The sequence below is a fragment of the Chiloscyllium plagiosum genome, unplaced genomic scaffold (genome assembly GCF_037043375.1).
Source record: "Chiloscyllium plagiosum isolate Xiang-an unplaced genomic scaffold, Cpla_swu_hap1 HiC_scaffold_4, whole genome shotgun sequence".
Taxonomy (NCBI): Eukaryota; Metazoa; Chordata; class Chondrichthyes; order Orectolobiformes; family Hemiscylliidae; genus Chiloscyllium; species Chiloscyllium plagiosum.
The window spans coordinates 133,576,135-134,147,492 of record NW_028270142.1 but is presented as its reverse complement, the minus strand read 5'-3'; the positions used below and the strand labels follow the sequence as shown (position 1 = coordinate 134,147,492).

The following is a 571,358-nucleotide window of genomic DNA, read 5'->3' as shown; positions in this document are numbered from 1 at the left end:
CAATCACTTGTTAAAGTTTTAAGCAAATCCCACAATTCCTGACTAAAGACAGCAAAAAATGCATAAAAATACAGTGACTGTGCTGATATTTTGCTTCTATCTAGATACATAAGGGACATAATCTATTAATTAATTGGCCCAGAGATCATAGCCACAAGGGAGGTGGTGACACAGCAGTAATGTCACTGGACAAGTAGTCCACAACAAACAACAGATTAATGTTTTGGGGACACAGCTCAGATACCACGGTGGCATATGGTGAAATCAGAATTAGAAAATAGACAATAGACAATAGGTGCAGGAGTAGGCCATTCAGCCCTTCGAGCCTGCACCGCCATTCAATATAATCATGGCTGATCATTCCTAATCAGTATCCTGTTCCTGCCTTATCTCCATAATCCTTGATTCCACTATCTTTGAGAGCTCTATCCAACTCCTTCTTAAATGAATCCAGAGAGTGGGCCTCCACTGCCCTCTGGGGCAGAGCATTCCACACAGCCACCACTCTCTGGGTGAAGAAGTTTCTCCTGAGCTCTGTCCTAAATGGTCTACCCCGTATTTTTAAGCTGTGTCCTCTGGTTCGGCACTCACCCATCAGTGGAAATATGTTTCCTACTGCCAGAGTGTCCAATCCTTTCATAATCTTATACGTCTCAATCAGATCCCCTCTCAATCTTCGAAACTCAAGGGTATACAAGCCCAGTCGCTTCAGTCTTTCAGTGTAAGGTAATCCTGCCATTCCAGGAATTGACCTCATGAACCTACGCTGCACTCCCTCAATAGCCAGAATGTCTTTTCTCAAATTTGGAGACCAGAACTGCACACAGTACTCCAGGTGTGGTCTCACCAGGGCCCTGTACAGCTGCAGAAGCACCTCTTTGCTTCTATACTCAATTCCTCTTGTTATGAAGACCAGCATGCTATTAGCCTTCTTCACTACCTGCTGTACCTGCATGCTTGCCTTCATTGACTGGTGTACAAGAACACCCAGATCTCTCTGTAGTGCCCCTTTACATAAATTGATTCCATTGAGGTAGTAGTCTGCCTTCCTGTTCTTGCTACCAAAGTGGATAACCATACATTTATCCACATTAAACTGCATCTGCCATGCATCTGCCCACTCACCTAACTTGTCCAGGTCACCCTGTAATCTCCTAACATCCTCATCACTTTTCACCCTGCCACCCAGCTTTGTATCATCAGCAAATTTGCTAATGTTATTGCTGATACCATCTTCTATATCATTAACATATATTGTAAAAAGCTGTGGTCCCAGCACGGATCCCTGCGGTACCCACTGGTCACTGCCTGCCATTCCAAAATGGAGCCGTTTATCACTACCCTTTGTTTCCTATTAGCCAACCAATTTTCAATCCAATCTAGTACTTTGCCCCCAATACCATGCACCCTAATTTTACTCACTAACCTCCTGTGTGGGACTTTATCAAAAGCTTTCTGAAAGTCCAGGTACACTACATCTACTGGATTTCCCTCGTCCAACTTCATAGTTACATCCTCAAAAAATTCAAGAAGATTAGTCAAGCATGATTTCACCTTCATAAATCCATGCTGACTCTGTCCTATCCTGTTACTACTATCCAGATGTGCAGTAATTTCATCCTTTATAATAGACTCCAGCATCTTTCCCACCACTGAGGTCAGACTAACTGGTCTATAATTTCCTGCTTTCTCTCGCCCACCTTTCTTAAAAAGTGGTATAACATTAGCCACCCTCCAATCCTCAGGAACCGACCCCGAATCTATTGAACTCTGGAAAATAATCACCAACGCATCCACGATTTCCCGAGCCACCTCATTCAGTACCCTGGGATGCAGACCATCAGGCCCCGGAGACTTATCAACCTTCAGACCTAACGGTCTCTCCAACACCAAATCCTGGCAAATATAAATTCCCTTAAGTTCAGGTCCTTCAGCCACTGTTACCTCAGGGAGATTGCTTGTGTCTTCCCAAGTGAACACAGATCTGAAGTACCCATTTAATTCCTCTGCCATTTCTTTGTTCCTAGTAATATATTCCCGTTTCTGTCTTCAAGGGCTCAATTTTTGTCCTAACCATTTTTTTGCCTTGCACATACCTAAAAAACCTTTTACTATCCTCCTTAATATGCTTGGCCAGTTTACCTTCGTACCTCATTTTTCCGCTGCGTATTTCCTTCTTAGTAATCCTCTGTTGCTCTTTAAAAGCTTCCCAGTCCTCAGTTTTCCCACTTATCTTAGCTATGTTATACTTTTTCTCTTTTGACTTTATATGTTTCTTTACTTCCCTCGTCAGCCACGGCCGCCCATGCCTCCTCCTGGGATCTTTCTTCCTTTTTGGAATGAACTGATCCTGCAACTTCTGCATTATACACAGAAATATCCGCCATTGTTCCTCCAATGTCATCCCTGCTAAGGTATTGCACCATTGAACTTTGGCCAGCTCCTCCCTCATAACTCCATAATTCCCTTTATTTAACAGAAGTACTGTCACTTCCGACTGTACCCTCTCCCTCTCAAATTGCAGATTGAAGCTTATTGTATTATAATTCAATTAAAAAATAATTTGGAATAAAAACCTAGCCTAATGGTGACCTCGTAACCACCATCAATTATTATTAAAAACCCATTTTGTTCACTCATGCCCGTTTAGGGAAGGAAATCTACAATCCTTAACTGGCTTGGCCTATAGGTGAAACCAGATCCACAATAATGTGGTTGACTCTTAATTTGGGATGGACAATAAATTCTAGCCCAGCATCTGATGCTCACATCATAGGAATGAAAAAGACAAATTCCAATTATAAGTGTTCAAGAAAAGACAGATAATGACTTTAAGGAGAGCATTTACCACAATGTGTCTCTGTTGACCCTTTAAAATAATTATCCAATTAGTCCTAACACCCTCCTCCTTCCCTAGAGTCCTGCAATATTTTCCCCTTCAAGTATTTATCCAATTAGAATTAGAATCCCTACAGTGTGGAAACAGGTCCTTTGGCCCAACAAGTCCACACCAACCCTCTGAAGAGTAACCCACCCAGACTCATTCCCTTATATTTAACCCCTGACTAAAGCACCCAACCTACACATCCCTGAAAACTACGGGCAATTTAGCATGGCCAATCCACCTAACTTGCATATATCTCGATTGTGGGAGGAAACAGACGATCCGGACGAAACCCTCACAGACACAGGGAGAATGTACAAATTCCACACAGACAGCCGCCCAAGGGTAGGATTGAACCACGGATTCCTGACACTGTGAGGCAGCAGTGCTAACCACTGAGTCACCATGCCACTCTAAATTCCTTCTGAATGTTGCTTTTCAATCTCGTTCCACCACCTATTTAGGCAGTACATCCTAGATCTCAATGACTTACTGCATAAATAAAAAATGCTCCATTATAAAGTTGAAAGTGGGAATGTTCATGGATAGTTGCACAACGTTCAGCACGATTCATGACTCCTTAGTAAATGAAGAAGTCCGAGTTCAAATACGGCAATAACTGGACACAATCTAGGTGTGGGCTAGGAAATACCAAGTAAACCTTGGGCTATAAAATACCAGACAATAACAACTTTTGACTCTTGCACCTCCCTGATTTTAATTATCCATCCCTGGGAGCCAAAATGTCAGCTGCCTAGGTCATAACATCAGCCTGAAATCTTTCTATCTCTCTACTTCTGTCTCGTCCTTTAAAATACTCCCTTAAAATGTTTTTTATATACAGTTCTGATCATTTCTGCCAGAATCTCCTTGGACAGCTCATTGACAAACTCAGTCTGATTACTCCCCTTTGAAGGACTTTGGGATAATTTACAATGTTCGTAAAATTTAACAATGTGATGTATAATGAGAATAAAATACCAGACCGTAAACATGATTTTACGGTCATGTGTATTTTACAGTTAAAATTACAGTGAAAAGCTTCCACTGTTGCTATGATCCAGTGTCACTTTGAACAGTTTAAGAATATTAAAAACATAAAAAAAGGCTTCTACAGGTAGAGAGTCCGTAACCCTTCCACAACTGCTTCTCTGCTGCCAGCACCAGACCCAACCAATGTCAAAGTCACCGCTCCTCAGGCTCCATCTTTGACTGTCACCTCTGCCAATGTAGCAGCCGATGTTGGGTCCCATGCTTACCCCTCTGCCAGCTGTCCCCTCGCCATCATTCGCCAGGGTTCCACTCCGTATGCCTCCATATCCCAGGCCCCAAGGTAGCTGCCTTCCTACTGCCTTCCTTGTCGATACTGTCGCCACGGATACCGCCATGACTGAGCTCTCCCCAGGAGGTAAGTAGAAGCAAAAACTAAAAGGAAAAAAAGACAAGAAGGAAAAAACAGGTAAGTGAGCTGAGTGGGTGAGCCTGGGGCTCAGGAGCCTGGTTACTGCCTTCGCAGCCACCATCTTGAATATGGAGCAGCAGAAGTAGGCCATTCAGCCTATCAATTCAGCCTGAAGAAGGCTTATGCCCGAAACGTCGATTCTCCTGTTCCTTGGATGCTGCCTGACCTGCTGCGCTTTTCCAGCAACACATTTTCAGCCCCGCATTCAGCCTATCAAGGAGGAGAAAGTGAGGACTACAGATGCTGGAGATCAGAGTCGAGCGTGTGCCTAGGGCTTATGCCCTAAACATCGATCTTCCCACTCCTTGGATGCTGCCTGATCTGTTGTGCTTTTCTAGCACCACACTCACATTCAGCCCATCAAGTCTGTTTCATTATTCAGTTATAACAAAGTTATGTTCATTTAGTTGATTTGATTTGATTTATGATTGTCACATGTGCCGAGATACTGTGAAAAGTATTGTTCTGCATGCTAACCAGACAAATTGTATCTTAAATAAGTACGTCATGGTAATAGAACAGAATGCAGACACTGTTGCAGCCACAGAGAAGGTGCAGAGAAAGATCGACTCTAATTATGAGAGGCCCATTCCTAAGTCTGATAACAGCGGGGAAGAAGCTGCTCTTAAATCTGTTGGTATGTGTTTTCAATCTTTTGATTCTTCTGCCCGATGCAAGAGAGTATAACCACAGTGGGGGAGAGTTTATTATGTTGGTTGCTATCCAAGACAGTAGGATGTAAAGACAGAGTTAATGGATAGGAGGTTAGTTTGCGTGATGGACTGGCCGCGTTCACAACTCTTGTAATTTCTTGCACTCTTGGGCAGAGCATTCCAAATTATGAAGACAGACTGGAATAGATGGTGTTGTTTTCCTTGGAGCATGGGGGACTGAGTGAGGGACATGATTGTGATGTATAAAAGTATGATAGCGTAGGCAGGGAGGAAGTGTTTCCTTTGGTAGAATCATCAATGACTGGTGGCATAAATTTAAGGTAAGTGGCAGGAAATTTAGAGAGGATGTGAGGTTGTTTTCCTCACCCAGGGAGTGATGGGAATCTGGAATTCATAGCCTGGGAGGCTGGTAGATGCACCTTGTCACCAGCTTCTCCAGGGTGATTAGGGATGGGCAATAAATACTGCTCCAGCTAGCAACATCGACATCACAGCAGTGAATTGTCAAAGACACATTAAGGGAATGGAGGAAGTGCTATCATGAGAATTAATAACAGAGTTTGACCAGTAGTTACGGCATACGGCAGACCCTTGACAAGCCAGCATGCCTCCTTCTCTGATATAATGGTGGTGGGAGAACCTGTTGATAAAGGAGGTTGTCAGTAACAAATTTTGTTTGACTCTAAGTCCTCCACAATCCTGACTAGAACCCCCATGATGCTGCAGTCTAACCCAGCCGAGAATCTGTCAAAAGTTCAAAACACCATCAAGTCTTGCCTAAAGCAAGGTGTCCTTTATAGACTTCAGACATTCAAATTAAATAGGATTGAGAAAGGAACTAAAACGTTTGGATGCTCAAACACTAAAGTTACCAATCTTTAAGCATGCATTATAATCTAGATTGGATTATCCCATTGCAGAGTGATCACACCCAAAGGCCGATTGGCCATTGGTGACCCAATGGAGCAGCTCTATAACAAAATCAAAATAATGCAGGCGTTGGAAACCTGAGAGAAAAAAAACAGTAAATGATAGCAAAGAGTGGGCCTGATTAGACATTGAAAAGGAAATTTACACACGGAGGTAGAGGTGTTAAATTAATACTTACAAAACAGGAGGATGCTGCCCAGACCATAGTGTTAAAGAAGAAAACTCTGTCATTAAAAGAGTACAAAATTAAGAAGGATAAATTCTTGGATAAGTTATTAGCATTTCCAGTCGACAAAGCGCTGAGGCCAGATGAGATGCATCCAAGGATTTTGAAGGGAGTAAGGATGAAAATTACTCTGGCCATAATCTTTCAGTCTTCCCTGCAGTAGGGGGAGGTGCCAGAAGATTAGAGAATTGCAAACATCACAGCTTTGTTCAGGAAAGGTTAGAAGGATTAACCCAGCATTTCCAGAGAGTTAGCTTAAACTCAATAGTGGAGAAAGTTTTGGGAACATTTATTCGAGATAGAATTATTTACCACATGAGAAAGATGGGATGCTTAATAAAAGTCAGTACAGGAGAAAACATGTTTAACAAACTTCCTGAATTTTTTGAGAGGTAACATTAACGTTAATCATCAACTCTACCTGGAAGACCATCAGCTTGGTGAAAGACGCTTTTTGGTCTGCCTGAAACTTGTTGGTCTTTCAGTGCAAAGAGGTGACCTTGGCTTAGTGTTTCAGACTGGCACATTCCAAGCTCCAAGGCTACGTGTGAGGGCTGCACTAAAGCTTGGGATGGCTGGCACCAAGGTGTATTGGGGAAAGACCACCATCGGAGGTTTTTCTGCTGAAGCACAATGGGATCTGTTCAGTTATCACACCCTCTTGGAGCCTCAAATGTATGTAAATATTGTTCTGCTTAAGTAAGAAATAACTTGGTGTTTTACTTTTGAAACTGCAGCCAAATTCCAACGCTTGTTCTTCATGTGAAAAGACTGTACAGAACTGCTTCTGTAACTGTGTACATAATTTTTTTATGAATGAAGTATATTTTTGTAATACAAAAAAGGAAGCAGCAATGACAGTAACATTGTTGTTTGGTGTACATGGATTGATACAATGCCAGACTTGAGAAAAAGTATAAAATGGATAGTAGCAATGTGGATACAAAATTGGCTGAGTGATAAATAACAGAGAGCAATGGTCAATGGATATTTTTCATGCTGGAGGAGGTTTGTAGTGGAGTCCTTCAAAGATTGGTATTGGGACGCTTGCTTTCCCTGATATATATATTAATGATCTGGATCTTGGTGTGCAGGGGATAACTTCAAAGTATGCAAATGACACTAAACTTGGAAAAATAGCAAGGATTTTTGTGAGGATTATGGAACTCTGCAAGGTCATTGACAAGTTAGTGAAATTGACGAATAGGTGGCAGCTGAGGTTAATTCAAAAAAGTGTTCGGTGATGCTGTTTGGTTGAAAAAACTTTGAAAGATAACAGAAAATAGGAGGTACAATTCTAAGGGTTTGCAGGAGTGGAGGGTCCTGAGTATAAGTAGAACATAGAACGTAGAACATAGAACATTACAGCGCAGTACAGGCCCTTCGGCCCTCGATGTTGCACTGAACTGTGAAACCAATCTGAAGCCCATCTAACCTACACTATTCCATTTTTGTCCATATGCCAATCCAATGACCATTTAAATGCCCTTAAAGTTGGCGAGTCTACTACTGTTGCAGGCAGTGCGTTCCATGCCCCTGCTACTCTTTGAGTAAAGAAACTATCTCTGACATCTGTCCTATATCTATCACCCCTCAATTTAAAGCTATGTCCCCTCGTGCTAGCCAGCACCATCCAAGGAAAAAGGCTCTCATTGTCCACCCTATCTAACCCTCTGATTATCTTACATGTCTCGATTAAGTCAGTTCTCAACCTTCTTCTCTCCAATAAAATCAGCCTCAAGTCCCTCAGCGGTTGCTCATAAGACTTCCCTCCATACCAGGCAACATCCTAGTAAACCTCCTCTGAACCCTTTCCAAAGTTTCCACATCCTTCCTACAATGTAGTGACCAGAACTGTACGCAGTACTCCAGATGCGGCTGCACCTGAGTCTTGTACAGTTGCAGCATGACTCATGGTTCCGAAACTCAATCCGTCTAATAAAAACCTATTAGCACAACCTATCCTTCGCAAAACTGTGTTGACTATCCCTAACCAACTTGTTCCTTTCTAGATGATTATAAATCATACCTCTTATAACCTTATCCACAACCAAAGTAAGGCTCACAGGTCTTGATCAAGGCAACAACATTTGCTATCTTCCAGTCTTCTGGCACTATTCCTGTAGACAATAATGACATAAAGATCAAAACCAAAGGCTCTGCAATCTCCTCCCTGGCTTCCCAGAGAATCCTAGGATAAAAACCATCTGGCCCGGGGGACTTAACTATTTTTACACTTTCCAGAATTGTTAACAACTCCTCCTTGTGAACCTCAATCCCATCTAGTCTAGTAGCCTCTTTCCCAGTTTTCTCCTCAACAATATTGTCTTTATCTAGTGTGAATACTGACGAAAAGTTTCATTTAGCACTTCCTCTATCTCCTCTGACTCCACGCACAACTTCCCGCTACTATCCTTTATTGACCCTAATCTTACTTTAGCCATTCTTTTATTCCTGATACACTTATAGAAAGTCTTAAGAGTTTCCTTGATCCTATCCACCAGCAACTTTTCATGTCCCCTCCTGGCTCTTCTTAACTCTTTCTTTAGGTCTTTCTTGGCTAACCTGTAACTCTCAAGAATCCTAACTGAGCCTTCATGTCTCATTCTAACATAAACCTTCTTCTTCCTCTTGACAAGAGATTCAACTTCCTTAGTAAACCATGACTCCTACACCCAACAACTTCCTCCCTGCCTGACAGGTACATACTTATCAAGGACACCCAGTAGCTGTTCCTTGCATAAGCTCTACATTTCAATTGTGCCCATCCCCTGCAGTTTCCTTCCCCATCTTATGCATCCTAAATCTTGCTTAATCGTATAGTTCACATATCATTGCAGATGGCTGGTCAAGTGAAGAAAGCATTTACTAAACCATAGAGCCTTTGGCTTTAGTAACAAGGGCATAGAGTACAAAAGCAAGAAGGTTATGTTAAACTTGCACAGATCACTTAGATGGTGCATTATGTACAGTTGTGGATGCCATATTTTAGGAAAGATGTGAAAGCATTGGAGACAGTACAGAAGCAGTTGACAAGAATGGTTTCAGAAATTAGGAACTTCAGTTACGAGAATAGATTAGAATTAGAATCCCTATAGTATGAAAACAGGGGCTTTGGCCCAACAAGTCCACACCAACCCTCCAAAGAGTAACCCACCCAGAATCATTCCCACACCCTATATTTAGCCCTGACTAATGCACCTAATACTATGGGTGACTTAGCATGGCCAATTCACCTGACCAGCACATCTTTGGATTGTGGGAGGAAACCGGAGCACCTGGAGGAAACCCATGCAGACATGGGGAAAATGTGCAAACTCCACACAGATAGTCGTCCAAGGTGGGAATCAAACCTGGGTCCCGGGCGCTGTGTGGCAGCAGTGCTTACCACTGAGCCACCTTGTTCTCGTTGGAAAGAAGGCTAAAAGGAGATTTGATTGGCGTTTTCAAAATCTCTAGCAGGAGGGGCATAGACAGTTAGAAGCTCTACTCAGTCTTCCTGGTGACAGGGGACTCTGCTCAGTCCTCCCACTGACAAGGGGGCGCTGTTTTGTCCTCCCTCTTAGGGGGAATGGAGGGAATGGAATGTTTGGTCCTCCCGCGGAGAGAGGGCGCTGTTTAATCTTCCCAGTGACAAGGGGCTCTGTGGGTCCTCCCACTGACAGGGGGAGTTGCTCGGTCCTCCTGCTGACAGGGGGCGCTGCTCAGACCTCCCGGTAACACGGGGCGCTGCTCGGTCCTCCCGGTGACAGAGGGAGCTGCTCGGACCTCCCACTGACAAGGGGCGCTGCTCGGACCTCCCGGTGACGTGGGAGCTGATCGGACCTCCCGCTGACAGGGAGAGCTGCTCGGACCTCCCGGTGACGTGGGAGCTGATCGGTCCTGAATTGCTCGTCCTCCCGCTGACAGGGGGAGCTGCTCGGACCTCCCGGTGACAGGGGGCGCTCGATGTCTGCCAACGGCGGCATTCATCTTTGAGCTTGATGATTGAGTAAGATCCGCATCTCATTGAGAGTAACGGACGGCAGTTATGGACATGCCGCCTGTACACAGGTGCATGCAAGTGAGTGAAGTCCGGGGAGTTTCCTAAACGGACAGCCGGGTCTCCGTGCCTCCCCCCCCCCCGGCGGTATGACTCTGTATTGGCCGAGGCCTGAGATCCGCTGAGTGGCCCAGGGCTATACTCCCGAAAAGGGGCCACTTGGCCTAGACCTGATGGCAACTACTGTGGAATTTTATTTTTAAAATAACGTCTTTATAAAAGTCACAGTAAGGATGTCCTAATGGCATTATCGTTTAATTATAAATCTAGAGCCCTGTTAATATTCTGGGGGGACAGTGGTTCATATCCCTCAATCTCAAATAGTGGAATTTCATTCAATAAATATCAGGAATTCCCATGAAACCAATGTCGGAAACTCCAACTACTTTGTTACTGTCCTTCAGGGAGGGCTTCGGACCCCTAGCAATGTGATTAACAGTTAACTGCCGGCTGGGTAGTTAGGGATGGCTAATAAGTACTGGCTTGGCCAGTGATGTTGACATCCTGTGAACGGATTTTACAAAAATCGGTGTGTTTTAAAAGAACTGCGGACGCTGGAAGTTAGAGACAAACACAGAAACTGCTGGAAAATTCTCAGCAGGTCTGGCAGCATCTGTGGAGAGATATCAGAGTTAACGTTTGGGTCATGTTCTGAAGAAGGATCGCTGGACCGAAAATGTTAACTTATGCTTATCAGTATATTCTTGGATTCAAAGTGGTGGACAGTACCTCAATAATTACTGCAGTTTGTTTTCTCCAGCTCCTTCTACTGTTTGTACTTGGTGTCCACATCTGCTGGAGGTGCTCAGAATAGTTGCAGATCTTTCTGTGGTTTATGTGTTCTTAGGCAGGACAGTGCTGCCTGTCTGTGGGATTATTACATTATTTTCCCAGAGTTTTCATTTGTAAATTTTAAAACTGAACCTTTTTATCTTTAGGCTTGATTAAGTGGCAGAATGTTAAAACATTACTGTTGAGAAATGGTGGTGGAGAAAGACAAAATATAAATCTTGTTGATCACTGCTGAATTGTCAACTGTAGAAGGCTTGGAAAAGTTAAGGTGTCACAGGAGCACTGCAACACATTTCCAATGTGTTGGCTCCAGGTCTCAATGATGGAGGGAGGCTAAAGATTAGACTTGTCTGTGATCTCAGAGTCAGGATGTAGCTTGGGAACAAATGTAGGTTAAGAAATAAAATAGGGTTTCATATCACCAAACAAGAAATTTGTAAGCGTATTGTTGGCAAAATCAGATTCCTTTCCCAAGTAATAGATGGGACGTTACAAAGACATCATTCAAAGGAGGTTTTAGCTGTGCTGTATGTGATTTGTACTAACCCCATTTCCATGTTTTCCTGTAGCTTTTTGCTGAAAACGAGCATATACAAAGAAAGTTGAAGAAACTTCGGCTGAAAAATGAACAATTGGAACGCGAGCTTTCAGAAGTCCAGGGAAAGCTGCAAATGCAACAGCTGATGAGGGACTTTGTAACTACCAGAGAGTAATTAGCTTTTATTGCATACTGTAGGAGTCCTTAAGCACTGCTACATTATTATATCTATCTGTGTATAAAACAACTCACAAATATTACAACAGCAAAATTCCATTCGGAGAAAGAAAGAAAATTGAAGCCTGCTGGACAAGATGCTGGCCATATTCTAAAACTCACAATTACCAAACTTGGGTGTGTGGTAGCATGATGATTATGTTACTGGACTAGTGATTCAGAGACTGGCTAATGAGCTGGGAACTTAACTTCAAATCCAACCAGTGTAGCTTCGGAATTTAAATTCAATTAATTAAATATATTTAGGAATAAAATGTGCTACCAGTAATGGTGACCAATTAAAGTTCATCTGACTCACTTATGTCTTTTAAGGAAGGAAATCTGTCATCCTGTCTGGCCTGTCCATGTGAGACTTCAGGACCATTGTACTGTAATACGGCAGACTTGTAACTGCTTTGTGAAATTGTCAATCAGATCATTCGGTTGTATTCAGCAAGGTGGCCTCTCTCCACCATGCTGTCAAGAGTAGTTTTGTTGTACATGTTGGCTTTGCCAGTGTGTCCATAGCCACTGAATAAATTTTTACAACCTCTTGAGTTGTTTGTTGGCTCGATTAACCAGCTTTTTTAATTGTATCCCATGCTTTCAAAACCTTGGTTTGTTTAAATGACATTTTGTTGACATCATCTCTAATCTAAAAGTTAAAATAATTCTATTGTTTGCAATTAATGTTGTGCAGCAACTGCCTTTTAAAATGGTTTCAACCATTTTGTGAAATTGACAAGTAGTGAAATAAAGAGTCTGCTCTCAGCATTTTATTTGCCCGATATAATAGGAATAGACTAGGAATTAATATCTGTGCAGGAATTGGAGGATATACCACTGAAGTCTGCATCTGTGCATGAGCTGTTCTTTATTTACAAAGTGTTAATGCAAAAAAGCTGCGAGCATATTAGTTCTAACCCTTGTTGGATTTAATTGGAATGATGTAGAAGATACTACAAAACAAATACTAACCATCACCGTTGTGTTTTCCAAGTGCTCAAATACAAACAGAACCACAACCATGGCACAAAGGAGGTGTTAAAGAAGGCAGTGTTTCAAAGGCAGATGAAAGGAGCAAGTAAGTATCTTCATTGCCGTTTTCAAAAATATTTGTGTATTGAGCAGAACGAGGCAACCAAACCTTGCCTTAATTTAGAGTGAATGAAGGATAAGTGATCTAAGAGGCCAGAAATAGTTTTTGCTTTAAAGAAGATAGATGCATACAGGGTTATAATAATTATTCAGGCCAGCATTTCCTTTACTTGCCCCCACCAGAACCGTTACTTTGTCCCCAGCAACCTTGGAAGAAATAGTATAAATTAAATATTTGTGTAAAATACAGTGATAATTTGTTCTGCACTGGTCTGCAAGAGACTTTTGAGGCAGACGCCAAACCTTGGAGGAATTAAAGTTGATTGTCACAAAATAAATGCAAATAATCTCGATCCATATGAAGTCCACAGTGAGTAGGTACTTAGTTTCATACAAATAGTAATTAAGAAAGGCGATGGTTACATTTAATATCTGCATAAATGTAAAGCAGGCAACATATTGGTTGGGTACTGAAAGTGAGTTGCATTTATCAAGACTGTTTGTGGATTTGGGTGTCTGAAGTCAACATTTTCTACAAATTGAAAAGTCTTCTTTAGAAATGTTTCGACAATGATGTGCAATATAATTTATGTTATAGCTTGCTAATGCAGTTTCTATGCCTTGTCAAAAATTGTCAAATAAATATGCAATCATAATCAGAGAAATTGTTGGTTAGATCTCGGAGTTATGTCTTTGAACTCAGTTCGAATATTTTTCCACCAACAAGTAAATTCTTAAGAATTCTATATGTAACCTGGCTTTTAATCTCATTTTTAAATCCAACAAGGTCACATCGGAATGGAACCTGGAAGCTCCTAGTTTCCGGTCTGTAATTCCCCCCCCCCAAACCAGTGTCTGCCCTGCCATCGTCCTGGTATTGCCCTGTCACCCCCCCCCCGATATCCGCCATCCCCTCAGTGTCCACCCTGTCAGACTCCCCAGGATCCACCCTGTAATTTCCCTCTCCCCCATGACTGTCCATCATTCTCCTAGTATCTGTTCCATGATCTGCCTGGTACCCGCCCAATGCTGCAATCACCCTGGTATCCACCCTTTCCTTCCCCCCAGTGTCCGCTCCATCATCCTCCTGGTATCCACCTTGTTATCCCCCTGCACTGCCCTGTCATTCGCCTGGCATCTGCCCTGTCAACCCCCCCCCAACCACCGGTATCCACACTGTCACCTCCCCGGTTATCCGCCCCGTCATCTTCCAAGTGTCCTCCCTGCCAGACTACCCGATATCCGCCCTGTCAGCCACCCCCAGAATCTGCCCTGTCGTAATCCCCCCCCCCTCAGTATCTGCTCTGTCGTCGTCTGCCCCCCACCCCCCAGTATCCACCCTGTCATCCCAATGGTTATTCACCCTGTCATCCACCCGGTTTCTGCCCTATCATCCCCCAGGATGAAGGGTTACTCCAGTAACCTTTGCATGAAACACCAATCAACCTTTTGCTTTCCTAATTCCTTGCTATACCTACATATAACTTTGTGATTCATGTACCAAGATCCCCAGATGTCCCTGACCCACAAGGTTTGCAAAATCTCTTTTGATTTCAGTCGTATTTTGCTTTTGTATGTTTTGTGCAAAATGGAGCAGCTCATATATTCCCATATGATTCACCATCTGTATTTTCTCCCCCACTGACTTAATCTGTCTATATCTGTTTGCAGACTCTCTACCTCCTCTGGGCTACCTATCTTGGTATTGTTGTCAAAGATACACCTTTTGGTCTGCTTTTTTTTATTCATTCACGTGATGACGGTGTTGTTGGCTAGGCCAACATTTAGTGCCCCATTCCTAACTGGCCCACATGTAGGCCAGACCAGATAAGGACAGCAGATTTCCTTCAGGGGCATGGGAACCCAGATTGTAGCTTCAGGGTGCAGGGCCTGGAGTGTAGGGAGGTTAGGAACATGGCATCAATTTCCAAGGAGGGTGTCTGTAAACAGGAAAGTGGCTTGAAGTGTGTATACTTCAATGCAAGAAGTATACGAAATAAGGTAGGTGAACTTGCAGCGTGGGTTGGTACCTGGGACTTCGATGTTGTGGCTATTACGGAGACATGGCTAGAACAGGGACAGGATTGGCTGTTGCAGGTTCCAGGATTTAAATGTTTTAGTAGGGTCAGAGGTGGGGGTAAAAGAGGGGGAGGTGTGGCATTGCTTGTCAAAGATAGTATTACAGTGGTGGAAAGGACGATGGATGAGGACTTGCCATCTGAGGTAGTTTGGGCTGAGGTTCGGAATAGGAAAGGTGAGGTCACCCTGTTAGGAGTCTTTTACAGGCCTCCCAATAGTCCTAGAAACGTAGAAGAAAGGATAGGGAAGGTGATTCAGGAGATGAGTGACAGTAATAGGGTGGTGGTTATGGGGGACTTTAACTTTCCTGATATTGATTGGGAAAGCTATAGCTCAAGTTCGTTAGATGGGTCAGTGTTTGTTCAATGTGTGCAGGAGAGTTTCCTGACACAATATGTAGACAGGCCAACAAGAGGTGAGGCCATACTGGATTTGGTTCTGGGTAACGAACCAGGCCAGGTGTTAGAATTAGAGGTAGGTGAGCACTTTGGGGATAGTGACCATAATTCGGTGATTTTTACTCTCGTGATGGAGAGGGATAAGTGTGTACTACAGGGCAAGAGTTATAGCTGGGGTCAGGGAAATTATGATGCGGTGAGGCATGACTTAGGATGTGTGGCTTGGAAAAGTAGACTCCAAGGCAAGAGTGTAAATGATATGTGGAGCTTGTTCAAGGAGCAACTATTGAGTGTCCTTGATAATTATGTACCTGTCAGGCAGGGAGGAAAGGGTCGTGCGAGGGAACCGTGGTTTAATAAGGAATTGGAATCCCTTGTTAAATGGAAGAGGGCGGCCTATCTCAAGATGAGACGTGAAGGTTCAATTGGGGCGATTGAGAGTTATAGGGTAGCCAGGAAGGACCTGAAGAGAGAGCTAAGAGCAGCAAGGAGGGGACATGAAAGGTCCTTAGTCGGTAGGATTAGGGAAAACCCTAAGGCTTTCTATAGGTATGTCAGGAATAAAAGAATGACTAGGGTAGGAATAGGTCCAGTCAAGGATAGTAGTGGGAAGTTGCGTGTGGAGGCGGAAGAGATTGGGGAGACACTGAATGAATACTTTTCTTCAGTATTTACTCAGGAACAGGGCATTGTCGTCGATGTGAATACTGAGTCACAAATAAGTAGAATGGATGGCTTTGAGGTATGTAGAGAAGAGGTGTTGGAAATCCTGGAAAAGGTGAAAATAGATAAGTCCCCTGGGCCTGATGGCATTTATCCTAGGATTCTCTGGGAAGCAAGGGAGGAGATTGCAGAGCCATTGGCCTTGATTTTTATGTCCTCTTTGTCTACAGGAGTAGTGCCAGAAGACTGGAGGATAGCAAATGTGGTTCCCTTGTTCAAAAAGGGGAGTAGGGATAACCCTAGTAACTATAGGCCGGTGAGTCTCACTTCTGTTGTGGGCAAAGTCTTAGAGAGAATTGTAAGGGATAGGATTTATGCACATCTGGATAGGAATAATGTGATCAAGGATAGTCAGCATGGTTTTGTGAAGGGCAGGTCGTGCCTCACAAACCTTATTGAATTCTTTGAAAAGGTGACGAAGGAGGTTGATGAGGGGAAAGCGGTAGATGTGGTATATATGGATTTTAGTAAGGCGTTTGATAAGGTTCCCCATGGTAGGCTACTGCAGAAAATACGGAGATATGGCATTGAGGGTGAGTTGGAGGTTTGGATTAGGAATTGGCTGGATGGAAGAAGACAGAGGGTAGTAGTTGATGGCAAAGTTTCTTCATGGAGTGCCGTCACTAGCGGTGTTCCGCAAGGATCTGTTTTGGGACCATTGCTGTTTGTCATTTTTATAAATGACCTGGAAGAGGGGTTAGAAGGTTGGGTGAGCAAGTTTGCGGATGATACGAAAGTCGGAGGAGTTGTTGACAGTGAGGAAGGATGTGGCAGGTTACAGCAGGATATAGAGAAGCTGCAGAGCTGGGCAGAAAGGTGGCAAATGGAATTCAATGTAGCTAAATGTGAGGTGATTCACTTTGGGAAGAATAACAAAAAGATGGGGTACTGGGCTAATGGTCGGATACTTGGTAGTGTGGATGAGCAGAGGGATCTTGGTGTCCATGTACACAGATCTCTGAAAGTTGCCACCCAGGTAAATAGTGCGGTGAGGAAGGCATATGGCGTACTGGCTTTTGTTGGTAGAGGAATTGAGTTCCGGAGTCCTGAGGTCATGATGCAGTTGTATAAAACTCTGGTGCGGCCGCATCTGGAATATTGTGTGCAGTTTTGGTCGCCATACTATAGGAAGGATGTGGAGGCACTGGAACGGGTGCAGAGGAGGTTTACCAGGATGTTGCCTGGTATGGAAGGAAGATCGTATGAGGATAGACTGAGACACTTGGGGCTGTTTTCATTAGAGAAAAGAAGGTTTAGGGGTGACTTGATTGAGGTGTACAAGATGATTAGGGGGTTAGATAGGGTTGACAGTGTGAACCTTTTCCCGCGTATGGAGTCGGGTATTACAAGGGGGCATAGCTTTAAATTAAGGGGGGGTAGATATAGGACTGAAGTTAGGGGTAGGTTCTTCACTCAGCGAGTCGTAAGTTCATGGAATGCCCTGCCAGCAGCAGTGGTGGACTCTCCCTCTTTATGGGCATTTAAGCGGGCATTGGATAGGTATATGGAGGATAGTGGGTTAGTATAGGTTAGGTGGGCTTGGATCGGCGCAACATCGAGGGCCAAAGGGCCTGTACTGCGCTGTATTCTTCTATGTTCTATGTTCCTTAAAGGACATTAACGATTCAGATGGGTTTTTCCAGCAATCAACAATGGATTCATGGTCATAGAGATGTACAGCATGCAATCAAACCTGTTGGTCCAACTTGTCCATGCTGATCAGATATCCTAAACTAATCTAGTCCCATTTGGCCCATATCCCTCTAACCTTTCCGATTCATATACCGATCCAGATTTCTTTCACATATTGTAATTGTCAAAAGGTGTGGTGCTGGAAAAGCACAGCCGGTCAGGCAGCATCCAAGGAGCAGGTGAGTCGATGTTTTGAGCACAGTTTATGCTCAAAACATCAACTCTCCTGCTGCTTGGATGCTGCCTGACCGCCTGTGCTTTTCCAGCACCACACGTTTCGACTCTGATCTCCAGCATCTGCATTCTTCACTTTCTCCCACAAGTTATAATTGTACCAACCTGCACCACTTCCTCCACGTGAAAGAGTTGTTCTCATCATTTGACTCTTAATTCCAGATTTTAAAAAAAATTGAATTCAAGTTTCACCATCTACTGTGGCAGGATTTGAACCCAGGTCCCTAGACATTACCTAGCTCTGTGGATTAACAGTCCAGTGATAATACCACTAGGCCATTGCCACTCCTAATCCAAGACATTGATATTGGTTGAAAGTTGTTGATACTCCATTGATCTTTATGGCATTCCATTAGTTACAGCTTGCAAAGTGAAAAAGGAAATTTCCCTCTACCGTCTGCTTCCTTTTAGCTAACCAGTCTTTGATCCATGGTGATGTCTTAGCCATTACACCATGTGATGTTGCACCTTAGCAAATACCATTTTAACATCCAAATGCACCACCTTTTCTGGTTATGTGCCTTGCTGGCTACTTTCTTAGCCACGTTTATGTTATGCCCCGATGTTTTTTCAAGTTGACTTTTTATTTTAAGCATTTTAGTATGCAGAAGTAAATTGTACTGTGTAGTCTCTAATTATTGTCCTATATATAACTGCCTTGAAGAGCACTGACTTCTTTAGGGAACTACAGCAGCAACCGTTCTATGCCATGGGCATTTCAAAAGCAGCAGCAAGGTGACGGATGAATGATTTGTTTTTTCTCCTGATGATTGAGCACGGTAGGTCAGGGTGGCCAGTAAGTTACTAACTGTATCAATGTGTCACAGCACCTTTAGGATGTCCCAAACTACGGGAGCACTCATGGTCGATTTAAATTTGTAAAATCTTTCAGTTTGTTGGGTATTCACTTCTCTCCTGTTACTCCAATCCTGTGTAACCTGTATGTGACATCAGTTTCATTTTACATGGTTCAATCTTAATGCCTCGAGGAATGTGTTATTTCAGAAATAACGATACTGGACTAAATATCATGTCTTTGTTTAAAAAGTCGACTGCTACAGATGTATAACGCTCTACAGAAACGCTATGAAAAAGAAATTAAAACCAACAAGGAGCAGAGTGAAATCATCTCTAATCTCACTGTGAGTTCTGCATTTTTGTATCACAACTGCATCATGTTTCATTCATTATCAAGTGGCTATCTGTACCTGAAATATTGACAGCTTGGGATGATATGGAATTGACAAGCCTTTACCTGTGAGAATGTTGAAGACATGCTGAATTTAGAAGTATTATGGCATAGAATGAGACCATTGCGTCTGCACCAGCTCTTCAAATGAGCATAATTTCCTATTGCCAATCTCCTGCTTTTCCCTGCATATTCTTGCATGTTATTTCTCTCCAAGTAATCATCCCGAATCCTCTTGAATGTCTCAGCTGACCTAATTTGATGTAAAATGAAACTGGAAGCTTGTTTATGTCAGCCATGTTTTATTTTAACCATACATAAAAAAGTAGTTCTGTTCAAGGAAATGTTTGCCCATTAGCCTGAATTTGGAGATATTTATTTTTCTTTATACGGTTAATGGGAGTCACATGGAAGAAGAATGGGTGGAAATCATAATTACCAAACATTTATTTGTTTACTTTGTAAGACAACATGATGGTTTATATCCATGATATATGTAAACAACAATAACAACAGCTTTCATTTCTATGCCACCTTTAACATAGTAAGATGTCCCAATGTGCTTTACACAAGTAGTATTGAACAAAGTTTGACATTGAGCCACATATGGATGGATTAGGATGATCAAAGATGTCATTTTAAGGAGTGAGTTAAACACTCGCTGTCACATCTGCTTGTTTAACTCACTCTCAGTATGATTCCTTGAATAAATTCTGCTCCTCTCTGCGACAGGATTTCCATTCTGACCTTCTTGTTCTCTGTTGTTACTTTGGTTTTCTCTCCTGGCACTTGACATAGTTTTAAAGAATGTCTTACTGGAAGAAAGTGAGCAGCAGAGGGTTAGGGCAGGGATGTGTGAACTGAGTGTCTGTTAAAGTAAATTATAAAGGATATAATAGCAGTGCATTTAAAAATACAGAATATGATCAAGCAAAGTCAGCGTGGCCTTTTGAAAGGAAATTCATACCTGACATTTACTAGAGTTCTTTGAGGGGATAATGGGATAGATAATGGGAAAGGAATGGAAGTACTACATTAGGAATTTGATAAGGTGACACACTAGCCTACTTAATAACAGGAGCCCATGGTGTTGGACAAAATATATTAACATAGAGGACTGGCTAACTACAGAAGACAGAGAGTTGAGTTAAGGGGAGCATTTTCAGGATGGCAACATGTAACTGATGGTGAGCCACAGATATCAGTGTTGCAGCCACAATTATTTACAGGATATATTAATGACTTGGATGAGAAATGAGAATGTACTATAGCCAGATTTGCAAATGACAGAAAAATAGGTGGGATGACAGTTGGTGAAGGTGCCATAATGGGTAAAGCAGACAGGTTAAGTGAGTGGGCAAGATCTTGGCAGATGGAATATAATATGGGGAAAAGTGAAGTTATGTACTTTAACAGGAGGATTAGAGGAACTGAATATTAGTTAAATAGAGAAAGACTAGAGAATGCTACAGAAAGGGATTTGGGAGTTCTCATCCATGAAACACAAAAAACTGTCATTCAAGTTCAATGGGTAATAGGGAAGGCAAATGGAAAGTTAGAGTCATGGAGATGTACAGCACGGAAACAGACCTTTCGGTCCATCTCGTCCATGCCAACATGATACCCTACATTTGCCAGCATTTGGTCCATATCCCTCTTAAACCCTTCCTATTCATATACCCATCCAGATGCCTTTTAAATGCTGTAATTGAACCAGTCTCCATTACTTTTTCTGACAGCTCATTCCATATACACGACGCTCTGCGTGAAAAAGTTGCCCCTTAGGTCCCTTTCAAATCTTTCCCCTCTCACCTCAAATCTATGCCATCTAGTTCTGGACTCCCCCATCCCAAAGAAAAGATTTTGTCTATTTACTCTATCCATGCCCCTCATGATGTTATAAACCTGCGTAAGGTCACTCTTCAGCCTGCGACGTTCCAGGGAAAACAGCCTCAGCCTATTCAGGCTCTCCTCACTGTCTCTCCTCCAGGGAATAACTGTGGTTGGGGTATTGTTTTCCCATATACTCTCTTTGTTGCACTCCCTAACTATATATCCTTCCTCAAACAGTGAATCACCGATGAGATGGAAGAGGAGTGAGATTGACTATCTCATTGCTCCTGCTGCTGTTCCATGTATTCCGACAGGGCATTCACTTTGCAGCGCAGTTGGTCTTAAATGTTCAAATTTAGATGGAATGAAAGCATTAATTACCCGGACCGTGGCCAAGATCGAAGTCTAAGGCGAGCACAGATCAGCAGCCGGTTGACACAGGGATCTGGGCGTTGACCTTTCTTTCAAAGGGAATGGAGTACAGAAGTTGGGAGGTTTTGCTAAAACTATTCAAGGCACTGGTTAGATCCCAGTTGGAATACTGTGAACAACTTGAGAACCCTTATCCGTGGAAACATTTACTGGCATTGGGGCAGTCCAGAGTAGGTTCACTTGGCTAGTACGGAAGGAATGTCTGATGAGGAGAGATTGAATAGATTGGACCAGTACTCAATGGAATGTAGAAGACTGTGAGGCGATCTTATAGAAATGTACATTTCTTGGGAGACTTCACAGACTAGGTGCGGAAAGGTTGTCTCCCCTTCTGGTAGCGTCTAGGACCAGAGGGCAACAGCCCAGAAGAAGGGGCTGCACATTTAAGATAGAAATGAGGAATTTATTTTCTCAGAGGATCGTGAACTTGCGGAATTCTTTACTGCAGAGGAGTGTTGAAGCTGGGGCATTAATTATTTTCAAGGTTGAGAGAGACAGATAGTTAATCAGTAAGGGAATAAAGGGTTAAAGGTATGAAAGTGGCATTGAGGATTGTTAGATCAGCCATGAACTTGATTGGCTGAATAGCATACATCTGGTCCTACATTTTGTGGCCTTTTAATGGTCTAATAATTAAGCATCTCAGCAGGTGAGGGTACGGTCACTTATATTGCTGCAATGAGAAAGAGGCCGGAGTTGGAAGGCCGCTGACAGCCCGAGAGGCCTGGTGCAGTACATTAAAAAGTGATAATGGAGTTTGAGGGCAATGAGAATTATAAAATGGAGACATTGGCAGGCTGGGAGCCAGTATTGATCAGGGAGCACAGAAGTGATAGGCAGTGTTCCCTGTAAGCTGTGTGTGTGGCTGCACATCATTTGAAATCCTCGTGCACGCTCCTGTCATCCTCCACTGTGTGACTTCCACTCTCTTTTAAATATATTGCGCACACTGTAAGGACGTCTGCGCAGGAACAACAAAAATTAGAGAAAACCTTAGTGCTGGGACTTATTGCAATCTAGAATATCGGCAGCAAAGTTTAGGATAACTTGGCTGGAAGAAGAGAGGTGAGTCAGGATTGCAACAGAGTCAAATCTAGACCGAACAAAAATGTGAGTGAAAATTTCAGTAGCATATAAACTAAGGCAGAGGTGAAGCTGAGAATGTTATGGAATTGGAAGAGAGTGGTAAAAATAGTCAAGCATGACACCAAGCTGTGCACGATCTAGTTCAGCCTCGGGCAGTTGCCAAAGGTGGCTTTGCTGGCAAGATAAGAGTTTGTAGTGGACACTGAAGGCAATATTTCCTTTGCTATAATCTTTCTTGTCCAAACATACAGCATGAGCAGAGATTTTCTTTAATAGATATTAGGAAGACTGATTTTGATATTTGCTGCGCATGTTCCTGTTGGTTAGTGAGTTTTTACATTTGTTTCTTTTGCTGCCAACTCAGCTAATTGTTCATTTTAAGTTTTTCCAAACCTTTAGGCATCTTTGAACAATGTTGTTTACTACCTTCTTTTACAACCTGTAACTTCTGGAATAACGTTTAGATTGTAAGTGATATTCTATCCTGACCTTTGCTTATACCACGGTTAGTTGTTCGTGTTGAAATACTATATTTAGATTCAGCAACAGATCATTTCAGTCAGCTCTCAATTAATAACAACTTCAGAAAGTTTACACTGTGATACTTGGTAGGAAAGGTCACCAAAAGCTTTATCTAAAGAGATAAGTTTTAAGGAGTATCACTAAATAAGAGAGAGAGACGTAGGAGAAGCAAAAAGATTTAGGAAGGGAATTACATAGTTTATGGCCAAAAAATTGAATCTAAGCTAAATTAACATTGTTATCAATAATTGCCAAGAAGATAAATCTCTGGACAGTTGAACATTAACTCGATAAGTTAACTGTCAATGATAAATAATGGCACATATTTTCAATCTTCCATGCAGAGATATGAAAAACCATTCTCTAGCTCTCGGTCTAAACTGTTAACAAAATCTCAGTCTCTGACTAAACCTGTGGTTTTATTGCAGACTGCACCACAGTGTCCTTGGTGAACTCTCAGTAATTTCAGAATAACTGTGATCACCTCAGACTATTGAAGTCCTTTTAAGATAAAAAGGATTTTTTATTTAAAGGGATCTGTGATTTCAAACATGGTTGCTAACCAGGCATATATTGGAAAATGCACAAAAGATGTTTATATATAAATTTAATGTGAATGTTTATGTAAAAACTTATGAAAGCAATAGGACAGGTAAATGTATACTATGTTACGATTTGTGTATGGACGTGACATTATCTGAACCTGGAAATAGTTTCCATTTATTAACCTGCATGATTTTCTTTTCTTGTGATTTTGATTCAGAATGTGCTGCAACCCCAGAAAGATTGTATGATACACAATAGACAAACACTTCTCTTTCATTGCTATTATTGTTTCACTTATTCTTGGAGTTTGCACAGTGTAAGATGTTTGGTTCCTCACTCTTGCATCTTCCAGATGAACATTCATGAGTTAGAATTGCAGCTTGTGACATCAAAACAAAGAATTCAGCAGCTGGAACACCCTCCAACAGTGAGGAGACGAAAGACACCAACACCAGAGCACGGCATTACATCTCCTAAACACCAGTCTGATGGCAAAAGATGCTGCTCACCTGACTGTATCCACACTGGTGAGGCTTTAACTGATATTTCTTTCTTCTTGTGGATGTTAACTTATATAGACATCTAGTTTCTCATACACTGGCTCAAGTGGCCTTTCATCATCTATGAGTGGACTACTGGAGAATGTTTTAACTGTGAGGGGCAGGAAGTATCATAGACAGGGCTCTCTTGCCAACTTTGTCCTAATGACATCCCTACTTTCTAGCAGACATCATTTGATAGGTAATAGGGAATGGGAATAATATCTGGGAATTGCACCTCTCCCACCCGCCCATCCAGTCTTTTGCGGCAGTGAGGTCATTTGTGACAACTCATTATTACTCAGCTTGAGATCTGCAATCTCAGTATAGGGCACAGATTGAGCCCTTAACCACTTTGAGTTATACAGTTTGGAAACAGACCAGTCAGTCCAACCCGTCCGTGCCGATTAGACATTCCAATCTGGCCTCGTCCCATTTGCCAGCACTTAGCCCAAATCCTTCTGAACCCTTCCTATTCATATACCCATCCAGATGCCTTTTAAATGTTGTAACTATATCCGCCTTCACCACTTGCGCTGGCAGCTCATTCCATATGTGCACCATGCTCTGTGCAGGAAAGGTTACCCTCTGGAGCACATTACTTTCCTGAACTAGCGTGAACCTTATAAAGGCACACTGTGCAATTTGTGCAGCCTTGCAGTTTAATTTACATTCAGTAATTGTAATTGTTTAGCCCATCTAGCCCAATCCTCAGAACATAATCATTGAGATCTACAGCACAGAATAAAGCTCTTTTGATACATTGAGTCTGGACCAGCCAGAGACAATAACTTTACTATTCTAATCCCTTTTTCCAGCACTTGGCCCATAGCTTTGTAAGCCTTAACATTGTAAATGTGTACCTAAGTACTACTAAAATGTGATAAGCGTTTCTGCCTCTACCACTCTTACAGGTAGTGAGTTCCACACTCCTAGCACCTTCTGGGTGAAAGAAAATCTTCCCTCGCATCCCTCTAATCCTCCTGCCCCATACCTTAAACCTATGGCCTCTTGTCATTATTCCCTCGTGTCTACTGTATCTATGCCCCTCATAATTTTATACATCTTAATCAAATCTCACCTCAGTCTCCTCTGCTCCAAGGAAAACAACCTCAGTCTATCTAATGTCGCCTTTATAAATAAAACTGTCCAGCCAAACAGCATCCTGAGAAATCTTTGCACCCTCTGCAATACTGTCACGTCCATGCTGTAATGTGTATTATAATACAGCCCACATTAATCTAGCTGTAGCCCAACCAACATTTTATATGGTTTCCGCATAACTTTCCTGCTCTTAAACTCTAAACTTCAGTGAGTAAAAGGCAACTATTCCATATGCTTTTTTTAACCACTTTATCTCCCTGTCCAACCACATTGAGGATGAAGGGACCAACGCACATGCACACCAAGGTCCCTCTGATCCCTGGTGCTCCCAAGGTACTATACTGTTCTTCATGCATTCCCATGCCTTGTTTGTCCTGTCCAAGTGTACCAGAGAGAAAAGTGAAAACTATTGCCATCTCCCCTGCCATTACCTCCCTTGCCCCATTCAACAGCCTCAGACACATTTAATCGGGCCCTGGATATCTGGCTATTTTATGCCTGCCAGACCACTGAGCATGGAATAAGGTGAGGATATTTGACAGGGGAGTTTACTGAGGGATGTTCAGTTCATTCTGTCTTTACCAGCTCTCCGAATGATTGTTTAGATTTAAGTAATTATCTACCACTGTAGGAGCAGCAGTAGGCCATTCAGTCCATCAAGTCTCCTCCACCATTCAGTGAGATCATGACTGACCTGGTAATCCTCAACCTTTCAACCTTTTCCCATAACCCTTGATTTCTTTGATGATTAAAAATCTGTCTCTCTCAGCTTTGCAAATGAACCAGCCTCTAAATCCCTCTGTGTGAAAGAATTCCATATATTTATTACCCTCAGAGAAGGAATTATTCCTTGAATGCCTTGATTAGGCCTGTCTCCACTATACTTCCTGGCTGTTTGTTGCAGACTCTATTTGCTGCACAAAACAATGTTTTCTCAAGTCATGTTTGCTTCTTTTGCAAATGTCCTTATATCTGTGTCCACTCATCTTCAGTCTGTTCATGAACAGGAATAATCTTTGCTTATGTACTCTATCTAGCCCCTAACTTCTTCAATCTTCGTAACTGAAGTGTATCATCCCTGGAATCACTGTAGGAAACCTCTTCTCCACACTCTGCAACATGCTCACATCCTCCTTAAGGTGAGGCACCCAGAATGTTTTTTTTTAATGTGTTCATGGGATGTGTCCGTCTCTGGCTAGGCCAGCATTTATTGCCCATCCCTAATTACCCAGAGGTCAGTTCAGGGCCATTGTCTATGCCAGGTCCACAGCAGTGCTTCAGTTGTGATCTAAATGGTTTCTTATACAGGTTCAGCATAAAGAGTACTCTATCATTTCTCACTTACCAAGCAGCTTACAAAATTCCCGAATACATATCCATTAGTATGTGTTCTTGTTTTACTTTTGAGTGGAGCATTCTATTAAAATAATGTCCACATCTCTCTGATATTAAAATTGCATTCTATCTTACAATAATCTGATAATCTTTACCTTTCATAAAAACAGTTTAGAAATTAATATGGAATACAAATGTACATTTAATTTCTGATCTGAACTAAATTTGTCCAAGCAGAGGGCCAAGGTGGTCAGATTCTGATATTCAGACAAATTACCTGAGGGAGGCTTGCTTGGGTGACACTCTTGTATTTCATAACATCAGTTCAAAGGAAATCCTGTGAAACCAATGAAATTTGAGCAAAACTATTAAAAGAGGGACTATAAAAACAGACTAATTTAACAAGTTTTACTCCCCATGTTTGCAATCCTATCATTTCCTTTTAATATTTGTGGTTTTCTGTAGAGTTGTTGCTGGAGATAGAAAGACTGCAAAAGGATAAGAACAAACTGATAAAAGAGAGACGTAATCTGAAAAATGAGCTAGCTGGACTAGACAAGGTATTGTTTTGCTCATGATTTGTTGTAAGCTTTATTTAGTTGAGCAGTCCTCTTCAACTGGTTAAGTTATTTCATTGACATCTTGTCTGATGTGGCCATCACCACATTACTTCATGGGTATACGCTATGAGGGGTTCTTGTGGCGCAGTGGTAGGGACACTACTGAGCCAGGAGCCCTGCATTCAAATCCTCCCTGCTCCGAAGGATTGTCATGACATGTCAGAGCAATCTGATTGGAAAATATCTAGATATGTTATAAGGTTCTCTTGTGGTATAGTGCTAGTGTCCCTCCCTGCTCCAGAGATGACATCTCTGAAGAGGTTAATGAAGAAAATACCTAACCTGAGGAGCTCCTGCAGTGAGACCGTTGGCTTTGAACAACCATAACCATCTTCTGCAGTAAATCAGAAATTGTTGAGCTGGTGATGATTTCACCCCAACACTCTTAAAACAAAAAATTGTCAAGAGGTATCCCTACCCCTGAGCCAAAGGCTGGTTACAAGTGCCACCTGCTCCAGGGTATGTAATACTAGCACTGGTTAAATTGTCAGAATGTCATTGCATTCAGTGGATGATATTTAGTATGGCATAAGAATATGTGCCCTAACCATTTACTGTGTAATTTATGATCAAATTCCAATGCGCAGTGATCCCAATGCTTTTTAACTTGTTTTAGAACAAAGGTTGTGTGGCTTCAACATACAGTTCAATTGAATGTTCAAAACTGAATTAGCTAGTATCAGAGGGGCTTTATTGTCACTTCAAGTTAAGTGTAATAAACATGTTAAGAATATATTTTAAATGTGACTTCTGAATTTTTACGTTGCTTAGACTAATTTGATTATTCTTTGTGTAATGCAGGGTTTCTTTGAGGAAATTGAAGATTTAAAATATGCTTTGCAAGAATCTGCTAAACTGAATAAAGAGTATGAAAAATGTCTACGGGCCATGTGTGAAAAATGTGGCCTTCCATTTCCAGAAACATTATGTCCAGTTACCACAAAATGAAAAAAGTAATGAATGAGACCAATCCTTTTTCCTTATGTACAAAAATTGTCATACTTTTAGAATGTGTCATTTTTTTTTAAAAACAAGGACCTGGAGTTGCTGTTCTCTTGCACTGTTTCCTTTTCACTCAACCGATGCATAACCCAGTGCAAAAGGTCATGAAATGTTAAGCATGAGCTGTGATCAGAAGCCAGTCCCGTTCAGAAATCTAGCAGTGCTCTTGATGAGTAAATTATCAGTGGGACTTTCCACAACTTGCACTTGTTCATAGACATTTGGGGAGATTCCAGAATTTAAGATGGCTCTTTTAGGCACAATCATTATAAATAAGTGTGTTTTAAAAATTTTAGGTTTTTAAAAACCAAATTGCTAATGAACTCATTGCCCCAATCTAACAAGGTTATTTTTTTAAAATGCGTTCATTATTTTAAGATTGAGCTATTCATGACGGTGAGCAATTTAATAATGGTAATTAATCCATGCAACTTAATTAATTCTACCTTAAGATTTTTCTTGTGATAAGCCAATATTTCAGCTGAACTAATCAAACCATACCTACTTACCATTCTTAAAATCAGCAAGGGATATATAATAATTTAAAACCCTGCCCAAATAACTGATTGGTTCATGGTGAGTTTTGCATTCAGCAATACTCAAATTAATTTGAGAAGGAACTGGGCACTATTTACCCTAGAATAAGTATTTGTGTCTAAAGTGGAGACCATTCCATAGTATTTAAGCAGCACACCATATTGTTATTTTGGGTATGTTACTTAGTATAGTGACAGTAAAACGATTTCTACCAATGGGAGTCTATTTCTTTAATCTGGGCTGCAAATGAGCTTCAAAAAAAACAAAATCTCTTTTCCACACTGGAGGGAGGAAATATTAAATGGACTATTCACCATGTTGTGGCTGGGTTCCTCTTGGAAACGTTTTCAAAAGCCCCATGACCTTTCCACCCTCTTGCAGGGAAATATGTGGAGGATCCATCCAGTGTCTATTTTATAGAAAACTACTTATTTACTTAGCAACAAAAAATCAGTACAATCCACAGTAAAATGATGACCAAAACTGCAGCAGACTTAAATGGATTATTCCAACAACAAAATGCAGAGAGTGGAGAATAGTTACATAATACTGATGGTTTGTGATCCCAAACATTTGTGCAGGGCAAGCTCCGAGAGTGATTGACTGGTAAACTACCCAATCATCCTCATTCTGAGCAGCTACTTGTCCCTATATTCAGTCCAAAGGAAATGTTTGAAAAAGTTACATTTTTTAATAAAATGGTTAAGTAATTATTTGTTAAGCAATTTTAAGTTTTGTTAGAAACACATTATTTCATCTGTTTCTGTGCAAACAGTAGTTGGAATAATCAAGTTCATACTGCAGTGTCCTCACATTCTAAGCCCAGTTTCAAAATTTTTGAAAATGGCAAACATGTCAGAATGGCCAGGGCTGTCACCTGTTAACAGGGCTTTCCTCCTTTCTATGAACAGGACAACGTTTGAATTTTTATAGCACCTTCACAACCTCAGGATGTCTATTTTGAAGTATGGTCATTGTTGTAAAATGGAGAAAACTGCAACCAATCTGTGCAACAGGATGACTGGCGTTATATAACCTAAATAAGACCTCAGTAAGAAAACTTAACAGTTCTGAAGATTTTGAAACATTAATTCTCTTTCTGTCTCCACAGATGCTACCAGATCCTGCCGAATTTCTCCGGCATTGTCTGTATAACTGACCTAATGATCTGTTTTAATATTGTGAACCTAAGAGAAGAATGTGAGTTGGAAAAGCTCCCTGATGTACTTTGAATTGTGCTACAGGAGCATTTATGTTCACGGGAGAGGAGAGAATAGACAATAACTCAGTTAATGCCTTAAAACAATGCAGTACTTACTCCAATCTGCACTGGTATAGCATGCTAGATTATATACAAATTCATCTAGTATGGGATTGAACCCACAGTCTTCTGATTCAAAGTTAAGAGTGCTCCAATAATATCTTAGTGCAATATTATCTCCAGCACTTGGCTCTCATTTCCCTTTGAAACAATCTTGTGGTTGAGTTTGACATTTTTAACCAACCTGTTTGAGGGTGTGATGACCCTTGTCTCGACCAGGTGGACTTCAACCTGCACCTCCTGGCTCAGAGGGAGGGGCACAGCCACTGCATCTCAAGAGCCTCTGGCTAAGATTGATAGATATTCTCTAAGCAACCTGTTAGTGATGTTATTATGCATCTCTGGAGCAGGTGGGACTTTAACCCAGGCCTCCTGGCCTAGAGACAGGGACTTTGTCCGTGTGCCACAAGAACCTGTGGCTAAGATTGATCACTCAAAAGAATAGAAAGTCAAACGTGCTGGCTGTCAGCCTTTGTGGTTAAACCTAGTTGTTCCAACACATCAGGTGATTTAAATGAGATTAATGAGAATTGTGTTTTTTTTTCAGAAGAAATAGTGGTATGGATTGGGAAGTTGTTTCACTTGTGTAAATAGAAAATGATTCTTAGCAGTGAGGGTTCAAAATAAGTTCTGGTAAAAGAAAACATTCTTTAGCTGTGAGTTTGTGGCTTTGTTTATTAATTTGATTCCATAACCGGTAGATATAGTGCGTTTGGATGTTCAGAAGGCACCCGATAAGATGCCACGTCAAAGATTACAAGATGAAAGTTCATGGTATTCGGGTTAATGTTTGGTGAGATGTTAAACCAAGAACATGTCTACTATCTCAGGTGGATGTAAGAAATTCCATTACTCTATTGAAGAATAGCTGCAGATTTCTCTGTGTACCATGGCCAGGATTTATCCTTCAACTAATACCTGTTTTTTTCATTGTAATCTGGCTGCTATTTCTACACTTTGTTAAGCACTTAATGAGGTGCGAAGTGTGTGTTGTGACATTGTAAATTAATGTAAGTTTAGCAAAAGGAATTCTAGAATGGTGTTTTCATAGTTGCCCATGAAAGGGAAATCATGTTTAACCAATTTATTAGTGTTTTTTATAGATTAAGAAGCAAGGTGCATTAGTAGATGCTAGTATCTGCAATGTATTTGAACTTCCAAAGGGCATTTGAGAGGTGCCATACATACAAAAGGTTACTGCACAAGATTTGAGCTCAGAGTTTTGGAGTAATACAGAGGAACCTCGATTGTCGAAATGAGATGGATGGGCACTATTTTGTTTGGATAATTGATTATTCGGTTAATTGATACAATTCCTCTCCTCTGGGGCTCAGTTTTCTGAAGTTTCCTTTTTCCTCGCTCTGCCTGTCTTGCTTCCCCTCTCTGTCTCAGGGTTGTTTCTGAGCAGACACACACTTGTGTGTAAGGGACCTGCAGCATTGCTGAACAATCCCCCCCCCCCCACGAAAAGAAATCAGTTCAATGGGATTGACACAGCGAGCACTTGCTAAGTCCACTCCCCATTCAGGAGACTAGGCAGCAGCACACTGTGCGCGATACCCTGCCCATTCAACCCTCTGCCCTCCTGTCTACCCAACCAACCCTGTCCAAACCCGCCCCACCCCACCACATCCAACACTGCCTCCTGTCCGCGCCCCCATCCCTGGCCGACCCGGCTGCCAGGCCCCACCTCGTAACCCCCCACCCCCCCCCCCCCCACAGACACCAACACCAACACAGGACAATGTTGGAGAGATTATCTGGGGAAGGGGGGGTTTAGGGTACATCCCTGGGTAGAACTACAGGGAAAGTATGGGAGAGAGAGAGGCAGGCGGTCAGTCATTTTGGAGGCGGTGCCTGGGCTCCCATCAATGTCCAGGACTGTTCTCGGCAGCATTTCAGGAAGCTGGGTTCATTTTTAATCATTGTAGACAAAAGGCGTGATCAATGTTGGAAATGCCTCTTTGATGTAATGTTTCTATTGGGACCTCAAGATCTTCGGATAATCCAGAATTCGGATAATTAATGTTCGGATAATCGAGGTTCCTCTGTATGTTAACATGGTGAGAGAATTGATCAACTAACAGGAAATAAAGGTTATGGATAATTGGATCATGTTAGGTCAGCAAGCTGTTAACTATAGCAGAGGCAAGTGGTGAGTCTTCAAATATTTTCTATCTATATTAATGGCCAACTGCATTGTTAAATTTGCTAAGAATACAAGAGGTAGGGAAACAAGTTTTAAGTCATCACAAAGAGAGACTGCAAAGGGATATAAACAAGTTTAAGTGAGTGGGCAAAATTTTGGCAGATGGTATGTGATGTGAGAAAAGTGAGATTGCCCACTTTGGCAGCAAGAATAGAAAAGCAGTATATTATTTAAATGGCAAGAAATCTGGGTATCCTTTAGATGATTCACAAGACATTAGCAAGCAGGAACTGCAAATATTTTGGAAGCTAAAATGGAATGGTAGCCTTTATTGCAAGCAGGAATGGAGCATAAAAGTAGGGAGTATTGTTATAACAGTTTAGGAAATTAGTGAGACTGCACTGAGAGTATGCTATACAGGTTTGGTCTGCTGAAGGGACATATTTGCATTATAGACAGTTCTCAGAAGGTTTGGTAGGTATGTCCTGGGACAGTGGGGGATGCTTTAGAGAAGATAATAAAGAGAGTGAGCCTGTACTCATGGGTGTATTTCCTAATGAAGGGCTCTTGACTGAAATGTTGATTCTCCTGCTCCTCGGATGCTGCCAGACCTACTGTGCTTTTCCAGCACCACACTGTCCAGGACTGTCGACTCATGGGTGTATTGTAGAGTGAAAGTGATCTCATTAAAACAGAAAAACATTCTGACAGGTTTCCACCAGAGAGTCGCTGAGAGAATGATTCCTTTTACATGTGAGCCCAGAACCAGGCAGCACTATTTCAGAACAGGGATCTCCCTTTTAATATGGAGATGAAGTGGAATTTCTTCTGAGGGCTGTTAAACTTTGTAATTCTCTACTCCAAAGAACAGTGGTGGCTGGTCATGTTTAAGACTCAGACAGAATTTTAGTCTACAAAGGAGTCGGGGTCTGGGGCAGGCAGGAAGTGCTGTTGAGGCTACAATCAGATCAGCCTTGAACTTGGGTGAAGCAGATTTGAAAGACCAAATAGTTTACATCTTCCATTTATTATGTTCTTCGTTTTGATGTAATTTTTGAAAAAAGACATGCACTTTTATAGAATGTTTCATGCCCACATCTCAAAGTGCGTTACAGCCAGTAAATTCCTTGTGAAGTGTAATCACTTCTAATGTAGATAACGTGTCCAAATTGTGCACAGCAAGATACCTCAAGCAGCATGTTATAATCAAATACAGTAATCTGTTTTTGTGATGTTGATTGAGGAATGAACTAGCCAAGACACTGAGGATAACCCCCTTGCTCTTCAGAATACTGCTGCAGGATAAGATCATAACAAGTAGGAACAGGAGGAGGCTGTTGGGCCATTCAATAGGAACATGGCTGATCCGACACTCATAGCTTCCACTTTTCTGCCTTTTCCTCAGAATCCTTGATTCCACAACTGAGCAAGAATCTATTTATCCTAACCTGAAAGAGACACAAGGATGCCTCCCACCCAAGCTCTCTGGCAAGAATAAATTCCTCCTTATCATTTTTAAATTGGCATTACTATTCTGAGGCTATACCCTCTGGTCTTCTCACCCAGGAGGGGAAACATCGTCTCAGCATTCATCCTGTCAAGCCCCTTAACAATCCTACATATCTCAGTGAGATCACCTCTCATTCTTCTAAACTCCAATGAGTAGAGTCCAACCTGATTTAGCTTTGCTCATAAGACAGTCCATCCATACCAGGGATCATCTATTATCTTTCAGATAGATCTAACAAAGCTTTTCACTGTGTCCCAGTACACGTGACAATAAATTCAACTCAATTCATAGAGTCCTAGAACTATACAGCATGGATGAAAGGTCACCATGTAGAGCCTCTTCAGTACTGCATTGGAGCATCAGATTTGGTTTTTTCATTCCAGAGCTGGACCACAACGTAAATCCAGAATCTCGTGATATAGGGCAGGAGTGCTACTAACGGAGCCACAGCTGACAATCACTACTTTCACGATTCTTAATTTTGTTCATCTTTGATCTAGTGAGCAAAATGTGAAGCTCATACAACAGGGACTGCTTGCGAATGTGCCATTTTTATAATATTGCTGACTGGAAGTCATGGAATATAGTGCTTTATTGTTAAATTACATACCCCGGTGTAATCCGATAAAGTAGAGGTGTGAGTGCTTAATACAGAAACTGATGCAGGGTGCTGGCACGTGTAGAACCAGTGTAACGTTCTAGCAAATTATTCAGACTACCTGTGTGCTTCCACCCAAAATAAAATTAGCTACCCATTTTAATCCAATTTTCTAGCACCTGGTCCATAGCCTTGCAGGTTACAACACTTCATCTTCAGATTCAGGTGCCTTTTCCATGAGTGAAGGGCTTCTGACTCGGCAACCAAATGGTGCAGTGATTCTCTTGTGTTTTGAAAGTGACAGGGAATACAGGCTGTGGCAGCATTGGGGTGCAAGGCATGGAGTATCAAGAGGAGAATCCAAAGGGTGATTACAAATATATTAAGGACAAAAGGGTAACTAGGGAGAGAATAGGGCCCCTCAAAGATCAGCAAGGCAGCCTTTGTGTGGAGCCACAGAAAATGGGGGAGATAATAAATGAATATTTTGCATCAGTATTTACTATGGAAAAGGATATGGAAGATAGAGACTGTAGGGAAATAGATGGTGACATCTTGCAAAATGTCCAGATTACAGAGGAGGAAGTGCTGGATGTATTGAACAGTTAAAAGTGGATAAATCCCCAGGACCTGATCAGGTGTACCCGAGAACTCTGTGGGAAGCTACAGTAGGGATTGCTGGGCCTCTTGCTGAGATATTTGTATCATCGATAGTCACAGGTGAAGTGTCGGAAGACTGGAGGTTGGGAAACGTGGTGCCAATGTTTAAGAAGGGCGGTAAAGACAAACCAGGGAACTATAGACCAGTCAGCCGGACGTCGGTGGTGGGCAAGTTGTTGGAGGGAATCCTGAGGGACAGGATGTACATGTATTTGGAAAGACAAGGACTGATTAGGGATAGTCAGCATGGCTTTGTGCGTGGGAAATCATGTCTCACAAACTTGATTGAGTTTTTTGAAGAAGTAACAAAGAAGATTGATGAGGGCAGAGCAGTAGAAGTGATCTATATGGACTTCAGCAAGGCATTCGACAAGGTTCCCCATGGGAGACTGATTAGCAAGGTTAGATCTCATGGAATACAAGGAGAACTAGCCATTTGGATGCAGAACTGGCTCAAAGTAGAAGACAAAGTAGGTGGTGGTGGAGGGTGGTTTTTCAGACTGGAGGCCTGTGACCAGTGGAGTGCCACAAGGATCGGTGCTGGGCTCTCTACTTTTTGTCATTTGCATAAATGATTTGGATGCGAGCATAAGAAGTACAGTTAGTAAGTTTGCAGATGACACCAAAATTGGAGGTGTACTGGACAGCGAAGAGGGTTACCTCAGATTACAACAGGATCTGGACCAGATGGGCCAATGGGCTGAGAAGTGGCAGATGGAGTTTAATTCAGATAAATGCGAGGTGCTGCATTTTGGGAAAGCCAATCTTAGCAGGACTTATACACTTAATGGTAAGGTCCTAGGGAGTGTTGCTGAACAAAGAGACCTTGGAGTGCAGGTTCATACCTCCTTGAAAGTGGAGTCGCAGGTAGATAGTATAGTGAAGGCAGCATTTTGTATGCTTTCCTTTATTGCTCAGAGTATTGAGTACAGGAGTTGGGAGGTCATGTTGCGGCTGTACAGGATATTGGTTAGGCCACTGTTGGAATATTGCACGCAATTCTGGTCTTCCTATTAGAAAGATGTTGTGAAACCTGAAAGGATTCAGAAGCGATTTACAAGGATGTTGCCAGTGTTGGAGGATCTGAGCTACAGGGAGAGGCTGAACAGGCTGGGACTGTTTTCCCTGGAGCGTCGGAAACTGAGGGGTGACCTTATAGAGGTTTACAAAATTATGAGGGACATGGATAAGATAAATAGACAAAGTCTTTTCCTAGGGTTGGGGAGTCCAGAACTAGAGGGCACAGGTTTAGGGTGAGGGGAAAGATATAAAAGAGACCTAAGGGGCAACTTTTTCACGCAGAGGGTGGTACGTGTATGGAATGAGCTGCCAGAGGATGTGGTGGAGGCTGGTACAATTGCAACATTTAAGAGGCATTTGGATGGGTATATGAATAGGAAGGGTTTGGAGGGATATGGGCCGGGTGCTGGCAGGTGGGACTAGATTGGGTTGGGATATCTGGTCAGCATGGACGAGTTGGACCAAAGGGTCTGTTTCCATGCTGTACATCTTTATGACTCTACGTGGAGGAAGGTGGTTGAAGCAGAGGGAGTTGGTGAAGGGTTGGATTCTGGCAGCAGGGATTTGGCGGGAGATGGTGAGTCGTGGGGACAGAGGGTTTATTGAGTCCCAGTGGCAAGTGAGTGGGGAGATGTGGGAATGGGGCAGCATGGGAGGGTGTGTCTTTGGGGATGGGGGTGTGACAAGTGGAGAGAGGAGGGATATTGGATCTCAGGGAAGGTGAAGGTATCTAGGCTTGGGACAAAGGGGAGATGATTGTCTCTTTCCAGGGGAAGAAGGGTGTTTGAGCAGCTGGCGTGATTTAGTTGGTTAGTTGTGGGATAGGTTGGAGGCTCTTTGCTGGGCAATTCCCTCAATGTTTGCTATGACTAGGAGTCCTGCAGTGTCCCATAGCACAAATCCGATCTGTGTTACAGAAATGATGATATAGCCATTTAAAAGCCTGTGCTCATGTGTCTCCCAACTCCTGTCAATTGGTGTCCACTTTTTCCACTGGGACCATAGATTCCTTTCTGATAGAGAGTTCTTCATTGATTGGTACAGATAATACATGCACGAATGAGGTGCCAGTGGGCCACACGGACCAGCAATTAGACATTCCTTCTCAAAAATGTGATAGTGACTGAATAGTGATAGACAATCTGCACTGACTGTGCCACTTCTTTTGTACATTGATGTTTTTATAGAACAGCTCATGTTGAGTCAGAGCTTGTGCTACTGTAATAGTGTGGGAGTTGCTGGGAGATCATGGTTCTACCCAAGTACAGTGAGTATTTGATTGCTTTCTGTAAAATAAATGGGCAGTTTGCAAATAAGCAGTTCATAGGGGACAACTAAGTCTGTTTTATAAACAGTAAGTGTAGAAATCACTTAGGTGTAATTGTTACCTCCTTCAGCTAAGTTAAAAATCGCACACCAGGTTATAGTCCAATAGGTTTATTTGGAAGTACAGGCTTTCAAAGTACAGCTCCTTAGTCAGGTAGCTACACTCCAAAAGCCTGTACTTCCAAATAAACCTGTTGGACTATAACCTGGTGTTGTGCAATTTTTAACTTTATCCATCCCATTCCAACACCAGCACCTCAACATCATGGCTGCTTCAGCTAGCACAGTGATACCTCTGCAAATAATATTAACTCAAATCCCAGATATTGCAGAGAGCTAAAGTCCTCAAGTTACTGAAAGTACAGAAATGTAACACTATTTCTGAACAATTTTCATCTTTTTTTTGTAAAAGATATCAAATTGGATTGTCTTACAGACTGTAAAGAGATGTTTCTTACAGCAGCCGCCAAAGCTGTATTTGGTCTCTGTCATGTCAAGGAGACTGCAATGCTAAATATTGTGACTGAAAGAAGTACAAATGGTTTGCTGTTTCATCTAAATGGAATATTTTGGGCCACGGAGGGTGAAGGTAAAAGAGCAGATGTTTAACCTGCACTTGCCTGTTGAGGTGATTGAGAAATGGACCAGGGAATTCAGAGGGAACAGTCCTTTCAGAATACTTAAAGAGCAAGGAACGTGAAGGTGTGTTCGCAAGAAAATGATCCACCGAACAGGAGGCTAGTGGACTTGAAGATGAAAACAAAGGGAGCCCTGTTATAGATCTGAATGGGGAGAGGGGGCTGTGTTGAGAGTGGAAGTGCAGGAAATGGAACAGTCATGACACTGTCAGTCTCAGTGGAAGAGAGACTGGTTGAAGAAAATAGAATGAATATCAAAAGCAATTGTAATGGAAGCAAGCGAAGCTCCCCAAATCCTGAAAGACTTGAACCCAGAGATTGTGATGCAGATGTACAGATGTTCCATTGTGCCGTGATGTTCAGGCAGTGATAGGAGCACTGTCTGGCACCAATGCTTTCGCATCTCAGTATTGATGCTTATCACCCTTCTCCTCCATTAAAGAATGAGCATAATCAGCAAAGCTGGTTTCTGACCTTACCCTCTGGAGAATTGGCACATAAATCCTGCTTTCTTCTTGGCTTGTCTGCTGCCCAGTAATGCCCAATGGCCGAACATGTTAATGGGTACCCTATGCAACTCGTTAAAGTTTATGTGGCACAGTATCTGAGCTAATGACTGAGTTTGCCAAGTAAAGTGATAGTGTGTGTTTATTCATGCATTCTCCATGGCTGAGCAGGCCCTGTACTTGGCTATCTGAGAGTAGAAAATGCGAAGGGAAAGGCTCGTTTGAAGGAAATGGATGAGTTGGAAAACAAGAGGTCATCTGCAGGTTTCCAGAAAGCTGGATGAAATGGGAGTTGAGATGGTGTACACTGTCATCCAAAATGTTCCTGCTGATGCTGGAAACAATTGATTCTGTTACTGCTGAAGACATAACATGGAGTGCCATCTCTTTGACAGGGCTCAGCGATTGTAGGTTCGCCTGTTCCCTAGTGTTTCTGTTTAAAGATACTCTCCCTGATCTTGACCACCTGTATAAGCTTATTGAAACTGTTGTGGTGCTGTTGGCATGTCCTTGGTACCAGCTCCTTGAAATGACCTCCTCCTGCAATTTGCTCGCATTCCCTTTGGAGGTCGTTCATTGAGGGCTTCCTGACACCCCTTCCTCCTGCATCTTTTCCTCCCAGTGCCGTGCATTTCTAAAAACCCTGGTGTTTCCTTTTACTGGGCGCCCTCATGTCTGCCCTACAGCTCAATCTCCTTTATTTACAATTGCTTTCTCTCATTCCACTCGGCAGCAACTTGCTCTGAGTCAGTGTAGCTCCCCTTTAAGAGAGGTAGGATATATCCTCGAGAAGTGGATCCCTGCATTCCCCTCGCTTTCTATGAGCCTCGCTGTTGATTCTCACTGAATGGCTGCAATCAAGGGGGAGGTGGGTGTGAAGTTTGTGAACAGTCTGCCCGGATTGGAGCACATATTAGGGGAGGGGGGTGGGGGCGAGATTGTGGGAAAACGTGTGCAGATCAATGTTCAGACCAGAGTCCGTGAGTTCGGAGAAATAAACCAAGCGTAAAGGAAATGCAGTTTCATTCTTACACCAGCCAAAATCCCTAAACGCCAAATGAACGAAAGGAGGTGACAAAATAAATCGACTGTGACTGTGAGTCTTTTGTAATATATTGGGGGTTTCTTTGCACACCGAATCTGGACGGATCACCCCAAACCTCTTCAAGTTCATTTCGTCTTTGCTTTGCTTTGTATTTTAGCAAACTTGATTCTTATCCCGTTGCAAGGGATTTGCTTTAATCCGTGTGATTTAATTTGAATTGAATGGTGCGTGGGAGAGAGAGAGAAGGGGGTGAGGAAGGCAGGCAGAGAGCGGAGCCAGCGCCGGCCTTGCTGGGTGCTCTGTCCCAGAGTGGAGTTGGTCACCGAGTGATGTTCGGGCTGTCTATCCATCCCATATGGACTCGGACATTGGTGAGGAGGTGGCTGCACCAGGAGGTGCTGCTGTGGCCCTTCCTCAAGCTGCTGGCTCTGGGGACCGTGGTGGCCTTGTTCTGTGAGCTGGGCATTTACTATGCAGTGATCCTGAGATGTGACTGGCCTCCGCTTCGAGGATCATCCGCACCAGTGCTGAAGGCTTTGTTTCTGGCGGACACACATCTCCTGGGAGCTCTGAGAGGACACTGGTTCGACAAACTGAGGAGGTGAGGCGCACACACACGCAGTGAAATCAAACGTGCCAAATTTCAATTTTATATCAAAGGCTGGCCAGAGAGGATCAAAAAGTTCAGACCTTGAGTTTGAACCCCCTTTGCTGAAGTTATGCGTTCCAATGGTCAGAAATGTGCCTGGCTTCAATCTTGATTAACAAGCTTTGTTGCCAGGGTTGGGGGATTTGAGCTATAGGGAGAGGCTGAACAGGCTGGGGCTGTTTTCCCTGGAGCGTCGGGGGCTGAGGGGTGACCTTATAGAGGTTTACAAAATTATGAGGGGCATTGATAGGATAAATAGACAAAGTCTTTTCCCTGGGGTGGGGGAGTCCAGAACTAGAGGGCATAGGTTTAGGGTGAGAGGGGAAAGATATAAAAGGGACCTAAGGGGCAACATTTTCATGTAGATGGTCGTGCATGGAATGAGCTGCCAGAGGAAGTGGTGGAGGCTGGTACAATTGCAACATTTAAGAGGTATTTGGATGGGTATAGAATAGGAAGGGTTTGGAGGGATATGGGCCAGGTGCTGGAAGATGGGACTAGATTACGTTAGGATATCTGGCTAGCATGGACAAGTTGGATCGAAGGGTCTGCTTCTGTGCTGTACATCTCTATGATCCAAAAACAGAAATTGCTGAAAACACTCAGCAGATCTGGCAGGATCTGTGAAGAGAAATCAAGGGTTCAGAATTTCTGCTTTTGTTTCTGTTTTTCACCATCTGCAGTTCTTTCTAAGCTATAGAATCAAACTAGGTAGCATTTCAGATACATCCTATTTGAGATGGTAGTGTGAGCAGTAATGCCACTAATAATCCAGGACCCCAGGTTTATGTTCTGGGGACAAGGGTTCAAATCCTCACCGCTGAAAATGTGTTGCTGGAAAAGCGCAGCAGGTCAGGCAGCATCCAAGGAACAGGAGAATCGACGTTTTGGGCATAAGCCCTTCTTCAGGAAGGCTTCCTGAAGAATGCATTTTGGTCAGAGTCAGGAAACTTTTAATGGAAGTTTACACCCAAAACTATTTGCTGCCTGGTTTCTACCATTTGACAGAACTGGTCATATTCTCAGGCTCACTTTGTGGATTTACCCTAGTTCAAATTGTGATCATTTCCTGAGACACACAGGAAGTAGTCAGCACATTTTGGAATTCATTTCATTCCCCCAAAAAAGAAACTGACTCTAAAGGAGCACTGTTTTCTCCCTCTATAACGTTGCTCAACTTTGCCTCCGTCTCAGCTCATCTGCTTCAGAAACCCTCATTGATGCCTTCAGACTTAACCGCTGGCTGGTTCACTCCATGCTTTCATTCCATAATGTATGCTGCATAACCTTGAGGTCATCCAAAACTCTGCCAATGTCCAAACTCCCAGCAAGCTCCATTTCCTTGCCATTCATGCTAATTAAGTGCTGACCTATACTGGCTCCTGATCAACAAGTCCTTTGATTTTGAAAATCTCATTTTGTTTTTGAAAAGATTTGTAATCATATAACCATTCTAGTACAGGCTAAACAGAGACCCGTGTGAGAATTCCTTGAAGCCTGGTACTCTGCACCTTGAACTGGACCCCATATACAAACCACTCAGATACAGAACAGGAAGTACCCAAAACAGAGGTGCATAAATAGCAGGCGGGGGCAGACCACCAACACCGTATCGAAGACGCACTGATGATGCCACCTAGCGAGGCGATGAAATGTCTGCAGAAAACCACACCAGCTCGGCAAACAAATCTACAACCTAATCTCATCTTGTTTGAACGATCTATGTTAACAATGCCAGCAACCACCCCCACCCTCAACCGAGGTTAATGGGGGAATAATCATACCTTGTTTCGCTAACGTGGTCATTGTTGGGCATGGATAAGGCATCTCATATCACATTCATTGATTTAGGGTTTAGCAGGTTTGATGTCTGCACCCAGAGGGCATTGCTGACAGAGATCACTGTTTGCCAGCCTATTATAGAAACAGAGTGCTATAGGCAGCTGGTGCTTCTCCACAGTGATGATTCCATAGCTCACACAGTGTGGATCTCGACACAAATCAGTCATTTAAATGCATTACTGATATTTCTTGACTATCCTATCGCTATAAATAGTTGCATGGGGTAACTTATTTAGAAAGATCCCTCTGTTTTAGAGAAAAGCTAATGTACTTTGACCAGGTACTGGACAAGATTTGAAACCCAGTTAATAGTACTCGCAGGCTATTCTTCCTTCTTCCAGTGTCGCTGGTGTCATGCTTTGAAAAGCAGCTTACATAATAAGAAATGGCTGCATTTTGACAGTTAGCTCAGAGAGAAAGCCTTGCATTTGTAAAGTGCCTTTCACAGCCTCAGTGCGCAAGCACTATATCGCTGATTAATTACTTCTGAAGTGCAGTAGCTATTGTAACGTAGGAAGCGTGGTAACCAATTTGCACATAGCAAACGGCCACTAACAGTAATCTGATAATGGCTGGATAATCTGTTTTTTATAATGACATTGACTTAAGGATAAATATTGGCTGGAATACTTATGCTATTGTGCAAATACCCCACCATGGGACTTCTTTTACATACAACTGAGAGAGCAGAAGGGATTTGTGATGCATTCCCTCGGTACTCCACAGGAGAGTGTTATGCTGAGGGGAGTGAATGTTTAAACCTTTTAATTTAATACAATCCTGCAGATAGAATCTATCAGCCCACTTCATGTTTCCCACTGTTCTGTAGGCACGCCAGTGTGCGACACTGTTGGAGCTGCTGCTAAGGTTACTAACACAATCATGTTTAAATGTAGCAAACTACAGGGTCCAGTGTGCTGCGGAAGACCACTTCTAAAGAAGGGAAGAATCTCCCAAATCTCCTGTATTTAACAAAACCTATTGTATTCTTAACAGTTAATTACAGCCTACATTAGATATTGTACCAGAGACCTCCGGCGGGCTCACCCCTTTGTGATCCTGAAATATTCTGCCCACAAATCCATACAACATCACCATCGTGGGTGGAACTTAAGGCAGTCCTCAGTATTAGACCCTTTCAGACACATACAACATCAGACCCTTAGTCCCAGCTGTTTGGAAGCTGCTAACTCTCCATTTTATTGCTGGTTTGCAGAATAATGTTTACCTTTTTAATTATTGACCTATTTTTCTAATGAACCTGTTCAGACATGTTATTATACACCTCTGGAGCCGGTGGGACTTGAACCCAGACTTCTAGGTGCAGGGGTAGGGACACTTCCACTAAGCCACAAGAGGTCCCCTCATATTTACATCGAGTCACAAAGATGTACAGCCCGGAAACAGACCCTTCGGTCCAACTCATCCATGCCAACCAGATACCCTAATCTAATCTAGTCCAATTTGCCAGCGGTTGGCCCATATCCATCTAACCCCTTCCTATTCATAAACCCATCCAGATGTGTGCAATTCTGGTTTCCCTCCTATCGGAAAGATGTTGTAAAACTTGAAAGGGTTCAGAAAAGATTTACAAGGATGTTGCCAGGGTTGGAGGATTTGAGCTATAAGAGAGACTGAATAGGCTGGGGCTGTTTTCCCTGGAGCATCAGAGGCTGAAGGGTGACCTTATAGAGGTTTATAAAATAATGAAGGGCATGGATAGGGTAAATAGACAAAGTCTTTTCCCAAGGTGGGGGAGTCCAGAACTAGAGGGCACATGTTCAGGGTGAGAGGGGAAAGATATCAAAGGGACCTAAGGGACAACTTTTCACACAGAGGGTGGTATGTGTATGGAATGAGCTGCCAGAGGAAGTGGTGGAGGCTGGTACAATTACAGCATTTAAAAAGCATCTAAATGGGTATATGAATAGGAAGGATTTGGAGGGATATGGGCTGGGTGCTGGCAAGTGGGACTAGATTGGGTTGGGATATCTGGTTGGCATGGACGAGTTGGACCGAAGGGTCTGTACATCTCTATGACTCTAAATTTTGTAATTCTACCAGCCTCCACTGCTTTCTCTGGTAGTTCATTCCATACACGTACCATCCTCTGCGAGAAAACATTGCCCCTTAGGTCTCTTCCAACTCTTTTCCCTCTCACCTTAAACCAATAGCCTCTAGTTTTGGACTCCTCTACTCTGGGGAAAAAGGACCTTAGCTATTCACCCTATCCATGCTCCTCTTGATTGTATAAACCTCTATAGGTCACCCCTCAGCATCTGACATTCCAGGCTAAATAGCGCCAGCCTATTCAGCCACTCCCTGCACGTTTAGGAAATAAACGATCAGCATTTAAAGAAAATAAATCCTACATGGTGGCATATCCTGATTTCAAAATTGTAATAGTCACCTCATGTACAAAATTTATTTGTGTTCTTAGCATTGGAGCAAATTGTCACGATGAGTTCTGATCAGAATGCAAACATGCAGTGGTGCAAAATTAAATAAATGTTATCCAATGCAGCAATGCAGGAGGTGATGAAATGCAAACAGCAAGTTCAACAGCATTTGGAAAATCAAACGTCAGGCTTATGTTTTTGTGCAGATTGCTTCCTCAGAATTTCCTGTAAACTCAAAGCTAGTTTTTCTCTTCACATCTAGTCATGCAAGTTAAGCAATTTTCACTCAGCACTAAAACTGCCACAGGGCATCAATGCCGAAATCATATGGTCAAAACTCTAGCCGTAAGTAAATCTGCAGTCTACAGATCAGTCATTTGTAAAATATGGAAAAAGACTAAATAAAATTGACATCCTGTAAAAAGGAATTTGACTAATTTCCCCTCCCTTTTAATAGCAATGGTAAATGCAAGGTTAATCTGACATCAGTGTTGTACTCGGGAGAGGATTAAATTGAATTCCTTCCTGGTGGAGTTGAACTTTTGAGAGGTTCTGGAGCAGGAATAACCTCTGTTAGTTTTCCTTCAATCCTGCAGTTCCAATAGCGGTGGCACAGTGGTTAGCACTGCTGCCTAGCAGTGCCAGAGACCCGGGTTCAGTTCTCGCCTGACCCGCCTCAGGCGACTCTGTGTGGAGTTTGCACATTCTCCCCGTGTCTGCATGGGTTTCCTTCGGGTGCTCCGGTTTCCTCCCACAGTCCAAAGATGTGCAGGTTAGGTGAATTGGCCATGCTAAATTGCCCGTAGTGTTAGATGAAGGGGTAAATGTAGGGGAATGGGTCTGGATGGGTTACGCTTCGGCGGGTTGGTGTGGACTTGTTGGGCTGAAGGGCCTGTTTCCACACTGTAAGTAATCTAATCTAATCTAATTTTGCACGTCACCAAGCATTTAAGCGTTTGACCTACTCTGAGGTTCAGTGGCTGCAGTTATGTAAGACTGGGAGGACAAGTTACAAATTTGTAACATTTCTTGCACAATGCTGCAAACAGTAATGCTAGAAATTTGTGCTGTTCTGTTCACCCCCAGGGAATGGCAAATGGAGCGGGCTTTTCAGACTGCTTCATGGTTATTTCAACCGGATGTGGTATTCGTTCTTGGTGACCTGTTTGACGAGGGGAAGTGGAGCTCACCAGAGGTACTGTGTTCTGATTTGTATGTCCCTCCACCTTTGATAAAATGCCTGAGCTATGCACAAAAAAAATGTCTTTCTCAAACCGTGGTGGCCTGAAAGCAGTACAGGTCGGTATTTGTTTCTGCAGAAATTTATGCTGAGAACAACAACCTATTTACAATGTGGAGGAGCTGGTGTTGGACTGGGGTGGACAAAGTTAAAAATCACACAACACCAGGTTATAGTCCATCAGGTTCCAAAAAACCTATTGGACTATAAGCTGGTGTTGTGTGATTTTTAATCTATTGACAGTATGTTCCCCCACTTCACTCACACACTGTTAGCAGAATATGTACCTTTTATGGCTTTGGGAGAATCTTGCGCACTACGCTTTGCTGATACTCAGTTTATTAAAACTGTATGAACATCCTGTTAACAAATCATTAAATAAAAACTGAAAGAACTGTTGGATGCTGCAAATCAGACCCAAAACAAGACAGAGATTGCTGAAAAGCTCAGCAGAGCTGAAAAACGTGGCGCTGGATAAAGCACAGTAGGTCAGGCAGCATCCGAGGAGCAGGAGACTCAATGTTTTCGGACCTAAGCCCTTCATTAGGAATGGCATCAGGAAAGGAATCAAAGTTAACGATTCCGGTCAAGTGACCCTTCATCAGAACTGAGTTTGAGTTCCGAGGAAGGGTCACTAGACTCGAAATGTTAACTCTGATTTCTCTCCACATGTGCTGCCAGACTGGCTGAGCTTTTCCAGCAAGCTCTATTTTTATAATAAATCATTGTGTGGTCTCTTTTAGAGTCATACAGCACAGAAACAGACCTTTCAGTCCAACTCGTCCGTGCCGACCAGATATCCTAAATTAATCCAGTCCCATTTGCAAGCATTTAGCCCATATTCTTCTAAACCCTTCCTATTCATCTACCCGTTCAGATGCCTTTTAAATGTTGTAATTGTACTAGCCTCCATCACTTCCTCTGGTGGAACACAGCAGGTCAGGCAGCATCCGAGGAGCAGGAGAATCGATGTTTTGGACAAAAGCCCTATCCTTGTACCAGTCTAAACATAGAGAATGATATAAACAGAAACCAAAATTGCTGCAAAGATTCAGCAGGTGTGGCAACATCTGTGGAGAGAAAGCAGAGTTAACATTTCAGATCCAGTGACCTTCTTCAGAACTAATTGTAGCTAGGAAAAGGTTGGGCTATATGCTGAAGATGGGATGGGAGAAGGAAGTGACAGGTGGAGTTAAAGCCCAAAGAGAGAGAACAGCACTGGGCAGATTGGCGTGGAAAAGTGTGGAGCTGGAAAATCACATCCAGTCAGGCAGCATCTGAGGAGCAGGAGAATCGACATTTCGGGCAAAAGCTCTTCATCGGGCATCCTATAATCCTAGCTGATTAAAACCTTACTGCGAAGCCTCTTCCAATGATACCTCAACTCTAATCCCCAGCATCTGCAGTCCTCACGTTCTCTTAGACCGAGGAATAGGTAAAGGTCAGTCTGGGAGAATTAATAGCGGCTAATGGGGACAATTAGTGACTGACAATGGGTTGTTTGTAGTAGCAGCCCATATGATGACAAGGCCTGGTGCATGGGCGTTGGGGTAAGGACATGCGAGATGCTGCTCAGGCCCTAAAAGTATTGACAAAAACAGAAATTGTTGAAAAAGCTCAGGCGTTCTGGCAGTATCTGCTGAGATTTTCCAGTAATTTCTGTTTTTGTTTCTGATTTACACCATCTGCAGGTCTTTTGGTTTTTACCTAAAACTATTGAACTCAATTATATTGAGTCCAGGAGGCTGCAGGGTCCCCAAATGGAGTACTTTCTCCCATGATTTGTTCCTCTACATCCTTTCCACTAGTTGATGATCAGTAGGCTACACCTAACAATCTAATTGCACCTTCCTTTGCTCCTTAGCTCTGTCCTCGTTAATTCTGTGTTTGAACTATCTGAGACATATTCTTTCCCCAGCACTGCAATGCTCTCCTTAACCAATATAGACACCCCTCCTCCTTCCCTTCCTTTTCTACATACCTTGTCCCCAGAAATATGTAATACCAAGTCTAGCCCTTCATTGAGTGAGGTCTCTATCACTACCACATTATAATTCCACATGACAGTCTGTGTCTGTTACACCCCAACCTTGCAAGAACTTTAACAAACACTGCATTGAACAAACAGGCAAAAAACTAGCCACCAGGATACATGAATATCAACTAGACACAAAAAGACATGACCCTCTCTCACTAGTATCCTTACATACAGATGAGGAAGGACACTACTTTGACTGGGACAGCACATGCATCCTAGGACAAGCCAAACAGAGACATGCACGACAATTCCTAGAAGTATAGCATTCCAACCGAACTCTATCAACAAACACATTGACTTGGCCATTCACTACCTCTTGAGAAAAAGAACAGGAAATGACATCACCACTGGTAATCATGTCACCACAGGAAATGATATCACTAAACCAAGGAAACCTAAATACATAAATAGAAAGTGGGTTACACCACCAATGCTTCATCTGAAGGCTCACTGAAGGTGTTACCTAGTATGGTGACGCAACATCTGAAAACGAATCTTCCAGCTCAGTGAACAAACCTACATCCAGAACCCCAACCTTATTTACTGTGTGCATTCAACTGGCTGCACTGTAGTAACCCTGATTTAGAATTCACTACTTTCTCCCATACTCTGACTATTCTCTCTGCTAGTGCTACCTATCTTTCCAAGTATTTTTTGAACCTCTTGTCCAATATTTTCTCTTGGTTCCTACACCCCTGTCAAATTAGTTTAAAATCTATCCAATGGCAGTAGCTTTCAGAAAGCCCTACAAGGAACTCAGTCCCAGGCCTGTTCAGATACAACTGGTCCCCCAGCTTCTCCAAATGCTATAGGTTAGTCCCAGGAATCTAAAACCCTCCCTTCTACTGTATCTTTTGAGCTACGCATTCATTTGCCTTATGTTTGTATAGTTACTTGCACGTGATTGGGAGTAATCCAGAGATTGTTGCATTTGAGGTACCTGCTTCCAAGTTTCTACCTAACTCCCTAAATTCGGATTGCAGCGCCCACTTCCTAACTAAGCTATTGGCAGCGATATGGACCATGACCACTGGCTGTATACCCCTGCTATCTCTTGCCAGTCTCCTGCAGCAACTTTGTCACATCCTTAATCTTGACATCAGAAATAAAACATGCCAATGTGGAGCTGTGACTGTGGTTACAGAAATGCCTATCTTTTCCCCTCACTAATGAATTCCCGATCAGTATCGCTCTTCCTCCTCTCCTGGTCGGCTGAATTGCTCATGGTGCCTGAAAGATGGCTCTGAATGCATTCCCTTGAGGAATCAGCACCTCCTCAGCTTTTAAAAACAAAAGCCGATTTGTGAGTGGAATCCCTGGGGATTCCAGCACAACCAGATTGTTTCTTGCGGCCTGCCCTTCAGCTGCAAAGTGACTACCTCTCCGAAAATGTAACCCACATAGCTCTTGGCCTTGTGGACATGCTACAGTGTGCCCTGCCACCATTTGAGCTCCAAAAACTCAGAGCTCGGGTTTCTGCACATGTGATCACCTAGAGGATCCTGGTAGGGTCCATGACTTGCCACATATCAGAGGCACATCCTTCAGGCTAGATATTCCACTTGACCAAGCTGTGCTGCCACGTCTTAACTCTCACTCTCTCAGCGGAGCAGTTAAGGGCTGTTTGGCAGTGGCTGCTTGAAGGCTCGGTGACGTTTGTTTAACGGTTTAAATTTGAAAGTTTTTTTAAAAAAAAGCGCGGAGCGGACCTGGAAGCTGGTGTGGCGCTAGCTTACCTGGATAGGTTTCTTTCCCTATAAAAGGGCGCAGGAGAGGAACCCGAGGCACTATAGAGGTAGTGCCTCCCACCTGCCCTCCTCCTCTAACCTAATAATAAGACCCGTTGTGGTAAGTAGGTAAGTGCTGCATTTTGCTTGTTCTATTCGTTAGACCTAGTTTTTTTTTTAAAAGGTTACATTTAGAGGGATGGCAGTGAAGGCAGTGCAATGTTCGTCTTGCAACATGTTTGAGGTGAGGGATGCCATGGTCATCCCTGCTGATTACACTTGCAGGAAGTGCACCCATCTCCAGCTCCTCCAAGACCGTGTTAGGGAACTGGAGCTGGAGTTGGATGAACTTAGGATCATTCGGGAGGCAGAGGGGGTCATAGATCGGAGCTTTAGGGAAGTAGTAACTCCAAAGATTGCAGACAGATGGGTAACAGTGAGGGGGACTGGGAGGAAGCAGCCAGTGCAGGGACCCCCTGTGGCCGTTCCCCTCAAGAACAAGTATACCGTTTTGGATACTTGTGGGAGGGACGACTTACCAGGGGTAAGTAATGGGGCTCAGGCCTCTGGCACAGAGCCTGTCCCCATTGCTCAGAAGGGAAGGGTGGAGAAGAGCAGAGCAATAGTTATTGGGGACTCGATAGTTCAGGGCATAGATAGGCGGTTTTGTTGGGGGCGAGAGAGACTCACGTTTGGTATGTTGCCTCCCAGGTGCAAGGGTACGTGACATCTCTGATCGTGTTTTCTGGGTCCTTAAGGGAGAGAGGGAGCAGCCCGAAGTCGTGGTCCACATTGGCACCAACGACATAGGTAGGAAGAGGGCTGAGGATGTTAGGCAGGCTTTCAGGGAGCTAGGTTGGAAGCTCAGAGTTAGAACAAACAGAGTTGTTGTCTCTGGCTTGTTACCCGTGTCATGTGATAGAGAGTCGAGGAATAGGGAGAGAGAACAGTTAAATGCGTGGCTACAGGGATGGTGCAGGAGGGAGGGATTCCGGTATCTGGATAACTGGGGTTGTTTCTGGGGAAGGTGGGACCTCTATAAACAGGATGGTCTACACCTGAACCTGAGGGGCACAGTATCCTTGGGGGGAGGTTTGCTAGTGTTCTTGGGGGGGGTTTAAACTAACTCTGCAGGGGCATGGGAACCTAGACTGTAGCTTTAGGGTGCAGGACCTGGAGTGTAGGGAGGTTAGGAACATGGCATCAATCTCAAAGGAGGGTGCCTGTAAACAGGAAAGTGGCTTGAAGTGTGTATACTTCAATGCAAGAAGTATACGAAATAAGGTAGGTGAACTTGCAGCATGGGTTGGTACCTGGGATTTCGATGTTGTGCTATTACGGAGACATGGATAGAACAGGGACAGGATTGGCTGTTGCAGGTTCCAGGGTCTAAATGTTTTAGTAGGGTCAGAGGTGGGGGTAAAAGAAGGGGAGGTGTGGCATTGCTTGTCAAAATAGTATTACAGCGGTGGAAAGGACGATGGATGAAGACTCCCCATCTGAGGTAGTTTGGGCTGAGGTTAGGAATAGGAAAGGTGAGGTCACCCTGTTAGGAGTTTTCTACAGGCCTCCTAATAGTCCTAGAGACGTAGAAGAAAGGATTGCGAGGATGATTCAGGAGAAGAGTGAAAGTAATAGGGTGGTTGTTGTGGGGGACTTTAACTTTCCAGATATTGACTGGGAAAGCTATAGCTCGAGTTCGTTAGATGGGTCGGTGTTTGTCCAATGTGTGCAGGAGGGTTTTCTGACACAATATGTGGACAGGCCAACACGAGGTGAGGCCATACTGGATTTGGTTCTGGGTAACGAACCAGGCCAGGTGTTAGAATTGGAGGTAGGTGAGCACTTTGGGGACAGTGACCACAATTTGGTGACTTTTACTCTAGTGATGGAGAGGGATAAGTGTGCACTGCAGGGCAAGAGTTATAGCTGGGGGCAGAGAAATTATGATGCGGTGAGGCACGACTTAGGATGCGTGGCTTGGAAAAGTAGGCTTCAAGGAAGGGCGCAATTGATATGTGGAGCTTGTTCAAGGAGCAACTATTGAGTGTCGTTGATAAGTATATATCTGTCAGGCAGGGAGGAAAGGGTCGTGTGAGGGAGCCGTGGTTTAATAAGGAATTGGAATCCCTTGTTAAAGGGAAGAGGGCGGCCTATGTAAAGATGAGGCGTGAAGGTTCAATTGGGGCGATTGAGAGTTATAAGGTAGCCAGGAAGGATCTGAAGAGAGAGCTAAGAGCAGCAAGGAGGGGACATGAAAAGTCCTTAGTTGGTACGATTAGGGAAAACCCAAAGGCTTTCGATAGGTATGTCAGGAATAAAAGAATGACTAGGGTAGGAATAGGTCCAGTCAAGGATAGTAGTGGGAAGTTGCGTATGGAGGCTGAGGAGATTGGGGAGACACTGAATGAATACTTTTCGTCAGTATTCACTCAGGAACAGGACATTGTTGCCGATGTGAATACTGAGTCACAATTAATTAGAATGGACGGCTTTGAGGTATTTAGGGAAGAGGTGTTGGAAATTCTGGAAAGGGTGAAAATAGATAAGTCCCCTGGGCCTGATGGCATTTATCCTAGGATTCTCTGGGAAGCAAGGGAGGAGATTGCAGAACCATTGGCCTTGATTTTTATGTCCTCGTTGTCTACAGGAATAGTGCCAGAAGACTGGAGGATAGCAAATGTGGTTCCCTTGTTCAAGAAGGGGAGTAGGGATAACCCTAGTAACTATAGGCCGGTGAGTCTCACTTCTGTTGTGGGCAAAGTCTTAGAGAGAATTGTAAGGGATAGGATTCATGAACATCTGGATAGGAATAATGTGATCAAGGATAGTCAGCATAGTTTTGTGAAGGGCAGGTCGTGCCTCACAAACCTTATTGAATTCTTTGAGAAGGTGACTAAGGAGGTGGACGAGGGTAAAGCAGTAGATGTGTATATGGATTTTAGTAAGGCGTTTGATAAGGTTCCCCATGGTAGGCTACTGCAAAAAATACGGAGGTATGGCATTGAGGGTGAGTTGGAGGTTTGGATTGGGAATTGGTTGGCTGGAAGAAGACAGAGGGTAGTAGTTGATGGTAAAGGTTCATCTTGGAGTGCAGTTACTAGCGGTGTTCCGCAAGGATCTGTTTTGGGACCATTGCTGTTTGTCATTTTTATAAATGACCTGGAGTAGGGGCTAGAAGGTTGGGTGAGCAAGTTTACGGATGATACGAAAGTCGGTGGAGTTGTTGACAGTGAGGAAGGATGTGTCAGGTTACAGCGGGATATAGATAAGCTGCAGAACTGGGCAGAAAGGTGGCAAATGGAGTTCAATGTAGGTAAGTGTGAGGTGATTCACTTTGGTAAGAGTAACAAAAGGATGGGGTACTGGGCTAATGGTCGGATACTTGGTAGTGTGGATGAGCAGAGGGATCTTGGTGTCCATGTACACAGATCCCTGAAAGTTGCCACCCAGGTAAATAGTGCGGTGAAGAAGGCATATGGCGTACTGGCTTTTATTGGTAGAGGAATTGAGTTCCGGAGTCCTGAGGTCATGTTGCAGTTGTATAAGACTCTGGTGCGGCCGCATCTGGAGTATTGTGTGCAGTTTTGGTCATCGTACTATAGGAAGGATGTGGAGGCACTGGAACGGGTACAGAGGAGGTTTACCAGGATGTTGCCTGGTATGGTAGGAAGATCGTATGAGGAAAGGCTGAGGCATTTGGGGCTGTTTTCATTGGAGAAAAGAAGGTTTAGGGGTGACTTGATAGAGGTGTACAAGATGATTAGGGGTTTAGATAGGGTTGACCGTGAGAACCTTTTTCCACGTATGGAGTCAGCTATTACGAGGGGGCATAGCTTTAAATTAAGGGGTGGTAGGTATAGGGCAGATGTTAGGGGTAGATTCTTTACTCAGCGAGTTGTGAGTTCATGGAATGCCCTGCCAGTAGCAGTGGTGGACTCTCCCTCTTTATGGGCATTTAAACGGGCATTGGATAGGCATATGGAGGATAGTGGGCTAGTGTAGGTTAGGTGGGCTTGGATCGGCGCAACATCGAGGGCCAAAGGGCCTGTCCTGCGCTGTATTTTTCTATGTTCTATGTTCTAACTTTACTTGCCTTACATTAATCTTATTCTGCTTTAGATTACTTATGTTGGGATACAACAGCAGAGACTTGTGTGAGACCAAGTTTGTGGAGAAAGTAATGACGGAGACCGGTCAGTGGAGCAGTGGGCCACTGGCTTAATGTCACTGCAGCATAGGGCTGTTGATTTGACAGGCAGTGCATTCATATGAAACAAGGCTCCAAGTCTTAAGTTGCTGATGTTCGCATCTCAGTTACATTTCCACGAGGGCGAGCTCTGCAGAGACTGGGTAGTTCGCAGTGGGAGTCCTGCCACAGTGTTCAGAAGCATCAGGAGCCACATTCCATGTAAATGAAGCAAAAGAGTTTGAGATGAATTCGGCTTCAGCACTGTCTCAGAATCCTGCTTTGATTCACTCTCCCGATGCTTCACTGGATGGCTTAGGGAACCAGTTGCTGAATAGAATGACATAAAAGAAGAAGCTGCAGCAAGTTACTGAACAGATCAGACATCATCCTCAGATTGAGAACCAGAGTTCACTTTCAGACTGACTGTGCCCAGTTGCTGCCTGCCCTCCTGCGTATTTTTAGCACCTTCCAGCATTCATAATTCTTTACCTCTTAAGTAAGAATGCTGTGGATAAATCTTTGAAATAATACAGTACCATTATGTCTTGTAGTTTTGAAATAAATATATTCTTTAAGAAATATTCAGCTGCTTAAATCCTTGTTGCCAGAATTTGTAGTAAGCATATCTTTGGCAATTCTAAACTCAATTGCATGAAATTGTTTGGAAATAGTTTTCACTTTGTCTTGTAATTCACTGCAAAGAAATCTCTGAAATTATCCAAGGTCAGTATTCTTCACCACCTCCCCCCTACCTCCCACCATCCTGGAAAAATACTGGCAAATGCGAGAGTGCAGATGTTCTGAGGAATGGTTCAACTCCTTTGAGGACGTCCTGATGGGAATTAAGGCCAAAAATGTCTCGGCAAATAGACAAGGCTGCAGGAAAAGGGAAATGGATTTAATTTTGGCAGTGTTCTTAGGGTTGTGGGTTCAAGTCCTAATTCAGGATTTGAGTGCAAAGATCAAGACTGATTTTCTGGTGCGGTATTGCGAAATGCTGCACTTTGGATGTGGTTGGCTATTCAGAGAAAATATTAAATTGAGGCCTCTCTTGTTCTCTCAAGTGGTGATAAAAGATCCCATGACACTGTTTTGAAGAAGAATGGGGAAATTATAACTGGTGTTCTGGCCAATATTGGTTCCTCAATTGACATCATAAAAACAGATTTTATGGCCTTTTGTGACATGGGAGCTTGCTTACCTACCACATTTCCAACATTACAATGCTGTCTATGCTTTGTTGTTTGTAAGGTATTTTGAGATATCCTGATTTATGAAAGGTGCTATATAAAGGCCAGTCCTCCTTTCTTTTCGGGCAATGATTGTCTTGTGAGTTATAGAAATTGTCAGGGGTATTTTTGTTGTTTAGGGGAAGGATTGTGTAGTCTGTTTCCTTTGAATAGATGGATATTCAAAGACTTAATGAGAACCAGCTAAACTATAATTCACTAATGCTGTGAATCTTTAATAGGACTTCAGAGATGATGTGAAGCGTTTTCAGATGATGTTCAGGCACTCGTCCAGCACAGAGTTGTTTGTGGTAGTTGGGAATCATGATATTGGCTTCCATCATGAGTAAGTACCCCTTCATATGATGATTCCAGCTTTGCCTGATTAAGGTGGGGCCGTCACAATCAATCATTCTGCCTGTTGATCGACTGTGTAGCAATTTGGAAATACTTCATCCAGTTATGCTAAATTTCTTAAGTTAGGTCCAAGTGGTAAATGCCTCAAACCAATCTCAAATATTGTTGATCTGAATCTAACCCCATCAGAAGATTCAGACTACCCACCACATTCTGTTTTCTCATGTCTTTCAGAAACACCTCACCCTCTGACGATGACTATCTCTTTAAGGACTTTCTCCTTAAGGAGAAACTTTATTACCTTTAAATTTCTTTAAAAGCTCTATTTTGAGAGGTTTTTAAAAGTTATTTAAGAAAAATACAGTGGAATTTCTGGAGGGAATCATCCAGGGGACGGTTGCAAGAGTGTGAGGAAGTAGAGCAGTGTATTATCTCGTGAATTCCCAAACTTTTAAACTTGTCAAGTAAAGCTCCAACCTCAGAGGGTGAGGGAACACTGACAATTGGAGGTAATTTGCTGTACGTCTTGCAAATAATACACAGACTCTCGGCTTTGGGGTGATCCAATGTGAATGACATTAATTGAGATTAAACCTTAAAAGTAACTTTATTCAGAAAGTAAAGATTTGTTTGTGATAGACATGATTGTGTCAGTTAGCAATGAGAGAACAGGAAGAGGTCATTCAGCTCCTTGAGCTTGTTTTGGTTTTAACATTTTCAGGTGACCCTCATTCTCAATAGCATTTTGAGTGAGAGAGTTCACTCAAAAACTCCATTCTTTGTATTGAAAGTTTCACTTTCTTGTTCTGGAATTGTCTCTAGAATCAGGTTATCTTTCAATAATTTGGATCTGATCCAGCAAATGAGGGATTAAATTATAATTTATTTAATTGTAGTCAGTGAAAGGTGCTGTTGTTAGGAATCAGGGTAGATAGATATAAACTATCGTATTCTTTAATTATTTTAAGACACCTCAATGTGAACGTCCTTGGTCCTCCAGCAACAGAAATGTTTGTACAACCTATCCTCACAATTTAACCCTTTAGACCCAGGTATCGCTTTGATGAATCTGAACTGCACACCTTCCGTGCCTCTACGTCCTCCCTGAGAGCTGGTGCCCGGGACTGAACGCAGTTCTCAGTCAGGCTAACATTTGAATGTTAAAACTGCAGTGTTCCTTTTTATTTACGTGTGGGACTTGGGTATCGCTGGCTGGGCCAGCATTTACTGCCCTTCCCAATTTGACCTTAAGAAAATGGTGGCGAGCTGCCTCTTGAACCGCTGCGATCCATATGCTGTAGCTAGACCCACAATGCTGATCATGATCTTGATTTGGAGATGCTGGTGTTGGACTGGGGTATACAAAGCTAAAAATCACACAACACCAGGTTATAGTCCAACAGGTTTAATTGGAAGCATTAGCTTTCGGAGCGACGCTCCTTCATCAGGTGGTCGTGGAGGGCTCAATCCTAACACACAGAATTTATAGCAAAAATTTACAGTGCGATGTAACTGAAATTATACATTGAAAAATTGATTGTCTGTTAAGCCTTTCATCTGTAACTGAAATTATACATTGAAAAATTGATTGTCTGTTAAGCCTTTCATCTGTTAGACTACCATGATAGTTTCACTTCTTTCATGTGTAAATCACAAAACCTTTTTTTTAAAAAGTTGCATTCTCAGGTTAGCTGTTAACAATGGTGATAGCTAGACAATATGTTGAAGGTATTGCCCCCCTGTGTTCTCTGTCTATGCCATGATGTTTAAATTGATTCTAATCTAAAAAGTGAGATAACAGAGTTTTACATGAATTCATGCAGTTTTTGAGCAAAGTACAAGCATAGACAGAGAACACAGGGGGCTAACACCTTCAACATATTGTCTAGCTATCACCATTGTTAACAGCTAACCTGAGAATGCAACTTATTAAAAAAAGGTTTTGTGATTTACACATAAAAGTGAAACTATCATGGTATTCAAACAGCTGAAAGGCTTAACAGACAATCAATTTTTCAATGTATAATTTCAGTTACATAACACTGTAAATTTTTGCTATAAATTCTGTGTGTTAGGATTGAGCCCTGCACTATCATCTGATGAATGAGCATCGCTCTGAAAGCTAGTGTGCTTCCAATTAAACCTGTTAGACTATAACCTGGTGTTGCGTGATTTTTAACTTTGATCATGATCTTGACCCAGTGATAGCGAAAGAACAGCAACATATTTCCGAGTCAGGATGGTGAGTGGCTTGGATGGGAATAGCATATATCTATTGTCCTTCTGGATGGAAGTCGTGAGCTTGCAAAGTGCTGTCCAAGGATCTTTGGTGAATTTCTGCAGTTCTGCAGCTAGTACACATTGCTGCATCTGAGTGTTGGTAGTGACAAGAGCAGATGTGGGCTGCCTTATCCTGGATGATGTCACGCTGCATCTGAGTGTTGTTGGAGCTCCACCCATCCAGGCAAGTGGAGGGTATTCCATTACACCCCTGACTTGTGCCTTGTAAATGATGGAATTCTGCGGGAATTCAAGATGTGGGTTATTCACTGCAGTATTCCTGGTCCCTGACCTGCTCTTGGAATAACTATTTATGTAGCTGGTCCAGTTCAGTTTCTGGTCAGTGGTAACCCCTGGATGTTAATAGTGGAGATTTATTAATAGCAACTCCATTGAATTTTTTTTTAGACTAGATTAGATTCCCTACAGTGTGGAAACAGGCCCTTCAGCCCAACAAGTCCACACCGACCCTCCGAAGAACAACCCACCCAGAACCATTCCCCTATATTCACCTCTGCACCTAACACTACGGGCAATTTAGAATGGCCAATTCACCTAACCTGCACATCTTTGTGACTGTGGGAGGAAACCGGAGCACCCGGAGGAAACCCACGCAGACACGGGGAGAATGTGTAAACTCCACATAGACAGTTGTCCGAGGCGAGAATTGAACCCGGGTCCCTGGCGCTGTGAGGCAGCAGTGCTAACCACTAAGCCACCGTGCCGCCCGAATGTCAAGTGGCGATGGTTAGATCGTCTCCAATAAGAGATGATTATTGCCTAGCATTTCTGTGGCCAGAATATAATTTGCCACTTTCGCCACAAATCTGGATATTGTCTGGATCATGCTGTGTTTGGATCTGGACTGCTTCAGTCTCTGAAGAATCACAAATGGTGGTGAACAATGAATGACAAAGCCAGGAATTGCAGTTTTTGTGAACATCCTCCTGACAGAATCCACCTCCGTTAAGATCGAGGTGCAGACTCTAAACAGGAAGTGTAATTTACGATACTCAACTGAAACCTGAACAGGAAGAATGTAATATGAGAATGAAATTAAAAGTAACAAAGACAAAGTTTAGTACAGGATTTAAATAAGTATTTTAAAATCATTTTAAAAAGTTAAAAGTGAGAGTTTTATAACGCCAGAGATGTTGTTTGGAATAGTTAACACTTATCGTGCCAGTGAAAGGTCAATGGCAGGTGAAGAGCCAAAGAGTACCTTTCTCTCGAGTGTTTGATAGCTAAGTGTATGCGAGGTACCAGTGTTAAGAAGCTTGGAGAGGCCAACTTATAGCAGCAGTGCCCTGATTTCCACATCTGATTATGTATTGGTGATGGGATGTTGCTGTCTCTAAGAATGGTCAGTATTTGGTAATCTCAGCATTTATTTTCCCAACTGAAAAATCTGGGCTATTGTTCCAAAAGATACACACAAAACATTCACTCTGTTTGGAACTTGGGCCATTCTCATTCTCTGAATTCATGCAAAAACTAAAGCTTCCCGCCATTGTAACTAAACCTAAATCATGGCACCAAATTATAGCGAGCTCTTGAGATTGACAACCCATCCGATGGCGAGGACTGGCACTGAAATATAAATTCAGGTACTGCAGAAAATTTAAAATCCTGTGGTATCTGTACATTGAGATATTTGAAAATTTCAACTGGATTTAAAAAAAAACTTCATGGGATGAGGGCGTTGCTGACTAGGCTGTTTATTGCCCACTCCTAATAGTCCAGAGGGCAGTTAAGAGTCGACCACATTGCTCTGGGTCTGGGACAAAAATAGACGTGGCTGGAAAAACTCAGCGGGTCTGGCAGCATCTGTGGAGAGAAATCAGAGTTAGTGTTTCAGGTCTCGTGAGCTGTCGTCAGAATGCAGGGTTCTGAGGAAGGGTCACTCGACCCGAAACGTTAGCTCTGATTTCTCTCCACAGATGCTACCAGACCCACTGAGTTTTTCCAGCCACTTCTATTTTTGTCTCTAATTTACAGCATCCACATCTTCAAATTTCACTATCTGCCGTGGTGAAATTCAGACCAAGATCATTAGCACATTATCCTGGTTCTCTGGAGTATTACGAAACAAATTAATGGACATGATCAGGCAGTGGAGAAGGTTAAGACGGGCAATTCCAAAATGATTCAATGGAGTTATTTGTTTGTTTGTACTGTTTGAGGTCTTGGTGTTTTTATTTGTAATACTCACCAGTGCATTAACCTGAATCCAATCTGTTAGTATTGATAACACAGTTTAATGGAGGGATGGAATTCCACTCTCTGCAGAGCACAAATAAACACAATTTGATCCCCTGGCTCCCCACCCATCCCTAACAAACCAGGTGGGATATGTAGAGAAAAAGACCCGTGCAATCTTGGCCAGATCAAATAGTTTCTTATACATATTTCACCATAATAACCATGTTCTCAGGTTGTATTCATTGATCTGTGAAATGGTATTATGTTGTGGAATGACATAATTAAATTGAAGCCAAGCTGTAAGAATGTGCCTCAACCTGTCAGGGTAGATGATATAAAAGCAGCCTATCTCTAACCCCATCTTGGACTGAGGGAGGTGTAGTGTAAATGTTAGTGAACCAGTTTGACTGAACTCAAGTTTCTGACCTGGAATTGCGTTTTAACCACTCCTGAGTTGTTTTTGTAGTTTTTATCTTAAGCTTTTCTCTGCTGGTTGGTGAGGAGACACAATCTATCAGTGTCATAATAATTCCTCTTTTAGGTTACCTGTAACTCTTTGCAGCTTTAATGGATAAATTCAAAACTAATAATCACTTCCTCCATCTCTGGTGCCACCTGCAATGTACCTTTCCTTTGGCTTTCTATAATATGACCCCCAGAAATAAATAAAATACACCATTTCAAGCCAATGTGTAAGTTCTTTACAAGTTCAACTCCCAACCTGTTTTAAGCCAATTCAGTTTACCTCTCACGTGGCTTCATCCATTGGTCATAAGGAGGCTGTTGGACTCACTGAGTACATGCTGGAATTGGCAGACTAGCTGGAGTTGGGATTCCCTAGGTCTGTGAGGAAAGGGGAGGCAACTGCATTTAAAATTGCCGGACATTCCTTTGGAATCTTTGAAAGCCGCTAAAATGTAATTGTAAATGAAGCAGCTTGAATTAGAGGCAAAAGGAAAGGAAAGAATAGCCTTGGCAGAACAAAAAGAAAGAGAAAAGAAAATGTAACAGTTTCAATTATGATTAAAAGCAGAGGAAAACGAGAAGGAGAGGGATGCCCTTAGCAGGAGAAAGAGGGAGAAGAAAAACAGAAAGAGAGAGAGAGTTTGAACTTCAGAAATAGGGTTAAGGTAGAAGGTAGGCTTAATGAGGAGGATAGTGATGATGAGCAAAACTGTCATAGTGAAAGACCTGGCGTGGATCTATCTAAATCTGTCCAACATTGCCTAACTTTGACGAGAGAGATGTAGAAGCTTTTTTTTAAATTTCATTTGAGAAAGTGGCTAAACAAATGAAGTGGCCAGTGGCCATGTGGGTTTTGTTAATCCATACAAAGTTGGTAGATAGGGCTTGTTTTTGCAGCACTATCAGAGGAGGAATCTGGGGTGTATGAGGAGGTGAAGAAAGCCAACTTAAGTGCAAATAAGTTAGTACCAGAAGCCTACAGACAAAGTTTCAGGAATCTAAGGAGGGACTCTACATTGAGCTTGAAATGATCTGGTAAAGTAATTTTGGTGGGTGGATAACGGACATTGAAAATAGATCAAACATACGCTGTTCTTAAAGAGATGGCTATTTTGAGGGGGTTCAAAAATTCACTTCCTAAGGTAGTGAGAACTCATGTGGAAGAGCAGAGAGTTAAAGGCAAGTTAAAGGCAAGATTAGCACCTGAAATGGCCAATCATTATGAGTTGGTCCATAAATTAAAGTTTGACTTCCAGCAACAATTTCAATCCATGAGGGATAGAAATTGGGGAAAAGAAAACTCAGGTGGTGAGGGAAAAGTCAATCTCCTTGAAGATAGTAAAGAAGCTTTCCCCAGGGTATAAAGGAAACCCATGACGGGGAAGGAGAAGTAAAAAAGCTCTGCTTATTTTCACTGCAATAAAGTAGGCCACATGAAGTCGACAGTGTTGGTGGTTTAGAAAAAGATGGATGCAGGAAAACAGGATTAGCCAGTGAATTTTGTTGAAGTGGTGATAGAAACTAAAAAGCTGCACCAGAATGTACAATCTGCTCAGGTGTTGGTTGAGAACAAAGTACCAGATCGTCTTAAACCTTTATTTGGATGGTAAGGTTTGCTCAGCAGGAGAAGCAGGTAAAGAAATTATAATTTTAAGGGATGCGGGAGCATGTCAGTCTTTGATGTTGAGAATTGGGCTCGCTTCTTAACACACTGAGGGAGTCTGGTCTGCTCCAAAAAAGCTATTGCAATATTAACCATGTTCTCAGATTGTATTCATTGATCTGTGAAATGGTATTATGTTGTGGAATGACATAATTAAATTGAATTCCGGATCAGTGGTGCTGGAAGAGCACAGCAATTCAGGCAGCATCCGAGGACAGGCAAAATCGACGTTTCGGGCAAAAGCCCTTCACCTTCTTCCTGATGAAGGGCTTTTGCCCGAAACGTCGATTTTGCCTGTCCTCAGATGCTGCCTGAATTGCTGTGCTCTTCCAGCACCACTGATCCGGAATCTGGTTTCCAGCATCTGCAGTCATTGTTTTTACCCCATAATTAAATTGAAGCCAAGCTATAAGAATGTGCCTTAACCTGTCAGGGTAGATGATATAAAAGCAGCCTATCTCTAACCCCATCTTGGACTGAGGGAGGTGTAGTGTAAATGTAAGTGGACCAGTTTGACTGAACTATCAAGTTTCTGACCGGGAATTGCGTTTTAACCACTCGATATCAAGATTATTTTCTAAACCTTTCCTGAGTTGTTTTTGTAGTTTTTATCTTAAGCTTTTCTCTGCTGGTTGGTGAGGAGACACAATCTATCAGTGTCATAATAATTCCTCTTTTAGGATACCTGTAACTCTTTGCAGCTTTAATGGATAAATTCGTAACTAATAATCTCTTCCTCCATCTCTGGTGCCACCCGCAATGTACCTTTCCTTTAGTTTTCTATAATATGACCCCCAGAAATAAATAAAATACACCATTTCAAGCCAATATGTAAGTTCTTTACAAGTTCAACTCTCCACCAGTTTTTAAGCCAATTCAGTTTACCTCTCACGTGGCTCCTTCTATTAGTCATAAGGAGGCCATTGGGCTCATTGAGTCCACCTTGGTGCCCAGTAGAGCAGTGTGGTCAGTCTTAACCTTGTGGCCCGTTGGTTCTATTTCTGTCAAAAGTACATCGTTTCCTTTCTAAATTATTCTGGCAACAGTCACTTTCTAATGACATTTAACTGCATCAGCATCTGTTTTCTCTTCCGCAGTTAACACAGCGATGCAGATTCAGTTATTCCATTTTAATATAGCAGCCAGGTCAGCCTTGACACTGCTGCCAGCTGAATTATCTAACACACATCCAGGCACCTCCTGTCCTCCTTTCAACCCCGAGCATTAACAACCTTCAGTGTGAAATCCTAAAAAATGGTACAAAGCCCTTCGATTTGTCTCTAATAAATTGAAACTGTGTTGGAATTGGAAAGTCTTACTAAGAACTTGGAATTTTTTATTATGTGTGGTCTTCGACACAATCTAAGTCTCCTGAAATGTGGCTCCCCTGCCCATTGTAATGTACTGCAGCCTGAGTTTGGCTGCTTTCCATCAAGTCCTCCAGTAACCATTCGATCCAAGGTTCGTTCCCCCTACTGAGGCGTTCTGGAGCAGGGTGGAACTTTACATTCTCCAAAACATATTATTCATTTTGAGTTTTTGAATTGTCTTCTCCTTCTTTGAAATGGTGTGTTTAATTTATTTCAGGGGGTCATATTATAGCCCCAGGTTATGCACTGAGAATAAGTGCAGTGTTCTGAACTTGGAGAGGTGTATTAGCTCTACGACCAAACCGTCACTTTAAAAGGTTATTTTGCCCTGGGTTTTGTTTTGAAGGAAGGATATAAAGGCAGAGGGGCTGAACTGGCTACTGAAGATGGTGTAAGTAAACAATGTTTGAGGCCTTTCTGTTTTTTTAAAACAGTCACTTTCTGTAGGAGGGGAATGGCCAGCTCTTATAGACCAGGCTTTCTAGTTTATTAAGCTGTAGCAGTCAGAAACTGTTTGGGGTCTCAGAAGAGCTGGAAGCTTCAGTGAATGATTCCTAACATCTACTTCCTCTGAAATCTTTCCTGATATAGTTTCCTCCTGGATGCTAGAGTCTGTATCTGAATATGCCTTTTTGCCAAGGGCTATGTTTAAGTGATGTTACTGTATTGGAACAGTTAATTAGTAGTAGGTATAGTATCTGTTTTTTAGGTTCGATTCGATTCCCTACAGTGTGGAAACAGGCCCTTTGGCCCAATAAGTCCACACCGACCCAGCAAAGAGCAACCTAGACCCATTCTCCTAACGAATGCACCTAACACTACGGGCAATTTAGCATGGCCAATTCTTCTACCTGCACATATTTGGACTGTGGGAGGAAACTGGAGCACCCGGAGGAGACCCACGTAGACACGGGAGAATGTGCAAACTCCACACAGGCGGTTGCCCAAGGCAGGAATTGAACCTGTGAGGCAGCAGTGCTAACCACTGAGCCACCGTGCCGCCCATATTATTTGATTAAGTTTTCCAATAGTTCAGTTATTCTAAATTCCTCTTTCTTTTGTTTATATTTTAACTATAGTGTTTAAATAAATTGTGTTTTGCTTACCATCGAGTAGTTTGACCAGTGGCATCTGGAACACACATTTGACATCCCCCTTTAAAATTAGAAAATGTAGAGTCTGAGATACCCTGTTAACATTTTGAGGGGGTCTGGTCTGGTCCATAACAAACTGGGGGCTTTTCTTGGATTGGAATCTATAATTCAAGTTGGGTTTAGGATTGTGGGCCTCAAAGGCAGCAGTGGTAGGCGTTAGTGCCTTTAGTTTTGGGTGTTGGATTCGTTTGATTTAAATAAGGTGTGACTTGAGTAGTAATGACTCTTTTGGACACTAGGTGTTTCCTGTGGGTGCAAGATGTGACTTCCGGATTTTTACAAAATGTGAGCAAGGTGAAGCTGTTGGAATTAGCAGACTAGCTGGAGTTGGGATTCCCTGGGTCTGTGAGGAAAGGGGAGGCAACTGCATTTAAAATTGCTGGAAATTCCTTTGGAATCTTTGGAAGCGACTAAAATGTAATTGTAAATGAAGCAGCTCGAATTAGAGGCAAAAGGAAAGGAAAGAATAGCCCTGGCAGAACAAAAAGAAAGAGAAAAGGAAATGAAACAGTTTCAATTATGATTAAAAGCAGAAGAAAACGAGAAGGAGAGGGATGCCCTTAGCAGGAGAAAGAGGGAGAAGAAAAACAGGAAGAGAGAAAGAGTTTGAACTTCAGAAATAGGGTTAAGGTAGAAGGTAGAAGGTAGGCTTAGTGAGGAGGATAGTGATGATGAGCAAAACCGTCATAGTGAAAGACCTGGCGTGGATCTATCTAAATCTGTCCAACATTGCCTAACTTCGACGAGAGAGATGTAGAAGCTTTTTTTAAATTTCATTTGAGAAAGTGGCTAAACAAATGAAGTGGCCAGTGGCCATGTTTTGTTAATCCATACAAAGTTGGTAGATAGGGCTAGTTTTTGCATCACTATCAGAGGAGGAATCTGGGGTGCATGAGGAGGTGAAGAAAGCCAACTTAAGTGCAAATAAGTTAGTACCAGAAGCCTACAGACAAAGTTTCAGGAATCTAAGGAGGGACTCTACATTGAGCTTGAAATGATCCGGTAAAGTAATTTTGGTGGGTGGATAACGGACATTGAAAATAGATCAAACATACGCTGTTCTTAAAGAGATGGCTATTTTGAGGGGGTTCAAAAATTCACTTCCTAAGGTAGTGAGAACTCATGTGGAAGAGCAGAGAGTTAAAGGCAAGATTAGCACCTGAAATGGCCAATCATTATGAGTTGGTCCATAAATTAAAGTTTGACTTCCAGCAACAATTTCCAGCAACAATGAGGGATAGAAATTGGGGAAAAGAAAACTCAGGTGGTGAGGGAAAAGTCAATCTCCTTGAAGATAGTAAAGAAGCTTTCCCCAGGGTAAAAAGGAAACCCATGATGGGGAAGGAGAAGTAAAAAAGCTCTGTTTATTTTCACTGCAATAAAGTAGGCCACATGAAGTCGACAGTGTTGGTGGTTTAGAAAAAGATGGATGCAGGAAAACAGGATAAGCCAGTGAATTTTGTTGACGTGGTTGCAGTAGAAACTAAAAAACTGCACCAGAATGTACAATCTGCTCAGGTGTTGGTTGAGAACAAAGTACCAGATCGTCTTGAACCTTTATTTGCATGTTAAGGTTTGCTCAGCAGGAGAAGCAGGTAAAGAAATTATAATTTTAAGGGATGCGGGAGCATGTCAGTCTTTGATGTTGAGAATTGGGCTCGCTTCTTAACACACTGAGGGAGTCCGGTCTGCTCCATAACAGCTATTGCAATGTTTTTGCTTTACGGTTTTGCAAACTTCTGCTCAGATGTATAGGTCTGTTGTTCTCTTTGTAATAAAGTATATGAGCCAAGTCCTTTGAAACTTTTGTGCTTGTCAGTTATAACTCTGCACTCCCATTGGAGATGTGCTTCTAAATTCTTTGTGCTTTTTATTCAGAAGGGACAAAACAAATGTCATATTTATACTGAATAATCATGACTGGTTGCTAGCACAAATTTAAACCCATGGTCTTTGGGTTTTTACTAATTCAGGAATGACTTAGGATGAGAGACACATTTGTCTCTTTCTCCTGGAGTGTCAGAGACTGTGGAGTGACCTTATAGAGGTTTATACAATCATGAGGGGCATGGATAGAGGAAACAGACAAGGTCTTTTATCTAGAGTGGGGGAGTCCAAAATGAGAGGGCACAAGTTTAAGGTGAGAGGGGAAAGATTTTAAAAGTGACTTGAGGGGTAACATTTTCATGCAGAAGGTGGTACATGTATGGAATGAGCTGCCAGAAGACATGGTGGAGGCTGGTACAATTACAACATTTAAAAGGCATCTGGATGGGTATATGAATAGGGAGGGTTTAGAGGGCTGTGGGCCAAATGCTGTCAAATGGAACGAGATAAAAATTGAGATGTTTAGTCGGCACGGATGAGTTGGACTGAAGAATCTTTTTTCTGTGCTGTTTGACTCTATACTATTAACTGATTAGAGGTTCGATTTTGTTTCTTAGCTGCTGATGGCTATTTTCCTCAGCTGGACAGCCCAGCAGCTATCTAGGGGTCACAGAATTGGGAGATGGGTCATTTAGGTCTAAGATGAGGATGTATTTCTTCATTGAGAGGGTGCTGAATCTTTGGAATTCTACACCCAGAGGGCTGGTTATTCAGTCATTGAGAACCTTTAACACTGAGGTTGCTGGAGTTTTCCATAGAAAGGGAATCTGGGAATATGAGGACAGGGTGGTAATAGGGAGCTGAGGTAAAAGATTTGCCATGTCCATATTGAACATTACCGCAGGCTAAAGGCCTGTATGGTCTATTCCTGCTTCTGTTTTTTATGTCATAGAGTCTCAGTCATAGTGATGTACAGCACAGAAACAGACACTTTCGTCCAACCCATCCATGCCGACCAGATAGCCCAACCCAATTTAGTCCCACCTGTCAGCACCCGGCCCATATCCCTCCAAACCCTTCCTATTCATATACCCATCCAGATGCCTTTTAAATGTTGCAATTGTACCAGCCTCCACCACTTCCTCTGGTAGCTCATTCCATACACGTACCACCCTCTGCATGAAAACGTTGCCCCTTAGGTCACTTTTATATCTTTTCTATATCTTCTCCCCCAATCCCAGGGAAAAGACTTTGTCTATTTATCCTATCCATGCCCCTCATGATTTTATAAACTTCTATAAGGTCACTCCTCAACCTCCGATGCTCCAGGGAAAACAGCCCTAGCCTATTCAATCTCTTCCTATAGCTCAAATCCTCCAACCCTGGCAACATCCTTTTAAATCTTTTCTGAACCCTTTCAAGCTTCACAACATCTTTCCAATAGGAAGGAGACCAGAATTGCATGCAATATTCCAACAGTGGCCTAACCAATGTCCTGTACAGCTGCACATGACCTCCCAACTCCTGTACTCAATATTCTGACCAATAAAGGAAAGCATACCAAATGCCTTCTTCACTATCCTATCTACCTGCGACTCCACTTTAAAGTAGCTATGAACCTGCACTTCAAGGTCTCTTTGTTCAGCAACACTCAGCAACCATTAAGCGTAAAAGTTGTGCCAAGATTTGCTTTCCAAAATGCAGCACCTCACATTTATCTAGATTAAACTCCATCTGCCACTTCTCAGCCCATTGGCCATCTTATCAAGATCCTGTTGTAATCTAAGGTGACCTTCTCCGTTGTCCACTACACCTCCAATTTTTGTGTCATCTGCAAACTTACTAACTGTACCTCTTATGCTCACATCCAAATCATTTATATAAACGATAAAAAGTAGAGAACCCAGCACCGATCCTTGTGGCACTCCACTGGTCACAGGCCTTCAATCTGAAAAATAACCTTCCACCACCACCCTCTGCCTTCTACCTTTGAGCCAGTTCTGTATCCAAATGGCGAGTTTTCCCTGTATTCCATAAGATCTAACCTTGCTAATCAGTCTCCCATGGGGAACCTTGTCGAACGCCTTACTGAAGTCCATATAGATCACATCCAAGTGCTTAGGTTCCTGCTTTTTTTCGACCTCCAGAAGTCATTGACCCATGCACACATGTGCATGTACATAAACACACGTGAACACAAATACATGCACACTAATGTGCTCACATGCATGCATGTGCATGCACCCACACCCTCACGCAGGCACCCATGTGTACAATCTCATACGCACAGAGTCACACACCATTACTTAATGTGGGAGTGCTGGATGAGTTGTCCTCATTCTCAATGATTGAACTTTGAATTATAACACGGTGCATTAGAGCTGCCATTTGGCTCGTTAGAACTGAGGCCCTTCTTTGAACAAGCTATCCAGTTAGTCTGAATCCTTCGCTTGTCCACCATCGTGCAGCAACAATTCAGATCGTCATGATTGGCGAAGGACAACAGCTAAAATTTAAAGGCTTCTGGAAATCAAAAGTAAACTTCAAACCTTTAATCAATGAGAAACAAAATAAATTGATGTAAGGAATTTCGACATTTGTGGAAAGGGTTTATTCTTTTCCTGGTATTAGGCCTAAAACAAGTTGGATGACAGCCTGGTGGGTGATGGGCTGTCTGGTGGCCTGGTATTTAAGAAGCTGGCTTGAAGGTAGATGACAGAGGGTGTTGGTGGAGGGTTGGTTTTCAGACTGGAGGACTGTGACCAGTGGTGTGCCACAAGGATCGGTGCTGAGTCCACTGCTTTTCATCATTTATCTATATGAGTTGTATCAGACCTGGGCATTTTACGGCCCGCGGACCATATCCAGCCCTTTGGTCATTCCTGTCCGTCCCGCACGAGGTCAATCTTAAATTAGAACATAAATGAAAAAGTATTTACACCATGCACGCAATACAACTATGTTGCTTTTGTTTTGAAAAGGATGCTTTTTTTATTTACGTATGGACGCATCTGCGCGGCATGTGTGAACAGCTAAAAGTGAGGCTTGGTGGCTAGCCCTCAAAATGTCAGCTCACACCAAGACAAGTTATGTCATATCCAACAAAAGTGCCAGAAGCAGTGAACCGTTTTCTGATAGAGAGTTTATTAAGGAGTGCTTGTTGGACTCTGCAGAACTAATATGCTTGGAGAAAAAGGAGGCTTTTGAGAATGTGCCCCTCTCCTGACGCACTGTAACGAGAAGGATTGGGGACATCATGAGAAATCTGGAGCTTCAGCTGCAGCACAGAGCGATCAACTTTGACTTTTTTTCCTTGGCTTTGGATGAGAGCTGTGACATACGTGACACAGCCCAGCTACTCATCTTCGTACGTGGGATAACTATGGTCTTTAAAATCACGGAGGAGCGGGCAGCCATGCAGTCAATGAAAGTAACAACAGCTGGTAATGATTTGTTCACAGAGTAAATGCATGTTTGGACACGTTGGGCTAAAATGGGACAAGCTGGCGGGTGTGACAACGGATGGTTGTCCAAATCTAACGGGAAGAAATGTTGGACTCTTAAAGGGAATGCAGGATAAAGTGACAGAAATTGACCCTGAACAGAAATTGGTAATTTTGCATTGCATCAAGAAATGTTGTGTAAGTCAGTGTTAAAAATTAACCATGTGGTTGATGTTGTAACTAATATAGTTAACTTCATCAGGGCAAGAGCTTTGAATCACAGGTAGTTTGTTGCGCTTTTGGAGGAAAATGAGACTGAACATCGTGACATAGGCTACCACACAGCTGTCAGGTGGCTCAGCCTGGGCAACATGCTGAAAAGTGTATGGGACCTGAGAGAAGTGATTCAAGATTTCTGTGTGAAGAAAGGGAATGGCACTCCACAGCTTTCAGATGCAGACTGATGCAGATGCAGATGTTGATGTGACTGCACTTATGAATGAACTAAATGTAAAACTGCAGTGCAAGGGCATTTTTGTGCATGAAATGTACAACTTGGTGAAGGTTTTAAGAGAAAGTTGCAGCTTCTCTCAAGCCAAATGGAGGACAACATTCTCACCCACTTGCCAACACTGAAGGAAGGTGCACCTTCAGCTGATCACCTCCATAGGTACTCATCTATGTTAGAAGCACTGCATGGTGAATCTTCAAGGCGATTCCAAGACTTCAAGATGGTTGAGAATGAAATGCACGTGATTTTTTCCCCATTTACATGCAAAGTGGAGAATGCACCTAGTGATGTTCAGCTTGAACTCATTGAGCTGCAGTCTGACACACTTCTGGCAGAGTACTTTAGGTCAGTCTCACTGCTTGATTTTTACTCTTCCCTCAAAGAAGAGAACTTTCCACACGTGAGGAGGCATGCTCAGAAGATTCTAGTCCTCTTTGGATCTACCTATATATGCGAACAGACATTCTCAGTGATGAAGTTCAACAAATCCAAATACCGATCCTCTATCACTGACGATCACCTCTCAGCTGTCCTTTGCATATTCACCTCAGACATTCAACCAGATTTCAGTGCACTTGTTCAAGCCCAAAACAGACTGGAGTTTTCTCACTAAAAAAGTAAAATGAACTGAAAAACATCAAAAGCACTTATTGCTTTTTGTATAGAGTTGTTTGTTGTTTGTAATACTGAACAATAATGAAACACTTTTCATTATTGGTTTGTGAGATTAACATGTTAAAAATAAAATGAAATACTGAAATTATTGTTTTTACTGTTTATTTCTTCTATATTTGACCTCCTCCACAATTTCATATCTTTATTATAACAGAATATCCTTATTCTTTTGATTATAAGTTTGAGTGCAAAACTATATAATTTAGTACTTTTTACAATGGGAGAAAATTAATTCTGAACAGAATTATGTTCAACTTATTGTTGGTTTGGCCCTCCAACACAACTCAGGTTTCTCATGTGGCCCCTTGGAAGAGTTAATTGCCCATCCCTGAGTTGGATGTTAATGTAGGAGGTATGGTTAGTATGCTTTCAGATGACACCAAAATTGGAGGTGTAGTGGACAGCAAAGAAGGTTACTTCAGAATCTAACGGGGCCTTGATCAGATGATCCAATGGGCTGAGGAGTGGCAGATAGAGTTTAACTTAGATAAATGTGAGGAGCTGCATTTTTGAAAGGCAAATCATGGCAGGACTCATACACTTAATGGTAAGGTCTTGGGGAGTGTTGCTGAACAAAGAGACCTTGGAGTGCAGGTTCATAGTTCCTTGAAAGTCAAGTCTCAGGTAGATAGGATCGTAAAGAAGGCATTTGATATGCTTGCCTTTATTAGTCAGTGCAATGAGTATAAGAGTTGGGAACTCATTTTGTGGCTGTACTGGATGTTGGTTAGACCACCTTTTGAATACTGTGTGCAGTTCTAGTCTCCTTCCTATCGGAAGGATGTTTTGGGAACTTGAAAGTGTTCAGAAAAGATTTACAAGGATGTTGCCAGGGTTGAAGGATTTGAGCTATAGGGCAAGGCTGAATAGGCTGGGGCTGTTTTCCCTGGAGCATCGGAGGCTGAGGGGTGACCTTATAGAGGTTTACAAAATCATGAGGTGCATGGATAGGATAAATAGACAAAGTCTTTTCCTGGAGTGGGGGGGGTTCCAAAACTATAAGTTTAAGGTGAGAGAGGAATGATTTAAAAGAGACCTAAAGAGCAATGTTTTCACACAGATGTTGGTGTGTAAATGGAATGAGCTGGCAGAGGAAGTGGTACAATTACAACATCTGGATAGGTATATGAATAAGAAGCGTTTAGAGGGATATGGGCCAAATGCTGGCAATTGGGAATAGATTAGGTTAGGATATCTGGTCGGCATGGACGAGTTGGACTGAATAGTCTGTTTCCCTGCTGTACATTGCTGTGACTGTACGCTTGGACAATTAATACTGGTTATGAGATGGTCAAGGCATCAGTCTGAAGGATTTCTTTCTTGCCTGATGTCCTTGTGACAGTAAGGACCTATCTGTATTAGTTTTGTACTGAGCTGAAGTGATAAATATTCTCTTTTCACACTGTTTTGTTAATTTTTATTGTGAATATATTTTAGCTTGCAAAACTAAGTAAAACTGAGTCATTTAATTTTTTTAACTTGCTTTTAATAGAATGGACTGGTATAAACTGCAGAGATTTGAGGGGGTGTTTAACTTCACTTCTGCAAAAGTGGTGACGAGGAAAGGAATAAAGTAAGTGAATGCTGTTTTTACTCACTCTAAGGGGAACCTCACACACACGTTTCCTGTCTCTTGTTGAACTGAATGATTTAAATAGAAGTCGATACTCCATTAGGATACTGGGGAGTGAGGTAAAAACTGTGAGGGGAGATGTTCCCAATTTGACTTGCTATGATTTGGAACATGGTTGCTTGGAAGCAGTAACACTGGTGTGAGCCTGTGGCTGATGGGTAATTTTCCCACTCTAAATAGTCTTCATCAGTGGAATGGGAAGTCCCACTCACTGATTGAGGTCTGACAAAATACTTGCACCAAGTGGGTTTGGGTTTCCCACACGCATTGACCCCATCCCTGGGTTCTGAGGAGACTGCTACTTAATACAATGAATGTCATGATCCTGTGAATGTGTGGTATAGGAAATAGGTTCCTACCTTGAGACCATAGAATGGAGGTGGACTTTGTTTAATTCAGGAACGATGCAAGACCTGGAATTGTGTAGCTTCTACCAGCTACAAGAGAGCCACATTGTTTAATTCTAAAGTGTCAGCTCACAAAAGCACAGTGTTCCCTGGTGTATTCTCCATGACAATAAGGTGACCCATTAGTGTTGCTAATGAGCAGAGGCATTTGGTCAGTCCTGTTGGTTAGAAGTTACGACAGAGTGAATATGAAAACTGACAACCCTGTAGCAGAAAGATGAGGAGCAGGCAACGCAACCCCTTCACCTATAAGATCATGACTGACCTGTTTACTCCACATTCTTGCTTATCTCCAATAACCTATAAGCCACTTATTTATCAAGGATTTATTGATCTCTGCCTTAAAAATATTTAAAGGCTTTGCTTCTACCATCTTTTTGAGCTAAGGAGTTCCAAAGAGACTCTGAAAGAAAAGCTCTCCTTACCTCTGCCTTCACTTGGTGAGTGCTGATTTTTCAACAATATCTCCTCAATCTGGATCCACCCACAAGGGTAAACGTGCTCCCTGTCAGAACTCCACAGGAGTTTATATGTTTCGATCAAAACACCTATTGGTGTTGTAAACTTTAGTGGATATCTGCCTAGCCTGTGCAACCTTTCCTCATGAGGCAACTGGCCCATTCCACGTATTAGTCTGGCAAAATTCAGAACTGCTTCCGACAAATTGACAACCTTCCTTAAATAAGGAGATCAGTGTTGTACACAGCACTCTAGATTTGGTCTCACTAATGCTTTGTGGAATGGAAGCATATTGTCCCTACTTTGGTGCTCCATGCCACCTACAGTAAATGATAACATTGTATTAGCTTTGCTGATTACTGCTGTCCTTCCATGCACTAGAACACTCAGATCCCTCTGCGGCTTAGAGCTCTGCAGTCTCTCACCATTTAGATATTGAGCTACTGTTTTATGCTTCTTGCCAAAGTGAACAATTTCACAAATTGCTACGTTATATTTCATTTCCTTATGACCTCATCGCAACTTGACTTCCCACCTATCTTTAAATCATCAGCTGGTTTAGCCACCATGCAGGTAAATAGACTGTAAAAAGTTGAGGCCCAAGCATTGGTCCCTGTGGCCCACCGCTCGTTACCAGCCACTGCCTCATTGTTTCTCAGATAGATTTCCTTTCAGGGTTGGTTGTAGTCAAACACTGCACCCAGTCAGGGAAATATTCCAAACGATGGCTTACTCTTGCAATTTGCAAATGATTGGATTCTGAACTTCAAGCTGTGCTGGAAAGTATTTCTAATAGTTCATTCAGAGATCTGCTGATGGAGCTTACAATACAGTCTAGGAGCAGGTTGCATTATGGTGCCACTGTTCCCACTTCTCTCTCTTATGCTTTATATATTCCAAATGAGCTCACAGATCTCCTTTACTTCCAGGTTCATAGGGATTCCTTAACATTTTATAACTATGGTGCATTCTGACTAATCCCCACAACCTTATTGTCAGGATTGGCTTTGTATGGACAGGCTTGAAAATGGCTTTTGCAGCACCCTTGCTATCATCAGACATCTTTTAATGAAAATAAACCCTAGCCACCTTACAGTGACAGTTCTCGGGATAGATTAAGATGTTGGGGGATGAGAGACTGTCAGGAATGCAGCACAATCTTCATTCACCTTGTAGCCCCCTGTACTGTCCCCATCTGATGGGTAGCATTATCATCCACTCTTGGGTAAAGGAATCATGACAAAAATACCTTCACTTCTTTACGCTGGCTCCTCGAAATAGCATCACTTTCCATTGCCCTTCCCCTCTCCTTAAAGAACAGAAACTACCAATCTCAGTCTTCATCAGTTAACAGCTTCAGTAGCCATAGAGGGAGTTGTAAATTTCCATTGCTTTTTTGAGTGAACTAATTGTTGTCTTGGGTGGGATACCATTGACCAGAAACTGAACTGGACTAGCCATAGTGAGTACATGAGCAGGTCAGATACTGGGAATTCTATAGCAAGTAGTTCACTTCCCGAATCCCCAAAGCCTGACCACTATCTGTAGGTACAATTCAAGAGTGTGATGGGAAACTCCCACCTGCCTGGATGGGTACAGCTCTAACAACACACAAGAACTTTGACACAGTCCAGGACAAACAGCACGTTTCAACATCCACTCCTTCCACTACTGATGTTCCATAACAGTAGTGTGTACCATTTACAAGATGCCCTAAAGAAAGTCACCTTTGACGGCACCTTCTAAATCCATGACCTTTACCACTAAAAGGACAAGGGCAACAGATCCATGGACACAATACCACCTGCAAGTTCCCCTCCGAGCTGAACACTGTCCTGATTTGGAAATGTGGAGAAGGTTTTTGTGAAAAATGTCAGTGTTGCTTCTACAAGAAGCTTATGATAAAAGATTTGTAAAAAATATAAGGCTAGCTTATGATAAAGGATTTGTGAAAACCATAAAGCTCAGTATGGGTGGAGAAGTATTGCTTTCACAAGCACGTACAGAAACCACAATCAACGGTCATAATGAGGCAAGAAACAAACAAGAGTAAGGGGCGATAGGTTTAGAGTAGTGGGAGAAGTGAACAAAGGCAGAGAGTTAATAATACTTGTGATAGGTTTGACACTTTGCATGCTAAGCCAATAAAGTAAAAGGAGAAGAACCGAGAGACTCAAAGAAATTGTATAAAAATGTGCTACTTTAATTCTGGGGTGTGCCTACTTGTTTGACACCCATTCTTATAAGGTAAAAACAATGACTGCAGATGCTGGAAACCAGATTCTGGATCAGTGGTGCTGGAAGAGCACAGCAATTCAGGCAGCATCCCTCGGATGCTGCCTGAATTGCTGTGCTCTTCCAGCACCACTGATCCAGAACCCATTCTTATAAGAATGCTTCAATAAATACCTGCTTCGGAATTTAACTCAGACTGAAATTATTGAAGAGTGAGTGGCGTTTCTCACAGAAATATATCGCGGTTCCTTCATTGCGGCTGGGAAATCCTGTAACTTTGTCCCTCATGCCGTAGTGGGCGAACCTTGCTCAATAGAGATTGCAGTGATTCTAAAAGAGGATTCAACTTTTCCTGAGCAATTCCTTTTGTCATCTCCTTACAATCTTTTCACAATTTGATGTCCTGCCTATCTTTAAGTCATCAACAAGTTTAGCTACCATATAAATACTGGTGTAGCATCCCTCACATCCTGTGACCAAATACATCTTAAAACATTATTTAAGAACAAACTGATCTTGCAGAATGAGAAATGAAGAAATGAACTATCTGCTCGGTAAAATATCTGTTTCATTAATTTCAGAAATATGGTTTAATGAAGATATTTTGCAAGGAAACCATACCAGTAATGTCCAGCAAATGAAAACAGTTTTTAGATTAGATTAGATTAGATTACTTTACAGTGTGGAAACAGGCCCTTCGGCCCAACATGTCCACACCGACCCGCCGAAGCGCAAACCACCCATACCCCTACATTTATCCCTAACCTAACACTATGGGCAATTTAGCATGGCCAATTCACCTGACCTGCACATCTTTGGTCTGTGGGAGGAAACCGGAGCACCAGGAGGAAACCCACGCAGACACGGGGAGAAAGTGCAAACTCCACACAATCAGTCGCCTGAGGCGGGAATTGAACCCTGGTCTCTGGCGCTGTGAGGCAGCAGTGCTAACCACTGTGCCACCGTGCCGCCCACTGTACTACTGTACTAAGATCTTCCAGATGAAACCATATAGATGTCTGAATCCTTTCATTGACAGAAAGAGCCCTTCTTTTGACTAAATGGGCCATTACTGGGATTCTTTCACTAAGGATTTTGATGGAGCCCTGTCTCCATACTGTAAATAAAGGCAGGACACCACAAAAGAGAACCTCTTCTGAAATAACTCCCGTCACCAAGTCATCCTTTACTTACACTGATCCAGCTCCCTCAGAGTCAGCTCTCAGAGTGAACAGAATCTCTGATGCTTCTGTTTATATCTGTCAGCCAGCTCTCCCTGATTGGACCGGATTCCCAATCAAGGAGCTTATATTCTATGAGATTGACCTGGTTGACCTTGTTATAGTTCTTACAACATAAAGTAAACCCCTCTCCTAATTTAAACTAGCCACATCGAAAATGTTCACCTCGTGTTGTAATCTGTTAAAATTTAAGATGCAAAGAACTACCACTATTTAAAGCAAAAATTAACAATTTTGTTCTTTAAGTCCAACAGCGAATATTAAAGCCAACAACTATTTACACCTCTTCTTTTAAACCTATCTTTTAACTCTCACTCTACAATACTGGTCCAAAAAAAGTCCCAATTAAGATTTACAAAAAAAAATCACGTTTCAAAAACCAGTCAGCTTTGTCGATTGACCTTTGTAGATTTTCCTCTGTAGACTTTCTCTTGGTCAGTTTTGATGTTCTGCTGCACAAACTTCTTATAGACAGGTCCCTTTCAGAGAACTCTTCAATTAGCAGTCTATTTGTTGGTGTCTTTGGCAGTTCTTTCTTCTAAATGTTCAAAATGTCTGATAATTATACCCCAAAACATTAGATCATTTCATTGGTTTTAATATTCTCAAAATGCTAAATTCAAACTTGATTGGATTTTGGTATCTTGTGGCATAATTTAAAGTGATTGGTCAGATTTGAATTTGTTTTTGTTCCATGGCAACTCATCTGCAGCTATTTGTTTCGACCAAGTGTTACATCATTACTTTGTTCAGGACTCTCTGTGCTTTGTCAGTTCTTGCTTGCTTTTCAACTCTCTTAAAGGTACAGTACATCTCTGCACCTTCATAACACAGTCACAATACCTTTCAAACCCTGTGTGACAATCCTTACGCCCCGATATTTCCTGAGCTCGAAGCAGAATAAATGCAGGGGAAGGGGAAAAGAGGTGGGTTATTTGACAAATGAATGAACCGAATGGTTTTCTGTGCTCTGATGATATTCCAAATGGATGCACAGAGATAAACTGTTGTATAAGAATATTCAAAATTTGAATTTTATGAAGTGCTAGGATAACATTTTAGGCAGTTTTAGTCAGTTTCAGTGGGCCTGAACTGGTAAGAGGATGCACAGTCGTTTCTGCTATCATGCAGTAGATCTGTTCTCGTGCAATCTTGTGTTAAAGGAAAACCGCGTAATAGCATCACCATTTAAATTAACGTGGGGTTGGAATCACATTATAACCAAGACACGCTTTGAAAGTTCCTGTCTTAGAAACAGTGTCCCCAATTTGTTAATTATGTTATACGAAATTCGCATGAACGAAATGCGCGTTATTGCAGACTGACCTGTGTTATAAAGACAGCTGATGGAGCAATGGCAGCATCAAGTAGAGGTGAAATGCAAAATGCAGTGAGACTGCTGTGATTGAGGTGGATTTGTTTTGGGATAGAATAAAGCTGGGCTCAGAGTGAACAGTGTTCTGATAGACTTCTGAATGTCTGAGGAAAACTGTCCAATGAAACGGAGTACTGACGAGTTATTCTGCTGTTTGTGTCTTTGCAGCTTTGTTCTGGTGAATAGCATTGCTTTGCAAGGAGACGGGTGTTCCATCTGCTCGAAAGTAGAGAATGATCTTCAACAACTCTCCTTGGCGTTAAACTGCTCCCGACAGGCAAGTTAAACACCTTTAGCAAAATAACCAGGATGTTGGGTGATGCTAATTGCAACTACTCTTCAAGTTTCCCCAAACCTATTGCACTGTGAGTTGTTTCAATCTGAAAAAACACTGCCTGAGAAAACAGATTGATCAGTAACTTCCAGGAAGGAACTGGCAGGCGGGGGTGTTAATTGGAGGGGATCTTTCATAGATCTGGAGGGGAGGGTGGGAACCTGAGGAAGGAGAAACACCGATACAAATGAAAGACAAGAAAGTAAGAAGCAAAAATGGAAGGCAGAAAAAAAATGTGGGAGTAAAACAAGTTAAATCCAAAGGTTTTGTGTCATAATGCGGATATCACAATAAGATCAATGAATTAGCAGCACAAGTAGATATACACAGTTCCAATATAGTTACGATTATGGAGATCTGGCTGCAAGGTGATCAAGACTGGGAACTGAACGTCCAGATGTATTCATTATTTAGGAAGGACAGACAAAAGGGAAAGAAGGCGACATGGCATTGTTTGTAAAGGAGAATTCATTGCAGGACTGAGGAAGGATATTGGCTCAGAAAATAGTGATGTATGAATCTGTATGGATAAGAAACACCAAAGGGCAGTAAATATTGTTTGGGTGTTGTCTACATGCCCCCAAACAGTAGTGGAGATGTAGGAGAAGGCAATAAACAAGAAATTAGAGATGCATGCGTCAAGGGAACTACTGTAATCATGGGTGACTTTAATTTACACATAGATTGGATCAGCAATGATATGTGCTGTGAGTATGCGCTGTTTTTTGTTTCAAACAATACATTGAGGAACCAATTAGAGAATAGGCTATTTTAGATTGTCCTGTTGTCTGTATAGTGACCTGTAGGCCTACAGTGCAATGAGAACGCATTAATGAATAATCTTGTGTAGAGTCTCTTGGGGAAGAGCGACTATAATAGAAATGACTTGAATGAGGGAACATTTCTAAGCTTGCAGCTGGCACAAAACTAGGTAGAGTTGTGAGGAGGATGCAGGAGGCTCCAAAGCAATTTAGACATGTTGACTGTGTGTGGGTGCACATATGGTAAATTCAGTGTCACATGGCTAAATGTCAAATTATACTCTTCAGTATCAAAAATAAAAAGGAAGGGTATTATTTCAGTGGTGATAAATTGGGAAGTGTGGATGTACAGACGGGTCTGAATGTCCTTGTAAACCAGTCAATTAAAGTAAACAGGCAGGTACAGCAAGCAATTTGGAAGGTAGATGGTGTACTGGCCATCATTGTAAAAGGATTTGAGTTCAGAAGTGGGGATGCCTAACTGCAGATCTACTTGGCTTTGGTGAGACCACGTCAGAAGTACTGAGTACAGTTTTGGTCTTCCACCCCAAGAGAAGATGTACTTGCCATTGACGGAGTTCAGCAGGGGTTCACTCGGCTGAGATCAGAGATGGCAGGACTGTCCTATGGGGAGAGAATGTGTCTGTATTCACTCGAGTTTAGAAGGACAAAAGGGGATGTGATTGAAACGTATTCAATTCTAACAGGACTGGACAGATTAGATCTGGGGAGTGATATCTTCTCTGGTTGGGGAGTCTAGGCTGAGGCAGTGGAGGCTGAGGCTCTGAATATATTTGAGGATTTTTTGTTTTGTTGAACTTGGATGTTATGAGTAATCCCAAGGCCTTCTCTTTCGTAGCCTGTTTTTATTGTTTAAAAGTTTCAAAGGATCGGGGAAGAAAGTGGGAATATGACATTGAGGTAGAGGCTCAGCCATAATCAGATTGAATGGCAGAGCGAGCTCAAAGGGCCGAATGGCCTCTGCCCACTCCGAGGAGTCAGTGAGGTCTGCAGATGCTGGAGATCAGAGTTGAGAGTGTGTTGCTGGAAAAGCACAGCAGGTCAGGTAGCATCCGAGGAGCAGGAAAATCGGCTTTTCTGGCTGGTTCATTCAGGCCATTCATTCCCGATGAAGGGCTCCGGCCCGAATTGTTGATTCTCCTGCTCCTCGGATGCTGCCTGATCTGCTGCACTTTTCCGGCAACACGCTCTCAACTATGCCCACTCCTAGTTTGGAAGAAAGGCTGAATGGCCTCTTGTGCTGTATAATCCTACCATTGTCACAAACTGTAATTCCTGATCAATACACCATTTACTTTCAATTCTAGCCTGATAAGCATTAAATGTTTAATCTCAGTGTTGTTGGTGGTGATGTAATTGATTTATTCATTGATTTTTGCAATGTTTAAAAGAGGATATTTAGTTTAAGTAAAACCTCCGATAACTTCCTGTCCGGTGTAAGTGATTTTGTGGTGTTTTATCTTCTCTGAAACTCTCGATCACTTCTGATACATTACACCTTGTCACCTTTTCCTTTGTGGCCTGATGTCACTATCTTCTGATTCCATATTATAAGTAAAATACGGTGAGATTTAGAAGAAAATACAATGCTGAGCAACGTCACGATCATTAAGAGATGAACGAGGTGTGGTTGCCAGAGGGATTGATGGAATGGTGTAAAGACAAAATGAATGCTTTGCGTGTTTTGTACGTCAGCCTCTTGGTGGTATTGTGTTTGAGCATGAGGTCAAAGAGCAAATGCTGTTCAGTGACACCTCGCTCGACAGTGTTCCTTGACTTGGATTGGCTGTGTATCACGCTAATAGCACAGAGAAACAAACTCACTCTAAATGAGCATCTGCTTCGGACTGGCTGGATGTTTGTCAGGAACTGTATATATTTTCTCCAGTGTTGACCTGTAGGGCTCCTGAATTAGGCTGAACCCAGGAGTTGAGAGTGTGGTGCTGGAAAAGCACAGCAGATCAGGCAGCATCCGAACAGCAGGAGCATCAATGCTTCAGGCATAAGTCATCAGGAATGGGCTCTCCTGATGAAGGGCTTATGCCCAAAATGTCAATTCTCCTGCTCCTCGGATGCTGTGCTTTTCCAGCATCACACTCTTGACTCTGATCTCCAGCATCTGCAGTCCTCATTTTCTCCTAGTTTATTTGAACCCACGAGTTCGTAATGTGTGTCTTGTTTACACTGAGTTGATCATCAGTTTGCGGAACCACCTGGACTCAGTGCATTAACTGCAAAATTCCAACTCCCCTCTGCCACAGAACTGCCATGTCCTTTCTGTTAATAATCCCCTATAATACCCCTAGCCCTAAATTTCATTTGGCCGTATTTTGCAAATATCTGTTATGTTTTTTGTAGCTTGCCTCCTACTAATGTATTACCTTCTCCTCTTTGGAACACTACTCTTTATTTCATGTTCTCATTTATTGTTGAAAATCCTTTCTGTCTACTGCCCTGTCCAAACTCTCCTGAGTGTTTCTCAGTGAGATTGTTGAGGTCAAATATGTCAGTTCTAGAACATCACTTCCAGAGCTCCTCAGTGTAATGTCCTCACCCCAACCATCTTAGGCTGCTTTATGACCATCCTGCCATTATAAGGTTGGGAGGGGGCATATTCACCAATGATTGCTTAGTGTTGAATACAGTTTACTGCTCCTCAGATACTGAAGCAGTTCATGTCCAAATGCAGCAAGACCTAGGCAATATTCTGTACAGGGCTGACAACTGACAAGCAACATTCAAGATACAAAAGTGCCAGGCACTGAGACAATCTATCTCCGCATGACCCCGACTGGGAATGCCATAGCTGAATGCCCCTATTATCAGCAAACCAAGGGGCTTGGCCAGCTGTATGAATATTGTGACTGTATACAGGAGCAGGTCAGAGGCTAGGAATACAGCAAGTAACTCCCCAAAGCCTGCCCACCATCTACAAGGCACAAGTCAGGAGTGTGATGGAATACTCCCCACCTGCCTGGAGGAATGCAACTCTAACAACATTCAAGAAGCTTGACACCATCCAGGACAAGGCACCTAACATGGTGACACCAAATCCAGCGCTTTCATTTTCACTCCCTTCACCAATAAGTCTCTCTCTACTATCTGCAAGATGTTCTGCAGAAGTTTACCAAGGCTCGTCAGACAGCACCTTCCAAACCCACAGCCACCTCCCTCCAGAAGGTTAAGGGCCACCTGTCCATTCCCCTCCAAGCCACTCACCATTCCTTCACTGAGTCAAAACCCTGGAATTGTCTCCTGAAGGCTTATGTGGGGTGTAACCCACACCAAATGGTTTGAAGTGGTTGAAGCATGCAACTCAGCCCCACCACCTCGAGGGGAATTAGGGACGTAGAGTAAATGCTGACCTAGCCAGCCACACCCACAGCCTGGACATTTGTCCCATTAATTAATTCTGGAAATCTATCCTTTTGTTCTCTCAGTCTTTACTCAGAGAGCTTCCTTGCACTCAGTGATTTCAGTTTCCATCTCTCACTGTCTGTGCTGTCAGTTATTGGTCCTCTTGCCTCTCCCTCCAGGTCAGTTCTCCTGTTTTGACCTTCCTACATCCCCTGTCCTCCGTATTCCTGTGGACCCCGTTATCACTGCTCAACACCGATCACATTTCTCAGTGCTTCCCCTCTCTGCTCTACCCATTCTGCGTTGTCAGAGTTGGCAGGTGTTTTTGTTAGATTGTGCTGGGCTCCTCCCCCAGTTCGAGATCAGTGGTAAGTCCACCCACACACTAACGTAACGCTCGGTGGGGCATTATTTGGTTCAGGGTGAGACACTGGCATTTGGGTGGAGGGTGGAGGCAAGGGCATTGGGTGCAAATGGCATGGGAAGATCCTAGTGTGTATGACCTTCTGGTGGGCACAGACAGAGTGGCAGGAAAATAGGCTGCCCTGCCATCCCTGCTCTTCCAACCAAGTGACCAGGGAGTGAGCTGGTGAACTTCTAACCTGGCTCTGGCCCCCACCCACTATGATATAACTATCCTGGGTCTGGAGACGCCCTCATAATACTGATTTCAAACAGGAATAGGGGATGCCACCTGTGCCACATTTAAACTGGCAGTGAGGTCAGGTGAAGGAGATTGGCACTTGGTCTATAGCATTATTCCCACTTTTCTGTCCCTTGTCCATCTGCTAACCTCTTCCCAGACCTGTGAATGGGGTTGGTGAGGTGATTGGGAGAGAGTTTCAGCTCTCACTATGTGAGCATCGACCTTGTCCAATATCACTGTTGCCAATGAGTTACAAATCACCTTTCCCCATTCACACTGATCTTTGCAGTTTATCACCTGGAGAGAGCAGACAGCGGTGTATCTGGCAAACAGCTGGGTCCGCTATCTGTCTTCAGCTTCTGATGGATCAGATAAAACTGTATCCAGTGTCACTCTTCTCTGTAAGAAATACCACCCACTCTAACAGCTATCCTGGTCTGCCTACTGTGGGAAAGACATTGTTAATCTTAAAAGGGTGCAGAAAAGATTTGCAAGGTTGTGTTGGTGTAGGAGCTTTTCAGATGCATGGAGAGGCTGAATAGGCTGGGGCTATTTTCCCTGGAGCATCGGGAGGCTGAGGGGTGACCACAGAGAGGTTTATAAAATCATGAGGGGCAAGGATAGGGTAAATAGCCAAAGTCTTTTCCCTGGGGTTGGGGAATCCAGAACTAGAGGGCATAGGTTTAAAGTAAGAGGGGAAAGATATAAAAGAAATCTAAGGGGCAACATTTTCACACAGAGGGTGGTATGTGTATGGAATGAGCTGCCAAAGGAAGTGGTGGAGGCTGGTATAATTATAGCATTTAAAAGTCATCTGGATGGGTATATGAATAGGAAGGGTTTACAAGGATATGGGCCAAATGCTGGCAAATGGAACTAGATTAATTTAAGTTATCTGGTCAGCATGGATGAGTTGGACCGAAGAGTCTGTTTCTGTGCTATATAGCTCTATAACTCTGAGAGTTAATCCCCACCTCCCTCTGACTTCCCTCCTCCTCCTTAAACCTATTAACCCTGTCGACTGTATTATCATCTCATATAAAGGGCTCGTTGTCAGGTGTCAAAGGGATTTCTTTGTTCAGCTGCCTGTGCTGCTACCTCACAAATTGCTTGCTCCTTCTACCCATCTCAATCACTTTCTGGGCAATCAGGTTCCCTTCTTTGCACCCCCACATCTGACCACCCTCAGGCGAGTTGCCATTGGAAACCGTTGCATTGCTATCACCGTTCCTGCCTCCTTCAAGAAAAGCCCATTGATGAGGCCTCTGTCCTTGCAAATGGCTTCCCCTCTGCCTCCATGTCCAAGTTCTGTGTTCCTGTCTGTGCTCCTTCCACTGCACAGATCCGTGACCATTCCTTTTCCAAATTCCCTGCTCCAAATGTGAGAAAATATTTGGCAGGTGGTTGGAGATTTTGATCCTCGTTGGGATGGGCTGTATAAGAAATGCGAGTTTGATGTCTATCTGATGGGGCAGAGGATACATTTTCCCATGACTATTGTATTCTTTAATTCTGAAGGTATAAAATTACCTTGAAAAGGTGATGGACAAGATTGATATAACAATCTATTTGTCAACAGCTGGATCCAAGCCATTCCAGTGAGAACTGTAAAGGAAAGGAGATATTCCCACCATCTGCTCCCATCTTACTCCAGGTAGGAATCTGAGTTCATTCATAGTTTTGACTTATTTTTGTTAAAGTGAAGGGTACCAATTAGTATTTGACCGCCTCTAGGATGAGTAGATATACTTGGGCAGTGGATAACCCAAGTTAGATGAGATGTTGGCTGAAAAAAGAAGCCTTGCATAGAAACATGGAGAACAGAAGTAGGAGTATGCCATTCTGCTCTTCAAATCTACCATGTTGTTTAATATGTCTGTGGTTGATCATCCAACTCAGCTCCCTCTTCCTGCTTTCTTCCAATATCCTTTGATCTCTTTAGTCTTAAGAATTATATCTAAACTCCTTCTTGAAAAGATTCAACGTTCAGCCTCGGCCACTTTCTGTGGTAGAGAATTCCTCAGACTCGCCACTTTCTGGATGAAGAAATTTCTCCTCATCTCAGTCGGAAATAGCCTACCCCATATCTTTACACAGTGACTCGTGGTTCTGGACATGGTCATCATGAATATCCTTCCTGCGTTTACCCTGTCTAGTCCTGCTAGAATTGTATAGGTTTCTATTAGATCCCCCTCATTCTTGTCAGTTCCAGTGAATATAATCCTAATAGATCCAGCCTCCCTTCATACGGCAGCCCTACCACCACAGGAATCAGTCTGGTAAAGCTAGGGTGGGTTAGGGAGTGAAGTGAACAGAGTTGAATGGTTCTGTTCTGGGGAAGGGTCACCAGTCCTGAAAGGTTAACTTTGATTCTCTCCACAGATGCTGCCAGACCTGCTGAGATTTTCCAGCAATTTCTGTTTTCGTTAGGGGCTACGAATGTTAGCAAACTTTGCAAGTGATATAGCCATTTGGATACAGAACTGACTCAAAGGTAGAAGACAGAAGGTGGTGGTGGAGGGTTGTTTTTCAGACTGGAGGCCTGTGATCAGTGGAATGCCACAAGGATCGGTGCTGGGCCCTCTACTTTTTGTCATTTACATAAATGATTTGGATGTGAGCATAAGAGGTACAGTTAGTAAGTTTGCAGATGACACCAAAATTGGAGGTGTAGTGGACAGCAAAGAGGGTTACCTCACATTACAACAGGATCTGGACCAGATGGGCCAATGGGCTGAGAAGTGGCAGATGGAGTTTAATTTAGATAAATGTGAGGTGCTGCATTTCGGGAAAGCAAATCTTAGCAGGACGAATACACTTAATGGTAAGGTCCTAGGGAGTGTTGCTGAACAAAGAGACCTTGGAGTGCAGGTTCATAGCTCCTTGAAAGTGGAGTCGCAGGTAGCTAGGATAGTGAAGAAGGCGTTTGGTATGCTTTCCTTTATTGGTCAGAGAATTGAGTACAGGAGTTGGGAGGTCATGTTTTGGCTGTACAGGACATTGGTTAGGCCACTGTTGGAATATTGCGTGCAATTCTGGTCTCCTTCCTATCGGAAAGATGTTGTGAAACTTGAAAGGGTTCAGAAAAGATTTACAAGGATGTTGTCAGGGTTGGAGGATCTGAGCTATAGGGAGAGACTGAACAGGCTGGGGCTGTTTTCCCTGGAGTGTCGGAGGCTGAGGGGTGACCTTATAGAAGTTTACAAAATTATGAGGGGCATGGATAGGATATTAGACAGTGTTTGGGGAGTTCAGAACTAGAGGGTTTAGGGTGAGAGGGGAAAGATATAAAAGGGACCTTAGGGGCAACTTTTTCACGCAGAGGGTGGTACGTGTATGGAATGAGCTGCCAGAGGATGTGGTGGAGGCTGGTACAATTGCAACATTTAAGAGGCATTTGGATGGGTACATGAATAGGAAGGGTTTGGAGGGATATGGGCCGGGTGCTGGCAGGTGGGACTAGATTGGGTTGGGATATCTGGTTAGCATGGATGTTGGACGGAAGGGTCTGTTTCCTTGCTGTACATCTCTATGACTCTATGACTTTATATGATTACAATGTGAATGGGTCAGTTTGCTAACACTACGCTGAAGGAGCTGGAGATTATGATAAAGCTGCTAAGGAACTGGAACCAGATACAGGCAGTTTGTGCCAATGGGCCTGAGCTATGGAACGTGAAATCACAGTAGCTAAGTTGTATGATCTTGTATTTTGGAAACACAGGCTATAGTTTCTGAATAGTGCTGAGCCAGGGAACAATTTAAGTGGGAAGGCAAATACTGCAGATGCTGGAGATCTGAAATACGAATAAATGAAGTGCTAGAGTGGCTCTGTGGTTAGCACTGCTGCCTCACAGTACCAGGATCCCAGGTTCGATTCCAGCCTTGGGCGACTGTCTGTGTGGAGTTTGCACATTCTCCCCGTGTCTGTGTGGGTTTCCTCCGGGTGCTCCGGTTTCCTTCCACAGTCCAAAGATGTGCAGGCCAGCTGAATTGGCCATGTTAAATTGCCCATAGTGATAGGTGTATTAGTCAGAGTGAAATGGGTCAAGGTGGGTTGCTCTTTGGGGGGTCGGTGTGGACTTGTTGGGCTGAAGGGCCTGTTTCCTCACTGTAGGGAATCTAATCTAGAGAAGCTCAGCAGGTCTAGCAGCATCTGTGGAAAGAGAAACAGTGCTAATAGTTCCAGTCTAGAATGACTAGGAAGTGTGCAGGTAGATAGGATAGAGAGGAAGGTGTTTGGTATGCTTTCCTTTATTGGTCAGAGAATTGAGTACAGGAGTTGGGAGGTCATGTTGCGGCTGTAGAGGACATTGGTTAGGCCACTGTTGGAATATTGCGTGCAATTCTGGTCTCCTTCCTATCGGAAAGATGTTGTGAAACTTGAAAGGGTTCAGAAAAGATTTACAAGGATGTTGTCAGGGTTGGAGGATTTGAGCTACAGGGAGAGGCTGAACAGGCTGGGGCTGTTTTCCCTGAAGCATTGGAGACTGAGGGATGACCTTATAGAAGTTTACAAAATTATGAGGGGCATGGATAAGGTAAATAGACAAAGTCTTTTCCCTGGGGTGGGGGAGTCCAGAACTAGAGGGCATAGGTTAAGGGTGAGAGGGGAAAGATATAAAAGAGACCTACGGGGCAACGTTTTCACACAGAGGGTGGTATGTGTATGGAATGAGTTGCCAGAGGAAGTGGTGGAGGTTGCAACATTTAAAAGGCATTTGGATGGGTATATGAATAGGAAGGGTTTGGAGGGATATGGGCCGGTTGCTGGCAGGTGGGACTAGATTGTGTTGGGATATATGGTCAGCATGGACGGGTTGGACCAAAGGGTCTGTTTCCGTGCTGTACACCTCTATGACTCTATGACTGGAGTTGAAACATTAACTACAGTCCACACAGATGCTGCCAGAGTTGCTGACAATGTATGTGTGTTCTGGGGTTGATGATGCATTTTTAGAATCATGGAATATTCCAACACAGGAACAGGCCATCGGCTCATCACATCTTTGTTGGCATTTTTTATCCAGGCACCATCTATAATAACCCAAATCCTGCCCCTGTTCCCTTTTATTATAGCATTTTCTGTCCTATCCTCTAGAACTGAACTTGAGCAGTTCCACTCTGTAGAAATTAATAAAACAATTGTATTGACGATAAATTAACAGATAATCCATCAATCTGAGGCTGAGGCACTGATTAATTTACACCCTCAATACTTCATTCCCTATAGTCACCAAGGCGTAGGAAACACATCCAGCACGTTTACAGTGTAGAGCAGAGCCACAGGATAGAATTATAAATAAGTACAGGAAAACCTGCCATTTTAGCGGACTTAAAATCAGTAACAAAAAACACAAGAGTGGTATGTGCAACAACCCAGCAGGTAGTTAAATACACGGGCAGAGGCAGTGTGTTGGAGGCAGGTTTGTTCAAGGCATTCACAATAGAACTAGCCTGTTCACTGCAAAGGAAGAATGTGTCGGGTTGTGGAAAGAGCAAGTAGCTCATTTGAAAAGCCGGTGTGGACATGATGAGTGGGCTGAATGGCGTCCTGTGCTGGAATAATTCTGTGAAGTTCAGAGGAGAGAGTTTCTCTTTGCTGATGATACCACACTCGTGTTTCATATCGAGGACACCTTCAGTGGCAGGTGGGCAGACTCTCTCACACCTTTAACCATCAGCCTCAGGGCACCGTGGCACAGTGCAGGGCACTGTTAACGCTGACAGATGGGGTTTTGTGGCAATGTGCCTTTCAAGGTTGTTGATTGCTGCTGACTGTGGAGCCGAGATAATACAAAGCTATCTGTCACTCGATGCTGAAACCAACCCGTACATCACAAGAACTGCAGCCATTAAGTCTAAACAGAACAGGAGAGTGAGAAGCAACAATCACCTGCCCAGGAACAGCGAACTGTGAGGGTACCAACCCTGTGGGCTCACCACTGTCCTGTGCAGCTGGGAGAGGGTATGGGCTAGGCCAGAGAAAGACCTTCCATGTGGAAAATGTATCCTGGTCACCTCTTGGAAGGACAAGGTCACTAATGGGTCTTGGATTGTGCTGATTCCACTGGCTGTCCCTCCTTGTTGAGCCCAGTGTGTTTACAAAGGCTCACTCACCTTGTTGCCAGTGAGCTGGCCACTGGTGGATGGCTTCCTGGGTGTCAGTACCTCCTGTACAAGCGAGGTGTCAAGGTAGCAGACATTGACTCTGACCTCTGGGAGAGAGTTGCCAATGGTTGCATCTGGGGGCAGGGGAAGCCTCTTTGGAGATGAAGCAGAAGCGCAGGGTCCAGAGGACACAGAGACCAATGAATTATACACCTTCTCAGCCGCTGTTCATCCTCCATGGGGAACGCGCTAGTGATTGCTGTGCCAGGCAGTGGTTCACTTGCAGTAGACCACCACGATAAACTGTCACCTCACAGAATGACAGGCTGCCCCCCCACAGCACTGAAGCAGGCCACTCAGCCCACTGAATCTACGATAGTGCTCATGCTCCACACTAGTCTTCTCCCATGTCATCTCAGCCCTTCCACACCTTCATCCCTGGAATTTGTCGAAGTTCCTTTGGAAAGCTGCTAAGGTACTTTAACCGGCAGTTCCTATTCTAACCACTCTGTTAAGTCCGCAGCGTCTCCTAACTTTACCAGTTTGTTCAATAACTCTGGTAGAAACATGGAAGTCGTCATATTAACAGTTTGTATTGCACTCTGCCAGCATTATCCTCTCTATCGTGTCAGCGATGAGGAGTGTACGGGCGAAGACTCTGCATCTCCTGAGGAGAAACAGCTGCTGTTCCGGGAGAAGTATGACACACTGTCTCTTGAAGCTTCCAAAAAGGTACAGAAAGCATCACCTGTCTGTTTGGTAAATGTCACTGTTAAACCAGGGCATCTGGTGTGGCTCATTCCCCTATATAAGGCTCAGTGGGTAGCTCTCTGCCCTCTGAGGTGAAGGTTGTGGGTACACGAGAGACATGAGAAGCAGATGGCCCCGGTGTGGCACTGAGGGAGTGCTCACTGCCAGATTCAGCCGCTTTCGGATGTGACGTTAATCTGTTCTCTTGGGTGGATTTAAAAGATTGCAGGGTGTTATCACAAAGAACAGCGGCAAAGATCTGCTGATCATTTTTCTCTCACCAGAAACAGACTGAGGGTCATTATGGAATTGATATCTCTGGGATCTTGCTATGTAAATTAGCTGCCTTGCATCCTACATTTCAGAAGTCGCTGGACTTTATTGGCTGATAGATGGCCTGAACTTATAGCATTATTTTCTCATTGCCTTTCGTGTGATAATTCAATAAAATCCTGTATCTTCACAACTAACCACCAGAAATGTGTAAGAAAGCCGAACAGAAATACATGGTTAGGAACCGAACAAAGACTTAATTCTATCCTTTAACTCCTGACTGTGGAACTACCTGGAATTCTGTTTCCCAATATCTCTACGTGATTCAGAAATACAAACTGGTTTGCATTTAACTCTGTTCCAATCTGTTAGGCTCCCCTTCACCTGGAGAATAGAGAAACTAATTCTTTCTTGCCAGGTAATCAAGTCAGAAACCACGCTACTAGTCATACACTGCACATACTTTACCCCATGGAGAAACTTCTCAAACATGCCCAGTAGATTTATTTCATGATAGGCACAAAGTTTGATACTTAACTTAACTGGATGGGGGCAGCTCCAGCAACACTCAAGAAAACTTGACATCTTCGAGGACAAAGCTACCCACTTGATTGGCACCACATCCACAAGCATCCACTCCCTCCACCACTGATGCTCAGTAGCAGCAGTACCATCAACAAGGTATACTTGCTGAAATTCACCAAAGCTCCTTAGACAGCACCTTCCAACTGCATGACCATCATCATTTAGAAGGGCCAGGGCATCAGATACATGGGAAGACCATGACCTTGCAAAGTGCCCAGTCTACTTCAGATAAGTCATCGCACATATCATTCTGACTTGGAAATATATTGTTGTTTCTTCAATGTTGCTGCGTCAAATTCCTGGAATTAACTGCAGCAGAATCTCTTGTTGTGTCCAGTTGCCCTTGGTCATCCTGCTGTCTTTGAGATTCCATCAGGTTTTATTATCACATATACCCAAGTACAGGAGTATAGTGAAAGGTGTATAGAGTCGCCACTGTCTGGTGCCATCTTACAATGCAATAGTTAGAATTAAAACCAAGAACTGAAATTAAAGAAAGAGGCACAAAATAAGGTCCAACAAGCTCTTAATACAATTTTTGGCTCGGGCCTTGTGCCATATCATATGAAAGTTTTAAGTCACTGGATTGGCCTTTGTCTCTCCATGAAAGATTGATATAGTCCACACTATTGCCACTGTGCATCACCTGTAGAGAGAGTGGGTGGGAGCCAGTCAAGTGGGTCAGCTTTTTTTGGCATTATATAGAACTTGAGTGTTGTTGGAAAGAGACACATTTTGTTTTTGTTTGTTTTTAAATTTATCTTATACCATGGGCAGAAAATGCTGATTTTATGGCTGGTGGCCTAAGATTGAGGCGTTGCCATGGAGAGTTTATCAGTTAATGATGATAGACAGTTAACTGCCCAGCTCTGTTTAGATTTTACACAAGAAAATTGGCTGTGATTGGTGAAGGCATTGCCCTGAAAAATAAGCCAGCGAATGTCTGTTTCCGATTGTATTGGGTTGAAATGGGCACAGAGTGTGTACGTGTTCTTTGTGTCTGTGGAGCTCTTTAATAAATTGGCTTCTGGTACCCCCAAGTGGACCAGACCGCAAACCTAACTGACAATCCTGAATTGGTCATTTTTCATGCACACAGTTATCCAGCAAGTATTGTCCAATCGCAGATTCCCATCCAATATTGAGACTGCATCATGGGTTTTGCAGGTGGTGGGAGGTTGAGGACAGTCAGTATGAGGAGAGAGTGAGGTCTGCAGATGCTGGAGATCAAAGCTGAAAATGTGTTGCTGGAAAAGCGCAGCAGGTCAGGCAGCATCCAGGGAACAGGAGAATCGACGTTTCGGGCATAAGCCCTTCTTCAGGAAGTATAACGCTTGTGATAAACAGCTGAAGGGATATGATGTTCGATATAACCCACCAGTCTTTGGCACTTATAGCCTACACAGCTGGCATCGCACTGGCACTGAAATCCTGTTTGTGGTGAACATCACTCGTGTTGTTACTGCAGCTTCAGCCATTGCTCAAACGTTTCCGATGACTTATCTGAAGTAGACTGGGCACTTTGCAAGACCTGGAGTTTTAGTCTAAGAGCCATTCATGATTTTCTGTGATATTGCACAGTGCCTCCCACATGGTGAGGTGCTGGTGGTGAGTAACCTCCACCTGTTTACTTCCAGCTGCTTTGGTGGTTCTGTCCTCGGCTGATCCTCAGTGGCCACACCCACAGCAGCTGTACGGTGCTACATAATGGACAGCTTCCAGAGATCAGTGTCCCATCCTTTAACTGGAGGAACCGAAACAACCCCAGCTTCCTTCTGGTAACCTGCAAGTTCAGCGTGTTTTATTTTGGTTTCAACAGCTGGTGAATCACTCAGCAGCCCTGGGACAGCATCTGTGGAGAGAGAAGCTGAATTAATGTTTCTGCTCAGTGATTTCCATCAGAGTCGGGAGAAATTAGAGATTGAACAGGGTTTAAGCAAGTGCAGGGAGCTGGAGTGCAGGATGTACTCGGGATGGGGGCATCTGAAGCTAGAGGGTATCGGTTTAAGATGAGGGGACAAGATTTAAAAGGGACCTAAGGGGCAATGTTTTCACACAGAGGGTGGTGTGTGTATGGAATGAGCTGCCAGAGGAAGTGGTGGAGGCTGGTACAATTGCAACATTTAAAAGGCATCTGGATGGGTATATGAATAGGAAGGGTTTAGAGGGATATGGGCCAAATGCTGGCAAGTGGGATTAATTTAGGATATCTGGTCGGCATGGATGAGTTGGACCAAAGGGCCTGTTTCTGTGCTGTGTATCTCTGTGACTCTATGTGATTCAGCGACAAGGTATGATTGTCTGGTTCTGAGGAAGGGTCACCGCACCCGAAATGTTAATTCTGATTGCTCTTCACAGGTGCTACCAGATCTGCTGAGCTTTTCCAGCAAATTCTGTTTTTGTTTCTGGTTATATGGTAATGGACTAAGCAAAGAAACAAGAGTCAGATCTAGAGGAGGTGGAATTTTTGATAGCACTTGCTGTGCAGGAAAGTAGTTTTTGTGATGTTAGTGTTAAAGCCAGGAAGACTCTAAAGTACTTAATGGAAAGATGAGATGCTGTTATTCTGTTTGGAGCAGTGTAAGAAGTTGAGGTTAATATCTCTATTGTTTACGTCTAGAGCAGACACTTCCCACACACATGTCGTCAATAACATGGAGATACATGACACACACACACACACACACACACACACACACACACACACACACACACACACACACACATGAGGTGTGTTGGATCTCCATTATAATCTCCAGCTCAGAGCCAACGTCATTTGTGGCACAAAAGCAGGCTATCCATCCCATCATGTCTGTGCTGGCTGAGCAGGAGCTGTCCAGCCTGATCCAATTTTTCAGCTCTTGGTCTTTAGCCTGATAGGTGACAGCTCATCCTGTGCGTATCCAAGTGCTTTTTTTTCCAGTCCAGTGAGGGTATTCCTTTGTCTCTACAAGCCTTTTGGCAAGCTCCTTCACTCTGGCTGTTGATAATACTGTGCACTGTCTGGGTAATGCTGCTGGTTAATTGTCAATGGATTGATTTTAATTCAACTTAGCAAACCGGGAGCTTACCCATCAGTGTCTCCCTGGTAAGATCTAGACTTTAAAGTATTGGGGTCTGACGATATCCTGTACAATCACTGCTTTTAATTTTGATTGCTTGGGGAATGTGCTGTAGCTGTCCTGTTAAAATGGAGGACCAGAGCACAACGGAAAAGTCAGATCTTAAAAGTTTCCACTGAGGGACTTGAAGGGCGGGAGAACTCCTGTGGGTCCCACACAGAGAGCGAGAGAGAGAGAGAGAGAGAGAGAGAGAGAGAGAGAGTAGGGTTTTGAATCCATTTCTTCTGTCTCCATTCGCTTTTGCCATTCTGTAAGATCATGGTTGATTTCTCACTTAATCCAATATATCTCGCTTTCCTTCATATCCCACATTCCCTCTGGGTCAATGCAAATCTACCAACTCGGCTTTAAAGTGAGTAATTGATCCAGAACAAATTGCCATTTGCAGAATCCCAGTGAAGAAAATCAAGATCCGCTAACCAGTTCTTATTCCAGCACTCCAGCCGGGAGTTGTGTGTGCAGACCCTGTGGAAATCCTGACAGAGCAGCTTCTAAGACTCCAGTGGGTAATTCCCCAAGCCTGGAATCCTTTGAAAGTCCTGTTAAATTGGAGAATTCAAAAGATGCTTATGAAACTATTAAACAGATACTTTAACTGTAATGTAACATAGTGTTAAACAGATTCCTGAACGACATCTCTACCAGACCATTTACAATTATCCAGACACTGAACCGAAACCCCAGCCCGAACACTCTGCCTCCAGGGATCTGAGTGCCTCTTTCCTGACCATTCCCAATCTGATACCCCTCTCCACAGGCTTGCCATCCACCACGATACACTTTAGATGCTGCATCACCTTCCTGCCCTTCTGCCATCTTGCACCCATATCACTCTACCCACTTGGCACTGTACTCCTTTCCCACCTGTCCCCTTTCCTCAACCCACCTGGCAGCCCATATAGCTATCATTCACCCCCCACAAAACTGGCATCCCATTCAGCGGAGACGGGAATCCCCTCTTGAAAGTGCAGAGCTACCTTCTTTCGTTTATAAAAATGTAGGGCTGGAGAGATGGCCACCCTGGAAAAGTTGGCCCAATATTTCTACAGATTTAAGATATACAGGTCTGAAATCCTTTATCCGAAAACTGAAAAGACCTAAAAGCTCAAGATCTTCTTGAAAGTGCACCCGACCTGACCTGAAGATGCACTTAGTTTGTGTCCTTTGGTAAAAGGCTTAGCTTCGCCTGAATGGACCTTAAAGCAAAGATTTTTCCACTCAATGTGTGTACAGGTCTGTTCAGGTTCAGCGAAGTCGTTTTGTTCTGAAGGAGCCAAAGAGCCCAGTAGTGATCCTGATGTATCCTGGTAAGTCTAAGTCTTTTGGTGATTGTTTAATGCCTGACACGTTTCCTCAGTAAATAGTTGTTTATACCTTATACAAACTGATGTACCCCATGTGATCTCGAGCTGGGTGCAACCATTAACAGGAGGTTGCAGCCATTCTGAATTATTTAACTGATTCATAAGACAAGGTGACAAAGATTTCCCCACACAGCTGACAGGTTCTGGAATTCCAGCAGATACTGAGGCCTTGATTTTAACCTTATTTGGAGCAAGTGATTAAAACTGTGCAAATCCCTGCCTTGTTTCCAAAAATCAGAACAGCAGTAGGTGCCGAAGTTTTTGGATGAAGGATTCCTGACCTGTACTTACACTGTCACATGAGCCATCTTTGCTAACTGTCCTGTTGTGATAAATGTTTTTGAGCTCAGTTAACACTGACTTGGAATCTGTCTCTTTTTCCCCCCTCCAGGCTAGTATAACTGCGACAGACTTTACACTTGCTAAGTGTTTTATGCCACGTGAAAGCACTGTAATTACCATTTATCTCGCTGCAGGTGTTCTGGCCATCAATCTCCTGTTGTTCCACTTCCGTTTCTGGCAGTGGCTGATGCACTATTTAATTGACAAGCACAAATCTACTTGATATAAGAGAACTGGCCTGAATACCAGCTATTTTTGGTTGTGGAGCTTTACCGTTCTCCAGATTTTATGGGAGATGATATATGGATATTCTTAGCATTTTGAGAAAAACAACTATTTTTGAACATTTTTGGATATAATATGAATTTCTTTGAAGGTAACATGTTAGAATCTACATCTTAATGATGAGAAACTGTTCCCGGATAAGTAAATTGCGTTAAAAGTGCCCAGGAGCAAGTTAATGCGAACACCGACATGGCAGATCTATCTCGAGTAGCAGCACACTTTGTGGAGTAAGTGGCTTTCCCATTGAACTGACTCCGTGATCCAATGTAAGGGAGAGCAGGAGCCTGCAATATCTTCATACTATCACACCAGCTTCACTTGAAGTGTTTACGAAGATAAATTATTTAATTTATTAGAATCTCAGCATAAGAATTCATGTGAAGCCAATTTCTGACGTTTTTATCTATACTCGAGGGAGTTAGATCTCACTTTGAACTGTAGCCATAACACAGCAGATTGTACTTAAAGTGTAGCAGTGAACTAATGGTACATTTGTTAGACTGTGGGAGAGTGAATGAATGTTTCCAATATATAGAATAACTGAGTGCTTACTATTACATTTTTGCCAAAGTGTAAATTGATTGTATAAAATCACGGTTAGAATCCTCAGAGTTGACATTCGATGTGGTTAAATGAGCTGTCCTGCTCAGATATTGTTGTTGGTCAGAAGTTACAAAAGTCAAAAAGTGTGGTGCTGGAAAAGCACAGCCGGTCAGGCAGGCAGCATCTGAAGAGCAGGAGAATCGCCATTTTGAGCATCAGCTCTTCATTCCTGACTCTCCTGCTCCTCGGATGCTGCCTGACCTGCTGTGTTTTTCCAGCACCACACTCTCGACTCTGATCGCTAGCACCTGCAGTCCTCGCTTTCTCTTAGAAGTTACAAATAAACAGTTTGCAGATAAAACTTCACATATTACAGGCGGCACGGTGGCTCAATGGTTAGCACTGCTGCCTCACAGCAGTAGGGACCCGGGTTCAATTCCTGCCTCAGGCAACTGTCTGTGTGGAGTTTGCACATTCTCCCCGTGTCTGCGTGGGTTTCCTCCGGGTGCTCCGGTTTCCTTCCACAGTCCAAAGTTGTGCAGGTTAGGTGAATTGGCCACGCTAAATTGACTGCAGTCTTGGATGTAGGGGAGTGGGTCTGGGTGGGTTGCTCTTCGGAGGATCGGTGTGGACTTGTTGGGCTGAAGGGCCTGTTTCCACACTAGGGAATCTTAATCTAATCTCTATTCAAAGTTCTATGATAGCAGGCCCAGTAATGGAACATTCAGTGATCACTGCAGCTGCTACCTTTTACACACACTCCCACACCCAGCCAAATACAGTATCGAGAGCACAGAAACATATATTAGGCCTCACTAGTCTATGCCATAACTCCATCATCATAGAATGCCCACATTTGGCCAATTTAGTCCACAATGATCTGCCTCCCAACTTCCTACCCTATCCCTGTAACCCTGTATTTATACTTCACCCAAGTTTTGTACTCCTAAACTTCATCTAAGACTACCGTTCTGTTCCTTTCTACCTCACGTTTATGTCCGTTTCCCCTTAAATATGTCTGGTAATGAGTTCCACATGCTAACCCCTCTTTTAAATAGAGAAAGTTTTCCCAAATTCCCTGTTAGGTCCATTAGTGATAGTCTTCTATTTATGGCCCCGAGATCAGGTCTTCTTCTGAATCAGAGACACTCTGTCTTCCCTGTGAAACCTTTTAATCATTCCCGGCAATGTGGAATGTGGAGTGGACGTTGGTATCTCCGGCTCGCACAGACCTCGATAGCACACAGTGATAGGAATCAAGGTGAGATCATTCATTGTTCACTGTCCCATGGTTTTCATTTTATTATTTGCGTTAACTGCAGAAATCCTGAGGGCAAAGATTTAAAGAGACATGATATGTTTTTATCATCGTTGTTCTTGTATAGGGCAAACCCAGCAGCATGGAGTGATGCTGGGCAGAAGATTGCTTGCTGTTCCCCACCTCAGTAAACTCTGGCTTAGCGAATGTCAGAAGAAATCTCAAAGCACAAGTCCAATCACTTTACAGTCCAAGGGAGGAAACTCTGCATTTTACTTTGCCCCAGACACCTGTATTCTTTTTAACTGGTTTGCAGTGAGTTAATAACTGACCTGTAGCCCTTTTACTTTGTAAGGATTGTTTTAACCTGACCCGTCTAGTCTTGTTTAGACCTTACATAAGCAGGACAGCTTCTTTAATGTAGAATGGTTCTAACCTTCCATTGAACAACTGTGTCCGATTAAAGTATATTGCTGACTCTTATATGTTTTGAGTTTGGCTTTTATGAAAAGCACACTTTTTAAAGTCATGGTGTAATATTTGAGCAGCTGTATTATTGGATCCAAATCGGTGGCCTTTGGGTAAATCTCTCTGTTCACAACATCTGAGCTGCACATTGGACGCTAAAGACTAACAGCTTTGAGCCAAGAGACTACACCCTTTGTAAAAATGATTTGCCAAATCAAATTCCATTCCAAATGTCGTTTCCTTTTAAACTGTGTTGCCAATGTCTGCGGTGTATAGGAGCTGGTTTGTGGGATGAGGTTGTTTAGGTATCCAGGCCGTGTACCGTGATTTTCTGGTCAACGATGGCTCAGTTCCAGGCCCCTCTGATGTCATTTCCTGATGCTGGGTAACAGTTCCATCGTGATGGCATCCTCTTGTTTTCACAAGTGGCCATTCTGCTAGTCTGTAGAGTGCTGCACAGGTCGGCCAGCCCTTAACTGTATTCTTTTAAAGATTGGGAGACTCACAGCAGCAGGAAGTTAGCAAATCCACCCCTGTACCCCAACGACTGCCTACAGAGCACGGAGCTGATTGTCATCATCCAGGTCCAACTGAGTATCAGTTGAGATCTGGAGCCCAGGGCTCAGCACTGATCTATGCATGACATTTGTTAACTAAACCCATCATGAACATAGCAGTTTATTTGGAATCGGCTATTGTGACACTTTGAGAAGCACAATGCACCAATGTATTTATTTAGTAGGAGTGCACCAGCATTAGCTCCATCTATTGAAGTGTACAATGAAATATGTGCCCAGCTAGTTAACAGGAAAGAGAGTTTCCAACATCCTGGTGAGTGCTGTATTGATGTGCAATTCCAATGTAACAAAGTACCAAAGTCTGCATTGATATTTGGTGAAATAAATAATTATCTTGAAACAAAATTGTCTTTTTTGAACACGAGGTATGTAACAAACATCAGAGGAACAGTGTGGATGTACCTATTGCACTGATTCATCCTCTTACCCCTTTGCGTTTTCTGTGGAGTGATAGAGATATCTGAAGATTATTAGTTTTTACATCCTACTAACTAACTTTCAACTTTGCTACTAAAATTCTGACTGCCGGCCCACATCCTTCCTACTCAATGTCACTGGTACCAAGTGGACCACAATCTCTGGGGCTGTTCAGCCTCTCTCAGAACAACAATGTTCCATAGATGCTCAGTGATAGAAGGAGCTCTCGTGGTACAATGGGTGATGTCTCTGGTTCGGAACCACAAGCTCTGCATCCTGGTCTGACTGCTGGACTTCAATGACCAGTTTCTCCAGCGGAGTGCAGAAAAACTGGGCAGCCCAGTTGGACGGGAGGGAAAGATGAAGAGTGAAAATGCAGTACTGTCAAGGGGCTCATTAAGGGGAACAGACAGACATTTCTGCAGCCAGAGATGTGACTCCAGGATGGTATGTCGCTTCTCTGTTGCCAGGGTCAAGGATGTCTCAAGTACAAGAGGTCACAGACTGAAAGTGATAAGCCTGGGATGTGTGATGGAGGTAGGTTCATATGCGCCATTCAAAAGGGTGTTAGATATTTATTTAAATGGGAACAGTGTGTGGTGGAAGGGTGGGAAATTGGCACTTTCCTGCTGTGACAATTCTGGGGGTAGGGATCAGGTGAGGAATTGTCAAACTGTCTCAGGTAATAGATCCCAGGCTCAAAACAAGCTGTTTTGTTTGTATTTACCATTATTCACTTTTGAACTGATATGAAAATTTTACTCTGATATGAAAATTTTTTAGTGATTCCAATCACTTAAGAACCAACCGGGAGATCTACTGTTCAATGCAATGACAATTTGGGACTTTGCTTGCAACTTTTAGAATGAGATTACTGTTGTCTAGTCTTAACCAAACACGTGGCATTTTATAGCATGCTATGTTAGAAATGTATATTTGTAGTAGGTATAATAAAGTCAAGGTCATCATAACAATAATGGAATGTAAGGCTGCTCTCTCATTAGAGATGACTGGTGGTGGTTTAATCTGAGAGTCTCAGTAGAGGGGAGAAGTTGAGAAGGAGAGTCCTTACTGGTAACTTCAGCTAGTACGGGAAGTGAACTCACATTATCCATGATTTGGAAATGCCAGTGTTAGACTGGGGTGTACAAAGTTAAAAATCACACAACACCAGGTTATAGTCCAACAAGTTTAATTGCAAGCACTAGCTTTCGGAGCGATGCTCTGGTGCTCAGGTAAAGGCTGAAGGAGCAGTGCTCCAAAAGCTAATGCTTCCAATTAAACCTGTTGGACTATAACCTGGTTTGTGATTTTTAACTTCAAATTATCCAATTAGATTAGATTACTTACAGTGTGGAAACAGGCCCTTCGGCCCAACAAGTCCACACCGCCCTGCCGAAGCGCAACCCACCCATACTCCTTACCTAACACTACGGGCAATTTAGCATGGCCAATTCACCTGACCTGCACATCTTTGGAGATGTCAGAGGGCTTAATTCTACTATCTGCATTCTCTTCAATTTGTAGGCTGCATACTTTTAATTATGGAAGAAAGAGCCTGTATATAGTCAAAAGCAGCAAATATACAGAACTGATACTTAAAAACTTTCCACCTGCATAAACATTTCATTGATGTCCACAGTAGATTTCATACATTCGCCAAATGCTCCTTTCTGACTGTGCTGTCTTTCTGCCAGCTCTCCCCAATCCCTTCAAACTAATTATTCATCTGCATCACCTTTGTCAGACACAAATTCCCTTGTTAAAAGTTCAACTGAAGTCCTTTGTGTGTTGTGTGTGTGTATGTCTGTCAGTCTGGAGATGGGGATTACCACTTTTCACATCCTCCTCGCTCACTTTCAGTTTTGCTCCCTAAAGTCTGATTGTTGGAGAACATCCCTCATTCCTACTCAATGTCACTGGTACCAAGTGGATCACAACCTCTGGGGCTGTTCAGCCTCTCTCAGAACAAGAATGTTCTGTAGCTGCTCAGTGATAGAAGGAGCTCTCGTGGTACAGTGGCTGATGTCTCTGGCTCAGCTTGACAGGTACAGGTTGATAATCAGAATGCTCCAATCTGAGCACTTGGTAGCTTCCCAAACCCAAGTCAGTTAAAGAGTCCAAGTGATATGCAGATTTAAAAAAAAATTCTTTCTTGGGGTGTGGGCTTTGTCAGTAAGGACATCCTTACAGAATTATCCTGGAAACTGCATCATTATCAGGAGGCTATTTCCAGGCAACTCCAATACTGTGGGGCTAGAGACACCTATAGGCCAGATCAGGTAAGGACAGACAATTCCATTCTTCAAAGGAATTAGTAATACTAAATATTAATTTTTCTACTAAATTGACAAAATAGGCTATCATTGCTGAGAACAACTTTATGTTCCAGATTTTTGTGAATCAAATTCATATCTCATCAGTTGCTTTGTCCTCACAATGTTCGCCTCTAGGCTTTTGGGTCATAGTGACCTTATGGTAATGCCACCATCCTGCCCTCAATTGTAAGATTTATCATGACACCCTGTTCCTTTCAATTTAATGATAAGCCTTTTGCTGGCAACTTATAACCAATTGTGCTCCATTGATTGTGAGACATGATGGTGTTTTTCCCATACCCTGCTGTCCCCAGTTCATTTTTTGAGATCAAAATCTCTAACTTACTGCTACCAACAGTAGTTGACTAATGCTTAACATGTACATATGACCTACCTTGCTGAAATAATCTTTAAATAGGTTTGTACTAACCTATTTAAAGATCTTACTTTTACTTGTTCTCAGGATGTAGATAACTCTGGTATGAAGGCATTTCATGCCAATTGCAGCTGTCCTGAGAAGATATTGGGGCATTTCGCTGTCAAATACAATTTGGGACTGAAATGAAATAAAATTGCAGAATAGTACCAGCATAGATAAGGCCATTTCGCTCATTCTATCCAGGTTAGCTCTCCAAGAGCAATTAACCTCATCCCACTATTCCCCCACAACCTTGTAATTATTTCTCTTCTTTTGATCAAGACCTACTTCTCTTTTCTGTCCTTCAAATTTTGAACATCTCTAACGTGTTATATTTCTTTTTTCCAAAGGCAGCAGCCTCAGCTTCTCCAATCTATCCACATCAGTCCCACTTCCTTGAATCAGTTTCATTTTTACAGTGACCCAGCACTGGTTCATGGTCATTTCCAATGTTCACCAATGATCAACAAGATTCATTTCTGAATATTGCACAATTTACTCACGAGCAGCTGTGGAACTATAATTTAGGATTAGAACAGCAGGAAATATCATACTGATATGGGTATCCGGGACTACAGAGCCAAGTACAATCCATTAAACATTACTGAATAGTCTCCCAAAATAGACAATTCACTTCATATAGTTGTCAGTCCATTTGATTTAATATTTGATCTAAGGGCTACATCAAAATGCTCAGAAATACACTAAATAAGAAGCCCACATCTGTTAATATGTATCAAGATCCCTATTTATGACTCAGATTGGGTGAACTCAGTCCCACTTTGCTTTCCAGGGGTTTCTGGCTGAATTTGCAGAGCAGCTGCCACAATGCAGTCCGGTGCAGGAAGCCAGGTAGGGCAGCAGTGGATTGGTGCTGAATCTATACCCGCATTTTGTTTTCAGCAGTTGCTGCTGTATTCTGTGGTTTGTTGATCCATGAGCTACTGAGAGAAGCCACGTGGGTAAGTTACTTAAGGAGGTAGTGTGCAAGTGTTGGGGTGGCAGTAGTAAGATGGCAGGTGTTATGGACCAGACCAAACTCCCTCAAAATATATTAAGAAGAGGTCCTAAACCCATCTCTTCCTTATTTTAAAGGCAAGCGCCAGGCATCGCGTCGATTGGTCAAACTACCAGGCCTGAAGCAAAACACACTTTAATCATACACTATGGTTAAAATACAACAAAAGAAAGAACTTGGAGTAACAACTCTATTAGAAAACTTGACACAGTAGTAGATTATTTAACTACTAAACAGTAACTGTTCAAATATAGGAACATCCCATAAACACACCCATGGCATTGGCAGCTTCAGTAAATAGATTGTCTCATATGCAATTCTCCAGTCTAGGAGGAAAACACATCAAGAGAAAACAGAGAGAGAGAGAAAGAGAGCGAGTAGCAGGGAGAGATGGACTGCAGCTTCAAGACCCCAGCAACAACTGATACTGAAAGCTGAAACTAAAACTCCTGGTTCTGTGAGAGTTTGACCCCGCCCATTCAGGCTGCTTCTGTTGTTCAAACTTTGAACAAAAGCCCCCAAGCCTAACAAGCTGTTTACTTTATTGGCTGTGGCCAGTCTGCTCGATGCCTCTGTCACAGTGTGCCTTCGTTAAAAAAAAAACAGGTCAAAACACACATCTTAAAGCCATAGTATAGTCACACAGGTGAAGGGGGGACGTTGGTAAGTGAGTGAGGCCTGAGGATACGGTGGGCTAGAAAGGGAGATTAGTTTGTTAGAACAACAAGAATTGGGTCAATGTGAGGGGATGTCATGGGGACACAGATTCAGATCAATGGAAGGTTGGGTTGTAAGGTAAGATTGGGGTGAGGGAAGGAAGGGTCACTAGAAGTGAGTTTTATGGTTAGCCAGGACTTATAGCAGGGATTAACTGCTTGGAAGTGTCCTAACTGGTCAGGTAAATCAATGGGAGCTCTCTCAAGTCTCTGACTCTAATTCAGAGTTGGGGACTTTTCTGCAAGGTTCCAGGTGTTAAATGATTGGCCTTTGGGAAGTTTAAAGTTTCTAGGCCATTCCTGTGTAGTCATCGGCAGATCTACAATAAACATGTTTTTTTGCCTAAAGCATACTGGCACGCCTACAAAATAAAAGACTCAACTTCTAAAATACCTACCAGCTGAGTAATTCTCAAACTTTTAGGCAAAAGTGAGGACTGCAGATGCTGGTGATCTTAGTCTAGTTCAGAGTGGTGCTGGGAAAGCGCAGTAGGTCAGGCAGCATCCGAAGAGCAGGAAAATCAACGTTTCAGGCAGAAGCTGTTCACCAGAAATGAAGGCCTCATTCCTGAATGAAGGGCTTTTGTCTGAAATGTCGATTTTCCTGCTCCATTCTCAAACTTTTGTTTAGTGAAGGCTCCCATTTCAAATGGGTTGTAAAGTTTAAAGAAAAAATGTCAATATCTTGTTATATGAACATTTATAAACCTGTGAATTCCTCACCTCAGGACACCCCTTGTTCTTCCTGGAATGAGTTTAGGCTCAGGATGTTCTGATGGGAGTCTCAGTTTTTGTTGAGAGTCGCAATGCCCAGTTGCTGAGTATTTTAGTTTTTTCCCTCCCTCTCCATCCCATTGTTTTTTTTTAAAAAACTAACCTGTACGGCAATTTTTGTTGCCATGGCTACAGGTGCTTTAACTCACTGATCTGGCATTTGACTCCTCACTTTTCCAGGTGACTAGATCAGGGTAGTGTGGTGGATGTGGTCTACATAGATTTTGGTAAGGCTTTTAACAAGATCACATATGGGAGACTGCTCAGGAAGATAAGCGCCCTTGGATTCTGGGCTATTTGACAAATTGGATCCAAAATTAGCTCAGTGGCAGGAGGCAGAGGGTGATGGTCAAATGAAACCAGAATTTGCTGCAGAGATGGTTCGTAAGTTTGCAGGTGACACCAACATTGGTGGTATGGTGGACTGTGAAGAGCGTTATCCAAGAATACAAAGGAATCTTGATAAATTAGGCTAATGGGCTGAGAAGTGGCAGATGGAGTTTAATTTAGATATTGCATTTTGGTAAAACTAACAAGGGCAGGACTTCCACATTTCATGGTAGGGTGTCGGGGAGTGTTAGCATTGATGAAGTGTGGAGCTGGATAAAAGCATAGCAGGTCAAGCAGCATCAGAGGAGCAGGGAGTTGATGTTTCAGATCAGAACCTTTCATTAGGACTGGGGAGTGTTGTCAAACAGAGAGACCTAGGGGTTCAGGTACATAGTTCCTTAAAAGTTGCATCACAGGTAGGCAGGGTAGTAAAGAAAGCATTTGGCATGCTTGCCTTCATTGCTCAGACCATTGAGTATGGGGATTGGGACATCACGTTGAGATTTTATAGGATGTTGGTGAGGCCACTTTTGGATTACTGTGTACAGTTCTGGTTGCCCTGCTACAGGAAGGATATTATTAAACTGGACAGGGTTCAGAAAAGATTTACCAGGCAGTTACTGGGGGCGGAAGGTTTGAGTTATAAGGAGAATCTGGGAACGTTTTCACTGGAGCATAGGAGGTTGAGGTGTGAGCTTATAAAGGTTTATAAAACATGAGAGGCGTATATAAGGTGAATTGCAAAGGTTTTTTTCCCTTGGGAAGGGGAGTTCAAAACTAGAGGGTATATTTTTTTAAGGTGAGAGGAGGAAAGATTTAAAAGGGACCTGATAGGCAACCTTTTCACACAGAGAGTGGTTTGTGTGTGGAATGAACCATCAGGGGAAGTGCAGATGCTGATACAGTTACAACATTTCAAAGACATTTGGACAGGTACATAAATAGGAAAGATTTAGAGGGATATGGTACAAGTGCAGGCAAATGGGATTAGTTTAGTTTGGGAAATTTGACATAGATGAGTTGGACCAAAGGGCCTGTTTCTGTGCTGTATGGCAGATAGCTGGCAGTATCTGTGACGACAGAACAGAGTTAACATTTTGGGTCTGGTGACTCCTTACCAGAACTCACATGGTTGAAAGCTGTTTTTGTGACTGGAAGCCTGTGTTCAGCGATGTACCTCAGGGTTCAGTACTGGATCCCTGGCTGTTTGTATGTTCATTAATGATCTAGACGTGAATGTGAGAGACTTCATTAGTAAGTTTGCAGAGCTGAACATTGGTGATGTGTATAGTGAGAAGATCTTAGACTGCAGAATGATATAGGAGAAAGTGAGCACTTCAGGTTCTGGAGATCAGAGTCGAGAGTGTGTTACTAGGAAAGCACAGCAGGTCAGGCAGCATCTGAGGAGCAGGAGAATTGACGTTTCAGGCATAAGCCCTTCATCAGGAATGAGGCTTGTGGGTCAGGGCTGAGAGATAAATGGGAGGGGGGTAGGGTTTGGGGTAAGGTAGCTGGGAAAGCGATAGGTGGATGAAGGTGAGGGAGAAGGTAATAGATCGGGGGGGGGGGGGGGGGCGGGGGAGTGATGGACAGGTCAGGAGGGCAATGCTGAGTTGGAGCTTGGGACTGGGATAATGTGAGAGGAAGGGAAATGAGAAAGCTGGTGAAATCCACATTTATCCCATGTGGTTGCAGGGTCCTAAGGTGGAATATGAGGTGCTCCTCCTCCAGGTGTCAGATGGTAACGGTTTGGTGGTGGAGGAGGCCCAAGACCTGCATGTCCTTGACGGAGTGGGAGGGAGAGTTGAAGTGTTCAGCCATGGGGCGGTGGGGTTAATAGGTGCGGATGTCCCAGAGATGCTCTCTGAAATGATCCGCAAGAAGGCGTCCTGTCTCCCCGAAATAGAGGAGACCACACCGGGTGTAATGGATGTAGTAGATGACATTGGTAGAGGTATAGGTAAATTTCTGATGGAAGTCCCAAGCCTCCAACTCGGCACCACCCTCTTGACCTGTCCATCACTCCCCCCCTTTGACCTATCACCTTCTCCCTCACCTTCATCCACCTATTGCGTTCCCTGCTACCCTCCCCTCCAACCCGACCTCCCTCCCTTTTATCTCTCAGTGCCCACCCACAAGTCTCATTCCTGATGAAGGGCTTATGCCTAAAAACGTTGATTTTTCTGCTCCTCGGATGCTGCCCGACTGCTGTGCTTTCCCAGCACCACACTCTCGCTGCTGCAGAATGATACAGATGGGTTGGTTAGACGGGCAGAACATTGGCAAGTGGAATTTCATTCTCAAAGCATAAGGTGATGTATTTTCAGGTGGGGGAAAGGGGTCTAACAGAGCAAGGGAGAACATGATGAATGGTTCAGAGGAGGGACCTTGGTGAACGTTTCCATAGATCCTGAACAGGTAGATCAGGTGATTAAGAAGGCATATGGGTACCTTACCTTCATGAGGCAAGGCATTGAACACAAGGAGCTGGGAGCTTCTGAAGCTGTGGAGGATGTGAGTTTGGGGGAAAGTAGACTCAATGGGCTGAATGGCCTACCTCTGCCCCTATGTTCTGATGTCACGGTGAATTTCTTGACCATCCCCTCTACATTTAAATCCAAATCATTAATGGACACCACCAAAGGCCCAGCACTAAACCCTGTGGAACTCCAGTGAGAAAAGATTTCCCTTTACCACCTCCCTCTGCCTCCTGCCTCTCAGCCAGTTTTGGATCCATTGTACAACTTTCCCTTCCATCTGATGGGCTCGTACTTTCTTGATCAGGCTGTCAGGTTTTTCTGCCACCTGACCACATCAGATGCATTACCCTCAACAACCAGCCTGGTTACCTCTTCAAAACATTTGATTAACTTTGTTCAATATAACCATCCCTTAACAATCCACGCTGATTGACTATCCCTGATTGGCCTTTAATTCCCAGGTCTTTATCCACTTGAAAAAGGAAATAATTTTTTTTTTTAAAAAAGACAATTACAGAATTAAAAGAGATAGACAAATTCCAATGTCATTAGATCCAGGACCAGAGTCATTAGAAAGTGAAGAAGGAGGTTCACAGTTTCTTGTAACTGCTGGGGTTTCATTGTACGTTGTGAACATCTGAAATTGCATAGAAATAGAGCAGTACAGCATCAGAAGAAGTCCTTTGGCTTACCATGTCAGTGCTGACTATGATGCCATCCTAAATGAATCCTATTTGGCTGCACATGGTCACTATCCATCTATTCCATTGAGAAACCTTGAGGTGGAGCATATTCCATTGTTCAAAGCAGAATTTGATTACACTTCCTGGAACTTTCAAATTGATACAACTTGCCCTGGGCTATACATTTGACATGGAACAAATATTAAGAAAATTTTAATCAGAAGCAGGCAACATAGAATGGATCATGTCTTATGTAGACCAATAGAATTTCTTGCAATTTCTGTAATGAGAGTCCAAGCATATTGTAATGCACTTTTCCAAATCTTATAAAAAAAGTATATTTTTGGGAAAAAAAGAGGCTGTTTCAATGTTCTTGTATCTGAAAACATTACAATTATTAACCGTAATTACAATTATTAACCGTAATTAATTCTGAATGCAGGGGTACATGGATTTAATGGCTAGTACACTGAGCAGCTGTGGCCACCACATCATAGGAAGGAGATGTTAGTCTTGGAGGAAGTACATGTAGATTTAAAAGACTGATACCTCGACCGAGATTATGTTGAGGAGAGATTATGCAAACTAGGCCTGTTTTCTCTGGAATTTAGTAGGTTAAAAGATAATCTGATTGAAATCTTCAAGATATTAACAGGAAAAGACAGAGCAGATGAACTATTTCCACTGGTTGGAGATTCTAGAGCCTCGTCTGAAAAGTAGAACCAGATCATTCAGGAGAGATATCAGGAAGCACATCTGCACACAAAGGGTGAGAGACATTTGAAACTCTTGCACACATGGCAGTAGATGCTGGATCAGTTGTTAATCTAAATCTGAGATGATACATTTTTGTTGAGCAAAGGTATTACGGGATTCTGGAGTTATGCTGCACATCGGCCATGATCTCATTAAATGGTGAAATAGGATCGAGGGACTTTTACTAAAATTACTGCTGGCTCGTGGGCACCACTGGCTGAGCCAGCATTTACTTCCTATCCCGAGCTGCCCTGAGAAGGTGGTGGCATACTGCCTTCTTGAACTGCTACAGTCCACATGCTGTAGTAGTTAACCCACAACTCCACTAGGAACAAAATTCCAGGATTTTGATCCGATGACAGTGAAGGGATGTCAATATATTTCCAAGTCAGGACAATAAATGGCTTGGACAGTAACTTGCAGGTGCTGGTTTATCTGCTGGTGTGTTCTTTCTAGATGGCAGAGATTGGGGATTGGAAGGTGCTGGCTAGGGATCTTTGGCAAATTTCTACAGTTGCGACTGAGCTTCAGTAATGGCAGATATTGTTTTGTGGCTGTGGTGCCAATCAAGTGGGCTACTTTGCCCAGGCAAATGGCAGTATTCCATCAATTCCTGACAGGTTTTGAGGAGTCAGGTGGTGAGATACTTGCCACAGTATTCCTAATTTCAGACCTGCTCTTGTAGTCACTGTATTTATATGGTGAGCCCATTTGAGTTTCTGGTTAATGGTAACTTCCAGGATGTTGATAGCGGAGGGCTTGGTGCTAGTAACACCATTGAATGTCAAGGGGAGGTGATTCAATTGTCTCCTGAGGAGATGACCATTACCTGGTATTTATGTGGCACAAATGTTACTTAGCTGAATGGTTTACTCCTGTGCCTATCATCTAGGTGAGGGGCCAAAAGGCCTGTTCACCTGCTTCTAATTCCTACTGCACTTTGCTCACTAGTGTGGGGTCCTGTTCTAAGAGTTGGTGGGATATTGTGGGGTGGAGGTCGAGGGGTTTACAGTCTACCAGGATATGGAGAGGGAATTTAGGAAGGAATCTGGAGGGAGATGGCAGCAATGGACAGCAGAGTCACTGGACATTGGAAAGCAAGACAGCAGGAATGAGAAATCCTGACTAGGAAGAACCATGTCCAGACGGTAGGACTGAGCAGTGCAATTCAGAAATATCCTGCTTTAGTGAAGAATATATGTAAGGTACAAAACTGCAAATATCTTGAATAACCTTCTTCAGAATGTTTTTGTAAACACATAGACAACATTGACCTCAATTCTCATGTAGCATGTGGGCATGATGCATGGCCAGTTATTGCACAGATCCTAGAGCCTAGTCTGAGAATTAGGGCCAGATCATTCAGGAGAGATGTTAGGAAACACATCTGCACACAAAGGGTGAGAGACATTTGAAACTCTTGCACACATGGCAGTGGATGCTGGACCAGTTGTTAGTCTTAAATCTGAGATGATACCTGACTCTGTTTTTCCAAGAGAAGCTGGTGCCTGAAAAAGAACAGAGAGCCAGCAGTGATCAACAACCACGACACATAGGTGGTTTCTTCAGGTTAGCAAGTTAGCATCAGCTCCTTCCTCTCTGCTGGTACCCTGGCTTAAGTTGAAACTTGAACAAACCACGAATACAGGACTGAACAGGTTACTGGGCATCAGAATTGTGGGCACACTCCTGAGACTAATTCACTATCTACACATTGGTTCAAGATGAGACAAGGAAGTTCTGAATGAAATTTATCAGAATGCAAATAAACAAGTTTGAATTTAGCGCCAGAGTGGAAGCAACGTTTTAGAGTCAGAGTCACATAGCATGGAAATAGATCCTTCAGTCTAATCTGTTCATACCAGGCTCCTAAATGAAACTAGTCCCACCTGCCTGCTCCTGGCCCATATCCCTCCATGCCATTCCTATTTATGTACTTATTCAAATATCTTGTAAACATTGTAACTGTACCTGCATCCACCTCTTCCTCAGGCAGTTCATACCATACACCAACTACTCTCAGTGTAAAATAATCGCCCCTTTTGTCCTTTCAAAGCTTTTCTCCTTTCACCTTAAAAGTATGGCCCCTAGTTGTGAACTCACTCACCCTAGGGAAAAGACCTTTGCCATTCACCTTATCTATGACCTCCATGATTATATAAACCTCAACCTCCTACACTCCAGTGAAAAGTATCCCAGCCTATTTTTTTATATCTCAAACCCTCCATTCCCAGCAGCGTTCTGGTTGATCTTCTGCTGCTGAAAAAACCGAAACACTCATCTTTGTACTGGTGATGGACGATGTCGGTGTCCTATCCAAGTACATCTGCAGGAAGTGTACCCAACTCTCGCTCCTCCAAGACTGTGTCCGGGAACTGGAGCAGGAGCTGGATGAACTTCGGATCATTCGGAAGACAGAGGCTGTGAGAGATAAGAGTTACAGGGAAGTAGTTACTCCTAGGCAGGAAGAAAGCTGGGTGACTGTTCGAAAGGGGGATAAAAAGTCAGTGGAGGGATCCCCTGTAGTCGTTCCCCTGAAAAACATGTACACTGTTTTGGATACTGTTGTGGGGGACCACTTACCTGGGGCAAGCAGTGGGGCCCAGGTCTCTGGCACAGAGCCTGTCCCTGTTGCACAGAAGGGAAGGTGGGAAACGAGGACAGTGTTAGTCATTGGGGACGCAATAGTTAGAGGCTCAGATAGAAGGTTTGTAGGGAACGAACGAGACTCACAGTTGGTGTGTTGCCTCCCAGGGTCCGTGATGTCTCAGATCGTATCTCTGGGGCCCTGAAGGGAGAGAGTGACCAACCCCAAGTCATGATCCACGTAGGTACCAACGACATAGGTAGAAACAGGGATAGGGATGTAAGGCAGGATTTCAGGGAGCTAGGGTGGAAGCTGAGAGCTAGAACAAACAGAGTTATTATCTCTGGATTGTTACCCGTGCCACGTGATAGCGAGGCAAGGAATAGGGAGAGATATCAGCTGAACACGTGACTGCAAGGATGGTGCAGGAGGGAGGGTTTCAGGTATTTGGATAATCGGGGCTCATTCTGGGGAAGGTGGGACCTCTACAAACAGGACGGTCTTCACTTGAACCACAGGGGTACTAATATCCTGGGTGGGAAATTGGCTGGTGTTATTCGGGTGGGTTTAAAGTAGCTCAGCACAGGGATGGGAACCTGAGGAGTAATTGCAGTGCTCAGGAGGATGAGAGTAGGGAGGGCATGGACAGGATGTCACAGTCACAAGAAAGTGTTGGCAGACAGCAAGCTGGTTTGAAGTGTGCCTGTTTGAAGTATCCGAAATAAGGTAGGTGAGCTTGCAGCATGGATAGGTCCCTGGGACTTCGATGTTGTGGCCATTTTGGAGACATGGATGGAGCAGGGTAAGGAATGGATGTTGCAGGTTCCAGGGTTTGGATCTTTCATTAAGAACAGGCAAGGCAGTAAAAGAAGAGGTGGTGTGGCCTTGTTAGTCAGGGACAGTATAATGGTGGCTGAAAGAACTTTTGACAACGACTCGCCTACTGAGGTAGTATGGGCTGATGTTAGAAACAAGAGGAGAGGTCACACTGCTGAGAGTTTTTTTTTATAGGCCTCCGCAGAGTTCCAGGGAGGTGGAAAGGATTGGCAAAATGGTCCTGCTTAGGAGTGAAAGGAACAGGGTGGTCATTATGGGGGACTTTAACTTCCCAACATTGATTGGAAATGTTATAGCTCGAGTACATCGGATGGATCAGTTTTTGTCCAATGTGTACAGGAGGGTTTCCTGACACAGTATGTCGAAGGGCCGACAAGAGGGGAGGCCACACTGGATCTGGTGCTTGGTAATGAACCAGGCCAGGTTTTGATTTAGTTGTAGGTGAGCACTTTGGAGACAGTGACCATAATTCAGTTACATTTAGTTCAGCAATGGAAAGGGATAAGTACATGCCACAGGGCAAGAATAATCGATGGGATAAGGACAAGTATAATGCGATTAGGCAAGAGTTAGGATACATAGAATGGGGGAGCAAAATGCAGGGGATGGGAACAATCGAAATGTGGAACTTGTTTAAGGAACAGATATTGCGTGTCCTTGATAGGTATGTCCCTGTCAGGCAGAGAGGAAGTGATAAGGTAGGGGAACCGTGGTTTACTACAGAAATTGGATCTCTTGTTAAGTGAAGGAAGGAGGCTTATTTTACGATGAGACAAGATGGTTCAGATGAGGCGATGGAGGGTTACAGATCAGCTAGGAAGGATTTAAAGCGAGACTGTCAAGCAACAATTTGATTTCAGATAGTCAACATGGTTTCGTCAAGGGAATGTCGTGTCTCACAAACCTCACTGAATTTTTTGAGAAGGTGACTAAGCATATAGATGAGGGTAACGGAGTCGACGTGACATGCATGGACTTCAGTAAAGCCTTTGGGTTGGAGAAATTGCAGAGGCATGGGATTGAGGGTGATTTAGTAGTTTGGATTAGAAACTGGCTTTCTGAAAGAAGGCAGCGAGTGGTGGTTGATGGCAAATATTCAGCCTGGAATCCAGTTACTAGTGGTGTGCCACAAGGATCTGTTTTGGGACCACTGCCGTTTGTCATTTTTATAAATGACTTAGACACAGGCATAGGTGGACGGATTAGTAAATTTGCAGACGACACTAAAGTCGGTGCAGTAGTGGACAGTTTTGGAAGGATGTTACAGGTTGTAGGGGGACTTGGATAAACTGCAGAATTGGGCTGAGAGGTGGCAAATGGAGTTCAATGCAGCTAAATGTGAGGTGATTCACTTTGGGAAGAACAGGATGGCAGAATACTGGGTCAATGGAAAAATTCTTGGTAGTGTGGATGTGCAGAGGGATCTTGGAGTCCATGTACATAAATCCCTGAAAGTTGCCACCCAGGTGGATAGTGCTGTTAAGAAGGCATACAGTGTGTTAGGTTTTATTGGTAGAGGGATTGAGTTCCAGAGCCGCAATGTCATGCTGCAACTATATAAAATGCTGGTGCAGCCACACTTGGAATATTGTGTACAGTTCTGGTCTCCATATTTCGGGAAGGATATGGAAACATTGGAAAAGGTGCAGAGGAGATTTACCAGGATGTTGCCTGGTCTGGAAGGAAGGTCTTATGAGGAAAGGCTGAGAGGCTTGGGTCTGTTCTCATTGGAAAGAAGAAGGCTAAGAGGGAATTTGATAGAGACATACAAGATGATCAGATAGGGTAGACAGTGGAAGTCTTTTTCCTGAGATGATGACGTCAGCTTGTACAAGTGGACATAACTCCAAATTGAGAGGTGATAGATTTAAGACAGATGTCAGAGGCAGGTTCTTTACTCAGAATGGTAAGGGCATGGAATGCCCTACCTGCTAATGTAGCCAACTCAGCCACATCAGGGAGATTTAAACAATCCTTAGATAAGCACATGGATGATTTTGGGTTAGTGTAGAGGGACGAGCTGAGAATAGTTCACAGGTTGACACAACATCAAGGGCCGAAGGGCCTGTTCTGAGCTGTATTGTTCTAAGAGCAAAGAGAGGACATGAGCAGTCTTTAACAGATAAAATAAAGGAGCACCCTAAAGCTTTCCATAGGTATGTGAGGAATAAATGGATGACTAGTGTCAGAATAGGGCGAGTCAAAGACAGAAGTGAGAAGTTGCGTGCAGACCCTGTGGAGATCGTAGAGGTGCTAAACGAATATTTCTCATCGGTTTTCACTCAGGAAAAGGAGAATTTTGTAGAGGAGAAGAATGAGGTGTCAGATATTAGACCAGAAGGATCGAGGTTAGTTGGGAAGAGGTGTTATCAATTCTAGAAGGAGTAAAAGTAGACAAGTTCCCTGGGCCAGATAGGATTTATCCGAGGACTCTCGGGGAAGCAAGGGAGGAGATGGCAGAACTTTTGGCTTTGATCTTTGAGTCATCATTGCCTACAGGTTTAGTACCAGAGGACTGGAGGATTGCAAATGTTGTGCCCTTGTCCAAGAGATGACCCAGGTAATTATAGATCAGTGAGCCTTACTTCTGTTGTAGGAAAAGTTTTGGAAAGGATTATAAGAGATAGGATTTACAATCATCTAGCAAGCAACAATTTGATTTCAGATAGCCAACATGGTTTCGTCAAGAGCAGGTCGTGTCTCACAAACCGCTGAGTATTTTGAGAAGGTGACTAAGCATGGAGATGAGGGTAGGGCAGTTGATGTGGTGTACATGGACTTCAGTAAGGCCTTTGATAAGGTTCCACGTGATAGGCTTTTGGAGAAAATGCAGAGGCATGGGATTGAGGGTAATTTAGCAGTTTGGATTAGAAACTGGCTTTCTGAAAAAAGGCAGCGAGTGGTGGTTGATGGCAAATATTCAGCCTGGAGTCCAGTTACTAATGGTGTGCCACAAGGATCTGTTTTGGGATCACTGCTGTTTGTCATTTTTATAAATGACTTAGATGCAGGCATAGGTGGATGGGTTAGTAAGTTTGCAGATGACACTAAAGTTGGTGGAGTAGTGGACAGTGTGGAAGAATGTTGCAGGGGGACTTGAATAAACTGCAGAGTTGGGCTGAGAGGTGGCAAATGATGTTCAATGCAGATAAATGTGAAGTGATTCACTTTGGGTAGAATAACAGGAAGGCAGAATACTGGGTCAATGGAAAGATTCTTGGTAGTGTGGATGTGCAGAGTGACCGTGGAGTCCATGTACATAGATCCCTGAACGTTGGCACCCAGGTTGATTGTGCTGTTAAGAAGCCATATGGTGTGTTAGGTTTTATTGGTAGAGGGATTGAGTTCAGGAGCCGTAATGTCATGCTGCAACTATACAAAACGCTAGTGTGGCCGCACTTGGAATATTGCGTACAGTTCTGGTCACCCCATTACAGAAAGGATGTGGAAGCTTTGGAAAAGGTGCAGAGGAGATTTACCAGGATGTTGCCTGGTCTGGAGGGAAACTCTTATGAGGAAAGGCTGAGAGACTTGGGTCTGTTCTCATTGGAAAGAAGGCGGCTAAGAGGGGATTTGATAAGAGACGTACAAGATGATCAGAGGATTAGATAGGGTAGACAGTGGAAGTCTTTTTCCTAGGATGATGATGTCAGCTTGTACGAGGGGACATAACTACAAATTGAGGGGTGATAGATTTAAGATAGATGTCAGAGGCAGGTTCTTTATTCAGAGAGTGGTAAGGGCATGGAATACCCTCCCTGCCAATGTAGTTAACTCAGCCACATTAGGGAGATTTAACCAATCATTGGATAAGCACATAGAGGATAATGGGATAGTGTAGTGGATGAGCTTAGATTAGTTCACAGGTCGGTGCAACATTGAGGGCCGAAGGGCCTGTTCTGCACTGTATGTTTTATGTTCTATGACCTTGTTGATTTGGAAGGAGCCCGACTCGTGCTCTCTCTCTCGAGTTGCTCTTTTTCTTTTAATGTACTTGTAGCATCTCTTTGGATTATTATCTGCCAAGGCTATCTCATATCCTGTTTGTTTTCCTGATTTCCCTCTTAAGAATGCCCCCACTATTTATAGTCTTCAAGAGGTTCATTTGATCCCAGTTGTCTATAATATGATGCTTTTTTATTCTTGACTTGAACCTCGATATTGACATGCATCCATTGTTCCTAATCTTATCAGCCTTACTTTCACGCTAAGAGGAACACAATGCCTCTAAACTCTCGTTCTCCCACTTTGGAAAGCCTCCCGCTAGTCAGTCATCTGACGTCTACTCCAACCAACTCCTGAAAGTTCCAGTCTTTTCCATTAAAATTTTACTTTAATTGGCTTTAACTTTTCTGGAAGGCCTATCCTTTTCCATAATTATTTTAAAAGAAATAAAATTATAACCACTACTTCCAAACTGATCCCCTGCTAACATTTCATTCACTTGCCCTGCCTTATCCCCCAACAGAAGGTCAAGTTTAACAATGTTTCAGCAAATTTCAAGCACACTTTGGGTTCTATTTCCAAGATGGCATTCTAACAGCCAGTGTATACAATGCATGGTCAAATACTATTATGGAACTATGTCTTGCTGCAAATTTAACAGCCCCCTTGTTCATTTTGCACTTCCCTGTGTTTAAGCAGTTACTGCTCATTAACACGTCTACTGGTAAAATGCAGTTGTGTAAAGCATTTACTGTTTTTTTAAAAACAAAATCTTGGAATGTGGTTGACTCTGGCAAGTCAAAGCAACATTGCGTTTATAGAAAGTATACATGGGTGTTATTCACAGAACAGAGTCAGGCAAACATTGAGACAGTGCCAAAGCAAGAGGTTAGATAACTAACAGTTGTGGATTTGAAGAGCATCTTAAAGTGCCATGAGGTGGCGTGGTAGAGGTTTATGGAAGCAATTCCAGAATGTAGTGTGGAGATGGCTCAAAGCATTGCTACCTGTGGGGAAACAACTCAAGGGGGCGGGGGGCGGGGGCGGGGGGGGAAGGCACGCCGTACCATCCATGATTCATCTTGCAGTTGCAGAGTGTGTGGGACTACCGCCCCCTGTAGGTCAGACCAGGACGGGCAGAGTTGCTCTTTGTAACAGGCAAAACTGAGGACTGCAGATGCTCTTTGTAACGACAGTAGTAAACGAGTTTGCATTTTTATAGCCATCCAACAGTGCTCGCTTTTTTTTTGTTGGATGTCAGTTCACAATACATCAGATCTACTGCATGTTTTTTCACACATCTGACATGGTGGGAATTTGATGTGATAAGCTCAATGCTTCTAATCTTGTCTTAGAAACTGAACCAGGCAACTGAGTCAATGGAAGGGCAACAGGCATTCACTTTAACTGGCTTCACACTTTAGGTGCAGAGATTAAAAGGGTTACATGACCAGTCCAGTCCACACAAGGCACAATGCTCACCCAAAACTGATTGGAATCTCTGACTGACAATAATCCAGCCAGTGAAACCCACATCCCATTTTTCGAACCAAGGTAAACTGCAATTCAGGTGGAATCTAGCAACATGTGGATTCACCCTGGGATGTTCTTAACGTCTGCTAATGATTGGTATCATCCCAAGTCTCAAAGAATTATCTCGGACATATTCCACATAACTCAAACTTATGTATTTCCCAGATATTCACCATTAATGCGAACATGCAGTTTCAGTACTCTCTTAACAAAATGCTCATTCATTCATTTCATGAAAGAGAAGTGAAATAACTTACATCACTGGATATTAATGCTTATTTTTGTACCTTAAAAAGTTTGAATGTTTCCCCACATTTAGGTCCTTCTATAGATATGTTCTAATAAACCTGTTCAGAGACCTTATGACACACCTCTGGAAGAAATTGGACTTGGACCCAGGCTGCCTGGTTCAGAGATAGGGACACTTATCATTGCACCACAAGAGCCCTAGATCCTTCTATAAGCTGAAGAGCAAGGAGCCACCATGGCAGAGTAGCACAAGATAGACGAAGGGAGCAAGAGGTGACCAATGGAGGGGAATTCCTCATAGGGGTGGCTCCTGCCATGGGTGACTTCAAATAATCTCTGAAAAAACTATTAATTCACATAATTGACCAATAAATTTAATGATCATTTGGAAAGTTCCTTACAACAAAACTTTATGAACTTTTTTTTTGAAAAGATCAACGTCCTCTTAGAAAAATGACTGCTGAAACTATGAGATGAATATTATCTAATTTCATCAGAATGTGTGAAGTATTGCCAAGAGGACTTGTTCTCCAATTGTGAGGGAGGGAGGGAGGGAAGGAATGAGGGAGGATCATTCCGAACAATGATAGTCTTCCAGAAAGACAAATGGTTCCTTTGTTGCTGACACAGGGGAACAAAGAGCAATTGATTATTCCAAAAATATCAGAATCCCATAGCATAGGGATTCACTCATTCAACTCAGAGTATATTCTTTCAACATGTTCTCAATCTAATTATTGACACTTACTTTCTTTTCCATCTACTTGAGCTCAGATCACCTGATCCAAAGCACCTTTCTTAATGTATTGTCCACCAGAAGATGTCCTGTATTGAAATCAGAATTCTTTCTGCATCCCTCAATGTCTGGAGGCACAGATCCCATTCTGCTCCCACAGTCACGGAGAGACAGTGTTGAACACTCTCTGATCAGGTGTAGCATAATCAATGTACTAAGCCTCATCTGTTACATTCCTGCAAGTAACTTAAAAACCAAATGTAAAACAGCACCATTAAGATAACAGGTGCGTCTGAACTGTAAGCCTTTAATCATTGTACACAGAGTTTGTATCCCTGGAAGACCGCTGAACTCCCAAGTCTCGACCAGGGAACTGAAACACTACCTCTGCATCCAGCTATCCAAAACTGCTTTAGCTCATTCGCCCCCTGCAGCAGGGAAGAGTTTATACACCAAGATTAAATTGTAAAGCCATTTATAAATCTTCTGCTTCTGAATTTCTTGCACAGGGATTAAACATTCGCTCATAGTATTGAACTGAAATAGTATATTTCATATAATTATAGTCACACATGATTTGGGGAACATTGATTGTCATGCACTCTTAGAAGAGGAGCAGTGTGGATTTCAAAAATACAAATCGAAATTTCTGGACTTGTTAAAACGCCTGCAACATAAAGAGGGTGGCTCAGTGGTTAGCACTGCTACCTCACAGCACTAGCTACCCCGGTTCGATTCCAGCCTTGGGTGACTGTCTGTGTGGAGTTTGCACATTCCCCCCATGTCTGCCTGGGTTTCCTCCCACAGTCCAAAGATGTTCAGGTTAGGCGAATTGGCCATATTAAATTGCCCATAGTGTTCAGGGATGTGTTGTTTAGGTGCATTAGTCAGGGGTAGAGTAATAAGGTAGGGAAATGGGTCTGGGTGGGTTACTCTTCGGAGGGTCAGTATGGACTTGTTGGGCTGAAAGGCCTGTTTCCACACTGTAGGGAATCTATGATTACAAAAGTTAAGCTACGATTTTTCATCTCATCTGCCTTAATCAATCAGCCCTCAGTTTGAGAAATTAATTTTTCAACATGGGCGATGGGAGGATTGGATCTCTCATCACTTCGATCCCATTAAACACCATTCCAAGCTTGATTATTTGACATGAGGCTTGGGGCTTGCCTCCATATTTCAAAGGTAGACTGTGTTTCTTTGCCATGGTTGTCTCATCTTTCCTACTCAAAGGTCGCTCGGTTTTGGAAGGTAGATGTTAATTAAGCACAGAGAATACAAAAACCCTTTGTGGGGAGGGTTGGGGGGGGGGTGGAGAAGGTAGCTCACATCAGGTCTCCATTTTAAAGTAATATAGAACTAACACTTAACTATGTTTCCGTTATTGCAACTGTAATTTTTTTTTAACATTGTACAAATTGTACAAGTTTTCTCAGACACATGAAAAGTATATACTCACAGAGACATAAAACACCTAGGTATAAAATATAAAGCAGTGTAATAGTTACTAAAAAGGACATGCCTTATTGCTACAGCGATTTTTGCTTCTTTTTTCCATACTGTACCACAACTTGTTCGGAGAATGTGATTTGCATAAATTATTCAAGTCTGAGAAATATTCACACATCTCAAATTCTACAATATTTAAAATAAACTTTTCTAACATATCTCTTTATTAAAAGAGAAATAAAAATGTCATTATGTAATTCTTTTAGGCCAGACACAAAGGTTTACACCTTAGTTGTTTTTTTTTCCCGTTTTTGTACTATTTACTTGCACAATAAAAGCTGCTGTTGGTACAAGGATTTAAGACCCTATCTAATGGTGCTCACACGTTCACAATGCCTATGCATTTGTGAAGGTCTATGAATGACCGAAGAATTACCAAACATGTATATTTCTAGCAAAAAAACCTTGGTTCCCATAGAAATAATTCCATGTTGCGGTTTGGACACTTGAATGGATTCCGATGTGTTAAAGCTGAGAATCCAAAGCAAGGCCTGATGTTGCAACATCTCGTCACCTCTGACCTCTTCTTGTAAAGGTAAGTGGTTAATTTGCATAATTTATACAGTTTTTTTTTTACTAAAGAGCATTTTCCTTCTTTATAAACCAGAAAAAAAAACTAATCTCTACAGATAAACTCCCCATCTCCAGCCAATGCTGTCGATAGGTTTTGGACATGAAGCTGTACAGCGCAATCAAACATACTTACATCTTAGCTCATTTCACAGGTACCGCCATAATCAAGGCACAAAGATCGTCTACAAGTATTTTTCTTCAATAAAGTTGTACAAAATAATACATTTTACAGTCTGTACAAGATAATCAGCAGTAAAACAAACAGAAAAAAACCAAATGTTGGACTATTTGTCCGTTCATGATCTAAGCTAAGGGATCGTAATTGACAGCTTGAGCAAACATGAGTGTGTGTCTGTGTGCGCGCGCGTGTGTGTGGGGCTGTTTCCAGCCTTCTTGTAGAAATTGAAGCAGTTTCTAAGATGTGATGAGACTCGATAGCCCCAAGACCTCAAAACACAGCTCCTACTTGTAGGACATGGGCATCCTGCCTCTTGGTTTTTGTTTTAGACAAAATCTTTGCCATCACTGGCGTAAGACGAGGTGCTTTTCTTTCAGCCGCCCTGCGTTCCTTAATGCTGGAAACAGTGAAACTATTCAATGCTGTGGTGCTGCTACATTGCTTGAACTTCCTCGACAGTATTTTTTCAAAATGACCTGATGCAAAAAGTGCATTTTCATCCTAATATATTTTACCCCATCAAGTACTCCCAAGTGTTGTATTGAAAAGGAACTCAGAGGTCTGAGGGTAGTGCCATCTTGTGCTGCCTAAGGGCAGAGACGACTAGACAATAGAGCTACAAGCCTGGAGGGAGACAGGCTGAGGTATACTCAGGCATCTGTCAGACACAGAGGTAGCCAGAGGGCTCACTGGAACCACAGAGAAGGAGCAGGAGCAGAGTTTTTTTGTAAAAACAAATACAATGGGATGCATGAAGAAAGGAGAAGAGAATACAAGAGAGGAGAAGTGAAGAAAGAGAGAATTCCGAGAGCAAAGTTGATCCACTTCACTCATACCTCTCCCGCCCTGTGTGGGCACATTAAGAAAAAGGAATCAGGGAGTCCAAAAATCAAGAACTCGGGTTGTTTCTCCATCACAATAGTTCATACTGGCGAAGATGCATTCTCTGAATAATGTCTCGACAGTCATTGAATACTCTGCGGATGTTTTCTGTATCTACGGCACAGGTGAAGTGAGGGTAACAGTAGTGTCGTCCATCTCCGCTCGCTGTGCTGATCCTCTGCAGAAAGAAGCAACAAGCACTTATCAATACTTGCCTTTGCCTATGCTCACAACTTAGTCAGATACTGATTCTTGGACAAAAGTGACATGCATGGAATGTTTCAAATATGACATGTTTCCCTTCTTATCTGTTAGCCACAAAGCAAAAGCAAACAGGCTTTCCCTCACTATAACAAACGATCAACATTGTTAAACAATCCAGTATGGGATGAAGTCATATTTGACAACAAATTACAAAGAGAGACTGCAATGGATGGTTCTTAAAGAACAGATTAAAGCAGCAGGGAGAGGCAGGGACGTTTAGTGTGGGTATTCCAGATTTAGGGACAAGACCACTGAAGTTATGGAATCATTGAATACCTCTAGTGTGGAAGCAGGCCATTCAGCCCATCGAGTCCACACTGACCCTCACAAGAGCATCCCACCCAGACCCAAACCCCGATTCTAGCCCTGTAACCCCGCGTTTCCCATGGCTGCTAATGATGGAGGGGAGAAAATTGGGAATGTGCAGGAGATTAAAATCAGAGGGATCTTAGTGTTTAGGTATAGTCAGGTAGTAGTGTAGACTTCAAGATCTTTATTACCGACAGTCGCTTTTAAAATATAAAAACATACTATGCGTAAGTTACCAAATTACTCTGCATCTCATAAAAACTATTTTGTGGATTAAACTGTGGGGAAGGGTGGGATAAAGACAAATACCACTTTCAACTAAACAGAGGAGGGGAAAATCATGCTCAAGTGTTAGAAAGATGTCCAAGCACTGATAACGTTGTCTTCTGTTCAAACTCAGACAATGTGCTACAGGCTTTGCAAACTGCTCTTCAATTTCTGTTACATTACTAAATAAAATGGGAAACGCTCCAATATAAAGAGAAAAACAATAGGAACAATTCAGCTGGTCTAGGAGCAGCTGTGGAGAGAGAACAAATGTTTTTGGGTCTGCTGGGAGGTTCTTGGCTGGAAATGTTAACTCTGCTTCCCTCTCCAAAAAGGCAATTAGATAGCGTCCATCATTCTCTGTTTTTATTTTTGATTTCCAGCATTCGCAGTTTTGCCCCTCTTGGTTCCGTTAAACAGGAGATCTGTTGCCCAAGTTCCCTCTGACTCTGCATCAGTAAATACTCACAAGAAATTCATCCCGTACAAAGTATTTTGCTCTTGTAACTCTTGCATCTTCTCCAGGTTCTGGTGTTGCTGTTTCCGAAACAAAGAAACAACGCATTTAAAAAAACAGTTCAAGAAACAGCTTATTAGTTATTGCTGGCTTGTTATGAATCACATCAAGACCCACTGGAAGAGAATGAATTGAAGGCTGCAAGGCAAACTTGCCTCTGATAGACATTTGAATAGTTCCAGAGAGGAAATGAATGCAGGCATTAATAGACAAAAATCATTAATAAAATAATTCAACTGCACAGTTTCTTTACAGCAGCTTGGGGGAGGATGGCGGAGATGTGGGTTCTAAGATAATACTATGACATAAATACAGGCTGGTAAACTGCTTTTACTGGCGTTCTGTCAGTGCAAGTGTCAAAGTGGCAATTAGCTCAGAGGGACTAGAAACAGGTCAGCGACTGGAGTCAAACACAAGCAAATTGGGTCAGAGGTGCATTTCAGAGCTATAGACAGAAGAAGGCCTGAACAATGATAAATGCATCAAAAAGTTCACTCAAACACTTCTTATCTTTCCAAATGCAATAAATCAAAGATGTGAACAATTAGTCCATAGAGGGAAGATAACTCCACAGAGGCCAGTATCCCATCACCAAGTCACTGTGTATTTCCATGTGCAAAGTACATGATTCTGACCCAGCTCCCTCAGAGTCAGCTTCGAAAGTGAGCAGAACCCCTGACCCTCCTAATTACTTTTTTTCTTTTTTTTTCCTACCCCCACACTACTGCCTAACTGCGGTAGTGCTTATTTTTTCCCCAGCACCCATGCTGTGTACCCTCCTGATTATATCTGTCAGTCAGGGCTCCCTGATTGGACCAGATTAACAGCCCCAGTCAGGGAACTGATATTCTATAAGGTCCACCTGGCAGACCTCATTATAATCACTACACGAGGTAGAAACAGGAAATGCTGCAAATACCCAAGTCTGATGATATCTATGGTGAGAAACAGAGTAAGGTTTCAGGCTAACACCCTTTTGTTAGAACATGGACAAATCAGGAATATAGCAGACTTTGGGCCAGTGACAAGGGGAACAGAGAACAAAAAGGAAGGTCAGTAGTAGGGTGGAAGATCAGGAGAAATTCAATCCCAGAAGAGTTGATGGTGTGAGTCAAAAGGAAGTGGTTCTGGGACCAGAAAAATAACAAAAGATGTGTCCAGAGATTCTGATGAAAGGTCATTGATCTAAGCTGCGAACTCTTCTCATTTCTCCAGATGATACCAGACCTGAACATTTCCTGCATTTTGTTTCAGATTGCCAGCATCTGCACTATTGTGCTTTTGTATGTGCTTTGTTGAGGTATGAATAGCAGAGTCTTGAATGGGCTGTAGTGTAATAAATGCTGGTCTTGTCAGACATCCTGTGAATTTTTAAAAATAAAATACCCATGGGGGCAAGCCTTTATTGAGGTGGAAGTGAAATGAGAGTCACTAATACATGTATTGTGTGGTAGAGGTTTGGAACACTTCTGCAAACAGCAATTAATGCTTGATCACATTCATTTGAAATCTGAGATCAATAGTTTTTTTTGTCAGTCCTAGGGGCTGAGAGATATGCAGACACGATAGATGGATGGACACTGTTAAGCCAATGTCTCAAGGCTCAAAAGGGTTAAATAGGCATTTCCTGCTTTAGAAAAGTGAGGTGGGGGGGGGGGGATCTTATCAAAACATATACAATTATAAAGAGAATGGATAAGATAGAAGCAGGGAGATTGTTTCCACTATTGGGTGAAACTAGAACTAGGGGGCATAGCCTCAAAATAACAGGCAGTAGATTTTGGACGGAGTTGAGGAAGAATCTTTCCAGCCAAAGGATTGTGAATCTGTAGAATTCCTGCCCAGTGAGGCAGCTGAGGCTACCTCGCTGAATGTGTTTAAGGTGAAGATAGATAGATTTTGAACAGTAAAGGAATTAAGGGTTACGGCCAGCAGGTGGGTAAGTGGAGTTGAGTCCATGAGAAGGTCAGCCATGATCTTATTGAATGGCACAGCAGGCTCGACGGGCCAAACGGCCTACTCCTGCTCCTCATTCTTATGGACCCTTGCTCCTAAAGAGTCTCTCCACAATTAGTACAAAACTGAAAAAGCATTACCGTCATCTGGTGTCGTGTAGCGTGTATATTCTGGAAAATAGTCTTCAATTTTGGATTTTCCCGCCAACACTTTCTCAGCCAGAAGGTCTTGCTTGTTCAAGAAGAGGATGACAGAAATGGTTCGCAGCCACCTAGCACAAAGGGACACCAGTCAGCACGTGGTAAACCAGCAACTCCTACCCATACAGTGGGTTCGCTGGGATTGGAGTAACAGTTACAGTTTGCAGTCTGTCAGTGCACATCTACTGAGGCCCAATGCTTACTGAAGCAGTATGACTAGATTAGATTAGATTAGATTACCTACAGTGTGGAAACAGGCCCTTCAGCCCAACAGGTCCACAACAACCCTCCGAAGAGCAACCCACCCAGACCCATTCCCCTACATTTACCCCTGACTAATGCACCTAACACTACGGACAATTTAGCATGGGCAATTCACCTAACCTGCACATCTTTGAATTGTGGTAGGAAACTGGAGCACCCAGAGGAAACCCAGGCAGACACAGGGAGAAAGTGCAAACTCCACACAGACAGTCACCAGAGTGTGGAATCAAACCCAGGTCCCTGGCGCTGTGAGGCAGCAGTGCTAACCACTGAGCCACTATGTTGCCCCATTATTTCTTAATGAATAACTCCTTATATTTCTTGTAAAAATATACTTCACATTTGTGTGTGTTGAAAGTAATTTGCCAATTATGTACTTATCCTGCAAGGTTATTATGGCCTCCTTTTAGTTTGTTGCAATTTCTCCCACTATTGACCTCCAATTGTCCCTAATTTGATATCTTACGTCTTTAACTGCAATATCTAAGTAATTAACATACCGCAGCATGCGAATAATAGGAGGACCAGCAATTTAAAAATAGTTCTATTCTCAGCTCCTCTTTAAAACAGGAAAGTATTGATGATAAGGAGTGGTGACCCAACTCGCTCCTCAGGAATAACCATTACTAGAATTCCCAGTGGAATTACAAGAGAATGAACTGGAGGGTTCTCAGTCAACACAAGCAGTCAATTCCACATAAAGGCAGATGGTAAAATTGTGTATAAAAATGTTATGTATTAAGATTAATTCACCCAGCAGAATGAGAAATGTCGGGATCCATTGTCCGAAGATGATAGCAGTAAATACAAAATCCTTATTTTCTCTACTGTCCGGGGATATGCAGGTGACACTGCTCCTCAATAATGGTTACCAAAAGGCCAAATTGAAACTAAATTTGTGATTTCTTGGCCAAGTTCTGCATAACTTTAAATGAGAAGAGACAGAGGGAATGAAAATCACAGGAAGTGCAGCCTTAAACAGCCGATAAAACATCAGCCTCTCAAAAAAAAACTTGACAGCCAAACATACGTCTGTATTAAAAAAAAAGGCAGGTTTTCTTTTACCTGTTATTCCAAATGCTTTTGAAGAGATCAAGAGCTTCTCGGAGTCGATTGGTGTTGTTGTCTTCCCTTATCACCATGTTGTAGCTACTACTGGCCACCACAAAAATAATGGCCGTGACATCTATGTGTAGTCGGGGGCAGATTGACAATTCCATTCAGTCCACGGAGACAGAAGGGAAAGGAAATGGAAACAAGAAAATAACATGGTTACTGGATTCAAATGTAATATCCTGATTTTGGTAACAGACAACAATCAACAGACAGGAGCGTTTCCCTCCCAGTCGGGGAACACTTCAGCGGTCCAGGACATTCGACCTCGGACCTTTGGGTGACCATCCTCCAAGGCGGACTTTGAGACAGGCAGCAGGGAAAAGTGTCACATTACAGGTGACTTCATTGCATTATATACACACACTGACGCACACACACACACTCTCTCACACACACACACACACACACACCTGTGGGATGAATTTGTACTTGCAGGGTTACATTGTACTCTGCTCGAAAACTGCATCAATCCAAGTAAGACTTTGTTAATTCATTTTTTAGATTAGAATCAGTCTAAACATTATGGTACAGACAACAGCACAGAGGGGTGCTAATACCCAATACATTTACTGGGCTGACACCAATTGTTAAAGTTCACTTGAGAACGTAACTTTTAAAAAAACGTTTTGCGATTTACATATGAAAGAAGTGAGCTGAAAATGTGTTGCTGGAAAAGCGCAGCAAGTCAGGCAGCATCCAAAGAACAGGAGAATTGATGTTTCGGGCATAAGCCCTTCTTCAGGGCTTATTCCTTCCTGAAGAAGGGCTTATGCCCGAAACGTCGATTCTCCTGTTCCTTGGATGCTGTGCTTTTCCAGCAACACATTTTCAGCTCTGATCTCTAGCATCTGCAGTCCTCACTTTCTCCCCATATGAAAGAAGTGAAACTAACATGGTCATTCTAACAGATGAGAGACTTAACAAACAGTGAAGGCATTTTTCATTGTATGATTTCAGTTACATCACACTGTAAACTTTTGCTATAAATTGTGTCTCTTACAATTATGTACTCCACAACCACCTGATGAAGGAGCAGCGCTCCAAACGCTAGTGCTTCCAATTAAACCTGTTGGACTATAATCTGGTGTTGTGTGATTTTTAACTCTGTACACCCCAGTCCAACACCAGCATCTCCAAATCAGAACCACCAATCGGTCTTTAACAGAACCTAGTGATGCTAAAGTTGGATGAGGTGCCATCAATGGCCTGACCAGTAGAGGGAACATGGTGAACATGAGAAAATGAGGACCACAGATTTTGGAGATCAAAAAGTCTGACACTGGAAAAGCACAGCAGGTCAGTGCCTCTGGGTGCTCCGGTTTCCTCCCACAATCCAAAGATGTGCAGGTAAGGTAGATTAGCCATGCTAAATTGTCCAGGGATATGCAGACTAGCTGGCTTAGTCCTTCCTGATGAAGGGCTTATTCCTGAAACATCGACTCTCCTGCTCCTCGGATGCTGCCTGACCTGCTGTGCTTTTCCATTGTCACACTTTTTGGGAGCATGGTGAACAGCACGGTGATATCCAACATGACCATTCCAAGCTGAAACCTTCCATAATGGAGCACTGACTGACCAATGACTTGCTCCGAATGTCACTGTGTACTGCCAAAGTAAAGGCCAATCTTCAGATCTGAAATGCACTTCACACTCTGGTCACCTCACTGCAGAAAGGGTATTATTAAACCAGAAAGAGTGCAGAAAAGATTTTTTAGGAAGTTACTTGGACTGGAAGGTTTGAGTTATAAGGAGAGGCTGGATAGGCTGGGACTTCTTTCCTTGAAGACTGACAGGTGACCTTATAGAGGTCTACAAAATGATAAGAGGCACAGATAAAGGTAGATAGGCTACTGCTTTTCCCCATGGTACGGGAGTCTTAAACTAGAGGGCATAGGTTTAAGGTGAGAGATACGAGGGGTCCAGAGGGACATTGTTTTCACACAGAGGGTGGTGATTGTCTCGAATGGAGGTAGTAGTGGAAGCGAGTACAATTTCATTATTTAAGAAGGTTAAAAGTCACACATTGTCAACCACCTGTTGAAGGAGTAGTGCTCTGAAAACTAGTGCTTCCAAATAAACCTGTTGGACTATAGCCTGGTGTTGTGTGGTTTTTAACTTTGGCCACCCCAGTTCAACACTGCCATCTCCAAATCATTATTTAAAAAACGTTTGGACAGGTACATGGATGGGAAAGGTATAGAGGGAAAAGGACCAAACACAGGCAAATGGGCCTAGATTAGTTGTGAAAACTGGGTGGTATAGACGAGTTGGGCTGAAGGGCGTGTTTTCATGCTGTAACCCTCGATGATTCTAACACCAGTCCAGGAAAGCAGTTTAATTCCTGATTGAAGAGACAAGTAACAATTACAGCAGGCTACTGAAAAGGAGCTCAATGTGCTTTGGAGGGAATTAATGGCTGTAATAAGATGGATACAGTAAGATGGCAGGTAGGCTGTTTTATGATGTAGCAAAAAGGGACAATTGCATTGGGCTGACTGTTGCACTTGAAACATCAATCGACCACCCCCCACCAAAAGCAACCAATCCATGTACCCATTTTCCTTCCAAGAATATGGTCACCCAGTACAGGGTATAACTTCCTGAGATTGGGAGTTAGCAGCACTGTAACAGCTCAACAAAGGGACCAGGGGACTTACAGACACCATTCAGGTGTCTGGACAAGGGCTTACCACGGACTCTTACCACGAAGAGTCTAAATACTTCAGCTGTTTGGCACTTTTGAGGATCTTATTTATAAATCAAATTCATTTTCCACCATCTGCAAATCCGGGTGCCCAGAACATTATTTGGGATTCTAGATTAATAGTGCCCAATAATATCACTAGGCCATCACCTCCAGGTATCTTTTAGGAAGCAAACTGGGCTCCAGGATACCCCATTTGCAAGTGTACACCATCACTTCTTTTGTGGAGTCGGGAAGGTTGATTTTTCAAGAATCATTCTTGCCATTACTGCCCTGGATTATCATTTCAGGACCACCACCACCACTTCCAGATGTTATCTGGTATCCCAGCATTGCTTTGGTCTGGATCAGCCTGTTCAATTGAACCTTTGAAGCATCAGGAATCATATTGCTCCATTAGAGACCTACCCTTAGGTGGCAGCACTGGGTTAAGTAGAATCTGACCAATGCTTCAATCCATTAAATCAGAACTGTGTCAGTGAGAATCTGTTAACTTACAATCCTGAAATCCACATGTGGATTTCCCCATGTTTTGATTAAGGAACAAAATCAACATTTTAACCTTAAACCTGATTCTTTGCATTTTCAGCTGGTAGTTGTGCACTGTGTTCGTGATTAATAAATTAATTAACAAATAGGAAATGGACAATGGCCATCACTTAACGCCTTTTGGAATCTGAAAAGGTCTCTGTAAACTAATAAAGTGACAATGGGGTAAACTAGTAGGAGTAAGTGGCAAAAGCAATCCAATGGTAAGTTCTATATTCAGTGGCCGTGTTCTCATAGAATTTTAACAACAATGTGACACCCAGGAGAACAACTGATAGCCTTTTAAAAAAATATTAAATGCTCCCCCTCAATTACTGACCATTGAAGCACTGGATCCATTTTCTACGTTCATCTCTCTGTCCGCCCACATCAAACATACTGGAAAAGAGAGGCAACAGAGTCAGGAATCTCACTTACTGAATCGATAGTGTAATACATGTTTATTGACCGGGGAAGTGGGAGGGAGGGAGGTTTGCTAAATAATGAAGAATTTTATATTGTCTATAATATTACACAATGACTTTCTGTCAGTGTTGGTAGAACACTTTATTGACGTGAGTTAATAATGTAATGATATTGTCCTTGATGTGACTTAGAAGCTGTTAATTGAGATGTATCACACCGCCTTTCACTGGTCAATACTATCCATAAGTAAGACACAGAAAGTTTAAGCAGTTTCCTCTATGATTGAGGAAACTAATTTTAAAACTCTTTAGCCCTTTCCACTATCCAAGAAAGCCCCCTGAGATCAATGTTTCTGCACTGATCCTGCTCAGCAGCAGAAGCCTCCAGCATTGCTTGCTATATTTTGGAAGGTCCTTACGCCTTATCAGGAAATGTTGTTGCATAAATCTCTCAAATTAGCTGCTTCTATGTCCTTACAAAGATCAGCAAGTTGTTTAATTAATACAATCTTTTAGCCATGATTCAGCAAACCATCTGGGAAACAGAGGCAGGAAAGAGTTTCATAAAAATGCAAATAACGTGAAAAAAGTATAAAAATGGCTTCACTTAACACGGTCAAAACACAAAAGTAAAAAGAGTGGAATTTTAGCACTTCCCCAATAGGAATTATTAAAATTATTTGCACTTTTTTTAGTCTGTCTTCACGTCCTCAGATATCTGAATGTTTTCAAGCGCTCATTTGAAAGACAGTCAGTGCATTGCAGACAAAGGGTCAGCCAAGTGACACACACAGCAATCGAACAGAGAACTTGATAATGTATGCTTTCTGGTGATAATAGGATGAAAGAAGTTTGCTGGTCAGGATGCTGGAGAACTCCTTGTTCACTTGGGAACAGCATGGGATCCATGGTTACCTTTGACTGTAATGGAGAGAGTTTAGCATCTCGTCAGAAAGGCAGCACCGTCCACCACAGAGCAGCATACTGGCACTGCTTCAGTCTAAAACATCTTCCTGCTATCATTCTGTGGGATGAGAGTGTCACAGGCCAGACCAGAAACTATTGGTCATCCTGGATGATAACTTAAGAGGTCTTCAGTAAAAGAATTCCAATTCAACAACAGAGAAACCCTTCAAAAGTCAGTTACCCAGAGGTTGGATCTTCCCTCCCTCGATAATTCCCATGGGCTTTGGCTGATAAATAGTCACTTGAGAAGCTGTGATAACCTTGCGACAGTTAGGAGCGTTCAAATTATAGGACTGATTTAGAGACATACTCACTGAAAATTTACTTTGTCAACTTGAAATCTCGTTTCAAAAATCCCTGATGTCAAAACTCTGCAACGGAGCAAATCCTGGTGGAAAAGACAAGAAGGATATTCACAAACATATCTGACTGAGAAAAACACTTCCACAGTGTGCGTGCAATTGGCTGGGTAAAGCTATTGTGATGGACCTCCTGTGAAACTTTACCTGAGCAGCATTGCTGATAGCACTTTGATTGCTACTGGAAGAAAAGCAGAACTGCAAGGCTAGAATTCACTGACTATCACTCAACTCACTTGAATAGGTGGTGGTGAGCTACCTCAAATTCATAGGCTATAAGATGTGAGAGCAGAGGTACCATTCGGCCCATCAAGTGCACTCTGCAATTCAACGAGATCATGACTGATCAAGACCTTACTGAGGGTGCCATCCCATCCTCCTGAATCTAACTGGTACAGAAGTAAGCTTACATTAAATTGGGGATCTCACCCACTTGGAAAGCTGATCTACATCAACTCCAATTATGATCAACTCCTTTGATCTCCACAGCATCAATATATATATATATATATATATCAATCAATCCCCATCTTGAACAAACACAACGACTAAACATCCACAGCATCCAAACATCCGTTGCCTGAGTGCGGAGACCCTTTTTGCTTCTCTGTTCTAACTGGCCGAGCCTTAGTTCCAGCTGCCCCAGCCAACGCAACACTCTCCCAGCATTGACCTGACTGACCACCTGAATAATAACCTGCTTCAATATGATCTACTTTCATTCTTCTATACCCTAAGGAATACAGGTCCACTCAATCGCTCTTCACTGGGTACTCACCTCTTCCCAGGAATCAGTCTCGTGAATCTTCATAAGTTGGGCCAGCCTTCTTAGGGAAAGATCCCAAACTGTACACAGTCCTTCAGCTGCCATCTTACCAAGGCAGTTAGACTTTATTGTTATGCTCCTCTTCCTTTGTAACAAACCCTACCATATTAATTTGCATACCTAATTGCTTGTTTCCTGCATGCTAACCTCCAGTGATTCAGGTGCAAAAATACCCAAGTCCATCACCTCCATCTTATTCCTGAAGACTATCTGCTTCCCATTAGCTAACGGATCCACTAAGTGTGCTCATGAACTAACCCCTACACTATGAGCGCATATTGTGTGCAGCAACCTTTAATGTGAGACTTTAATCAAATGGAAATCCAAGTTCACCACATCTACAGGTTCCCCATTATCCACATCGCTCAATACTGCTTCAAAGAACAAATTACTCAGTACTATCTCCCTTCCGCAAAACCAAGCTGACTCTGCTCAACTGCACTGCGATTTTCAAAATCTCCTGCTCAAACCTTTCTAATAATAGATTCCAGAATCTTGCCCATGGTAACTGGTCCAGAGTTTCCTGTTCTTTTTTTGTCTCCTCCCTCTCTGAAATAGAGAAGTTGCATTTGCTATTTTCTGAGCTTTCTTGAACTGCTGCAGTTCACCTTGTGTATGTGCACCTCCAATGCTGTTAGAAGAGGAGGTGTAGAGTTCTGACCCGGCATCGATACGTTGGTAACACTCTGATACATTTCAGGTGGCATTGAAGAGTCAATCACATGGGCTATGGGAATGGAGTCACATAGAGGCCAGACCAGGTCAGCACAGCAGATCTCCTCCCTTAAAAGAACGGCTGAGTCTTCCTGACAATTGTTGATTGTTCATGGCACCACTACTGACACTACCACAGAACCAGACAATTGTTACACAAAACACCTCCTCTCACACTGTATCATGTCTGCACTGACTGAGCATCTCAAATTAACATCAATCTCCTGCCTTCTCCCCGTGATCTTGCACATAATTTCTATTTACATAATCATCTCATATCCTTTTGAATATCTCAATTGATCTGCCTGCTCCAGGCAGTACATTCCAAACACGGACCACTCATGGTGTGAAGCGCTTTCTTCTCACCTCACATCTGCTTATTTTGTAAAACACTAAAGCGGTGTCCTCCACTCGCATGAATTGGAAGCATTTGTCCCTCTGTCCAGACCCTCATGATTTTGAAAACTTCTTTCAGATATCCTCATCGATTTCTTCTCTCTAAGGAAAACAATTGTAAGTTCTCCACTCTATTCTAATCACTGAAAGTTCTCATCTCTGGAACCATTCTCATAAATCCCCTTTGCAGTCTCTCTCTAACATGTTCACACCCTTCCAGAACAGCAAAATCTGAAATTCCACTCTCCAGCTTGGGTCTAACTGCCATCTTATACAAATTCACCAAATCCTCTCGCTTTGTACCCATATAGCATACCCCTATGAACAATCTGAATATTAGAAATAATAACAATAGAACATTATTAGAATATTGTTGGTTTATTAACAGCTCTATTTTACATGCACATATACTCCTTGTCCTTTCTGCTCCTGCTGACCCTTTAGGATTCTATCCTTTAGTTTATATTGTCTGTCTATGGTCTTTGTATCACAGCAACTTTCAATTTCAGCTTTTTATAATTAATGAAATTTAATTAATCAATTCAATTAAATCCCACCAGCTGCCATGTCTCCAGGGCAATAAATTGGTAATACACCAAACAAAATACTACGGATGCTGAAAACTTGATACATAGATGGAAAGTGCTGGATAGACTCTCGAAATTGGAGGAAGGAACAGAATCAGACTCTTGTGGGCTTTGTCTTGTTAATAGAAATGATATTGGAATAGAAGCATCAGGCTATGAAGATTGACTACAAGTTGTTCTCACAACACAAGTAGCAGCAGACCATGGTTTGCAACCTCACATAGAAACTGGTGATGGAAGAGATCTGATAAATGGCCAGAATACTGGTTACATTGAGGAAGGTAGTCAAAATTAAAAGACAAATATATCTTCGGGGTAGCAAAGGCAAACAGATGTTAAAGAGAAACTTGATTCAAGGGACCCAATGTGTTATTCCGTTATGGACAGGAGCAATTTACCTCCAGCCATTTACACACCTTCTTCCCAAACCATAACAGTTCAGGTAATAATCCAATTTTTTCTTGAATACCTCGAGGGAACCTGCCTTCACCACACTCTCCAATCCTAACCACTTGCACTGTAAAAAAAAATTCTTGAGTCATCATTACTTCTTTTACCAATTACTTTGAATCACTGCCCTCCGGGACAGGGTAGGGGGGATGGTTGGGTCTGGATGGGATGTTTTTCAGAGGGTTGGTGCAGACCCAATGGGCTGAGTGGCCTCTCTCTGCACTCTACGGATTCTATGGATTTTGAAAGAACAATTTGTTTCCAATTCTGTTGTTCCTGTGGTAATGTGATGGCTCAGCCTTCGTGTTTGTTATGACCAGGTAAGGAGCAGGAATCAACTCCCTCTTTTTAAACCCCATATCGGTCAGTGGGAAAAGATGTCTTCCTTTCTTTCGCTCCCTCAGGAAAACCTTGATAACTAGCTCCTTCTTTTTCTCTTGAATTCAAACCAATTGCCAATCCCATGCAGGGATAATAGAAATGGACAGTGAAGGGTGAATGTTGGAAACAACGCAGAGATGAGGGAACAAGTTCAACCGCAAGTCCCAAGGCAGGTTAGGACAAAGACAGTGAATGTGGAATGTCTGCTATTGTTAAACCTTTTTGCTGTTATTCTTTACTGACATTGTAATGGTACCAGAAACAAAAGGGAATAGATATTGTTTCCTTCATTCTTTGTGATGGAGAGGTGTTAAAATCGCAGTAAATATCGATGTATCAGATTCAAGACTTTTCGTGGACGAACATTACTTTTAAAAAGGAATAGACATGGACTAAAAGTGCCTGACCACTGAGTGAGGGAAGCTCCCTGAGACGTGTGGAAGAAAGGAAGCTGACTGCACTGAAATTAATGTTTTGATTAGATTAGATTCCCTACAGTATGGAAACAGGCCCTTTAGCCCAACAAGTCCACACCGATTCTCCAAAGAGTAACTCACCCAGACCCATTCCCCTACATTTACTCCTACCTAATGCACCTAACACTATGGGCAATTTAGCATGGCCAATTCACCTAACCTGTACATCTTTTGGATTGTGGAAGGAAACCAGAGCACCCGGAGGAAACCCACGCAGACACGGGGAGAACGTGCAAACTCCACACAGACAGTCGCCTGAGGTGGGAATCGAACCCAGGTCCCTGGTTGTGTGAGGAAGCAGTGCTAACCACTGGGCCACTGTGCTGCCCCAAACCTAAACACACTGAACTGCAGCAACTGAGCCAGCATCAAGAGATTCATATCTTTGGCTTTGATTCAGACTTGTACAATCGTTTCACATATTGGGAGATGGAAGACTTGATCCGTCAATTTGCCAGCATAAAGACAACAGAGCCGGATTCAGAAATGTAGATGGAACTATATTTCAGCAGTGGCATTCGAACAGCAGAACTGAGAAGGGTAAGTGGACTTGGAATCAAGAATTGGACGACTTTCTCTTTCTAACTCTCTCTCCCCCTCTACTTCCTGCTTTTCTCATCATCTTGGTAGTCATAGCAACAACACTGAATGCACAAATACTTAAAATCCAGTGAAATTTAAAGATTTAGAAAGTAAAGCGTTACTTTTAATCTCATTGTCCCAGCATGTGATAGAAGACGACAGGGTTTATTTCTGGGCTTTAATCAGTTCTATTCATTTTGACTGAACAGATGTTCCACGAATGAATATCTTCAGCATATTCAGTCCTTGTGTTTATGAGGTTGACAGATCTTTGGCCACTAAAGGAAACCAAGGGATCTGGCAAGAAAGTGGAGGTGAAGTGAATGATGATTTTACCATGATTTCACTTAATGGCAGAACAGCTTGTGCCTACTGCTTCTGTTTTTTAAATAATCTTCGTCCTGCACACGTACACAAACTGACCTTCAGACTGTATGTGGTATTCAGTACAACAGGGAACTATGAGATATTCACTCTCCAGCATCTGCAGTACTCACTTTCATCTAACTAGAAGATATTGGTGATTTCAATTCATGTTTGTGTTTAGAATTGAAACATCAAGGCAGAATCATACCAAGAGCATCTTATTGGCATCTATCCATATACAAGTCACTGTGAGCAGGGGATCACTCTTTGAAATGTAGAAATTTATATTTTTGGCTTGGTTGTGGTATTGAAAAGTCAAGTCTTTACTGGATGAATGACTAATGATGTGCTGTTATATGTGGAAAATTCAAAGTCTGGAATGAAGTAAATGTGAGTGTATATTTTAAGGTGCTTCAAATTTTATGCATATACTGCATTAATGTACAAGTCGATCTCAGATACACGTTAACCTCTTGAGTTTTGGCCTTTAAGGCCTATCGTTTTTCATGCCCATTGCGTAGAAATCAAATTTAGTTTTTCGAGCTCAAACAGTTCAGAACCAAAGTATGATCCCAGAGATGGCAATGATTTGATTCCAACTTTACAAATGATGAAAATGAATATTTTTAAATAAATGTTTAAAACACGTCAGGCATCTGGATGGGTATATGAATAGGAAGGGTTTGGAGGGATTATGGACCGGGTGCTGGCAGGTGGGACTAGATTGGATTGGGATATCTGGTCAGCATGGACAGGTTGGACCGAAGGGTCTGTTTCCATGCTGTACATCTCCATGACTCTATGTCAAATAATTAGTAAAAGTGAAATGTCTATAGCTTGAAGTGCTATAAAAAAAACATAAGTAGTAATTAATGTAAATTATTTCATGTTCTTAGTTTCTAATTTACATAATTGGATTTCACTTAAGAGCAAATCAAACATAGTCCAACCACTTAAAACACTAATGATGTAAAAGATAACTTTTGTCTAAAAGAAAACATCTCAATAGCTTGACCGTCAATGAATATATACATTATTATACATATGATGATGAAATGAGAGAATAGAGACAGATTTGGATCAGTTATACTCCGCTGGTTAAGTCACTTACCTGATCTGATGGGGAGTAATCATTTTGTCGGACTTGGTCAATTCTGTCTAAAAAGCTAAAAGAAACAAAATGCCAAGATTATTCTTTGCTCCACATTTGAAACTAGAAAGCAGGTTATTTTATGAAATAATTTTTTTTCAGTGCTCACAAATCGTTCATGCAAAACTCTTTGACCAATGCATTCTCGCTTTTTGCGATTTAACTGGAAAGAGGGCTCCGATAATTAGATTGCTAATTTTTAGATTAGATTAGATTAGATTGCTTACAGTGTGGGAACAGGCCCTTCGGCCCAACAAGTCCACACCGACCTGCCGAAGCACAACCCACCCAGACCCATTCCCCTACATTTACCCCTTCACCTAACACTACGGGCAATTTAGCATGGCCAATTCACCTGACCTGCACATTTTTGGACTGTGGGAGGAAACCGGAGCACCCGGAGGAAACCCACGCAGACACGGGGAGAATGTGCAAACTCCACACTGAGGCAGGAATTGAACCTGGGTCTCTGGCGCTGAGGCAGCAGTGCTAACCACTGTGCCACCGTGCCGCCCATAATGATTGGGAAAAATACAAAAACGGAAAATGCTGAGGAAACTTAACAAGTCTGGTGGCATTTGCAGAGAGAGAAAGAGAGTGAACGTTTCATGTCCAGTTCGGAAGTGCTGCCAGACCTGCTAAGATTTTCCAGGTATTTATTTTTGTTTCAGACTTCCAGCATCTACAGATCTTTGTTTCATTTTGTTACATGTTCGGTGCAATGATATCTGTTGTAGCTGATGGCCACAGGGATACTCAGATCAGTGTCATTATATCACTGCCAGGTCTCTCCCATTTGGCACAGTAACAGCTCCACATAGCCCGATGGAGGGTATCGTCAATGTGAAGGTGGGAATCACTCTCCATAATGACAATGCTCGATTCTGTAATGGCCAGATGCGTCTGTGAAAGCTAGAGCAGTCAGCTTGGGGTCAAATTCACCCACTGTGCCAGCCTGGTCAGTAACAGAGTGAGACCCTCACCCACTGCTGTGCCAGCCTGGTCAGTAACAGAGTGAGACCCTCACCCACTGCTGTGCCAGCCTGGTAACAGAGTGAGACCCTCACCCACTGCTGTACCCATCTGGTCAGTAACAGAGTGAGACCCTCACCTACTGCTGTACCAGCCTGGTAACAGAGTGAGACCCTCACCCACTGCTGTACCCATCTGGTCAGTAACAGAGTGAGACCCTCACCCACTGCTGTACCTGTCTGGTCAGTAACAGATTGAGACCCTCACCCACTGCTGTGCCAGCCTGGTAACAGAGTGAGACCCTCACCCACTGCTGTACCCATCTGGTCAGTAACAGAGTGAGACCCTCACCCACTGCTGTGCCAGCCTGGTCAGTAACAGAGTGAGACCCTCACCCACTGCTGTGCCAGCCTGGTAACAGAGTGAGACCCTCACCCACTGCTGTACCCATCTGGTCAGTAACAGAGTGAGACCCTCACCTACTGCTGTACCAGCCTGGTAACAGAGTGAGACCCTCACCCATTGCTGTACCCATCTGGTCAGTAACAGAGTGAGACCCTCACCCACTGCTGTACCTGTCTGGTCAGTAACAGAGTGAGACCCTCACCCACTGCCGTGCCAGCCTGGTCAGTAACAGAGTGAGACCCTCACCCACTGCTGTGCCAGCCTGGTAACAGAGTGAGACCCTCACCCACTGCTGTACCCATCTGGTCAGTAACAGAGTGAGACCCTCACCCACTGCTGTGCCAGCCTGGTCAGTAACAGAGTGAGACCCTCACCCACTGCTGTGCCAGCCTGGTAACAGAGTGAGACCCTCACCCACTGCTGTACCCATCTGGTCAGTAACAGAGTGAGACCCTCACCTACTGCTGTACCAGCCTGGTAACAGAGTGAGACCCTCACCCATTGCTGTACCCATCTGGTCAGTAACAGAGTGAGACCCTCACCCACTGCTGTACCTGTCTGGTCAGTAACAGAGTGAGACCCTCACCCACTGCCGTGCCAGCCTGGTCAGTAACAGAGTGAGACCCTCACCCACTGCTGTGCCAGCCTGGTCAGTAACAGAGTGAGACCCTCACCCACTGCTGTGCTAGCCTGGTCAGTAACAGAGTGAGACCCTCGCCCACTGCTGTACCAGCCTGGTCAGTAACAGAGTGAGACCCTCGCCCACTGTTGTACCAGCCTGGTCAGTAACAGAGTGAAACCCTCGCCCACTGCTGTACCAGCCTGGTAAGTAACAGCGTGTGACCCTCACCCACTGCTCCCCATTCTTTGTAACAAACCCTACCATATTAATTTGCATACCTAACTGCTTGTTTCCTGCATGCTAACCTCCAGTGATTCAGGTGTAAAGATACCCAAGACAGTCACCTCCATCTTATTCCGGACGACTATCTGTTTCCCTTGAGCTAACCGATCCATTGACCAGGCTCATGAATTTCACTGAGAACATCTTGTGCAGGAACCTTTGATGTGAGACTTTAAACAAGTGGAAAGCCACATCTGCAAGTTCCCCATTATCCATATCGCTCATTACAGACTCAAAGAACTCTAATAAACTCGTCAAATGTAACTTCCCGTCGACCAAACCAAACCAGGACGTTTCATGCAAAATGAGACTATTGCACGGTCAGCTACCTTCTCCCCAGCTCCACCTCCCTCCCATTTATCTCTGCACCCCCGATGCTCCCAGCCTCATTCCTGATGAAGGGCTCCTGTCTGAAACATCGATTTTCCTGCTCCTTGGATGCTGCCTGGCCTGCTGTGCTTTTCCAGCCCCACCCTAATCTGATCCTGCCTAGTTGCACAGCGATTTTCAAAATGCCCTGCCAAGAACTTTTCTATTGATAGGTTCCAGCATCTTCCCCACGGTCGACGTTACGGTAACCGCAGTTTCCAGTTTTTTTTCTCTCCTTCCTGTCTGACACACGGAATCGTATTGACGGAATTCAAATGGAAGCTTCCGGAATGTAGAGAACTGTCGGAAAATTAAAACCATCTACCATTTCAGCAGCCAGTTCTTTGAAGGTCCACAGATGACATCCAAGCAGGACCTACCCTTTCCCTCGTGATTATAACGGTTTTAAGTTTCTCCCTCTCTTTCACATGGTGATTCACCAAAGTGCTGGATAGTGAGAGCTGTTAAGGTCACTTCAGGTTTTTCAAAAATAGTACTGAGCACTATTTTATGTTCAACCAGCAGAGAGCAACAGAGCACTTTTTATCTGGACAGTGCTGACTGTAAATCTGCTACATGCCTCTGTCAGCTACAACACTGAGTGGAATTCTAAACTTCAACTGCTTTAATCGTGTAGTATTTTCAGAATCAGAAACTGGACAAGACAAAAGGGGGAAAAAAAAACTGCCTTTCACGAAATGCAGGGGACAGAATCTCGTGTTGCTGGCAGTTTATGGAACACAACAACCAAGACGGGGGTTACGTCAGAAGAGAGACAACGTGAGTTTTGTTTTTGAGTCATCACTGATAGCGGTGTCACTGGCTGGCCCAGCATTTATTGCCCATCCCTAATTGCCCAGCTAAGAGTCAACGATATAGCGAGTTTTGAGAAGATTTGTAGCCCAAGTTGAGGTTCTGAATGTAGGTTTGCTCGCTGAGTTGGAAGATTCGTTTCCAGACGTTTCGTCACCTTACTAGGTAACATCTTCAGTGCGCCTCTGGACAAAGCACGACAGATGATTCATGCTTTCTATTTACATGTTTGGGTTTCTTTGGGTTGGTGATGTCATTTCTTGTGGTGTTGTCATTTCCTGTTCTTTTTCTCAGGGGGTGGTAGATGGGGTCTAACTAAATGTGTTTGTTGATAGAGTTCGAGCTGGAATGCCATGATTCTAGGAATTCTTGTGCATGTCACTGTTTGGGCCTGTCCTAAGATGGATGTGTTGTCCCAGTCAAAGTGGTGTCCTTCTTTATCTGTATGTGAGGATACTAGTGAGAGAGGGTCATGTCATTTTGTGGCCAGTTGGTGTTCAAGTATCCTGGTGGCGAGTTTTCTGCCTGTTTGTCCAATGTAATGTTTGTTACAGTCCTTGCACGGTATTTTGTAAAAGAGATTAGTTTTGCTTGTTGTATGTATAGGGTCTTTCAAGCTCATTAGCTGATGAACAAACGCATGCACACAGACGCGCTCTCATCAAAGGCACGCGGACACAATCTCGCACGCGCGCCCCCGCAGACACTCTCTCTCGTGCGCGCGCACCCGCAGACACTCTCTCTCGCGCGCCCCCGCAGACACTCTCTCGCGCGCGCGCGCCCCCGCAGACACTCTCTCTCGCGCGTGCCCCCGCAGACACTCTCTCTCTCTCTCGCGCGCGCGCCCCCGCAGACACTCTCTCTCTCTCGCGCGCGCGCCCCCGCAGACACACTCTCTCTCGCATGCGCGCGCGCCCGCCCCCGCAGACACTCTCTCTCTCTCGCGCGCGCCCCCGCAGACACTCTCTCTCTCTCTCTCTCTCTCTCGCGCGCGCCCCCGCAGACACTCTCTCTCTCGCATGCGCGCGCGCCCGCCCGCCCCCGCAGACACACTCTCTCTCTCGCGCGTGCGCCCCCACAGACACTCTCTCTCTCGCGCGCGCCCCTGCAGACACTCTCACTCACTCTCTCTCTCTCTCACGCGCGCGCGCCCCTGCAGACACACTCTCTCTCTCTCTCGCGCCCCTGCAGACACACTCTCTCTCTCTCTCGCGCGCGCGCCCCCGCAGACACTCTCTCTCGCGCGCACACGCCCCCGCAGACACTCTCGCGAGCGCGCGCACGCCCCCGCAGACACTCTCTCGCGCGCGCGCCCCCGCAGACACTCTCTCTTGCGCGCGCGCGCCCCCGCAGACACTCTCTCTCGCGCGCGCGCGCGCGCCCCCGCAGACACTCTCTCTCGCGCGCGTGCCCCCGCAGACACTCTCTCTCGCGCGCCCGCGCGCCCCCGCAGACACTCTCTTTCGCGCGCGCGCGCCCCCGCAGACACTCTCTTTCGCGCTCGCGCGCGCCCCCGCAGACACTCTCTCTCTCGCGCGCGCCCCCGCAGACACTCTCTCTCTCGCGCGCGCCCCCGCAGACACTCTCTCTCTCGCGCGCGCCCCCGCAGACACTCTCTCTCTCGCGCGCGCCCCCGCAGACACTCTCTCTCTCGCGCGCCTCCGCAGACACTCTCTCTCGCGCGCGCGCGCGCCCCCGCAGACACTCTCTCTCGCGCGCGCGCGCCCCCGCAGACACTCTCTCTCGCGCGCGCGCGCCCCCGCAGACACTCTCTCTCGCGCGCGCGCGCGCCCCCGCAGACACTCTCTCTCTCGCGCGCGCCCCCGCAGACACTCTCTCTCTCGCGCGCGCGCGCGCCCCGCAGACACTCTCTCTCTCGCGCGCGCGCCCCCGCAGACACTCTCTCTCTCGCGCGCGCGCCCCCGCAGACACTCTCTCTCTCGCGCGCGCCCCCGCAGACACTCTCTCTCTCGCGCGCGCCCCCGCAGACACTCTCTCTCTCGCACGCGCCCCCGCAGACACTCTTTCTCTCTCGCGCGTGCGCCCCCGCAGACACTCTCTCTCGCGCGTGCGCCCCCGCAGACACTCTCTCTCGCGCGTGCGCCCCCGCAGACACTCTCTCTCGCGCGTGCGTCCCCGCAGACACTCTCTCTCACGCGTGCGCCCCCGCAGACACTCTCTCTCGCGTGTGCGCCCCCGCAGACACTCTCTCTCGCGCGTGCGCCCCCGCAGACACTCTCTCTCGCGCGTGCGCCCCCGCAGACACTCTCTCTCGCGCGTGCGCCCCCGCAGACACTCTCTCTCTCTCGCGCGCGCCCCCGCAGACTCTCTCTCTCTCGCGCGCGCGCACCCCCGCAAACACTCTCTCTCGCGCGCGCGTGCACGCGCCCCCGCAGACACTCTCTCTCTCGCGCGCGCGTGCACCCCCGCAGACACACTCTCTCTCTCTCGCGCGCACCCCCGCAGACACTCTCTCTCGCGCGCACCCCCGCAGACACTCTCTCTCGCGCGCACCCCCGCAGACACTCTCTCTCGCGCGCACGCGCGCCCCTGCAGACACTCTCTCTCGCGCGCGCGCCCCCGCAGACACACTCTCTCTCTCGCGCGCCCCCGCAGACACACTCTCTCTCTCACGCGTCCCCGCAGACACTCTCTCTCTCTCGCATGCGCGCGCACCCCCGCAGACACTCTCTCTCTCTCTCGCGCGCGCCCCCGTAGACACTCTCTCTCTCGCGTGCGCCCACGCAGACACTCTCTCTCTCTCTCGCGTGCGCCCCCGCAGACACTCTCTCTCTCTCTCGCGCACGCGTGCGCCCCCGCAGACACTCTCTCTCTCTCTCTCTCTCTCGCGCACGCCCCCGTAGACACTCTCTCTCTCTCTCTCTCTCACGCGCGCGCCCCCGTAGACACTCTCTCTCGCAAGCGCGCCCCCGTAGACACTCTCTCTCTCACGTGCGCGTGCCCCCGCAGACACTCTCTCTCGCACGTGCGCCCCCATAGACACTCTCTCTCTCTCTCTCTCTCTTGCGCGCGCGCCCCCGTAGACACTCTCTCTCTCTCTCACGCGCGCCCCCGTAGACACTCTCTGTATCTCTCGCACGCGCGCCCCCGTAGACACTCTCTCGCACGCGCGCCCCCGTAGACACTCTCTCTCTCTCACGCGCGCGCGCCCCCGTAGACACTCTCTCTCTCTCGCGCGCGCCCCCGTAGACACTCTCTCTCTCTCACGCGCGCGCGCCACCGTAGACACTCTCTCTCGCGCGCGCGCCCCTGTAGACACTCTCTCTCTCTCACGCGCGCGCGCCCCCGTAGACACTCTCTCTCTCACGCGCGCGCCCCCGTAGACACTCTCTCTCTCACGCGCGCGCGCCCCCGTAGACACTCTCTCTCTCACGCGCGCCCCCGTAGACACTCTCTCTCGCACGCGCGCACGCCCCCGTAGACACTCTCTCTCGCACGCGCGCGCGCCCCCGTAGACACTCTCTCTCTCTCGCGCGCGCCCCCGTAGACACTCTCTCTCGCGCGCGCCCCCGTAGACACTCTCTCTCGCGCGCGCGCGCCCCCGTAGACACTCTCTCTCTCACGCGCGCGCGCCACCGTAGACACTCTCTCTCGCACGCGCGCCCCCGTAGACACTCTCTCTCTCACGCGCGCGCGCCACCGTAGACACTCTCTCTCTCGCGCGCGCGCCACCGTAGACACTCTCTCTCTCGCGCGCGCCCCCGTAGACACTCTCTCTCGCGCGCGCCCCCGTAGACACTCTCTCTCGCGCGCGCCCCCGTAGACACTCTCTCTCGTGCGCGCGCCCCCGTAGACACTCTCTCGCGCGCCCCCGTAGACACTCTCTCGCGCGCGCGCCCCCGTAGACACTCTCTCGCGCGCGCGCGCCCCCGTAGACACTCTCTCGCGCGCGCGCCCCCGTAGACACTCTCTCTCTCTCTCGCGCGCCCCCGCAGACTCTCTCTCGCGCGCGCGCACCCCCGCAAACACTCTCTCTCGCGCGCGCGTGCACGCGCCCCCGCAGACACTCTCTCTCTCGCGCGCGCGTGCACCCCCGCAGACACACTCTCTCTCTCTCGCGCGCACCCCCGCAGACACTCTCTCTCGCGCGCACCCCCGCAGACACTCTCTCTCGCGCGCACCCCCGCAGACACTCTCTCTCGCGCGCACGCGCGCCCCTGCAGACACTCTCTCTCGCGCGCGCGCCCCCGCAGACACACTCTCTCTCTCGCGCGCCCCCGCAGACACACTCTCTCTCTCGCATGCGCGCGCACCCCCGCAGACACTCTCTCTCTCTCTCGCGCGCGCGCCCCCGTAGACACTCTCTCTCTCGCGTGCGCCCACGCAGACACTCTCTCTCTCTCTCGCGTGCGCCCCCGCAGACACTCTCTCTCTCTCTCGCGCACGCGTGCGCCCCCGCAGACACTCTCTCTCTCTCTCTCTCTCTCGCGCACGCCCCCGTAGACACTCTCTCTCTCTCTCTCTCTCACGCGCGCGCCCCCGTAGACACTCTCTCTCGCAAGCGCGCCCCCGTAGACACTCTCTCTCTCACGTGCGCGTGCCCCCGCAGACACTCTCTCTCGCACGCGCGCCCCCATAGACACTCTCTCTCTCTCTCTCTCTTGCGCGCGCGCCCCCGTAGACACTCTCTCTCTCTCTCACGCGCGCCCCCGTAGACACTCTCTCTCGCACGCGCGCCCCCGTAGACACTCTCTGTATCTCTCGCACGCGCGCCCCCGTAGACACTCTCTCGCACGCGCGCCCCCGTAGACACTCTCTCTCTCTCTTGCGCGCGCGCCCCCGTAGACACTCTCTCTCTCTCTCACGCGCGCCCCCGTAGACACTCTCTCTCGCACGCGCGCCCCCGTAGACACTCTCTGTATCTCTCGCACGCGCGCCCCCGTAGACACTCTCTGTATCTCTCGCACGCGCGCCCCCGTAGACACTCTCTCGCACGCGCGCCCCCGTAGACACTCTCTCTCTCTCACGCGCGCGCGCGCCCCCGTAGACACTCTCTCTCTCTCTCGCGCGCGCCCCTGTACACACTCTCTCTCTCACGCGCGCGCCACCGTAGACACTCTCTCTCGCGCGCGCGCCCCTGTAGACACTCTCTCTCTCTCACGCGCGCGCGCCCCCGTAGACACTCTCTCTCTCACGCGCGCGCCCCCGTAGACACTCTCTCTCGCACGCGCGCGCGCCCCCGTAGACACTCTCTCTCGCACGCGCGCGCGCCCCCGTAGACACTCTCTCTCGCACGCGCGCGCGCCCCCGTAGACACTCTCTCTCTCACGCGCGCGCGCCACCGTAGACACTCTCTCTCGCACGCGCGCCCCCGTAGACACTCTCTCTCTCACGCGCGCGCGCCACCGTAGACACTCTCTCTCTCGCGCGCGCGCCACCGTAGACACTCTCTCTCTCGCGCGCGCCCCCGTAGACACTCTCTCTCGCGCGCGCGCCCCCGTAGACACTCTCTCTCGCGCGCGCGCCCCCGTAGACACTCTCTCGCGCGCGCCCCCGTAGACACTCTCTCGCGCGCGCGCGCCCCCGTAGACACTCTCTCTCTCGCGCGCGCGCGCGCGCGCGCCCCCGTAGACACTCTCTCTCTCGCGCGCGCGCGCCCCCGTAGACACTCTCTCTCTCTCGCGCGCGCCCCCGTAGACACTCTCTCTCTCGCGCGCGCGCCCCCGTAGACACTCTCTCTCTCTCGCGCGCGCGCGCGCCCCCGTAGACACTCTCTCTCGCGCGCGCCCCCGTAGACACTCTCTCTCGCGCGCGCGCCCCCGTAGACACTCTCTCTCTCTCACGCGCGCACGCCCCCGTAGACACTCTCTCTCTCGCGCGCGCGCGCGCGCGCCCCCGTAGACACTCTCTCTCTCTCTCTCTCTCTTGCGCGCGCGCCCCCGTAGACACTCTCTCTCTCTCTCACGCGCGCCCCCGTAGACACTCTCTCTCGCACGCGCGCCCCCGTAGACACTCTCTGTATCTCTCGCACGCACGCCCCCGTAGACACTCTCTCGCACGCGCGCCCCCGTAGACACTCTCTCTCTCTCTCTCACGCGCGCGCGCCCCCGTAGACACTCTCTCTCTCTCTCACGCGCGCGCGCGCGCCCCTGTACACACTCTCTCTCTCACGCGCGCGCGCGCGCGCCCCTGTACACACTCTCTCTCTCACGCGCGCGCGCGCCACCGTAGACACTCTCTCTCGCGCGCGCGCGCCCCTGTAGACACTCTCTCTCTCTCACGCGCGCGCGCCCCCGTAGACACTCTCTCTCTCACGCGCGCGCCCCCGTAGACACTCTCTCTCTCACGCGCGCGCGCCCCCGTAGACACTCTCTCTCTCACGCGCGCCCCCGTAGACACTCTCTCTCGCACGCGCGCACGCCCCCGTAGACACTCTCTCTCGCACGCGCGCGCGCCCCCGTAGACACTCTCTCTCTCTCGCGCGCCCCCGTAGACACTCTCTCTCGCGCGCGCCCCCGTAGACACTCTCTCTCGCGCGCGCGCCCCCGTAGACACTCTCTCTCGCGCGCGCGCCCCCGTAGACACTCTCTCTCTCGCGCGCGCGCGCCCCCGTAGACACTCTCTCTCTCACGCGCGCGCGCCACCGTAGACACTCTCTCTCGCGCGCGCGCGCCCCCGTAGACACTCTCTCTCTCACGCGCGCGCGCCACCGTAGACACTCTCTCACTCGCGCGCGCCACCGTAGACACTCTCTCACTCGCGCGCGCCCCCGTAGACACTCTCTCTCGCGCGCGCGCGCGCCCCCGTAGACACTCTCTCTCGCGCGCGCGCCCCCGTAGACACTCTCTCTCGCGCGCGCCCCCGTAGACACTCTCTCTCGCGCGCGCGCCCCCGTAGACACTCTCTCGCGCGCGCGCCCCCGTAGACACTCTCTCGCGCGCGCGCCCCCGTAGACACTCTCTCGCGCGCGCGCCCCCGTAGACACTCTCTCTCGCGCGCGCGCGCCCCCGTAGACTCTCTCTCTCTCTCTCTCTCGCGCGCGCGCCCCCGTAGACTCTCTCTCTCTCTCGCGCGCGCGCGCGCGCCCCCGTAGACACTCTCTCTCTCTCGCGCGCGCGCCCCCGTAGACACTCTCTCTCTCTCGCGCGCGCGCCCCCGTAGACACTCTCTCTCTCTCGCGCGCGCGCGCCCCCGTAGACACTCTCTCTCGCGCGTGCCCCCGTAGACACTCTCTCTCGCGCGTGCCCCCGTAGACACTCTCTCTCTCACGCGCGCACGCCCCCGTAGACACTCTCTCTCTCACGCGCGCGCGCGCCCCCGTAGACACTCTCTCTCTCGCACGCGCGCGCGCCCCCGTAGACACTCTCTCTCTCGCACGCGCGCGCGCCCCCGTAGACACTCTCTCTCTCTCGCGCGCCCCCGTAGACACTCTCACTCTCTCTCTCTCGCGCGCGCGCCCCCGTAGACACTCTCTCTCGCGCGCCCCCGTAGACACTCTCTCTCTCTCGCGCGCCCCCGTAGACACTCTCTCTCGCGCGCGCGCGCGCCACCGTAGACACTCTCTCTCTCGCGCGCCCCCGTAGACACTCTCTCTCGCGCGCGCGCCCCCGTAGACACTCTCTCTCTCTCGCGCGCGCCCCCGTAGACACTCTCTCTCTCTCTCGCGCGCGCGCCACCGTAGACACACTCTCTCGCACGCGCGCGCGCCCCCGTAGACACACTCTCTCGCACGCGCGCGCCCCCCCGTAGACACTCTCTCTCGCGCGCGCGCCCCCGTAGACACTCTCTCTCGCGCGCGCGCCCCCGTAGACACTCTCTCTCTCGCGCGCGCGCCCCCGTAGACACTCTCTCTCGCGCGCGCGCCCCCGTAGACACTCTCTCTCTCGCGCGCGCGCGCCCCCGTAGACACTCTCTCTCTCGCGCGCGCCCCCGTAGACACTCTCTCTCTCGCGCGCGCCACCGTAGACACACTCTCTCGCACGCGCGCGCGCCCCCGTAGACACACTCTCTCGCACGCGCGCGCCCCCCCGTAGACACTCTCTCTCGCGCGCGCGCCCCCGTAGACACTCTCTCTCGCGCGCGCGCCCCCGTAGACACTCTCTCTCTCGCGCGCGCGCGCGCGCGCCCCCGTAGACACTCTCTCTCGCGCGCGCGCCCCCGTAGACACTCTCTCTCTCGCGCGCGCGCCCCCCCGTAGACACTCTCTCTCTCGCGCGCGCCCCCGTAGACACTCTCTCTCGCGCGCGCGCCCCCGTAGACACTCTCTCTCTCTCGCGCGCGCCCCCGTAGACACTCTCTCTCTCGCGCGCGCGCCCCCGTAGACACTCTCTCTCTCGCACGCGCGCGCACCCCCGTAGACACTCTCTCTCTCGCACGCGCGCGCGCCCCCGTAGACACTCTCTCTCTCTCGCGCGCGCCCCCGTAGACACTCTCTCTCGCGCGCCCCCGTAGACACTCTCTCTCTCGCGCGCGCGCGCCCCCGTAGACACTCTCTCTCTCGCGCGCGCCACCGTAGACACACTCTCGCGCGCGCGCGCCACCGTAGACACACTCTCTCGCGCGCGCGCCACCGTAGACACACTCTCTCGCGCGCGCGCCACCGTAGACACACTCTCTCGCGTGCGCGCCCCCGTAGACACTCTCTCTCTCTCTCGCGCGCGCCCCCGTAGACACACTCTCTCGCACGCGCGCGCGCCCCCCCGTAGACACTCTCTCTCGCACGCGCGCGCCCCCCCGTAGACACTCTCTCTCTCGCGCGCGCCCCCGTAGACACTCTCTCTCTCGCGCGCGCCCCCGTAGACACTCTCTCTCGCGCGCGCCCCCGTAGACACTCTCTCTCTCGCGCGCGCCCCCCCGTAGACACTCTCTCTCTCGCGCGCGCCCCCGTAGACACTCTCTCTCTCGCGCGCGCCCCCGTAGACACTCTCTCTCGCGCGCGCGCCCCCGTAGACACTCTCTCTCTCTCGCGCGCGCCCCCGTAGACACTCTCTCTCTCGCGCGCGCGCCCCCGTAGACACTCTCTCTCTCGCACGCGCGCGCACCCCCGTAGACACTCTCTCTCTCGCACGCGCGCGCGCCCCCGTAGACACTCTCTCTCTCTCGCGCGCGCCCCCGTAGACACTCTCTCTCGCGCGCCCCCGTAGACACTCTCTCTCTCGCGCGCGCGCGCCCCCGTAGACACTCTCTCTCTCGCGCGCGCGCCACCGTAGACACACTCTCGCGCGCGCGCGCCACCGTAGACACACTCTCGCGCGCGCGCGCCACCGTAGACACACTCTCTCGCGCGCGCGCCACCGTAGACACACTCTCTCGCGCGCGCGCCACCGTAGACACACTCTCTCGCGTGCGCGCCCCCGTAGACACTCTCTCTCTCTCTCGCGCGCGCCCCCGTAGACACACTCTCTCGCAGCGCGCGCGCGCCCCCCCGTAGACACTCTCTCTCGCACGCGCGCGCCCCCCCGTAGACACTCTCTCTCTCGCGCGCGCCCCCGTAGACACTCTCTCTCTCGCGCGCGCCCCCGTAGACACTCTCTCTCGCGCGCGCGCCCCCGTAGACACTCTCTCTCTCGCGCGCGCGCCCGTAGACACTCTCTCTCTCGCGCGCGCGCCCGTAGACACTCTCTCTCTCGCACGCGCGCGCCCCCCCGTAGACACTCTCTCTCTCGCGCGCGCGCCCCCGTAGACACTCTCTCTCTCGCGCGCGCCCCCGTAGACACTCTCTCTCGCGCGCGCGCGCGCGCCCCCGTAGACACTCTCTCTCTCGCGCGCGCGCGCGCGCGCCCGTAGACACTCTCTCTCTCGCGCGCGCGCGCGCGCGCCCCGTAGACACTCTCTCTCTCGCGCGCGCGCGCGCGCGCCCCCGTAGACACTCTCTCTCGCGCGCGCGCGCGCCCCCGTAGACACTCTCTCTCTCGCGCGCGCGCGCGCGCGCCCGTAGACACTCTCTCTCTCGCGCGCGCGCGCGCGCCCCCGTAGACACTCTCTCTCTCGCGCGCGCGCGCGCGCCCCCGTAGACACTCTCTCTCGCGCGCGCGCGCGCGCCCCCGTAGACACTCTCTCTCTCGCGCGCGCCCCCGTAGACACTCTCTCTCTCTCGCGCGCGCCCCCGTAGACACACTCTCTCTCGCGCGCGCGCCCCCGCAGACACGCTCTCGCTCGCCCCCGCAGTCGCTCGCGCCCCCCCCCCTCCCCCGCAGACGCTCTCTCTCACGTGCGCGTGCACGATAGAGAGGGAGAGTCTGCGCGCGCGGGGGAGAGAGAGCGTGTCTGCGTGCGAGAGAGAGACAGTCCCTCGCGCGCGCACACACAGACTCGGTCTCTGTCTCCTCCCCCCACACACACAACCAGTCTCTCTCTCGCCCCCACAGCCACTCTCACATGCAGACTAAGACACTCATCCAGATTGCAATATTAAATTGCTGTCTGCTAGACTTCAAAGCAACAGCTGAAATGTTTATCTTCTTTTTATCATTTTTTTTCTTCTGTAAAACTCTGTAATGTGTGTTTTCCCAGCTGTATTGTCTCTCAGAGTACTCTCATGTCCTGATTGGTTTGTGAAGAAGTCTTGTTGTTTGATTGATTGGAGGTTTTCAGTCGGCTGGTCTCTCCCTTTCCATCAGTTATTTGGCCAAAAAAACAACTTCTTTTTCTCTAAATGTGAATACTTCAGCAACAGGACTGGAACAACATTTGGGGAATTCTTTCCTCATTGCTTTAGGGACGTAGACATCACTTATAAGACCAACACTTCTTCCCTAATTGCTTCAAACTGATTCAGTCACTGGGCCATTTCAGCAGGCAGTTAAGAGTCACATTTGGGCTAGATCAGGAAAAGAAGACAGATTTCCTTCCGTAAAGGATCAGATAGGTTTTTTACACCGTGTGGGCGGCCCGGTGGCACAGTGATTAGCACTGCTGCCTCACAGCGCCAGAGACCCGGGTTCAATTCCCGACTCAGGCGACTGACTGTGTGGAGTTTGCACATTCTCCCTGTGTCTTTGTGGGTTTCCTCCGGGTGCTCCGGTTTCCTCCCACAGTCCAAAGCTGTGCAGGTCAGGTGAATTGGCTATGCTAAATTGGCCGTAGTGTTAGGTAAAGGGGTAAATGTAGGGGAATGGGTGGGTTGTGCTTCGGCGGGTCAGTGTGGACTTGTTGGGCCGAAGGGCCTGTTTCCACACTGTAAGTAATCTAATCTAATCTAATCTAATCTAATCTTAAAAAGTCATGGGGGCTTCTAAGAGTTATTATTCCTCAGACTAGCTTTCAATTTCTGGTTTCTATGGCAGGATTTGAACACTTGCCCCCACAACATTAGCCTGTCGAAAAGAGAAAGACAGTTTCAGAGGACATTCCAATACTCAGCACCCAGACAACAGATAGCAGCTGCCTGTGAGTGATGGATCAAATGGTCGGTTTTCAAGGGACACAGAGATCTGGGAAGGTTTCAAGGCGAGGAGAGAGATTGTAGAGACTGGGATGGAGCAGATCATCAATTTGGAAAGAGGATGAGATTTTCAATCAAGATATTTGGAGACTAGGAGCCAATACAGATTGGCAAACACGGGGCGATTGGGGGTGAAAAAGGGACTCAATGTGTGATTGAGAAGGGATGTCGATCTCCTTCCCAGATACTAATCTGGGCTATGATTAGAGAGCCAGACCTGACTGCTATGGACTTTTACTGATCGATAGCTTAGGCGCCCATAATCCTGATTCAACAGGCACTCCATCTTTTTTGTTCAAAGCAATGCAGTCTCACATTGGTCGAGCCCAGTGATATTGTTGGCCAACTTCTAACAGTCAATTTATGAACCTGAGACTGGTGCCCAAAGTTCCTAGTTGGTTCTGCCACCAAGCAGAATTAAGGTTCCACAGGGAGTGACTAAGCTGGAGAGACTTTGCACAGAAAGGGAGAGCTTTGCAGGGTAGCCACAGCTGGAGCTGGGGATATATTACAAGAGAATCCTCACGGGAACTAACTGCAAGCAGCAGCGACCTGTGGATATGGCAAGAAGCCACTGTTACTAATCAACTCTGGCATGCCATCATTTCAACAGAATTCAGACACGTGAATGTGTTTAAAAAATAAAAGCCAGCTGTTGGACGTAAATAGCCCAGTTATTATGAGCTCAGAACCCCAGTGAGGGAATAATTATGGGATACTATATTGTGGCTAGCAACATCACCTTAAACCATTGGTGATTTTGGTAAAAGTAAACTTCTAGCAATCATCCAACTCAAGCTGCAATTTCCCCAAGTTCCACCTGCCAGGATTATCAGACTAGGTTTGGAACAACTTCCACAAATATTTCCAGCCACGTGTTTTTAATTACCTTCCAATACCACGGGGCTAGGTTTCATTGCAGTGAAGTGCTGTGTGCTATGAAAAGGCTTTGGCACCACATTCCCTCATCACCGAGGAAGTCACAATCATGCCACTGGATTTCCAACAAAAACAAATCAAAGCCTCAAGCAGCATTGTAGGCCCCTCTTCAAACCAAGCTGCCCAGCTGACAAGAGTTATTACACTTGCATCTATAGCACCTTTGACCCTCCCAAACTACTTCATGGGAACGGTACCAAACAAAATCTGTCACCAAGTGACACAAGGAGACCGCAAGACAGACTTTCAACTTGGAGGGCTGTAGGAGGTGATGACAACCAACAAGGTCTTGGAAGGATTTGAAAATAGGGATGAGCTTTTTCTGTCAGACAGGGAGCTAAAATCGAGTTGAGAGTGAATGCATATCATTTAACTTAAAAAATACTGTTCTCCAAGACGCAAAGTTAAGGTCAGATTTGGAAAATAAAAGGATTACAAAGCTCTCCCCACACACGTTAGAAAAAGCAGTCTACCATTGGAGCACTAGGTGTTTTCCCAGAGTGTGAGCAGGAAGAGTGGGAAAGTTGAATACATTGGACTTAAATCTTAATAAGATCACAATATAGAAAACAAAAATACACGTAACTCGCAGTTGTTAAAACCAGCAAGATTCAGTGAACTTTTTCTATTGTTCCTTTATGTGGGCATCACTGGAAAGGCCCGTAGTTTATTGTCTCTGTCTAATGACCCCTGAACTGAATGACATTGTGAGGCAATATTTCAAAGTTCAGAGTCAACCACAGGAGTTGCATTTAGACTAGATCAGGAAAGGACAGCAGATTTCCTTCCCTAAAAGCCATTTATGTACCAGATGGGTTTTACAACAATTAATATTATTTTCAGGTCTCCATTACTGAGCAATGCTCTGTCTGAGCTGCACAGCCACCGAGAGACGGTGCGTGGACCTTGGATTTCTGCACAGAGGCAGGAAATATTCGAGTTGTTCCTGAGTCTAGTTGTCAATTCAAGAGTTATTAATGGAATTTAAATCCAACCAGCTGTCGTAACTGTGTTTGAACCCATAACCCCAGAACTTTAGCTTGGATCTCTGCACTAGAACCAAAGTGGCATTATTGATAAGCCATCATCTCCCAGTGTCTCCCAGGTTACGTGCGTTAAGCAGCCAGTGCTAACCGGCTGAGGACTATATGCCATTGACTGAAAAAAAAATCGCAGCTCAGGTCATCGGATTTCCATAACTCATACATACTTCCTGAGGAAAACTAATGGCAGCTAGAAGGATAAAGCAGTGACAGATTTTCCTCCCCCTACCCCACAGCAGTGACCCTGGACGTTTCATCCAAACTTATACACAGATCAGAGGACCGTTACACCAGGTAAAGTGGCAAGGATAAAAAAATCCAACACTACTATTCCCTGCCAACTTTACTAGCACAAATGTTGGTCACCACAAACAGCAGCTCCCTTTAAGTAAGCTCCCGTCCTCGCCCCACTCCCAGGCCGTTTATTTTTGTGAATATTCAGCTGCCGACCACAGTCAGGGCAGCTCCTGTCACGTTGAGCATTCCCTTGTCAGACACAACTTAAACGCAAAGTTAACGTTCACCTGCTCTGCTCTGAACATTGCATCTCTATAAAATCATCAGGGCAATGGATAGGGTAAATGGACAAAGGGTTTCCCCCGGGATGTGGGAGTTCTAAACTAGAGGGCATAGGTCTAAGGGGGAAGATTTAAAAGGGACCATGTTTTCACGCAGAGGGTTGTGTGTATGGAGTGAGCTGCCAGAGGAAGTGGAGGAGGCTGGTATAGTTGCAACAGTTAAAAAGCATCTGGATGGGTATATGAATAGGAAGGGTTTGGAGGGATATGGGCCGGGTGCCGACAAATGGCACTAGATGAAGTTGGAATGTCTGGCCAGTATGGATGAGATGGACTGAAAGGTCTGTTTCCTTATAAATCCATCTCAGAAGCACATCTGCTGTAACAACATGAGATAGTATTTCTTTCCATTTCCCACAATAGTCAATCAGAGCGTGGTTTGTTGCCAATTTAATGAGTATCAAATGAAGAGAGCTGCTTTTCTTTTACTGTTGCGGGTCTGTACCCAGAAAAGACCTGAATTGTGGCCACCCCCAAACAGGCTCCCTACACACAATAATCACAGGAGGCTCTTAATCATCTCGAGTAGGGGTGGGTTTTGACCCCAGGGATGTGTCTGATTCCTGGGATAGGGATTGAGCAAATATTCTAGCTGCTCCCGATCGGAGTTGGTCAACTAACTCAATGGAAAAAACCAAATCCTTCTTAAAACTAGGAACCAGGCAAGTCAGTCTATCTGGTTAACATGCTGATAGAACATAGAAAAGTACAGCACAGAACAGGCCCTTTGGCCCACGATGTTGTGCCGAGGATTATTCCTAATCTAAAATAAAATAACCTTAACCTACGCAACCCTCAATTCACTGCTGTCCATATGCATGTCCAACAGTCACTTAAGTGCCCCTAATGACTCTGCCTCCACCACCACCGCTGCTGGCAACGCTTTCCACACATTCACAACTTTCTGCGTAAAGAACCTTCCTCTGATATCTCCTCTATACCTTCCTCTTAATATCTTAAAACTATGATCCCCCTTGTGCCACTGATACTACCTTGTAGTATGTAGGCTGAAACAAAATAAAAACTATACAGTGTGGTTCAATAAGGAACGATCAGGATTAAATAAAAAGCATAAAACATCTAAAAAGTATGGATACACAACAGATGCTAAACTCCTATTCATGTATGGTCCTCAGCAAGTTAAGATTACCGGTGTGGACATTAATCCAGCAGCCAGCTCTAAAACACTATTCCTGCCAGGAATGGCCATTTCAGGAGTGTGAGTGCTCCAGCTCATGGATATGCTCTGGAACACATGGCTAATCAGGCCATTCAAGCCAACAACTCCATATACAAAATTTCCTCAATGATTTATGGTGCCCCAGATCGGTGCCTGGCCATTTTGCTCCGATTTACTTAGAGCAAGGCTATAAAATTACAGGGCTCAGTGTTATTTATGATGCATAACTCGGTCACTGTGGTGCAGAGTCTGGAACATTCTTATAACAACTCTGAAAGGAAGAGAATCTCCACAACTCCATCCAATACAATCGCATCAGGGAGGCAGAAGGAGCAAGAGAAGCCTGTTCTCGCAGCTAACAGGAAATTAGATTAGATTAGATTCCCTACAGTGTGGAAACAGGCCCTTTGGCCCAACCAGTCTACACTGACCCTCCGAAGAGTATTCCACCCAGATCCATTTCCCTAACACTATGGGCAATTTAGCATGGCCAATTCACTGATCTGCACATCTTTTAGATTGTGGGAGGAAACCGGAGCACCCGGAGGAAACCCACGCAGAACGGGAAGAATGTGCAAACTCCACACAGACAGTTGCCCAAGGCTGGAATCAAACCTGGGACCCTGATGCTGTCAGGCAGCAGTGCTAACCACTGAGCCACCGTGCCGCCCATGTTTTTTAAAAAAAATTCAAACTAGATTGAAAAATTTTAACCAAAACAGAAATTGCTGAAAAAGCTCAGCAGGTTTGGCAGCACCTGTGAAGAGAAATCAGAGTTAAAAGTTCCGGGTCCGATGACCCTTCCTCAGAACCGGACCGAAGTGTTAACTTTGATTTCTCTGCACAGATGCTGCCAGACCTGCTGAACTTTTTCAGCAATTTCTGGTTCTGTTGCTCATTTACAGCTCTTCTGGGAAATTTTAACTTTTTTCGAACTTGCATGTCATCTGAGTGGAGACGTGTAGCATTCTGTTTCCTGGTAAAGACAAACTCGACCCAGTTCTCTCTGCAAGCATGCTCCCCACTGCAAAGCACAACCATCTGAAAGACTTCTCTTCCTGCTCCATTACTGAGCCAAAACTCAGGTGCAACTAGGGAAACATCCGACGACAGAGGAAACTAGGCAAAGAGTCAGAGTATTACAAGACAGACAGACAGACAGACAGACAATCTCACAGCCGAGCGCGTTATCCAGCTTTCAGTTCACCCCACTCAGAGTTTGCTCTCCATGTGAGAAAGCTTTGGAGAGTTTACCAACTGGACCAATTACATTTCAACAGAACAGGCCCCACAGCCCTGAACACAGTGACTCGGTGAGATCGATTACTTTGGGGCAGACATTCCGATGGGACAGTTATTAATGTTTCTGACCAATCTCTGGTGCGAAATGAGAAGCAAGACTTTTAGGCCAGCTTCTGGGAGGGGGGAGGTGGGGCACCGAGGTCGTGTTCTCGTGTTCAAGTAGAGCAGCTACAAAGTTCTGCTCGATCACAGCCACTCAAATGAATTGCCCGTCATAACTGCACCCTTAATAATGGCTGAAAACAATGCTTAGATTGCAGCCAGTATCTGCAATATTTGATCGAAAAGAAAGGAAAAATTGCTCTGCCATTTTAAACATCATGGCAATTGTTGATGTGTGCCTGAAATAAAAAGTCACTACTTCTCTCTAAAGTACAGGTGCCATAGGAACACCACTACACGCATGGAGTTCCCACCAAGCCACTCACCATCCTGACTCGGAAATATATCCTTCTGTGTTCCTGAGCCAAAATCCTGGAACTCTCTCCCTAATGACATTGCCGGTCTACCTATGGCACATGGACTATAGTGGTTCAAGAAGGCAGCTGACCACCATCTTCTCCAGGGCAACGAGGGACAGGAAACAAATACTGGCCGAACCAGCAATGCCTACGCCCCATGAGCGAACAAACAAAAACCTCACCCAACGTGACCTCCATTCCACCGATCTCCCAATGAAAACTGAATAAAAGTCAACAATAAAAACTTGTGGTGATAGTGATGGAGCCAAATAGAGTCATAGTCATAGAGATGTACAGCATAGAAACAGACCCTTCAGTCCAACCCACCCATACCGACCAGATATCCCAACCCAATCTAGTCCCAACTGCCAGCACCTGGCCCATATTCCTCCAAACCCTTCCTATTTATATACCCATCCAAATGCCTCTTAAATGTTGCATTTGTACCAGCCTCCACCACTTCCTCTGGCAGCTCATTCCATACACATGCCACCCTCTGCGTGAAAAAGTTGCCCCTTAGGTCTCTTTTATATCTTTCCCCTCTCACCCTAAACCTATGCCCTCTAGTTCTGGACTCCCCCAACCCAGGGAAAAAACTTTGCCTATTTATTCTATCCATGCCCCTCATAATTTAGTAAACCTCTATAAGGTTACCCCTCAGCCTCTGTAGCTCCAGGGAAAACCTATCTACCTGTGACTCCACTTTCAAGGAGCTATGAACCTGCACTCCAAGGTCAGTTTGTTCAGCAACACTCCCTAGGACCTTACCATTAAGTGTATACGTCCTGCTAAGATTTGCTTTTCCAAAATGCAGCACCTCACATTAAACTCCATCTACCACTTCTCAGCCCATTGGCCCATCTGATCAAGATCCTGTTGTAATCAGAGGTAACCTTCTTCGCTGTCCACTACACCTCCAATTTTGGTGTCATCTGCAAACTTACTAACTGTACCTCTTATGCTCGCATCCATTTAAGTAAATGACAAAAAGTAGAGGACCCAGCACCGATCCTTGTGGCACTCCACTGGTTACAGGTCTCCAGTCCAAAAAATAACCCTCCACCACCACCCTCTGTCTTCTACCTTTGAGCCAGTTCTGTATCCAAATGGCTAGTTCTTCCTGTATTCCATGAGGTCTAACCTTGCTAATCAGTTTCCCATGGGGAATCTTGTCAAACGCCTTACTGACATCCATATAGATCATGTCCACTGCTCTGCCCTCATCAATCCTCTTTGTTACTTCTTCAAAAAACTCAATCAAGTTTGTGGGACATGACTTCCCACGCACAAAGCCATGCTGACTATCCCGAATCAGTCCTTGCCTTTCCAAATACATGTACATCCTGTCCCTCAGGATTCCCTCCAACAACTTGCCCACCACTGACGTCAGGCTCACTGGTCTATAGTTCCCCGGCTTGTCTTTACCGCCATTCTTAAACAGTGGCAGGCACCATGTTAGCCAACCTCCAGTCTTCTGGCACCTCCCCTGTGACTATTGATGATACAAATATCTCAGCAAGAGGCCCAGCAATCACCTCTCTAGCTTCCCACAGAGTTCTCGGGTACACCTGATCAGGTCCTGGGGATTTATCCACCTTTATGCGTTTCAAGACATCCAGCACTTCCTCCTCTGTAATCTGGACATTTTGCAAGGTGTCACCATCTATTTCCCTACAGTCTATATCTTCCATATCCTTTTCCACAGTAAATACTGATGCAAAATACTCGTTTAGTATCTCCCCCATTTTCTGTGGCTCCACACAAAGGCCGCCTTGCTGATTTTTGAGGGTCCTTATTTTCTCCCTAGTTACCCTTTTGTCCGTAATGTATTTGTAAAACCCCTTTGGAACCTCCTTAATTTTATTTGCCAAAGCTATCTCATGTCGCCTTTTTGCCCTCCTGATTTCCCTCTTAAGTATACTCCTTCTGCCTTTATACTCTAAGGATTCACTCGATCTATCCTGTCTGTACCTGACATATGCTTCCGTCTTTTTCTTAACCAAACCCTCAATTTCTTTAGTCATCGAGCATTCCCTATACCTACCAGCCTTTCCTTTCACCCTGACAGGAATATACTTTCTCTGGATTCTCGTTATCTCATTTCTGAAGGCTTCCCATTTTCCAGCCATCCCTTTACCTGCGAACATCTGCCACCAATCAGGTTTTGAAAGTTCTTGCCTAATACCGTCAAAATTGGCCTTTCTCCAATTTAGAACTTCAACTTTTAGATCTGGTCTATCCTTTTCCATCACTATTTTAAAACTAATAGAATTATGGTCGCAGGCCCCAAAGTGCTCCACCACTGACACTTCAGTCACCTGCCCTGCCTTATTTCCCAAGAGTAGGTCAAGTTTTGCACCTTCTCTAGTAGGTACATCCACATACTGAATCAGAAAATTTTCTTGTCCACACTTAATAAATTCCTCTCCATCTAAACCTTTAACATTATGGCAGTCCTTGTCTATGTTTGGAAAGTTAAAATCCCCTACCATAACCACCCTATTATTCTTACAGATAGCTGAGATCTCCTTACAAGTTTGTTTTTCAATTTCCCTCTGACCATTAGGGGGTTTATAATACAACCCCAATAACGTTGTCATCACTTTCTTTCTTGTCAGTTCCACCCAAATAACTTCCCTGGATGTATTTCCAGGAATATCCTCCCTCAGCACAGCTGTAATGCTAGCCCTTATCAAAAATGCCACTCCCCCTCCTCTCTTGCCTCCCTTTCTATCTTTCCTGTAACCTTTGTATCCTGGAACATTAAGCTGCCAGTCCTGCTCATCCCCGAGTCATGTTTCTGTAATTGCTATGATATCTCAGTCCCATGTTCTTAACTATGCCCTGAGTTTATCTGCCTTCCCTGTTAGGCCCCTTGCATTGAAATAAATGCAGTTTAATTTATTCATCCTACCTTGTCCCTGCTTGCCCTGTTTGACTCGCTTCTGTTCTCAAATGTACCAGCCTCAGATCGATCTCTTTCCTCACTATCTCCCTGGATCCCAACCCCCACCTTACTAAATCCTCCCGAGCAGCTCTAGCAAATTTCCCTGCCATTATATTAGTCCCCTTCCAATTTAAGTGCAATCCATCCTTCTTGTACAGGTCACTTCCACCCCAAAAGAGATTCCAATGGTCCAAAAATGTGAATCCCTCTCCCATACACCAGCTCCTCAGCCGTGCATTCATCTGCTCTATCCTCCTATTCCTACCCTCACTAGTTAGTAGCACCAGGAGTAATCCAGATATTACTACTCTCGAGGACCTCCTTTTTAAATTCCTGTCTAACTCCAATCTCCCTTCCTATGTCGTTGGTTCCAAAGTGGAACCAATGACGTACCCCTCGTTGCATTAGAGCCAGTCTCAATACCAGAAACTTTGCTGTTCGTGCTACGTTCCCCTGAGAATCCATCACCCCATACATTTTCCAAAACAGCAGACTTGTTTGAAATGGGTATAGTCACAGACGACTCCTGCACTAGCTGCCTACCTCTCTTACCTTTCCTGGAGTTAACCCATCTATGTGACTGTATCTGATACTCCCCGCCCCCCCCCATAACTGCCATCCATTACATACTGTTGCAAATTCATTATTGCTTCTAACTGTCTCTCCAACTGATCCATTCGATCTGATAAGATTCACAACCACCAGCATTTATTTCAGATATAATCCGCAGTAACCCTTAAACTCTCTTGAAACTCCCACATCTGACAAGACGAGCATATCACTCTACTAAAGGCCATTTTTGCTCCTTCACAATCTACAGACCCAGAAAATAACACCATCTTATTCCTCTACAAAACACTGATCCAGGTTAAATTAATACTTACGGCTCATATTTTAAGTTCAATCAAGAGACATATCTCAAAAACATATAATCAAGAAAGAACCCACTCTACTGACTATTGCAGACTTTCTGTAGGTCACACTTAAAAACTCACTTATCTGCTTCTGTGCTGTGAACTTTGCCCAAACAGTTTCTCCAAGATTAGTTGTGAATTTCGCTGTTTATTAAATTTTCCCAGACACACTCCGATGTCCAGCAATACATGAATTCAAACAGCAAAGGCAGTAACTGTGCAGGTACACTGTGGTTTCAGTTTCTTTCTCTCTCTCTCTCTCTCCTGCACTGACCACACCATCTGCTTCCTTGGTCTGTTCTTGTCCCTTTTAAAGCTGTTGTTTTGAGTTTTTTTCCCAAAGCTCCAAAACAATGCAACAGCATATAAAACAGTAATTGCTGCTCCTGGAATTCGAGGAAATCACCTCCAGAACCTAAAATACCTCAAAAAAGGTGTTGTTACAACCAGAAATTTTCCCGTCCTCCATCTTGGATTACCCAGAATCCTGTTGCAAGGAGAAAGTAACCCATCCTGGAATCGCCATGAAACTTTCAACAACTAAATTCAACATTTGTTCAACGCTAACAGGCAGAAAGCAGTGAAATAGTTTGCTCAGTGTGAACCATAAACTGGTGACTGGACCCAAGAGGGAGTGGGTATTTATACTTAACATATAACTGCACTTTATGTTAAAAAATACTTTTACATTGGTGGAGAGTGACTTGGGTCTGCTGAACATGTTTATGCTCAAGTTGCAGGAAGCTGGGCAGATTGAGACAGTGGCAAAAAGGACTGATGGGATTCTGGGCTTTCGCGACACAGCATACACAAAAGAAAGATTGAAAACACTGGTTCAGTCTCAACTGTAGGATTGTGTCTAATTCTGGGCATCGCAATCTGGGAAAGGGACATTGCTTTACAGTAGATGTAGAATCGATTCAAGTGAAAAGTTCTGTGACGAGATCTGACAACAGGACAGAGAATCTGGACTTGGGTCTTATAGAGGACCGAGAGGAAATTTGAGAGGTGTTCAAAACCATCGGGGTGTACTGACAGAGCAGACAGGGAAAAATTATTTCCACCCAACAATGGGTGATTGAAAATAATCAAAAGCCGACAGCGATAGGTGGAACTTTTTTTTAACATAACAAGTAGCTAGGATCTGAAATAAACTGGGAGAGTAATGGGAGTAGATTCAGTTGTGTCTTTCAAGAGAAACTGGTTAAGTGCCTTAAGAGAAAACAAAACTCCAGGGCTGCTGGAAGGACACAAGTTAAGGTACTCCTGTAGAGAGAGCTGGGAGGGACATGGGATGAATGGCTTCCTTCTGTGCTATAAACATCCTACAATCCTAGCAGGTTTCAGTACTTACACTGCAACATCGACAATAGGTTAAAAGTACCCGATTGGCTGTAAAATATTTTGGGCAGTCCTGAGTTTGTGAAAGGTGTTATACAAATGCAATTCTCTCTTTTATGATGTAAGCTGTGAGACTGAAAGGTTTGGAGTTTGAATTGGTGGGTTTAGGTCTATATACACAAGGGAGTTTAATGATTAATGTGTCAGTATTTCTAGAGCTTGAGTTTTTTTCTTCAGAAAGACCAGGAATTAATTTTCTTTAGGAGAAAAACCCACAACTTGGAAAGCTTTCAGTTTTAGTCCGTAGAAGTCGCTGTTGAAATTGCATGCCTGGAATAGTTTCTCCAGAGAAAGGAGTTAATTCAGCAAAGTTAGGGAATAGGTTCCGTCAGTGCAAGTTCCTTCACTGGAAAGTTCCAGATCAGAAGTGTTTGGTTAGAACCCTGAAAGCTGATTGGAGACCGCAAAAGCTCAGTTGTGTGACTAATCAAGAAAAAAAGACTATGAACCTCTTAAGACAGAATTTAATCAACAAGTCAAGTCAAATTTACAGCTGGTATTGGAGTATTATAATGTGATAGTGTTGGGATTATATATTCTACTGTGTGTTTTGAAATCTTGCAAATAGTTTGGTTTATTCTATTTTCTTTTCTTTGCATAATAATCTACCATTTTGTTAAAATCAGACGTGTAGCACTGCATGTCTATTTAATGAATAAAATATTAAATTTAAAAATATGACCTGTCAAGCCAGATTTCAGTCTAGGATAAGGGTTGTCCAGTTGTGACATCAGCTGTAATCATAACCACCTCTGTTTTACAAAAACTTTAACGGATCTTCCCTGTTTGAAAAAATAGTATATCCCACGTTTCTGTCAATGATAAAGATTACGATCTTCCAACTGAGTACTGAAGACAAATGAATCATCACAGGACACAATAATTGGTAATTGTAACAGAATGCCATTTATGGGAAAGCATTTCATATTCTGGGAAATGTTTCTAGAGTTGCTGAATTTTGTTTTGCCAGTGATAAGTGAAACACAGGGCAGATTAGGCCACTGATAGAACAAAATACAAACACAGGATGAGTGAAACGATTGGAAATTTCAGCATTTTCTCAAGATCGCAACTCTCAGTTACTTTCTTTAGTTTTGTTCGTAAATAGACAAGGGCAGGGTGGAACACAGAAGCTAAAGGTGGTCTAATTCCCAGGACAGTTCTTATATTTCAGTCCCTGAGATGATGCTATGCCTGTTAAAGGGTAAGCAATTCTGTAAAAGAAATTTTAGCAGATGATCAAGTGGAAAAAGGAGGTTGCTAAAGGGATGGGACTGAAGGGTGTGGTTTGCTATTTTTCCTTTTCTGTCAAGTGCTGAAGAAGATGGTTGTTGACAAGAACAGCTCATACAGTTAGAGCAGAGTCACAGGCTGACGGGAAAAGGAAATGCGATTTGCTTAATGCTTTACAGAAGAGTAAAGAACAAGAAAGCTTTTAACTGGTGCTTTTCTTTAGAAAGGAGAAATTTAACCATCTTAAAGATCTTGCACTTCTGAGAGCCAAGTCTTCTTTAGGTATGGATCTTCCTCCATTGCCATGGCTAGCTGACAGCAACAGAGTTCTGAAAATACGATTCTTAAAAAAAAGACGTATTTCTAAAGTTCAGAAAAGTGACTAATCATGCTGAGTGCACTCTTGGGCATCCCAACTCCTGACATGAGGAATGAATCATTACGTTACACTTTACAGCCATTCAGATCTTACAGATCGCCACGTACTAAAGAGCTGGCTGAAAAATACACCACAAACATGGCAGCTAAGAAATAACAGTTCACGCTTCCCAAATAAAAGCACTGAGTAACACGAGGAAGCTGCGAGAGGACTGCTGGGAGGAAGTAGTCTCTACTACAGTCAGGCAGCAGGTATCTGCTGGGTCAGAACTTTGAAACAGGAATGAGTACGGGGATAAGAAGACTTTGATGACATAAGAATTTGAACAATGAAGGACACAGAAACTGAGAATGGGAGTGATGAGCTAGTGGCATTATTGCATTAATCCAGAGGCCCAGGTAATGTTCTGGGATCCAGATTAGAATCCTGTCGTGGCAGATAGCAGAATTTGAATTCAACGAATATCTGAAACTAAGTCTAATGATGACCATGAATCCATTGTTGATTGTAAGGAAAACCTAATTGGTTCACTAATGGCCCTCAGGGAAGGAAACTGCCACTCTTACCTGGTGTGGCCTACATGTGACTCCAGACCCACAGCCATATGGTTGACTCTTAAGTGCCCTCTGGGTAATTAGGGATGGGCAATAAATGCTGGCCCAGCCAGTGATGCTCTCATTGTGTGAAGGAAATAAAAGAAATTTGACAAATCCATGTATATCAATGATTGCAAACAGAATCTCAGCACAATTTACATTGGAAATAAAACACAGCAACTTCTTCACAGCATGCTCACCCCCTGCACTGGAGCTTGTAGTTTGGAATGACCCCCCCAACCCAAAGCTCAGATTTGGGAGCCCTGCACTTTATCATCCTCAGCTGCTAGTCATCAAGTCATATCGCTGTATAGCATGGAAACAGACCCTCCTGTCCAACCTGCCCATGCCAACCAGATATCCTAGGGAAACCAGAATTCCACACCATGTTCCAAAAGTGGTCTCACCAATGTCCTGTACAGACACAACATGACTTCCCATCTCCTCTACTCAATGCATTAGTGTTCGGATGAAAATTTAAATAAATGATAACCAACCTGTTTTCTGACTCAGAATGAGAAATTTCAGCAACACAGACAGATTGGTGCAACTGAGGCAGCTCTCCTGACAGTGAAGGCGGCCAGGATTTGTGGATAGAGCAGACAGGGAGAAACTATTCCCACTTGTGAAAGGATTGGGAACAAGGGAGCACAGGTTTTGGAGTGATTTGTACAAGTGGTAACTGCATTGGTAGAAGAAACTTCTTGACATAATAAGTGACTTTGGTCTGGAACACAGAGCCTGTAAGACTGGTTGTGGCAGGTTCAATCAAGGTATTCAAATAGAAACACAATGTGCAGAGATATGACCATAAGACACAGAAGTGGAAGTAAGGCCATTCAGCCCATCGAGTCCACTCCACCATTCAATCATGGCTGATGGGCATGACCTCCCCCCTCCTCCCAACCTAGAGTTCAGGGTTCAATGCCACTTACCCACACTCTCCGCGTACCCTTAATTCCTCGTGAGATCAAAAATTGATCAATCTCTGCCTTGAAGACATTTAACGTCCCAGCCTCCACTGTGCTCCATGGCAAAAAATTCCACAGGCCCACCACTCTCTGGCTGAAGAAATGTCTCCTCATTTCCATTCTAAATTGACCCCCTCTAATTCTAAGGCTACGCACCAGGCTCCTAGTCTCCCTGCCTAACGGAAACAACTTCCCAGCATCCACCCTTTTTAAGCCATGCATGATCTTGTAAGTTTCTATTAGATCGCCTTCATCCTTCTAAAATCGAATGAGTACAATCCCAGGATCCTCAGCAGTTCATCGTATGTTAGGCCTACCATTCCAGGGATCACCCGTGTGAATCTCCGCTGGACAGTATGGGGTGAAGGTGAGAGTTATGATGCTCGTTCAGAACCTTGGTGCAGATATAATTGGCCAAATGGCCTTCAGCCGCACCCAAACACTGGGTTTTCAGAAGTTTTCACGCTGTGGTAGATTCACCTGTGTTCTCAGCATTCCTCAGGTGATTAATGAGGCAGGAGTGGGTACGGCAGATGCTGGAGATTAGAGTCAGAATTAGAGTGGTGATGGAAAAGCACAGCCAGTCAGGCAGCATCCGAGAAGCAGGAAAATTGACGTTTCGGGCAAAAGCCCATCATCAGGATTGAGCATGACTGATTAGTGAGCCAGTTAAAATTATACTGTATAGAATGGCAACAGATAACTCTGTGCTCTTCAAACTCTCAATACATATACTGAAGAAGTGGGAGTCTGATATGGAGAAACCTTTTCCTCTTACAGGAGTGTCAGTGACCAGAGGACGCAGAGTTAAGATCACTGACAAAAGAACCGGAGGGGAAGATGGAAAGGTTTTAGTTTACAAAGTGGGTACAAATGTGGAATATGTTCCATCTGCAAGTGACGGAAGTAGATTCAATTGTCATTTTCGAAACAGGGCTGGTTAAATTCTGAAAAAGCGAAGTGTAGCATTACAGTGCAAGAATAGAAGGTGGCGGATTGATTGTAAGAGCGAGATGGGCAGACTAACCTCATGCACTGCATTGACTCTAACTGCATTGAACACGAAATGCTTCCTTTGTGCTTTTACTCATTATCATCAATATGTAATAACAATGACCAATTTAATAAAGTTGAATAATGTATTAACAAGATAACACAAGGTGGTTTGCTCTTCTACATGCTTTATTATCAATATCTGACCATATACTACCACAGACTGATCCTACCACAGTCCTTTACTGCTCCCCAAGGAGCATGTAACTTACTCCACTAGATGGCAACTACAATCTTTGTTTCCAGAAAACATTAGGCTGCGAACAACTCCTCTCAAGTCATAATCATGGTGACTATTTTGCTGACAGTTGGCATAAATTAAAAAGTTACTAACTTTATAAAATCAGGTTTTTAATCTAACATAGATATTGTTCAATAACCTATAAAGGCAAAAAGCTGTCAGTTTAAACAAATTCGCAAAGCATGACAACAGACCATCTGACCAGCAAATCAAAACAGAATTAAATTACAACCACAGCTTAAAACTTACCACTAAACTCTCGACCATTTTCTGTGTCTGCAGTAAAGATTATGTTTTAGCACAGTAGATATCCCAGAAGTGACAACTAAAGTAATTGTTTATTTATTCATGAACTGTGGGTGTGGCGGGCTGGCCAGCATTTATTGCCTGTCCCTAGTTGCCCTTAAGGAGGTTGTGGTGAGCTCCTTTCGTGAACCGCTGCAGTCCACATACACAGATCCATAATACACTTAGGGAGGGATTTCTAGGATTTTGACCCAGCAACAATGAAGGAAGGGTGATGTATTTCCAAGCCAGGATGGTGAGTGGCTTGGAAAGGAACTTGCAGGTGGTGGTCTTCCCGGATAAATGTGGCCCTTGTCCTTTTGGATGGAAGTGGTCATGGGTTTGGAAGGAGCTGTGTAAGGATCGCTGGTGAATTTCTGCAGTGCATCTTGTAGACAGTACACACTGCTGCTACTACTGAGTGTCAGTGGTGGAGGGAGCGGTTGTGGTGCCAATGAAGCGGGTTGCTGTGTCCTGGATGGTGTCAAGCTTCTTAAGTGTTGGAGCTGCACTCATCCAGGGTAGTGGGAAGTACTCTATCACACTCCTGACTCAAACCAAGTTGATGGTGGGCAGGCTCTGGGGAGTCAGGAGATGAGTTATTTGCTGCAGTATTCCTAGCCTCTGATAACTCAATCGATAAAATCTTTGTTAGAAGTCACTGTCGCTGACTGCAAAACCAACTGCAAAGCGAAACTTTTACAAACTACAGATTCCATTATTGCAAGTGAAATATCACTATATTGGTCTTCAAAAGAAGAGCTGCTGTATAAGAGTCACCATGCACAAAATTGGACTGCAGAAATCCTAGAATCTGTACAGACACTAGAATTAATGTCCTCCAACTGTCTCTTACGAGGACATTGAAGGTGAAACAGACATCACGCAAGGCGGCTGGTGGCTCATCAGTGAATATTGTGCTCATGTGTTCCATTCCAGTTTGCCTCGAGTGTTAATTATTAATTGAAACTCACTGATTAGTGGGTACAACCATTACATTTTTATTCCAAAATTTCTAAAACCAGAAATGTTCAGCACATTTCGTCAGAAATCATAGAATTCTTAAGGTACAGAAAGTGGCCATTCAGCCCATCGGGTCTACACCAACTCTCCGTAGAGCATCCTACCCAATGCAGCTCCTCTGCCCTATCCCCACATTTCCTACGGATCACCCCCTAACCTGCACATCCCTGGATGCTATGGGGCAATTTAGCATGGCCAATCAAACTAACCTGCATATCTTTGGACTGTGGGTAGAAACCAGAGTATCTGAAGGAAACCCACACAAACACGGAGAACGTGTAAACTCCACAGAGGCAGCCACCCAAGAAATGCATAGTGCACACAATTATTTATTATTGATTACTTGATAAAATAGAATTACATAAAATACACAGAACAGAAGGCAGGCTACGCTGCTCAACTGGTTATACGGTTAGGTTTCACATCGGCCTCTCTCCCACCCTCCCTCATCTCACCTCCTCATTCTTGTCCTTTCTCCCTTAGCCAGCACAGGACGAGCGTTCACATCACAGCCTGTCATTCTGCAGGTAACCTGTGAATCCTTCGAAAGCTTAATTTCAACAATCCATGTGCAACAGTGCCAAGGGAAGGTGTAGTGACTTGACAGTAAGTTGTTCCCCTTCAATGTCTTAACTATCTCCTATTAAAACAGGTTTCACATACAAACCACTCTCTGGCTCAGGAAGCTGCTCCCAAATTCCACCTCCGAATTGAAGGACATGACCAATTTAAGGCACTGGAGGGAATTGTAAACTTTGAACAAGAGCATACTCCAGTCCTTTGTAATAAACAGTGAGCAGTTTTGATGGGGGAAACTAGCAGTGAGAATGTGCTGCGCACACCAATGCTGCTTTAACCTGGAACTTTTACCACCTGATCACAGACCTGTAGCTGCTGGCCTTGGCACTGAGAAAACAGAAAACAATGAGAAATAAAAAACAGAAGAATTTCTTCAGCATTGCAATAGGCTTCAGTTATACTTCTTAGAATTAGAATCCCTACAGTGTGGAAACAGGCCATTCGGCCCAACAAGTCCACACCGACCCTCCAAAAAAAGTAACCCACCCAGACCCATCCCCCTATCCTGTATTTACCCACGACTAATGCACCTAACTTACACGTCCCTCAACACTAGTGGCAATTTTAGCATGGCCAATCCACCCTAACCAGCATAACTTTGTGATCGTGGGAGGAAACCAGAGCACCTGGAGGAAACCCACACCGACTTGGGCGAGAATGTGCAGAGATTGCGTTAAGCTCCATCCTGTCCTGGAAAGGGAATTGAAGAGTTCAGTTATAGATCCCAATGTGCAAACTCCACAGTCACCCGAGGCTGGAATCGAACCCGGGTCCCTGGTGCTGTGGGGCAGGAGTACTAACCACTGAGCCACCATAACCACTGAGCCACCATGACCCCTATATCAGCTTATGACAGAGAAGCCTTCTTACTGGTTGAAGCTCTAGTTTTGTGAAAGCTAAATGCTAAGTCCTGACTGGTTTCCAAAATTAGCGAGATTTGGGAAGATTTGTAGCTCAGATTGAGGGTTTGGATGTAGGTTTGCTCGCTGAGTTTGGAGGTTAATTACCAGAGATTCCGTTACCTTACTAGGTAACATCTTCAGTGGGCCTCAGGCAAAACAATGCTGAAAATGCCTGCTTTCTATCTATATGTTTGGGTTTCTTTGGGTTGGTGATGTCATTTCCAGTGGTGAAGTCACTTCCGGTTCCTCTTCTCAGGTGGTGGTAGATGGGGTCTAACTCAATGTGTTTGCTGATAGAGTTCCAGTTGGAATGCCGTGCTTCCAGGAATTCTCGTGCATGTCTTTGTTTGGCTTGTCCTAGGATGGATGTGTTGTCCCTGTCGAACTGGTGTCCTTCCACATCCGTATGTGAGGATACTAGTGAGAGAGGGTCATGTCTTTTTGTGGCTAATTGGTGTTCATGTATCCTGGTGGCTAGTTTTCTCCCTGTTTGTCCAATATAGTGTTTGTTACAGTCCTTTCATGGTATTTTGTAAATGTCATTAGTTTTGCTCATTGTCTGTATAGGGTCTTTCAAGTTCATGAGCATCTGTTTTAGTGTGTTGGTGGGTTTGTGGGCTACCATGATGCCAAGTGGTCTGAGTAGTCTGGCAGTCATTTCCGAGAAATCTTTGATGTAGGGGAGAGTGGCTAGGGTTTCTGGACGTGTTTTGTCTGCTTGTTTGGGTTTGTTGCTGAGAAATTGGTGGACTGTGTTCATTGGGTACCCATTCTTTTTGAATACATGGTATAGGTGATTTTCCTCTGCTCTGTAGTTCCTCTGTGCAGCATTGTGTGTTGGCTCATTGAAATAATGTTCTGATGCAGCTTCATTTGTGGAAGCAGGGATGATTGCTTCTGTAGTTCAATATTTGGTCCATATGTGTTGTTTTCCTGTACACGCTGGTTTGAAGTTCCCCATTAGCTGTTCACTCTACTGTGACATCTAGGAATGGCAGCTTGTTGTTGTTTTTCTCCTCTTTAGTGGATTTTATGCCAGTAAGGGTATTATTGATGGTCTTGAAGGTTTCCTCTAACTTGTTTCGTTTAGTGATGACAAAGGTGTCATCCACGTAGCGGACCTAGAATTTGGGTTGGATGGTTGGCAGAGCTGTTTGCTCAAGTCTCTGCATTACTGCCTCTGCTAAGAACCCTGTTATCGGAGATCCCATGGGTGTTCAGTTGGTTTGTCTGTAGGTTTTGTTGTTGAAGGTGAAGTGGGTGGTAAGGCATAGATCCACTAGCTTGGTGATATTCTCCTTGTTGATGGAGTTAGTGGTCTTTGGTGCGCGTGTCTTTGGGTCTTCTAATAGTGTAGTCAGTGTTTCCTTGGCCATGTTAATGTCGATTGAAGTAAACAGGGCTGTAACATCAAAGGAGACCATTATTTCATCCTCTTCTTTCTTGGTGCCTTTGATGGTCTTCAGGAAATCTTGGGCGGAGTGGATGGAGTGGCATGCATCTTCTACTAAGTGTTTTAGTGTTTAGTGTAGCTCCTTGGCCAATCTGTAAGTTGATGTTTCCAGGTAGCGAGACTATGGGTCTGAGGGGGGCTCTTCATTTGTGAATTTTGAGTAATCTGTAGAAGCATGGTATGATGGATCCGTCTGGTTTCATTTTTTGGAAATCGGTCTTGTTTATTTGTCCAGATGTCTGAAGTTTTTTTGAGTAGGGCTGTGATTCGGTTCTCTAGATTAGATTAGATTAGATTAGATTACCTACAGTGTGGAAACAGGCCCTTCGGCCCAACAAGTCTACACCGCCCCGCCAAAGCGCAACCCACCCATACCCCTACATTTACCCCTTACCTAACACTACGGGCAATTTAGCATGGCCAATTCACCTGACCTGCACATCTTTGGACTGTGGGAGGAAACCGGTGCACCCGGAGGAAACCCAAGCAGACACGGGGAGAACGTGCAAACTCCACACAGTCAGTCGCCTGAGGCGGGAATTGAACCCGGGTCTCTAGCGCTGTGAGGCAGCAGTGCTAACCACTGTGCCACCGTGCCGCCCTCTAGTTGTGGGGTCGGGTCTATCGGCACCCGTTCGTAAGTGTTGGTATCTGTAAATAGTGCGTTTGCTTTTTCAATGTAGTCTCTTCGATTTAGAATGACTGTCAAGCATCCTTTGTCTGCAGGTAGGATAACAATGTTTTTATCTTTTTTTAGTCTTTCTAGTGCTTTCCTTTCTTGTGCGTTGAGTGTGTTTCCTTCCTTTTTTTCTGCTTAATGTTGGCGTGACTACCTGTCTGATGGTTTGTTGGGTTTCTTCTGTGAGTTGGTTGTCTTTTAGTGGTTTCCAAAAGGTGTACATCAGAAGTTTTCATTCAAGTATTAACACAATCGACTCTAATTGCCTCATGATGCCACCATGTGTGGACCTGTCTCCAGCAGGGCACTTATACCTGATGGAACAATACTTAGCTCCTGTAACATAAGGTCTAGGCTTAGGATACTTCAAGATTCAATACAGGTTTATTACAGCTCCTGATTTCTACGTGCATTAAAGTCATCGGTCTTCCAGCGTCTGGACTAATATTAAGCTATTTACTTGACACAGTGTCTTGCTTCATGTAGCCCCAGCTAAGACTGAGTTAACGATTTTTACACCCACTGGGTGCGACACTGACATGGTGCTGATTTCATAAGCACATCTCTGATGCACAGACTGCATACTAACTGTGACATGCAAGACAACATCGAACACATGCTAAAATAGTTGCAGCTTCACTGATTATTTCATTATTTCAAAATACTTGCATTTCAGCTTCATGTACTACATTTAAATATAGGGAGTGCATGCTCACATGCATCAAGTGTTGATTTCTGTCCTGCCTGAGATCCCAAAAATGAAAACAATGAACATGATGGTCAATTCACAACCACCCATTCGGATTAATACTCATACTAAAAGAAGGAAAACATACAGACACTTGTAGGTTGCTGGGTGGTTTGTGGGCATTGAGAAGGAGCTTATCTTGACATCAGTTCTTGTTAAAGATAAAAACATCAACGCTGAGTGAGGCATACGTCATTGCTCAAATAAGCTGCAGTCTGGGTCCTGCAACTCAATATCAGCTTGACCATCAAGGGGAAATGCCAAGCAAGGTGACATACAGCTCACTCTCCCAGCCTGGGAGGAAACATTCACCTGAAATACCCTATGGACTTTGCACTTGTCTTTGGATTTGTATATTGAAGAATGTGTCTGCTATCACCATAATTTGCTGACAATTTTCAACTGCACATGCTCACCTATTAAAACAAACATTCTGCTTTCATCAAACTGGTGCTAGCAAATGCTGCTATGTGGAATTTATAATATATATTTTCACATTCACATTTTCAAGGCCTCTAGTTTCTTCCACAGATCTTTGATTATTGTCCATGTTTTTGAGACACACTTAGCAAGTGGACAGAATGTAACCAAATATAGGTATACAGTCTTTTATCTGAAATTCCAAAATCCCAAAAGCTCAGAAATATTTTTTCGCGGAGTGTGGAGCGTCATTTTGGCGTGCGAACAGGTGACCCAACTCCATACTCACTCGAACGAAGTCACTCAGATGTGACATGGTGGCGTGGCCCAGCATTGGCAGTCGTCAATTGTGTCTCACTATTCATACGTGCGTCTGCTAAGTAACCTTTTTTTTAAAAACTTCACTGTTAAAATGTCATTTATTCTGACATCTGAAAAATTCTGAATTCCGAAAAACAACCGGGCCCAAGGATTTCGGACATAGGATTGTGTACTTGTACTGCAACATCTGTGTAGCCATTGTGCAATGGTGTTTAAATCTCAGAAACACGGCCACTCAGTCCAACAGGATCCACGTCAGCATTTATCTTTCACAAGATCACCCAACTCCACCAACATATCCTTTTGTGTATGACCCTACACCCCTCGAAACAATTACTAGCATTCCCTTAACAATCTTCTGTGGTTGCAATTATATATTCTAAATACTCTTTGGCTCCAAAGGTTTGTCCAAAATTTGTCAGTTCTGGATTTCTTGGTGATGGTTTGATGGTTCCCCATGGGGAGACATATCTTCAAAACCTACCTGATTAGAACCTCACATCATCTTCAAAGTCTCTAACAGTCCACTCTTATGTAGTGCTCCTGACCTTTTCCACCCATTTTAAGTCTTTAAAGCAACAACCAGTTATTAATCAAGAAACATTATCCAAAGTATTTCACAAATTGCACGGGCTGAACAATCAATGTTCAGTGTACCAATACTAGGAATGATGTTATGTCCATAATAGGTCAGAACATGGCAGGTTTTAAACTGAACAATTCTTTGAGAACTATGTAAATTCCTCCTGCTGTACTTGGATTACTTGGTGAGGACATAGCTACAGCCATTCCCAGGCATCCAAACAAGTAGTTTAGGTGAATTGGCCAGGCTAAATTGCCCGTAGTGTTAGGTGAAGGGGTAAATGTAGGGGAATGGGTCTGGGTGAGTTGCGCTTCGGCGGGTCGGTGTGGACTTGTTGGGCCGAAGGGCCTGTTTCCACACTGTAAGTAATCAAATCTAATCTTACTTACGCACCTCTTGAAAACATAACCTCTGCACTTCTGGTTAATATCGTGGGCGGCACGGTGGCACAGTGGTTAGCAGTGCTGCCTCACAGCGCCAGAGACCCGGGTTCAGTTCCTGCCTCAGGCGACTGACTGTGTGGAGTTTGCACATTCTCCCCGTGTCTGTGTGGGTTTCCTCCGGGTGCTTCGGTTTCCTCCCACACACACAAAAATGTGCAGGTTAGGTGAATTGGCCATGCTAAATTGCCCGTAGTGTTAGATGCAGGGGTAAATCTAGGGGAATGGGTATGGGTGGGTGCGCTTTGGCGGGTCGGTGTGGACTTGTTGGGTCGAAGGGCCTGTTTCCACACTGTAAGTAATCTAATCTGTCCAAAACCAAAGACAACATTGAAAAAGACAGTTATTAAATATGTATTGTTATTAATAACTTGACCCATTGCCGCTTCCATCAAAAATATGGTGCAATCCGATGGAATTGATCGTTTTCTGCCAGGATTTCCAATCCCCGCCGAACAGAAACGGACTGGTGCAGTCTGACCAAGTAAATTCAATGAGCGCAGGAGAATCAAAGGACGGAGAGGGTATACTCCCTCTTTAAAACATTAGCTGCTGTACTTAGACAGGTTATTAAAGGTGTCAGGACTCTCAAGGAGTGAGAGGGAGGGAGGGACGAGTGAGGGAGTAGTAAGGGAGAGAGGGGAGTGAGGAAGGGAGGGATGAGGGAGCGAGAAGTCACTGAATGCATGAGGGAGGAGTGAGGGAAGGAGAAAGGGAGGGAGTTAAAAAGGGAAGGAGGAAGGAAAGAATGAAGTGCGTGAGTGGGAGATCTGGTCGCTTGCATGTTGGGAATGGGGAAGGCTGGTAGGGCAGATGGGTGACCCAATTGGAAGGAGACAGTGTGAGAGAGACAGACAGAGAGAGATGGTGACACAGGGACAGAGTTGGATTGGATTTGGGGGCAGTCAGATCAGAGAACGAGGCTAATCAGGTAGGGTAATGTGATCAGGTTGGACTGAGGGCTGGTGGTTGGGGAAGGGGTGTTTTTGACAGAGTTGGGTTGGAGTGGAGGGTGGGGTGATCAGTAATACCCTCTGGTCTCAGAAGGAGACCTCATGTGAAGCAGTGAAACATCGCCTGGGTGAGTATGCAGCAAAGTCCCATCCATCTGGTGAAAGGTTCAGACACAGGCGTCAGCATTGCAGAGGGGTCTCAGAAGCTGTACTCCGTCCATTGTAAGTTTAAACCTTTGGAGCAATGCACCAGGACCTCTTAGAGTCCCAACATGTACTACAGACTTAGCTCTCGATTTCACTGCTCTGGACATCGAAGATTTGGACAATTTGGGATAAATATAGTCATTATTAATTCAATTGTTCCAACATAACTGTTTTCACTATTCTTTATTATTTGTGAACTGTTAAATTTCAAATTTCTACAAATTCTGGGAAAATCATAAAATTCCTACCTCTGGAAGCATGTCATTAGGCCCACTGAGTCCACACTGACCCTCCAAACAGGATCCCACCCAGGCCCACCCTAACCCCATAACCCTACATTTCCCATAGCTAATCCAACCAGCCTGCACATTCCCGGACACCATGGCTATTCCACCGAAACTGCACATCTTTGGACTGTGGGAGGAATATGGGGCGCCTGGAGGAAACCCACACAGAACGTGCAAATGCCACACAGACAGTCACCCAAGGGGGCTGTGAGGCAGCAGCACTAACCACTGAGCCACTGTGCCACCCTGAGATTCAGAAACTAGTGAAAAACTTCAGCTTTTGTTCTGTTTAAGCCTTCACGGTAATACATTTATAAATATCTGTTTTCTGTTTAACAGCAACTCTTTTGCACTTCTCACTGTCACTTCATCTCTGGTTCACCAAATGCCATAAGGGCACGATGAGGTTAATAACCCACGGGAATATACAAGGTCATACAAATACATGTTACAGTGGCGATTATCAACAAGGGATATAAACTGCGCCAAAGTGACCTAACATTGCTCAGAAATCTTCAGGTTCCTGATTACTTCTGAATGGCTTCCAGTCGGTAAAGTGGTGACTTACATGAAGTTACGACAGAATTCCGGTTCATATAGCCTTCCAGATGGTACATTGCCAGGTAATACAATAATGCCATGTTGTGGCCAGGATGCTGGCACTTGGATCACGAATAATAGGCCTGTTCAACTGGGATCACAGCTCCTCACCGTGTCTGTGTGTGTATGGGGCGGGGGGGGGGGGGGGGTATTAGGAGGGATGGTGTCACCCAGCAGTGATGTTTCCCCAACTGGATAACCAATGGCCTCTTGCCGGCTGGTTAAAATGCTGGGCAGGTTCTGGAAACTAGAGGACCAATAGCACGCCAACATGGAAGAAACAGCAAGCTTCAAATAAGTTTGTGTGCGTGAGAGAGAGGATGCCCTCTCTTGAGCTTTTATTTATTGTGGCCCTTAACATTCCTGTAAGGTCACCATGTGGAATGAAATCCCACCCACCACAGGATGGTCTTTAGTGCAGTGGTACCCAGGTAGGGAGGCTCTCAAAGTGCATTGAGCCTCCGGTCTGCCCTGGGAAAAGTACAGTCACCCTCAAGTGGCCATTTTCCCAGGTTAATTGGGAAATTAATTTGTGGCTGGTTAGCCCTGCCTCACAAAACATACAAGGACACGATTAATACACTGATACAGCATAAAGGGAGCCACTCAGCTCATTGTGCCTGGGCCTGCTTTGTAAAGGAAATATCCAATTAATTTCACTTTCCTAGACTTTCTTCAAAAGGTTGCAAATGTTCTCCCTTTCAAGTATTCATCCAGTTCCCGCTTGATAACTCTGTTTCCACACCCCCCCCTCTCAGATGGTGCGTTCCAGATCATAAATTACTGCATTCGAATGTTTCCTCATTTCAGCCCTGATTGCTAATTAGTTTAAGTCTGTGTGCTCTGCCTATTGACCCTTCAGCCACTGACTGTTTCTCTTCATTAACTTTACCATCTTGAATTTGAACACCTTTATTAAACTCCATTTTAAGACACATTAAAATAGCCCAATATTATGCTGCAGCCAAAATAAGGGAAAACAAGGAGCATTATTTAAAAAAAAATTCAGCTTTCTTTATGGTTACAACAAAAAGGGGCACTTTCCGCTGACGAATTAGCCTATAATTTTGATAGCCAGGAACTTGCTGAACAAAACAAAATTTGTGTGAACCACACATATAAATCTAGTCTTGTTGATGAAATCTCCACTTTCCTTGTTAAAGTTAGATTATTTTAAAACTGAACAATTCAAGACTCTATCTGCTTTTCTGACCAGACCTGCGAAGGTGAATTGTGAATTCTCCCTTCTACCTGGGGGCCTCCTCACACTAACCTTCCTTTGTTTACTGCACATTGCTGGGATACTCCCTTTGATTCAGTCAAGCACACGTGACCCTGAACCAGTTCCGGCTCTGCAGTGGTGCTGCTAAAATTAGCTCAGAACTCGGCTTGGCGCTGCTGCTGGTTTACATAAGCACTAAGTGGGAAGGGGGGAAACGCTGGCTCTTGGGTGCACGACGTACGACAGATAATGCAGCAAAAAAATTTCAAAGAGGCTGCAGCCCATTTTGTCAACAGTCGCCGTCACTGAAGGGTTGAGATGTTCTACTCCAAATATGCAATTTAGTCAAAACCCCAACCTTTCTCAGAAAAAAAAACAAGAGGAGCACTCCATCAATAGGAATTTTATTTGTTTGCTGTTAATAATTCAGACACATATAATCATTTGATCATCACAGGCAACATCTTGGTTTCAATTCTTTCCATCTTACCAGACACACTGATGCACAGTTTCCTGTTGGTTAGTAGTAATCAGTACAACATTGTACAGCAGGCTGTCACAAGAAATAGTCACAGCCCCAGGTCTCAAAAGCTTCAAGATCCATCTTCAGATTATTTCCATTTAGAAGTGCTCATTATCAGGACTACTATCTCAGCAGGTCTTGTCTGCACTGTCTAGTGCTACCCACCGAAATGTTGGAGGAGTACAGATCTTACGACTGCGATGCTGACATTACTTAAAGCAGAAGTGTACAATTCAGTGGTTAACATCAGTGGGTCACCATGTGGGTCTGAGAGACCAAAAACGGTTATAATTATGAATGCAGTAGTGCAATGGTTCCCTGTTCAGTACTGACATCCCCACCTCTGTATGTGGATGGGAAAACTGTTCTGATCGGAGGATATTTTAAACACAACTACATTATGAAACATGAGGTTGTGGTGTCAGTTAGTGTAGGTGGAACTAAAGCACAGCATGGAATGCAGCCAAAACCAGCAAAAGCTATTGTTGTATTCGAAGATCAGTCTTAGAAAAGGCTGGGAAAAAAAAATCCTTAATCTTTGTTGACTTGTTGCCAGCATGTTTCTCACTAAGCAAGAAAAGTGCCATTTTAGGTCGACCCTGAACTTTAATTAATCCACATGCTAATAAATAGAACATTGCAGTTTACATCCTTACAGGAAGTGTTGGCAATTGAAAGAAAGTAAGTTTGCGGAGCTGCAACAAACTGAGACTCTTCAAGAAGAGGTGGAGATAAGACAGGAAATTATACTTCAGTTGTTAGTAAATGATTAAGAATCTATAAGAAGTTAAATTGGCTAGAAGGCACATGAGATTAAAGTCTGGTTGGTATGGATTTCTAAAAGGCATTTAAAAATGCTTTTAATAATAGCACTTGGGCATTGCTGGTAATGTCAACATTTGTCACTCATTCTTAATTATTCTTGAGAAGGTATTGGTGGTGGGCAGTCACCTTTATGTATCTATCTACGTGCCGCAGATACACCCACAGCACTCTTAGATAAGCTTGACAGATCTCACAATCCTTTAACCAAAGAACAAACCATAAAGGAACTTCAGTGGATGTAGATTTTCAAAAAGCATTTTACAACATCTTATAAAGGAAACCAGAAGGTTATGACATTGCAGCTCCTTGTGGGTTGTAGCAGTTCAAGAAAGAAGTTCACCACCACATTCTCAAGTTGAACTAGGGATGGGCAATAAATACTAGGTCACCCTGCAAGTCCCAGGTCCCCTGAGTGAATAAAAAAAACCATGAGAATGCGGTTACATGGATACAAAATGAAAACAAATCAGCTGCGTCAAATGTGAACAACTTTATCAAACTAATGAAATGCAGCGAAATGGTTTTAGAACTTGAGGCAACAAGACCAAAATTCAATAACACCAAACAGGGACTAGGTTAAATTGTGAAATGAGAAGCTTCTAGAAAGACCACAGTTATGTGAGCAGCGCTTGCAGGCAGGTGAATGACAAATGCAGTCCAATTCATTAAAACGCAAGGGAGTACTTTTTTTGAAACAAGAACCAGGAAAAGAATGGTACCTCAAATACGGAATGTCAATATGGAGTTCAGGGATCTTGATGTGTGAAGATCAAAGGCAGAGTAGCTTTAGAACAAACTTTGAAGGCAGCAAATTGAGTCCCCCATTTTATTGAACTTGTATAGGACTTCAAACAGGCCACAGAGTGAGCAATAACATGAGTAACACTAGAATGGTGTGAGGCATCTTAATATCACAAGGATTTAAAGGTATGGAAAAAGCACAGAACAGATTCACTGCAATGTTATTTGTGAACAGTCTTGAAAATTACAAAATGATAAAATGTGTTTCCACCAGCCATCTCTAGGTTCTTGCAACAGTTAGTGGTCCTTCTGCTACAGAGAAGGGGCTTCCCAGCCTCATGTGAAGGGGCCTCGTGTTCCAGACAGACCGAGGGGTACAGGGCTTTCTGTTTACCCTTCAAGAGTGTTGAACAGCCCTGCCCTGCCTCTTCCACAAGTCACCTTGTGGAAAGGGGAGTTCTCTCTCCTACCCAATCCCCCACCTGCAGTGGTCTGGTTACAAAAACTCATGCTTAGATAAAGTTTAAATATGTTGGGAAGCGAGCTCTCCTTTAGTTACCTTCCAGTGTGCATAGACAGTGCTTGTGAAGCTGGAAGGCCTCTTCATTGTTTGAAAGTCCAGTTGATGTCCCTGATGGACAGTGGTGTTGCTCTCTGGCCATTAATTATAATGAATTCTATGAAATAGGCACGGAGTTTAACTCCACCTGTTGTGGAAAATGAGAAATTTTCCACACAGAAAAATGTAGCCCAAAAGGTTGAAGCACAGTTTTTTAAAACATTAGAATAACGGGACAATATAAAGTCCGGCCACTTCGCAATACTATTTATGGTTTATCTGAAGTCTTGAACAAAGTCGGAAAAAAAAGTGTCAGCTTGTTCATTTTAAAAAAAAATTCCTGTCAACTCTTGCTACTACTTATGAAGTTAAAAATCACACAACACCAGGTTATTGTCCAACAGGTTTATCTGGAAGCACCAGCTTTCGGAATGATGGTCCTTCACCTGATGAAGGAGCAGTGCTCCAAAAGCTTGTGCTTCCAAATAAACCTGTTTGTCTATAACTTGGTGTTGTATGATTTTTAACTTTGTCCACCTCAGTCCAACATCAGCCCCTCTAAATCACCCGTACTACTTATAAGAATTGGTTGCTCATGTGGAGAAAAATCACGTGCAAAGTTTTGTCTGGACAAATGACCTGTTTCCCTCTGCAATATTTCATGGTTTTTTGGTGGCTTATTGCAATTTGAGAGGGTGAAGCAGAAATTATAGTGAAAGCTATTTTTTCACATATGTACACCAGACAAAAGACTAGCAATTAGGTAACACCTTTAACACAGTAAAGCATTCTAAAGTCACAAACAAAAACAGAAATGGGTGGAAAAGCTCAGCAGATCTGGTAGCATTTGTGGGGAGAAATCAGAGTTAATGTTTTGGTCCAGTGACCCTTCTTCAAAAATGCTTTCAGAACTCAGAACCTCCAGTAATTTCTAACAATTTCTGTTTGTGCTTCTAATTTCCAGCATCAGCTGTTCTTTCGGTTTTTATTAAGCGTTCCTAGGTGTTTGATTACAGCAGTAATCACACAAACCATCACATTAACCAAACAAGGATACTACTAGGATAAGTGACTGAAAGCTTTTTTGAAAAGATGTATTTGAAGGAACACCTTACATGAGGAGAGTGATGGTGAACCAAGATTTACAAGGAGAAATTTACACTATGTGATGCAAATCACTTGCTTACAATTTCGGCATGATTCGGAGGTGCTGGTGTTGGACTGGGGTGCATCAAGTTAAAAATCACACAACACCAGGTTATAGTCCAACCGGATGAATTGGAAGCACTAGCCTTTGGAGCACTGCTCCTTCATCAGGCGGTTTGTGATCCTTCATCAGGCACTACCACCTGACGAAGGAGCAGCACTCTTAAAGCTAGTGCTTTCAATTAAACCTGTTGGACTATCCTGGTGTTGTGTGATTTTTAACTTTACAATTTAGGGTTTAACTGTCGACTGTGGTTATATACAAACAAACACATGTAAATGAGTATAAGTAAGGTGCTATTCATCAACACAATAACAATGGTTTAAAATTTTAATTCGATCAACGGCTACTGTGGGCGGCACGGTGGCACAGTGGTTAGCACTGCTGCCTCACAGCGCCAGAGACCCGGGTTCAATTCCCGCCTCAGGCGACTGACTGTGTGGAGTTTGCACGTTCTCCCCGTGTCTGCGTGGGTTTCCTCCGGGTACTCCGGTTTCCTCCCATAGTCCAAAGATGTGCAGGTCAGGTGAATTGGCCATGCTAAATTGTCTATAGTGTTAGGTAAGGGGTAAATGTAGGGGTATGGGTGGTTTGCGCTTCGGCGGGTCGGTGTGGACTAGTTGGGCCGAAGGGCCTGTTTCCACACTGTAAAGTAATCTAATCTAATCTAATCTACTGGAAATGGGGAATTATACTTCCATCTGCTATTTTTTAATAAACTATGTTGCAGAATGTGGGCATTCCTGGCTGGGCCAACATTTACTGCCATCCCCAAGTGCCCTCGAGAAAGGGGTAGTTGACGTGATCAATTGCTGCAGTCTTTGGGATATGGTTGCATCCACAATGGCAGTGTTAGGATGGAGGTCTAAGGAGTTTGACCCAGCAACACCGAAGAAACAGCAATACGTTTCCAGTAGGATTGTGAGGAGCTTGGAGGTGGTGGTGATCCAATATATCTGATCCCCTTATCCTTCTAGATGGTAGGGGTCATAGTTTGGAAGATGCTGTCAAAGGAGATTTGGTGAGTAGGAGCAGTGCATCTTGAAGATGAAATCATTGACACTGTGCATTGATAATGGAGAGGTGGAATATTTAAGACTATTTGATGGATCTGGTGGGGGTGCGGTTCAATTGAACAAGCTGTATTGTGCTGGACGGTATCAAGCTTTTGGAGCTGACTCATCGAAGGAAGTTGGAAAATTTTCCAACACATTTCTGACTGGTGTCTTACAGATGGTGAGCAGGCTTTGGGGAGACAGGAGATGAGCTACTTGCTACAGCATTTCCAGTGGGGGATTCAGTGACAGTTATGCCACTGAACATCAAGGAGTAACAGTTGGATTCTCTCTTGTTGGAAAAGGTAATTGCCTGGCACGTGTGGCATAAATGTTCAATGCCACAACTCAAATCCGAGGAGCCAAGATTGGAATTGACCAGTGTTAACTTACTGACAGAGTACACAACCTGATATTATCGAGGAGAAAGTGAGGTCTGCAGATGCTGGAGATCAAAGTTGAAACTTTATTGCTGGAACAGCACAGCAGGTCAGGCAGCATCCAGGGAACAGGAGATTCGACGTTTCGGGCACAGGCCCTTCTTCAGGAATGAGCAGAGTGTGTTCAGCAGGAGAAGATAAAAGGTAGGGAGGAGGGACTTGGAGGAGGGGCGTTGGAAATGTGATAGGTGGAAAGAGGTCAAGGTGAGGGTGATAGGTCGGAGTAGGATGGAGGCGGAGAGGTCAAGAAGAAGACTGCAGGTCAGGAAGGCGGTGCCGGGCTGGAGGGATTCGGCTGAGACAAGGTGGGGGGAGGGGGGATGAAGAAACTGGTGAAGTCCAAGTTCATCCCCTGTGGTTGGAGGGTTCCCAGTCGGAAGATAAGACGCTCCTCCTCCGACCGTCGCGTTGTTGTGGTTTGGCGGTGGATGAGTCCAATGACCTGCATATTAGTCCATTCTGGCATGGGAACTGTGCCCAATGACTACACATAACCATTAGATGCCAGGATTACAGCAACAAAATGGCATAGCGCTCCAGATACATTCAGAAAAAATAATGTTGCTTGAATACCAACGTGCATTTCTACATAGATGACTAATGATTTCTATACTTATTCACCTTCACTCTAATTAATGATCAAAAGGGCAAGTCAATTGGCATGTCATGTCATGAACAAAGAGACCTTGGAGTGCAGGTTCATAGCTCCTTGAAAGTGGAGTCGCAGGAGAGTGAAGGCGGCGTTTGGTATGCTTTCCTTTATTGGTCAGAGTATTGAGTACAGGAGTTGGGAGGTTATGTTTCGGCTGTACAGGACATTGGTTAGACCACTGTTGGAATATTGCGTGCAATTCTGGTCTCCTTCCTATCGGAAAGATGTTGTGAAACTTGAAAAGGTTCAGAAAAGACTTACAAGGATGTTGCCAGGGTTGGAGGATCTGAGCTACAGGTAGAGGCTGAACAGGCTGGGGCTGTTTTCCCTGGAGCGTCGGAGGCCGAGGGGTGATCTTATAGAGATTTACAAAATCATGAGGGGCATGGATAGGATAAATAGTCAAAGTCTTTTCCCTGGGGTCAGGGAGTCCAGAACTAGAGGACGTATGTTTATGGTGAGAGGGGAAAGATATAAAAGGGACCTAAGGGGCAATTTTTTTTACGCAGAGGGTGGTACGCGTATGAAATGAGCTGCCAGAGGATGTGGTGGAGGCTGGTACAATTGCAACATTTAAGAGGCATTTGGATGGGTATATGAATAGGAAGGGTTTGGAGGGATATGGGCCGGGTGCTGGCAGGTGGGTCTAGATTGGGTTGGGATATCTGGTCGGCATGGACAGGTTGGACCGAAGGGTCTGTTTCCATGCTGTACATCTCTATGACTCTATGACATCTGGCAACAACCTTTGTAAAGTTCTCGACTCCACAGAGCTAGATTTGATACACTCAAGTTCAGCAGTTTTACAAAAGATGTTAAAACGATTCATAAAAATGATGAGCAGAGCAGAATGGAAACAAATATCATACCAACAGCAGTCGCACGAAAACTTGGACTGGAATTATACTATACGATCCTTCCTTTTCTCGGTCATTGTCGAAGAGTGTGGAGCTGGAAAAGCACAGCCAGTCTGGACTGCTCCACATATTTGACCTCTCACCTTCATTCCCACCTTCCCCTTCTGCCCCACCCCCTCCCATTTATCTCTCAGCCTGCTTGGGCCACTAGCCTCACTCCTGATCAAGAGATTATATTGGAAACGTTGATTCTCCTGCACCTTAGTTGCTGTTCTTTTCCAGCACCACACCTTCGACTCTGATCTCCAGTCTCAATCCTCACTCCCCCCTTTTCTTGTTCATTCACGTGATGTGAAACCAGTATTTCATTTCCTATCCCTAAAATGCCATTTAGTTGGTACAACTGGGTAAATGAGGCGGTGATTTCAGGGCTCAGAAATGTCAGAGGGCAGATAAGGGAAAAGCAAAAGACATTTGTAACGTGCTTGACCATCACTGGCTTGACATGACATTTCAGACCATGAAGTACTTTCAAGTGTAGTCACTGTTACTAATACAGGAAACAGACAGCACAGCAAGTTCCCACACAAAAAGCGATGTCATAACAACCACACAATTTATTTTTCTTGGTGTCAATCAAATGATAAAATCATGGCCAGGACACTGTAGTGAACTGCTCTGCTCTTCTCTGAAGCCGTACAATTGGATCTTGCACATCTGACTCTGAGGGGAGGCTGCACCCGGTTTAATGTTTCATCTGGAAGACAACGTCCAGCCAGGAACGGATGAAAACGACAGATTTCCTTTCCTCAAGGAGTTTAGGAATGAGAGGAGCTTTCACAACAATCCAGTGGTTGTCATCATTACAAACAGCTTTTAATGGCAGATTTATTTAATTAATTCAATTTAAATTCCCCAGCTGAAGTATAGTCTAAACATCTTACCAGAAAAATGGCTGTGGCCCATAATGGCTACTCTATTCTGTTTCCAACTCTTGTGACCATAAAAGGTAATCTCAAAAAAAGTAAGCTTCAATAAAGTGAGAGAGTGAGGACTGCAGATGCTGGAGATCAGAGTCAAGATCAGAGTGGTGCTGGAAAAGCACAGCAGGTCAGGCAGCATCTGAGGAGCTGCCTGATCTGCTATACTTTTCCAGCAGCACTCTAATCTTGACTTCAATAAAGTGAGGGGAGAAAGTGAGGACTGCAGATGCTGGAGATCAGAGCTGAAAATGTGTTGCTGGAAAAGCGCAGCAGGTCAGGCAGCATCCAAGGAACAGGAGAATCGACGTTTCGGGCATAAGCCCTTCTTCAGGATTCCTGAAGAAGGGCTTATGCCTGAAACGTCGATTCTCCTGTTCCTTGGATGCTGCCTGACCTGCTGTGCTTTTCCAGCAACACATTTTCAGCTTCAATAAAGTGAGAACCTACTTTAAGGAAGTGTTCCCCCCCACCCCCCTCCCCGGGGTGATTTGGTGAAGTGGTGAAGCAACCGGGGAGACCTGCTCATTCTGGATGGGCTAATCTCTCTGGTGAGCCAAGACTAAGGTCAACACAAACTGTCACCGTTTGTGACAAGGTGCAGATTCCTCCCTGACCTTTGGGCAAATTCTAGCCATCGAAGAGAACATGGGTGAAACATGTGCCAGATATTGGGACACGCAAAATTCTTTGCTCCTGTGATCAGTAAGTAGACAGAAAACTGGTCAACTGCTAATGAGTCAGAAATGGCCTCATCCTTCCACACAAACTTCACAATCTTGGCTGGGCATCGTTCCTGATTTATATTTTCCTTTATAATGCAGTGTCTGTGCTAAATTAAAAAGAAGTAGAGATCTTTATATGTATAGAGTCATAGAATCATACAGCACAGAAATAGACCCTTCAGTCTGACTCGTCCATGCCAACCAGATATCCTAAATAAATCTGTCCCATTTGCCAGCATTGGGCCCATATCCTTCTAAACTCTTCCTAGTCATGCACCCATCCCGATTGCCTTTTAAATCTTGAAATTGTACCAACTTTCATTACATCCCCTGGTAGCTCATTGCATACACACACCACCCTGTGTGTGAAAATATTGCCCATGAGGTCCTTAAATCATTCCCCTCTCACCCTAAACCTTTGCTCCCTAGGTTTGGACTCCCCTGTCCTGTTCACCCAATCCATGTCGACAGTTAAGTTGCTGGTTTAAGGCGAAAACCCACGCAGAACATACAAGCATTGTTTACTACTGAGCAAACAACCATGGGCCAACTTATCAGCAGTCCCCTTGGAAAATGTCACAACCAGACAACAATTAACTTTGTAAGCAGGCAGGGCGCTGAAGATTCCCCTGATACTAGATATGTCAGTAGAATTTCCAAACAGCATGGCATCTGAATGACAGAGGCACCACAGAGTCATAGAGATGTACAGCATGGAAACAGACCCTTCGGTCCACTCATCCACGCCGACCAGATATCCTAACCTCATCTAGTCCCATTTTCCAGCACTCGGCCCATATCCCTCCTAACCCTTCCTGTTCACATACCCATCCAGATATCTTTTAAATGTTGCAAGTGTACCAGCCTCACCACTTCCTCTGGCAGCTCATTCCATACACATACCACCCTCTGGCGTGAACAAGCTGCCCCTTAGGTCCCTTTTAAATCTTTCCCCTCTCACTCTAAAACTATGCCCCTCTAGGTTTGGACTCCTCTAACCTAGGAAAATACTTTGTCTATTCACCCTATCCATGACCCTCATGATTTTATAAACCTCTATAAGGTCACCCCTCAGCCTCCGACACTCCAGGGAAAACAGCACCAGTCTATTCAGCCTCTCCCTACAGCTCAAATCTACCAACCCTGGCAACATTCTTGTAAATCTTTTCTGAACCTTTTGAAGTTTCACACCATCCTTCCAATAGGAGGGAGACCAGAATTGCACACAATATTCCAAAAGTAACCTCACTAATAGGCACCAAGAGACCTAGGAGCAGGAAGAGGCCATTTGGCCCTATTTAATACTGCCATGGCTGATGTGATTGTGACCTCAGCTCCATTTCCTGTCTGATCTCCATTTCCTGTCTGATCTCCATAAGTGTTGATTTTCTTGCCTGTCAAAAATCAAATTCAGCCTTGAGTACATTAAAGAATCAGCCTCAACTGTCATCTGGGACAGGGAATGGCCCTTTCGAGAGAAAATAATCTTCCTCATTTCTGTATGAAAGTAAGGCTTCCTTTCTTAATCTAGTTCCCTCGTTTTAATTTCCCCACAAGAGGAAATATCCTTCTAGCAACTACAGTCCCCCTCAAAACCTTCGGTGTCTCAACAATGTTCTGAAAACTTATATTTTTATTCACTTGTAGGATGGTATCACTGGCCTTTATTGTTTGTTCCTGGCTGCCCTTGAAGAGGTGGTGGTGGTGGGAGAGAGCTGCCTTCTTGCACCATTGCAACCCATGTGCTGGAGGGAGACCCATAACGTCCTGAGGGAGGAACTTCAAGGATTTTGACCCAGGAATTGTGAAGGAGCACGACTGAGAAGAAATTTGCCTTGACAAGAATCACTTGACAAACTTGGATCTCATCAGGTACTGAAGTAGTGTTGTCTGTAATTCACCAGCAGTTTTCAACGATAGGAATCATTCTTCCTCTAAGGGGTTCTGGGACTCAAATTGTGCCAAATGCAAGTCACGAGCCTGCACTTAGTGACAGCAGATCCTTCACTGATCGCAGGCTGCTTCCTAATCGACCGGCTCTGCATTCAAAGCAAGATGGCGGCTGAGCTCCCAATGCTGCCAAAACAATCAGTGGGTCAGTACCTCAGAAGGCCTCGCTCAGAAAAGGGGGCACCACTGAGCATGCGTCAAATATGCTTCAAATTACTGGAGCCCTATTGGGGGTGAATAGCACGTACAAAATTCGATGGTAATGGGAAGACGCCCCCAACAATCACAGGACAAACCCCTTGTTAGAGGCCTACAGTGCAGAAAAAAGGCCCTTCAGCCCATTGTTGTTGGGTCTGAGGGGACTGCTGTCCACATGGATGGCAAAAGGGCCTGTTTCCACACTGTGGGGAAACTAATTTAATCTAATCTAATCTAAAAGTGAGGACTGCAGATGCTGGAAACCAGAGTTTAGATCAGAGTGGTGCTGGAAAAGCTCAGCAGGTCAGGCAGCATCCGAGGAGCAGGAAAATCTTCATTCCTGATGAAGGGCTTTTGCCCGAAACATCGATATGCCTGCTCCTCGGGTGCTGCCTGGCCTGCTGTGCTTTTCCAGCACCACTCGGATCTAAACCCTGTCCACATGCATGGCCCTTTGAGAGTTGTAAAATCTCAGACAGAAACTCCCTTCCCCAACCCACCAGTGAGCTCACCCTAGGAAGTTGGCTCCACCCAACATGGTGTGGGCACTTAATGCAAATTGACTGCCCGCTTCCATAGAGTGACCTAAACATTCTGCTCCATCCAGTATATGATTGTCCAGAATCGGTCAATAATCATTTCTTGGAAGCTTGCCAAATGCAAAAAGCCAATAAATTTTAGTCGCTTTGTAAAGTTAACATTGTTATAGGCACACATTCGCGATACATTCATGTAACCAGACAAAACCATTTGTTGAAGTTGTGTAACAAGATACAGTATCACCATGAGGTGATTTCCTGATGGTGACAGCAGTGTCTCTGCAACACACACACACACACACACACACACACACACACAACAAGCCCCCTCGGCAGGGCCCTTTCCCTTTCTCATTGTAGAAGACAAAACCACGATAACAGCACTTTGTCCAATCGTGTTGTGCCTGAAGCCTTCTGCTGGCTATCACTGTTACCACACATACACACAGCAACAGATGTAATTAAACCAACCTCAAAAACTTCCTATCTCAACTCTTGGATCAACACAAATAATGATAAAAGCCTTTAGCCCAGCATTTCCTTTCTGTTGTGTTAAATTTTCAGCAGTTTGTAGATTTAAGATCGCATGATGGAGATATCCCTGGAACCTTGATTCTAGATATTTGAACAATTCCCCATGCTACATCTGATTGATAAGTGGCAAACAGATAGCTATCCTTTAATTCATACACATACTGATAAAATAAATCATAAAGAAATTGACTCATACACATCTCAGCAACGCAAGAGCAGGAACAGGCCCTTTTGACTGAGATCACGTGTCCATACATATAAACATGCAAATATACCTCTTCCTAACTCTCTTGTGGGATCTTGGCATTGTTGGCTGAGCCAGCGTTTGTTACTTGTCCCCTCCTTGCCCTTGAGGTGGTGATGTGGAGGAGGGAATTTGCAAATTGAACTGCAGAGCCCAGTCACATTATCAGAGGAGTCCAGGATAATGCAACATGTTGACTCTATCCCATCAGCAGAAAAGGGCAGAGAAACAAACACGACGACAGAAACAGGACAGACACAGTTGTGGTGAGGCACAAATTAGCAGGTTAAGGGATATGCCATGAAGGAGCATCTTAAATTGGTAGATTAATGATTAAAATACAGGGGTTACAAACAGGAGGTGGAGTGGAGTGGAGTGGCGGGGAGGTGGGGATTGTATCAGTGGGTATGTAAAAGGTTGAAGAGAAGCTCTTGATGGAGTGTACCCATAAACTGTGGAAGAATAACTTTGAGTGGAGTCTGGCACCTGACACCTATGGCTCACGTCTGCACCAAGAGGACCATTTATTATTGTAAGCCATGTGGTATGGTGCCGCTGTGGTCCAGAGGACGGTGCTACAGTGCAGCTCCTGTACTGGGATTGTAATAGGGGAAGCAGCCTTATGCAATAACTAAAATTTCCATTTACTGTAGTAATCTAAACTGTTCAATCAAAACTCATGTACAGATTGAATTGTTTCTGGTACCAATGCCCCAGATATGGCTAATACATCCCATACCATTGGAGTCAAAACAACACTTGAGATTCAAAGATCCATGGAAAGATGAGCTCAAAAATATTTTTAAGACGAGATATAGCATTTAGACAATCGCAACATAAATTTGCTCAATAAGCCCTCTATAACTGTCATACACAAAGTTCTCATCTCTGGACAGAAACAAAATAAATCACTCTTCACTTATGGAGAGAAACAGTTAACATTTCATTTTCTTTTAATTTTGCGTCTTTTGGAGTAGAGTTTGGAAAAAGACTAAAATAATATTCTCCTTCTCCAAAATAAAGCAAAAAACTGTCGAGGTTGAAAGTCTAAAACAAAAACAGGAAGTGCTGGAGAAACACTGATGCAGGCTTACCTGCTGAGTTTCTCTAGAACTTTCTGTTTTTGTTTCTCCCTCACTGCTCTGTTTATCGGTACAGACCAGAAAGTTGCAAAACACTTTTGTCTCAACAGAAGATCATCACACTTGTCAGTAGTGGTTAAAAACCAAGAGCAAAATGCAGCAAAATTAACATTAACTGCACTGGAACTTTTGTGCAATGAATAAAAATCAAATAAAAAGACAATCAAACACTCAAAGTAGATTTTCATTAACCAGTGCATGTAGCAATAAACCAGTTTGTTCAATATGTACTTTTAAATTATCCACATATCATACAGAACCTGCAAAAGGAATAGACTTCATGGCTTCAACAATCTTCTCCATCTACACTGGGTGATTGTCACTGGATGAGTAATGCAGACAAAGACAGTGACTGCCCTGACACCTAGTCTGAATTTGATTCACTGTGGCATCAAGAAATCCTGGTGGAACTGCAGTCAATGGGTATTGGTGGGGAACTCTCTGTGAGAAAAGCCTATTCCTCCTCATTTTCTAGGTTTCTATGTTTCAGCTCCAGGAGATCTCTGCAGGAGTCCCTTAGAGTACAGTCTTGGCCAAACCATCTTCAGCTGCTTCATCAATGATCTTCCTCCATTATAAGGTCGGAAGTGGTGATGTTCACTTATGATTGCACAATGTTCAGCCCAATTTGTGACCCCTCAGATACTGGAGCAGTCCACGTTCAAATGCAGCAAGACCTGGACAATGCTTAGGCTTAGTTGGATAAGTGGACGAGTAACATGTGCATCACCCAAGTGTCAGATAACGACTATGTTCATCAAGAAAGCACCAATCATCCCTTGACATTCAATGGCATCACCCTTGCTAACTTCTTCATTATCAATGGCCTGGGTTATCAGAAACATAACCGGAACAGGCACATAAATACTGGGACCACAAGATCGGATCAGAAGCTGGGAAGTCGGAGGCGAGTACGTCATCTCCTGAATCCCCAGAGACTATCCACCATCTAGAAAACACCAATGTGCTGAAATACTCTCCACTTGTCTGGATGGGTGGAGCTCCAGAAACACTCGAGAAGCTTGATACCACCCAGGACAAAGGCGTCAGTTAGATTGGCAGACAATCCAGTATCTTCACTCCCATCACCACAAAATCACTGGCAACAATGTGTACCATTTACAAGGTGCACAACAGTCAACGTATAAACTGGGAATAGGCCATTCGGCCCTTTGAGCCAATCCTACCATGGTCATGGCTGATTCTCTTTCTCAATTCTACATTACCACTTTGTTGCTACCTGCCTCGATGCCTCTCATATTAAAAAAAAAATCAATCTCTTTCTTGAATATACGCAGTGACCCATCCTCTATCGATGGTAGAGAATTCTACAGGTTGACCACTCTCTGTGAAGAAATGTTTCCCCTTCTCAGCCCCACAAATACCAGCAAATGGCTATTTCCACCAAAAGATAAATACAATCAAACCAGAAACTGAACTGATTCACCAGAAATGTACAGTTGCAACAGGAGCAGGTCAGAGGTTAGCAATACCACAACTAGTAACTCACCTGCTGAATCTCCAAAGCCTGTCCACTATCTACAAGACAAACGTCAGGAGTCAGGATGGAACTCGGCTCACTTGCCTGGATGGGTGCAGCTCTAAAACACTCAAACAGGACACTATCCAGGATAAAGCAGCCCACCTGATTGGCACCACCTCCACTCCCTCCACCGCCAATGCTCAGTAGAAGCAGCAGGTTCTACAACGTAGAAATTCATCAAAGATCCTTAGATAACAACTTTCAAACACACATCCATTACCATCCAGAAGAGTAAGACCAGCAGATACATGGGAACACCATCATTTGTAAGTTCCCCTCCAAGCCATCCACCATCCTGACTTGGAAATATTTTGCCGTCACAGTTCTTTCACTGTTGCTGGGTCAAATGCCTGGAACTTGCTACTTAATTGATATGTGGGGGTTGAGACAAATTATTCTATTTTAAAGGATACTTTACTTTTCATTTCTGTCCTGAACCTGTTCATACCAATCTTTTCAGTGACCTGTCCGTTTTTCTTGACATTACTGGCTCAGACGGTCTGACGTTGTACACCAGGGTGTTGCTACATCACATGTTAACATTAGGAACTCCAACATCTTTCACAACTTCAGTTCTGAAATACTAAGAGCCAGAAAAGTTTGAAATGTGATAGTGGTGGTCATTTTGGAGCAACGTTAGCCAATTTGCACAAAACAGTTCACTAGCCAAAATACTCGTGAGATTGCCCCTCCTCCTGTTTTGAATAATAGAATCTTTTCCATTGCTGTTGGAGCACAGAATTAACATGGTCAAACATTTGTCTGAAAGACAAGTGCAGCACTCCTTTGATACAGCATTGTGGTGTTGACTTAGATTTTGCGCTCAGGTTTTTGAAGTGGGGCTTGACCTATAACCTTTTCATCAACAGGCTAGAGTGCTAACCAACAGAGTCATGGCCGACACATCCATTGGCTTTTAAAAGGGGATGGTGAAGTCACTTGGGATCTATGCAATGTAATATTTAAAAGTTGTTTGATAAATATAAGACCAAAGGAGCAGTAGTGTTTGCTGACTCATCAAAGAGAGTTGCATTAGAACTGCCTGATATCCGGTGTAATTCAATCACTTGCCTTTAGCTCTGATTTAAATGGTTTTTACACATGAATGGAATATTTGTGCCGTGGATGTGTTTAACCATTTAACCATTTATCCTAGGCTGCTTCCTTTCCTGTCCTCCCCATCCCCTTGTTTATTTTGTTTCTAAGTAGTTGAAGAACATTAACAGAATATATATATATTTTTAAATTTTGCTCTTTCTTTCAGCAACAAAGACTTCAAAAATTTCATTGCCAACAAGTTGTCATTAAGTGTTTGGCCCAGTTGGTTCCGAGGGGGTTGAACATACCAGATGCTTCCTGAGGCATATTGTGGAGAAAATCTACAACACTGTTCTTTATAAGATTAATATTTATAGCTAGGGTCACAAATAATGTTTTCCTCAAATTGTGATGTCGAGATTATCAACCTGAAATATTAGCTCTGTTTCACCTCTGACTGATGCTGCCAGATGTGATCATTTCCAGCATTTACTGTTTTTCATTTCAGAAGTCTAGTGTTGGCACTGTTATGCTTTTGCTCAATAAGTTGCTTAGACTATTAATATAGGGCAACCAACAGTGGCTTGCAACACGGTTTTAGAATGCTTTTTGGATTCTGTTCCTGTTCCAAGGTGAGTAATGTTCAGGACTCTACTGCCCATTTAACAAACTGTAAATAAATCAGTTTGTTGCTTTGTTGTCACACTAGCTTCTGTGCATATGATTCACTGGTAATTCAGATCCAGTACTGCAGCAAAATGGTAAAAACCAGATTCTTTGAAAAAATGTTTAAGTTGCCCAAGTGAACAGATGGCATATGAATTGCGTGGTTAAGTTTTAATGGATATACAAGCTTTCTGGTGCCATTTCCCAATCACTGAGCCATCTGGATATACCACAAATAACCAGAAATTGCAACAGGCACGAAAGCCCAGGGGCCCACCACTGCACAGCATCTGCTGTGAAAAGTCTCGAATTGGAACAAGTGCCTGGTAATTATTTTATTTGCCTCTTCAAGGGGGTTCATTTGAGGAGTTCTCTGAGCAGTTCACTAAATAATGTTCTAACGGCAACTTTGTACAATTGCTCAGTATAAATGGAATACTGAGCAATTGTACAATTACACCCTCTACTCTCCAGTGTAAGTTGTTAAAATACATCAAGGAAAGCTTTGGTCCTAATACCACTCAAGTTTGTTGTGGGTTCTGTTTGCCGAGCTGGGAATTTGTGTTGCAGACGTTTCGTCCCCTGTCTAGGTGACATCCTCAGTGCTTGGGAGCCTCCTGTGAAGCGCTTCTGTGATGTTTCCTCCGGCATTTATAGTGGTTTGTCCCTGCCGTTTCCCGTTGTCAGTTCCAGCTGTCCGTTGCAGTGGTCGGTATATTGGGTCAAGGTCGATGTGCTTATTGATTGAATTTCTGGATGAGTGCCATGCCTCTAGGAATTGCGATGGTTTAAGAAGACAGCTCACCATCACCTTCTCAAGGGCAACAAGGGATGAGCAATAAATGCTGACTCAGCTAGTAACGCCCATGTCCCATGAGTGAATTAAAAAAGGGCCCCGAGTCTGTGTTCCATAGTCTGGACAACCCAAACCAGGGAGACATCCTCCCTGTATTTAGTTTGTCTAGCCCTCTTAGAATATTGTGTGTTTCAATCACAACTCCTCTCATTCCCTAAACCCTAGTGGATACAGGCCCAATCAAACACACCCCTCCTCAGATGACTTGACTGCCATCTCCAGTATCACTCTGCCAAGAACGGTATATATAGTTTTTAGGATTAAATGGATCAAAGGACATGGAGGGAAAAGAAGCAAAGTAGTATTGAGTTTATGATCATATTGGAGATGGAGCAGGCTCGAAAGGCTGAATGGCCCACTCCTGTTGCTCTCTTCTATGTTTCTAGTGAAGCTCTGCTGCACTCCCTCAATGGCCAATATATCCTCCCTTAGGAAGGGAGAGCATAACTAGACCCAATACTCCATGGGTGGTGTTACCAAGACCTTGTGTAACTGCGGAAAGGCAGGCCTACTTCAGAACTTAATCCTTTGGCAATAAAGGCTAACATAGCTTTTGCCTTCATAACTGCTTGCTATCCTGGCTGGCTAGTTTCAGTGACTGATATGGAAGGACACCCCGATCCCTTCGCACATTCACAGTTCTCAATACATCACCATCCAAATAATACTCTGCCTTACTGGTTTTCCACATCAATGTGAATGCCTTCGCATTTATCCCTGTTATACAGTGCATCTGACTTACATTTGCTCACTCACTTTAGTCACACTCAAGTCTCCTTTCATTCTCCTCACAACTCTCAATCCCAATTTGGTATTGCCAGCAAACTCGGATATATTGTGTTTGGTTTTCCACCCAGTTAATTTATACACAGGTTGTGAATAGCTGGGGCACCTGCACAGACCCTACATTGGATCAGTGGTATTGCATCATTATCCCCACTTGTCACCACTTGCTACTTCAAGATAAAACTCATTTACTCCCACTCTGTTTTCAGTCTGATGACCCATTACCCTTTATCTCCTGTGCTCTAATTTTACTGACTAGCCTTTTACTAGGGACATTATCAAGAGCCTTCTGAAAATCACAATAGACAGCCTCCCTGATTCTCCCCTTTCCGTTTGATTAAATACATCCTCAAAAAAACTCCAGTACATCAGTGATTTTCCATTCAAGAACATACGCTGACTTTGTATAATCCCATTCGTGCTTTGCAAGTGTTCTGTTATTATGTCTTTTAGAATAAACTCTAGCATTTTCCCTACTACTGATGTTAGATTAACTGCTCTGTCCGTCTCTAATTTTTCCTCTCTGCCCTTTGTTTAAAATAGTCAGATTCCATTTGCTATCCTCCAATCCTTAGGAATTGCTCCAGTGTCTTCAGAGGTCTTTGGATGAAAATTCACCATGGCTCCTCCAACAGCATCTTCCAAACCTATGACCTCTACCACCTTGAGGGACAAAGGGACAGCAGATGCATGGGTGAAAAACGGATGCAAATACTGCTCCAGATTACACTCTGTCCTGACTTGGAACTGGATCACAAATCCAAAAATCCTGGGGCATCTCCTGCAAAACGCCAGATAGGTTCACCAGCGATTCAGTAATTAGTGATGTACAATCAAGCCTGGCCTCGCTGCTGATGCTCATTTCTCAAGAATGAACAATGAATATTTAAGTAACATTGGTCAGGACACAGTGGATACCTCCCCTGTTTTTCTCTTAAATAGTGCTATAGGATGTGTACCTCCGCACAAGATAGTACATGGGGCTTCCATAGTTATACTTCATACTAAAGGCAGCACCTTTAATTCTGTAACATCCCTCAGCACTGCACTGGACTATGAGCCTTTATGCTCAAACTCTGGGGTTGGACTCGATCCTAGAATCTTGTTAACATTACCAGAAGCATTAGATTGGCTGCAAAGTACAAGGAGCAACTTAAGAGTAAAAGTGCTTAACTGGAGGAGAGCCAATTTAATTGGGGTGTGAAAAGATTTGTCCCAGGTAAATTGGAATAAAAATATTGGTAAGGAAATCTGTAAAGGAACAATGATCTGCCTTTAAAGCGAATATGCTTTGGGTGCAGTTGAGGTCCACTTCCATAAATGGGAAAGACAGAGCAACCAAAGTCAGTGGTCCCTGGATAATGAACATGATAGAGACTAAGATGAAGCTGGTAAAAAAACGTATGTCAGAGAAATGTCAGCTTGATAACCCAAGGGAAATCAAAGCTCAACACAGAAAGTACAGAGAAAAGTGAGTAAGGAACTGCAAAAAGGTGAAGTGAGAGCATGAGAAGAGGCTGACAACTAAAAAAGGGAATCTTAAAGTCTTTCCTCAATATATAAATAGTACAACAGTAAGAAACGCAGAGGTCCAAAAACAGAATCTGGATATGGAGACAGAGGTCATAGTAGAGATATTAAAAAGATATTTATTGGTCTATGCCGGTGAGGATGGTAACTGAGTCACAGTGAAAATAGAAGGTAGCTGAGTTTCAAGATGGTTTAAAATCAATACGTGAGGTACACTGTACTTAAAGTCGATCAGTCACCATGAGTGGATGGGATGAATGTGGAGGGAAGCAAGGCTGAAACGTGTGGAGGTACTGGGTGTAATCTTTCAAACCTTTTTAGAGACGGGGGTGGTACCAGAGGACAGAGGGTTGCAGATGTTTCACTCTCATTCAATGAAGAGTTCAACTTTAAACTGAGGCTGGTCAGGCTAAGGTTAACAATGGTAAAGTTTTCAGAAACACTAAATCAAGATAAAATTAACAGTGACATAAACAAATGCAGATACATTCAGGAAACCCAGCAGAGATTTGTTGAAGACAAACTGTGTTTAATGAAGAGTGAATTGATAAGGTGAAAGAAAATGTTGATGAGGATAATAGGGTTGAGATAGTACACTCAGACTTTCAAAAAGTTAAAGGATAAAGCAAAGTGACATATAATAGACTTAACCAGAATAAAAAGGACAAGTAAAAAATGGATACAAAGTTGCTTGAGAAACAGGAAACTTTGGGTAGCGGCAAATACTTGTTTCTCTATCCTGGAAGATGGTCAAAGAGGGTGTAAACTTGAGTGGTTCAAAGATTTGTAGCTCGGGTGTTCGTTGTTGTGGTTCTGTTTGCCGAGCTGGAAATTTGTGTTGCAGACGTTTCGTCCTCTGTCTGGGTGACATCCTCAGTGCTTGGGAGCCTCCTGTGAAGCGCTTCTGTGATGTTTCCTCCAGCATTTGTAGTGGTTTGAATCTGCCGCTTCCGGTTGTCAGTTCCAGCTGTCCGTTGCAGTGGTCGGTATATTGGGTCCAGGTCGAAGTGCTTATTGATTGAATCTGTGGATGAGTGCCATGCCTCTACGAATTCCTAGAGGCATGGCATTCATCCACAGATTCAATCAATAAGCACATCGACCTGGACCCAATATACCGACCACTGCAACGGACAGCTGGAACTGACAACCGGAAGTGGCAGATTCAAACCACTATAAATGCCGGAGGAAACATCACAGAAGTGCTTCACAGGAGGCTCCCAAGCACTGAGGATGTCACCTAGACAGAGGGCGAAACGTCTGCAACACAAATTCCCAGTTCGGCGAACAGAACCACAACAAACTTGAGTGGTATTAGGACCAAAGCTTTCCTTGATGTATTTTAACAACTTACACTGGAGAGTAGGAGGGTGTAATCTCAAAATTGAAGGTGACTCAAAATTGATTCACAGTATTCCATTTATACTGAGCAATTGTACAAAGTTGCCGTTAGAATATTATTTAGTGAACTGCTCAGGGAACTCCTCAAATGAACCCCCTTGAAGAGGCAAATAAAATAATTACCAGGCACTTGTTCCAATTCGAGACTTTTCACAGCAGATGCTGTACAGTGGTGGGCCCCTGGGCTTTCGTGCCTGTTGCAATTTCTGGTTATTTGTGGTATATCCAGATTGCTCAGTGATTGGAAAATGGCACCAGAAAGCTTGTATATCCATTAAAACTTAACCACGCAATTCATATGCCATCTGTTCACTTGGGCAACTTAAACATTTTTTCAAAGAATCTGGTTTTTACCATTTTGCTGCAGTACTGGATCTGAATTACCAGTGAATCATATGCACAGAAGCTAGTGTGACAACAAAGCAACAAACTGATTTATTTACAGTTTGTTAAATGGGCAGTAGAGTCCTGGAACAGGAACAGAAACCAAAAAGCATTCTAAAACCGTGTTGCAAGCCACTGTTGGTTGCCCTATATTAATAGTCTAAGCAACTTATTGAGCAAAAGCATAACAGTGCCAACACTAGACTTCTGAAATGAAAAACAGTAAATGCTGGAAATGATCACATCTGGCAGCATCAGTCAGAGGTGAAACAGAGCTAATATTTCAGGTTGATAATCTCGACATCACAATTTGAGGAAAACATTATTTGTGACCCTAGCTATAAATATTAATCTTATAAAGAACAGTGTTGTAGATTTTCTCCACAATATGCCTCAGGAAGCATCTGGTATGTTCAACCCCCTCGGAACCAACTGGGCCAAACACTTAATGACAACTTGTTGGCAATGAAATTTTTTGAAGTCTTTGTTGCTGAAAGAAAGAGCAAAATTTAAAAATATATATATATTCTGTTAATGTTCTTCAACTACTTAGAAACAAAATAAACAAGGGGATGGGGAGGACAGGAAAGGAAGCAGCCGAGGATAAAGATTCCATAAATGGTTAAACACATCCACGGCACAAATATTCCATTCATGTGTAAAAACCATTTAAATCAGAGCTAAAGGCAAGTGATTGAATCACACCGGATATCAGGCAGTTCTAATGCAACTCTCTTTGATGAGTCAGCAAACACTACTGCTCCTTTGGTCTTATATTTATCAAACAACTTTTAAATATTACATTGCATAGATCCCAAGTGTCTTCACCATCCCCTTTTAAAAGCCAATGGATGTGTCGGCCATGACTCTGTTGGTTAGCACTCTAGCCTGTTGATGAAAAGGTTATAGGTCAAGCCCCACTTCAAAAACCTGAGCGCAAAATCTAAGTCAACACCACAATGCTGTATCAAAGGAGTGCTGCACTTGTCTTTCAGACAAATGTTTGACCATGTTAATTCTGTGCTCCAACAGCAATGGAAAAGATTCTATTATTCAAAACAGGAGGAGGGACAATCTCACGAGTATTTTGGCTAGTGAACTGTTTTGTGCAAATTGGCTAACGTTGCTCCAAAATGACCACCACTATCACATTTCAAACTTTTCTGGCTCTTAGTATTTCAGAACTGAAGTTGTGAAAGATGTTGGAGTTCCTAATGTTAACATGTGATGTAGCAACACCCTGGTGTACAACGTCAGACCGTCTGAGCCAGTAATGTCAAGAAAAACAGACAGGTCACTGAAAAGATTGGTATGAACAGGTTCAGGACAGAAATGAAAAGTAAAGTATCCTTTAAAATAGAATAATTTGTCTCAACCCCCACATACCAGGCCTTGTCATCATATGAGCCGCTACCTCAGCTATTCTATTGTCAGCTACTAATTGTCCGCATGAGCAGCTATTGATTCTCCCAGACTGACCTTCACCCATTCCTTTGCCTGCCCAACTATTTTACCCCCCCCTGTGCTCCATCCCCATCTATCATTTCCTTTTCCGTCCCTCCATCCCAGTCCATCTTCAGAATGTAGACCCAACATTTCCTAGCTACAATCAGTTCTGAGGAAGGGTCATTGGATCCAAAATGTTAACTCTGATATTGAGCTTTTCCAGCATTTTCCAGTTTTGTTTCTGGCTTCCAGCATCCGCAGTTCTTTGTTTTATTTTTAAATTTAGATAGGGAGGAAGGTATGTTGAAAACCTAAAGCAAAAAGAACCATCATAAACCCAGATGCTTCTTTTTCTGACCAAAGTTACATCAATTATATTTGCACAGCCCATTGGTAATTCATCTACTGCACTGAAAGATCAGATTATCCAATAATGTGAATTCAACAAGGTGAGTAACATAGCAATTAGGAATTTAATTTAAAAAACACATCCTTTAAAATTAGATTATTTGCATTAGGAATAGGCTGCATTGCATTGTCCTCAACTGACCTCACACCAAAAGAATGATGAACATTGGAAAAAGTCCAAATGGACAGTGACTGGTATTACATTAGAGAAAACTAGAACTGCCAAAAAATGCCTACTTGATAACTGTACAATTACCTGAGCGACAGAAGGAGAAAGGTTTCCTAACTTGAGGTGAACTCCATGGGAATTTAGAAAGTTGAGAGCAATTTGATTGAAATTTTGAACTATTAGGAGAGTGAACAGGAGGTAGAGAAGTTAATTTCATGGATTCAAGAGTCTATGATTAGAGAATATCATTGAAGAATTAAAGTCTTTGTGGATTGAAATCAGGAAACTTTTACAAGCAAGTAGTAGTAAAAGTTTATTTTCACCAACTAACAGTTTTGAACTCAGGTAGATAGGAAGGTCAATTGAAAACTTAAATCAATGAACCTAAATGTTCTTTATATAACCAAAATTATGAAGTGATTGATGCTAGACTTTTAAGTTTGAAATTAACAGAACTTTGTTAGCCCAGGATTTGGGCAAAGGTTTACATTCATCAGAAACGCTTCTCAGTGTTAAATGTGAATATCTAATTCATGGGTTCATGTATGTATCTCAGAAAATACCTTTAAGTTTAAAATGTAACATGTGTTTTTTAAGAATTAATGTTTACCTGCATAAAAAAAGACAGATGAAATTAAAGCAAATTTGGAGTCTACTACAACTGAAAAGACTGGTGTCAAATTACCCAAAGGGTTAATAGATAAGAGGAGAAAGTAATTATACTGCTGGGCCCTACAGATTACAAAAACGCAAAGAAATGATCGTTTGAACGCTAGCGATGTTCGTTTAATCGAGTCAGCACAGACAAATAAAAAAAAACAATAAAACAACAGGTTAGGTAACTTGATTGGAGAAACTGAAAATGAGGGATAATTAGTTTAAAGGCTGGTTTGAGGACAGACCCTCGCAGAACATATCGCCATGGACACTGGCAGAGGTTAGGAGGTCTCTTAGTTATCTGCGTTTTTTCCAGAAGAGTTGCAGCTCATGGAGATAAGTTGCTAAAATAAATGACAAGGAGACGTACCTGCGCAAACAAACACCAACTTCATCACTGCCTATGTGGAATGCTGCCAAGACTTGGTCTCAGTTTGAATCTTTGAGTTGAGAGACTGGAAGATTCAAGATTATGAGTGGTGCTGGAAAAGCACAGCAGGTCAGGCAGCATCCAAGGTGCAGGCAAATCGATGTTTCAGGCAGGAGCCCTTCATCAGGAACAAGGCTACTGTACTCTCAACTACCTTCTCCCCAGCCCCACCCCTTCCCATTTATCTCTCCACCACCAAGGGTTCCAGCCTCATTCCTGATGAAGGGCTCCTGCCTGAAATGTCGATTTTCCTGCTCCTCGGATGCTGCCTGACTTGCTGTGCTTTTCCAGCACCACTCTAATATTGACTAGATTCTCCAACATCTGCAGTCCTCACTTTCACCTAGAGACTGGAAGATTGCCTGGTTTGAAATTTCTGGGCTGAATCTACAAAAGGTCTCCTGGTCTTTCACTGCAAAAGCAAGTCACCCACAGAGCAGCTGGGAATTATTGAAGCAGCAAAACAGCAGGGTCTGAGGCCTCTACAGCCAAGAGCTGGTAAATAAGAGTTTTACCTCTGAGAAACCTTGGAGAATAGCTGGAACAAAGGTGAATTCTCCACATGACTTATGGGTAGTCCCTAAAGGAGTAAATAGTTAAGATTGATGTATCATATAAGATCATTTTTATGGATGTAAGAATGCATGACATACATTGGTTTAAACCATACTGTTGATTGAGCTTGCTTTGTTTAGTCTTTAAAGCATACAACAAAATTTGTTTTGTTAAAGAACTGAAATCTTTTGGTGCCATTCTATTGGTTAAAGATAAAAGGAAATTCATTAAGTGTTTACAGTCCCTAACTGGATCATGAAAATTTACTTAAGGTATTATTAGCAAAATGTAAGGAAATTGAGCTGTTGCAATTGTCCAGAATAGCCTCCCATTGAAACAGGCACCTGCAATCTCCTGAATGGAACTCTGTTGCATCAAGATGTTCTGAGCAGTTCTGGGAAAAATGCAAAATGGATCCATTTCTGATGTGCTCTCAAATTATTAAATACAGCAAATATTCCGAACTGTGGAAGTTCAGAACTGCACACAGGAGATGACATGCTAATTGATATCGGTGGGTCTGATTCACTGGGACAGCAATTTTCTACCTTCTACTTAATGGTGGTCTAGAAAGTAAAAATCCGCACTGGTCGTATCAGATGTATGTTGCTCAGTGTAGTCACATTCCACAGTCTGCTCTTTAGACAGATATACTGACATCTTTTATTGGGAAAAAAATGAGCTAATGTATATTGTTCTAAAACAATGCAAAGGAACATGACAAATATTTCACAGTTTCAAGCATTTGGTAAATTAACAGCCAAACTAAAGCAATTAAAAAAGTGCTTCAATAGTAATTTTTATGAAGCAAATTCTGAAAGAAGAATATTTTCTTAATATCAAAACACAAAAAAAAATCAAAGCAATAGCAGCCTACATCTTTTCGACACAAACATCACAGTCCATCTTCTATCTTAACTCCATCCCTGACATGCCCCCGGTTCTAAGAGATCAAAAATGTGTTTATTTTGGCCTTCGATATATTAAACAATGGGTGGCAGAGAATTTCAAAGATTCACAAACCTCCCAGCGAAGAAATCTGTCCTTACTTTAGCCCTAAATGACCAGTCACCCCTCCTCATTCCGAGACAGTGCCTCTGTGCTTTAGGCTTCCTGAAGATGGGAAATCACTTCTCAATGCTTTCCCTGTCAAGCTCCTTCAGAAGTTTAAAACATTCTCTGACAAAGGCATTGCTTTTTTAACCTCCCTGTGTCCTCCTTTACCAGGTCTGAGATACAGTCCAAGGGACAAAGGCATTGCTTTTTTAACCTCCCTGTGTCCTCCTTTACCAGGTCTGAGATACAGTCCAAGGGTTCAGTTCAGTTTTATAGGTGCCAGATCCCCTTTTCTATGGATGCACTCAGTGAGGTGCTAACTGAATACCCAACAGTGGGAGCATCACGGCTGAGCTGAGACTGGCTTCAGCTGACCTGCACTTTCTCAATCACAGTGGAAGATTTATTTTCTTCCTCTCCATGACAGATGAGGCCAATTGTAATACCTTTACAAACAAAGTAAGGTCATTTGACTACAACACTGAACGTCCTGAGCAATGAGGTCAAGCTGCACATGAGCAGGATTGCAACTGAACTATGGAGGAGATAGCTTTCTTTAAAAGTAAAACAACTTGAAATGCACTCCATTGCTCACCCTTGGAGTTTTGACAATGGGCAACAGAATTATTAATGACAAGCATGGTCATAGTGTGTATTCACATTATGTGTTTAATTATCTGATCTCAGCTGGCTGGAAATAAATATTTCTAACCACCGAGAGATTGTGAGTGTTGCTTCTGTTGTGGCCCAGTATCATGACAGTGGGTCTGGTTTGGGTGAGAAGGTACAAGTGATTAGACAGCCAGCTAAAAATCAAAGATACCCGACACACAATAGTCACGGCAGCAAGTAACTATAACCTGATCAGGACATACCAAAATGGTGCCAGGGATGAGAGAATTCACTGATAGATAGGAGAAGATGGGCTTGTTCTCCTTGGAACAGAGAAAGTTGAGGGATAATTCAATGGAGATGATCAATGTCATGTAGGAGTGTGAAAGGAGTAAACAAGGAGATGCTGAAGGCTGGACAACTCAGAGGTCACCAATTTAAGGAGAATTAGCACAAGACCCAGAGGAGCAACTAGAAACAAACCTACTCTGAGTTGCTGAGGACTGGAATGCCTTGCCTGAGGGGGTGGTGGAAGCAGGTTCAGTTATAAATTCCAAAAGAGATCTTCAGGATAATAAATACCTGAAGAGAAGACATTGCAGGACTATGGATCAAATTGGATAGTTCCTTCAAAGAGCTAGCAGAGCACAGTGGGCTAAATGGCTTTCTTGTGTGCTGTCAGATTGAAAGATTTCAAGTCGCTCCACATTAATAAGGCAGTTTCATTGAAGAGACGGGATTTCAAATCAATAAAGAAAATAAACAAAAGCAAATGAGGCTGTTACACACCAGCTGATAGCTTGAAGTGCTGAAGAAAACACACTCTCCCAGCATGCTGTGCCAGTTAGCCTGTGACCCACCTCTTTCCTCCTGATTCAAGTGTCCTTGGCCAAGGAAAGGGGCTGAACTAGTGACACCTTAGCAGCTAGTTCTCATCACATGTCCAGACCTCTGTATCTGCAAGCACTCAGTGTAATCACAGAATTTCTCATTTACTGAATTATTACCAGGTAGTGAGAGCAAAGATTTGTTGAGTCAGCAATTTTCCTTCAGAAGACAGTTTGAATGATACTGCAACAAAACTTTGGATAAACTAAAGATAGTTGTAAGCACAAAGGACTTTCATGTTAACTACAAGTAACACCATCTTCTCCACACAGACACACACCTTTCACCATCATTACCAACATCTGAAACTAAGGGTCTAATGGTGACAGTGAGTCCATTGTCGATTGTTGGAAAAACCCTTTAGGGACAGGAACTGCCATCTTTACCTGGTCTGGCCTACATGTGACTCCAGACCAGGTGATTCACAACAATGTGGTGGACTCTTGACTGTCCTCTGTGCAATTAGGGATGGGCAATAAATGCTGGCCTAGCCAGTGATGCTCCCATCCAGTGAACAAATAATTTAAAAAAAAAACACTTTCTTTTCCAATTTCAACTGAATCTATATAGTGCATTATAAAGCAAGTGCAGCAGAAGGGGCTAAGGTAAGATCACAACCCACGACAGCTCCCCTGAATTGCAGGGATATCACACTTATTAGTTAACCAGGATTAGGTTAACATGAATCGAAGAGTGTGGTGCTGGAAAAGCACAGCCAGTCAGGCAGCATCTGAGGAGCAGGAGGATCGACATTTCGAGCACAAGCCCTTCATCAGGAATGCCCGAAACGTCGATTCTCCTGCTCCTCGGATGCTGCCTGACCTGCTGTGCTTTTCCAGCACCACACTCTTTGAATCTGATCTCTAACATCTGCAGTCTTCACTTTCTCCTTGGGTTAACATGACCAAAGCGGTGGTCCTTTTCCTGTCTGCCCTGCCCAAAACTCAAAATAAAAATAGAACATGCCATTTACTATATTGCCAGTACAGTTCTTCCTCATAGATACAGAAGAATGAAGTGACTCTGAAAAAGGTCACACCACGTTTCAGATTCAGCTCAAAATGACACAGGTCTGCAAAGCAGCAGGCAACATCAGCTGCAAGCTGTCAGCTCTTAGCATGAGCTTTTGATTAGTAAACCAGATTACCAACCCCAGCTATCTAACTGATGCACTGTTTTCCATCTGTCAGTTTAACAAAACAGTAACAGTACCTAGTTACGTTATTATTAAAACAGGCTATCAAATTATTTCTTTTTTTTTTACTCCTGTAATAGGAAGCAGAATTTAGAAAAAAACACAAGCAGATTGGGCGGGGGGGGGGGGTGGTTTGGAATCCAAAATCCGGAAACATTTGACAGCCATTTCAACATTTCTCTTAGTCATTCAAAACAAACCTATGTGGAACTGTTGAATTTTTGCATATTGTTCTGCATCTGTTGCGTTGTTATCCACTGTCCCTACTTTCTGGCTAATTATTGTTGGATATTGTTCCATGGGCACCCTCTTGCACCTCATCCAAGATTGGCACCTGTCGGGCTGAGCTAAAGTACGTTCTCATGACACAGTTGAACAATGGCAGGTTTTCCTTCATCAACTTTACTCCCAAAATGAAGGAGTTGGAAAGGGAATGATTGCTTGACCATGTAGGTTGTTACAGCTCCTGAGGTTAGCTGTTGGAATAAGTGCCTTCAGTTCAGGAATGCTATATGCATTGATCCATGCATCATTTTGGAATTGGCTTAGTGTATCAATTTTTTTGGCTTTAAAAATAAAATTACAGCTTTCCAAGGCACATTTGAGCTCATATTTCTAAGTCATTGCCAGCTTCCATTTACTTAAGCTACATTCAAACCTTCTCCGGAATAAGTTTTACTCCATTTTCTCGAGGTCTCCCTGCTTTCTTGATACTCCATGGCTGTTAATATTCAATTGAATATCATGATTCAGTGTGGAGCTGAGAACCAGTTGTATGATGATTTGGGCAGTGGTTCTATTGGAAGCATTTTCATCTTGGAGGTCCTGTGCTCAAGTCCCACTCCTGTGCTTAAGGGTAAACCCAAGGTGACATTTCAGTGCATTCCTGAGGACGTGCAATCCTGAGGGAGCACAGTGCAGTTGGAGGTGCCATCTTTCAGATGAGACGTTAAACCAAGACCACAAATACCTTCCTGGGTGATGTAAAAATCCCATGGAACTGGGGAATTATCCTTACATTTCACAAGTAACAAGTTGGCTGGAAAGCCCATGGTGCTCAGGAAAAACATTATATTTTGTTTTTCATTCATTCATAAAATATGGGCTTCACTTGTTGCTTATCTCTAGCTGCCTTCGAGGTGATGGTATGGAGGTGCCTTCCTGAACCACTGCAGTCCATGTGACATATGGGACACCCACAATGGTATTAGGGAGGGAGTTACAGGATTTTAGTCCAGTGACAATGAAGGAACAGTGATACCTTACCAAGTCAGGATGGTAAGTGGCTTTGGGAAAAATTTGAAGCTGGTGGAGTTCCCAAGTATCCATTGCTCTTGTCTTTCCACGTAGTAGAGGTTGTTGGTTTTGAGGGAACTGTCGAAGGAGCTTTGGTGAATTCCTGTATAAATACAAGTCTTTCTTTCTTTGCAGGCTGTCAGAAAGTTTTCCAAACGTTGAAGTACTGAAGCAACTAATTCAATCTAGAAAAGAATTGAAAACTCCATCTAATGCAGTATATACAGATTGTACTTGGTTAAGGAAACACTATTAAATAGAATACAGGATGCACACAAGACAACGGAGCTGATATTTCAAAGGCTCGGCAAAGGAGTTCCGGAGTACACTTCATCAATGTATTAAAAGGATGCAAATTGAAAAACCGATTTCTGTGGAATGATCTCCAGGGAGAACCAATGCCTGATCAAGGTAGAACTGTCCGGACCTGGACAGACAGCCACCTAAGTAATTTTGGCAACAAGCGTCAGCAAGACTTGACTGGAGAACAAAATAATCTCTGTCAAATACAATCCTCTGCGACATGCATTTTCAATTTTCAAATAATCTACCAGAAAAGGAGAAGGTAACTTGATAAAGAATTTCAGAAGTGAGTTGGATGGAGATGTGGGAATCAGGAACTGGCTTGGTTAGCAACAAATATCTGTATGGGCCAAAGTATGGCTTTCCTTTGAAAGAGACAGCAGAGGGATGATGGGTTAAATAGCCTCTTTCTGTTTTGGAGGTTTCTAGCATTCTAAGAAATGATGATGAGAATGGCTTCCTGGCAGTTAATGTACAAAACAACCCTGAATGGAGTGTAGTAAACACATAGATTATAAATGTAAATTTGCATTTCTGCTATAGTTTCTTACAGTAATGTTGAAAATGTTTGCAACACATAGCTTTAACATTACAAAGTAACCCACATACATCACCGAAACAACTAAAATGATTTTGTTTTTTAAAAAAAAAAGCACTGATCTGCTTAAGGACAGATCTGGATAGGAGTCAGGATTAAAGGGCATCTCAAAAAGAGCAGGGACAGGTTGTCTGGTTTTGAATTGGAAAGTCTAAGCTGAGGGAGCTGAAAGCATGGCTGCCACTAGTGCAGGAATCAAATTAAACCTTTCAGAGCAAGTTTTGTTTTCTTCGTTCTATGAAGATGCCATACACTTCAGCAAGAAAAAAGGAAATGCTCACTTCAATATTGCCACACCGTGTGTTATTTCAGTTTGTCTGCTTCAGCAAAATAGTGAATCACAGGCTGCAAGGGAACAGCCCTTAAGTGCATTTATGTTAATAAAAATAGTCTCGCACCACTGCAATATTCTGATATACAAAACTGATCTACAAACATCCTTCATGATGTAGTGCCACACAGTCCTCCATTTAAACACTGTCAATGCCAAGTTGAAAAACAATGGAAGGCACAAGTATCTTGTGCACAGTGTCCCATACACCTTCTGCGCTTGCAGGGGAAAGTGCTGTGGGCTGAAGGGAGGGAATGTTGGTCGTGAAGGAGTGTTCCAGATTGTAGGCTGGAATTGAACCCGGGTCCCTGGCGCTTTGAGGCAGCAGTGCTTACCATTGAGCCACTGTGCCAGCCCCTGCATTTGTGGAGAGAAAGCAGACTTAACATTTTGGGTCAGTGACCCTTCTTCAGAACCTGTAGTGAAGGACCTGTTGAGTTTTCCCAGAGATTTATGATTTTCTTTCCGATTTCCAGTTCAGTGGGTTTTTTGTTTCAGGTTGAGGATGGGGCGGGAGGAGCAGACAGAAGTGCGTAAGATGAGGAGGTAGTGGCAGGGCGATTAGAAAGCAGCATTCTTGTAGTTGAAGGGTCAATAACAAGGAGGCACAATTTTAAGGTGAAAGCCAGGAGGTTTAATGGGGATTTGAGGAAACTTTTTACCACCCACAGGGTAGTGAGAGGGGGCTCTGGAAAGCACTATCTGGGAGAGTATATGAGATGGGTAACTTCACAATCTTCAAAAAGCATGTGAATGAGCACTTGAAATGTCAGAACATTGAAGGCTGTGGGCTAAGTACTGGAAAGAAGGACTAATGTAGACTGAGTGCAGCTTTGACAGTACACACCTATCAGGCTGCGTGAGCCTCTGTTTTACTGCAGAATTCAATGAACTGGCTGCCATAAATAGGGACAGAGAAATTAATCAATTACCGAGCTGATTTGCCAGGCTGTGCACTTCCTGGAGCTTGTACATGTAACTTATATACATTGATTCAATGCTCAAATCATTTTCCACCACCAAGAACCTGTGCTTCACTAAAAATCTCTGTATTTAATCGACTTAACCCTGTTTCCCACCCAAAAGTGGAAATGTGGGTGTTTAATTTCACACCCTAGAAGTCTGACAATGCTGACTGCTGTGACAGAAAATATATATTGCTAAAACCTGCAAATGTTTTAAAACTAGATAAATATAAGCACTGGGTATCAACTTTGAGAAAGAAATGATAGCATTAGATTGTCATTTAAAAACTTAGGTGCTGTCTCATTTCGGTGTTAAAAGTCTGTGGATTGAACAACAGCAGCAACTTGCAGCTAAGAGGATTCCAGGCAGCAGTATGTTCGATTAAAGGATACGTACAGAGGCTGCTGTGCGACTACAGGGTTACCTGGTGAATAAATCAGTTTGAGATTTCCAAATAAAGTGAACCTACACTACCTACCTAACCAGAAGGTGAGTGGTAATTCTGTGTCATGGAAAATAACACAAAAATACAACAACAGATTCATTGACCCAATGTTTAATTGGATAAAGCTGCATCTCATCTAAATTTAAATTGAGACAAGACATTTGAGAACAGAGTGTGTGCAAGATTTGGGATTGTTATTGGGTAGGTGGTATTGTTATTGGGTAGGTAGAATAGAAGGGAGTTCAGTGGAAGTTGATCTAATGCATGCGGATGATGCTAGGCCAATGCCACTGAGGAGTGGCAGATGGAGTTTAATTTAGATAAATGTGAGGTGCTGCAGTTTGGAAAAGCAAATTAGAACAGGACTTATACACTTAATGGTAAGGTCCTGGGAAGTGTTACTGGAAAAAAAAAGAGACCTTGGAGTGCAGGCTCATAGTTCCTTGAAAGTTGAGTCACAGGTCGATAGAGTAGTGAAGGAGGAGTTTGGTATGCTTTCCTTTATTGGTCAGAGTATTGAGTACAGGAGTTTGGAGGTCATGTTGTGGCTGTACAGGGCACTGGTTAGGCCACTTTTCGAATATTGCCGTACTATTCTGGTCTCCTTCCTATCGGAAGGATGTTGTGAAACTTGAAAGGGTTCTGAAGAGATTTACAAGGATGTTGCCAGGGTTGGAGAAATTGAGCTTATAGAGAGAGGCTGAACAGGCTGGAGCTTATTTCCCTGGAGCGGTGGAGGCTGAGGGGTGACCTTATAGATGTTTATAAAATCATGAGAGACATAGAACATTACAGCGCAATACAGGCCCTTCGGCCCTCGATGTTGCGCCACCCTGTCATACTTCTTTGTATCATCCTTGTGTTTTCCTTAAGGATCTGTACAGGGGTAGAGCATTTTATGATATATATGTTAACGAATGAAATGAAAGAATAGAGAGTTGAGTTTCCCTTTTACAGATAGCAATGAGTTAGAACACATTAAAATGCCAATGGGAGTAAAAAGTTAAAGACTAAGTGAGTGAATAAAACTAGGATGAGATAGAGTTCAGAATACAGAAATGTTAGGTCATACACTTTGATTCTGAAACAGATAAAATTGGAATATTCAATTTTAAAGTGTTAGGAGTTGTGGAAGAGCTAAGATTTGAAACATAATCTCAGAGTGAAGGGATACCCCAGTTTGGACAGTGAGGGTAGTTAATCTGTGGAATTCTTTACTGCACAAGGCTGTCCAGGCTTGGTAGTTAAGTATCTTCGAGGCCGAGACAGTCAGATTTTTAAGCAGGAAGGGAAACAAGGACTATAGGGAAATGTCAGGAAAGTGGAGCCTGGATTTTGCTGAATTGCAGAGCAGACTCTGTGGGCTGAATGGCCAACTTTGCTCTGATGCTTTATGGTTCATCAATTCCAAGATTGAAGACACTCCACTTTGTGGGCCTTGGGGCTAACATGAAATATTACTTTGGTTTGCTTTATATCCCTATTATATTTCTCAGTTTACTTTTGACCACAGTGCAAGATTTCTCCAACTGAGATCAGCTCCAGTTCAGTGGAGATCAGACTGGGATTTAACCACACGCAAGATTCTGGCTGTAGGAAACGACAGGGCTGCTCATTTCAGGTTGGCTAATAAGGCAGAGCTCAACACAGGTTACAGAATCAAAGTTGCTAAGAATCCATGTATGAACATGCACAATTCCTGGTCTCTGGCTTTGAACTACATTTCTTCAGCAGATTCAGTCTTTATATGTGATGATTTGTTCACTATTCATTTCTATTGTCCTGGCAGACTCATGCTGCTGTTTGGACCCTACACCCTGCTGTTAACTGAAGAATGATGCTGATGGCCTTCTTTGATTTCAAGCTGCATCACAGTTGAATAAAAATGTTGAGAACAAAACTGGGAGCAGGAATGGGCCACTCAGCTCATTGAAACTATTCTATCATTTGGCTGGTCTTATCTCAGCCTCAACTCCACCTTCCTGCACACTACTCATAACTCTTTAACCTGTCACTAATTTGAAAAGCTGTCTATCTCCCTCCAGCTTAAATTTATCCCACGTTCCAGTATCCACCGCACCACAGATTCACCACCCCTTGACAAAAGTAAATTGTCCTCAATTCTGTTTTCAATCTGCTACCCTTTACCCTCCAACGATGACCTCTCATCCTAGGCTGCCCCACAAGGGGAAACACCTGCATCTCCTTCATCAATCCTGTTTAGTATTTTACAGACTGCAATTAGATATCACTGCATTCTTCTCAACTCTGCTGAATATAGAGTTAAGTTGCATAATCTCTCTTCATAAGTCAAAGCTTTCATCTCTGTAATTCTCAAATCAGCCTCCAAGAAATTACATCCTCCCTGAAGAAAGGGGAGTAAAACTGGATGTAACTTTCATGCCACAAAAGTGCCAGGCAATGATCACCAACAAGAGAGAACCGCTGCCTTTACATAGTCAAGGCACCAGTTTCACTTGAGATCTCCTCTAATATCATCTTGGGGCTCACCATTGGCCAGAAACTGAAGTGGGCTTGAAATTCTTTGGCTAGAAGAGCAGAGGTCCTGAATCTTCAAAACCTATCTATCTACCAGTTACAAGGCCTAAGCAAGTAGTGCATGGGGAATAGTCCCCATTTGCTTGGATGGCTGCAGCTCCAACAACACTCAAGGAGCTTCACACCATCCAGGACAAAGTAGCTCACTTGATGGGCATCCCATCCATTGTATTCACGCTCTCCACTGCTGATGCACAGTAGCGTTAACAACCTGCAAGATGCACTGCAGAAACTCACTGAAGGTCCTTCCACAGCACCTTCCAAACTTGAGACCTCGAACTTCAGCAAGGCCAAGGGCAATGGCAGCAGATGCATCGGAATGTCTCCACTTGCAAGAGATGCTGGTCTTACCACCCCACAAAGAACGAGCAGGAAATCGAATCTAATGCCAACATCAGCTGCATCAAGTGCAATTAAAGCTCGTTATTTGTATTTTGTGCTGTGGTTCCCGCTGCTTCTCAGCTCGGCGATCTCAGGGAGCTAGAATCCAAACTACTGGTGATGCCAATCGAGAAGAAATATTCAGCCAAAATCTATTGCATCATCTTGAGGAGGTTCCCTTACAATGATTCAGCTGCTTTAGAAGGTGAGAGACTAAGCCATACAGCATCATTTCCAGTTTTTAAAACACAAATACAGAAATTGCTAGAGAAACTATGGAGACAAAAAGTGAGTTAACATTTTGAATCCAGTGATCCTTCTTCAGAACGCTTATTTTATTCCAGTTTTTAAACCTTGCCATGTCAAAGGGTGCTGCTGGTGTGAGATGCTACAGCCAGTTAAACATTACGCTATTGGCTTCGCCATGACAGGATTGGAGTAAGGATGAAAAATAGTATCCCCCTCCTGAATGCTTTTCACGAAGTGCTGCTGGAAGTCCAAGTGTGCGAACATCAGGGAAGGATAAGATTCGGCATCATTTGGAGTCACACCTAGGTTAGATCAGCAAGGACAGCAGATTTCCTTCTCAAAGAGCATTAGAGAACCAGTTGGTTTCCCTCAGACAGTAATTTTTAATCTGTGCAATTTTTCATCACAGAGAGCTGTTGAGGCTGTGTCATTACTATATTCAAGCTTTTAATCCTAGGTTTGTACTAATTTCAAATTTTTCCATGTCCCCAGAAGATCAGCCTCAGGATCTGGTTTACTCGCCCAGAGATATTACTTTAACACCACCACTTGCGCTCAAATAAATCTCGTTGAATCTCAAACGATTAATCCCATCATTACCTCAATCAAACATAACTCCACCTCTCAAGAGGAACAATCCATTGGTCAATCAAGTGCATCTCCACAATGTTAGATCTGCGGAGATGAAAAAAAGAAACAAGGAAGTAGGACACAAACTCACTACCACAGGCTTGAAACAGAGACATTCTGTTTGGTCTCCAGATGGACATGGTGACCCTGCCCAAAGAGGATCAAAGTTTATGGGGAAAAAGGCGGGAGAACAGGGTTGAGAGACTGATCAGCCATGATTAAATGGCGGACCAGACTCGATGAGCTGAATGGCCTAATTTCCGCCCATATATGTTATGGTCTCTTCAAGAAAAATATCATAGATCGACAATTTCAAGAGTAATTAATGTAAACTTTTATTTTTTTCCATGATCAGAAATTTTTATTCCTAATTCTAATTTGGATCCCTCTGGTGCAAATAACTCTTGGCTTATAGAAGCCTAAATGGGATGCATTCATCATAGTACAGGTATCTGAATCAGTTCCCAGCAACACGATGCAGCTGGTCTGGAATATATACAGTGCTTCTCATCACTAGAGTAATCTTAAAGACCCAAAAATGGAAGGTTTCTGTTGGTAAGAGGAATTATAATGTAAACGTTCACGCAAATTATCTGTACAAACACTGAATGGATTCCTTCTTCAGGCGCATTATGGGACGTCATCTATAATTATAGTTCTCCAACTTTTACATTCTGTCATAACCAATCTCAGTTGCTCCCACATTGACCTGTGCTGCTCCTCAAACAGCCATATTTTCTTTTGTCTCACTTTTGCTTTGCTGCCCTCAATTCTATCAGTCCTGGCCAGATATTCTCGTTGCTCTCTCCCAAATAAGTTCCCGTGAAATTGTCGTTGTCACTTACTGAATGTGCATAGTCATTTTCTTTGGTGCCCACTTTCCTCAAAGCTTCCTCGTATTTGTGCATTGTTCAACAAGTCCAGAGACCACAATGCCGTTGCCTTTATTGTCCATTGTCTTACTTCTTTTTCAACTTTTGCAACTATTAAGTTCTGTGTGCAAACTGTACTTTCCCTCAAGTACCTTTTCCATTTGAATCTGTCGCCCAGCCTCAGGAAAATTTAGTACCAAGCCGGTATATGCCAACACAGACATTGCTTTAACAAGCATTAATTCTGTAGCTGGATGGCAGCCAGTGAAACACAGTGGCCATCAGTTAACAGATTCAACATTTTCTAGTCAAAAATGATTTTGAAAGAATAATTACCAACAAATTGCATGTATATAACAGATAGAGCATGGTGAAATATTGCAGATCAATTCACCAGAGCATTATCTGATAAAATGTGACACCAAGCCTAAAAATATTCCTTTCTAAACATTTCTGTAGTGAAGAATGGGGGTTCTTTATGAAATAAAACAAACTCTATGCAAAATTGCGCAGTTTTAGCACTCCCTTTAGCACTCTCCAGTGCTGTAGTTGCTGCACATTGTTGAAGTCTCCAGACATTAATCCAACCATCTGCTTCAACTCCCATTTCAGAAGAGGCTTCCAACTGAGCAATTTAATGCTAGGTTATACATGTTGCTGTAGATTCCCATTCACTGGGAGCTGAAATAAAATTGCAAGCATACTTCACAAACAGCCTTGAGACAGTTGGCATTTCTTCCAGTGCAGGCTGGCTAAATTCAAGCTCAGGTCCTCAAGGCCCCCCAGAGAAAGACTGCTTTACAGAGACTGGGAACAGACAGAGCAGCTGATTCTAACAGGAAAGTGAGAACCAATGTCATGCAATCTTTGGCACAACGTGTTACTCTTAACTCAATGATAAACAAGAATATTGTACATAGAATGTCAAACAAAAACCTAGGCAGCTGGTGCTGGGAATACTAATGTTTTACGATCTCTGTAAGTAGCGATAAGTATAGATGACTGTTTTCACCATGAATTAATGCGATGTTAAATGATTTGTGGATTAGCATTCACTCCAAAGGAAGAGCTAAACGGCAAATTCAAATTCCCACAAAGATTACCAGAAGTCTTTTTCTGGATGCCATCTCAAAATCTAGCTTTTAAATGAAAAATATCCAGTTGTCTGACAGCAAATTTACTTTTTGAAAATACACTAAACTCTGTCCATAATTGCTGACAGCTTGGATTAGAAAGGCTTTCAATTAACTTTCTTCGACAGGAGCAAAGACATGAATCCCGAACTGATAAATGCCTCAACCCACCTAAAGCTGTATTTGATAAAATTCAGCAATTTTCAGCGTGCCTTTTCACTAAAATCTTTATCAGCTTTAGTTTTCATTATCTTCAATGAATGAAGCTTCAGTGAATACATAAGTTAAACATAACCTGGACTTTTGAACACAAAAGTTATCATTCAGGTTGCAAACGTTACACTATGATTGTATCTATCTCAATAATTCTGTGGAGATTACAATTTGCAATTGTATGAGTGCAGCTCTGACCAAACTGATATTATAAATGCAAAATTTTTCCTGACAGAAAATATATTGTACAGTGATTTCATATTGATGCCACAGAGATATAAAAGCAGAATTTCCTCTAAATGGGATTCAGAAAATGAGATCATAAAAATTCTTCGATAATTCCTTACAGCAGTATTTCTTACAGCCAACTATAAAGGAGGCTATCATGGACCAGGCAATGTATTCCTGTAAGGTAGCAGGATAGGCAAGATGAAGTGGTTAAGAAGGTACATGGGATACTTGCCTTTATTAGCCAGGACATAATGTTTAAGAGCCAGGAGGTGATGCTAGAACTATGCAAAACGTTGGTCAGGTCACAACCAGAGTACAGCGTGTAGTTCTGGAGCCCACCTTATAGACGGTTGCACTGGAAAGGGTGCAAGGGAGATTTACCAGGATGTTGCCTTGGCTGGAGAGTTTCAGTTATAAAGAAAGATTGGATAGACTTTACTTGAACCAACTGGGGATGATGGTGGAGGGGGAATGACATATGATTGAGATGTATAAAATTATGGCAGGTATGGACAGGAATAAACTTTTCCCCTTGGCAGAGGCATCAATGAACAGCAGTACAAAGCAGGCAATAAGATATAAACACAGCATGTAAGAAACAATCATGTTTGACTTTAATCTACATTCAAGATTAGAACAATCAGACTGGCAAATGGGATTTAGAAAATGAGATCATAAAGAGCCTCTTGGACAATTCCTTACAGCAGTATGTCTTACAGTCAACTATAAAGAAAGCTATTGTAGACCTGGTAATGTAATTGATAACCTCATGGCAAAGCAGCCTCTAAATGATGGCGTACGTAACACAGAATTTCAGAGTCTGTTTGGAAGGAGCCAGTAGTGTTTTGCATCTAAAATAAAGGTAACCACAAGGGTATGACGACAGAGTGAACTGGGAAACATGGTGAAAAGCTTATTCCGAAAAGGTGCAGTGGCAGATGTTCAAGGAGATATTTGTTGAGCTTAGAAAGTATCTATTCCAGTAAGAGAGAAAGGAAATTTTTTTTTTGAGAAGGACATATCATCTATGGCTGAAAAGAAGTGCAAAGCTAGTTTAAAAAAATTGATACAGCCACCCTACAAATATGGAAAGATTTTGGACAGGCTTTTAAATCCAGCAAACAAGCTTGATGGGCTGAAGGGGCCTCTTCTGAATTGTGGATTCTATGAATTCTGCTGCTAGGAACTAGCCTCCTGTCTTCCTGCCATCTGTCCACCATCTACAAGGCTCTGCTCTCACCTCAAGAGGACGAGAGCAGCAGAACCATTGGAACACCATCCCCTATAATTTCCCCTCTCTTCCACACACCATCCTGACTTCAAACTCGATCACCATCCCTGCACTGCAGCAGATTCAGGAGGTCCCCCTCCAGCAGCACTGTCCCTAACCCACACAGACTGCAGCACTTCAGGAATCAAGCTCCCCATTACCTTCACAAAAATAATAAATGCTGGCGCTAGTAACTGCTTCATTAACAAACAGAACTGATTTTCTCTTCTGCCAGATGAGTTTTCGGCAGTGCACTCCAAAAAGTATGTGGAGAAAAGAACAAATTGATATTTGTGTCCCGTAGTTATTTTCCCCTGAGTTTTCGGGGCAACCCCTCATTGGGCCCAGTAAAATTGACTCGATGGAAGGAGTAAGTGGCTGTTAATTCATAGACCCCAGAAAATTCATGTCAAAAATCCAACCCTATCAAACCAAAATATGCTTGGTCAGAGTTCGCTCCACCAGTTAATAATTGAGGGTTTTCTTACAATACTTGCTAAAACTTTAACCCGCTGTCATTAATGGTCAGTTCTGACCCAGTTCTTTGTTAATTCGATTGCAGAATTAGTAGATGAAGTAGAGTGTCTATTGACATCACCCGAGACACAGCACCCCTTACTCAGCACCAAGATTCGACAACGTTTCAGAACTGTGGATGGAGAAACTTTGAGATTTGCTAACACTAAAATGGCAAAGGCCAAAAAGAAAAACTCTTATTTGCACTGTACAGTAAAGTTACATCAAATATGCAAAACAAAACAAGGCCATTCAGCCCAATAGGTCTATACTAGTGTTTATATCCCATTCAAGGCTCCTCCCGCTATTCTTGAGCTAATATACCAGCAAAACCTGCTCAACCAGTTGCCCCTTTAGGTGAATCCAAATCAATGCTCTCGACCGCTGCCTGTGATCATGTGGTCTACATTCCAACCACTCTCCAGATAAAGAACTTGCTCCAGCATTCCTAATTTGTATTTGAAGGATGTTAACATTTGAAGACAAGAGGGAAAAGATTCTGGGCCACGTGTGCTCACCTTGGTGAAACCTTGGTCGATCGACAAGGGTCAGATAGAATGCATTTGAACAACCTTCTCTGAGAATCATCGAGAGCAGCAGGACTGGAATAGAGAGAGACTTCATCTCGAACATGGGAAGGCCACATATAATAATGCGGTGGCCAGCTTATTCAATCTGCAGTCAACTGTGAAGCTCGCATGAGCAGAAAGTCACTGACTCCGCTGTTATCTCATGGCGTTCAAAGGTCTGGCTGCCATATTTAAATAGCACCTGGATGGGCATTCACTCCCTGCAAGCCAACAGCATCATGCTGTCTGTCTGACAGGAGGATCTTCAACTGAGAGTCCCTCCCAACTTGCCTTGGATCCTGGAACTGAAAGTCATGACCTTGCATCCTCCCTTCAGTCAGCTCTGCTCTTCCCTCCATCATGCTCAACTCTCCCTCTATCACCATTGCCCTGCCTTGTGTGACCTTTCAGCCATCCATCTTCACCCTTTCACAAGTGTCAATAAATCGAGAACTTCATTCACCATCAAGCTGCTCCAACATCACCTTCAACTCTCTCCCTAGAACTCTTTGTCTGCTCTTGTCTACTCTTGACTTTCCCAGCTTCAATCTGTGCTGACTTCTCTACTGACATGCTTGAGCTGCCTCTGGCAGAGACTAACCTTCCCTCTGCTGTTCAGCTCCCTCCTTCAGTCACTAACAATCTTTCTCAGAATTGTGCTGAAAATGTGTTGCTGGAAAAGCGCAGCAGGTCAGGCAGCATCCAAGGAGCAGGGGAATCGACGTTTCGGGCATAAGCCCTTCTTCAGGAATCCCGATTCCTGAAGAAGGGCTTATGCCCGAAACGTCGATTCTCCTGCTCCTTGGATGCTGCCTGACCTGCTGCGCTTTTCCAGCAACACATTTTTCAGCTCTGATCTCCAGCATCTGCAGTCCTCACTTTTTCCTTTCTGAGAATTGTCGCAACCTTCCCTGACACAGTCACTCTGCAATCCCCTTGAACAATCACCAGCTTTCACAAGGCCATAAAGGTGGCCATTCGCCCAACTGAGACTGCTCCACTACTTAATGAGGTAATGGCTGAGTTGATCTTTTTTAAATGCATTCAAAGTATGAAGGTGTCGCTGGCTGGACCAACATTTATTGCCCATCCCTAATAGCTCAGAGGGCAGTTAAGAGTCAACCATATTGCTGTGGGGCTGGAAACACATGTAGGCCAGACCAGGGAAAGATGGCACTTTCCTTCCCTAAAAAGGACATTAATGAGCCAGATGGGTTTTTCTGACAATCAGCAATGGATTCATGGTCAGGATTAGGCTCTTCATTCCAGATTTTTTTTCCAACCGAAGGCAAATTCCACCATCTGTGTGGCAAGATTTGAACCCAGCATTCGAACATTACTTGGGTTTCTGGATTAACAGTTCAGTGAAACATCATCGCGACCCCCGCGCCCCACCGCGCGCCCCCGCCCCGCCCCCGCACCCCCCCCCCGATAATTCACAGCTCCATTTCCTGCCTTCCCCTACAAGCCTCAATTCCCTTACTGATTTAAACTCAATCTCAGCCGTGAATACACTTAATGCCCCAACCTTGACAGCCCTCTGTGGTATCACAGTCTACAGTTTCACTGTCCTCTGAGGGACGAAATACTTCCTCATCTCGGTTTTAAATGGGAGATCCCTCACTCTGAGACAATACCCTCTGGTCCTTGGCCCTCCCACAAAGGGAACAATCTCTCCACACATATCCTGTCAGGTCCCTTAAGAGTCTCATACATTTTAAATAGGTTATTCTTCTAGCCTCCATGAGTTTACTTTTAACCTCTCCTCATAAGACTGAACTGCCTCCAATGTCAGTATACCTTTCCTTAGAGAAGAGGTACAAAGCTATTCACTATATTCCAGCTGTGGTCTGAGTCGTCCCTTGTATAGACTTTGCTATTTCTACATTCCATTCCCTTTGGAGAAATAAAGGCCAACATTCAATTTGCCTTCCCTATTATCTATTGAATTTGGATGCAAGCTTTCTTCTTCACAAGGACTCCAATAAGGAGGTCGAGGGGTGAACTTATGGAGGTTTATAATATAACGAGGGGCATAGATAAGGTGTATAACAAGAATCTTTTCCCTAGTGTGGGTGGATGAGTTCAAAACAAGGGGGCATATTTTTAAGCAGAGGAGAAACATTAAAAAGGGACCTCTTTTTCACATAGAGGGCAGTTTGTGTGTAGAATAAATTGCTAGAGGAAGTTGCAACATTTAAAAGACATTTGGACAGGTACATGATAGGCAAGGTTTGGAGAGATATGGGCCAAATGCAGGCAAGAGAGACTAGTTTAATGTGGGAAACTTGGTCGGCATTGACAAGTTGGACCAAAGGGTCTGTGTGCATGCTATATGACTCTGAGATTCCCAAATCCCTTTATACTGCAGATGTGTACATTCCTCCTCCATTTAAATAACATTCAGCTCCTTCAGACTTCCTGTCAAAGTTCTTAACCTCACATTTTCCCTCGTCATCCTCACGACTTGACTTGCAAACTATTTTTGAGACAACCAAAAATCGGCTTTAGTATATTCACTTACCTCAAAATCATTTGTATAAATTGTAAATAATAGTCGGCCCAGTATTGATCTCTGTTTACATATTGCCACCCGAAAAAGCACCCTCTCCCTATCCAAACTCTGTTTTCTATATGATAGAAAACAATCTATCTGTAGAAGAATAAAAAGCTCTTAAGTCGCTTTAGAAGCAGCACCTTATGGAATTCCAAATATATTACAGCTACTGGTTCCCCTTCATCTATCCTGCCTGTTACCTCCTCAATGAACTACAATACACCTGGCAGGTATGATTTCCCCTTTATGAAGCCAAGCAGACTGCTTAATGTTATATATTTCTAAATGTGCTATGATATCCTTTCTAATTAAGCCTAACACTTTCCTAATGATTTATATCAAGCAAACCACCCAACAGTTGTCTGTTTTTTTTTTGTTTCCCCTTTTTTTGGATAAAATGTGTTACAATAGCAATTTTTCTATCCTCCGAGACTTTTCCAGAGTGTGGGCATTTCTAGAAGATTACTATCAGTGCATCCACAATCTCTGGAGCTACTTCCTCTATAATCCTATTATCCAGCCCACCAACTACAGGAACCTATCAACCTTTAGCCCCTTTAACTACCAACAGAGAAGTAGTACTGGGGAAAATTATTGTATTTATTTCTTCCCCGACCTTTGCCCCTTGATTTAATTTTTTTGGAATGTTATTAACATCCTCTACTGTGGAGACCGATGTAAAGTATTTACTCAAGCCCACTGTCATTTTCTGGTTCTCCACCATTATTCCTCTGACTCATTCCCATGGGGCCTTTGTTCACTTTTTCATGCTCACTAATTTTCTTCCTTCCATCCATGCACCAATCTCATTGGAGAACTGCGACTGAAACTTAATGTCTTCTGCTCCCTCTGGTTCAAAGCAGCCTTTTCTCACACCAAGATCCCTGGGAAGGTTATCCTGCCTGTTACCTCCTCAATGAACTACAATACACCTGGCAGGTATGATTTCCCCTTTATGAAGCCAAGCAGACTGCTTAATGTTATATATTTCTAAATGTGCTACTATGATATCCTTTCTAATTAAGCCTAACACTTTCCTAATGATTTATATCAAGCACATTACCCTCGACCAGTTATTAATCTGAAGAGATGGGTTTCTCACTTGCTATTCTGTCGTCACAGAAGTAAAATTTAATCTTGCGATTAAATTGTTGTCAATGTTGTTATGACCAGACCCTGGACTAGGTTCCCCAAATGATGTTGGTTCCAGACGATACTGTAAATTGTTCAACTTCTTGGTGAGGGAGTACTGCTCCTTTATTTATTGGCTCCTTCAGTTTGTCCAGACAAGGGTCAGTTAGAAAGAATCTCTGCCCTGCGGATACCTTTCTCTCAGACACAATAAGTTTGTGTTTTAGGAGGAGGCAATTTAACCAGGCTTTCTCCAGGTAACAAAGACAACAGTGTTTTTAACTTGCTGAATGCAAAAGGAGTTGGCAATGCTGGAATGAACAAAGTCCAAAGAAAGATTAAACAGTTAAAAGATACATGGATCAGGCTCTGAATCATTGGTGAAATATTGATAATGGAACAGTTGATTTCAGGAGTCTTAACCCTGTAGTTTGATGAAATAGTTTTGTTTTTGGTGGAGGAGGACTGGGTAATGAGGGAAGGAGGGAAAGTGAGTGAGTTAGCGAGAGTGAGCCTGTTATCACTTCCTGCTTGAAGTCTGCCTGACCTTCCATGGCTTTAGAGTCAGTCATTGTTACTGGCTGAAGCAGTCCTCTTTTATAAACCACAATCTGGAATTAAAAGTTAAAATAAAATGTCCATAGCACCTCAGGATTCTGATTCGTCACAATGGCAACATGCCAATGTGTTAACTATACGCTGTGTTGCCACTTGGTACTGGGAAGCACAATCCCAGTATAATCTGCCACACGCTTACTGCCCAACTTTCATCCTGCTGTCAGGAAGCTGCCATTTCACCTCTCACACCACAACATATTGATGCCCATAATATTTTCTCCTCCCCGGATCTTCCCCAAAGTACTTTTTTTTGGGTGGGTGGGGGGAGGAGGATGGAATCATTTACACTTGGGAGAAACTTGATGAGGATTAGGTGAGGAGAAAGTGAGGACTGCAGATGGTGGAGATCAGAGCTGAAAAATGTGTTGCTGGAAAAGCGCAGCAGGTCAAGCAGTATCCAAGGAGCAGGAGAATCGACGTTTCGGGCATAAGCCCTTCTTCAGGAAAGAAGAAGGGCTTATGCCCGAAACGTCGATTCTCCTGCTCCTTGGATGCTGCCCGACCTGCTCAGCATTAGGTGAGACCATGACCAGTTATGCCATCATGAATGTCACAGTGAAACAGCATGCTGGCCTCCTGACCTCTGTGTGAATAATAGCTGGTGTGTGTATGATACAAGTAAGTTGTGGATGTCAATGATGCCGCATTCCAGCAAAAGTCCATGGCTGTACCAGATAGGACAGAAAGGAGACTGGAATGTTGCTCAATGAAATTCCCTCAAACCTTATAAGTGGTTTGTGTTCCTGACATTTACAACTTGGAAAGACATTTCTAGCCTTAAACTGCCTAGAAAGATTGTTTTTAGATCCTCAAAAAATTCTTAAAGTTATTTAACTGGGAAATAAAAATCTCCCAGGCAAAAATAAATCTTCCTTACTGTTTGTGTGGCCCAATTCCCAATGGATTCTGCTGCCAATTTGATCCAATGGTTAAATGTGGGTTGTTGATGGAATTCTCTCACACTCTTCCCAAACTGCTCTGCTTCAATACATGAGTTTGTACAAGGCTTTAACTACTAATTGCATTGGATATGGCTGTGTATGATGTTACTTAATGAAAATTAAACCCTCCATTAACATTATAGCAGAAGCCTTCTAAAAGTAGTTTGAAAGCAAGTGAAAATATAATTCTGAAAGCGCAATTAGCCCTCAAACAAAAACATGAACATAATCGTATATAAAAGATGTACTGTCTTTCATGCTAATTTTACTTTATCAACAAAAATTTCCCAAACAGCACCCTTCAAACTCACAACCATTAACATCTGGAATGATAAGCCACTCACCATCCTAACTTGAAAATATATTGCTGTTCTTTCAGTGTCACTTGGTCAAATAAACCTGAAACTCCCTTCCTAACAGCTATATGAATGTCCCTACAGCACACGAACTGCAGCGCCTGGAGGAGACAATGTCCCAACACATTCTCAAAGGCAATGAGGCAATGTGAATCTATCTTTAAATCCTGGAGCAGCCTGTGATACCCACATTCCATGCAAAAGAAATTAACAATTCAGCATCTCAACTGGTTGGCCACAGTATTAATTTACAATTACAGTTTTACAAGTTGCAATGTCTCTGGATATCAGAGTGAGTGATTGAGTCAATAGTTTTTCACTAAATTTGCTCGATATAATATAATCGATACAGCCATATATCAATCAGACAGTTAGCTAGAGTTGCCAGCCCCTTTGATGAAAACGTTTCACATCCATTAACCTTGGTCGGTTCAACTGGCAAATTTCTGCCTGAGCCAAATGTTGACCCAATTGACTTTACTTCTTGTTCACTGGAGGGAACTTCAATTAAAGGAGCAGGTTCCCAAAGTGCAGGTTGATTATACTAAACGACAACAGACACTGCTTTCAGATTCCAGCTCATGCCCAATCCATCGACAGTTTCAGAATGACAGCAAGTTATCTTTCTCACAATTCTTCTGTATCGTACAACTACATCCAAAATTCAAATATGTCATAGATTACAAATGCCTTACAGTTTTAAAAATATCAGTGTTGTTTCACTAAGTTTCACATAAAGTACATTACAAATCCCTTACAAAATTCATGTTTAATGCACACTCCATTCTAATTACTAACTTTAATGCAATTTGAAGCACATTAAAAATAAGCATAATGCCTTAGAAAGATTGGGATTCATTTTTAGGTGAATGATACTTACTACTGTGCGCAGTCAATGAGCTGGTACTCATTTGACCTTTCAAAACAAGCCTTTATACCTTCATCGTCCCACAGTGCTTTCGCATGATCGAAGAACTCCTACAAAACAAAGAAATTTTCAGTTAATAAAACCGATTTCAAGACCAGACCTCGTGGCATTAGAGATGATAAATTAGTTTAGATTAGGCTCTTGTGGCACAGTGTCCCTACCTCTGGACTAGAAAGTTTGCGTTCAATGTCATGTGCCATAACATCTCTGAACAGGTGAATGAAAAATATAGGGACTCTTGTGGTGATCTTGACTCTGAGCCAAGAGGAGAAAGTGAGAACTGCAGATGCTGGAGATCAGAGCTGAAAAATGTGTTGCTGGAAAAGCACAGCAGGTCAGGCAGCATCAAAGGAGCAGGAGGAGAAGAAGGACTTATGCCCGAAACGTCGATTCTCCTGCTCCTTTGATGTTGCCTGACCTGCTGCGCTTTTCCAGCAACACATTTTTCAGCTCTGAGCCAAGAGGCTTGGGTTCAAGTCCCACCTGTCTCAGAGGGGACAAGATGACTAAAGTGATGATTTAGCAAAGCTAGGTGGGCTCTAATGGCGCACTGAGAGTCATCTGAATCCAAGTCCCATCTTTCCCAGAAATGTGATATAGCACATCTGAACTGACTGACTAAAAACCAGTTGGAAATGTAAGCTGTGAAGAAGAAGCAAAGAAGCTGTAAAGAGATATCGATAGATTGGGTCAGTAGACAAAAAGATGGCAGATGCAGTATAATGCGAGGAAATGTAAAATTATCTATTTTGGTAACTGGAAAGTAGATTTTTAAATAAAGTAATAGGGAGATTAATTGGTACTCAGAGAGGACTGGCTGTGAATCACTGCAAGTTAACCATTCAGGCCCTTGTCAATTATCAAAGCAAACGATATACAGGGACTAGTGCACAAGTGTAAAGAAGCAATTGCTTCAATGATGCAAGGCTTCGAATAGACCAAACCTGAAGTACTGTGTGCAGTTTTGGTGTTCTCTGAAGAGGATGCACTGCCTTAGGAGTGGTGTAGTGAAGGTTGGTTTGACTTCTGGGATAAGAAGTATCCTCTGTGCAATGGGAAGTTGAGTGAACCTACACTCTCTTAAGCTTAGAAGGATAGTAGGTGAGCACATGTAAATTGTTAACAGGCTTGAGAGAAGTATTAGGCGAAAGTGAGGACTGCAGATGCTGGAGATCAGAGTCCAGATTAGAGTGGTGCTGGAAAAGCACAGCGGGTCAGGCAGTATAAAAGGGGCAGGAAAATCAATGTTCCGGGCAAAAGCCCTTCATCAATTCCTGCTCCTCGGATGCTGCCTGATCTTCTGTGCTTTTCCAGCACCACACTAATCTAGACTCCTTGAGAGAAATATTGACAAGCTTTTTCACCTGACTGGGAAACCTACAAGTAGGGGGTCAAAGCTCAGGGATAAAGAGTCAGCCATCATGCCTGAGCTGAGGAGAATTCCTTCACTCAGAGGGTTGCAGGGTGTTGGTATTCTCACCAGGGAATCAAGGGATAAAGAGGCTAAGATGGAGAGTTGTACTGTCGACAAGTTTCGGTCATGACATTGTGATGGAACCTAATCCAGGAACCACATGGAATTGGAACCTTGTTCCAATTTCACATAGTTTTTTAAAAAAAAGTCAAAGCAAGCTGTTATAATTTGTGCATTGGTGAAGTTTGCATTTCAAATTCCCTCTGCAGACACATATCTACGCTTAGCAGCTTCATGTGACCTTACGCAGACTGATCAGAATTTATTTTCATATAGATAAATCATTTACATTAAAAGGAATGAAAGTAATCTGTACAGTAAAACTATTGATCCACGAAACAAAGGATAAGTAGTTAAAGGCTGATCACATCAAAACAAAATTACCAACGTTCTCACTCATGTATTATTTAGAATATTCAGAAGGCAGACTTTCTAGGTTCAAATAGACATCTATTGTTTAACAGAACAGTATAGTCCTTTCACATCCTGGAATTGCTGTTGAAAGAACAGCCCTTTTAACAAAAGGAAGGCAAAAGAAATAATCAGAAATATCAACATGAATGGCTCAAGTTCTTTTGCTCTGTCATTTCTTCACTAATTATGTGCAAAGCACTTTGTTGAGAAGTTAGGGACAAGTTACTGTGGTTAAAAGGTTGTGACATTTCAGTTTGAAGTTCCTGCCAACATTAACACCCAGCAGATGGGTAAAGCTCTTTCTCAAATCAGGAACAGTGCTAGCATTGACACACACAAAGGAATGAGTTTTATTGTTGCTGAGTCGCTCCTCGCTCTTCCTGAAGATGGTGAAGGGTCCTCTGTTGACCCCTCTTCCCACTGGCCATTTACACACAAATCCAATGAGGCCTAACAATTCACACATGGGTCAGGAACACAAAGCAGGATAATTCCCAGCTCCACAAAGCTGATCTGCGGAGAAGTGCCACAGACATTCAGATTGTTAGCTCAGCATGGTTTAATGTCAGCAGAGTGAAATAGCAATTGCGTGATTGCGTCTTTTAAACACTGCAGATCTGGATAGTATCCAAGCTTGGACCGACAAGTGGCAAGTAACATTCACGTCACACAAATGCCAGACAATGACCATCACCAACAACAGACACTCTAACCACTGCCCCTTAACAATCAATGGTATTACCATCACTGAATTGCCCACTGTCAACATCCGTGGGGTTACCATTAACCAGAAACTCAACAGGACTCACCACATAAATACGGTGGCTATAACAGCGGGTCAGAGACTAGGGATACTGCGGCGAAAAATTCACCTCCTGACACCCCAAAGTCTATCCACCATCCACAAGGCATAAGTCAGGAATGTGATGGAATACTCCCCACTTGCTTGGAAGGGTGCAGCTCCAATAACACTCAAGAAGCTTGACACCATGCAGAACAAAGCAACCCGCTTGATTTGCACCTCATCTACAAACATTCAATCCCTCCACCACTGCGCTTAGTAGTAGCAGCAGTGTGTACTATCTACCAGATGCACTGCAGAAATTCGCCAAAGGTCCTCAGACAGCACCTTCCAAACCCACGACCACTTTCATCATGAAGAACAAGGGCAGCAGGTACTTGGGAACACCACCACCCTGCAAGTTCGCCTCCAAGCCATTCACTGTCCTGACTTGGAAATATACCACCGTTCCTTCTTAGTTGTTGGGTCAAAATCCTGGAATTCCTTCCCTGCCGCTATTATGGGTCAACACACAGCAAGTGGACTGTAGAGATTCAAAGCAGCAGCTCACCACCACCTTCTCAAGGGCAAAGAGAGATGGGCTATCAATGCTGGCCAGCTAGCAACACCCAAATCCCACAAATGAATTAAAAAATAAGTAGGCTTCCTTCCTTAAGTATTTAAAGGGGAGAATATTTCCATGCCTCGACAGTTCAAATGAGTCTATTCAGTTTTCATGCACGTTTATGTTAACTTTTAACAACCCTAAAGGGCCCTTGACCTCTCCCAGAGATGTTCCAGGATCACAAGAGTATGGAAGCTGCCCTAAAGGGTGCTTGACCTTACCACAGAGCCAAGAGCTCCTGGCTTCCTGCTGCTGGGTCTAAGGTATACAGTGTGTTTTGGTACACCGAAAATAAACCTTGGATTAGCTGGAGTCTGCTGCATTTCTGCACGTCCCTCACTGAACGAGAGATTTGCAAATTAAACCCCCCCCCCCCATACATACTCAGAAACAGCAAGGGGATGGAGCTTCAGATTTGTCTCCCCATCACTGTTTTCACCAACACGTTGGTGCTCTCCATCTTGTGAAAATTCAAGGCCGAGTGTGGACAGGTTCACAGTGCTCAGAGGCATCACTACTAAATCCAATCCACTGCACACTTGCAGGGCCCACCATGAACACGCGGAATGAAATCTTTGGCCATCTTTCCCCCCACTCTCTAACTTACGGATGCTCAAGTTGCTTGTGAAAGTTGCTTCACCCGAACTGTGCCAACTGCAGTTTTCCTTGTAAGCTCGGTGGAATTTTAGCAAATCAGGGTCCCATCTCTGCAATGTGATCATGAGAGGTCCTCACTCTGTCGCAGCACACAGACCAATCAGCAAGCATAGCAAGATCCAGTCACACACTTGCTGACCTACTGTGGCAGTGAGAGTGTCAAAATGGAATTGACAACAAGTATCACCCATAGGTTCCAAATTTAGTAAAAAAAAAGCTAAATATAATTCAAAGTGAATGTACTGAATATTAACAATCTTAAATAAAGAAGGAGGAGGACAGAGGAGGGGGAACAGGAGAGAAACCAGGACAAAAAAGGGAAAAGGGAAGCAGTTAGGGAACAAACAGGAAGGATTCTGAGGAAGAAATACAGAGATAAAAGGAAACAGAGATTATAAAGAACACGTTTCAATTTAGACCACCCTAACAAGGCCCTGGTAAAGACTGAAGGTCAAGTCTTCACCCCAGCTCCTCTATTACGACAGCAATTACATTTCAAAAATAATCAATTGATGGGAAAGCCTTTCGAAGGGTCCCATGGTTATGGAAGATGCTACATAAATGCGAGTGAGTTTTATTTTCCTTTCATAAGTTTGATAGGGCAGTAATCAGGCATTGAGTAGGGGAAGGAAGAAAACACAAAAGAAATGTGTTTTAAATCCTTAAATTCAGAGAAGTTTGTTTGTTAAGGTACCTAACTCTTGGGCTCAACATTCAAGTCACTAATATTGCTTTGTGCAAAGCTGCTGTAAGTTTCAATGATTTCTCATGGCCAGAGACTAATTTTACCCAGAGATTCACCATTGGCAGTCAGTGCAATCTAGGAGTGTTATGCTATTACAACTATAACCAGATCAACAGTTTATTTTATGAACATATTTTCAATCAAATTGCTGATCAATGCCAGTTAAATGTCAGTTGAGTGATTAAAATCCTTGGAGATCTGTCCTCTTGGTACCTTAAGGCTAGATTAATGATGGCACTCTGCAGTTTTCCCATTGTGGTGCTTGTTTGTGATGGTTAATATCTTTACTGCATGACAAGCCCTGGGGAGCAAGTGACCCAAACTGGTCACAGTTTTATTCTAAGTTCTGGGTCTGTGCCAATCACTGAACCTAATAACTAGTAACCCAGTAATGAGGCAGAATGTGTGTCACGGTGAGTCAACATACAAACTACAAACAAAACAACCATAGTCAGCAGCAGAATTTACACACGGCCCTAAAAATACATTTTCCTACAATTCATTGCTTCATCAGCCCATCATTTACTACACTCTGGGGGACTACTCATATCATTATTGTGGCCCTTGAGATGCAGAAGGTTTGTAATCAGGTACACACTGGACGTAAGACGCATCATGTTATGGCCCAGTTGACTCCCAGAAGACGTGTGAACAGAAAAGTATTAATCACCCCCTTGTGAGCTCCTGCTCTAACTATATCATTCCCAGTTCACAAAGGTCATGTAAACACAAAGTGTGTTGTCCCACATCCCCGATACAGCTGAGTGCCTTTTCCAAAACTATCTATGCTGGTGACACAGCCTTCTCCTCACCAACACGCTCAATATCCCGGACAATGGAGGAATCCCAACATATCAGTGCGAAGGACAAGGATGAAGTTTCTGGAACCACCTTCGGCCAGAAGTGCTGAGTGCATGATGTATCTCATCATCTTTCAGAAGCCACAGATGTCAGTCTTCAACCAACTCAATTCACCTTAGTGATACCATGAAACAGTGAGGACACAGGATACTACAAAGGCTATGGGCCCAGACAACCTTTTGGTAATTCTACTGAAGACTGGTGCTCTCGAACTAGCTATGACCAAAGCCAAGCTGTTCAAATGCAGCTACAACACTGGCATTTACCTGGCAATGTGGAAAACTAGCCAGGTATGTGCAAGGCAGGACAAATCCAACTCAATTACCGTAATCACAGTCCACTCTTGATCATCAGCAAAAAGTGTCAACCGTGCTATCAAGCAGCACGAGCTCAATAGTAATCTGCTCACTGATACCCCGTTCAGCCAGGGCTACTCAGCTTCTGCCTTGATCCAAACATGCACAAAGAGAACTGAACTCAAAGATCACCTTTGACATCAAGGAACCCAAGCAAAATTGGAGTCGATGGGAATCAAAGGATAAGCTATCCACTGGTCTGTTATATGGTCAGAGATGGGGATGTTCACTAACAACTACACAATTATTAGTGCCATTCACAACTCCTACATGTAGCAAGACCTGGACACTTTTCAGCCATGGGTCGGACAAGTGGCAGACAACATTCACAATATCACAGCACAGTTACAGTGCTGGAGAAAGTTGTTCAGCCCCAAATATCTGCAGCAGCTCATCGAATGAGCCATTCACCTAGTGCAATTACCCAGCTCTCTCTCTGTAACCCAATACATTCTTCCTTTTCAGATAACAATCTAACAGTCTTTTAAATGCACATATGCACCATCACAAATGATCAAGCAATGACAATCTTCAACAGGAGAGAATCTAACCATTTATTCTTGACGTGCAATGGTATTACCACCACTGAATCCCTCACTAACAGTGCACATAAATACTGTGGCACAACAGCAGGTCAAGAGGCTGAGAATTCAGCTTAAGTAACTCCCCTCTTTTCTCCCCAATGCCTCTCCATCTACAAAGCCTAAATCTTGACTCCTCTAAAAACTAATCTCTAGTTACTCAGAAACTTGATCTTGTGAAGATGATCACTAATGGCACTTGGCTAATGAACATTATGGGTAGCACAGTGGTTAGCACTGCTGCCTCACAGCACCAGGGACCCAGGTTCAATTCCCACCTCGGGCAACCGACTGTTTGCATATTCTCCCCGCGTCTGCATGGGTTTCCGCCGGGTGCTCCAGTTTCCTCCCACAATCCAAAGATGTGCAGGTCAGGTGAATTGGCCATGCTAAATTGTCCCATAGAGCACCTAAGCTAGGGGAATGGGTCTGGTTGGGTTACTCTTTGGAGGGTTGGTGTGGACTTGTTGGGCCGAAGGGCCTGTTTCCACACTGTAAGGAATCTAATATATAAAAAAATTCAGAACTGTATGTATACTGGCTATAACACTTGAACATTCATTTTACAATTAAAAATACCAAACCCAAACAAAAAGAACTACTGTAAATCTGTAGTTTTACTAAAAACAGAAATTGCTGGAAAAGCTCAACTGGCCTGGCAACACCTGTGGAGAGAGATCAGAGTTTTGAGTTGAGTGACCCTTTCTCAGCACTGAGAACGTTGCTAAGTTCATTACACCAACCAGAAGCAAATCACCCTCAATCTGAATGGACTGCCTAAGAGAAGAATAATATGCACATCTTACACTGAAATCTTTTTAAAGAAGTCAGTTTAGGAATATATGTTGGATATTAAAGCTATGACAGGTCATGAAATACAACTCTTCTTTATAAAGTAAAAAAAGCTCATGGAATTAGTAAAAAAAAATGGAGCTATTGTTGGGTCCTTATTAACCAAAAAGGATCATGTTCAAGGATGACATTCTCAAACACTTTGAAGGAACCAGTGGATTATTTTCTCTACACATCAAGCATAATATTATAAACCTATTCTTTACTCAGATTTATTACATACAGTGCACATTGGCTTAGTTTGTCTTGTACCTTACCTTTCTCTCATCCACATCAGTATCTCAGGATAAAGAAATCACAGTCATGTAATCAGGAGTTGAGTGACTGTTGAAAGGCAGGTCAGGAGAAAGTATAATCAAAGATCCTAGAACAGTGTTAGGAAAGGCACTGGGTTATCGCATACTGTCTTCCAGTTCGTTGACTGCCATTTGCCAGTTTTTCTCAGAAAACGAATACATTAGGAATTGTGACAGGAAGAGGCCATTGGCTCCAACCAAATTGTGTTGGCAGTCCCCTTCCCATTTCCCTTCTCCCTTTGATCCTTTTCCTTCACCATCTTAAACTTAAGTGACAGTGACAAGCTGAAAATGTGTTGCTGGAAAAGCGCAGCAGGTCAGGCAGCATCCAGGGAACAGGAGAATCAACGTTTCGGGCATAAGCCCTTCTTCAGGAATGAGGAAAGTGTGTCCAGCAGGCTAAGATAAAAGGTAGGGAGGAGGGACTTGGGGGAGGGGCGTTGGAAATGCGATAGGTGGAAGGAGGTCAAGGTGAGGGTGATAGGCCAGAGTGGGGTGGGGGCGGAGAGGTCAGGAAGAAGATTGCAGGTTAGGAAGGCGGTGCTGAGTTCGAGGGATTTGACTGAGACAAGGTGGGGGGAGGGGAAATGAGGAAACGGAGAAATCTGAGTTCATCCCTTGTGGTTGGAGGGTTCCCAGGCAGAAGATGAGGCGCTCTTCCTCCAACCATCATGTTGCCATGGTCTGGCGATGGAGGAGTCCAAGGACCTGCATGTCCTTGGTGGAGTGGGAGGGGGAGTTAAAGTGTTGGGCAACGGGGTGGTTGGGTTGGTTCGTCCGGGTGTCCCAGAGGTGTTCTCTGAAACGTTCCGCAAGTAGGCGGCCTGTCTCCCCAATATAGAGGAGGCCACATCGGGTGCAGCGGATGCAATAGATGATGTGAGTGGAGGTGCAGGTGAATTTGTGGCGGATATGGAAGTGTCTCTTGGGGCCTTGGAGGGAAGTAAGGGGGGGAAAGAGCAAATTTGAGGAGTCAGATTTTTAGTTGGTAATAGGTTGAAGAGTTATGGGGAGAAGGCAGGAAAATGGGGAAGGGCAGCATATCAGCCATGATTGATTGGGAGAGCAGACTCAATGTCCTAATTCTGCACCTGTATCTTATCAACTTAAAGATGATGAAATTTCTGCATCAACAGCTAATTTCTGAAGTGAACTACTTTGTGAAGAGGTTTTCCTTACAGAATCTCAAATTCTATTTGATGTTACCTCTTTATTCTGTAATATGCAAGTTTGGTAACAATCCCGTGAGGTGGCTTAAAATGGATTTAAATTTTCTTCCATTTAAAACCCTTGCTATATTAGTTTAGTTTACATGAGACGTTTTCAAAAATCCTCAGGCAATCAGACTGTCTGGAGGTACAAGAAATGAACACTGTGTTATTTTGTTGATGTATCAGTCATCTGTCTTCTTGATTATTCGATCTACTCTTAGGGCAATGTCATTTATGAATGGTCACTCAGTGTGCCCTTCTGATTTTTCTCAGATACAAGAAGAGTTGATGTTTAATTGAGGTTGGGATAAGCACTGAAGGGGAGAGGCTCGATTTTACAAACACATGTGGGAATAAACCAAGCAGCCTGCAGGTTTGCTAACAATGACTTTTTGTTTTCCTCAGCTCCAGCTGCTTACGTTCACCTCAAACAAACAAACACTGCAGAAAGACACACCAAGAAATACCCACGGTGCTAAGCACCCAAGGGACCTCCTGTACCATGGTACACTACCACCCGAATGTTTTTGCAGCCAACAAAATCCTAAGAAACTGATCAAAAACGTGGTTTACGGGGACATATCCCTGCCGAACACCACTCTCCGTGTGTCTTAGCCGGCTACTTTCTGTGGTTAACGTGCCTCAAGAGAGTTCACCCCTTCAAAACATGCAATTTAATTGCAGGAGGTTTAGAATTACAATTAGAATTAGAATCCCTATAGTATGGAAACAGGCTCTTCGGCCCAACAAGTCCAAAACAAACCCTCCAAACAGTAACCCACCCAGACCCCATTTCCCCACCCTATATTTATCCCTATTAACTAATAACCTATATTATGGGCAATTTCGCATGGCCAATTCACCTCTTTTGGATCAAGGGAGGAAACTGGAGCACCCGGAGGACACCCACCCAGACAATGGGAGAAAGTACAAACTCCACACAGAGTGTCGCCCGAGGCTGGAATCAAACCCGGATCCCTGTTGCTGAGAGGCAGCAGTGCTAATCACTGAGCCGCCCAGTGTTGTTGGACAACTAGTTAAGAACCAGGGAACACCATTAGCTTTGACATTAACTCTTCCAATTTCACTAATCCTACACCACAACACGAAAAATAACTAGCATATTATACTGCGGTCCGTCAATTACTCAATATCCACAACTTACTCAGGAATCTCATTCCACGCACAAACTACCCTCTGTGTAAAGAATTTGCTTTTAATTTCTATCTTTTTAAAAAAATCTCTCTCCTCTCACCTTAAAAATATGCCCTTTAGTCTTGACGTCCTCCAATTCTAGGGAAAGGACAACTACTATTAACTTTAACTGTACCTCATTATTTTATAAACTTCCATCAGGTCATTTCTCAACCTCCTATGCTGCAGTGAAAGACGTTCTAGCCGATCCATCCTTTCTTTATAACTCAAACCTTCCATTCATGGCAACATCTTGGTAAATCTCTTTTCAACCCTCTCCAGCTTAATAATATCCTTCCTATGACTGGGCAGCCAGAAACACCTTGCAGAAATATACATATCATCTATCAAGATGGGTGAGGTACCGGAGGACTGGGGGGTGGCTAATACTGTACCTTTGTTTAAGAAAGGTTGTAATGACTGACTTCTGTTGTTGGTAAATTGTTTGTATGTGATTATAAAAGGTAGGATTTATGGACATTTAGAGAGGCAAAAATTGATTAGGGCTAGTCAGCAATGCTTTTCGCGCACAAAACAGTCTCTCACAAACAACCAATTTGATTGAATTTTTTTGAGGAAGTTACCAAGAAGATTGATGATGCAGAGCAGCAGACATTTTTATTTGCAACAAAGCCTTCGACGGGGTTCCACATGGTAGACTAATTAGCAAAGTTAGGTCACATGGAACTCAGGTTGAGCTTGCCAATTGGATTCTTAATTGGTTTAATGGTAGAGACAGAGAGTAATGGTGGAGGGCTGCACAGGACTGGGAGGCCTGTGACCAGCAGTGTTCCACAGGGACTGAAGGTCCTCTTCTGTTCGTCATTTATATATAAACAATTTGGATGAAAATATAGAAGACACAGTTAGTAAGTTTGCGACAACACCAAAATTGGCATATAGATAGTGAAGAAGGTTTTCGAAGATTACAAAGTGATCTTGGTCAAATGGGTCAATGGCCTGAAAAATGGCAAATGGAATTCAAATCTAGATAAATGTGAATTATTGCATTTTGATACAACAAACAGAATAGGGCTTACACGATTAATGGTTGGGCCTTGGGTAGTATTGTAGAACAGAGGGACCTAGGAATGTAGATACATAACTCTTTGCTTGCATCACACATTGCCAGGGTGGTTAAAAAGTGCTTCGAACACTTGCCTTCATTGATCAGTCTTTTGAGTACAGGAGTTGGGACGTTATTTGGAAGGTTGGGACGTTATTTGGAAGGTTGGGATGTTATTTGGAAGATTGGGTAGGACATCGGTGAGGCCTCTCCCGGAATACAGTGTTCAGTTCTAAAACACAGCACACTGATGTGGTAATTGATCTGATCGAATCTGAAGATTTTCATTCTAACTTCCCCCAGGGTCTCTGCAATCTGTAATGAATACAAAATAAGGGAGAAGGCTATTGTGATACAGGAATAAGGTGTTATGGAGCTATTTGAAAACTTGCACATCAGCCAGGCCATTTGATTCCTGAAGAAGGGCTAATGCCCGAAACATCGATTCTCCTGTTCCCTAGATGCTGCCTGACCTGCTGCGCTTCTCCAGCAACACATTTCCATCATTTGATATCTTATAGCAACAGAACCAAAGCAGGCACATAACAATTCAAAGATTCTGTGATGTGATCCATTACTGCATCACTGAGCAGTTTATCCAACACAGCACTACCATGACTTTTTTTTGTTTTAAATCTGAAGCTTGCACCAAGAGGATCACTCAACTGAACTCTAGCCTCAGAGCTCACAACCAGCTACCTATTAAATATGTTTGTCCATTGTGCAGCATGTTAATGATCACACTTTCCTCAGAAAAGCATTCTGGTCAAAAATGGAAACAACATTACAAAACAAATCTGAAGCATAAATTATAAAAGTTATGATTCAAGCGAATAAGAAAGACAGCACTGGATACCACAGTTAATGACAACAGGCACCTACAATAAAATTCAAACCCAATCCAAACCCTGCGTTTATTTCTGAAGCTCTCTTGCTGACTAAATTAACATTTGATACAGAAAATAAACTTACTAGGGCCCAATCCCATGTTTCTTTGCTTCCTCCACCACAGAAAATGTGTTTTTCTCACAAGGGAGTAATGTCAGGAAGGAGTGTGGTGTTACCATTAGATACAACATCATCCAAGGGAGGGGAGAGTGAAGAGGAATCTGGATGTGGTGGTGGTAGTAGTAAACACTCATTCCCTATCCATTTCCACATTTTTACCAAAACACACAAATTCCCTCATCAACCAATTAGCATTTGCTTCATTAGTGCAGACTCATTCCTCTGGGGCAAGATAATACAGGCAGTATGCATTCAAAGAGAAAATTTAAAAGACATTCTGTTGAACACTTGGTTAAATATGCCAATCAGTAAACTGGCCAACATTGAAAGCCATTATAGACAAAATTATAGGGTGGGCATGGTGGTTCAATGGTTAGCACTGCTGCCTCAGAACACTGGGGACTCTGGTTCAATTCCAGCCTTGGGTGACTATTTCCATGCTGTACATCGTTATGACTCTATGTTAACCCCTTCCTTACTAGTTGATACAATACTCTTGCTAGGAACACCCTTGGTTGAGATCAACCGACTCTGTAGAGATCCGGATTAATTCTGGTATATTCTGAAAATATATTTAGGAATGTACAACTAAGGCTGGTCCCATTGTATAAATATTTTTTCAAAGCAAGTTCTGGTCAGCAAGATTCAGTTACTTATTGCTTTATTCAGCTGTGACTTGCGTGGGTGGGTGGAGGTGGGGGTGCAAAAGTGGCTATGAAGATGTCTAATCTTTACAAAGCCAACTGTAGTACTTCATGTTGCCTATGTTGAGAAAAACAAGCTCAGCAAAGACTAGCAATGGATCTTTGTTCTTATCTGCTCTGTATGACAGTGCACAGTATATTAATCACCACAACAATGTGGGAGCTTAAAACATTTCACAATAGTGATTAAAAATATTTTTTGCAGAATACTCCAGTATTTGGGACTCCAAGTTGAAATGACCATACACTGTGTGCCTCCAGTTAGCGATACACCAGAAGAATTAGCAAGATACAGGGACAAAGCACTGCAACCCATCCTTCAATCGTATCAATGTCTAGTTTACTGGTCAGTATGAACTCTTACAATAGATTTTAACTCATCGTTGACATTTCTTTACCAGTTTGGGTTTGGGGAAATGTGTAGATATCAGGAGATATGAGAGCCTCCCAATTTGGGAAGGGTCAGGTGTCCCACTGGTCAGGCCCTATCCAATTCCAGTCAGACAGCCTCTGCCTAGTCAGGAGATGGCTGCTGATCCATTTCAATGGAGTCGCTGGTTAACAAATAGATATAACCCACTGCACCAGGTAAACAAACAAACCAATCAGAATGAAGGAGGATGCCAGCTCTGTGATTGGCAAGCTGAAACATTAGGACCATGGGAATGGAAAGGCAATTAGCTTCCTGCTGTCTGGTAATTTACACAAGACTGCATTGATCAACATGGAACCCGACAGGCTGTACACTCACAGCTTCCTAACAAGAGACCTTCAAGGGCCTTAAGTGACAGGCTCAGTGTATCTGAGACAGGAGGCCTGGGTTCAAGTCCCAGCTGCACTGGAGGTGTGTGCTTATAAATCTCTGAACAGGTGGATTCAGGTTACTCGACCCGAAACGTTAACTCTGATTTCTCTCCACAGACGCTGCCAGACCCACTGAGCTTTTCCAGTAATTTCTATTTTTGTCTCAGATTTACAGCATCTACAGTTCTTTTATATTTTTTAAATTTACAGAGGAGATGATTGCTGGTTGCAATAATTAGTCGGAGAGATGGGTGGAACATAACCTCAAATTATTCTCGGAGCAGAATAAAGTCAACTCCAAATCTCTGAGCACCTTGGAAAATCTGCTCGTCATGGGAGAGCTGAATATCAAAGCCATAGTGCAGGCAATAAACAAAGTAATGGATTCACTTGCCATGGGCAAAACTGCTGGTGCTGATGGGAAACCACTCAGAGACCAAGCTCAGGAAAGCCAGCTCTCCTGCAGCATCTGCACCAATTTCTTTACCTCTCTTGGCAAGACCGAGTCATTCCCCAGGATGTGTAATGGGAAGCTTGCTGCACTGTACAGGAACAAGGCCAATCACAGCCAAATTCCAGTGTGGCTTCAGAACTGGAAGATTGTTTCAGTCCAGTAGCTGCAATGGGAATACCATGAACAAAGAAGACCATTAGTTATTGTCTCCATCAATCTTACCAAGACTCCAAGCACTGTCACTTTGGTAGTGATGCCTGCAGTGCATCATCATGCGCATTTTGTATTAAACTTCCCACAAGTGCAATAATAAATGATTGGAACCATTCTGATCTGGGAAACTGTAGGTACATACACAGACACAGACGATAGTTTGACTTGGTTCTAGGCAGCTGAGATACGGACAACAGTGACCAAAGGAAACTTCCTTTTAAGATCTTCCTCTTTTCAGTCTGCAAGTCCTTCATCTTGGTTAAGCACCTATTCCTTGGCAATCTGGCTAAGATCGGAAATTCAATGGGATGGAGAGCCATAAACACAAGCACAGGCCCTATCATACTGCATATCACAAGGCAACATCACCATAAGGTATTTGAAGGCAAGATCTGGGTAAAGTCTAAAGCTAATTTCTAACTCAACTTTCTCATGGCTTCAATGGCCTTAGCAAGCTATTTTTGCATTTAGTCATCACATCTGTACAAGAGACTATTTGTAACTATTAAAGTGAGCCCTGAAGGTAGCATACGAGTTTAAACTGTTGTTTTGGCTACTTGATTATTAATGTATTTAGCGTTTTAGACTTGACTGACTGACTGTCTGCTTAAGTGATCACACTAAGCCATAAAGCAGAATTGCATTACACAAAATAATAAATTCTTTGTGTAGCTTCTCTTTAATGATTTGAACAGCTTATCCATATAAACTGGGGCTGGAGTTCAGGCTGAAAGGTTGACAGAAAGGCCCAAGGTCAATACGTTTTTGTTACAAGGGAAGGCAGACTCCATTACTGTTATTTAGTCACAGTTTAAGATTGTCACATCATTTTATAAATGTTGAAATCATGCAACAGCCACTGTCTGGTTTTGAACACTCTCGTCTCATTGTGATCATCATTCCCCTCTGTTCCCAAGGTTTTAATGACGACGTAAATGAATTTGCAATTTCTCTGGAAAGAGCTGAGTCAACCTATGACTGTTCCCCTTGGACAGAAAGATGTGATAGAGGTTTACAAAATCATCAGCAGGATGGACAGCATAGATGAGGATAGCCGTTCTCACTCAGAGAAGAAACAAGAGGGCATATATTGAAGGTGATCTGTAAAAGAAGCCAGGGTGAACGAAGGCAAATCTTTTTCACTTGGTGAGCAGTTAAGTGTAAAATGAGCTGCATGGAAGGGTGCTGGAGGCAGGTACAACCGAGGCTTGCAAAGAGGGCACTTGATAATTTTGATAATTATTTTTATCAAAATAATTATCATATGCAAGAATATGGAGAAAAAGCTGGAGATTGGCACGAGGTAATGCATGTATGTGTGCATTTTCATATTGTGTGATAATCAATTCTACATTGTCATTCAAGGAGTTTTGTTATGTACTCAGTCAGTAAGTTTATGTTTCATTCCTGGTCGAATACAAAGACAGGATAAAATTGGCCATGAAACCTCGGGTATTATGTGGTTATTAGATTACATTACATTAGATTACATTACAGCGTGGAAACAGGCCCTTCAGCCCAACAAGTCCACACCGACCCGCCAAAGCGCAACCCACGCATGCCCCTACATTTACCCCTTACCTAACACTATGCATTTAGCATGGCCAATTCACCTGACCTGCACATCTTTGGGATGTGGGAGGAAACCCACGCAGACACAGGGAGAACGTGCAAACTCTATACAGTCAGTCGCCTGAGGCAGGAATTGAACCCGGGTCTCAGGCGCTGTGAGGCAGCAGTGCTAACCACTGTAACACCGTGGGCAGCACGGTGGCATGAGCTGTGTAGTTATGGGCCCAGAGTGACAGTGTACTGCTCCTATCTCAGTCATAACCATGTACCTGAGAAAATAGTTAACTGGCCAGAAAGCTGTTTGGGATTGTGAAAGACACTATATAAATGCAAAACCTCATTTTCTTTTCTGCATTTCAGAACATTACAAATCCTTTATGTAGATGAGGGTAGGGCAGTTGACGTGGTATATATGGACTTCAGTAAAGCCTTTGATAAGGTTCCACATGGTAGGCTGTATGAGAAAATGCAGAGGCATGGGATTGAGGGTAATTTAGCAGTTTGGATTAGAAACTGGCTTTCTGAAAGAAGGCAGCAAGTGGTGGTTGATGGAAAATATTTAGCCTGGAGTCCGGTTACTACTGGTGTGCCACAAGGATCTGTTTTGGGACCACTGCTTTTTGTCATTTTTATAAATGACTTAAACACAGGCATAGGTGAATGAGTTAGTAAATTTGCAGACGACACTAAAGTTGGAGGAGTAGTGGACAGTTTGGAAGAATGTTACAGGTTGCAGGGGGACTTGGATAAACTGCAGAATTGGGCTGAGAGGTGGAAAATGGAGCTCAATGCAGCTAAATGTCATGTGATACACTTTGGGAAGAATAACAGGAAGGCAGAGTACTGGGTCAATGGAAAGATTCTTGGTAGTGTGGATGTGCAGAGGGATCTTGGAGTCCATGTGCATAGATCCCTGAAAGTTGCCACCCAGGTGGATACTGCTGTTAAGAAGGCATACTGTGTATTAGGTTTCATTGGTAGAGGGATTGAGTTCTGGAGCTGCAATATCATGCTGTAACTATTCAAAATGCTAGTGCAGCCACACTTGGAATATTGTGTACAGTTCTGGTCCCTATATTTCTGGAAGGATGTGGAAGCATTGGAAAAGGTGCAGAGGATATTTACCAGGACGTTGCCTGGTCTGGAGGGAAGGTCTTATGAGGAAAGGCTTAGACACTTGGGTCTGTTCTCATTGGAAAGAAGGCGGCTAAGAGGGGATTTGATAGAGACATTCAAGATGATCAGAGGATTAGATAGGGTAGACAGTGAAAGTCTTTTTCCTAGGATGATGATGTCAGCTTGAACGAGGGGGCATAACTCCAAATTGAGGGGTGATAGATTTAAGACAGATGTCAGAGGCAGGTTCTTTACGCAGAGAGTGGTAAGGGCGTGGAATGCCCTACCTGCTAATGTAGTTAACGCTGCCACATTAGGGAGAGTTAAACAATCCTTAGATAAGCACATGGATGACGATGTGATAGTGTAGGGGGACGAGCTGAGAATAGTTCACAGGTCGGCAGAACACCAAGGGCCGAAGGGCCTGTTCTGCACTGGATTGTTTTATATTTTATGTAAGCATCTGTTGCTGAGGACCGTCTACAGGTAAGTTCTGGAGAGCGTTAGATTTTGAACAGCTGTGTGTGTAAAACGCACAGGTGTGTATGCAAAGCAAGATTATTTGGTTTGGTGCTTAACGAAATATTAATACAATGTTAACACTCAAGGAAATTCATCATTTTGATATACCCAGAATTGTTTCCAGCCCATAGTAACACGCAAGCAGTTTGGGAAGTGGTGCTTCAGAGATAACTTTGATTTCACAAGAACACAGTGCATCAGTGCTGAGAAATTTGAAATAACTGTATGAATTGAGATGAACGAACCAAATGGATTTTTACAACAATTGCCGAGACTAACTTACAACTCGATTAAACCCTGGAATTCAATTAACTCCAGCAACTGTCAAATTCTGGGAGGCTTACCACCACTCCACCCCTGTCATCTCCTGTTTCATAAGATGTTCCAAGGTAATAGTTCATATTTGTTGCTGGTGTTGTTTTTCACCAATTTAAGAAAACTTAATTAGTCAATGGTAGAAAAGTTGCTATAGATTTTGAGTTATCAATCAATACTCTAAGACATCATATGCTGCGTGTTGCGAACCATTTGGTTGAAACAAAATCTACAACAAAAGTAGCAAGAATAAAACTACAGATCAGGACAGGGTACTGGACATGCCAGCTGGAGTAGTGCTCGCATTATAGAAATAAAGAGTACAAAGCAGACTGACAAAGATGGAGAGATAGGAAACCTCACTTAGACAAAGATGGCAGAGATAAGAGAACAAAAAATTTACAGCCCAAGAACAGGCCCTTCAGCCCTCCGAGCCTGAGCCGATCCAAATGTACTGTTGGTCGATATACTGTCAATGGGAAACCTCACTTAGAATGGAGGGCAATGGCAATTTCCATGAGAGCAGATGAGATCAGAAGAAGTTTTTGAAACAGTGGAAAGTTTAGTTAGAGCAAGAAAAACTCCTAATGGAGTAGTCAGTGACAAGGGGCCATCATTTTAAAACACAACAATGATGGAGATTCAGAGAGCAATGTAATTACGTAAAGTTGTTACAGCAAGGCTGTTTTGCTGCAGGGATCATCAGGGCAGTGATAATTGGATCAGATAAATAACCGAAACAGAGGAAAATACAAGGCGATATATTTCCAAGTCACAAGCATTTGTTGTTGTTGTGATTTCAGATGGAGGCAGTTGTGGTTTTGGAAGCTCCCAACCAAGATACCTTGGTGAATTTCTGTCGTTCATCTTGTGTTACTGTGCGCTGGTGGTGGAGAGAACGAATGTTGTGGATGAGGTAATGATCTAGCAGGCTGCTTTCTCCTGGATGGTGTCAAGCTGGAACTGCATCCGTCCAGGCAAATGGAGGATATTCCAGCACACTCCTGACTTTTGCCTTGATAGCTTGGGGACTCAGCAGGTGGGTTACTTCTGCAGGAACCCCAGCCTCTGACATGCCACAGTAACTACACGGCTAATTTACTTCAGTTTCTGATCAGCGAGAACTCTCTGAATGTCAATAGTGGGGATTTAGCGATGGTCATGTGATTGACTATCAAGGGACAATGCTTCGATTTTCTATTGTTGCAGATGGTTATTGCCTGGCACTTGCGTGGAGTGACTTTTACTTGCCGATTGTTAGTCCAGACCTGCATATTGTCCAATCTGGCTGCAATTATAACTGAACAGAGGTGGAATGAGCGGAGAGTGTAAAGCTCCTGGGAGTGGTCATCCACAAGTAACTTTCTTGGACTCTTCATGTGGACACAGGTTACAAAGGCCCAACTATGTCTCCTCTTCCTCAGGCAGCTGAGGAAATTTGGCATGACAGTGAATACCCTTGCCAACTTTTAAAGGTACGCCATCGAGAGCATTCTGACTGGATGTGTCACTACCTGGTATGGCAACTGTCCCATTCAAGATCAGAGACGGTTACAGAGAGTAGTGAACTTGGCCCAGACAATCACAAAGGCCAACCTCCCATCTATAGTATCCATCTACCAGGCCCACTGTCAAGGAAAGGACGCCAGCATTCTTAAATATCCATCCCACCCTGGTAATGTTTCTTTACAACCTCTACCAGTGGGGAGAATGTACAGAAGCCTGGACACACGCACTAGCCGGTTTCGAAACAGTTTCTACCCTGCAGATATTAGAATACTGAATGGACTCGCAAACTCTAAACATTTGCCTGTACCTGTGTTTTTGGTTTTGCCACTGTTTCCCTATTATTTACTTATCTCTGCTACTTAACTCTGTGATCTGCCTGTATTGCTCACAAGACAAAGCTTTTCACTGTGCCTCGGTGCACGTGACAATAAATTCAATTCAATTCAATTAGACATGGATTGATTCAGTATCTGAGGAGACAGGAATTGGTGATTTGCACAACAAATATTAATCTCGAGATTGCAGGTATGAAATCGGTTTTTAAAAAAAAAATCATTTGTGCGATAAGGATGTTGCTGGAGAGACCATCATGTGTTGCCCATCCCTCGTTACCTCGAGGCCAGTTGACCACTTTGCTTTGGGTCTGGAGACACATGCAGACCAGGGGAGGACAGCAGAGTTCCTTCCCTAATGGGTATCAATGAACCAGATGGATCTTTACAACAACAGAGTCCATGGTCACCATTAGGGAGCTTTTAGATTAGATTAGATTCCCTACGGTGTGGAAACAGGCCCTTCAGCCCAACCAGTCCACAACGACCCTCCGAAGGGTAATCCACCCAGCCCCATTTCCCTCTGACTAATGCACCTAACACTATGGGCAATTTAGAATGGCCAATTCACCTGACCTGCATATTTTTGGACTGTGGGAGGAAACCCACGCAGACACGGGGAGAATGTGCAAACTCCACACAGACAGTCACCTGAGGCTGGAATCGAACCTGGGACCCTGGTGCTGTGAGGCAGCAGTGCTAACCACTGAGCCACCATGTTGCCCTAAATTACAGGTTTTATTGAATCCAAATTTCATCATCTATCTTGATAGGATTCAAACTTGTGTCTATGCTTACTTATCCACTGACATTATAATGACAACACACTAAACCTTTTTGTATAAAATCAACTCCGCCAAATATATGAGGACATACCTTTGAAGCAAGAGGGACTGGAACCCAGGCCTTCCAAACCAGAAGCAGAGACACTACTGCTTCACCACAGGAGTCCTCAAAATCTTTATTTTTTTCTCATGTGTCCTGCTGCATCTGGCCAACTTGTGTTGTTAATGCTACAATGAAGCAGCACGCATCAAAGTTAAAATAAAAATGGTTGCTTCAAAACTATTGCAAATCCAGGAGGATTTTCTACTGAACTTTTGGGCTTGCTGTAGAAGCCACCGAGATACCAAATATACCAATACATAGCTCACAACATGAATAAACCAAATCGCTCATGACAAACGTATATAGAGTTTGCCACCCAAAACACAGCACATGTTTTATTAGAATTAGACTACACATCAAACCAATCTAACCACAGCTTTAAGCCAATCTGCAAAATCCCATTGGAGAGAATAAAAATTCCTCGCTCTGTCGTCATGATAAGAAAACAAATACAAAAAGCAAAACTCTTCTAAAGCAATTAAACAGCTCCATGTGTACAGAGAAAAAACTTAGTTACTTTTTTTAAAAAATCAAAACTGCCCTCAGAAGTGACAGAAGATTACTATCTGAAGTATTAACCTGTCTCATTTCACTTTGGAAAACTGGTGTACAGTGTTCTTAGAGTATTTTCTCTATTTAACATTGTCTTGTGTTTTTAAATCCGGAATTAGTGGTGGCTCGTAGATTGATAGAGAGTCATAGACCAATACAGCATAGGAACAGGTCCTTCATCATGTCTATGTCGATCAACCGACACTAAACTACATTAATCCCATTTTACTGCACTTGGGCCTTAGCCTATTATGCTCTGGCATTTTAAGTACTCATGCAAATGCTTCTTAAATAATGCGAGAGCATCTGCCTCCTGATTCCCTGGCTACAATTGAATAGGTAAGAATGGACCCCAAAGAGAGGTCCCACCAGATAAGCAACTAATGAGGTGATGGAGGAGGTCAATGTGGTCTAAAGCTGCAGCACTGTTGAGTAGAATAGGAAGGGACAGTGCGTTAGAGCCACAGCCAGTGATTTTGATTAGGGTCGTTCCAATGTGGGGCTGGAGTGAAAGCCTCATTGGGCAGTCTCTAGTCGGAAGCTCCAGAAAAGATGAATTGGAGAGGAAATGAAAGTTGAAGGTGAGGTGATAACTTGTAAGAACAGATAAATGATTGTGTGGATGAGCCAGCATTTGAAGAGTATTTTCTCCAAATTTCCTTTTAAAAACTAATGGGTGAAAGAAATTCAGGATTGCCGATGGTGGTGCAGCCAATTTACTTCCTTATTCCCTGTTCTGCTTTCTCCAGCTCCCACACCTCCTTTCTAAGGGGCATATGTTTCAGCCAAGATGGCCGAGCAGGTGTTGCGTCCAATTTTTTGCCAAAGGTGTTATCCAGCTGGCCACTTATAAGGTGTTCAACACACCTTGGCTATTTTTCTATAAAAACCACATAGAGTCATAGATATGTACAGCATGGAAACAGACCCTTCGGTCCAACCCGTCCATCCCGACCAGATATCCCAACCCAATATAGTCCGTATAATTATAAACAGTTCAGATATATAATATACCTTTCGAATAAAATAGGCATACGGACACATGTATTAATTTGGTCACTGCTTGATTAACAGTATCATTCGTCACTGAGCCAAAATGGAAAACTAACATGGTCTCCCTGCAGCAGACTGTATGCGTCTGGTGATATTCACTTTGTAACGTACAGCAGCATTGTGGTGGGTGTGCAAATTTTACACTCATGAATCAAAGATTCACAGCAAGAGGCCACCTGGCACAGGCCATCACAAATCTATCCAAACTCATTCCACTGTCCAACTCTTGGTCCATCATCCTGTAGGTTACAGTGTTAGTCAAATACTTTTCAAAGTTATGATAGTTCCTGACTCAACCAGGAGAAGCAGTGAGAGGATTTCACACTGAACCCCACAACACCTGGTCAGGGACCCTTAACTGTGAGGAACGGGGTTTCCAGATTAACTTGGTTTTGACTCCTCAATTTTACACAGTTGAATTAAATATTCCCCCTGCCTCTTCTGTTCCAAAGGAAATAACTTTAACCTATCCAATCTTCAGAAATATAATTCTCCAGTCCAGGTAACATGCAACTCTTTCACGTAATCATATCCTTCCGAAGGTACAGTATCCAGAACAGCACTCAGTCTTCTGGCTGGCAATGTGCTTCATACAGTTGCAACATAACCTCACAGCTGTAATATTCTACATTACATAAAGGCAAGTATCCTGTATGGTTTCTGGCCCACATTATCTAATGGTCCAGCCACCTTCATAGAGATGTACAGCATGGAAACAGACCCTTCGGTCCAACTAGTCCATGCCGACCAGATATCCCAACTTAATTTAGTCCCATTTGCCAACACTTGGTCCATATCCCTCTAAACCCTTCCTATTCATATACCCATCCAGATGCCTCTTAAATGTTGCAGTCGTACTAGCCTCCACCACTTCCATTGGCAGCTCATTCCATACACGCACCACCCTCTGAAATTTTTTCCCCTCTCACCCTAAACCTATGCCCTCTTGTTCTGGACTCACTGCACCCCAGGGAAAAGACTTTGTCTATTTATCCTAACCATGCCCCTCATGATTTTATAAACCTCTATGTGGTCACCCCTCAGCCTCCGACGCTCCAGGGAAAACAGCCCCAGCCTATTCAGCCTCTCCCTATAGCTCAAACCCTCCATACCTGTTAACATCCTTGTAAATCTTTTCTGAATCCTTTCAAGTTTCACAACATCTTTCCGATAGGAAGGACACCAGAAGTGCACGCAATATTCTAACAGTGGCCTAACCAATGTCCTGTACAGCCGCAACATGACCTCCCAACTCCCATACTCAACAGTCTGACCAATAAAGGAAAGCAGACCAAACGCCTTCTTTATGATCCTATCTACCTACGACACACTTTCAGGGAGCTATGAACCTGCACTCCAAGGTCTCTTTGTTCAGCAACACCATTAAGTGTATAAGTCCTGCTCTGATTTGCTTTCCCAAAATGCAGCACCTTGCATTTATCTGAATTAAACTCCATCTGCCACTCCTCTGCCCTTCAGAGATCTACTCTTCTCAGTATCCTGCCAGGTATTGTATATTTTCCACGAATACATTGCCTCAAACTTTTCTGGGTTGAACTCCATTTGATATTACTCTGTCCATGTGACTAATTCACTGATACCTTCACGCAAACCAGATCTATCTTCATTATTATCAACAAGGCCAATTCTTGTATTGTCTGCAACTTTTTAATCATACTTTCCACATTCAAATCTAAATCTCACCATATACAAAAACACCAACTCTACATTAACAATTTCTAATTTTGGATCTAAACGGTGTCCAAATAAACTGTGAAAAAAAAACACCTCGTAGTTCAGTAAAATTACAGATTCAGTAATTTCAAACATGAATAATGTCACTGCTGGAGTTTGAGCTATATAACATTGAGGTGAACAGTGTGTGCTGGCTTGACCCATTACCATTCAGCAAAACTCTGCTCTCAGCACAGCCAATAGCTACAACATCATTAGCTTCACTGAGTTTATTTGCTTCACTACGGTTATTATGATTGAGGTTAAAGGAGAAAACTGATTCCTTTCCTAGTCCCACTTTTCCACGGCTCCTAACAGAATTTGAATTTTTTTAAAAAAGCAGTGATATTGGTAATGATATGTAGCCAGGTATTTAATGCAGTTTCACCCACATACGTTGAGTTACGGTGAAACTGTTGCCAGATCACCCCAAATATTGATCTGTGCCTCCCTAGATTAGTTGGGACTGGCAGATTTCTCTTAGATTAGATTCCCTACAGGTCCTTCGGCCCTCCAAAGAGTAACCCACCCAGACCCATTTCACTCTGACTAATGCACCTAACACTAGGGGCAATTTAGCATGGCCAATTCACCTAACCTGTACATCTTTGGACTGTGGGAGGAAACCGGAGCACCCGGAGGAAACCCACGCAGACACTGGGAGAATGTGCAAACTCCACACAGACACCCATGGTTGGAATCGAACCTGGGACCCTGGTGCTGCGAGGCAGCAATGCTAACCACTGAGCCACCATGCCGCTTTTCTGGATTCGGAAAGGTAGGTTCTGAAATCTGCCTTAGGAATCCTTCTAATTGCTTTTCAGCCCTCACACTTTAATCAGAGCAGTTTCAGAAGTGGCACGTTATCACAGAATCCAGCTGTGCTCAGAACTCTGTAGCTTTTACACCCACAAACTGGATCATGCGGCCTCTCTCTGAAAGACTGGCAGACTGGCTGTCTCCATTCAAACACACGGTTCCTTGCAAATGCAAAACACCACTGATTTTTAAGTCAGTGCCTTTTGCTTTGCAAAGAGTCTGCTCCAAAAAGTACCAGTCAGCGATTTTATGAATTTATATTTGGATCACACATTGCCATAAAACACTACATAAAGACAAATCACATTGTTAAGAATCTTTCCAAGTAAGTCAAATTAAGCCATGTATCTCTGTATTCAGAGATAGTCAATACAAAGCAAAACAAATGATTTTCCAGTGTATTGCTAAACTTTTAACTGGAATAAAAAAGGTGCAGAAACCTACTTTACACAGAGCTCAAGGCTCTTTTCAGAGTTTTCAGGAAATGTGACTAAAGCTGGGAGTGGTAATTTTACTAATCAACCTCAATCATACCCGTTTTGATGTAGCTGTTACCACTGATGGCTTAAGATAGATTAATCTATCAACACAATAGCTGACACTGCATTCACTAAGCCATGCCCCATTATTACAAAGCAAGCAAAAAAATAAAGTTGATAATCCTGGCACACTTAAAATGACATGTACACAACTCGGTGTACTGATGAGTAATTCAGGGTGTTCAGGCTCATGTGAAGGTAACAGCTCTTAGTCTGCATCTTTTGGACAAGATGCAGTGTCCAACATAACTTTTCACTCACATCCTCAATCTTGACAGCTACCTATTCCTCTTTTAGCCTCACTAACTCCTTCATTAGGTGATGTTGTCACTTAGTAACAATACCTTCTGTTTCGGGGTTAATAGGGGGGATTTGGGTGGCAGTAAAACTGAACTCTCAGAAACAGATTGAGACTAATTCGTCAATAATCATCACCGCTGCTTTCAACTTAACAGGCACAGTGTGCAAGGAAAGCATTAACGTCTGAGACACGATATTCAAATCAGCAGGAGACAACAGGGATAAATTAGCAGCAAATGCTTTTTAAAAAACAAATGACCCACTTGCCTACAGGAACCTATCACCCTGAACCGGATTGGTCACAACTAAACGTTTGCATCTTTGTCACTAACACAGCCTCAAGTAATACATGACAAGAAAGATACACAGAGGTGTGTTAATGTGTAAATGTGAATCTTTGTGAAATAAAACTTGTACAAGTGGCGGTGTATTCACTGCAATCAAATCCACGGCATTTTCCCTCAAACAGCATCTCCTGAAGCTTTAATCTAAAGATTCCATATTAATTTACACTGAATTAATTCCCTCAATGTCCTGCTCCATGTTTGCTGAGTAGACCAGTATTGACAAGTTTAAAAGTCTCCTTCGCTTCATTGCACTGGTCTCCCCTTTCAGACCTTTTCCAGTGTTGTTGTCCTGTTCCCAGCCCCTCCTTTCTCATAAAGGCGTGTGCAGTTGGGAACAGAAGATTCAAGATTTGGTACGGAGCCAAGAATTGGGGTCAGGGCTACAGAATAGTTCTGGAAGCTGTGGGGACTCAGTGGAGCGGCGTCATTCCATCTTTCAGTACAGTAGAAAGTAGGGGGTCAGTTAGCGATGGCGGAGAGTCGAGGGTGGAATTGGTGCATACCATACGCAATAGTCACTTTGTGCAAATGAGTAAGATAACAGCTCAGAAGAAATCCAGGGACAAGACCAGTTTGGAGTTGTATTTATGACTAAATGTTGGAATATAGTTTCCAAGAATCCAGGGGAACGTAGATTCAGGAAAGGAGGATATAGTCACAAGAACATGAGATGTCATAGAGATGTACAGCATGGAAACAGACCCTTCGGTCCAACCTGTCCATGCCAACCAGATATCCCAACCCAATCTAGTCCCACCTGCCAGCACCCGGCCCATATCCCTCCAAACCCTTCCTATTCATATACCCATGCAAATGCCTCTTAAATGTTGCAATTGTACCAGCCTCCACCACATCCTCTGGCAGCTCATTCCATACACGAACCACCCTCTGCGTGAAAAAGTTGCCCCATAGGTCTCTTTTATATCTTTCCCCTCTCACCCTAAACCTATGCCCTCTAGTTCTGGACTCCCCAACCCCAGGGAAAAGACTTTGTCTATTTATCCTATCCATGCCCCTCATAACATTGTAAACCTCTATAAGGTCACCCCTCAGCCTCTGACGCTCCAGGGAAAACAGCCCCAGCCTGTTCAGCCTCGCCCTGTAGCTCAGATCCTCCAACCCTGGCAACATCCTTGTAAATCTTTTCTAAACCCTTTCAAGATTCACAACATCCTTCCGATAGGAAGGAGACCAGAACTGCACACAATATTCCAACAGTGGCCTAACCAATGTCCTGTACAGCCGCAACATGACCTCCCAACTCCTGTACTCCATACTCTGACCAATAAAGGAAAGCAGACCAAACGCCTTCTTTACAATCCTATCTACCTGCGACACACTTTCAAGGAGCTATGAACCTGCACTCCAAGGTCTCTTTGTTCAGCAACACTCCCTAGGACCTTACCATTAAGTGTATAAGTCCTGCTAAGATTTCCTTTCCCAAAATACAGCACCTCACATTTATCTGAATTAAACTCCATCTGCCACTTCTCAACCCATTGGCTCATCTGGTCCAGATCCTGTTGTAATCTGAGGTAACCATCTTCGCTGTCCACTACACCTCCAATTTTGATGCAAATTGCTGAGAAATCCATGGGGTTTGCTGAATTACATTTGTATTTGATGTGTTCGGAAGGGTGCTGTCTGTAACCTATTAACCTCATGTTAAGTTTGGGATGTTAGAATGTGAGTCACATCTGTCATTGCACAATCCATACCTTATTTTAAGAAATTTTTGCATGATTGTTTGAATACATTGCTTCAGTAATACACTTGTTATTTGTGGTTGACTGAAAAATCCTGGCTGACTTACCTTTAATTCTGAGCCAGACACAGTCAGATGTAACTGATCACATCACACCCTGGCTACAATTAAAAGCTGTTATGACCAGGGGAGGAGTGGGGACCGGAAATGAAATGGTGTACCCTTCCAACCTCGGTCGGAACAACAGAAGTGTCAAATTTTTTAAAAAGGAGTGAGACTTGTAAATATTCACGCTGAGAGATTTAGGCATGGTAGTACAAGGAACTGAGAAAATCAGGTACAGTAAGCAATTAGGAAGACAAATGAGCTGCCTTTCATTAGAAAAGAGGCTAGGTACAAAAGCTAGGAAATTATGATAAAAAAAGTGTGTTCTACTCTTTTTTTATATATATACAAGGCCCTTTGTCATAAATTCTTAGTTTTTGAGCTGCCTTTACTGCAAGAGGATGAGTCTCCAGGGTTTTGGTGACTTGGAAGAGCCGGTGTTGGACTGGGGTGGACAAAGTTAAAAATCTACTTCAGCCTCAACTGAGTTACTTTGGCAAATTCTGTAACCACACTTCATGAAGGATGAGAAGGCATTGAGAGAGCACAGAGGTTCAAGAGAATGGTTCCAATGATAAGAGACTTCAGTGAGTAGACTAGATTGGCAAGCTTGGATTCCTGTTAGAAAAAGGAATGCTGAAAGAAGGTTTGACAGAAGTGTTCAAAATCATAAGGAAATATGACAGAACAAATAGAGAGTAACTGTTCTCCTTGGTGGAAGAGTTAAGACCAGATGACAATGTAAACTAAATGAGATAAAGAATGAACGACAACATGAGGAAAAACCCTTTGATGCATTTTGCCTGCAGTGTCTGCAAGTGTAATGGAGACAGATTCAAGCTGGATAATTATTTGAAGAGAATAACATGGGACTAGGGCTAGGAGATGAGAATAACTGAACTGATTTTCTTGGCATGGCCATAACAAGCTAATGGTCCTCTGGTGTTATAACTACTTTAATGATTTATTCCCCTCTCTCTAACCTGAAGGCGTCATCGTTAAACCTGAATTTGCAATTAGACTGTTTTCCGAACATCACAAAAGTTCTGCAGTGCCATATGACTCAGTTGGTAGCAGCCTTTCATCTGAGTCAGACATTTTTGGGGTTAAGTCCTTCTCCAGTACCTGAGCAGAACATTCAGGGTTGACACTTCAGTCCTGTACCTGGGGGGTTATGCAGTGTCAGATGTGCATTCTTTCAAGTGAGTCATTAGAGACCACCTTGTCTGCTCTCTCTCAGGTAGATAGAAAAGGCCCCGTGGCATTATTTCAAAGTAGTGCAGAGCAGTTACCCTCAACGTCTTGGCAACGTTATTCCTCAAATCAACAACATTGAAATAGATTAGCTGGTTATTAATTTATATATATTTATATAACAACAGTGAGTACACTTCAGAAGCAATGCACTGACTGTAAAGGACTTTGGATGTCTGATTGTCCAGAAGGATTCTACATAAATGCAAGTCTTTCTTTCAGAGGTGGTTAGATTTTTCTCCTTCCAAGCAAAGCTGGACTCGTGTACACTGCAGTAAATGCACACTTAATGGTACATGTACACCCACAGATTTCCTTAATTCAGGATCAGAACAAAGCCAGGAATCTTTTACATTGATGTCCACAGAGGAGGTCTTGATTTAAGATCCCTCTAAACAATTGCACCTCATGGCAACACAACACTCCTTCTCTACGAGGATATGCATGTAAAGCTCTGAAGTGGAACCTCTGAGTCAAGGAGGCAAGAATGTAAACACTGAGACAAAGGATTCACTGCATCACATCAATACCACCTGAAGGAAGCAACTTAACTGAAGTCGGATTGTGAACAGTGATTTATACCAGCCACGGCTTTCACCCACTCTCAGCGACAAAGGTTCGAGTCTCAGAAATGGGCCACTTCATGACCAGGGTCAGTGAACAAGGAGTCATTGTAGAAAGTGGAGATTGTATAAATCAGGCCTAAGCAATAACTGTAGGATGCATAATGTGGTTTCCAATTGCCACTTAAGGGGTCTGGTCAAACTGGCAATAGGCATCCTATATTTGAGTACAGTTAGGAAAACTATGAATAAAAACCATGACATTCACGCTACTCAAACTTACTACTGATCACTTTCCAAAACGTGAATAGCTAAATCATTAATTTTCAGGCCTGGTTGGAATGCAACTTATTTGTTCTAGCACATCCTTCTGTGTTGCACTGCTGATTATAGGCATTTGTCCCATTCAGCAGCTCAGGATAAATACATTATCCTGACTGCTCCTTGGTGCAACTTCGAGTGGCCAGCTGGACGGCAGTGTTGGCAGAGAGCAGGGAGCCACACCTGCCCAGATGCCTTGGCGAGAGAAGGTTACGTGTGGTACAGGGAAACCTGAAGTTAAACAGAGAGGTGCAGGTGCACTAATAGGATCGTACGCAGTTACAGTCACTGCACACAAGAATACCTTTTACCCAATTACACACAATTGGCAGTGATTGCTTGACAGAAGTGGATGCCCTTCCTTGTTGATTTTGAGCCAGTCCGTGTGTGAATGCTGGTTTGTGACCTTTGTCAGAACAAAAGTAAATACAACTGCCTCTGCTCATCAAGGGGAGGGATATTGGTGCTGGGGAACGGAATGTGCGCTATTTTGGATATGCAAACTTGAGTTTATAACTCATTTTATCTGAAATCCTTTATTAGCAACTTTTTAAGTTTAATTAATTCACTTCAATGGAATCCAGCTAGCACCATTTCAGATGACCCCCACATGAAGTGCTCATTTGCTAGTAATCCACAATGCAATTTCAGGGTTCTAATGTCAATATCAACTGACCCAAGATCAGATGTAAAGAAGAATAAAATACACTTGCAGTTCTTTAATGGCTGCAGAATTCCTGGAGGTGTTTTGAAGGATAGCTGCTGAATCTGTGCAGAGCAAGAGCTCACAAGCAGTGATGCAGTAACCATCAGACAACTCGTTGAATGGTGTTGGTTGATGGATGAATGTTGAGCAGGACACAGAACCATGGGGTTGACACATGATGTGAAAGCCAACTCTTCTGATGGTGTAACATTGGAATATCAGCCCATATCTTATGCTCTAATCTCTGGTGTGGACCTTGAGCCCATAGCCTGCTGATTCAAGAGATAGGAGCATTCCACCCTGAGCCAAAACTGCTACCTTCTCTGACAGGGGAGATTGCCTGTGTGTACGCTGGTCGCACCACTGATGAACGGAGAGTAAAGGGAGGAAAGGTGTAGTCAATCCCTCTTCTGAATTATTTCAATTCTTGCACTTCTAAGCATTGAGATTCTACCAACCCTAACTCCCAGCCATACTACAATCCAACCTGAAAATCCCTGGGTAGCATGCAGATGCAGCAGTGGCGGAGAGAACAGGGCTATCACCACAATTCTATACCATTGCATTGGAGAACTGAGGAAGTACATCTGTGCATCATGGCAGTGGTGATTTTAAGACAGATAATAAAGTGAAAAGGCTTTCCCTCCAAAGTACAAGAAAGCGTGGCTGATATCACCATGCACATATATTTTGTACTGCAACTGAAGTCTACAATAGCTCATTATTATCATGTAAAAAAATTGCCAGAAGCAAAAACAATGGATCAAACCAGAAACATACTGCAAGAACCTGAAGCAAACAGAAAATAATTTTGACACAACATTTATACACATGGTTGTGTATTTCAACCTTTTACAAATCAGGTTGACATATCCAGTTGTTTATATTTGATTGAATATTGCCAGGTACAATGTTACAGAGATGGGAGGAGTGCACTGCCTCTTCTCAGCCTCACCACTCCACTCCACAAGTTACTCATTTAATCACTTTAACTGGTTCCCGATATTGCCAATTATATACTCTCTCTACATCAGACTTGGAATGAAACGATTCATCAACAAGGTTTCTTCAATAAACATAAAATTAGTGATTTGTTAGGAAACAAAACCCATCTTCAACGACGATGCAGAATTGGTTTTACACTCTCAACTTGTAATATGCAAATACAAACATTTATCACTCTAAACAATCTGAAACACATGCACAAAGACACACTTCAGTTTAAAAAAAGAACTGAAAAGTGAATTGCTCCAGCGAGGAGTCTGTTAAGGAAAATCACTTTCTGGTTATTCCAATTATTCTTGAAGGCACAAAGGATAAGTGTAGAAGATATCAAAGTCTGCTGACCTTATGTCCTTGCACTTGCGGTCAACTCCCTAACCAAGCATGGTTGTCTCTGCGATGTCGGCAGATACAACTTGCACAGAAACTAGGAGAGCGAGAAGTCCTTTTCGTCACAATTTGAGAAGAACAATCAGGTTTCGCTGATTTCATAGCAAACGCTTTTTCAGAAACAGAAATGACCAGCTGGGTAGTCGTCCTCAAAGGCTTCTTGTCTCTAACTAATTCCAGATGAACAAGAACTGCTTTTAGCCAGCCACTGTTCAGATAACCCTAAGAGGTCATCAGCAAACATGAGCAGTCATCAGAAGTCACGCAATGTTCAAGGCTCCCACCCCTACAACTACAAATGTGTCCAGCTATCTACAGAACCTGAAACAAATCCACTGTTTTCCGACAATCCAAGTCCTCAAAGAAATATTAAAAAAGGAAACATCTTCAAGGAGCAAGTACAATTCAGTTCAGTCGTGTCTACATTTTGTCCAATCCAGAGACTCTGTCTGAGGGTGACATCTCAAAGAGAGCGACATCTCTTTGAGGGGTTGTTAACAAAAAGGAAACCCATACTAATAACTGTAAGGATGTGTTAATGAAAGATGGGGGAGGTGGGCGAATATAAAGTTCATAAACATGGGGCATGGGACAGTCACTAACTGGCTGGGCTGTTTTTGTGCTGTTCATTCATTCGTCAATGCTGTCTTCCTCTTTACCTCAGAATCCTCTGCTTGTGCATTCCACACAGGCCAAGTGCATCATGAATCTGCTTCCTTCTGCTAGCATGTTTTCCTTCAAATAATTGTTTTTGTCTGCTGTAATAATGTGACCAAATTATCGAATCTTGCTGTCTTTGGTTTACTAACTCCTCCATTCTCTTGCCATTTATAGCACATCCTCATTAAATCGGTCAGCAAAGGATATGAGGAACATCATCCTGAATGCTGCATCTCAAATGCATTAAACTCACCAACACTCGCTGTTTGTCATCCATATCTTGGAGGCTGGTAACAAAGATGAGAAAATATTGCACCACTGCATTCTCTTCCTATGACTCAGGGTCAGTTTCTGTGATTTTAAACAGCCTTCATTCTGACAAAAGTTGGTCTTGGCTATTGCAATTCTCTTTCAGATCTGATAATCACATCTCCCCTCTGTGCTGTAACTACAATGAATTTAATATATTTTCAATATATTCAACTTTGTCTTGTAACATAAAAAGACTGTAAAGACCTTAATCTCTGTTTGCAAAATATGCTGTACTTGACTATTTTGAATGATGTTTAAACCACCAGAATTATAGACACTATCGGAATACAGTTACAAATCACACAACACCAGGTTAGTCCAACAGGTTTATTTGGAGGCACTAGCTTCCGAAGCACTGCTCCTTCATCAGGGGGTTGTGAAACAGGATCACAAGACACAGACTTTATAGCCAAAGATTATAATGTTATGCAGCTGAAATGATATATATCTAGGTTTGTTCAACATATCATTTCAGCTGCATGACACTATATCTTTTGCTATAAAGTCTGTGTCTTATGATCTGGCTTCACAACCACCTGAAGGAGCGGTGCTCTGAAAGCTAGTGCTTTCAGATAAACCTGTTGGACTATAACCTGGTGTTGTGTGATTTTTAAACTTTGTACACCCCAGTCCAACACCTGCTCCTCCAAATAATTTCTGAATGCATATAGCATTGATGCTTTGAATGTACAAATTGAAATATGATTACGATTTAAGTGCATTATGCAGACATGGTTACAGCGTGACCAAGATTGGGAACTGAATTTCCACAATTTCCTTCATTTAGGATGGAGAGGCAGAAAGGAAAAAGGACTCTTGATATTCTTAATAAGGGATGATACCAGAACATTAGTAAGAAAGGATCTCAGATAGAAGGGTCAGATGTGGGAGTTTAAAGAGAGTTTAAGGGTTACTGTGGATTATATCTGCCGTAAATACTGTTGGTTGCGAATCTTATCAGATGGAATAGATCGGTTGGAGAGACAGTTAGAAGTAATGAGGAATTTGCAACAGCAACAGTATGTGATGGATGGCAGCTACAGGAAGTGGGGGGGGGGGGGGGGGAAAGGGGAAAGTCTCAGATACAGTCACATATATGGGTTAACTCCAGGAAAGGTAAGAGAGGTAGGAGTCTTTTGTGGCGATTTCCATTTCAAACAAGTACGCTGTTTTGGAAAATGTAGGGGGGGGATGGATTCTCAGAGGAATGTAGCACGAACAGCCAAGTTTCTGGTATTGAGACTGGCTCTAATGCAACAAGGGGTACGTTGGGTTTCAAGAGATCAATTGTGTTAGGAGATTCTCTAGTTTGAGGTATAGACAGACGTTTCTGTGGCCAGCAGCAAAAAATCAGAATTGAACCAGAAAATCTTCTGATTCAGTGTGTGGATGTACCTACCAGAGAAGGTGCAAAACTTGATCTACTCTTGGGAAATAAGGCAGGGCAGGTGACTGAGGTGGGAGAGCACATTGGGGCCAGCGACCATAATTCTATTAGATTTAAAATAGTGATGGAAAAGAATAGACCAGATCTAAAAGTTGAAGTTCTAATTTGGAGAAAGGCCAATTTTGACAGTATTAGGCAAGAACTTTCGAAAGCTGATTGGGGGCAGATGTTCGCAGGTAAAGGGACGGCCGGAAAATGGGAAGCCTTCAGAAAGGAGATAACGAGAATCCAGAGAAAGTATATTCCTGTCAGGGTAAAAGGAAAGGTTGGTAGGTATAGGGAATGCTGGATGACGAAAGAAATTGAGGGTTTGGTTAAGAAAAAGGAAGCATATGTAAGGTACAGACAGGATAGATCGAGTGAATCCTTAGAAGAGTATGAAGGCAGTAGGAGTATACCTAAGAAGGAAATCAGGAGGGCAAAAAGGGGACATGAGATAGCTTTTGGATATGGAAGATATAGACTGTAGGGAAACAGATGGTGTCACCTTGCAAAATGTCCAAATTACAGAGGAGTAAGCGCTGGTTGTCTTGAAATGGATAAAGATAGATAAATCCCCAGGACCTGATCAGGTGTACCCTAGAACTCTGTGGGAAGCTAGAGAAGTGATTGCTGGGCCTCTTGCTGAGATAGTTGTATCATCGATAGTCACAGGTGAGGTGCCGGAAGACTGGAGGTTGGCCAAAGTGGTGCCACTGTTTAAGAAGGGTGGTAAGGACAAGCCAGGGCACTATAGGCCAGTGTGCCTGACGTCGGTGGTGGGCAAATTGTTGGAGGGAATCCTGAGGGACAGGATGTACATGTATTTGGAAAGGCAAGGACTGATTAGGGATAGTCAACATGGCTTTGTGCGTGGGACATCATGTCTCACAAACTTGATTGAGGTTTTTGAGGAAATAACAAAGAAGATTGATGAGGGCAGAGCGGTAGATGTGATCTATATGGATTTCAGTAAGGCATTCGACAAGGTTACCCATGGGAGACTGATTAGCAAGGTTAGATCTCATGGAATACAGAGAGAACTAGCCATTTGGATACAGAACTGGCTCAAAGGTAGAAGACAGAGGGTGGTAGTGGAGGGTAGTTTTTCAGACTGGAGGCCTGTGACCAGTGGAGTGCCACAAGGATCGGTGCTGGGTCCTCTACTTTTTGCCATTTACATAAATGATTTGGATGCGAGCATACAAAGGTACAGTTAGTAAGGTTGCAGATGATACCAAAATTGGAGATGTAGGGGACAGAGAAGAGGGTTACCTTGGATTACAACAGGGACTTGACCAGATGAGCCAATGGGCTGAGAAGTGGCAGATGGAGTTTATTCAATTCAGATAAATGCGAGGTGCTGCATTTTGGGAAAGGAAATCTTAGCAGGATTTATACACCTAATGATAAGGCCCTGGGGAGTGTTGCTGAATAAAGAGACCTTGGAGTGCAGGTTCATAGCTCCTTGAAAGTGGAGTCACAGGTAGATAGGATAGTGAAGAAGGCGTTTGGTCTGCTTTCGTTTATTGGTCAGAGTATGGAGTACAGGAGTTGGGAGGTCATGTTGCGACTGTACAGGACATTGGTTAGGCCACTGCTGGAATATTGCGGGCAATTCTGGTCTCCTTCCTATCGGAAGGATGTTGTGAAACTTGAAAGGGTTCAGAAAAGATTTACAAGGATGTTGCCAGGGTTGGTGGATTTGAGCTAAAAGAAGAGGCTGAACAGGTTGGTGCTGTTTTCCCTGGAGCGTCGGAGGCTGAGGGGTGACCTTATAGAGGTTTACAAAATTATGAGGGGCATGGATAGAGTAAATAGACAGTCTTTTCCCTGGGGTTGGGGAGTCCAAAACTAGAGGGCATAGGTTTAGGGTGAGAGGGGAAAGATATAAAGATATAAAAGAGACCTAAGGAGCAATGTTTTCACACAGAGGGTGGTACGTGTATGGAATGAGCTGCCGAGGAAGTGGTGGAGGCATTTGAATGGGATTGGGTTGGGATATCTGGTCGGCATGGACAGGTTGGACCGAAGGGTCTGTTTCCATGCTGCACATCTCTATGACTCTATGTAGCTAAGAAACAGCAGAGGGGAGTTGTTTCTACGTCACCAAAGTGTGATGAGAATGTTAGACATTGTATAAATTAGGAAATTGGAGATGCAGGTCATAAGAAACAGTAATAAAGAGCAATTTCAACCTACACTGTGTGGACTGACCAAATCAGTCAGTAATCAACATCAGCTGAGACTCACTAACGAGTGTGACTGTCCACCTAGGAAATTCGTCTCACTGGTCGTCAAATCAATCCTAATACTATGGAGAGTGAATTCTTGCAGTATGTAAAAGATAGGCTTCTAGAGCAGTAGGCTGAGGTGGGATTAGGCTCTTTTGGATTTAGTGTTGCAGAATAAGAAAAGATTTATTAATAACCTCATTGTAAAGGAACCTTAGGAAATAGTGATCTGAATGAGATAGAATTTCACTTCTCGTTCAGATGTGATACCAGTTCACTGTGAAACTAGTCTTAAAACTGAAGAAAAGAAACCATGAAGGAATGAGGGGGCAAATTGGTAACATGGTTTTGAGAAAATAAATAAAGGTTTGATGGTAGATATGCAATGGCACACTGCACTGTCTACATAGACATGCATTCTCCTATGGCACAAACAGCTAATGGATAAGTAAACCAACTCATTAATAAAACAATGGAATAAATTAAAGGTTGCATTAGATCGAAAGAAATGGGTTGTAGTGAATGCCAGATAAAGCAGTAAACCAAGGATTCATTTAAAACACAGCAAATGGACAGCAAACTGGTTAGTAAAATGAAGAGACAATACAAATGTAAACCAATGAGAAACAATGGTGGACTGTAAAAGCTTATAAAGGTGCTTGAACAGAAAAGATTAGTGAAGACAAATATAGGCCCACAACTAGTGTGATGGAGAAATTATAGTGAACAATAGGGAAATGGGAGGGAGAAACTCGTTTTCAGAGAAGACAATACAGAAAGTCTCCAAGGAACACTAGGCAACCAAGGGCCTAGTGAAACTGATGAGCTAAAAGAAATGAGTTATTAGTAGGAAGGTAGTACTTGAAGTGTTTAAAGCAATGAAAGCTGATAAATCTCGAGTCAATAAACACCACACCAGAGTGTTAAATGGGGTGTGTAGGCTCACAACTGCTCACGATTTGAATGTGAAGACCAAAACGTCATCTGCAAGTTATTCACTTTGGTAGAGAGAAAAAAAGGTATTTCTTAAATGGTGAAGTGTAATTCAGAAGGAACTTGGTGCCCTTGCCCACAAGTCAGTAAGAATTAGCATGCCAGTTCAGTTAGCAATTAGAAAGGCAAATAGGATGCTGGCCTTCATCAGAAGGGGATTTGAATACAGCAGTAAGGTGTCTCCGTGCAGCTGTGTAGATCCTGTACAAGGCCTCACCTGGAGTACTATATTCAATTCTTGTAATTCTTGCTTCCTTACCTAAAGGGGAATACAAGTGCTATCGAGGAAGTGCAACAGAGGTTGACTAAATTAATATCTGCGATGGCAGCATTGCCTTATGAAGATGAGAGTAAGGAGGTTGAGATTCTGCCTCTGTACCACCACAGCTCCTACCAAGGCAGTATGTCATGTTGGAGAGGAAATATCTGAACACATCAGCAAAATTAGCCTTTAGATAAGTCAGATGACGAGGAATAAAGTTTTTTAAAAAAAAGTTTCCTTTCCTTTCAGAGGAAAAGAGATTTTTTTTTCCAGACATCACATGATGAATAATCGGACTCTCAAATGTAAAGCCACTTCTCGAAACACCATGTTTTGTTTGGAATTTAAATAAATTTTCTTTAAATAAAGTGAGTATCAATGTTTGCCTTACCACATTTGATCAATCACGACAGCCATGTTTATAGCTATAGTTGAGGTTTCATTTTCGATTAACAGATGAGGCATTTAGCTTTTATTCTGTACTGTAAGTGCAGGAATTCACCCAATGCTTTCAATTCGCAATACAAGCCCATAAGACATATTCTAATCAGTACTATTACCGCCCAAGTCAGGTTCTCCTCTGTCAGTTTTGTTGTAATTTCAAGTACAAGCGCAAATAAAAATTCTCACAAAATGCCAACTGCTGGTCTTGCTGTTTACACTGCAATGGTAATCTGGTTGAAACATTGGTCTTTGTGCAGACAAAGAAGTTGCTTCACTATTTGTAGTCAGTACAGCAGCACATGTTCAAAAGCAATTGAATACAATATGTTACCTTCGTTGTTGAGCACTTTGGGTTTTTCTTCAAGTAAGTTTAATTTAAAGAAAGAAAAACGACTGAATAATTTCGAAGTATTTTAAAAGTAGGAGATAAATAAAGAAATTACAGGATTTTTTTCAAACATTACTGTGGGGAAGTCATGAGAATTGGCTATGAGGGACTTGAGTTGATCAGAGATAGCCAACATTGTAAGGGTATGTTGTCTCAGAGACACCCAGTTTGGGTTCTGCCAGGGCCACTCAGCTCCTGACCTCATTACAGCCTCGGTTCAGACATGGATCAAAAAACTGAATTCTAGATGGAGGAGAGAGTAACCGCCTTTGACATTAAGGTCACATTTGACAAGAGTTTGGCATCAGGAAGTCGGAGTAAAACTGGAAGCAATGGGTATCGGGGCAAACTCTCCTCTGGTTGGAGTGATACCTGACACAAAGGAAAATCGTTGCAGCTGCTGCAGGTCAGTCATCTCAGCTTCAGGACATCTCTGCAGGAGTTCCTCAGGGTAGTGTCCTAGGCCCAACCACCTTCACCTGCTTCATCAATGGCTTTCGCTCCATGATAAGGTCAGAATTAGGGAACATTCGCTGATAATTGCACAATGATCAGCACCATTCGGGACGCCTCAGATGCTGAAGCAATCCACGTTCAGAGGCTTGGACTGACAAATGGCAAGCAATATTTGTGCCAGAAAAATACCAGGCAATGACCATCTCTGATAAGAAATAATCTAACCACTACCCCTTGACATTCAATGGTGTTACCATCTCAACTGGATTTGTCATATAAATACAGTGGCTACAACAGCAGGTCAGAGGCTAGGAATACTGCAGCAAGTAACTCACCTCCTGATTCCTCAAAGCAACAAGGCACAAGTCAGGAGTGTGATGGAGTACTCTCCACTACACAGGAGGAGTACAGCTCCAACAACACAGACATTTAATGCCATTGAGGACACCACATCCACAAGAATCAACTCCCTCCACCACCATCACTTAGTAGCGGCATTGTGTACTATTTACAAGATGCCTTGCAGAAATTCACCAAAGGTCCTCAGACAGCACCTTCTAAACCCACGACCATTTCCTTGTAGAAGGACTAGATCTGCAAATATCTAGGAACACTTCAAAGAGTGAGTTTTTCTCCATTTCCCGACTAATATTTATCCCTCAGTTCCCATCAATAAAAAAGTAAAACAAGGGAGCTTGATGTATGCAAATTAATTGCACCATTTCTTCTGTTTCCAACTGCAACATGCTTCGGATGTCCTGGAGGTCACAAAACAGGTTACAAAAATGCTCGGCTGTCTGCAGATATTTACCTTTGACTCTTTCTGAGTGAAAAGAGGATGGATGGGTGGGTTGGAGTAGCGGGGAAAGGCAAACAAAGAGCAAATTCGCAACTTCAGCTTACCATCATCTAGAGGTTAACAACTTGGAGCAAGGGAAATGGTGTGAATTGGAGTGGGACCACTGGATCCAGTACATGGGATGTGAAACGGTAGTGAGATAGGAACTCAATTTGCTTTAGTCATTAACTACTTAATTACTTTGGGTGGTGACACAAACTGAATGCTGCGTGACCAGCAGTAGTGCATTGGGGAGGTAAACTCCAAAGGTTATACCATTGCAGAAGGTGTGTCAAAAACGATGCTGGCACACCCCATAATACTTGGAGCAACTGCAATAAAAATATAGGCAAGTCTGAAATAGTACCTGCCTTCTTAAATACCCTAATGTGTAGAATACATTTCATTCTTTAGGGATGTGACTAATTACATACAAAAGGGATGCAATTTTAACTTTATGTAAGTGAACAGGTTTTGAATAAATTTAACAAGTATGAACCTGATTTTAGGTTGCGTTGAAAGAATGCTTTTGAAACTTACAGGAAAGACTGGGAACTGGTGGGAGCTTTGCGGAAAACAAAATGCAGGGAGAATTGCAATCCAGCATTTTCAAGACTCATCACTAGTGAAGTTAAATTTAGCTCCAAAAGAGAAGTTATAGGATTGCTGCTTTCAAACAGAGAGTAATTAGCTCCCAGGCTCCCCACAGTTTTGAGCCCGGTGAGAAAAAAAATTGCATTTAGCCAACAACAACACATTCCAGTCCAGGAAGTTCTGAGTCACTGGAAGGTCAACATGTCCACACTGGATATTCCGTTTTCATCCCACAGTGCTCCTGAAGGAAGCTTCCTCAGCCGCAGAAATTCTCAAAACCAAAATAATACCTCACAATTTCAGTCCTGTTCAAATGGGGAGCACTGATAATAACACCATTCCTCTTTCATCCCAAGCTCAACAGCAGAGTGGAGCAGAATGCAAAGTAAAGAACGGCAAACCGAACCACAAACACAAAACATCTTTAGGAGCAGCAAACTCGCCCACTCTCATTTTCAAATTGGTGCTTCTTTGGAAAGAGAAATTTCTGCAGCAATTTTTTAAGCAAATAATCCAGAAATATAAATAAAGAGAATGGTCATTGCTTCAGCTTTTAAAAAAATCATACTTTATTGACAAGTGAAACTGGACTGATCCCTCATCTCCCCAGCCAAACTGTGCATCAAGGAGCTCAACTCAGCCTGAGCAGGATGATACAGTCCACTCCAATGCTTCAGTCTTTGTACAGGTAATGTGGTTTTGTCAGAAGGGATCCTTCCTTGGTACAAGGTGGTAGGTTCAAAGTCCCCTCCCAAAGGAAGACAGTCCTGCAACGAAAACGGGGTGGTGATGGTCTAGTGATATTACAGCCAGACTATTTACCCAGAGACCCTGGTTAATGTCCTGAGGACCCGGCTTCAAAACTGATCATGGCAGATGGTGGATTAGATTAGATTAGATTAGATTAGATTACTTACAGTGCGGAAACAGGCCCTTCGGCCCAACAAGTCCATACCGACCCGCCGAAGCGCAAGCCACCCATACCCCACATTTACCCCTTACCTAACACTACGGGCAATTTAGCATGGCCAATTCACCTAACCTGCACATCTTTGGACTGTGGGAGGAAACCGGAGTACCCGGAGGAAACCCACGCAGACACGGGGAGAATGTGAAAACTCCACACAGTCAGTTGCCTGAGGTGGGAATTGAACCCGGGTCTCTGGCGCTGTGAGGCAGCAGTGCTAACCACTGCGCCACCGTGCCGCCCACTAATGGAATTGAAGTCTATAAACATCTCGGAATTAGGAATCTAATGACCATTGCTGATTGTCGGGAAAGACCCATCTGTTCACTCATGTCATTTAGGGAAGGAAACTGCCAACCTTATCTGGTTTGGTCTCCACCTGACTCCAGACCCACAGCAATAACCCCTAACCACCTGCTGGGCCAATAGGGATGGGCAATAAATGCTGGCCTGGCCAGTGATGTCCACATCCCCATGAACGTTTAACAACCTCCTGTAAACAAACAACAAACAAACGTCAGAATTGCCATCCTTTAGGGAATATTAAATTACGAAATAACACAGAATCCTCTCAAAGCACGAACAAGCACTGATTCCTTAATTAACCGTTGTTCACTTCATTGCTGCTTTATTTCACTCCTCTATCAGGGACAAGTCACTGTTTACTATCCATCTCTTGACATCCTGAAGACGTTAAGAGTCAACTACACAATGTGGCACAGGAGTCACAAGTCAGTCAGAGTAATGGGAATTGTAGGATCTCCCTCCTGAAGGAACCTGCTAGGATTTCAAAATAAAAACAATTTGGCAGTTTCCATAGTCAGTATCTGGAACTAACCCAGAAGTTGAGATTTATATAGAGTTCAGCTCCACAATTTCCCATGATAGATTGAAACTTAACCGCCTCAACTCTTAGCACCAATATCAGAAAGACTAACATAGCGTGCCCATACTGTGATAAAACAGATACTACTGTTCAGAAGTGGGTACTGCAGATGCTGGCGATCAGAGTCAAGATTAGAGCGGTGTTGGAAAAGCACAGCAGGTCAGGCAGCATCCAAGGAGCAGGAACTCCTCTTACCACTCTGCCGAGATAATGCAGGTCCTGGGCCTACTCCACCGCCACTCCCTCACTGGCCAACACCTGGAGGAAGAACGCCTCATCGTCCGCCTCGGGACCCTCCAACCCCATTGCATCAATATGGATTTCACCAGTTTACTCATTCACCACCACCAACCTTACCCCTGTTCAAACCTGCCAGCTCAGCACCATCCTCATGACCTGTCCTACCCACCTATCCGCTCCATCCTGCTCTCGACCTATTTATTCTCAACTCCATCCACATTACCCCCAGCCTCAACCCCCTCCCATTTATCTCTCCACCCCAGAGGCTGCCAGCCTCATTCCTGATGAAAGGCTCCTGCTCATCGGATGTGGAGGCGGCCCAGGACTTGCGTGTCCTTGGTGAAGTGGGAGCAGGGGGTTGGAGTGTTCAGCCACAGGGTGATAGGATTGTTGGTGTGTGTGTCCCAGAGATGTTCCCTGAAACATTCTGCAAGTTGGTGTCCTGTTTCCCTGATGTAGAGGAAACCACATCGATAGCAATGGACACAGTAGATGAAGTGTTTGGATGTACAGTAAAATCTCTGCCAGATGTGGGAGGATCCTTTGGGGTCTTGGTTGTAAATGAGGGTGCAGGTTTCACACCCCTTGCAGTTGGAGGGGCAAGTGCCAGGAGTGGAGGGTGGGTTGGTGGGGGGCATGGATCCAATGACGGAGCACGGAGAGATTGTCTGCGAAACGCAGATTGGGTAGGGAGGGAAATATATCTCTGGTGGTAGGGTCTGGTTATAGATGTTGGAAGTGGCGGAGGATAATGCACTGTATCTGAAAATTAGTGGGGTGGAAGATAAGGACCAGGGAGTTCTATTATTGTTGTGGTTGGAGGGGTGGGGTTCAAGTGCGGAGGTGCAGGAAGTGGAGGACATGCACTGGAGGGCATTGTTGACCATGTGGGAGGGGAAATTGTGGTCCTTGAAATAGGAGACCATCTGGGATGTCCTGGAGCGGAGTAGCTCCTCCTGGGAGTAGATATGGCAGAGGCAGAGGAATTGGGAGTCAGTGATAGCATTTTTACAGGAGGTGGGAGGAGGTGTAGTCCAGGTAGCTGTGGGAGTCAGTGGATTTGAAGTACATGTCTGTGTTGAGTCAGTCACTGCAAATGGAGACAGAGGCATCCAGGAAGGGGAGGGAGGTGTTGGAGATGGTCCAGGTGAACCTGAGGTGAGGTGGAGGGCGTTTGTGAAGTTGATGTACTGTTCAACCTCATGACATCGCACATGGCAACCAGACAACTTCAACATCGATTTCACCAGTTTCCATATCTCCCCTCCACCTTCCTTATCCTAGATCTAACCCTTCAACTCGGTACCGCCATCTTACACTCCGACCTGTGCAGTTTCCTTCCCACTTATCTGCTCCACCCTCCCCTCTAACCTATCACCCCCATCTGCATCTACCTGCTGCTTTCCCAGCTACCTTTCCTCCAGCCCCACACCACCTATTTATTTCTTAGCCCCCTTTCTTGCACCAACCCCCCCCAATACCATTCCTAATGGAGGAATGCTTGAAACGTCGACTCCCCTGCTCCTCGGATGCCACCACACTTTGATACCAACAGCTTGCTTACTGAAGAGTACCTGGTGGGTGGATGACTGGTCACTTCCCAGTTTCTGCTTTGAATCTTGGTTGCAGTAGTTGATAAGGAGTCTGCTAAAAGAATAGAATAGAAACTAGGAGGAATTGTCCATTCGGCCTTTGGAGCCTGCTGTGCCATTCACCGTGATCATGGCTGATCCTCAAATTCAATGGCACATCCCTGATTTCCCTCCTTAGCCAAGAAGACGTTCCCAGCTCAGCTCTCCTGTTTCCTTTATCAAATCCCAGCAGGGAGAAGTCAGTCTTTCCCCCTCCTTTACCTGGGGAAGGGGTGTATGCGTGTATGTGAGAGTGAGTGAGTGAGAGTGAGAAGTACATGCGTGTGTGCGCATGTTTGAGAGAGAGCATGTGAGCGTGTGTGAGTGTGTGTGAGAGAGCGTGAGAGATTGCGTGACAGTGAGACAGAAAGGGAGTGGAAGGGGAGGAGAGCGCGCGCGAGAGAGAGCACGAGAGCGCGCGCGAGAGAGAGCACGAGAGCGCGCGCGAGAGAGAGCACGAGAGCGCGCGCGAGAGAGAGCACGAGAGCGCGCGAGAGAGAGCACGAGAGCGCGCGCGAGAGAGAGCACGAGAGCGCGCGCGAGAGAGAGCACGAGAGCGCGCGCGAGAGAGAGCACGAGAGCGCGCGCGAGAGAGAGCACGAGAGCGCGCGCGAGAGAGAGCACGAGAGCGCGCGCGAGAGAGCACGAGAGCGCGCGCGAGAGAGCACGAGAGAGAGCACGAGTGCGCGTGCGAGAGAGAGCATGAGTGCGCGTGCGAGAGAGAGCACGAGAGCGCGCGCGAGAGAGAGCACGAGTGCGCGCGCGAGAGAGAGCACGAGTGCGCGTGCGAGAGAGAGCGCGAGAGCGCGAGAGAGAGAGCGCGAGAGAGAGAGAGAGAGAGAGCGCGAGAGAGAGAGAGGGGCATGTGTGCATGTATATTTAGCAGTAAACATTTATGTTTTTCAGTTATAAATTGAGTGTTGCAGTCAGTTTTGCATCTTTGTGGAATCAGCATTGATTTGTGAAACAATTTCACTCACTGAGGAAAGCTGGTTGATGGATCTTTTTATTTTAAATCTAACACAGAGAAAGTATATACGACTGGCCAGATTGAGAACCAGGTAGAAGAGTTTATGCCTCGTGGAATAGTGGGACTCCAACTGGTGCACTCCTCCCACATCAATCTTGGCAATTTGAAAATCACTAACGTATATGGTTCAAAATCAATATCATTGAGCATTTCAAAGAACAGAATTTCTTCCAGTTGGGCACCGTGCCCAAGCGGCTGCTTTCTTTCATTTTCTTGTGGCTTGGAGAAGTCCACATTTAGATAGAGATTTCTGAACTGAGCAAACTAGAAACTGTTGAGGTTCAAGGAGAAACTCAAATTCTCACACACAGACAGAAGCCAATTCCTGGTGAAGTCTTAACAGATGGAAAGAGTCAAGAAGTCCCAATTTCCCATAGCTAGCAACAGAAGTGATAATAAATTTTAAAAAAACAAATAAACACTGGAAATTCTCAGCATCTATGAATAGAGAAACTCAGTTAATATTTCAGGTCGCTGGCCCTCTATCAAAACCAGAAGTTTGTATTTTAACAGGTTTTAGCAAGTATCGAGACAGAGAGAGTTGTGAACACAGCCCAGTCCATCACACAAGCCAGATGTCCATCCAATGACTCCATCTATACTTCTCAGTGCCTTGGGAAAGCAACCATCATAATCGATGTTTGCTTTCCCACCCCGGCTACACTCTCATCTACTTTCTTCCATTGGGCAGAAGATATAAAAGCTTGAATACATTTCTTCCCCGCTGTTCTCAGACTTTTGAATGGACCCCTCATATGTTAATTCTGATACCTCTCTCTCTGCACCTTGTGTGTGGCTGGAAGACTGTATTCTGCACTCTGTTCTGCTACTGATGCACTTTCTGCGGTGCGATCTACCTGTATCGCTCACAAAACACCACTTTCACTGTGATACATACCAACAATAAAATCAATAATGTGGAAGGCTGGAGAAACTAACTGATAAGAGGGATGACAAAGCACGATGAAAGATGGTTCAGTTCAGTCTGCAGCTATCCCCTGACATCCGAATCTTCTGCGTTCCCGAGCCCCACTCCAGTTTCAGATCGACTACACCATTCCAGTGAAAGCAAACAGAGTCTCAAGGCACAGCACCTCATCTTTCAATGAGGCACTATACAGCCTACAGGATTCAACATTCAAATCACAATCTGTCACCTTTCTGCTACTTGGATAGCAGCTGTTGCTGAGTTTACACTTTCTCTGGATCTGCCTTGTTGTTCCTTTACTCATCCTGTTAATGGGTGCTTGGGCCTTGCACCATCACCTCTTCTACCAGGTTCTCCCTCTTGCTTTCAATCCCTTAGTTCTTCGCCATCAGCTTCACAGTCCTTGCTGCCCATTCTTTCTCTGCCTTTGTGCTTTGTTAAAACCTCTCATTTCCAATTCTGATGCCAGGTGATTAATTGGCAATAATGGGCTTTTCTTTCATTCATTCGAGGGAGTGGTTGGGGGGGGCGGAAATCAGAGGAAGTGGACGTAGGGATCAGTTCCATTTCCTGACTCTGCAATGCTCTCACCACCCATGACCACTGCTATTTTAAACGGAAAGGCCTGGTAATAGGCAGCAGAGACGGGAGAGTCAATGGGGAGGGCTCTGGCACTCTCAGATCAGCTCTGCCAAAGGCTGGGGGCGCAGTTACTAATCGGATGTTGGAAAGAGTGGGCGAGAATCAGGTATCTCGAGTTTTTAGAATTGCCTGGACAGGACCACAGAGAGCACCTTCTCCTACTCACTACATTCACACCAACAGGGCTCGCTTGAGTAAAAACCAACTCACTTTCTCTCCAGCAATCAGTAACAAGGACAAGGTGGGACTAAGGTGGACTCTTTCATAAAGAGCAACAATGAGCTGGTCCGATTGAACGTTCTTCATAGCCACAATTACCACCATCTCCAGCTGGATGCGAACACCAGACACACATTAACCTCCCCTCCCTCATCAGCCTTCCAGAAGGACTGTTCTCTCCACGATAGCCTGGTCAAATCCTCCTCCACTCCAAACATGCCCCACATTCCCACAGCACCTTCCCCTGCAATCTAAGAAGGCATTTCCCATTTACTTTCTCCCTCCTCAGTATCCAAAGCCCCGTTCACACATTCCAGGTGAAGCAGTGATTTACCTGTACTTCGCTCAATGTTGTCGGTTATATTCACTGCTCACGATATGGTCTCCTCTACACTGGGGAGATGAAACACTGACTGGGTAACTGTTCTGCAGAACACCTACATTCTGTCTGCAAAAATGACCCTGAACTTGCAAAAGCCTGCTGTTCCAACACACCACACTATTCCCTGGCCAACATCACTGTCTCAGCACATGCTGCAAGAACAGACCTCAACTTCCACTTGGGAAATGTGAAACCTTTCTGAACTCAATAACATGTTCAATAATTTTAAGGCCTGAACACCTTCTCCCATGTCTTTATCCCAACTCCCTACATACCAGGCCTTGTTATCACATGCCAAGAGTGTGGTGCTGGAAAAGCACAGTCAGTCAGTCAGGCAGCATCCGAAGAGGAGGAAAATCAACGTTTCGGGCAAAAGCCCTTCATCATTGTCATCACATGGGCTGCTACCATAATAACCCATCATCAGTGACTAACGGACCCCTTTAGCAGCTAATAATGCTCCCAGACTGACCTTTACCCACTCCGTTATTGACCCAACTGCTGTTTTCTCTCTGAATTCTATCCCCACGTATCGTTTATGCCTGCACCCTGCCCCCCACACAATCTTCAGCATCTATCCCAACTTTTTCCTGGTTACAATCAGTTTGGAAGAAGCGTCACTGGACCCAAAAATCTTAACTCGGCTTTTTCTCCACAGATGCTGCCACACCTGCTGAGCATCTCCACCGATTTGATTTTTATTCTTCATGTTGTACCACATTTCAATGTTAAGTGCTCAATTGCAACAATTTATTCCACATTGCTTCTTAAAACTATTTTAATTGTAAACACGATTTGGGAAAACGTAGAAGCTACTATACCTTCTCTGCTGTACCTCAGCCGATGGGGTGCCAGAGGGGCTGACACTGACATCAGGAAAGAAACACGGTCAGTTAACTGAGTTTATTTGCAGAGCACTTAGACACAAAATCCCTAACTTTTAATCGGTCAATGCTCCTCCACATCAAATCAACAGAACCACCAGAGTTCATTGGTCAGAATTTTGTGGGTGAAAGCTTGACACAATCGGATGAGACTTTGCTGTTTGTCAGATCTAATCATCCATCCAAAGAAAGTTAAAACCTCCATGAACATAGCCCTCTGCCTGTCATTTTGTACAAACTCCTTAATTGCCCGTATGTTGCTGGTACCAAACACAATTTCCAGACATACATCCTCCTTAAGGCTCTGCAACCCTGACCAGCTGCAAACTTTGGTCCTCCTGGTACATTATCCATTTATGCCAACCCAGACTGTAGCAGAAACGTACCCAGTGGCCAGCCAGTATGCTGGAATCCCAGCCTCTTGTGATTTGCCCGGCAAGCTGTGCTCTGTTATCAAGCTTAAGTCCCACATGGCAGAAAGGTCACAGACAGGAGAAGGGGCTCGCAACTTCAAGGTTCCCTCTGCATTTTTTTAGGATGCTGGGTAAAGCAGGAACCACAGCCTCACATCTCAAAGGTGCAGTACCCACCCACGTGTTCAACTATGAACCCCCTCAGACGCTTTTTTGCCAACTGCTACTGGTTCATGATTGTGGAGAGGCCAGTGATTCCACAAGTCTCTGACCATTGCCATTGCTCCTGCCCCTGCTCAGCCCTATCCAAACCATCCTGTGTCCGAATGTCTCTGGTACAGTCAGGGGCAGAGCTTCCAAATCAGTCAGACTATGAATAGTGACTGCCACTTTGAGACATTTCATAACACCAGTAGGTCAATCAGCCCCTCAATTTGTTTTTAAACCATTCAAAATGAGACCATGGCTAATATGTGACCCATCTCCATATACTTCTGTAGGGACTATAATGAGGTCAGCCAGGTGGAACAGAACCCATAGAACAGGAATTCACTGATTGGGGCTGTTAACCGGCGCCAGAGAGCCCTGGCTGACATATAAACAGGAATGCCAGTAGGTCTGCTCACTCCTGAAGACTCTCCAGGTGGAAATAAAGGGGGACTTGGTGACGGGATACTGGCCTCTGTGGAGATATTTTACCTTCAGTACCTGTGAGAGCTTAACAAAACAGCTTTCGATTTCGATTTTAAAATGAGCATTTCACCACATGTCTGGTGCAAATTCCAACCTTTCGATCCAGTCTGTCAAAATATTTTCTAGTTTCACCCCTGAAAGGTCTGGCTCTAATTTTTTTAAGTTGTGCCCCTTGGTCCCAGATTTCTCAACCGATGGAATGAGGGTGGATTGTGTAAATTACTTTAATATCTTGAAAGCCACAACTAGTTCATTCCATAATCTTCTGGATTCTGGGAATTACAACCGTGGTTTGTGTAATCTTGCCTCTCAATTAATATGTGGAGTCCAGCGTCATTGTCGTAAATATACAATGCACTCCCTTAATTCAAATCCTTCCGTAACGTATGAAGTTCAGAACTACTCTTGCTTCTCCAGATGTGGATTCTCTAGGGTTTTGTATAGCTGAAACATGACTTCTAACCCTTCTAAAATAAATCTTGGAAGCATTAAAAGAGAAACAATTGCGCACAATTAACAAAATGTTATCCTGTTACCCTCCTATTGAAGATACATGGGCAGAAGAAGCTACTGTTAAACTCCAACTGCTTTCAAGCAAAACAAAACAGCAAACTAAGGCATGGGCCTGTAACTAAAAATAATACACTGCATAATCCATTACTGTAGAGACAACTGTCAAAAGATCACACTTATTTGGATAGGTGGCTCATTGAGTCTACTTTGGTTGTGACCTCAACAGCACTTTCTCCTCTGTTCCAATAAGCTTGGACTCTCTTGCCAATCAAAACTCTAAACTCAGCCTGGAGTCTTTTCAATGGCCTGAACTCTCCTCCTGGACCACCTCCACCAGCAAAATCGGAGCCGCCTGACACTAGAAGAACACCTCAACTTCCGTCTCGAGATCCTTCAACCACATGGCATCAACGTCGACCTCACTAGTTTCCAAATCCCCCTCCCCCCCACCTCACAGATCCAACCCTCCAACTTGGCACCGCCTTCTTGAATTGCCCTACCTGTCCATTTTCCTTCCCACCTACCTACTCCACCCTCCCCTCTGAGCTATCACCATCACCCCACTCCTGCGCCTTCCTAGCCACCTCCCCCCAGCCTCCTATTTATCTCCCATCCCCCCAACATTCCTTATGCCCAAAATGCCCATCTACTGTGTACTTCCAGTGCCACAATTTTCAACTCACCTTTTCAGAAGCAAATTCCAAAAAAGCTAAGAGCACTTCAAGAAAACAAATTATTCCTCGCATCCATCTTAAATTGGAGACCCCTTATTTTTAAACTGGGGCCCCTAATTCCATATTTCCCTTCTCCCTGGATTTTCCAATCAAGCCCCCTTAGACTATGTTTCAGCTGCCTTGACCCACAGCTCTAGACCTCTATCTGGTTCTCTTCCTATTCTCCCTCTGTTAAGACAAACCCTAAACCAATCTCTGCAGCCATCTGATATCACTTTATGGTGGCCCAGTCTAATTTCTTTTCTCAAAAATGCTCCTGTGAAGTGCTTAAAGGTGTTAAGGTGCTACACAAATGCAGGTTTCTGTCGCTTAGCTGAGTCGATCATTAATCTACTCGCTTGCAAAGACATACAGGAAAAAAAAAGATCTTAGCCATTTATGGTGCTGAGAAGTCAGATTTTACAAACCCAATCACATTATTTTCCAAAATGATTTCCAGAAGCAGGGAAACAGCAGTCAGGAAATAAAACAATTAAAAACGTAAACAGGCACAATGTTTGAACAATAACAATAAAATTCTGAATGAGCACAGCACAGTGGGAGACCAATCAGCCTACTCTGCCACTACAGAACAAGTCAATTAGTACCACTCCATGGTCTTTAACCATGACCTTGCTGTCACTTTCTTTTACATGTTTATCCAATTCCCTTCTGAAAGTTATTATTAAATTGGTTTCCACACCGTTTCAGATCATGACTATGGAAAAACAGAATCATGTGGCTTCTGTTTCTTTGTCAATTAATATAAATCCATGTTACCTGATGTTTAAATCTATTCTCCCTAATTACAGCCCTGGCATCAATAAGAGAAGGTGGAAATTTGCTTGGGTATGACCCATGGACATTGTTGGCTAGACCTAGCATTTGCTGCCCCTTTCTAACCACCGAGCAGGTAGCTAAGAGTTAATCAAATTGCTGTGGAGTCACATGCAAACTCAACCAGCGATTGACATTGGCTTTCCTTCCCTGAGGATTTTTACAACAAGTGACAACGGGTTATACGTTTGTCATTAGGGCGCCAACTGCAGGCCATTCACCACAGCTCCAAGAGCTCTCTGCAGGTTTACCAGGATGTTGCCTGGTCTGAAGGCTTTTAGTTCTGTTTTCACTGGGAAGACTGAGGCTGAGGGGCGACCTGATCGAAAAGTCTACAAAACTATGAGAGGCGTAGATAGAGTGGATAGTCACTTATGTTTTCCCAGGATGGAAAGGTCAACTACAAGATGGCACACGCTCAAGGTGAGAGGGGGAAAATGTGCAGGGAAAACCTTCCCACATAGAGGATGGAGGGTGCCTGGAACATACTGCCGGTGGAAGTGGTGGAAGCAGGCACATTAGCAATGTTTAAGGCATATCTTAACGGGAGGCAATCAGAAGGATTGATACATCAAACTGGCAATAAATGAGCAAATCTAAATAAGGAATAGGAATTGACAAGCCTGTTGCATTGCATTATATTGAGTTTCTTAAGGTTGAGTTCTGGACCAAACCATCTTCAGCTGCATCATCTTTTTTTCTGCATCATAAGGTCAGAACTGGGAATGGCTGTGGTGATTATACTCAGCATAATTTTCAACTCCACAGAGACTGAAACAGTCGGAGTTCAAATGCAGCAAGATCTGGACATTATCCAACATCCTGGGTTCTCTTCACATTCTTTGATGTCTTTCATTATTCTCCAGTAATCCATCAATTTCTGTCTTGAACAGAGGGACTGAGCTTCTACAGCTCTCTGGGAAGAGAATTCCACAGATTACCCACCCTCTGAGTGAGTATGAAGTGGCTGACCCTTTACTGAGATTACATTTCCCAGTTCAAGGGGGGAAACATCCTCCATATATCCAACCTGTCACAGCCTTTAAAGGTTTTGTAAGTTTCAACAAGAACACCTCTTTCCAACTCTAAAAGAATACAAGCACAGTATCAATCTGGTGAATCTCCATTGTGCTCCCGCTATGGCCAATTTATCCTTTCTTAGATAAGGGGACCAAAATTGTACACAGTATCACAGATGAGATCTCACCAAGGTGCTATACAAATGTAGCAATACATCTTTATTTTTCTGATAAAATGTCCAGGTGATGAAGGCCAACATTATCACTTCGACTTTCTATTTGCTTGCTGACATTTAATGGCTCAGGTCTCAGGTCCCCTTGGACACCAGCACTTCCCAACCCTTCATCACATTAAAGATATATCCCATCTTTCTTTCTGTTTTATCCCCTCTACCAAAGTGAATAACTTCACACTCATGCACACGATATTCTATTATGTTCTAGTCCATTCATTCACTGTCCCTGAGAAACTCCCTTGTACCTCCTTCAACCTTACACTACCACCTACTTTTATATTCCCCGTTATAATCCATCAGTTTTATTTGAAATCACAAGCTTTTGGAACACTGCTCCTTCATGAGGTGAAGTCAAACGAAGCAGCACTCCAAAAGCTTGTGATTTCAAATAAATCTGTTGGAGTATAATCTCGTGTCGTGTGTCTACTGACTTTGTCCACCCCAGTCCAACACTGGCACCTCCACACCATACATTTATGTTATCTGCAAATTTATAAGTATTACAACTGGTCCTCACTACATTCATTTAGATTGTGATCAGTTTTGGGCCTAGCACTGATTCTTGCAGCATTCCTCTACTGCTGCCTGCCATCCCGAGAACCATCTGTTTATTCCTATTTTCTGCCTGTTAACCAATTCTCAAATCAATCCTAGTAAAATCTCCCAAATTGTGCTTTAATTTTATTTACTAAGTTCCTGTGTAGGGGCTTTGGAAACCCAAACATACCAGCTCGCTTCCTTATTAGAAGTTCTCCTCAATATTACGAGCAACATCTTCAAAAGAATCAAACAATTTGTCACACTCTATTTTCCTTTCATAAATCCAAGTCTATCTGCTCAGTTTTACCATAATTTCCAGTTATATCATGCTTATAATAGACCCTACCATGTGAACCTGTAGTTCTCCACTCTATTCCTTCATTTAATAATTGTTATCTTCCAGTTGTGATGGTACTATTCCTTTAAGAGGTGCATTATGTCCTTTTCTTCAAAGAGAGGTTTTCAGCCAGAGGTGATGAGCTGTCTTTTCTAAGCCAATAAACTAAACAGCTTGTCAGGCTTGGGTTTTTATTTTAAAAAGTTAGAACAATAGAAGCAGCATGAAAGGGTGGATTCAGGCTCCCCCTGAACCAGGCTTTTAGCTTAGCCTTCAGTAGCTGTTGGGATTTTGAAGTTGGTTGTGGAAGCTGTTACATCTCGTTCTCTGTTACAGCTAAAAGCCGGAGTTCTCTTCCTTCTGCCAGAATCGCATATGAGACAATCAATTTTACCGAATTCATCTTTGCCAAGGGTGTCTCTATGGGGATAGTACTATATTAGAACAGTTGTTGTTTAGTAATTAAATAATCTATTATGCTGTTAAGTTTTCCAACTGAGTTAAAGTTATACCAATTCTTCTTTGTTTTGTTTGCGTTTTAACTGGGGGTAAGAATAAAGGGTGTTTTGCTTAAAGCTGAGCAGCGTAATCAATCAAATTATATGTGGAACACAGCACCTTACACTTGCCTTTAAATAAGATAAATCTGGGTCTGGGCTATCTCCTAGATGTGCAAAGGGTCTGGTCTGCAGGTAACCTTCCAGAACCTACAGAATTTCTAAATATTACCACCAATGCATTACCCATCTCTATAATTTACCTCCTTCAACATTCCAGGATACAACCCATTTAGTCCAAGAAATTTATCAATTTATCCAGTTAATTTTCCAAGTGCTATCTCTTTACTAATGCTAGGTTTTCGGTTCCATAAGTCCCTAGGTTGTCCAGCATTTCTAGGAATATTTCTGCATCTTCCTCAGTGAAGACAGCCAGACAGTAATTGTTTAGCTTCTGAAAAAAAAGGTATAATTTTCAATGCCTTTTTCTTGCATTCCTCAGGAGAATCCACACAAATACCAACGTAAGAAGGAAATGTTTACATCATATAAGAGGGGAGTGCTGATTGATTGGTGAAGGCACGATCAGGGATCTTCTACTAGTTCATAATGATTGACAGTTAACACCAAACTTCCATAAATTTTTAAGCCAGGCAGGTTGATTCTGATTCATTAAGGTACTGCCCTGAGAAATGAATCAGCAAATGACTCTCACTTATTTTGCGGAGTTGAAACAGTCTGTGTATGTGTGTGTGCACATGCGTATCCATCCATTCTGTCTGTAAACAATCAAGACGTAAGTTTGAGTAAATGCAAGTGTACCACACTTTGAAGCTGACTATCAATCCAAAATTGGTTGTCAGTGTAATTCTTTGTACGCTCTGGATTGTACAACAAATGCTTCCACACTTGTATCAGTGTCCAAAACTAGGAGTGCTTCCAAGATCTGTTAGCGTGAGCTGGTTGGGAATAGCAAGTACCTTAATTGTGGTGAACAGAGATATGATCTGCCAGTTGTTGGATTGTATGGCGTTACACCGGCATTGAAATTCATATACCACATTATTCATTTGTAGAAGAGGCAGAACATCTTTTTGACTTGTCATCCTCCTTCCGTTGTAACCATTCTACGTTTTTATTTTTCTCTCCCCCTCACGTTTATCTAGCTTTGCCATCCATGCTAATCACTTTAAATACTCCCCATGGTAGTAGTATTTTAAAAGTATTGGTTCATTGCTTTAATGTCACCTCAAGGCCAGCAGTGATTACTCGTCTGAAAGGTAAGTAAAGTGGGTTGTGTCATAATCTGCATTGCAACATCCTTCAAACCACTGCATTTGGCCTGAATTCTTATTCAATCACTTTTCAGCCCTTTGGCCAGGCTCATAAATAGAAACATCTTCTCCACATATCGTCTGCCAAACCCTTTTATAATCTTGAGACCCATATCAGGTCACTTGTCAGTTTTCACAGTTTTTGTTTTAAGGGACACAGCCCCAGCCTGTTCACTCTTTCCAAATAGAAAAATCCAATGTGTTCTGGTATCACTTTAGTAAATGTCATTTAATTAAAAACTCTGCACTTACATTCCAGAATTATTCTGTCATTAGGATCCCTTTGAATCTGTCAATATAAATCCGTGCCGATCCTAGGTATTTCTGGGCAGTCACCCAACAGCAGGTTGTAACTCTCATGAAATTATTTTCATTTCGGTTAGGGGCCTGTGAGGTGATGGTGGCACCTATTTCTGGATAAAAGAATGCTACAGTTAAGCCCTTTCCTAGTAATCAGATGTAGGTCAAAATCCGACATCCCCAGGGCAGCGTTAACCTAAACTAATGCTTGCTGAACTGTCATAGACACTAACATGATAAAAAGGTCTGTTTTGAAAGCGTTAAGATTTACAGCACAGCCTTCCATCAGGATGAGAGACACAGACACGAGATGGGTTGCAAAAAAATTAAACCTTTTTCTCATAAATGCTACAATTGCTTAAAGTGTGGTGAATGGCCTAATGAAAACATCATTTTGAAAAATAATTTTGAGATACACTCTTTAAAAGTGACTAGATAGTACAGACAGGAATGCAGCAAGGTGCTGGTTAGTGTGTAACAGCTACAAAGTGGGACTGTCGCACAGAAATGATGCCTGGCGGATTTTAAAATGCCCTCTGACTCCAGCTTAAAACTGGTCAGATCTGATCTCATCAGGGTCAGGACCTAGCTGCAGTCAGGTATGTGGAGATGGCAGTGACACTGAAAGATTTGCTTGAGAGGTGAGATCTCTGTTTGAATTTCCAACTTGACCAGAATTCCTTTGATCCACATCCACTTTCTGCCACCTGACAGAGAAGTGTTCATCACTTCTGGTTTTCCTCATTTTTCCACAGAATTTCAGCATTACTGCAAAAATCAGAATTTGTCACTCCAATCTAATTGGTGGTGAGTCAACCTCTTGAGAAGCATTATTGTCTGTGTGTTTTCAGAAATCCCCACTGTGCTGGTGGGGAGTGTGCTCCAGGATTCTGACCCAGCGACAGTGAAGGAATAGTGGTACTGTCCCAATTCAAAATAGTCTGTGCTTGGAGAGAAACTTACAGGTGGTGGTGTTCCTGTGCATTTGCTGCCCTTTCCCTTCTGGGTAGTAGAGTTTGTGGGTACTCTTGAAAGGAGCCTGGCGAGTTATATCATCAGGACTTCTTTAGAACAAGACGTTAATACATTCATTCTGCACGACTCCACAAACAGCAATGTGGCAGTGACCAGTGGTCTTTATTTTAATAAAGATAATATTGTTCATGACACTGGGAAAAAAATCTTGACGAAGGAGCAGTGCTCTGAAAGCTTGCGATTTTAAATTATCCTGTTGGACTATAATCTGATTATACCTAGAGGGGTCCATTTCTAAGCATTCTGAATGTCACCATGGAACATCTGTGTTGTGACTAATTTAACTTTTCAACACTCAGTCTGCTCAGAAGTGACCTGGAGTCAGAGGGGGTTAGAAAGAAGAGTTGCAGGTCCACAGAGGGACCACACAGGTCCTACCCACACAGGTAAATGGTGGGCCCTTCTATTTTGTCATCTCAGGTCTCCAAGAAGCTGTGTTGATGGTGGCCAGAAAATATTTTAATTTATTCATCTCAGTTGAGCACAAGAGCCAGCACACTGGAAGACCAGGAGCAGGTCAGAACAACTGGCAGACTAGAAAGCTGGAGCAGGACGTGACAGCTGGCACGCTGACTCATAACATTGATCTTTTATCTGTGAAGAAACAGGGTCGACCTTTATCAGAGATATATGGAAAACTCCAGATTATTTGGCCAAAATTAGGGGCTTGACCTTTACAGGAGATGGACTATTACTCAAGTATATACAGTAAGCGTGAAATCCTTAATGGATTTACTTATGACTTTATTGGGGTATATTTTTGGGGCATATTCCTTTATTCTTGGTAAATTATAATGACAGTGCTTGAAAGGAGTTTGTGAGAGAAGCTCCGGTCTGCTGGCTTTGGCCCATCAGTTTGAGACTATTCTTTGGACCTAGTTGCTGGGACTACAAGGGCTCCAAACTGGTGTCACCTCCTCTTGCTGGATTCTGTAATGGTTCACTTATTCAGACCATTTATCTCTCAGCAGTAGCTACAGCCTTGGATCCAGCCAATACCGCCTGGCTCAGGCTACTATGTTCTGGTTTCGAAGAAAGCTAAGCATACATGCACAGTGGTCCTCTCTCAACAGTTTATCTTTTAAATATTTAGAGTGTGCACAGGCAGCAGAATCCCACTTCTCTAAACATTTAATTCTGGGTAGGTTTATAAAGTGGTCAGATGGCCTTTGAAGTGCTAGTTTTACACTGCATTGGAGTTATGTCTGCACTTTAAAATAAAAAGTGGATTAATTTTAAAAAGTCTTCACACTCCTGCATTCCAACAAATGCCATGGTATGAATAAACGAACAGAACAATAATGTGTTTCACCCCACAACTCTCTCCCTCTGCTTTTTGATTAATTTGAATCTTTTTCTTCAAAGAGAGCATAATGAGGATGTTTTGGTCAATTTGCGTCAGAGAAGTTACTAAGCATTACTCAAGTCAGTTACTAAACCTTGAACAATGGCTTTCAAAGCTGGCACGAAGAGCAGACTGAGGGAAAACCCTGTTTCAGTCAGCACACCGGAGCTTCTCATGTAAACTGCTTTCAAGCATTGTCATGATAATTTACCAAATATAAAGGAATATACCCCAATAAGGCCATCACAAGTAAACCCAGTAAGGATTTCACACTTACTGTATATACTCAAGTAATAGTCGATCTCATGTAAAGGTCAAGCCCCTATTTTTCGTCAAATAATCTGGAGTTTTCCACAGGTCTTGTGTAAAAGTTGACCCTAGTTCTTCACAGATAACAGATCAACGTTTGAGTCAGTGTGCTGGTCATCAGATCCGGCTCCTGCTTTCTGGTTCTGCCAGTTGTTCCGCACCGCTCTCAGTCTTCCAGTCTGCTGGCTGTTATATTGCCCTCCGGGCTTTCAGAATTACCATAATTCATTGTTTATTATTCTCTATTCGTTTAGAGATCAATTCGGCTTCTGGTATCAATTTTGACGAGCATGAATTTCAGCCCCTCAAAAATAGTATCCATGTAATTTAATCTTACAAAGTAGTCAAAAAAAAAGTCGACTATTACTCGAGTATAAATGGTATGGTCAGAGAGTGGCTAGAATGTGAAGCCCTGAGGAGAGAAAGTAAGCTGTAAGAGAGACAGCAACAGAATATAAACCCATTAAGTGAATGGGAAAGATGTTACAATATAAATAGAGTATAAAATGGGAAACTGTTCACTTTAGTAGAGCCCCACTGAACTCATCTCTACCTACGTCAACACTGTACTATCCCCCCTAGTCCAGGAACTCCCCACATACGTTCGAGACACCACCCACGCCCTCCACCTCCTCCAAGACTTCCGTTTCCCCAGCCCCCAACGCCTCATCTTCACCATGGATATCCAATCCCTCTACACCTCCATCCGTCATGACCAGGGCCTCCAAGCCCACTGTATTTTCCTCTCCAGACGTCCCCAACAGTACCCTTCCACCGACACTCTCATTTGTTTGGTCGAACTGGTCCTCACCCTTAACAATTTCTCCTTCGAATCCTCCCACTTCCTCCAGACCAAAGGGGTAGCCATGGGCACACGTATGGGCCCCAGCTATGCCTGTCTCTTTGTTGACTACGTACAGCAGTTGATCTTTCGTAATTACACCGGCACCACTCCCCACCTCTTCCTCCGCTACATTGATTACTGCATTGGCGCCACCTCATGTTCCCGCGAGGAGGTGGAGTAATTCATCAACTTCACCAACACATTCCACCCTGACCTTAAATTTACCTGGACTGTCTCTGACACCACCTCCCCTTCCTGGACCTCTCCATCTTCATTAATGACGACCGACTTGACACTGACATTTTTTACAAACCCACCGACTCCCACAGCTACCTGGATTTCACCTCTTCCCACCCTACCTCTTGCAAAAATGCCATCCTGTATTCCCAATTCCTCTGCCTCCGCCGCAATTGCTCCCAGGAGGGCTGATGAAGGCTTATGCCCGAAATGTCATTTCTCCTGCTTTCATCCTTCATCCTGATGAAGGCTTTATGCCCAAAACATCAAGTCTCCTCCTCTTTGGATGCTGCCTGACCTGCTGTGCTTTTTCAGCACCATACTTGTGACTCTAATCTCCAGCATCTGCAGTCCTCCCTTTCTCCACCTGCACTTCATTCCTGAAGAAGGGCTTATGCCCGAAACGTCGATTCTCCTGTTCCCTAGATGCTGCCTGACCTGCTGCACTTCTCCAGCAACACATTTTCAGCTCTGATCTCCAGCATCTGCAGACCTCACTTTCTCCTCAAGATCTGGGTGCCCTGGTACACAAATCATAGAAGGTTAGCATGCAGGTACAGCAAAGGATCAGCGATGCAAGTGGAATGTTATTGATTACTTCAAGGAGAATGGAATAGGGAGGCAGAGAAATTGTGTTCCAGCTATGGAGATGTATTTCAGAAAGGACAGAATTACATGAGAAGCAAAGCAGAGAAGGTTCACTTTACGGATAACTTTGAATGCATGGGTTTCCTTTGTTTAAAATGTAATTTTGGGAAGTGGGCATTGCCGGTTGGGTCAGCATATATTGGCCATCCCTAGCTGTCCTTGAGAAGGTAAAGGCATGCTGACGTTTTGAACCCCTGAAGCTGGTTTGGTGCAGGGAATGCCATAATGCTGCTGGGATGGAAGTCCAGTTTACCAGCAGTGTATTCCCAATTCAGGAAGGTCAGTTCCTATGTTGTTGGATAGATGCCAGTGTTGTAGCTCTACTGTTATAGTTTGACTTGGGGTGCAGCAAGTTATTAAGCACAAGTCTTCAACTCTATTGCCAGAATAGTGTCAGATCTCATTATCCACTACCTTCAGTCATTTCTTGTTATTTCATGGAGTGATTCAAACTAGCTGAACAATAGTATCTGTGATACTGGGGACTTCTGTAAGAAACTGGATATGGATCATCTACTGGGCACTCCTGGCTGAATATTGATGCAAACGCTTCAGTGTTATTCTGTGTACCAACGGGTTGGGCTCCTTCACTAATGCCTGTCCTGAACTGCCTACAGGGCTGTTAAGAATCAACCACATTGTTGTGGGTCTGGAGTTACATGTAGACCAGACCAGGTAAGGATGGCAGATTTTCTTCACTAAAGGACATTGATGAACCAGATTTTTTTTTACCCCTGAGCAACTGAAAACAGTTTCACCATTAGACTCTTAATTCCTGATTTCGATTGAGTTCAAATTTCATGACGTGACTTGGAATTTGAGTCCCCAGAACATAACCTGAGTTTCTCAATTAATAATGTAGTGACAGAACCATCAGGCCACCATCTCTCCTCAGTGTTACACATGGAGACAATTAATGCTCAATATTACTACTCAGAGTATGAAATATTATTTCCAGTGAACTGGTTTGGAAACTGACTAACTCTTGCCTGCGGTTCAAGAATCAAGTTCAAAGTAATATTCTTTGTTTTAAGAAGTTAAAAAGTTGCTCCAAAATGCTGACTAACCCCCGGGCAATGTATAGGGATAAAGATAGTTGAGTCACATTTCTTATGTCACTGTAGGGGAAACTCAAGCAGCGAGAACTACTTCATCATTTAATTTAGCTCAGGAAGGAAAACATCAGTATGCTATAAAATCATTACTAACATGAAAGTTAAGCTTTTACTTGTCAAGTAACAGAAGAGTGAATGACCTTAATACTATGCACAGGACTGAATAGCTCAGCTTGTGCTGAGTTTCTGCCTACACTGGGCAATGTGAGGAGAGGGGTTTGATATTCTGTCTTTTGAATTATGACTGCCTCCTACTACCTTTGCCCTCGCACCAGTTGAGAATCTGTGCGCTCCTCCAACTCTGGTCCTAGAATTTCCCTGCTCCATCACTGACAAATCGTCTCAGTTTTTGCTTTTAAATCACTCGAGATCTGGGCATCGCTAGCTGGGCCTGCATTTGTTACCATTGCAGCATACCCTAGAGAAACTGGTGGTGAGCTGCCTTCTTGAACTGCTGCAGTTATATGATGCAGTGACCCACAATGTGTTAGTGAAGGACTTTGACCCAGCGACACCGAAGAAATGGCGATATATTTCCAAGTTGGGAGGGGTGAGTGGTTTGGATTGGAACTTGCAGATAGTGGTGTTCTCATGTATCTGGTATTCTTATCCTTCTGGATGATAGTATTGGAAGGTGTTGTGTAAGGAGCCTCAGAGGGGGGTAATCTTGCAGTGCACCTTGTAGATAGTCAGTGGTAGCAGATCGTACTGTCAGTGATGAAAGCAGTGGATGTGGTGTCAATCAGGTGGGCAGCTTTGTAATGGAGAGTGTCAAAAACCCTCAGTGTTGTTACCTCTACCCCAAACTCTGGGATTCTGATACAAAGTTGTTCCATCTTACTTTCTGCTCTTTTAAGTCACTCCCCAAAACCTATCCCAATAGCTTCTTACAATTGCACTAGCAATCTAGAGACCCAGGTATGGGGACTCTATTCAAACCTCACCACTGCAGCTGGTGTAATTTATATTGATTAATAATTTTAAATAATTGCTAAAAACAAAATCTGGAACTGAAAGCTAGCTTCATCTACAGAGATTAACAAAATGATCATCGATTTATCAAAACATCCCATCTGGTTCACGAGTTCTGAGAGGAAATTTATTGTCCTTCTGTGGTTTGGTACACATGTGACTCCAGATCTGGAATAATGTGGGTAATTCTCAACAACCTTCAAAACTAGTTGAGCAGGCCATTCAACAGAAGGGCAATGACGGGTGGCAAATGTTGGCATTGCTCACATCCCATGAATGATTTTTTTTTTTTAAAAAGTGGCTTAGAGTCAAAGTTTTACCCATGAACACACAAAACAGGAAGAGGATTAGGCCATTCAGTCCATCAGGTTTGCATTCTTGACACCACCTTCCCAATAAATCTCTGACTAACGTGGGAGCCAGGAAGCTAGCTACCTTTTGTCTTAAAAGTATTCAATGACCCGAGACTCCACAGTTCCCAGGGAAGAGAGTTCCAAACACTCATGATGCTCAGAGGTTAAAAAAAAAAGCTTTAAATTGGAGAATATGAAGTTTGGAACAGTGCTAGCAGTACCTCTGAAAAGTACCCTAGACCATTTTACTATGTACTATAAAAATGCAAACTGTTGTCGGGTGGCAAGGCAGATTACTTTCGTTGGGAGTAATAACATCTGTATGGGCAGCTAGCTCACAGGTGGCTTGCCAATGCAGTGTTGAAACCTGTCACTTGTATGAGTCTGCAACAGTGATCAGAGCGTTGCAGTACCGATATAACACAGAAGCAACTTGTTCATTCCATTGTATGTGCTGGTTTCAATTCTCAAAACACTTTCATTAATATCCTCTGAAGTGCTTTGGAATAATATCCTGCTTTTTAATATCCCTCTCTTCAAATACCTTTATCCAATTTGCAGCTTTCCTGTTGGACACAGGAAGTGCAACTGAAGGGTTCTCTACAGTTCCAAAATAATTGTCCATTTAAAGCAGTGCATGCAGGACTAAACCCATTTAAAACACTGATTCTCAGCAAGCATAGTTTAAAAATATATTTGGCAGGAACACAAACTTCCTGGTTCATTAAATTCCTGTGAAAAGGCAAAAGGCTAATTTTCACTTGCACTGAGGCTTTTAAAAGCTTATTTATGTTATTTGGCAATATAAATTTTCCTGCCTCACTCCCTTTTCCTGAATATACTGAATTGTTGACAATCAATTGTAAGTTTTAAAAAAGATATAACTGAGTGTTTGTCTAATAAGGTGAGAGAAGCTGTTACAAAGGAGTCGAGCACTTTATACACAGTCAGCTTTAACAACAAATTCTGAAAACATGATTTATACATGGTATCCATCCAGAAAAATTGGCAGGAATGTATCCTGCCCTAGTAATGATGTCCCATGGTCATTTAACAGAGAGCATTAAGTGGCTGCAGGCAAGAGAGAGGCTCCTTGCCTCCAAGAGCTGTCAGCCAATCTGCATTGGTCAGCAGTTCTGTCATTCCATCAAGAGCATTGGAATGGTGTCACTGCTGGGAGATAGAGTCATTAGACTCAGATTGCTGGAACTCCAGAGCACAGGGAAATCCAGGACCTGGCAGCCAGGAGAGGAGGAGGGGCTCTGGGCGATTAGAATTGGAAGGACTGACAGAGAGGGCATACCCAGACTATATCGTGACGCTGCGATGGAGGAACCCCTTCCCCACTCTCTCCCCACACAAAGACAATCTGCATAAACAACCGAGCTTCCTCCCTGTCCTTAAATCCTTCCAATCAGCCTCAAAAGATTAGACACGGCTTTCAGGGAATTTTTGATTCATGAAAGTCACAGTTTCAATCTTCACAATGTTTGTCTGGAGGAAAGATTTCTGCTCACTCAGTATTGGAGGTGGGATAAGCAGCCCGGTAACTTAGCAACTGGGGAAGAGGTGACGGTGCAGCTGAGCAGGACATCATGTAAAAAAAAACAACACTGGCCTTTTGGACAAAGTTATTGAAGGTAGCACCAAGAAAGAAATGAAAAGGGGTGAAAGATGGATCCTAATCGACCCCAGAGGTTACTTAAGTTACCAGTTTCTTGGAAATGGATTTGATCAAGTCTACATGGAAGTTCATAAAAATAACACCCAGGGACAAACCCCTGGCCATTACTTCAGTTATCCTTCCAGAAAACATTATCAGGGTTGTCAGGCCTGAACCATCTTTATAAATCCACGCTGGCTCTTTGATCAGCAGGAACCTTCCTGTGTTCTGTCTCTTTCCTTTAATTATAAACTCAAGCTAATTCCTAACGGGTACTTGACTTGCTAGACTATAATCTTTTGGTTTTCTTTTTTCACCTTTCTGAAATAGCAGATCAACATGTTCAATCCCCAATCTGAAGGGAAGAGCTCAGGCATCAATAGGACTTTGGAATATTGCAATTAGAGTATCAGCAACATTGTTAACGGTACCTTTTAAATCTGGTGATGGTCATGGGATGTGAAGGTATTCCCTACTCCCATATTTGCCCAATTCCTAGCTCCTGCTTCTTCAATACTGTCTTATGTTAATATTGCTAAGATGTTATCCTGGATTTGAGTTTCCTTGGAATAATAATGGAATGCTAATTCCTTCTGCTATTCCAGGAATTCTGAGTGAAACAATCAAATTAGTGCCAGATTAACAGCGAATATATAACTGTGGATTTTCATTTGGCTACGTACTGGCCCTCAACTGGCTGAACTCTCTCTGCTGAGTACTCGATTAACTGTTAATTTGAATATAGAGCAGAAATTAAATCATCCATTGTGCCACTCAATGAAGTTGCAAGTGGCAATAATTAAAGATTGTCCTCTCTTTGCTTACTCAAGTTATAAACACCATCACTCCAATTGATTTGGGATCCTACTATGTACTATGGTAACAGCTTTCGAAGGACAAAGCTCTGCACACCTTCTGCCTCGATTAGCAAGGGGGCAATTACCAACATTTATTGCCAATGCTGTCTGAGGAACACATTTTGAGGGGGGCAGACCACTGGCTACGTAAGGGTTACTTCCCAGTCCAGAAGGAGCTCAGCAGATCACATGCTGGGGTGCCAGGCAGGAGGGGGTTCTGTATCTGAACCAGCCTCCCCTTCTACATCACAGCACCTCCCCCTCCTACCCACTCACCCCCACCCCGGCTTCTCGCCATGACACTTCCACTTATTGACTTGGTCCTGCACTCAGAATCTGTGGACTGTTTATCGTCGTGGTAAACCCTGCCATTTGCAGAATCCTACCCTAGATTTGAGCCACTGCCTATCCTTACGAGAGAACTTTCTGCCACGTTAAAGTGCTTCAGAAAATGAGGGACCTTGTTTTTAAAGAATGAGGCAGGGTGTTTGTGATAACGATCAGGGGATGAGAGGCTGATAAAAGTCTTTTTTGGCGGCGTTATTAGCTGTGGAAATGTTTGCTCAAGATGTTGGGAAAACTCTATAAAAACACTGATACACATCTCAAACTCATAACATCCCAGCCTAGAGGAGAGACTGGTAGCAACCAACTGCAAAAGCTGTTCTGCAATCCTAACTAGTGAATCATAAGTATTACTGAACAAACACAACCATGTTTTGAAATACCCATGTTCCAAATCCTCTGTGATTTTTATCTTTATAGGGAAAACCTGTAGAGATAAAAATAGTCTTAAGGAAACAATGTGAATGTCAGATATAGCAGTTAATTACGACATCTGAGGCACTGCAGAGAATTCAGTGCAGGCAATGGCCAGTCTCTGGGAACTAAGAAAACTAGATTTTCACTGAAAAAGAAATTTAAAGAGAAAATGAAAAAAAAACAAGTACTAACTTTTGTCATTGCTTTTCTGCCAGTTTTCTCAGGTTGCCTTAGCCACACTTTCTTGATGCTTGATTAATGTGCTTTATGGTGCCATGTTCAAACTCCTAAACAATCATTCTAATTTTCAACTTTGCCTTTGGTGCTAAAAAACAACAGTGCAAATGTGATAAATCTGAATTGCTTAATTATCTACAGTCATGTACAAATGTAAAGGTTACTGAATGACAACAGCCTTCATTGGGAAACTACAGTGAGATGGCCTTCAAGGAGTTCTGGATGTCAGGAGCAAAAAGTCCCTTTTTCCAAACAAATGTTAAATTGTGACTTGAGTTTCTTGCGTTGAATGGTAAAGGTCCTATTTATATGCACTGGCAACTCTAATACTTAATCGTGTCCCATTTATACGCAGTTCCCATTCTCCCAACTGTTGGATACAAACTCTAGTCGGTCACATAATAGTTGGCGTGGTTACTTAGTGATTCTAGCACACTGCTTGCTCCTCTGACTCACCCGCCAGGCCACCAGGCAATAACATCTCATGGCGCTGTCCACGGGTCAGGACTTGACGTACCTGCCATCCACAGGCAAGCGCCATCAGACAGGTACCACCCCCGCTGCACACTCATGACACATCACTGACTCACTTACAACTGAATAGCAGTTTGGAGTTCACTGGCTCCTTTCACTGGAATGTTGCTGCCAGGACCATTTGCACACAGTGACAGGCAGCCAACACATGGACTGGACCCAGCATCTCAAGGCTCCTCACTTACGCTCTCAGCACTCACTCACCTCGTAGCTATTTATGTTCACAGCATCGCTGCCCTCCTTTGGTTTTTGTGATTTACGCCTTCAGCCAAAGCACAGAGGCTCACAGCAGTTCTGTGTACAGAGCCAGCCAGCTTGGCTTGGTCATCAGCAATCATCAGTCAAAGGGGCGGGTGCTATATCACCATCACACCTGCACCATCTGCAGCAAACACATCACAAGGTGGTATCTCAGAGCTTCAGCGAGTAGCGCTCTTTATGGTGAGTCAGGTTAAAGGGAGACAAGCTTCAGTCAAGGCTGGGGCAATGACAGCAGCCTCTCTCAGTCCAGGGGCTTGCACTCTGTCCATCAGCTGCTTGGAGTGGTCAGCAACAGGGTCTATGATACTCCAGCCTGAGGAGTAGGCCACAATCAGGTCTACAGATCAGATCCATGCTGCCGAGGGAAACTGGAAACAGAGACTTCCTTTCCTTCAGAGCAACTACCTTCTCCCACATCCTGGCATGAGGAGCTGAAGTGAACCACAGAAGGGGTTGAGGCTGCACAGAGGATTGGTTGTGGCTTTTAAAAGCTAATGACCCAATGGCGTGGTGCAATCACCACATGCACTGGTGCTGACACTGCTGAACAAGGTGGTCATGACGTCAGCAGCACATGGACAGACCAATCCCATCGCAGTTACGGGACAGCTTCACTGTGCATGATTCAGTGATTGCCATAGCCCACAGTTAAATGGCTTGGAGACATTACATTTTGAGAATGTTACAATCGCCCTCTCTACTCATGAAGAGACTGAACATTCCCCTGCACAAATCCCAAACCATTCCCTTGCGATCTCACATTTGATTTTCCGTGCTCTACACTTGCTTCCCGAAGTGTACCCAATAACTCTTCTTTCATGACTTCCTGCTGCCAACCTCAGAACATCAAAGGCGTTTCTGCAGCTGTTTGGACATCCCACTTTCAAAACACGTTGTAAAATTAATGCATTCATCCGAGCACACTGGGGCTAGTGATCGAAGAGAGGGTGGAGAATATTGGCAGAGTATCTGGGAGTTTTGTTACAAGGGGTTCAATACTGCAGTAACGAGCACCATACAAAGTTGAGTGAACAGTGGCTGGTCAGGCAATGAGTTGATGTTGGGGCCCCTGAGAGTTTCCTCGCTCATCAGTGAAATCCCAGAGTTTAGTAAGCACAGCTGGATGGGGGTAAGTGGAAGATCATTTCATAATACAAACAATGTGCACAAAATTAATATCAGCCATCTAGAACAGTACAGTCTCCAGTCCACTATTTTAAGCAGAGAAACTTCATTTTAACTGTGTTGTGTTATCTTGTACTCACCTTTGGAAAATCCCATTAGAAACACCCCAGTGACAGTAAGCAGATCCTGAGCTGGGTTTGGACATGAGCATGGGGTTGGCGGGATGGTGGAAGACTCAAGAACAGGAAGCAGGCATTTGTAAGTACTTCCCCACATAATGGAGTCAACTCTATTGATATATTTCCCTATCGCAAGTCAGGAATCTTGAGCACTGACACTCAACATCGAGAATGTCTAGGGTTCAGTCCAAAGGAAAAGTTGAGTCACAGTAAATTACACACAAAGAGACTACTTCAGGGGAAAGATGCATTATCTTAAATACCAATTTTCATTCTCTAACGTCACCTCTGCCATTCAGCTTCTGGACCCAAATTATTCTTATATAACATCTTCCATAACTACAGGGTATCCCTCAGGGATTTACAGTTAATTAAGCACTTTTGAAGTTCAGGACCTGTCATAGTGTAGAAAATGCAATAGCTAAAAGTGCAGACAGCAAGGGCACACAAACATGACATGAGATAATGACCAGCTCATCTGTTTGTAAATATTAGTTTAGGTTGAAATGTTGGCCTGGACACTGGGACAACTCCCCTCTCTCCCAAACAGTGAGTTTTCTGAATCAAAAGTAAGAGTGCTAGCCTCTGGACAACTATTCGAGATCAAAATGACCAATGGCTGTGTCAGTAACTGCAGTTTGTACTGAGCAAGGAAAACAAGAGTCTTAACCAAAGGACAGGAGGGAGGATGAGAAAGAGAGATTCCTGGCAACTTGAGTGAGATGGAGCTCAATTATTGTTTTGATGCACCACGACCATAGTATTTGTGGGAAAATGGTGAACATCAAGATTGTTTGTTGCCCGAAAGGTTCAGCAGAAAAGGCTGCAGATGATACCAATCGAGTGGCATTGGGGAAATTCCACAAGTTGGAAGGGTAGGTTCTCCCAATCAGGCAATAATAGATGCCTTGATGAATTTTTACACACATGAAGAGAAAAAAAAGTGTAGATAACTTCTGAACCCACCCAAAAAAAAAATCACAGCATTTAAAAGATATCAAGACTTGAGCATGTTTCTTGAAACAGTGAGTGCTTTTTTTTTCTTCCTGAAAGAAGTGGGAGGGAACTGGAAAATACACAAAAGTCGTTATGTAAACTTTTATCCACGAACAATTCCAATGTTTAATCATTTTTCCCTGTCAGTTAATTTATCAAGGACAACATGTTACTAAATTTACTTATGTAGTGAGGAAGAGGTGCAAATCAAATTATTAACCAGATGTGCTGTGCATTATTTCCAAACACAGAAAACTCTTGCTAAGGTTCTGGCCATTCTCAGCATGTTGTTTTTTTAAATTGTATGACAAACACCACAAATTAAAGGCTTTCCTTAATTAGAGTCATGTGGTCTGTCAATGTGGCTTCTTCAATTTGTAAGGTTAGGACTGTACAAAAATGTTTTGATGTATCTACATCTTGCCAAGTAATCATTTTGCAAGATTGGGTCAGGATTGTGGACCTCCAAATGTGCCAAAAACTGGCAATATAGTGTTTTGAGTAGATTTTAAAAAAACAATGCTTTATCCATTGGCTACTCAGTGGAGGGAGGGGAAGTTAGTTTATGAGCAAAGGGTGGATAAGCTGAGCTGTATCTATTGGAGAATGAGAGACAACTTATAAGACACTGAGTGTACACTGAAGGGTTGTCTTCCCCTGTGGAAGAGGCTAGAACTTGGGGACACAGTTTAAAACTAATGGGCTTTCTATTGAAGATAAAGATAAAGATAAAGATAAGGAGGATTTTGTTTCTCTTGAGATTCAGGAGTTTTTGGAACTCTCTCCTCCAGGAGGTTTGGAGATGTTTTAAGACAGAGGTAGCTAGATTCTTGACTAATAAGGGATCAATAATTATCAGGGCTAGGTAGGAATGTGCACTGAGACCGAAATCAGATCAGCCATGAATGATGGCATAGGCTGGAGGGGCCAAATGGCCTACACCTGGTCCTACTTCAATTGGTTGTTTATTAAGATGCTGTGGTTTACTTGTTACTAATTTTCCTAATGGCAGATTCTTATTTGCATATGAATCCTAAAGTCAGTTCTGCAATGGTTCACCATGTCGCTATTAATTATAAGTTTAAATCATGATCATCAGATCATTCAAGACAGATGGCCATCACATTCTGTCCTCCCCACATGCAGTGTCTGAACGTTCAGACACGAGTTGGTAACAATGACATAAGAGGGACACTATCTGTTCTCCAGCTCAGACCAATCATGACCAGTTATATCCAATTGCACAACCCCTCTGGATCTTACCCAACATCATGCACATCATCAACACTAATAACAATTATATACACCGATATAGAGGCTCTAACGTAGAAACTTGGGCCTAATAGTTTTAAAGCTTTTACTTGGAGAAAACTCTTGTACGATGGGTTACAATTCTTCCCCAACACCTGCTAGCAAGAAGTAGTACAGAAAAGGAAAAGGAGAAAGGGGTGCCCATGATCTCCAGGTCGAGAGCCAATTCCCGCTCCTGGAAACATCTGCCAAAGGTGTGGTCAGAGATGTGGTTCAAGGATCAAGCTCATGAGCCACATGGATGAGCTGTGGTTCAGTGGGTAAATATAGAACACATGACCAGTGACACTGAATTTCCTGGGTGGACAATCATACTCATTAGCGAAGTGACCGCCAATGATGAACGTAGAAAACATCTTGCAAGACACTTCACACACACAAAAAAAAGAACGCCTCCTAAGCCTTTGCTGGGGATGTAACAAAGTTTGGTTGAGAATATGCTACAAAAAAGGTGAGCACAGAGGAAGGGTGTTTCACAAGAATTCAGTCAAGAATGGCAAGTCCCTGAACAGCAAAGACCGGGGAGAGGGGGGGGCTGCAGAGTTAACTAGAATCACAGTACCAGAAGATGCAGAGGCAGGTGCAATGCTAGAGTGGAAGAGTGCAGAAGGAAGGAAGATGGAAAGAGGAGGGATTTCTGGATGAGACCAAAAATTTCAAATTCAAACCACTGGAGAATTAAAATCAGCAACAGAAAAACAAAATACTATTAAATAGGCCCTAGTGCAAGGAGCTGCGTTTCACACAATTACAGAAGGCCAATAGTCAGGCAGTCAACAAGGAGGCCATAGTAAACACAGTGAATTGGTGAGCTCTCTCTTTGCCAGTGAAACAAAGTTACTGAGAGAGAGAATGGGGAAAGTGGTGAGAAAACCACAGAAGGAACCGGAGAGATTAGAGGAGGCTGAGACACAATAGGAAGATGTCCAGTTTTGGGGTATGGGGCTGGGGGTGTGTTGCTGTAATCATCACAGAGTGTGTGACTTGTGTCAGTTGTTTCGGTGTGGATGAACAGGTTTGATCAACAGGGTGGCTTACATGGTAACTGGTTGGGCAGGTAAAAGGAAGATCATTTGTAGCCCACAAACATAGAACAATACAGCGCAGAACAGGCCCTTTTGCCCTCGATATTGCACCGACCTGTGAACTATTCTCAGCTCGTCCCCCTACACTATTCCAAAATCACCCATGTGCTTATCTAAGGATTGTTTAACTCTCCCTAATGTGGCTGAGTTAACTACATTAGCAGGTAGGGCATTCCACGCCCTTACCACTCTCTGCATAAAGAACCTGCCTCTGACATCTGTCTTAAATCTATCACCCCTCAATTTGCAGCTATGCCCCCTCGTACACGTTGACGTCATCATCCTAGAAAAAAAACTTCCACTGTCTACCCTATCTAATCCTCTGATCATCTTGTAGGTCTCTATCAAATCCCCTCTTAGCCTCCTTCTTGCCAATGAGAACAGGTTCAAGTCTCTCAGCCTTTCCTCATAAGACCTTCTATTCTTTCTTTTCAATGTAGAACTTCAACACCAATACTGAGCATCTAATTTCCAAAACTTATACGCACAAACTTCAAAAAAGACATGCTTCCACTCTTATAGTTGATGTATGCTGCACCTATATTTTTGTCAACTCTGACACAGTGCAAGGGTCATATTATAACAGATAAACATCAATACATTAAGAATGAGATTTCGCATATTCCATATAGACTGCTGATTCTTAAAACAGATGGAAAGCTCAGAGGGACTCAGCAAGAGTTTGTGCGTTAATGACTATGTAACTTTTCTTCAGTGATGAATGCTTAACCACATTTAAAAGATACATTTTTCAAAAATATTCTTGCTCACAGAATCTCTGGAGGCACTAGCTTTCGGAGCGTTGCTCCTTCATCAGGTGGTTGTGGAGTATAAGATCGTAAGAATTTATAGCTAAAGTTTTACATCATGATGTAACTGAAATTATGTTTTGAAAAAATCCTGAAAAAGACCTCCAAACCATTTAAAAGTGGAAGGCAGAAGGTTGAGAGGGGATTGGAATGGAATTAGCTTCATTCTCACATACACGGAGCTGGCAGGTGGGACTAGATTGGTTTGGGATATCTGATCGGCATGGACGAGTTGGATTGAAGGGTCTGTTTCCATGCTGTACATTTCTATGACTCTATATACTGCTCTGACTGTGACTGACTAATTCCTTAAACAAAAAAAAAGAATAATACTGAAGAATGCCAACTGAGGCAGGCACAAAACAAGCAGTTTTGGATTGGCCAACCATTATACAGAGAGTCCGGTATTCAGTTCCATTATAGTCAATCAGACTCTGCCTGTTTTGAACAATCGCCCGAGACAAGCTCATTTCCCAGTACGTTTCATTCCAAAACTATATCTTTTTATGCAAGTCTGCAGTGACTGATATAACATTCCATGGATGCATAAACAACTGCATAGCTATGATCTAACAATGTAATGGCTGACTGTTGAAATGGTGCGCAGCAAGCAGGCAGGTCAACAAAGTACATGCAATCTGGGGTTCACACTTTTAAACTGTTTTCAGCAAGGTCTCTGCTGCATTCCACCTGTAAACAACTACGAGGAAAAGCACACACAAAGGCCACAGACATTGACAATTCCTTCTCTAAATCAATAAACCATTTATAGATAGGTAAATACATGATATGCTTGTTGTTTCCAGCTTATTCACAAAATAATCTTGGATCCTAAAACTTTGGAATAAATAAAGTGCAATTTAATAAATATTTAGGTTTAATTACACTGAGTATAATATCAAATTCCTCCTAACATTTAAGTTTGCAAAACGGGTGATCACTATTCTTTGCACTACAGACATAAAATCTTGAGCTCTTTACCTTCTTCATGTTCCTCATAACAACTCCAGACTGACAAGCCAAACTAATCCCACCCTATGACTTTCAGCTGAGACAATAAATCAAAATTTCATCTGTTCTCATGCAGCGAATCTCTTTCATGATCCAAAAACTTTATTTTCAAGAGAAGGAATGTTTACTCTGCTGTCCTAACCAATAACTTAGTTCTCTACCAACATCGCTTATATGGCCAATGAGGAGAAAATGATGGGTAATGTCACTGGACTATAATCTGGAGGCCCAGGCTAATCCTCTGGATACACGAGTCAGATCCCATCACAGCAGCTGGTGGAATTTAAACTTAGTTCATTAAATATTGAATTGAGAACTAGTCTCATAATTGTAACCACACAATCACGGATTCATAAAAATCCATGTGGTTGAGGGAAGGTGATTTGTTTTCCTTATTTAGCCTACTCTCCATGACAATTCAGACCCACAGCAACGTGGCTGATTCTTATCCACTGTAAAATAGTTGAGAATGCCACTCAGATCAGAGACAGTTAGGGTTGGGCAATAAATGGTTGCTTTGTCAGTAGTGACTGCATCCCGTAAAAAAAAGTAAGAGAAACTGGAGGATTTTTGTGGAGCTTGCTGTGTGCAAATTAACTGCAGTATCTCCAACAATACAGTAGTGAGGTAGCTTCAAATGTATGTCATGTACTGCAAAGAATTTTGGGGTGATGTTGCTATATAAAAGCAGGTCTTTCGCTTCCGTCCACATAACCGGATATGCTTGGTCCTGTAACTTACTGTTGTTGCTGTCCTGCAGTGTTAAAGTTTCAACTCGGCTTACTGACAAAACTGCCCAGTTGGCAAAAACCTAATAAAGCAACCCACTTGCATTTAAAGTGTCCTCATCTGGAAAGAGAAGGTGCTACAGAACTTATGGCAAGAGTGGACTTCTGGTGTACCAGGAGGTTAGCATTCACAAAGCAAAGCTACTCTATAGTAACAAGTTCAGCCTGTTTGACTTTGAATGTGCGGTATTCAGAGTTATGAAATGTTCTGCAAATACTTGTGAAAATGTTACCACAACATTAACAACTACTATTTCCCCTTCAGGGACTTTGTCTGATATCCATACTAAACTCGTTAATAAGCTTGTTGTCTATTGTGTGAAAGCAGAGGTTGCATAGTCTTTTGTATCCATTAGCACTGCTACCTCAAAGCTCAATGTTAAATCCAGATCTCAGATCTGCTGGAACTTGGAAAAAAAAATGAAATATTGAAGATGCTGGAAACCTGAAATAAAATCAGAAAGTGCTGAATGCTCTCAGCAGGTCAGGTAGCAACTGTGGACGTAAAAGACAAGCTAACACTTAAGCTGTGCACCAGAAGACCAATGCTGCGAAATGAGAAAATAATTGAGAGAGACTCCTTACCCTTTTCAGAACTTGGGGCTTACAGTTGTTTGCATATGGGCAAGTTCTATTCCATCTGATTTTGCAAACACATTGGCATTGAAGCCAGCTAGATGCAGTTGCATTGGACTCGCATTCTGAAACCTACTTTCTAAAACCCTACACTCATTTCTAACATGTGACATGCAGTATATGTCGCAGACATTTACATGTTGCTGGTTTGATTGGAGATGAACTGGAGAGAGTGAAGATGGTGAAGCTGAATGATTACTATGAGCCACAGGAACAGCAGTAGGCTTTTCAGTCTGCTCCACTCAATGGGACATGGCTAATCTGAGAATCCTTAACTCCAATTCCTGCCTTAATGCCCTAGCCTTGATGGGAAGGAAACTTCACTGACTGATGTTTAAGGACACCCAGACCCCTTTTATACATCCACATCTCCCAGTATATCACCACTTAAACAATACTCCACTTTTTTGATTTTCACACTGAGGTATAGAATTGCACATTCACCCACTTGATGCTATTTCTACCATGTGTTTGCCCACTCAATCAATTCAAATAAAGCCTCACGCATTCTTCTCACAAACCCACCTAAGTCTTGTGTCATCAGTAAATTCAGTCATCGAAGTCATCAATATGTTGTAAATAATTGTGGCCCCAACACTGATCCCTGTGGCACCCCATCAGCCCCATGTGACTCTCGTGAAAATGCCCATTTTATCTCAACTCTGACATCTATTAGTCAATCTTCTATCCATGCTAATGTACTATCCTCAACAGTATGGGCTCTTCATAAGTAGCCTTGTGTTTAGTACTTGATTGAATACCTTTTGGAAATCAAAATACATTACATTGACCGTTTTTCCTTTATCTATCCTGTTACCACCTTCTCAAAAAGGACTGTAACAAATTTGTCAAGACAGGAATCCCCCTCCATGAAGTCATGTTAATTCGGCTTGCTTACAAAATGTTAATACTTTATTACATCCTTTAAAATAGACTCAAACATTTTCCCAAGAACAGATGTTAAGCTAGTTTGCTTATTGTAACTATTTTTTGCCTCCTTCCCTTTTTGAATACAGTTGTGATATTGGCAGCTTTCCAATCCTCTGGAACTTTTCCGGAATCTCCGATTCCTGGAAGATTCCCACCGGTGCAACCACTCTCGCTGCTCTGACTTCCTTTCAAATCCTCAGATGTATTCCGTCAGGATGAAAGACATCTTCAGACATTGCGTTGAATGCTAGCCTCTAGGTCAGAAATGATATGGCAAAAGCTGACAGCACAAAAAGATGCATTTCAACTGAAATATTAGGAATTGTTCTTTGCTGTTAGCGGTCAGGAGGACTAAACATGGGGAAGACTGAAGCAATTCTATTCAGTCCCTGAAGACTTTGCTCGCAAGCCATTGACCCCCATCCCTCCCCCAGCCACTGTCTGATGCTGAACCAAACATTTTAGAACTTTGGTGTTATACCTTTGATGAGATTCTAATCACACATCTCCACTAACATTCATATTAAGTGGCACATCAGGCTCGGGAGGCTGGATTCTGTATTCCTGCTCTTCATTCTTATATTTTAACACAAAGACGACATTCATCTACCACCCCAAAGCAATACCCTGCTCTGCTCCTCCCTCACTCACCAGCTACTGAAACCCTCATTTGTGCTTTGTGAACCTGGTAGCCAGGACAGTCCTTTGGCCAGCCTTCCCCTGTAAATGTGAACTCATGCAAATTGCTGCTGGTTTTAAAATGTTCATCCTGGTTTTCCAAACTCGCCATGACCTCTCCTCTCCTGACCTCTAATCACTTCCCGGAAGGCAATGTAAACCCTCTGGAGATATCTTCTCTACACTAATTGTGGATCTGAGTCGCCTCACCCCCGCTTCATCATTTCTGGTTGTTCCTTCAAACCTCCTGAATTACCTCACTCCACGGGGGCACAGTGGTTAGCACTGCTGCCTCACAGCACCAGGGTCCCAGGTTCAATTCCAGCCTCAGGCAACTGTGTGTGGAATTTGCACATTTGTCCAGTGTCTGTGTGGGTTTCCTCCCACAATCCAAAGATGTGCAGGTTAGGTGAATTGGCCATGCTAAATTGCCCATAGTGTTAAGTGCATTAGTCAGAGGGCAAATGGGTCTGGGCGGGTTACTCTTCGGAGAGTCCGTATGGACTTGTTGGGCCGAAGGGCCTGTTTCCACACTGTAGGGAATATAACCCATTATTCTGCCTTTTTACTGCAGGAACTTTCATATTTATCACAACATCTATAATAACTAAAGCAGAGTAAGTTCAACATTAATTTTTGAACAAGTGAATTATCATTGCAAATTGATAGTTTTCAAAGTATCAACGATGATCTGTAAATTGCAAAGCAGCTCTTTCCTCCATCAGTTTTTGTCTTTCTTTTATGTGCACAATAATTACTCTACTTGACCCAGAAACTTAAATTTACGTGACAGCCTAAATGAAAACATCCTCCAATTTTACCATCGGGCAAAGAGCACAGCACCTTCCGGTCCCAGAAACAGGAACGTATCCCAGTTAAGTGGCATCCTAAACCCCTACCACCCACCCCTGTGCTCATGCTCCCTGGGAATGAGGCCCAAGTTCAAACTTCGAGCCACACTGTCAATTGATAGCCTTACAAGAACAATTAATGGCAACTCATTCTCTCATCACCCCAAGCCTGGCAAAGGAGCTCTTGTAGTGCAGTGGCAGCATCCCCACTTTGAGTCAGGAGGCCCAGGATCAAGTCCTACCTGAATCCTGCGGTGTGCAGCAGCAGCGATTGCCAATTTGTGCAAGTGCAAGATTAAGGGAGTGGATCAAGGGCAATCAGGGCCTACTGACAGGAAGCCACCTTTATCGTCCTGGACCCTGTCTTCAACCATTCAACTACCCCACCCACTAACCCCTTCCAAAAATAAAACAAGACAAACTTGCCTGACACCTTGGTTTCCAAGTATCTGGCTGAAAGAATTTCTGTTTTCAGGCACCCACGTTCAGAGCAAAAAAAAAAAGAGGCAGATAGGTACTTTGAAACTTTCCCATCTCTACCCCAAAACAAGTTGGTCACAGGAAGGCCCACAGACAGCCTTTCTGGTCTGCTGCCAATTGAATCTCTTAAGGAGCCCAATTAAGTGCCTGATCCCACCTACACTGATATTCACTTAGGGATGGAATCTTCGTGCTGGAAGCACAAAACGTAAAGCCTGCCATGGCTGCTGTGGCTATCCAGCCGAGGTGTCTCATTGCCAGGAATTCTAAGCAAACTTCTACCCATTTCCACCTGAGTTTCTGCGATTCCCATTCCTGCCTTCCCTCACCTGTGCCATGGCCCATGTAAATCGAAAACCCTGGGTGGATCTAGTGGCAGGAACATGCACCATCTTCCTAGTGGTACTGCCAAGCTATGAGGAGCTGCCAACCAACCTTCCGACCCTTCAAGGGGTCCCTTGCTAGCCTCTGTCAGGAAGACTTAAGCAATTCTATTCAGTCCCTGAAGGAAGTGGGAAGGCCCACTGCTGACCAATTGGCACAATGCAGGAGGCCTTCTCAAAAAGGATTATAGCAGGGCTCTTCACCCTTTGGTCAAAACCTCCATTGCTTCCATTAAAAATTGCCAACCATCTACTGACAAGTGGATTTAGGAATCACTTATTTTGAAACAAATTCTTGTTAACCATTGAAAACAAATTTTATCAAAAATCTATTATTTAATTTTGAAATGTTAAACAAGGGCTAAAATAAAGCCTTCGTTTCTAATCCGACACACTGTAAAAAAAACAGCAAATAGATTATGAACAATAAGTTCTTTCCTAAAAAGACATAAAAGCCAATCAGCAGTTCATTTAGACATGCCCTTTGTATCATTCGGACCCAGCCAAACTCTAGGGACCACTGCCAATTCTGCTGAGCCCAATGGCAGCTCTCCAAGAGTATCCACAATCATTATAAAAACCACACAGTGTAATAATGTCTTTCTTCCAAGTACAATGACTTCATAAGCTATATGTATTTATTTTCCTGGAAAGAAACATTTAGGTTTCAAGGCATGGCTTAAAGTATCCCCAATTCAAACAGTCTGCCAACATCCAATCATTTAAGAGCTTTGTTGTGACAAGTAACCTGTGTTACAATGTAACAAATATAACAAGATTCCTTACAACAACGTGCAGAAATTAAGTAAAATTAATGATTCATATTATAATCTGTATGTACATCTTACAGTGAGAACACACAATATAAAATCAATGTTACTGTAGAATCTCTCATAAAAGTAAGAGAGGATTGATGAAGACAATTGCTGATGTTGACGACTGGGATCATTGCATTTCACGATGTAGATAAATTGCCTGGCTACATGGTATGCAATCGCAGAGTTTGTGGAAGATCCCATTTACCGCACTGCCAAGCTTTCTAAGCATGGCAGCAACAGACACCAACAGAACGAGAGACGACTGGTGAAATGGGCAGATAGACAACAGATGCAATTTAATGCCGATAAGTTTGAAGTGATGCACTTTCAGAGAAACAAAATGGAAACCCAGTATAATCGAAGCTATATTATTCTTGGTAGTGTATAAGTAAAATCCTGAGGATGCATATACAGATTACTGGACGTAAATCAGTTAAGAAAGAATATGTTTCAAGAAATGGTTTCATAAACTATAGCACTGAATGGCAGAGTCAGGTAATGACCATCTCCAATAAGAGACAAATCTAACCTTGACATTCAGTGGTGTTACCATCATTGATTCCCCCACTATCAACATCCTTGGGGTTACCATTGACTAGAAACTCTAATTGACTTGTCACATAAATATGGTGTCGGTCAGAGCAGGCCAGAGACAAGGAATACTGCAGCAAGCTACTCACCTCCCCTGACTCCCCAAAGCCTGTTCATCACCTACAAGGCACAAGTTAGGAGTGTGATGGAATACTCCCCGTTGGCCTGAATGGGTGTAACTCCAACAACACTCAAGCAGCTTGACACCATCATCCACCTTATTTACTGTGTCTGTTGCTCTCGATATGGTCTCTTCTACATCAGGAGACAGTCCAAGAAATGCTCTGCAATTTAACGTTCTATCTCTGGGACGCACGTACCAAACAACCCCACCATCCTGTGGCCAACCACTTCAACTCCCCCTCCCACTCTGCCAAGGACATTCAAGTCCTGTGTTTAGATCAGAGTCGAGCTGGAAAAGCACAGAAGGTCAGGCAGGATCCGAGGAGCAGGAAAATCGATGTTTCGGGCAAAGGCCCTTCATCGTTCCTGATGAAGGACTTTTGCCCGAAACGTCGATTTTCCTGCTTCTCAGATGCTGCCTGACCTTCTGTGCTTTTCCAGCTCCACTCTGATCTAAACTCTGGTTTCCAGCATCTGCAGTCCTCACTTTTGTCATGCAAAAGTTGGGCCTTCTTTACCGCCAAAACCAAGCCACCCAACAGCTGGAGGAAGAATGTCTCATCTGCTGCCTTGGGACCCTCCAACCACATGGTATAAACATCAGCTTCACCAGTTTCCAAACCTCCCCTCCCCCCACCTCATCCCAGATCCAACCCTCTAACTCCGTACTGCCCTTTTGACCTGTCCCACCTGTCCATTTTCCTTCCCACCTATCCACTCCACCCTCCCCACCTGCATCTACCTATTGCCTTCCCAGCTACCTCATCCCTAGCTCTAACCCCACCTTATATATCTCTCAGCCCCCTTGCCCCCTCCTGAAGAAGGGTTTAGGCCCGAAATGTCAGCTTTCCTGCTCCTCGGATACTGCCTGATGTGCTGTGCTTTTCCAGCGCCACACTTTTAGACTCTGACTCTCCAGTAACTGCAGTCCTCACTTTCTCTCACCATTCAGAGCAAAGCAGCCCACTCGACTGGCTTGCACTCTCAAGCATCCACTCCCTCCACCACCAATGCTCAGTAGCAGCGGTGTGTACTGTTTACAATGTGCACTGAAGAAGTTCAACAAAGATTCGTAGACAATATCTTCCAATCCTATGAACACTTCCACATTTAAGTTCCCCTCCAAGCCACTCATCAGCCTAACTTAGAAATATATCACCATTCCTTCACTGCCATTGGGTCAAAATCCTGGAATTCTCTCCCAAAGGGCATTGTCAGTCAATCTACAGCATGTGAAACTGTTCAAGAAAGCAGCTCACCGTCACCTTCTCAAGGGCAACTTGGGATGGGTAATACAAATACGTGAAGATGGCACCCATCTCCCAAGAGTGAATAAAAGAAATGTGAAAACAGGAAACTCATGATAAGCTTCACAAATATCTGATGAGCCCTTAGCTGGGGTATTGTTTACAATTTTTGTATGGCACTTCAGGAAGGATATCAAGGTCCCGGAGAGGGCACAGAGAGGAATTTTGCCAGCAATAGGGTTGTTCAATCTTTGGGAAAGATTACAGAAGCTGGGATTTGTCCTTAGAGCAGGAAAGGTTAACGAGAGACCTAAAAGATGCATTCAAATCTATGCCAACTTTCAATGGAGAAATGAGAACATAAGTTTTTTTTGGGAAGTTATTCGGTAAAGACAAGCCATTGGCAAAAGAAAGACAGAAGAAATTAGGAGACTTCACACAAAAGGTTGTTAGTAGTTGAAAGGGATAGTAGTTGAAAGGGATCAGACTCCACAGAAAAGTTTAAATGTCAACTCGACTTAATTTGAAGAGGACTAACTTGGAAGATAATTGGGGGGAAAATATCTATGACGTAGGACAAAATTAGACAACACTTCCAAGGAATCAGCACAAGTAAAATGGGATCAACAAACTCCTTTTATACTGTAAGATTACATGATTTAATTATACCGCACAGAAAGAGGCCATTCAGCCCCTGTGTCTGTACCAGTTCTCTGAAAGAGGCGAAAGTGGGTGCTGGAGATTAGAGACAAGATTAGAGTAGTACTGGAAAAGCACAGGTCAGACAGCATCCGAGGCGCAGGAAAATCGACGTTTCAGGCAAATTCCTGATGAAGGGCTTTTGTCCAAAACGCCAATTTTCCTCAGTTCTCTGAAAGAGTTAACCAATTATTCCCCGCCTGTACTCCTTCCCCATTGCTTTGTAAAAATGTGTATTTTAAGTAGTTATCCAATTCCTTTTTGAAAGCTACTATAAATATGCTGCACATCAAACGGAGATTGAGGTACTGAACTGGAGTTCTATTTATTTTAATTCAAGAGGGACTGTGCCAGTTATCCATTATTTGTCTTCAAATCAGAATACATTTCCTCTAGAATAAAGTTTCAGAATTGATCCATTTGATCATGGATTCAGATCCAGATGGATCTATTCCATTCATTTCAAGTTTCAATATAGTGTGTCAGTAAGTACCATGAGAATTTGAAACAAGCTGGTCTTGGCTTCAACTTTAGCACAAGTTTACTTCATGGATGTTAAACAATGATTTTCTGGGCCACAACTGCTAGGAATTATCTTCTTCTTTAATAATGTACAATTAATCTTAACCACACAGAGTGAGATCACTTTCCTACAATGTAATGATCATCGCATTGATATATGTGAGCATATTTTCCAAGCAATCAAGTTCCACACATTAAAAGATAATGACAATACTGTTCTAATTCATCATCAGGAATAAACACCTTAGAGTCATACAGCACAGAAACAGACTCTTCAGTCCAATTAGTCCACGCTGAACATAATCCCAAACTAAACTAGTCCCACCTGCCTGCTCTTGGCCCACATTCCTCCATACCTTTTCTTATCCAACTTACATACTTATCCAAATGTCTTTCAAATGTTGTAATTGTACCCACATCCACCATTTTCTCAGGAAATTCATTCCACACACAAACCACCCTCTGTGTAAAGATTTGCCTCTCATATGTCTTTTTTAAATGTCTCTCCTCTCACCTTAAAGATTTGCCCTCTGGTCTGAAATCCCCTACCCTAGGGAAAAGACATGTGCCATTTACCCTATTGAGAGCCCTTCAACCTCCTACACTCCACTGAAAGAGGTCCCGGCCTATCCACCTTTCTTAACAACTCAAATCTTCCATAACTGGCAACATCCTGGTAAACATCGCTTCTGAATCCTCTCCAGTTTAATAATATCCTTCCAATAAATGGGTGCCCCAGAACCGGACACTGTACTCCAGAAGAGACCTCAGCAATGTCCTGCACAGCCTTAACATGACTTCCCAACTCCTATACTTAAAAGGGATGAGCAATGAAAGCATGCATGCTAAATGCCTTTTTAACCACCCTACCTATATGCGATGCAAAATTCAAAGAATTATGTACTTGCACCCATAGGTCCCTCTGCTATTCATCACTACTCATGTCCGAACCATAAAATGTATAAGTCAGCCACACAACCTCTGAACAATTCAGTGAACCAGAAAGGAGTTTTCTATTGGTCAAAGACAGGTAAATCTAAAACTAAATTTCAAGAAAGCTGGCTGAACGAATGAAGAAACACAAAAAGCTAGGGGAGGGCTAAAATGTACAAATTGTTATATGACAACATAACAGCTCCATTCTATTTAACATCCTCCAAGAATAGGTTTCAAATTTGAAACTCTTGGATCTTAACTCTACAACATACCAGAAACATAAGTGAACCCATGATATAAAGTCACTAGATATGGCCAACCATAGTGATTAAAGACCAAGGTAAAATATAATTGATATAATTCCTATCTTGAATTTGGTAGATATTCCAACAGTATTTTCACCAGTTTATTTCATATATGGTATACAGGGAGAGTCTACAAACAACCATAAGCATCTCTTTCCATTGGACACAGAGATAGATAGACAATTAGTTACATATAGCTTCACATGGATGAAAGTAAGGAAAGTGTAATGTTAAAAGATTAAATTGAAATATGTCTGTGGACATTAATGTTATATTAAAGAGTTAAACTGCATTGAGTGAACATTCTGGAAGTGGATGGGGTCGACAATCATGAAAGAATGTGGGTGACCATCCACTGTAATTTACATTTCATCTAGACAGTCATTTGGTATTATTCAATCTCTTCCATCCAGAAATGCATTCTGACCAGAGGTATGTCACACCTGCAATGTCTTGGGGAATAACTGAGTCAGGAAATCATCTACATAACAATTTCCCAGGATAAGGCATTAGTATTATCTCAGAGGATGATCTCATCCTGCCATTGTACCTGGGGTAACTAGTGACTGTGAATAACTGGGGGGTGTCTTGAGTGGCATGTGACTGTGAGGAGTGGCCAGAGTATCTGTCAGCATGGCCAAATGACCTGTATAAAAGGAGATGCGTTTTCTTTGTTCAGCGCCTCACTTTGACTCACCCTTGTGCACCTGCGAGGGGGGAGTCAAAGGGGGTCACCTAGCTTGTACAAGCTTTAATAAACTTTAACTGTTTGCAGAAGTTAGTGTGTGCGAATTGCATCTTGTGGGCGAAACCTCGGGAAAAGAACCTAACAAAAGGACCATGAACCACCACAGCTTGAAGAGTTTGAACACACACTGTTGGTTTTATACTAAACCACACTAATTATCCAGCAAACTGATATTTCACATGTACTGAACATCTTAACAAAACCATTTATTTTAAAACAATGCTGTGTGTCGAAGCACCTACATTTCATGTCAAAAACTGAAGGTACAGTAGCTTTACAATCTCTTCAATTCACCCAAGGCACAGGAGTCCATAACATTAGCCATTTTACTGGCTTTCACTTGCTGACTTAACAAGGGATATACCCACTTCCCAACAGAAATCATCACTAAGTTTTTAATCACAAGACACAGGGTTTTGCAGGCACGCTTGACTTTTGAGCTGCACCAGGAAGAAAAGGTGCACAAGTTATCTTTAGCTCAGAAACTGCCAATTTAGTCTAGTTGATATTATCAGGTTTTGACCTGTGAACACACTTGATTTATTGCTAGTTTTGCTTCTCATTCCAAAATTAGAACCAAACCTCTTAAAATTAAACAGTTAAAAATTATTTGAAGTTACTTATTGACCACAAAGCAAGTCAAGAGTTTACAAAATATTTAGACTTTAAGTTACCACAATGGCTCAAGCCAATAAATATGATAATCAAATAAAATCTTTTAACCACTGGCCAAATTTCTGTATTCATAGTTCCTTTCACAATTTCAACAACTATATGCAAATCAACAATTTACTGGGAGCATAAAATGCAATGAAGCAGTTTTCACATTTTGTAACTCAAAATGATTTTGTTTTACATTGGCTACACCACACAAGATTCATACACAGGTAAATGGAAATTACAATGCTACTTAATCACACTGCATGATGGCTTTAAATTTTCTTAATAAAACAACGTTAGTATACATAGTATAACTATATTTGTATGTGTACATACGAACGGGAAACCCTATGGGAAACAGTAACTAAAAGTGAGAGAGAGTACACAGTATGCTATACAAAATAAACATTATAACTGGAATGAGGACTTTTTGATCATCACGACACCCTCATAATAACCTTCTTCAGAAGTACAACTTGCACATATACAGAACCTTAAACAGCATAAAATATCCAAAAGAGCTTGTCCCACCTGTCCCTCTTCCTTCCCACCTATCACCATCACTCCCCCCAACCTTTATCTACTTATCACATTCCCAACTACTTTTCCACCCAGAACCAACCCCTTTCCCTTTTATCTCTCAGCCCCGTTGGGCCCCCTCCACATTTCTGACAAAGAGCTTGTGCTCGAAACATCAACGCTCCTGCTCCTCGGATGCTGCCTGACCACCTGTGCTTTTCCAGCACCACACTTTTTAAATTGTTCACAGCAGCATAGTCAAACAAAAATCTGATACTTAGTCACATAAGGGGACATATGAAAAGCTAGATCAGAGGGGTAGATTTTAAGGATTGTCATAAAAGGAAAAGGAGCAATGAAAACATTTAGGGAGTCTAATTAACACCTGATTAAAACAAATCCATAAATCCTGATTTAGAGATATGCCAGCTCATCAATAGGATGAAGAAGTCTTCAAATGATTCCACATAACAAAAAAAAAAGTTTGCTTCAATAAATATTGGATGTACTCATCCACATAGCATATCCAATGGAAGTCAGGCTGCCATTTTGTGTTCAGGCAAATTACATTTCCCTTTATGAACAAAATCATGTCCCAGTCAAAGAAGGACCATGCAAACTCAATTAATTGAAGTTTTAAAAACTTTTTTTTCCCTCTCCACCCCACCCTTTGAAATAAATTATTGCAATTCTGTTTGCCCAAAATGCATAAGTTCTTTGTCACCTATGGCATAGTGAAATAAAACGGAGAAAATCACTCAATACGTCTGAGTATTTTTACTAGAGAGACACAACACAGCATGCTTGGGCACACTTATCAAAAACATGTTGATAAACTCAACTCATATAAGCTATTCCAAGAGAGGGATAGGAAAGGGACTTCAACAAAATACAGTTTCTTACATCAACAGTTTCAACAGTAAACCTTACTAGATCTCCTACATCTCCCGGCAAATCAACTCTACAAAATGATAAATGTAACTTCACTTATAATATAAAATTCAATAGACTCTCATAAATTATTACTGAGCAGCAGTATAATTTTATATGATGGCACAACAATGAGTTAATTGATTCTGAACCCCAACACTAGGTAATTCACATGGATTTTGGAATATTTGTTTAATTTTGCAACTATATTCAGAGACTGACTGGTTGCCATTGACAGGTAACCGATCTCAATGCTACAGGCAATCTAGCTGATGTGACAGGGGTTCTTACTATGGTATTAACAATTGGATTGTTAACAGTATGGATGCATGATGAATTACTGTAGTTGAATAAATAGTAAGAAATACAATCGCAATCATGTTCTTAGTAGGCCAGTGGTATGTGATACAAAAATACATAACACAGGGCCTGCAATTGACTTGTTTACAAAAATCTTTTTTTGTTATTGATCAGTAGGGTCTGCTTTGTACGTACGTACACACACACACACACACACACACACACACACACACACACACACACACACACACACACACACACACACAATCACAGTATGCTCTTATGCAACAGAACGAAGCATGCATTCAACTGTATATATCTGTGTGCTGTCCTAGGGCTTTACAACTTCATGTAAACTTTTGAATTGCACAGCAGCTGTTACTGATCAAAGACAAAACATTGGATCCACTTTTAACCAAGTTTATTTGCTTCAGCATCTGCCACTTACAAGTTTTAGATCTCTATCAGTGATTGAGAACTGTACTGATAAAGGGGGATATATTGGGTCAAGAAAGAGAAATAAAATTACACAAGGAAGCTAATCAAATATGCAAAAGTCAGGACCAAAAAAATTTGAAAAAGCATTTTCGACAATTATTTCTCAAAACTGTTTCTTACCTGCGTGTACTCGAAGTCTGAAAGATGAACTATACTTTTGATGTAATCCAACCGAAACTGATGTTCTGGGTTGGCTAATTGGACTGGAGGTATTAAAGTGCTCATTGCCGAAACTATTGTCTAAAAAAACGGATAGAAAATGGTAACAGACATTAATCTGAATAAATATGAGATAATCCATTTGACTGAAAATTGGATTTGTGTTCACATGCCAAAAATCAAAGGCCTTCCCAGCAATATCTGTGCAGCTATTAACACTTACCACTATAGCATCTTTAATATTTTTCCTAATATCTTGTACTTTCAGTTTCTTCTCTCTGTATGGGAAACAGGAACAATTTGATGGTAATATTCCTTTCCATTTGGCTCATGATCAAACTATATGCATTATCAAAGGATTGAAACAAATGTAGAAAATGCTGGAGAAAAGCAGCAGGTTTGGCAGTCAGTGTGGAGAGAGAATAACAGCTAACACTTCAAGTCTGTTTTGACTCTTCTTCAGTCCTGTTGAGTTTCCCCAGCATTTGCTGCGTTTTGTTTGAGATTTCTAGCATCTCAGTGTGTTGCTTTTATTTTCCAAGGCATTGATTGAGGTTAAGATCACAAAAATGGAGAATGTTATGATTTAGTGAGATATTAATTTGGTGGGATGGGGGTGATGCTGCTGGTGAGAACTGTCGCCATGTTGTTGCTATTTCAGGACTGTGCAAATACTGCTGTTCAAATGTCAATACTGGAGAGAGAGAAAAAGAAATATTTGTGAGCCTAATGCTGTCAGGGAACACAGTCCAACATTTCGGGGAGTGCCCACCTAACACCTCCACCTTCTCACCCTCACATCCTCCTACCTACCTCCCCTCATCTCCATCCCCCCTACTTCTCAAAACCTCCTCCACTCTCCCAACCAACCACAGGCTGGGACTTACTCGGCATTGAATCCATTGACATGCAAGATCCGCATCTGTTTGACAATTGTACTTTTCCCAGATTCTCCAGCGCCTGGAAGGAAACAAAAACACGCGATGTGTGAGAGAGGAGGAGAGAGAGAGAACAAAATCAGCTTCTCAGATTTAAAAATAAACAGCAATAACTAGGGAGCACCAATATCAATACAGCCAGCCCCTTAAGAACATGCACAAACACTGAGACACCCCCACCCCACGCACAAACACACTGTAACATATGACGGCAGGGACATATAGAATCCATAGGGATACGCACAGGGCTGGGGAGTGGTCTGCTGGCCTTTTGGAAGCTGCTCCAGCCTCTCCCCCCTGATGTTACCCCGAAGAGGGTGACACTTGGCTCGCGGCTCTTACCCAGCAGCAGCAGCCGGTGCGTTGCTTTGTACGCCTGCCTGTCCTTCTGCAACTGCTTGTCGATTTTCTTGTTGGCTTCGCGCTGGGCTTTCTCGTCGTGCCGCTGGTCTTCCGTCTTGCTGTTCCCTAAACAACCCATCGCTGGCTCTCTCTCCCCCTCTCTCTTCCCTCCCCCCCACCCACCCTCCTCGCTTTCCAATCCCACCCCCCAGTCTCCCCTCCCTGCACTTTTTCCAACAATAACAATGATACCGATTTATATAATGTACACACAACCCCTCGCCCCCCCCCAGGCACAGAGATGCACAATGAGAGAGATGGCCCTCTCTCTGTGTGTGGAGGGGGGGTGGGGAGGGGAGGTGGAAGAGAACGCCGTCGCTAGCTAACGCTCCTCCTGAATCTTTTTTCGTAAAGGAGAAACAGATAACGTGAAAAATGCCTCAATCATCTAAACATTTTTTAAAAATCTACAAATAAATTAAAGCAGCGGACGCTGGAGATGAGGATATATATATATATATAAAAAATATAAAGCTATAAATAACCAGGCGTCCACACACAGAGACAGAGAACAGGAGAATGGAGCCGGGGGCGAGGATACTGCAGCTCCGCCCGTTCAGGCGCGGTCCCGCTCTCTCTCTCTCTCTCTCTCTCACACACACACACACACACACATACATACACACGGGACAATCTCACGTTCCTACCCCAAATCCCCCACACAGCAACCAAAACCCAAAACAAAACTACATCAAGCAGGCAGGGCAGCAACCAGAACCGCGAGAAAATAAAGCCATTTCCAATGCACCGCCCTCCCATCACTTCTCCCACTCAGTCCACTGAAAGTGGTCTATGGTGGGGGTGGGAAACCCTGAGAAAGGTCTTGGCCCCCCCCCTCTCCCTCTCCCCCCCTCTCCCTCTCCCCCCCTCTCCCCCCTTTGCTGGGACAGGGTGTGTCCGCTCAGCAGCTGAGCTGGGAAGGAAGTGTGCAGCGTGTCAGTTTTGTTTTTGGAGCCGCTTCTCTGAACCCGAGCCCAGCTCCTTTGCCGGGCCAACTGGAAAACGTCCACCTCAGCCTCCTGGTACCCGAGGGAACTCCCATTCCTCAACACACCCTCACACAAGGCCAGGCTGTTCTCACTCAGGAGACTAACCATCACCCCCAGAGGAATAAATAATCCGCCTGGCGACATCCTTCCTTCCAGCAAATGTCTTTCTCTCCCCACCTCATAACAATCTCCCATAAATACACTCACCACAATGCAAGTCGCCCCGGTAAATGTATTTACCTGTAATAAACACACACTCCCCAAGTAATTGTCTCTACCTATAATAAATACCTGCCCAGGTAATGTCTATCCTTGTAATACTCTCCCTAGTAATTTTCTTTCCCTATAATAAACACTCTACGGCATTATTCTACCCCTTTAAGAAATACACTTGTTTCATTGGTTGTTTCTCCCCTCATACTCTCCCAGTTATGGTCTCCCTTTGTAAATATACTTTCTCCAATAATAGTATCCCCCTGTAATAATTACATTTTCCCTAGTAACATGTCTTTCCTGCATAAATGCTCCCCTCTCCACTAACCATCTCTCCCAGTGATTAGATTCCCTGCAGTCTGGAAACAGGCCCTTCAGCCCAACAAGTCCACACCAACCCTCCGAAGAGTAACCCATCCCCCTCTGACTAATGTACCGAACACTATGGACAATTTAGCATGGCCAATTCACCTGACCTGCACATCTTTGGAATGTGGGAGGAAACCCACACAGACACGGGGAGAATGTGCAAAATGCACACAGACGGTCGCCCAAGGCTGGAATCAAACCTGGGACCCTGGCGCTGTGAGGCAGCAGTACTAACCACTGAGCCACCATGCCACCCTATAAATGCATAAATCCTGTAGAGAGCAGGGAAAGATGTGGTGGTGAATGTTTGAAAAGGGTTAGCTATGGATATGAGGTCCTGTGGATTAGTGGGAGCAACTGTGTGAAGGAGAATCATGTCTCTGGATTGAGGACATGGGGAGGTGGGGTTAATTGGGCAAACAGGAGTGCAGAGATATTGCTGTTTGTGGAACCTCAGTGAAATTGAGAAAGTGGGAAGCATGGAATATCTGGATGGTAAACAGGGGAACGGGGTAAGGAAAGTTGACAGATAGTTACATTTCTGCTTACATATGGAGTTGGAAGAGAGCTAGAGAAATCAGCCCAATGTGAATTTAGACTTGCTTTCCACTTCTCCTACAGTCTTCAGGAATTTGCAAAACATTTTCCAGGACTTTGTTGCAACAGCCCAGGTGAGAAAATCATAGGGAGGAGTATGAGAAAAAAAATGCTGTTTATCTTTCCATTGAGACTATTTTGCTTTCAGAAGGGGTCTTGCTGCAGGTGCTGTTGCTCTTGTTGCAAACCTTCCTCATGATTGTGACAAGGACATCATTGATTCAGTTTTGAGATTGTGAAAATAAAGTTTATTTAAGCATTCCCATTCCTGCACATACAGAACATTCAGGACTTGGAGTAGAAATTGGAAAAGGGATTACAGAGACTATTAATAGAAAGCATTCTGGAATTCTCATACTGTGGTTCTTAATGTGGTGTACCGAGGTAATAGATCATTGGATGATCTGTGAGTCTATGTGCCTAAATTACTTTAAAAGACTAGATAGATAGATAGAGAGAGGACAACATCTAGATTAGATGAGTCAACATACATGATAAAATGTGAGGAATTATATTAATAACAGATTGCAGATTCTCTGCATGGAAATCATGTCCAATAAACAGAACAGCAGCAGTGTCCAGCTTGTTTGATTTTTACAATATCTTTTTGTTAAATTTTAGTTTCTTTCATGATTGCATTATGTAACTGCCTTTACATTTGGTGGATTATCTCAACCTTGTTGAGAGTTAGAAATTAAGGTTGGCTGCAACAAAGTAGCTGAATATTTTCATGTAACACCTCCACTGCATATAAGGAGGCATTAACTCTGTGTTTTCAGTGAGCTATCATATACCCTCAATTTATCTAATCTCCCCTCAGTGGTTTTGGGATTTCTATGAGATCCATGACTATTCTTTTTCATCCCTCAAACATTTGTAACAGTTCCAGGATAATTACAGTAAAGTCTAAGGTTAAAAAATAATTTACCAAGTTAAAAAGTCAAAAATCAAAACGTGTTGGGCTTTTACAACCAAATCTGACAGCTTCAGCATTAAAACTGCAGTAATTCTCAGATTTTCTGCTGTAAATGCTTTTCTTTGGAATGAACAAGTGTTGAAATGTTAGGAACTGCTGCAACTTAAGCAGTAACAAGACAACTCACAACATTTTCTGTTTTAATTTTTTGTTTCAATGTGTAATGGGATCCATAACATGGGCTGTTTTGGAGCAGTCATCTTTTTAAGTCTTATCTCAATATTTCCAAATAAAGCAACTTTTGCTAATTTTACAATTACTGTACACAGACTGACAGGTTTAACACTGAGGATACAACTAGGATTAGATGTCTTGTCAAAAAAACGTAAACCAAATAAAACAGAGCCAGTTGCATAGATAATAAATTATTAAGATGAGTTTTGCTGGTGCTCAAGTTCTTTTTTCTCCTGAATGTACAATTTATTCATACCCCTGAATAACAATGATTCCTTTTTGATTCTGAGAAAAATATTTTTAAAAAAAGCAGTAGGACATGTGTTTCCTGATCTGCTTCACATTAAAGTTAACCAGTTGTGGGGAAATGGTGTAATCCTAACGTGACTGGACTAGCAATCCAGAAAAAGACTAATGTCCTAGAGACACATGGTTTGAAATCTCACCTTGATGAACAGTGAAATTTGAATTTAATAAAAGGTTGGTTCAATGAACACATTGTCACTGTCGATTGTTAATAAAGAACCTTCTGGTTTATGAATGCTCTTTAGAGAAGGAACTCTGTTGTCCTTGTCTGGTCTGGCCTATCTGTGATCCAAGACTTACAGCAATAAATCTTACTCTTGACTGCCTTCCAGGCAATTAGATGGGGATGGTAACTGGATGGTAATAAATGGCTGAGCCAGCAACAACCAAACCTCATGACCAACTTTCTTGAAAAGTCCACTTAAGGGTGTTAACTGAAGACAGCATGGACAGACTTTGCTGCTATATTTCTTGTGGTTGGGGGAAGGCAGCAGGGACTCCCTGAGCCTAACCCTGCAAATACCTTCCCCTCCCACCACCTTTCCTGCCACTTCTTGGGATGGGGCAATTTCACCCTTTATTCTTGTAAGCTCAGTCTCCCTATTTGAGGGAAGGATGTTGCTGCTGGAGTTAGGGTGTGGGACAGGACAGAGTGGTGGTTGGTACTTTTCTACTCACGGGCCTCCAAGGGGAATACGTGTAAATATTTACAGTTGGGTACGACGGGAATCTGTCAGTGTTTACCGGGGGCCCCTGTGGGAATGTCAGTTTCCACAGCAGGCTCCAATGAGAATGTTACAGTACGTCCAGGCCCCCAACCGCACCCCCCCATGCCCCCCACCAGGGAATGTGTCAGTATTTATAGGGGCTACTGGGGGAATATGTCAGTATTTACAGGGGCCCCCCGGGGGAATATGTCAGTATTTACAAGGGCTCCCGGGGGAATATGCCAGTATTTACAAGGGCTCCCGGGGGAATATGTCAGTATTTACAGGGGTCCCCGGGGGGAAGGTGTCAGTATTTACAGGGGACCCCGGGGGGAAGATGTCAGTATTTACAGGGGCCCCCGGGGGAAGGTGTCAGGATTTACAGGGGCCCCCGGGGGAAGGTGTCAGGATTTACAGGGGCCCCCGGGGGAAGGTGTCAGGATTTACAAGGGCCCCCGGGGGAAGGTGTCAGGATTTACAAGGGCCCCCGGGGGAAGGTGTCAGGATTTACAGGGGCCCCCGGGGAATATGTCAGAATTTACAGGGGCCCCAGGGGGAAGGTGTCAGGATTTACAGGGGCCCCCGGGGAATATGTCAGAATTTACAGGGGCTCCCGGAGGAAGGTGTCAGGATTTACAGGGGCCCCCGGCGGAAGGTCTCAGAATTTGCAGGGGGTCAGTATTTACAGGGGCCCCTGGGGGAATATGTCAGTATTTACAGAAACGGCTGGGAGAATATGTCAGTATTTAAGGGCCTCCCGGGGGAATATGACAGTATTTCCGGAGGCAGAGGCTGTGATAGGTAAGAGTTACGGGGGGAAAAAAACGTCGGCGGAGGGATCCCCTATAGTCGTTCCCCTGAAAAGCAAGTATGCTGTTTTGGATATTGCTGGGGAGGGATGACTTACCAGGAGTATGCAGTGGGGCCCAGGTCTCTGGCACAGAGCCTGTCCCTGTCGCAGCAAAGGGATGGAGGGAAAGGAGGAGTGTGTTAGTCAATGGGGACTCAATAGAGGGACAGATTGAAGGTTTGAAGGGAATGAACGAGACTCACGGTTGGTGTGTTGCCTCCCAGGTGCCAGGGTCCATGATGTCTCAGATTGTATCTTCAGGGCTCTGAAGGGAGAGGGTGACCAGCCCCAAGTCATGATCCACGTAGGTACCAATGACATAGGTAGAAAGTGGGATAGGGACGTAAGGCAGGATTTCAGGGAGCTGGGGTGGAAGCTGAGAGCTAGAACAAACAGAGTTGATTTCTCTGGATTGTTACCCGTGCCACGTGATAGCGAGGCAAGGAATAGGAAGAGATATCAGCTGAACACGTGACTGCAGGGATGGTGCAGGAGGGAGGGTTTCAGGTACTTGGATAATCGGGGCTCATTCTGGGGAAGGTGGGACCTCTACAAACTGGACGGTCTTCACTTGAACCAGAGGGGTACTAACATCCTGGGTGGGAAATTTGCTGGTGCTATTCGGGTGGGTTTAAAGTAGCTCAGCACAGGGATGGAACCTGAGGTGTAGCTGCAGTGCACAGGAGGATGAGAGTAGGGAGGAGAGGGACAGGATTTCAGGGTCACAATAAAGTGTTGGCAGACAGCAAGCTGGTTTGAAGTGTGTCTAGTTCAATGCCTGAAGTATCCGAAATAAGGTAGGTGAGCTTTGCAGCATGGGACTTCGATGTTGTGGCCATTTCGGAGACATGGATAGAGTAGGGTGAGGAATGGATGTTGTAGGTTAGATCTTTCATTAAGAACAGGCAAGGCAGTAAAAGATCGTTAGTCAAGGATAGTATAACGGTGGCTGAAAGAACTTTTGATGAGGACATTGCATGGGCTGAGGTTAGAAACAGGGACTCCTGGGGAATGTGTCAGTATTTACAGGGACCCCTGTGGGAATATGTCAGTATTTACAGGAGCCCTCGGGGAAATATGTCAGTACTTACAGGGGGCCTCAGGGGACGGGGTCAGTATTTACAGGGGCCCCCGGGGGAATTTGTCAGTATTTACAGGGGCCCCCGGGAGAATTTGTCAGTATTTACAGGGGCCCCCGGGGGAATGTGTCAGTATTTACAGGGGCCCCCGGGGGAATGTGTCCATATTTACAGGGGCCCCGGGGGAATGTGTCCGTATTTACAGGGGCCCCCGGGGGAATGTGTCCATATTTACAGGGGCCCCGGGGGAATGTGTCCGTATTTACAGGGGCCCCCGGTGGAAGGAGTCAGTATTTACAGCGGGGTGGGGGGCAGTATTTACAGGGGCCCCCAGAGAATTATGTCAGTGTGTACAGGGGCCCCCAGGGGGAATATGTCAGTGTGTACAGGGGCCCCCAGGGGGAATATGTCAGTGTGTACAGGGGCCCCCAGGGGGGAATATGTCAGTATTTACAGGGAGCTCCGGGGGACGGGGTCAGTATTTACAGGGGTGCCCCAGGGGATGGGGTCAGTATTTACAGGGGCCCCCAGGGGATGGGGTCAGTATTTACAGGGGCCCCCGGGGGACGGGGTCAGTATTTACAGGGGTGCCCCGGGGATGGGGTCAGTATTTACAGGGGCCCCCAGGGGATGGGGTCAGTATTTACAGGGGCCCCCAGGGGATGGGGTCAGTATTTACAGGGGCCCCCGGGGGATGGGGTCAGTATTTACAGGGGCCCCCGGGGGACGGGGTCAGTATTTACAGGGGCCCCCGGGGGACGGGGTCAGTATTTACAGGAGCCCCCGGGGGACGGGGTCAGTATTTACAGGGGTGGCTTCTGGGGGAAGGAATCACTATTCATGGGTGGGGTTTCCTGGAGGTAACTCTCAGTATTTACAGGCAGGGGCAACTCCTGGGGAAGGGGTCAGTGGTTGGTACGTCAGGATCTAAAAAGAAAGGCCTGGGATCAAGGACTCAGGGATTCCTGGGCCTAGACCTTGGCCTGGGCCAGGTGAAGCAGCAGGGCATGTGATTTCTGCCTCTGAGATACCTTTGAAAATATTTGGAAATGCTTCTTTTTCAGCAGTGGAAACCTTGGCAGGGCGACAGGGCAAAGATAGGACTGTGGCACTCAATTAATTGCTCCTGCAGAGTTCCAGTTTGGACAGAATGGGCTGAATGGCCCTTTCTGAGCAAAGACTTGGTTTTGTGCGTGGGAAATCATGTCTCACAAACTTGATTGAGTTTTTTGAAGAAGTAACAAAGAGGATTGATGAGGGCAGAGCAGTAGATGTGATCTATATGGACTTCAGTAAGGCGTTTGACAAGGTTCCCCATGGGAGACTGATTTGCAAGGTTAGATCTCACGGAATACAGGGAGAACTAACCATTTGAATACAGAACTGGCTCAAAGGTAGAAGACAGAGGGTGGTGGTAGAGGGTTGTTTTTCCGACTGGAGGCCTGTGACCAGTGGAGTGCCACAAGGATCGGTGCTGGGTCCTCTACTTTTTGTCATTTACATAAATGGTTTGGATGCGAGCATGAGGTACAGTTAGTAAATTTGCAGATGATACTAAAATTGGAGGTGTAGTGGACAGCGAAGAGAGTTACCTCAGATTACAACAGGATCTGGACCAAATAGGCCAATGGGCTAAGAGGTGGCAGATGGAGTTTAATTCAAATAAATGCGAGATGCTGCATTTTGGGAAAGCAAATCTTAGCAGGACTTATACACTTAATGGTAAGGTCCTAGAGAGTGTTGCTGAACAAAGAGACCTTGGAGTGTAGGTTCATAGCTCCTTGAAAGTGGAGACGCGGTAGATAGGATTGTGAAGAAGGCGTTTGGTACGTTTTCCTTTATTGGTCAGAGTATTGAGTACAGGAGTCAGGAGGTCATGTTGCGGCTGTATAGGACATTGATTAGGCCACTGTTAGAATATTGCGTGCAATTTTGGTCTCCTTCCTATCGGAAAGATGTTGTAAAACCTGAAAGGGTTCAGAAAAGATTTACAAGGATGTTGCCAGGGTTGGAGGATTTGAGCTATAGGGAGATGCTGAATAGGCTGGGACTGTTTTCCCTGGAGTGTTGGAGGCTGAGGGGTGACCTTATAGAGGTTTACAAAATTATGAAGGGCATGGATAAGGTAAATAGGCAAAGTCTTTTCCCTGGGATCGGGGAGTCCAGAACTAGAGGGCATAGGTTTAGGGTGAGAGGGGAAAGATATAAAAGAGACCTAAGGGGCAACTTTTTCACGCAGAGGCTGGTACGTGTATGGAATGAGCTGCCAGAGGAAGTGGTGGAGGTTGATACAATTGCAACATTTAAGAGGCATTTGGATGGGTATATGAATAGGAAGAGTTTGGAGGGATATGGGCCGGGTGTTGGCAGGTGGGACTAGATTGGGTTGGGATATCTGGTCGGCGTGACCGGGTTGGACCAAAGGATCTGTTTCCATACTGTACATCTATATGACTTGCCAAATTGTTATATTTCTCACACAGCTGAAGATATTCAACGGTTTTGTGATTAGCCAGAGAGTATTATTTTAATTAAACTGTGAGAACAAAAATTGTTTTTAAAGTTTGAAAATTCAATGCTAGCTATTTAGTCCACAAGCATTCTAAATTGTTTCACAACATCTCCCAATTTTACTTGCCTGAGGTGAATGGGATTAAAGTTTCATTAGACATTCCACAATTGCTTCCACAAACAATACCGCAACACTGTTCTATAAACAATTTGGATTTTGTCATAGCTGTCTTACATTTCTAGCTACATAACTGGCTGGGACTGTAACTATTACAAAAATATACGTTCAAACATCATGGCCTTGCTCATCCCCCATTATAGTCCTCCACCCAGCTGAATATAGATACAACAGGTTTACATTCTCTCCAGCTGAGATTCAGCAACTTCTGTACATTTTTCCTTAAAATGAACACATTTGTGAGTTAATTTTTTTGTAATATTTATGTTGTCACTGAGTGATGGTTAAACTGACATTAGTAACTGGTATTAGTAGCATTTGATACTTTTGGTCTTTCATCATAGCTTCTCACAACACCGTGTGGCATATTCCCGTTTACCAGTTTTCACTTGGATTAATTGCCCGAAACGTCGATTTCGAAGCTCCTTGGATGCTGCCTGAACTGCTGTGCTCTTCCAGCACCACTAATCCAGAATCTGGTTTCCATGCATAAGTCAGCCATATTTCAACAACACGAAAGGATTGTGAACAAGAATGAATGGGAGAATGGGAGCAGAAACTCAAAGCAGAATATATGTGTCGAAATATTGACTATAGAAGTAAAAGTTCAGGAACTCAGCCTTTGCGATTCTTAATTCTGGATCATAGAATCCCCAGTGTGGAAGCAGGCCATTTGGCCCATCAACTCCACACCAACCTTCCAAAGAGTATCCCATCCAGATCCAACCTACTAATCTATCCCTGTAACCCTGCATTTCCCATGGCCAACAACCTCATCTGTCCATCAATGGACAGTGGGAAGAAACTGAAGCATCTGAAGCAAACTGACACGGACACGGGGAGAATACGCAAACTCCACACAGACAGTTGCCTGAGGTGGCATCAAATTCTGGTCACCACACTACCAGAAGGTTAACAGGATGTTGCCTGATATGGGGATGTTAGCTCTGAAGCAAGGTTGGATAGATTGGGCTTATTTTCACTGGAATGCAGGAGGCTGAGCCGTGACCTGATCGAAGTTTATAAGATTGTGAATGGCATGGTTGGATTGGAATGGAAATTAACAGGCTTCTTCCCAGGGTGGAGGGGTCAGTTACATATTCGGGATGATGTATCAACAGGTTTGGTCTGTGATCATTCCAGGACTGCACTGGGTTGAAAGTCTTCTAGAAATTGTGGGAAAGATATTTGGAGCTCCCAGCCATAAATGCTGGGCCACTTTCTACTGTGATGAAAAGTGTAAAATATTATTTATATATTATCATGTTTTCAGAGGTTGAATCTCAAAATAGTGGTATATGGTTATTGGTTACCAAACTGAATGATTACTTAAAGAAAAGGTCGAATTGTCCCAGCAGAACAATAACCTAATCCGGCCTAGTCAGGCAGCAGGGCAACTGAGAGCCTTAATGAAGTGACAGGCTTATGCTTTGCGGTTAGTTTGTTTTGCAGAGTGATACCAATGTGGGCTCAATTCCCGCACAGCTCCTTCTCAACCTCTCCACTCACCTGAGGCATGGCGACCCTCTGGTCAAACCACCAACAGTCTCTTTCTCTGAAGAGAGAGCAGTTTGAAGGTCCTCTGGGACCATGGAGATTTTACGCTTATGGTGGGCTTTACAAAAGATAGGAAAGCAGTCTGTTTGGACAGGCTCACACACTTTGGGTGTGGCTGTAGCCATCTCCATTGTGCATTTACAACGTGTGCGCGTATGGAAGGCACCACAAGCTGCACATTGCACAGTGAGTCAGCATTGACAGAATGGGCAGAATGGTCCATGTTTGAATGAGTGAGTTACAGGTGACTAATGAGCAGCACTCCCACCCCCATTTCTGAACCTGTACCTTCCTTGCCTCATTGCATTCCTCATTGAGCCCATCAGTACTGATGTTCTGACACATCTCTTTGAATTACAACTTCATCACTCAACATTACTCCAATTACAGCTTAGTAACATCTATTATTGATTTCACTGTCCCCTTATTGAAGCCAGGATGGTTGTTACTATAATGACCCCTCCCCAACTCACAGTTACTCATGTCCTCTAATAGATTATAGTACTTTGAGATGCTTCTCTTCACAATTATTATCTTCTCTAAATCCTAGTACCCAATACTCAGGTTTGACTTTCCAAACTTCCCTACCTTTGCTGTGGCTCCCGAGAAATCCCTGTCTTTTATTGAACGGGCTCCCAAGACTGACCCTAATCGAGCCCATGGGTGATTAGACCAGAAAGATCTCTATGCAGACCCATGACCGATAAACTGCAAACTCCTGGACTGGCTGCAGTGGTCCTGCAGGACTAGCCATGGTGCACTCCCCAGCCTAGTGACGCAGACACTCCGAGCTCCCCAATCCGCTAACTGACCCAATCCAAGTCACTGCGCTATTACTGGTCATTACTTTTGAGCTACCTTGCCCTCTGACTGAAGGAAGTCACTCGATGTGGCTGCTCCACTTCCACTTTGAGATCTGGCCAATCAGTTGGTGCATGGTCAGTACATCAGCTGCTGACACATTGATGTCAAGCAGCATGCCCAGCCCCTTGACTGATGGCAGCTGGCCTGATGCCATGCTGTCCAACTTTGTGTCTGCACTGTAAGACGAAGGTACGGTGAGCCTTTTAGCTCTGAGTGATGGGGCAAAGTGCAATGAAGTAAAGCAGAGATGCAGGAGAAAGTGAGGACTGCAGATGCTGGAGATCAGAGTCAAAAGGCGTGGTGCTGGAAAAGCACAGCCGGTCAGGCAGCACCCGAGGAGGTGAGTCGATGTTTCGGGCAAAAGGCTTTTGCCCGAATCATCAATTGTCCTGTTCCTCGGATGCTGCCTGACCTGCTGTGCTTTTCCAGCACCACACGTTTTTGACTTTAAAGAATAGATGCAACAAAATTCAAACACGTACAAAGTGTGTGAGAGAACAAACAAGGAGGCCCAAGGCGCACCATGGCCGAATCCATGAGATGGGTGCATGTCCCTCCATGGAAGGTATCCTGGCAGTAGCATTATCCTGGTAGGTGCCAGTGCACTCCAAAACGTACCACAGCAGTGGAGGACTGCATATTGTACATGGGTCAGAGAGCAGAGAGGCTGTGTGCATGATGCCAATCTCTTTGGATGGCAGTTGATGTGTGCACAGTTGCTACCCATACAGGGTGCCCTGAGATGCTGGTGACTGGTGTCCAAGAGAGCCACCTGGAGAAACAAGTGGTGAGCTGGTGTCACCAAGTCCCCATTCTGATTCTCATGCCAATCTGTGATGTGCAGGTGCTGGTGTTGGATTGGGGTGGACAAAGTTTTAAAAAAAACACTCAACGCCAGGTTCTCATCCATCAGGTTTATTTGGAAATACAAGCTTTCGGAGTGCTGCTCCTTTATCAGGTAGCTAGTGGGGCAGGTTCATAGGACATATAATTTATAGTAAAAAATCAAAGTGTCATACAACAGATGTGATGTATTGAACAAACCTAGATTGTTGTTTATTCTTTAAATCACTTATGTGACAAAGCTGCTCCTTTAACAAGGTTATGCTGTGCTTGGCTTGTTTTCCCCCAGAGAGGTCATAAATGACACAGACATCGAAAAGTCTGGGGGTTTAAAGGGTTTTAGGGCCAATTTGATAATAACTAACAGATACTGCCTCAGGCACAGGGCTTTCAAGTTTAAAAAAGAGCACTTGTACAATGATAGGGGAGCGGCCAGTTCTTCCAGCTCAGCTTTACTCTGGTTTGGTTTGGTTGTTAGCACTAGTGTGGAAAAAGCTGCTGGACCCTGAAGCAGGTCCAGTTTGGTACTCTCTCTCTGACTTCTATCCTGTAGGAACCTGTGTTTGATTTTACCTTTTGTGCCAAGGGGTGTTTATGGTGATTGTTGCAAGTATTTGGAACAGCATCATTAAACTGGGATGAGCTGTTGAGTTTTCGGAGAGGATAAGCTATTCGGTTTTCCATTTTCTGTTGTTCATGTTTCATTCGGTAATCTTGTAAATAAACTCTGTTTTGTTTCGAACTAAGTGGTTTGACTAGCCGATTCTCTCCTGAAATGTTCGCGTTACACTTGCTTAAAACAACCGGCAAAGTTAGGGTCGGGGCTACCTTCTTGAAATGTCTGGCATGGTCCATAACAGATTGGGTGCTCTTTGTGGGATTTGTTCTGTAGTTCCAATTTAGGATTACAGTTGTTGGACTCAAAGGCAGTGAGGGGCAAGTGTTTTTGTTGTGGGTGTTGATTTTGGTTGGTTTGAACAGTGCTTGGGATAACAATGGCTCTTTCAGTCACCAAGAGTTTTCTGAGGTTGGAAGGAGTGACCTTGGGGATTTTGCAAAAGGTGATTAAGGCAAAGCTACTGGAATTAGCAAACTAGCTGGGCTTGGAGCTGCCTCCTTCCATGAGAAAAGGAGAGATAATTACAGCAGTAGCTCAGCGTTTACATTTGCTGGAAACACCATCAGAATCTTTACAGATGGTTAAAATTCAATTGAAAATAAAGCAACTTGAGTTAGAGGCAAAAGACAAGGAATTATGATTAAAACAGAGAAGAGAGAGGAGAGAAAGAAAAGGAGGGGGAGAGCGAGAGCGAGAGCGAGGAGCATTTGAACTTCAGAAGTTGGCACTTAGACAGGCAAGTCAGATTAAAAGGATGGAGATGAAGGCTGAAGCTGAGGGAGGAAGAGAATGAGGATGAGCAAACCCATGGTACCTAAAGGCCTGGTGAGAAACTGTTTAAATATATTCAAGCATTGCCTAAATTTGATGAGAAGGATGTGGAAGCCTTTTTCATCTCATTTGAAAAAGTGGCTAAACAAATGCAGTGGCCAGTGACCATATGGGTTTTGTTGATCCAATCAAAACTTGTAGGTAGAGCTACTGAGGTATTCACATCACCATCAGAGGAGGTAACTGGGGTGCATGAGGAGGTGAAGAAAGCCAGATTGTACCAGAAGCTTACAGACAGGAATCTATGGAGGGAGTTGAAACTTTATTGCTGGAACAGCACAGCAGGTCAGGCAGCATCCAGGGAACAGGAGATTCGACGTTTCGGGCACAGGCCCTTCTTCAGGAATGAGCAGAGAGTGTTCAGCAGGAGAAGATAAAAGGTAGGGAGGAGGGACTTGGAGGAGGGGCGTTGGAAATGTGATAGGTGGAAAGAGGTCAAGGTGAGGGTGATAGGTCAGAGTAGGATGGAGGCGGAGAGGTCAAGAAGAAGACTGCAGGTCAGGAAGGCGGTGCCGGGCTGGAGGGATTCGGCTGAGACAAGGTGGGGGGAGGGGGGATGAAGAAACTGGTGAAGTCCAAGTTCATCCCCTGTGGTTGGAGGGTTCCCAGTCGGAAGATAAGACGCTCCTCCTCCGACCGTCGCGTTGTTGTGGTTTGGCGGTGGATGAGTCCAATGACCTGCATATCCTCGGTGGAGTGGGAGGGGGAGTTGAAATGCTGTGCTACAGGGTGGTTGGGTTGGTTCGTCCGGGTGGCCCAGAGGTGCTCTCTGAATCGCTCCGCAAGTAGGCGGCCTGTCTCCCCAATATAGAGGAGGCCACACCGGCTGCAGCGGATGCAGTAGATGATGTGGGTGGAGGTGCAGGTGAATCTGTGGCGGATATGGAAGTTTCCTTTGGGGCCTTGGAGAGAAGTGAGGGGGCAGGTGTGGGCGCAAGTGTTGCACCTCCTGCGGTTGCAAGGGAAGGTGCCGGGAGTGGAGGTTGGGTCGGTGGGGGGTGTGGATCTGACAAGGGAGTCGCGGAGGGAGTGGTCTCTACGGAAAGCTGATAGGGGAGGGGAGGGAAATATATCCTTGGTGCTGGGGTCTGTTTGGAGGTGGCGGAAGTGACGGCGGATGATGCGCTGTACATGGAGATTGGTGGGGTGGTAGGTGAGGACCAGTGGGGTTCTGTCCTGGTGGCGGTTGTAGGGGCGGGGCTCAAGGGCGGAGGAGCGGGAAGTGGAGGAGATGCGGTGGAGGGCACCGTCGACCACACCTCCCCCCTCACTTCTCTCCAAGGCCCCAAAGGAAACTTCCATATCCGCCACAGATTCACCTGCACCTCCACCCACATCATCTACTGCATCCGCTGCAGCCGGTGTGGCCTCCTCTATATTGGGGAGACAGGCCGCCTACTTGCGGAGCGATTCAGAGAGCACCTCTGGGCCACGAACCAACCCAACCACCCTGTAGCACAGCATTTCAACTCCCCCTCCCACTCCACCGAGGATATGCAGGTCATTGGACTCATCCACCGCCAAACCACAACAACGCGACGGTCGGAGGAGGAGCGTCTTATCTTCCGACTGGGAACCCTCCAACCACAGGGGATGAACTTGGACTTCACCAGTTTCTTCATCCCCCCTCCCCCCACCTTGTCTCAGCCGAATCCCTCCAGCCCGGCACCGCCTTCCTGACCTGCAGTCTTCTTCTTGACCTCTCCGCCTCCATCCTACTCCGACCTATCACCCTCACCTTGACCTCTTTCCACCTATCACATTTCCAACGCCCCTCCTCCAAGTCCCTCCTCCCTACCTTTTATCTTCTCCTGCTGAACACTCTCTGCTCATTCCTGAAGAAGGGCCTGTGCCCGAAACGTCGAATCTCCTGTTCCCTGGATGCTGCCTGACCTGCTGTGCTGTTCCAGCAATAAAGTTTCAACTTTGATCTCCAGCATCTGCAGACCTCACTTTCTCCTCAATCTATGGAGGGAGTCTGGTAAAACCTACACTGAGTTTGAAAGGATCAAACAAAGTAATTTTGATAGGTGGATAAGAGCATTAAAAATAGAGCAAATCTATGACGCTCTTAGAGAGACAATCATTTTGGAGAAGTTCAAAAATTCACTTCTTGAAGTAGTGCGAACTCATGTAGAAGAGCAGAGAGTTAAAACAGCAAGATTAGCAGCTGAAGTGGCTGATGATTATGAGTTGGTCCATAAAGCAAAGTTTGGCTTCCAGAATCAATTTCAATCCGTGAATGATAGAAATTGGGGGAGAGAGAAATTCTCACATGGATAGGGAAAGGTAGGTCTCAGTGAAGATCATAAGGATGAATTATCACAAGGTAAAAAGGAAATTCCTGAAGGGGAAAGAGAAGTTACAAAGCTCTGGTGTTTTCACTGCAGTAATGTAGGCCGTATGAAATCACAGTGCTGGTGAATTAAGAATAACACCGGGAAGCCAGATGTAGGAAAACAGGATAAACCAGTGCTTTTTTTTTGGAGTGGTAACAGAAAGCACAGTGGAGGCTAGAAAACTGCACCAGAATGTACAACCTGGTCAGAGTTTGGTTCAGGAGGAAGTGCCAGATATTCTTAAACCATATACCTACGAAGGTAAAGTTTACTCGCACAGGCAAAAAGGTTACAATATTAAGAGACACAGGATCCTCTCAATCTGTGATGCTGAAAGAGAGGAGATATGCACTTCTGAAGGACTATTGCCAGAAAAAAATACTAGTAATGGGAATTCATGGTGAGAGAAGAAGCACTCAATTATGTAGAGTGAGGTTAGGGTGTCCAGAGAAAAGTGGGGAATTCTTGGTAGGTGTACTGGACAAACTCTTCGCTCCAGGAATACAATTTGTCCCTGTTAATGATATAGCTGATTCACTGCTAGGAGTGCTGCCTACTGCGGTTGAAAAGCCAGTGGAAACTCAGGCAACTGAACTATTCCAGGACACACATCCTGGGATTTTTCCTGATTGTGTGGTGACGAGGTCACAAAGTCACCAGTCAAAACAAGAGAGATCAAAGAGCACAGATAAGAAAGTTAGAGTGGAATGAGCAGAGACCCTGTTTGATCAGATGATTGATACAAACCAAGAGCAGATAGATAGCAATGCAGATATCTTTAACTCAGTTACAGCAGCAAGGTGAAAACTTAAAGCAATTGTATCAAAAGACATACACAGAAAAGGAATCCGAATGCATTTCTGAAAGTTATCTTAAAAATATGATGTCTTAATGAGGAAATGGTGACCATCACATATTCAGGCAGATGAGAAATGGGCAGAAGTTCATCAAATCATTATGCCAGTGGGGTACAGAAAGGAGTGATGCATTAGTTACCACTTGGTGGTCATTGAGAAGTGAGGAAAACTCAAGATAAAATACAAAAACACTTTTACTGGCCTGGACTGCACAAGGATGTAGTTGAATTTTGCTCGATGCGTCATACATTTCAGGCAATTGGAAAACCACACTATTCCTGCTAGTGATCTTTGGGAAGATGTGTAACTCATGTTGACGATATGGATGTAAGTTAGCTCACTGAGTTGGAAGGTTTGTTTTCAGACGTTTGTCATCATGTGAGGGTCTCTGGTGAAGCGCTGGTGGTATGTCCCACCTCTCTATTTATAGGTCTTGGTTTCTTAAGGTGGGTGATGTCACTTCTGTTTTTTTACACAAGGGAAGGTAGATGGAGTCTAAATCAATGTATTTATTGATGGAGTTCTGGTTAGAATGCCAGGCCTGTAGAAATTCTCCTGCATGTCTTTGTTTCCCCTGTCCTAAGATGTGTGTGTTGTCCCAGTCAAAGTGGTGTCCTTCTTTGTCTGTATGTATAGAAACTAATGATAGTGGGTCGTGTCTTTTGGTTGCCAGTTGGTGTTAGTGTATCCTTGTGGCAAGTTTCCTGCTTGTTTGTCCAAAGTAGTGAGAGAGGTCTGGCCTGGTCCATAACACTTTGAATGGGGTTGCAGGTTTCAATTTATTAATATTCATAAATCCCAGAATTACTTTCAAGTCACACTCCTGAGATAACTCAAGGTTTCATAAAAAAGTAACATCTCAGCTCAGACAATGCATTAAAAGTGAGAGGTAAGAGTCTGTCTGTATTCCAACCTTGAGTCTGACTGGTTCTATTTCCAAAGTAGGAATTTATAAAATGTCACATTGACTGACTGCCTACAGATTGTGTGTTTTTTTAAACAAAACAGAATGTATCTGCAAATGCACATTCACCCCATAGACTTGTGTATGCGTGCACACTAGGGAAAGAAAGAGCATGTGAGAGAGTGTGACGGAGTATATGCATGCAAGAGGGTGTGCGTCTAAGTGAGAGTGAGCGAGTGAGTGTCTGAGCGAGTGAGCGTCTGAGCGTCTGAGCGTCTGAGCGTCTGAGCGAGTGAGCGAGTGAGCGAGCGAGCGTCTGAGTGTCTGAGCGAGTGAGTGTCTGAGCGAGTGAGCGTCTGAGCGAGTGAGCGTCTGAGCGAGTGAGCGTCTGAGCGAGTGAGCGTCTGAGCGAGTGAGCGTCTGAGCGAGTGAGAGCTAGAGCTAGAGAGCTAGAGAGCTAGAGAGCTAGAGAGAGAGATGTGTAGTGTAATGGGGTCAGCTGTAGTGTCACATGAACCCAAGGTCCCAAATAAGGCCATTTCCATGGGTACCAAACTTGGCTATCAGTTTCTGCTTGGCCACTCTGCACTGTTGCATATCCCGAAGTCCAACTTGGAGGGCAGTCACCCAACGATCTAAGGTCAAACATCCTTAAGCGCTCAAATGTTCCCCGCCTGAGGGGGAACACCCCTGTCTGGCGATTGTTGCGTGGTGTCCATTCATCCGTTGCCTCTGCTTGGTCTCACCAATCATGCATCGGGGCATCTTTGCCTGCAGCGTATGAGATAGACAATGTTGGTTGAGTCACACGAATACCTGCCACGCACCTGGTGGATGGTGTCCCCATTTGTAATGGTGGTATCCATGTCGACACGGACACATCTTGCGTGGTTGCCATTACAGGGTTGTATGGTGCTGTGGTCGATGTTGTCTTGAAGGCTGGGCAGTTTGCTGCGAGCAATGATCTGTTCAAGGTTTGGTGGTTGTTCAAAGATGGGAAGTGGAGACTTAGAAGCATCTTTGTGAGATGCTTATCCTCGTCAATAATGTGTTGCAGGCTGTGAAGAACAGGGCGGAGTTTCTCTGCTCCTGGCAAGTACTGAGCAACAAAGGATACCCTGCCGGTCATATGCCAAGGCTGTCTGCTGAGGAGGTCATTACAGTTTCTTGCTGTGGCATGTAGGAACTGGCAATCGATGAATTGGGCATTGTATCCTGTTCTTATGAGGGCTTCCTTCGGCACCTTCAGGTGTCCGTCATATTCCTCCTCACCTGAACAGATCTTTTGTATGCGTAGGGCTTGTCCGTAGGGGATGGTTGTTTTAATATGTTTAGGGTGGAAGCTGGAGAAGTGCAGCTTCGTGAAGTAATCCGCAGGCTGGCTGTGGAGTGAGGTACTGAGGTGCCCGTCATTAATGGAGATGAGTGTGTCTAACCTAACCAGCCCTAATCCCACTGCCTACTTATTCAGCCACCATACACCTCACCATTTCTCCTCAACTGGTGCCATTACAAGGAGCAGTGCCAGCCACTTCATTCATACTCAATCCCTGCCCTTGCCTCATTCCTGGGAAACCCACCCACAATACGTCATAGGACCGAGACGGGTGGGTTGATGCCCAATACCCTCACCCAATACACAATGATCCTTTCAGCTGTGGGAGAGAACCATATGGAGGACCTCCATATCCTGGCAACCAAGTCAGCTTCATTGCCACGTACTGCATTACTCTCGTATGAACGTGACTGTAGTCTTAACACCCTCTAGCTTCTACTCCCGTTGTGCAACTTGTTCACTGCTCATCTTCTGCAGCTATGAGTGGCAAGGGCACACATTCTCTGCCCTGCAGTGATCATCCTCTCCATCCAATACCTCCTCCATCTCAGAGGAAGAGGGCAGACCTCTCAGAGAAAGCACCAGCAAGGATGCCTCTGCCAGCCTTCAGCAGCTCTGAGACTGAAATCTCGGTGTGTTCTTTAGCTGGATTAGACATGGAAGCACAAGCTGGTGAGTATGTATGCAACTGCCACATCTCTGCAGCTGGTCAAGGAAGTAATGTGCTAGCTCACAATTACCCTGAGGACCAGCAAGGCCCAAGAACCTGCTCCAAAGTGCTGCAATGAAGTCGTGAACTGCATTACAAACGAGATATGGAGATATGCCATTAGGATGTGGTAAAGGCTGGTGATTGGCGCTTGCCAGCCTCCATGGACAGAGAATGCAGATTGTTGCTGCCAATGGACGCTGTCCTGAGGTGTTAGGGATCGCTGGTCAAGGTGGATATCTGGTGAAGGCACTGGCAAGTTGTAGTGACAAAGTAGCCCCTGTGCTTTTGTGGCAGGAATTGTTGCCATCAGTTTGGGAAAATAGCATCCTGTATACAAAAGTGTCTATATAAATGAAGTGACACTACATGTTAATGCATGCAAATAAACCCCTCATTGCTCATTAGCGAGATTTTCAACCATAAAAGCCTTACGCAGAAATTGGGAATTTGTTTTCTCAATTTCCCATTCAATTTTCTTCACTGTTTCAGGGCCCAGCCTATCAAGCCCAAACATTATTCTGGGATCTGACCAATCCCATCGTACCTGGGATCTGAACAAGTGGGAGCCCTTGACCAGGATTCAAAGCCACTGTGTTTAAGTTGGATTGGGTCAGTGCAGATGGACGGTACGTGCAGGTGTCGAACATAACACAGGGGAGTGGTGGTGAGGTTTATCGCACAGATTGGATTTTAAAAAGGCTGAATTTATTATCAATGTAACCTCCAGCTGGCACAGTGGCTACTTATCAATAGAAACACAGGTTTGGGAAATAAGAGGCCAGTATTCTGCCACCTAGCCACCCTTTATTTACATATGCATCGTACTTCACACTGGCTTGGGTTCCTCAGAGCCAGCTCTCAAAACAGGATCTCCGATAATCCAGTTGTGTTTTAAACTGGCTGTGGCCAACCAGCTTAGAGTCAGTCCCTGAAGTGAGGAGATTCTGAATCCCCTGTTTATTTATTTTCTTTTCCTTTGGGTAACCCCGGCACTACACACTTATTTTTCCCCACAGCACTCGTGCTCTGCCTGTGTAAGCGCTGGGACTCAGTGAAGACACTACTGTGTAAATAATTTTAGTCAATATTTCCAGCACCAGGAAAAGCACCCATGTGGTAAGAGAACCAGTAACAAGCAAGGCTCGATGGGGGCAATGCTTGTGTGAAAAACGTGAAAGGGTGAGGGTAAGGATTAAATCAATGTAGAATCGGAGTGGATGACAAAGCACTCTGCCCCCCCCCACGGCACATACCCCTCTCTAAAGGCATTGGTTGTGTTAGTGGACACTGCGTGCTCCCTCTCCAAGGATGCCCGGGCTCAAACATAGCTGTGGACGAGGGGCAGGCAGTCGGCAGAAAGGACCTCATCCATGGCCCGCAGCCTGGCCCTGTTTATGGCCAGCCCGGCCAGGCCCAGGAGCAGACCCACGAGGAGGTCCTCAGACCTGCCCGCTCCCCTTCACACCGGCTGTCCAAAGATCAGGAGAGTGGGGCTGAAGTCCAACCAAAAGCAGAGCAAAAAGTTTCTTTAGTTAACTAGAAAGAGAGTAGAGACACCCACAACCAATGCACACATGGTTCACAGACTCCACAGCTTGGCAAAACAGCCAGCTTGGTTGGGAATCCATGAACCAACACAATCCGCAGGTATAGGGGCCTGCAGTGTGCAACACCCTCCATCCTGGCAATCCTCCTCTTATCTGTCAGCCAGGGCTCCCTGATTGAGGCTGTTAACCTGGTCCAATCAGGGAACTCATATTCTATGAGATCCACCTGGCTGACCACATTACAATCACCACAGTCCTCCCGAAGTCCAGGGTTGTAGGCATGTTCTTTCACTTGTAGCCTCTCCTGGGGTGTTTTCACACTGGGTACTGGTTCCTTAGATGCGGGTGATGTGTACTGGACAACAACCTGCCTCTTGCACCTGGACCGTCTCGGAAAAACATTCATCCTCTTCTTCAGGTGGGCAAGGCACTGAGGCTGTGACAGCCACCATGTCCATCTCAGACCTTGGGGTTTTCTCAATTCTTGTCAGAGGGGAAGGACCCACGGGTTCCGATCGCCTTTCTGATTGCTCCGAGGGACTGGGGATGTTTTGCTCCTGCCACGTTTGTGAGTTTGCAGCTTTCACATGGTCCGTGTGCTTGTTCAGGACCACCTCACCTACACGGACTTTGTATAGGTGACTTTACCTCTTCGCCATATCGGGTCATTTCCATGGTGCCAGCACAAAACTTTGTCCCCTGAACTGAAGTGTCTCTCTTACTTAGAGAAGTCGTGTGTCCAGTATTGGCATTCCTGATGCCATTCACCCCCCCCACCCCCCCCCCCCCCAAAGATCCGGGAAGATCAGATTTAATCTGGTATGGACTCTTCCTCTCCATTAGCAACTCTGCTGGAGCTATCCCTGGAGTTGTGTGAGGGGTGGTCCAATAATCAAACAAGAATTGGTACTTTTTCTATCAGAGCATTGGACAATGGATGGTGTGGAGCTGTCCTTACATGCGGAATGCCATTTGACTTTAAGAAATACTTTAATTCTCTGCTGGTAAATGACGGCCCTTTACCTGTGACCAAGACCTCCGGCAATCTGTGCACTGCAAAAGATGCTCGCAGCTTTTCGCTTATTGTCCCCGTGTTTGATGAATGAACTCTATGTACGTCCAACCACTTGAGCAAGCATCCACAATGACGAAGAAGATGGAGCCCATGAAACCAAATGCAGGGTTTACCTGGCCATTCCCATGAATGTGGGGGAGCTGCTCGCGTACGCTATTGAACTTTCCTCTCCACTGGGATATCTGAGATCCAACACTACCCTGATACTATAATGGAGAAGCATTGCGTTTCAGTGCCAGATCTCTCTCGGGATTATGGCTGAAAATGTGTTGCTGGAAAAGCGCAAGCAGGTCAGGCAGCATCCAAGGAGCAGGAGAATCGACGTTTCGGGCATGAGCCCTTCTTCAGCCCTTCTTCACTATAATCCTCTCTTGGGATTATAGTGTGCAAACACCTTAGTCAATAATAGCTGCTTTTTCACCTCCCTAAAGGCTACATCTTGACTATGAAAAAGGGTCAGCCTTGGAAATAGTCTCAAATCTGGGCAAGCAGGACACTGGACAAACACAGCAAGCCAAGCATCATCAGAAGGTGAAGAAGTCGAAATTTCGGATATAATCTGAACGTTTTGAGTATAACCTTTCTTGACTTTTCCACCTCCTGAAGCTGCCTGGCTTGCTGTGTTCTTCCAGCCTCCTGCTGTCTACTTTGGATTCCAGCATCCACAGTTTTTTTTTTGTCTCTCAGCCTTTGTCAATAGCAGATGTAAGGGTGCCAGGATGGAATCCAAGTTACCCACGAACTTTCCTTAATAATTCACCTCGGGTGAGAGGAGGGGTTGAGAGAAGAATCCTTCATGCAATCTCAAATAGTGTGGGACCTGAACTGTTGGCCTCACTCTGTATCACAAATAGGCCATCCAACCCCTGTTCTGGACTGGCCAGATAAATACAGAGGCTACAAGAGCAGGTCAGAGGCTACGGTTGCTACAGTGGGTAGCTCTCCTCCTGACTCCCAAAGTCCATCATCTACAAGGTACAAATCAGGAGTGTGATGGAATACCACTGCCCTCCACCCTACCAAAGGAAAGAGCTGTGTAGACAAGCAAGCTGCCTGTATGACTATGCAAAACAGCATGTTAATACGGCAGGAACGAGCGCCTTTGGCTGGAGTGCCAATTTGCTTGCAGGCATAGCATAGCAATGGCAAGGATGCTGCAAGCATGGAGTATGTAGTCAAGTCTTAAATGAACAAGCACTAAGAGAACAAGTGAACAGCGGAGATGTAGCTTGGTTCAATCTGTCAGCTGGGACTCAATCCCTGAGACAGAGAATCTTCATAGCAGCCTTTCAATGCTAGTTGCCAGTGTGCCTGCAATTCGGATCGATGTTGACAAAGTTTCCAAAGGCCTGGTTCCATGCCCTTGGAACAGACCCCAAGCTGCTGTTGGTGCTGAGCAACACTGAGGATCTCTGCAGCCCTCAGTGAGCTGTTGCCAGGTTCCCACTTTGATTTCCACATCAGGAATTCTCACATCTAGTTTGTTTGGCGTATTGGAGTAGTGGCATATGGGTGCTGCTTACTAGGTTTCTTTAAAATAAAAGATCAGAGGAGATGTAACTGGGGTCAGATGCCCGTTTAGTTTTTCCTCCTTAAAGGACAGTCAAAGGAATACAGTCACCTCAATAGAAAAATTGTATTTGTGAAACTTCCAAACCAGGAGTGTCTCATTAGAAAATTGCATATTGTTAAAAGCTGGGAAAGTTTACCCTTCTAGCTTTGAGATTACTTATGGAATAAGACAAGTGCAATCACCATCACCCATTGCGTAATATAACATCTTCAGTCAATTGTACTCAACGTTTTGAGTGGAGTAAACAGCATTTCTAGTTCAGTTTATTGTTGTTTTGGGTACTATTCACTATTTGCTTTTGGCTTATTTACAGACACACTATCTTCAGAGGTTCACTGCACACTTTCCTCCATTATATCTTTAAAGCAGAACCTCCAAGATTGTAATCTCTGGATGACTCCCAAGGCCACGAGCTAGCGAGAACAGAAATAGAAGAAGCCGCAGATGAACGCATAGTTCAAGAGTTGGTGCAGGGGGCGGGGCGGGGGTGGGGGGTGGTTAGGGTTTTAGACTCCGGGCTCATTTGGACCGTTTCTGAAGAAGGTAGAACCCCTACAAGTGGGACAGTCTGCACCTGAACCAGAATGGCATCAACATCTTTTCAGGTGGATTTGCTCGTGCTGTTGGGAGGGATTCAAGCTAGTTTTCAGAAGCAGGAGGCACAGAGTGTCCATACAAGAGTGACATGGCCTAGTTTAGTAAGGGAACCAAGGCAGAGGGAGGTCAACCATGTTGAGTTTCAAGAGAGTAAGGCAAGGCTGAATGGCCTCTGATACTAGGTATACTGTAGGAAAGAGTTAAAAATCACACAACACCAGGTTATAGTCCAACAGGTTTAATTGGAAGCACACTAGCTTTTGGAGCGACGCTCCTTCATCAGGTGTAGGGAAGAGAGATGAGTTAAGAGCATGGATTAACATGTGGATTTGGGATGCTGCTGCCGTCACAGGGATGTGGTTGAGGGAGGGTCAGGACAGACAGCTCATCATTGCGGGGTACAGGATCTCCAGGCAGGGCAGGGGACAGTGTAAGAAAGGAGGCATCTCATCATTAGGCAGTCAATTATGCATTAAGGAGCATTGATATCTTTGAAGGGTCTTCATGTATGTTTTTGTGGGTAGAATTTATGAATAAGTAGGGGCAGTCACACTGCTGGCAGTGTATAAATCGGCCCCCAGTCAGCAGGTAAGACAGCAACAGATAATGGCTGAAGTGTGTAAAAATAATAGGGTAATTATATTCAACTACCCCGACATTAATTGGGATAGTCAAAGTATCAAGGGTTTAAAGGGGGAAGATTTCTTGAAATCTACATTAGAGAACTTCCTTTGTCAATATGTCGATAGTGCTACAAGGGACTAGTTTAGTAAGGGAACCAAGGCAGAGGGAGGTCAACCATGTTGAGTTTCAAGAGAGTAAGGCAAGGCTGAATGGCCTCTGATACTAGGTATACTGTAGGAAAGAGTTAAAAATCACACAACACCAGGTTATAGTCCAACAGGTTTAATTGGAAGGGCCTGTGCCCGAAACGTCGAATCTCCTGTTCCCTGGATGCTGCCTGACCTGCTGTGCTGTTCCAGCAATAAAGTTTCAACTTTGATCTCCAGCATCTGCAGACCTCACTTTCTCCTACAAGGGATGATGCAATGCTGGACCTAATTCTAGGGAATGAAGTCAGACAGATGTTCGAGGTGACAGTGGGGAGCATTTTAGTGGTAGCATCCACAACACTGTATATTTTAAGTTTGTTACAGAAAAGGAGAAAAATAGTCTGCAAAGAAATTATCTTGAATTTGGAGAAGACAGATTTTTTTAAAAAGTAAAGCAGGATCTGACCAATGTAGAATTGGAACAGCTTTTTGGGGATAAACAGCTACTGGGGATAAGTAGAACAGTGGGGCATTCGAAAAGGAATCAGGGATAGTACAGACCCAAAACGTTTGCAGCAACAAGCAAGGAGGACATTTTAAAAAGGCCATAAAGGGCAATGTTTTTACAGAGAATGGTTCATGTGCGGAATGAATTGCCAGAGGAAATGGTGGATGCAGGGACAGTTACATCATTCAAGTGTCATTTGGATAAGTACATGAATAGGAAAGTTTTGGAGAGATATGGACCAAACGCAGAAAAGTTGAATTAGTTTAGTTTGGAAACATGGTCGGTGTGGACTAGTTGGTCCGAAGGGTGTGTTTCCACGCTGTATGATTCTGATTAGTGGCATAAACAAAACAATTATTATAGATGTTGAGCAAAATACTTCTTCCATTCTGATTGCAGATCTGTACAATCCTGTGGCATTCATGTTAGTCAAGAAGCATCGAGTTCAGCAATTTAAGAAATAGGAGTTCAGCAATTTAAGGAATAGGAGCAGGGGTAGACCAGAGAGAGCCTTAGGCCTGCTGCACAATTCAGTTCAATTTTGGCTGATCTCCATTTTCACAAACTATTCTCAAATTCCTAGATTCCCTTCAAAAGGACAAGCAACCTTATTTTTGAAAAAGCTCTAACTCTAGACATTCACAGACCTCGGTGTCAGAACCGCACAGATTCATGATATTCTGGCTAGAGCTATCTCCTTGTTTTAAACAGCTGATCTCTCACACAGGGTCTCTTTCCCCTAGACTTAAGAGTCTTCAGTCCTGCGATAAGGACTAAAGGGGATTGACAAACTAGATGCAGAGCAGGTGTTCGAAGCTCCTTGGATGCTGCCTGAACTGCTGTGCTCTTCCAGCACCACTAATCCAGAATCTGGTTTCCAGCATCTGCAATCATTGTTTTTACCCCGCAGAGCAGGTGTTGCCTCTTGTGGAAAATCCAAAGGAAAGGTCATAGTTTTAGGAAAGGAGTCCTAGATTTAAAACACCGAGATGAAGAGAAATTATTTCTCTCAAAGGATCGTGAATATGTATAATTCACTATCTTAGGGTATTATGGGTGCCAGATATTGAAGAAATTTTTAATTAGTTATGTATTAAAGGGTTGGAGAGTGCAGTAGGAAAGTAGAGTTGAGGCTGAGATGAGCTGAAACTTTATTGCTGGAACAGCACAGCAGGTCAGGCAGCATCTAGGGAACAGAAGATTCGACGTTTCGGGCACATGCCCTTCTTCAGGAAGGGCATGTGCCCGAAACGTCGAATCTTCTGTTCCCTAGATGCTGCCTGACCTGCTGTGCTGTTCCAGCAATAAAGTTTCAGCTTTGATCTCCAGCGTCTGCAGACCTCACTTTCTCCTCCGCTGAGATGAGATCAGCCATTACCATATTAAATGGCAGAGCATGCTCAAGGGGTTGAATTGCCTACTCCAGCTCCTAGTTGTTATGCCTGCAGATGCTGGAAACCAGATTCTGGATCAGTGGTGCTGGAAGAGCACAGCAATTCAGGCAGCATCCGACGAGCAGCAAAATCGACGTTTTGGGCAAAAGTCCTTCATCAGGAATAAAGGCAGAGAGCCTGAAGCGTGGAGAGATAAGCTAGAGGAGGGTGGGGGTGGGGAGAAAGTAGCATAGAGGAAATTACCTCTTCCAGCACCACTGATCCAGAATCTGGTTTCCAGCATCTGCAGTCATTGTTTTTACCTCGTTGATTTTAACCCTACTGCGAACCCTCTTGCAAGGATGCCTGCCTTGAAGAAGTTTTCCTCCTCTCTCTACAAGAGTCTCAGGGAGTCCCTCTCCCACTGCAACTCCCAGGTCATTTCCTCTATGCTACTTTCTCCCCACCCCCACCCTCCTCTAGCTTATCTCTCCACGCTTCAGGCTCTCTGCCTTTATTCCTGATGAAGGGCTTTTGCCCGAAACGTCGATTTTGCTGCTCGTCGGATGCTGCCTGAATTGCTGTGCTCTTCCAGCACCACTGATCCAGAATCTGGTTGTTATGCCTCTACCATGTCAAGTCCTCTAAGAAGTTTATGGATCGTGCTCATTTGAGGATGGCATAGGAGACTGACGGGCAAGTGGTAAAATATGAAATTATGCACTTGGTTGAAAGAATAGAGGAGTAGACTATTTTCTAAACACTTCAGAAATCTAAAGAACAAAGACTTGGGTGTAGTAATTTAGGATTCTCTTAAGTGTTCACATAAAGGTTCAGTTGGCAGTCAGGGAGGCAAATTTAATGTTAGCATTCATTTCAAGAGGGCTAGAAAACAAGAGTAGGGGTATATTGCCGAGGCTGTGTAAGGCTATGGTCACTCTGCATTTGGCATATTGTGAACATTGCGAGGAGTTTTGGGCCCCGTATCTTAGGAATGATGAGCTGGTATTGGAGGGGGGTCCATGTTTATAATAATGATCTGGGGGTGAAAGTCTTGTTAGATTAGGTGCAGTTGAGGACGCTGGGTCTGAAGTCAATGGAGTTTAGAAGGATGAGGGTGGGATCTGATTGAAACTTACAGAATACTGAGATGCATGGATAGAATGACCATGCAGATGATGTTTCCACAAATAGGAGAGAGTAGGAGATGGAGGCCGAATCTCAGAATGAAGGGGCAAAGCTTAGAGCTAAGATGTGGAGTAATGTCTTCATTCAGAGGGTGGTGATTCTGTGGAACTCTGCTGTGGAAGGCTTTGGAGGCCAAGTGACTGATTAAGACAGATATAGATAGATTTTTACTTGGTAACAGGTCAAGGGTTATGGGGGAAGGCAAGAGAGTGGATTTCAGAAACATATCAGCCATGATCGAATGGTGAAGGAGACTCGATGAGTCAAATGGCTTCCTATGTCTTCTGGCAGCAGAATGGAACTAAATGCCCAATTTTACAAAAAAAAAGCAACAAATTAAGGCTTCTGAGCCCCTAAACAAAATTAAAACAGGGCACACTCAAGGCAGTGTGCTCATCTGTTTTTCAATTCAATCAATGAAATGCAACATTGGTTACCATCCACAATGCTTTTCTTTAGATGATTGTAAAAAGCTCAGCATTTTCTGTTTGATACAACCAAGCCGCTTGTTTGACAAATTCATAGGTCAACCACATATAGCTTTGGGCCTGGAGTTACATGGAGGTCTGTTGGGAGAGAAAGTGCAGGAAAATTGGTTGCACTTGGCACTTGGAAACTTGTGAATTTATGCGAACAGCATTCAATGAGACTTAACCCACACTTATTTTGGGTGTGTCAATTTAAATGAAATAAAACGAACATAATAATTTCATAACAGTAAATCAATAATCTCCCATTTAGAATGTCCAGCTAACACTAAACCTCGACTGCTTTTTGCCTGTGTTTTTGATACTGAGAACACATCAGTAAATTTACTTCTGCCACCCACCAGACTGAATGAAAAAAAAGCTTACAACCAGCAATCCTCATTTTGTTGACAGGAATTAATAAGAAACTCAGCAGGGCCCCATGAACTGTTAACATGACACTCGAGCTAGTTTATTATTTATTGTGTGTGAAACCATTTTCAATGGAAGTGCTATATGAATGCTTGTTGGGGACAGTAGGGGCATGGTGTAATGTATGAATGTTCTGAATTCTTGAAAGGTGAATAAAGGAGTTGATCGGATCGATACGAAAGCACACCATTCTCTCCTGTGGAGGAGTCCAGGCAAAGAAAGATCACCCTTCACATTTTAGCTGGGATAAGCACAATGATGTCAGGGAGCACTTTCTCAGTTTGGAAATCTCCACCCCCAGAAATAATTGTGGACAGTAGGGGGGGCAGTTTAAAAAACTTAAACATGAATAGAGGTTTTTGTTAGGCATAGGCACTAGAGAATGTGGAATAAAGGTGGGGCAGTGGATTTGAAATTCAGATCAGCCAAATCAAATTGAATGGTGGCACAGATATAGGGGGGAGTTAAAAGGCAAACTCCTGTTCCTGTATTCCAGGATGTATATGTCATTTAAATAAATAACAGCTTTCCACTTGAAAGATCTTCAGGGATGCTGACATAGGATACTGAGCACCATCTTCCACGCTTTTGCTGATTAATTTTACTCATGTTAGTTACACACATTGTTCAACATTAAATTGGTCAATTTCATATTTGCTGGAAATTTGTTCCGAGTTACTTATGTTGGGATAGAACATGATCAATGAATCTGTCGTGTACTGCAGCAGAATATTCTGGTTACCATGCAAATGCCAGTGAAGTAAAGCATGAACAGTTTGTAAGACCATAGGACTTAAGAACAGAAGTAAGCAATTCGGTCCCTTGAGTCTGCTTCGCCATTCAATAAGATCCTGGCTGAACTGAAATTCCTCAGCAGCATTTTCCTGTCTTTTCCCCATAACCCTTGATTGTGTTATTGATAAAGAATTTGTCTCTCTCAGCCTTGCATGTAGTTAATGACCCAGCCCTCTGCAGTAGAGAACGCCACAGATTTCTGGGGAAAAAAATGCTGATTTTAGACTAATTTCTTTGTACAACTATTACGCAAACAGTAGAATTAGATGTTGCCAACTGCTATTTCATATAACCTTTAAGGCCAGATAAGTTCATGAATCTTTCTTTGTACTGTAGCAGATTCTGTACTGGATTTCTATTCTGCTGGAGACTTGTAAGGTTTCTAATGGTGTAAATTGCCTGTTTTGAAATTTCTTTTAACCGATTACCAGCAATAATGAAAGAAGGATGGTAAGTGTCAAAAGTTTTAGTCTATGTTCTCATTGATGGGGACACCCAGTGCAGTGACATTAAGCTAAAGTACCAGGATAGCTTTGACTAGATATGGAGAGCCTATAAAAGCAAAATACTGCAGATGCTGGAAATCTGAAACTCAGCAGATCTGGCAGCATCTGTGGAATGTTACAACATGAAGCCAGACAGCCAAACCAAATCAGCCTCTCTTTCCCTGTATTTGTAACACAGGAAAGTTAAAACACTTAAATGACCCACAAAAGTGACTCCAATGGCTTCTAACCAGACATTTCAAATAACCTGTAGTAGGCTTTGTGAGCAACCAATACCAAAAACCAAGTTTATAGCTTAAACAAATTATTAATAACACAGTCGCTTTGGCAGAGCAAAGTTAAACAACAAGGTAATCTAATTAATGTCAATCATTTAAACCCTTCTTTGAATATAGCACACACAAGACAGACAGAAGGGAGAACTGAAAGAAAACAAATGAGATGTAACTAGCCAGTTTACTTGAACAATTAACTAACAGTTAGCATGTCACTAGTAGGCTTTGAGGAATATTCATTTAATACTTATAACTGAGATTGTATTCTCTGAATGTTTTGTAAGTTGATAATGAGAAGATAACCAGGGAGCAATCACCTCTGACCCTGTAGCTTTAGCAGTCGCAATCCTTGTGACATTAAAAACATTTCAAAAGAAGTTCTAACTTTGGTATTTCTTTGTTAGACTGGCGGTCTCCCTACAAGGTCCCCAGTTAACATTCAACATCTGCCATCTGTTTAAACACAACATATCTCCAGAACCAAAATATCTAGTGCGTTTTTTGAACAAGAATGAATGAATAAATCAATCTGCAATTAACTTCCAGTTTGTTTGATTTTTTTTAAAAAAGAAGCAGCTGCTCACAGTCAAAAAGTCACCTTCAGCTCTTAGCTCACAGCTCCAAACCCAAAATGATAAAAATAAAATAATGCAAGTTCCAACAGGAGAGAGGAAACAGAGTTAACATTATGAGTCCATTATGACTTTTCAGAACAATTCTGAGATTTTTGCTGTAATCCATGACACTCCGCAGATATGTTTTGGGAATCTGCAAACTATAAGATTATATTTCAATTATTTTTACCTGGGGCTAAAATGGCACATGAACCATTTATCGCCAGGTAAGATCAACATGGATGAAAGAGGATTCTTACAATGATCGCCAAGTATTTGTTGTAGAAAAATTGTTGTTAAATTATAAACTGAAGGGTATTTATTTAGTTGAGGGTTGAATGCAATAGTTTATTTCCTTCCTTTCACTCAACAGGGGTTCCCCGATTCCCCCATAATTACATTGATTAGCACATGCTATCCCTCTCTGCGTTGCCTCATTCCACACAGAACTGACAATACCAGTTGGAAATATTCCGCATGGTTACATAATGTGAACTTACCACCTCCCTACTGCTTACCCAGCCAAACAACACTTTTTATCATCTTCAACATTTTTAAAAGAGAAAGCAATCAATGAAAACATATTGTTTCCCCACAGCCTCTAGGGTTTTGCTGTCATCTTTCCCACAGCAGAGTTTGATTTTTAGATTCCTGGAAGCTTCAGCGCAATCCTGGAAGGTTGGCAGTTCTGCGAACATAGGAAGGAGGCTATTCAGCCTGTCAAGACTGCTCTACCATTTAATACAGTCACAGTTGATTTTACATTTCAATGCCCTTTATTCACACTGTCCTCTTATGCCACTGATAATCAAAAAAAGTTATAGATTCAAAGACTCAGCTTCCACAGCCTTCTCAGAGAGAACAATCCAAAGATTCATCACTTTCTAATAAAGTTTGTGCGAAGATTTGTAGCTCGGATGCTCGTTGTTGTGGTTCTGTTTGCCGAGCTGGAAGTTTTTGTTGCAAACGTTTCGTCCCCTGGCTAGGCGACATCATCAGTGCTTGGGAGCCTCCTCCTCCTCCTCCTCCTCCTCCATTCATCCACAAACTCCATCAACAAACACATCGACCTGGACCCAATATACCAACCACTACAGCAGACAGCTGAAACTGACAACCGGAAGCGGGAGGGACACACCACTATAAACACCGGAGGAAACATCAAAGAAGCGCTTTGCAGGAGGCTCCCAAGCACTGTTGATGTCGCCTAGCCAGGGGACAAAACGTTTGCAACAAAAACTTCCAGCTCGGCGAACAGAACCACAACAACTTTCTAATAAAAGAAAATTATCCTCATTTCAGTCTTAAATGGTATCCCTCATTTTTAAATTGTGACCTCAGTTCTCAACTCAACTAGGGGAAACATTTAGCCTGCCTCTATCCTGTCTACTTCTTTAAGTATTTTGTAGGTTCCGTAAGGTCACCTCTGATTGTTCAAGGCCCTGGAGAATACAAGTTCTGTTTACTCAGGACAGTCCCACTATCCAGGGAAGAAGTCTGGTGAATCTTTGTTACACTCCCTCTACGTCAACAATGTCTTCCTGAGATAAGAACACAGAACATTACAGCACAGTACAGGCCCTTCGGCCCTCGATGTTATGCCCAACGTGTGAAACCAATATGAGGCCCATCCAACCTACACTATTCCATTCTCCTCCATATGCCAATCCAATGACCATTTAAATGCCCTTAAAGTTGGCGAGTCTACTACCGTTGCAGGCAGTGCGTTCCAAAGCCCTACTACTCTCTGAGTAAAGAAAGTACCTCAGACACCTATCCTACATCTATCAGCCCTTAATTTAAAGCTATGTCTCCTCGTGTTAGCCATCGCCATCTAAGGAAAATGGTTCTCACTGTCCAACCTATCTAACCCTCTGATTATCTTATATGTCTCAATTAAGTCACCTCTAAACCTTCTTCTCTCTAAAGAAAACAGCATCAGGTCCCTTGGCCTTTCCTCATAAGATCTTCCCTCCATACCAGGCAACATCCTAGGAAACCTCCTCTGAATCTTTTCCAAAGCTTCCACACCCTTCCGATAAAGCAGTGACCAGAACCGTGCGCAATACTCGAAGTGCGGCCACACCAGAGTTTTGTACAGCTGCAGCATGACCTATGGTTCCGAAACTCAATTCCCCTACCAATAAAAGCTAACATACCATATGCCTTCTTAACAACTCTACCAACCTGGGTGGCAACTTTCAAGGATCTATGCAGCTGGACAGAAATCTCTCTGTTCATCTACACTACCAAGAATCTTACCATTAGCCCAGCACTCTGCATTCCTGTTACTCCTTCCAAAGTGAATCATCTCACACTTGTCCACATTAAACTCCATTTGTTACTTCCAGCCCAGTTCTACAGCTTATCCATGTCCCTCTTTAACATACTTTATACGTTATGAACCAGTCAGTCTGTGCTTCCTCCGAGCAAGTCAAAATATCTGGAGAAGGAAGATCAAGCAGAAGACAAAAATATCATGTGATCAAGCCCTGTGGACATGTACCATTGAACTGCTTTCCCAGTCTTTCTCTCTGCCCATGACCCCTTTTTTGTTCCGGTGTGTGTACAGGAGGAGTTTTATAAGGGAGTTAACTAGCTGAGTTATATTTCAACAGTTCATAATTGTTTACCTGTAGGTAAAACCTATCTGTGTGTAATGAATAGTAATTCATGTTAAGTACAGAAACCTGGTCTGTTTTTTGGTCAATCTGTTGTCAAAAAGACATGTAAATGGGGGAATTTTGTGTACTTTTATAAAGTTCTTTATTTTTTAATGACTTTGAGAATAGTGAGGTTTAATTTCCAGTGTATTACCCTAGTAAGGCATAACAACACATTTTTGTTCAGCTTTGTATCATCTGTAAATATATAATTTGGTCCCCATGTGCAAATCATTGATAGAAATTGTGAACAGCTGGGGCCCAAGCATAGAACCTTGTGGTATGATACTAGTCACAGTCTGCCAACAGGGGAATGACCCATTTATTCCTCCTCTGTCTGCCAATCATTAATCCATGCCAGCACATTACCTCCAATACCATCTGCTTGAATTTTGCTAACCAACCCAATGTCAGGAATGATATGGAAAGCCTTCTGAAAATCCAAGGATTGACTTCCCTATACCATTTTGTTAGTAGCATCCTCAAAAAAAACTTCAGGTTTATCAAACAACATTTTCCATTTGCAAATCCATGCTGACTAGGTCCAATCAGATTAATTGTATCTGAGTCTCTATTTATCTTGTCCTTTATGATCAATTCCAGCATTTTCCCCACTTTTGATGCAAGACTAACATATCTGAAACTCCCTATTTATTTTCTTTCACCTCTCTTAAATAGTGGGGTGATATTTGCATACATTAAATCTGCAGGGTTCATTGCGGAATGCACAGAATTTTGGAAGTTGATCACCAATATATCAATTATCTCAATAGCCACCTCCTTCAATGCTCTAGGATGTAGATCATCAAGTCCCATTAATTTCTCCAATACAACCTTCTAATACTAACTTCCTTCAAATCCTCATTTTTTCTACTCACTTGGATCTCTAATTTTGGGAGATTTCTTCTATTAAAAGCAGCCAAAAAGTATTCATTTAGTTCCTTGCCATTTCTCTACTCTCCATTAAAATTCTCCTGACTACGGTTTTAACGGTCCACAAACATCCTAGCTAAACATCTCCTTTTAATGTACCTGTAGAGGTTGTTACAGTCCATTTTTATATTTTTTGTTAGATTGTATTCATAGTCAGTTCTTCCATTCTTTGGTCTTCTTTTGCTTTATTTTTAACACAAGCAAATCCTCAGATTTTATACTATTTGTAGCCCTGTTAGAAAGCCTTTTCAATCTTACACAACCTGTAACTTCTTTTGGCAGCCATAGTTGACTGACCTTTTGTACTTTGGAGGGATGGTACAGTTGTTGGAACCCATTTAATAGTTCTTTATGACTATCCACTGCCAATCTAGAATCAGGTCGTTTACTGCATTTTATCCAGTCCACTTCTGCCAACTCATATCTCATGCTTTCATCACTTTCCTCATTCAAATTTAACACCCTTGCTTCATAGAATCCCGACAGTGTGGAAACGGGCCCTTCGGCCCAACAAGTCCACACCGACCCTGCGAACAGTAACCCACGCAGAGCCATTTCCCTATCCTATTACTCTACATTTACTCCTGACTAGTGCACCTACCCTACACATCCCTGAACACTAAGGGCAATTTAACATGCCAATTCACCTAGCCTGCACATCTTTGGATTATGGGAGGAAACCAGAGCACCTGGAGGAAACCCACGCAGACACGGGGAGAATGTGCAAACTCCACACAGACACTCATGGAAGGCTAGAATCGAACCCAGGTCCCTGGTGCTGTGAGATAGCAGTGCAAACCACTGAGCAGATTGAACAGTGTTACTTTCAAGCAAAATATTAATATCTATCATATTTGAGTCCCTCACACTGAAATGTTCTGTTATAGAAAGATTATTAATTATCTCTTTCACATTACATAACACCAGAATCAAAACAGCTCTTCAACAGGCAGCTGTGGAAAACTGTCCCAAAGATACTCTGGAAATGCTTCCCCAAGGCTTTCTTGCTCAATTGGTTTACCTAGTCAAGGTGTAGACTGAAGTCCGCATGATTATCCTGTTGCACATGCTACAAGCTTCTCTCATTTTCTGATTTATACCAAATCCCACACCGCCACTACAATTCAAATTAGGTTTGTTGTCACATATACTCAAGTACAGGGATAGAAGAATACAGTGAAAAGTGTACAAACGTGCCATTTCTGGCACCATCTTAGGTACTAAGGTGCCCTAGGCACAAACCTTAGGTGTAAATCAGGAAAAACACCTGTAAGAAATTCCACGCATTGTCCTTCACTTAATGATCTGATCCCATCTTGTATTGTCAGCCTAACTCCATAGAACATAGAACATAGAACATAGAACAATACAGCACAGAACAGGCCCTTCGGCCCACGATGTTGTGCCGAACTTCTAACCTAGATTAAGTACCCATCCATGTACCTATCCAAATGCCGCTTAAAGGTCGCCAATGATTCCGACTCCACCACTCCCACGGGCAGCGCATTCCATGCCCCCACCACTCTCTGGGTAAAGAACCCACCCCTGACATCTCCCCTATACCTTCCACCCTTCACCTTAAATTTATGTCCCCTTGTAACACTCTGTTGTACCTGGGGAAAAAGTTTCTGACTGTCTACTCTATCTATTCCTCTGATCATCTTATAAACCTCTATCAAGTCACCCCTCATCCTTCGCCGTTCCAACGAGAAAAGGCCGAGAACTCTCAACCTATCCTCGTACGACTTCCTCTCCATTCCAGGCAACATCCTGGTAAATCTTCTCTGCACCCTCTCCAAAGCTTCCACATCTTTCCTATAGTGAGGCGACCAGAACTGCACACAGTACTCCAACTGTGGCCTAACCAAAGTCCTGTACAGCTGCAACATCACTTCACGACTCTTGAATTCAATCCCTCTGCTAATGAACGATAATACTCCATAGGCCTTCTTACAAACTCTATCCACCTGAGTGGCAACCTTCAAAGATCTATGTACATAGACCCCAAGATCCCTCTGTTCCTCCACCTGACTAAGAACCCTACCATTAACCCTGTATTCCGCATTCTTATTTGTTCTTCCAAAATGGACAACCTCACACTTGGCAGGGTTGAACTCCATCTGCCACTCCTCAGCCCAGCTCTGCATCATATCTAAGTCCCTCTGCAGCCGACAACAGCCCTCCTCACTGTCCACAACTCCACCTATCTTCGTATCATCTGCAAATTTACTGACCCACCCTTCGACTCCCTCATCTAAGTCATTAATAAAAATTACAAACAGCAGAGGACCCAGAACTGATCCCTGCGGAACTCCACTTGTAACTGGGCTCCAGGCTGAGTATTTACCATCTACCACCACTCTCTGCCTTCGACCGGTTAGCCAGTTTTCTATCCAATTGGCCAAATTTCCCTCTATCCCATGCCTCCTGACTTTCCGCATAAGCCTACCATGGGGAACCTTATCAAATGCCTTACTAAAATCCATGTACACTACATCCACTGCTCTTCCCTCATCCACATGCTTGGTCACCTCCTCGAAGAATTCAATAAGACTTGTAAGGCAAGACCTACCCTTCACAAATCCGTGCTGGCTGTCCCTAATCAAGCAGTGTCTTTCCAGATACTCATAAATCCTATCCCTCAGTACCCTTTCCATTACTTTGCCTACCACAGAAGTAAGACTAACAGGCCTGTAATTCCCGGGGTTATCCCTATTCCCTTTTTTGAACAGGGGCACAACATTCGCTACTCTCCAGTCCCCTGGTACCACCCCCTTTGCCAGTGAAGACGAGAAGATCATTGCCAACGGTACTGCAATTTCCTCTCTTGCTTCCCACATAATCCTAGGATATATCCCGTCAGGCCCGGGGGACTTGTCTATCCTCAAGTTGTTCAAAATGTCCAACACATCTTCCTTTCTAACAGGTATCTCTTCTAGCTTACCAGTCCATTTCACACTCTCCTCTTCTACAATACGGTCCCTCTCGTTCGTAAATACTGAAGAGAAGTACTTGTTCAAGACCTCTCCTATCTCTTCCGACTCAATACACAGTCTCCCACTACTGTCCTTGATCGGACCTACCCTCGTTCTCGTCATTCTCTGGTTTCTCACATACGCATAAAATGCCTTGGGGTTATCCTTGATCCTATCCGCCAACGATTTTTCATGCCCTCTCTTAGCTCTCCTAATCCCTTTCTTCAGGTCCCTTCTGGCTATCCTGTATCCCTCCACTGCTCTGTCTGAATCCTGTTTCCTCAACCTTATGTAAGCCTCCTTCTTCCTCTTTACCAGACATTCAACCTCTCTCGTCAACCAAGGCTCCCTCACACGACCATTTCTTTCCTGCCTGATAGGTACATACATATCATGGACACGTCGTATCTGCTCTTTGAAAAAGTTCCACATTTCCACCACATCCTTCCCTGACAGCCTATGCTCCCAACGTATGCTCCTCAAATCCTGCCTTACAGCATCGTAATTTCCCTTCCCCCAATTATAAAATCTACCTTGTTGTGCGCACCTATCTCTCTCCATAACCAAGGTGAAAGTCACAGAATTGTGGTCACCATCACCAAATTGTTCACCCACTAACAAGCCCACCACTTGTCCCGGTTCATTACCGAGTACCAAATCCAATATGGCCTCCCCTCTGGTTGGACAATCTACATACTGCGTTAGAAAAGCTTCCTGGACACACTGCACAAACACCGCCCCATCCAATCTACTTGATCTAAAGAGCTTCCAATCAATATTTGGGAAGTTGAAGTCGCCCATGACTACGACCCTGTGGCTTCTGCACCTTTCCAAAATCTGTTTCCCAATCTGTTTCTCCACATCTCTGCTGCTATTGGGGGGCCTATAGTAAACACCCAACAAGGTGACTCCAAGTCTTTTTTCTTCCAGTCTGTCCTTCCTGAATATTAAGTATCATTGAATATTCAGTTCCCAGTCCTGGTCACCATGCTGCCATGTTTCTGTAAAGGCAATTCGATCATAACCATGTAAGTCCTCCATTTGCACCTTCAGATCATTTGCCTTGTTGGAAACATTGTCTGCATTCCAGCAGAGTGCAGCTAACTTTGGTCTTTTTGACATCATTCTCCTTCTAAAGCATATTCGATAACTGGCTTTGTTTCCCCTATCTTCTAGTCACACTAGCAGTTTTTGACTTCGTTAACAATTCTGCTTCCTTCAAATTTGGACTACCCCACAGCTTCTTATCCCCATCCCAACAGCGTGAGTTACCTTCACAGAGAAGGTATCTGTCCCAGTCCCATTAAGGTGCAACTCAAATCAGAACCAATCCCAATTCCTCAGAAATCTGTTGACCTCCCTCCTACACCCGCTCTTGAACCACATATTCAATGGACCGGTCCCCACTGCCCTTATGCTTACAAGCATGTGGCTCTAAGAGGAATCCTGAGATGGCTGTTCTCAAGTTCCTGCTTTTTCAATTAACACCCTGAGATCTGCCTTAGGACCTCATCCCTCTTCTTACCTAGGTCACTGGTAGCAATGTGGACAAACTCCAGCTGATCCCAGTCTCCCAGAAGGATGTATTCAGTGAAGCCTTGACATCAGGGAGCAACACTATCCTGGATTCATGTTTCCTCTCACAGAAATGACTGTCTGATCCCCTGAATATTGAACCCCTGTAATGATTGCTGTTTCATTCGCGCTGCTGCTCCCCTGTCCAGCTGAGTCACTCATGATGCCATGGGCTCGGCACTGGCTGCATTTCCCTGAGGAACCATCATCCTCAGCATTTTCCCAAACGGAATACTGATTAGCAAGCAGGATAGACTCAGGGTACTCCTGCATGGTTTACGTGCTTTTCTTAGGCTGCCTGTTAGTCACCCATTCCCTTCCAGTTCTGAAAAGAAAAAGTCATGCTGGACTCAAAATGTGAACTTCATTTCTCTCTCCACAGATACTGCCAGGGATGCTGAATAGGGCAGTGTTTCCAGTGTCTGTTACCCACTCCCTTGCTGCTGAACACTTCTAATCTGCAGTGTGAGCACCCCCCCACTAATGCTTTTTTTAAAAAAAAATCTGATTTGTGGGATATAGGCATTGCTGGCTGGGCCGGTATTTATCCCATCATTAATAATAAAGCAATTATAAAGCTCTCTCATGTAGGCCAGACCAGGTAAGGAATACCCAAAAAGACATCAACTAGATGGGTTTTTACAATAATTGACAGTGGTTACATGGTTGCTTTTGGTCTAAATTTCCTGCAAAATTCCAGATGATCGTTTGATTGTGACATTTGAATTCAATCCACCATGACGAGAATCATGTCCACAAGAATTTCTGGGGATTGCTAGTCCAGTGACATGGCCACACCACAATCACCTCTGTCTGTATAGGAGCACAACAGGGACTCCAGCCTGTGCAGCTGCTGACACTTGCTGCACATGTATTTGTCCAGGGCATAGGCTATGTTCATACCTCAGCACATACTGCAGAATGTACACTTTGCTTAGATTGCTCACCTGCCATTCCACAACCCAAAAGTAAATATTACTGCAAAAAAAGTATACGTAACTTTACTTCACTTCCATTAATTTTAGCTTCCTTCAGTTTTATTAGCTTAATTTGACAAACTGTTCCAACCCTTAGAGCCCACTCACAGCTGTCGTGGTGGTTCCTCGTGGTAGGTAATAACTGGTAAGATTCTCAATATCAGACAGATACCATCCCACTCCACTCCATGTTCATCAATAACTGCTTTAATAAAGTTACATTCAGTACAGTTACGGTCAATGGTGAAATGCCAGAGTAGCTCAGTAGTAGCACACTCACTTTTGAGTCAAAAATATAATGTTGGTTCAAATGTCATCGCAGAGGCTTGAGCAGGAACTGCAGGCTCTGGAAGGAAGGATCTGAGAGAGTCTACTACACCACCTTTCAACAGAATGTGAAACATATGCCAGGACTGCAGGCTCAGATGGATGTGATGTGATTTTGAAGGACAGCAGGGACGCCTTACACAATATTTATCCTTCAACCAACACCACAAATAGTCATCATCAGAGTACCATTTACTGCGTGTAAGTTCACTGCCCCATTTCCCTACATACCCATAATGGCGTAAAGAGACAGATGCTGAAAGAGAGGAGAGGGGGAAGGAGAGGAGAGAGTGAGAGAAAGGAAGAAAGAGAGAGCGAGAGGAAGAGAGAGATCAGAGAGAGGAGGGGGAAGAGGGGAGACATGAGAAAAGATGAGAGAGAGAGAGAGAGAGAGAGAAATCAAACAAGTCTGATATAACTAAACAATCCATTTAGCCACCTCTCTGCGTACATAGTACACCATATGTCACAGTCCCTGAAGAGACCAATAACACTTGAAAGGAAATTCAGACTTCCAGTTTGGAAAAGAATGAATAAATTTTAGTATTTGAAGGTTTTAGTAAACAGCTAAATATAAACATTATTTTTGTCGACTGTTTATGTTTCCAAGTACAAAAAGAAATGTGCATTTAAGACCATAGGACATAGGAGCAGAAATTAGGCCATTCAGCCCATCAGGTCAGCTCTGCCACTCAATCATGACTGATAGGTTTCTCAAACTCATCCTCCCACTTTTTCCTTTTAACCCTTGATATTCAAGAACCTATCTGTCTCTGTCGAAAACGTACTCAATGACTTGGCCTCCACAGCCTACTGTGGCAATGAATTCCATAGATTCACCACTCTCTGGCTGAAGAACTTTCTCCTTATCACCGTTCTAAAGGTCTTGGGTCCTTGTCTCTCCCACCAATAGTAACATCTTCCCAACATCCATCCTGTCCAGGCCATTTAGTACTCTGTACTAAGTTCATCCTTCTAAACTCGATCGAGGAAAGACCCAGAATTCTTAAACTTATGTTAAGCTTTTCATTTCTGGGATCATTCTTGGGAACCTCCTTTGAACACTCTCCACGGCCAGTACATCCACTCTGAGATATGGGGCCCAAACTGTGCACAATACTCCAAATGTAGTCTGACCAGAGCCTTATAGAGCCTCAGAAGTACATTCCTGCTTTTATATTCAAGTCCTCTCAAAATAAATGCCATCATTGCATTTGCCTTCCTCAGAACAAAGAAAATTTACAGCCCAGGAACAGGCCCTTCGGCCCTCCAAGCTTGAGCCGATCCAAATCCACTGTCTAAACCTGTCGCCCATTCCTAAGCATCTGTATCCCTCTGCTCCCCACCTACTCATGCATCTGTCCAGACGCATCTTAAATGAATCTACTGTGCCTGCCACCACCACCTCTGCTGGCAACGCATTTCAGACACCCACCACCCTCTGTGTGAAGTACTTGCCGTGTGTATCCCCCTTAAACTTTCCACCTCTCACCTTGAAAGGGTGATTTGTCGTTACTGAATCCTTCACTCTGGAAAAAAAAACTTAATTCTATCTATCCTGTCTATGCCCTTCATGATTTTATAAACCTCAATCAGGTCCCCCCTCAATCTCCTTTTTTCTAATGAAAACAAACCTAACCTACTCATCCTTTCTTCATAGCTAGCACCTTGCATACCAGGCAACACCCTCCTAAACCTTCTCTGCACCCTCTCCAAAGTATCCACATCCTTTTGGTAATGTGGTGACTAGAACTGTACACAGTATTCTAAATGTGGCTGAACCAATGTCATGTACAATTTTAATATGACCTGCCAACTCTTACACTCAATACCCCGTCCAATGAAGGCAAGCATACCATATGCCTTCTTGATCCACCTGTGCAGCAAACTTCAGAGTACAATGGACCTGAACTCCCAGATCTCTCTGCTCATCAACTTTTCCCAAGGCTCTTCCGTTTACTGTATAATTCGCTCTAGAATTAGACTTCCAAAATGCATCACCTCACATTTGCCTGGATTGAACTCCATCTGCCACTTCTCTGCTCAACTCTCCAGTCTATCTATATCCTCCTGTATTCTTTGACAGTTCCCTTTGCTTTCTGCTACTCCACCAATCTTCGTGTCATCTACAAACTTGCTGACCATACCAACAGTGCCCTCTTCCACATCATTTATGTATATCACAAACAACAGTGGCCCCAACACTGACCCCTGTGGAACACCACTGGTCATCTTTCTCTATTTCGAGAAACTCCCTTCAACTACTACTCTCTGTCTCCTGTCGCTCAACCAGTTCTTTATCCACCTAGCTAGAACACCCTCCACACCATGTGACTTCACTTTCTCCATTAGTCTACCATGGGGAACCTTATCAAACCTAACTACTCACTCAACCTGCAAGTTTACCTTGAGAGAATCCTGGACTAGAACTCCCAAGTCTCTTTGCACTTCAGTCTTCTGAATTTATCTCCTCATTTCGAAAATAGTCCTCTATGACGTCATACTTGCCCACGCTGTACTCCATCTGCCACTTCATTGCCCACTCTCCTAACCTTTGCTTTCTGCTACGGCCTCCCTGCCTCCTTAATGATACCTGTCCCTCTACTTATCGTCTACAAACTTAATCTGAATACCCTCATTCATCCAGATCGTTAATGTATAAAATAAAAAGTTGTGTTCTAACACTAAGCCTTGCAGAACCTCACTTATTAGAATTAGAATCCCTACAATGTGCAAACAGGTCCTTCGGCCAAACAAGTCCACACTGACCCTCCAAAGAGTAACCCACCCGGACCCATTCCCCTACCCTATATTTACCCATGACTAATGCACCTAATCTACATATCCCTGAAGACGAGGGGCAATTTTAGCATGGCCAATTCAGTTTAACCAGCACATCTTTGTGACTATGGGAGGAAACCAGAGCACCTGGGAGAAACCCACATGGACATGGGGAGAATGTGTGCAAACTCCACACAGACAGACAGGCACCCGATGCTGGAATTTAACACGGGTCCCTGGCGCTGCGAGGCAGCAGTGCTAACCACTGAGCTACCATGTCACCCTATATCAGCTTATGACAGAGAAGCCTTCTTTGTTTTGTGAAAGCAAAATGCTGAGTCCTGACTGGTTTCCAAAATGTGTACATCAGAAGTTTTTATTCAAGTATTAACACAATCAACTTTGATTGCCTCATGATGCCACCATGTGTGGACATGTCTCCAGCAGGGAACTTATACCTGATGGAGCAATACTTAGCTCCTGTAACATAAGGACTAGGCATGGGATACACAGAACTTTAAGATTCAATGGAAGTTTATTACAGCTCCTGATTTCTACGTGCATTAAAGTAATCGGTCTTCCAGTGTCTGGACTAATATTAAGCTATTTACTTGACACAGTGTCTTGCTTCATGTAGCCCCAGCTAAGATGGAGTTAGTGATTTTTACACCCACTGGGTGCGACACTGACATGGTTTTTTTTTAGATTAGATTAGATTAGATTACTTACAGTGTGGAAACAGGCCCTTCGGCCCAACAAGTCCACACCGACCCGCCGAAGAGCAACCCACCCATTCCCCTACATTTAGGCCTTTTACCTAACACTACAGGCAATTGAGCATGGCCAATTCACCTGACCTGCACATCTTTGGACTGTGGGAGGAAACCGGAGCACCCGGAGGAAACCCACGCAGACACGGGGAGAACGTGCAAACTCCACACAGTCAGTCGCCTGAGGTGGGAATTGAACCCGGGTCTCTGGCGCTGCGAGGCAGCAGTGCTAACCACTGTGCCATCGTGCCGCCCGCTGATTTCATAAGCACATCTCTGATGCACAGACTGCATACTAACTGTGACATGCAAGACAACATCTAACACATGCTAAAATAGTTGCAGCTTCACTGATTATTTCATTATTTGAAAATACTTGCATTTCAGCTTCATGTACTACATTTAAATATAGGGAGTGCATGCTCACATGCATCAAGTGTTGATTTCTGTCCTGCTTGAGATCCCAAAAATGAAAACAATGAACATGATGGTCAATTCACAACCACCCATTCGGATTAATACTCATACTAAAAGAAGGAAAACATACAGACACTTGTAGGTTGCTGGGTGGTTTGTGGGCATTGAGAAGGAGCTTATCTTGACATCAGTTCTTGTTAAAGATAAAAACATCAACGCTGAGTGAGGCACACGCCATTGCTCAAATAAGCTGCAGTCTGGGTCCTGCAACTCAATATCAGCTTGACCATCAAGGGGAAATGCCAAGCAAGGTGACATACAGCTCACTCTCCCAGCCTGGGAGGAAACATTCACCTGAAATACCCTATGGACTTTGCACTTGTCTTTGGATTTGTATATTGAAGAATGTGTCTGCTATCACCATAATTTGCTGACAATTTTCAACTACACATGCTCACCTATTAAAACAAACATTCTGCTTTAAACAGTTTTTTTTTATTTTTAAGGGTTTGCTGTCATTCTTCAACTTATTTCAGAGATTTCACTGCTACTACTCATCAAACTGGTACTAGCAAATGCTATCTTGCATTTATAACATACGTCTTCACGTTCACATTCTAAAGGCCTTTAGTTTCTGCCACGGATCTGTGATTATTGTCCATGTTTTTGAAGCACACTAGCAAGTGGACAGAACGTAACTAAATCCAGATACACAGTCCTTTATCCAAAATTCTGAAATCCCAAAAGCTCCGAATTCCAAAATATTTTTCGTGGATTGTTTGTCACTGGCTGCCAACCAGAGAAGGACCCTTTTATCCCCACGGTCTGCTTTCTGCCATATAGCTAAGCTTCTATCCAAGCTAGCACCTTGCCTCTAACACCACGGGCTCTATCTTACTCAGCAGCCTCCTGTGCTGCACCTTGTCACAGGCCTTCTCAAAGTCCAGGTAGGTAACATCCATCGGCTCTTCCTGGTCTAACCTGCTCATTACTTCCTCAAAGAATTCTAGCAGATTTGTCAGGCGTGACCTCCCCTTGTTGAAACCATGTTGACTTTGCCCTATTTTACCATACACTTCCAAGTATTCAGAAACCTCATCCTTCACAATGGAATCCAGGATCGTACCCACAACGAGGTTAGGGTAATCGGTCTGTGATTTTCCATCTTTTGCCTTACTCTCATTTTAAACAGGGTTGTCACATTAGCGATTTTCCAGTCCTCTGGGACCCTCCCTGATTCTAGGGATTCCTGAAAGCTCACCACTAAAGCCTTCACCATCTCCCTTAGAACTCTGGGGTACAGTCCATCTGTCCCAGGTGACTTATCCACTTTCAGGCCATTCAGTTTTTCTAGCACCTTCTCCTTGGTGATGGCCATCATACTCAGCTCGGCCCCCTCACTCTTTTGAATTTTTTGGGATATTACTCATGTCTTCAACACTGAAGACTGACAAGAAGTAATTATTCAGTTCTTCAGTCATTTCCTTGTTCCCCACTACTATCTCTCTCCAGTGTCATTTTCGAGCAGGCCAATGTCCACGTTTGCCTCTCTTTTGCCCTTTAGGTGTCTAAAGAAACTCTTACAGTCTTTCTTTATATTATTGTAATGAGTTATAAATTGCACTCTACACAGATCTACAATCCTTATGGGAAATGATTCACAGTCACTCCAACATTACAAAGGGTTCATATTGTCCCCATTTCACTCATCAGTAACTTTGAATGATGCCTTTCCTTACTCTTCAGAGTGTTTCCTAAATTTCCAGCAATGGAACATCTCCTGATGATCACACACCTCTGGTCTCACCAGGTCATATCGCTCAGAATGTTTTGATGGCTATGGAGATACACTGCTCTCATGAGATTATTTCCCTCCTACATCTGGTAGGAGGTATTTTGTGGTATTTTGCAAACCAAGACTTTGTCTGACCACATTAAACAGCTTTTGTTTTGTTTTCATAGCATCCTTGAGCGTGGAAACAGGCCATTTGGCCCAAGTCCACACTGACCGTCTGAAGATCATCCCCCCCAGACCCATCCCCCTACCCTTGCCTTGTAAGCCTGTATTTCCCACGGCTAAGCCACCTAACCTTTCTGTGCTTGTTCTTACTTTGTAAAGGAGTTTATAACCGGATCTCAGAAATGATTTCCTTTGCGCTCAGTTTAAAATGTGAAACCCAATAGCTTTGTATCCAGGTACAAACACTATTATTTTAGATAGCAACACTCTTTCAGTTCAGATTTAACTGGACAGTTCACAGCACCATTGTGTAAAACTCAATATTTTCTCAATCCATTGCTGGGATTTGGAGAGTCTCATGGGCATTGTTTATTGATTCATGGGTTTTTTTTTTTTGCGTGTGCTGCTCCTTCAGCCAGAGGTACCAAGTCTTATGTAACTACTTTAATAAACGCAAAATACCGCAGAATGCTGGAAATCTGAACCAAAATCAGAATGCTGGAGAAATTAACTATGTTTCTGTCTCCACAGATACCTAATGTTGTGTCCAGTGTATCTCATCCTCAGAACTGAAAAGGACAATCAGATATGTCTGTTGTTTTCACTCACATAAACTGTAGCAAAGGAATAGCTAATGACAGACAGAAAGGTTCATTTATGCCAAGACCAATTGCAAACAACTTTCAAAATTAGCATCAATTACAATATGCACTCGAGAACAATATTTTAGTCATGGACGTAATTTATTCCTGAAATTATTTGAAGGCTACATAAGAAGTTTGTCCAGCACTTTAATCTATTTACTTTGTTATTTTGGGCTGATGCTTATTTTTTTTAAACTAAGGGTGAGTTAATTTTCTTGATGGATTATTTGCTGCTTTCTTTTTACCTCATTAACTACATATCCCACCCCAAAGAATCCCTCACATTCGATTCTATCCCCATCTTATCACACACCTGGAACAAGATACCACGACAAAGATATCCTGTAATTTAGAAGTATCCCGGGCACCAGCCATCTTTAAAATATTCAGTCAAACACTAGCACTGTGTTCTGAGGAAGGGTCACTGGACCCGAAACATTAACTCTGATTTCTCTCCACCAATACTGCCAGACCTGCTGAGCTTTTCCAGCAATTTCTGTTATGTTTCTGCAGTTCTTTTGGTTTCTATTTACAGTTTGGATGATCTCAGTTTTACAGAAGTCAGAAGGTGTGATGCTAACCTACTGTGAGATGGTGTATCCTCCCCTTTGGATCGTCACATTTCCTCGACGTACACAATCAGAAATGGGTATGTGATTTTGTCCCTTGTTTCACTCCTCCACTGGTTACAACCAAATTTCAACTTACAAAGGAATGTGATATTTTAACCACATATAAAAAAATAGATTGCATATGGCTCAGTATCGGAGCAAATTCAGTCATGCTCTTAAATTGAGAACTGGTTTGCTGCAAAGTTATTCAAGCACTGATACAAAAAAATTAATAACATGTTTAAATCCAAATGTATGCCCAACTACACTTTTTGAAAAAAAGATACATGGACCAATGCAAAGCAAGCTAAGCAGACTACTATCTTAAATTGGCTGGGTAACAGTTAAATTGAAAATTAAAAAATTATTCAACAATGGACCCAAATGCTGACTTGCAGCTGAAGCCACTTTCCAGTCAAATTGTTGGCACTGGGGCTTCTTCTGGGACCAGCTGTGGCTGGTTGAAGTTTCTTCTTCTGGAATTTGTGTTGTAGATTCAGTCTTTTCCTTTAAGAACCTTTCACTTGCAGTAATGATTTCCCAGTAAGTTCTTCATTTATAAACTTTAACAAACAGGATTTCTTGGCGGGGGGAGGGGGCGCGAGGGGGAAAACAAAAGCCTCTTGAGGGTAGTATGCTTTTATTGACAAGGCTAGCATTTGCTGTCCAGCCTCAATTCCTTGAACTCAGTGGCTTACCTGTCCAGTCCAGATGGTCTACATTCAGGATGGAAGCCAGACCAGGTAAGGATGGCAGATTCACTTCCATAAGGACTTTAACGAACTAGTCCATGTTTTATGATAATCAACAATAGTTTAATAGTCACATTACCAGGTCCAGTTTGCAGTTAGAAATTAATGGACCTGGTGTGATTTTGTTCCAAAAGCATCAACCCTGGACTACTCATCCAATGTACTCGTCCACTACACCACCACCATTTCTCCTCCAAGTTCTTTCTGACTCTCCAAATTGAAAACTAAAATATTTTATGCACACAAACTGGGCTTTGACCCCTCTCTGTTCCAGCATTGCAGATTCACTGAATCGGGTCATGAGATTTTGTACTTAGCAAATGCTACATTCTTGCTGCTGTAGTCAGTGTCCTTGGCTTTAAAAAGTGTTCACTTCTAAAGGCCACTCCAACCAATGATACGAAGCATTAATATCATTTTCATAACAGCATTAGAATCCTAGCAAGCTAAAAGAAATTAGCTAACATCATTTCCTATATTACAGCAGGGACTACAGTATAGTAAATGACACGTAAAGCACATCCTTAATAAATATGAAGGCAAATATACACCTTTGGTTGAGAGAGAGGAATACCACAGTCAGAAAACATTAGCACAAAAATAACTAAAAATAAGTGTAGTGAGGGGATGACAATTATTTAAATTTGTAAATAAATGACCGGAGGTAACAACGGTGTAAGTTCAATGTTAAGAGTGTCTGACAGATGTTGGGCATGATACTGTAGCAAAAGGAAAAAAACTTTCTTCCTTTGTACACAGAGGAAACCACTGCCTTACTGGCCACATACACACATCAGTCAAATTAGGGATGCTTCATGCTCCAATCTCAGAACTGAGTGTATAATCAGAATTAATACTTCACAGAGGTATACTGCATTACCAAAGGCGCTGTGTTTCTGATGAGTCTCTACACTGAGACCCCTGCCAATGTTCAATATTTCTACTCAAAGATGTGATAGCTCTCCCTGAAGAACAGTTGGGAGCCCTTCTTGTGCTGTGGCCAGCATCTTTCCCGCAGTTAATACAACCCAAACAAAAACTGCCCACTTATCTGGTTTGCTTTTTGTGGGAACTGGTGCACAAATTGGCCAGTGTCTTCATCTACACAGAGGCGCCGCAACTGCAAACAGAACCCACTGGAAGAGAAGGGTTGCAATGTTCTGAGGACATAATTGCCATGCAAATGTACTTTCAACAATTAACAATGATGATAAGTGGAATTCTGCAAAGTCAGCAGAATTGATGGGCTGGACTTGGAAACAGAGGAACCCTGCTCTGATGGGTGGTGGGAGCTAGGGCTACGTAACTGACTGCCTATTAAGAATGGAAAACTACCCGTAAGAGCTGCCAGCCCAGTCAAACAGCTAGAAGCCCAGCAGTGCCACCACCTGCCAATGGCCATTGCTGGTACTGCACCTGGAGAATGGCTTGGCACTCTCAAAGACAGGTACGTTTGGTCTGGATCTGCAGGAGCTGAGAAGGCAACCACTTGTGAATCAACTGAGCTTCTGGTGCATGGCTCACTCCCATCAGTGATAACATGATATAGTGGCAGGAAAATACCAGGCACTTGTGGGGGGGATGACTTACCAGGGGTAAGTAACGGGGCTCAGGTCTCTGGCACGGAGCCTGTCCCCGTTACTCAGAAGGGAAGGGTGAAGAAGAGCAGAGCAGTAGTAATTGGGGACTCGATAGTTCGTGGCACAGATAGGCGGTTTTGTGGGAACGAGAGAGACTCACGTTTGGTATGTTGCCTCCCAGGTGCAAGGGTACGTGATGTCTCTGATCGTGTTTTCCGGGTCCTGGAGGGGGAGGGGGAGCAACCCGAAGTCGTGGTCCACATTGGCACCAACGACATAGGTAGGAGGAGTGCTGAGGATGTTAGACAGGCTTTCAGGGAGCTAGGTTGGAAGCTTGGAGTTAGAACAAACAGAGTTGTTGTCTCTGGTTTGTTACCCGTGCCACGTGATAGAGATTCGAGGAATAGGGAGAGAGAACAATTAAATGCGTGGCTTCAGGGATGGTGCAGGAGGGAGGGGTTCCAGTTTTTGGATAACTGGGGTTCTTTCTGGGGACGGTGGGACCTCTATAAACAGGATGGTCTACACCTGAACCTGAGGGGAACCAGTATCCTTGGGGGGAGGTTTGCTAGTGCTCTTGGGGGGGGTTTAAACTAACTCGGCAGGGGCATGGGAACCCAGATTGTAGCTTCAGGGTGCAGGGCCTGGAGTGTAGGGAGGTGAGGAACATGGCATCAATTTCCAAGGAGGGTGCCTGTAAACAGGGAAGTGGCTTGAAGTGTGTATACTTCAATGCAAGAAGTATACGGAATAAGGTAGGTGAACTTGCAGCGTTGGTTGGTACCTGGGACTTCGATGTTGTGGCTATTACGGAGACATGGCTAGAACAGGGACAGGATTGGCTGTTGCAGGTTCCGGGATTTAAATGTTTTAGTCGGGTCAGAGGTGGGGGTAAAAGAGGGGGAGGTGTGGCATTGCTTGTCAAAGATAGTATTACAGCGGTGGAAAGGACGATGGATGAGGACTTGCCATCTGAGGTAGTTTGGGCTGAGGTTAGGAATAGGAAAGGTGAGGTCACCCTGTTAGGAGTCTTTTACAGGCCTCCTAATAGTCCTAGAATCATTGAAGAAAGGATTGGGAAGGTGATTCAGGAGATGAGTGACAGTAATAGGGTGGTTGTTATGGGGGACTTTAACTTTCCTGATATTGATTGGGAAAGCTATAGCTCAAGTTCGTTAGATGGGTCAGTGTTTGTTCAATGTGTGCAGGAGAGTTTCCTGACACAATATGTAGACAGGCCAACAAGAGGTGAGGCCATACTGGATTTGGTTCTGGGTAACGAACCAGGCCAGGTGTTAGAATTAGAGGTAGGTGAGCACTTTGGGGATAGTGACCATAATTCGGTGATTTTTACACTCGTGATGGAGAGGGATAAGTGTGTACTACAGGGCAAGAATTATAGCTGGGGTAAGGGAAATTATGATGCGGTGAGGCATGACTTAGGATGTGTGGCTTGGAAAAGTAGACTCCAAGGCAAGAGTGTAAATGATATGTGGAACTTGTTCAAGGGGCAACTATTGAGTGTCCTTGATAATTATGTACCTGTCAGGCAGGAAGGAAAGGGTCGTGCGAGGGAGCCGTGGTTTAATAAGGAATTGGAATCCCTTGTTAAATGGAAGAGGGCGGCCTATCTCAAGATGAGACGTGAAGGTTCAATTGGGGCGATTGAGAGTTATAGGGTAGCCAGGAAGGACCTGAAGAGAGAGCTAAAAGCAGCAAGGAGGGGACATGAAAGGTCCTTAGTAGATAGGATTAGGGAAAACCCTAAGGCTTTCTATAGGTATGTTAGGAATAAAAGAATGACTAGGGTAGGAATAGGTCCAGTCAAGGATAGTAGGGGGAAGTTGCGTGTGGAGGCGGAAGAGATTGGGGAGACACTGAATGAATACTTTTCTTCAGTATTCACTCAGGAACAGGGCATTGTTGTCGATGAGAATACTGAGGCACAAATAAGTAGAATGGATGGCTTTGAGGTATGTAGAGAAGAGGTGTTGGAAATCCTGGAAAAGGTGAAAATAGATAAGTCCCCTGGGCCTGATGGCATTTATCCTAGGATTCTCTGGGAAGCAAGGGAGGAGATTGCAGAGCCATTGGCCTTGATTTTTATGTCCTCTTTGTCTACAGGAGTAGTCCCAGAAGACTGGAGGATAGCAAATGTGGTTCCCTTGTTCAAAAAGGGGAGTAGGGATAGCCCTAGTAACTATAGGCCGGTGAGTCTCACTTCTGTTGTGGGCAAAGTCTTAGAGAGAATTGTAAGGGATAGGATTTATGCACATCTGGATAGGAATAATGTGATCAAGGATAGTCAGCATGGTTTTGTGAAGGGCAAGTCGTGCCTCACAAACCTTATTGAATTCTTTGAAAAGGTGACGAAGGAGGTTGATGAGGGGAAAGCGGTAGATGTGGTATATATGGATTTTAGTAAGGCGTTTGATAAGGTTCCCCATGGTAGGCTACTGCAGAAAATACGGAAATATGGCATTGAGGGTGAGTTGGAGGTTTGGATTAGAAATTGGCTGGATGGAAGAAGACAGAGGGTAGTAGTTGATGGCAAAGTTTCTTCATGGAGTGCCGTCACTAGCGGTGTTCCACAAGGATCTGTTTTGGGACCATTGCTGTTTGTCATTTTTATAAATGACCTGGAAGAGGGGTTAGAAGGTTGGGTGAGCAAGTTTGCGGATGATACGAAAGTCGGAGGAGTTGTTGACAGTGAGGAAGCATGTGGCAGGTTACAGCAGGATATAGAGAAGCTGCAGAGCTGGGCAGAAAGGTGGCAGATGGAATTCAATGTAGCTAAGTGCGAGGTGATTCACTTTGGGAAGAATAACAAAAAGATGGGGTACTGGGCTAATGGTCGGATACTTGGTAGTGTGGATGAGCAGAGGGATCTTGGTGTCCATGTACACAGATCTCTGAAAGTTGCCACCCAGGTAAATAGTGCGGTGAGGAAGGCATATGGCGTACTGGCTTTTATTGGTAGAGGAATTGAGTTCCGGAGTCCTGAGGTCATGATGCAGTTGTATAAGACTCTGGTACGGCCGCATCTGGAATATTGTGTGCAGTTTTGGTCGCCATACTATAGGAAGGATGTGGAGGCATTGGAACGGGTGCAGAGGAGGTTTACCAGGATGTTGCCTGGTATGGAAGGAAAATCGTATGAGGAAAGACTGAGGCACTTGGGGCTGTTTTCACTAGAGAAAAGAAGGTTTAGGGGTGACTTGATTGAGGTGTACAAGATGATTAGGGGGTTAGATAGGGTCGACAGTATGAACCTTTTCCCGCGTATTGAGTCGGGTATTACAAGGGGGCATAGCTTTAAATTAAGGGGGGGTAGATATAGGACTGATGTTAGGGGTAGGTTCTTCACTCAGCGAGTTGTTAGTTCATGGAATGCCCTGCCAGTAACAGTGGTGGACTCTCCCTCTTTATGGGCATTTAAGAGGGCATTGGATAGGTATATGGAGGATAGTGGGTTAGTGTAGTTTAGGTGGGCTTGGATCGGCGCAACATCGAGGGCCCAAGGGCCTGTACTGCGCTGTATTCTTCTATGTTCTATGTTCTATGTTCTATGTACTTCTCAATTTCTCCCGGTGCCAGCTTCCCAACCCAGAAAATTCTGGTCTGTATTATGCTCAGATTTTAATTGCTGACCTGTAAATTAGTGAGATATATTAATGAACATAAAATGAGTCAAATAAAGAATCACAATTCAGTAAATCTAAAAGTGAATTCAAGCGAATTGAAGAGAGAAAATCCTTTATTTCAGAGAGAGGTGTGGATCTGAAACTACAACTACAAACTCGGCATTGAGGCAACTAATATAGAGGTATTTAAAAAGAATCCATATAAAAGTACGTAGGGAGAAAGGAATACAAAGATACGTCAATAAGATGAGATGCAGCAAGTAGAATGGGTGATGACACGTGTGGAGCATAAACATCAGTATTTGTTACGCCTGTTGTAAGCTCAATGGAATTTTATCAATTGGTGAAATAATTTGTCCACTCAGGAAAAACTAAACTTATCTTTTAAGCAACTATACTTTTCTTTTCATTTGTTCATGAGATGTGGGCATTGCTGGCTATGCTTGCAGAAGGGGTAGTTCATATAATAGGTACACATGTTCCTATTAACATTCAACATGAGCTGCTTTGGTAGGATACTCTTTTGATTTGTGCGTATGCTGACACGTAACAAAATAAACAGTGCACCTATGTTGATAATGAAATGTATTATTTTCCAAGCATTATAAATGACAATTTTCTACAACCTCTATCATTGAGGATAAGGTACAGAAGCCTGAACACACACACCAGCCAGTTTCATAACAGTTTCTACCCTACTGTTGATAGAATACTGAATGGACTCAAACTCTTAATAATAGGGGTGACACGGTGGCTCAGTAGTTAGCACTGCTGCCTCACAACATCAGGGTCCCAGGTTTGATTCCAGCCTCGGGCGACTGTCTGTGTGGAGTTTGCATATTCTCCCTGTATCTGCATGGGTTTCATCCCACAGCACCAAAGATGTGCAGGTCAGATGATTTGGCCATAGTGTTAGGTGCATTAGTCAGAGGGAAATGGATCTGGGTGGGTGACTCTTCAGTGGGTCGGCGTGGACTTGTTGGGCCGAAGGGCCTGTTTCCACACTGTAGGAAATCTAATCTAATCTAATTAGCCTGTACCTATTATTTACTTATCTATGCTACTTAACTCTGTGATCTGCCTGTACTGCTCGCAAGACAAAGCTTTTCACTGTGCCTCGGTACACGTGACAATAAAATCAATTCAAATTCAAATAAGTTTAATGCATAGTTACCAGATAAAGGACAATGCCTTTTTTTAATTATGCGTGTCAATTTTAGTTGCACTTGCTTTGAAAAAGTGAATAAAGACATCTTCTGGAATCCATCTGGGAAACATTAAGCCTTCCCATTGTGAATTAATTATGAAGAGGGATTACATTTTTCTATTATAATATTTAAAAATATCCAGGCTGTCACAACACTGGCTATTTTAAGTTGGAGACAACCCAAACATGTGGCTTTAATCCAGACCTTAAATTCCAACATTTTTGGCATCAATCCACAGTGTTTATCATATCAATCAGGGTTCAGTTTATTTTGGAAGAACAAGTGTACATAAGATAGCCTCCAAAGGCACAATTGTAGTTTATATTCTGTTCGAGGAACAGAAAATAGGAACATGGTAGTACAGTAAGCACACTGACTGCCCATTTCCACTCTGTGGCCAGAAATATCTAAAGGAAAAACCAGTTATCATTCTGAAGACAGCTGAGTGTTATTGGTAGTGCTTCTACCTGACAAATGGAACGTTTTCCCTTTCTTCAACGCCACCTAAATAACATTTTATTAGTGTCCAGCTGGCTTGGGCCAGAAGCATTGAACTACCTGCAATTCAGGAAGCAAGTGGATGTTGCAGGGAAAACAATCTAAAAAATGCTGTCTGAGGTTAGGGTTGATGCATTGTCCAAGGATTCAGTGCGTTATCATGTTTCACTTGAAATAATAACAGAAAAGTGCCGGAGAAACTCAGCATCTGCAGACAGACATTAATGTTTCAAGGCCAATTGCACTTCTTTCAGAAAACTCTGAAGAACAGTCATACAGGGACTCTAAATGTTTACTTTGTTTCTCTCTTGGCACTCAAGTCTTTTATTGCTTTAAAATGGCAGAAAACAAAAAATATTCTGACCAGAAGCAAAATGGCCAAAGAAATGTATTTATGCATCACAACTCATTTCCAATCGAACTAATCTAGGATGAAGAATGTTATACTGACACTGGCAATTGTACTTAATGTTGCGCTACACCCACAGTCAATTAGTAAGAAATAATATGGGACTTGAGGGGGTGGAATTACTATTAATACAACAGTACTCAACACTGGTTGTGGGGTCTTATTACTATTTAGTAATATTACTATTAGCAACATACAGTCACATTATACAGTGTTTTACACTCTTAAAACTTAGGTTTTGGCATGTGTATGCGAGGGAGAGGGAGGGGGATGGATAGTGTGTGTGTGTGTGTGTGTGTGTATCACATGATTTCTGGAGCTGAGGAACACAGTATATGTTTTGAACTGAGCCATATAAGTTATTCATATATCTATGTCATTTCTTTTGCATTCTTCTTCTCCTACAGACATTGATCCAGGATGATGACAGTTTCACCTGTGACCTCTGACAGTGAATCAACAGTCACAAAATCACATTCTCTTATCCATATTACCTTGCTGTTTATGCAAACTTCCTGTTTGCAAATGGTCAGCCTGCATTTCCTGCATTACTACAATGACCAAACATCTAAATGTTCTTTGGCTGTCAAGTGTTGTCAGATTTTCTAAAATCATTAAAGGCTCTACATAAACGTTTTCAAAAACATTTTCTTTGAAGCTCAAGCTATTCAAATCTGACCTGTAATCTCTCAGATCTACTTTGGGTAATGCTGAGATGATTCCTATGTAGATCAGAACACTGCAGCTCAATCTTTCTTCTCCAGATACCTTAATACATTTGTCAAATACGATTGTTCCCTTCACAAAACCATTTTGACCCTGTGGATTTTGAAAATCGTGATAAACATCCTGCTCCTACTTGTTGATAACTCGTCCTACCATTTTCCCAATGACAGATGTCAGACTCTCTGGCCTGTAGGTTCCTTTTCACCCTTGGATTTGTCAACAGAATGATGCCAAGTCAAGATATATCTTGATTTTAAAATCCTCCTCCTTGCTTCCAAATTACTCCATGGTCTTATCCACCTGTTTTGCTTATTGCAACCCCACAACTCTCCAAGATATCAGGGCTTTTCAAATGTTGGCCTTTTGTGTGTTCAGAATCAGGATTGCTCTACTATTGAAGGATATGTCTTCAGTTGCCTCGGTATCTGTACTTTATCTCTGTCCTTAAGACAACTCTTCAAATTTACTTCTCTAACCAATCTTTTGGTCCAATGACCTAATATTTTATTCTGTGAATCTGTGCCAAAAGTTCTTTTACAATGCTCCTTTGAAGCATCTCGGGATGTTTCAATATGTTTAAGGAACTGTATAAATTCATGACTAAACGGAGAAACATGTCGAAGTTTTATGTCTTGCACTGATCAGGACAAACACACGAATGTCAAATTTCAAACAAACAATCACAACCATTTACCCCACAGGAGAAACGGTGCTCTTTGGTTGGCAAGTCAACTGAATCACATCTCTCCGTGGTTATGGAGAAAGCCACAAGAAATTATGGGCTACCTAAGCTCCGGGGAAATTCTAAAGATAAACCAAGGTTAAACATATTCCTTTTCTTTGTAGAGAACACATTTCTGTGTCTGAATGCATGTATGAACATACATGCATAAGTTGTTGCTGTTGGATTTATTTTCAAGCCTTTCCATGGCCTTGCTCCTCCACCTTCTTGTAACCTCATTCCTCCGATATTAATACCTGATTTTAGGCCATCATTGGTGGCTGTCCCTTCAGCTGCCAGGGCCTTAAATTCTGAATTCTCTGCCAAAACCTACGCCGTCATCTTCTTTTAGGCTGTTCAAATCCCACCTTTTTGATCAAGCTAATAGCCACCAGACCTCATTCTCCCTCACGTTAAATTTTATTTCATAATGCTCCCATGAAGTCTTAGCAGATACTTATTCTATTGAGAGTGCTATATAATTGATTGAGATTGTTCACCCAAATTCCAGATGCTTAGACTCCAAAATTTGTTAGTAAAATGTGAGCACTGCAGATCAGAGTTGAGAATGCGATGCTGGAAAAGCACAGCAGGGTCAGGCAGCATCCGAGGAGCAGGAGAATCAGTGTTTCGGGCAAAAGCCCTTCATCAGGAATGAGATGGATTCTCCTGCTCCTCGGATGCTGCCTGACCGGCTGTGCTTTTCCAGCACCACACACTCATCTCCAGAATATGTGCCTTTATCACTCTCTGGCTTCAAAGTTACTGGAGGTGGAGTTCTTTTGTGCTGAAGGATGTAGGAAATGTCTAACCAACGGCTAACACTGGGAGATACTGGATACAGAAAAACCTGGTCCAACATCTTTTTAAAAGCCTGCTTGCTGTTTAAACAGTAAAGTTGAATCTTTCAGTCGTGGAAGAGATCTGTTGAGATATTTGGAGACTGACTGCTTTAGTGATGGATACAAAAAGTCTCACAAGCCTACTTTGGGAGATGGCAGTAGTAGAAGTTCTTTGACAGCTTCTTGGAAATGCTGCTAAATAAACTGTTGTCATCACAATGGATTGCTCTATATAGTGGTATGTGAAGTGGAACAACAAAGCCATCACAATCTGATTCCAAGCCTGTCCAGAACACACTGCATGCAAACCCAGACACATACGTGTAAATTCCCCTAGAAATCACACACCTTCCTGACATGGAAAGTTACTGTCATTCCTTCACTGTTACTGGGTCCAATTCCTGGAGCTTCCTTTCTAACACCATTTGTAGGTATCCCTTCTGCACGAGGACTACAGTGCTTCAGGCAGCTCACTAGCAGCTTCTCAAGGTCAGTTTGGGACTGGTGATAAATAGTGACCTGTGATACCTACACCCAGATGTAGCTTAGGATCAGCTCTTCCACTGTAGGCAGAATATTGATCTAACATACCTAATCTCTACACAAGTACAATCACCTGCTCTATAATTTAACTCCAACTACAAAAAGACAGGCATAATGGTCCTTTACTTAAAAATGCACTATTATAAGCCCACCTGATGTTACTACTAAATAAATCAAATCACTGACTTTTACATCATATCCCTTCAATTTAAAGAGGTACACTTTCATTGAAACAAGGGCGAGATGCTGCAGTTTTGGTTTTAACAATAAAACAGAAGTCTCAACAATGAGAGAGCACGGAGTAAGCAGCTTCATAAAGTGAAGACCGGACCTAGTTGAAAATAGCAGTGATAAAAACCAACAGCACAGAATGCCTTCAATTTGCTTCTGTCAAGACTGAGGTACAACATTACGAAAACAGGTAGGTGATTGGTGGGTACTTTTTTGCGACTCTATTGATTGGTCAGGTGGTTTCACTCAGGAGGCTTTATTGCAGCTGAACAGTAGTTAGGAAATTCATTTTTAAAATATAGAGGAGATTATTCTTACAGGACTTGACATCGTAGATGTGGAAAGATTATTTCTCCTTGTGAGAGATTCTAGGACCAGACTAAGGGGTTTCACATTGAAGACAGAGATGATGAGGAATTTCTTCTCTTAGGCAGTAGTAAATCTGTGAAATTCTTTACCTCAGAGGGCTGCTAAGTATACTCAATGCCAAGAGAGTCAGATTTTTATTTAATCAATAAGGGAATCAAGGTTTCTGAGGTAAAGGCAGGAAAGTGGAGTTGAGGATTATCAGATCAGTCACGATCTGAGTGCTGGAGCACAGATGTCGGTTCTCCAAGAGGTTTTTCCCATTTGATTTCTCTAAGTATATGATATTGATGGCCTCCAGTTCCGTTGTTGGCCACATGCTGAAACCACTCCCTCTTTCTCCTGTGTCAAGGTTGCCCATAATTTTAAACATCTTTATTTGATCACCTCAGTCGCTTCTTTTCAAGAGGAATGAAGCCTGATCATTCTTTCCTGACAGGTATAAATGACAGCTGGTGGGTCAAAAAGCCATTTATACAACAGAGAGCCTCAGCCGGCCGCTCCCCTTCCCCAGTGACATACGTACCATTCACCAGCATTCCCACAAAATTGGCTCCAGCAAGTCGGGACATTTCCTGACTCAAGTTCAAATTGACCTTGGTAACAAAATTCCAGGTCAACTTCAGCTTGTTTTTGCCTTTAACAAAACAGACAGTATAAACTCCATTTCTTTTTGCAGCCTCTCCTCTATATCCTTGCATTTCAATTATCCTGTCTTTGAATGTGGAGATCATTGTCCATCCTTGAACTATGTGGCTTGCTGGAAAATATTTAATCAACAACATAGCTGTAGGTCTGGAGTCACATTTCAGCCAGGTCAGGCAAGGATGGCAGATTTCTTTCCCCAAAATGACATTAGCAAACCAGATTTTTTGCTTTTTTTTAAAAATAAAAAAAGAGAACAAAGGATGATTGTCTCATGGTCATCCATATCTAAAACTAGCTTTCAAATTCCAAATTGTAATAGTTGAATTTAAATTCCACTACCTAGAATGGAATTTGAACCCATGACTAATATAGAGGATGATGTTTTACAGAGTTGTTACAGCTACAGCAATGTAACCCCTCAAAAATAGCAACCAGAACAATTGCTCCATACACAGTCTAACCAACATTCATTAACCTTACTACTATAGAAATGAGAGCTGGCGTTTAGTTTACTTTAGTTCCCTCATTAATCCGTTCATAACTTTTATATTCCTTGCTCCTCTTATCCCCTTTAGGCTGTTATTTTCCAAAACGTGACCTTTATTTTTCTTACTAAAATGTAATATTTATCTGTATTTGATTGCAACTCAGGCAGATCGAGATTATAAAATTCAATATTCCACAGCCAAAACAATTCAGCTGTTGGTCTCTCGCCAAACACACTGACACTACTCACAATGTTCCCATAGCAGGAAAACCAATTTTCAACACGCAATTTAAAAAGAAACGCACTTTTCTATGTTGAAATTCATCTGCCAATTAGATGCCATTCTGCAAGTTGATTAACGTCATCTTGTATTTAATTGAAGGCCTCCTGATTACTGACCATTCCTCCCAACTTTCTTGATCTAAAAATTCAGAAATTACTCCACAGTCAAAATTGTTTTTTTTTTATATAAACGCTGAGCAATTACAGAATATGTTGGACAAAAGTATGAGAGTGGGTAAAACCTAGGACGACTATAAGCTGAGGACAAATGCCTTTGTTGAGAGACTTGTTAACTTTCTGAAGGGTGGATCACCAAATCTGTTCAAGTCTGATTTAGGCTTTTGATTTTTAAAAGGAATCAGAGAGCTGTCGGAAGCAGTTTGAAATGAGTTTGAAGCCACCATGATCGTGTTGACTAGTAGAACAGGGTTGGAAAAGCAAGTGACTGACACCTACACCCTTGTCTTACAATTGCCATGTGAGAAAACTGGCTGAAACACATGATCCCAACTCAAGATAAGGTGCAGACACCCAAGAGTCCTAGTGGATTTAATACTCAACACATTCAACTTAATGTCTAGTTATTAAATATCAAAATGGGCCGGATCCTGCATTCTCAAGCTGGTCTTACAATCATATCTTGAGTTGCAGTTTTGGAAACACTGAGTATCTTTGAAAAGGGGCCACCGGTTGAATGGTTTTGGCTGCAGTATATCCAACATCGCAATCTCTATCTGGCTCAGTGCAATCTGATTTTTGACAATGAAAGATTTGGCACAAGCCATGGAAGCTGAGAGGAAACAGCAGTAACTATCTTTATAGTTTACTTGGAAAGGAGACTACAAGATATCATTCAACTACTGGATAAGAAGCAGAATAATAAATTCATGTGTGAGGAAGAAAGATAACTTAGCAATCAAAGTTCCACCTCCTGAACTATACGCGTGGCAGTTCACTGAACAACTGTGTCACAATTCTGATGGAGACTAAAGCTGAGCAATATTACTCTGGGGTTGATCAGTTTTTGTGTCGATCTGGCTCTTGTAATAATGCAATAACCTCCCCAAGGCAGCTAAAACCAAATCCAAATGAAAACAGAAACAATTCACTCAGGATTGTGTGTGAGATCTAATTCACTCCCAACTGAGTGGCAGATGGGAGTATCCCACAGTGAAAAGGTAACTCCTGAGAAGCAGCTTTCAGGCAAACAGTTGTAAATAGATGCAGCAAATAACATAGCAACACCACACCTTGGCTATGTTGCTTGGTAACAGATGAGAAACACAAAGTCAAATAACCAGGAAACCAATAAGGAACATTACTTTCGCCAAAGAAGTTAACATGTCTGAATGAATTGTTAAGCCGGCCTTTGGCAATGCGGGAGGGAAAAGTGATGATGAAAACTCCTGTACAAACTCTTGGACTCAGTTGAGACAGACAGATACAATTACATTTCATATGGATACAGCAAAGATGGCCTTCTTGCCGTAATGTCCTGGTTAAAACAAACCTGGCGTGTGGTAGACACAAACGTTGAGAAGACGGTGGAAATCTTACTGCATCAACCTTGAACCAGTTTGTTTACTGTAATCACAGCTCCATAACAATCTGCAATTCCACTCTAACTAATTCCAGAATATTCAGTGAATTAATTTATGTTTGAAGGGAAACACACAAAGGCTTGCACTGACTGTCCTTTAGCGCTTTCTCTGACAGCGTGTTGCGATTGTCAAAAGTTGTGGAGCTGGAAAAACACAATCGGTCAGGCAGTATCCGAGAGTTGATGTTTCGAGCAGAAGCTCTTCATCAGGAATGTAGGGGGATCCAAGGGGGCTGGGGGTAAGGTAGCTAGGAATGTGATAAGTAGATGAAGGTTGGAGATCGATGGTGATAGGTCAAAGTGGAGGGTGGAGCAGATAGGTGAGAAGGAAGATGGACAGGGAGGACAGTTCAAGAGGGCAGTGCTGAGTTGGAAGGTTGGATTTGGGATAAGGGGGAAAGAGGGGAAATGAGGAAACTGGTGCAATCAACATCGATCCCATGTGGTTGGAAGGTCTCAAGACGGAAGATGAGGCGTCCTTCCTCTAGGCGTCCGGTGGCTAGGATTTGGCAGTGGAGGAGGCCCAGAACTTGCACATCCTTGGCAGAATGGGAGGGGGAGTTGAAGTGTTCAGCCACAGGGCAGTGGGGTTGATTGGTGCGTATACCCCGGAGATGTTCCCTGAAACATTCCGCGAGTTGGTGTCCTGCCCTCCCCGATGTAGAGGAGACCACATCAGGAACAAGGGACACAGCAGATGAGGTGTTTGGAGGTGCAGGAAAATCTGTCGAATATGGAAAGATCCTTTGGGGCCTTGGATGGAGGTGAGGGGAGAGGTGTAGGCGCAGGTTTTACACCTCTTACAGTGGCAGGGGAAGGTGCCGGGAGTGGAGGGTGGGTTGGTGGCGGGGGGTGTGGACCTAACGAGGGAGTCACGGAGGGAATGGTCTCTGTGGAATGCTGATAGGGGTGTGGAGGGAAATATCTCTCTGGTGGTGGGGTCAGTTTGTAGGTGGTGGAAATGGCACATTTTGATATGATATGATACATCCAGAGGTTGGTGGGATTGAAGGTGAAGACCGGGGGGGGGGGGGTTCTGTCCTTGTTGCAATTGGAGGGGTAGGGTTCAAGGGCGGAGGTGTGGGAAGTGGAGGTGATATGCTGGAGGGCATCACTGACCATGTGGGAGGGGAAATTGTGGTACTTGAAGTTGGAGGCCATCTGGGATGCCCTGGAGGGAATTGGTCCTTCTGGGAGCAGATGCGGTGGTGGAGGTGGAGGAATTGGGAGTAAGGGAGCATTTGTACGGGGATTGGTGGGTTTGAAGTAGATGCCTGTGTTGAGTCTGTTACCAGAATGGAGATGGAGAGGTGCAGGAAAGGGGGGTGGGGGGGGGGCGGGGGGGGGGGGGGTCCAAGATGGTCCAGGTGAACTGGAGGTCAGGGTGGAAGGTGTTCGTGAAGTTGATGAACTGTTCAACCTCCTCATGGGAGCATGAGGTGGTGTCGATACAGTCAGTCAGTCAGTCGGTCATCGATGTAGCAGAGGAAATGATGGGGAATGGTGTCAGTGTGGGTGCAGAAGATGGACTGTTCCACGTACCTGACGAAGAGACAGACATAGCTGGGGCCCATGGCTATCCCTTTGAAGGAAGTGGGAGGGTTCGAAGGAGAAATTGTTGATAGTGAGGACCAGTTCAGCCAATCGAATGTGTGTTGGTGAAAGGATACTGGTTGGGTCAGCGGGAGGAAGAAATGGAGGGCTTGGAGGCCTTCATCATGGCGGATGGACGTGTACAGAGAATGGATGTCCAGGGTGAAGCTGGGAGCTAGGGAACTGAAAGTCATGGAAGAGGTGGAGGGTGTGGGTGGTGTCCTGAATGTATGTGAGGAGATCCTGGACCAAAGGGGACAGGACGGTCTCAAGGTATGCAGAGATAAATTCGGTGGGGCAGGAGCAGACGGAGACAATGGGTCAACTGGGTCAGTCAGGTTTGTGAATTTTGGGTAAGAGGTAGAAAATGGGTAAGAGGTAGAAGCAGGCGGTGTGAGGTTCCTGGACTATAAATGTTGGAGGCTGTGGATCGGAGATCCCCTGAGGTGATGAGGTTGTGGATGGTCTGGGAGATGAGAGTTTGGTGATGGGAGGGGAGGTCATGGTTGAGGAGACAGTAGGAGGAAGTGTCTATAAGTTGGCACCTGGCTTCAACGGTGTTTCTATTGACAAATCATGAACAACTTAAAACATCCCAACAAGTATTCCAAGTCACCAGGTCCACGTAACTAAGTCAAGGCGATCATCATTTTGGCAGTGCAATGAAAAGAGATGCTCTCTCTCTCTCTGCCGATGAGCATCCCGTAAATGATGTGTTGGATCATTTGATCTACAATTGACACTGACACAATATTGTACACATTAGCAGAGCTCCTGATGATTATGCAGGCAGTTGCATAATGTAGGGCTGACTGCAAAACTACAACACGCAATACTTGAAAAGACAATATTCTAATGTTTTATCTCAGAATTAAGCAGAAGCAGCATTCTCTCAGCATCCAGCCAGTCAAGGCCTGGCAGAAACTTCAATAAGATCCCCTCTCATTCTTCTTAATTCTCGCCAAGATAACCCTGACCTACTTAACCTTTGCAGGATTCAGCCAAGTGATAAATCTCTGAGCTGCCTCCAGTGCAAGCAGCAACACACAAACATTTGTGATTTACATATGTGGATCCCCTTGTATTGCAATATTCAGAGGCCGGTCTCTATCGGAATAATGTTCTGGATTACCATGAGTATCTCTCTCCCTAGCAATCTTTCCATGATACCACAATGGGGTATGCAGAAGAGGCAGCTCTCTCAGCAGGTCCAAGGATTGGACCATGCCATAGGTTTCATTAAGCACCAGCTCTTCAACATCTGAACTAACCAGCCACCCCTCACTGTCACTGGATCCACTGTGTAAAGCTCCCACCAGAGTAGCAGTTCAAGCTAACCATTGCCTTTTTAAAAGGCTATGAGTGATAAGAAAATGAGCGCCTTGTCAGAAACAGCCACATTTTGTGAATGAATTTTTCAATTAAAAAAGAGGGGAGTGACCACAAAGCATGATTATACACAAGTTACACATAGCTCTCTTCCAGGCCTGATTAAAAAACAGTGGCATGTGTCCACTGACATATTACAAGCATCGGTATACTTTAACAATATTACTGCTAAACATGCTTTTCCTCACCCAAAATAAATCCAGAGTCCACCACTGAGCAGGCAAATTGCAAAAATACCAACACAGCATGATAAATCAGCAGTGCCCTTTGTATTGTTCAAAGTTAGGAACAAGACCCGAAATGAAAATTCCACAGCTTCTCTGACATGAAAAATTTGTGAAAATATCCAAAAATAGTCCCTGGGGCGAAAAGTCCGCACAGTCAGTGCCTATTTTTAATCTCTACTGAAGCAGAACATGTTATTCATTAAGTCAGGAGCAGATTAGTATCAACTTCTCTCTTGCACCACTATTCCCCACCACCACCTCTGAAAACCGTCCGCAGTGCCCGCAATAGCCTTTTCGATAGTCCCACATTCCACCAACACTAGAATGACGTGTACAAAGTTAAAAATCACACAATGCCACACAACACACAGGTTTAATTGGAAGCACTAGCTTTCGGAGTGCTGCTCCTTCATCTGATGAAGGCTAGTTCTTCCAATCAAACCTGTTGGACTATAACCTGGTGTGGTGTGATTTTTAACTTTGTACACCCCAGTCCAACACCGCATCTCCAAATCAGGATGATGTCTGCCTACTTTGGAGAACTAGGCTTTTAAAACAAAATTGGCTATACAACCCATGCACTCTACTGTCAACTCTGATATTTATTTTTAGAAAAGTTTATGACTAGATGCTTTTATGCTTCTGTACAATGGTAGTTTACTCAAAGTACTTTTTCTTAAAAGTGTAAACAAGGAGTAAACAAGGTCAGGATTGAGTTATTTAAAATACAAATATTCTATTGTTTTATCTCAGAATTAAGCAGAAGCAACATTTGCTCAGCATCCAGCCAGTTGAGCCCTAGATTGATGATACAGTGAACTGAAGAAAAAGGTCCTTAATAATCAAACAACTGAAAATACTTCAAATCTTTTTAAGGCTGTTTAGGACGGTCATCACCATCTACCAAAACAAAAACAAAACATCATTTCCAAAACCAATCCTTGCAAAAAGGAATCCAAATTACACATTACTGATTGAGATGGCTCATTATCACAATCTGAGATAATAATGGGTATGCATGTATGGACTGTAGCTCCCAGTTAGCAGCAAACCACTGGCTAGAACTCCAACAGTAACATCAGAAAAGGGCTTTCCTCCAGAGGGGTCAACAATCAACCAAAAGCAGCTGGTTTTAAAAAATGCCTCCAGAGCGCCTAGTATCTAAACCACTGCAGGTGGAGATCACAGTTCATTCTCCTCTCCCATATCCCCCTGATGTGAATGAACTGATGCAAATATTAGCTGTGCATCTCATAGAAGCCCACTGGCCAGAAGCTGTGAATGGCAGCTTTCAAACAATCACTCGGAATTCTATTTCCCTAATTTTAAGCAAAAGACTTTTGATACATTTTCATGAGATGCTGGTCTTTTGCCCATCCCTAATAGCCCTTGAACGGAATAGTTCACTGGGCCATTTCAGAGGGCGATTGGGAGCCAAGGTCATTGCTATGGGCCTGGTGTTACATGAAAGCCAGACCAGGTCAGGTCCACCCCTGAAGGACATGAATGAATCAGAGGGGCTTCTATGACAACTGATGATATAATCATGGGGCACCAGTACCGAGGTTGGTTCCATTCATAAATATGGAATTGAAAATTTAAATCCCTCCAGCCAGTGTGGTGGGATATGAATCCACGTCTGGAACATTAACCTGGGTCTCTCGATTATTCATTCAGTGACATTACCATGACTGTGCCACCATTTCTTCACATTCCATTGCAATGAAAGCCTTAAATCTCTTGTGTAACGTGAAAAGGTGAAAGGTCATTTTCCGTAAGTACACAGTCAGCTTAGAGCAATTTGTTTTGGAGGGGGTGTTGGTATGCAGAGGAGAAAAGAAGCTGATACTAATCTGCTCCTGACTTAATGAATAACATGTTCTGCTTCAGTAAAAATCAAAAATAGGCACTGGTTTCATGGACCTTTCGCCCTCGGGCCTATTTTTGGATTTTACTAACTTGTGCTGTGTTTCAAAGATACAAACCAGATCCTACTCTTCGATGGTGGAACAGGAAAGGCAGGTCACACCTAAGGTTATTTCAGCTAATCAATGTAGATTAGTAAATATTTCTTGGGTTTTAATTATCAATTATTAAATAGGGTGATGAGAATAACATCATAGCCCCCTCTAGCTTAAATAAGATTGACCAAATTTGTATGTAACTATTAAGGGACTGCACTCAACTGGTACGTGTTATTAATAAAATGAATTATAATGCAGCCCGAGGTAATGTGTGACGAGACAAACAGGATCATTCAAAGTGACATGCAGAGAATATACTTTAGCTCGGTCCTGACTCCACAGGAATCATCAATACCTATTCTACAAGCTGACATATTAGCTTTTCACCTACTCAGAGAAGTGAAATGCCACCGTTAAATTATGTGCTACTGAAAGCAGGTAGAGCAGCTATTAGCTGAAAATGTGCTGCTGGAAAAGCGCAGCAGGCCAGGCAGCATCCAGGGAACAGGAGAATCGACGTTTCGGGCATAAGCCCTTCTTCTTTCCTGAAGAAGGGCTTATGCCCGAAATGTCGATTCTCCTGTTCCCTGGATGCTGCCTGACCTGCTGCGCTTTTCCAGCAGCACATTTTCAGCTCTGATCTCCAGCATCTGCAGACCTCACTTTCTCCTCTAGAGCAGCTATTACACCAGTCTCTCTACCACTGAGCTAGGATGCCCAGGTTCAAGTGCCACATGCTCCAGAGGTGTATAATAAACATTTCTGGATGGGTTATGTAGAAAATTGTTTTTTTTAAAACCAGACATTAACTTGATCCTGGGTGACCTAACTTCAGAAAAAGGAGATATGCTACTACATAAATACCATTTTTAAAGAAAAAGAGAACTTGGATTAATGTAGCATCCTGATGTTCCAAATTGATTTATAGTCAATGGAGTATCTCTGATAGTGTACTTTCTGTACATGGCCCTTGTGTTACTCAGAGTAACAGAATTTGCGCTTTTTGGTGCCTTCCTTGCTCCACATCCAAAGACTCAGACTGGGCTTCCCAAACTCTGAGTCATGTCTTAGGAACCAGGAGCTCCAATGGAGAACAGACAAATTCCTGACAGTGCAACGCCCCTTTTAAAAAGTTTGCACTTTTTTTTCCACTTGAGGGCGCGTCACGCGTCAGCATTAAACTCTCACCGAGGCCTTATCCGATCTGAAAAGCTCAGTATTCCTTCTACCTGCCTTTTCATCATGGAGGAGATTGGGGTGAAGGAAGGGAAAGTTGGGGGTGGAAGGGGGCAAGTGTTGCTGAAGAAGGGGTGAAATGGAGATTGCTAATGGGAGGATGGTGAGGGGAGGGGGGAGATGGGGCAGTGATCGAATGGAGGGAGAGATACCAGTGTTGGTGAAGTGGAAGAGGAGACTGGGACGGTTGGTCGTATAGGCAGAGATGGGGGAATTCTTTAAAAAACAAAGGGACAGGGAGATAGGGGTCTTGACGTTAGGAGAAATGGGGGCATGATCAACTCTTTTTGCTTCAATTTGTCCACACTGACCATGTTGCCAAACTGAACTAGTCCCACACTTTTCTGTGTCTAGCCCATACCCCTATCAACATTTCTTATCCATGTACCTGTTGAAGCTACCACTTCTGCTGGCATTTAATTCCACATACAAACCACCGTCTGTGTGAACAAGTTGCCATTCAGATCCCTTTTAAATCTTTTTCCTCTCATCTTAAAAATAACACCCCTATTTCGAACTCCCCCACCCTCGGGAAAAGACCTTTGCTACTCAGCTTATCTATATGCTTCTGGAAGGTCACCTCTCAACGCCCTTTCACCACTGGAAGATGTTTCAGTCTCTCCTTATAGCTCAAACTCTCCTTTCCCGGCAACATCCTGGTAAGTCTTTTCTGAACTGTCTCCAATTTAATAAAATCCTTCCTATAGCAGGGTGACCGTAACTGTATGCACTGCTCTCAAAGTCCTGTAAAACTTCAGTGTAATGCTGGAAAAGCACAAGTCAGGCAGCATCTGAGGAGCAGGAGAATCGACCTTTCGGGCATAATACCTGATGAACGGCTTATGCCTGAAACGTCGATTCTCCTGCTCCTCGGATGCTGCCTGAACTGCTGTGCTTTTCCAGCACTACATTCTCGACTGTGATCTCCAGTCCTCACTTTCTCCTGTACAACGTCAACATGACGTGCCAATTCCTATAGTCAATGGTGTAAGAAATAAAGGCAGGTGACTGAGGTGTCAGTGGGGGAGCACTTTGGGGCCTGCGACCATAATTCTATTCGTTTTAAAATAGTGATGGAAAAGGATAGACCAGATCTAAAAGTTGAAGTTGAAAATTGGAGAAAGGCCAATTTTGATAGTATTAGGCAAGAACTTTCAAAAGCTGATTGGAGGCAGATGTTTGCAGGTAAAGGGACAGCTGGAAAATGGGAAGCCTTCAGAAATGAGATAACAAGAATCCAGAGAAAGTATATTCCTGTCAGGGTGAAAGGGAAGGCTGGTAGGTAAAGGGAATGCTGGATGACTAAAGAAATTGAGGATTTAGTTAAGAAAAAGAAGGGAGCAAAAATCAGGTACAGTCAGGATAGATCGAATGAATCTTTAGAAGAGTATAAAGAAAGTAAGAGTATACTTAAGAGGGAAATCAGGAGGGCAAAACGGGGACATGAGATAGCTTTGGCAAATAGAATTAAGGAGAATCCAAAGGGAGTGCTGCTGAACAAACAGACCTTGGAGTGCAGGTTCATAGCTCCTTGAAAGTGGAGTCACAGGTAGATAGGATAGTGAAGAAGGCATTTGGTATGCTTTCCTTTATTGGTCAGATTATTGAGTACAGGAGTTGGGAGGTCATGTTGCGGCTGTACAGGACATTGGTTAGGCCACTGTTGGAATATTGCAAGCAAATCTGGTCTCCTTCCTATTGGAAGGATGTTGTGAAACTTGAAAGGGTTCAGAAAAGATTTACAAGGATGTTGCCAGGGTTGGAGGATCTGAGCTACAGGGAGAGGCTGAACAGGCTGGGGCTCTTTTCCCTAGAGCATCGGAGGCTGAGGGGTGACCTTATAGAGGTTTACAAAATTATGAGGGGCATGGATAGGCTAAATAGGCAAAGTCTTTTCCCTGGTGTCAGGGAGTCCAGAACGGGAGGGCATAGGTTTAGGGTGAGAGCGGAAAGATGTAAAAGAGACCTAAGGGGCAATGTTTTCACGCAGAGGTGGTATGTGCATGGAATGAGCTGCCAGAGGATGTGGTGGAGGCTGGTACAATTGCAACATTTAAGAGGCATTTGGATGGGTGTATGAATAGGAAGGGTTTGGAGGGATATGGGCTGGGTGCTGGCAGGTGGGACTAGAGTGGGTTGGGGATATCTGGTCGGCATGGATGGGTTGGACTGAAGGGTGTTTCCATGCTGTACATCTCTATGACTCTAAGTGTGCTAAACGCCTTCTTAACCACGCTGTCTACCTGTGACACAACTTCCAAAGAACTAAGAGACCGAGGGGTTCATGGAACTATTGCAATAAACACTCAGTACTCACAGCTGCTTTCAGATGATGAATGAGAAAGGGTTTATCTGTGATGGTTTGGCAGAGGGGTTTTCTGGATGACATCAGGGTGGGGTCCACTTTGGCCGATTTAGATTGGATCTCAGATGTGGAACAGTGTGACCTTCACTGGCAACAGCTATGCTTGGGAGACACCAGCTGCTGGAGAGTAGAGAGGTGAGTAGCAGAAGAGTTCATTTTGCTCGGAGCAGCACCTGCACGATTGGATCAACAGGCAGGTGCTGACACTGACTTCCCCAGTAATGTCACAGAGCAGTTCTGGTTTATGAACGAGGCTGTGGCAGTTATCTGCAACCTGCTGGAAGACTGGCTATATGCTGAACATAGTGACCATATGTTCGACAAAGTCAAAGTTATCAACTCCCTCAACATTTTAGCATCTACATTTTACAAACAGCACTACTATAAAATGCAGCAGGTTCAAGAGTGACAACTTGTGACTGAGCAGCCACACCTTTCAGAATGTTCTATCACATGTAAGGGGTTTTGCAGCTAAGTACCGGCTGGCATTAAAAGAGAATGGACAATATTGTTCAAATATATTTAATAGATTTTATAGGTGTTTCCCGTTTTAGAGCAATAATAAATATAAACAGAATGTAGTTTAAAATGAAAATTCACTCACTCCCCAACAAAAATACATGGAACAAAACTTAATGAATCAAACAATACCCTTTCATTTTCAAGTTCAGATTGTCCTCTGTGTTTCATATATGGATTAGAAACATTTGTTTTATATTGTATTTTGGAAAGGCCAATTGTTTTGAGGACTTTAGACTGCACTGAATGGGGTACTCCAACTTTCGAACATGGAGGACATCCTATCAGATGTGCCCAGCTAATTTCTTTGGAACAAAGGAAGTAAATACGCGTCATACCAGAATTAATCAGAGGAAAGTGCAACTTAACTAAATTCATTTAGAAGCTTCCATTCCACCAGCATGAGCACATTTTTTCCATCACCTAATGTTTAAAGAATTATGAGAGAGTTTAAAATTGGTGTTAATCATAAATCCCGAAGCCTCCAGGTTGAAGTGGAAACAACATGATTTTTTTTACTTGAGGCTTTTCACATCATTACACGCCTCACAATTCAAATCGATCATTAATCCTTTTTTTTTGTTAAGTTTTAAAGCTTTCCAGCGTGTGAACTTGCTATACAACACAGTTACATTGGTATTATCATGCATTTACTTAACACCTTTCATATCCTCAGGGTTTCTTTATGATTTATGGCTTCCAATTTGTGCACCAAATTCACTGTAGAAATTCTGCATTCGACAATAGGACCTGACATAGTCAGGGATTGTGACGGTGGATTCTGGGATCTTAACTGATAAACATAGCCCTCTCCCAATTTTGATAAGCATTCAATTCAGTCCCAACAAAGGCATATGTTGATACCTTGTGGTCCATTGTCTTACCTATCCAATTTGTAAGAGTTGACCTGGAATCACATATAGGTCTGACCAGATAAGGCCAGATGATTTCTTTTCCAAAAGACCAACAGTGAGCTAGGTGGAGTTTTAATGGGAAAAAAAAGGTAATCACCATTACCAATATGGTCTTCATTTTGCATATTTATTTTATTAATGAAATTCACAACCTGTTATGGTGGAATTCACCTGCATCTTCACATTTACAGACTAGGCCTCTGGTTTACTGGTCCAGTAACATGATTACTATGACATATATTTTTGGAGAAATCATATTAGTCTCTTCAATGGCTTTCCTTCCATCATGAATAGGATAAATAGACAAGGTCTTTTTCCTGGGGTGGGGGAGTCCAGAACTAGAGGGCATAGGTTTAGGATGAGAGAGGAAAAGATATAAAAGAGACCTAAGGGGCAACTTTTTCCACGCAGAGATTGGCACGTGTATGAAATGCACTGCCAGAGGGAGTGGTGGAGCCTAATACAATTACAGCATTTTAAAGGCATCTGGATAGGTAAATGAATAGGAAGGGTTGTGGAGGGATATGAGCTGGGTGCTGGCAGGTGGGGCTAGATTGGGTTGGAATATCTGGTCGGCATGGACGAGTTGGACCGAAGGGTCTGCTTCCGTACTGTACATCTATGACTCTAAATCAGAAATAATCCTTTACTTATAGTGAAATAGTGCATGCCCAGATATAGCATGATCTCAATCAATTTACAGGCTCGAGCTGATTCAAGCTGTGGCAAGCAACAATTGTGCCAAACAGAAGACAATGAATATGTCAGAGTTATACTGTAGCCAATGATTGACCTCCTGTCCACCATCTTCAAGACAGAAGAAGTCAGGAGTGTGATGGAATACACTCCACTTGCCAGATGTGTGGAACTCCAACAATACTCAAGATGATTGACACTGACCAGGACCATGCAGAACATTTATTTGGGCCACATCCAGAAAATGCTCACCCTCCACCACCACTACTGCACAGTGAGTATAGCTTTAAAAAAAATCACAATACAGAACTTACAAAAAATTCACTACAGTATCTCGCCAACATGGCCTCGACAGTTCCTCCCAAACCTGCAGAACAGAGGAAGAACAAAGGAAACATACAAGATTCTTAAATGCTTGACAGTGTGGATGTGGAGAGACTTTTTTCACTTTCTGGGAAGTCCAAGACTAAAAGGCATAATTTGAGAGTAAGATGGTCACTTGGGTGGGACAGAGATTTCTTTTCTGAGGATAGTGAGTTTGAGAAACTCTTTTACGGCAGAGACTGTTAAGTATATCAAGGTTGAGATAGAGAGACATTTAATCTAAATTAGTCATGGAATCAAGGGTTATGCAGAGGAGGTAGGAAAGGGCAGCTAGGACTATCAGATCAGCCATTATGCCATTGAAAGGTAGGGCAAACGTGATGGGCTGAATGGTCGATAAAGAGTTAAGGCTGGAAGGTGCATAGCTGTTGACAGAAAGCAGTAGTATTGGCACAGTTGAAGAGACAACATGGAGCACATAAGACCTGCTTTGACTCAACAATTATTTGATTCGAAATAATCTATGAAATGGTTTGTAGGTCACACAGAAGACGGATCAAAAATAACAATTTCACAATGGAATTTTGAAGTGAGGTTTATTAAAAAGTTAACAATTTTAAAAGTGTGGTTTGAGAGCTGTGGTCAATTTGAGTTCCATTACCATTTTATTTCAAACAAAGTCTTTTCTCCAGCATACTATGACAGCAATAACTATAGATGATGAGCCCTCAGTGTAAACCTAACAGCAGGAACTGAGATGTAAAGTGGGACTGGGTTTTAACAGCAAACAGGTTGAAGTCATGTTTCCAAGGCAGCATACATCATGTTCGATTTCTCACTGCTAATTCTTAAAAACAGCGATTTCAAACTATAAATTTCCATAACTCAAGGTAATTGTTCTTTTCCTTAAAAGGAAAACTGTGCTTTCTTCATTGCCCCTTCGGTGTTTGATGCAAATCATCTCAAAGTGTGTTTATGGGATGGTGAACTTTGTTTTCAAAAAATGCTTCTATTGAGCATCACGTACAAACCCTGACTGAGAAGCCGGTGATTAGCAAGAGATAGCCACTGGGGACAGATTACAGGGCACTGCCCTAAATGAGATCACAGCCTCTGAACAGCTGGGTTGGGGTGGCATTGCAAAGTGTGGGCAAGCTCACCTAAGCCCCAGCATTTTAAGAACATATCAAAATGCTTGTTAAATGGACTCTTAGCTTTTGGACCAGCCTTCCATGTGGAACTTTGTCAAAGGCTTTACTGACATCATGCAAACATCACTAACTAAATATATTAGAAGTAGTGCAGTTGGTTTTGCGAAGAAACTCAATTTAAATTAATCTGACAGGATCGCCCTTCATGTTTAAGAGCATTTTCCATAGCAACAGCTTTCAAATGAAAAGTTATCATGAAGAAACATGTGCCTCATGCATTTGTACATATTGTTGGAGATTTTGATACCTAAATGATAGCAAGACCAGTAGTGTTCACCATTAGTCAGATTAAGTGACAAACCTACCTCAGGTGAGGGCCAAATTGAGATGCTCCCCCAAAGCCTTCATAAAAACAGTATCTTCCTGTATACCTCTACACTGAAATGCATTAAGTGGCATCAAGTTGCTATATTTGCACAGTATATTTGGACTAAACCCATGGTAGAAAGTTAAGCCTCAGAGGTTCTTATTACACACTTTTCATCACCGGCACTAAAAAAAATTAACCAATTATTTTACATTTATTTAGAAAAAAAACTATTACAGGAGATTTTAGAAAAATACATTTTAAGATTTGTAAAACAAAATAAACCTTTTCTGGTGTCTTTTTTTTAATCCCAGGTCAATATCTCTTTCTCTGTGGGTAAGGTTTTCTGCATCGGACATCAAACTCATCCGATCTAATTTGTACTTTGTGCATTTAATGCCACAATGCCTCAGCCTGATTAATCAGGGAGATAGTTGCTTGCTCTGTTCACTCAGATTTCAGATGTCTAGCTTCTCTCACCATGATTCCATCATTTCTCCCTTTCAGCAACTCAACAGATAAGAATTACAAACCTACATTTGGCTTATGCCTGAAACGTCGATTCTCCTGTTCCTTTGATGCTGCCTGACCTGCTGCGCTTTTCCAGCAACACATTTTTAAGCTACATTTGTAAGGACAAGTGATGAATGGTTAAGTGTCCTACTACAGCAACATTTCGGCCAATAGGTTATATAAATTCTCAAAGGCAATCCGGGGAAGTTGAACCAAAATTTAACTTGGAGAGGTAATGGTGTAGTGGTCATGACAGGGCAAGTAATCCAAAGGCACAAGCTAATGTTCCGGGGAACGAGTGTTCACATTCCTCTATGCTGGTGGAATTTAAGATCAATTAATCAATCATGAATATCAAGCTAGCTTTGATAATGTGGACCATGCAATTACTATCAATTGATGTCAACCATATGGTTCACAAAATGTCCTTCAACGAAGGAAATCTGCCAGAGTTATCCGGTCTGGCCTACATGAGACCTCCAGGCTCAAAGCAATATTATTAGCTATGGAATGCCCTCCAGAAAATTACAAATAATCAACAAAAGAATTAACAATGCTCAAATTAAATAAATGATTAAAAAACGCTGTTTTCGTAAGGCTGTTGATGGGGTGTCTAGAAGCTGGCTCATGGGCCTTTTTAGTGAAGTTTTACAATACTTGCAGTGAAGTAATGGGGTTTAGCAGTTCAGAGTATTTAAAATTCTAAAAAAGGTCAAAAGAAATGAAGCATTGTTGCTTAACTGCAGGGAGTCCGAAGACCACAGAGTGATAGAAAAATCTAGGTAGATAAGTGTGCACAGTATGTGGGTATGCCAGACAAAGATTCCTGGATCCTTCATTTCACAAACTCCTGACTAGTGGCTGTTGCCTATCCTTAGTTTACTTTGCATGGAGTCACTTAACTGGTATCTTTCAAGAGAATAATTTAGAGTCATTCCTGTTACTGTGGGCCTGGAATGATATACATCAGACCAGGTAAAGATGGCAGATTTCCTTCCATTAGTATTAAGACAATAGGCAGGCAGTGCACTCATTGTTATCATTATGGTGATCACACCACATCAAGGCGACTCAAACTTCATTTCTCCCCTCCTTGGAATTTAATGAACATTTCTTGAATTCCTTCGCTTTGAGCTGCTCCCATAAAGAGCCAACAGACCAGGAATTCTGCAACTACGTAGAAGAATGTTAGTTAACTGAAAAAGTGTCCTCGAGCTTGTTTGAGGGGAACTCCCTTCATCAGAAATTTTCTTTCAATATCTATGGGAGGTTTGATCACTTGATAAGCATCAAATTCATTTTTGATACTGGGATGAGTTTGAAAACCAACCAAACATGCTACCAAGCTGCCTTGTGAATCTTCTGAAGGGCAGTGTAGAACAGCCAGAACTTGTGTTTGTATACTTTTACGACACAGGGCTCCCCCCCAGCTCCCCAATAATTTAAACCAGCAACACTCCTCTGGGAGTCCATGTATGCAAAAGATACACGCAACTTTTCAATCAATCATTGTCCCTGTGTTTGCTTATAAATCCTTTATACAAAAGAATGGGGTATTTATCCAACTACGAAACATTGTTTGCCATTTGTCTGAATCCCTATAAAAGGGGGACCAACCCATCAGGTTTCACAACTGGAACAACCAGTGCTGGCATTCCAAAAACTGGACTGGTTTGATGATTCCTTCACTTTGCAGCCTCCTGATTGCCACCTCTACTTTTGCCTGTAAGACAAGTTACACTGGATGGACCTTCCAGAAACATGGAATTGCTTCCTGGCCAAGGTGCAAAGTGGCCTTGGCTCCTCTGACTGTGCCTTGACCTTCCAAAAACACTTCCAGGTATTTAATTAGGACTTCACTCAGGCAACCATTTTCTAATCGAAAAACGTTAAGCTAATCCAGGTGAATCTTTTACCTTGATCATCCAATTTTGCCCTATGGGAGGCACGGTGGCACAGTGGTTAGCACGGTTGCCTCACAGCGCCAGAGACCCGGGTTCAATTCTCGCCTCAGGCGACTGATTGTGTGGAGTTTGCACATTCTCCCAGTGTCTGCGTGGGTTTCCTCCGGGTGCTCCGGTTTCCTCCCACAATCCAAAAATGTGCAGATTAGGTGAACTGGTCACGCTAAATTGTCTACAGTGTTAGGTGAAGGGGTAAATGTAGGGGAATAGGTCTGGGTGGGTTGCGCTTCAGCGGGTTGGTGTGGAATTGTTGGGCCAAAGGGCCTGTTTCCACACTGTAAGTAATCTAATCTAGTTTGGGCCTGAGCCATTTACTACAATCAATGGTAACTGATCCAGCTGCTTCTCATTAGAGACCAGAACTGAAGTTGTATCCTTAATCTGTAAAAAATTCCTGGTATAGGTTCTCAGTCTAGCTGAGATTTTGCACAAACTTAAGGGTTGGAGTCCAGAATGAATTTTAGAACAGACTGGCTCTGCTATTACTGATACCAGCGCTGCTGTATCGATCTCCATTAGAACTAAGTGAATATTTAACTAGACATTTATTTTGACTGGCTCTGATTTGGATGTGCTAAGCAATTTAACTGTTCTAAACCAGCTGTAGATGGACTTTCGAGGGTGTGCACTCTACTGGACACCGGCCTGATTCTCTTACTCAATTCAGGCCCTATCTCAAGAACACCTACTGGTAGCAACTATGGCTTGCCAGCCTGGATCTCGATAAAGTTTTAACTATTGGCTAAGGTTTGGCTTTGTTTTAGGGTTTTGCTGACCTAGAGTCCTTCAGTTCAAGATATGTCCTGAGTGAGGCTATGCAATTGCCTTCACTCAAGTGTTATAGAGCCGACCCAAATCCCATCAAAATATATTAAGATAAGGTCTAGATCCTAAACTTTTTTGATTTTAAAAAGGTAGGTGTAAGGTGTTGCATTTCACAAGCAATTCAACTAGTCAAACGACTAGATATAAAGCAAAGACCCACACTGTAGTTAAAATACAAAAAGAAAAATAAAGAAAATTGGCTTAGCTGTAACTCTCTTGGAAAACCTAACAGAATAATAGATGATTTAACTACTAAACAGTAACTGTTCCAATAGATTATCATCTCAAACACCCCCTTGACAAAGGCAAAGTCAGTAAAACAGATTATCTCACACGCAACTCCAGCAGCAGGAAGAGAAGCCCTAGCCTGTAGCTACAATGGAGAGAAAGGGAAAAAGAGAAACAGCTTCCACATCTTCATGACCTGATCAGCAACTGCTACAAAAACAAAAAAATCCTGGTTCAATGGGAGCTTGACCCCACCCATTCAGGCTGCTTCTATTGTTCCAACTTTTAAAAAATCCAATGGCTCCATGAGCTGTTTACTTTATCAGGTCCAAATAGACTGCTAGTCTTAAAACCTCTCTTCATTAAAAAAAAGGACAAAAATACATCTCTTAAAGCCACAGTATCATCACATAAGTGGTGTTCCCAAAGCTCAGTCGGCCTGGCAAGGGTGTTCATTTCCATTAGCATACCCCATAACTCATGCTCCACTTGCCGCATTTTCCAATGACAAAACCAGAGCCTGTTCGAAGTCCGGTTGGGCTTCAGTTAGTAGACAATTTTGCATGGTAACATTATTAATCCCACATTCCAAATGGTCTCTTAATATCTCATTAAGGATAAAACAAAGTCACATGCCTTTGCCAGTCACCTTAACTGCATCAACCCCACATGGACTACCGTGGTTCTCAAATTGCTGAGTAAAACCAACAATCTCAGATTTTGAGGTGGTTTGGGATTGTAATATTCCTTAACCAACTCTTGAAAAGGTTTTAGTGTCCGGTACCTCAGGGAAAGAGAGACTCCTAATAACCAAAAAAGCTGTGGGTTCACAAGCTGTCAGGAGAATTAGTCATTGCTTTCGTCTGCCCCAATGTCATTTGCCTGAAAAAAAAAAGCATTCTTTCCACATACCGGGCCCAGCCGTCAAACGCAGGATCAAATGAATCAAGCTTCCCAAATAGCGGCCTATTGCCAGAAACGCTTAGCTCAATTCAAAGACAACTGTTGTGAGCAAATCTCTTCAGGGACAGGTTTCTCTCTTGTCGCCACCAAAATAACTCCATGAAAGCTGGTATCCCGTCACCAAGTCACCTTTTATTTACACGTGCGTAGTACATGACAATGGCCCAACTAGCTCAGAGCCGGCTCCGATAGTGAGCAGAACCCTGACTCTTCTTTATATCCGTCAGCCAGGACTTCCTGATTGAGACTGTTAACTTGGTCCAATCAGGAACTTATTTAATGAGGTGTACCCGGCCTGACCTCGTTCCAATTATTAAAGCTTCCAAATTCACAAGCTCAAAAAGGACAAGGGCATCAAATGCAGAAAAGCACTGCTAACACATACACCAGCCTAACATGGAAATATTAAATCACTGTTGCTGTGGTCACTGGGTCAAAATCTTGAAGCTCCCTTTCTAATAGCACTGTGGTATTCCTACAGCTCGAACACCGCAGTGGTTCAAGATGGCAGCTCACCACCACCACCCTCACTGGGCCGGGGGGAGGGGAGGGGTTGCCTGCAGGGGATGGGCAATAACTGCTGCCATGCTCACAACCCATGGACACATTTTTAAAAAGCACATGATATTAAGACATGACTTGATAACAGTCAGGTTTCTCTGCATTAAGCAGAGCAAGGAGGCTGGTAAGAATAACTGCAGAAACTGCAAGAGGTACAGCAGCTCAGGAGCAAGGTGAGACTTCAAAACACTTTCTGCTTTGCACTAACAACAGCTCAGCAGCTTAGTCAATCCTCATCGCAGTACTATATCCAAAGGCCTTGAGAGGAAATCAAGGCAAAGTGTAAATTAGCTTCAGCCACGCTTATCCCTTAACAACCAGGTGATCCAACATTTCATTGAAGGGCAAAGACTCCAAAAGTTCTTCTTGTTTAAAGAAAGTTCCACGGTTAGGATTCTTTTTCATTCCTATGACCATTTTCCTCGAACTGTGTGCTTCTTTGGTGCTGGTGGGAGAGGCAGAGTGGGAGATAGGAGGAGGAGGAAGTGTAGTGGGGGAGGAGAAGGGAGAGAGAGGCACAGAGAGGGAATGGCAGAGAAGGAGAGGGAAGGAGATATGCTGGTTAAGTATACCACAAGGCTTGGCTGAGGTGCTTTCAAAAAAATCCTTTCACTTGAAAAAGGCAACATGCGAGTAAAGTTGTCAACATTCAGAATTTGTGTCTGTGTCAGATCATCTATAAAAACTTACAGAATGACATGATTTCCAAATATGGTTGAATCTCAAGCTCAATGCATAGGCAGATACATCACCCCAACCTTCCCTTTTCTGTGACCACATTAAGTTCAGGCAGGCTTCAAATAAAATAGAGCAGTGACAGAATCCACAACCTGAACATTCTCCAGGGCTTCCTTTCACTGTTAGGGTAGTATAATGGGATAGTCATCCTTCCACGTGCTCTGTTGCCTGCTTTCAGCAACTAAGACTCGATGCTTTTAAGACGTGGAAATTGCAATTCGGCTTCGGATGGCGATATAGGACAAATCAGATTCCAGGAGAACTCTAGCTTGGTAGACCATGGAATTAATGCTTGCTTTCAGTTGTCATGCTGGTGAGTCACTGAAACTTATTCACAGGAAGCTGCAGATGTTCCTTCACAACAGAACAAACGGGAAAACAAAACTATAATGATGAAGGGCTTTTGCCCGAAACATCGATTTCCTGCTCCTCAGATGCTGCCTGACCTGCTGTGCTTTTCCAGCACCACTCTAATCTAGAATCTGGTTTCCAGAATCTGCAGTCCTTGTTTTTAACCTAAAACTATAACGATGTCAACACAAACAGAAAACAAACAGACACAAACAGGGGTGGCACAGTGGCCAGCACTGCTGCCTCACAGCGCCAGGACCCGGGTTCGATTCCAGCCTCAGGCAACTATCTGTGTGGAGTTTGCACATTCTCCCCGTGTCTGTGTGGGAGTGCTCTGGTTTCCTCCCACAATCCAAAGATGAATTGTCCACAGCGTTCAGGGATGTGTAGGTTGGGTGCATTAGTCAGGGGTTATGTGTAGGGGAATGGGTCTGGGTGGATTTGTTGGGCCAAAGGGCCTGTTTCCACATTATAGGGATTCTAATTCTAAAAGGAAACAAAGTTTCAACCTATTTCAAATACAATCCACTTAAATATCCAGAAAAGTTTTACCCCATCTCAACTCTTACGTTTTTAACTAATTGTCCTCCCAGTTTTTAGGTCTTGACTGCAAAGACAATTTTACGATTTCTTTGAGTGTGGTCTGGCTTGGACTTTTCACTGTTTTCTTTATTGTTCATTCAGAGAATGTGGGCCTTGCAGGCTTGCCTTAATATAAACCTTTTCAGCCCTATGTGAAGGTGAAAATCTCGATCAAACTCTCCCGGCTTGCAACTTTACAAATCAGCGAGGGGTGACTGGTTCCCCTGAACTTCAACCTGGTTCTCTCGCTCGGAGGAGCGTCTCCTTTCTGGACTGAAACCTTGAACCTTCTGCTCTGAAGGCAAACCCAAACTGATGGCCTTTTTCTCTGTTGTAATCTCAGCAGTGTAAACATTCCATCCATTAATAATACAGGAACTCTCATAAGCACTTGACCACAGTCACATACTTGCTTGGAATTGATGCACTCAGTTCATTGTTCCAAATTACTTTGACCAGCTTAAAAGTAAACCTTACAGAACAGACTCACATCCATTTACCTCGATTTTGTTATCCAAATCCCAAAATAATACATTGTATACACCTTCCATCACAATACGTTCACCTCCCACTACTGTATTCCACAGTCTGCTGGGTTTCAGGTGAGCTCTGGACACAATACCATTGAAACAAAAAAAGTGCTTTTCAATACAAAAATAAATTTTGCAAATTATTTAATTTGTTCATGTTTGAAAGTTCTTTTGATAAAAGGTTCAATTTGAAAAACAGACAGAGGGCAGAATTGTGCCTGCGAAGTGAGCGAGCTGTTGGATTATGATCAGACACAACATGAGTGCAGAGGTGTTGCATTATAGGACAGTGATCATCTGATAGTTAATACAGAATATATTCACACATCTTCACAGCATACTGAGCTCCTCTCACCCCTGGCAGGGGGTACAAGAAAACAAATAAATGTACTCATTTATTTCAAATTTCTCTGTGCAAAAGGTTTTCCGATCAGTCCAAGAAATATTTGCACATCTTTTACCTGGCTCAAGTATTTCCAACCAGTTAACCCTGGGTTAGGTCCCTTTCAGTCCCAACGTCAACTCCCGGACTCAGCACCTTGGTCTGAGAAAAGGAGTCAAAAACTCAATGTGAATTTTATTAGGCTTCATTCATTATTTTCCTGGAGTGTTCTCTTGTCATTTGCTTGATCAATTTTGCTACTCAAAATAAATCCAACACTGTATCCTTCCTTGTTGGGCTTAAAGCTACATTTCTGAAAATATTCCTGTTAGCATCCTAATCTAATCAGACTTAATGAGTCCAATAAAGTTCCTATCCCTGCAAACTTGCTTCAATAACTATCAATTTTCACCTTTCTGTCCTGGTTTTTGGTGATCTATAGTGAGTGCCGTGGTCACAGAACAGAGTGTATTTGGCTCATAACTGAGCATTAGTGCCTCTGAACACTATTAGAAGGGGGGGGTGGGGTGGAATTAATCAAGGTTCCCATATTGTATCCTATCCAAAAACCTTTTCCTGGAGATGTCTACATGTCAGGTGAGCAGGCCACAAGGCTTGGCCAAGGTGCCCTCTGCTGATAAGTAGGCGCCTGATATTAACTGATTACAGGGAAAAACAGCCATATCCAACCAACCATTCAGGATTAGCTAGTATTTTGATATTAAACTAAAAGTAACTGAGCAAAATTCAACTGGAAATTTGCATCGAAGATCATCCTTCTTCTTGTCCCCACAAATTTAAACATTATATAACTCGACCTTCCTTGCTTACAGGCACCAGTAAATAGCGTATGATATGTATCACTACACCGCCAAGTGGATGCTAAAGTTAAGTGCACCTGACACAATAGAACAGCCAAAATGTTGATACAGTTTCAGGAAGGTAATGATTAGAAAAACCAATATTTCAGCTTGTCAAAGTACAAAACCTGCAAGTTAAATTTTAAGGGGTATTACTTTGCAAATGGGAAGGAAAACATTATTTGGTCCCTGCCTTTTTTTCCTGTAAATTATGTTTTTAAACTGGGATTGTTTAGATAGAATGGAATTATAAATGTACTTAGTACCATTAAGCACCAGACCATTCTGTCTAACTGGTCAATGGTAGCATCTACGCTCCACACTAACCTCCTTACAGTCCTCTTTGTGTTAACAGCATAACACTGTTCCTCTCTCTTTCTGTTGTCAAGCTTCCCCTGAATTATATCAAGGATACATAGGGAGCAACTGGTTCAGGGTAGGTTGTAGAGGTACCAGTAAGATCAGGGCACTGATTTTAAGATAACCAATGTCTGGTCTGGACAGCTTACTACATGACATTTCACAAAAGCTGAGCATTCAGATTCAGCAAATAATTCAGAAAACTACTAAAATGTTATGATTTATTGGGAGGAGAGTGGGAGTTATCTTTCAGTCATACAGTATTACTATCCCTTTTGCAAAGGAAGGATAGAAGTGTGTTGGAAGCAGTTCAGAGAAGGTTGACTGGACTAATACCTGGAATGGGCTGCTTGTCATGGGAGGAAAGGTTGGACAGGGCTAGGCTAGTGGAAGAAGAGTTAGAAGCAACTTAATTGAAATGTGTAAGGTGCTGAGGCGTCCTGACAGGATGCTGGTGGAAACTATGTTTCCTCTTGTGAAAGAATGTAGAACTCGAGGTTGCTGTTTAAAACTAACCATTTAAGACACCAGCTGAGAAAAATCCTTGAATATTTTTAAGACAGAGGTAGATAGATTCTTGATAAGCAAGAGGGCAAAAAAATCTGGGTGTTCACAACGAATCAGGAGTAATCAGCTTTAGTCTTATTAAAATGGCAGATCAGACTCAAGGGGCTGAGTGGCCTCATCTTACCGCTAATTCATATGTTGCAGTCTGAAATGAGCTGCTTGAAAAAGGTTGGTGGAAACTGACTTAATTGTAATTTTCAAAAAGCGAATTGGATGTTTGTTTGAAAAAGACAAAGATTTCTAAAGATGGAGAAAGTGGCACTAATCAGATAGCTGTCTTAAGAGGGGCCGGGCTAGCTTCTGTTCTGTATAATTCAATAGCACCAACCACCGCCATCTCAGGAGAACACTATGACGTGCTGTCATCAGCTTTCTTTTGCTTACTGAGTCAGGCTGCTTTTCCTCTCGGACATTAACAATGGCCTACTCTGCTCCAAATAGTACGTCCCAAATCCAAATCAGTTACACTGCAATCAAGTGAGTAACACAGAGACTTGGCAAATGGGGAAGAAACTAAAGCAACAACAGGAAGAGAAACAAATGCTAATGCTACAAGGCTTCCATAATTAGTTCTTCTCACTAACTTTATGTGATAGTACAAGAGATCAACTAAGAATATATGTTTTCAACAATGCTGCAATTCTACTTGTAAGAGATATTTGAATAGTCAAGCTTCATGTTACATAGGATTACATTAATTAAATAGTAGACTCAGCTCCTGACTTACAGACTTGGTCCAAACATGGACAAAAGGAGCTGATTTCCAGGAATGAGGTGACAGTGACCTCCTTTGATGTCAAGGCCCCACTTGACCAAGTCTGACATCAAGCAGCCCCTCGCGAACTTACTGTCAATGGGAATCCGTGTGGGAGGAGGGTGCTCTCTGCTGGCTGGAGTCATACCTGGCACGAAAGTTGGTTGTGGTTATTGGCGGTCAGTCATCGCAGCTCCAGGCCATCTCCACCAGAGTTCCTCAGAGTAGTGTCCAAGGCACAACCATTTTCAGCTATTTCATGAATGATCTTTCGTTCAAAAGGATGTCAGAAATCATTGATGATTGCACAATGTTCAGCAGCAGATATAAATACTGAAGCAGTCAATGTCTAAATACAGCAAGATCTGGGCAACTGAACATGTGGCATTTGTGTCATTAATCATACAAACAAGAGAATATCTAACCATCACCACTTAACATTCAATGGCATTACTTTCAATGAAACCTCATGATCAATATTCTCAAGTGTTACCATTCACCAGAAACTGAACTGGACCAGTCATATTGTTTGAGGTTTGTCATGTGTAAATAGAATAGTTAAGACATAGCCAAGCATAATTGTCCTTTCCAAAAAAAAATGTCCAATTCCCTTTTGAAATTACAATTAAAATCGGTTTCCACCATCCTTTTCAAGCAGCTCAGGCCAAGGAGGCATTTAAGCACGCTTGCCTTCATTGCTTGGACCAATGAGTATAGGAGTTGAGATGTTATTGAGTTCGGAGAAGAGTTGTGGCTCAGGTTGAGGTTCTGGGATTTACGCTTGCTCTTTGAGCTGGAAGGTTTGTTTTATTGAGGTTGTACAGGATGTTGGTGAGGCTTCTTCTGGAGTAATGTGTGCAGTCCTGATCGCCCGGTTATAGGAAGGATATTATTAAGCTAGAGAGGGTTCAGAAAAGATTTACCGGGACTAGAGTGTTATAAAAGAGGGGATGGGACATTTTCTTAATGGAGCGTAGGAGGTGGAGGGATGACGTTATAGGGGTTTAGAAAATCATAAGGTACAGAGGTGAATTACAAGTGTCTGTTCCCTAGGGTTGGCAATTTCAAGACTAGAGGCATATTTTTAAGGAGAAAGGCTTAAAAAGAAAAAAAATACAGGCAATTTTTAAAAAAATATACAGTGTGGTGCACATGTGCAATGAACTTCCAAAAGAAGTAGTGAATGCGGGTACAGTTACAATGTTTAAAAGACATTTGGATAGGTTCATGAATAGCAAAGGTTCAGAGGGATATGGGCAAACCCAAATGAGTGGGACTAATTTAGTTTGGCATTATGTTTGGTGTGGACAGCTTGGACTGAAGGATCTGTTGCCATGCTGTATGATACCATATACACTGGCTACAGCAACAGGGCACAGGTTAGCGATCTTGCCATGAATAACTCGCCTCTTGATTCCTGAAAATCCGTCCATCTACAAGGCACAAGTCAGGAGTGTGAAGGAAAACATCCCCACTGCAGCGCCCCCCACCCCCCCATTCCCCTTGCCTGAATGAGCCTGGGGGTCAGTTGCCAACAGGGTAGGTTCAATTCCAACACTGGCTGGAGTTAGCACAAAAGGACCTTCCTTCTCATCTTCTCACCTCGTCTGAGGCAGGGTGACCATCAGGTTAAACCGCCACCAGTCATCTCTCTCGAATGAGAGCAAGCAGCCCAATGGTTCGGTTGGATTATGGCGAATTTACCTTCAATCCTCCACCCTACTTCAACCCGCACTATTCCTGTAAAACATGACTTTCCTGTTCTTTCCAAAATGTGTGATCTCATTTAAATGGTATTGAAATTAATTTGCTAATTATTTGCTTATTCTGCAAGATTATTCACATTCTCTTGTCATGAGTTGCAGTCCTCAACTTAGATAATCCTTCCAAGTTGCAACATGATATAAACTTATTTTTCCTTTTAAATGGGGATGGTTTATAATGCAGAGTAATAGCAACAGCACGGGTTCAATTCCCACAATGGCTGAGGTTACGATGAAGGACTCTACTTAGTCTCTCTCCTCTTCAATGAGGAAAATTGATCCATGGGACTTTGGCAACTTAATCTTTATTAAATTGATGCACACTGGCCGAAACATTTCAGTTTTACCCAGAATCTTTGATGATTCAAAACCTGTCATCACAATATCATTTAAAGATTTCTTTCTTGTACTGAAACAATTATTTTCCTGTGTTCCTGAAAATCAGTCAGGTATGATTTAAACTAAAACAGAAGTCATTGCTGGAAAAGCTCAGTAGGTGTGGCAGCATTTGTGAAGAGAAATCAGAGTTACCATTTCAGGTTAACGTTTTGGACCCGAAACACCAACTTTGATTTCTCTTCACAGAGAAATTTCTACATTTCTTTTCCGGCAACAACATCTGCTTCAGTTTCTGATTTACAGCATCCGCAGTACTTTTGGTTTTTAATGATTTAAGTCAGATTGGTACAGCTGAAGAATATAATATTTTCAAAAGACACAGTTCCTGAGGGGACTAATCAGCAGATCGAACTCAGCACCGCCTTCCTAACCTGCAATCTTCTTCCTGACCTCTCCGCCCCCACCCCAGTCTGACCTATCACCCTCACCTTGACCTCTTTCCACCTATCACATTTCCGATGCCCCTCCCCCAAGTCCCTCCTCCCTACCTTTTATCTTAGCCTGCTGGACAAACTTTCCTTATTCCTGAAGAAGGGTTTATGCCCGAAATGTCGATTCTCCTGTTCCCTGGATGCTGCCTGACCTGCTGCGCTGTTCCAGCAACACATTTTCAGCTCTAATCAGCAGATAGAGGCTATTAATAAAACAAACAGTAAAACAGCCTCCAGTACACAAGTACAGCAACTATGCAAACTTCAAAGTACCTCAATTACATTGCAAAATGACAAACGTCACACTTTCTATTTCCAAGTGTAGCTGCATGCAATTGCATTAAGACATCAGGTTGAGATGGCTCAGCAACTTACAGCTAACAACAGATTCAGTTTAGAAGGGGATGCAAAACACAAACAGCAGAGTCCACAGGTTTAATGTCAAGTGGTTATTAGCAGTAAATATTAGAATGTAAACAAAATTGTGCTGTTCACACCTACAGAACAATCCAGACTACTATATGACCAAAGGATTATGTTTAAAGTGTAGGTACAATTCTTCCTTTGACAAACACACAGTACATATGAAAACAGCAATTAAATAAGTGACAGACTAATCAGTGCTTTGTTTTCTTGAGGATAAAAAAGTTGGTTGGGAAATCTGGATGGCCCTCCTGCTGTTCTTCAAATAGAGCCCTGGGTGTTCCTTTCTTCTCAACCTCTCCCCTCGCCTGAGGCAGGGGTGACCCTCAGGTTAAAACACCTGAGGGTCACCCCTAGAGAGTCATCTCTCTAGGGACAGCGAGCAGCCCAATGTTCCTGTTGGATTATGGCAAATTTACCCCAGCAGCAACTGCTTCATCTGAAAGAGGAGACCTCAAATCAGCACATACCTCTTGGTTGTGAAGTCACCTGACTCCAGATTGTGGTTTCAGCACTGATATTATCCCAGTGATTAGTTGTTTTTGGGATATACTGTAATCAGCTCAAAAAGTGCTCCAGTTCACCTGGTGATTGCAAAGGGCACGACATAAGTGCAAGCTTTTCTTCCTCTGACTTTGAGACAGAAATGCTATCACTAAGCCAAGGTGACATTGAATTTAACTTTTGCCCCATAGTCAATGATAAAGGGCAACTAGAAACAGCGTTATCAAACATACTAGGATAACAACATTTCTGTGGGATTTTGAGTTGAAGGTACAGGTTATGTAGAATAGCTATGACTGGAAAGAGCTTGTGGTTGGAAAACATGAGATGATTAGATTAGATTCCTTACAGTGGGGAAACAGGCCCTTAGGCCCAACCAGTCCACACCGACCCTCCAAAGAGTAACCCACCCAGATCCATTTCCCTCTGACTAATGCACCTAGCACTATGAGCAATTTAGCATGGCCAATTCACCTGACCTGCACATCTTTGGACTGATGAGGGGGTAAAAAAGTTCTTGGGTTATTGCATATCTCTTCCTTGCCTTAGAGGTGTGATCTATAGTGAACTGTGGGTACTAGATATCTCCCCCATATCTAGGATATAGGAGCTGGGATAGCACAAACCAGTTGTTTGTTAGACGGTACAAAACAGGAATAGGAGTAAGCCTTTGAGCCTCTAGATTCACAATTCAATAGGATCATGGCTGATCTGACACTCATGTTCACTTTTCTACCCTTTCCCCACACATTCTTGAGTTTCTGACTGATCAAGAATCTCTTCTTGGCAAGGATTTCCAAAGACAATTTGTACCAGGAAACCACAGCAGATCCACAGTTTCTGCTCAAACCCTGTCAACGTGCACAGTCACTACAGCACGAACCGTTGAATGCAATTGAGAATGGGGAACCGAGCAGATTGCTTTATATATTCTCTCCTTCTGAGGGCAGGAAACAAACTCTCTCTCTCTCAGATGGTAACTGCTGAAGGAAGAACAGAAGAGCGGAGTGTAGTGACTGTAACAAGGTCAGCCAGGTGGACCTCAGAACAAAAGAGGTCCGTGACTGGGTCGGATTAACAACCCCAATCAGGGATCCTTGGCTGACAGATACAAACAGGAGTGTCAGAGGCTCTGTTCACTCAGAGCTGGTTCTGAGCAAGCTGGATCAGTGTCAAGTAAATTCCACATGTAAATCAAGGGTGATTGGTGATGGGATACTACCCTCTGGGGAGTTAATTCAGAGTATTATTTATTTGGAGAAAAACTGCAGAAAGGAGTTGGGGCGCGAGACTGGTGCATGAAACACAAAGGTAGCACACAGCTACAGCAGGTAATCGGGAAGGCTAAAAGGAATGTTGGCTCTTATTTCAAGGTGGTGATGGGGGTGGGGTGGGGTCAGCTCACTGAACGTTTGGGGTGGATTATCAGAGATTAGTGCTGTGATTGGGGAAGTTGGGAGGTCACTGCTGGAGACTGGAAGGAGCATACCGAGGTACTTCAAATCAAAGCTGAGGGAGCCTTCCAGTACAGTTCAAAACAGAAGGTGGTGTCGCATTATCCTAGCGTGATGTGCACTGCACAACTGAAGCAGGCAAAGAGGGGATGTGATAGACTTTGAGCTGGAGGAGTGGCAGCAGCCTTCCAAAAAGGAAGATGAGGACATTGAGCAGAAAGAGGATTACGTTAGAACTCTGCAGTGCCAGTTGGAACAAGCCAGACAGGACTTTGCTGACACCCAGTTCCTATAGATGGAAGCTCAGGGCAGTGATCATTCATTAACTGTATGTTTTGCTTAACAGGGGGATCGAGTTTAAGGGCCGTGAGGTTTTGCTGCAGCTCTACAAGTCCCTGGTGAGACCACACTTGGAATATTGTGTCCAGTTCTGGTCACCCTACTATAGGAAAGATACAGCAGCTTTGGAGAGGGTGTAAAGAAGGTTTACCAGGATGCTGCTGGACTGGAGGGCTTGCCTTATGAAGAGCGGTTGAATAAGCTCAGACTTTTCTCTCGGGAGAGGAGGAAGAGAGGTGACCTTATCAAGGTATACAAGGTAATGAGAGGAATGGATAGAGTCAATAGCCAGAGACCTTTCCTCAGGTCAGAATTGACTGGTACGAGGGGTCATAGTTCTAAGAGCTTAGGAGAAAGGTATAGAGGGGATGTCAGAGGAAGGTTCTTTACACAGAGTTGTGAATGCATGGAATACGTTACCAGTGGTGGTGGTGGAAGCAGAGTCATTAGGGACATCCACATGGATAGCAGTGAGTTGAGGGATGGAAAGGCAAACAGTCCCTACTTCCAAAGAAAAATGCAGCTTTTGGTTTGTTTATTGTTTGCTGTTGCTGAATAACAGTGAACGTTTTCACCTGTTAAAAGGCTTTCCGGTTTGTGATGATCCCACATTGAACAATGGGAAGACGGTCTCCCACGTTGGACATTGGGGAAGGAATAGCTCACCCTTAGACATGGCTCTCCACTGGAATAAAGCTAACAATGGGTAACCTGTGAAGCTTGGTTCTTAAATAGCACGACATATACTTACAGTGTCAGCTGTACCACTGCTGTGCCCTCAGAGGTTTCTTCTTGGTTCTCCTCCCACTATGGCACTATGAAGAGGAACCCTTGATTGGCAGCATTTGACCTGGTGGATGGCAGGGCTTCAAAAGATGGCACGAGAAACTCCAGAGGGTTGGGGCACTCCAGAAGGTGGAGATTACCTCCACCACTCGCAGGAGGGAAAATGCGACAAGCAGGGCACCAGAGAGATGTGGGGCATAGCTGATCAGGTGAGTTGCAGAGTATAGCATAAGAAAACTGGCTAGAGCTCACAAAGAAATACACTGGAAAACTCGCCACAAATCAAAACTTAGCCAACTTCTGGTAGAATTCAACCTTTCAACTTGCCAACATTGCATTTTGTAGGAACTTGTGGTGTGTAAACTGTGGAGGGCATGTTTCCTACATTACATTAATAATCACATTTCACAAGTATTTCATTGACATTTGAATGGTTGTGAAAAATGAGAAAAAAAAACTTTCTTCCATACCATGAAGGGGAAGAGAATAGCTGAACTTCATTTGAATAGTTTCTCATTTCCAGAAGCTCTTCATTTCGCACATCCATGTTATTCTAAATTCTATTGTTTTTTCGCTCAGATGTGTATGCTCTGTCAAGGTCAAGGTCAGATTCTCCAGTAGCACTCCACTAGTCAACGGCATCTCCCACTCATTCATACAAATCCATCTCAGAACTGTAATCCTCAACTGATAATTGCTACGCACATGAATCTCACCAATTCTATTGCTTCCTCCTTATTAAGGGGAATAATTCAGACCTTCAGAATAAAGATACCAATGAAGAGTACAACAGTGCAGACTATGATACAGACAGCATCCACTGCACCCTAATGTCAAACACTCAAAATCAGAAAGTGTTGTTCTGAAGAAGTGTCACTACATTAAGTGTTTCTCTCTCCACAGATGCTGCCAGACTTGCTGAGTTTCTCCAACAGTGTATTGATTTTTTTTAAAAATGTGTTTCAGATCTCCAGCATCCAGTTCCTTATTTTATTTTACCCTTGAAACTGATCCATTAAAGCCCTCAGTTAATGAGCTATGAAAATGGCGCAATAACATTATTAATAATACCTACTGCATAAATGAGAGATCAACTGATCTAGGTCTTTGAAATTAAAAATTATTAGATATTGGTCATATATTTGATGTGTTACAGAGTCCAATGGAATTGGAGCTGCTTGCATGAGGGGACGAGAGACGAGGCCCACTCATGCCTTACTGTCTTATAACAGTGACCATGTGGATTTCTGAAGAACATTACCATACTGTCTAGCGAGGTTTGTGTAAAATGCTGCTGAGATTTCCCAATTGCCTGCATCTTGAGTTGGTTGGGAAAAGCAATGGATAGAACATTAGATTCTAATGCCCTTCAGCCCAACACGTCTACACCGACCCTCCGAGGAGTAACCCACCCAGACCCATTTACCTCTGACTAATGCACCTAACACTACAGGCAATTTAGCATGGCCAATTCACCTGACCTGCACATCTTTGTGACTGAGAGAGGAAACTGGAGCACCCGAAGGAAACCATGCAGACATGGGGAGAACGTGCAAACGCCACATAGACAGTGGCCAGAGGCTGGAATCGAACCTGGGTCCCTGGTGCTGTGAGGCAGCAGTGCTAACCACTGAACCACCGTGCCGCCCGCAAAACTGTTGTGGAGAATGTGGACATCGATCCCACTATCTCTCGCAGTTTAAAAAAAAACAGGGATGATTTTTACATGCTGGGGGTACAGAAATATAACAAAAGTCAACCCCTCAGATGTATAGTTTGCCTTAAAAGGTCAGGGAATCCGTACTCTGGGATTTTATCTCAGCTTAATATTTTGCTATCCATCTTCCATATCCTTTTTTTTTTAATCTGTTACAGTTCTTTCCCATACTCCTTAGCAACATAAAAAGGGCTGGATAGAGCAGCAGTACATGTTGGAGAATCATTTTAGACTTGCTATCTGCTTTTGTTGCCAAGCAACATGATGGGATTTGGATATGCAAGTAAAGTCTTACCACCAGCACACTAGACAGTTAAGCTAAAGATATTTTTATAAAAGTCAATAATTGTCCACGAATCTATCACTGACACCTCAATACCATTTTTACTGAACTCTGGCATAACAATAGCAGTGCACATCAAAATTAGAAAGACACTGAATTGCGCTGATAAGACTGTAGGATCTCTCAGTCCTTCAAATATGGAAATATATACCTTTGATATCTGAATGTTGATAACCAGATCAATGCTGAAAATGCCAAAAGACTGTTAAATATCTAATCATTTTAAGAATACTGTCAGCAGTAGCTATATTTCAAGAGGTAACTCGCTGTCTATAAACTGTTTCGCACATGAAAGATGCAGCGTAAATGTCAATACTTTTGTTGTTGTGAATAGGTTAATACATTTATTTACATTGTGCCAATCAAGGTCAGTTGCCCACAAGTACCAGTGTTCTATTTCAGCCCAGGCTGTGGGGACAGAAAAGTTTCTCATTCTGCTGTTATAAATATCTCAACAAAACTAGATTGGTGTGAATTTGTCAATAAGCTCATTAAATGTAGAAGCCAAGGCAGTCATATCAAAACCTTCACAAAACTCACTGGTTAGGCCTCAGCTGGAGCACTGTTTTACAACTCAGGGCAGCAAAGTGATGGGGAGGTTTCAGAGAATTGCCAGGAAGAAACCAGGGATGAGGCACTTCACTCCTGACTGGTCTCCCACATGCTACTCTCTCTAAACTGGAAGTCATCCAAAACTCTGCTGGCCATGTCTTAACTCACAGTAAGCCCTGTGCTTGCTAACCTACGATGACTCCTAGTCAAGCAACAATTGAATTTCACATTTCTCATCCTGGTTTCAAATTCTTTGATGACCTCACTCCTCCCTAACTCTGTAGCCCAATAGAAATCAGCACTCCTTTGACTCTAGCCTCTTATATATGCCTAATATTAATCCCTATTCCTGAAGAAGGGCTCATGCCCGAAACGTCGATTCTCCTGCTCCTTGGATGCTGCCTGACCTGCTGCACACATTTTCAGCTCTAATATTAATCATTCCAACATTGGTGGCTGTGCTTAGCCAGCAAGATCTGAACTGTTTTCCTAAATCACTCATTTTCCTCTTTAAAAGACACTCCCTAAAACCACCTATCTCTTTGACCAAGTACGCTTGTAATCTGATCTCATCGTTTTATTTGGCGCAGTGTCATGAACTGTTTTACAATACTCCTATGAGGCACCTTGAGATGTCTTGTTACATTACAGGCGTGGTGTAAGTGTAATTTTATATGACTGCAAGTATACAGAGCCTTGCTGGGACCACACTTGGGAGTGCTGAATGCAGGTTTGGCCCTGCTTACCCGTGCCACGCAGCAAATGAATTGATGGCTCTCCAAACTATTCCTGGGTGGGATTGCCCCATGGGGAAAGATTAAATAGTCCGGGAGTCCCCTGCAAAATTCTTGCAAGGAGGACTTTCACTGGAGCAGGGGACAGAATCTCCGAATAATGTCAAAGCCACTTAGGACTGAGATCAGGAGGAACATCTTCACTCAAATGGTGGGGGGGGGGGGGTGGTGAATCTTCCAAATTCTCTACCCCAGGGGGCTGTGGAGGCTCAGTTGAGTATGTTCGATATTGACAGAAATGTCTACATCTCAAAAGCATCAAAAACTGAAACAAAACAAGAAAGCAGCTCACTAGCACCTTCTCAACAGCATCTATGGATGGGCAATAAATGCTGGCCCAGCGAGGAATGCTCACATTCCATAAAATGAATTTTAAAAAAAAAGGAATTTGGGCACAGTGCTGGTGAAGTAAAACATCAGCCATGACCACACGGAATGGTGGTGTGTAAAAATCGAGAGACTGAATGGCCTGCTCTTATGTTCTTTTGTCGATGTTATTATATGGAGATTTAGGATTGATGATAAGAATACAATTGAACTGTTACTGATTACTACCTACCAGCACCCCCTCCTGCTCGGCTGACAGATCCCTACTCCTCCCGATTGAACTGCTCTCGTAGGAAGCACAGACGGCAGCGAGGGTACCGACTGTGCTCTGGGTAGGGAGCTTCAATGTCCAGCAGCAGCAGCAGCACCCCAACTGTGCGAGTCCTGAACAGTTTTGCTGCTAGGCCAGGTGCAGGGGAACGAGTAAGGAGGAAAAACATACTCAATCTCATCCTCACTGATCACTGGTTGCAGATGATGACTTTCCTGTTATGAGTGACCATTGCGATCATGTCGAGACACAGTTTCCTAATGCTGTGTGTCAATTACATCATGCTAATTACATCAGGACACACTTCGAATAGATCTAAAAATTAAAAAGCTGGGCAGCAATGAGGTGGTGCGGGTCATCAGCAACATTTAAACCACTATCCTGTCACTTGATGGTGACCCACCTGACCATTATCACAAAGCCAGTTCAAAGGAGAGAGGGAGGAGCAGCACCAGGCATACCCAAAAGCCTAGCGAAGCCAGAACCCAGGAGTATTTGCATGTCAAACAATGGACAACGCCACAAACAACAGATCAGATCTAAGCTCTGCAGTCTTACCACATCCAATCACTGGAGGAGGAGACTCCACAAATTCAACCATGTGGGAGCCTTGCACTGTTCCATTTACATCCATCCTCAGTCAGAGGTTTGGTGTGGAACATCCAAGTTGGCTTACTCTTGTGGTCCCCAGCATTGCAGATGCCAGTCTTCAAACATTTAATTCACGATGAAAAAAAAACTGAAGGCACTGGATACTGAAAGTATCTTGGCACTTACATTCCAGTAAGCTTACAAAGGCCTTTTGCTCCAGAATTAGCTATACCTGTTAACCAAAATGTTCTTGTATAGTTACACTGGCATCTACCCAACAATGGATAAATGCCTTACAATGTCCAGTATACAAACACCAGGACAAACCCGACCTGGTCAGTTAGTTACTGCCCCAGTCTATTCTCAAACATCAGTAAGTGATGGGTAATGTCATCAACAGTGCTATCAAGCAGCACCTGCTCAGCAATAACCTACTCGGTGATGTCCAGTTTGGCTTTTGCCAGGGCCATTCAGCTCCTGACTTCATTACAGCCTTGGTTCAAATATGGACAATAAAAAAGACTGGAATTCAAAACAGGAGATGATGACTGTCCTTGACATCAAGGCCACATCAGACCAAGTGTGGCATCTAGGAGTCTGAGCAAAACTGGAATCAATAGGAAACAGATTAGAGTGAAATGTGACAAACAGGATGATTGAGATTGTTGGAGGTCAGTCATCTCAGCTCCAAGACATCTCGGCAGGAGTTCCTCAGGGTAGCATCCCATTTTCAGGTGCTTCAGTGACCTTCCCTCCACCATAAGGTCAAAAGTGAGGTATTTGCCAATGATTGCACAATGCTCAGCACCATTTATGACCCCTCAGATACTGAAGCAGTCCATGTTCAAATGCAACAGGATTTGGACAATTTCAGGCTTGGGTTGAAAAGCAAAAAACAACAATATTCACACCACACAAGTGTCATGCAATCACTATCTCAGAGAGAGAGAATCTACCCATCTCCTCTTGATATTCAATGGCATTACCATCACTGAATTTCCCACTATCAGTAACCTGGGGGTTACCATTGACCAGAACCTGAAATGGATTGTCTTACTGTGGCTACATGAATAAGTGAGAGGTTAGTTAGTAATTCACTTCCTGATCATCCAAACCCTGTGCACCAAACACAGACACAAGACAGGAGCCTGGTGGAATACTCTTCACTTGCCTGAATGAGTGAAGCTAAATGCCATCAAGAAAGAGTGGACTGCTTGATTACACTGTATTCAGCTCTTTTCACATTCATTCCATTCACAACCATCGTTCAGTGACAGTAATGTGCACCAACTATGGGATGCATTTCAGGAGCTCACTACAGGCTCTATTGACAGTATATTCTAAACCAACATCCTCTATCACTTAGAAAATGGGCAGCCAATACAAAGGAGCACCACTAGCTGCAAATTCTCCCATGAGAGACACACCATCCTGACTTGGAACTATTTTGACTTTCCATTCACAGTCAGAGGATCTAAATCCCAGAGAGCCCTTCCTGACAGCATTGAGAGTATTCTTACACAGGAAGAACTGCAGGGATTCAAGGAGCAGCTCACTACCACCTTTACCAGGGCAATTGCTGATGGATAATAAATGCTGGCCCAGCCAATGACACCTATGAATGAATTAAAAATGAAGACATTGGAGAAGATGGAATCGTGGAGAAGACATGGGGGAAACCTTGAGGGTAGGTTTTGATAGAGCAAAAAGTATGAAAATTAATCTTCTGCCAAGTGGGTTAGTAACTGGGGGCCACAGATTGTCAATAGTTGACAAAAGAATCTGATGGAAAGGGAGGATCAGTTCACAAAAGAGAATAATAAAGAACTGGAAGGCAATCAGAAGCCACAGAATCTTTCAAATAGGGTAAGGGGACAGGTATTTGAAGAATAATAGAAACAATTGTTCAATCAGTCTAGGAGAGAGCTCAAGCACAAGAGGTCAAATGGGCACCATCTGTGCTGTAGGACCCTATCTGATAACAACTCAGTTCACCTGGGGGTGGGGTTTCAGAACAATGAACTGACAGCCTTATGAAAGCATGTAAGATTGACTGATGTATGTCAAATGAAATCCCTTCCGATCATGATCCCCAACTACTTTGTACAGATACTTGCTGCCTTCGGATGGGTCATTAGTGGTTGTTCTCTGAACTATCTTTGCCTTAAATACAGTGGCACTATGCGGAAAGCAGCATCATTAGTAACTCTTACTCAAACATTCCCAGTATCTCCAATTGGACGTCTTCATTGTCCCCCCAGGCACCTTTACCCCTACAATTCTCAGAGTTAAGACATAACAAAAAAAACTTATTCTCAGTCACCTTTAAAACCAGGAAATCTTCATCTCAGAAACTTTTGTTGAATATGAAGTATTGATTGGATGTCATTTTACAAAGAAAATTTGGTTTACCCATCACTAATTATAGCAGTTTTCTAATCATCATGCTGAAATGTTATTACACACCTCTGAAGCAGGTGGGACTTGAATTCAGCCCTCTTGGCTCAGATGCAGTGACACTACCACTGCACCGCAAGAGCCTCCATCACCACAAATTATTAGATGGGCAAAATTAACAAATCAAATTTTATGCACCATTCAGCATATTCACTCAATAATTATTTGATCTTTTTCCACGAATTCTGCTTCAAGCAGCAGTTTACTTCATATTACAGCACAATGTTAAGTAGATATGATTACCCAATGTTTAAAAAAAAAGTACGTAACAATAAAGGATATTCGATATCTATTGTTGCTTGTTAAGGATTAAGGCATTCTGGAGATCATGAGAGTGGCTATTTGAATGCAACATTTTTTCACGTAATTTTGTACATTCAGCATTCATAGTTTGTTTGCTCTTATGTTCCTGATAAAATCTTGCTTCTTCAAACAGATTTGTAATAAACTGTCATGGTGGCGATAGACTACCTGAATATTAATTTTGCAATATAATCTAACTTTAACTGGGATTTCTATAGGTAAAATTATTTTTTTTAAAAAGGACAAAAAATTGATGTAAAATGGCCACAGCAATCATTAAGGACAGAGGTTGTGAAATTAAGATGGACTAAATGACAACTGCCTGAACTGAAATTAACATTTTATGAAAAGACACGGAAATTGGTCAACACAGGCAGGAGGGAGAGCGAGCGAGAGAGCACACACACACACCATCTCCCTTTTGAGTCTATGTGTGGAAGGTAGGAGTGCCTGGAGGCTGGGGTTTTCCCAGGGTGAACATGTCTGCAGTAAGATCTGTAGATCTGTCACTGGAGAAGCCTCAGCTCCAGGTTTCTGAGCTGGAGTCTAAACTACAAATGCTATGGCAGATTGAGGAGGATGAAAGTTACCTGGTACTTTAAGTGATGGTCACAAATGTGTACAATAGGGTCTTCTGATTTGGTCACTGGCAGGTGAAGGCAGGTGTGATTGTAAGTGAGGCAGGGAAGGGGATGCAACAGACAACAATGCAGGAGCCTCAGCCTTAAGATTTCTAACAAGTTTGAAACAAAAGCAGAAGATTCTGAAGAAACTCAGCAGACCTGAGCATCTGTGGAGGGAAACAGAGCTAAATTTTCAGGTCTGGTGACTCAGACGTTCTGATGAAGAATCACCTGATTTGAAAAGTTAACTGTTTTCTCTCCACAGCTGCTGCCAAACCTGCTGAGTTTCTCCAGCAATGTCTGCTTTTGTTTCAAATTTCCAGCTTCTATAGTTCTTTATCTGATTCTGACAAGTTTGAGCTATTTTGTTTCTTTGGATAAGAGTGAGGGTGGATGTGCTAACTGACCGTAGCATAGTGATGCAGGAATCAACTCAAATAGGGAGGGGCAGGGAGAATGCCTAAAAGGAATATATTGACATGATGCCACAGTGCAGTGAGGGGGATGGACAATGTTGTCTGTAGCTAAACGGCAAGAGTTCGGAGGTTGGGTTGCCTTCCTAGTGACAAGGTGTGACACACACGCTTAGGGTTGGAAAGGATCTTAGTGGGAAATAAAGAATCAGCCATTATGGCTCATGTAGATAACTGCAACATGGACAGAGGTTTTGCAGAGTCAGTATGAGGAGCTCAGCACCAAATTCAGAAGCCGAACCTATTATCCACGCCACATACAAACTAACATAGGGCAAATAAGAGTTAAGAAATGAATATGTGGCTTAATGATTAATTAAGGGGAAGGGGAGGTGGAGGAATATTGAAACCTTAAGTTTGTTCCTCTCTTCACAGATACTGTCAGACTTAAGTTTCTCCAGCTCTGTTTTTTTCCAATCCCCAATACTTGTTATACTTTTCTTTAAGTAAAGGACAAAGTTATTACATCACTGGAATAAGTATAGCATTCATTTTCCTTCAAGTGAATGCTATACTTATTTCAGTGATGTAATAACCTTTGCAGAACTACAGGTTAAAAAACTGCAAACAATAATCCAATTATCTGTCATTGTACTCAATTGAAAAGCTTACCATGTGAGGTCTATTCTATTTTCAGCTTCTAAAAAAGGTGTTCCATCTTCTCTTCATACACTGAACTACCTATTCTGCTAGTCAATATGCCACCTTACATTTGCTTTACCCATGCTCTCTATTTCTTCAAAACTATTACAATGGAATTGGTCAATTCCTGGCCCCTTCTTTCATCACCTTGTTCCTTGGCCTTCAATTCAGGGCTGCCAATATTCAATCCTGTTCCTAATAGTGGTCTCTGCCATTTGCACAGGAAGCCACTTTAGAATCTGCCTTTTTGAACTCAAAGTGAATTATGTAACACTTCCTGAACTTCACCTCAATGCATTGCCTCAAGTTGAAAAGCTTCAACAAAAAGCATATGCCTAAACACCCTCTTGTAACTTCTTACCTCTAACCAATGTCTATAGATTACCTTATGTGGCCTGATGTCCATATAAACATCCCACATACTTTATTATCCATCATGTAGTCACCTGCTAAAAAAGGTCCCTGCTATTCTCATCTGGCAGTTATATCTGACATCACTCTCTTCTCTAGCATCAAAGCCTCTTTGACCACTACGCTCAACCTGTGTCATTTCTCAGTCTACATTCTCCTCTGTCCCTGATCCATGCTCCAATCTGTTATAGCAAGTATATGGTTACTCTTTGGTGTTTTGCTCAATATTGTCCACTAAGACCTCATGGCTCTGGTCACGACTTATCCTGGAGTAGCCATCCCAATGGCCTCATCCCCCTTACTCTGACAGTCACATCCTGTAGGTTAGCCTCTCCAACCACTTCCCCATCTTGACCACGGGACAAAAACGGAATTTGAATTATCCAGTCTCTATCAATTAGTCGGTTCTGGTAGCCAGTTCGGTATGACAAAAACTGAAATATGCTCTTATAAAACAGTGTGCCATAGTAAACCAAAATAAAGTCATACGTTCACATAGATTCATACAAACATAGCATACAGTAGCTGCACAATTCTGTTAGCCAAAGTCAGATACTGCTGTCTGAGCATGTGCAGGGTCAATGTCTCAGATGTATCAATGACACTTTGCCAGACCAAACACTCTAATGTTTCTCTTCTGCTTCCAGCAACCTTTGCTTGGTTGTTTTCATAAATCTTTCTTTACAAGTTCCTTATTGGCTTTGATCGAGCTGGTTTTCTCATTTATGTTTGTGCTACTCTACACTACTTCTGCTCTGAGGTAACTCAGAAATTATAGCAGCAAACAGCTGCAGATTTCTAACACGGGGAGTTTGCTTCTTTCAGAATTCTGAAAGAGTTTTTCTTCACAGCACAGATTTGAGAATGCTTTCAACACGCATAATCTGGTCTCCCCGCTTTGGGAAAAAACATTGTGAAACTTGAAAGGACTCAAAAGATCTACAAGTATTTGACAAGAGTGGAGGGTTTGAACTATAGGTGGAGGCTGAATAGGCTGGGGCTATTTTCACTGGAGCATCAGAGGCTGAGGGGTAACCTTATAGAGGTTTATAAAAGCATGTGGGGCATTTTTAGGGTGAATAGCCAAGGTCTTTTCCCCAGGATAGGGTGTCCAAAACTAGAGGACATAGGTTTAAAGGAGAAAGGGGGAAAGATTTAAAACGGACATAAAGAGCAACTTTTTCCACACGGAGGGTGGTGCATGTATTGAATGAGGTTCCAGAGGAAGTGGAGGAGGCTGGTACAATTACAGCATTTAAAAGGCATCTAGATGGGTATATGAATTGGAACTTTTGGGAGGGATATGAGCCAAATACTGGCAAATGGGACGAGGTTAATTTAGGATATCTGGCCAGCATGGGTGAGTTGGACTGAAGAGTCTGTTTCCATGCTGTATAGCTCTATGCCTCTGTAACAGGTTGATCAAATCCATACAACCTTTTCAAAAGAAAAGCCTAAATGTTTATGCAATTGAGGGCACATGCTAATTCCAAATAAATCAGTAGTGAATGTTGCAGTGTGCATTCTGTTTCCAACTCATACAACAAGGGACATTGGCAATCCAAGCTTAATGGATCTATGATGAGGCACTCTTTATTTATATATTAAAAAAACGATGATGATATTCCTTTGAGTCTAAATCCCAAAATTAGGGAGAATGCAGTCAGTTTCTCTCGCCACTGAAACTACCTGACACATTGAGCATTTAATGCTCTTACATATTGCAGATGTTGGAAATCTGATATTTTCTGCTGGTATTATTGACAGGCTTAATGATAATCATAGTAAAAAAATCAGAACTATAGTCTTTCCCACCAACTTCAAAAAGAGAAGCTAAAAAGAAAATACATGAGAAGTCAAAAAGCTAGTTCCATAAAAGAGGTCTGGTCCAGTGAAGGAAGCTTATACAGTTAGTCAGAACAGTTAAGCAAGTCTATTAATTGGATTACTTTCTGTATTAGTTTCCTTATTCTATAGTCAATTGAACTTAAGATAATGTTTGATTCTAGTCAGTAACAAATATGTCACTGATTATTTTATACACAAAGCAGCTTAATGCTTCAAATCCAAACTGGTCTCATTAAAGGCACTTTAGCCTGCCTTTGGAAGGGTTGCACTAAGGCATATGTGGGTATGTGTGGAAGACATGATAGTTTCAACCTCGATTTATGCCATTATATAATTAGAGATCGAGCTTAAAAGCTATTCTGAAACATTGCCAAATAGACATCCATAAGTGGGAACAAACTGTTCAAGATAAGAAAGTCTGGAGAGAAACCACACGTGGCCACCTTCTCCTGTAAGTCCTGCCACATCGCTGAGGCTAAATGGAGTGTGTGTGCGAGAGCGTGTTAGAGAAATCAAAAAATCCCGATCCGATGCATCCAGAAGTCACAATCCAACTTATGGATGTGTATTCAGAGCAGATTTGCTCTACGAATAGTCATTTGGTACTAAAGGGCTTAAATATTGCCACAAAAAGACATTTTGTTGAAGCTATTTGTCCTCCACTCATCAGGACATTTGCAAGAACACCATTGTAAAAGGGAAAAAACATTCTATTTATGGCTACCATCATTCAAATTGCTGCAGCATATTAGTTGTGGGTAACAGACACCTTCATCCATTGTTCAAATGTTTTAATCTTTCAGATAGGACATTTCACAGGCCCAAAGTCGTGGCTTCTTCATAATTTGCATAACAAACGTGAGGTGATACGCTTTGGCAGGAAGAATAAAGAGCTGAATATTCTTTAAGTGGAAGACTGCAGAAAGTCTCAAAACAGAGGGATTTGAAAGTCCTTCGACACGCAACACTCAAAACAAGCATCTAAGTTCAGATGAGAAGAAGGAATGCAAATGGAATGCTGACCTTTATTTAAAAAAAATCAAGTACAAATGAGGAGAGATTTTGCTAAAACTACACAAGGCACTAATCAGACCACAGCTGGAATACTGTGAGCAGTTTTGGAACTCTTATCTCTGGAAAGATAAACAGGCATTTGGAGGCTATCCAGAGAAGGCTCACCAGATTGTTACCAGGTATCTTATACAGTGGGCTTGTACTCACTGGAATTTAGAATGGAGAGGTTCTAAAAGGTTCGTAGGAGACTTGACAGAGTGGATGTGAAAACATTGAAAAGAAACAAGTTCTTTACCCCTATGGGCTGTTGAGGCTGGGTCATGAAAGGCTGAGCTAGACAGACTCTTAATCATCAAGAGTTATAGGAAAATAGCAGGAAACCGGAGTACAGGATTATCAGATGAGCCATGACCTCATTGAATGGTGGAGCAGACTTGCTGGGCCGAAATGGCTTCCTTCTGCTGCTCCATCTTATGATCTCCACCACACTGTCAGGCACAGAGTTCCAGGTCTTACATACTCAAGGTGTGAGAAAGATGGCAATTTCTCCATTACTTCTTTTGCAAGGCTGTCTGTGAATTCATCAATCGTTGAAAGTAACCGTGCAGGTCAGTAAGGCTCTTTAGAAAGCAAATAGGATCATGGGCAGTATATACAGCAACCGAGAATACAGGACAATGCAGTACAATGCTGGTTAGGCATCAATTTGGTTCAATTCTCCACTTCACACAATTGGAAGGCTGTCATTGCCTTGGAAACAGTGTAAATGCGATTTATCAGAATGGCAACAGGAATGAGAGAAGGTTTCTATTATTTGAAGTTAAGATGGTCCTCCTCAGAGCAAAAGGAGGCTGAGGGGAGATTAAAGTACAAATAAACAAGGGTAAGCCATCGCCCCTGGCAGAGGGATATATAATCTGAAGGATACACATAGGTCATTGGCAAAAGAACCTTGTAGGGGGTGAGAGTATCCTGCCAGCAGCAAGTTACAATGATCTGGAATGCGTTACCTGGAAGGCTGATGGAACCAGATTGAATAGTTACTTTTAAGAAGAGAATTGGATATGTACTAAAAAAATTCTAGGTTTGAGGAAAGAACAGAGGAGTGGGACAAATTGAATAGTTCTTCCAAAATAAATATAAAAGAAAGAATTGCCTGAAAAACCTTTTTAATGCTATGTTCTACGAAATCCAGTGTTTTTTCACCTTTACTATGGATATAGAATAAACTAGAAAATTAGCGACTTTACCAATGTTAATATTTTCACTAAATCCCCGTCAGGGAACATTATTTCTTTGAAAACATTCTTGTTAGAGTAATATTTTTCTAACAAGATGCAAAAGTACTAACATAGTACTGCCCTCAGTTTAAAAAAAAAACCTATGTTCTGCACTCACATGCCAGAGAGGCAAATTAAAGGCAAAGTCTGAATGGGAATTAAAATACAACAGGGAAATGAAGGGGCAAGGTAGTATGATGGTTTCTGGCCTCTGAAGACATTTCCTTGATTGGTTGGCTGTAAAATGACAAATATAAATTGGATTTGGGCTGCTTTAATGCAATTTATAATAGGACTGCAATGGCAGTACTAAACCACACATGATACCTCAATCTATCAAACATCACAGAATAGCTGGGTGTCTGAAATGTCTCTCTGTTGCTTGGGGCTGCTCAGGAAGGGCAAAAGGGGACTGTACACTGATTCTCAACTGGGAATGGGATACTGGGACTAGGTTCTTTGTTAGAGAAAATGTTACCATTTCCGAGCAGTGCACATCTTGTGTGTATAATGCAGGTTGCTTGATTATTCTGGCTATTAAAACTGCAATGCCACAGAATTAGTCCATGTTAGTCTCCCACATGAGGAAAGCTACAGATAGCATAAAGAAACATTCTGGAATAATGCACTTTGCTTCATGGAACAAGAGAATGGCCAACAATCTACACTGTCAATTAGAGTCATAGAATCATAGAGATGTACAACATGGAAACAGACCCTTCGGTCCAACCCGTCCATGCCGACCAGATATCCCAACCCAATCTAGTCCCACCTGCCAGCACCCAGCCCATATCCCTCCAAACCCTTCCTATTCATATACCCATCCAAATGCCTCTTAAATGTTGCAATTGTACCATCCTCCACCACATCCTCTGGCAGCTCATTACATACCCGTACCACCCTCTGTGTGAAAAAATTGCCCCTTAGGTCTCTTTTATAGCTTTCCCCTCTCACCCTAAACCTATGCCCTCTAGTTCTGGACTCCCCGACCCCAGGGAAAATACTTTGTCTATTTACCCAATCCATGCCCCTCATGATTTCGTAAACCTCTATAAGGACACCCCTTAGCCTCTGACGCTCGAGGGAAAACAGCCACAGCCTGTTCAGCCTCTCCCTGTAGCTCAAATCCTCTAACCCTGGCAACATTCTTGTAAATATTTTCTGAACCCTTTCAAGTTTCACAACATCTTTCCGATAGGAAGGAGACCAGAACTGCACGCAATATTCCAACAGTGGCCTCACTAATGTCCTGTACAGCTGCAACATGACCTCCTGACTCTTGTTTTCAATATTCTGACTAATAAAAAGATATACCAAACGCCTTCTTCACTATCCTATCTACCTGCAACTCCACTTTCAAGGAGCTACGAATCATTCTTCATCTCAATGAGATTCACTGAAACCACAGGAGTGTTAGGCCAGTTGGTTCACAGAAACCACAAGAAAACACAGTGTGTGTTGGGCTAGTTTGTTCCTTGTACTCTCTATTTTGCCTTCAGTCATTCATATTCTTCTCTGATCTTTGGTAGCAGCCTATAGGTTCCTGCCAGTTACTGGTCCAGAAAAGAAACTACAAGAGAGATTAACAGCATCAGTATCGGACTCACGTTCCCAAACATACCTCCCCTAGGACAGCACATGGCACAAGAGCTAACAGATTTGGTTCACCTTTGCAGTTGAGTATGCTTGCTCATCTACATCACCTCTATGAAAGAACAACAAGCAGCCAGCTATGTGGCTGGAGGTATTGACAATACCGAATGACAGCAGTGATGTTGGCCAACATATGACCTTACCTGAGCATCTATGTTTGGATGTTGTGGCCATTAGAATCATTTTCTAATGTGGTCCTGCTTTATATTTCTTAACTTGAATATAACAGTGTTGGGGAAAATGCACTATTTTTAGCATACTAACCCTTACATATAACGGCACGTTTACAAGATTTTGCACAGACAACTGTTTTGACGTTTACGGGGTTTTTTTGGTCACCGAATTTTAATCAAATGGCTAAGGCAAACACAAATTGTCAAAAGTAAAAACACAACACCAATATTGTGTATAGGTTGAGAAAGCTGTTTAACAATAATATCAACCTTCTGTTAATCCAATGCAATCATTTGCATTGTTACTGTATCCAAAGACATCAATGCAACCATTCTGTATGGGAATGTCTTGGGATCTCCAGTAGCAGTAACATTCCGACTTCATTTATGTTACAGCTCTTCTGTTAAAGTCAGCGTACTTATTCTCAAGCAATGGTGTAGAGTGAGAGAGGTATTGGGACAGCAGTTGGTTGGAAGACACAATAACAGCTGAGAGAAATTTGGAGGTCATTGTGTCAAACCATTGATCAGAGTCTTAAGGGTAGTTTGCCTTTCTCTATTCACTCAATCAGGGAATGTGGATCATGGTTTCTCAAAGAAGAAAACAAGCTAGTAGTTAAATGTCTAGAATCACAGCAAATATCAATACAGAAGGTGGTAATTAACTCATCATGTCATATTTGAAGAAGAGTTACTCAATTATTCCCACCTCATATCTCAATGTTTTTCTCCCCTGAGTATTTCCCAATTTCCTTTTCAACAAGTTACTATTCCTTCTCTTCAGGTGGCACAGCCACCCAGATCATCGTATCACCATGAGGAAAACAATTCCTCACATCTGACTAACTAGCTGCTAAGTGGCCTGATCACTTTATTAGGGAACACTCTGTATGCAAAAGATATGTGATCTAACTTGTCCCAAACACTTCATGCGATAATCCACTATTGTGCATAGGATTAAAAACAAAAAGGAAAAGGAAGGAGAAAATAAACACCCACATCAAAACAGAATTAGTCAATACAGAGCCAATTTGAGTCAACCTTCATGAGGTTTCTTTTATGTCATGCTTAAGGAGAGAGAATGTTATTTAGTCAGATAATAGTAATTGCTTCAGAATCCATCACACTCACTCACACAGAGGTGTACAAGAGGACAGTGAAATTTAGTACAGCACTTCCATTAAACACTTACAAATTTTCCAATCAGTCTGCAGACCTATTAGTTCTAAACGGAGGCAAATGTCCTTCGTAAGGACACTGGTGATCAAACAGCAGCATAGAAATAGAACATTAATATTGAAACAGTAATATTGATTAAGCAGATTCTTTCCATCTCCTTATATAAACTGCATAAATGGTTTTCTGTCACTGCTACTCAAAATGGTCAGTGATTGACTGCACATTAAAAGTGAGACACCTATGAACTCAATGTAAAGCTATGTTTATAGGTACACACGTATACACACTGCCATAACATTTTAGCTGGAATCAAATATCACAGGTGAGCTTTGTCAGCAAAACACAATTCAATATGGAAACAATTTCACTCCTCTTTTTTCCTTAATAATTTAAACTTTCAAATTAAGTTAAAGTCACTTGATATTTTTCATAAATTACTAGGAAATGTTGATACAGTGCAATTGTACTTTGTCGCTAGATTGGACCCGAAAATACTAAAAATACGGAGGCAGAAATCTCAATCTCAGAAGATACTGTTCAAAATATCAAATGCCCTTCGGTCCATTCAATCTTTTCCAACCATCATAAACCTCTAAATACAACTGAAAAATTGAATGCTCTAGCCTCAATCACACCATGCATGGCAAACCACTGTAAATGATGACCATCTTCTGACACATGCCTTAAATTTGTTCTTCAAAACGCAATCTTAAATCTCTGAAATTACTTTGTTGTGTTTGCTTGCTTGTTCCTCATAAGTATCATTCAAGGGTCTTTTTGAAGTTCAGATCCTTTCCTCATATCTGACAGTTTGGTTACATTGATGGTACAGACAGACTAAAACAGTGGTAGAACTTGTGGTAGATGGGGTTTAATGTGGAAACATGTGAAGTCCCTCACTTTAGGTCTGAATAACAGAAGTAAGAACAAATGCTTAATATTAAGGTAAGTGCTGTGAACAAGCATTTAAATATCTATGTATACAAATCACTAAAAGCTACACTACTAGTTAATAAAAGGGGCAATAGATTGGCTTTTACCTTAATTTAAAAGCTGTATTTAAATGCAAAGAAAAAGGATTCTGTTGAACAGACCCCTGCACAGATCCTCTTTGGTTCAGTTTTAGCCATCGAACCTCCTCAGGAAATGTGTACTGGCCTCAAGAGGATGGAGTGCAGATTCAATAGAGTGATGATAAGGGCTTTAAGGATTAAATGATGAGGATAATTTCCATAAACTTGGTTCATTTTTCCCTGAATTCAGAAAGGTTGCATAGTATTCTAATCAAGGTTAAGAAAATTTGAAGGTTTTAATGATGTAGATCTGTTTAAACTATTTCTTTTGGTGAGGAAATCCAGAACAAGAGGACAAAATCTGCAACTTAGAGTCAGATCACCTGAGTGTACTCAGGAGCATTTATTTTATATAAAACACAACCTACAACTCCCTTCCCAAATAGCTTTAGCTTCTGGGATTATATTCAAGACTGGAATAGATATCTTGGGTAAAAATATGAAGATATATGAAACAAAAGTGATTAAATGGAGCAAACCACAGAAAATCCTGTAGCCTGAATGGCAAAAGAGGTACAAGGGCTTAACAGTCGATTTTGCCTGTCCTCGGATGCTGCCTGAATTGCTGTGCTCTTCCAGCACCACTGATCCAGAATCCTATTCCTGTGATTTGCCATTGCACAGTTAACACTGAGGCTGGAGAACTCAATTCAATTTAACATCCCCCGCTATGACATTCACTACAACACCTTAAAACTTCCTCGTAACACATTATAATATTGTAACCATGAAATACAAACATTTTTCTACCAAATCTAACATATATGGTGCCTTGTATCTGTTTATATTGAATTGTAATGCTTCCTGCATTTCAACAGCTGACTACACTTCAAAAAAGGACTTAACTGGCTTGAGTGCACTTTGGGGCATTCCCTGGTCATGGAAGACTATATAAATACAAACTTTTCCTTTTATTAACCCAAACTTAATGTAATTTGTCACGCATTACATAGAGCATGGCAAGGTTTTTTTTCATCTGTCTCCAAGATCTTTTGTCATCTCCACTTACTTGCCTGATGTCAACTCAATATTTAGCCATCTTCCAAGGATACAAATTCAGATCAGATATGCATATTAAAACACTAAGTCACACAACATGCACTCAACAGCACTTTACTCACATCCCCTGTTCATTTGGACTCAACACTTCGCACAAACTGCTTCTGCACTTTTCCTTCAGCTTGTCACTAATTCACTCACACATTTCAACCTTATTACACAATGACATTAGACTGTAAAATGTCTTGCATGGTACAGTTAATAATATAAAAATCGGTAATCCCAATTTACATTGCTTATTTCCCGAAAAACGTCTCAGGAAGATCCGGCGAGATCTGTTTGGTAGCTGTCATTTATCTTCCTCAAAATGACCATGACTATTTTACAAATTCTCCTCCCCTAATTACCCTGTAATATAATTCATCTCTCCCAGGAGAATGGCATGTCTAGGGCTTACATCAGGAAGTATCAACTCACACAAAATCAACAAGTGGAATACATTGCTAAAAATAGTAAGTGATAAGATGACCCTGGAATTTCTTAAATGGTTAAATGCTGTAATAGGAAGATTGTAGAGAGTTGGCTTTCTGAAAAGGAAAAAGCAGGGCCTCTTTAGATCTTGCCTTATGTTTTGAAGAATATGAACTCATTGTAAATGACAAGAAACTTAAATAGTTCAGAGGGATGTGGTGCCCTTGGACAGAAAACAAAGTTTCAAGTCTAGCAAGCCGGTATTATTTGAAATCCCAAAACATACATACAGATTTCATTTAAATATTTGATATTCTTAATCAAAACTTAAAATGGTTTACATCCATTTAATCCATTCAGTGGAACATGGAGTAATTCTTTAGAAAAGCAAGTATGCTGGACAGAACACAACCATTTCAAATTTCCAAGAGAACAACCTTGGTATTAGTATTTACTAATATTAGAATTAAATCAAACTGATGTTCAAACATTTGATTCTATAGTTAGGACAAAGAGCAACAAAAACCAAAACTGCTGGAGAAACTCAGCACAGTTGGCAGCATCTGTGGGGAGAAACTGATTCCATGTTTTGAGTCAAGCGTCCCATGTTCAGAATCCAACAGCTCTAAAGACAGTTCACTGAACCCGAAATGTTAACTCTCCTTTCTCTTCACAATTGCTGAGTTTCTCCAGCAATTTCTGTTTTTGATTCAGATTTCTTTGTTTTAACTTAAGAGGAACAATTGGCTACATGGCTCCTTGACCCTTCTTTGCCATCCCACATGGAGGAGGGAGGTCGAGCTTCAGCCTCAATTCAACTTTCAGCGCTGGTCCTCACATTTCCTTCAGATTCCAAAATCTAGCCACCTCAGCCTTGAATATGCTCAACAACTGAACAGCCACAGCCCTGTGGGGTAACAAATTCCAAAGATTCACCAATTGAGTGTCAGACTTCCTCATCTTAATCTTAAAAAGGCTTACACTGTACCCTCAAGTTCAAGGGTAACAGTTTCTCAGCATCCACCTGGCCAAAACTTCATAGAATCATACAAACTTCAAAAAGATTACTTCTCATTCTTGTAAACACTAGCAAATATAGGCAAGTTTGAATCAATCTTTCTGCATAGACTCAAAATCAAAGTCTATCTAGCAGAGCTTCATTTCAATCACATCAGGCAGCATCCGAGGAGCTGGAGGATCAATGTTTCCGGCAAGAGCCCTTCATCAGGAAACTTACCCGGAATGTTGATTCTCCTGTTCCTCGGATGCTGCCTGATCTGCTGTGCTTTTCCAGCACCCTACTCTTGACTCTGACCTCCAGCATCTGCAGTCCTCACTTTCTCCTTCATTTCAATCACTCTAACACAAATGAACCTTTCCTTAGATATAGTAATCAAACTCCAAATTTCACATATGCTTTAACAAAGCCCTGTACAACTACAGTGTAACTTCACCACTTTAACCTCCTTACAACACACCATTTACCTTCACAACTGCTTGCTGCACATGAAACTGTGTGTTCTGCGCAAGGACACCACATTTCCCCCTAAACTATTTAATAGTTTCACATTTTTTAAAATAAGTTTTGTTTTTCCAACTAGAGTGAAAACCTCTCATTTTCTCACATTGAACTCCTTCCAACACCTCACTCGACTTTATTTATTTGCATTTTTTTTTTGTCACCTTGTTACAATGCATGTTACATTAATGGGTTGGACAATAATGACCCTTGCAAACATCCTGTAGGTAACAGGCTGCTAACATTAAAAAAGGTGTGAAACAAATACCAGAGAAGAAACGTGAGCAGAGCTAATATGGCTTTTCTTCAAAACCTTAACCCTAATCCCATTAAATCAATTGTCTGTCCACACTGATGCTGCACTCAACCTTGTCAGCTCTTGTGCGAAAAACCTTTCCTGGAGCACATTTTAAAACCCAAGTGGACTAAATCCATTGGCTGCCCTTCGTTACTAAAAGGATGCTTGCAAGGGTCACTATTTTCATCCAGGGCATTAATGTAACATGATTTGGAGATGCCGGTGTTGGACTGGGGTGTACAACGTTAAAAATCACACACCAGGTTATAGTCCAACAGGTTTAATTGGAAGCACTAGCTTTCGGATCGCAGCTCCTTCATCAGACAAGCTATTTTTCAATGTATAATTTCAGTTACATCACACTGTAAACTTCTGCTATAAATTCTGCGTCTTACAATTGTGTCCTCCACAACCACCTGATGGAGGAGCGTCGCTCCGAAAGCTAGTGCTTCCAATTAAACCTGTTGGACCATAACCTGGTGTTGTGTGATTACTAATGTAACATGAATTGTAGTGACTGTGTAACGCGGCCAGGTCTGGTGATGATGCAAAGTTACGTGGAAAATACGCTGTCACAAGGAGACAAAATCTTCATTAACCCTGCCGGTCACATCCTTAAGACAGCTCAGTGGGTGTTTTTTTTTTACATTGACAGCACTCTCGTAGTTTACAAGTTGCTCAGTGCTAATTTGACATGGGTTTTGATATAAGATCGGAGGCGCAAGTTTAAACTTCAAGACAATGATGGATGAAGTGATGAAATTAAAAAGTGTGAACCATCAAAACCATAGTTGTCTGTCAGAGCAGAGGGAAAGGGAGCGTGCACACTGACCATGAAATGCCATCCCTCAGTGTCCCTTTAATGGGTCAGTCTACCCCCAAACAGAGAGAGAGAGAGAGAGAGAAGCGGGGCCCTTACATTGACATGACCTTACCCAGCAGGAGCAGCCGGTGAGTTTGCTTGTACTCGCGTTTCTGTTCCTTCAGGATTTTGTCGATGTACTTGCTGACTTTCTTTGCCTCCCTCTCCGCCTCCTTCTCCTCCGCCCGCAGCCTGTCCCAGTTTTTGTTGGGTTTCTCGGGGGCTGCTTTCTTGGCGCCGTGCTGCCGCTCTCCGCCGTTCTGCTGGGGCTGCCAGTCGCGGAGCCTGTCCGGGTCCCCGCGCTGGGCTTGGTGGCCATCGCGCAGCCAGTCGGAACTCCGCAGCCGCTCCACCGTCTCCCCCCGCTGCGGGGCTGCGGCTGGGGCTGAAGCCGCTGCCGGAGGCTCCGAGTCCGGGCTGCTGGTGGACACTGACGCGATGGGGTCGCTGAACAGCCGCGGGCGCAGGCTGTAGCACATCCCCATGTTTCCACAGACAGGGAGAGGCGAATACCCCCACACACAGGGCCTGGAACAAACCGCTTTGATCAGCGTTTCATCCTCACACTTCACAAACCCACCCACCGAAATGCAGCTGGTCGATTTACAGTCCCTTCTCTCCCACTCCCCCAAATTTAAAAACAAAACACCCGAATTTTTTTTTTTTAAAAAAGGCAAGAGACTGAATGGTTTAAAATCCCCAATGTTCCATTGTGCACAAGCAAATACGGCGTTCGAGACTCATAAATCACCTGATCCCAGTGACCAGTGGTCCACCTTACCGTAAATCCTCCAAACTCACAGCCCAACTCCTGGAACCAGAGCCAAACCAATCCGACCTCCTCCATCCCCACCTCCCTCCCAACAATTCATTGATCTGCCCTTCAATCCCCTCAGCACTTGTCCTCAGGAATCATTTTTTTTTGTAAAAACGCACAAGTCACAGCATTTCTTCGGATTTGTTTACAGCCTCACGATATCTATGGAGGAACAACAAAACGCTGTGCCAAAACACATAAATATTACACCATGGTAGAATATCTTTGACAGCACCCCCCCCCCCCCCTTTCCAATCGTTCCGAACTCCCTGATTTTTAAATCATAAGCAACACTAAAGAATTGGTGGCGGGAGGGAGGGTGAGTTCCTCTGAGAGAGTGATATTTTGGGTTAAAAAAAACACTGCTTGACAGAGGAATTTCCTTCATTAATCATCCAGCTTTAAAAAAAAAATCAGATTTCAATGTCCCAAATATAAAGCCTAGAAGGCCTCAAACAACGAGGGGTTTCTTTATCTGCCCCCATCCAGACAGAGGGTAACTAGAAAAACATAAAAGGTCTTTAATGTTTCTTGTGAAAGGTGTTTAAAATAAAAAACCGGTTAGTAAATGGACTAAAGATTATAATATTAATTATAGATGGACAAATACTCGACGGAAAGATCCTGAACTAGCGGAGCTATGTGGATGTAACACTATACAACACAGCGAAATATATCTGCTACATGTTAAAAAGTAGTGCTGAATAAACTCTGCAGCATCTGTGGAGAGGGGAACAGCTGACATTTTGTGTCCAGTAGGACTTTTCTTTGGAACCCGAAGTCGTTAAACATAACATGTTAATTCTGCTTCTCTCTCCGCAGATGCTGCCGGACCTGCTGAGATTCTACAGCATTTTCTGTCTCTATTTCAGATTTGCAGCACCTGCGACATTTTGCTTTTATCGTGTTTTGATGAAATCTGGACCATTAAAACCTCTCAGATGCCGTCTGACCGACTACCCGAGTATACCCAGCGTGTCATATCTGCATAAATTTGGAGGAGTTTGGGGGGGGGGGGGGGGGAGGGGGAAGAATATTTTGGAATTTCACCCTGTTGCCCTGGCGAGCAAGGAAACAATTTGTACAGCTTTCAAACTTATTTAAATCGGTGTAATGAATCTAGAAATCACATCAAGTGCGTGAGGCAGGAGCTATAATTATAATTTTGAAAACAAGGTATTTCCGTCGTGAGTCAAACACAACACCTAAAGCAGTTTTTAAGTTCAAGACATTGTTTAATTGCTTGAGGTTATAGAAGTTTAAAAAGAGGTGTGGCATCTTTAGAAATATCATGTGACTTGTTTGCTATTTGCTATGGCACCATACTCTTGTTTACTGTAAACAGTTAAGAATTGAGTCCGATTTTGCTGTCAACTTTTCCGTGAGGTTAACCGTGCTTGCAGTTATTCGTGAGCAAGTCATGCAACAAACTCAGATGAGAGGCAGGTGTATGGCTAAATATCTAAAAATTATACCATTCCACTGTTAACTTTGTCACAAAGCAGTTTGATGATTCCTCACTGTTGGCACATGATGTATGCCATAACACTGTTTAAAAAATAGTAGTGACGACAATTCCCCCCCACCCACCAGATATTTAGAACACAAAGATACAGCAAGAACTGAGGTGAAATATCCATCAAGAGGCACTGAAAACACTCTCCCATGATTACAAGATGGAAACACAGGAGACAATGTAAGGCAGTGTGAAGTGATACACTTTGGTATAAAGAATAGATTAGACAATGAGATAAATGATACAATTTTAAAAGAGGGTGCAGGAACAGAAATACCCACCATGTACACACAAACTGTTGAATGGGGACAGGACAAGTGCAGTGAGTATTTTAAAGAAATTGATGGGATATTTTGGCTTTGTTCATTGAGGTGTTTAGTATAAAAACCAGAAAGTTGTGCCAACTGATATACAGTACAGATGTAAGCGAGAACATTGGAAGATCATAGCATCCGCAAACTTCTTTCAAGCCAGGACTCGTCCTTTAGACTGCAATGGAACATGGTAGTGTGCCATGGAGTCATTACAGTGCAGAAAGATTCCATTGATTCTATGTCAGCTCTCAGTAGGACAACCTAATCAGTGCCATTCCCCTGCTCTATTGCTTGAACCCTGCAAGTTTGCTTCCTTCAGATGCCCATCCCATTACCAGTGACTGACCATACCTTTACACTTTAAATCTCATCTCTATGAAATCTTTGTAGTCTCAATCCTCTTCTTCCAACCCACAATGAACAGTAGAACACAAGAAATAGGATTGGACCACTGGACCAATTAACCCTGCTCCATCTATTCAACATGGCTGACATTGGACTTCACTCTCCAGCTTGCTTCTCTTCTCCCTTATTCCTGAGAGACAGAGCTTTTCTGTTCCCACATTAAACATTCAACAAAATGAACATCTCTGGGAAGACAATTCCAAAGGTTCACAACGCTTTGAGGAAGTAGTTTTTCCTCATCTCAGTCCTTAATGGATTGGCCTCTTATTCAGTAAGTGTTTTAAATTCATCAACCAATTTCTCAGCAGCCACCCTATCAAATCCCCTCAGAACCATCTGTTTCAAAGAGATCATATAGAAGCAGGTGAATGATGAGCAGAAATAGACCATTTGACTCCTTCAGCTGGTCCAACAGTCAATAAGGTCAAAGCTGATCTGCTGGCTTTTGAATTCTATATTCCCATCTACCCTCAACAACATTTGATTCACTTGTCTAACATGAATCTATTTAGATCAGCCTAAAGCTATTCAATGAATCCCCATTCCACTAACTGCCTTCTGCAGCAGAATCCCAATGTCACAAAGTCACTCCCCCAAAGTGCAGTGGACTCTGGGACATTGAGTAAATTTAAGGAGGAACCAGACAGGTTTTAATTTGTAACACCTTGAAGAATTATGGCGAGGGCAGGAAAGAGGAGTTGAGACAGAGATGACCCCATGATCATATCAAATACCAGGGTAGGCTTGAGGGGCTGAATTGCCTACTCCTGCTAATTCTTCTGTACCAAAGCCATTTTTTTAAAAAAAAGTTCCTCCCACATTCTAATAGGGAGGTTCCAAGTTTTTAGCAATGGGCTGCTAGTTCTGTACTCACTTGAGAGAATATAGTCTATCCATGCTCACTTTGTCAACTGTTTTCAGGATCTTATACACTTCAATGAACTCTCACTCTAAACTCCAGTAAAACACTTCACTGTCTGTCCAAGATTTCCTCATAAATCAACCTGCTCATTCCAGATAATCAACCTAGCAACCCCCTCTGAATGACCAATGTATTTGCATTTTTCCTTCAATGAGGAGACCAGCACTGTCCTGTATAACTGAAGCTTAACATTCTTACTTTTATGTATCACTCACAGTCTTCCATTAGCATTAATTACTTGTTGCACCTGCATTCTAACTTTGTGACAAGTGCACCAGATCATCCAAATTCTTCTGCACCTCCGAGGTCCAGAGTCAGTCTTCATTCAGGTCAGGCTCAGCACTTTTGTTCTTCATGTTAAGATGAAATTTGCATTTTGCCAAACTATACTGCATTTGTCAGATTTTTGCTGACTCGGTTTATCTGCCCTCCTCTCTAGAATTGAGCAAGAACTGGAAAATTAATGAACACATTACCTCATCACTAGCCACCTCTTGCAAGACTCTAGAAGAACCTGTCAGTCCACAACACTATCAGTTCGTTCAGTATCACTTCTCTAGAGAAGGGTTTTACCACGTTCCCCTCTCCCTCCTGATTGCCAGCTTTTAATGGAATGCTTTTTGCATCTCCACAGCAAAAACAGATGCAAAATATCTGTGTATTTTACCCACCACTTCCTTATTCTCTGCTGTTGAAGCACCTCCCCTTCTTTGAAAATCCAGAGATTTTAAAAATGTTCAAGGAATTGGGGGCATCTGATTACAGATACCAGTCTTCAGTCACTTTAATTCATAGGAATTTTGCCAAAATGTAGGTCATTCAGCCCCTCAAGCCTGCTCCACCACTCAATAACATGATGGCTGATCTGTGGCTTAACTCCATATGCCTGCCCTGTGGTTTTTTTTCCCTTGATATCCTTGCTTATCAAGCATTTGTCTATCTCAGATTTAAGTTCAACAATTGAATTAGTATCAACCACAGTTTGAGGGTGGGTTTTCCAAACATACTCTACTCTTTGTATGTAGAAGTGCTTTCTAACATCTCTCCTGATTGGCCTGGCTGTGATTCTTAGTCTACACCCCCATTTTAGGATCTTCAAGTGGAAATAGTCTTTTCCTGTAAGTATGCTGAAAACCTTGATTAGATCACCCCTTAACCTTCTAAATTCCAAAGAATGAAAGCTTAATCTGTTTAAACATAAACCCTGAAGTCTAGGTATCATCCTTGTAACCGTGCATTGAACTCCATCCAGGGCCAAAACATCCTTTCGAAGGTGTGGTGCCCAGATCTGCTCACAGTATTTTAAATGAGGTCTACCTAGGGTTTGTTTAACTGCAGCATAATGTCTACACCCCTATACTACAGCCCTTTAGGGATGAAGGCCAGCATTCCACTAGTCGCCTTGATTATTTTCTGTACCTGTTCATAGTGTTTTAAAGAGCTATGCATCTGAACCCTCAAGTTTCATTGGGCATTCTCTGTATTTAACAATGTATCTTCTAAACAAAACCCTGTTCTATCATTTTTCAGTCTTAAATAGATAACCTCACAGTTGCCTATATTAAAATCCATTTGTCACAGCTTTGCCCATTCACTTTATCAATGTCCAGTTGTCACTTTATCCTGTCATCAACACCAATTTTGGGTCATCAGTAAATTTGGATAATTGATTTTTTAATGCTGTTATTATCCAAGTTATTAATGAATATTGTGAATAATTGTGTCCTCTGTGGGGGACTACTTGTCAATTCCTGCCAATCTGAGTACTTGCCTATTATTCAAGATCACTGTTTCCTGCCACTCAACCAATTTCCTATCCATATCATTAATTTGCCCCCAATTCCATGGGCTTCCACTGTAGCTAATGATCTCCCGTGTGGGACTTTATCAAAAGCCTTCTGGAAGTCCACATAAACATCCATTGATTGACCTCTGTCCTTCACCATTTACACTATGTGATATCAAGATACAGCTGAAGGCACAGGATACTACAAACACTATGGGACTTGACACCATTCAGGCAACTGTACTGAAGAAAAATGCTCCTGAACTAACTATTCACCTGGACAAAACCTTCACTGTTTGTTGAATTATTACTCATTTATTTATTAAAGCTGGAGTCAGGCTGCCTTCCACAACTGTTTATATTGTTGAATACAAACACAAATTTAATTTGTCCCCTTCCTAACCAAATCCCTTATTGTGGACAACTAGTGCTCAAATGTGTTTTTGAATGATTATCAGCTGCTTTTTAATTATCTCTTGAGCATTCTTTAAAGGGACCACCTTTTACAATGTTGTTACCACTGGCTGCATTGTACGCACCTGGCAAAATGGAAGCATTCTTCCAGGTATGACCTATGCAAAATACGCAGAACAAATCCAACTTGACTGACTACCAGCCTATCAGTCTGCTTTGATCATCATTAAAGTAATGGAAGGTGTCATCAACAGTGCTATCAAGCAGGGCCTGCTCAGCAATAACCTGCTCAGTGATACCCAATTTCAGTTCTGGCAGATCCATATACCTCTTGAACTCATTACAGTCTTGGTTCAAACATAGACAAAAGAGCTGAATTCCAAATGTGAGGGGAGAGTGACTGCCCTTGACATCACAGCGGCATTTGACCAATCATGGCATTGGGACTCCTAGCAAAATTAGAAAAGTTGGGAGAAAATTTCACAGATTGGAATCATACGTAACATGAAGGAAAATGAATGTGCCTGTTGGAGGTCAATTATCTCAGTCCCGGGACATCACTACAGTATGTTTAGGGTAGATATTTTTTAAGCAACCTATCCGGCTATATTATTCCATACCTCTGGACTCGAGTCAGAGTCAAACAGCACAGAAATAGAGCCATCAGCACAACTTGCCAACCAAGTTTCCTAAACTGAACTAGTCCCATTTGCCTGTGTTTGTCCTATATCCCTCTCAACCTTTCCTCTCCAAGTATCTGTCCAAATGTCTTTTAAATGTTGAAATTGTACTTGCCTCTACCACAATTTCCTCTGGCAGATTGATCCACATATGCATTACGCTCTGTGTTAAAATGTTGCCCCTTCGGTCCCTTTTAAGTCTTTCTCCTCTTACATTAAACCTATCCCATCTAATTTGGACCCTCCTACCATAGGGAAAATACCTTGGCTATTCACCTCATGTATTCCCCTCTTGATTTTATAAACCTCTATAAGGTCACCCCCTCAGCTTCCAATGCTCCAGGGAAAACAATCCCAGCCTATCCAGCCTGTCCCTATAACTCAGACCCTCCAGTCTCAGTAACATCCTTGTTAGCCTGTTTTGCACCATTTCTATTTTAGTCACATCCTTCTTCTAAGAGGGTGACCAAAACTATATGCAGTACTCCAAATATGGCCTTACTGATATCTTGTACAGTCATAACATGATGTGCCAACTCCTGTACTCAGTGCTCTGACTGATGAAGGCAAGCATACCAAATGTCTTCTTCACTACCCTGTCTACTCATTACCTCATCTACTGTGTCCGTTGCTCTTGATGAGGTATCCTTTACATTGAGGAGACAGAACGTTCAGAGAACATCTCTAGGACATATGCACCAACCAACCCCACCGCCCTGTGACCGACCACTTCAACTCCCCCTCCCACACTGCCAAGAACATGCAAGTCCTGGACCTCCCCCACTGCCAAATCCAAGCCATCCTGATGTCTGGGGGAAGAGTGCCTCATCTTCCGCCTTGGGATCTTCCAACCACATGGCATCAACGTCTATTTTGCCAGTTTCCTCATCACCCCTCCCCCCACCTTATCCCAGATCCAACCCTCCAACTCAGCACTGCCCTCTTGAACTATCCTACCTGTCCATCTTCCTTCCCACTCCAACCTCTCTGCCAACCCATCACCATCACCCCTCAGCTGCAAATACCTATTGCTTTCCAAGCTACCTTCCCCCAGCCCCACTCCCCACCCCCCCCCCCACTCCTACTTATCTCTCTGCCCCCACCCCCACACTCCTGATGAGGGGCTTATGCTCGAAATGTCGACTCTCCTGCTCCTCGGATGCTGCCTGTCCTGCTGTGCTTTTCCAGTGCCACACTTTTTGACTCTGACTCTCCAGCATCTGCAGTCCTCACTTTCTCCAAACCACTTTCATGGAACTATGTACCTATGAACACCTAAGTCTTTCTGTTTGACACCATCTCCCAAGGCTCTACAATTAATTGTGTACATCCAGCTCTGGTTTGTCTTACCAAAATGCAACATCTTGCATTTTTAGATTAGATTACATTACAGCGTGGAAACAGGCCCTTCGGCCCAACAAGTCCACACCGACCCGCCGAAGCGCAACCCACCCATACCCCTACATTTACCCCTTACCTAACACTATGGGAAATTTAGCATGGCCAATTCACCTGACCTGCACATCTTTGGACTGTGGGAGGAAACCGGAGCACCCGGAGGAAACCCACGCAGACACGGGGAGAATGTGCAAACTCCACACAGTCTGAGGCAGGAATTGAACCCGGGTCTCAGGCGCTGTGAGGCAGCAGTGCTAACCACTGTGCCACCGTGCCGCCCTATTTAATTTATTGAATTAAACACCATCTGCCATTCCTCAGTTCTCTGGCCCAGGGGATCAAGATCCCATTGCACTCTGAGATAACTTTCTTCACTGTTCAGTATGCCACCAATTTTGGTATCATCCTCAAACTTACTAACAATACCTCCTTTATTGATTGATTGATTGTTTTGATTTATTGTCACGTGTACCTAAGTACAGTGAAAAGCTTTGTTTTAGAGCAGTACAGGCAGATCATAGCAAGCGAGGACATACAGAGCATAAGGTTAAGAAAACTTGGTCAGAGGCATTCAGGTTATATCACACAAGGCATGCGTTAGGCAAGATCAACATTAACAAGATCAGCATTATTTAAAGTTAGAGAGTCCATTCATCAATATGACAACGGCAGGGAAGAAGGTGTTCTTGAACCTGTTGGTGCGTGCATTCAAACTCCTGTATCTTTTTGTTATGGACTAGGCCAGACCACTCAAAACCATCTTGAGCAGGAAACCCAGACCATAACGTTGCAATTTGTTTTGGTAAGTGTACTGTGAAAATTACCCGGAATAAGTTAGCTAGGTCAACTACTAGGTTTTAAAACAGACAGGAATTTATTTAGGAAACTACATAATGAAACACAAGGAACAGAATAAAGAACCCCTACAGAACTCAATCTATCCAAACTAGATTTAATTATGCTGTTCCGAAAATACACAACAGTCCCAATAAGCAAACCCCCCCTTAAAAAACATTAAAAATGGAACAGGTGCTTACAGGTTGAAGTGAGAAGGGCAGAAAGAGAGAGGGAGAGAGAGCCTGTTTCCACAGCTGAACTCCTAACTAGTTCTGGACTGAATTACTCAGCTAGCGAGCTGACCACTCCCCTTTCATTATACAGGTCACTTCTAAAACATGACCACTTTGGCCTGAAGTCTCATCTGTTTACATATAAACAAAAAGGCCTCTCAATACTCTTTGATCTCTGTACCAAACCAGTCTAATTGGAACCCGGAGAGTTTTATGACCCCTCTGAAAAAAACCAAGGACACAGTATCGTTGAGAAAAGGAACAGCTTTTAGAAAAAAGGTACCATCAATACCAAAAGAAGGATTCATTTTTAAAACCCTTTGAAAACAAACTGGTTAGTAGTCTAAAGCACACATATATACTATACTAACTATACACATGCAAACATGCAAATTCTGGCCATGGCACTCCCACCACTGAACACCTCCTTATCTCATTCGAGTCTCAATAATGCATCGGCAATCACGTTTTCTCGACCTGCCACATGCACAATTGCCAAATTAAATGGCTGCAACAATCAGCTCCATCGAAACAGTCTGGCATTTCTGTCATTAAAGCTTTCCATAAATGTCAATGAGTTGTGATCAGTGTATACGATTGTCTCAGATGCATTGCTGGCAATATAAACACTGAAATGTTGTCATGCCAACACCAAGCTTAAAGTCTCTTTCTCCACCATTGAATATTTCTGTTGATGAATGTTCAACTTCCTAGAAAAATACCCGATGGGTCTTTGTATTCCCTCGTCATCCTCCTGCAGGAGCACCATACTGACACCCACATCACTGGCATTGATAGCCACTTTGAAAGGCTTCATGTAATCGGGTGTGCCTAATACTGGGGTAATGGTTAAGACAGTTTTTAGGCTGTCAAACGCCTTTTGACAGTCTCCTGTCCACTGAAACTTCTTGCCCTTCTTTAACAATTCAGTGAGTGGAGCAGCCACACTGCTAAAGCTCGGCACAAACGTTCAGTAAAATCCACTCAATCCCAGGAACGGCTTTCATCGTCGACGGTGTGGGAAATTCCTCAATTATTTTCATTTCGCATCCTATGGGGCCATTTGTCCATGTCCAATAATATGGCCCAGGAAGCTGACTTGGGTTTTGGCAAATTCACTTTTAGCTATGTTTACCACCAAGCCTGCCTTCCGAAGTCAATCGAACAAATCCAATAAATGCTATAAATGTTTCTTCCATGAGTGACTAAAAATCACCAGGTCATCAACATAACAACACAATTGATTAACCCGGCAACGACCTTATTAGTCAGCCTCTGAAATGTGGCTGGAACGTTTTTCATATCAAATTGCATGACTTTGAATGGATATAGTCCATTTGGCGTTAGGAAAGCTGAAATTGCCTTTGTTCTCTTTGACAGAGGTACTTGACAGTAGTGTCTGAGCAAGTCCAACTGAGAAATGTAAATTGCTTGCCCCATGTTTTCAGCATAGTCCTCTAACCATGGAATTGGATATGCATCAGCCTTTGTGATGGCGTTGACTTTGCCATAGTTCACATGTAACTATTGGGTACTGTGTGGCTTTGGCACCATGACCATGGGTGAGCTCCAGTCACTGTAACTCACTTGATTATGCCATCCTGCAGCATGCTCTCTATCTTCTTCTGAACCTGTGCCAACTTTAGAGGGTTATGCCTATAAGGATGTTGCTTAATCTGAATAGCATCTCTTATATCTGCATCATGCACAATTAGGTTAGTACTTCCCAGAGTGGGTCATGTGAATATGCTCACAAGGTATTTTGACCAGGGAAGGAAAGCAAGAGGAGAAGGTTTAGATTACTTACAGTGTGGAAACAGGCCCTTCGGCCCAACAAGTCCACACTGAACCGCCGAAGCGCAACCCACCCAGACCCATTCCCCTACATTCCACCCCTTCACCTAACACTACGGGCAATTTAACAGGGCCAATTCACCTGACCTGCACATTTTTGAACTGTGGGAGGAAACCGGAGCACCCGGAGGAAACCCACGCAGACACGGGGAGAACGTGCAAACTCCACACAGTCAGTCACCTGAGGCAGGAATTGAACCTGGGTCTCTTGTGCTGTGAAGCAACAGTGCTAACCACTGTGACACCGTACCACCCATATTAATAATTACAGCACAGAAGGAAGGACAAGTTCAGAGGACTCTGAATTGGACATTCCTCAAATCAAATTGGACATTGAGGAACTTGTCAAAAATTGGGATAAATGATTGAGTTACCTTCTACAAGAAAATCAAAATGACCTGAAGCAGTTATTACCATGGCAACACGACGCCTGGAGGAAGAGCGCCTCATCTTCCGCCTAGGAAACCTCCAACCACAAGGGATGAATGCAGATTTCTCTAGCTTCCTCATTTCCCCTCCCCCCACCTTATCTCAGTCCCAACCCTCAGACTCAGCAACGCCTTCTTGATCTGCAATCTTCTTCCCGACCTCTCTGCCCCCACCCCCTCTCAGGCCTATCACCCTCACCTTAACCTCCTTCCACCTATCGCATTCCCAACACCCTTCCCACAAGTCCCTCCTCCCTACCTTTTATCTTAGCCTGCTTGGCACACCTTCCTCATTCCTGAAGAAGGGTTTATGCCCGAAACGTCGATTCTCCTGCTCCTTGGATGCTGCCTGACCTACTGCGCTTTTCCAGCAACATATTTTTCAGCTCTGATCTCCAGCATCTGCAGTCCTCACTTTCTCCTTTGGGAGGAAACCAGAGCACTCTGAGGAAACCCAGACAGACACGGGAGGAATGTACAAACTCCACACAGACAGTTGCCTGAGGGGATTGTACCTGGGTCCCTCACAGTTTTAACCACTGAGCCACCGTGCTGCCTCTATTTGGCCCCTGCTCTGTGCCACTTATCTGATCAAAGACAGTCTCAGATAAAGCTATGTCAGCTTCCTTATCTGTGCCTTTTGATCTCTCCTGCTTCGGCCTGTGCCTCTGTGATCTTTGGTCACACAATCAGGGAAAATTCCTGAATAAAGATCCTTCATTTCTTCGGATGCCTGCATCTCCACTGGTTTTTCAACTAGACTAGTGACACTGCGACTGGTGAATCAGCTATATCATTTGCAAGGACAAATTGTATTCCTGGAGCTAAGAGTCTGTTCAGTATTCCTACCACAAATTCTCCACTTTTCTCTGGACTCTCTAACCTCACTTTACATAATTGAGTACTTTTTGTATCACCATGAATTCCTGTTACCAGTACCTTTTCTGGCAATAGTCCCTCAGGAGCACATATCTCCTCATCCTTCAGCATTACAGATTGAGAGTATCCTGTGTCCCTTAATATTGTAACTTCTTTACCTGATTCTCCCGACCTATGTAAATAAACTTTACCCATATGTGTTTATTTTTTAAGCAGATCAGGCATTTTCTCCTTAATCAACCTCTGATCATCTTGTACACTTTGAGGCAGTTGTCTAACTTCCCTTATTCTTTTTGTTACTAGTCCAACAAAACTCCCAGACTTGTCCAGTTTTCCTACATCTGGCTTTCTCCTAACCCACCAACACTGTGATTTCATGTGGCCTACTTTATTACAATGAAAACATCGGAGCTTTTTAACTTCTTTGTCCCCCTCAAAGGTTTCTTTTTTACCCTGTGGTAAATTATCTTTATGATCTTCACTGAGATCTACCTTTCCATTTCCACATGAGGATTTCTCTTTGCCCCAGTTTCTATCCCTCATGGATTGAAATTGATTCTGGATGCCAAACCCTGTTTTATGGATCAGCCTCTTCAGCTGCTAAAGTTGCTGTTTTAACTGTCTGCTCTTCCACATGAGTTTGTACTACTGCAGGTAGTGAATTTTTGAATTCCTCTAAAATAATTACCTCTCTAAGGGCATCATAGGTTTGCTCAACTTTTAAAGCTCTTATGCATCTATCGGAATTATTCTGTTGATCCTTTCAAACTCAATATAGGTTTGACCAGGGTCCCTCCTTAGATTCCTGAAACATTGTCGATAGGCTTCTGGTACAAGCTCAAATGCACTTAAAATGGCTTTTCTCACCTCCTCATACTCCCCAGATACCTCCTCTGATAGGGTTGCAAATACCTCACTAGCTCTACCTACAAGTTTCATTTAAACAAAACCCACATTGCCACTGGCAACTGCATTTGTTTAGCTACCTTTTCAAATGAGATGGAAAAGGCTTCCACATCCTTCTCATTAAATTTAGGCAATGCTTGAATATACTGTTTCACACTCGGCATCTGACTACCAGGAACTTGCTCATCCTCACTCTCTTCCTCACTAAGCCTACCCTCAGCCTTTATCTCCAGCCTTTTAAGCTGACTTTCCTTTTTAAGTGTCAGTTTTGAAGTTCAAAAGGTCTCTCTTTTTCCATCTCTTCTGCTGCTCTCTTTTCCCTTTCTTCTGCTTTTAATTGTAACTCAAACTGTTTCATTTCTGCTGTCCTTTCCTTTTCTCTCACCTCTAACTCAAGCTGCTTCATTTACAATTGAATTCTTGCCATCCCCTTATATTCTGATGGTTTCTCCAGCAAGTTTAAACACTGAGCTACTGCTGAAATTATCTCTCCTTTTCTCACAGAAGCAGGCAGTTCCACTTCCAGCTTGTCTGCTAATTCCTGCAGCTTCATGTTATTCACCTTTTGCAAAGCTTCCAAAGTCACTACATCCACTTCCAGAAAATGTTTGGTGACTGAAACAGCCACTACTATCCCAAGCTTTGTCCCCCCATTTAAACCAACACCTGAAATAAAGACACTAGCACCTACCACTCACTGTTTTAAATCCCGCAAAGAGCCCTCAAGCTGTTATGGACTTGGCCAGACCACTCAAAACACTCTTGAGCAGGCAATCCAGACCATAACTTTGCAATTTGTTTCAGTAAGTGTACAGTGAAAATTATCCGGAGTATGTTAGCTAGGTCGACTACTAGGTTTTAAAACAGTCAGAAATTTATTCATAAAATTACACAATGAAACACAAAGAATTAGAATTAAGAACCCTGACAGAACTCAGTCTATCCAAACTAGGCTTAATTACACTGTTCCAAATAAGCAAACCCCCTTAAAAAGCAGTTTAAAAATAGAACAGACGCTCACAGGTTGAAGTTAGAAGGGCAGAAAGAGAGCGAGAGAAAGCCTGTTTCCACACAGCTGAATTCCTAACTAGTTCTTGACTGAATTGCTCAGCTAGAGAGCTGACCACTGCCCTTTCATTATACAGGTCATTTCTAAAACATGATCACTTTGGCTTGAAGTCTCATTTGTTTAATTATAAACAAAAAGCCTTGCAGTATACTCTTTAATCTCTGTACCAAATGAATCTAATTGGAACCAGGAGAGTTTTATGACCCCTCTGAAAAAAATCAAGGACATAGTATCGTTGAGAAAAGGAACAGCTTTTAGAAAAAAGGCCCAGCTTTGTGACATTCTGTCCAATGGAAGAGGTTGTGGGAGATCATTACCAGGGTGCGATGGGTCTTTGATGATGTTGGCAGCCTTTCCACAGGGGGGCAGTGAGCTGTGTAAATGGAGTCCATGGATGGAAGGTTGGCTTCCATGATGGCCTGGACTGTGCACACAACCTTCTATCATTTCTTATGGTCCTGGGCAGAGCAATTTCTGTACCAAGCAGTTCTGCATCCAGACAGCATGCTTTCTATGATGCATGTGTAAATGTTGGTAAGGGTCCTTATGGACATGCCAAATTTCCTGAGCTGTGGCATCTTTTGGGGAATCCAGGACAAGTTTTTGGCTATCGTCACTCCTAGGAGCCTGACGCTCCCAACCATCGTCACTCCTAGGAGCCTCCGCTCCATTAATGTTAATGCGGGTGTGTTCTCCTTCTTTCTTTCTGAAATTCAATGATCAGTTCTTTAGTTTTGCTGATGTTGAGAAAGAGGTTGTTCTCATCGCACCACATCACCAAGCCCTCTTTCTCCTTGCTGCATTCTGACTCAGTATTGTTTGATATCTGTCCTACCTTGGTGGTGTTGTCAGTAAACCTGTAGATGGCGTTCATTTGGAATTTAGCAACACCGTTATGTGTGTACAGGAAGTATATTAGGGGGCTGAGAGTGGATCCTTTGGGGGCTCCAGTGTTGAGGGTTATTGTGGAGGAGGTGCAGTTCCCTATCCTTACGGGCTGTAGTCTGTCGGTCAGAAAACAGAGGATCCAGTTGCAGAGGGCGGAGCTGAGACCTCAGAGTTTTGACATCAGACTGGAGGGATAATGATGTTCAAATGGAGCTGTAGTTAATGAGCAAGAGTTTGCCATAGGTGTCCTGGTTGCCCAGATGTTCCTGGGATGAGTGGAGGGCTAGGTAAATGGTGTACACTATGGACCTGTTATGTCAGGGGATAGGAGCAGGCTGTGGGACGACCATTGATATGGGCCATGACTGGCCTCTCGAAGCACTTCATGATTATGGATGTCAGAGCCACCTGGCAGTAGTCACTAAGGCACATTTCACATGTTTTCTTATATTCTCTGATGATGATGGTCTTCTTGAAGCAGATGGGGGTTTTGGCTTGTAGGAAGGAGAGGTTGAAGATGTCAGTGAATGCCTCTGCCAGCTGGTCCACACAGGATCAAAATGCATGACCGGGACTCTGTCCGGACTTATTGCTTTCCTTGCATTGATTCCCAGGAAGACTGATCTGCCATCTGCAGCCATGCCAGAGGGAGCAGGTGCATCCAAGATTGTTGGGGCAGGTGACACCGCACCTCTGGCACTCTGCTTGAAGCGAACATCGAAAGCATTGAGCGCGTCAGAGAGGGATGTCTTTTTGTCTGTAATCTTGCTGCGCTTCATTTTGTATCCCATTATGTTGTTTAGGCTTTGCCACAGGCCGTGGGAGTGTGTAAAGTTGGTTTGGGGCTCTAACCTGGCCCAGTACTGCCTCTTGGCACCTCCAATGATTTTGCGGAGGTTGTATCCAGATTTCCTGTATGGGTCTGGGTCATCCGACTTGAATGCTGCTCGCCTGGTCTTCAGTAGGGAGTGGATTTCCTGGGTTATCCAAGGTTTATGGTTTGGAAACATCTGATTGACTTCTTTGGTACACATTAGCATTTGCTAATGAAGTCCATGATGGTGGTGGTGTACTTGTCCAGGTTTTCCGCTGAGTACTTGAATATGGTCCGGTCCACCCATTCCAAGCAGCTCCAAGGAGACGCTTTTCCACTGCCTTGACTAGCATTGTATTTCTTTCAATGAAGGATTCTCCCGTTTCAGCTTCTGCTTGTAAGCTGGGAGGAGGAACACAGCGTTGTCATCTGATTTTCCGAAGTGTGGATAGGGGATGGAGCATCTTTGACAGTTGTGTAGCAGCAGTCCATAATATTCGGTCGTCTAGTGGGGCAGGAGATGTCTGGGTGGTACTTTAGCAGAACCCTCTTGAGGTTGAAGTCACCAGCCACAATGAATAAGGCTTCATCCAAATAGTTCTCATCCAAATAGTTTATACAAATACTGAATAAGAGTGGACCCAGCACCAGTGGTCTCAGTCTGAACAACATCTCTCTATCACTGCTCTCTGTTTCCTACCATCAAGCTAATTTTGTATCCAACTGTCTAGCTGTCCGTGGATCCCATGTGACCTAACCTTACCAACCAGTCTATGTAGGGACATTGCCTACTGCTCTGACTTCATCTATGTTCTTGGTCACTTCTCCAAAAAACTTGATCAAGTTTTTGAGACATGATTTCCCTCACACAAAGCCATGCTGACTATCCCTAATCGGTCCTTGCCTTTCCAAATGCATGTAGATCCCGTCTCTCACAATCCCCTTTAGCAACTTTCCACCACTGACGTCAGACCTACTGCTCTATAGTTCCCTGAATTTTCCTTGCAGCCTTTCTCAAATAATGACAAGACATTGGCCATCCTCCAGTCTTCCTGCACCTCACTTGTGGCTGTCGATTATACAATTCTCTCTGCTAGGGGCCCCACAATTTCTTCTCTAGGTTCCCACAATGTCCTGGGATACACTTGATCAGGTTCAGGGAATTTGTCCACTTTGATGTGTTTTAAGACCTTCAGCACCTCCTCTTCTGTAGTGTGGACTCTGTTCAAGACTTCATTATTTATCTCCTGGAGTTCCATTGGTTCCATGTCTTTCTCCACCATAAATACTTTGGTGAATTATTTGTTGAGGATCTCACCCATCTCCTGTGCTTCTACATATAGATGTCCATCTTGATTTTTAAGGGTCTCTATTCTCTCCCTAGTTACTCTATTGCCCTTAATATACTTATAGAATCTCTTTTGATTCTTCTTAATCTTGTCTGCCAAAGCTATCTCATGTCCCCTTCTTTGCCCTCCCAATCTGCGTCTTACATGTACTCCTACACCTCTTGTACTCCTCAAGGGATTCACTTGATCCCAGCTGTCTATACCTAACATATACCTCCTTTTTCCTGACCAGAGCCTCTGTATTTCTAGTCATTCAATGTTCCTACGCCTGCCAGTCTTGCCCTTCACACTGACAGGCACATGCTTGTGGGACCAGAAACCAACATCCCTGGTTCTGAGGTCAGGAAATATCCATTGTACCCCAAGAACCCTAATTATTCAAGGTAACGCCCTAGGCTCAACCATTTTCGGCTGTTTTATAAATGACCTTTTTTCCACCCGAAGGTCAGACAATGTAGTGGTAGTATCACTGAATTAGTAATTGAGAGCCCCATGCAACAAGAATAGATTTATAGATATCTCCAGCACAACAGGAGGCCATTTGGCACATCCTGCCTGTGTTAGTCAACACTAATCGCATTTTTCAGCTGTGTATCCAGATTCCTGAAGGTTATGTCAATACAAATACTGCTTCAATGTTAGGAGACCTTCTGACTCAACTATGCTTTCATGCAATGAGTTCCAGACTCCCAGCGTCATCTGGCTGAAATCATTCTTTTCAATTCTCCTATGCCTCCTATCTCTTACCTTAAATCTATATCCCTGGTTATTGGTCCCTCTACTCATAGAAAATAATTGCATTCCTTTCCATCCTATCTATGATCCCCAAAATCTTATACATCACTATAAGGTCACCTTCACCTTCATTGCTTCAAGAAAGATAACTCCAGCCTATTCAATCTTTCCTCACACCTCAGACCCTCCATCCAGGCATCATCCTGGTAAATTGCAGAACCCTCTCTAATGCAATAATATACATTTGATAATATGGTGACCAGAACAGCAGGCAGTACTCCAGTTGTGATCTAACCAGTGTTTCAAACAATTCCCACATCACCTCTCTGCTCATATACTTTGTCTGTCAGTTAACAAAGGCAAGTATTCCCATATGCCTTCTTAACCACCTTATCTACTAACCCTGCTATCTTCAGGGATATGTATACCAGAATCCCTCTGATCTTCAGTATTTTCCAGGGTCTTTATCCATTGTGGATTCCCTTGCCTCATTAGCCTCCCTCAACTGCATTACCTCACACTTTTGATTTGATTTACTATTGTCACATATACCTAGATACAGTGAGAAGTTTTGTTTTGTGTGCAAATCACACCATATAAAGTGTGTGAGGGTAATAGAACAGCGAGCAATGCAATGTTATGGCTGCAGAGCAAGTGCACAAAAAGCAAAGCCAACATTAAATTTGAAATCTAAAAGATCCATTCAGAAGTATCAGAACAGCAGGGAAGAAGCTGTTGGTTCTTGTATTTAAATTTTTGTTTCTTCTGCCTGACAGAAGAGATTATAACTGGGGGTGGGAGGGGTCTTTGATTATGATTTTCTGGGTTGAATCCCATTTGCCAGTGGTCTGCCCTGCTGACCTGTCTCCTGCAGTTTACTGCTATCCTCTGCACTATTGACTGCACTACCCAGTCTCATGTCAGCTGCAGACTTGATCAAACCTCGAACATTTAAGTCTGAATCACTAATGTACACCATAAACAGCAAGGACTCCGCTGGAACCTTGCTGGAAACAGACTTCCGATCGCAGGAATGTCTCTCTACCATCACCCTCTGCTCCTTGCTTCTCTGCCAATGTTTGGTCCAAAGTGCCACATTGGTTTGAATCCCATGGGCTTTTACTTTCTTGACCAGGCTGCCATGAGAAAATCTCACTAAAGTCCACATACCACCTCTAATCTAACCATCACCAATTCTCCTGGTTACCAAATCAAAAGATTTGATGAGATTTGTCAACACAATCTTCTATTAACAATCCACACTATCCCTGATTAATACATGTCCAAGAGAGATATTTCCTGTCCTTCAGACTAATAATTTCCAACTACCGAGGTTAGACTGCCTAGCCTGTAATTTCCTGGTCAATCCCTTCCTCCTCTTTTTTTAAATAATGAGACAACTTTAGCCATCCTCCAGTTCCTTGGTGCTTCATCTGTGACCAGAGAGGATGTGAAAATAACCGCCAGGCCCCATGATATGTCCTAGGAGACAGTGAGGTCTGCAGATGCTGGAGATCAGAGTTGAGAGTGTGTTGCTGGAAAAGCACAGCAGGTCAGGCAGCATCCGAGGAGCAGGAGAATCAACATTTCGGGCCGGAGCCCTTCATCAGCCCTTTCCAGCAACACACTCTCAACCCGTGATCTGTCCTCCCTTGCCTCCCTTAACAGATTGGGGTAAATCTCATCTACGCTATCACATTTATTTATTTTTAAGGCAAGTATTCAGTGAGTACTGTGCCCATGTTTTCCAAGCTCACACATAGTTGTCATGATTCAAAAATAGATGGAAGGACAAGAAGGAAGGAATCAGGGAGGCTGCAGAAGGACTTGGACAGGCTAGGAGAGTGGGAAAAGAAGTGGCAGATAGATAACATGAGGTTATGCATTTTGATCAGAAAAATAGGAGTATAGACTACTTTCAAAATGGGGAAAGATTCAGAAATCTAAAGCACAGAGGAACTTAGGAGTCTGAGTTCAGGATTCTCTTAAGGTTAACATGCAGGTTCAGTTAGTATTTAGGAAGGTAAGTACAATGTTTGCATTTATTTCAAGAGGGCTAGGATACAAAGACAGGGATATCTTTTGGCTGGTTGTTAATCTTTGCAGCCCTGTATGTGTACCAATTTTACCAGTTTGTTTTAGCCAAATCTTTCTTAGGTCCCTTGCAATAGCCATCAATTAAGTTTGCATCACCGGGTTCAGGCTCAAAATTCTCTCCCTGAAACTGAATGTGAAATTCTATCATATTCTGATCAAAATTGCCTGGACACTCCTTTACAATGACATCATTGATTAATCCTTTTCATTGCATATTGCTTGATCAGCAGCAAGAGGTGCTGCTCTATGAAATTGTCCTGAATACACTTACTTTGACGCTATAAAAAAGCATTATTGATTTTTTTAAAGCCATTGGCCAATTTAACAGTTGGGACTTTCATGGACAGGTTGTCCAAGTTTTGGGAAAGCGACACGGAATGAGCTGAGGACAGGTTAAGCTGAAATTAACATTTTCCCAAGGGCAAATAAACCAGTTAGCCAGGCATCACCTTCCCCATTCCCCACCCAATGATGGGATGTGTGAAAAGGTGGCTCATCTTATATCTGATTAAGCCTCATATGACTATTTATCTGACTATTATGATAATATGACTATGGACCATAAGATGTAAGCTATTCAGCCCATCGAGTCTGCTACATCATTCAGTAAGATCATTGCTGATTCCCTGATAAGCTAGAGTGACACTTTTCTGCCTTTTACCTACAATCCTTTATTCTGTTACTGATTAAAAGTCTGTTTAGTTCAGCTTTAAATATAATTAATAAACCAGCCTGAACCATCCTCTGCAGTAAAGTATTCCATGGATTCCCTACCCTCTAGGAGAATAAATTCCTTTACATCTCTTTCACTCCTTCTTCTGAAATAATGCCCTCTGGACTTAGACTGTCCCATAAGGGAAAACCTCTCTGCATTGACCTTGTCTAGTTTCCCTAAATTTGCCTCTTATTCTTCTATAGTCCAACAAGTACAGGTCCAATCTACTCAACCTCTCCATGTAAGACAACCCCTCCACACATGGTAACACCCAAGTGAACCTAGTCGGGACTGCACATGATGCCATTACATCCTTCTTTAGATAAGGCTTCCGAAACTGTTCACACTATTCCAGTGGTGGTCTGACTAGTGCCTTGTATTGTTTGAATGAAACCTCCCCATACTTTTGTTCCATTCCTAGTGAAATGTAAGTCAACATTCCATTTGCCGTTTCTATTACCCATTAGCTTTGTGTGATTCATAGAAGCATTGGAGATGAAACAACATTGAGTCATAGAGTCAAATAACACAGAAACAGACCTTTCAGTCCAACCAGTCCATACTGAACATAATCCGAAACAAACTCATCCCACCTGCCAGCCCTTGGCCCATACCCCTTCGAATCTTTCCCAATCATGTACCTATCCAAATGTTTTCTAAACATTGTAACTGTACCTGCATCTCCCACTTCCTCTGAAAGTTCATTCCACATACAAACCACTCTCTGTGTAAAAAAAAATTGCCCCTCATGTCTTTTTTAAAATCTCTCTCCTCTCATCTTAAAAATATGCCGCCCTGTCTTGAAGTCCGCCATCTTAGGAAAAAGACACCAATCATTAACCCTATCTATACCTCTCCTGGTTTTATAAACCTCTGTAAAGTCACCTCTCAGCCTCCTATGCTTCAGTGAAAAAAGTCACAGCCTATCCAGCTTTTCATTTTGATTCAAGCCTAAGATTATCTTGGTGGACGCAATGCATCAGGCAGACAGAATATGAAAACAAGCTGATAGTGGAATTAGTGTTATTATAAATATTCCATCTAAGTTGTGAGGGGGTGTGTGTGCACAGACTCTCCAATGCTTCAAATGTGGAGTCTGCAAGTTGCAGCATATTGCAGCATTGACCTCTAGTTTCAGAAGTCATTGCGACGCACAGACGTTGGAAGTTCACAGAGAAGAATTTTAAAAATTGGAGTGAATGCTGGTTATAGAGTGGAATAATGAAACCAGACTGGAAAATGCTTTCTCTCTCTCACTGTGACTTGAGAAGCAAAACACTTCGTTACAAAACTGACTGCAAAAAAAATGGAGGAAATCAAGAACTTAAAAGATAAACAGCAATGTTCGCTACCGCTAACAGTCCAAAACAATCAACCAGCCAATCATGGTCTCATGTTAATTGCTTACACCTCAGTCACATCCAAAAGCTATCTCAACCTTAAGGTCACTTCTTTTTCCATTGTGTTGAACTGTATCTATCTAACCTTGTACATATGTTTCTGTGTCTACGTGTGTATGAGAGAGAGAGATAGCCCAAGTGATTGCATGAAAGCCATATGCTGGATGTTGTGTTTTAATTATTGCTCAGGTGTAGCAGTTAATTCACTTTTTTTTAAACTCAAGAAAACTTGTGATTGGCTCCTTACTGCAACAGTAAAAACTTCACTACATTTTAACTGAGAAAGACACTGTGTTGTCCGGTTGGATACAGTTAGTAACAAAACCAGAAATTACAGGAAAAGCTCGGCAGGTCTGGCAGCACCTGTAGAGAGAAATTAGAATTGACATTTCGGGTCCAGTGATCCTTCCTCAGAACACTGGGCATAGTTAGTGCTTTGGCTGTTGCATACAGCCAACAGGACGTGTTGTCTGATACAATCTATCAGTCTTAGGGATGAACGAATGAGTAACATGGTACTCCTCACTATCTGAGCTGCTCTGTCTTTAGTTATTAGTGATGTGGAAGTGCCAGTTTTTGGACTGCAGTGGACAAAGTCAAAAAACACACAATACCAAGTTATAGACCAGGTACCTGACGAAGCAGCGGTGCTCCAAAAGCTTGTACTTTTAAATAAATCTGTTTGACTATAACCTGTGTGATTTTTAATTTTGGTATTAGGACTGCTTCCTATGCCATTCTTCTACTGTCTGAGATAGATTTCAATTTCTCCGTGGGTTTAATCAGTGTATGTCATATGTGCAACACTACCTACCTTTCATGGTTATTTGCTCTGTTAGTGTTGCACCCTCTAATGTGAATATGCATCTTTCCATACCCTGGGTTACTGAGAAATACTGAGTGGAATTATAAGCTACTGGCCTCATGCTATGCTCCTGTAACACAATGTTGTGGTAATTTCCATCCACCTTGTGGTGCACGTGGAATGGTCAGGATAGATGAGGTAATATGAAGGTGGGCATGCTAATGTCAGGGTAGCCTGTCTAGGCATTATCCTGTTCTTGGTTCTACTCAGCCTCCTCTGTTGCCAATACTCCTCCCTTTAGTCATCATTGAATACAACAAAGGTATCAATGCTTGGCAGACTCTCATTCAGAAGAAACTGTTTTGGAGGAGACTCCTGTATGAGGGGCACAATTCTTTCAGAACACCTGGCCGCAAGAGGAAAATGAACTGGAGAAAGGAATGTCAGTGATCTCAAAGCCAAGGACCACTTCCCTGTCCTGGAAACTCCAGCTAAGTGTGTGGTCAGAGATCAGGCTCATCAGCCACAAAATCCATGACCAGTGACACGGAATTTCCTGGGTGGACAATCATACGATTAGCCAGTGATTCACTGTATAGGCTCCACAATTACTGTGATGTCTAGTGTAAAGTTTCTACAGTAATGAAATGATTCTAACCTCACACCCTGATGGTTATTGGTCTTGAGTAATTTCTTGTCTCAGGTTCCTAGCACTGTGGAAGTCCCAGTTATTCCTTTTTCGGATTTACTTTAAATCTTGCCTCCTTTCGGGCCTGCAAAGTGCATATAAAAGCAGCCTGTGATCCTTTCCATCCTCTGAGGCTGTCAGTTTATCATTGACTGGACAACACAGTGTCTTTCTCAGTTAAAATGTAGTGAACAGTTTTTACTGTCCTGGACTTTAGTATTTTTTCAAATCCCGTCCTTCCAGGGCTTCACTGAATACTCAGTGGGATAACTAGGGCTGTGAAGGAATCCCTGTGGAACAAGTGTATTGCTTCTTTTCCACCGTGAAGGTGAGTTTTTCTTGTCACTCGTCATCCAATGGTAAAGACCAGAACCTGTTAAAAATGTCCAAAACTGTAAACACTTTGGATTTGGGTTTAATCAGTTAAATATCTTGGAGGGACTTGCTACTATTGGGTACACACATGGATTTCCTTGATTAAGGGCAGTATAATCGCCTGTCAGTTGATGTATGTCCACATCCTTTCTGAGCCATACACGAGAATGTCTGGGTGATATGGTTTCTCTTCACACCCATAATTCTAGATTCTACTCAATCTGTCACTATATTCTGCGCAGCTTCCCTTGCCTTTGATTTTATTGGGTATTAGCTATAGGCTGAGTGTTCCAATCTGGTATCTTAATTAGTGCTAATCTTCCAGTCCACAATATTGTTTTGATTCTGCCTAGAGCCCTTCTATTATCTCACACAGTGATTCCCACTTGCCAACCTTGAGATATTCTGGTTTAGGGGCTTTGAGCCACATATTGAGTGACTGAACTTTGGACCTTTTCCTCTTGGTCCCTCTTGCTCCCTTTTATTTAACATCTATTAACAAGTTTAGTTCACTCAGTATATCTATTCCTGAGATTGTCCCTTCACACACCCACAATTGTACCAGGTGGATTATCCCCCATCTCCAATAATTGGTTCCCACTTTTATAAGCTGTAACCTGTATCCATCATCATCTCTCACACACAATTCTCCCTGGCCACCCTAGTCCCTGTATTAATATTGAATGTTTGGTGAGAGCAAATGTCACATTTATTACAGACATCGAGGCACCTGTATGTATTAGCACATTCCCTGCGGGTCCCCTAACGGTGCCAATAAATATACTTGGCAGTCTTGGGCGTCTCTGAGGGCTGCTGCTACCTATTGTTGCCGACTTAGGATTTTGATGAACTTGATTAGTTTTTTTTTCATATCCTCTGTACTGGATGTTTTGTCCAGTTGAGGGGAACTGATTGTTTTTGAGGCCCTATCCTGGTTTACCTTTGCCAGGTGACTAATAGTCCTTGGCCTCGTGACTGGGCTTGTTACAATTCCTCCCATTTCTCTTATTGTCCTTTCTTGGTATATGGCACTTATTATGCCTGGTCCTGAATGGTTGTAATCATATCACACCTCATTTTCTCCTCCTGTTTTCACTATGGCTGTGGCTTGTTTAGCCTTCTGTTTATGTCTGTGGGCCATCTTTCAAAGGAGTTATAATCCTGCATCGGGACTAGTCTGTCCTCATTACATCCAGACATGCTGCACTCAGTCTGTCATAGAGTCACAGAACCATAGAGATGTACAGACCCTTTGGTCCAACCCTTTCATGCCGACCAGATATCCTAAACGAATCTAGTCCCATTTTCTCGGCCCATATCCCTCTTAAGCCTTCCTATTCATACACCCGTCCAGATGCCTTGTAATTGTCCCAGCCTCCAACAATTCCTCTGGCAGCTCACTCCATACATGCACCACCCTCTGTGTGAAAAAGTTGCCCCTTAGGTCCCTTTTATATCTTTCCTCTCTCACCTTAAACTTATGCCTTCTTGTTCTGGACTCCCCCACCCCAGGGAAACACCTTTTCTATTTACTCGATCCATGCCCCTCATGATTTTATAAACCTCTATAAGGTCACCCCTCAGCCTCTGATGCTCCAGGGAAAACAGCCCCTAGTCAACCTCTCCCTACAGCTGCAATCCTCCAACCCTGGCAACATCCTTGTAAATCTTTTCTGAATCCTTTCAAGTTTCACTACATCTTTCTTATAGGAGGGAGACCAGAATTGCACGCAATATTCCAAAAGTGGCCTAACCAACATCCTGTATAGCTGCAACATGATCTAAGAATACTGCATTGCTCCTTGTTGGGAAACATACACATACATGTGTCTACTTTCCACATTGTCATCTGTTGATTTCTCCTTATTCTGTAACACTCCAATTATCTTAGCTTAATTCACTGGCACCATTTCCAATGTGGTAGCCACTGTTGTTTTAAAATGATCAAATACAGTTTGAAACTCTTGAGTAGTCCTGGTGCTATCTCTAAAGTCATTGCCTAGTTCTGTGACTTGGTCTCAGGCATTTTATCTCATATAAGGCTGGCTTTGTCCCAATTGTGTAATTAGTGGGTTATTCACATTTCACTCAATTCATCCCAGAAGAGTTCATTGCTCTGGTGGGGTTTAGTCTTGGCAACATTTGTCCAATAATTTTGTCATCTGGGGAAAATGGAACATATGAATTGAATTGAATTGAATTTATTGTCACATGTACCAAGGCACAGTGAAAAGCTTTGTCTTGTAAGCAATACAGGCAGATCAACGAGATCTGGGTGTTCTTGTACATTTGACAATGAAAGCAAGCATGCAGATACAGCAGGCAGTGACGAACGCTAATGCCATGCTGGTCTTCATAACAAGAGGATTTGAGTGTAGGAGCAAAGAGGTCTTTCTGCAGCTGTACAGGGCCCTGGTGAGACTGCACCTAGAGTATTGAGTGCAGTTTTGGTCTCCAAATTTGAGGAAGGACATTCTGGCTATTGAGGGAGTGCAGTGTAGGTTCATGAGGTCAACTTCTGGAATGGCGGGACTATCATATTTTGAAAGATTGGAGCGACTGGGTTTGTATACACTTGAGCTTAGAAGGATGAGAGGGGATCTGATTGAGACGTATAAGATTATTAAAGGATTGGACACTCTGGAGGCAGGAAGCATGTTTCCGCTGATGGGTGAGTCCTGAACCAGAGGACACAGTTTAAAAATAAGGGGTAGGCCATTTGGAACAGCGCTGAGGAGAAATTTCTTAACCCAGAGAGTTTTGGATATGTGGAATGCTCTGTCTCAGAAGGCAGTGGAGGCCAAGTCTCTGGATACTTTCAAGAATGAGATGGATAGAGCTCTTAAAGATAGTGGAATCAAGGGTTATGTGGATAAGGCAGGAACAGGATACTAATTGTGGATGATCAGCCATGATCATAATGAATGGTGGTGCTGGCTAGAAGGGCTGAATGGCCTACCCCTGCACCTATTGTCTATCACATAGTTAAGTAGCATAGTTAAGTAAATAATAGGTAAAAAGTGGCAAAAGCAAAAACACAGGACTGACTGGTCCCAGTTGGCTCTGAGTATCAGGTGTCCACACCCAACGTCAACTTTAATTGGTGCCACACCAATGGCACCATCATAAAACAGAGGCAGATATTTCCATTCTTTGCACAATTACACACGTCACTGTTTTATCCCAATGATCTGCACTCTTGGTCCTGTATGGCGGAGCTGTTCATAGTACTGTGTCACTGTTAGCTACAGCAGATGTTATTCTGCATGTTTTATTCAGATTGTAAGTGTTGACAAAATGGTCTTTTCTTCCGTTTGATTTTCTTTCCTTTTCTTTCCCCACCATGCCTATAGTTTCTCAACTGGATCATGAGGATGCCAGCCCATCATTACTGCAATGAGTTTCTGATTCCTTTCTCATTAACATTCCGTCTGGACTACACTTAAGTTCTAACTTCTTTTCTGTGACCATTATTAGTTTGGATTATTTGTTGTCAAAGTCTTGTTAACTTCTTTCTAGTGACTAATAACGAGTATCTTGCTGTACATGTTCCAGCCAAATCCTCACTGAATGATTGAGGTCTGATCGCCGAGCTGGGAAACTATTTGCAGATGTTTTGCCTCCTCCATCGGTGACATCTTCAGTGCTCCACTGCTTCAATGCTCCAAAATGCTGAAGATGTCACCTGGACAGGGGTCGAAATACCTGCAAATCAACTTCCCAGCTCGGCGAACATTCCCACAACCATGACAACTGGCGCCTGGGCCACAAATCTTGATGCAAAACTTGAGGGTTGACTCAGACCTGTAAATTCTTTTGGTCACAGAATGGCAGTTCTAGCTTTGCCTTCACGTGGTAATTTAAGTTATTGCCATTCCCATCTGAATGGGATTCCATCATCATTGCCAATTTGTTAAGAAGTATTTTGGAAAAGGGTACTTCTTTTGAACTTCAAGCTGCCTTTATTTTTCACTGATGGGGAAACCATCTCTACTGCTAAAGCAAAGAGGCTTCAACAAGACAGAGTTCCAAGGTATTTGCATTTTATTCCAACTGTGTTACAATTACAGTGTCGCTTACAACAGGACTGATAATATTAAGGAGGACAGGAATTTAGGACATTATGATACTGATTCAGAATAACCACCATCATGTAATCTAATTAAGAAATGGAGGAGGCCATTGTCACAATCAAAGGGCTCCAGATGGTATCCATTTACCTCTGTCACAGAGGATGCAAAACCTTTCACCTTCTTAAGAACCAGGGATACATCACCTGGTTGATGGAATATATATTCTCAACTGTAGAAATAACATGGCTGAGTGTCAGTCCAGAACAGACTTGCAGCAACAAGGATGGGTGCTAAACATTAATCATCGAACACCTCAGGATGTGGGGTTGTGATATTGTTTGCTGGAACAAACCATGTGACTCATGTCTACAATAAGGTTGCTGTGCTGCTTTTGCACTCTGTAAGCTTAGTATCTGGAGAATTGTTTTAACTTCATAATTACTGTTTGGTTCAAAGGTCGTGAGTGTAGTGCTGGAAAAGCACAGCAGGTCAGGCAGCATCCAAGGAGCAGGAGAGTCGACGTTTTGGGCGTGAGCCCTTCATCAGGAATGAGGCTTGTCAGCCGGGGGGGGGGGGGGGGGGGTCTGAGAGATAAATGGAGGGGGTGGGGTTGGGGCAAGTAGCTTCACTGCAATGAGGTTGGGACTGGTCCTCCTAATGATTGAGAGTAGACTGCTGGAGCGGTAATTGGCTGGCTTGAATCTCATAGAGTCAGAGTATGATAAAATACCCTACAGTCCAACTTGTCCATGACAACTAAGTTTTTCAAACTATAGCATTCCCACCTGCCTGTATTTGGCCCTTATCTCTATAAAACCTTCCTATTCATGTACCTGACATAATGTTATTACTGTACTTGCTTCCACCATTTCCTCTAGTAGTTTATCTGACATACAAACCACCCTCTGGTCCCTTTTAAATCTTTCTCTTCTCATCTTAATAATGCCCCTTCTTTTAAACTCCGTCATCTAGGGAAAAGACCTTTGCTATTCATCTTATCTATGTCCCTCATGACTTTATAAACCTCTGTAAAGGTCACCCTTCAACCTCTGTCCTCCAGTGCTAGAAGTCCCAGCCTATCTAGCCTGTTCTTATAACTCTGTACTGCTCTTTTCCAGCCACACTAACATAACATTTTTCATATGTAATTGCTGAAAATGTAATTTGAAGAAATATGAACAGTTTTTGTTTTCTATCACTGTTCTCACAGGGTGTAATTGTCCACTCTCTGAGGAGGCAAAGATGATGAGCATGATGAATTAATTTAGGTGTGAGTTTAAAAATTAGATTCTCATGGTTGAGCTAAACTTTCACAATTAACTTTTGCCTCATTAGATGGGATGGTCACTGTTTTGCCACATAACTCCAGTGTGCAGTTAATTTGGGGTCTCCTGCCAATTCAGTCCAAACCTGGTTCACGCCACCTCTAAGATGTTCTCAGACTACGACACAGCAAAGGTACAATGTGTGATTCTCTGACCAGGGTCATTATGAAGCAGACCAAAGGCCAGTTGAGGATGAAGTTTCAGGGATCAGATAGATAGCGCAGTCTGGATGAGGTGTCCCTCAGCACAGTGTGCGCGGTGCCCTCCACAATCTCAGTCAGAGACTCTCAGCAATCTTCGACAATCACAAAGGGAGATGTGTCAGTTCAGGAGGAGATGAAGAATGAGAGAAGTCCTCTGAAGGTCAAGGTGAAGATTCAGAGATGCACCTGGAACAGTGTCAAAGACAGGGAAGATTCTGGAGATCCCAAGAGGTCAGAGAGAACCTCTGGAAACTTACTTCCAGGATGATGGTTCTGGCTGGAGATTTTCAAATTGCTAGTTACATCTTCATTTCAGCAGTTTGCAGATGCCTGCTGTTTGCTGTGTTAATATTTCTAATAATTTGACTTGCTATTCTTGAATCATTTCTCTATTCAAAAACCTGTACGGTTCTTGTTTCAAATGTGATTCCGATATCCCCAGCTTTGGCTGACATGTGTCCAAACCTTGCCTTGGACCAGCATTAATGAGAAAGCAGCCGCGATACAGTGAACATGTGTGCTGCTTCCTGCTCCTAGATGTTCGTGCTAAAATGATCCTTATGCCAAAGACCTATGAGTCATATCAGAGAGCGCACTCCCTCACAAGGACTACAAAGTTGTCACTCATAGAGTCATAGAGATGTACAGCACGGAAACAGACCCTTCGGTCCAACTCATCCATGCCGACCAGATATCCCAACCCAATTTAGTCCCATTTGCCAGCACCCGGCCCATATCCCTTCAAACCCTTCCTATTCATATACCCATCCAAATGCCTTTTAAATGTTGTAATTGTACCAGACTCCACCACTTCCTCTGGCAGCTCATTCCATACACACACCACCCTTTGCATGAAACAGTTGCCCCTTAGGTCCCTTATATATCTTTCGTCTCTCACCCTAAACCTATGCCCTCTAGTTCTGGACTCCCCCATCCCAGGAAAAACACATTTATTCTATATACCTGATGCATGCCCCTCATGATTTTATAAACCTCTATAAAGTCACCCCTTAGCCTCCAATGCTCCAGGGAAAACAGCGCCAGCCTATTCAGCCTCCCCTGAAAGCTCAAATCTTCCAACCCTGGCAACATCCTTGTAAATCTTTTCTGAACCCTTTCAAGTTTCACAACATCCTTCCAATAGGAAGGAGACCAGAATTGCACGCAATATTCCAAAAGTCTAACCAACGTCCTGTACAGCCACAACATGACCTCCCAACTCCTACACTCAATGCTCTGACCATCATCCTGAGAATGTTTCTCCTCAGTGTTCCTCCATCACTATCACGTCAAAGTTCCATGGTTCTGTGAGCCTTTATGGTATCCTTCCTTTGACTGTCTATCCCCTTTGACAGTGCGAAAAGTACAACGGTCTGCCAGTTCTGCATTTGTTTTCTCCAAGGCACTGGGCAATGAGGGAAACTGAATACATGATTTACTCATTGACCACTTCACAATCTTACAGATTCCACAGTTAGTTTGAGAAGCTCGGACACAGGACAAACATTTCTCTCCTGAAATGTATAGAGGCATCACAGCCAGGTTCCACCATTAGAAGCTTGAGAGGTCAACTATTTGCCATCCCAGGTCCTGTCTCCTCCTCTACACCTCACCCTGAATCTTAATTCCCCTGACATTCATTCGTAGCACCTTGGCTTCAATCCCATATGTATTGATGCACGATCCCCTAATGCTCTTTGCAGTCAACCACTTCACTGCTTATGAGATAGTGATTGTAATGCAACACATCCTTGTGGCGGTTGAAGGTGCTTTCACACTGATTCATTGAACTTGCTAATATTGCAGTAATAAGACTGCAGCATTTGAGCCGTGTGCATGAATACATATTGATAGAACAAAGAAAATTTACAGCCCAGGGACAGGCTCTTCGGCCCTCCAAGCCGAGCCGATCCAAATGTACTGTCTAAACCTGTCGGTCAGTTCTAAAGCATCTGTATCCCTCTGCTCCCCACCTACTCATGCATTTATCCAGATGCATCTTAAATGAATCTACTGTGCCTGCCTCTACCACCTCTGCTGGCAACGCGTTCCAAATGCCCACCACCCTCTGTGTGAAGTACTTGCCGCGTGTATCCCCCTTAAACTTTCCACCTCTCACCTTGAAAGCGTGACCTCTCGTTATTGAATCCTTCACCCTGGGAAAAAGCTTGTCTCTATCCACCCTGTCTATGCCCTTCATGATTTTGTAAACCTCAATCAGGTCCCCCCTCAATCTCCTTTTTTCTAATGAAAATAAACCTAACCTACTCAACCTTTCTTCATAGCTAGCACCTTCCATACCAGGCAACATCCTCGTAAACCTTCTCTGCACCCTCTCCAAAGCGTCCAGATCCTTTTGGTAATGTGGCAACCAGAACTGTATACAATATTCTAAATGCAACCGAACCAAAGTCTTGTACAATTTTAACATGACATGCCAGCTCTTATTCTCAATACCCCATCCGATGAAGGCAAGCATACTGTATGCCTTCTTGACCACTCTATCCACCTGTGCAGCAACCTTCAGGGTACAATGGACCTGCACTCCCAGATCTCTCTGCTCATCAACTTTTCCCAAGGCTCTTCTGTTCCTTGTATAATTCGCTCTAGAATTAATCCTACCGAAATGCATCACCTCACATTTGTCTGGATTGTAAACCGTCTGCCACTTTTCCGCCCAACTCTCCAATCTATATCCTCCTGTATTCCCTGACAGTTCCTTATGCTTCCCACCAATCTTCGTGTCATCTGCAAACTTGCTGATCATACCAACAGTGCCCTCTTCCAGATTATTTTATGTATATTATAAACAACAGTGGCCCCAACACTGACCCCTGTGGAACACCACTGGTCACCTTTCTCCATTTCGAGAAATTCCCTTCAACTACTACTCTCTGTCTCCTGTTGCTCAACCAGTTCTTTATCCACCTAGCTAGAACACCCTCCACACCATGTAACTTCACTTTCTCCATTAGTCTACCATGAGGAACCTTATCAAACACCTTACTAAAGTCCATGTATATGACATCAACAGCCCTTCCTTCATCTATCAACTTGGTCACTTCCTCGAAGAACTCTATTAAGTTGGTAACGCACAATCTCCCCTGCACAAAACCATGTTGCCTATCACTGATAAGCCCATTCTTTTCTAAACATAAATAGATCCTATCCCTCAGTACCTTCTCCAGCAACTTTCCCACCACCGACATCAGGCTCACTGATCTGTAGTTACCCGGAATATCCCTACTATCCTTCTTGTATAGGGGGACAACATGAGCAACTCTCCAGTCCTCTGGCACCTCACCTGTAATTAAGGATGCCACAAAGATATCTGTCAGGGCCCCAGCTATTTCCTCTCTCGCCTCCCTCAGCAACCTGGGATAGATCCCATCCAGTCCTGGGGATTTGTCCACCTTAATAATCTCTAGCCTACCCAACACATCTTCCCTACTTATGTCAACATGATCCAGACTAATCAAATTTCTATCTCTAATCTCAACATTCATCATGTTCCTCTCCTCAGTGAATACTGATGTAAAGTAATCATTCAGAATCTCACCCATTCGCTCAGGTTCGACACACAGCCTTCCTTCGTTAACCTTTAGTGGACCAATCCTTTCTCTAGTTACCCATTTGCTTCTTAAATAAGAATAAAATGCTTTGGGATTCTCCTTAATTCTGCTCGCTAAAGCTTTTCATGACTCCTTTTAGCCCATTTGATTCCTCGCTTAAGACTTCTACTCTTACGATATTCTTCCAGGGCCCGTGCTGTTCTTAGCTGCCTAGACCTTATGTATGCTCCCCTTTTCCTCTTGGCTAGTTGCACAATTTCTCCTGTCAATCATGGTTCACGAATCTTGCCCTTCCTATCCTTTGCCTTCAACGTGACATGCCTACCCTGCACTATCTTTAACCTATCTTTGAAAGCCTCCCACATCTCAAATGTGGACTTCCCTTCAAATAGCTGTGTCCAATCCACATTTCTGAGCTCCTGCCTAATTTTGATATAATTGGCCTTGACCCAGTTTAGTACTCTTCCCTTAGAACCACTCTCTTCTTTATCTATGAGTATTCTAAAACTTACAGAATTGTGGTCACTGTTCCCAAAGAAATCCCCCACCGCAACTTCTACCACCTGGCCTGGCCCGTTCCCCAGTACCAGGTCCAATATTGCCCCTTCCCTCGTCGGACTATTGACATACTGCTCTAGAAAACTCTCCTGGACGCTTCTTACAAATTCTACCCCATCCAGACCTCTGTATCCCAGTCAATGTTGGGAAAATTAAAATCTCCCATCACCACTACCCTATTGCCTTTACATCTTTCTATAATCTGTTTACCTATTTGTTCTTCTACCTCACACTCACTGTTGGGAGGCCTGTAATACAGGCCCAACAGTGTAACTGCACCCGTCTTATTTCTCAGCTCCACCCATAATGCCTCACTACCCAAGACCTCCATAGTGTGCTCCTTTAGCACAACCGTGATATCGTCCTTGTCCAGCAATGCAACTCCACACCCCCCCCCCCCCCCCCCCTTTTACTTCCCTCCCTGTCCTGTCTGAAGCATCTATATCCAGGAACATTTAATTGCCAATCATCATGCCCTTCCTTCAACCAAGTCTCTGTGATTGCAATAACGTCATACTCCCAGGCATCAATCCAAGCGCTAAGTTAATCTGCCTTGCACACTATACTCCTTGCATTAAAGTAGATGCATTTCAGGCCACCAGTTTTTTTGCACTCACCTGCTCTCTGCCTACTCTTCCCTTTATTAATGCTATCTTCATAATTCTTACAGTTTCCACCTCACTGCCTACTTGTTTTCTCTTCTGGTGCCCAGCCCCCTGCCACATTAGTTTAAAACCTCTCCAACAGCAGAAGCAAAAACTCCCCCAAGGATATTGGTTCTGGTCTGGTTCAGATGTAGACCGTCCATTTTGTAATTGTCCCACCTTCCCCAGAACTGGTCCCAATGTCCATCAAATCTGAACCCCTCCCTCCTACACCATCTCTCAAACCACGTGTTCATCCTGCCTATTTTTTCATTTCTATGCTGGCTAGCACGTGGCATTGGTAGTAATCCCGAGATCACTATCTTTGAGGTCCTCCTCTTTAACTTCTCTCCTAGCTCCCTGAATTCTTCTTTAAGGACCTCATCTCGTTTTCTCCTTAAATTGTTGGTGCCTCTATGCACCAAGACAACTGGCTGTTCACCCTCCTCTTATAGAATGCTCTGCAGCCGATTGGTGACATCCCTGACCCGAGCATCCGGGAGTCCCGTGTTCGGCCACAGAACCGCCTATCTACTCCCCTCACAATAGAATCCCCTATGACTATGGCCCTACGAGTCTTTTTCCCGCCCTTCTTTCCCGAAGTGCTGACTTTGCACAATACATGTATATCCATGTCACTGATGTGCCCTCAGAATGTTTTTCTCTTTCCATTTGCTCCCATGATGTCTTGGTATAGGCCTGAATTCTTAGCTGCAGTGGAAGAAGCTGGCTGTGTGCTCCACCCCAGTAACTCAATAGATTTAGATGGTTGCCCATGTTATCGAGGCCCCCAGCCAGCTGAGAGCCTCCTGCCCAGATGCAGAGTCAACCACCTCAACATTGTGGAGGGAAGGAGGAAGAACAGAGCTCTGAGAAGAAGCTGCCGACATTCCTGAGTGAGCCCCTCTGCCAGTACTGCCCTCTGCATCATCCTGTCTCCTTGACAGGAAGGGGCTCCTGGAGTAGGTTGTGATCTCCACCTTGCTGCTGATACTGAGTACCGGTGGATAGAGTCCTGGAATGCAGACCTGAGCACATAGCTGGCTGAGATCTGTTGGACCTGGGTCTCTAGTTCTTGGGGACAGCCAGGTATATGCACGCTGGAGCCAGCACAGAATGATGGACTCCTCTATCTCTCTGTCCAGTCGACCAAGGGCCTCTGGAACACCCACATTATGTTACCAGATCTCTATCAGCAGGTTGACCATGTCACTTATGACCAAGAATAAGGGCACCTATTCCACAAAGGCCTGCAGAGCTGGGTCATTAGATCCCCGACTCACTGTGGAGATGTGTCAGTGGTATGTTCTCTACATTGTGCTTCTGAGATTAGATCAAGCACCCAGGAGATGATGGTCTCTGTGTGGTGGAGGGTGCAGGTGTTTCATAGTCTTTCCTGTCAGAGAAAGGCTTCAGGCTGTGGCCATTTCCTGGCTGATCGTCCCTGGGCCCTGCGAGTGTATGCAGAAGAGAAGGAATTAGTTTGTGAAAATGGAGAAATGTTTAGACCAAGTGTTATTTAGCGTTGGTACTCATCCAACAATAACTAGTGTACAATGTTGTTCTGAAGAAGGGTCGCTGGACCCGAAATGTTACCTTTGCTTTCTCTCCATAAATGCTACCAGACCTACTGGGTTTCTCCAGCAATTTGTGCTTTTGTTTCTGATTTCCAACATCCTCAGTTCATTGTTTTATTCTGTTGCACAATGGTTGTTTACTGAGCTGGTGGTTCACTGGTGTCTCCCATTACCTCAGGAATGGTTCTAGTCTCTTCCAGCCAATTCCACAATCTTTTCCTCAAAGTGGGGGGGGGGGGGGCACCTAATGTTGGCCTGTTGTGGGCTACATTATCCTGCAATGAGAAGGAGAGTGTTGACTCTGATGTAAATGAGTTTAGGAGCCATTTGCAATCATGTGAGGTGGTGAGGCAGTGACTGAGTAAGAAGCATAGTGGGCAGGGAGGGTTCGTAGCTAGGGAGGATGTAGTGAGTGTGAGACCTCAAGTGGACATAATGCTTAAGTTTGAGGCCTGCAGGCCACCAGTCTCAGTGAGATAAATGTGCACTGGCAGAGTTAGAGTGTAAGATAGAGTGAAGATGGTACCACTTCATCTTGGAGAATGCCAAGTCAAGATCATTGACATTCTGACAATACTGTTAGCTGTCCCTCTTTAGGGAAGACATAGCTCTGACCTGTGCAGCGACCTTTGCCCATGTTGAACAGGTTAGATGAGGTGACCTTCTTAACTGGCCAACTGGAGAAGGACTAATCAGTTCGTGCTGACTTGATCCAGCAAGGAGGGCACTCCTCCTAAGCCTGGGAGGCAATCTGACCATCTTAGGAACCATGTTGGGGTGACTACCACAGACTGAGAGGATGCTCCTGGTTTGCTGCATTGGAAATGTCCAGCTGGTCTTTAAACATGGTGCCAGGAGCTCAAAACCTGAAAGCCTTGCCGGTTGTGAAGACTTCTAGAAATTCACTTAATAAATTACACAAGATCGCATTTGCAGAGGCATTAGGTTGAGAAGGAAGTAAACTAGCAACCTAACTCACCTTACTTTATCTTCAAATGGGAAAATTCCAGCCATTATCCATAGATTGTCAGGTTATTTGTAATAAAAGGATAAAAAGCTGGGAAAACTCAGGAGGACTGGAAGCATGTACAGTACTTTCCCTTTATTTGCTGGGTTATTGTAGTTAGATGAAGCAGCTCTCTTCAGACACACAGAGTTTGTCAAAATAAGTTGGAAGCCCCCAGCACTGAAGTCTGTGTTGAAAACCAAAGTCAAATCTAAAACCAATGGGAAAGGCATGTCAATGCTGGGAAAACTTTGAACATGAGCACTAATTTTATGGGTCAGCATAGCTTGTTTTTAGTGGTATCTTTTCACCAACTGTTAGATGGTTAAGACAGGACTACTTATACCAACTCCAATGACTGTCAATGACTATTTATGGAATAAACATTTTCAATTAATATATGTATTAAAAGAAAAGTTTTAATTTTACCAGAAAATCTCTTATGTCATTTAACAGCCATAACTTAAGGAGGCAAATTGGAATTGGCATGTGCAGCAGCTTCTGGTTGCTATAAGTCTGCACACAAACACATAATTCCTGGGGACCATTAGTCAGACCAAATCTTTATTAATTACTGGTTAGGCCATAGTTGGATTATTGTGAATAATTCTGAACATCAAGGCTTTAGAGAAGGTACAATGGAGGTATACCAGCATTGTACTGGAGATGAGGAACTATGGTTATGTGAAGATATTGAAGAAGTTGCCATTATTTTCCTCAGGGCAGAGAAGATTAAGCACAGCCCCTGATAGAGGCATTCAAAACTGTTGGAGCTTTGATCAGGTTAGTGAAGGGAACCGGTTTGTTCTGGGAATTGGGACAATAACTGGAGGTCAGGCATTAAAATATTTGGTAGAGGAGCAAGAACAAAAATGACGAGAGACGCTTTTACGCAGTTATCATGATTTAAATGCACTGCCTCAAAAACAGGTGGAAGCAGATTCCAAGAGCTTTCAAGAGGCAACTTGACATGTTCTTGAAGAGGAATAATTCATAGAGAAAAGCAGGTGTCTGGGACTCCACTGCACCACTCTTTCAAAGAAGCAACATTAGCATAATGAGCCAAGTGGCCTATTTCTGTGCTGTTATCTGCCATGATTCTTTAATAGGAACCTCATTCTATATAATACACAAGGTATGATTCTGTTGCTAAGGTGAGGTCATCACTGTTATAACCTATCTGAAAGTTTAATGGTTAAAAAGTGTACACTCTGACAAGATGCAAAGGATCACATTTTTCCAACAGGTTTGGCAACACCAATTGAGAGAAAAACAGAGTTAATGTTTCAAGTCCAATAACACTTGGTCAGTTCTGACCTGCTGTGTTTCTCCCAGCACGCTCGGTTTTTGTTCCATGTTTGAGAGTTTGGAAGATATAAGACGCCCTCTAATGGCTTCGACGTGCTATTGAATTTTACTACTTGTAACATGATTGGAAAAATCATTGGCTAAATGCAGGGAACAACGGAAGGCAAATTGTTTGAATTATAATCATCTCAATTTTGCATGTTGCCAGGATCCCAGCTGATATGACTACTGGACATGTCAGATCTCAGAATGAAATCTGACTTGATAGATGCATATGTTGTTCTTTCTTAAATGGCAGCCTTCCACTGAAACATAACCACACAAGATTGTAGATATTGTTTAAACAATAAAACAGAAGTACAATACACAAAATAAATAAAAGTAAGCTTTACAGACAAAAGATACCCACTTAAATAAAAGTTTTAAATGTTTCAAACACACAGCCAAAACAATCCTATCTACTTCCAAACAGCATCATTTTAAAGTACTTTACACAGAGGGTGGTAGGTGCCTGGAACGCGTTGCCAGCAGAGGTAGTAGAGGCAGCCAGGGTACATTCATTTAAAGTGTATCTGGACAGATGCATGAGTAGATGGGGAGCAGAGGGCTACAGATGCTTAGGAATTGGGCGATAGGTTTAGACAGTGGATTTGGATTGGCTCAGCTTGGAGGGCTGGAGGGCCTGTTCCTGGGCTGTAAATTTTCTTTTTTCTTTGTTCTAAAGTTGATCAAAAAATCCAGAGACATTTTCCCTCCTTATTAATTCTGTCTGATTGACTAAACTACTTCTCAAATCTGGTGTGAGCTGTGAGGCCAGATCCTTCGATCACTCACAAAACAGAGAACTCAGACTTCCTCCGACATTTAATAATCTGCAAAGTTCCAACCAAATACTCCTGAGCTGGTTTTCACAAACCACAACATTTCACTGAGGTAACTTATCACCTTAACTGCTCTGGATAATCTCCTTTACTAGGAGAAACTATTCTTGCATCTGACCATAGTCAGAATTTCTTTGAACTGAACAAAAGCTTTTCCAACTCTGGGCCTTTCCAAGCTAAAGTCAGTCCTTCATTATTCTAAACTGAAAAGCAAAGTTTAAAATGCTTTCTCTCTCCTGGTATAAAACCCTACAATATAAACAAACTTTAATTAACACTCCAGAACATTTTCAAACATCAGCTCTCACCCACATGGTGGTTTCAAATTCGAAGCTTTAGAGAAAGGCTGATGTCACTAATTATTAAGGAGGTAGCTCACCCTTCCAGGGTAACCCGAGGTAGACTGGGCACTTTCCAGCACCAGACGTGATAGCCTTAGGGCTGCTTGTGTGATTTACTGTGTGAAATGATCTGAATGGGATAACTGCAGGTTACCTTCGATACACATTATTTCAGCATCAACTGCGCATGATGAACAAATAGCTCAGATGCTGTTTATGAGGTTGCCTATAAAGCCAATGTTATAGCATATGGAACTGTAGGATTACCAACATGTGCTCTGACCAGTGAAGGTAGGTTTGCGGGAGACAATAGTGGAACACCCATCGGATGATTTCTCAATTAGGTCTTCAAGGAAAGGGAGCCCATTTCAACAATGAATTTCAATGCAGGATGCAGCTCATTAAGGCATGTGAGGAAATTCTTACATGTAGCTGAGGATGAAAATGCAGCCAATGAATCATCCATATATCAGAAATTGGAATGGGAAAAGAGGTCAGGTGTTAATCCAGTGATGACCCATTTCTCATGGAATCCAAGAAAGATGTTTGCTCGAGTTGGGTTTAGTAAGGATCCTAAAGCAATACCATCTTCTTGGGCATACATTGTGTTGCTAAACTGGAACTCAACTCACTTGCTGAGTTCATAAATGCAATGAATATGAATCACACAATGGAAGTGGCACTGGGCTGCCATGATCTAGTGCTGTTGTGCTGGTGCCTGTAGCATCTTTGAATGGTACTTTGGTGAATAAGCTAGCCATGTCAAATGAGCATACTGTCAATGCATTACTATTGATATGCAAGTCCTGTATTGTCTTTGCAAATGTGAAGGAAGTCTTCATGATGCAAGTTGAAATTTGCTCAAAACTGATTGCAGCAATTCACCCAAACAGTTGGCCAGTTCATGGTGTGCAAAATCTATCCTTGATCAAATTGGTACAAAAAGTACTTCTGTCCCAACAAAGGGGCTGGAATAGTTGTCCTTAACAAACATGACTATATCAACAAAATGTGTGCCATTTGATGAGTTCAAATGATGAGTCCAAATTTGAATCTATTGGACCTGCCCTCGAGCAGCTTCCCTCAAAAGTAAGGTTTAAAAACAATGCTTACTGGATTTGTCTGAGAGTAATGAGCTGCTTCCTCACAGCTTACTGCATCCATGTATGTATGAGCTGCCCAAGACAATTAAATGCCTTCATGCTCTATCTTGGATGACCTATCTTAAGTCCCATGCCTGGATATTGTCCAGGTCTTGCTATATTTGGACTTGGACTACTTCAGTATCTGATGAGTCACAAATATTGTACAATCATGCCCACTTGCACCTCATGATGGAGGGATGGTCATTGATGATGCAGCTGAAGGTGGTTGAGATTAAGCATTACCCTAAGCAGCTCCTGCAGAGATGGAGCTGAAATGATTACCTTCCAACAACCACAACCACCTTTCTTTTTCCTCAGTATGACTTCAATCGGTGAAGAGTTGCCTACGTGGGTCCCACTGACTGTAGCTTCACTAAGGGTCCTCGATGCCACATTCTGTCAAAAGCCGTATTAGTGTTAAGGGCAGTGACATACATTTCATGTTTCATAAGAGAGGAGCGAGAGACAGATAGACAGAAGGGGTACACAGAAACAGAGAGAGACAGACTGTGGGGTTTATAGAAACAGATATATATATTGTGGGGTTTATAGAGAGAGAGAGAGAGATAGTGGGGTTTATAGAAAGAGAGAGATAGTGGGGTGTATAGAAAGAGAGAGATAGATTAGATTAGATTCCCTACAGTGTGGAAACAGGCCCTTTGGCCCAACAAGTCCACACCGACCCTCCGAAGAGTTATCCACCCAGAACCATTTCCCTCTGAATGATGCAAATAACACTACAGGCAAATTAGCATGGCCAATTCACCTGAGCTGCACATCTTTGTGACTGTGGGAGGAAACCGGAGCACCCGGAGGAAACCCACGCAGACACGGGGAGAACGTGCAAACTCCACACAGTCACCCGAATCTGGAACCTGAGAGGCAGCAGTGCTAACCACGGAGCCACCGTGTCACCCCTAAAAGTTAAAGTTACATTAGATTAGATTCCCTACAGTATGGAAACAGGCCCTTCGGCCCAACCAGTCCGCACCGACCCTCTGAAGAGTAACCCACCCAGATTAATGCACCTAGCACTATGGGCAATTTAGCATGACCAATTAACCTGACCCTCACATCTTTGGACTGTGGGTGGGATAGTGGGGTTTATAGGAAGAGAGAGATAGTGGGGTTTATGGAAAAAGAGAGAGAGATAGTGGGGCTTATAGAAAGAGAGAGAAAGAGAGATAGTGGGTGTGAGAGGTAATTTCGGTTTAAACTTTAAGATGTGCCTGGACCACAGACTGATCTATAATAAAAGACAAAACTTTTGTTTCTTTTCTAACAACCATTTTATATACTCAAAAGTAGAATAGTTTAAATTGTGCAGAATGCTGACAATTTGTGAACAGAGTAAAAACAAGCAGGCTCTTGATTGATGAAGCCACTAACACAGGCAGGGAAGGATGAGTCCTTGACTGATAAGACTGCTAGCACAGACAGAGAAGAATAAGTCTTTGACTGATAAGACTACAGGGTGAGAAAAACAACAACTTTAGAGACTCTGAAAACATTTGTTGCAGACTTTGTGATAAGGGTGCGAATTGAAGAATAATGATGTTTTTAAGAATGTGAACCTCATGGCTTGTTAGAACCAAGGAGGGGAGGGACTTGTACTGTATATAATGGGAGACTTTGTAAGCCTCAGCGCGCCTTTTCTTTAAGGGTGCCCGACTCTGCAGACTTGCTAATAAAACTTTGTTTTCCTGAATTTGTCTAGAGCGATTATTGAGAAGCGATTTTCGTTTCTAACAACTTGGGGGCTCGTCATCTGGGATCAACACTCCGGCCGCGAGGGGAGTTGAGGAAGGATATCGGAGAAGGTGCACCCTGCTGAGTTCAGCAGTCCCTGATTCCTTGCTTGTCGCCCCGCGCGGTTTGAGCGAGTGATATCCGGGAGGCTCAGGAAAACAAAGGAGGGGTGTACCCGAGGCAGTGGGGACGGTTAATGATCGAGTAATTTCGGTGCACCGAACCCAGGTAAGAAAAAACTTGCGGGGACCGTGTTTCCGGAAGACTGGGTACCTACGGGGTGCCTGTGGATTTTTTCTACAGAGACGTGGGACTCAGGAATCTAGAGACCGGGGCTCGCCTGTGAGGGATTTTGCAGAGACTGTGTTTGAGGAGGAACGTGTACCTACGGGGTGCCTGTGAGTTGTGTCACAGAGACGTAGGACACAGGAATCCAAAGACCGGGGGTGCCTGCAAAGGAACCTGGGCGATCACGGGACTGAAGGTCCGGGAATTGGCTACATTGTGATAGATTATCACGGGAAAAATACGAAGTCCTCGGAAATCGGAAATAAGGGATCTAAGGTGATTAAGGGAAAGGTAGGCTTAAACAGGGACAATGACACATACCCCGGGGTACCTGACGATAGTCCGTTAGGGAGAATGCTAAATAATTGGGATCAGGGTGGAAGAAAGGGAAAATCTAAAAGGAAGATGGTAAAATACTGTCAAAAGTGGTCCCAGAAACCTATTCAGTGCGACTCAGTGTGGTGGCCTAGATTCGGTACTGACGAAGACTGGGTCCGGCAAGCCCTCATTTTATATGTCAATTCAAAACCTGATGTTAATCTGGAAGAAAGTGAATTACTACGGGAGGCGCAAAAGGTGTTTGAGAGAAGGGGGAGATTGATAAAATGGATCAATTGGGTGCCCGGCTAGATACTAACGGGAAGTGGACGGTTCCTGATGGGAGACAAGTACTGAACAAACAGATCACCCGGGGTATTCTGCACCGATTACACCATCAGACCCACTGGGGGGTGCAAGCCATGTGTGACACGATCCTGAGAGACTATGTATGCAGGGGGATATACACATTAGCCCAACAAGAGGTAGTCGGATGCCCCACTTGCCGGCGTATTAATCAGAAAGCCATGCGTTCTATGCCAGCTGGTGGTCAGCCCCTAGCGATTAGGCCATTTCAGAGGATTCAAGTCGACTTTACAGAATTACCCCCAGTACAGAGATGGAAATATCTGCTAGTAATAGTAGACCATTTCACTCACTGGGTAGAGGCTTTCCCAACTGCCAAAGACGATGCACCAACCGTGGCCCGACTGTTGTTAGAGAACATAATCCCGAGATATAGCATAATGGAATCTATCGACTCCGACTGCGGGACGCATTTTATTTCTAATCTACACCATTTGATCTGTACTACCCTGGCATCCTCAGAGCTCGGGTCGAGTTGAGAGAATGAATGGCACGCTCAAGACCCAATTGACTAAGCTGATGTTAGAAACTAAGTTACCCTGGCCAAAGTGCCTGCCCATTGCCCTATTGAGGATACATACGGCACCTCGCCGAGATGTCGGGGTTTCCCCCTATGAAATGCTGTTCGGATTACCGTATTGGAGTAAGGTTGATGGATGTCCCACTCTACAAGGGGGGGATGTATTTATCCGAACCTATTTACTGGCCTTATCCCGTTCTTTTGCAGAACTCCGGAGGAAAGGTCTCCTGGCTCAGACTCCGCCGCTTGACTTCCTCCTGCATAAGGTGGAGCCCGGAGATTGGATACTTGTTAAGACCTGGAAGGCCGAAAAGCTCCAGCCGCGGTGGGAAGGACCGTTCCTGGTTCTGTTAACAACTGAAGCAGCTGTTCGGACGAAAGAAAAAGGGTGGGTCCACGCATCAAGGATAAAGGGGCCTGTTCCGCCTGAAGAAGAAAGCACTTGGACATGCGAGCAAGGGGACAAGCCGTTGTCGGTAAAACTGAAAAGACAGCAATAATGAACTCTACTTGGACTGTATTGGTGGGGATATTGATCAGTTTACTCCTGTATGTGGGGGAGGGTGAGGGGAGATGTGACAAATGTCGAACTACAGTAAGACTTGGGATTCGAATCTATTCGGGATCATTTGTGTCCCATTCCTATGTGGACGATAGGTGTTACGATGTGAGTGCACGCCATGAATGTTGGGAGGATGGGAGACCCTATTATCAGATATATAATAAAGGATACGGTGGCAAAATCCATGGATGCCCTATAAATGACCGCTGGGTGTGTATTAGCAAAACTGGGAGGTGGGACCTATCCTCCGTGTTGCTCAGGGAGCAGGTTGACAGAGTCAAGGAGACCAAGATCCGGGGTTGGGGAAAGAGCAAGACCGTCAGGGAACGGTCGTGCTCCCTAAAGTGCCATCTGTATACGAAGAGGTAGAAGGACAGATTGAACTCCCTGATGTTACACAAAACCTGTTTATTGATCTCACCTCTAGAATAGCCACTGTTTTAAATGTTAGCAGTTGCTGGTGGTTGGGGGAGGCATGATTCTTCTTCTCGTAACACCCTGCCTAATTCCTTGTATTCAGTTTTTAATTCAGAAAAATATTTCCCGACTCCAGGCAGTGGTGGTTCCACAGCATGGGACGCGGGAACTTCAAGTGATGTTGCTGCGAAAGACCAAGGATTTCCCGGGCCCTTGAGGGAAGGGGGGGGCTTATCTTGGTCACGCACATCTTAAAGAAAGAAAAGGGTGGAATTGTGAGAGGTAATTTCGGTTTAAACTTTAAGATGTGCCTGGACCACAGACTGATCTATAATAAAAGACAAAACTTTTGTTTCTTTTCTAACAACCATTTTATATACTCAAAAGTAGAATAGTTTAAATTGTGCAGAATGCTGACAATTTGTGAACAGAGTAAAAACAAGCAGGCTCTTGATTGATGAAGCCACTAACACAGGCAGGGAAGGATGAGTCCTTGACTGATAAGACTGCTAGCACAGACAGAGAAGAATAAGTCTTTGACTGATAAGACTACAGGGTGAGAAAAACAACAACTTTAGAGACTCTGAAAACATTTGTTGCAGACTTTGTGATAAGGGTGCGAATTGAAGAATAATGATGTTTTTAAGAATGTGAATCTCATGGCTTGTTAGAACCAAGGAGGGGAGGGACTTGTACTGTATATAATGGGAGACTTTGTAAGCCTCAGCGCGCCTTTTCTTTAAGGGTGCCCGACTCTGCAGACTTGCTAATAAAACTTTGTTTTCCTGAATTTGTCTAGAGCGATTATTGAGAAGCGATTTTCGTTTCTAACAGTGGGGTTTATAGAAAGAGAGAGAGAGTGGGGTTTATAGAAAGAGAGAGTGTGAGGTTTAGAGAGAGAGAGTGGGGTTTATTGAAAGAGAGAGATAGTGGGGTTTATAGAAAGAGAGAGAGATAGTGGGGTTTATAGAAAGAGAGAGAGATGGTGGGGTTCATAGAAAGAGAGGGATAGAGAGTGTGGGGTTTATAGAGAGAGTTAGTGGGTTTGTAGAAAGGAAAAGAGAGATGGTGCGGTTTGTAGACACACAGAAAGGGTTATACCGAACATCAACAGATTGTCGAGTTTAATGGTATTGATTTGTGCAACGTTGAAGTGCTGTCGTTATTTTAAAAAGAGACATTTTACCTACACATCAATAATGCTCGCGAGCAGAGGGTTCAACTTGACTTGGGCGGCTCCGTCTTCAGCCGGAATGCAATATTTTTTCTACAATTGATTCGTCATACTTGGGGAGTTCAAAGTGTGAACGCGTGTGCACTTGGTGCCGGATTTGCAGCAACAGTTGACGTGTCGCAATGATCGGTTCCAGAACAGGATCGGATTAAAAGCAGGAAATGATATAAGGGCTGCAGCTGCTGCGGGCGCTCCCAGGACTCTCCCTGAAAGCTAACCAAGGCAGCGGGGCTCAGTCTGGAACTTGCCCAGACGCCTTGTCCTTTCAGGCCCGAGTCAGTGAGCGCTGTACTGAGGCATGGCTCTGAAAAGGAAAGCAGAAACAGCTCTCAGTATTAACGTGTGTGCAGCCCGAGCGCTGCAGGAGCTGCTCAGAAGCAACTTGGGACCCAAAGGCACCATGAAAATGTTAGTTTCTGGCGCTGGGGACATCAGGCTGACCAAAGATGGTGGCGTGCTACTGAGGGAGATGCAGCTCCAACATCCCACTGCCTCCTTCATTGCCAAGGCAGTGGCTGCTATGGACGAGGCGGTGGGAGATGGGACCACCTCAGCTGTGCTCATCATTGGGGAGATTTTGAAACAGGCCCACCGCTACATTTCCGAGGGGGTCCATCCCCGGGTCATCGTCGAAGGATTGGAGTTAGCCAAAGAAGAAGCCATCTCCTGCCTGGACGAACTCTGGGAAGACGACGATGGTTTCATCAGGCAGAAGGTTGCCCGGACCTCACTGGGGACCAAGGTTCACTCAGAGTTGGCAGATTTGCTGGCGGACCTGGTGGTGGAGGCAGTGCACTGTGTTTATCAGCACAGACAGCCCATTGACCTGAACCTGGTGGAAATCATGGAGATGCAACAGCAGACTGAGTGTGACACCGTCCTCATCAAAGGCTTGGTTCTAGACCATGGTGCTCGCCACCCGGATATGAAGAAGCGAGTGGAGAATGCTTACATCCTCACCCTGAACGTGTCTCTGGAATATGAGAAAACCGAGGTGAACTCCGGCTTCTTTTACAAGAGTGTCGAGGAAAGGGAGAGGTTGGTGAAGGCGGAGCGACAGTTCATCGAGGAGAGAGTCCGAGCGATCATAGCGCTGAAGAGAAAGGTGTGCGGCGACTCTGACAAAGGGTTTGTTGTGGTCAACCAGAAGGGCATCGACCCCCTCTCCCTTGAGCTGTTTGTGAAGGAGGGGATTGTAGCGCTGAGAAGAGCCAAGAGGAGGAATCTGGAGAGGCTGCCCCTGGCATGTGGGGGCTTGGCAGTGAACTCCGTGGAGGAGCTGACTGAGGAATATCTGGGCCATGCAGGGCTGGTCTATGAGCAGACGCTGGGAGACCGCAAGTACACTTTCATTGAGAAATGTGATAATCCCCAGTCTGTCACCCTGCTCATTAAAGGACCCAACAAACACACCATGACCCTGATCAAAGATGCCATTCGGGATGGCATGCGAGCTGTGAAGTGTACCATTGAGGATGGTGCTGCCATGCCGGGGGGTGGGGCTGTTGAAATTCGCATCGGAAGCCAGTTACTAGACTACCGTAAAGGTAAAGTCAAAGGTCATGCACGGTTTGGATTTCAGGCTTTTGCTGATGCCATTCTGATTATCCCAAAAACACTGGCCCAGAATGCCGGGTATGATCCTCAAGAGATTGTGTCGAATGCCCTGAGCAGAGAACGTGAGACTACCCTTCCTGTGCGCATAGATTTGTCCAGTGGTGAGCTAATTAATGACTGGGAGACTCCTATATGGGACAGCGCTTGTGTCAAGCATCAGCTGATACATACTTGCACTGCAGTGGCAAGCAACCTCTTATTGGTAGATGAGATTGTCGGAACAGGAATGATTTCAGACAAAAAGTGATTGCGTCTGACTGGATTATCAAACTCTCATCAGTTTTGTGACTGAATTGATTGTTAATAAGAATGCAGATCAGAGATATTAGGAAACAAACCAAATGAGGTGATATAGGAAATAGAAATCAAATTTAAAATGTACAGAATGTGATGAATGGTAGATACATAACATACCATTATTTTGCAAAGAATAAGTGACTCTGTAAAACCAAAATACTATGATTGAATAAATATTGTCAATTTGCCATTGTTGTCCGAAAGCTTTATTCTTCTGTGTTATTTCACCACAGTCTCAGGAAGGAATCATTCGGGTTGAGACAGAGGTATAGAGCAGTCTGCTCCAAGCCAAGAAAGTAAACAGCTTGTGAGGCCTTGGTTTATTTTTTAAAGTTGGAACAATAGAAGCAGTTTGAATCTGTGGGGTCAAGCTCCCAGAGAACCAGGATTTTTAATTTTAGCTTTTCTACAGTTTCTGCCATCTTGAATAAAAGCTTTCACACCCAGCTTCCTCTCTCTGCTACAGCTAAAAGCTGAGGTTATATTCATGCTGCTGGAATTGCATGTGAGACAATCTATTTTATTGAATTTGCCTTTGCCAAGGCTATGTTACTATATTAGAACAATTAACTATTAGTAATTTATATATATTTTGTTAAGCATTTTGATAGAGTTACAGTTAAGCCAATTCTTTTCCTTAATTTTGTCTGTATTTTAACTGTGGTGTGTTTTGCTTACCATTGACTAGTTAGACCAATCAAATGCATATGGAATGCACTGCCTTACATTTACCTTTAAAATAACAAAATGTTATGATCTAGGCAATCTTAGTATATTTTAAGGGTTTGGTCTGGTCCATAACAATTGGATTCAAGATGATACCTGTATTTTTTTAGGAAGTGAAATAAAGCTGGCAAACCATTGAGTTATTCAACTTGCAATGTCATTTGCATAATAGTGGAATCATTTGTTGGGACAAAATTTCAAGAAAATAGTCCTGCAAATAATGCCGTACTCCAGCAGCCAATGGCAGGTCTTGGTTCTCCGGCATTTAACGGTGCCACCTCCCAGAATGCACTTATTGGAACATCTTCTGCAGGAAGATAGATTGATGGTGCCTTCAGTTTAGAAACATTGATGAAAATTTGCAGGATACACACACTGTGTACAGTTCTGGGTATACTGCAACAGAAAGGATTGGAGAGGGTTCAGAAAAGATTGGCCAGAATATTGCTGAAATTGGGCAGTTTGAATTACAAGGAGAGGCTAGGTAGGCTGGAATTTCTTTCACTGGAGCGTAGGAAGTTGAGGGGTGACCTTAAAGACGTTTATAAGGTCATGAGTATATTGATAAGGTGAATAGCAAAGGTGTTTTCCTCAGGGCGAGGAGTTGAAAACGAGGGGGCATATCTTTAAGATGAGAGGAGAAAGATTTTAAAGGGACATGAGGGTCAATGTTTTTGCACAGAAACTGGTTGTTGTGTGGGATAAACTGCCAGAGAAAATGGTAGATGTAGATACAGTTACAACATTCAAAAAACATTTGGATTGATACATGAATAGGAAAGTTTTAGAGTAATATGGGCCAAATGCAGGAAAGTGGAACTGGGTTTAGTTTGGGAAACTTGGTTGGCATGGACAAGTTGGAATGAAGGGTCTGTATGGCTCTATGACAAGACCACTATAACCTGGTTCATTGTCAGATATTAGATGCTGCCTGAACTGCTATGCTCTTCCAGCACCACTAATCCAGAATCTGGTTTCCAGCATCTGCAGTCATTGTTTTTACCTTGTCAGATATTTGCAGTTTGCCTGAAAAATGATACTTTCCAAAGATAGTTTAAGTGGACATTGATAATGAGAAGTTTGTGAAAAGGAAATGTTACTACCTTTGCATGGAAAGGGCAATAGATCCTGTTTTTCAACCAGTTATAGGTTCAGAAACAAAACTAAAAGCATTGAAACATTTAGGAAGTCAAAGTTGATAATATGGAACTGTTTCTTTCTACCTCCTAACTGCTTCCAGCACTTTTTGTTCTGATTTCAAATTTCCAGTATTTAAAGTGTTTTTTTTATGTCAAATATTTGGTTGAAGAGTCTTAACTCTCTGCAACTATCAGGGCTCTGGATAGTGGGATGAATGGGTGGCATGGTGGCTCAGTGGTTAACAGTGCTGCCTCATCATCAGGGACCTGGGTTCAATTCCACTCTCAGCTGACTGTCTGTGTGGAGTTTGCACATTCTCCCCATGTCTGCATGGGTTTCCTCCCACAGTCCAAAGCTGTGCATATTAGATGGATTGGCCATGCTAAATTGCCCATAGTGTCTGGGGATGTACAGGCTAGGCAGATTCGCCATGGGAAATGTGGGTCTGAATGGGATGCTGTTCAGAGAGTTGTTGTGGACCCGATGAGCCAAGTGGCCTGTTTCCATACTGTGAGGATTCTCTGATTCCATGAATAATAAAATAAGATGACAGATTGGGTAAAGCCTTCTGACTAATGTCTCCTCTAAGTCTTGTGTTGTTTACCTGTCTATTTGAATACAAAATGTCTCTTTCATTCTTAGTCAGAAATCACTCAACACCAGTTTTTTTTTATAGATATTTTTATTAGAAATTTAACATTTTTACAAGTTTACAAAAATAAACAAAACTCTCAGATATAAACATTGATATACAATTAGCTCAAATATACAATAACCATAATTTGACAAAAATAGAAAAAAAAAACAAAACAAAAAAAAACAAAAAGAAAAAAAAAACACAAACAAACAAAACTCAACTATCTACTAATCTAACCTACAACTAACCAGGGTGTATATTTAAGTCTCTTACATGCTCGGGATGTGTTAACATCAGATATGATAAAACCCGTATTCGTGCGGGATTCCTCCCCCGAGGGGCCGCGGACCAGCCAGGTCTGTAGTCTCAATTAAATAAAAGCCCTTGTTAGGATAGCCGAAATATCTGTATTTATGTAATTCAAAAAGGCTGCCATATTTTATAAAATAATTCGGTCTTTCGGTGCACCATATTTGTAAGGAAGTCAAGGGGAATACATTCCATAATTAGTCTGTGCCAATTTGAAAGTCCAGGGGGGCCCTCCGCCACCCAGTTCATCAAAATATTTTTCCTTGCACAGAAAGAAAGAATAGAAAATAGTCTCTTCCCGTACGTGTCCAGGGAGGGAAAGTTCGAAAAGCCCAAGAGGAGAGATACGGGGTCCACTTTTATTTCCGTTCCTAAAATTTCTGTCAGGGTGCTTGCTACTTTAGTCCAATATCTACGGATCTTATGACAGGTCCATAAGCAATGTACAAGAGTGCCCACCTCTATTTTGCATTTAGGACACATTGGAGATGCTCCTGCCTTAAATTTTGCCAATCGAACCGGTGCTATATGGGCCCTATGAAGTATCTTCAGCTGGATAGCCTGGGTTCTGTTGCAAATAGTAATTCTTCTAGCATTTTCCCAGATATCATTCCACGTTTCTGTGGAGATTTCTAGTCCCAGATCCTGATCCCATGTTTTAAGCAGATTATCCATATCTCCCGATACTTCATCATGTAGCAAATGATAAATATTACTGACGGAAGATACCCCCACTGGTCGTAGGACACTACATTCTCTATCGGATTTATAAAGACTATATAATAACGTAGTCTTCTTCTGTATAAAATCTCGAATTTGGAAGTATCGAAAGAGGTCTCCATTGGGTAGTCCGAATTTCTGACGCAGCTGTCCGAAAGACATCAGGACCCCATCCTTAAATAAATCCCCGAGACATGAGATACCCCTGGATCTCCAGAGTTTAAAAGTGGCATCTGTTAACCCCGGTTTGAATCCCCATGCTCCCACTATCGGTGCATAGGGGGATGTTTTATGTGAATTACCCTCATTTTGCCGCATTATATTCCAAGCCTTGATTGTATTCAGTATTATAGGGTTTTTACAGTGATCTGTAATGATTTTCCTCTTGTCTGAGAATAAAAGGTTAATAAGTGGGTATTTTACTTGAGAAGCCTCGATGTCCAACCAGATTGATTGTGGATCAGACAAGACCCAATCAGCTATATAACTTAATAGGGAACTTAATTGATATTTCCTAAAATCTGGGAAGTCCAATCCACCCCTTGCCTGTGGAAGCTGTAGCTTCTTCAGCTTAATAAGGGGCCGCCTATGGTTCCAGATAAAGGAACTCAGCCAGCCGTATAGTTTACATAAAGCTGTCCTCGGCAGCATCACCGGAAGCATTCTCATAGGATATAGGAGACGGGGCAGGATATTCATTTTGATTAATGCTATTCTACCCAACCAGGAAATTGGCAGGTCTCCCCATCGCCGGAGGTCCTGCCTTATCCTTTCCAATAAATACACAAAATTAGCCTTATACAACTGACCAAATACTGGGGTAATAAAAATGCCTAAATATAAGAAACCCTCCAGGGACCAGCGAAAGGGAAAAAGGGAACCGTCCGCTAAGCGGGGTATCACAGCAAGGCCACCCATTGGCATTGCCTCCGATTTTGAAAAGTTAATTTTATAACCTGAGAATGCACTAAATGTATTAATAACTTGGATTAAGCGGGGTATGGACGTCAAAGGGTTACTGAGGAATAGAAGAACATCATCTGCATAAAGGGTAATTTTATGTTTACCTGTACCAATCCTTGGGGCCACTATATTAGGATCAGCTCGTATAGCTTCTGCTAGTGGTTCAATTATTAGCGTGAATAACAATGGCGAGAGGGGACATCCCTGACGGCAGCCCCTACCCACACTGAAGCTATCCGAGCCTAATCCATTGGTAACCACAACTGCTTTGGGATCACTATACAATGTTGAGATCCATTTGGTAAACACCTGTCCAACACCAAACCTCTCCAATGTGTAAAACAAATATGACCATTCGACCCTATCAAATGCCTTTTCCGCGTCTAATGAAACCACTACTCCTGGTATCTTTCCCTGATGACAAGCTTGAATCATATTCAGAGCCCTTCTAACATTATTGGATGATCTACGGCCCTTAATAAACCCCGTCTGATCCTCCTTTATAATATGTGGCAGTATCCTTTCTAATCTCAGTGCTAACGTTTTAGAGAGGATTTTAAAATCTACATTTAGCAAGGATATTGGTTTGTATGATGTACAATCTTCTGGGTCTTTTCCTTTTTTAAGGATAAGAGAGATATTTGCCTCTTTCAACGAAGGCGGGAGACAGCCCTGACTATATGCATAGTTATACATATCCATAAGTGGACCAACCAGTATTTCTGTAAATTCTTTATAGAATTCAGCTTGAAAGCCATCTGGGCCCGGCGTCTTACCATTTTGAAGGTGCCTAATTGCATCAACTATTTCTTGGGGTGTAAGAGGAGCATTTAGGACTGATACTTGTTCCGGAGTTAGGTCTGGAAAAGTCAAATTTTTAAAAAATGACTGCATCCTCTTCGTCCTATCTTCACAATCCTGTGATTTATATAACTCAGAATAGAATTTTCTAAAGGTCGCATTAATCTTTTTATGATCATGAGTCAAAATACCCGTACTTTCCTTGATAGACATAATAGTCTGAGGGGCCTTTTTTTTCTTTGCAAGAAATGCTAAGTATCTACCCGGTTTGTCGCCATATTCATATAACCTTTGCTTTGCAAATAATATTTCCCTCTTAGCCGTTTGAGTAAGTGTAGTATTTAGAGCTGTCCTAAGAGCTGTAATCCTTTGCAATTTAATAATAGAGGGTCTATCAGTGTATGCTGTTTCAGCCGCTTTTAAGCGGGCTTCAAGCAGACGCTGTTGTTCTCCCTTTAATTTCTTCTGGGTCGCAGAGTAGGAGATGATCAAGCCTCGCGTGTAAGCTTTGATGGTCTCCCACATCATTGACGGGTTGCTAGCTGTACCTGAATTAATTTCTAAAAAAGTTTTAAATTCTTGCGAGAAGTACTTTACAAATTTACTATCTTTCATTAAGAAGGGGTCCATACGCCAATGCCGAGGGGATGTCCCACTGTTCCTCGCCTTAGTTTCCATATATACAGCAGCGTGGTCAGAAATTGCTATATTACCTATTTTACAGGATGATATGGAATTTAAAAAAATTGAGGGGGCAAAAAACATATCAATTCTGGTGTGACATTTATGTGGATTAGAGTAGAAAGAAAAATCTCTACCCTGTGGATGAAGACATCTCCATACATCTACTAATCCTAATTCTTTGTTCAGATCCATCAATTGTCTAGATCTGGGAGATACTCCTGCAGTACTCTTGGGAATCCTGTCTATTTCCGGATCCATAATACAGTTAAAGTCTCCCCCTATAATTATATGACGGGCATCAAAAGCCATCAATTTTGAAAAGGCTTCCGTTATAAATTTAAAGGGGTGTGCCGGGGGGCAGTACAAATTTAAAATCCCATATTCCTCTCCATTTATGAGAGCTTTAATCAAGATATATCGTCCAGATTCGTCTTTTATCTGCTTTAGGATTTTGAAAGGGAAATTCTTCCGAACAAGAATAACAACTCCCCTGCTTTTTGAGCTAAAAGAAGAAAAAAAGGCCTGATCAAATCCGCCCTGTTGTAATTTCAAGTGTTCTTTATCTGACAGGTGTGTCTCCTGTAGGAGAGCTATATCAACTCTTTCCTTCTTAAGATTTGATAATATTTTCTTCCTTTTAAGTGGCGAATTACTCCCCTTGACATTCCAGGTGCACCACTTAACCGATTGATCAACCATAATCCTCTGGGCCAATCCGAGACCCCTCGGGAGGGGGAACCCTATCCAGAACATCCCGAGCATGGAACATGTAAAATTTACAAAAATAAACCCTCTTTAATACACCCACAACAATACAGTAAAAAACTATTTCTAAATAAAAAAAATATAAAACGTATCTAAGTGGAGACTTTCCCCCTTGTTCCCAGGGGGCATCACTTCCTCTCCAAAAATCCCTCATATCCTCTCCCAACCGATGCCCCACCCTTGACCTAGGCACTCCTCAATCAAATGAGGAAAATTCAAATATAATACAAAGCTAGAGTTAACAGTGAGCACCCCACCCCCACCCCTACCAACACCTGGGTATATTTGGTAATGTTAATACCATATATAAACATATAACTATAAAATTACCAGTTCAACAAATAATAATTAAATATGATAATACAAAATAACGAAGGGAAAAACAACCCCGCTCCTAAAGACAGAGGTAAAATCGAATAAGGTAACCACCTCCCCCCACCAACATTAACCAAATCCCCCAGCTTATATATACATATATATACATACACATACATATATATATATATATATATACACACACACATATACATACACCTCTCATATATACATAAAATAATAACAGAAAACAACTCCAAGGCGGGGGGGGGGGGGAGAAAATCAAATCCCTCTCCCCACCCCCCATAATAATATTAAGCAATAAGGTAAGAAAAAAAAAGGGAGGGGATATAAACCAAAACGGGGGGGGGGGGGGGGGGAAGGCAGACCAACATCCATTATGTCCTACAGTTTATCTAAGAGAGTCCAAGAATTCCTTAGCCTTTTCTGGTGATCCAAAGTTATATACAGATCCTTCATGGTTAAAGCGTAACATCGCTGGGTAGCGTAAGGAGTACTGTACATTTAAGTCCCTTAAACGCTTCTTCGCCTCATCGAATGCCTTCCTCTTTCGAACCAGAGCCGGGGAAAAGTCCTGAAATAGCATGATCTTGGATCCTTTGTAGATCATAGCTTGGGGGTCTTTTCCGAGATTTCTAGAGGCTTCTAGGAGTATCTGCCTCTCCCTGTAGCTCTGCAGCCGGAACAGGACCGGGCGTGGGCGCTGGTTCGAGCCGGGCCCGCGTATTGCTACCCGGTAGGCCCATTCCACCCTTACCCGGCCTGATCCAGCTTGCAGATTTAAAAGTTGTGGCAGCCACTGCTCCAGGAATGCTGTAAGCTGGCCTTCCTCTTCCTGCTCGGGAAGGCCCAGCAAACGAATATTTTTTCGACGACCTCGATTATCGAGGTCGTCAAGATGATTTTCCAAGGTCCGGACTCGCTGCTCGAGAGTCCGGACCTGATCCACGGCCGATTGAGCGGTTGTCTCCGAGGTCGCGGCCTTTAGCTCCGCCCCTCCGACTCGGCGTTGAATTTCTTCAATTTCACGGTCGTGCTTCTTCAGCGCGGCCGACAGCGACTCCCAACGGTTCCTGGATTCGACGATAAAGGCATCGATCTTCGAGTCAAGCTTGGAAAGCATTTCTGCAAGACTTGCTACTGTAGGTAAGTCCCCCGGGGCGGCTGTGGACGCCTCTGCTGCAGCTGGAGAGTGTGGGGGAGGGGTTCCTGCTTGCTGAGAGCTGCGGGCTCCCTTCCCTTTAGTCATTTTAACTTAGGATAAAGTTGCTTAAAAATAATATTGCACAACTAATTGAGTTACTAAACTGTTAAAAATGATTTATAAATGATTTGGTGAGCTTGGTAGGGGGTAGGTGACCCACTGTGCCCAGGTCTTGGGAGGAGCACTATAGACTCAGTCTTACTGGGTCGCCGCCATCTTGGATCCCCGCCACTCAACACCAGTTTATAGTCCAACAGGTTCATTTGAAATCACAAGCTTTCAGAGCATAGCCCCTTCATCAAGTGAAGTGAGAGGGAGGCACACAGAACGTAGAATTCATGGGCAATTCATACAAATGGTGTGAGGGGAGTGTTGAATACTAAATCGCTGCAGGGGACTAACGGTGTTAGATGGTGTGAATTAAGTAATAGTTGAATAACAACCAAATGGTTGACCTATAATCTGATTAAATGCGGCAGAGAGATAATTACAAAAATTAAGACATATCGGATCATCAACATGGATACTGCCATCAGATGTGGGAACACCACCCACCACGTGCTCATGACTCGGCCAATATTGTCTGTCTCATATGCTGCGTGCAAGGATGCCCCAAGGCATTATATGCTGGTGAGACCATGCAGATGCTATGACATCAGACATTGCGTAACAATTGCCAGACAGAATGTTCCTTCCCAGTCAGGGAACACCTGAGTAGTCAAGGACATTCAGCCTCCAATCTTTGAGTAACTGTCCTCCAAGGCAGACTTTGAGGTACGCACCAATGCAGAATCACTGAACAGCAACTGATAGCCAAGTTCCATACCCATGAGGATGGCCTCAACCGTGATCTTGGGTTCATGTTGCAGTACGTATGACCCCACCACACTATTCTGCATCTGTAAAATCATTCTTACTATCAAGTTTTGACACCATCACCTTGATAAAGTGTTATGATCTCTCTACCTTAATTAGTTTGTACAGTTTTGGATCATTTATTACTTTGGTTAGACCCCCAGCATGCGACTCTTATATCCATTATGTTATTCCAGTCAAATAAAAATTGGAAGAACTGTGGATGCTATAAATCAGCAGCAAGAATAAGGGTTGCTGGGGGAGTTCAGCGAGTCTGGTCGTATCTGTGAAGAAAAATCAGAGTGAACGTTTTGGGTCCAGTGACCCTTCTTCTTGTTTATCATTGCAGCTGCTGGGCTTTTCCAGCAACTTCTGTCTGTGTTCCATGTTATTCCAGTCATTTGTTTGTCTCTAGCACCATCTTATTTTTAATTTTTTATAATTATCTCTCTGCCTCAGTTAGTTGGATTATAGGTCATTCCTTCACTTGTTATTCAGCGACTGCTACTTTACTTTCACTGTCTAACACCCTTGGTCCCCTGCAGAGACGTATTATTTGACACTCCCTCCACACCATCTGTCTGATCTCTCTGCCTTTGATGTCTCTGCCCATAAATTCTGCATCTCTGTGCTTCCTCTCACTTCACCTGACGAAGGGGCACATTCTGAAAGCTTGTAATTTCAAATAAATCTATTGGACTATAACTTGGCGTTGTGTGTTTTCTGACTTCACCTAGCCCAGTCCAACACAGGCAATTTACATCATTGTTTTTCATGATTCTGTATGAGTGATATTTTAAAGGGGACAACGTTTAAGCATCCTATGTGATACCTTCAGTTTTTCAATAAACTTTACATCTGACTGAAATCATTTTGCAAGGGTATAGGGAGAGGCTGAACAGGCTGGGGCTGTTTTCCCTGGAGCGTTGGAGACTGAGAGGTGAGCTTATAGAGGTTTACAAAATCATGAGGGGCCTGGATAGGAAAAATAGACAAGGTCTTTTCCCTGAGTTGGGGGAGTCCAGAACTAGAGGGCATAGGTTTAGGGTGAGAGGGGAAAGATATAAAACAGACCTAAAGGGCAACTTTTTCACGCAGAAGGTGGTACATATATGGAATGAGCTGCCAGAGGAAGTGGTGGAGGCTGGTACAATTGCAACATTTAAGAGGCATTTGGATGGGTATATGAATAGAAGGGTTTGGAGGGATATGGGCCGGGTATTGGCAGGTGGGACTAGATTGGGTTGGGATATCTGGTTAGCATGGACGGGTTGGACCGAAGGGTCTGTTTCCATGCTGTACTTCTCTATGACTCTATGACCTATGCACAAATATCATCAAGATAGTATTACACAACTTAGATGATTAACTGTCCTTCCTGTTAGTGTGAATTATAGAACTGGCATGTGTTGGGAAATGCTGCAATTCTGTGAAATATTTGCTGACTTGTGTTACAACTGGGCATGAATCATGTTATTTCAGGTCCCTAACATGAGAAAACAGATCTCCTACACAAGCCCACGCCTACTCTATTCTGAGATGTGTTGCGGTGCATCACAAGGCTCAGGTTGTATCTTTGGTCTGAGATGTTATTGCTCAGGGTGGCCCAATTATTGTCCCTGAATTTATTGGAATCATTTCTATTATCAGCTCACTTTATTTTGAGAACAAATTTGCAAACAAATTAAACCATGACATAGATTTATTCACAGGATCATTTCTAAAAGATGAGCTCGAGTGAATTGATGAACTTTCTTTTATTTAGTCATCATGTGGGTGTCTTTGACTGCCCAGGATTTTTTGCTTGTCCCCAATTGCCTTTGAGAAGGTGCTGATGTGGTCTTGAGTCACTACCCTCTACATGCTGCAGGTTGAGCCACAATGCCCTCAGAGAGTAAGCTCCAGTGAATGAAAGTCGACAAAAAAAGTACTCCGTGAATATGACTCAGTTGCTAAGTGTGTGCATTGTTGGTAAGAGAGTCTAAACGTTTATTTTATCTTGTGCAAACCAAATTCAGTTTCTCTTTTGTAGTTGACATTAAAGTGAAAGTAATTTCTTTAGGTTTAGTTCACTAGTCTGTTTCATTCTCTTTCTTAAAGATAGCTTGTTAAGTATAAGATTGATAATGGTGTTAAAAAAAAGATGAATTACAATCGAGTGTAAAGAGTGTGAAGCACGATACCAGAGTAATTAGTACATTAAATAAACTATGATAGTGATGACCGGATGGGTGGTGTGTTTCTACAGTAGCTGCTGGACACTGAGATGATCCAGAGTGTAGACATCTGCAGTAAATGGATTGAAGAACTTTGGATTTGGACTCTGGAGTCTGAGCTGCAGAAGTGAGGAGGGAGAAAGTGACCTAGGCACTTTGCTCCAGGTGACCTTCACATCCTTCAGGTTAGGTCATTAAAAACTGGCCAGTGATCAGGGGCAGGAGGATCTGGATGCAGGTGAAACAGGTACCTAGACTGAAACATAGTCAGTCAGTCTGCAGGAGGTAACATTGAAGGATCCTTAACCTCTGCAGTTGCCCAAAGAGGTTTTTGCAAGCTATTTGGATGAGGGTAGGCACTGTAGGAAGGATAAACAAATTGACCACAACATCATGGTACAGGGAACCATTCAAGTGGAGGGAGGAGGAATGTAATAAAGGTGAGGGTAGTATAATTAGGAAGGTAGATAGCTCTCTGCAACCATAAGTGTGAATCAAGAAGTCTGTGTTGCATGCCCCGTTCGAGGGTTAAGCACATCTCCTTGGGGCTGGGGAGGAACTTTGTATTAGGGCTGTAGGGGTGGGGAGGAAGGTGTGTGTGTATACGTGTAGGATAGGGGTGTGGATGGTTGGGTGGTCAACATTGATAAGACTGGGTAGCAGGTTCTGATGAAAGAGTTCAAAAAGTTAGGAGCTAAATTACCTCTCCAGTAACAATCTTGGAATTGCTACTTGATCTGTGGGAAAACTAGCAAGGGTAAATAAAGTCAAGGAATTAAGTCAGTGCCTCAAATACTGTTGTACGACAAATGGGTTTCAGTTCATGGGACACTAACACCACTACTGGGGTAGATGGGAGCTGTTTATTGAGCATGCTTCACTTGAACTGTGTAGGGACTAGGAGCTTGGTAAATCCAATATAAATGCCAGGAGACAGGGCTTTGAACTAAATAGGACAAGGACATTCTAAAGAGGGAATTAAATAGGTTTACAAAGCAAAAGGATATAGCAGCATTGCAGGGCAGCCAATTAGCTAATGATACCCAGGGATAGGAAGGAACAGAGTGTCCAACTGTAAGAAAGCAACAAATAGGATCAAAGTGAGGAAAAAAAGGTAAAAGGCAAAATTAATGGATTTTAACTTTAGTGCACAGTCTTCAGAATAAAATAAACGAATTAATAGCATGAGTAGGGGTTAACTGGTATAATGTTATAGCCATTTTGCAACCTTGGAGATCAAAGCTAAGCACTAAATATTCAGTGAGTACTAAATATTCAGGAGTATGAGACTTTTTCAAAAAGGACAAGCAGGAGAGAAGGAATAGTGGAGTAGCTTTGTTGGTATGAGATGGAATCAGCATGACAGCAAGAAATAATCTTGAATCGGGTGATGTAGAATTTACATGGAGCAGAGGAATGAAATTACAAAGGGATGAAGATTCTGGTGGGAGCAATCTATAGATTTCTGAACAGTAACCATACTATAGGGTAGCAAATAAATCTGGATATAGTTAGGCCATGTTAGAAAAAGCAGTACATGGGGAACTTTAATCTTCATTTTGATTAGGAAATTGAAATTGCCAGGTAACCATGAGGAAGAATTCAAAGAGAGTATTTAGAATAGTTTCCTAGAAAAATATATTATGGATCCAACCAGAAATCAAGTTATTTTGGATATGGTGTTACATAATGAGACAGGTTTAATAAATGATCTCTGTAAAAGATCCCCTAGGAAATAGTGATCATAACATTGGTAGAATTCAGCATTCAGTTTGAGAATGAGAAATTTGGGTTGGAAACAGCTGTGCTGAACTTCATTGAAAGTAATTACAAAGGAATGAGAGGAATGTTGCTGGAGTGGACTGGGAAAGGAGTTAACAAAAAAATGGTCGAGGAACAATGGAAGATATTTAAGAAAATAGTTAATGACTCATAGCAAAGATATATCCCAATGAGAAACCAGGGTTCTAGGAAAAGAATAAACCAATCATGGTTAATCAAGGAAGATAATGATAGCATACATACTGAAGGATGAAATATCTGGCTGGAAGAAGACAGAGGGTAGTAGTTGATGGCAAAGGTTCATCTTGGAGTGCCGTCACTAGCGGTGTTCCGCATCTGTTTTGGGACCATTGCTGTTTGTCATTTTTATAAATGACCTGGAGGAGGGGTTAGAAGGTTGGGTGAGCAAGTTTGCGGATGATACGAAAGTCAGAGGAGTTGTAGACAGTGAGTAAGGATGTGGCAGGTTACAGCGGGATATAGATAAGCTGCAGAACTGGGCAGAAAGGTGGCAAATGGAGTTCAATGTAGCTAAGTGTGAGGTGATTCACTTTGGTAAGAGTAACAAAAAGATGGGGTACTGGGCTAATGGTCAGATACTTGGTAGTGTGGATGAGCAGAGGGATCTTGGTGTCCATGTACACAGATCTTTGAAAGTTGCCACCCAGGTAAATAGTGCGGTGAAGAAGGCATATGGCGTACTGGCTTTTATTGGTAGAGGAATTGAGTTCCGGAGTACTGAGGTCATGTTGCAGTTGTATAAGACTCTGGTGCGGCCGCATCTGGAGTATTGTGTGCAGTTTTGGTCGCCATACTGTAGGAAGGATGTGGAGGCACTGGAACGGGTGCAGAGGAGGTTTACCAGGATGTTGCCTGGTATGATAGAAAGATCGTATGAGGAAAGGCTGAGGCACTTGGGGCTGTTTTCATTGGAGAAAAGAAGGTTTAGGGGTGACTTGATAGAGGTGTACAAGTTGATTAGGGGTTTAGATAGGGTCGACAGTGAGAATCTTTTTCCACGTATGGAGTCAGCTATTACAAGGGGGCATAGCTTTAAATTAAGGTGGGGGTAGGTATAGGACAGATGTTAGGGGTAGGTTCTTTACTCAGCGAGTCGTGAGTTCATGGAATGCCCTGCCAGTAGCAGTGGTGGACTCTCCCTCATTATGGGCATTTAAGCGGGCATTGGATAGGCAGATGGAGGATAGTGGGCTAGTGTAGGTTAGGTGGGCTTGGATCGGCGCAACATCAAGGGCCGAAGGGCCTGTACTGCGCTGTATTCTTCTATGTTCTATGTTCTATATAATATGGTAAAATAGGGAATTGGAAGGTTTTGCAAACCAACAAAAATGACAAATAAAAGAGGGTAAAAATAAAATTTGAGAGTAAACTAGCAAATAATATTAAAAATAGACAGTAAGAGCTTCTTTAAAAATATAAAAGGAAAGACAGAGACCAGTGTGAACATAGGCTCTTAGTGATGAGGCTGGGGAAATAATAATGGGGAACCAGGAAATGACAGATTAGTTGAATAGATGCTTTGTATCAGTCTTCATGTTACAGGACATTGATAGCCTTACGAAAAAAATGAAACAATACAAAGAGAAATTTGGGACAGGAAAGAAAACAATAACTATCACGAGAGAAAACGTACTGGGAAAACTAATGAGGCTGAAGGCTGATAAGTTGCATCTGAGATATTAAAGGAAATATCCCTAGAGACAATGGATTGACTGGTAATAATCTACTAAAACTCCTCAGATTCTGGAAAAATCCCAGAGGACTGGAAAGCTGCCAAGGTAACACTATTAATTAAAAACAGAAAAAGACAAAGAATGCATAACTATTGGCCAATTAGTTTAACATCTGTCTCTGACAATATTAGGGTCCATTATTCAGATAATTCCAAACACCAAGGCTTTTTTTTCATTCAGCAACTGTTTGACCAGGCCCAGCGGGAGTCAACAGCAAAACAAGTAGTTGTCATTAGGAAAGTGATTTCAAAAGCCTTGAATCTTCAATGCCCCCAATGACCTTTCAATGACCTGTTTTAAAGAATGGAGTAGTGTTCCATATACCAAAATGGCTGACAAAATGGCCAGCGGCCAAAGCACAGGCAGGGCTGACAAGGTTGCTGTGACACAGCCTTCTTTGTCAGGATTCTCTTGTGTAGCTGCAGAAACTATCTTAAAAACAAAAGCAGAAACTCATGAGGCCTGGCAGCCTGGATGCTAGATTAGAGTGGTGCTGGAAAAGCACAGCAGTTCAGGCAGCATCTGAGGAGCAGTAAAATCGACATTTCGGGCAAAAGCCCTTCATCAGGAATATAGACAGAGACCTGAAGCGTGGAAAGATAAATGAGAGGAGGGTGGGGGTGGGGAGAAAGTAGCATGGAGTACAATAGGTGAATGGGGGAGGGGATGAAGGTGATAGGTCAGGGGGGGAGGCTGGAGTGGATAGGTGGAAAAGAAGATAGGCTGGTAGGGCAAGTCATGGGGACAGTGCTGAGCTGGAAGTTTGGAACTGGGATGAGGTGGGGGAAGGGGAAATGAGGAAACTGTTGAAGTCCACATTGATGCCATGGGGTTGAAGTGTTCCGAGGCGGAAGATGAGGCGTTCTTCCTCCAGGCCCGGGTGGTGAAGGAGCGGTTGTGAAGGAGGCCCAAGACCTCCATGTCCTCGGCAGAGTGGGAGGGGGAGTTGAAATGTTGGGCCACAGGGCGGTGTGGTTGATTGGTGCGGGTGTCCCAGCAATGTTCCCTAAAGCGCTCTGCTAGGAGGCATCCAGTCTCCCCAATTTAGAGGAGACCACATTGGGAACAACGGATACAATAAATGATATTAGTGGATGTGCGGGTAAAACTTTGATGGATGTGGAAGGCTCCTTTAGGGCCTTGGATGGAGGTGAGGGAGGAGGTGTGGGCGCAGGTTTTGCAATTCCTGTGGTGGCAGGGGAAGGTGCCAGGTTGGGAGGGTGGGTTGTTGGGGGGCGTGGACCTGACCAGGTTGTCGATGCTGCCTGACCTGCTGTGCTTTTCCAGCACTACTCTAATCTAGACTCTGATTTCCAGCATCTGCAGTCCTCACTTTTGCCTAGCCTCTGTGGAGAACAAGCACAGTTAACATTTCGAATTCAGAGATCCTTCTTCAGAACTGATCCTTTGCCAGGACAGCAAAGTTTCTCTAGCACTCTGCTTTTGTTTCAGGTTTTCAGCATCTGCAGTTCTTTGTTTATTTTACTGTTAAACTGTATGTTTGCTGTGACATGTTTCCTTCTGTTAAAAACACCCAGTGATACAGACAGCCCTTTACATTTCCAGAAGTGTTTTCAGAAAGTCTGTCAAGGTCGATGATGATTTTGAGCTTTACGGAGATGTTTCCCTTTTGGAGAACAAGATTTCACATTGAGTTTCAGCAGAGACCTATTGGATGGCAAATACTTTATTAGATACACAGGCAGCAAAAACCCATTACTCTCACAAGGGACTGTTCCCATGTGAGCAGCCCGTGGTGTGAGGCTGGCACCTTCTCTAGTCAGTTTTTACAGCAACTGGGACATGAGAAAGAGTCTCCATAAAACAAGCGAGATATATCAAGCTGCTCGAGTGTGGGAATGGTACCACGTATTTCATCACATCTCAAATTTGGACCTTGTATGAATTACTCACTGCAGAATATGTAACTTCTGACACAACGATACATAAGTGAAACACGGCAACTGTTTCTTTACACGGCAACTGTTAATCTAGAGACCACGATAATATTATGGGGAGCTGGGTTCGAATTCCACTACGACAGATGGTGCAATTTGAATTCAATAAAAAATCTGGAATTTAGAGTGTAATGGTGACCTTGAATCTATTGTTGGTGTTGGAAGAACTGACACAGTTCACTAGTGTCCTATATGAAGGAAACTGCCATCCTTACCTGGTCTGGCCGACATGTGACATCAGATCCACAGCAATGTGGTTGACTCTGAACTGCCTTCTGGATGTGCAAGCAATGTGCAGCAACACCTTCATCCAGTGAATGGATGAAAAAAGCTGACAGATTTGTGTTCACCATTTTAATGATATTGAATTCTATTTTAATTATAGAGTCACAGCGTCAATCCAGCATGAAAACGGACCATTCGGTCCAATTCATCCACACCGACCAAACACCCCAATCTGATCTAGTCCCATTTACCAGCATTTGACTTATATCTTTGTAAACCCTTTCTATGTCTTTTAAATGTTGTAATTATACCTGCCTCTACCACTTCCTCTGGCAGCTAGTTCCATAATGCACTACTCTCTGGGTGAAAAAGGTACCCCTTAGATTGTTTCTCAGAACTCTTTTGCCTTAGACCTATGCTCTCTAGTTTTGGACTTCCCCACAGTAGGAAAAAAGACCTTGTCCATTCACCCTATCCATGCCTCTCATGATTTTATAAATCTCTGAAGGTCACCCTCAGCCCCCACTCCAGGGCAAAAGCCCCAGCCGACTCAACCTGTCCCTATATCTCAAACCCTCCAGTCTTGGCAACTTCCTCTTAAATCTTTTGTGCACCCTCTCAAATTTAACAACATCCTTCCTGTAGAAGAGTGATCAGAACTGTATGCAGTATTCTAAAAGTGGCCTCTCCAATGCCCTGTACAACCACAACATGATGTGGAGGAGCCGGTGTTGGACTGGGTTGGACAAAGTTAAAAGTCCCACAACTCCAGCTTGTAGTCCAACAGGTTTATTTGGATGTACTAGCTTTCGGAGTGGTGCTCCTCCTTCAGGTAGCTCCCTGCAGAAGGAGCAGTGTTCTGAAAGCTAGCGCTTCCAAATAAACCTGTTGGACTATAACCTGGTGTTGTGTGATTTTTAACTTCGACCACAACATGACAGTCCAACTCCTATACTCACTGCTCTGATCAATGAAGGCAAGTGTGCTAACTGCCTTCTTCACCAGCCTGTCTACCTGCAACTCCACTTTCAAGGAAATATGAATCTTCACCCCTAGGTCTCTTTGTCCAGCAACAATCCTCAGGGCCCATTAAGTGTATAAATCCTACTCTAAATTGCCCTTCCAAAATGCAACATCTTACATTTATCTAAATTAAACTCCATCTGCAATGCCTCAGCCTATTGGCCCATCTGATTAAGACGGAGATAATCTTTTTCACTGTCCACTACACCACTTATTTTGGTGTCATCTGCAAACATTCCTCCCACATTCACATCCAAATAGTTTATATAAATGACGAAAGCAGTGGACCCAGCAGATCCTTGTGGCACACCGCTGGTCTTTAGTTCATTAATTATCTAAATTACCAGCCCAACATGATAACCTTATTATTCATACACTGCAACAGCTATTGGAAAGATTGATCTGTTTGTTTGGGGCCTTTTAATTTGGTAAAGAATTAACATAGAATTCAGTACGTGTTCGACATGTGAGATAAGGAGAGAACATTCTTACTTGTGGGCAAAGAAAATATAATTACTCATAAATCCAAAGGGGAAATAAGGAGCCATTTCTTTATTCGCAAAAATTAGAATGTGAAATTCATCTCAACAGGAATTGATTTAGGCAAATAACTTACTTATAGCTTAGAAAGGTGAGACGGGATTGATGGAATGGGAGGAGATTTGTGTGGAGTATGAACACCAGCAGAGACTAGATTGGCCAAATGGCCTGATGCTATTTGTACATTCTATGTTACCATCTGCTACATTGAGTGATATTATAATTTGTATAGGGTTAATGCAATGTCTTCAAAATTCCTGGTGTTGATCCTCTGAGCAGTGACAATGATGGTTAGTTGTGATAAATTGCTCCTATGTGGTAGAGCTGCAAATTTCCACTGAGGTGGTTCAATCCTGGCTTTCACAGAAGCACACTGTGCTGTGTTCCTTGAGGAACATTGTCAGAATGAAGTAGAATCAGGAGGAAGACTGAACACAGCACCTTTTTCCAGCATTTGCTGCCGTGGGGTCCATTGAAAGGTCTAGTTTGAATTTGCATGGCTGTGTGAGTAAGCATGGGTAGATGGGTTAGGGATAAAGTGGGTGAAGTGGGTAAATTGGTAGGAGGGTGAGGTGAGTAGGAAAGTGGGTAATTGAATAAATGAATGTAGGGGAGCTCGGTAGGGCGTAAGGGGATATTTGGGTGAGGTTGGGTCGAGGTGTGTAGTGAATGATCGACAGGGTAGTTTGGAATCAGGAATAGTGGAGTTGGATTGGGTTGAGTAGTTGGGTGACCAGGGGAGCTGGCCAGGTCAGGTTGGGGTTTTGTTGCAAGTGTCTGTGTATATATCCAGTTATGACACTGGGTTTCAATTTGTCTTAACGATTCCAGAGGGATGTAGCTGGGTCAGCAACAGAGACCTGTCCAAACTGATCTCAAACTCAGAGGCAGCGACATAAGTGGAGTGTCCCAGGGAATGGGGGTAAGGGATAAGGGAGTAACTGTGTGGATGGAAACTTTCCCATTGGGAGTTGAAGCCTCCCAGAGCATTGTTGTCATGGTAACATCACTGAACTAGTTATCCAGAACTCCAGGCTAGGTTTCTGGGTTTGAGTCCCACCATGCCGATGGTGAACTTTTAATTCGATGAAACTCTGAAATTAGAAACAAAATGCTAATGTAATGGTAACCATGCAACAACCATCCATTATTGTAAACAAACCATCTAGTTCACTGATGTCCTTTAGAAAGAAAGTCTGTCTTCCTTATTCAGTCTGGCCCATGTGTGACTCCAGATCCACAGCAATGTGGTTGACTCTTTCTTGCCCTCTGGGCATTTAGGGGATAGGCAGGAAGTGGAGACGCAGCCGGTGATGCTTGCACCCCATTTATGAATTTCAAAAACAGATTAGATCAGCAGGTCAGGAATGCCACAGATCCCAGTGCCCACCTTTGTCTGGAGTCCAGTGATTCAGAGACCGGATGATTTAGTCGCTGATGTTGAAAAATCCAGGATAAGCAATGAGTTGTGACATCCTCATTGTCATTTGACTGATGCTGAGTGTATATTCTGAGTCATTTCTGGTGCTGGCCCCAGTACCCACTACTTAAACCAGCTGAATCATAAATTACTCTCCCAAATAGCAATTACTCAATTACCTGAATTTAATAGTTTAGACATTTCCCCAACACCTTTACTCATGTAAAGTCATGAGTTACTGATTTCTAAAACCAGAGCAAGGCTGCTATGTATTGCAATTTGCACTTTATTGGCATCTTGTTTGAGTGAATCCAGAAATCCACGACCCATAATAGCATTTTGATTTTGAGTTCAACTCAATAGAAACCAATAGATGGTGCTGTCTGTCAAGGAATGATTATAAACACTGCTGGAGTGTTGGGAGATGATAAAATTATTTGTTCTATTTAAAATGACAAACTGACAGTAAGATGACCATATGTGGCCTCATAATCCGATTGCTGAGCAGAGCTCCTGTCCTCATCTTTATGGCAGAGTTCAGAGTGTAGTCTGATTGAAGAATAAGTGATTTTTCATGAGGAGTCAGAAATACAGGTTGGAGTGTTGCAATAATATGTCAGCTAGGCTAACTGGCAAATCCACTCTTCCACAGTAGAAGGTTGTGAGTTGAGGGCTTTAAGAAGTGATGTGTTGTCTGTGGGGTTTCCTTTGACGTATGATGTTCATTAGAGGATCTGTTTGCCCATTCAGGTAGTCATAAAAAGTCTCGTGACACCATTAAAGGCAACACAGGGAGTTCTCTCAGTATCCTGTCCACCACTTCTTCCTCAAATAACACTGCCAAACAGCTCAACCTGTTACTTAGTGTATTGCTGTACATGAGATCTTGCAGTGCATCAATTGGCTGTTGGTTTATACTACAGCAATTTGAAAGTAATTTGAAGCATTTTGAGATAATCTAAGTGCGCAAGGGGGAACTAGATTCATGCACATTTATTTTAAACTGATGATAATGTTCTGATCTGTTTGCTGGTTGCTAACCAGACTTTTATCTGACAGAGGTAGGGATTCTCAGTTCTTAAATAAGTTTAGTGCTGAGCTGGTTAGATTTTTGAACCTGGAGACTGTCAGGGGCTATGAAGATCAGGTGGAAGAGGTGGTATTGAGGTTATGGTTTAGTCATGATCTTACTGAATGACAAAACATTCAACAAACAGAGCAGCTGACAGCCTACTTCCACTCGTATTGTAGATGGCCTCAAACTCTAATTACTCTAAGCCAGGTGATAGAAAATTTCAATACTTTCCAGCCTCACCATCATGTCCTCAACAAAATCAAACAATGTCCTTTAGGTTAAAATTCCTCTGTCTCGAGAGTTAAGATTGTCACAGGGCATTTAACAATTGCAGATAAAATTTGGGTTGTGAGCATTGTAAGCAAGGCCAGAATTTATTACCTACCATGTTCTTGTAGATAGTACACACTGCTGCGACTGAGCCTCATTGAGTGTGGATATTTCTAAATGTAGTATTAATCATGTGTCACTTCTGAGTATCATTGGAACCACAGTAATCCAAACAAGTGAGATGTATTCCATCAGACTCCTGACTTGTGCCATTTAGTGAGGGAACAGACTTTGGCTAGTCAGGAGGTGGGTTACTTGTTGCTGGATTGCTAGCCTCTGAGTGCTCTTGTAGCCCCTGTATTTATATGGCTTGTCAAGTTCAGTTACTGGTCAATGGTAAATCCCAGGATTGTGATAATAGGGGATTTAGTGATGGTAAAACTGTTGAATATTAAGGGATGATATTTAAATATTGTCTTGTTGGAAATGGTCATTGCCTGACATTTGTGTGGAGACAGTGTTAGATGCCATTTTCAGCCTAAGTCTGGATATCTTTGGTACCTGATGAGTTGCAACCATCAGTGAATATCCCCACTTAGGACCCTGTGATGGTGGGAAGGGCATTTTATTGAAGCAACTGAAGATGGTTGGGCCTAGGAGACTAGCTTGAAGAACTCCTGCAGAGATATCCTGGAATTGAGGTGACTGAGCCAACAACCACAACCATCTTCCTCTGTGCCAGGCATGACTCCAACAAATGGAGAACTTCCCTTCCTATTCCCATTATCTCTAGTTTTGTGAAGGCTCCTTGATGCAAGACTCGGTCACGTATAGCATTGGGGTCAAGGGCTGTCACTCATCTCATCTCTGGAATTCATTCTTTTGTCCATGGTTGTACTAATGCTGTAATAAGGGTTGGAACTGAGTGATCCTGGCAGAATCCAAACTAGGTGTTAGTGAGGAGGTTATTGCTGAGCAAGTTCAGTGCGAGTTCAAAGAAGGAGTCTTTGGTGGAGTCCCGGTGTGTAAAATGCTTCTTCACTTTGCACCAAATATCTTTGGTGGTACTATTACTCAGACCAATATTTACCTGAGATGTCTTTCCTTCCTTTCCCATGGAATGGATTGCTTCCAGCTTGACAGCCATGTGACAAGCCCTTGCAGTGGTTTCTCCTGCATTGCAATCTCTTCACCTAATCCTCGATCTTCACTGAAGTCTGCTGCCAATGAAGGAGCATCCATCTCCATGTCCAAAGCTGGGCAAGGTGACTGTGGAAGCATTACAGGTGCTGGGTACTCTTTATAGAATAATCCCTGAGGCAAGATTTTGAGTAAATCTGGGATCTTCAGCTTCAGCTTTGGAAGAGAAATAAGCCTATTCTATTTTCACCGCATTAAATTCCACAGGTTTCTAATTTTTCCTCATATTGCAGTCTGATCTTGCTTTGAATGAGCCTTATGGATTGAGATAGTTGACATGTAGTGTAATGGACCAGGCCAGAACTCCTCAAAACATTTCAAGAAGTTGTTCCAGACCCCACCAATTCTAGTTGTTTCAAGCAGGTGTAAAGTGAATAATCCAGGAGAAATACATCTGATCAAACCGCTTTATTTTTAAACAAAACAGAATTTATTTACACACGGACAAAAGAAAACCGAATTTAGAATAACATAACAATTTGAAAACCCAACTAACACAAAAACACAATTTTACAAAGAGCTGATCTGATTTCCTGCAGCATCCCATAAACACACCTCTTGGCAAAAAGGTAAATTCAAACACTGGTTCTTATAGGGGAGATGGAAGAAAGAGAAAGGTTCAGCATGGAGCTGCTTCTTTGAGTCCCCAGCTAAAAAAGACCCAAAACTGGAAAAGAATTGCTTAACCTGGAGAACTGTCCACTCCCCTTTCGTTATACAAGTACTTTTAAAAAAAAACTGAAAGTTTTCTTTGACTGTTGACTTAGGCAGCATCTGTTAGCCAATATTGAAGTAGCCAGTTCATACATTTTGACACCTCTGCCTTTATGACCCCACTTGAAAAAAAAACAAGGATGGGATAACCTTGTTAAATGAGTAGCATCGCAGTGGTATTGTTTCCAATGAGTGTGAAGCCTAGCTCCAGAATGTCAAAGCATGGCAGCTGCTCTGTTTTATATTAGCACCAATAGGAACATACCTGGATTAATGGTATCCACACCGAAATATTTCCAGAAATGATAATCTGGGAGGTCTATCTGAATTCATAATGAAGCTCAAATGATATAAGTTGTATGAAAGTACAAAAGACTTGTGTTGGCAGAGAGTTCTTACATGAATGACAAATTACCATATGTTTTTAGGCAACTTGGGCTATTTCCTCAATCTGCTTTACAAAAATCTTGGGCTTATGTTGTATATTATGTTTATAATTTTACATTTATAATCTTATATTTATATGTTGGATAAGTGTCAGTTGCATTGTGTTTCATGGTGAATTTCTTTCAGTGAGATCCATTGGGTGGTTTCCTATATCTCATCAAACACACCTCATTAACTACCCACCCTGCCCCAGGGGCACCCTTTTGCCCATTTCCAGCCCCATCTGACAATATGCCATTTTCAGAGCAACACACTACTGATGCAATATTCCACGTTTGACTGGCATCCGTGGCACTGACATCACTTTTCAAAGATCTGTCAATCTGGAGCTGCCCTGCACGGGATCCTAACATATGCCCTGGACATGGCAGAAATGGGCAAATAGACACCCTGCTTTTCAGGCAGGAACCTTGAGATCTTGCTGGATGGGGTGGTGCAGAAGCAGGCTGTCCTCTTTCCAAGCATGGCAGAGGTGATCATGATGCCATAGCATGCCCACCTAGTCTGAAGTTGCCTCTCCTGGGTCAGTGCTGTCTCAGCCATCTGCAGGAAGACAGCCAATAGCCTTCTTCACTTTGCCACCATCTTCATTCCAACATCTCATACCCTCTCTATCCCTGCTTCTGCAACCACTTCCTACCAAGGCTCCGCTCTATCAGTCTGACTATTGTTTGAAAATTCTTCCCTTTCTTACTGTCACCTGGCACCACTAAAACCTGCATGCCCTCTATATTGTCTCCACGCTTGCTCGGGAAGCCTCTGTATCTACACCGACAGTAATAGCTGTGTCCCCCACTTTCATCTCTTATAAAACCTACTCTCTCTCAATACAGGAGGAAGACAGCCGACAAAAAGCAGAAAGAGTCAAGAAAGGTAGTGGGCTGCCTGACATTTGCCTCCTGATCCTTACTTGGAGAGAGTCCTGTCTCTGACTGCCCTGAGAGGCTCCCTGATGGAGTCCAACAGGTATCAGAGACCATGAGTAAGAAAGCCAGGGCTGTCTGTTGAAAGGCTGTTTCCCTTCACCTGACTGAGGACTGCTTACAAAGTTTCCTGGCCTTCTGGCTGCACTGAATGGCAGGGCAGTACAGAATTACGTGTCATTCTGGTATGTCTGGCTGAGGGGGCAACACACAAAAGGCTAAAGCCTTACAATATAAGGCAGGGATGCTGTGAACATTCAGCAGGCTCTGAGTGAGTGATGACACTGAGGAAAGAGCCCTGAACTGGGGCCTAGTCCAGTCCATAGGCTGAGTTCCTGAGTGCACTGTGTCCTTGCTGCAGCATTACAATGACAATTGTGGTTCAGCCCAAGGTGTAGCATTGAATTGGCAGAAGCAACCTGTAAGGGGATCAGAGGGATTTTAGAGGCAAGTGTGTTGGTAAATGTGATCAAGAGTGCTGTAGGATCAGGGCGGTGATTACTTGTCCAGACTCCCAAGCAGCAATTTGAGATGGTTATATTTAAGTAATTTACTGCCAGCTATAGCATTTCCATTGGAATGGATCCAACACTTCATGTCCTGATTGCAACTATCTTGGCTTTGGGAATCTAAAATAAATATTATTCCAGAATCACAGAATTGTTACTGTGCAGAAGGGAGCCATTTGGCTCATGGTGCCTGCTTTAAGTGACATTACCTAATGCCAATCTCCTGCTTTCTCCCCATAGCCCTACACACTGCTTCCATCCTAATAACCATTCAATGCCCTCTCGAATGTCTCACTTGAACCTGCCTCCAACACATTTCCAGGCAGTGCATTCCATACCCTAACTACTCACTGTATGAAAAAGTTTTTTTTTCTATCACATCAACTTAGTTTGCACATTATTTAAATCAATACCCTTTGATTCTGAGGCCATTTCTGAGTGGGAACAGTTTCTCCTGATCAACTCTATGCAGCCCATGCAAAATTTTGAAAATTTCTATTAAATCTCCTCTCAGCCTCCTTCATTCTGAGGAGAACAGTCCCAATCACTTCAACCTAATCTTGTTTCTGGAATCATTTTTGTAAATCCTTTTTCACTCTCTTCAATGTGTTCACGTCTTACCTATGAAACTGAAAACAACTCTCCAGCTGAATTTAAGTGTCTAATAAACCTCTAAGATTTAGGTTTCCTGTTTATCTATAGAAGTGGTGGCCTAACATTGCTGAAAAAAATGGGCATGATAACTTTTGTGTGGTTGGACCACCTTTGCAGTTTGGACTTGGCTGTCCCATTGCTAAATTGGTCATTATCACACAGTATTTCACCTGAAAAATGAATGTAATGATTTAAGCCCCACAGTTTTTCAATGCTTCTAATGTCTTTCTACTGAATGGGCTGGTGATTCCAGCCCCCACAAATTGTCTGCTGTGGGTGGGGACCATGTCTTTTCAGTAATCTCTGATTTAGCCCATAGCAATTTCGTGGTTCATAGCTTGGTGTTGAATTGTGCACGTTCCCCTTTGGCCTCGATGCACTGAGGGAAGCTTGTTACCTGCTTCTATAGTGGAAAGCTCTCTTGTTACACTATTACAGTTCACACCAAATCAAAAACGGAAATAGACAAGGACTTCATGACAACATTAAAGTAGTTTTGGAGGTGGAACATTTGGGGCTGACTTCTGGCCTTTACTAGACACCATTATGACTACCGATTACACTCATTTATGGGGCACAACAGAATTGAAAATCTATACCAAGACATCTTAATTGTACCTCTAGAGCCAACACGGCTATAACCTGACACATATATCTGATGTTAGTATGTCACTTCAGATTTGTCATCTGATTCAACCGTGGCAAGAAATTGCTAAGATCGTTACCTACCATTACTTTGAGTTGGACTGTTGGGTGTTGGACTGGGGTGTACAAAGTTAAAAATCAGACAACACCAGGTTATAGTCCAACAGTCCACTAGCTCTGAAAGCTAGTGCTTCCAAATAAATCTGTTGGACTATAACCTGGTGTTGTTTATTTAAATACTTTAAATACTCATTATATGAAACTAAATAAAAGAGTTATTAGCTCAACATTCTACATAAAATTATTTTTTGTGTACACATTAAACATCCTACAGTATTCTTTGCTTCTCTAAAGGATTTAAATCTGGGATTCCTACTTTAAATAATCTTATGAAAGATACATTAACCACATAATATTTTATAAACACTAGGCAGCTGCAATCGGAAGTTACACATTTTATGTTTCCATTTTTCCTTCTTTAGCTGAGGGACAAAGGTGGTCTCTAAGCATTATCCACACCCTGTATATATTTAAATGGCTCCTTTTTAAAATTTAGGCTCAATCATGTTTAATAACTGAGGATTCACAGATCCCTGGGTTAGAAAGTCCCAAAGACAAAAACATTTCCTCTGATTGAAAAAAAATCTTGAATCTCAATCTTAAATCCTGAAAGCATTTGCCCTAGTTTCAGACTCTCCAGTCGGGGAAAACAACCTCTCAATCCCTCTCAGAATTCAAATGTTTCAATAAGATTACATTCCATTCTTTCAAACACTGGAGAACACAGCCCTATTTTATTCAATTTTGCCTCAATGGACAATCCTTCTTTCCCAAGAATCAGTCTTTTTGCACCCATTTATAGCAAATATATCCTTCCTTTGGGAATGTGACCAAAACTATGAACAGTGTTCCATGTGTGGTCTGACCCAAGCCCCTTTTTATTTGCAACAAGACATCCTTATCCTTATCCCTGCCAAATAAATATTATATTATTTGGTTTCATAATTGCTCACTGCACCTGCATGTTAATTTTCCATGATTTCCGAAACTTTCTCTGACTCATGCATCCGGGGGAATGGAAACTGGTTTGGAAGCAGAAATTGAGCTTCAGATCCCTGCTTTCCACTTTCCTTGCCCAAGGGCTATCTAGAAATATTTAGGGGAAAGGCTTGAGCAAATGTTTCCTTATTTGCATACCTATTCACAAATCCAGCCTTAGCTAGTTGCAGGCAAAGAAAGCAGCAAAGGCTGCTTAACAAATAGGATGAAGAGATTTACTTTGCAGATGCAACAGAAGGAGATCTGGCCATTTTCTGCAAATATGGAGGCAAACATTCTTACCGTCTTTCTAAAGGTTTAAATGGCATTTTAAACTTGGCAAATCTTTCAGAAAGAGTTGTTTCTGTTCTAATGTTGGAAACACAGACACCAACACATACACAGCAAGCTCCCACAACTAGCCATCTAAGGATGTGAGATTCCGGTAAAGTTGATTGGGCAATAAGTAATGGCCAAGCCAATGGAGATAATGCCCCTATATCTCCAGAAATAGTGTCATTGCTTATTCCACCCACATCTTAGAGAATAAGCAGCATATAAACCAAACATCTCATTTGAAAGAGAACTCTTCTGACAGTGTAGCACTCCTGTTGTACTACAATGAAATATTAGTGTTGATTTTTATTCTCAAGTCTCTGAACCCACCGTGACCAGGGCATTCCAACTTTAAAAAGGCATTCATAGGATGTGGGCATTGCTGGCTGAGCCAGCATTTATTCCCATTCCTAAATGCCCTTGAGAAGGTGGTGGTGAACTACCTTCTTGAACTGCTGCAGTCCTTAAGGAGGGAATTCCAGGATTTTGACCCAGTGACACTGAAGGAATGGCAATATACGTCCAATTCAGGATAATGAGTGACTTGGAGGGCTTCTTGCATATGGTGGCGTTCCCATGTATCTGCTGTCCTTGTCCATTTGGATCCCGAAGTGGTCATGGGTTTGGAAAGTTTTGAGGATCTTTGGTGAATTTCTGCAGTGCTTCTTGTAGATAGTACACACCACTGCCTCAGAGTGTTGGTGGTGAAGGGAATGGAGTTGAAACTTTATTGCTGGAACAGCACAGCAGGTCAGGCAGCATCCAGGGAACAGGAGATTCGACGTTTCGGGCACAGGCCCTTCTTCGGCCTGTGCCCGAAACGTCGAATCTCCTGTTCCCTGGATGCTGCCTGACCTGCTGTGCTGTTCCAGCAATAAAGTTTCAACTTTGATCTCCAGCATCTGCAGACCTCACTTTCTCCCCGGTGAAGGGAATGGATGCTTGTGGTTGTGATGCCAATCAAATTGACTGCTTTTCCCTCTATGTTGTTAAGCTTCTTGAGTGTCGTTGGTGCCTCACGAATCACACTCTTCATTTGTACCTTGTTGATGGTGGACAGACTTTGGGGAGTCAGAAGGTGAGTTACTTAGTGCAGTTTTCCTAGCCTCTAAGCCCCTCTTGTAGACACTGAATTTATATGGCACGCTGCCTCCAATCCAAAAATTCACTTCCCAACCTCCCCAACATAGCAGTGGCCCTGATAACCCCCTTGACTTTCATTGAACTGACCCCCAGGATTGATTGTGGCCCACTATCCCTGACTGACTTGGACAGACACTGGTGAGTGACCAGACCCCCAAATCGTCTCCGTGCATCCTGCCTGGTGACTAATTGTGAATCCCTAGACTGGTTTGCACTGGGTTGTACATAGGGCTGACATTGTATATGGATTGGAATGTGCTATGATGGTGCAGTAAGGCAGGTACTATTCAATAGCAGTGCCCATGAATGGGTGCAGATGGTTATTACCCTGAGACTGATGTCAAAGGTGAATGTCTAGAGAAGCAAGCAGTGAACTGGAATCACCAGGTATTTGCTTCAACCTTCATGCTGGTAATTGTTGCCGTTGTTTAGATGGGTGGAAGAGTCTGAAACTGCATATCACTGAGGGAAGATTAGGAAATATTGGTACACTAAAACATGGAAATAGTTGCAAATAAGCCTCTTGCTGTTAACTAGGCAGATTCTCATCTTGTTTACACTTTATTGGAGAATTGAACATTTTTCTATTCATATAGAGAATCTGATTTTTGCCAATCATTCGAGAGAATAGGGCCCCTCAAAGATCAGCAGGGCGGCCTTTGTGTGGAGCCACAGAAAATGGGGGAGATACTAAATGAATATTTTGCATCAGTATTTACTGTGGAAAAGAATATCGAAGATATAGACTGTAGGGAAATAGATGGTGACATCTTGCAAAATGTCCAGATTACAGAGGAGGAAGTGTTGGATGTCTTGAAATGGTTGAAGGTGGATAAATCCCCAAGACCTGATCAGGTGTACCCAAGAACTCTGTCGGAAGCTAGAGAAGTGATTGCTGGGCCTCTTGCTGAGATATTTGTATCATCGATAGTCACAGGTGAGGTGCCGGAAGACTGGAGGTTGGCAAACGTGGTGCCACTGTTTAAGAAGGGCGGTAAGGACAAGCCAGGAAACTATAGACCGGTGAGCCTGACCTCGATGGTGGGCAAGTTGTTGGAGGGAATCCTGAGGGACAGGATGTACATGTATTTGGAAAGGCAAGGACTGATTTGGGATAGTCAACATGGCTTTGTGCGTGGGAAATCATGTCTCACAAACTTGATGGAGTTTTTTGAGGAAGTAACAAAGAAGATTGATGAGGGCAGAGCGGTAGATGTGATCTATATGGACATCAGGAAGGCATTTGACAAGGTTCCCTATGAGAGGCTGATTAGCAAGGTTAGATCTCATGGAATACAAGGAGAACTAGCCATTTGGATACAGAATTGATTCAAAGGTAGAAGGTGGTGGAGGGTTGTTTTTCAGACTGGAGGCCTGTGACCAGTTGAGTGCCACAAGGATCGGTGCTGGGTCCTCTACTTTTTGTCATTTACATAAATGATTTGTATGTGAGCATAAAAGGTACAGTTAGTAAGTTTGCAGATGACACCAAAATTGGAGGTGTAGTGGACAGCGAAGAGGGTTACCTCAGATTACAAAAGGATCTGGGCCAGATGGGCCAGTGGGCAGAGAAGTGGCAGATGGAGTTTAATTCAGATAAATGCGAGGTGCTGCATTTTGGGAAAGGAAATCTTAGCAGGACTTATACACTTAATGGTAAGGTCCTAGGGAGTAGGGAGTGTTGCTGAACAAAGAGACCTTGTAGTGCAGGTTCATAGCTCCTTGAAGGTGGAGTCGAAGGTAGATAGGATAGTGAAGAAGGCTTTGGTATGCTTTCCTTTATTGCTCAGAGTATTGAGTACAGGAGTTGGGAGGTCATGTTGCGGCTGTACAGGACATTGGTTAGGCCACTGTTGGAATATTGCATGCAATTCTAGTCTCATTCCTATCGGAAAGATGTTGTGAAACTTGAAAGGGTTCAGAAAAGATTTACAAGGGTTGAAGGATCTGAGCTACAGGGAGAGGCTGAACAGGCTGGGGCTGTTTTCTCTGGAGTGTCGGAGGCTGAGGGTGACCTTATAGAGGTTTATAAAATTATGAGGGGCATGGATAGATAAAAGAGACAAAGTCTTTTCCCTGGTGTCGGGGAGTCCAGAACTAGAGGGCATAGGTTTAGGGTGAGAGGGGAAAGATATAGAAGAGACCTAAGGGGCAATGTTTTCACGCAGAGGGTGGTACGTGTATGGAATGAGCTGCCAGAGGATGTGGTGGAGGCTGGTACAATTGCAACATTTAAGAGGCATTTGGATGGGTATATGAATAGGAAGGGTTTGGAGGGATATGGGCTGGGTGCTGGCAGGTGGGACTAGATTGGGTTGGGATATCTGGTCGGCATGGACGGGTTGGACCGAAGGGTCTTTTTCCGTGCTGTACATCTCTATGTCTCTATGACTCTATAACTGACTTGTTGATGCCCACATTGTTCACTGCTGAAAAGATACCTCCCAGTGCGTGAATAAGCGTGAATAAGTTTTTATTCTATAGGTGTTAGACTGTGGAAATACCTTGGAGTTTCCCAGTTTCTGTGTTGTTCGTTGCCATGAAGTGCAGTGGACACCTTCTTAACACAGTTACATGTAGTTTTTGCTGCATTTCCGGTGAAAGAATGGAGAAAGAATTCTGAACAAAATCCAGGCCCACAGATTGAAACTTGTAATGATCGAGAGTTCAGGTTACACTAGTGGATACACATTGCTCTTTGACCTATATAAATTCCAACTTTGTTCAAGTACCTCCAGCCAGAATTCACTGGCAATCAAATTGCAGTTAAATTTTTATAGTAGCAGAGAGCTGGCAGCCTCATGGGCTTTCTGCTCACGTTAAAATGATTAAAAATTCCGGTGCCTAAATGTGATTTGGATGACTTCATGCTTAAATTACACAATACAATTTGTGTCAGTGTGATGCCAGAACCACTGTGTGGCATAACTAGCTTACTAATTGCACAGAGCCATGGTGCTTTAAGCAGTGAAGATACTTAGGAGTATCAGGGTTAGCATGACATACAACATTACTTTGCATTTCACTGATATTTTATTTTCTGTTTCATTATAGTGTGGGTGGTCCTTTCCAAAAGGCTGCGGAACCCCCCGCCTCACAATATCATATGCTGCAGCTTCAAACTATCTCTATATTGCCAAGTGCAATCAGCCAGTCAATTTTTGTCGTGGAGTTACAGGGAAACTAAAATAAAATTTGAAAACAATATCCTCCTTTGTTTGCAACCCCAAAGGGGCCTCCATGAAAAGAATTTCAACAATCTGAAATCAGTTCCTTGGGAAAAGATGCTGAAGTACGAAATTGCCCTTGATTTGAGAATAATTGCCAATTTCATTCAGAGTGCTGATGGAAAGATGGTGTGGAAAATGAAATAAATGTTAGGAGGGAACAGTCTGCTATAGGATAAGGCTTGGTGTTGGGGCAGATAATTTTCTGAACATTAATCGAATCAAGCAATATGAAGTGGGAATGTGTCTGAAACTTATAAGATGATCGTATTCAGTGGTGGAGTGGGCCCAGCTGACTCTACAGCCTACTCCTGGCTCTGTTTTGCATTCACTCTGTGTGTAAACTGACGTGGGAGCATTTTAATTCAAAAGAAAGGTGTTCTATTTCCCTGCACTGTTAAAGCTCATCCTAACCAAAACAAATGCTGCAGGCAATACAGGAAAACTAATTTTAAAATAAATATTGTATTCCCTAACATCCATCTCGGCACAACAGACTGGTAAGATTAGTTTACAAAAATCACTGCAATGTTTTTCCAAGAATTAGAATTAGAATTAATTAACTTTTGAGGGGAAGGTCTTAATACCGTGGTGCTGCAGTGATTTATCCAAAGTACCATTTTCCTCAGATAATACTTATTTATTCTTTTTGTTTTTTCCTGCTGGCCATTCTCATTCAACCAGGCCCCTCAATTATCACTAATTTGGAATAGTTCTTGAGTAATGTGGTTGAATGGACCATTATTGTCTTACAGATCACAAGCTCTTTACCCTCTGAATGTATTCAGGTTAACCAGACCTTTTTTTTGTAGTTATGATTTAAATGAGAAATTGAAAGTAGCCGTAAGCAGCTGCATTAGCTTGTAAGAAACCCTTGTCAGCAATCACAGATGTTCTCGGATTGTGAATGCAGTGTGTATTGGACTGGGTTTTCAGGGTGTCACATTTCCAGCTCTCCTTCCAGCTGAAAAGTAATTTTATGCAGATATTGCACAGGGAACAGCCTTAATTATTTCAGTGTGGGATTTTGCCCCAATCTGGCAAGAGTTCCCATCTTAAAGAGAGGCAGACCAATCTAATCAAACAGGGGTGACTGCTGAGACTACAGGCAGTTTCTGAGGAAGAGGCGATGGAGCTCGGAATTATAGGTGAGCTGGGATTTTAAACATGTCGTTTTCCATTAGATACTAGCAAGGCAGTGATGAGGTGTGGAACAGGTTTAAAAACCAAAGGGCGAAGGTTACAGAGGGCTTATGATCTAGGGGTGTGTGGACTCTGGTAGTCACAGTGGACTCTCCAAGAGGTGGTACTCCAATGTTCCTTACCTCCCATCTTGACATTAGGCAAGAGGTATTTGTTTTTGATGTACCCCCTCGAATTGCAGTGGTGGTGGAATGAAGCCCTTAAGTTGCCATTTCCTGCCCACTTAACAGGCCTGAGAGTAGGCAGGGTCCTGATACCTTCCTCACTCTGTGGGAAATGGAAGACAGGTTTGGAATAGGTTGAAAGGCCAGCTGGTTTATTTTATGAACCCCACACCCGGTGTTTCAAATACACCAGCAGGGGTGGTGGGTATTTGTGTCGAAATCCAGCAATTAAGTCCAAGATAGACAAGCAGGAGGCTGGAAGGACACAGTAAGTCAGGCAGCATCAGGAGTTGGAGAAGTCAGTGTTTCAGGTATAACCATTTTTCAGGACCCTCCACCTCCTCATTCCAGCATCTGCAGTTCTTTTGTCTCTAGTTAAGTTCAAGTCTTTTCTTTTGCTCTGTGAACCTTTGAAACACATAGCTGTAAATCCTCTGAATAACTAACCACATTGCCAGCTACTCCTGATGACCTCCGACTCTCTTGTTGGTCAAGAATCAATCCAACTCTCTCTGGGAAAGAGAGATTCAAAGAGATGGTGAGCTGCCTCCTCCAGGGTGATTAAGGACAGGCAATAAATACTGTTCCAGCCAGCAACATCCACATCCCGTGAGTGAATTTGAAAAAAATGCTGAGGTGTGGAGGGTTGTAATCAAAATAGAGGACAGAGGTTGTGCTGTGCAGTTGTTAAACTCAATATTGACTCCTGAAGGGTGGAAAGTACCTAAGTAGAAATGAAGGTGTTGTTCCCCCAGCTTACATTGAGCTTCATTTGAACACTGTTGCCGGCCTAGGGAGAGAATGTTAGTATGGGAGCAAGATGGTTTATTAAAATGGCACACAACACCACTTTGCAGTTCCTTTCAGTTCTGAAGAAGAGTCATCCAAGACTTGAAAAATTAACTCTGTCAACAGATGCTGCCAGACCTGCGATGTTTCACCAATACTTTCTGTCTTTTTATTTCAGATTTCCAGCATCTTATTTCCAGTATTTTATTTTCAGTTGAGTGGTTTTCCTGATAACTACTGGGTAAGACACTAAGTGGCCTATTAGCTCTCTGGCCTAATGAAGCCCCTAAGTGGTCAATCAGTAGCTATTGAAGGATCTCATCCTGTTCCCACTGGTATTTTACCCCTGGGGGTGCTTCACATCATAGAGAAAACTCAACCTCATTTAGCTGCATGGGAGGGTGTTGAGCAGGGGAGGATCCTCCAAGGTTGGACCCTTTGCATCCTTTTCCGAAACTCCTTTTCAGGACAACCACCCCCCCAATGCACTTTTGAACACAGTCACTCCACAAGCCAAACCCCTTGCTCGGAGAAGTTGGCAGACCTCAGTCAGACTTCTGACCCTGGACTTAACTGGTTCCCTTGGAACGGTGGGACTGCCTGTAGTCCTAGCATTGGCCACTGCTTCTGGTGGCATTGATGAGCCTAATAACCTTGCAGCCAGTTGATTAGCTGGGATGTAGAATGAGATGGACCAATTAATGCTGTTCCCAGTATAATAAATATCAGGACATGCTGAAAGGTTCGATATAGTAGAATGTTTAGTGTTTATCATCAAACACTGACAGGTCGTCAAAACTCTGGAATCTCAGTCAGTGTCATATGTTGTTGGTTGATCCAGCAATTAACAGCACTGATTAGATTTACAGCACAGAAGCTAATTGGTCGGTGTCAATGTTTATGCTGCAAAATTAACTTTCTCTCAGCTGACTTGAACTAATTCTATCAGTGGATTCTTTAATTTATTTTCTCCCTCATATGTTTATCTGTATTTTCTTCTGTAAATCCATGCTTGGCACCTCAACATCTCCTTCTGGACTGAGATACTTCCGTTTGTATTGATCCTTTGGAAAAGGTTGTTAGAAAATAAGGTACCTTTACCTGCAGGATGATTTTGGGGGGGCAAGGTGCAGGAAATTGAATTCTCAGTGCCTTGTGTTTTATTGCTGAAATGCTGTTGTAAATAATTATTTACTGCTTTTTGTAGCATTTTAAAAACATGATCATAAAATAGCAGATTAAAAAAAAAGACTGGGAGTTTAATTGTGCAAACCCAAATTCATCATTTCATGCTGCCTTGAACAGTACTTGCAAACCTGTTAACTGTTTATAACAACATGACATTTTTCCTACTTGCCTGATCCTGAGCCAATGTGACTCCCTTCAGAAAGTTCACCATTTGCAGGATATTCTGGAGTCCCCTGCAAGACATAAAAATGTAGTAAGTAGGAGCAGGAGTAATCTGGAGGGGCCGGTGTTGGACTGGGGTGTACAAAGTTAAAAATCACACAACACCAGGTTATAGTCCAACAGGTTTAATTGGAAGCACTAACTTTCGGAGCGCTGCTCCTTCATCAGGTGGCTGTGGAGTATAAGATCATAAGACACAGAATTTATACCAAACGTGTACAGTGTGATGTAACTGAAATGGTATATTGAAAACGACCTGGATTGTTTTTTAAGCAGGAATAGGCCTTTCAGCCCTTTGAGCCTGCTCTACCAGTCAATATGATCATGGCTGAGCACCTAATTCAGTGCCTGACCCTGTTTTCTTCTCATACCCTTTGATCTCTTTAGCCCCAGAACTATATCTGCCCCTTTTTGAGAACATTCAATGTTTTGCGTTTAACCCCTTTCGATGACGGAGTCACCACCGTCTGGGTGGAAACTGAGCAGGCAACGCTGTGTCTGTGGGGGGAGTGAGTGTCCGTGGTCACTGTGAAACGGTAAAGTTTGATATGGATCGATGCCCAGGCAATGGGAAGCCCAGCTTTCCTAGAGACTAAGTCACAAAATATCTGGCAATGCTGAGGAGGTCAGGCAGCATCTGTGGAAACTGAGACAGTTCATCTTTCATTTCATTAGGTTTTGTTATCTCATTACTGCACTGGCTAGGATCAGCCAGGCCAAAGATTAAACCCTGGACCCTACTGGTCAGAGTGGCTTGAAATCCAAGCAAGGAGCGTGTATAGCTGCTGCGTTAAATTCTGCAAGGAGCATGTTAATTAGTAATCCCAGTAAACGACATTAGGTTAAGGCTTGTGACTCAATACTTCTGGTTCATTGCCTTATATTCTTCTTCTTCCTCTGGTAGGACTGAGGAGTACACTTATCACGGAGCACAGCCCATGGCATGACCCTGTGTGTGGGGTCTTATCGAGTGAGATGGCTGCTGAGGTACAGCTACCACATGGTTCTGACTGACCAGAAAACCCTCCCACTCTCCAGCCCCATTCACCGGGAGCCTGGCTGCAGCACCCGACATGGATGCCAGAAAATCTGCTTCACAATGTTCCTGATTCTCTGTGGATCGGCTGTGGAACTCAGTTAGTCTATCACTGCCCAGCTGCTTATATTCAAGAGATGTTCATGATCCGAAAGCTGAACTTGGTGTTTGTGTTTTGAATTTCACATTCTTATCTACTCTTTAATATCCTTCAAATCTCTGGCCGAGCAGAAATCTATCCACCTCTGTCTTAAAGATACTCAATAATGACCTCCCCCACAGCCCCCCACTTTCAACATCTGCTGAGGCAGAAGCTTCCAAAGCCACACAATCCTCTGAGAGCAAAGATTTTTCTTCACCTTTGTCCTAAAAAAGGTAACAGTCATTTTAAATGTGACTCCTAGTTCTAGACTCATAAGAGGAAATGTCATTTCGACGTCCACCTTGACAAGACCCTTCTTTAGATAAGAGACAAAAAAAACTATACGTAATATTTGAGATGTGGTATTACCAATGAGATACAACTGAAGCAGAAGAGCCTTTTATGGTAATTCTCCTCATGTTAAAAGATAGCATTCCATTAGCCTTCTTAATCAATTGCTGTACTTGCACTCACTCAATCTCTGCAACTGCACCCTCCCCTAACCAAGGCTCTGGCTCTACCACTCTCGCGATAGCCTGTCATACCTTTTCACATACTAACCTTTTACGACTCATTCACTGAAGCAACAAGATTTCTTTGCACTTTGGAACTCTGCAGTCATTATCTATTTAGTTAATGCTCTGCTATTTTATTCTTCCTATTAAAATGAACATATACGTATTTTCCCACCTTATACTCCATTACCATATTTTGCCTACTAATTCAACATTTCTACATCCATCTGTAACCTCAAAATGTCCTCTTCATAACATACTTTCCTACCTATCTTTGCGTCATCTGTAAACTTAGGCACCATGTCCTCACACCTCTTCAAAGTAATTAATATTGTAAAATGTTGAGATGCCAGTACAGATGCCTGAGGGACCCCAGTGGTCACATCCTACCAATCTGAGAAAGACCCATTTCTATATACTGTGTATTTTCTATCAGACAGCTAATCTTCTGTCTGTGCTAGCATATTCCCCTATGTATGTGCTCTTACCTTGCATTAACCTTTTATGTAGCACCATGTCAATGCCTTCTGACAATCCAAATCACCTTACACCCCATGATCCATGGTGCATGTTGTTATTTTAAAGAATGCCAAAAATTGGATATATGTGATTTCCTTTCATAAAACCATGCTGATTCTTCCTGATGACCTTACGTTTGTCTAAGTTTCCAGTCATATCCTCCTTCATGATTGATTCAAACACCTTTCCCATGACAATCACTAAGATGACTGGCCTATAGTTTCCTGTTTTCTGCCATCCTATCTCTTGAATGGAAAGGGTTGTATTTGCTACCAGAAATTCAGGAGTATCAGAAATTGGGTTTGCTGATTTCTACTCCTAATATATTAAACGGTGCTGTTGCTCATGATGAGCTAAACTTAGATTTTGGAGCATCACTTCACTTATTTAAAGTGACCAGCTGGCAAAGAACCAGATGCAACATGAGGAAAAACATTTTTACGTCGAAGTGGTTAGGATTTGGAGTGCTATACCAGATAGGATGGTGGAACCATATTCAATAGTAGCTTTCAGAAGGAAATTGGATAAATACTTGAAGGAGAAAAGAAAATACAGGGATAAGGTGAAAAATTCAAGGATTGCTCTTTTGAAAGAGATGGTCGAGGAATGATGGGCTGAATCTTCCCATATTTTGGTGACATGTTGTTTTTCTTGAGTTTCATGGTGGGTTTCTCTCTTCGAGGCCTAACGAGCGTGATCATCCCAAACCCACTGCATTAACTGTGTCTCACTCCTTTATGGAACCCCACTTGTCGGATTCTTCCATGTGCTGTACATCGAAATGCTCACCACCATTGGGATACCCTGGGATATCTGGCACTGCTGCCATATTGAACAGACCATTGTGCACCCGGTCATGTTCTTTCAGTCCACAGCTGTACAGTTGCAAACATGGCAGTGTCCAGCTGAGCTGGAGGTTCCTCTGGATGGAGTGGTACAGAGGATGGAAGCCCCTCTTCACTCAGATCCAGCAGAGGAAGCAACAACACCAAATCCTGCTCTGTGGTCAGCCTCTGGGTCACTTTGGCGTCTGCAGCATGACAAGTACCCAGCAAATGCAGGAAGACGTTCATACCCTACCAGGGTATGTGGCGCCATCTTCTCTCTGCTACCTCACACTCACTCTATCTCTGCAGGTGCATCCACCCCTGACCTAAGCTCTTGCTCTCACTGTTGCCTGCAACATCTTCCTTCTCTTGTTCTCACCCACTCCCAAACTGTCCGCTCCAATAATCCTCAATAGCATCTACGTCGTTTACTCACTCACACCTCTCCCCCTGCTGGCACCATCATTAACAGTTGGGTCAGTCCAGTGCAGACACATCCAAGTGAGCAGCAATGTTTGTTGATCTGCTATGACCTCCAACTCTGTGATTTTTTAAAAACTTGCCACAACCTCAATCACCGTGGACACAGTGCTTTCTCTCTTTAGACTCTTATAGGCACTAATGGGATATCCAATGTGGCTACTAGCATAAGGTCCACGCTACAAGACATCCCCGCTCCCTAAGTCTGACGAAGAGAACACAGATACAAACGAGGAAGCACTGGCAAGGCAGCCTCCTGCACTCCCACCAGCTCTGATCCCCACCCCTTGGTGGGTATTTTATCTCGATTAGCGCTGGCAGCAACTGATGGTGAGCACAGCACTGCCACATCTCCACAGCTGGTGAGGGGGAAATGCCTCAGGCTGCTGGCAATCAGTTGACTGCCAAATACCAGACCACTGCTCAACCCCAGGAAAAAAACCATGTTACGGTATTGGCATCTAGGGACTTCACGCATATACACAAGCAGCAGGTGGGGATTGCCAGGGCCGCCTGACACGTGGCCTACAGGACTGCAGCAACGCAGTTGGCACCCTGCTGCCTTGATGGACAGGAGGGTGGCTGCCTTGGAGAGCCAGCTCCAGCATTCTCCATGTCTACACTGACCCTGTACTCTATTGCTGCAGCTGTTCAGCAAGGTGACAGAGGGGTGCCAAGGAACCCTGGCCTCACTCCAGGTGCCCCTTCCTCAAAAGGAGGCGGGGTAGTTGCCAGGGGGCATCCAGTCAGATGAGGAAGCATATGTTGGCACCCCATCCCCCACTGAAGTCTCCTTTGAGGAAACTCCAGAAGTGACTGGGCCCTCCACCCCCAGCCTGCACCGCTCTCCCCTCCACCAGGCCGGTGGGAGGTTTAGCTGCGGAAAGGAGCACAAACTCAGCGGGAGTGAGGAGACAAACCTGAGCCTGAGTCTGACTTTTTGAGCAGTGAGCAGGCAGCTTTTGCACCCACATCTGAATGGGCAAGGTAGGTGCTTCCTTCTGTGAAGGAGGGGGTTCCACGTTTGTGTGATGTGAGGGTCTTCAGAGGACAGTGCCATTACCCAGACTGAAACACCCTGACGCATGCTTTGTGAACAAGAGACATTCCTGTATTCCTTGCCTCAGGTGCTCCTGACCATGAAGCGATAATGACTGGGGGAATAAACCTCACTAATGCCTGTGATGAAGTAGCTATGATTATTTACCTGGAAGGATGGAGCCTATGTGCCAAAGTAACGATCACCTGCCCTTTACCCATTGCCTACACATGACGCAGGAGCTGCTCATGTCACAGCTTGGGCCATCGGATATGAGGTAGTACTAGAAGGAATAGTTTCTGTACCTTTAGTATTGTGGTTGTGAATGGACTGAGACTCAAAGAGACTGCTGATGAGGAAAAGTGAACAAAAAATGACAAATGTAAACTTATTGACATTGAAAACCAATGTGCCCACAGAAGGTCTTCTTTCTTTCGGTTGTGGTGGGCGGTGGCGGAGGGGGAGGGGGGGGGGGAGGGGGAGCGCACACTGCTGGGTGGAAGCAGCGAGCACATGCAGTGGAACACATTGGCCTTGGAGGTTTGGTCAGGCAATCCCAGAAGTGCTTATGTCTACAGGGCTGAGACATGCTGGGCTGAAGCTTACCAGAAATCACTGAGGCTGCAGGGTTCAAACAGGAATCAAACAGGAATAGCCACATAGTCCATATAGCCAACATTTCCTAATTGCCTGTCTGCTCTGTGCATACTTATAGGCTCCTGCCATTGCTGCCTTCATCCTAGTGACTTCTAGTTAATTATATTGTTCACTGATTCCTGGTTCCTCAAGACTGCAATAAAACCACTTCAGATCATTTAACATTGATTTTTTTTTTGAAGCACAACTCTGGTAACAGCAACTCGCACAATTAGCAGTAATAATGGAAGACTGAACTCTCAAAGGGTTGCTCACTCAAGGTTCCTTGTAGTTGTGCAAACATTTAGAGCTGCATTTTCACCACGGAAGTGGGAAACAGGAGCCAGGGTTTTTTTTAAGGTTGTGAAATTGTTATTGGAGGGAATATGATTAAATTTTATGGATTCACTGAACAATTAATGGGTAGGCTCCAGAAACAGCAGAGCTCAGCAGAGGTCATCCAGCTGGAGTAAGAAACTGACAGCACTTCAACAGCAAGAAGGAAACCTGCAGACATTTACTCAAAACCTGAATTAACAAATAAACAAACCAGCCATGCAACCATGGTGAGTGGGGGCAGGAGGTGAGTGGATGAATGGGGGAAGGAGTTGTGGTTGGGGATGGGACTGGGGTTGAGGATGGGATGTGGAATGGGATTCGGGATTGGGATGGAGTTTGGGATAGGGATTGTGGTTGGGGATGGGAATTGGAATAGGATTGGAAATGGGAATGGGGTTGGGGATGAGAATGTGGAATGGGAATTGGAATAGGGATGGGAATGAGGTTGGGGATGGGGTTGGGGAATGTAATGGAATTGGGATAAGGATATAAATGGGAGTGGGGATAGGGATTAGGATTGGGATGGGAATGAGGAGGGAGATCAAGGTAGTTTGAGGAGGGAATTGGGGATGAGGATTAAGAATGGGAATGGGGATGAGGAATGAAATGGTGATAATGATGAGGAAGGAGAGGGAGATGGGGATGAAGTTGTGATTGGATTAGGGATGGGGAATGGGAATGGGTATGTGGAAAGGGAATGGAGATTGGAAAAGGGATGGGAATGGGGTTGGCGTTGGGGGCAAGGATGGGGTAGCGGATGGGGAATGGGACTGGAGATTTGGATAGGGGTGAGGGGGATTTGGGTGGGGATGGGGATGAGAAGGGAGGTGGGGATGGGGATGAGATATGAATGGAAATGGGATGAGGGTGGGGATGTGGATAGGGATGGAGATGAGGAAAGAGTTGGTGAGAGGGATGAGGAGGGTGATAAAGTCATACAGTCATAGAGACGTACAGCACGGAAACAGACCCTTTGGTCCAACTTGTCCATGCCAACCAGATATCCTAAATTAATCTAGTCCTATTTACTAACATTTGGCCCATATCCCTTTAAACTCTTCCTATTCATATACCCATCCAGAAAACTTTTAAATGCTGTAATTGTGCCAGCCTCCAACACTTCCTCTGGCAGCTCATTCCATAGACACACCACCCTCTGTGTGAAAACGTTGCCTCTTAGGTCCCTTTTAAAATTTACCCCTCTCACTCTAAACCTGTGCCCTCTAATTCTGGACTCCCCCACCTCAGGGAAAAGACCTTGTCTATTTACCCTCATGATGTTATAAGCTTCTGAAAGGGTACCCCTCAGCCTCTGATGCTTCAGGGAAAACAGCTCCAGCATTTTCAACTTCTTCCTGTAGTTCAAATCCTCCAACCCTGGTAAATCTTTTCTGAACCCTTTCAAGTTTCACAACATCCTTCCTGTAGCAGGGAGACCTGAATTGCACTCAATATTCCAAGGTGCCCTAACCAATGGCCTGTACAGCTGCAACATGACCTCCCAACTTCTATACTCAATACTCTGTCCAATAAAGGAAATCAGACCAAATGCCTTCTTCACTATCCTATCTACCTGCAACTCCACTTTCAAAGAACTATGAACCTGCACTCCAAGGTCTCTTTGTTCAGCAACACTCCCCAGGACCTTACTATTAAGCGTGTAAGTCCTGCTAAGATTTACCTTTCCAAAATGCAGCACGTTGTATTTATCTAACTTAAACTCCAGCTGCCACTCCTCAGAACATTGGCCCATCTGATCAAGATCCCGTTGTACTCTGAGGTAACCTTCTTCGCTGTCCACTACACCTTCAATTTTGGTGTCATCTACAAATTTATTAACTATACCTCCTATGTTCACATCCAAACCATTTATATTAATGACGAAAAACAGTGGACCCAGCACCGATCCTTGTGGCACTCCACTGGTCACAGGCCTCCAGTCTGAAAAGCAACCCTCCACCACCACCCTCTGCCTTCTACCTTCAAGCCAGTTCTGTATCCAAATGGCTAGTTCTCCCTGTATTCGGTGAGGTCTAAACTTGCTATACAGTCTCCCATGGGGAACCTTGTCAAATACATTATTGAAGTCCATATAAAGCACGTCCACCACTCTGCCCTCATCAATCCGCTTTGTTACTTGACACGACAGAATGAGTTGGGAAGGTGGGAGGGAGGGGTGTGAGGTGTGTGGGGGAGTGGAGGTGGGGTGGGGTGATGTGCTGGTGCGCTCAAAGATTCAATGTTACACTTTTCCCTGCTAGTTCAGGCCATTGAACTGCTTCCTGCACCAGGAGAAGGAATGGGCCACAATGATGGAACTGCTGACTTCCTCAGCCACATCCAGTTGTACCTTGGTGGCAACAGCAGGCTTCCTACTCCTGTTACTGGGGATAATCTCCCTCTGACTCCTCACTGAACCAGGGATGCTATCATTCCTGTCTAAACTTTGGTGTCACTGTACACATCCCCTCAATACTCTGATGACTTCATTGATTAACCTTTCTAAATAGATCTTGCAGATACGTGCCCTCCAAATCTCCAACAATTATAGAGGCCTAACTTTGCAAATGGAACCAACTGTTCATTTCAGTCTGGGTTGTATTTGAGGAACCGTGAGGGAAATAAAAAAAATCTTGAGAACTTACACAGCACCTCCTGAGGATGTCTAAAACTAACAGAGCATTTTTGAAGGGCAGTCATTGTTGTAACGTAAGGAACTTGGCAGCTAAATTGTGCATTGCAAGCTCCCACAGACAGGATTGGGATAATAGTCATGGTGTTGAAAACTCTACAACTTTATGAAAGGCTCTGTTCCCACGTTGTATTTCAGGACTCTCAATAATTGCATGGTTCTGGTCTATTTTTCTCTTGATTATAATACAAACACAACAGCAACTTGGAGCAGAATCTTCCCAGGCCTGAATGTGGGCATTGGGAAAACTGGGTGGGCGGAGTAACTGTATTTCCTGTTTGAGTATGCAGCCTCTAATTGTGACAGCATGAGGCTCTTCACGGAGCAATTGTATTAATCAGGCACTTACACAGTCCAACTGTGGACATCTCCAACCCTGCATGTGAAATGCGTACACTGCCTCACAATGTGGGATACAAATCCTGGTTACAAGCAACCTTGACCTTGTCACCAGTCATTGCAGATTGAAAATAGTCTTCTCAGTGAAGCAGACGTTACCAGAGGCAACCTTGAAATAGGTACCTGTGAGCAATCATTCACAAAGACCATCCACCATCTCATTGGCTGCACAAGGGCATGCAGCTGATTTCCTCTCACTTTGAACTGTAAATATTTGCCAACATGCCCTTCTATGGGTAATGTGAGGTGGGTAGGTGGACAGACAGGTATCAGTAATCATATAGCATTTACATTCTGGATTAGTGGTGCTGGAAGAGCACAGCAGTTCAAGCAACATCTGAGGAGCAGTAAAATTGACGCCTCGGGCAAAAGCCCTTCATCAGAAATACAGGCAGAGTGCATTTACAGTCTTTTACTTTTTTGTGTGTGATATGGCTTCTGCTGCATTCATCAAAATACCTTCCTGTGTCAAAGGTCCATGTAGAGACAATCTAGGTCTGACTTTGCTGGAGCCCCCAATGTCTTACTGTATGGAGGAGGATGTCAAACTGCCGAAGGCCAGATACCTAGGGTATAGTTACTGGGGAACAAAGGCGAAACATCCCCACTGACCATGGCAGATGGTTATGTTGTACAACTCCCTGAATTATACTAAGCATAGGTAAAACACGGCACATTCTTTGGCCGTCAGGGAGCAGACACTAGGCCTCCTGAACATGAGGTTCAATGCTCACATCAATCTACGAGTGGGCAGGGATGGGGCGCCTGTTGTAGATTTCAGATACAATTTGACACTCCGTCCTTACATGCTGCCATCTGCAGAATTGAAGCAGGAAACATGGAGACGTGATGGACTCTGAGAACTGGGAGAGTGGCAATAGTTTTCCAGAGAGGAAGATGAGGACGTTGAGCAGGAGGAACATCATCTTCAACAAGACAGCAATCCGCGGTGTCGGATGGATCAAGTTCGAGAGGACTTCATTGAAACCTGATTCTAACAGATGTCAGCTCAGTGCGGTAAGTTGACTGTAAGTTTATTGCTCCTCAAAAGTCATTTTGTCCCTGTCTGTTCCTAGAAGCAAACATGGCTTTTGCCAGTTTTTAATTTGCTTTTGTTGTCGCTGAATAAAAGTGAACATTTTCACCCGTTTGAAAGAGTTCCAGGATGTGAGGCCCCACGCTGAACAATGAGAAGATGTTAGGTTGCACTAGGCATTGGGGAACAGTAGCTCTCCCATAGACAGGGTTCTCGGGTGGGATAACACTAAAGACATGTAAACCTGTGTAGTTTGGTTCTTACATAGCAATACATTTGCGAACATGCTCTTGTGTTTGCAATGAAGTGTCAGCCTCGCCACTTACACACCCTTGGAAGTGTTTCTTTTTGATTCCCTCCCACTCTGGGTATAGTGAAGGGATGCTCCTGGTTGGCAATGCTTGACTGGGGGCAACAGCAGGGCTTGAAAATGACACATTGCGTCAGGAGTCCCAGGAGGTCCTGACAGTGGCAAGTTGTTCCACTTCTGGCAAGAGGGAATGTTGATTAAACAGGATACTATAGATGAATGGTTCATCAGTAATGAGGCCATGTTTGGAGGAATTTCACTGAGGCTCACACAAAGAAACCCTCAATGAAACTCACCAAAATTACCAGTTTCTGGTAAACCTGAGCCCTAAGTTTCAAATATTCCTATTACCACTTTATGTGAGAAGGAAGCAGATTGTTATGAGCATGGTTTGTGATAGTTCTAACATACATAGAACTTGATTCCATAAGCAGCCCTTCATTCCTTCCCTGTTGCTGGGTTAAACTCCTGGAAGTCCCTTCCTAACAATTCTGTGAGTCCCTTCACTCCAAAGACTGCAGCAGTTTTAGAAGGCAGCTCACCACCCATCCTCTCCTGGACAATTAGGGGACTCAGCAATGAATGCTGGCTAAGCCAGCAATACCCACATCCTATGAACAAGTTAAAAAAAAACTACATTGAAACATAGCACAGGAACAAGCAATGAGCCCAAATGGATCATGCTCCCCACCAGTCTGCCATTCGAATGCGAAATTATCATTTGGACTCAGAATAGCCGCAGAGTTGATTAATTTAGATATTAGTAACACTTCATTAATGCTATGTGAAATTGTTTATCTAGGCTGGGATAATAACAAAACAACCAGCATTTAGATCCCAATCCATCACTGGATCAGAGAACAACACAGGGCGGCAGCATAACTTAAATCCATTTGCTGTTTCCCCCAGCAAGGTCCATTCTTAAAGTCAGTTTGAAACCAGAATAGAATAACCTTGATGATTTGCTTATTGTACAGGGTAATAATAATTGGGCAGGCAGAAACAAAGATAATTAACTGTAAAGTGCATATAAAACTGGAAAGACAGCTAACTATGCAATTACAAAAAGGAGTAAAAGATCAATTTATGTGTTCAGTGTATTTTCCAGAGAAATCATAGAGCGATGCATATACATAAATAATAAATAGCAATACCTTCAACTACCCAGTCTCTCTACTTGATCAATACTTTAAAGAACATTAGATAATCAAACAACTGTATTAAATTTAGTCTGCTCCAGAACAGCATTCCTTCTACTTTCCTTTACATTCGTACTGTTAAAAAAAAGCATGCACACGCAAGTTTTTAACTCTTTGAGTGCTGAATGACTTTTGCAGTTCTCAGAATATATTGGTTGTGCGGAGGGTTATGATTTTGGTCACATGGTCAGAGTGATGGTGGTGTACCTGTGGGAGCAGCAGGACTGTGAGAAACTCATGCAAATTCACATAATCATCGGCATCCAGGTCTACAAAGGGTGTTGGGCACCAGGAGACAATCCATTCAAGTGTCTTCATGTGGCACACCTTTGCTGATGGCTGAAGAGACCAATCCTTGAGAAGCAGGATCTGCCACACAATGTCACTTATAAACCTTTCAAGTGTGATTGTGAGTTGTTGTTTCCAGGCTTGATGCTTGTAGCCAAATCACTGTAGCCACGGCTCATGGTGCTGATGCAAGTCAGTCCACAGCAGGTGCTGTTGGTCATGCTTGGAAGCTGAGTTGAAGCCAGGGAAATCTCAAACATAGAAACATAGAAAATTGGAGCAGGAGTAGGCCAGTCCATCTTCCAGCTTTGCTCCGTCATTCAATGTGATCATGGCTGAATATCCAACTCATTACCCTGTCCCTGCTTTCTCCTCATATCCTTTGATTCCCTTAGCCTTAAGAAATACATCTGGCTCCTTGAAAACATTCAACGTTTTGAACTCAACTGCTTTCTGTGGTAGAGAATTGCAACACCGCTCTCTGGGTGAAGAAATTTCTCCCTATTTCAATACTAAATGGCCTACCCTGTTTCCTTAAAACATGGACTCCCAGTCATCGGGAACATCCTTCCTATATTTACACTATCTAGTCCTGTCAGAAATGTATAGGTTTCTATGAGAACCCCCCCCCCCCACCAAGTCTTCTAAAATTTATCGGCATTTAATCCCATCAATTTCCCCAACTCTATTTCTCTACTAATACTAATTTCCTCCAGTTTCTCTCTTTCACTAGGCCCTGTGTTCCCCAATATTTTTGGGGCATTATTTGTGTCCTCCTTTTGGAAGACAGAACCAAAGTTTGTATTCAATAAGTGTGCCATCTCTTTGGTCCCCATTATACTGCCCCTGATTCTGACTGTAACAGAACTATATTTGTCTTTATTAATCTTTTCTAACTTCACGTACCTGTAGCAGATATTACAATCAGTTTATATGTTGTCTGCAAGCTTACTCTTGTATTTTATTTTCAAATTCTTAATCAACCCCTTTGACCTCCTTTGACTGTAAACAACTCCCAATTCTCAGGTCTGCTACTTTTTTTGACCAATTTGTGTGGCCATTCCTTTGATACAATATTATCTCTAATTTGCCTTGTTAGCCATAGATCCAGCATCGTAAGGCTCTTCAGCCCATTAACTCTATACTGATTTATCTATATTAATCCCACTTTACAGCACTTAGACTTTAGGCTTGAATGTTACGATATTTCAAGTGCTCATCCAAGTACTTTTTAAAGCTTGTCCCTCCTGCCTCAACTACCCTCCCAGGCAATGCATTCCAAATTTCCACCACCGTCTGGATGGAAAGATGTTTCCTCAACCCCCTCTGAACCTCCTGCCTTTCCCCTTAAAGTTATACCCCCTCATTATTGAACATTTAATGAATGGGAACAACGGCTTCCAATTCAACCTGTCCACGTACCTCATAATCTTATACACTTCCATCCTGCACTCCGCCCCCCCCCCCCCCCCCCCCCCCACCTCCAGACGTTTCTGCTCAAAACAAAACAGACCAAGCCTATCCAACCTCACTCCATAGCTAACTGCTCCATCCCAGGCAATGTCCTGGTGAATCCCCTCTGCACACATTCCAGTGCAATCACATTCTTCCTATAGTGAGGTGAACAGAGTGACACACAGTACTCAAGCTGAACAGGTTTGGTGAAAAATAATATATTTTCTTTATTTGAAGATCAGGCTATGTAATGGTGGAAGGCTCAGTCTCAAATTTTGACTTTAACTCCTACTGCTTCTAAACTGACACTGCGACACCACTTCCTGTAGTTTTTAGTGACTAACAACAGTTTAAAATACACCCTGTTAAAGCTGCAGAAATCATACCACAGCATACCCTTTTTTTCCTAAACTAAAGTTCACAGACCTTTTTTTTACATGGATCAAGAGAAAATAAAACTGTTATGAATAAATTTTATGAGCAATAAATTTATATGTCTCTGAAATGCCTCAACGATCCATTTAGATTCAGTTATAGTTTTTTTTGCTGGAGACTGCTGTGTGTTTTCAGAATGCTGTTTAATGGTGCTTTGTTCCTGTCACTTTGATCCACAATATGATTACTTAGTATTTCTGGTTGTGATTTTCTCCTGATTTGACATCTCTTTCATTGCACTGGACTGATATTTGGTGTTTGTAGATATAGTGTAGGTTTTGGGAATATGCTGAACATTTCTGTTGGATTAATGTGTCATTCGATGGGTGTTGTCTGTCCAGGTTGAGTAATTCCTTACCAGAATGCTGGTCACGGTTATCTTTCATCTCCTCTTATTTTTTGAATAATACACTCTGTGTTGCTGGGAGGATCGATGAGTGATGATTGGGGAAATTTGTCAGTGCTTGTCTGCTGCATATTACTTCATGTATTAGTTCTACAATATGATGAAATATTCAAGTTCAGAATGGCTACGTTTATTCACTTCAAACTGCTGTTTAGCCAGTTGGTGGAACATCTGTATTGCAGAGTTATTTGCTCATCTTTCAGGGTAAACAGTATATGCAGTCATTGCAGTCTGTATTCATGCTCATTGTCATTGACTTTATGATGGCTCAGTTGGTGACTGAGGACAGGACTTTGCAAAGTGGTAGGTCCATGATCATTAGAGGCATAGTGTCCACAATATGGAATATCTCAGTGACCAAGGTGAGTTATTGCCTTGAAAGTTGTATGTAATAGATTCCAGGGATAGAATCTCTGAGTCATTATAAATGGTTTGGCTGGTTGATTGAATCATTACTTTCCACTTCTGTGAGTATGTACATTTCAGTGTATGAAGTACAAAGATGTTTGCACTCGCACTAGTAGCCAGTTTTGAAAATAGGGTATGCTGAGTCTTCATCTGTGGGCATTTATTCTGGATAGGAGACAATACTTCTGCTACTTGCTGCAAGTATTGATGCATTGATGTCCCAGAATGAGTTATAGGATAACATTCTGACAGAGTTTCATTAAAACCTATGCACAGCTTTGTTTATTATTCCATTGCATGTCAGCTCACCATTTCTCCCATATATGAACGTTTGAAGCTTGCAGACTTCTTGACAAATCTTCAATTTCTCATGGTGCCACTAACTTGTATTCTTCCCTTTCAAATTAACTAATTAATTGCAAGACAAAGATTAAAGAGTTTTGAGAAGATTTGTAGCTCAGGTTGAGGTTCTGAATTAGGTTTTCTTGCTGAGCTGCAAGGTTCATTTTCAGACGTTTCGTCACCATACTAGGCAACATCTTCAGTGAGCCTCCGGACAAAGGACTGCAGATGATTCCTGCTTTCTATTTATATGTTTGGGTTGGTGATGTCATTTCCTGCTGTGACATCATTTCCTATGGTGTTGCCATTTCCGGTTCTTTTTCTCAGAGGATAGTAAATGGGGTCTAACTTGATGTGTTTGTTGATAGAGTTCCAGTTGGAATGCCATGTTTCTGGGAATTCTCTTGCATGTCTCTGTTTGGCTTGTCCTAGGATGGATGTGTTGTCCCAGTCGAAGTAGTGTCCTTCCTCATCTGTAAAGATACTAGTGAGAGAGAGTCATGCCGTTTTGAGGCTAGTTGATGTTCATGTATCCTGGTGGCTAGTTTTCTGCCTGTTTGTCCGATGTAGTGTTTGTTACAGTTACAGTTCTTGCATTGTATTTTGTAAATTACATCTGTTTTGCTTGTTGTCTGTATAGGATCTTTCAAGCTCGTTAACTGCTGTTTTAGTGTGTTGGCGGGTTTGTGGGCTACCATGATGCCAAGGGGTCTGAGTAGTCTGGCAGTCATTTCTGAAATGTCTTTGATGTAGGGGAGAGTGGCTAGGGTTTCTGGACATGTTTTGTCTGCTTTATGGGTTTGTTGCTGAGCAGCTAATGAACTTGAAAGACCATATACAGACAACAAGCAAAACAGATGTAATTTACAAAATACAATGCAAGAACTGTAACAAACACTACATTGGACAAATAGGCAAAAAACCAGCCACCAGGATATACGAACATCAACTAGCCACAAAATGACATGACCCTCTCTCACTAGTATCCTCACATACAGATAAGGAAGGACACCACTTCGACTGGGACAACACATCCATCCTAGGACAAACCAAAAAGAGACACGTATGAGAATTCCTAGAAACATGGCATTCCAACTGGAACTCTACCAACAATCACATTTTGTTGGACCCTATTTACCACCCCCTGAGAAAAAGAACAGGAAATGACATCACCATAGGGAATGACATCCACCAACCCAAAGAAACCCAAAAATATAAATAGAAAGCAGGAATCATTAGCAGTACTTTGTCCAGAGGCTCACTGAAGATGTTACCTAGTAGGGTGACAAAATGTCTGAAAATGAACCTTCCAGCTCAGCGAGCAAACCTACATCCAGCACAAAGATTGGGATAACAATAATGTGGTTTCTGAATTTGCTAAAATGAGTATTACTATATACAAGTAGTGTTAGTTGGGAAGCTAAATATCTCCAACTGAGATCCACATTTGCTGCTTATGGACAGAGTACACATTGGGTGTTTACAGCATCACATCCTGTTGAGGTGGTAAGTAATTGACAGTAGTTCAAAATATATCTTTGAAGCTGTATACACATCATATCAACAAATGGTGAAATAGTGTGAATTTTTTTTGTTTCTTATTCATTTATGGAATATGGGTGTAATTGGTAGCATAGCATTTACACATCCCTTATTGCCTTGGAGAATGTGGTGATGAGCTGCCCCTCCTGAACATCTGTAGCCCTTCGGGTGTAGGTGGACCTATAGAAGAAGAAAGTTTTAGAATCGAGGTAAACCTAGATGCCAGGGATAAACATCAATGTGCCATCGGTTGTGGTTTGGTCAATAGCCCTCTCACCTCATGAAGGTTGTCAGTTCATATTGCACATTAGAGATTATGAAGGAACAGTGATATATTTCCAAGTCAATATGATGAGTGGTGTGGAGGCCAAATTACAGGTGGTTGTGTCCCACATGTCTGCTGCTCATGTCCTTCAGGATTGTTGTGGTCCTGGGTTTAAAAGGTATATTTTCTGAAGAGCTTTGGTGAGCTATTGCAATGCATCTTGTGGATGGATTCTTGAGTGTTGTTGGAGGCAAGCAGACAGAAATCTGAATCAGTGTGAGAAAATACATTTTAAAATTTCATAAACCAGGACACATTTTCATTCATAAAACAGGTGCATAGAAAATTTCTTTTATTAATTTCTCGCAATAAAAGGTTAAAAATTGAGTTTAGCAACCATGCAGAATACACTATGATTCATTATATTATTCTGGAAATAAAATCATCTTCTCAGTCAAGCAGATTTTAACTCTACTTGGATTTATGCTTGGACAATATTGAACTTTTCTGACATGGACTGAAATGGATAGTTCCAGTTAAAATTGTTTGGGTCAAATATCCTCCTGCCAAGCTATAACTACAGTGGTTCCTAATGCTTTTAGACTTTCATCTAGGGCTAGCTGAATGGTGACATACAGGATTTGCAAGAAAGGTAATGATGTTGTGACTCTAATTGCAATGGAATGGCAAACCCAAAATAGTGTGGTACTTCCAAATAAGGGTAATATCCAGCAAAACAACAAAGATGCTTCCTTGAAAACAGGAAATTGATATATTTTTCTCATGAACGTGAGCTGAATGGGGGAATAATGCAAAAGGGGGAGAAAAAGGCTTTGTATTTGTGTAACCAAGATTTTATTCTCAATCTCTAATGTGCAATATGAACTGACAACCTTCAGGAGGTGAGAGGGCTATTGACCAAACCACAACCAATGACACATTGAAGTTTATCCCTGGCAACTAGGTTTACCTCTGTTGAGAGAATTTGCAATCAGGATATTTTCTTGGAAAAGCCACGAGTGACTTTTGCAAAACTCTTCAGCCTAACTCTTCAGTTCACAGGTTGGCGCAACATCAAGGGCCAAAGGGCCTGTTCTGCGCTGTATTGTTCTATGTTCTATGTAACAAGGTCCAATGTCAAACTGCACTTTAATCCTAAAAATAAGCGGCAACTTCTTCAGTGTCAGAAATTTCATCATATGCAGGCAGATTCTGTCATTTGCAGACTAATTTAGATTATCATTAAACTGTATCAGTTCAGTTGGGATATTATTCACAGCAAGGAACACACAACATTAATAGTTTTTTTTGTTCTAGCTGAAGTGATGGATCCCAGGAGACAATTTAAAGCGTACGGCAGATGAAACAATATCTTTTGTATTGAGAGCAAAGCTTTATAACCTCAGTAGCTTTAGTGAATGTGACCTTGAAACATCTTTACATTGAAACTTCCTCCCATTCTGTTAAGGCAATGTGATGTTTGGATAAAATCTTTGCAGCTGACATTTCTCGAAAAAAACACAACTGCTTCTTATCATCCTAGATTTATTTTCTACAGTAATTCTTTAAATGCTGAGCTGCTTGTTCTCTACTGGTTTAAATCAGTTTTCAATGGTTAGGATTGCTGCTAAGTCTGTCGTGTAATTGTGTTGGGTCTATTAGTATGCCCTCAAGTCACTGGACCCAAAACGTTAATTCTGATTTCTCCCAACAGATTCTGCCCTCGGTCTCATCCAGACAGGTTGAAAAATCTCAAATCTGTTGGACAGGACAGATGCTAAGAGGTTGTTTCTTGTAGTCAGAGAATCTAGGTCAATCCATCAGGATGAACGGTTGGTCATTTAGCACTGAGATGAGAAGAAATGTCTTCACTCAAACTTTTCGAAATTCTCTATCCCTGGGGGGTTGGATACTCAGTCACTTGAATACATTTTTGGAGACAAAAAGCTGTAGGCAGTGGAATTGATGTCAAAGATTAGCTGTGAACTAATTGAATGGTGGAGGAGATCCAAAGGCCATATGAGAATGTAAAAAGAAAGATCATAAAGGGAAACCATAGTTGCCACTTATCTTGTGCAAAGCCCTGTTTGATTCATTGTTAAGATATTTGAATATTTAGAAAATATGTTTCTTATGAGGGGAGTTATAAATCTGTTGAAGTTTTGCAGCAAGTGTTTTTTTAAGGCCATATCCAATACATTAAATAATCCATTGAGAGTCCATTGAGCAATTACCATTTCTGTAAAACAGCAGCAACAGAACGCCATGAAGAAACTGTTTTTGGAGGGATCTCGGTGGATGAAACCAATGGTTTATGACATTGTGACCAAGAATTGTACATGAATATTCAATGTAATTGACAGATGTAAAGTAAGCCTTTGAACCCTCTCCTTTGGGTACCATTGCTGCTAAAGGCTTTAGTAATGACTAACAACAGCTAATGCAATACATAATATCCATCCTGTAATACCAGTGGGAGGTTGGTAAGTACTGTACATTATATTTATCACCTGCCCTACTACCGGCAGAAGATTTTAAAAGGCCAGAACTGTGTGACTGCTTGTGAATATGATGGATGAAGAGCTGCTTCTCCTCTGGCCTACCCCACAGTTTTAAAATGCTCCTGACCTGAAGATACTGATTAATTTAGCAGTTTATTGCAGTGTCTCTTCCCCTTGCTCCCAACTCTGATGCAAACAGCCATTCGCTTGTGCTTCGATAGTGAAGCCACTTATTTGCAGAAGTTGAACCCAATGTTGTTCTGAAAATGTCTGCAAATAAACATTTCTCAAAGAGCTCAGCAGACAGTAACCAACAATAAGAACATTGACTCTTCAGTGAGTTTGTCAACTTTGCGTCTGAACCACTGCTCCCATATTTTTCGATGCCAGGTGCTGGCAAAGGATAATAGCTATCTCAGAAGAAGCTGCAGCCCTCAGTCTCATCCAGACAGACTGAATCAACCTCAATCCTGTTGGACAACTGCAACAGCTGAGTGTCCTGTGCTCCTGTCCTCTGACTCTCCTTACCTGCCTCACTCCTGTCCATGATGACTGACCATATCAGAAACACCCTATTCTAAGGGATGTGAACACCTCATTGTAGAAAACATCCAGGTAATTTTCCTCATCCTATGTTATAATGCCTGCAGTGACTGCACCTACATTCTAAGCCAAAGCTCCTGAAGTCACAAAGAGTTACCGCAGATATGTTTGCCTTGGACCACACTGGCATCGATGAGCTTGCACATATGATGTACACTGTTCTGAAGAGGGGTCACTGGACCCAAAACCTTAATTCTGCTTTCACCCCACAGATGCTGCCAGACCTGCTGAGATTTTCCAGCAATTTCTGTTTCTAATAAATCAAAGGACTCGCCAGGTTTCTGTACTTGGCAATAAAATAGCTGTTCATTATGAGCAAATTGTCTTTAGCCAATGACAGTTAGTAAATATAAATTGTAAATTTATAATTCCACAATTTAAACTGTATCCCTTCATAAATTTCCCCTTCACAACCGACACACAAAGACAGACAAGGCAAAGATATTAAGGGTGGAAAAAAAAGATTAAGAAACACAATTCAATAGCACCAATCTGACCACAGAGCTTAATAAGTTGCTTTTGAATTTCTTTATTGTTGTTTGCTGTTGACACAAGCTTATTCCAGCACCACTAATCCAGAATCTGGTTTCCAGCATCTGCAGTCATTGTTTTTACCTCTGCTTCTGCTGTGACTGTTCCACAAAAATGCTACATCGTATACAACTCAGAATACATTTGAGCAAAGATGTCTTTTTAAAACTGCAGCCGTTTCATTATACCGTCTCCTTGAGTTTAAGGGATATCTTCCGCAAATGTGGGAGTCTTTTAAGTGATTTTAAGTTGATTAGAGAGCAGGCCAGGCATGTTCCTGTGAAAATGAAGAACTGGAATGGTAGAACTCGGGTGACAATAGAAATCATCAGTTGAGAATGTGTTGCTGGAAAGGCACAGCAGGCCAGGCAGCGTCTGAGGAGCAGGAGAATAGACGCTTCGGGCAAAAGCCTGATGAAGGTCGGTTCTTCTGCTCCTTGGATGCTGCCTGACCTGCTGTGCCTTTCCAGCACCACACTCTCAACTCTAATCGTCAGCATCGGCAGTCCTCATTTTCGCCTAATAGAAATTATCAGCTGAGTTAAATAAAAAGGAAGCATACTTAAGGTCCAGGTGATTAAAAATAGACAGAATCTTTGAAGAATATAGCGAAAGTAGGAAGGTGCTCATATGGAAGTTTGAAGGGCTAAAAGGGGCGATGAAATGTCCTGGGCCAGCAGAGGTGAGGAGAATTCCAAGGCATTTTATATATATATATATAAGGACCAAGAGGGTAGCTAGAGAAAGAATAGGGCCACTCAAGGGTGAAAGACAGAGGTTATGTGTGCAGCCAGAGGAAATGGGTGAGAACTTAATGGGTACTTTACATCCATATTCACCAAAGAGAGGGCTGTGAAGAATGTTGAGGTTAGCAAAAAGTGTGTGAATACTCTTGGGCAGGTTAGCATGTTGAAGGAGGAAGTGTTGAGTGTCTTGAAATAGATTAAGGTAGTCAAGTCCCCTGGGCCAGATGAGATCTACCCAGGATACTGTGGGAGGCAATGGAGGAAATTACAGGGGCCTTAACAGTTATCTTTGCATCCTCTTTGACCTCAGGTGAGGTTCCGGAAGACTGAAAAATAGCCAATGATTTTTCTTTGTTGAAGAAGGGAAACCGAGATAATCCAAGTAATTATAAGCCAAGTCAGCCTGATGACAGTGGTGGGGAAGCTATTGGAGAAGATACTGAGACACAAGAATTATTCATATTTGGAAGTGAATGGACTTTTTAGTGATGGGCAGCATTGATTTGTGGGGGCAAGGTCATGTTTCACCAACTTGATTGATTTTTTTGAGGAGATTACAAGATTAATTGATAAGGGAAGGGCAGTGGGTGTTGTCTACATGGACTTTAGTAAGGCATTTGCTAAGATACTTCATGGCAGGCTGGTACAGAGTCTCATGGGATCTGCGTGAGTCAGCTAAATGGATACAGAACTGGCTTAGTCACAGAAGAGAGCATAATGGAGGAATGGAGATCACTAACTAGTGGTGTTCCACAGGGATCAGTGCTGGGACCTTTGTTGTTTGGAGGAAAATGTAGATGGTCTAATTAGTAAGTTTGTGGATGAGTCAAAAATTGGCTGACTTACCAATAGTGAGGAGGATTGTCAAAGGATACAGCAGGATATAAACAGATTGCTGATTTAGGCAGAGAAAAGGCAGATCTGGGGTGATGCACTTTGAAAGATCAAATTCAGGTGCGAATTATCCAAAAGTAGCAGAATGTTTAGGAACATTGACATACTGAGGGATCTGGGTGTAAAGATCCCTGAAAGTGGCAACACAGGTGGATTAAATGGTGGTCACGAAGGCATACCTTTTTTGGATTTACTTTCATTGGCCAGGGCACCAAATATAAAAATTGGCAAGTTACATTGCAGCTGTATAAAATTTTAGTTAGGCCACATTTGGTATATTGTGTGCAGTTCTGGTTATCACACTATCAGAAGGACGTGGATGCTTTGGAAAGGGTGCAGAGAAGGTTTACCACGATGGTAACTAAAACCTTTAGTTATGAGAAGAGGTCAGATAAACTCGGATTGTTTTCACTGGAAACACAAAGACTGAGGGCCGACCTAAGAGAAGCCTACAAAAGAGAGGCATAGATAGGATAGATAGTCAGAGGCTTTTTCCCAGGGTGGAAAGGTCAACTACAAGAGGGCATATGTTCAAGGTGAGAAGGGGAAATGTTGAGGGGAGAAGTGCAGGGAAGATGTTTGACAGAAGGTGGTGGGTGCCTGGATCTCACTGCAGTGGAGATGGTGGGAACAGGCACCATAGTAATGTTTGAGATCTTTACCTTGATATATACATGGACAGGAGGAGAATACAGAGATTGACCCCATGTGTGGGCAATAAGTAGTGGATCTAAGTAAGGAATAGGAATCACTGCAGGCTCAGAGAATTCAGAACCTGTGAAATTCTCTCCCACAGGAAGTTGGTGGCGCCAGTTCATTAGATATATTCACAAGGGAGTTGGATGAAGCCCTTGCAGCTAAAGGGACCAAGGGGTTTGGAGAGAAAGCTGGAGCGGGATATTGAAAATGAATGGTGGTGCAGACTCGAAGGGCCGAATGGCCTATTTCTGCACCTATTGTCTATGTATTCATGTGACATACCTTGTGATGAAATGCATTTTGGAATTGCATTTCCTTGCTCCTAAAGGGGGAGGCATTTAAAGACCATATCCTTTTATTTTATTTTTACAAAACAGCATAAGAACAGGCGTTGCAGCCCACCAAGCCTGCAGTGATTCCTATTCCTTACTTAGATCCAGTACTTATTGCTAGGCTGACTATTCTCGATTAAACCTTGTTTCTCTAAGTGGAGATCAATTTTGTCCCTCAGAATTTTCCAATTAGTTTCCCTACCACTGATGTTGGACTCGCTCGTCTATATTTTCCTGGTTTGGTCCTCTGCCCTTCTTGAATAATGGTACTACATCAGCTATTTTCCAGACCTTTGGCCCTTCTCTTTTGTTTATTCAGGATTTGACAGGCCCACTGTCATTTCCTGTTCTGCCTTCTGTACAGCAGTTTGGGATATAACTTAGGGGAGGTTTCCAATTTTAAGCCCTTTAAAACTGATAATGCCTCTTCCTTTTTGTTGTAATTTGTTCAAGAGTATCACAGTCATCTTCCCTGATTTCTATAACTATATCATTCCTGTCTATCGTGAATACAGATATAAAGTACTCATTTTTTTGGATTTTCAAAAGGCTATTAATAATGTCTCAAAAAAGAGATTAGCCTGAAAAATTAAAGTTCATGGGATTGGAACTCGTACTGAAATGGATAGAGAACTGGTTGGCTGACAGGAAACAAAGTAGCAATCAATGGATTTTTGTCTGAGTGGCTGGCAATAGCAGGGATATAGGGGTATAGCAGGGATATAGGGGTTTGGCCCCTAGATATTCACAATGCATATTAATGATTTAGATGAGCGAACTACATTTAATATCTCCAAGTTTGCAGATGACATAAAGTGGGGTGGGAAAGTATGCTGTGAGAAGAATGAACAGATGCTACAGTGTGGTTTGGACAAGTAAGTGAGTAAGTATATGACAAATGGCAAATGGATGCATGTAAGGTTATTCACTTTTGTATCAAAAACAGGATTCATTATTTGAATGGCAATAAAGTGAGAAGGGGTTGGTACAACGAGACGTGGGTGTCTTTGCACACCATGTAGCTGCAGGAGGCAGTGAAGATGCAAATGAAACGTTAGGATTCGAGCACAGGAGCAGCAATGTCTTGCTACAGTTGTACAGGGCATTGATAACACCACACCTGATGTATTATGTGCAATTTGGACTCCTTACCTGATGTTCAGGCTATGAAAGAAATGCAAAAAAGGATTACCAGGCTGATTCCTTGGATGCTGGGGCTGATCTACGACAGGGAAAGTGGTTTGGTGAGAACTATATTCATGTGAGTTTAGAAGAGTGAAGGGGGACTTGCTAGAAACCTATAAAATTCTGTCAGGATTCAATAGGGTAGAACTAAGGAGTCAAGAACCAAGGGTCACAGCCTAAGGATAAGGGGTAGGCATTTTAGGATAGTCATGTCTAGCCCTTCACCTAGACATGTGGTGAGCCTATGAAATTCTCTGCCATAGGAAACTGTTGAGGCCAAAAATAGTGAATACTTTCAAGAAATATGTAGATATATTTCTTCGGGCTAAAGAGATCAAAGAATATGGGGAAGAAGCAGGAACATCATACTGTGTAGGATGATTAGCCATGATCATATAGAATGGTGGAGCAGGTTTGAAAGATTGAATGGCTTACTCCTGCTGCTACATTCTATGATTCTATGTTCTGTGTTTCTATTTGTGGGTGGCACGGTGGCACAGTGGTTAGCACTGCTGCCTCGCAGCGCCAGAGACCCGGGTTCAATTCCTGCCTCAGGTGACTGACTGTGTGGAGTTTGCACGTTCTCCCCGTGAATGCGTGGGTTTCCTCCGGGTGCTCCGGTTTCCTCCCACAATCCAAAGATGTGCAGGTCAGGTAAATTGGCCATGCTAAATTGCCCATAGTGTTAGGTAAGGGGCAAATGTAGGGGTATGGGTGGGTTACGCTTCGGCGGGTCGGTGTGGACTTGTTGGGCCGAAGGGCCTGTTTCCACACTGTAATGTAATCTAATGTAATCTAAAAAATCTTAAAGCCTCACAGTTTGCCACACAAGTTCCTAATGGGCCCACTCTTTTCCTGGATATGCTGTTTCCTCTAATATACTTATTAAATATCTTTTGATTGTTTTCTTTATTTTATCTGCCAATGTTCTTTCTTGACCCCTCTTTATTTTCCTAATTTGTTTTTAAGTAAACCCCTGCACTTTTTATATGCCTGTAGAGATTGTAGCCTTCTAAGTGTTTCATCAGACCCTGTACTTTCACTGTTCTTGGCAACACTTGCCCTTGTAGTATGATATGTTCCAGGCAATTTACTGTATTTTTGCAAAATCATTTTTGGTCACATTTATCACTAAGTCAGCTGACTGCATTAAAAATCACACAACACCAGGTTATAGTCCAACTGGTTTAATTGGAAGCACTATCTTTTGGAGCATCGCTCCTTCATCAGGTGGTTGTGGAGGACACAATTGTAAGACACAGAATTTAAGCACTTGCTTAAACGGGTTCTCTAACTGGTTTATGCATTCTTCTCATGTGGTATATCACCTAAATAAACTTCACAGAAAGGTACTTCAACTACAACTTGATTCATAAGTCTTTGGAATGTCACTTAAAACTTTTAAAAAATAAATGCTGCGATTCCATATTGATATAATCCATTTGGTGTGATAAAGGCAGATAGGTCCTTCACTCTTGATGTTAATAGCACTTGACAATATCCCTCCAATAGATCAGTTTCAGAAAAATAAAGCCCTATGAATCATGCCAATACAATCTTCTAAGTGAAGAATCTGCTTTCATGACAGTGTTTACTTTGTTGTAGTCTACAAAATGTAGACAATCCATTGGCTTAGGAACGAACACCATCAGTGAACTCTAGCTGCTTTGGTTAGGTTCAATTAAGTGATTCTCCAGCTTTTATTGAATTTCTGTTTCTCTCTGAGCTTATTTTGATCAGATTAGATTCCCTACAGTGTGGAAACAGTCCCTTCGGCCCAATCAGTCCACACCGACCCTCCGAAGAGTAACCCACCTAGACCCATTTCCCTCTGAGTAATGCACCTAACACTACGGGCAATTTAGCATGGCCGATTCACCTGACCCACATATCTTTGGACTGTGGGAGGAAACCGGAGCACTCGAAGGAAACCTACCAGACACAGGGAGAATGTGCAAACTCCACACAGACAGTCGCCCAAGGCTGGAATCGAACCTGGGACCCTGGTGCTACGAGACAGCAGTGCTAACCACTGACCCACCCTTTCTCTGGGCTTAACCAATAAATGTGCTGTTTTATCGTCACTGCATCTCCTAAACATTATGTCTAGCTAACATCCTATGTCCAGGAATATCTTTATGATACACACACACTCTTACATACTCACACACTCACACAGACCCTCTCTCATATACATGCTCTCTCTCATGCACACACATATACAGCCCCACACACTCACACCCATGCACAACTTCCTCACAGGCTTATACTTCATCACACTCACACTCATAATTTACCAAGCTTTCACACATGCAAACACAAACTCTTTCACGTGCATTCACACTCACGCACACACTCACATGTACTCTCTCTCTCTCTCTCTCTCTCTGTGTCTCTCTCTCATGCACATGCACACACATATAAGTCTATGGGTAAATTTGTATTTGCAGATATATTCTATTTTGTTCAAAAAATGAACAATCTGCAGGCAGTCAATGCAGGCAGTTAATCCATGTAATTTTTTGTAAATTCCACTTTGGAAATAGAACCAGTCAGACTCAAGATTGGGATACAGACAGACTAACCTCTCCCTTTTAATGCATTATCTGAGCTGAGATAGTACCTTTTGTTATAAAACACTAAGTTATCTCGAGAAGGTGACTTAATAGGTGATTTCCATATTAATGAACTGAAACCTGCAACCAATTATGAAAAATGAAAGACTTAATAAAAATCTAGGTTTGTTCAATATATCATTTCAGTTGCATGACACTGTAATCTTTTTCTATAAATTCTGTGTCATATGATCTTATTCTCCACAACCACCTGATGAAGGAGCGGCGCTCTGAAAGCCAGTGTTCCCAAATAAACCTGTTGGAATATAACCTGGTGTTGTGTGATTTTTGTGGGTTTGTCCATCCCAATCCAACACCGGCTCCTACACATCATGTTTACGATTTTTGTTAGACTTCTTAGGAATCTTTATAGACCTTCCTCTTGTCTTTCCTTTAAATATAAAAGCACAATGTAACAGTATTTCCATATTGATGAGTGACTTGCAAAAAGTTCACTCTATTGTTCCTTTTACCTCAATTTTACCGTCTCTGTTATCCTCCACTACTCCTACCACCTGACACATTTGCTCTTTCCTACTCTTTTCACTGAGATGGTATTGCTTCAATATACTTGTTTGATATAACCAACTCTTTGTCCTGTGATCAGGAGAATCTATCAGATAAGTTACTTTACTAACCCTCCTAACTACAGTATGTTGTACAACTGAATTTCGCTTTCACAGGCTCACCATAAAAAGGCAATTGTACCAATACTTTGTCTCCATATAAAGTGTTCTAGTCAAAGCATGTTTGGCAGCCATTCTTTCATTTTTGCTTGTGAAGTTTTTAAATCTGATGCAATTTTACACACTCTCTCAAAACTTGAACTTACAAAATAATTTGGTGGCAACGGTAGCTCAGTGGTTAGCACTGCTGCCTCACAGCACCAGGGTCCCAGGTTCAATTCCAGCCTTGGGCGACTGTCTATGTGGAGTTTGCACATTCTCCCCGTGTCTGTGTGGGTTTGCTCCGGCTTCCTCCCACAGTCCAAAGATGTGCAGGTCAGGTGAATTGGCCATGCTAAATTGCCCGTAGTGTTGGGTGCATTAGTCAGAGGGAAATGGGTCTGGGTGGGTTACTCTTCAGAGGGTCAGTGTGAACTGGTTGGGATGAAGGGATCCACACTATAGGGAATCTAATCTAATCTAAAACAAAACATTGAGGAGTCATCTTTCTGCTCTAAGAGTTTCTCCTTAATCAATTTTAATGGACCTCATATTCCATAGGCACAAATTAATTTGAAGGGACTAAATCCAATAGATTCATTTTAGGAATCTCTGGTAACCAAAAGGAATAAATCTAACCCTTTGTCCTAGTCCTGGGGGTTTTTGTAACAACATGTGTTAAATGTTGTTTTGAAAGTCTGATAGTATCTCTCCAAACTTCCCTGTATTTATGGATCATATGTGGTTGACTAGTACATCCTGAAAAAATTTAGGCATAAAGTTATAACCTTGATCAGATTGTATCTCAATCAGTAGGCCATGATGAATATTATTGAGTAAGTTTTTCTACTAATGCCTTAGTTGCAATTGTCCTTAAAAGAAAGCTTTTGGAATTTGGGTTTTCATATGCACAATTGTAAGGATCTATTTCTATCCTCCTTATATTTTGGTTAATAGCCCCACAGAATCTACTAAAACTTAACTGGATGGTCCTTCAAAATGTGGTATAGGTATCAAAGATGCCATATTTTAGTAATCCTGCCACAGGAAATGTTATGTGCTATTCACAATATTTCTTCCAAAAGCATGGCAATACCACCATCTGATAAACAGCCATCTGATCTGCAGGTCTGTGAGGGTGTCTCCTCATTAGAACACCATTCTTCTTTGGGACGGCATGGTGGCTCAGTGGTTAGCACTGCTGCCTCATAGTACCAAGGACCTGGGTTTGATTCCGCCTTGGGTGCCTGCGTGGAGTTTGCACATTCTCCCGTGCCTGTGTGGGTTTCCTCCGGGTGCTCCGGCTTCCTTCCACAGTCCAAAAATGTGCAGGTCAGGTGAATTGGCCATGCTAAATTGCCCGTAGTGTTCAGGGATGTGTAGGCTAGGTGCATTAGTCAGGGGCAAATATAGGGTAGGGGGATTGGGTCTGGGTGGTTACTCTTCGGAGGGTTGGTGTGGACTTATTGGTTTGAAAGGCCTCTTTCCAATGTGTGTGTTTCCATCATTCTAAGTAATAGAGCTCTGCCACTTCTCCAACCTCCCCTTCAGTATGAGCCACCTGTGCATTCTTATTTATCTCTGAATCTGCTTTCTGAGCCTCAATTAAAGTTGACATGCCAAATATTTCCGTTGAATTATCCTGACTGCTCAGGAAAGTTTCAGTTACTTGAACACCTGCCTGTTCTATTACTTTGACCTCTTGCAATGGATTTTGTTTATCCATGGGCGGCTTGAGGCACCACACACAATGGAAAAATATCTGGAAGTTGTTCTTGTCTCTTTAACTTCCTCTGACTTTATGAAATAATGGGGAAAGCTGTGGTCTCTATTCTCGCCAAATCATTACATGGACCATTTGTTTGCAGGTATTTTCTTATCTCCTTCTGCAACTAATAAGAATCCAAATGCAGTTTGACAATGGAGCTGGGATATACTCTCCAATTATCCTGTTTGACAAACACTTTGGATTTCATTGAACTCTCTGGAAAGCAAACTGAATGCTCCTCCAGCAGAAGAGTTTGAGCAGCTGTTGTGTCCACTAATGGACTTAGCTGCATTTTTAGAACAAAAGTGAGTTGTCTTAACTTTTGAGGAAGAAAAATGCTTCCTATTTCACATTTACCCCAGTCAATTCACCTGCATTCATAGCAGCTTTAAACTTCAGTTTCTGTTTGTAGTTGAACTTTACAATTAATGTCTTAGGACCAAAAGTTTCCTCTTTACTTATGAGGGGAAGACCATTCAGTATAATCATGGAAAGAAGTGGATATTGAAAGGTAACAGTGTTGCTTGCATTCCCCCAGGAAAAACCTGGGTGCCTGCAGGTGTTCCGGAAGGAGATTGGGAGGAGAGGACCAAGACCTGGATTTCCAACCTGGAAAATGCACTCTTTGACCAGTTTGAAAGATTGAACTCTTAAGAATGCATAGCGTCCCTAGGTTGTATTACAACGTGATCCTTATGGAAGCATCTCAAAATACACTCTGTAAATTCAACTTAAATCTGTAATCCAACCAAACACTTTGCACATCTTCCACCACATGCAACCAATGCCTTCTATATGTCAGCAGCAGAGATGGGGACTAGTGATGCCAAAACTTGAAGTTCAAATCCCAGCTGCAATTATTTGAAAATGGAAGGTACTTGAGGCATCTGAAGACACAGTGATACAGGCTTCATTGAAGTTCTATGGGAATAATAACTTGGATAAAGTTAGTAAAGAACTGTGCAAGCTCAAGTTCCTAAAGGAGATTAAGACCTTCCTAAAGAAAGAAAGCATGGATCCCACAGCAGAAATGGATAAGTCCATGAATTAACCTGGTCCGGAGGGTCAGTGCCACAGACCAATCACAAGGCAATGCAGAGAGTGGGAACTAGCTAAATCATTGAAGCTCAAAAGTCAAGAACCTGGAATCAAATATTATAAAAATGAAAATGTCTCAAATTCTTGGGTCAAAACATCATTTAATATGAATCTATCAAAACAAACTAATAGCTTGTTATCGCATTGTAATTTCTCCACCACTAGCACTACCCTATCAAACGTTAGACCATCCATGTATAAAGATTATCAAAGATAGGATGCTCCACTAGAAACACTAGCCCATTTTTCTGGAAACTGTCCATTCATTAAAAATGCAATGATTAAACAACACAATCCGATCGTGTCAAAATTACAAATATTTGCAGGAAAACTTGGCTGGAGGATGTTTGTTGAACCTTGGTTGAAAGACAAAGATGGGTCATTATGGAAACCTGATTTGATATTTAAGAAAGAACAAGTGATTCTGGTGGTGGACTTTACAGCTTGGTATGAGGACAACAATAACGCTTTGGAAAAAACTTGGGTTGAAAAAGTAAGAAAGTATAAACATTTAGGTCAGGAGATAAACAAACCGACAGGAGGCTCCGAGCCCAGACACTTTGGTTTTGCTATGGGTGCTCATGGCAAGTAGCTCAAGATAAATGACACACTCATGAGGCTCCTGGGAATCGAGACACAAATCCTTTACTCAGGATGTATCATGACAAACCATTTTCCTGATGCTTGAACTTTCACAAACATTTAGTGACAAGTGAAAGAATGACACAACCATTCTGGTATTATGCTGTGGATGTTGAACACTAACACTATGGTGCCAGGATTCAGTATTATATTTGTGGATATTTAGTGTTAACACCAGCATGGCAGGTTATAACATTTGATGGTGGTAAGAAAATTAAATGTTTTATGTTTGACAGTTTAATGCTTAATTTAATATTCAACATTACAATGTTTGCTGTTTAATCTTTAAGTGTTAATAAAACAAGAAGTAATTCTTCAGGGTACTTGCAACAAATGAGATATCAAATGATGTTAATATCCTCGTTGACACGGTGGCTCAGTGGTTAGCACTGCTGCCTCACAGCACCAGGGACCCGGTTTCAATCCTACCCTCGGGCAACTGTGTGGAGTTTACACATTTTCCCTGTGTCTGTATTTCATCTGGGTGCTCCGGATATCTGTCCAAAAATGTGCAGGTTAGTGGATTGGCCATGCTAAATTGCTGGTAATGCCGAGAGATGTGTAGGCTGGGTGGATTAGCCATGGGAGGTATCAGGTTGCAGAGATAAGGTGGGATGCTCTTTGGAGGGTCTGTGTGGACTTGTTGAGCTGAATGGCCTGTTTCCACACTGTAGGGATTCTTTGATAACTAACCAGAATGGCTCTCAGCTCCCAAACTGTGGTGAATATCCCTGCTTGTTGAATTGGTCCTTTTGGCTTTTCTCAGAGTGATACGTAGACCCGGTTCTCTGCATAACATCAGTGGCTCACAGCTTGAGGTCTTGCATGATGCCAATAAGTGACGTAAAGACTCAAACGAAGCACTCCCATGAGTGTTCCAAAATAGCCAGAAGGTCAATGACAATGTATTGCTTACATTTCCCCAGGGGAGACGGTGAGGTACCTAGGTGCCTTAATTGACAGGTATTCTGGAAAGAGGTTGGGAGGAGAGGACCAAGACCTGAGTTTCCAACCTGGAAAATGCCACTCTTCGACTAATTTGAAAGATTGAACTCTTAAGAATGTACACCATCCCTAGGTTGTATTGCAACATGATCCTCACGCAAGCGTATCAAAGTACACTTTGTAAAGTCAATTTAATAATCTGTAATGCAACCAAACACTTACTACACCTCCCACCACATGAAACAAATGGCCTTCTATATGTTAGAAGCATAACTTCTGACTGCCCAAGTGACCAATTCCAAGTCCCTGGCAAGTTTCAGATTCAGCAGTTTGTACTTTGTAACCAGTTCCCTGCAGAATGTGTAAAAAAAGGCAGGGAGAATGCCAATGAAAATTTAGCAAAGCTGATGCTGGAAAAATTGCTGGAGTTAGTAGTGATATGATTATGGACAACTGGCCCTCAGACTTGTGTCAGTTCATTGTAAGTATTATCCAGTAGCTGTGTTCACATTCCCCTATCGCATTCCCTCGAGCCTACAGAATATTTCTCTTTACATGTAACTTGGAATGGATTCACTTGGACCAGACAGATACTTTGCTTTAAGCAGTTATATATCTCATGGGAACAGGCTAGTTCACCAATGAACTATTTTATTATGGGAAAACATTGGCGTGGAACATGCTGTACAAAAATATTGGCAATTGATACTTAAACAGACGATGTGAAAGTCAGATCCATGGCTACGTATGACTTCTACTGGTTTCATCATAATAGTCCTTCCCACTGACATTGAATCAGATGTTAGAATCCCCATAGAGATAAGTAGCTTTTATAGAGAAATGTCAACTTTCAGTAACACAACAAGGTTTCACATCTTAAAATTTTGACAGAATTTGTGATGTTCCTGGGAGCAGGAAGCAAGGTGCAAACTTTATTTTGTGAGAATTCCTGATCATGGAAGTTTATAACTAAGTTTTCAGAGATTTAAAGGCAGATTAAATTTACTGATAACAAGTATCAGGTTGTTCTTTTGCAAGTCATACTGGCCAGAAGTAAGTTCCTCTTCTCAATTAAGATTTTCTTGAATGTGTAATATATGCATCTTCTACATTTCCCATGCACACTAGAGCTGTACAGCACATGAGATAATGTATATACAGCATTTGGACAGCATATCAGCTGTTTGTGGAATTTTCATTTACTTTAGATTATGGTCGAAATCATGTAGTGGTAGTTTAAGTTGCACTGGGCATGGAGGATGGCTGGGAGAAGGAGGCCAGAATGTTGTAGATGGCTGGTTAGGGTTGAAACACGGTTTGGCCAATTCACTGAGATATCATGAAGGACTAGCAGAGTTAGCTGCAGGTGTTGGAGAGCCTGATGGATGTTCCTGGCTTACAAGGAATGAATGCCTGTCTGGGAGGCCTTTAAATATGGTGGCAGGACTTTCAAATGCCTAAGGTAATGGCAGGGCATTGACTTTCTGTCCTCCCCATTACTAGAGTCGCAGTGCTCCTGATATATGCATACACAATGTGCTAAGAGCTATGTAATTGCACAAGAAAAGTCAACTTGTCCCGAGTGGAAGTGGAACTTACATCTGCACCCATCACTGAACATAGACTACACATGGACTTTTAAGCAAACTAGGACTACCATTGATCAAGGTAGTCCCTGGATTGTGCATTGGTAAGTCAGCTGAAAAGATATTATGATATTGACAAAATGAAAATTTTGTCATCCAAAACAAAAGTCCAATTCTCCAACAAAGTTTTGAACAGTGAGATGAGGATTTTGGGAGTGAGCATCAAATAAAGATCTCATTTCACAATTATACATGACACCATTCCTTGGGTAGACATTCAGTTCTTCTGTACTCAGTTCAATATGATTCCCATCTCCTCAGAGGTTTCATGCATTCCATTCCTTTCCTTGCTTTGTATTATTTAACTCCAGAACTCGCTTTCACATCGAGAGCTGCTATCATTTATAAGTGTGAACATCTCACAATTTCTTTCCAGAAAAACAACCTGGGCCTCCCTTTAATGTTTGAGGAGAAAGTGAGGGCTGCAGCTGCTGGAGATCAGAGCTGAAAATGTGTTGCTGGAAAAGCGCAGCAGGTCAGGCAGCATCCACGGAGCAGGAGAATCGACATTTCGGGCATTCCTGAAGAAGGGCTTAAGCCCGAAACGTCGATTCTCCTGTTCCTAGGATGCTGCCTGACCTGCTGCGCTTTTCCAGCAACACATTTTCAGCTCCCTTTAATGTTTGACAGGTACATCAACTGTTCTATTTTTGACAGACTTCAGAAGAGACTCAACAAATAAAAAAAAATTGAATGGACCATGTGGCATTGACGTAGGCACTGGAATGGCAATGGCATAAACAGCCCTATCGACACTGCAAAGTCCTCCTTACTAACTTCTGGGGCCTAGTGCCAAAATTGGAAGAGTTCTGTCTGACTAGTCAAGCATAAGTCTTGATATAGTCATATGCGTGGAATACCAGACATGCAACATCCTAGAAAATGCCATCACCATCTCTGAATATGTCCTGTCCCACCAGCAGCACAGACCCAGCAGAGGTGGAAGCTCAGTAGCATACATTCAAGAGGGAGTTGCCTGAGAATATTGAACATCTACTCCAGACCCCATGAAGACTCAAAGCACCAGGTCAAACGTGGGCAAGGAAACCTTCTGCTGATTATCATGCATTGACCTCCCTTGGCTGATGACTCTGTGCTCCTCTGTATCGAACAACACATTGAGGAAGTAAGAGTGGCTTGGCAGCAGCATTACTGATTGAGATGGTCAAGTCTTGAAAGACATCGCTGCTAGACTGTGTCTGCAGCAGGTGGTGAGGCTAAAACATACTTGACCTCATCCTCATCTACCTCCCTGCCTTAGATCCCAAGATGGTGGCAAAGCAGGAGACTACAGCCAGAGCTCCGCCTGTTCCTTTTTTCTCTCTGTCTGTTTTTTCACTCTCGTGTCTTTTTTGAGTCTTCTGTCTATTTCCTCTTCTGCCAATGACCCAGAGCAGAGCGGAAATGGTGGGCAGCAGGTGGACAAGGGAGTGGTCAGCGACCCAGAGTGGAGTGGGGATGGTGGCTAGTGGGCCCGAGAGTGAAGGGGGGGCATGGCCAGCAGCTGGAGCGGGAGATGGTCAGTGACCCAGAGCGGGGGGGAGGGGGGGTGGCCAATGACCTGGAGCAGGGGATGGTCAGCAGCTGAAGCAGGGGATGGTCATTGACCCGGAGTGGGGGGTTGGTCAGTGACCTGGAGCAGGGAATGGCCAGTAGCTGGAGCAGGTGATGGTCAGCAGCTGGAGCAGGGGATGGTCAGTGATCTGGAGTGGGGGGTGGTCAGTGACCTGGAGCGGGAGATGGTCAGCTGCAGGAGCAGAGGGTGGTCAGCAGCTAGAGTGGGGGGTGGTCAGCTGCAGGAGCGGGGGATGGCCAGCAGCTGGAGCGGGGATGGTCAGCAGCTGGAGCGGGGGATGGTTAGCAGCTGGAGTGGGTGATGGTCAGCAGCTGGAGCGTGGGATGGTTAGCAGCTGGAGTGGGTGATGGTCAGCATCTGGAGCAGGGGATGGTTAGCAGTTCGAGCGGGGGACGGTCAGCAGCTGGAGCGGGGGATGGTCAGTGACCGGGAGCGGGGGATGGTCCGCTGCAGCAGCAGAGGGTGGTTAGCAGCTGGAATGGGGGCTGGTCATTGACCTGGAGTGGGGGATGGCCAGCAGCTAGAGCGGGGGATGGTCAGCAGCTGGAGCGGGGGATGGTCAGTGACCGGGAGCGGGGGGTGGCCAGCAGCTAGAGCGGGGGATGGTCATTGACCTGGCGTGGGGGATGGTCAGCAGCTGGAGCGGGGGATGGTCAGTGACCTGGAGTGGGGGATGGTCAGTGACCTGGAGCGGGGGATGGTCAGTGACCGGGAGTGGGGGATGGTCAGTGACTGGGAGTGGGGGATGGTCAGTGACCTGGAGTGAGGGGTGGTCAGTGACCGGGAGTGGGGGATGGTCAGCAGCTGGAGCGGGGGATGGTTAGCAGCGAAGCAGGGAATGGTCAGTGACCTGGAGTGGGGGGTGGTCAGTGACCCGGAGCAGGGGATGGTCAGTGACCAGGAGTGGGGGATGGTCAGTGACCTGGAGCGGGGGGTGGTCAGTGACCCAGAGTGAGGGGTGGTCAGTGTCCCAGAGTGAGGGGTGGTCAGTGACCGAGAGTGGGGGATGGTCAGCAGCTGGAGCAGGAAATGGTCAGTGACCAGGAATGGGGGATGGTCAGTGACCTGGAGCGGGGGGTGGTCAGCAGCTGGAGTTGGGGATGGTCAGCAACCGGATAGGGGGGTGGTCAGTGTCCTGGAGCAGAGCGGGGACGGCGGCTGGTGGGCCCAGGGTGAAGATGGCTACTGGTTGGGAACTGGTGGCACCTGGTCAGACCATGTGGAAGCATTTCTAGAAACACTGTAATGTCTATCTGTTTATTTCTTATTTTCCTAACTTATATTTATGCTATCTCTATCTGTAATGTAGTGTAACTGTTTTTCTTTATTTTCTCTATTTTTTGTCCCTAAGACTTGTACCTAAGTTGGCACTGTGTGTTGTCAACATTGTACATTTTTCACTGTATGCCTGTTCTTTTGTAACTTGAGTACACATGACAATAAACTTAATTCCAATTCCACTTCCAGTCGCATCTGTCCATGACTGTATCAGTAAGAGTGACCACTGCACATAATTTGGGGAGACAAAGTCATACTTCACTTTCAGGGGACATAGAGGGGTGATAGATATAGGACAGATGTCAGAGGTAGTTTCTTTACTCAGAGAGTAGTAGGGGCATGGAACACACTGCCTGCAACAGTAGTAGACTCGCCAACTTTAAGGGCATTTAAGGAGGTATTGGATATGCATTTGAGCGAGAATGGAATAGTGTAGGTTAGATAGGTTTCAGGTTGGCTTTATAGATCGGCGCAACATCGAGGGCTGAAGGGCCTGTACTACGCTGTAATGTTCTATGTTCTGTAACACACTATGTTGCGTATGTGGCAATATCGCTGTGCTAAATGGGACAGACTTCGAACATACCTAGTAACTCAAGACTGGGCATTCTTGAAGTGCTGTGGGCGACCAGCAGCACCAGAATTGTACTTCAGCATAATCTACAACCTTGTAGAATGGATTAGAGTGGTGCTGGAAAAGCACAGCAGTTCAGGCAGCATCCGAGGAACAGGAGAATCGACGTTTCAGGCAAAAGCCGATTTTCCTGCTCTTCGGATGCTGCCTGAACTGCTGTGCTTTTCCAGCACCACTCTAATCCAGAATCTGGTTTCCAGCATCTGCAGTCTTTGTTTTTAACCTTGTAGAATGGCCTAATTCCTGGTCTTTGTTCAGGACTTTGATTTTAATGGTGTTTACGGTTATTTTTGCGCAAAACTGGACAAAAACTAACAATGACCAGTCAGGTAAACACCCTGGCAGGTAAATGTCAATTACTGCAAATCAACTATTCGAGCACTGAAAAATCAACATAAACTGGGAAGTTGCTTTCCTCAGCTTTAAGTATTAACTAAATTAATTTTAAGTTAGTTCACATTTTTAAAAAATTACTTTTTCCTGTCTTTTTTTAACTTTCTCTCTCTGCCTTTCCAGCCCTTCATTTTGCTTTTTGCAGTTCAGGCAGCATCCGAAGAGCAGGAAAATCGGCTTTTGCCTGAAACGTCGATTCTCCTGTTCCTCGGATGCTGCCTGAACTGCTGCGCTTTTCCAGCACCACTCTAATCCATTCTACAAGGTTGTAGATTATGCTGAAGTACAATTCTGGTGCTGCTCGTTCCATTCATATTATGATTTGACTTTGCGCTAATTATTCCAACTTGAGTCAGATACTGCATTACTTTATGAATGATCCTTCAATTTGATTGCTTACAGTAGCACATGATTTCTAGCCCTATTTGCTCTGATGAAGATACTGTGTAAAGATGCTGTGCTTTTTGAATGTTGGCTGACAGGAAATTGCTGTGCAAAATTCCCCATTGAATGTTTCTAGGAAGATTCAAGTCTAACAAAACAGCAATCGTACTGCTGAGAGCTAAATCCAGCTGTTAGTTCCTAGTAATGCTGTTGTGGATTATAATAATACAGTTAAATATTACAAAAACATTTCATGGAGGACAATGTATTAAAATGGGTGCTGGCATCATTAGCGGCAACTACAATGCAGCTCATCCCAGTGAGAGACTTGTAGGTTGACCTTGGCTTCAGGCTTCAGGACCTGACTAGGCCCAGGTGGCTGCATTGGTGGCTGAGCATTCCAAACACCTTTATGGAGGTAAGACTTTAGACTTTAAGACCTGAACATTTTCTTACCTTTTGGGCCTTTCTTTAAAAAAAAGTTTATTTTTGTTTAGTTCTGGTTTTGTAATCCAAGATGGTGCTAGACAATGATGACTTTGTACACTTTTCACTGTACTCGTGTAATCCTACACTTGAGTACACGTGGCAATAAAACCTAATTCTAATAAAATCTAATTCTAAATGGGTCAAAGCACAACTGAGGTTTTGTTTTGCTAGCTAGCACACTGAGTGGTTGGTGTAGCTCATTTAACCCTCCTTCAGGGACCATAAAGGTTGATCTTTATTGCTGAGATGAAGGTGAATACAGTGGTCTCTGCTGAAATAATAAACCCTACCTTCATCCAGTTATTGTGGATAAAAGGCAATGTATCAGTGCAAAAACTCAATGTAGTTACAGCTGGAACAGATATTATTCATGACCATTGTGCATCTCAAAGAGGTATTGCCTTTATAAAAATCCTTTTTGGAAACACTTTCTGTTGTGTGGGAAGACAAACTTACCCATAAAATTGCTCAATAAAATTTCAATATTTAAACTATTGAAACCAGGTTCACAGAGAAAATCATGTCTGGGAAACAGAACCAAGAATTTCACATCAACCCCAGGCTGACGGTAAGTCCAAGAGAAATTATTTTTCTTTCAGAGGGACAGTGTTTCCAGATAATTAAAGCAAACTTCAAAAATAAAAGAAAGCTCCATATAGCACAATGCCTTATGGTCTTTCAAGATAGATGTATTGCTCGTTCCATTCATATTATGGATTGAGTATTAACAGTAAAAAGATAAAACTAATGATAGATAGAAGGAATACTTTGGTAGAATCATGGTGTCACATGAAACAAGTAGTTCTCATTTTGACAGATGACGCCAGACCTATTGAGTTTCTCCAGCACTTTCTTTTTTTCAAATTTTGATTGGGATGTCTGGTCGGTATGGGCGGGTTGGACCGAAGGGTCTGTTTCCATGCTGTACATTGCTATGACTCTATGACTCTAAGTCCAATACTTTGCTTTTATAAAAGTCTGTTATAAACATTTGTCAGTTTAGGAGAAATGACAACAGAAGATAGTAGAAGTGATGCATATATTGGGGATAGCCAGAAGTAATTTTCTGAAGGTGAAGGATATGTAAACAACAACAAAAGTTCCATCTACTTTCCTGAGTGCTTCAGAAACCTAGATAATATGTAATGATCTGTGAAGGAAAGTAGAGAAGGTGCTAAAATGTACGGTAAAAATTCTGTTTACATATCATAAGACAGATAAAAGAATACTTAAAATTGCAAGAACAATAAAGATCTCTGAAAAGCGACATCCTGAAAAGAAAACATCAGTATTTTGGCCATTTGATCAGACATGGAAAACTACAGAGATCTCTTCAAGAAGGTAAAGTGGAGGGCAACATGAAATGGTGGTCAACTTGGAAGAGTTGGCTGATAAATGGCTGCAGATCAGCTACAGTGAGTGCATACAGATGGAGCAGGACAGCAGAGTATGGTATAGAATGAGCAAGATCACCCAGCAGGAGTGCCAAACAGCAGGAGCAGTATTGCTAGAAAATTTGAAAAAATATAATGAAGCATGGTATTCAATTTAAAAATCAGTGAAATAATTGTAACCCAAGCAAAATGTAATGCCCCAGACTTTGTTGACAAGCTTTTTGAAAATGTGACATTGCCACTGACTCATACCATTTGGTTATGATCTCAGCTGATGATAATGTTAAAGAATGCAAGTTTCACGCTTAAACTTTTGTCTGATAGACTGTATATTTGAGTTTTGCAATTTGTTTGCTGTGGTAGTCAGTCACTGAACATATTCATAATGAGCTGCCAATATAATTTAAATAAAATAACATCAAAGTTTATTACACAGAAGAGAAGAAAATCAGGATATACTTTACACCAACTATCTGGAATAGTCATATTGGGTCTTCGGAGGAGTGTAGTCAGAGTTAATTCAGTGGCACCATGTCTTGCTCTCTGTACAGGAGGCTGCAAGAATATGGAAGACCAGTATTTATAGGCAATTCTTTAGTTTGGCGAACATACACATTTCTGAGACCAGAAACATGATGCCAGGATGGCATGTTGCCCTCCTGGTGCCAGGGTCAACAATGTCACAAAGTGATTGCAGAGTAAACAGCCAGATATCATGGCACCAATGACCAATAGGAAGGAGGAATGGAATCCTGAAAATGATTTCACAGATATAAAAGGAGATTGAAAAGCAGGGTCTCCAAATCTCTATCCCAGTCCCATATGTTAGACAGCACAGAAATGATTGAACATATGCCAAAAATGAAAAAAAAACCTGGTGTAGGAGGGAAGGTTTCTGAGGCATTGGGACCAGCTCTGAGCAGGTTGGACCTGCAGAAGATGGATGAGTTGCAGCTTGGCAGGACTGGGACCAACATCTCTGCAGGCAGATTAACTAGTGCTGTCGAGGAGGATTTATATGAGATTAACAAGCGACTGGAACCAAGATGCAGCTCAGAACCAAAATTGGTAAGAGGAAGTAAAAGGGTAATAAGCAGAAATAGAAGACAAATGCAGCATAACATAAGATGAAAATGAAGAAAAATATGAAAAATACTGAATAAATGGCTCTCTATTCGATTATTTGAATGCACAAATTGAGGTAAACTGATATGATTCAGTTTGTGATAGGCTGACTAACTTTGGGAATTGAAAATCTAAGGACATTCTATATATATAGGAGGAATAGATTAAAAAAAGGAAAAGGAGGTGGTGCAGTCCTAATTAGCATTCCTAATCAGCAATGACATTGGTAAGCGAGCACCTTCAATGAAATGACAGAATCAGTCTGGGCGGAACTAAGAAACAGCAAGTTACAGATTGTATTGGATTAAAGGTGGTGGGTTATAAGAATGCAAGAAACAACAGTACATCTAAAACCTAACAAAAAACGACCAAAAAATCGATGAAGGAAGTGAAAAGGGAATATGAATGCAAGCTAGTAAGGAACAGAAAGGATACATTCAGGCCTATTGTAGTGAAGGAAGATGGGAGGTGGGATTGGAAGGTGCTGTCTATGGAGCCCTTGGTGAGTGTCGACAGTGCATCTAGTAGACAGTACACATCGCTGCTGCTGAGCATTGATCATGGAGGAAATGAATGTTTATGGATGTGGAGCCACACAAACCAGGCTGCTTTGTCTCGGATGTTGTCAAGCTTTCTGAGTGTTGTTGGAGTTGTACTCATCCAGTAACTGGCGGACAGCCTCTGAGGAGTCAAGGGAGAATTACTGACCTGCTTTTGCAGCCACTATTTATATAGTTTGTCCAGCTTAGTTTTTGATCAATGGTAAACCCCAGGATGTTGGTAGTGGGGGAATTCAGTCATGGTAACATCATTGAGTGTCAAGTGGCAGTGTTTAGATTTGCCTCCTATTGGAAATAGTCATTTGTGTGGTATTTGTATATGTGAATGTTTCTTACCGCCTTTCAGCCCAAGCATGATATTGTCCAGGTCTTGCTGAATTTGAACATGGATGGCTTTAGTATTTGAGGAGTCACAAATGGTGCTGGAAATTGTGCATTCATCAGCAAACATGCCCACTTCTGACCTTATGATGGAGGGAGGTTCATTGATGATGTAGCTGAAGTAGACTGACCCTGAGGAATTTCTGCAGAAATGTCCTGAAGCTGAGATGACTGACTTCCAACAACTACAACCATCTTCCTATTTGTCTGATATGACTGCAACCAGCTTGAGAGTTTTCCCTTGATTCCCATTGACTTGCTCGGGCTCCTTGATGGCACACTTGTTCAAATGTGGCCTTGATGTCAAGGGCAGTCACTCTCACCTCAGCTCTGGAATTCATCTCTTTTGTTGATGCTTGAAACGAGGCTGTAATGAGGTCAGGAGCTGAGTGGCCCTGGCAGAACTTAAACTGGGCATCTCTAAGCAGGTTGTTGCGGAGCGGGTGCTGCTTGATAGCACTGTTGATGACTCTATCTATCACTTTACTGATGATTGAGAGTAGACTGATGGAACGGTAATTGGCCGGGTTGGATTTGTCCTGCTTATTTATGTACAGGATTAATCCGGGCGATTTTCCACATTGTCACATAGATGGCCGTGTTGTAACTGCATTGGAAGAGCTTGGCTAGGGGTGTGGTAAGTTCTGGAGCACAAGTCTTCAGTGCTATTGATGAAATATTGTTAGGGCCCATAGACTCTGCAGGATCTAGTACCTCCAACTATTTTTGAAAATCACGTGGCGTGAATCAAATTGGTTGAAAACTGGCAGCTGTGATGTGGGGGATCATTGGAGGAGGACAAAATAAATTATCCACTTGACACTTCTGGCTGAATGTTGTTACAAATGCTTCAATCTTATTCCTTATCCTAAAGTGTTCAGCTTGTGTATCATTGATAGAAACAATATATATTGATGGATGTTTCCACAGGCTAGTGGCTGTAGAACCATAATAACTAACCTCAGTATAAGAGGCAAGCCATTTAAGAGTGAGAAGAGGAGGAATTTCTTCACTCAGAGGCTGGTGAAGCTTGGGAATTCTCCACCCAAAGGCTGTGGAATCTCATTCATTGAGCAGGTTCAACTCAGAAATCAAATGGTGGTGAACATTGTGCGATCATTGGCAAACATCTCCACTTGTGACTTTATAATGGAGGGAAAAACATTGATGAAACAGCTGGAGATAGTTGGGCCCAGGACACCACTATGAGAAACTCCTGCAGCAATGTCCTGGAGCTGAGAGACTGACCTTCAACAACCAGATCCATCTTCCTATGTGCCAAGTATGACTCCAACCAGCAGATAGTTTTCCACCTGATTCCCATTGTTTTCAGTTTTGTTAGGACTCCTTGTTGCCACACTTGGTCAAATGTTTAACTTAGAAAGCGACATTGATGAGATGGTTAGCTATGATCTATAGCTTGCCCCTGTTTCAATGTTCCAATTATCCCACCTCCCTACAGATCATCATACTTCCTTGCTAGCCCATTTTCTGTAATTCCTTCTGTATCATCCCCTTGTATCTGTGGAGTCCACTTTCATTCCTGATCCAGGGAGTTCATCATTATCTGTACAAAGCCTGGTACACTTTATCGAACTCAACATAGCGGCCTTTAAAGTGTGTCAGATTATAATTACAGAAAAGGGAGTCTCCGTTCCTCTGTGGCTGCAGCTCAATTGTCTAACATTGCTGGTCTGTTAAGGGGGTCCAGAGTCACAATGGTTGAATGGGACTTTTATGTTAAAACCAGCACTTAGCATTTCATGACCTGACCTTTTAAATTGGTTCCATCAAACTCCTTCTGAAGTTACATTGTGAGTAAATGTGCCAGAATCGTTGAAATTCTGTCTCTGCAGAAAGTTCAGTAGTTTGATTTAATTATTTGCATGTGTTGGTTCCACTTTACATAAGAGAAGACTCAAGCATTAATCTCCAAGACTTGACATCTCCTTTGGCTTGGTGTCAGTTTTCTCAAAGTATGCTCCTGTGAAATTGATTTATGCCTTCATGGGATCTGGGCCGCACTGGCTGAGCCAGCATTTATTGCCCATTTCCATTTAAATAGAACCATAGATAATAGGAGCAGGAGGAGGCCATTCGGCTATTCATTATGATCATGGCTAACCATCCAGCTCAAAAGCCTGTTCCCACTTTTCATCCATATCCTTGGGTCCACTTAACCCCGAGTGCTATATCCAACTCCTTCTTGAAATCAAACAATGTTTTGGCTTTGACTGTTTTTTGTGGTTGTGAATTTTGCCCCCTCTCAATCCTAAATTGTTTAGCCCCATATCCTTCGGCTGAGAAACCTGGTTCTGGACACTCCATGTTCAACGGGAACACCCTTCCTTCCTGGTCTCATTGCTCATTCCCCTCTCTCAGTTTATAGCCATTCAGATAATAATCTGCATTCCTGAGTTTGCTCTCAAAGTGAATAAACAACCATTTATCCACATTTTGCAGCATCTGCAATGTATTTGTCCACTCAGTCAATTTGTCTAAGTCACATTGAAGCATCTCTCATTCTCCTCACAGCTTACCTTCCCTTTGAGTCATCTGCAAATTAGGACATATTATATTTAGTTCTCTCATCTAAGCCATTAATATATATTATGAATAGCTGGGGTCTTAGCACTGATCCCTGTGGTACACACAAGTCACTTCCTGTCATTCTAAAAAAATACTCATTTATACCTTCTTCTTGGTTTGTGTTTGCCAGCCAGTTTTCTATCCATCTACACATGATCCTCTGCTGTAATTTTACATGCTCATCACTTGTGGGGGACTTTACTGAAAGACTTCTGAAAATCCAAATATACCATATTGTATGAGGTGAAACTTATCAGCATATTGAAACCTGACAAAGAATAAATTGCAATATGTCATTGTAGAAACTTGCACAGGCTATACATCATTTGTAGATTGTTATTGACGTCAAAGTATAAACTGTTACAGCAAAAGTTGTTTTACCTGGCACCTTATGAAGAGGACACCTGAAAAATCAGCAAAATACCACAATATTTGCTGTATTATTCAGTCCAACTGTTATAGCTTTTTAATTTATTTACCTCAGTGTAAATATACTGTTGTTCATTTATATGCCCACATGAAATATCAACAGTTGATTCAATTTCAAGTCAATTGCTCCTCAAATACTGTGATATTACGCAATGTTCGAGGGTGCAAATCAGAAGGCTCTCCACCAGTAAATTTTATTTAAAGCAAAGTTGCATTATTATTTATGCTGTAAATAAAGTATAATAGAAATGTGCATACCTCCTGCAATACATTTCTATTACTTAGTGTGTGTTTTTACATTAATTAAGTGGACTTCTTGACTATTCGGAATATTTGATCAACTGGCAAACTCCTGCCCATAGGTGCTGGGTAATAAAAACAATTGTAATTGTAATTGTTCAGTTAAGATAAAATTGTCAGCAGTTGCATCCTGGCAGTTTCTCAAATTCCTGATGAAGAATGAAAGATTTGCATTTTTATAGCTCCTTTCATGACCTCTGCATCTACCTCTTCATTACATAGCATCTAAGTAAGTATTTCTTTGAAATGTAACATTTGTAATGGAGACCAAAAGGTTGACAAAACTGGTGGTGATGAGAGCAAGGGAGACCATAGATGGGTCAAAATTACTTCATGAAAAGATTAGGAATGGAAGGATTGCTGGAAAAGGATAAAAGTTGTATTAATGGCACCTCCTTAGGATTCTCATGAATTTTCTGTTGAAAATATAATGGATGATTAGAGGATGCTTTTGAGAATTGAACCTCAAACACCAAAGGTTCATCTGATAGGAAGGAAGTATGGACAGGCAGCAAAAGTGAAAGGATTACTGAATCTTTTTGAAGACCATAGGCCATAGAAGACTAGTTCAACATTTTCGGTCCCCTTCTCCAAGAAATACTTACTGGCATTGAAGATAATCCAGAGAAGATTCACTAGGCTGATACTGGGTTTAGAGGGATTGTCTTATCTGAAGTGGCTGAGTCGATTGCTCCTGTCCTTATTGGAATTTAGAAGAATGAGAAGCATTTTTGAAACATACAAGATTCCCAGGGGACTTGACAGGATAGATGTGAAGAGTTGTTTCACCTTGTGAAAAATTCTACGACAAAAGGGCATTACCTAAGAATAAGGAGTCCCATCTAAATGCAAATGAGGAGGAATTTCTCTCTCAGTGGGTCGTAAATCTGTGAAGATCTTTACAGTCAAGGCTGGGTTGTTAAATACAGTATATACAAGGATGGGATAAACTGATTTTTAATCAGTAAGGGAATCAAGAGTTACAGGGAAAAGGGTGGAAAGTGGAGTTGTGAATTATCAGATCAGCCTGGATCTACTGGAAAGAGTCAAAAAAAACTACAGTGCTGGAATCCAAAGTAGGCAGGAAGGAGGCTGGAAGAACACAGCAAGCCAGGCAGCATAAGGAGCTGGAGAAGTCAACATTATGGGTGTAACCCTTCTTCAGGACTGGGGGTGGGTGTAGGAGGAACTGCAGATAAAGGGGGTGGCAGAGGCAGGATGGTGATGCAGGGATAGGTGAAGACAGGTAGTGGGTACAACCTGGTGGGTCAATGGGAGAAATGAAATTGGTTAGTGGCAGAGAGGAGGGAAAGGGAAGGGGAATTAAAATAGGCAGTGACTGGGAGGTCCAGTCGGCCCCTGCGGGCCTGGCTGAGATGCTCAGTGAACTGTTCCCTCAGTTTACATTTGGTCTGCCCGATTGGACCTCCCAGTCACTGCCCATTTTAATTCCCCTTCCCACTCCCTTTCCGACATGACCATCCTTGGCCTCCTCCATTGCCACAACAAATCAAACCGCAAATTGGAGGAACAATACCTCATCTTCCGTCTGGGCACTGTACAGCCTGGAGGACTCAACACTGAGTTCTCCAAGTTCAAATAACCTCCCTTCTCATCCCCCGACTCTCTTCCCAGCCCCTCTCCCTCCCTTCCACTCGTCCCTACCACCAACCGAATTCATTCCTCCCATCAACCAACCAGGTCGTATCTCTGCCTGTCTTCACCTATCCCCACTTCGCCACCCTGTTCCCACACTCTTGCCTCCCCCTTTATCTGCAGCTCCCCCTACACCCATCCCCAGTCCTGAAGAAGGGTTACACCCGAAACATTGACTTCTCCACCTCCTGGTGCTGCCTGGCTAGCCAAGGTTCTATTGGAAGAGCAGACTTGATGACCAGAATGGTCTACTCCTGTTCCTGTGTCTTCATGTCTTATGGCCTTAAGGACATAAGAAGGAGAGGGTTAAAAGTTTGAATGACGGATTCTGGAAACTTTGACTCTGGAATATATTATAAATATACCATCCAAAATCAAGCAAATGCTTGAGACTTTGACATTTATAGAGCAGAGGGTTTCAATTTGCTGAAGGGGTTTCAAAAAGTAAATCCACTGGGACGTATGAATTGCATCCAGCATATTTATAGAAACAAGGGAGATAATTTGTCAAATATTTTAGAGAGAGAGGGAGAGAGAAAGAGAGAGTTTAATTGATTGAAAACAGGCAAATGCAGTTCTCTCAATCAAGAAGAACAACAAAGACACAGTGATTAACTCTGGATCCATTCAACTGAACTCCATGACTACAAACTGAAAGGAGTCAGAAACAAATAACAATATAAATTATGGTTTTGAAAGGATAGATCTTGTCTGACAAAGCACAGATTTTTTTGTGGTGCTGATATCCTTGGTTGATGGGAACTCAGAATATAATTTAAATAACATCACAGAATCCTGACAGTGCAGATAGAGGCCATTTGGCCTATCGGGTCTGTACCAACACTCCAAAAAAGCACTCCCCCCCCAGATCCACCCTATCCCTGCTCTCTTTCACTTTCCATGGCTAATCGACCTAAATTGCACATCCTTGGACTGTGGGAGGAAACTGGATCACCCAGAGGAAACCCACACAGACAGGGGGAGAGCATGCAAATTCCACGCCAATAGCTGCTTGCGACTGGAATCACACCTATGTCTCTGGAACTTTATCAATTACAGGAGATTGATAAAGTACTACATGATAACACCCTTTAGAAACAATGTAGATGTAGATGAAAATAATTGGTTAATGCAAAAAAAACCAAAGAATACAGATTGTATCTCTATCATCTCGCACCACTGGGACTTGGCCTTAGCTGCACCGTTGAATTTCGAGTCGAGAGTGCAGTGCTGGAAAAGCACAACACATCAGGCAGCATCCAAGGAGCAGGGAGAATCGACATTTCAGGCATAAGCCCTTCATCAGGATCTGCGCCATTAAATTTGCCAGACCACAGGAAGTAACCTGTTGAAGCCAACATGGGGTTTTCAAACGCTTTTAGAAAGTGCTGTGCACCATTAAATGAGAAGAAAAGCAATTATTTTGCAGAGATCACCTTACCCATTGGTATAATTCCAAAAAGCTGGAAGCACTGTAAGTTCTTTGGAAATTGAGACACACCTCAGAGTTCATGTTGTCAGAGCATACCAGATCAAGTGGCTGATTAGAAATGTACAATCTGTAGCTCTAAGAGAATGGGTTATGATGAATGGCAAGTGTTAAATAAACTATCACAGAAGTTTTGCTAGGACCTTTTCTATTTATGGTGTATATTAAAGACTTGGAATTTTAGTCTTAATGCATGTAACCTAAATTCATATAGACACAGATAAAGTACTGTTTATCAGAAGGAGGTACAGAGGCTAAGAATTCTGTGGTGAGTAACTTGTCTCCTGACTCCCCAAAGTCTGGTCACCATCTATATCGCATAAGTCAGGAGTGTGATGGAATACTCCTCAACAGTAGCAGCAACTTTTGAAACTCATCAATGCCTTTTAGTAAGCACCTTCCAAATCCAAAACCACTATCATCTAGAAGGACAAGGACATCTGGTAGATGAGAACACCATCTGTAAGTTCCCCTCCAAGCTACTTCCCATCCTGACATGGAAATATGCTGCTGTTTCTTCAGCGTTGTTGGGTCAAAATGTTGGAACATCCTTCCTAACAGACTTGTGGATGTACTTACACCAAATGGAACGCAGCTCACCACCACATTCTCAAGAGGAATTAGGAGTGATAATTAATGCGATGAGTCAGTAAAGCCAAAGCCCTTGAATGAATAAAATATATATATACATATATTACATGGGTAAAATAGAAAAACTCAGGGGAAACATTAAGGATTCCTGGGAATACTGGCTGACTCATTTCACTGATTGCCCAAACATTTCTGCTTTATTTCAAGATGTTAGTTGGAAAAGAAAAATATTGCAGCCGACCCTTATTCAGTCTGACACTTATTATATAGTAAATCAGGTTACAAGTGTACATCTCCAAATTCAGCAATACTCCAGATTCCATGAGAACATCTTTATATCTTCTAAAGTAAAACCCAAAATCATATTGTCTACTTGTGTTTAACTGATCACTATTGACATTTAGTTAACAACTTAAGTTCAGACTTCCAGGAACTATGCTAAAGCTGTTCTATTCTGAAAATAAAATTTCCATTATCTTACCAGATTATAGGGCTGGTCCCTCATTATAGAGAGACATGACCAGTGGTGGTTTAACCTTGGGGTCATCATACCTCAGAATGTGGGGGGTGAGTGGGGGGTGGGGGGGGAGCCAGGGTGAGAAGGACAGTCTTTCATGGTAACCTCAGCTAGTTTGGGAATTGAGTCCATGATGTTAGCATCACTCTGCATCACAAACTAGGTATCCAGCCAATCGAGCAAACCAACCTCGTATCTTATACTCTAGCATGGCCAAGGCTGGAATTCCATGTACTGTGTGGCACAACGTTATGGAGGAGATTCGACAGCTATCAGAGGCAGTGATATTGAAAAGTAGGATTTGGGTGTGGTGTTGAAAGGAAGGGCTGTGAGAATGAACTGAAAAGCTTTAATGAAATGAGAAGTTCAATAGGAGTCATAAAAAAAAGGTGTATAAGATAATGAAAAGGATGGAGAACGTAAAGTACGTTATGAAGGTTGGTTTTAGGATTGCCATCTGGAACCAGACCTGATAAAAGGTCATCAATCTGAAATATTAAATTTCTCTCTCTCTCTCTCCACAGAAGCCATCAAATTAATGAGTGCTTCTACCATTTTCTGCGTTATTTCAGATTTTGTACCAACCACATTTCTTTGTTTATGTAATAATTATGTAGCAGTAGCTAAAATGAGCTACTAGGAAGTTTTGTTCATAAATTAAGAAAAAGCAAGATGTTTCAATATGAAGACACTGGATGTGGTTAGTGTGTTGGGTGAATAGGTCAATGGACTGAACAGTGCTTTTGTGTTTGAAATGAATAATGTAATAATCTTATTCAGCTAATTGTTTCTATTTGGGTAAGGTATAGCGGTTGAGAGTAGTTTGTACAGCATTCTACATGAAAACGCAAGCTTGGCATATCTGCAATTCTGCTGTATAGAATCCACATTGTTTATATGTGTGCACTTCTTTGAATAAAAACTAAAGAACATTACCTTTACCATAGCAGTTGGCAATATATTTTGCGTATTTGTAGGCTTTTCGATATCATGTTACTATTGTTTATTACACAAATGTCTTCAAAGTGAAAATTACATATGGTAGTTTGTTATGGCCAAAAGATGCTTTTATTTTCACCTCTAATTGTTCCTTTCTCCTACAGGTCTGATGAGTCCTTACAGGAAATGATTTCATGGTTATTTGATGCCATAAAATACAACTGGCTAGCTTTCTAAATGTGAGTCTTGATCATGTATTTCACTGTTGTAGTGGGCATTGTAGGTGAGTCCAAACACAATCTTTACACAATTACAATTTTGTGGGACAAAGATCTGCTACCCACAGCATGGCCTCATTAAAAAAACCCAGAAGCTGGCCTGCACAACACAGAAATCAAGCCTGTCAACACATACAGAAACTACCCAGAATGCCCCAGTCTTGGTCAAACAGGCTAATATAGAAACCAGACATGGTCTAGCTACTCCCAGACCAGAGAATATTCTCCCTAAACAACCTTAACAGTAAAGCTCCCAGCCCTGATTAGCACTGTGTGTCCCAATTCCCTAAGAGCAGGCTCATTTCCCATTGAAACCAATACCACATATACAAAGAGGCAGACCAACAGACCCTCGAAAACTTCACTCACAGGAGGAACACAATGGACACACCTGAATGTCAGGTGAAGGGACATTTACACATATTCACACGGACGGGAAATACAAGGAAGAATCCTCTAAAGACCTTCTCACCCACTCATGGAGATGGCTGGAATCTCCTGTGTCAATTACAAATGAATTGCTACTGTTGGATGCTTGATTAACTTCCATCCAGTTTATTCTGGTTTTAATTGCATTCCAATTTCCATCATTGTACTGTAACTGCTTTATAATTATCACCTCTGTGTTGTTCCCCTATAAAGCATGCCTGCATATTCTCTTCTGGGAAGAGCATTCTGGCCACCTGTGCAGAGAAGGTTCTGTGTCAGCCTGGTCAATTTCTCTTTCGCATTAGCGCTTTGTTTAATTAACCGCGTGTCAATTTCACTGCGATCCTCATTTGTGGTCGTTGATCCATTGGGCTAAATTTCTCCAAAACGTTTCCAGTAGGATTGTTGGGTAACAAACTTGAATAGGACTCTGTCCAGTTTTTATTTCCCTAATCCGGGTTAACTGAAATGTCTTTACCATCACCATGCTCAAAATTAACCAATGCAATACAGAGCAGGGACCTAAGCCAAGTCTGCCATGGTTCACAACTACTTACTGAATTGACTTCTAAAATATTGGACAGCAAACAGTGTTTCTTTACTTTAACGAGTGATTGGTATGATTTTATCAGCAATAATTTTTTCAGTATGTTTGGTTGACCAATCAACACCAGTCAAGGGTCTTTAAATTGTTTCTTCTTTGTAGGATCTTACTTTGTGTTTGGGGGATTTCGAAAAGGCCAAAATACCTACTGTTCAACATTGACATGGACTGACCATTTCCTGCAAAGTAAGTTCCATATAATTTGATATAATGAAGATTCACTGAGCTGCCTATTGCAGTGCTACAGTAATATGGCAGTGTCCCACATATCAGAGAGAATGCAATGACAAATACTGACCCACTGTGTTCGCTATGCTACCACCCTCTTTCCGCCTGCAAGAGGAAGCAAGAGAATTCAGCCTGAAGGTCAGATTTTATATAACCACGACATAAAACTTGCAGCAGTAAGAACTTGATCAGATTTATCACAGTAAGGTGTTTAGAGGGAATAATTTTAGACCACTATTGAACATTATTCATGTTACTAACCATATCATTACTTTGCTACTCTCTGTGGATGCTATCAAGGACTTTGGCAGAGTGAGCTTGGCTATTTTTTATTTGCTGTCCTTAATGGACTCAGCTTCCCGGAATCCTTCACATGTTTTATATGTATTCATTCCAACCAGAGAAGTGACTCAATGCATTAATGTTCCAGTTGTAAGGTAATGTGCTTTAAATTTTGGCAACACACGCACAGGTAGTGATGATATTCAGAGACATCAGCTAACTTTCACTAGCTCAGCTGCTATGTGGCCCATCAGGTTGTTGAGACCTTGAGAATGATAGCTGCTCAAATATTAATCAGAGCAGCACTCTGTGCATTAACACCACTCAACAGATGCTGACAATGGCAGCTTCACATTAATGAGTCACTTAATAACTTTTCCCAGGAAAACAAATGTTCATGGAACAAACCCAATAAAATCTTATATCTTCTATGGAATGTGTTGCTTAAAGTTGCACTGCACACATTTATAAAATTGAAAGCACAAGATCAGTAGCAAAGTGGAAAACAGATTGTTTTACCCCAGACCAACATTAATTTTGGAATAATTGTTCTAACAAATAAAAGATTAACATCATTTTTATTGACAAAATTTAAAAACACCTTTCTGTCCAACAAACTAACATTATGGTATTTAAATATATTATTCATTCATATGGAGAGATATAATGAACTTGTATCTCTCCAATATAGCTCCCAAAAATGACTTATATGTCTATAGCACTTTCCTAATCTCAGTCTTTTACAGAACACCTATTGTCCATGTGCAAGTATGACCCTGACCTTCCCCTAGTCGGTTATTTTAACAGTGTCTTGCTTGTATGCTCACTTGTTTGTCATCGACATGCTGCAATGCTCCAACAACATCACAGTGCAAACTGAGGAGTAACATCTCATCTTCAATCTAGGCAATTTACAACCTTCTGCACTCAGTATTCAGTTCAATACCTTCAAACTGTGAACCCATTCTTTCCCTTTCTCTTAGCTTTGTTATATTCTCTTTCACCCTCTCTCCTGTACCCTAGTAGGACTGTCTGTTCTTTCCAATCTGGCAGTTAAACACACCATTGTTCTGTGGGAAGAAAGTGAGGACTGCAGATGCTGGAGGTCAGAGGCGAGAGTGTATTGCTGGAAAAGCACAGCAGGTCAGACATCATCGAGGAGCAGAAGAATCGAGGTTTCGGGCATAAGTCCTTCATCAGGAACATCATTATTCTGCCTTTCTCACATTCCGATTATTTAACCTGAACTATGAACATTTGTTCTCTCCCAGCACTCCAACCCCAACTCTCATTGTAGCATAAAGAGCCCCTTCCACATGATGAAGAGTCATCTAGACTCAATGTTAGTTTGCTGTCTCTCCATGGATGCTGCCTGACCTGCTGTGATCTCCAGCATTTTCTGTTCTCGGTTCAAATTCCAGCATTTGCAGTAATTTTCTCCTACTTTTACAGTCAATTAAGTTGTTGGAATTGTAAACATTGAAATCCAGCTGCCAAACTCTACAGTGTAAGATTCAACAAACATCAGCGTTATAATGATTAGATAATTTATTTTTTGCGATATTATAGAGGGATAAATATTAGTCAGGACACACGCCCCTACATTTCTTTGGCATATTATCATAGAATCTCTTACATTCACTTATAAAGGTAGAATCAGACCTGATTTAACATGTTATTCAATAGATGCACACCAACAGAGCAGCCCTTCTTTAGTAACAGCCTCAAGTATCACCCTGCAAGATGATTATTTAACACATGGTATATGTTCTGTTATTTTCTATTTTATTTTGTGTGAAATTATTTATTTTTGGTGGGTTAACTTGTCCACTAAAATAAGAGATAGCAATTTTATGAATCCATTGTTAATGCCATTAATTTCAGCAAAACCCATTGTTGCTGAGCATCACAGAACACACTAAGTCAGCCAGTCAACCAGTTCCCAAAATAAAAGCAAACTACTCCAGAAAAACAGAAAATCTAAAACAACATCAGTAAGTGCTGGAGAAATTTAACAGGTCTGGCAGCATCTGTGGAAAGACAAGCAAAGTTATCATTTCAAGTCCAATTTTCTTTGGTTCAGTAAGCTCTATTTTTCAGATGTTGTCAGGTCTGCTAAGTATTTCCAGCCTTTATTTTCTGCTTTTACTTCATTTGATGACCAATGCTGGCTCAGGACTGTGGTTATGTAAAATGTGTGCTGTTGTCTTAAATGAATATCAGATATGCTTTAGTAAATCAGATGCATCAAGTAGAGAAAGTTACAGGAAAGTCACTCATTGACGTCTTGAATTGACCTAATGTCAGATCTTCCAATCTAAGGGATTCCCTAACTCAAGCTCACCACCAAACATCTTGTCAATGTGCAGCAACATTAAATGTACTTGTGATTGGGAACAGTTTTGAGATGTTTAAATTATTATATATGTGGCTGAATAAAGAACTCATTAGAAAATTTCAACAGGATTTCAGGAAGGCAGATCATGCCAGAATACCTGGCTAGAGTTCTTTGGGGAGATGGCCGATGTAGGAATGACTCCTAACATTACATCGTTCAAACTCCTGGGCTGTTTGTGGATTCCACACAGAACCCAGGTGGAGGGTTTTCAGTGGAGTTGGTAAAAGTGGCAAACATTGTGCTTAGGATGACCGGTGCTTGGAGTGACTGAATTAGGTGAGATGTGAAATTTTGATTTCTGAGATTTAATCAGCAGTTTATTGTAGTGTGTCATGCCTCACACCAGCCTGTAGTAGTTTCATTCACAATGTATTTGCATATCATGAATACTCACTAGTGTGCCTAATGCTTTTATTTTATTTGTTGCACTGTGGGAATCATGGAGCACCTCGTTCACATTTATTTAAAGGTGAAGAACAGCGGTTGGCTTTGTGCAGTTATGCTTAAAATCAGAGGTATTCCTTGTTTAACTCAGTGACAGGAGAATGACAGGTTAGGATGGGCAACGTTGAGTTTGTGAAGAGGTGTGGTGTGGATTGAGACTGGGTACATTGAGGAGAGATGTGGGAAGGGGTTGGCATCCAGGGTGAGGTAGGGATGTGGTGAATTTCTGGGGACAATTAATGAATAGAAGAACATAGAGAGTCTAAAGAATAGTTTCAATACTCTCAAAACAGGGGCTCATCTCAGGGTGTTGGCAAGGTCCTTAATTGTCATGCGTCATCTACAACATTAAGTAACCCCCATTGATAATGACCTTGTATACTATCCTCTACAATGCGTTAAAGGGAGGGCTGGTTGAGTCCAGAAAATCAGTTGTCTCCAACAGAGAGATACGTACAATACTAAATGCGATCATGAATATTCAACAAAGAGCGAACAAAAAATAACATTGTTCATTTCACAATAAAATGTGATGATGTTTCATGATATGTTATTATTGTTTGAGAATCTGGGTTTCAAAGTAGAAGGACAAAGTTTGGACGTAAATTGAAATTATATTTTTTATTGTAATTTGAGAGATAGAGAAGGGAATACATGTTTTTTTAGCTTCACTCATTATTTATTCTGATTGATAACATGATATCTGGAGATTAGTTTTGTTTACATGTATTTTAATGTGATCTTTATGTGCTTGAGGTGAATAGTTCAGTGTATAAGTAAAGAAGGATGGAAGAGGGGAAAAAAGTGCAGTTGCCTAGCAACTGGAGTCCAGCAACACAGGAAGTCAGAACTAACCAGAAGAGATCAGGCCGTGACCAGCTTCATTGACAGAATAGAATTCCTTGACAGGGGAGTTGCTGTAATGAACAGTCTCTAAGCAGTCTGGGCTAAAAAGAGTGGCGTGGAGTTCAGGAAAAGAAAAGTTCCAGAAGCTGTTGAGATGTCAGAAAGGAAGATATCCCACAGAGCTATTGAAGATAAGAATTTAAGTAACACATACTAAATGGCAGGTGAGCTAGTAATTGAACTCTTATTGTTCACCCAATAAGATGGTGACTCATTGAACTGGTTCCTCTATCTCTCTCCCCACCTCCTTCTGTTGATAGACCTTATATTGGCGGATGGCAATTTCTGCCTAAACCCTCTTGGCCAATGACCATGGACAGCTAGTCATGATGCCAGGGTGACCATTGTCCCCGTGCCAACCTCTATTTGAAAGTTAGTTTCCATTCTTTCTAAGAACAACATTCCTATTTTCCAAAACACTGCATTCATAATACTCTAGTGGGGTGCCCAACAAATCAGATTTTTTTGTTTGTAAAAGGGTAGTTATGACTGTAAACATTTAAATGAGATCTCATTTAAATACTAAATAATACTACTAGAGGTCAGTTTTACAAGGGATCCTGATTTCCAATCGAATGGAGCTTTCTTACACATGCTCACTACAATGGTGCAGCAGCAATTGAACATATGTATATCACTACATCATGACAATAAATGTCATTAGTCTCTATCTTTATGTTGCTTAGAGTGTGCATACATTTTAAATTATCCCCATTGGCAGTCTTCTTGGACAAGCTCCTTTACAGTAAGTAGAAGGAAGGGTCAACTGAATCTGTATGTGAAGACATGTCCCAAAAGACTGGTGAGTAGAAACCTGGAAACCTGCCTGAATATTTAATAAAGCGTGTGCACTATTCAAAACATCTTCTCCAAAAATGAAGGCAATATCCCTTCAAGCCCTTTAACCATTAATAAGAACATAGAATTCAGATAGAGTCTATTCAGCCCTATGAGCCTGCTACACCACTCAATAGATCATGGCTGATCTTCTACACCAACATCAATTTCCTGCTCTACCTCTCTACCACCTGATGTTGCTAGTATAAACAAATCTATCAAACTCAGCCTTCAATATACTCAATGCTGGACATCCACAGCCCTCCAATGCAAAGAATTCCAAAGATTTGTTGACCTCTGAGTAAAGAAATTTGTCTCGGCCCTAAATACTCTTATTCTGAGTGCAAACTATGAGGCATGTCATTATGTCCACCTCTTTGTCAAGCTGGTCTTCAGGAGTATGTTTGTGTTTTAGACATATTTGTGTGTACAATGTATGGTGCACTATTTATACTTGATATATATTTTTATGAAATACATGTGCCTGCTGTGTGTTCATTAATGTCCTAAGATTTCTATTCCTCTTGCTCAGTCTGAGTGCACCCTGGTGACTGCAGCTGATGTGGAGACAGTCTGCTCATTGTTATGCACTGTTGCTCTTGGCAGCTGTCTCATAGATGTTTACAGCACAGAAGAAGCCCATTTGGGCTATCGAACTGCTCTGTTATCTTCAGGGATCTGCGGATATGCACACCAATGTCCTTCTAATGTTCAGACCTTGCTAGGGCCTTACATTCATAGTGCAATCCCTTGCCCAAGTGTATTACCTCACCCTTTTCCAGTTTGAATTCCATTTGTCACGGCTCTTCCCAGATGACCAGCCGTTTGATATCCTCCTGCAGTTTACAGCTTTTCTCCTCAATACTTACCACCTTACCAAATTTTGTGGCATCTGTGAACTTCTTGACCATATCCCCTTAATTTAAGACCATATCATTAATGCACATCATAAGCAGTATGGACCCCGAAGCAAGCATTGTGGAACCCCAGTGGAAGCAGACCTCTGGTCACAGAAATATCCCTCTGCCATCCTGGCTTTCTGCCAATTTTGGATCCAATGTGCCATTTTGCCTTGGATCTCATGAGCTCTTACTTTCTTGAGCAATCTACTATGAGAGATCTTATCAAATGCTTTGCTATGCCCATGTAGACCACACTATTTACACTCCTAGTCACATCCTTAATTAAGAAAGATAGCATCTGCATTTTTATAGCACGTTTTACCACCTCAAGATATTCTAAAGCATGCTACAGCAAAGTAAATATGTTTGAAGTATTAATGAGAAAACACCTTTTGGTTAAAGCTTCATATATTGCACTCATCAGTACGGAGCAAAGAAAAATCGTCCTTCTGAGCTGCGGCAGCTGAGTGTATAGCTATATGGAACTCCCACACATGCTGATCGATAATGCTGACTCATTGATATACACATGGACAGGGCACTGCCAAACATGGATCTCGGAGATCTGTGCAACATGAGAAACAAATTAGGGGAAAATGAGCCCAAGAATGCCAAATTTCAAAGAGGACAACAATTTATACTGTATGAGTAAAAGGTAAATTTGCCACACTCTTACCAGACCATAGTGCAGCTCTCTCATTAGAGATAAAGAGAGACAGAAAGCCTGGTGGTGCTTTAACCTGAGGGTCACCACACCTCAGGCGAGGGAAGAGGTTGAGAAGGAGAGTCCTTCATGGTAACCTCAGCCGGTGCTGGAACTGACCCATTCTGTTGCCATCACACTGCATCACAAACCAGCTGTCCAATCATATAATGAAGAATAGGGTGATTATTGATTGGCAAGTTAATTCAGATTGATTGAGGCATTGCCATGAAAAATGTATCAGTGCAATATTATATTCCTGGTCAAAAGCTGCATGTTCCTTTTTCCTGTAGAAGACAGATTCCTTTGTATGAATATATGTAACTTCTAGCAAGTGTAAATGAGTCATTGCTGATAATATCAAATCAGTAGTTAACATAATTCTTAGCACATGTGAAATTGTTTAGCCAGTGTTGTCCAGTTGTAGTATTGCATTATGTTCTGGGTTACGCAAGTATGGACTGGTGGAGAATACTCAATACTGTCGATTATAAACAGCCAAAGGCACATGCTGTTTGATATCATCCAAAATTGTTTAGAACAGATGTCCTTCACACCTAGTATCACATCATCACTGACACCCATATGCCACATTACTCATTTGTGTGGGAAGAAAGATGTATTTTTGGTTTGGCTCAATTGATCGGATCATTGGTTAGTGTGACGCTGACAGCATGGATTCAATCCCCACACTGGATGTGATTACTCCTTCCCACTACCTGAGGTATGATGGCCCTCAGGGTAAGT

The 571,358-nt window shown here is 43.2% G+C and overlaps 3 protein-coding genes and 1 pseudogene across 10 annotated transcripts; 3 read left to right on the top strand and 1 right to left on the bottom strand.

The window, feature by feature from the left end:
- The first annotated feature begins 9,935 nt into the window (after positions 1–9,935).
- On the top strand, positions 9,936–34,736 carry LOC122548863 (uncharacterized). Of its 4 annotated transcripts, XR_015757051.1 has the most exons (9): positions 9,937–10,239; positions 11,580–11,719; positions 12,765–12,848; positions 19,037–19,130; positions 23,949–24,123; positions 27,040–27,134; positions 27,996–28,147; positions 29,845–29,933; positions 34,097–34,736. XR_015757051.1 is itself a non-coding variant. In XM_043687748.2 (8 exons), the coding sequence occupies exons 2-7, from the start codon at positions 11,682–11,684 to the stop codon at positions 28,140–28,142; spliced, it is 633 nt and encodes a 210-aa protein (XP_043543683.1). In that variant the 5' UTR covers positions 9,936–10,167; positions 11,580–11,681; the 3' UTR covers positions 28,143–28,147; positions 29,845–31,763. The 4 variants fall into 4 exon arrangements, 3 of the variants coding, with proteins under 3 accessions (XP_043543683.1, XP_043543681.1, XP_043543682.1); XM_043687748.2 differs by lacking the exon at positions 34,097–34,736 and having other exon boundaries at positions 9,936–10,167; positions 29,845–31,763; XM_043687746.2 differs by lacking the exon at positions 34,097–34,736 and having other exon boundaries at positions 29,845–31,754.
- A 4,696-nt stretch (positions 34,737–39,432) lies between these two features.
- Positions 39,433–98,354, top strand: mppe1 (metallophosphoesterase 1). 4 transcript variants are annotated; one of them, XM_043687742.2, is made up of 9 exons: positions 39,433–40,107; positions 45,483–45,591; positions 55,065–55,168; positions 72,262–72,342; positions 78,288–78,396; positions 84,818–84,892; positions 89,959–90,081; positions 92,595–92,735; positions 95,835–98,354. In XM_043687742.2, the coding sequence occupies exons 1-9, from the start codon at positions 39,728–39,730 to the stop codon at positions 96,006–96,008; spliced, it is 1,296 nt and encodes a 431-aa protein (XP_043543677.1). In that variant the 5' UTR covers positions 39,433–39,727; the 3' UTR covers positions 96,009–98,354. The 4 variants fall into 4 exon arrangements, with proteins under 4 accessions (XP_043543677.1, XP_087842830.1, XP_043543679.1 ...); XM_087986704.1 differs by lacking the exon at positions 89,959–90,081; XM_043687744.2 differs by lacking the exon at positions 92,595–92,735.
- A 20,892-nt stretch (positions 98,355–119,246) lies between these two features.
- LOC122548864 (guanine nucleotide-binding protein G(s) subunit alpha-like) lies at positions 119,247–429,293 on the bottom strand. 2 transcript variants are annotated; one of them, XM_043687749.2, is made up of 12 exons: positions 428,640–429,293; positions 314,515–314,587; positions 313,851–313,905; positions 313,589–313,708; positions 226,303–226,400; positions 137,621–137,675; positions 131,687–131,760; positions 130,322–130,380; positions 126,699–126,819; positions 125,310–125,440; positions 123,166–123,233; positions 119,247–122,034 (listed from the first exon to the last, which is right to left on the bottom strand). In XM_043687749.2, the coding sequence occupies exons 1-12, from the start codon at positions 429,049–429,051 to the stop codon at positions 121,888–121,890; spliced, it is 1,413 nt and encodes a 470-aa protein (XP_043543684.2). In that variant the 5' UTR covers positions 429,052–429,293; the 3' UTR covers positions 119,247–121,887. The 2 variants fall into 2 exon arrangements, with proteins under 2 accessions (XP_043543684.2, XP_043543685.1); XM_043687750.2 differs by lacking the exon at positions 428,640–429,293 and adding an exon at positions 314,908–315,060.
- Positions 429,294–475,089: 45,796 nt separating this feature from the next.
- Positions 475,090–477,079, top strand: LOC122549534 (T-complex protein 1 subunit zeta pseudogene; annotated as a pseudogene).
- The last annotated feature ends 94,279 nt before the right edge of the window (positions 477,080–571,358 follow it).

Excerpts from the sequence above, each read along its gene's own strand:
- LOC122548863 (XM_043687746.2), top strand. The coding sequence starts at position 10,207 with ATGGACATGCCGCCTGTACACAGGTGCATGCAA. Across the intron at positions 10,240-11,579 it reads CTGTACACAGGTGCATGCAA|CTTTTTGCTGAAAACGAGCA; the intron begins GTGAGTGAAGTC and ends GTTTTCCTGTAG. Across the intron at positions 19,131-23,948 it reads AAATCATCTCTAATCTCACT|ATGAACATTCATGAGTTAGA; the intron begins GTGAGTTCTGCA and ends TGCATCTTCCAG.
- mppe1 (XM_043687742.2), top strand. The coding sequence starts at position 39,728 with ATGGTGCGTGGGAGAGAGAGAGAAGGGGGTGAGGAAGGCAGGCAGAGA. Across the intron at positions 72,343-78,287 it reads GTGACGAGGAAAGGAATAAA|CTTTGTTCTGGTGAATAGCA; the intron begins GTAAGTGAATGC and ends GTGTCTTTGCAG. Across the intron at positions 92,736-95,834 it reads ACAACCCCAGCTTCCTTCTG|GCTAGTATAACTGCGACAGA; the intron begins GTAACCTGCAAG and ends TCCCCCCTCCAG.
- LOC122548864 (XM_043687749.2), bottom strand. The coding sequence starts at position 429,051 with ATGGGGATGTGCTACAGCCTGCGCCCGCGGCTGTTCAGCGACCCCATC. Across the intron at positions 314,588-428,639 it reads TCACCGGCTGCTCCTGCTGG|GCGCTGGAGAATCTGGGAAA; the intron begins GTAAGGTCATGT and ends GTTTCCTTCCAG. Across the intron at positions 123,234-125,309 it reads CTACACGACACCAGATGACG|CAACACCAGAACCTGGAGAA; the intron begins GTAATGCTTTTT and ends TTTCGGAAACAG.